Source organism: Balaenoptera physalus (genome assembly GCF_965194825.1).
Source record: "Balaenoptera physalus genome assembly, chromosome: 8".
Classification (NCBI taxonomy): Eukaryota; Metazoa; Chordata; class Mammalia; order Artiodactyla; family Balaenopteridae; genus Balaenoptera; species Balaenoptera physalus.
Window position 1 is genome coordinate 50807175 of NC_138887.1, and position 576716 is coordinate 51383890.

A 576716-nucleotide genomic window follows, 5' to 3' on the forward strand; every position below is an offset into this window, starting at 1 on the left:
AAATTTTTGAATTTTATTTTATTTATTTTTTTATACAGCAGGTCCTTATTAGTCATCAATTTTATACACATCAGTGTATATATGTCAATCCCAATCGCCCAATTCATCACACCACAACCAACCCCCCCCCCCCCCCCGCCCCGCCGCTTTCCCTTATTCTTTTCTAAGATGAAAAAAAGCCTCTCTCTGGAGACTTCTGAGACACTTTTAAATTAACCTTCTCCCTAAGTAAAATTTTAAGAAAAGTTACTCAGCTTTTCTGATGGCATTGTAATTCCTACGTGAAATAAAAATTATAAAACTTGGAATATGATTATAAGCAAAACATGTTTTTCAGAGTATTTCTTTTGGGAAAAAATCTATTTATGCTTATACAAAGATGTTTAACTCTTGCCAAGATTTTCCTGTGAAAATTAGTAAAAATTCATTGGAATTTTTCTGAGCTTTAATTTTAAAAAAAATAGGTATCAATAAAATATTAGAAAAATAGCCCATTTTAAAAACAGTTGTATTTTACAAGTGGAAATGCTGGGGATTTCAGGACCAAGATATTCACAGGCCTAAATCAGGTACTCTTTACTTAACCTTCTGGAGATTATTACCATATATGATAATAACTTCCCTAACAACTCTCTCACCTTGGTTCCCTTCCTAACAATAAAGATTATGCTCTTTCCCTCTTATTCAATATGGACATTTATTCACTAAGGACACTAAAGGTTCACTTCCCCTTTTAAATTACCTACTACCAATGCCCACTGGGCTCCAATAAACCTGTTGAGGCTGATTTCTTATTTGACTTATCAGAATGGGCCATCCTCCGTATGAAAGCCCAATGAAGTGGACATTGCTAATTGTAATATTTTTTCATCTCAGAAACCGCTCACCTATAGACAGCTGTAACCAGCAAGATATATTTATGTCTTCTTGCCATCTGTACTTAATCAGTGAGGATCTAATTCTCTGTTCTATCTTCTAGCTACAATCTTTTCCCTCCTCATTCTCTATAGCTGACAGCTGTAGTGTTCAGAGCACTTTATTCTAAGTCTAGATTAAAAATGGGAAAGTAGGTAATCCTCAAACAGCTAATTTTATTAGTACTTTTATAGGTGAATAAAAATTCTATATGGAGTTCTTCCTACTTTTTTAGAATCTTGCCTCTGTATCCTTGCTTTCAGTATTAAATTAATCCATACAATTAACATGTTTTCTGGGATTATCAGTTCTCAGCATTATCAGTTCTCAGCATCCCTAGGAGCTACAACAAACACAAACAGAATGAAAAATATGATTTTTTTTTCTCTAAAGCCAAGTTTCATTTGGCATGGGAATTGGGATAAACTGTTAATATTTGAATTGTTATATTTTAAAGAAGTATATGATTAGATGCTGAAATAAGTAAATATAACTAATAATGAGAATGATAATAGTTGTTGCAATTTATTGCATATTTACTGTGTGTCATCTAATCATTATGATCATTTTCTTTGCAATATCTCATTTACTTTAACAAAGTTTGTAAGCAAGACGTTAGAACCATCCTCTTTTTACAGATATGCAAACTGAGAGTGAATGCATTTGTGTAAGCTATTCAGAATTACATGGTTGTTAAGTGACAGAACTAGGATTTAAATCCAGGTTTGTTTTACACACAGTTATTCTCTTGCTCTGCTGATGATAAATCCTTTCAGAGTTAACTAAATGAAAGAAGATCCAAGAGGCAGGAGCTGTCAGAGGGCACATCCTAGTCCTGAAGGATGGGTAACATTTGAATAATTGGAGAGGACTAGAAGGGGATTTCAGTGCTTCTGGATACAATGACTTCTAGAGACCACTGAGGAGAATATGTGGGCTTGAGGAGAGAGTGCATCTTATTAATTATGGGGAGACATGGTTGGATATATGTATTTTGGAGAGTCTTGAATGACTGCCAGAGCAGACGTTAAGATTCCTTGTCTGGATTTCTGTTCCAGCTCTACCATCTATTAGCCCTAAGACCTTGGACAAGTCATTTGACTTTTTTTAGGAATCTTTTTTTTCTTTTGTAAAAAAATCATTTTTTTTGTAAAATGATAGTAATAATACTATCATATTCATCAGATGTTTGGAGGATTAAGTGAGATAATATATGTGAAATATTTGGGAAAATGCTTTGCACATTGTAATAGCTAAATGTATGTTATTATTATTTATTTTGTCTAAGAGGAAGAGGTGAATCTGACAACTGTGTGACACTGAGTGATTTTGGAAAAGGGAATAAAGCATACTAATTTTTTAGTAATATGGTGGAGAGTAACTATAGAAAGAATGTAGGTAAGGGGAAAGTCAGCAGTGATTTTAAGCCTTCTCTTCTGAGAAACTGGCAGAATGGTAATGCATGGAAAAAACGAGAAAAAAAATCCTGGCTGACCAGCTTTTTCTTACTGGCTTAACAACATTTAATTTTCCTTGGAAAATATCTCTTGCAAAAGGTAAAAGGAATGTCCTTCAAGTCTTATGGTTTTCTGATTTTCCGACTCACACTGCAATGCCTGGATTCTGCTTACAGGGATGTGGCATTGTCTGGTTCTGTATCTGGGCCTGGCTCAGTTCTAGCCTTAGTACTTAAATCTATGATTTGCTGTTCTTTTACAGTAAGAAGTATATTTATAATTTCTTAAAAAAGGGGAGAGTATTATATGGAAATTCATCTACCATTGGTAAAATGTATAGAATAATTTCTCAAATCTTCATTGTTTGTACTAGAGATCTGGCACAGTGACATAATATTTAGATTATCACTGTTTATTTTGTACAGTACTATAATGCTTTGTGCTATAATCTTTAATTCCAAAAACATATTCCATTTTTTGAGATGATGGAATAAAGAAAAAAGATATCACAGTGTAATACAATACATGGGGTAATACATTGTATTCCTATGATCTTTGGTTTAATTCTGCATTATATATCTGATTACCACACTGAAAATCAAATAGAAGTAATAATCATATTAGGTTAAATATTACAAAGGTATTTAAAAATGTATTTGGAGACACTAATATTTGAATTCGATTTTAGATTTTTCTTTATTAAGGTTTATTGTTAGGGATTACAAACAAAAGGAAATTTCAGAAAACCAAAGCCCAGCTAATTATAAGACTTAAATTAGCATTTATTAAAACTGTTTACTACTGAAATAAATTTGTTGCAATACAATAGTGAGATGGCCTTGGATTTATAACCAGGTGACCTGTATTCTCTTCCTAATTAAGAATTGGTTGGAATAGCTTAGCCAGCAGGTTCTCCTAAGATGTTAGACTATTTTGATGCAGTAGTAAGGAATGGGTCCTCTGTCTTCCTGTGGCTCATGCTTAACCCCTGAAGTTTCAAGTGGTTATTTCGAGAGCAAACACAGCTGGCTGTGCCCAAAGAGACTTTTCCAAGAAAATCTTAGGTCAAGTTTTAACGAAGTTCAAGTACCGTCTCCTTTCTAAGGAAATAGGGACCCCAGATATGTTAGTCTCCCTTCTTTTGTAAAGATAATGGCAACCTCATTTCAATAATGTTTATGTAGTTACCAATTACAGGTGATGGAAGGCCCACCTCGATATTGTAAATGATGCACTGAAGATAAAATGCATATAATAATCATTAATGAGACAAATTTGCCTTGATACTTCTTCAGATAATTGTACTTAAAATGAAACGTTGCACCAATAGTTTTATGAGGAAAGTAGGTGGATTATTAATCCTTTAATGTGGCAAAATGTAATTATCCAAAGGTAGTTAAAACCACTTGCATTCTTTATACTATTCATATTTTATGAGCTAAAAAAGGACATAGAATGCTTTGCTCAAATTTGAATTGCTTTTGTTCATGTTGCATTTCGTTATCTAGTGAGTCTGATTGGCTTTTGGAAACAAGCACTCTAAATTTGGAAAACTTTTTTTTTTTAAATCTCTATTCTATTTCATTTCTTTTGGCATCCCACTTATTACTTTTTCATTGCTCCTTTACCTTCTTATTTGTCCTCTAGTATCTGGAAGATAAACCAAAGACATATTCCTACTACACAAATTCTGGGAGCTTAGAAACTGCTCAGCTTTGGTAGATTAAATGCCTACTGATGCTGCTGCCCTTTATATAAAGAGATCAAAGCACATAGATGAGAAATTAATAACTCTCCGCTTTTATTAGCCTCATGCTTCTTATTCAAAGATGAACCCATAAACACCATGAACTTAACATCAAAAAGCTAAGAGTAAATGGGCAAGAATGATGCCTGTGTGTCAAATATTTGTGATAAAGGTAAGAAGGCTGATGGAAGTTGTTTTGTGATCAGGAGTAATTCAAGAAAAACAAACCCTGAAGAGCATGCTTTCCTTTTGATTAGTCAAAGCATTAGTGCAGCGTTTCTGCGTATCTTCCATTAAAGCATAACACTGAGCAAGAGAGGAAGAACTATTTTTAGACCACTGAATAGGTATAAAATAACGTAAACCTGGAAGAGATCTTGCAGTCCACAACTCATTTCCAGTTTTAGAGGACTTAACTTAGATCATTCCGGAAAGAAAATTGTTTATTTTACTCATTCAAACTTTTCCAGAGAAAACGATTTCATTTTCTCTTTAATTTATTACAAAGTTTAGAATCCTTTGTGGCCTTAATGTGTATGTATATTTGGACATAATTTCATGAAGTCTGTAGTTAATTAATGTATGGAAGTTACCTTTTGTGCCTTTGCCTGTGATAACATATGTTCACTTGCTGAGTACAAAAATAGAATGATCTTAGAAAATAAAAAAATGCTGAAGAAAAATATAAGTATTTAAGAACTTGAGTCCAAATGTCATATATCTATACCGCAAAGGATGACAAACAACTGATTAGACTGTTGCATTGATGAAAGCTGGACTTCTATCAGGCTTTGTTAAGGCAATCTCAGTATAGAAAAAGTTGTATTTACTCTCCCTGGCAGAGATTTGCTTATTGAGGGAAAACATAGTTCTTAATATTTTTCATCAGTGTATCAAGCACATAACTACAACATATGCTTTTGAACCCATTCCTTCTCTATTTTTCTTGATACTTGCCCCCTTAGTTACATGCCCCAACTCCATAATTATTTTAATGTTTGTCTGTGTTTATGTATTTTCTGTCTAAAGAAAGTTAACTTTTCTCCTTGAGTATGTTACGTTTGCTACCTCTCTAGTCCTCAGCAACCCTAAATTCTCTATCTGGCTAAGTTAGGATTCAAACCAAACTCTTCTTTCAATTAATATTACTTTATACAGACTTTTTCCTTTTAAACATACTTTCATTTTCCACTGCTTCTACTTCTAGCTTTGTCTCTCTTCCTTTAACTTCCAAATTCCAGACATGACCCATTTGTTCTGTGGCTTCCAGTTCCTTGGCACCTGCTCATACCTGCAGTCTGCCTTCCACCACCACTCTCTTGAAACTGCCTCCTCCAAGGTTACCAAAGTCCTATCAATTACCCAAATCCTGAATTTTCTCAGTTTTCTTTCATGTTTCCACATCACTTGATGTTCGAGGTAGCAGAAGAAGTAACAGAAAAGAGATGTCCTCAGTGAGTGCCATGCCGGTAGATGTTTTACAAGTTCTTCAAGGGAGGAAAAGCCCTAACTTACAGCTTTTGCCCATTTCCTTGGTGTAAAAACTCCCAACATGGATGATTTTAATCTTACAATGTGATATCACTGAACATGGAATTGGGAGGCTATATGAACAATAGGCTGGTGTGAGCCAGCTCCAGCAAACCACTGAATGTCCTTTGGGGGATACTATCAGCCCTTAACTTTTGCAACATGAAGCAATCTGCTTCATTTTCTATTACTCTGACACCAGCTTCTCTCCATCCTTTTATTGCTTCTCTTTCTTAGTTGTGGTCCCTAACTGTAGACTTAATTAAAGGTTAAATTTTTCATCCCTTTTTTTTCCTCCTTGGCATTTTCCTCTACTCTCATGCTTTTCACCATCATTTTAGCACGAGGGATGCTAAACCCTTGCCTGCTCCCTGGAGATCATCTCTCTATTCCAATTTCTTATTGGAAATAAGAGAGAGCCCCTTTTTACTTCAAACTCAGTAAGGCTAAAATCCGACTGCTTATCTTTCCCTTACCCAAGAAGTATCCACTTTCCACCATATCCTATTGAAAAGCATTAAATGCAAACAATATGCCAGACACTTCATGAGGTACTTTGGACACAGACATGGAGATTATTATCCATATTTTATAGATTAAAAAATTCAAAGCTCAGATAAGTTGATAAATTTACTCTGACCCATCCAATACCCAATGGAAATCAGATGTGAACCCAGGATTCTGAAATCAAAACTCATCTTTCTTTCTGTTACACCATAGTGCTTCTCAGTTGATGGAACTATCCTTTTTTTTCTTACACTGAATTAGAATGTGCAAGTAATTTTTGAGTTTTTCTTAATCATTATTTACTATCAAACCCTGTCTATTCATACACTGGGCCAGTGTTTGTGCAAGTATCTATCTCCCTTCCATGCTTTAAAGTTTCTAAAAACAAGAGCCCTGCTATATATCAACGTTTTATTCCTTTTTGTAACAACATTCCTTATAGCAGTAACTCAGTAATTTTGATTTAATAAGTGAAATAATTAATTAATGAACAACAACGTATTTCAAATATTTTCACTGTATGTGTACTACAGTGGTGTTTCTCTGTCATCTGTATTGAGAGCCACCAATGATGTTATATATAGCAGAACAAATTTTGCGCTGAAGGAATATTCAGGCTAAATTTGCTGCAAAGAGGAGCAAAAATGGGATGCAAAATGTGTTCATATTTTAGTATAAATCATGCAGTTTACCATTGCCATAGTATTTTTAGCCCAAAGCCACTGTACCTATTTCTAGGTAGCTTATGGTTTAGACTCCAGGGGATCTCCAATGAGTGTAGGGCAATATGCCTCCTTGTATTTCTGACTAATACAGAGGACTCCTGGAAAGTCTTTTTACACTTTCAGAGGTCCTAATTAGGGTCCAGGACTCAGCAATCTTTCCACATTTCTCTGAAGTGCAAGAGCTGACCATACTGTTCTGCTATCAGTACAAATTGCCAAACTTGAAGAGATTATGTGGCCCTCTGCCTAAGTAAGTGGGTAAATGTATCATTGGACTTCTGAATCTGTAGTTTCTAATTCCCATATCACCTTGGTGTATTTCCTGCTTCTGACAGCAGCAAGGGGCTGCTTCGTGACTGAGTATGCCTCAGGCCTTTTCTATACATAGCTATGCACTGTGCTGCAGCAAGATATGTGATGCAGAGCTTTTCTACCCAGGAAAGTTAGTGAAGGTGTGTACTTTGAATTTGCACTGTAGTGCACAACCTGTAAATTACCCATTTGTAATTCTTAAGAGACATCTGTTTTCTGTGATACTGTGCCATTATCTTGGTACTGAAATGCTCTCAGTTGCTGTTTATCATAAAATATCTTCAAATACATCTTTTTATCAGACTCAGTCAGTAAGGGGCTTAGAATAAAGTCTTAGAAGACTTTAGCTATAAACACTATTATTTTAAACAATATATAACAAGTTGAAAAATAATGTAACAGCTAGTTGAACATCAGGGAATTTTAAATGAATGCAACATAGAATACAGGTCTCAAAGCTTTTACAGTGGGTCACGGGATTATTCCCACTACAGAATAATCTACTCATTTACTGCTTTTTTGCATCTTAGCAGTGAAAGGCAAGATTGAATCTGCAAAAAGGCTCTATTAATATGCCTCAACTCATCTTCCATTGCAGGGTATTAGTGGGACTTACTCTTTGGAAGGTTTGGTTTCAATGTGGAATATTCAGTAAAATAGATGAGAGAACACCTCATTCACAGTTCTTTATAAATCAGCTTGGTGAGTATAGAGCTTATATACAGAAATATGGGATGATTTCTGTTGCTGCATTATGACCACATAGATAGGGTTTAACTTTGATAATTATCTTCCATTCAATACCTTGAAGACTCGAGCGTTGTCTAGAGAGGTGAAAATATGGGTGTTCATGGCTCCCCAGGAATGCTAATTGGATAAATAACATCAAATTATCCTTTGAGCCTGATGCATAGCCTTTCATATAGATTGAATTGAAACATAACAGAACTCCTTATTTAGGTCTTTCATTCTTTTAACTTCAATTGTAGGGTATATGGGGATATCAGTGGAAGGTGAAGGATTATATCCCAAGGCCCTTTATCATGTGATATTACTGTCAATTGAGGCTCTGTTTTAAGAGGGCAGCTCTGTATAATATGTAGCTAACAATCTGTGTTCCTGCACTTTGAAAGTGATAAAATCACAAATGAATTAGTTTAGGGAACCCAAATAAGTAGCAAGTAACAAAGTTTATATTCCAAGTATTCCAATTACAAGTGCAGAGATCATTTTGTTGTTTTCCTAGAGAAAATGTATTTTAACCTGAGTGTGTGTCTGTGTGTGTGTGTATTCCACAATTTGTCTTATTTGGTCGGCCTTTGTCTCTATTCTCTCTGAGCCTGGTTGCCTTGGTTACCATTACATACACCCTTGTATGTGAGGTTCCTCTTTGGCGTACATTTATTTCTATGGAAACAATGAGGTCATTGGTATGGGTAGGTGCTGAGGGAAAGCATAATAAGTATTGAATATCTATCTTTCTTTTGGTCATTAAAATGTATCATTAAATTATTTTTTAATTAGAGAATTATATTTTTGCTTTCCTTTTGACTTGATCATGAAGCTACATTTTTCCTTGTTTATAGACTTGCTCAAATAAAATGACTTAAATCATTAGATATACTGTATAGTTCCTTCTTGTTATATGTGGTATGGTAAAGATCACCACAGACACATAACAATAAAAGAGTTATTATTTTAACCTTAAAAGTCTGTCAGAGAGCAAAAAGTTTATTGCAATAACATCTGTTACAATCAAAACATTGCACAAGGAATTTTGTATTCCTATGAAGACAATGAACAATGTTTAGATCATGAATCAAGAAAATTAAAAACCCTACTTCTGGTCATTATTTTTTAAATCTTGAGGTTTAGAAACACAGGAATATAACAGAGGAGTGATAGTTATTAAAACATGTTTTCTGTGACATTAAATAAGTATATATGTAATTGGTATTCCATTTTCTTTTTAAGTTTTAAGAGGCTTTTAAACCTTTTTTTAAAGCATCTATTTTCCTCTCTGATTTATTTCCAAACTACTCCAGTTTAATTTTTTTTTTCTTTATAGATGATGTGGAAACCTGCCTGTGATTTTCTCTATACTTGGAGTGCTCACTATGGAAACAGTTACAGAGATGTGTTACAAGACCTTCAATCAGCTTTGGACAGAATGAAAAACCCTGTGACCAAACAATGGCGAGACTTAACTGGAGCTTTAATACTAGTAAATTCTTTAGAGGTTTTGAGAGCAACTGCATTCTCCACTTCTGAGAAAGTATAGAATTGAAGGGTATGTTTTGGAGGAGGGAGTAAGGGGAGAAAGGAAAATAAAGGTGTGTGTGTGTGTGTGTGTGTGTGTGTGTGTGTGTGTGTGTAAGAGAACGAAACTCAGAAAAGTATTACTTTTTTTTCATGTTTGAAAAAATAGCTTTTCCTGGTGAAAGCACAGCCTAACACAAAATCCAAGGATGGGTTTTATAATCAAATATGCATTTTTATATATGTTTCAAATGCAAACATTAAGCTGCTTTGTTGCTGAGAAGGGAAAGAAAAGCCCTCTCTCCCTTTCAAAGTTACTTTTAATTTCTTTTAGTTAAAACAAATGACGGCTAGCATAGTTACATCACACAGATACGCAGATAATCTAGAGACTCTCAATGTGAACACTGGAGTTTTGCCAGCAGACAGGTAGGGAGAGAGGAGAAGCAAACAATACTCTGTGGCCAGGGACAGGGCTACAGGCTTGCTATGCCTGATCGCTTTTATTTCTCAGTGGTGTTTGCCAGCATTGAAGCATGAACAACATGTTGTTTTTCATGTGAAGAAACTAAGGACTGGAGAGGATGCTCAGGGCTCTACAGCCAGTGTGAAGGAGGTTTTCTGTTTGCAGAACTTGGTTCTGGATTTTTAAGAAAACATAAGACATAGGAATACAGTTTAAAAAAATCAAAATGCATATTAAAACTTATAGGGAAATGGTAATGATTTCATTTTCATTGGAGCTCACTGCTCTTTTGTACCATCTCTTGAAAGACTGCCAGAAGGAACATATGATTTATCAGAAATCTGTTGTCTGTACCCACCAACTGGCGTTTTCACCACCTTCCTCCAGCATCTTGAGACCTAGCTAATCCTGCCTAACTTTTGGACTTTTTCTTCAGGATCATAGTGCAGAGTAGTTCTTTAACTCACAAAGATTTTTAAAAACAAGGGTTATTTTTTAAAAACCTGATTTATCACTGCTGAGTGCAGTAGTCTTAACCACCAAAACCACTGATATCTGTGTATGTGCATGCTCATGTGTTCATGTAAACATGTGTCTGTGTGTTTGTGTGCACCAGAGTGTCTTCTAAAGCTTTTGGAAGACAAAGATGATATAGAAATTCGGGCCAGTATAAATGCTAACTGTTGGAGAGTTGATAAAGAGATGGTCTGTGCTTACTCCTATGTTCAATCCTCTGCCGCGTGCCAATGTTTATGTGTTTTAGATAGTCATTCATTTATTGGCATTCAGTTGACAGATGGAGTGTGTGTACCTACTCTGTGGCAGACACATAGATGTTTGAGGTTAATAATGGGGAAAAAACAGCATGATCGTTGACTTCAATTCTGCTGAAGTGATAGAGACAATAATAAAAAAATACACAGTTAAATCTAAAATGGCATCTGCAATACCAGCTGCAATGGAAAGGCTGGGAAGCTAAGAGATATAGATATCGGGGGACATCATATAGATCAGGGAGATCAGATAAGTTTTCCCTGGTAAAGAAATGATGAGCCTGAAGGAAGATTAGACACTGCTTCTGGTCTGGGGAGGTTGGAAGAGGCAGTTCCTCAATGCATTGAAGCCCTCAGGCAGGAGGAGAGCTCAGGAGATGCAGGGAGCCAGGATGAAGGGCTGGAAAGGGTGAAGGAGTGAAGGAAGGAAAGCCATATCCTCAAAGGTAATGTGGATGAGCTGAATAAGGATTTTATTTAGGGATCCTGAATAAAACATGTCCATTTGGCTAAAAAGTAAAAGCAGAATCTTTTTAGAGCTTTTAATACACCCACCCTGGGGTATTTGGTATGCTGGCAAAGGTAATTTGAATTAGGGTTTAAGATCTTTAAGGCTTTTAATATTTATATTTGATGATAAGAGAATATAGCCTGCCCAAGGAGTTTTGTACACACATTCAAGGACAGAATTTATTTTAGTTGAAAATGAATTCAGGGAGAAGAAAAAAACAATTTGTAACTTCAGAACACAATCGTTTTTAGTGGTGATTTTTCTTTTTTTAGAACATTCTTGGAATCTTATTAGCACGTCAGCAAACCAGAGAATTTCGGGAAAGGATAATACAGAATTAATAACTGGGTTTTTCCAGGCTCTGAGATCTGAGATGACAGAGATTTTGCTAGCTGATTAGGGTAGTAAGATTTAATAAATCACTTCAGGTTTATCGCATCATCTGTTGTGATTGTGGTTGGGAAGTTTAAGAAGAGTTTAAAAAATGAATAGCGTGATCTCTGTAATTTAAGGATGAAACAACGGTTTAAATATTAATATACACAAAGATATTTTATAATCTTGTAACAAATCCTTTCAGAGGAATTTTAAACCCATGTCCAAACATTCTGTTCTTTTAAACATATTCTAACATTTTTATAAATCATTTCCACTTTTCTGAATTTTATATTTTTCTTCCTATAATGGATTTTCATAATCAGAAAAGATTAGCTCAGTAATCATGAATCGCCTTTAAGATTTGGTGGCAAATCAAGGGAATTAATAAGGCACTTAAATCCCATCCTTGACATCATTAAAAGCATCAAAAGCCATTAATATAAAACTTCTTTAAACATTTCGAAACTGGAAAAAGCAGAGATGGTTCTTTCAGTTCTTCAGGCTCTTCCCCTAATGATGCATTAGGATGAGATTTTTTTCAGTGCTCAGCTTACAGTGTAGTAGTTTTTCTATGTAAGCCACAGATCCTCCACTTCCTTCTGTTAAAGCCTTAATATGGAAACCAATTAATGAGGTGCAAGCAATAGTGAGTCATTAACTGTTCATGCCAGTCATGAATACAGCACACTTTCATGTCCTGTAATGTAGAAAATACCATATTAAGTTTTGAACTTGGGGATGACCAGGTCTCTGGAAGGAACAGAATGCATTACATTAATGAATGGTGTTGGTCTAAGAAATTTTGCTGCTACTAAATAGCTTTGAATATGTTATGTGAAAATACAGGGGCTTCCCTGGTGGTGCAGTGGCTGAGAATCCACCTGTCAATGCAGGGGACACGAGTTTGAGCCCTGGTCCGGGAAGATCCCACATGCCGCGGAGCAACTAAGCCCGTGCGCCGCAACTACTGAGCCTGCACTCTAGAGCCCACGAGCCACAACTAATGAAGCCCGCGAGCCACAACTAATGAAGCCCGCATGCCACAACTACTGAAGCCCGCGTGGCTAGAGCCCATGCTCTGCAACAAGAGAAGCCACCGCAATGAGAAGCCCGCACACTGCAACAAAGTGTAGCCCCTGCTCGCTGCAACTAGAGAAAGCCCGCGTGCACACAGCCAAAAATAAGTAAACAAAAAAAGAAAGCAAGCAAGAAAGAGGAAATACAATAAAGAAAATACATTCAAAATCATACGATGCTATACATAATTAGAAGTTTCAGAACGAATTTTCATACTGTGCTACTGTAAATTATATTTTCCGTAATTTTTTAATGTCCAAGGAATATTTAAGGCACTATAAAGGAAAAGGAGAATAATAAACAGTATGTCTCTGAAGGCTTTTCTAATTAAAATAGATTTTTTTTTCTTTTTATATGTACATACTTCTTCCCGCCTCTTCTGTATGAAGTTTCCTTCATCTGCTGCTGTATAATTTAGTGAGTTCCAAAGTTCTAAAGAGGTGGGGTTAACCCAAAGACATTCTTCAAAATAACATAATTGTTGAAAGTTGGTTTCTTGCATGCTTATTTACTAGTCCACAATACAAAATAAAAAGTGACTATGTATACACTACAATATTTCATTATTTCACTAAATGTTATGGAAATTTGTGGCTTTTGCATGCATATTTTACCTTTTGTTTTTATGTATATCTAGGCTTATGTAGGCCAGAAAGCTTTAAATCTAATAGCTTTGCAATTCTGAATAATAGTGTCAGTTTATACATGAGGGAGTGCAGAAAGAGAGATTAGTACTGGATAATAATTAGTAAGGGCAAAGGAGAAAATTCCAGAGTAAGCACTGCTGTTGTAGCAGTGAGTACAACATGAATGGCTTCTTCTGTAAGATACTAGTCCAAGAGTTGAAGCTGTGGCTTCTAATCTTTGCCCATTACTTCCTAAGAGACTTTTGACCTGTCATTCAGCCTCCCTGGGCTTCAGTTTTTTCATCTGTAAAACGAGGGGCTTGAGCTGGGTAATCTTGAAATTCCTCTTAGGCTTAAATGTCTATGAATGTATAATGAGTAGGATATTTTGTGGGTTTTGTATATTTATTTTGCTATGAGGGAAAAGAATGTGAACTAAGACTAATAGTTTGAATATCAATTATTTACATTAAAATAACATCCCCTCTGTGTGAGGCATAGCACACATAGCATGCACACATAAGCACACTAATCACTTTACAGATACTATCTCATTTATTACTCACGTAGCCTACTGAAACTGGTTACGCAATATGCACAATTTTGAATAGTTGAAAAAACCACTAACTATTCAAAACAAACTCGAATATGAGTATGAGGACTGAGTTAGAAGGTCAGCAATGGTTTTACTAGGAGCTACCCAAAGCACATTGTCAAACATGCTCCCGTCTCGTTGCAAAGGCCTGAGACCAAGCAACCTCTACTACAGAGGTTCTTCAACTTTAGCAGCAGCAGAATCATCTAGAGGGCTTGTTGGAACACAGACTTCTGGGCCTCACCCCAGAATTCTGATTCAGCAGGTCTGAGGTGGTGCCTGAGAATTTGCATTTCTGATAAGTTCTCAGGTAATAGAGATGCTGCTGGTCCAGGGACTGTACTTTGAGAACCACAGCATTAATTTCCTTCATCTCTGTAAGAAAAAAGGAATCTTTGCTAAACCAGAAAACCTTACTTCTAGGTAACAAATTTTTATGTCATTCCATCAAAAAAATATTTTTTAAATTGTAAAACAAAAAACCCCCTGCAAATCAGATTATATAATGGCTCCATTTATATATATAAAGTGAAATTTTTCATAATGACTTCCTAAAAGCTTGAAAAATAATTTTTATTATAAAACTAATTAAAATAATTAATATCTCTATATCTCGTTTAAAATGTAAACACATTTGAATAAAAATAGGTTAATAACTTGAGACATTTAATGTGTGTTAAGATGATTTTGCAAAATATATGCACTGTTTCTATAAAATATTTTTGGAGAAAGCCTTGTTTTTACTGGCCCATCACTTGTTAAATGTCTTGTTGAATTAATTTTTCCCTATTGGAAACAAAAAATGTTTCTAATGTGGTCAGTACAACTATCTCTATGCCTCGCCTTCTTTGTAGAATTACAGAGTGATCACAGGCACTTGTTAATAAGGTAGATAGATGTTCTCTTTCCCATGAAGAATTCCACATTTAAAGGGATGGTGACTCTGACAGGGGTGATGAGGTGAGCAACCTCACTTTGACATTAATGTGTCATATCTCATCCTCTGCCCAAATTTTAATTGTTCTTCTTTGGGTGACTAGGAGGATCTATGACTTACTTTTTCCTTCTTAGATACATTTGAGACTCTCCTTTTGGGCTTGGAAGCAGATTTTAAATGTTCCTAATATATAAGTTGACACTTAAACCCTTGGAATGTGCTGAGACATTTAACGTATTTATATAAATATGATTAGTAGTTGAAACTCAAACTTAGCCATGATGATATGACCCATTTTACTGAAACTGGTTCTGCCAAAGTCAGTCATTTAAGCAGAATTTGGGGTTGACAAGTTTGGTATAATGTTGACGTTACACTTATTATGTTAAATGGCATAATGGAATTATCTACCACACTCTTTCTTAGTATAGTAGAAAAATCCATTGTAAAAGGAAAATATACTCTTTTACTCCAGAAAATATGTACTCAGCGCTCACTCAGTCCCCTTACATCATGGTGGAAAGCAAGGAAAGTGTGGAGGAGAGATAGGAAAAAGTTTGATTATGGTCTAATGAAAGGAACAATGGAAACTTTCTCTCTTTTTGCTGGTCTTTTTAAAAATGGAAAATATCTTTCATTGATTCTCCTTATCTGATTAATAATAAGATACAAATTAACTGTTGCTTGGCTTCCTCCAGGATGGATTTAATGCTACTAAAGACTGTTCCTTAAAACTGTTAAGAAACTTCAGCAAGAGCAAACACAGCAGCCCTGTGTTAAGATTGTCATTTAGCAGTCTATCGGGAGCTAGTGTCAGAAAACCTATTTCAAACTGGCTTAAGCACAAAGAATTTATTGTCTCTCACAACTGCAAACTCCAGGGGTAGTTTCAGGCATTCCAGGATTCAGGGCTTGAAGGGTGTGATCAAATTGCTCATTTGTTTTTCACTCTTCTCTGACTTTGATTTTATTAGTTTAATCCTTGGCCTCCACAAAGCAGCCCAGCAGCTCTGGGCTCTCCCTGGGGCAAGATGGCTGCAGCAGCTCCCACCTCATATTTCTCCATGTTCCAGTTTCAGGCTGTGGTGGCTTTGTAATGTGTCGACTTGGCTAAACTAAACTATGTTTCCCAGAATTCTCTTCACTGAATATTTCTGGGTAGGGTTAGCTACAAGAGAAATCTGTGGAAGAGTTGGAAGGTCACTGTGGAGCAATAGCCACTGTGACTCTTGGAAGGTGGATGTAGGTTAGGCTCCCTTGCAGCTTCTGACTCAGCTTGTTGGTGGGCGTCTGCAGCCAGAGCGCCACTTGTCCTGAGGGTTATCCACAGCAGCAAGGTTGCAGGCTTGGAGACAGGGAGGGACCAACAAGGGTGCGAGTAACTGACAAATGCAGATTCCAGTTGTCCCTGCTCTTCCTCAGTCAGGTGTTCATCTTTTCTTTCCCTCATCCTGACCTATGACTTCTGGCTCCACACCAGAGACAGAAGAAAGCGCCAGGCCAAGACTTTGACCAGCTCTCACATATGTGTCAGGTCAAATCACTGCAATAAATCCTTATTGTATATCATTGCTGAGGGTCCTGCTTTTCTGAGTAAACTTTGATTGATAGGTAGGGCAATACTGAATATTTCCCTATAACCCCAGAAGAAGAGTGCCTCTGATTAGACCAATTCAGGTTTTGTGCTTCTCCCTCAGCCAGTCACTAAGGGCTGTAACCAGCAATCCTTTGACTGGTCAGACCTGGGTCACAAGCTCCTTCCTTGACAACCTCCCCCCTCATTCAAACCACTGGGTTTGGGAGTCACTGGTCACCAGGTAAAATTGAGATCTGTTCCTGGAATTGGGAGGAGGCTGGTGCTGGGGACGTCAACAGCAATTTTCCATTAAAAATGTGATGTGAGATAACCTCAGAACTATTTTTCCTGTACCAGGAAAACTTTTTCCCTCAAGTGTAATTCAAGAATCTAGTCATCTGAGTCCTTCTCACGAGACTGGGCAGTGGGCCTGCTTCTATAAACTTCTGCACTAACTCAAACGCTAAGTAAGTGAAACCTCACCGGCAATCTACCCTTTACATACCAATTTATAAATTGCTGATGACATGACAGAGCCATCTAAAACCCCATCAAGACTGTGAGTTCACCTGACCCAGGAGGTCCAGTGGTAGATCTCCTATTACTCCTAATTGTTCAGTCTCAGGCAGGACCTGTAACCTAGTCAGTGCACCCCAACTGCTGCCAGAAAGAAGCTGACTGGGAGAGAGGGATAGAGGAGGAGTTCCCAGAGTGCCTGATTGAGAAAATTGTAAAGATTGAGTGGCAAGTATCACCCGTCCGTGAAAAACATCACGGCACAATCCTTTGAACATTCTCTGAATGAAATTATGAAAGGAAGTCCAAGGTCAGGGGTATTTCTATCTTTCTCAGCCATCTGACTTTTCATTGGAGACCTTTATCTCCACTTTTGAATCAGTAATAACCTCTAAATGCTGCCCAAGGGGAAAGTAGAACAACAAAGTAAATTAGATGATTCTAAGACATCAGTGAAAAATAGGACAAAATGATACAAAAGGGATACCCTGACAAAGGTGGTGTATTTATTTGCTTGTTCTATATACAGAACAATTTTATTAAGATAAAGCTCATATTATACAATTCATCCTGTCCATTTTTAAGAACCTATAAACATTTTCTTTCTTAATACATAGTTCCTGTATAATATGTGTTTAATATGTGTTCAGTTATACTTATGATTTACTCTGAGTGGAGAAATGCTCTTCAGGAAAGACTATCATACTGTTGTTTTTCGGGTGGAGTGGAATGCTGTGGGTTGTGGTGAAGTAAAAGATGATTGATCAAGGTTATCCGTGAGAAGATGAGACAGCGCTTGATGTTACATTCCTAAAGCTATTTTCAAGAGGTTTCACTGATAGGTTGGAAGAAAAAAACCCATACTCTTAGAGAACCTTTCTATTTATTTCCATTTGGATTGCTGAGAAGTTTACTGTGTGCCTAGGGATAACAGTCCAAGTTCTGATGTAGGAGCTGCAAACCCATGCAAGTAATTAATCCATACGCCCTGGGTTCTTGCCTTGAGCAAGGTTCTAAATCTGTATTTAATGAGAGCTCATTTTGACCACTTAGTATTTCTGTATTTATCCACCAGAAAATTTTATTAGTTTGCTAGTGCCGCCATAACAAAGTACCATAGAATGGGTGGCTTAAACAACAAAAATTTATTTTCTCCCAGTTCTGGAGGCTAGAAGTCCAAGATCAAAGCTTTGGCAGGGTTGGTTTCTTCTGAGGGCCATGAGGGAAGGATCTGTTCTAGGCCTGTCTCCTGGCTTGTAGATGGTTATCTTCTCTGTGTCTTTACGTGGTTTTGTCTCGGTACATGTGTCTATGTCCTAATCTCTTCTCATATTGGATTAAGGCTTACCCTAGTTACTTCATTTTAACTTAATAACCTTTTGAAAGACCCTATCACCAAATCCAATCACATTCTTAAGCACGGGGGGTTAGGAGTTCAACATATGAATTTTCGGGGACACAATCCAGCCATAAATCCATAACATAAATGATATGGTCAAATTTTTTTTAATTTAATGAAATCAACTACTTTGTTTGAATGCATTTTAAACAATCCCACAATGAGCCTTTTAAAATTTTTTCTTCCTTGCTTCTCTATCACAGGCAAATCATAGATGCCTGAGAAATGATGGATGTTCCAGAGCCGCAGAATGAATAGAATTGTATTGAGATGGCAAACCTAGACAGCTGGAACCTTTTCACTACATTGTCCTTTTACTTCAGGCAAGACATATCATCAAATTCTGCTTATTAGAACTAATGAAAAATATTGGTGTAGATAAACATACTCATAGATGATTTCCCTTGGGTTTTCTTTGTTGTTATTATAGGATCTGAGTGCTTCAGATAAAGAATGCTCTTTCTGCAGGTGGGCAACGTGAAGACAAAGAACAGAGTGTTGTGGGTAAGGATTATGACATGTATCTGGACCCTTTTTTTGTGAACACTGAGATGCCTAGGAAGGCAAATGTCTTTTATTGAGCAAACTAAAATAATGGAAGGCTTAGACCACCCAGAAAGCACGAGGAGCAAATCTGGGAAATCTGTCTTGAAGAGTGTGGTGGGGAGGAAAGAGAAGGTATCCTGAGGGGGGTCAAGTACATCATCCTGAAGAGAGATCTGAGAGAAGCAGCAGAAAAATCTCCAACTGGGAACTGCATTTGAGAGAGAAGGCTAAAAAGTCGTCCCCAGCTGTCATTTTTTACAGTCCTTTCAGGGCAGTTAGGGTAAATAAGCTTGGAACTGAGGGGTTTCCTGAGACTTGGAATTTCCATTGCTGAAACCAGGAAAGTCCCAGGCAAACTGAAACAGTTGGTCACCCCAGGTATAAAACACTGAAAGACAGTGCTAAAAATAAAAGCGGCAACTGGGAAGGATAACACTTTCAGTCATTATCAGGCATTTTGCACCATAGCTCAAATAATCACAATAGTTAAACCTTTGTTAGCGAAGGACATGGGATATTTTTATAGGTGAAGGGAGACATGGAGAGTACCAAAAATATGTCACTGACTTGGGGACAGACTGTCTTGAGAAAAGGGCAAAACTTAAAGTAAGTACAAGTGCAGAAGCTGATAGGGAGAGATAATGAATGCAAACCTTGCTAATTACAGTTTTGGCTGAGGACCAGACCTGATAAAACTCATGCCACTTTGATGTGGGTAATCTTTGAAATGATTATCTGTAAGTGTGTTACTTAATTATCAGTTTCTCTGACTACAAAGCACACCAATTATTAACTCAGTTCAGTCAAAAAGATACAATGGTCAAAAAAATTTGCGACTTTACTGAGCAGTTTATGGGAAGGGTATTTGTCAAAGTGGTTATTTTAGTTTATAAAGACCAGTATTAGGCATAATCATTTGCACATTTAATTAACTAATTAATTGAACTATAGTTGATTTACAATATTATATTAGTTTCAGGTGTACAGCGTAGTGATTCTGTATTTCTATAGATTATAATCCATTTAAAATTATCACAAAATAATGGCTATAATTCCCTGTGCTATATGATATATCCTTGTTGCTTACCTATTTCATACATAGTAGTTTGTATCTCTTAATCCCATACCCCTATCTTGCCCATCCCACCTTCCTTCTCCCCACCAGCATCCACTAGTTTGTTTTATATATCTGTGAGTCTGTTTCTGTTTTGCTATATGCATTCATTTGTTTTATTTCTTAGATTCCACATTAAGTGATAACATACAGTATTTGTCTTTCTCTGTCTGACATATTTCACCAAGAATAATACTCTGTAAGTCCAACCACATTGTTGCAAATGGCAGAATTTCATTCTTTTTATGGCTGAGTAATATTCCATTGCATACATATGCCACATCTTCTTTATCCATTTGTCTGTTGATAGACACTTGGATTGCTTCCATATCTTGGCCATTGTAAGTAGTGCTGCTATGAACATTGGAGTGCACGTACCTTTTTGAATTAGTGTTTTCATTTTTTTTCTTTCAGATATATACACAGGAGTGGGATTGCTGGATCCTATGATAGTTCTATTTTTAGTTTCTTGAGGAACCCCCATACTGTTCTCCATAGTGGCTGTATCAATTTACATTCCTACCAACAGTGTACAAGTGTTCCCTTTTCTCCACGCCCTCTCCAGCATTTGATATTTGTAGACATTTTGATGATAGTCATCCTGAAAGGTGTGAGTTGATATTGTTGTTTTGATTTGCATTTCTCTAATAATTAGTGATGTTGAGCATCTTTTCATGGATGTTGAATTTTGTCAAATGCTTTTTCTGTGACTAAAGAGATGATCGTGTGATTTTTATCCTTCCTTTTGTTAATGTGTTGTATCACATTGATTATTTGTGAATATTGAACCATCCTTGCAACCCTGGAATAAATCCCACTTAATCATGATATATAATCCTTTTTATATATTATTAGATACAGTTTACTAGTATTTTGTTAAGGATTCTTGCATCTATATTCATCATAGATATTGGCCTGTAATTTTCTTTTTTGTGTGTGTGATCTTTGTCTGGGTTTGGTATCAGGGTAATGGTGGCCTTGGAGAATGAATTTGGGAGTGTTCTGTCCTCTTCAATTTTTTGCAGTAGTTTAACAAGGATTTGTATTAGCTATTCTTTATATGTTTCATAGAATTCCCCTGTGAAGCCATTCGGTCCTGGACTTCTGTTTGCTGGGAGTTTTTTAATTACAAATTTAATTTCACTACTAGTGATCTGTCTGTTCGAATTTTCTATTTCTTCTTGATTCAGTCTTGGCAGGTTGTATGTTTCTAGAAATCTGTCCTTTTCTTCGAGGTTGTCCAATTTGTTGGCATGTAACTGTTTGTAATAGTCTCTTATGATCTCTTGTATCTCTGTGATATTGGTTGTAACTTCTCCTTTTTTGTTTCTAATTTTGTTTATTTGGGTCTTCTCACTTTTCTTCTTGATGAGCCTGGCTAAAGATGTATCAATTTTGTTTTTCTTGTAAAAAACCAGCTCTTGGTTTCATTGATATTTTCCATTGTTTTTTGGTCTCTATTTTGTTTATTTCCACTCTGATCTTTATCATTTCCTTCCTTCTGCTGACTTTGGGCTTTGTTAGTTCTTCTTTTTGTAATTCCTTTAGGTGGTAGGTTAGATTGTTTATGTGAGATTTTTCTTTTTTCTTGAGGAAGGTCTGTATTGCTATAAACTTCCCTCTTAGATATGCTTTTCCTGAATCCCATAGATTTTGGAAAGTTGTTTTCATTTTCATTTTTCTTAAGGTATTTTCTGATTTTTCTTTGATTTCTTCACTGACCCATTGGTTTTTTTAGTAGCATGTTGTTTAGCCTTCATGATTTTTAGTTTCATACTGTTGTGATTGGGGAAAAAATGCTTGATATAATTTCTATTTTCTTAAATTTTTCAAGACTTGTTTTGTGTTCTAGCATGTGATCTATCCTGGAGCACTTTTCATGTGCATTTGAAAAGAATGTGTATTCTGCTGATTTTGGATGGAATGTCCTATAGATATCCATTAAGTCCAACTGGTCTATTGTGGCATTTGAGACCACTGTTGCCTTTTTGATTTTCTCTCTGAATGATCTGTCCATTGATGTAAGTGGGGTGTTAAAATTCTTTACTATTATTATATTATTGTCAATTTCTCCCTTTATTTCTGTTAATATTTGCTTTATATATTTAGGTGCTCCTGTATTAGGTGCATACATGTTAATGAGTGTAATATTCCCTTCTTGTATTGGTCCCTTAACCATTATATAATGCCCTTCTTTGTCTTTTGTTATAGCCTTTATTTTAATATCCATTTTGTCTATATGAATATTTCCACTCCTGTTTTCTTGTTGTTTCTGTTAGAATAAAATGTCTTTTTCCGTCATCTCACTTTCAGTCTATGTGTGTCTTTAGCACTGGAGTGAGTCTCTTGTAGGCAGTATATAGATGGGTCTTGTCATGTTTTTTTATCCAATCAGCCACCCTATGTCTTCTGATTGGACCATTTATTTCATTGACATCTAAATTAACTATTGATAGGTATGTACTTACACCATTTTACTGCATGTTTTCCAGTTGTTTTCATAGTTCTTCTCTGTTATTTTTTTTTTGTTTCTTCCCTTGTAGTTTGATGATTTTCTTTAGTAGTACGCTTGTGTTCATTTCTTTTTAGTTTTTGTGTATCTGTTGTAGGTTTTTGATTACTGGTTACCATGAGATTCATATGTGTTGACCTATAACTATATCTACTTGTTTTATACTGGTAGTCATTTAAGTTCAAACATATGCTAAAAGAGCTACATTGTTTACTCTGCTCTCCCATGTTTTGTGTTTTTGATGTCATATTGTACATCTTCATGCTTATCCCTTAACTGTTTATTATAATTATAGTTACTTTTACAATTTTTTGTTTTTTAATCTTCATACTAGCTTATTTAAATGGTTGATCCACAGCCCTTACTCTATACTTGCCTTTCCTAGTGGGATTTTCCCTTTCTTATAGATTCTTACTTCTTTTCCACTTAGAGAAGATCTTTTAACATTTCTTTTAGGGTAGGTTTAGTATTGATGAACTCTTTTAGTTTTTGCTTGTCTGAGAAATTCTTTCTCTCTCCTTCTATTCTAAATGATAGTCTTGCTGTGTAGATTATCCTAGGTAGCAGGTTTTTCCCCTTTCAGTACTTTGAATATATCATGACATTCCCTTCTGGCCTGCAAATATTCTGCAGAAAAATCAGCTGATATCCTTATGGGGGGTTCCCTTTTATATGACTCTGTGTTTTTCTCTTGATACCTTTAGAATTCTCCCTTTATCTTTAACTTTTGCCATGTTAATTATGATTTGTCTTGGCATGGGTCTGTTTAGGTTCATCTTATTTAGGACACTCTGTGCTTCCTGTACCTGGATATCTGTTTCCTTCTTCAAGTTTGAGAAGTTTTCAGCCATAATTTCATCAAATACATTTTCAATCACCAATTTTGTCTCTTCTTCTGGGACCCCTATAATGCAAATATTGCTTTGCTTGATATTATCCCCAAAATCTCTTAAACTGTTTTCATGTAAATTTTTTTCTTTTTGCTCTTCTGATTGGTGATTTGCATTATTCCAGATCACTTATGCATTCTTCTGTATCACTTAGTCTGCTATTCATTCCTGCTAGTATGTTTTTTTATTTTAGTTACTGAATTCTTCATTTCTGATTGGGTCTTTTTTATATTTTCTAGTTCCTTATTAAATTCTCACTTTGTTCATAAGTTCTTTTCCCTAATTCAGTTAGCATTCTTATTATTAGTGTTTTGAATTATTTATCTGTTAAATTGTTTATTTCTGTTTTATTATTTCTTTTTTCAAGAGTTTTCTCTTTCTCTTTCAAGTGAGACCAGTCCTTCTGCCTTCTCATTTTGCTTAAGTTTCTCTGTCTCTATGAATTTAGGTTAAACGGTTACCCATTGCAGACTTGAAAGGGTGTTCTTATGTAGGAGTGTCCCTATAGAGACTGCTTGTGCCCAGTCTCTTTGGTTGGAAAGCTAGATTTGATGTGGATGCAAGTCATGTCTTTCCTCAGATTATGCCTGCACACATCACCTTGGTAGGCAGTGGGGCTGGAGATAGAGTGGCTAGAGTTGGAACTGATTTTGAGGCAGGGCTTCCCCTCTGCTCAGTGGCTGTAACCATCTTATTGGGGGCAGGGCAGATCCCAAGTTGCTGGAGCAGAAGCCCTGAGGGTCGGGTCTGAGCTAGCTCTGTTCCCTTTAAGTATGTGCTATCTCCTCTCTAAGCCCTGGGACTCTTAGCTCAGAGGGGAGAAGTGCCGAAGCAAGAGGGGCCCGTGCAAGTGCTCTCATGATAGGGCATGGGCTATGGTGTGTCAGCTGCAGTGGTCCAAGCTGCCTGCAATGTGCCACCTGTGTAGGCATGAGCAATTGTTGCCCTCACCTGGTTTAGACTCAGCCTCACATCTGAGTCCCCTTTATTCCACACAGCTGATCAATCCCTCCAATCTCCACCATCCCTGCCCCGTTGTGAGGTCTCACCACAGTGCAGGTGGGGCCCACATGGTCTCAGTATTTATCAGGGTGCAGGTTATGGTGGACCAGCCACCATCAGAATTCCAGGCTGCTTCTGATGCACTGCCTAAGTATGTGCCAGCAGTTGCCACCCCCACCCCACCCAGACACTGTTCTGGGTCCAAGTCGCCTCTGCATACCACAGCCGAGCTCTCTGTCTGGTGTTGGCAGCCTAGGTACAGTGCAGGGCTGGGACATGGAGTGATGGGGCTTGACCGTTCATTCTGCTCAGGCTCGGGCATGTGCCAGGGCAGTCACTAGAAACCAAGCAGCCACTGGAGCTGCCTTCAATCTGCCCTCTCCGTCCTGCCTCAGGAGCAAGACAGCACGCACATGCTCCTCACAAGCAAAGCCCAGCCTTCTGATAGCCCTCCTGTTAGTCCCAGCCAACCAGCGTAGGGGGCTCATCTTCCCTGTGTAGGACCCCAGGGCTGGGGCACCCAATAAGTGGCTCAAACTGCTCACCCCCCAGGGAGGATCTCTGCCCACGTAACCTCCCTTTTCCTCTGAGCCCCCTCCCAGGGGCACAGGTCCTGACCTGATCACTTCTCTTCCCTTCCTACCTGATTCTGTGTGTATCTTTCTTACAGTCTTGGTTGTGCAGAAGTCTTTCTGCATTCTTCAGTTAGTTTTCAGTGAGCATTGTTCCACATGTAGATGCTTTTTTGATGTGTTCATGGGGAGAGGTGAGTTCCATGTCCTCCTACTCTGCCATCTTGATTGATTTCTTCTGCACATTAATTTTAAAACATGAAGAAGGTTTGAAAAGCTTTTGCGTCTAACTTTGTGATCTTTGCAAACGGTTTTTGGAAATCCTTCTAAGATTACCTAGAACATGACCATGACTTCATATGGTTACAGTTATCAACCACACTATTAATTAGCATTCAAGAAACACTAATTTGTGCTAAGTCAAGCACCATATGAGTGAGAAATGATCCAAATAAATTTAAATGGGAATTTATTGTTTTATTATGACTGTCTTGTCAGGATCAGTCTCCTCTGCTTATTTTTCATTCTCTTCCTCCTCCTTCTCCTCCTTCTCCTCTTATTTTCTTCTCATTGTCAAAAAGAAGTAGACCTATTATTCTTAGAACAATATATGAAGTATCTACTTCTGAGGAAACAATGTTCATTGCTTGTCTATCTTGTCTAAAGTACTATGCAGGGCATGGAACACAAACAGAGAAAATCTTTGTATTCTGACATCATTTTCTGTCTAGTGGAGGACTAGACATGCAAGCAAATAATTATAGACATAGCAGAAAAAAACAATTGGTCAACACTTCAATTGACATGTAGAAAGGCCTTGAATGAATGTTTACTATCTTAAAGTATTTACACAACATACTAACATGAAAAGTAGTGAGACCACTTGCCATCATTACTGCAGTTCATTCCTGTTGCTCCTCCTGTGGTTTGTGGCATAATAACAGATATGCCTGTGTTAACCATAAGTTGTTCTTTTTTATATTTATACTTAGCTAGAGTCAAAGCTCATTTGACAGTTAATTTCAACTGTTGCACATAGTAAAAACAGCAGACTTGGAAGACTTTTCTTCTCTCTGGACTACCTACTTCTTAAATTCCATTTTTCTATGTGATGAGAATGCAGAATAAGTACAATCGACCAGCTTTCCTGCCTTCTCAGCCCCATTGTATATTGATAGTGTCTGTATTATTTAGAAGCAAAAAACACCTTCAAATGGAAAGTTTCTAAAATCTTACACAAGGTTCCTTATTAAATATTACAGTGACAACTACATTAATGCACTCCTTGATTCCTTGGGAGCAAAGGGCACTTGGAACACAACATTTAAAGCTCTGGGTAAATTCAGGAATCTATCAGTAAGTCCTGACTCAACAGAATTAACTCAAGTTTACGGGCAGGGCTCTTACATTAATAAGGGAGATTGTATTTCCAAAATATTCCAGTGTTTAAAAATGTCTTAGAAAAACTGTAACCCTGCCTAAACAGTGCTCAAGTAGAAATAATTCTGTAACTAAGTACTTCGTACAGGAAAAGACCTTTAGAAAGGCCCAGTTATAATTAACTGTGAAGGTGTGACTTTGACAATTTTTCCTCTCTTTAGAAGAAAAATAAACATTTTAATGATTGGGATATAAAAAATACTTTCTGGGACATTGGATAAGGTATTTGGAAAGAATCTCTGGAGCAAGAAGGGTCAATGTAATACGTCTCCCTAAAGCACTCTAACAAATAAAATTGTAGACTATCAAAGCATATCTATGAATTGATTATCTAAAATTATACATTATATTGGATTATACTATAGGACAGCCCATTCCAATCTGTCTACATACTATAGCAAGTTTTAAATGGAAATCTGTAGTACAATAGATGTTTGATGTTTTTAATAGGCTATTTACATAAACAATTTTATTTTCCATATAAAAACATACTTTTTATTGTTTATAGCACTTTATGAAAAAAATCTAATAGAATACCTACTTTGAAGTCTTGTTATTGTCATTATGTCTTCCTTTTTGTAGTAATGATAGATTGAAATTTCTCTCTTTATGCTTCTTGTCTGGTGCTGGATCAATGCCATGATTTCCAAGAGGGTTGGATAAATACACTGGTAGAGCAATTTGTGTGAATATCAGTCACATTCATATTGGGCATAATTATTAGAACCACTTGACCCAGAGAATATATCATAACTCATTGGAAGCATGGATCAGAAAACTTACAATTGAAAGAAGCCCGCTATTTGATCATCAGATTTTATTTCAACAGTGTAAGTATTGAAAAGCTTATCACCCAGCAAGGCAGGTCATTCCTAAAGAATAAAGTGTTTTGAGGAGTTTTGTCAGACCAAATACATGAATAAGGCAACAAGTAAGAAGTGTAAAATAATTTGTCATTAAAGGGAGGATGTTTGCAGGAGAGCTCTTGAGGCAGGTGGGGGACTTGTTAGGAGGTTTCGTTGGGTGGCAAGGTTTCAAGGGAAAGGAAGAGAAGGAGTTTCCACTGGCATCTCCTGCCAGGGCTAAAACTCAGAACTGTGTCAAGGGAAGATAAAGAGGCTTTGTAAGCACAGAAGATGAAGGCAGGTGGGAACAGGAGTAATGGAGAGGCACAGGCAGTGAATGGGTGATAAGCCTAAGGGCTGAGCAGGACTGGGATCTGAGAGCACTTGGAATTTTCTACACTTCTTGGTGGTTCCCCCTTATCCTAGATTCTCTAATGATGTTTTACAGCTTGATTCTCTGCCTAATGCTACTGTTACATCTCCACTCCAATTTTATTATGTTAATTTCTCATCTTTTATTTTAGAAGTATACCACCTGCATTAAAGATTACAAAATATATAATTTAAGATATACAATAGACTTTGCCTTATGGGGATCTGCTATTTAAATATTTTTTAAAAAATGTATAGTCATATCTTATGCACACACTTCTCATATGCCTGAACACCTAAGGATGTAATTTATATACCTAAAGACAATGCTTTCTAACTAAAAGCTAAAACAAAAACATAATGTTGAGAGAGAAAAGAATGTAAGTCAAAAAAGGATTCATAAAGTATGTAGCCCTTCATATACATTCTAAATATATAAAATTATGATATATTATTTATGATTACATGTGTACCTATGTAGTAAATTAGAGAAAGGAAGAAACAGATGAATAGTGGGGCATTGGCTGTTTCTATTACATTTTAATTTTTTCTAAATGGAGCTTTGAACCATATGTAGCAACATATTAACATGTGTTTAATCTAGTTCTGCATATAGATGCTTGCATGAACAATATATTCTGTACTCTGTGTTTGAAATACTTGATAAGTAAAAATAAATTTAAAATTAAAACAAAAACAAAGGAAAGCCTAAACTCCTATTTTTCTGCTAGGAAAAATCCTAGCACAATTCCTCATCAAGCAGAATCTTGCTTAAAATGCCTCACTAAGCAGAATCTCAAATCACTCACCACTCTTGGTTACCCTCTCCACTTGGTAGTTGAAAAATACGCTTTCATTCAATCAACATTCAGTGATAAGGATGCTACCTTTAAAACAATTGGTTGTTATGTATTACTATTTTATAAAGGATAACTCATAAGCCATGAACTGAATATACCAGGGACTGAGAAACTTCAAGATCACTACGGTTTTCCTCGAAAATATTAAAATTGCGTACAAATTACATAGTATATGGATTGCCTCCCATACAGGGAGGTATGCTGTAGTGAAAGAAGTCTGAGCTTAGGACCAGAAAACTAGGTTCTAGCTCAGTTCTACCATTTAATAGTAGTTTGACCATAAGCAAGACAGTTAGTTACTTTCTCTGCATCTTACCTCTTCATCTGTAAATTGAAGACTTGAAATTCTTCCTAGCTCTGGGTCCTCTCAATAGGAGGCAAAGCAGCAGAATGTTTAGGAAGTAGGTTCTGAGGTCAGAGTGGGGCAGACTCTCATCCCTTCCTTACAGGGTGCTTGTAAGGACTGAATAAAATAATACAAGCATAGCCCTTAGAACAGTGCTTTGAAAATGTGAGATGGCTCAGCTCTTTTTTTGCTGTGATAAAATGCTCTGATTCAATTTGCCCAGAACCATGGTAGGCTTGTGAAAGCTTATGATACCAAATGCTTTATTTTGGTTTATTGCATATAAAGTACTTTCACACTGTTTCATTGCATTCCGGGATAGAAGAGACCTGGGCTCTTGGTCCTGGGCCTTGAAGAGTTAAAAATGCAGTTGAGATATAAAAAACAAAGTACATAAGATAATTACTAATTCACAAAAAGCTCTGTCGATGAAGAGCTAGGTGGTGAGTTTTATAACTAATCTAGGAGATGGGGGATGAGACACAGCAGCGTTGGAGCTTGAGCTGGAACAAAAATGATTCAATGAACAACATGGGAACTTAGCTAAGTCCCGGTGTCCTTTGTTATCTTAGTCTTTTCCCAGCCATTGTCAGTGCTAGTTAACAGACTGGAATAACAAAGTCCTGAGTGCTTTCATCACCAACATGGAAGGCTCTGGGTTCTGGGAAGAATCTGGCTTAATTATTTACAACTTGGGGCATGGATTGATAACTTCTTTCTTAAGCAAGAAGTTTATGTGCCAAAATTTTACATTCCTCCACTTAAAAGTATGAATTCCATTCTGTTCTAAAGCTCAAACACTCTTTCCAAACATGCTATTTACTTTTTAATCCTCTCTGCCAGGAATCTTTCTGCATACTCATTACTGATCTCCTGCTCAGTGAGGCAATGGTTTTATGCTTCTTAGGTTGAACCAGAGGAATCATTCAACCCTCACAAAAGGAGGAAGTAAGCCTGGAGCAGAGGCTTACTGCCTACCATTGTTGTCTAGAATGGTCAATGCCTTCCCCTCTAGAAGGAAGGCAGCATCTATTGAAAGGCTAGCCATTAGGTCCTTGTAGGAATGAGACCCCAGAGGAGTTTATCCAGCGTCTCTCTAGCTGACCGTACAATGTGGTAAACTGCAATAAGCAAAGGTTCACAGGCAGGTGGATCTCAGTTGGCCTCTGCCTCCTATAAGCTACTGAGTTTATTTTGGCATGTTACTTAACTTCTCTAAGACTATTTTCTTATTTGTAAAATAGGAAAAAATAGATCTACCTCAGTGGATTATTGTATGGATTAACAAGATAATTCATGTAAAGTACTTAGCAAAATAATCAAAAAGGGTCATCTATGTGTGTGGCACACAGAATTAAAGATATCCATATTCCCATCACCTTGCCCTTTCCTCTCTTTTGATAAAATAAACAGCAGCATTTCAAAATAGTGATATTTAATATTTTACTATTATTCTCTAGAAAATATAAAGAGGAAATTCAGATCTCAAATAATTGAAATAAAAACCCAAGACTTTAGCTGGCCAAGAGAGAGGACTGCTTTGCGCAGAACAGATTCACACACAGTTCTTTTATTCAGCCCAGCCAATTTAAAGAGGCATGTATGGTGTTTGTTTCCCCAGCCCATGCCGTTGTCCACATTTATTAACATTTTGTTTGTGTGATGATCACAACTTCCCTCTGCTAACACCTGTGGACATATCCTTCCAACATCTAAGTTGTTGTTTTGTTTTGTTTTATAGTTACTCAAATTTCTCATGTTATTTGGTGTAAAAGGATTTTGAATGAAGAGGGTTTTCACTGAGCTGAGTCAGGTGATCTCAGAAATCTGATTTAGAATCCAAACTGAGTTAGTGTTTCCTTTTTAGTCCCATACCAATCATTTTATTCACTTAGCTGGCTCACTAATCCACAAAACTAATCAAATCTTTGAAAAGCTTCCATCCCCTCTTTTGTGCTGCCTTTTACAAGGAAGAACAAACAAACAGTACTATTTTTGAGTGAAAGGAAACTACACAGAACTGATAACTGACTTCTGTTTTTACATCATGGTTCTGTCTGTATTCTTAGTGTGGCATTGGTCTCAGAAGAGTAATGGCTAGAGAGTGGCCCCAAGCATCTGATAGCCTGCCATCAGTGACAGCATTTCTGGAACTCAAGTATTTTCTTTTGTTACCCTTGGCCTAAAAAAATAAAAAATATCCAGACCTCTTCCTGAAATGATCCTGATGAAACCATATATGGCTAAGGAGAGTAAGGATATAATTGTGTACTCTCTAAGGTTATCATTTAACGGTAATGAAATAGATTTCACAAGGGATTTTCAATTTTACCAATGCCTTCTTTTTTTTACCTTAGTGATTGAAATGTTTCAATAATGAAAGTTTTTCAAGCAGTAACTGTATGCCAGGCATTTCTACTAAATGAAGTGTCTTAATGTGCATAGTACCTACCAATGAGGTGCAGGTGCTATTATCATATGTGCTTTACCAATGAGGACACTGAAACAGAGAAGTTAAGTAAACAGCTCGTGGTCACACAGCTTGTAAAATTAAAGTGGCAGACCTTGGAATCAAACTTGAGTCTTTGGATTCTCACTCAAGCAGAACCACATTTGGAGAGTGTTCTTACGAAAGGCTGAAATTTGTCCAAGGATGCTCTTGCTCCCAGATGTTGTTTGGATTGTGTGAATAAGATAGTTTTGAAAAAGGGACTCCCCACCCAGATTCAGGCTCCATTTTCGACAGCCTTGCCTCAGCTACAGTTACTTCAGTGTTTCTCATATGCAATGAGGCTCCCAACTCTCTTTCAACATCAGATTGTTGTAGGGATTAGTAGAAAAGACACATGATATTAAGTTATTGATTGAGGACTTATTATAAGAAGATTATTTTCTGACTTATTGTAAATTCTCTAGTCATGTACTAGATATGTTTGCTATGTTAATGCCCAATTAATTTTTTTAAAGATTCATTATATTAGGAAGAGAAATAGTAGGTTGCTACAAAGAATATGTATTTTCACTCTCTTTCAATGTGTATATTTCATCATGTATATAAAAGGTAGACAAAATGGTGTTTTTTGGGGAGGATGCTAAAAAAAGAACTAAAGAAGAACCTTAAATCACAGAAATGTGTTATATGTAAGCAGGTCACAATGGAGAAATCAAAAAGGGGAGTGTGAATCAGAATTATTTAGAGGAAACTTACTTTTCCCCCCTACTAGGTAATAGGCAGTGAAATAAAAGGGCTTTTCCAGTTATAGCTTGGAAGGAAATGAGTAGTGATATCATAGTTAATGCTAAGAGAGAAAGTGACCCTTCATTACTGAGAACGTTTTCTCCTTTTCTTGTGACACAATGCAAGACATTCTGTGGATCCTTTTTTAACAGAAATGTGCATTAATGAAAACAAACGTCCCGTTTCTCAAATCTTTTGTGGGAACTATGATGGGGCATGGACTGTTCTTCTGAGCCACCATTTCCTTCAGTCAATTTAATTATCATTCATTCTTACAACTGCATGGATTCCAATTTACCAGAGCACCTAGGAAGTCACTATTTTCCTGATTTTCTTGCCTCAGTAGCCTTACAGGTATTTACAGATTTTAGAATATAGCTTAAGCAAACCAGAACTGTTATCATATATAGATACCTGACCCTATGCCTCTCTTTAAATACAAATATTATGAATTGGTATAGCTGAGGATAAAAGTTATTAATGTCATATATATTATTTTTCCTTTGAAAAGGTATTGTCAAAATTCAGTACAATTAAGAAAGAAATATATGGTCCTTGGGGATTTGGAATCTTCCACTAAGATCTTCCACTATAGAACAACTTATTTTTTTTATGTCAAGACTTCCAAATAAAGTAATATTATACTTATCTAGAATTATGCAATTCTACATAAGTTTAATCTGTTTAGATAATAAAGTCTCATTCTTTATAGACCATTCCTTTCATGGTTTTTAAACATCTTATCACATTCTTTCTAAAATATTTTATAACATTTCCTGCCAATGTATACTAAGTAAACTCTAAACTTAATTTAACTATTTCTGAATGATGTAGGTTGCTCTATATTCTAACCTTTTATAAAAGTTTAAAAACTCTCCTGGTCTCTTCATTTTCTGTTGCCCAACTTTTCATATTTCAACTCTTGCTGATAACCAGGGCTTATCTGTCAGCTTACTTCTTTTTTCAAAGTTGCTATTTCTAATCTGTTATAGTCATAGAAACCAGATAATAGTTCTTGTCTGAACTTAGAGTTAACAGGCTCTAAGTTAGGTCTCTCTTTGGTCTTTGTAACATTGATTTTAGCTTATTTGGGGACCTATTAAATTTCATCGCAGATGCTAGTCCCAGTATTCTGGATGGTTGACATTTCCAGATGTGAAACCTCTGATTCAGTTAGGGAAGTGAAGAGGTGGAGGTGGGGCATTTAGGCAGCCCAAGCAACATGAATAGAGGCGAGAATGGGTATTGGGAGTATGGTATGTTTTGAAAACTGCAAGCAGTTTAGGAAGGCTGCAACCTCCACTGTAAGACAGAGAGAAAGAAGGTGGGGTGTGGCAATAAGGGACAAGGAATGAAGCAATAAGCAGGGGCAAAATAACAGAGGTTCTTATATTTCACGCTAAGGAGTTTTAACTTCAACACTGAAGTGTAAGATGCCTCTGAAGTATTTTAGAGAAGGCAGCATCACGATCAGATTTGCATTTTAGAAAGATTACTTTTGTGTCACTGTGAAAATGTTGATGTAAATGACTAAGGAAATCACATTTATATTAGGTATTACATTAGTTGGCAGCATTTGATTCAATAGCTGGAATAATGGTAGAGGGTTGTGTTTAACCCTTCTTTATAATATGACCTCATATTCATATCTAAAATATAGTACAACTATGAAAACCTGAGTTAAAACTCAAATGTGAAAATGATAGATTACCTCCTATAAGGAATACAGAGAAAAGAATCACTAATATTCTATATGGCCTCTTTAGAGAGTTCCAGAGCACTCTGGTGTTTTTTGGCATCTCGCATGTATCAGTAAAGTCTGGAGAAAGGTCTAGAGTGCCCTCCTTCATGTAAAGCATTCTAATTGAAAAAGAATGCAAAAATATGTAGAATGTTGAGTTGAGTGAAATATCATGAAAAGCCAATTACCAATTATTAAACTTTTTCATCATAAATATCATTATTACCATACATATGTAGTAATCATTATCTTAAGTTTTAAGTGATAAAAGAGGTGTTAAGAAGGTGGCTTGCTTAAGAAGTGTACAGCAAAGATAAATATACAAGTAAGTCTTCACCTAAAGTTATGTAAGCATTTGGTCATAAGGATGAATTTTTTCCTTTGTACTGGTCAAAGACAGTAACCCACAGGTATGCCAAATTGCCTGCTCTAAGAAACTGAGAATGGAACTCAGAGAAACCTTCAACTATGTTGTCATGAACATGGTAACAATAATAACAATGACAACATGATGATGATGGTGATGGAGATAAGGATGATGATTATTTAGTTTCACTCGCTGGTAGCTGTGTCCCTTTGTTTTTTCAGGTATGGAAAAATCCTTTGAAAAGTATTGGAGGAGCTAAATAGATGAAGTTGATTCCAATCCGCTTATTATTTAAAGAGCTAGATGAGATCATTGAATTCCATCCTTTAATTTTGCTGATTAGGAATCTGAAGCTCAGAAGATATAAAAGGCTGCTTAGTTGGACACAGAGTTTCAAAGCATCCTGCTTTATATACTTCAGAATGCAGTACATGTTCTCATGTATTTAATGTCCCTTAAAATAACTGGTCTTTTGGGACTCAGTCCTTAAATCAATAGGAATAGTGAGGGGCGATAAGATAGAAACGGTTTAACACCACTGGAATCTATTCCTACATTGATTGTTTCCTTGAGTCTACTTAGCAGCTATATGGACATCCTGAGGCATATATCACTTCTCTGCAGAAGGGAAGGGAATGTGGGAATCCGCTAATCAACAGAGGGATGAAAGGCATAGATTAAATGCCCAAGACCTACAGGTCTTTGCCTCATATCTCTTTGCTTATGTGTTTCTTTAGATGACTTCAGAATTTTGCTAGTCAAATGCTATATGTTTGATCACCTAATGGTACCAGTGTCTTGTGGCAATGTTCCAGGTTTTATTTTTTTTTTTTTTTATTTTTTTTTTTTAAATTTTTTATTTATTATTTATTTATTATGTTTATTTTTGGCTGTGTTGGGTCTTCGTTTCTGTGTGAGGGCTTTCTCCAGTTGCAGCGAGTGGGGGCCACTCTTCATCGCGGTGCGCGGGCCTCTCACTATCGCGGCCTCTCTTGTTGCGGAGCAGAGGCTCCAGACGCTCAGGCTCAGTAGTTGTGGCTCACGGGCCTAGTTGCTCCGCGGCATGTGGGATCTTCCCAGACCAGGGCTCGAACCCGTGTCCCCTGCATTGGCAGGCAGATTCTCAACCACTGCGCCACCAGGGAAGCCCCCCAGGTTTTATTTTATTTATTTATTTATTTTTTAAATAGATCTTTATTGGAGTATAATTACTTCACAATACTGTGTTAGTTTCTGTTGCACAACAAAGCAAATCAGCCATGTGCATATACATGTCCCCATATCCCCTCCCTCTTGATTCTCCCTCCCCCCCTCCCTATCCCACCCCTCTAGATGGTCACAAAGCACCAAGCTGATCTCCCTGTGCTATGCTGCTGCTTCTCACCAGCCAACTATTTTACATTCGCTAGTGTATATATGTCGATGCTACTCTCACTTTGCCCCAGCTTCGTCCTCCCACCCTGTGTCCTCAAGTCCATTTTCTATGTCTACCTCTTTATTCCTGCCCTGCAACTAGGTTCATCAGTACCATTTTTTTTTTACATTCCATATATATGTGTTAGCATACAGTATTTGTTTTTCCCTTTCTGACTTAACTTCACTCTGTATGACAGACCCTAGGTCCATCCACCTCACAACAAATAACTCAATTTCGTTCCTTTTTAGGGCTGAGTAATATTCCATTGTATATATGTGCCACATCTTCTTTATCCATTCATCTCTTGATGGACATTTAGGTTGGTTCCATGCCCTGGCTATTGTAAATACTACTGCAGTGAACACTGTGGTACATGTTTCTTTAGGAATTCTGGTTTTCTCAGGGTATATGCCCAGTCGTGGGATTGCTGGATCATACGGTAGTTCTTTGTTCAGTTTTTTAAGGAAGCTTTTCTAATTTTTAGTTTTTTAAGGAACCTCCATACTGTTTTCCATAGTGGTTGTATCCATTTACATTCCCACCAACAGTGCAGGAGGGTTCCCTTTTCATCACACCCTTTCCAGCTTTATTGTTTCTAGATTTTTTGATAATAGCCATTCTGACCAGCATGAGGTGATATCTCATTGTAGTTTTGAGTTGAATTTCTCTAATAACTAGTGATGTTGAGCATCTTTTCATGTGCTTCTTGGCCATCTATATGTCTTCCTTGGTGAAATGTCTATTTAGGTCTTCTGCCCATTTTTTAACTGGACTGTTTTTTTTTTTTTTTTGATATTGAGCTCCATGAGCTGTTTGTATATTTTGGAGATTAATCCTTTGTCTGTTGCTTCATTTGCAAGTATTTTCTCCCATTGTGAGGGTTGTCTTTTTGTCTTGCTTATGGTTTCCTTTGTTGTGCAAAAGCTTTTAAGTTTAATTAAGTTCCATTTGGTTATTTTTATTTCCGTTACTCTAGTAGGTGGGTCAAAAAAGATCTTGCTGTGGTTTATGTCAAAGAGTGTTTTTCCTATGTTTTCCTCTAAGAGTTTTATAGTGTCTCGTCTTACATTTAAGTCATTTGGAGTTTATTTTTGTGTATGGTGTTAGGGAATGTTCTAATTTCATTCTTTTACATGTAGCTGTCCAGTTTCCCCAGCACCACTTCTTGAAGAGGCTGTCTTTTCTCCACTGTATGTTCTTGCCTCCTTTGTCATAAATTAGGTGACCATGTGTACGTGGGTTTATCTCTGGGCTTTCTATCCTGTATCACTGATCTATATTTCTGTTTTTGTGCCAGTACCATACTGTCTTGATTACTATAGCTTTGTGGTATAGTTTGAAGCCAGGGTGACTGATTCCTCCAACTGCATTTTTCTTTCTCAAGATTGCTTTGGCTATTCAGGGTCTTTTTGGTTTCCATACGAATTGTAAAATTTTTTGTTCTAATTCTGTGAAGAATGCCATTGGTAGTTTGATAGGGATTGCATTGAATCTGTAGATTGCTTTGGGTAGTATAGTCATTTTCACAGTATTGATTCTTCCAATCCAAGAATATGGTATATTTCTCCATCTGTTTATATCACCTTTGATTTCTTTCCTCAGTGTTTTATAGTTTTCTGAGTACAGGTCTTTTACCTCCTTAGGCAGGTTTATTCCTAGGTATTTTATTCTTTTTGTTGCCGTGGTAAATGGGAGTGTTTCCTTAATTTCTCTTTCTGATTTTTTGTTGTTGGTGTATAGGAATGCCAGAGATTTCTGTGCATTAATTTTGTATCCTGCAACCTTACCAAACTCATTGATTAGTTTTAGTAGTTTTCTGGTGGCGTCTTTAGGATTTTCTATGTATAGTATCATATCATCAGCAAACAGTGACAGTTTTACTTCTTCTTTTTCAATTTGTATTCCTTTGATTTCTTTTTCTTCTCTGATTGCTGTAGCTAGGACTTCCAAAACTCTGTTGAATAAGAGTGGTGAGAGTGGACATCCTTGTCTTGTTCCTGATCTTAGAGGAAATGCTTTCAGTTTTTCACCATTGAGTATGATGCTTGCTGTGGGTTTGTCATATATGGCCTTTATTATGTTAGGGTAGTTTCCCTCTATGCCCATTTTCTGGAGAGTTTTTATCATAAATGGGTGTTGAATTTGTCAGAAGCTTTTCTGCATCTATTGAGATGATCATATGGTTTTTATTCCTTAATTTGTTAATGTGGTATATCACATTGATTGATTTGCATATATTGAAGAATCCTTGCATTCCTGAGATAAATCCCACTTGATCATGGTGTATGATCCTTTTAATGTGCTGTTGGATTCTGTTTGGTAGTATTTTTTTTCAGGACTTTTGCATCTATGTTCATCAGTGATGTTGGTGTATAATTTTCTTTTTCTGTGATATCTTTTTCTGGTTTCGGTATCAGGGTGATGGTGGCTTCATAAAGTGAATTTGATGGTGTTTCTCCATGTGCAATTTTTTGGAAGAGTTTGAGAAGAATTGGTGTTAGCTCTTATCTAAATGTTTGATAGAATTCACCCGTGAAGCCATCTGGTCCTGGACTTTTGTTTGTTGGAAGAATTTTAATTATGGTTTCAATTTCATTACTTGTCATAGGTCAGTTTATATTTTCTAATTCTTCCTGGTTCAGTCTTGGAAAATTGTACCTTTCTAAGAATTTGTCCATTTCTTCGTGGTTGTCCATTTTATTGGCATATAGTTGTTCATAGTACTGTCTTATTATCCTTTGTATTTCTGCAGTGTCTGTTGTGATTTCTCATTTTTCATTTCTAATTTTATTGATTTGCGTCCTCTCCCTGTTTTTCTTGATGAGTCTGGTTAAGGGTTTATCAATTTTGTTTATCTTCTCAAAGAACCAGCTTTTAGTTTTATTGATCTTTGCTATTGTTTTCTTCGTTTCTATTTCATATATTTCTGCTCTGATCTTTATGCTTTCTTTCCTTCTACCGACTTTGGGTTTTCTTTGTTCTTCTTTCTCTAGTTGTTTTAAGTGTAGGGCTAGATTGTTTAAGATGTTTCTTGTTTCTTGAGGTAGGATTGTATTCCTATAAACTTCCCTCTTAGAACTGCTTTTGCTGCATCCCATAGGTTTTGGGTTGTCGTGTTTTTGTTGTCATTTGTTTCTATGTATTTTTTAAATTTCTTCTTTGATTTCTTCAGTGATCTCTTGGTTATTTAGTAGCACACTGTTTAGCCTCCATGTATTTGTGTTTTGTACAGTTTTTTTCCTGTAATTGATTTCCAGTCTCATAGTGTTGTGGTAAGAAAAGATGCTTGATATGATTTCAGTTTTCTTAAATTTTCTGAGGCTTGATTTGTGACCCAGGATGTGATCTATCCTGGAGAATGTTCCATGTGCTCTTGAGAAGAAAGTGTATTCTGCCACTTTTGGGTGGAATGTTCTATAAATATCAATTAAATCTATCTGGTCTATTGTGTCATTTAAAGCTTGTGTTTCTTTATTTATTTTCTGTTTGGATGATCTGTCCATTGGTGTAAGTGGGGTGTTAAAGTCCTCTACTATTATTGTGTTACTTTCAAGTTCTCCTTTCATGGTTGTTAGCAGTTGCCATATGTATTGAGGTGTTCCTATGTTGGGTGCATAAACATTTATAATTGTTATATCTTCTTCTTGGATTGATCCTTTGATCATTATATAGTATCCCTCCTTATGTCTTGTAACAGTCTTTATTTTAAAATCTACTTTATCTGATATGAGTATTGCTACTCCAGCTTTCTTTTGATTTCCATTTTCATGGAATATCATTTTTCATCCCTTCACTTTCAGTCTGTATGTGTCCCTAGGTTTGATGTGGGTCTCTTGTAGACAGCATATATATGGGTCTTGTTTTTGTATCCATTCAGCCAGTCTGTGTCTTTTGGTTGGGGCATTTAATCCATTTACATTCAAGGTTCTTATTGATATGTATGTTCCTATTACCATTTTCTTAATTATTTTAGTTTTGTTTTTGTGGGTCTTTTTCTTCTCTTGTGTTTCCCACTTAGAGAAGTTTCTTTAGCATTTGTTGTAAAGCTGGTTTGGTGGTGCTGAACTCTCTTAGCTTTTGCTTGTGTGAAAAGCTTTTGACTTCTCTGTTGATTCTGAATGAGATCCTTGCTGGGCAGAGTAATCTTGGTTGTAGGTTTTTCTCTTTCATCACTTTAAGTATATCCTGCCACTCCCTTCTGGCCTGCAGAGTTTCCACTGAAAAATAAGCTGATAACATTATGGGGATTCCTTTGTTTGTTATTTTTTGTTTTTCCCTTGCTGCTTTTAATAATTTTTTTAAAATAATTTTTTTGATTTAATTTTTGTTAGTTTGATTAATATGTGTCTTGGTGTGTTTTTCCTAGGGTTTATCCTGTATGGGACTCTCTGTGCTTCCTGGACTTGGGTGACTATTTACTTTCCCATGTTAGGGAAGTTTTCCACTATAATCTCTTCAAATATTTTCTCAGACCCTTTCTTTTTTCTCTTCTTCTTCTGGGATCCCTATAATTTGAATGTTGGTGCATTTAGTGTTGTCCCAGAGGTCTCTGAGATTGTCTTCAATTCTTTTCATTCTTTTTTCTTTATTCTGGTCCTCAGAAGTTATTTCCACCATTCTGTCTTCCAGCTCACTTGTTCATTCTTCTGTCTCAGATATTCTGTTATTGATTCCTTCTAGTGTATTTTTCATTTCAATTTTTGTGTTGTTCATCTCCATTTGTTTGTTCTTTAGTTCTTCTAGATCTTTGTTAAACATTTCTTGTATTTTCTCAATCCATGCCTCCATTCTATTTCCAAGATTCTGCATCATCTTTACTATCATTATTCTGAATTCTTTTTCAGGTAGATTGCCTATTTCCTGTTCATTTGTTTGGTCTTATAGGTTTTTACCTTGCTTCTTCATCTGTGAGATATTTTTTTGCCTTCTCTTTTTTTTTTTTTTTAGGCGTGGGATTGTGTTCCTGTCTTACTGGTTGTTTGGCCTGAGGCTTCCAACACTGGAGTTCGTAGGCTATTGGGTAGAGCTGGGTCTTGGTGCTGAGATGAGGACCCCCATGAGACCTCACTCCAATGAATATTCCCTGGGTTATTCTGAGGTTCTCTGTTAGTCCAGTGGTTCGGACTCAGAATTACCACATCAGGAGCTTCAGCCCAATCCCAGGTTCATGAACAAAGATCCCACAAGCCGCCAGTGGTGGCAAAAAAAGAAAAAAAAGTGAAAAATAAACTTAGACTAGAAAACTAACAGATATCTTAGGAAGAATACAAAAATAAAAATATAGATGAATCAACAACCAGAAGGTACATCAGTACCACAATAGTAAAAAGGAGGGGGAGGGAAAAGAAAAAAAGTAAAAGGGGGGGAATGGTCTTGGCTGTGGAGCGTGATGTTTGGGCGGTAGGTGGGGCCAATGCTCAGGACCCACAGGGCTGGAAAAGGCCCTGGGGGATGTGGGGGGTGGGGCTTAGGCTCAAGGAACCGACGGGGCCCAGGTGTGCCTTCCACCCCTGGTCTCAGGGGGCAGGGGACCTCACCTGGGAGCCCAGCAAACTTCCTGGGCTCCAATGGCTGGGGCAAATGCCCTCCTCTCCTCTCCTGCTGCTCTGGTCTGGGAGGGCCTCTCCCCTCTGCCTCTGCTGATCTCCCCGGCCTCCCTCCTATGCACCCAAGGACCTTTGTGGCCTGAAGGGGTCTCTGGAGGGCAGAGGACTGGTCTGGGAGCTCAGCAGGCTCCCCTGCCTGAGTGGGTGGGGCAATCACCCTCTGCTCCTCTCCCGCTCCTCCTGGACAGCTCCTCCTGCCTGCCACTCCTGATCTCCCCAGCCTCAGGGGAGCCACAGGCCATTGATCCTGTCTGGCCTCCACTTCTCCTCCCCCCTCAGTCCCCCTATGTCCTACCAGTTCACTTTGGGGTTCCTCCCGCCTCCTTGGGCATCAGAGCCCCGCACCAGAGGCCGGCAGGCACCCTAGTTGTGGGGAGATGCTAACTCCACATCTTCCCACACTGCCATCTTCTGAATTTGTTCTAGGTTTTAGATTTTGTGAGCTTGGTGTATAATCTAAACCAGGAATACCTACTTTTGCTCTTTGGATTTTTTTTTTATTAGTCTGCTCATTTTCAACCTAGAATGAGAGTTTTGATTTATTATAAAACCATTCTAGTACAATAGAATCAGCTTGCTTTATTTCAATTAGCTTATAGTGGTCTCTTTGCCTAACAGGGAAAAATCCTGAGAAAATATTCAGTCAATCAAAAAGTATGACTAAAAATTGTATGAATCTAAAGATTGTATGAATCTAAAAGTTGTATGAATAATTGTGTCTAGGATTCTGCTGAAAATGGCTCATAGAGATAATGTGTGGCCATCCATTGTATGCATCTGAGAGCAATTTTCATAGAAAACATCCCCTTATTTAAGACGTAGTGTGTTCCATATTATAAGTTGTAAAATACAAATATTATACATATTGTGAGTATGAAAGCTTGATAGATATTCTTAGGAACACATTTTCATGAAATGCATGAATTGTGTGTACCGAATCAGCCTGTCTAAATGAGACAAGGAAAGCTGAATCAGCTTCATTCTAAACCATCAACATCTGTGACATTGGAACAAATCAATAGAATCTATTCAGCTTGTCTTTGGGAAGTGGCATTAATTCAACTTCTAATTCAAGTCAATTAATATCTATGGACCTCTCACAGTTTTCCAGGCCCAAGGGATACAATAAATGGTTAATTGTCTTCTCCTCCAGTAGCCCACCATCTAGCTGGGAGACAGATTTGTACACCCTGAACCAAAATACAAATGTGGGCTATGACCATGACACAAGCAAAGCATTAAAGGGAAATAGATGATGACTGAAGGTTGAAGAAAACTGAGGGAGGGGAAAGATTCACAGAGGACGTGAAATTTAAGTTAGATATTTAAAGAAAAGTGCCTTTTTCCTTAATTTTTACAAAATGCTCAAAAATCGTGTAGAGTCACACATCTTTTCTTCCTGGCTGATCAGATATTTCCAGTTTTCTAATATGTGAACTACTTTTATTGCTAGAGAAGCAATGAACTAAATTGACTTTTTAAAATGTAATCATCCTGTCTTGTATTTATTTGTAAAGACTAGAGTTGAGAGGAAATAGATGTTCAAATGGGAAATTTGAGTCAAAAAATTATCATTATCATTCAGTGGAAAACTAGAAGAGGATTGGCATTTCTGTCTCTACAAAGAAAACACTGTTTTCCCTGGACATTTTTGTTATCAAACCAAAACAAACTAATAACAACAACAAAAAGCAAGCATCTCATTTAGGTTTCCTAAACAATTATATATTTGAATATAATTTGTATATGGAAGGGGCATTTTAACTAATTCTGTTCAGGTTCAGTTGTCAGATTAGGACCAGTGATTTGTTTCTTGGTTTGGGCTTTGTAACAGTAAACTTCTAACAATGAGTGGCTCAAAAATCAAATGGAGTGCCTTGTAAAATAAATAGTTAAGGCAAGAGAGTTCCATTCCACTGACTAAGATTAAGTAAGATGACTGGCTCAAACATTAAAAATAAAATGATCAGCTAAGATAGGAAAATGAGCAAAAAATACCATTTCTTTGTCTGAATCATTTAGAAATGTTATATATCCACAAAATATATAAAAAGATAGGTTAAAAAAACTGGCAAATCTTTTTTCCCCCTTCCATTATGAATTAAGAACCATCTGAGCAAATACAAACTATTCTATCGTGCAGTAGATGAAATGAGATGTGTGGATATATATGCAGATTTCTTTGACAAATACTACAAAATATATTTAAAATGTGCATTTAAGACATCAGGGGTAGGTGTAGATTAACCTCTTCAGTGTTTAATTATAATTTTGCTTGACATCACAAGACTAACATTTGTTCAACCTAGAGACAAGCAAAGAAGCTGAACTCGAATTTTAGCCAGATTGTGCTGGGCATCATTTTTCAGGCCAATGAAAATGAAATGCTGAGTTGGATTTTTCTATTAATAAGGATTGATTTGGTATTAACTGAGATTGGATGACTTCTAAGTTTCTTCCTATCAACCATAGGGAAAAGAGGACTTGTGTTATTTGTAACATTCTTTCCTGGTCAAAGGGAAAAGAGGTCTTGTAACATTTGGAATATTATTTCCTGCTATGTCTGTTGACCCTAGAGATCAGACTCCTTGTATTTCTACACAGGGCTCTGACAGCGTTTATTGGCTATTACCTCTTGTTTTCTCTGATCTTCAGTGATAGTAGATTTGATGGTAGATATAGAAGGGTTTGGACACTTTTCAGTTCTAGATATTTGGTTTTGAGGATACCTAGAGCTCCCTGGTACCTTTGCCAAAATGACTCTCTTTGGCCTCTCACACTCCCAACTTGTGGCCTTACATCCTATTTCTCTTGTTGAGGGCCGCCAGCACAATTGTCCTAAACTTTCACTCTCTCCACTTGCAGTCTCTCTTCATAGAGAAATATGTCTTCATCTTGACATGACCCTAGTCATTTTCATATTTTTATCTTCCCTACCGAAGATTGTAATTGACTTTAGAATGGAATTGTTTTCTATTTCTTGTTTAGTGTGGTTCCCTACACATAGCTGTCACCAAATGGTATTGTCAAAAGACACGAGGTAAGTTTGGTAGGAAATTGGTGAGAACATTGTTTTTTTCAAACTCACCTCATTTCTTTTTTTTTTTTTTTTTTTGTGGATTACTATATGGGGCAGTCAGAGGATGTCATAGATATAATACATCTGGCTTTAATGAATTGTCATGTCATATCCTTAAATATAATAAAAGAAACATGAGCTCAGTGATAGCATAGATAGGTAGATTTATAGCTCACTGAACAATTAGATTCTCAGTCTCTTGATCACTGGCTCAATTGAAGACGCCATTCTGGAACTTCTCTATTGGAGTTACACAAATCAGAACAGCATTCTAGAGACTTGTTTGTATCATCATTTAAAAGCACACAGTATATATTATTAAAATAGAAAATTCTTTTATATCTTCATGTGAAACAAGATAGATCATTTTATAAGATAATTTCTAAGTCAGTGTGATACTTCTTTTCTTTTCTGGGTCACATGTTGGCCAGCCTATTTTGCAGACACTGCTGGGAAAATAATGGAAGACATGAAGATAACAGTGAAACTATGGATTCAATATTTATTAATTTGGGACATTAAAATAGCTAAGTGGTAACCCAGGCTCAACTCATGGTTCTTGGTATGTGGTGGAGTGGCTAGTGAAAGAGGGAACCAGTCAGAAAGAACTAATATATGCTTCCCTTTCATTGTCTCACTCTTGTTAGATAATTAAGTCAAACTGTAATACAGGAAACTAACCTATGGTAATACACCTCAGAAAATAATTCTCTCTGAGGATGGTGATAACTGGAAAGGCAGATGAGGTAGCCTTATGGGGTGTTGAAAATATTTTGTACCTTGGTATGCGTGGTAAGTACATACATTTACATACATTAGATAAAAACTGAGTAGTTTGTGCACTGAACTGTATTTACTTTATTCTTCATTTTTAAAAATTAGAAGAATATGATGATTAAAGGCCTTAGGCAGTAATAAGCAAATAACCAGACATTAAACCAGTTTGGTTTTGTTTTTTTTATACAGCAGGTCCTTATTAGTTATCCATTTTATACATATTAGTGTATATATGTCAATCCCAATCTCCCAATTCATCACCATTAAACCAGTTTGACTAGACTGGATAGTAGGCAAATGGAAGGAAGAGTTGAGAATATTGTTTCACGCTATGTTCTTAGAGTTCTGAATGCCATGATGAAGAAACCAAACTTTATTCCTTATATCTGAAGTAATTTTTATGGATTTCATTCTTGAATACTTAATCCTAACCATATTGGGGTCAACTGATGACTACGTAGTTGATTTGGGATCCTCTGGAAAGCAGATTGTTATTCCTACAGAAGGACAGCCTCTAATGGGCATGATTCCTGAGTGGAGGGTCAGAATCACTGACCTCCATCTCACCTTGGGCAAGAATGGGTCAAGAGTTTCCTCCAAGAGATTTCAGGATCTTCAGTAGCTGGTGTTAAAATGAGCCAAGACTGAAAAATTAAAGGCCTAGAGGAGAAAATAAAAGGGAATGGAAAGAGGTACCTCCTGGGCAAATTCCTGGGCAGAGGAACATGACAGAGGCAATCCAGGGCTACCTGGGAGCAGTGGCCTTTCTGCATAAGATGGTTTTCTCACCTTCTCCTCTCAGAATCTAGGGACTTGTTTTTCTGAGATAGGGTCAGCACATAGTAGGCATTTACTAAAGTTGTTTGAATGAATGAATGAATGAAGATCGAATAATCCCCTCTAAAATGATACAATTTCTACAAAAGCATTATTTGTTGTTTTGTTTTTTACTGGCAAGATTGTTTAAAAATTGTGACCACTCTAAGTTAACATATTGTATTTCCTTGCAAAAATATGTCTTCAGTGCCAGATGTAGCAAGAATTGAACAACAGATTTTATTGGCAGGGGTGTATGTGTGTAATAAATACTGCACTAAATAGTCATAAATTGCATCCCAATTTCAGAACTATTAAAAAATGAAAAATCTTGCATCTTAGGAATGAGTGAACATGCGTAAGTTCCCTTCCCCCACCCTTTCTAGAAGACCTATATCACACATTCAAGACACAGTCATCTTTCTTTCTCTAACGTCTTCCATGACTCTCAGGATCAGCTGTAGATGTCTTTATTACTGCAGACTCCATGGGAATATCCACTAGATCAAACTCTTAGAGAGAAAAAGGTCATCACACACTTGCTCTGCACAATTTATGGGAAATTGAATGCTGTCCCAGACTTTACACCTTAAAAAAAAAAAAAAAAAAAACTACAATTGGGAAAGAAGGAAAAACTTGGAAGTCCCCTCCTCTAAGATTTTATTCTTGGCAAGAGAATTATATGATTATTGTTATTTGCTTGAAAGTTGAGTTTTTCTGCACATACACTTCCAGTAAAACCTTCCAAAACATAAACCGTCAGTCTTGACTTTACCTTACTTGTCCTTATGTAGATTTCCCACCGTGAATTTACCCTTCTCTGTTTACTACTGGAGCCTCATCACTATTCATTCCCTCAGCTTCTTCAGGGCCTTGGCTCAGAAAAATGAGATTTAATAATTATATTTAACAGTAATAATATAATATTATAATTATATGGTATATATAATTACTATATATATAAATATAAACCTGCTTTACAGTGTAAAAAATACCTTCATACACCATTTTATTTAATGTGAGTAGGGGACTATTATTAATTGTAAAGGTGAAAAAATGGAGGCATATATTAAATAAGCAACTTGCCCCAAATCACAGAGCTATTAGATGGCAGCTGAGGAACTAGAACTGAGGGTATGGCAAAGCTTTGACAAGTACATAGGAAAACCTTCCTACTCTTTCTTATTCCCTTAGCTATTACTTTCTTTGTGATTGATTATTAAAGGAACCATCTAATTAAATAAAACAAATGCATCTTACATCCCCCATTAATGTTGAATGAGATCACCATATCCAATCGATCACCAATTCAGGTTACTTTTCCTCCTAACCACCTCTTGAATCAAACCACTTTCCATTATTTCCAGGACACATTCCTAATTCATGCCATCACCTCTCTGCTAAGATGTCTCCAGTAGTTATCTAACCCACCCCCTTATTTCCACACTCTCCTCACCTCTAATGTTCCTGTCTTTCTCTGTGCACCCCCCCCCCCCCCATTAAAACTACTGCAATGCTTCTCTCTGCTTTTGAAATAAAGATAACTTATCTATCTTGCCCTGCCCATGGTGTGACCCCTTCAGATCTCTCTGGAATAATTTTCCCCCTGTTTTCTATCTTGTTCCTCATAATCCAGTCTCACCAACCTGTTTCAGTTTCTCAAGCAAGCCTGCTCCTTCCCAACCCACATGCTATTACCTCTGCCTGGAGAATTCTCTCTCTCCCTCTGTCACCTAGTTAACCCTTACTCTGCCTTCAATTCTCAGTTCAAACACCACTTTTTCATGTCACCCTCTGACTTCCCTGACGTGTCATTTCCCCCTTTATAGCAGCATGCACACTCCCTTGGGGTGCTCACCCCTGGGGTAGGTTTACTTTACGTGCTTGTTTGATCATGTGCTGAAAAGGAAAAGGTTAACAGTGGGTCTGTGACACATTCCTTCTGCCTTGGAAATGCCTGAGATAGTTTTTTCTTTTAACCCCAACCACACCTTCTTGCAAATATTAACTGATGAAATTTACTAGCTCCTGACTACTGAGCTAGGAATGCTTTTAACAAAATGCACCTGATCTGTCTGGCCTGTTTGTTGTAAATGTATCTGTAATTTATGGATTTATTAACAGCAGCTGTGCTGATGAATACAAATTAATCACATGGCTAGAACTGGACTGTGAGATGATGAGATGTATAAGCTGTGAGACCACAAACTCTAAGAAGCTTCCCTTTGCTAATTCAAGCCATGCAAAGTAAGTACCCTTCACTCCAAAACCAAAACTCATCATAGTGCAGAAAACAAGAGGCTGCATCTGACGGGTTTAGGTCTGCCAGATATTGCTGTAGCATATTTTGTTGATATTCCTTTCTAATAATTTGAAAAGTTTGGTGCTGGGTAAAATTTGTATTTCATGTGAGTTACAACTCTGCCTTTTGTTATTATATAAGTGGAATATCTGTATTTCCTCCTCATTGTCTTATGAGCTCCATGAAAGCAAGAAGATAACTGTTTTATCTGAAAGCTAATTCCTATTTTCTGGCCCAGTAGTTAGCACATAGTATGTGCACAGTAAATATTTGTGTGGCAGAGATCGCTAGAGCTCATCATATCCAATTCTTCTTTCCTTCCTGTACTCATGAGAAAACATCCAACTTCCCACACAATTAGGTTGGGTTCATATGGTTAATTTTGGCCAGCGGACTTTGAGAGGAAGTAGCATACATAGCTTCAGGGTAGAGGCAGGTAGATCAGATGTAAATTGTCCACAGTATTTCCCCTTCTCTAGCAAATGCTGAAAACTTGTGTTGATATGGTTGTGTGGAAAGATATCAGAGCTTCTGCTATTTCTGGGTTCTTGACTAATATGTAGAGAATAACCATCCTCCTACCCATGTTGGATATATACCATGAGCCAGAAATGCCAACTGATTCTGTGAAGCTCCTGAGATCTTGAGGTTAATTTGCTACTTGTATGTAACATAGCTTATGCTGTCTAATGCATGAATGAGCAGTCGGCAGGCAAGACCATGTCTAAAAGCACTCTGGAGCACACTGCCTTCTTCTTCTCTTCCCTTGAGTCTTCCATTCTCTCCCTTCCTTCCCAAAATACAAATTAGTAAGTGAGGAACAAGAGAGCTTCCAGGTTAACTATTTAGTGGCAATATCTCACTTCTCTATGCCACGTCAGTTAAGTATTAGAGGGTGGGGGCTTCCCTGGTGGCGCGGTCGTTGAGAATCCACCTGCCAATGCAGGGGACACGGGTTCGAGCCCTGGTCTGGGAAGATCCCACATGCCGTGGAGCAACTAGGCCCATGAGCCACAACTACCGAGCCTGCGCGTCTGGAGCCTGTGCTCCGCAACAAGAGAGGCTGCGATAGTGAGAGGCTCGCGCACTGTGATGAAGAGCGGCCCCCACTTGCCGCAACTAGAGAAAGCCCTCGCACAGAAACGAAGACCCAACACAGCCAAAAATAAAAAATAAAAGATAAAATAAAAGAATAATAAGAAAACCAAATGACATTCAAAATGTTTATTAAAAAAAAAGTATTAGAGAGCAATCTGGACCACCTGGCCTTGAGGAAAATTTAAAAGAGTAGGAGCTTTTCACTTGTAACTAACAAGTACCGCCTATGTTCTTGGTATCTATCCTCACAGGGAATTCAACCACATCTTTTATTGTGGCTCTCAAAAATTTTGGTATGCATAAGATTCATCTTAATAGTTGGTAAAAATGCCAATTTTAAGCTGTCTACCCAAGAATTCATTAGATTTATGTGAGTCTAAGGGATTTGATTTAAATAGCCCACCCTAGGTGTTCTGATTTCCACAGTTTTCAAACCTCACTTTGGTAAACACTACTATAAACAGTTTTAAAAGGTCTAACCACCATTTATATCAGTGGTTCTCAAACCTGACTATATATCAGAACCACATGGGGAGCTGTGAAAACCATATCAATGCACAGGCCAAACCACAGACTAATTATATCTGATGATGTATATAAATGAATTTATATCCTGAAAACTATGGCAAATTATTGCTTAGAAGGTCTCCTACTTACTGTGGCATTACAGGAAATCGGTAAACAGGTCCTATGTCAGTCAACAGCTCCTTAACTGAGAACCATGGTGCAGAGTATCCTGGGACGAGGCCAAACAAATGCCAATTTCTTAAAAGTTTAGAACCCAAAGAGCAAGGTTCTTGGTAATATACTGACTTCGTGCATCTTGGTTCCTCTACTTCTAACTCCAACCCATCCAAGCTGCCTCGGCAACCAGTGGACAGGTGGAGACTGAAAAGTGGGAGCCTTGGGCTCTCAGAGCCATGACAGATGCAGCTCCAAGTTGGGAAAAAAGGCAGAAGTCAGAGTTAGAGAACCCATGGTGAATATCTGAAGGCTGCAATTCCTTTACTTAGCTTAACGTGATCCTGTTTTGATGAGGGTGTATGTGTGAGAGTGAGGATAAAGAGACCAAGATGAGTCCACCTGAGTGTGCTTCGTGTCTTTGGGTTTTCACAAGTGGAGAAGTAGTTGGAGTGGTAGGTTGTATTTTCTACCCCTGAAGATTAGAGGCCTGTGGACACCAGGGAACAGAAAGACTTCCTGCTGCAAGGGAGGACAACCTGGCACCTGCAACACGGCCAGCCCACATGTACAGAGTCTACCTCCTGTGGGACTTACTGTCATTTAGTGTTCCCCAGCAGCTGGATTTTAGCTGCAATGAGCAGAACCCAGAAAATTACAACCCACCTACAGGGGCCCATCAAATAGAGAAAAGAACAGATCAACCCTCCAATCAGTTTCCTGATATGGCACACCTGCTGGACATTCAATATAGAAATGATAAAAGCATTTAAGAAAATTTAAGTACAATCCAAAACAACTTAGTGGAGCTTCAATAACACCATCTTCAAGTTTAGAGGTTCAGCATGTCAATAGAGAGAGAAGATATTTACTAGTGACTACTGAATTAGTAGCTTAGAAGAAAAAGTGCAGGAAATATCACTGAGTAAAATGCACTGGGATAAAAATTGTAAGGGAAGAGTTAAGTGACATTAAGGAAACTGTCAAAAAACAGGAATTCCAGAAGAAGAAAAAAAGGGGAGATTATGTTAAAACGTTAATTAAATAACAGAAAAACTTCCCTGAGTTAAAGAAAGACCAATTAAAAGGACTTTCCAGGTTCTAGTCAGGATTTATAAGAAAAAAGGTAAAAATCCCCAAATTTGGGGCATGAAGAGAACCTATTAAGACTTCCAAATAGAAAGAACAGGTAAATTACAAAGACAGGCATGTCAGAATGGGATTGGGCTTCTCATCTCCCACGCTAGACCACAGTACAATACTGTCAACAGCATAAAACAATCGCAGTAGAATAACATCCACAAGATTGCAACCCTGGCTGCACTTCAGAATCAGCTGGGGAGCTTCAGAAAATGCTGATACCAGGCTCCATCCCAGATGAATTAAATCAGAATATCTGGGGGTGGAACAAGGAATTGGTATTTTTAGCTCCCCAGGTGTTTCTAATAAATAGCTAGCATTGCCATCTGATCTATAGACTACTGGGAGAAAAAGGAATGCAATCTAAAAATCCTATGTCCAGCCAATCCTATGCCCTGCCAATCCTATGCCCAGCCAGTCCTATTTCCTATTTGTGTGCCAAGGCGAAGCAATGATAAAATTTGCAGATATATATGTTTTTAGAAAATATATCACTGTTTACCTAATCTCAGGAAAAGAGAAGCTATCTACCCAAAGAGCAGATAAATGAGTATAGTCAAGATGGAGAAAGACAAAGAGTATAGGAAGAGTGGTAAGCCAGGAGCCATACAATGCCTGTTTACATCTGAATGCACAATGATAGAGGTAGTGATTGAAAGCCTGCTAGTTTACAAGAGACCTTAATAAAGGTTCTTGAAATAGAAGGGACAAATTGTGTGGGGAGATTCTAATAATAGTTTGGAATTGAAAGTCTCAGGTTTCTTCAGTAAAACTCAAAAGTTGGGTTAGACTCATGATGAGAAAAGAGAAGTAAGAGGATTCCAAAAGTTTCCCCAGGGGTCAAAGAAAAAAACAGGGGGTGGCAGGGGAGGGAGGGCGGGAAAAGGAGAAGAGTATTCTAAAGTTTTCATCTTTTATGGGTGGGATATCGCAGGGGAATAGAGAATTTTGGTGGAGGAAATAGTTGGTAGATGTTTTCATACATATTGATAGGGTATTTTTAAATAAGCATCAACAATGGAAAGGTAATCATGAATAGCATGGAAAAATAATATATAACCCATAAAAATGGAAATAAAGAGTACTTTGTCTAAAAGAGCAAAACCTAAGTAAAAGGGTATTTGCAGTCCCATAACTTCCCTTCCTACCTCTTACTGTAGATGATGTATTGAATATCTAAAAGTGCACTCTCTCCTTGTGCACTGGGGCACATCCCCTCTATCTCTTCAATGATATATTTCCAGAAATTTCCCTTCCTCTCCTATATTACCACTATTTCACTATCTACTGGATCACTCACATCAGTATCCAAACACGCTATTATTTTTTTCCATATTTAAAAATATCTTCATTTCACTTCCCCTGTGAGTTGTAGTCTTGTTTATATACTCTGAAATTCTCTTCTAAACTAACTGAATCAAACTTTCTGCACTCCACCAGGGCACCAGTAGTTTTGGTCAAATTTCCATGTCACTAAATCTAACATTCGATTCTCAGCCACATTTTACTCAGTCTTTCAGTCACACTTAACACAGGCAATCCCCCTCTTCACTTGATAATCTTTCTTCGCTTGCCTTCTAGGACACCATATAGTTTTCCTCCTCCCTTACTCTTCTCCTCCTTCCCTACTCTTTAACAGTCTCATTTGCTGGGTCCTTATGCTTTCCCCAACAACTTTATCCTGAATTGCCCCCAGGTCCAGTTCTTCCACCTCTTCTCCAGCTATATGCACAGTCTTGGTGATCTCATCCCATCTAATCACTACTGATTCCCCAATTTTTATCTCTGGCCAAATCTAGACTTGATATCCAAATGCCCACTTAACACTTCCACTTCGGTGTGTAATACACATCACAAATCAATATGTACAAAACTAGTGATCTTCTTGTTTCTATGTGTAGCCTTCCCCACCTGATTTAATGTCAATTCATCCTTTCAGTTGCTCTTGCCAAAAACCCATTTGACTTCATTTCTTCTTTCTCTTCCCCTTGCTCAGTTTTCTCAATGACACTGGCTCCTGACGGTTCCTCAGATTTGTTATTCATGTTTTCTTAGGGTCTTTTGCCTGACCATTTTTTCTACCAGGACCACTCTCCCCTCAGATATCTACAAGGCTATCTCCATTATTAGTTTATAGACTTTGCTCAAATCCCTTCTTTTAAATTAGGCCCACCCTGCAGACCCTATTTAAAAATGATTCCCACCCTCACATCAGAACATTTCCAGTCCCCCTTACCCTACACTATTTTCACAGTACTTATCACCATGTAAAATACCACCATATAAAATATTATATAATTTATAATTTTGTTATGTTTATTATGTTTCTCGTCCCATTAGAATTTGCTGTCTTAAGGCCAGGGATCTTAATTTGGTTTCACTAATTTATTTAGCCCAATAGCTTAGAACAGCACCTGGTACTAAATGAGTCAATAAATATTCATTAAATTAATTAATTAAATATATATTGTATCTAAGTACCATGAAGAAGAATGATTCGTGGGATATAATCAGAACCCAATTTTATTTTAATCTCTTAATATCTCCTTAAAATTAATTAATTCTAGGAAGCCCATCCTCTGCCCCTGCATGAAAACTCATTCCTGCCCATAAGATCATTTTAATGCAAAAATTTTTAGGATAGTCTTGACAATGACTACTTAATCCATGTTGGAATATGTTCTTTTAGGATCAAATTAGTCATTTTCGAAGATAAATTCTGTTCATGCTTTTGGTACCAGGATGCCATTATTTAATGAATGCACCTGAAATCCAGAAAGAGAAACCCATGGACCATCCATCCCACTGACTACCTCAGACCTATGGCTTTGTTGGATCAAGCAACCACCCACCCCCACCCCCCAAAAAAAGCTTGGTGCTCAGGAAGAACAAACTGAAGATAAAGGAACATGTTTAATACTTTTGTGACATAATTACCATTATTTGCCTCTAAATTCACATCATGATTACCTTGGATTTGTGTCAGGAACAACTCAACAATAAATATTTAATTCTAGAAAACAATTAAAAGACACTTTTTTTGTAGAAACCAAAACCTGCTTTATAAGACCGAATGGCCATCATTGATTTTTCTGCTGAGATATGAGGTGACAGCCAGGCAGACAAGTGACAGAGGGTGAATCTTCTTCACCTTCTTCCCATCTCCACCACCCCTTCCCACTACCCCTCCAGCCCTCCAGATACCCATCTCTGCAATTTAACCATTTCAAAAAATACTCTGCGGTGGGGCAAGGTGGATGGGCTTGGGGCTCAGGCTGGCTGCTGACCTGTTCTCAAGGAGCTAGTGCTCCTGGGCAGTGGCTGGTGGAGAGAGGCCAATCCTGGGCTCACAGCAGCTAGAAGGGAATTAAATTTGTAATAAATACTTCCCTCAGCAGGAATGAGCTGTAGGACAGAGCCTTCATTTGTGGCTGGTTGCTTCTTACGTGCTGGCTTGCTTTATTCCCACTAGCTTGCTGTTCTTACTGATTTGTTCAGGGTTGTAACACCAAGGGGGATGGTGAAGGGAAGGATAGAAAAAAGTTCTCACCTGACAGGTGCTGTCAAATGCAGCTTTGTGCTCTCTCAGCCTGTCCATGTGTGAATCTGGTTGTTTCTAGGGCACTTTCATGGGCTCTTCAGGGGTTCCTCAGACTACAACTTATTTTTCAAGGGAGAGGCAGTCTTCCTAGCCTCAAGTTTTATATTGGTTTTCTGGGTAATATTGGGAACACTGCCTTTTTAAGCTGTACTCTCTGACAGTAGCCAAAATAACTCCAAGTCTACCATCTCCTTGGTAGCTTTCACATGTACCCCATGCCCTTTTCACCATTGGAGGGGATTCCATGTCTTCTCGGAAGCAGCCCTATCTGCTGCCCCAGGCTACTTTTAGTTTTCTTTGAGGTGAGTCACACACCAGTTCTTTCATTGCTTAACTTCAGAGAACACATTATGCTCCCCATATGGCAGTGTTTTAGCCTCTCTTGACAGACCCAAGGTTATGAAATGGTCTTCTGTCACCGCATCCCATTCTTCTAGGGAAGAAATTTATTAAAAAACCCTCTCCTTATTTCCACACTCTTCATTTTTTATAGCCTCTTTGTGGTGAATTTTCAGGGTCATATTACTAGTTCTCAACTTTTTGAAATTTCCTCAGAAGATATGCCCTTAAACTTGAAACTTTATATCCATTGTATTATGGTATCCCACAGGAAACTTTGTTTAACATCTTTTAATATACATTTGTGTATATATATATAATATATATTTCATTTTTATATACATGTATTTATATACAGTTAATGAAATTTGATATAAGGTTGCTAGGTTGTTTACATAGGTTACTATGAATCAGGTGAGGGTGGGGGTATGATTCAGGGAGAGGAATGAGAAAAGTGAAAGATGGAAGGACATTCAAGAAAAAGTTGAACAAATAACGTACTTCCCTAAAATCTCCCAGCATCTTATATGATTGCCTTTATAAACTACTGTTGTGTGTATTAGTATGTGTGTATTTGTATGATCAGGCCACCCAAGATGCCCATTCTCTTGCTCTCTGTACATCCCCTGCTGGAACAGTGCCTGCTTCACCTCCACCCTGCTCACCTGACTGACATTCCTACATACTTGCCTCAGCCCCAGCTAATGATTGCTCTAACCTTGAGTTCAGAACATCTCCACCTGATAGCTTATCAAAGGGGCTGTGAGGGGCGGGACCCTCTGCTTGTTTCCCTGGTAACCAATAAGCCAACCCGACGTCAATTCCCCCTATAAGTGGTAACCTCCCCTTCCTCTCTGGTGGGATTGAAGTCTGTCTCCATTTCCTCTCCGTCCACGGTGCACATTGAGATGTCCCTCCAGGACCTTGCTTCAGACAAGTAAGATCCCCCATCCATTAAACCGTTAATGTCTCTGTTGCTCACTTCAGGTATTCTTCGTCTTGAGGCTGGCTGAGTACAGGGCTTGCAGGCCTGCGGGGGTGTAGCCCAACAGTATTCATATAATACTTTTGAGAGAAAGAGGTCTTAAGAGAAAATTAGGTTCAGAGTGCTGTTCAGATTGCTAAATGTGATTCTGTTTAGTTAAAATAAAAATCTCCAAATGTATATAGTAATTTTTTTTTTCTTGGTAAGAAGATGTGGAAGAAGTCCTGGAAGTTTGACGGCTACTAACATTGGTGACTTCAGGAAAATGGAATAGGAAATATGGAACAAGAGGAAGGTTTTATCTTTTGTGATGTCTTTATAATTTTTCTTTTGCTATAAGTAACATGTCTTGTAACCATATGAATAACCTTCTACAAGTACTGGGAGAGTAGTTATGGGAATCACCTGTTACCCATCTTGTCATACAAGTGGGTAGAAAGATTGCTGACTAACAGGACAAAAAGGATGGATTTCTGCATGTGAGTAAAATGGGGGCAATCTGAAATAACAGCAGTGGGATACTAAATTGATTTTGAAAGGAGAAAAGACTAGGGTGAAAGTGGATGGGATGAACCTTAAAATGTTCTCAATTTACTAATGTCTTTTGCTCATTAGCAGCCAAAAACTTTGGACTGAGAATTTTGCACATAATGCAAAACAAAATAATTTACAGATTATCTCAATTTGGGGGATTGACTGGCGTAGGTGAAGAAGTTAAAATGTCATAGAGTGTTCATGAAAGTTTGGTTGATTTAGTTGGTCATAGGGGTGCAGGCTGAATAGGGAGACGAGAAAAGCATTAAAGAAATTAAGCTAGGAAAACAAGTAAGGAACAGGTGTACTTAATGGTAGTGGAGAACATGCTCAATAGGAGTGAGAGAGTAAAAAGACCAGAAAGAAGAGTTGTCTTTTGTTCCAGTTTGCTTGAGATAATTCCAGTAAAATTATGAAAAAGGTCCTATTTCTCTCTCAGAAATGTCTTTTTGTGCCTGATAATTTAAATGAGGTCTTTGAAAGGAAAAAACGATCATCGAGTATAATAAGCAACACAGGACTCAGGAGTGATCTCACCTGCTTAGGAAGGAGAAGGTGGGGGATCTCAGCTGACAGTGTCCACTATGGGACAGAGCAATCAACTACATAAAACGTGGTTTACACTAACTTTTGTGCAATGAAGATTCACAGATGGGATGTGTGCTCTGGTTATTTTAGACCATATTTCTCAAACTCTAAGATTATCTTCAAAGTTCATCAAATTTTGAGAATTTTCTCAGGCACTTATTAACAAGTCAGAGCAATGGGTTCCTTCATACATTTGAGAACTATCTGAAAAGGGAATCTGCATTCTAAGGGGACTCATAAGTCTATAAACATGTCGTTACCTTGATGTTCCATGCTTCTATATCTTTCAAAATACTGCCTTTGCTCTCCAGTTCTCCCATAAAATACTAGGTATCTGGAAGTTGTAGTCCATAGTATGTGACGATTTCAACCTTGTGGATGAATAAAAACAAAGAACTTGGATTTAAACTAAGTGTGATAGGAACCTTTCCAGTCAGAATGACAAAGATTAGAATTTTAGCTGAGCCACCTACGAGCTATATGATATTGCATAAATTACTTGAATATCTAAAATATCATTTTTAAAAAAATTTTTGTAAGCTATAGATGACAGTATATGTAAAGCAAGTGGCGTGGTGGCAAGCATACGACAAGTGCTCAAAAATATTACTTCCTTTATTTTCCCTGGTTGTGTTTAGAATTATTTTTTAACTGATTACATTTATTTACTCAGCATCCTCAATTTTTTCTTTTGCAATAGTGGGTATTGAATGTCTGACACCCAAGGCTAACACCACTGTAGCTTTTTTAAAGTCAAAATCATGCACAAGAAAATTTATTCCCGAAATAGGGAAAATAAACTCACCACTCCACATCATTTCATATATTTGTTTTAAAGAAATTTTCAAACTGACATTGCAACATTTTTCATCTTGCCTCCTATTTTCATAAAATGATTCAAATCAATTTGTTTTAGATTGTTTAGTTTTAAGAGAATACAAAGACTGAAATTATGTTCAATTTTTTTTCAGACTCAAGACAGTAGTGTTTGTTTTATTATTTTAGAGCCTACATTGCTGAAATTTAACTGGAAATAAAAGGACATATTTCATTCTAGTTTATCAGTATATTTGTTTTCTATTGCTGTGTAACAAATTATCAGAAATTTAGTAGCTTAAAACAACATGCATTTATTTTCTCACAGGTTTTGAACATTGGGAGTCTGGGCACAGAGTAGCTGAGTTCTCTGCTGTAGTCGCACAGAATTGCATTCAAGGTCTCAGCCAGGCTGCCTTCTTATCTGGAGCTTGGAGTCCTATTCCAAGCTCATTCATATTATCGTCAGATTTTATTTCCTTGCAAGTATATGCTGAAGCTCTCCCTTGCTCGTTTTGCCATGGAACTTTTCTCAGCAACTAGAGACTGCCCTCAGTCCTTGCTGTATGGTCCCATCCTCTCTCAGCATGGAAGCTGGCTTCTTGGAGGCCAGCATGAAAATCTTTCTCACTCTGAATTTCTTCCTTCAGAAAAGGCAGGGTCTCTTTTAAAGTCTTACCTGCTTATGTCAAGCCCACCCAAGGTAGTCTCCTTTTTGATCGCCTCAAAGTAACTAATTTGGGACCCTACCTGATCGGAAAAATCCCTTCACCTTTGTGATTTAGTATGATTGATTTGTTGTATATATTGTCAACCATGGGAGTGAATTGCATCATATTCAGTGCCTCCCACACTCGAGGACTGGGGTGTTACACTGGGAGCACACTTAGGGGTGACAATCTTGGGTGCCACCTCAGAACTTGCCTACCACAATCAGATTCAGGTTAAACATCATATTAATATTGTTTTCATAGCAAATGACCGTTGTATCATGTGGAAAAATCAAACTGAATATGTGTGATGTGATTATATTGTACTTCTTTCCCCTTTTATCATTCTAATAATTCACAATTGAAGACACATTTTTTCCTTTTTACTCCATGTATAAATAACAGTCTTTTTAATGATTGGTACCCATGCAATGTAGACAGAAAAAAATATCCTATGGGAGCTTATTACTTATGGTCATAGTTATCTTATTTTGCTGTAGAATATTTAAGAATGGCAAAATTATTTACATTTACCAGTCATAAGGAGGGACATAAATTAGAAGTTTAAAATTTCATTTTTAGACATGTAGAAAAACAGACATTATCCCATTAGATGAATAGTGTATATGAGAAAATTTTTTTTTAATATTTAGCATTCTTAATTGTTGCAACATTTTTACCATTACTTCTGTTCACATTCGTTTACTTATTAAATTTTAGGTATTTCTGTCAGCAATATTGTTTCTCTGGAATTTAGCATTTATAATACTAATAAAAAAATGATTAGAATTTGTATTGAAATAAAAACCAGTTAAAATGTTTAGAAACATGTGTTATTAATATGTTTAAATTAGCCCAAGAAATAGTCTAGACCCCACCATCAGTTAATAATTTACTTGCAAAAGATGACAATTTATTTTTCTTCTAAAAATTATCTGTAGGACCACTGATAGAACAAATCAGGTAATAGACTCTCCCTTTATTTTGAATTTATTGTTTCTAAAGAGAATATATTTTTCCTTTTTAAAGAACTGTAATTATCTGGAACGATTTAGGTTTATGGTTAATTGTTATATATATCAGGGAGTCCTAAGTCTTAATTTATGCCCCCAGAAAGCATAGCAAGAGAAAAAGGCTTGCATGAAGGTAGTTTGTTTTGCTCAAAGATTCCAAGGAACTGGAGGGGATGAGTGGAAAGAGTGAAAGAGGAGAGGAGGAAAAGCCATTCCAAGAGCGTGTTACTGAGCTGATCATAACTGTGAACAACTGAAAATCCACCACCCTACAGGCCTTTTAAGGTCCTGTGTATAATGCACCTCAAAATTAACTGCCTAAGGGATAAAGAACTGTTGATTCACTCACTCTCACCCACTATCAGTCAAGTGTTCCCTCATAGGGTATAAATTTCCTGACGTGTGTGCGTCAGAATAGCTCAGCAAGTTCTTGCATGCCTCCATGTGGTGGTAGCAGAGAAGCAGGAGGGCAACTGAGCAACTTGCGATACAGTTGAGGTGAGATACCATCAAATAACACCTGCTTGCAATTGATTATTTAGAAATTGCCGGAGTAAAACAGTGGTAAAATCTTTGGTCATGTGTCCAGTTTTTCAACTTCTCTACTATAAAATGGGTCCCTTATTTTGAGGCAATGTTATGTGTGAACTCATACTAGTAAACCAAGCATTCTGTAAGCTTCCCATATTGATGTTGTTAGAGTCACTAGAAGCCGGGAAGGAAAAGTCGTATCCAGAACAGGTGTCAACTCCATTAAGGATGAATTGCTGTCCCTTCTGGGGCTAACGTATTTCAATAATACTTTATTCCTAGTGTCAAGATAAGAACTTGTTGCAGACCTCAGGATTCTCTTGATTATTTTAACACACAGTAACTAAGTAATCGAAGGAGTTTCCAGGCCTCATCAATGCCAGGGGCAGTTTCACATTAGAGACTGACCAGTGTGGCATTTTCACGTTCTTTAACACTGAATGCACTCATCATAGAGCAACTTGACAGTTGCCCAATTTTATTCTATAAAAGATGGTTGCTGTTTGTTTATTTTTGTGACTACATTGCCATGGCCTCACCAGAGACATTAAGTGAGGGGAAAAATTATTTAATTAACTGCAGCTGCCAAAGTTGGGTCACCTGCAATCTCTATATATATTAGAGAAAAACATGCCCCTTTACTAGATAAAAGTTTATGGAATTCACTCAACATTTATCCAATAAAATTTTAGTAGGTGTTCACTGTATGCCAGTAGATACAAGCTTGTATGTGGGAACACAGCAGTGAATCAGAGAGATATGGCCTCTGCTCTCTGGCAGCAGATAATCTGCTTATGAAGAAGGGAGGTTCATATATGTGATTAGGTGACGGTTTGCAGTGTGGATGGTTTTGTTTCTTTAATGGATGTAGTGTGTGTATAATAATTTAGGGTGTATGTGAAGACTAGCATTGGCCTTAATGAAGAACTCACTGGGCTGATGGTCTTCCAAACTTTGATTATTGCTATCCAAAACAACATATGTTACTCAAGGATTCTTCAAAAGAGAATACATGTCATTTCCTGTCAGCAGTGAAATATGGTAGAAATAGGGAAGAGGATGTGAAAAGGCTGTAGGATGTCAGACTGCCTGGTCTGGTCTTCTAATTTTCTTAATTTTTTTCTTACAACTTCTTTGTCTTTTTGCTATACTTTCCTAAGCATTCCTTTTTTTTTTTTTTTTTTTTTTTTAAATGTAGGCTACATGAATGGCATTTTTTTTAATTAATTAATTTATTTTTTTGGCTGTGTTGGGTCTTCGTTTCTGTGCGAGGGCTTTCTCCAGTTGCGGCAAGCGGGGGCCACTCTTCATCGCGGTGCGCGGGCTTCTCACTGTCGCGGCCTCTCTTGTTGTGGAGCACTGGCTCCAGACGCGCAGGCTCAGTAGTTGTGGCTCACGGGCCCAGTTGCTCCGCGGCATGTGGGATCCTCCCAGACCAGGGCTCGAACCCGTGTCCCCTGCATTGGCAGGCAGATTCTCAACCACTGCGCCACCAGGGAAGCCCCTTCCTAAGCATTCTTACTTGTCTATTTTATAAAATCAACCTGAAGCGATTTAAGCAATATCTTCTCATATCTGTGCATAAATGAATGACATCATTGTTTTCTTGTCCCCGCCATAGTCTGTTTCTTCCAGTTTGTGTTTGTCCCCTTTTTGGTTGCTTACAGCACCATAGGCCACTTTAAAGGCATCTCTTCTCTCAAAGGTCAGTCAAGACTTGGCATTGTGCTCATGGATAAGAGTGGGAGACAAAAAATTGACCGGAATTCCTATATGACTTAAGTTGCTCTCTAAGCTTTTCTGAGTGGGTTGTTTCTGAGGAAACTCTAGGGTCAATATGTTGGAACAGTGAGATTGTTCAGGGTTCTGAGTTCCGAAGTTTTGGCAGCCAACTGAAGGGGGCGCTATGGGGATGTTTTTGCCTTCAGTGTTTGGAATGTCAGTGGTCACTTAATCCTCCTGTTGCAGAAATACATCCTCCAAGATCCACCTGGAGCTCCCAATACAGAGACCCTCTTTTTCCTTTGGGCCAGAGACTAAACCTCCAGACTTCTGTTGGGAATGGTGAACTTCTGTTCAGTTCCCCTGAGGTGTGGTATGAGAGAGGGACCCAACTTCTCAAACAGTGTTCACTGTAGTGTCTTAAGTTATTACCCACTTTCACACTGAGTGCTGCTGCCATTGTGCTTCTTGAAATACAAATTGTGTTGGTTCTTTGTTTTCCCTACTGCCAACTTGAATTTCGGCCTTCTTGGGTGTGCTAAGCCAGTTATTCTTGTGAATTAGAGAAAAGTGTTTCTCCAAAATACACAGGTCTCCCTGGGTGAGCATAAAGTGAAGAGCTGGATTTTACATCCCACTGGCCCTCATCCCAGCCTCTGTCATACACAGTGGCCATTGTCAGCAAAGGCCCACCTGCTGTTTTTACCTCATCCTTGTGAATTTTTTTTTTTTTTAAACTTTCCTTTGCAAAAGCTTAAATGAGTGTGTGTGTTTTCTGGCGGAAGATAAATTACATATATTTATTTGACCTGCCATCATAACCCAGAAATGGTATTTAGAAATTGTAAAAGTCAGATAAATAGAATATTCTGAAGTCATTATTCAGAGATTTATATTCCACCTCTGTGGCTAAGTAGAATTATCTGGTCAGAACTCTTAAGACAGATCATGTGGCAAGTGTGATCAGAATATTGCTGCATAAGCAACCCTGAAGAACGTACTATTTGCAAAGCAATTTCAAAACCACATACTTGGCTTGAATCAGATAATATTAAAGCTTAGATGTCAGCTAGGATAAGCTTGATATTTAAAACTAATTAAGGAGTTGTGAAAATTGCACATCAATATATTACTCAGCATGCCCTGCATGGCTCAGTAATTGCAGAGCCTTATTCATCTCACTTAGTGACCTCCCATTCGGCGGTGAAAACAGTTTTTTTTCTTCTCAATGATGGAAGCCAGGAGCTATTTACTCTTAAGCTAAGAGTTACCACACTCCAGCTCTTCTAATGGGTTGGAAATTAGTACAATCACAAGGAACTCTGAAATTCCTTTCTCTTTGCCGCAGAGATGTAGGCAGGAATGCATAACATGGATTATCTTTATCAGAATTTAGGAATGTATTTTAGACAGAAGACCTGTATGAGACAATTCTCTCATATAGTCTCTCCTTCCCTCCCTCCCTCCCTCCCTCCCTCCTTCTCTCTGTCTCTTTCTAATTTTACTTTATTTTTCAGGTTAGAGAATGCTTCAGTGACCACTTTCTCTGCCTGCAACCAATAAGTGACATTACCTATGCCCACCTCTAGAGTGGCCAGCTCCCTCACACAAACTAAAGCTGATGTCCTCCTATAGTAGCCCATTACATCACGTGCTCACTCTTCTCCTTTAGAAAAACTTGCCTATCTGTGTTCCATGAACTCTATGGGCCCCGTTCTGAGCATAGAAATATCTTCAGCCAAATAAAATTTTCTAAAGTATGATTTATATTTGTTTTATTTTCTCCTTATCACCCATCCATTAAGGTCTGTATTCATTAGCTTGGCTTCTAACGCTCCCAGAATTTGCCTTCAGTATAGCTTTACCACTTATAGTCTATATTTCCACCAAGTTGGATGACTTGCTATTTCTCCAAAAATGTACACTTCCCTGATTTCATAGATTAGCACTTGCCAACCTCTCCATCTGGAATTTCTTCTCCTTGCCCTTCTAAATTTTATCCATCGATTAAGTCCCAGATCAAGAGTCACTTCTTCAGCCAAACTAGTCTTCTGACTTTACAAACTTTGCAACACTAAATTTGATCTTACGTGCAATATTTTTATATAATTCCCCTTACTCAATTTCAGTCACTTTAGACAAATTCTTTTTTTTTTAAAAAAATTCCCTCCAGGCAAATAGTAGATGCTGAATAATTCTTTCCTGAATGAGTGACATGCTGAGTCTCAGATTATTTTTTTTTGGCAGTTAGATTTATACTAGATTCTGTTTGGTTAGAGAGAAGACATTTGTTTTATAAGAGAAATTTTGTTGCTTTTGTAACTTAAAGGTTTAAGTGGGCATGTGCATTGCTTCTTCATGATGAGTGTGAGATAAATTGTGAATTGGTTGAATTTCCTTTGTGCCTGATTGTCAGGCAAATTCTTGTAAATATTCCACAAGTGTTTGAAAACAATGTGTACTATTTCTCTTTGCTGGAAACAAGTTTATTTAAGAAATACCTTATTGAAGAACTACTATATGCCAGGCACTGTTTCGGGCACTGGGAAGTATAGTGTCATACAAGTACTCATGGAACCTTTTTTCTAGTTTAGGGATAGGCAAACAAATGAATAAACATATATTATGTTACATCGTGTTAAATGCTAAAGGCATTTAGCATAAAGAAGTGTTAAGGAAAGTGGTCAGTTAAGTCTTCTCTGAGGAGATTTTTGAGAATAAATCTAAGTACAATGAAAGAGCAGGCTATGTTATGATGTGGATGAGTATCATTCCAGGCAGAGAGGACAACCACAGCAATCGTCCTGAGGGTGAGATTGAGCTTGGAATGTATGGCTAGAAATGATTAATCAAGAGGGAAATTGGGAGGAGTCAGAGATAAAGGTGCAAGGTGTGGAAAAGAACCTGGACTTGACTTTGAATGAGATGGAAGCCACTGAATGCTTTGAGCAGGTACGTGGTATGATTTAATCATAGGGGCTAGGCTAGGCACTGGGAGATCAGCTGTAAATTGATTTCAATCCTTTACATGAAATATGATGAGGTCCTGGGTTAGGGAAAGGGCACTGGATGTGGTCAGAAGTGTTCAGATTCAGGAGACATTTAGGAGTTGTAGACAAGCAGCCTTATTCTGATGATTGAATATGGATACATCGTAAATAGGGGACTGAAGCATGACTCAGAGGTTTGGGGCCTAAACATCTTAGGAAATTTGGCAACCACTTAATGAGCTAGAGGAAACTTGGGAAAGAGCCAGTTGCTGATGAAAAACCGGCTGCCAAATCTTTCTATTTTAATGACTGGTTTTAAATTTTTTTATTTATCTTTGATATACTAACTTTAACAATGATGGGCATAGGTACAGATCTGCTTTTATTTACCCTGCTCAGATTATCCTGTCTATTCTATAATACCTTTTGTGTTTTTTTGCAATCTTGGAACATTTTTTTTGAAAGACAGCCATTCTTGCTCTTTTCTCTTTCTAAAATTCCTGCTGCATATATGGATCTTAACTTCCTATTCTCCATGCTCTTAAACATCTTGAATCTTTGAACAGATTTTTATGATTTTAAGTACTATATTTTTCTATTTATAAATTTCTTTAGCTGGCTCTAATCAGTTACTTTTTTGGACGTTCAACTTGGTTTTTGTAAATCTGCTTATTCCTTTTTCCCCTTATTGTATCCTTTTATTCATTATGGTTTGCATTTTCTCTTTTACTCTCTAATTCATTTAAAATACTAATTTATAGTTCTCTTTGAGATTCTTCTGTGCTCTCCAGTTCTTTGAGTTCTCCCACACTTCCATCTTGCCCTTATTATGATCTCCTTCTCCTCCTCTTCTTCCTCCTTCTGCTTTTGCGATTGTGAACTCCCCCTGTGTAGGGGATATTTTTCCTACCTCTGTTCCATGTGCCTTAGGCCATGAAATTGTATCTATACAACATTTTTTGCCAGGACAAAAGGGGCATAGGGGCTCACTAGACCAGAACTGGTTTTTATACTAATTTCTCAATTTAGGTTTTATACACCATCCATATAAGCAATTCTACCCATGTATATGATAAAAGCTTGGGGGTCTTGATTTACCTTAAATGACTTTATCCTTTAAACTACAGACTTGAGTAAAAGAAAAACTTGTCATTGTTTTTTTGGGGCCAGTGGGTAGAGTTTTCCGGGAAGAGGCAGTAAGTTTTCTAGCACCCAGTATCACAAGTTTCATTTCACCTTCAATGGAATTAAAATCCTAGCCCCAGCCTCTATAACCTGTGTCTATTCAATTGAATACATTGAAGGGACAATGCAATGCCAGATTCAACCCACCTCTCTCAGTTGAATTCCCAACATATTCCTGGTACACGGGCATATATTTTCTTTTTTTTCCAGTTCAGATATTAATTTAATTTTATTGTTGCACGTTGTCCAGCATTTCTAGTATTTTTAGCAAGAGGGGATTCTTTTCCTGTCAACTTAGAACACTATGTTGCCCAAAGTCAGAAAAAACTGTGATTTCCACATAGCAGAGTATTCAGGAGGACTCTTCCACACCCTGAAACCCTGGAAAATATACGTTAATCCGCAGGTCCTTAGACCAATGTCAGATTGCCTTTGTTGGATGGTCTAGCCTTAGGTATGCTAATGTTCCCTTGAGAATGAACGGCAAACCAAATGAACACTTCTTGACATCAAAGGTCTATGGAAGAACTGAAGACAAGGGAAGAGATATCCCTCATCTTGCTGTTAACAGCTGCATCCAACACAGCACCAGGAACAAAGGATTTTTCTAAAGCTACGGGTGGTTCTTAAAAGTAGAAATCATTATTTATAATTCAAGAAAGAGTAGGTTGTCTTTTTATAACCTTCACTTACTTGTTCTTCGTAAGATTGCTAAAATTCTTGAAACAGGTTTTCTTTCCTTAGTTTTGTATGAATATCAAATAGTAAATAATATTTGAAGTTGTATAAATTAGTTTGCAGTTCTATCCCCATTCCCATCCAAAATCCCACTCAAGAAATATTATTTAAGGTCCTCGGGAAGATGGCGGAAGAGTAAGACGCGGAGATCACCTTCCTTCCCACAGATACAGTAGAAATACATCTACACGTGGAACTGCTCCTACAGAACACCCACTGAACGCTGGCAGAAAACGTCCGACCTCCAAAAAGGCAAGAAACTCCCCCCGTACTTGGGTAGGGCAAAAGAAAAAAGAAATAACAGAGACAAAAGAATAGGGACGGCACCTGCACTAGTGGGAGGGAGCCGTGAAGGAGGAAAGATTTCCACGCACTAGGAAGCCCCTTCGCGGGCAGAGACTGCGGGTGGCAGAGAGGGGAAGCTTCGGAGCCACGGAGGAGAGCGCAGCCACAGGGGTGCGGAGGGCAAAGCGGAGAGGTTCCCGCACGGAGGCTCGGCGCCGAGCAGCACTCTCCACCCCGAGAGGCTTGTCTGCTCACCCGCCGGGGCGGGCGGGGCTGGGAGCTGAGGCTCGGCTTCGGTCGGATCGCAGGGAGAGGACTGAGGCTGGCAGCGTGAACACAGCCTGAAGGGATTAGCGCACAACAGCGGGTTGGGAGGGAGACCGGGAAAAAGTCTGCAGCTGCCGAAGAGGCAAGAGACTTTTTCTTGCCTCTTTGTTTCGCGGCGCGCAAGGAGAGGGGATTCAGAGCGCCGCCTAAACGAACTCCAGAGAAGGGCGCGAGCCGCGGCGATCACCGCAGACCCCACAGCAACAGGGGCACAGAGGAAAAAAACGGAGAGACTCCCGCACAGAGGCTCGGCGCGGAGCAGCACTCACCAGCCCGAGAGGCTTGTCTGCTCCCCCGCCGGGGCGGGCGGGGCTGGGAGCTGAGGCTCGGGTTTCAGTTTCGGTTGGATCGCAGGGAGAGGACTGGGGCTGGCGGCGTGAACACAGCCTGAAGGGGTTAGCGCACCACAGCTGGCTGGTAGGGAGTCCGGGAAAAAGTCTGCAGCTGCCGAAGAGGCAAGAGACTTTTTCTTGCCTCTTTGTTTCGCGGCGCGCAAGGAGAGGGGATTCAGAGTGCCGCCTAAACGAACTCCAGAGAAAGGCGTGAGCCGCGGCGATCAGCACGGACCCCAGAGACGGGCGTGAGACGCTGGGGCTGCTGCTGCCGCCTCCAAAAAGCCTGTGTGTGAGCACAAGTCACTCTCCACATCGCCCCTCCCGGGAGCCTGTGCAGCCCGCCACTGCCAGGGTCCCGTGATCCGGGGACAAGTTCCCCGGGAGAACGCACTGCCCGCCTCAGGCTGCTGCAACGTCACGCCGGCCTCGGCCGCCGCAGGCTCACCCCGCCTCCTCTGTACACCTCCCTCCCCGCGGCCTGAGTGAGCCAGAGCCCCCGAAGCAGCTGCTCCTTTAACCCCGTCCTGTCTGTGCGGGGAATAGACGCCCTCAGGCGACCTACATGCAGAGGCGGGTCCAAATCCAAAGCTGAACCCCAGGAACTGTGCGAACAGGGAAGATAAGGGGAAATCTCTCCCAGCAACCTTAGAAGCAGCGGATTAAAACTCCACAAACAACTTGATGGGCCTGCAGCTGGTGAATACCTGAATAGACAACGAATCATCCCAAATTCAGGAGGTGGACTTTGGGAGCAGGATATATTAATTTTTCCCCTTTTCCTTTATTTGTGAGTGTATATGTATATGCTTCTGGGTGCGATTTTGTCTGTATAGCTTTGCTTTACAATAGCTTTATTTTACTTCACTATATTATAGCCTCTTTCTTTCTTTCTGTCTTTCTTTCTATTTTTTCTCCCTTTTACTCTGAGCCGTGTGGACGAAAGGCTCTTGGTGCTCCAGCCAGGCATCAGGGCCGTGCCTCTGAGGTGGGAGGGCCAACTTCAGGACACTGGTCCACAAGAGACCTCCCAGCTTCACGTAATACCAAACGGCAAAAATCTCTCAGAGATCTCTATCTCAACATTAAGACCCAGCTTCACTCAACGACCAACAAGCTACAGTGCTGGACACCATATGCCAAACAACTAGCAAGACAGGAACACAGCCCCATCCATTAGCAGAGAGGCTGCCTAAAATCATAATAAGGCCACAGACACCCCAAAATACACCACCAGACGTGGACGTGCCCACCAGAAAGACAAGAGCCAACCTCATCCACCAGAGCTCAGGCACTAGTTCCCTCCACCAGGAAGCCTACACAACCCACTGAACCAACCTTAGCCACTGGGGACAGATACCAAAAACAACAGGAACTACGAACCTGCAGCCTGTGAAAAGGAGACCCCAAACACAGTAAGATAAGCAAAATGAGACGACAGAAAAACACACAGCAGATGAAGGAGCAGGGTCAAAACACACCAGACCTAACAAATGAAGAGGAAATAGGTAGTCTACCTGAAAAAGAATTCAGAATAATGATAGTAAGGATGATCCAAAATCTTGGAAATAGAATAGACAAAATGCAAGAAACATTTAACAAGGACGTAGAAGAACTAAAGAGGAACCAAGCAATGATGAAAACCACAATAAATGAAATTAAAAATACTCTAGATGGGATCAATAGCAGAATAACTGAGGCAGAAGAAAGGATAAGTGACCTGGAAGATAAAATGGTGGAAATAACTACTGCAGAGCAGGATAAAGAAAAAAGAATGAAAAGAACTGAGGACAGTCTCAGAGACCTCTGGGACAACATTAAACGTGCCAACATTCGAATTATAGGGGTCCCAGAAGAAGAAGAGAAAAAGAAAGGGACTGAGAAGATATTTGAAGAGATTATAGTTGAAAACTTCCCTAATATGGGAAAGGAAATAGTTAATCAAGTCCTGGAAGCACAGAGAGTCCCATACAGGATAAACCCAAGGAGAAACACACCAAGACACATATTAATCAAACTGTCAAAAATTAAATATAAGGAAAACATATTAAAGGCAGCAAGGGAAAAAAAACAAATAACACACAAGGGAATCCCCATAAGGTTAACATCTGATCTTTCAGCAGAAACTCTGCAAGCCAGAAGGGAGTGGCAGGATATACTTAAAGTGATGAAGGAGAAAAACCTGCAACCAAGATTACACTACCCAGCAAGGATCTCATTCAGATTCGATGGAGAAATTAAAACCTTTACAGACAAGCAAAAGCTGAGAGAGTTCAGCACCACCAAACCAGCTTTACAACAAATGCTAAAGGAACTTCTCTAGGCAAGAAACACAAGAGAAGGAAAACACCTACAATAACAAACCCAAAACATTTAAGAAAATGGGAATAGGAACATACATATCGATAATTACCTTGAATGTAAATGGATTAAATGCTCCCACCAAAAGACACAGGCTGGCTGAATGGATACAAAAACAAGACCCATATATATGCTGTCTACAAGAGACCCACTTCAGACCTAGAGACACATATAGACTGAAAGTGAGGGGATGGAAAAAGATATTCCATGCAAATGGAAATCAAAAGAAAGCTGGAGTAGCAATTCTCATATCAGACAAAATAGACTTTAAAATAAAGACTATTACAAGAGACAAAGAAGGACACTATATAATGATCAAGGGATCGATACAAGAGGAAGGTATAACAATTGTAAATATTTATGCACCCAACATAGGAGCACCTCAATACATAAGGCAAATACTAACAGCCATAAAAGGGGAAATCGACAGCAACACAATCATAGTAGGGGACTTTAACACCCCACTCTCACCAATGGACAGATCATCCAAAATGAAAATAAATAAGGAAACACAAGCTTTAAATGATACATTAAACAAGATTGACTTAATTGATATTTATAGGACATTCCATCCAAAAACAACAGAATACACATTTTTCTCAAGTGCTCATGGAACATTCTCCAGGATAGATCATATCTTGGGTCACAAATCAAGCCTTGGTAAATTTAAGAAAATTGAAATCGTATCAAGTATCTTTTCCGACCACAACGCTATGAGACTAGATATCAATTACAGGAAAAGACCTGTAAAAAATACAAACACATGGAGGCTACACAATACATTACTTAATAACGAAGTGATCACTGAAGAAATCAAAGGGGAAATCAAAAAATACCTAGAAACAAATGACAATGGAGATACGACGACCCAAAACCTATGGGACGCAGCAAAAGCAGTGCTAAGAGGGAAGTTTATAGCAATACAAGCCTACCTCAAGAAACAGGAAACATCTCGAATAAACAACCTAACCTTGCACCTAAAGCAATTAGAGAAAGAAGAACAAAAAAACCCCAAAGCCAGCAGAAGGAAAGAAATTATAAAGATCAGGTCAGAAATAAATGAAAAAGAAATGAAGGAAACAATAGCAAAAATCAATGAAACTAAAAGCTGGTTCTTTGAGAAGATAAACAAAATTGATAAACCATTAGCCAGACTCATCAAGAGAAAAAGGGAGAAGACTCAGATCAATAGAATTAGAAATGAAAAAGGAGAAGTAACCACTGACACTGCAGAAATACAAAAGATCATGAGAGATTACTACAAGCAACTCTATGCCAATAAAATGGACAACCTGGAAGAAATGGACAGATTCTTAGGAAGGCACAAACTGCCGAGACTGAACCAGGAAGAAATAGAAAATATGAACAGACCAATCACAAGCACTGAAATTGAAACTGTGATTAAAAACCTTCCAACAAACAAAAGCCCAGGACCAGATGGCTTCACAGGTGAATTCTATCAAACATTTAGAGAAGAGCTAACACCTATCCTTCTCAAACTCTTCCAAAATATTGCAGAGGGAGGAACACTCCCAAACTCATTCTACGAGGCCACCATCACCCTGATACCAAAACCAGACAAAGATGTCACAAAGAAAGAAAACTACAGGCCAATATCACTGATGAACATAGATGCAAAAATCCTCAACAAAATACTAGCAAACAGAATCCAACAGCACATTAAAAGGATCATACACCATGATCAAGTGGGGTTTATCCCAGGAATGCAAGGATTCTTCAATATACGCAAATCAATCAATGTGATACATCATATTAACAAACTGAAGGAGAAAAACCATATGATCATCTCAATAGATGCAGAGAAAGCTTTCGACAAAATTCAACACCCATTTATGATAAAAGCCCTGCAGAAAGTAGGCATAGAGGGAACTTTCCTCAACATAATAAAGGCCATATATGACAAACCCACAGCCAACATTGTCCTCAATGGTGAAAAACTGAAACCATTTCCACTAAGATCAGGAACAAGACAAGGTTGCCCACTCTCACCACTATTATTCAACATAGTTTTGGAAGTGTTAGCCACAGCAATCAGAGAAGACAAAGAAATAAAAGGAATCCAAATCGGAAAAGAAGAAGTAAAGCTGTCACTATTTGCAGATGACATGATACTATACATAGAGAATCCTAAAGATGCTACCAGAAAACTCCTAGAGCTAATCAATGAATTTGGTAAAGTAGCAGGATACAAAATTAATGCACAGAAATCTCTTGCATTTCTATACACTAATGACGAAAAATCTGAAAGTGAAATTAAGAAAACACTCCCATTTACCATTGCAACAAAAAGAATAAAATATCTAGGAATAAACCTACCTAAGGAGACAAAAGACCTGTATGCAGAAAATTATAAGACACTGATGAAAGAAATTAAAGATGATACAAATAGATGGAGAGATATACCATGTTCCTGGATTGGAAGAATCAACATTGTGAAAATGACTCTACTACCCAAAGCAATCTACAGATTCAATGCAATCCCTATCAAACTACCACTGGCATTTTTCACAGAACTAGAACAAAAAATTTCACAATTTGTATGGAAACACAAAAGACCCCGAATAGCCAAAGCAATCTTGAGAACGAAAAATGGAGCTGGGGGAATCAGGCTCCCTGACTTCAGACTATATTACAAAGCTTCAGTAATCAAGACAGTTTGGTACTGGCACAAAAACAGAAATATAGATCAATGGAACAGGATAGAAAGCCCAGAGATAAACCCACACACATATGGGCACCTTATTTTTGATAAAGGAGGCAAGCATATACAGTGGAGAAAAGACAGCCTCTTCAATAAGTGGTGCTGGGAAAATTGGACAGGTACATGTAAAAGTATGAAAATAGAACACTCCCTGACACCATGCACAAAAATAAACTCAAAATGGATTAAAGACCTAAGTGTAAGGGCAGACACTATCAAACTCTTAGAGGAAAACATAGGCAGAACACTCTATGACATACATCACAGCAAGATTCTTTTTGACCCAGCTCCCAGAGAAATGGAAATAAGAACACAAATAAACAAATGGGACCTAATGAAACTTAAAAGCTTTTGCACAGCAAAGGAAACCATAAACAAGACCAAAAGACAACCATCAGAATGGGAGAAAATATTTGCAAATGAAGCAACTGACAAAGGATTAATCTCCAAGATTTACAAGCAGCTCATGCAGCTCAATAACAAAAAAACGAACAACCCAATCCAAAAATGGGCCGAAGACCTAAATAGACATTTCTCCAAAGAAGATATACAGATGGCCTACAGACACATGAAAGAATGCTCAACATCATTAATCATTAGAGAAATGCAAATCAAAACTACAATGAGATATCATCTCACACCGGTCAGAATGGCCATCATCAAAAAATCTAGAAACAATAAATGCTGGAGAGGGTGTGGAGGAAAGGGAACACTCTTACACTGTTGGTGGGAATGTAAATTGATACAGCCACTATGGAGAACAGTATGGAGGTTCCTTAAAAAACTACAAATAGAACTACCATACGACCCAGCAATCCCACTACTGGGCATATACCCTGAGAAAACCATAGGTCAAAAAGAGTCATGTACCAAAATGTTCATTGCAGCTCTATTTACAATAGCCAGGACATGGAAGCAATCTAAATGTCCATCGACAGATGAATGGATAAAGAAGATGTGGCACATATATACAATGGAATATTACTCAGCCATAAAAAGAAATGAAATGGAGGTATTTGTAATGAGGTGGATGGAGTTAGAGTCTGTCATACAGAGTGAAGTAAGCCAGAAAGAGAAAAACAAATACAGTATGCTAACACATATATACGGAATCTAAGGGGAAAAAAAAAAAAAAAAAAAAAAGGCCATGAAGAACCTAGTGGCATGACGGGAATAAAGACACAGACCTACTAGAGAATGGACTTGAGGATATGGGGAGGGGGTGGGGTGAGATGTGACAGGGTAAGAGAGTGTCATGGACATATATACACTACCAAATGTAAAATAGATAACTAGTGGGAAGCAGCCGCATAGCACAGGGAGATCAGCTCGGTGCTTTGTGACCATCTAGAGGGATGGGATGGGGAGGGTGGGAGGGAGGGAGATGCAAGAGGGAAGAGAAATGGGAACATATTGTATATGTATAACTGATTCACTTTGTTATAAAGCAGAAGCTAACACACCATTGTAAGGCAATTATACTTCAATAAAGATGTTAAAAAAAAAAAAAAAAAAAAAAAGAAATATTATTTAAATGATTAAATCAATTTCATTCTTAAGTATCCCTTCTATACAATCGTATGGGACCATTTTAGTAAAAAAAAAAAAAAAAAACTTCAAAAGTCAACCATTCCTGGTCTCTTGAGTTCATAAATATTCCTCCCCTGGTTGAGTAGAAGGGAAGGGAAATACATTTCTCAGCCCTCACTATGAGTTGGTCACTTTACAAACATTATTTTATTTAATCCCCACAACCACTAATGCAGGTAGTTACCATTACTCTCTTTTGGTGGAAATGAGGAAATGAAATTCATAGAGATTAAATACCCTTCCCAATGTCTAAGAATTATTTAGCAGTTGAGCAGAGTTAGGACTTAAGCCCCAATACTAATACCTTGGCCTTATGAAGTATATAAAACAAGAGAAATCCAAAACACATATATAAAATCTGACTAGTGATTTCAGGTCATTGCTAGGAAAAAAGATGGATGAATAGAACCAGAATTAAACATCTTAACTACAGCTTGCTTCATTTCTCTTAATTTTCATCTTCTAATAAATGGTAGTACGTTTTGAAAATCCTTTTCATTTCCATGAACTGCTTCAGAAGTATCAAATCCAGATAGTCTTCTTGTACATGTACTTTCTTTTGCTCATATTGCAAAGCAAGAGATTTATAGGGCTAATCATAGGTGACTATTTGAGCTACATAAATATTTTAATTGGTTTAATATTTGCCTTAATATCCTGAGATACAATAGTAATAAAATAATACCTTTCAATATCATAATCACTACTGTTTACTTTGCGATATCATACACAACACATTTTCTAGGCACTCTACACAGGTCGTCTCAACACCAGGGATTTATTGCAGCGGTCCCCAATCTTTCTGGCACCAGGGACTGGTTTCACGGAAGACAAGTTTTCCCCAGACAGGGGGTGGGTGTGGTTCAGGGGGTAATGTGAGCTATGGGGAGTGGCAGATGAAGCTTCACTCACTCGCCTCCTGCTGTGCGGCCCGGTGCCTAACAGGCTGCGGCCCTGGGGTTGGGGACCCCTGATTTATTGGACAGTCCTCACTTTTCAGCCAAAGCTCTGCAGTTAATTTTCCAAAGTTAGCCGGATGATTAGTGGAGACTGCAATAACCTGATCTGACTCCAAAGCTTAAGTTAGTGCTCCTATAGTACATCGTATGAAAGACTCTTGGTGAGAACACTTCTATTTGAATATCGTTCAGTCTCTGAACTCAGAGTGTTTATTCTGCTCCTATAGGTTTTCGTGAACCTGAATAAAATATAGATGCAATCCCAATTAATATTTAATACAAATGCACAGGGAAGAGTGGGTGGGTACTGCCGTCTCCCTGAGTGTTGCCAGTGTGATCTAACTACTTTGCCTTTTGTGGAGGAGAAAGTGTTCCTCTGTTACTGGAAGCCATTACTGGAGTATACACTATGCATCATATAAAATAATAGTAAAGCCATTCTTTTTTAAAAATAGTGTGCTTTATTTTATATTTTGTTATGTGTGAGGTATCCAGCGTTATAATTTGACATCTGTACATACTGCAGATCAATTACCACAAGTCTAGTTACCATCTGTTACCATATGTTTGATGGCCTTCTCCCATTCCCCCCCCAAATACCTTCCTGTATACTAACCACTAATCTATTCTCTGTATTTAGAGTTTGTTTTTATTTTATTTTGTTCTTTTTTTTTTTTAAGCTTCCGTAATACAGAATTATGTTTACAGAGTAAAATAATACAGAATTTATCTTTCTCTGTCTGGCTTATCTCACTTAGCATAATACCCTCAAGGCTAAAGCTGTCCCTGTAAGGGGCAACACTTGACAGTGCTTGTTCAATGTTATTAATTTTTCCAATACCTTTGTTTCATTGAGTTAATATTTGCCAACCAACATCTCAGAGCTACACACAATGAGACTCTGAAAGTTGAACATTCAAGCAAGTTTGGTAAAACCAATAATTCTTTTCAGCTCGTCTAACTTTCCCTGCTCTTAAATTTTGTTTTGTACCTTTTCCTTTCACCACTATGTAGGTATTAGATTAAAATAATTGGATCAGAAATTTCTGTGCATATCTTTCTCTAATTGTATATGTAATTTGCAATGTCCAAAAACAAAATATTCCATATAGTTTTGTTTCTTTATAACACTTTAACCATTTTAAATTTCTTTCATTAGCTACAACTAGAACTTTTATTCAGGGGTATAATCTGGACAAAGTTTAACTTAGTGGGGTATTTTCCTAAATTCAATGGAAGTCACATATTTGAATACTAATAAAAGGATATATAAAAGGAGGATAGCAATACCTGTTTTTCTACAGTTAAAGGTAATACAACTAAGCCATACAAAAACTTTTTTTTTCTGTTCGTGGCACTAGAACAGTAAAACTTAAAAGTATCACGTATTTCTCTTCTCTCTAGGACTATGGAGATTTTCTTCCCCAGTAATACATTGTTTTCCTTCCTTTTATTGATACCTTTAATCTTCTATACACCCTAAACCCTACCTGACACTTTTTCTTCTTTCTAATCTTGCTTTTTTTGCACGTGGTCTTTGGACTTCATTAGCATTCTAAGTGCATGGGTATGTGCAAGATAGTCTGGGTCGGCTACCTGCAATAGCTCACAAACTCTAGATATTTAAATACTATTAGTCTTTCTGGACAAAGCTGGTTGAAATATGGTACTGTGTCCAAGGAACTCCTGTGTTTTTGTTATCTCCTTGGTGACAGAGGTCTGGTCTTTATGTCTCTCAAGAGCTTTTATTGAAAAAATATTTTATTTTATTCTGCAGACAGTAAGTACTCAACAAATACTCAACTTAGTAACCTAAAAGTCTCAGAAATACCTCGTTAGTTTTTGAGGAAAGTGAAACCATATGTCTTGATTTAAATTGCTATGGAAGCAATCAATAGAATCTGGCTCCCCAGCAAGAAATTAGATGTGTTAAAGCACTTCTGTAACTGACTTCCTTGTCCATTGGAGAAAAAGCTGACAAGGATGTGTCTCTATTAATGCTAACAAATTTAGTTACTTTTATACTACTTCCAAAGCACAAAGCAAGTAGGGTTTCTTTATGTAAAGCTTATTATGTATTTTGTCAGTTTCTAGATTTATTTATTTAAGAAAACAGCAGGGGTTTTTTTGACAAAGTAAGTTTTTTTTTTTTAATTCATTGTATTCAGAACTATTCTTGATCCAGACTTATTATGAAGTGTAAGAAATGAGGCATTTTGATACATGGCATCATTTCTAACATGGTCACTGAAATTTTACAGGAGACCGTGTGCTTTCCCATTGTTATTTTTTAAAATTTTATTTTAAAGTAAGATATTCTAAAGATTTTTGGTGAAGACTTGTCTTTGTAAAATCAGCACATAGCTGATGAGATTAGTTAACAATGAACAGAAGTCATTTAAGAATCAGTCCATCTAAGAAAGAAGACAAGGGAGATTTTTTTTTTTTATCAGTATTTTTGTTTCTAAGAGATATGCTATCAGAGGGACTGTGCTTTGTAGAGCAAACTTGAATATTGTGGTGATTGAATTTAGAAATCTCTTCAATATTAGTGAATAATTTGCTATTCTATTTAATATAAGTTCTCTTGTGGATTTCATTAGAGCTGGTCAATCCCCAAGAGACTGATAAACCCAAAGTATATGGACAAATTCCTACTTCTCATATTGCAAAGCTGGGAATTATAACTTGGTTACTCCACCAAGAAAACACAGCCTGTAAGGACCACCTGTGTAAGGTGACAAGCTTGCTGTTGCAAATGACATCTCTGTTTCATCTCTCCAACTATGCAAACACCAGATAACAAGTAAGTTAAATCATCCCAAATAATTTCTCCAAACCACATATGAGGAAAAGTAATTACAAATGGAAGAAGAATCAGTCCATCAGTTATTCAGAACTCTCTTTTAATTCCTTTTATTGGTAGCTCTCAGCTGTTTGCTGTACTTCTGTTAAGAACTAGAAAAATTCATTAATATGAGACCTAGGTCTTGATTATGGTAGCTACTATGTGACATTTTCAGGAGAATGTGGATCCTTGAGAAGAGGTTCTGGTTGAAAAACAAGAACCCACAAAACTTGTGTTTTTAGAAATGATAAGTATTAAAACCTGTAATAAATTGTCATTCAAACAAGAAAATAATTAAACTTGATAGCAAGATGCAAGTAGGACCCTAATTAACAAATTTGCTCAAACATCATAATAATGATTCTTAAACTTAAGTGTGGATCAGGGTCATCTGAAGAGTTTGTCAGAACAGATATTGGTGGGCCTCATCCCCAGAACTTCAGAAGGTTAGGATAGGACCTGAGAATTTGCATTTCTATAGGATCCTGGAACCACACTTTGAGAACAACTATATTGGAACAGTGTGACATTAGTGTGTTTTTATCCTAAGATTATTTATTATGCTATTGAAAGAGGGATTTACTTTAGCATCTCTATAATAAACACTTTTGAATAGAATCCAAGTGGAAATCCCTCTTATGAGTTTCTGTTTGTAGTGAACAGCATTGTATCTTTAAAAATCTTAACCTAAGTTTATTCTTTAGTTATAACATATGTTACATATTATAAATAACGTGACTAATTTATTGGGAGAAGAGATTTTTGGCAAAATCAGTAATCTGGAATAAATCAAGAGGTGCACAACAAATGAAGATTCATCAGTCTGTGAGGAATGTGGAAAATAGGCAACCATAATAATTCCCATTGTCTGATTTATAAGTCTAACCTGAAGGGAAGGAGCAGTGCTGAGTTCCATTCTGGTGAATGGCACGAAGTGTAAGAGAGTAGAGCAAAAGTTCAGAAAAGTTAAGAGAAAATTGGAAAGAGGGAGATTAAAAACAGAGAACCCGTGATAGCAAAAAGAAATCTGGTTAGAAGAAGGAGGTAAGAAAAACGTAGCATTGGGCTACAGAATTGAATAAATAGTTCAATACACCTTGCCAGCCCTTGAGAGAAGTACCAAGTCAACACCAAAAGCACAGAGAAAATGAAATGCTGCTACGTCCTGTGGATCATTTAGTGAAAAGGCAAGCTAATATTCCCTAAAATATTTGATTATAGCACACTAATTGTTGACCTTGACAGATAAAGAAAATTTGAAATGTTTGGCATAAACTGTTCACAAGATAGTGAAATATGTAGCATACTTTAGACTTTTCTATATATTCTATTTCAATAAAAATTATTTTAAACTCCCAAGTGTCGTGTTAAATTGCATGTGTATAAGTAGTTAAATGTTGACATGTATGCTAGACAAATAACTTCTAACCCACAAACATAGAGTAGGGTTATGAAATTTGCCAAAGTCATGGAGCTAGGAGTAGTAAAGATTAAAATAATGAAGATGGAATAATAACTAACATTTGTACACAACTTGGTACCAGTCATTATTTTAAGTACTTTACATATATTTTATTAATCTTCATTATATATTTTTTCAATTAACAATTATAATTAATCTTCAGAGTAGATAATGTTATTATCCCTATTTTATAGATGAGGACTCTGAGATACAAAGATTAATAGCCCAATGTCACACAGCTACTAAGTGGCAGAATGATGATAAAAGTCAACATCATCTGCTCCAGGGATCATGATCTCAAAAACTATGGTTTACTGTCTCTCTCAGTAGTGGAACTGAGATTTCAGAGTCTGTCTATACTTTTTTCCGCTCTCTGGGATCTTAACTTATGTGGATCACAGAGATCAAACAACACACACATCATAGAAAAATAACTGTAAATAAATGTCAGTGTGTGTGACAACTGATTGTTAGGTAAAAACTGCCTGGAATGCTGTGTTGAGAAAGATCATGAGGCTATGTTTGGAGTAGTAGAAAATAGTACTATGGTCAGTTAGTGACATCTGCCAGAGATATGGGAGAGAAAAAGGGTCAGAGGAGTGTCATGAATTGCCATTCCTATAGTAGAATAGAACAAAAGTTGGAAACTGTATAGATCATGGTGAATGAAATGAGAAACTTTTTTTTTTTTAATTGAAAAGCTTTCCCAAATGAAAATTGTTTTATTGAGTTCCATGGTAGCAAGGCAGTGGTGGTGGAGGGTTTTATTTTCTCACATAACAGGTAGTCTACTTTACTGAATAGAAGAGTAGCCTTTGCAAATTTGTTGTACTTTAGTGAATAAAATGTTAATTTCTACATGCTTTTGAGAAGTGGTCACATGGAGATAGCTGTCTAATCTTCCAACCTGAAATGAGATTCCAGGTCCTACTGTTAAATTGAGCAGAGCATTTATGGCCTGTGCACAATGGGCTAGTGCTTACTTACCACTAAATCAGAGCATTCTCATTTTACAGATGAATTAAGTGAAGTGAAGAGAGGTTAATTAATTTGCCTATGCTAATTACTTGATTTGCTAATGATTCAGATGTTATTATGGATCCTATATATGTATGTATCAAGATATTTTTATAGATATATGCATATATAGTGGTCACTATTCCATAGCAGTTCTGAAATACAGATGGACACTTGTTGTCAGGCCCTTTATTAGCACCCAGTACTCCTACTTGGTAATGATTCTTTGATGCTCTTACCTATGCTCGTTCTTACCTATGCTCTCAAAGCTCCATCCTCTGAGTCATTCTTCCTTTTCCATAAGAACTGGTACATGTTTGCACTTAACTAGGGTAGCTCTTTCTTACCCTGTAAGGTTGGGCTCTCCAAGATGTGTTTTAATTTTGAACTGTCTGTGTCCCTTTTAGTCCATGCCCACAGTGTTTCTAGTGATGTCATTTTTTGTAAACATTGTGGGTTTCCTATGAATCCCATTGAGGTTAAATCCATAAGACAAAGGCATTCTTTGAAAGAAGCCTCTCTACCTTAGGCTGAGAATCAAGGTATCGTGGGACAGCATCCTTAAGATTTTTAGAAGCTGTTCTGAGTAGTTGAGAAGGTCTGTAAGGCGCCTTAAGTATTTCTGTTGTCTCAACAGAGAGTCTCACAGTCACACGTTAGATACGAACTTTATCCTGAAGCCAGGTTTTACTGGTAGTGCTCTTGCTTTGATCCTTGCTCTGAGGCCATTTCTTTGAGTCTTTTGCTGTCTGGAGAGGAACAGTTTTTTATTAGCCCAGGAAGTACTGAATACTTCATATTTTCTCTATATTCTTTTTGAAAATTGGACAGTTGTGACTCTGACTTCCCTAAAACTGGATCCAGCTTCAAAGGTGAAGTAACTTATGGTTAAGGCTGATCAGGTGCTGGCACCATTGGGCTATAGGAAAGTAGAAGAAGGAAGAAACCTGGTGCCTGTTTTATTTAAAAAATTTAAGTAAATAAAAGAGGAGAAGTTTTACTTACTCCAGCTCTTGAAACATGAAATTTGTGAAAGAGCCTTTGCACTTAGTAGAACATCTAGGGTTTAGAGATAGAAAGTTGAAAAGATAGCATTAGAATTACAAGGAAAAATATTTTTTACTTACTTCCCTGAAACACTGGGACTAAAAAATAATGATTATGAAGTGCTTTGAAGATGTAACTGAGTTGTATAACATCAGCCGTGGTGCTAACCTCTAGTAGGAGTCACAACAAATCAATTAGTCCTTGATCATCCTGGCAGCACTGCCAAGTATCATTAGTGTTGGAAGCCATAAAGAGTCACCGAGGACCTACCCATGATTACTTCCTGGAAGTCTTAGTTTTCAGTCTGTGGAATGGAGCTGGCCCTGACTGCACGTTATAACAAAGTAATTATTCATCAAAACTTGTCTTGCTGCAAGCAATTTATTTCTCTCACCACAGATGTCCCCCATCCTGACCCAAAGCAGCATGAATGTAGGCTAAAAATAGTAGCTACACAATGCAGCAGCCGGCCATGGTGAGACTTCATTTAAGTGGTTCTTATGACCTTGGTTTCAGAGCACTTTCCTTACATGAATTAACCCTTAAAGAAATCCTGGAAGGTGAATACTATGTTATCCCCTCTTGTGCTTTAGTCCTCGGAGTTATAAATCACATTTCTTTTTGTAAATAAACTCTGCTTTGCCTAATTGACAATTCTTCCTTTCTCTATGTTTTCTGCATTTACCATTTCTTGTTTTCTCCTTTTTCCATAGCTGGAATTGGAAAATGGGAGTGTCCCTTCTACAACTGTCACTCCACTCTCTCATCACACCACATACTCAAAAGAACATATTCATTAACACCTATTATGTGCTAGGCACTGTGGAGGATAAACATAACCCTTATTCTCTTATCACATCAGCCTCAGGAAAATCAAATCATTAAAGTAACAACCAGAGAAGCATTTGATTCCAATCTTCAGTTTTGCTAATGCGATTTTAATGTCCCTGATCTCCTCACCCTGTTTAGTTTAACTGTCTTCTAATGTGAAGGTCTAGTGAAAGAATCCTGATTTAAGGATGCCATCAACGTCATCCAAGTAAATCCTGTTAACAACAGTCTTCTACCATCTTTTGCTGACACATCTTTGTCCTGTTGATTCAGGGAGCTGACTCAAAATCCCCTTCACAATTACTCCGAAGTGCCTGGATTCCCTCATGCTAATACAACTGCTGGACATCCCAGAGTTTCTAAGATGCTTAGACTGGTTAAGCTCAACTCTAAACCCTCGAAAAGGAGGATGATGGACAAATGTGGTCTCTGCTCTCAAGGAATTTGTAATCTTACCATGTATGCTGAATGTGGTTATGAATAACAGCATCTCATGTAATTCGTTTGATTTTTAGAGGTTTAAGACTAGACACTTTATTTATATTGTCATTCAGTCTCCTTGATGAGTGTATATGATAGTAATTGTTATTTTTTCCCCAGCTTTATTGAGATATAATTGACATGTAACATCATGTAAGTTTAAGGTATACATTGTGATGATTTGATACACACATATATTGAGAATTGATTGCCACAATAAGATTACTTAACACATTCTTCACATATTATCCACTTTGTTGTTGTTTTTATGGTGAGAACGTATACATCTCATGTAATTCTATTGCCAGATTTTTGGTGGGTTGATGGACAGTAAGATGGCCCCTAAGTTCCAGTCAAGACTAATAATGGAACATGATCTCTACCTTGTGGTTCTTGCTTAGGCAACTTTTCTTAATATTAGTAGTTAACACTTTTGAACACTTACTATGTAGCAGGGACTGTCCTATGTATGGTTATTAGTCATTTTATACCCACAACAACCATATTTTTATCATCTCCTTTTGAAAGATACCCTTGGTGAGCGTGGGTAGTCACTGGAATCAGAAGAGGCTTCTGGGCTTCCAGTAATGCTCTGTGTTTTGATCTGGATGTTAATGGTACACATATATTCATTTTTCTGAAATTAATTTATCTGACAGAAATGACATGTATACTTCTCAGCATTCATATTCACAAAGGAAAAAAAGTAGCAGAGTCAGGATTCAAGCCCAGATATGCTAATTTGACAACACACATTTTAACTATAATAGTAAACAACCACAGTTGGTATTGCATTTCTAGAACTACCATGTATATTCATTGAAATATTAGTGCTTTAGAATGCTGTTTGAAAAAGGAGGTTCTGTGACTATGTTTGAGAAACATCGCATATGCCCTATATGGGATTCATGGCACATTTTTACATGGTAAAAGCTTATATATAAATACTGCATGGAGGAAAACAGTTTAACTTTGTATAACACAACTTTCCTAATCATTTTTGCCTACAAAACACCTTTCACTACATAGTACTTTAATATACTGCTAAAAAAGAATTTTGAAAAATCCACCTTGGGAATTAATGTCTTGCGGTAAGGAATATAAAAAAAAAAAGTCTCTGAAAGATTCAGTGATAAAATGAGAAAGATTTTTACAGATCAGGAATTTTTTTTTTTTTTTTTTTTTTTTTTTTTCAGATCAGGAATTTGAGAGAAGTTTCCGTGTTATGTTTCAGTAAAGCATGATTTAAATATTAGCTGACTGGGCTTTTTATTTCTCTCTGCCTCTGTTCCCATCTGTAATTCATCTTATCTTTTTGAAAGGTATGTTTCATGTTGGTCCTATCTACACGGAGAAGGCAAAACTTTATATATTTATTTTAATGTAAAATGTTTAAAGAAGAAAAACATACATTTAGAAAAGTATACATATCATATGCGTCAGCTAAATTAATTTCAGAAAGTGAACACATGTGTGCCATCAGCATCCAGATCAAAACAGAGCATTACTGGAAACCCAGAAACCTCTCCTGCTTCCATTAACACCCACGCTCACCAAGGGTAACCACTACATGGACTTCTCCTGCACGGGTTTGATAGTTTTTGTTTGTTTTTTTGTTTACAGCTTCATTGAGGTATAATTGATATCTACTAAACTGCATATATTTAAAGTGTATTTTTATGAATTTTAACATGTGTCACACACAATCAAGATAATGAATATATCTACCATCCTCCCAATTTTCCTTCTGACCTTTGTAATTTTCCATCCTCAAGCAACCACTGATGTGCTTTCTGTCACTCTAGATTACTTTGCATATTCTAGAATTTTATATAAATGGAATCATACATATGTACCCTATTTTTGAGGGGGTTTATTTCACTATGCATAACTATTTTGAGATTCTTTCATTTTGTTTTGTGCATTAGTTTGTTCCTTTTTATTGCTTAGTAGTATTTCATTGTATGGGTATATCACAATTTGCTTACCTATTCACCTGTTGATGACCGTTTAGATTGTTTGGGGGCATTACAGATAAGGCTTCTCTGAATGCTTGTGTACAAGTTTTTGTGCATAGGTTTTCATATCCTCTTGTGAATACTTAGGAGTAATATGGCTGGGTCATACGGTGGGTGTTTGTTTAAATTTTTCAGAAACTGCCAAACTGTTTTCAAAAGTGAGTGGACCAGTATGCATTCCCACCAGTAGTATATAGAATTCCAGATGTTCCATATCCTAACCAACACTTGATATGGTTAGTGACATTGTATTGAGGTTTTAATTTGCATTTTCTTAACAGCATCCTTTCATGTGCTTATTTGTCATCTGTACATCTTCTTTGGTGAACTATCTGTTCAAATATTCTTCCCTTTTTAAATTGGGTTGTTCATTTTCTTATTATTGATACATGAAAGTTCATTCTCTATCTTGGATACAAGCTCTTAGTTAGAAATCCGTTTTGGAGAAGTTTTCTTCCAATCTATGGCTTGCCCTTTCATTCCTGTAACAGTATCTTTTGAAGAGCAAGTGTTTTTAATTTCTAGTAAAAACTAGATTTAGGGTCTATGATAAAATTTTGATTGTTTTTTGTTTATGGTGAGATAGAGTCAAGTTTTTTTGTTTGTTTTGTTTTATTGGTATGAAGTTATCCAACTGCACTACCAGACTTTTCTCCCATTAAATTGCCTTGGTCTCTTTGTCAAAAGGCAAATGACCATATGTGGTGTTGGTTTATTTCTGGACTTTCTATTCTGTTCCATTATCTATTTGTCTATCTTTACACTAAAAAAACAATATCTTAATTACTCTAGCTTTACAATAATTTTTGAAACCAGGTACTGTGCTTCCTTGAGAGTGAAGTTCAACATTCAAGGCCACACAGGAAAACAAGTAGCAGAGGCAGGATTCAAACCCAGGTGGTCTAATTTGTCAGTACACATATTAACTGTATTCTTTTACAAAGCTGTTTTAACTGTTTGAGGTCCTGTGCATTTTCTTTAAAATTTTAGCACCAGCTTGTTAATTTCTTTAAAATAAATGCTGTCTGGGATTGTACTGAATCTGTAGATCAATTTGGGGGAGAATATACATCTTAAAAATATTAGTCTTCTGATCCGCATACTCAGTATGTTTCTCCATTTGTTGAAATCTTTAATTTATTGCAGCAAATTTTTGTAGTTTTCAGTGTTTAGGTCTTATACATCTTTTATAAAATGTATTCCTAAGTGTTTTATATTTTGATGCTACTGTAAATGATATTTTTAAATTCGAGTTCTTATTATTCATTGCTAGTATAACATAAATTAGTGTTGCCTGCTTGACAAGGCATATTATTTTCTGAAACATTAGAGAACTCATTACCAGTATTTGGGCTGTCATTTGTAATATATTTTGCAAGGGAAAATTACGAAAAAGCTCATTGTCTTTGAGACAATCTGTGAATCATTGTTATATTCACTCATTCATATTTTACCCATTTATTTATTCCCATTGAAGTTTATGAAGGAAAAGTTTTAAATATTCTTAAATGTTTTAAGGAAACTTAAGCTCAGAGGTGAAGAGAATTTCTGTGAAAAGAAAGACAGCTTCAAGAAAAAGACCATTCCTTGGCTTTGGACCTAAGCTTGCTATTGACCACACACAGATGGCTCAAACCGTACTATTTATACCATGAGTTATCCCATTACATGAGTCTACTAATTGATCGAAAATCTTTCCAGTTGGCCTTGTAAGTATCTTAGTAAAGTTTTAACATTTTCACCTATTCTAGAAAGTCCTACTATAAATATTTTGGCAATATTAAATACTTTCTCAGATCTCCTTCCCCCAACACACACACACACACACACACACACACACAACAGGCTGCTATGGACTAAATTGTGTCCATATTCAAATACTGAAGCTGTAAGCCCCAGTGTGACTGTATGTGAAGAAGTGGTCTTTTGGAGGTTAATTAAGGTTAAATGAGGTCATAAGGGTGGGGCCCTAATCCAATAGGATTGATGGTCTTATAGGAAAAAGAAGAGAGAGATCTCTTACTCTCTCTCTCCAAGTACATACACTGAGGAAAGTCCCTGTGTGCACACAGATAGAAGGTGGCTATCTACAAGCCAAGAGGAGAGCTCTCACCAAAATAGATCACTCTGGCATCCTGTTCTTGTACTTCCAGCCTCCCGAACTGTGAAAAAATAAATTTCTGTTTTTTAAGCCACCCAGTCTGTGGTATTTTGTCATGGCAGCTCCAGTAGACAAATATACAAGCCAAATCTAATCACATTTCCTATAGCTTTCCTTGTTATATGATTGTTTAATCTGCTGCATGCAGTGAATGTGCTGATTACTCTGGCAGATTTAGGATTCGTTTACAGGTAGCCCATTCTGATGATCCTGGTGTTTTCTCATTGATTTACTGCTGAGTGATTGTTATTATTACCACAGGACCATCAAACTGCAATTCATTCAGCAGTTTATTAAATGACATCTCTTCCCAGAGTGTGCAAATATGCAACCCTTCTTAAAACAAGACATTAGAAAAGTAAACTTTTATAATAGTTTTAGATGTGTAGAAAAGTTACCAAGATAATAGTGTTCTCAGGTGCTCAGTACTCAGTTTCCTCTGTTGTTAAGATCTTACATTAGTATGATAGATTTGTCACACCTAGTAAACCAACATTGATACATTATTATTACCTAAAGTCCATACTTCATCCTGATTTCTTTAATTTTTACCTAACGTTCTTTTCCTGTCCCAGGATCCTATCCAGGGTAAAAGAATGTGACATTCAGTTGTCATGTCTCCTTAGGTTCCTCTTCTTGGCTGTGACAGTTTCTCAGACTCGCCTTGTTTGTGATGAACTTGACTGTTTGGAGGAGTGTTAGAAATGTATTTTGTAGAATGTGCCTTAATTGGGATTGTTTGATGTTTTTCTCATGATGAGATTAAGATTATGGGTTTGGGGGAGGAAAGCCTCAGAGGTAAAGTACCATTCTCATTCCATCATATCAAAGGTGAATGTTATCAGCACCTATCACCTGGATGAGGTTGTGTTTGTCAGGTTTCTCCACTGTGAAGTTACTCTTTTTTCCTCTGTTTCAGACTGCACATAGAAGTCACTAAGACAACCTACACTTACGGTTGTGGAGTTATGTTCCATCTCTTTGAGGGGGCAATATGTACATAAATTATTTGGAATTCTTCTATATGAGAAATTTGCCTATTTCCCTCTTTTACTTATTTAGTCAATCATTTATTTATATCAGTATGGACTCTTGTATATTTACTTTCTACATTGGGTTATAATTCAATGCCAGTCAACTGTTTCTTTCCTGTTTTACTGAGGTATAGTTGATGTACAATATTATATAAGTTTCAGGTGTACATCATAGTGATTCACAATTTTTAAAGGTTGTACTCCTTTTATGGTTATTATAACATATTGGCTATAGTCCCTATGTTGTAGCTTATTTATTTTATACATAGTAGTTAGTACCTGTTAATCTCATACCCCTATCTTGCCCTCCCCCTTTCCCTCTCCCCAAGGGTAACCACTGGTTTGTTTTCTGTATCTGTAATTCTGTTTCTTTTTTGTTATATTCACTAGTTTGTTTTATTTTTTAGGTTCCACATACAAGTGATATCATACAGTATTTGTCTTTCTCTGTTTGACTTCTTTCATTTAGCATGATATCCTCCCAGTGCATCCATGTTGTGGAAAATGGCAAAATTTCATCCTTTTTTATGATTGAGTAGTATTCCATTTTATATGTATATATACACACATACCACATCTTCTTTAACCATGCTGCATCTTCTTTATCCATTCATCTGTCGATGGACATGTAGGTTACTTCCATATCTTGGCAATTGTATACAATGCTGCTATGAGCATTGGGGTGCATGTATCTTTTTAAATTAGTATTTTCATTTTTTAAAAATAAAAACCCAGGAGTAGAATTCCTAGGTTGTATTGTAAATAGTTCTATTTTTAGTTTTTTGAGACACTTTCCACAGTGGCTGCATCAATTTACATTTCCACCCACAGTGTATGAGGGTCCCCTTTTCTCCACGTCCTTGCCCACATTTGTTATTTGTGTTCTTTTTGATGATAACCTTTCTGTCAGGTATGAGGTGATATCGCATTGTGGTTTTCATTTGCATTTCTCTGATTATAAATGATGCTGAGCATCTTTTCATGTGGCTGCTGGCCATCTGAATATATTTTGGATATTAACTCCTTATTGGTTGTATCATTTGCAAATATTTTCTCCCATTTAGTAGGTTATCTTTTCATTTCATTGATGGTTTCCTTTGCTACGCTTTTAAGTTTAGGTTCCATTTGTTTATTTTTGCTTTTATTTCCTTTGCTTTAGGAGACAGATCCAAAAAAACGATTGCTATGGTTTATGTCAGAAAATGTTCTGCCTATGATTTCTTCTAGGAATTTTATGATTTCTGGTCATATATTTAGGTCTTTAATCCATTTTGAGTTTTTTTTTTTGTATATGGTGTTAGAGAATGTTCTAATTTCATGCTTTTAGACGTAGCTGTCCACTTTTCTAAGCACCACTTAAACTTATAAAGACCACTGTCTTTCTCCATTTTATGTTCTTGCCTCCTTTGTCATAGATTAATTGACCATATAAGTGTGGGCTCCTTTCTGGGCTCTCTCTTCCATTCCATTGATCTATGTATCTGTTTTTGTGCCATATTGTTTTGATTACTGTAGCTTTATAGTGTAGTATGAAATCAGGGAGCTTGATACCTCTTATTTTGTCTTTCTTTCTTAAAATTGTTTGGCTACTCATTGTCTTTTGTGTTTTGATACAAATTTTAATTTTATTCTAGTTCTGTGAAAAATGCCATTGATATTTTGATAGGGATCACATTGAATCTATAGGTTGCCTCAGGTAGTATGGTCATTTTAACAAGATTAATTCTTCCAATCCATAACCATGGTATATCTTTCATCTGTTGATATCATCTTAAATTCCGTTCATCAGTGTCTTACAGCTTTCACAGTACAGGTTGTCTACCTCCTTAGATTTATTCTCAGGTATTTTATTCTTTTTGATGAGATTGTGAATGGGATTGTTTCCTTAATTTCTCTTTTTCATAGTTTGTTGTTAGTGTACAGAAACAACAGATTTCTGTATGAAAATTTTGTATCTTAGAACTTTACTGAATTCATTGAGCTCCAATAGTTTAGGTGGCATCTTTAGGATTTTCTATGTGTAGTATCATGTCATCTGCCGACAGTAACAGATTTACTCCTTCCTTTCCAATTTGGATTCTTGTTACTTCTTTTATCAATACTTGTCTGATTGCTATGAGTAGGACTTCCAATACTGTGTTGAAAAAAAGTGGCAAGGGTGGGCATCCTTGTCTTTTTCTTGGTCTTCGATGAAATGCCTTCAGCTTTTCACCACTGAGTATGAAACTGTGGGGTATATCATATAAGGCCTTTATTATGTTGAGGTATGTTCCCTCTATACCCAGTTTGTTGAGAGTTTTTATCATAAATCAATGTTGAATTCTTTCAAAAGCTTTTTCTGCATCTATTGAGATGATCGTATGATTTTTATTCTTCAATTTGTTAGTGTGGTATATCACATTGATTGATTTGTGGATATTGAAAAATCCTTGCATCCCTGGGATAAATCCCACTTGATCATGGTGTATGATTCTTTAAATATATTGTTCAATTTTGTTGGCTAATATTTTGTTGAGGATTTTTGCATCTATGTTCATCAGTGATATTGGCCTGTAGTTTTCTTTTTTGTGATATCTTTGTCTTATTTTAGTATCTGGTTGATGCTGGCCTCATAAAATGACTCAGAAATGTTTCCTCCTCTGCAGTTCGAGAAGATGTGTGTTAACTCTTATCTAAATGTTTGGTAGAATTCAGGTGCTACCTGGTCCTGGGCTTTTGTTTGTTGAGTTTTTAAATTACTGATTCAATTTTATTACCCATAATTGGTCTGTTCACATTTTCTAATTCTTTCTGGTTCAGTCTTGGAAGACTGTACATTTCTAGGGATTTGTTCATTTCTTGTAGGTTGTCCATTTTTTTGGTGTATAATTGTAGTAATCTCTTATTATCCTTTGAATTTCTGTGGTGTCAGTTTTAACTTCTTTTTCATTTCTGATTTTACTGATTTGGGCCCTCTCTTTTTTTCTTGGTAAGTCTGGCTAAAGTTTAATGAATTTGGTTTATCTTTTCAAAGAACCAGCTCTTAGTTTCATTGATCTTTTTTATCTTTTCAGTCTCTAACTTATTTCTGCTCTGATCTTTATGATTTCTTTCCTTCTACTAAGTTAGGAGGTTTTTCTGTGTTGTTTTTCTTTTTCTAGTTCCTTAGGTATAAGGTTAGGTTGTTTATTTGAGACAACCTCTTGTTTCCTGAGGTAGGCTTGTGTCACTATAAACTCCCCTCTTCACACTGCTTGTACTGCATCCCATAGATTTTGGGTTATTATGTTTTCATATTCGTTTTTCTCCAGATATTCTTTGATTTCCTCTTTGATTTCTTCAGTGACCCATTCATATGGTAACATATTGTTTAGCCTCCTTTTGTTTGTATGGGTTTTTTTTGTTTTTTTTTTTTGCAGTTTTGTCTTGATTTCTAGTCTCATATGTTTGTGGTTGGAAAAGATGCTTAGTATGATGTAATTCTTCTTAAAATTACTGAGACTTGTTTTGTAACACAGCATGTGATCTATCCTGGAGAATGTTACGTATGCAGTTGAAAAGAATGTATTCTGCTGTTTTGGGATGGAATTTTTTTATATATCTATTAAGTTCATTTGGTCTAATGTGTCATTTAAGGCCAGTGTTTCCTTCTTGATTTTCTGCCTGGATGGTCTCTCCATTGATGTAAGTGGGGTGTTAAAGTCCACTATTGTTATTGTGTTTCTGTCAGTTTCTCTCTTTATTTCTGCTAATATTTGCTTTCTGAATTTAGGTGCTCCTATGTTGGATGCATATATATTTACGGTTGTTATATCTTCTTGTTGGATCAATCCCTTTATCATTATGTAATGCCCTCGTTTGTCTATTGTCACAGTCTTTGCTCTGAAGTCTATTTTGTCTGATGTAAGTATTGCTATCCCAGCTTTCTTTTCATTTCCATTTACATCAAATACATTTTTCCATCCCCTCACTTTCCGTCTTGGTGTGTCTTTAGATCTGAAATTAGTCTCTTATAGGCAGTATATGTATGGGTGTTGTTTTTTTTATCCATTCAGTCACTCTGTCTTTTGATGGGCACATTTAGTCCATTTACATTTAATGTAATTATTGATAGGTATGTACTTATTGCCATTTTGTTAATTGTCTTCGGGTTGTTTTTGTTGTTACTTGTGTTCCTTTCTTCTTTTTCTCTCTTTCCTTGTGATTTGATGACTATTGTTAGTGCTATGTTGTCCTTTCTCTTTTGCGTGTGTGTACTTACTAGAGATTTTTGGTTTGTGGTTACCATGAGGTTTATATACAGACATTAAGGTAATGATCATAAAGATGCTCAAAGAACTTGGGGGGAAAAATGAATAGAGTGAGAAGTTAGAAGTTTTTAACAAAGTGTTAAAGTCTTTATTGGTAGATTGCTTATCTCCACTTCACTTAGTTCTTCTGGGGTTTTACCTTGTTGTTTCATTTGGAACCCATTTCTCTGTTGCCTCATTTTGACTAATTCACTGTATTTATTTCTATGTATTTGGTAGGTTTTTACATTTCCTCATCTTGCAGAAGTGACCTATGTAGGAAATGTCCTATGGGACCCAGCAGCGGACTCCTCTCTGGTCACCAGAGCTATATGCTTTAGGGGTGCCCTCTCTGTGAACTGTGTGGGTCCTTCTGTTGTGGCAGGCTGACTACTGTGAATGTGCTTCTAGGCTTGGTTGGCTCCCAGCCCAGTTGGTTGCCAGGCCTTGCCTTATGTGGAGGCTGCTGGCTGCTCGTGGGTGGGACTGTGTCCTGGCACAGCTGGCTGCAAGACAGAGGAGTTCCAGTCCTGATACTGGCCTGCAGGTGGGTGGGGTTGGGTCATGAGGCAACTGCATGAGATCTCTGGAGGGGTCCCAGGGCTAGTGCTAGCCCAGTGGTGGGTGGCACTGAGCTCCAGGGTCTCTGACTACAGGGCCCTGGAGGTCCCAGAGTTAGTGTCATGCTCAAGTGGGCAGGTCCAGGGCCCAGGGGATCCCAAGGATAACTCCCATCTCCTGGTGGGTAAGGCCAGGTCCCAGGAGTAGTGCCATTCCAATGTGGGTAAGGCCATGTCTGATAGCTAGCTGATGGGTCCCTAGAAATCCTGGGGCTAGAGCCTACTCAGTGGCGGGTGAGGCCTAGTCCTAAGCCCTCTGGTAGGTGGGGCCAGGTCATCGGTGGCTGGGGGCTTAGTGGGTCCTAAGGTAGCTGGCCTGCTGGTGGCTGGGGCCGTGTCCCTGCCCAGTTAGCTGCCTAGCCTGGCACATCTCAGGACTGGTGCTGACCAGCTGGGTGCTGGGGCTGTGTCCTGACACTAAGAAACGAGAGCGAGGACTCCAAAATGGTGCTTACCAGCACCAGTGTCCTCATGGCAGCATGGCTGCTGCCAGCATCTGTGTCCCCAAGGTGGGTTTCATTTGCCTCCTGCCTCTCTGGGATGCTCTCCAAGTTCATCAAGTGGGTCTGACCCAGGCTTCTTTCAAGCTATTGCTTCTGCCCTGGGTCTTGTAGTGTGTGAGATTTTGTGTGTGCCTTTAAGGGTGGAGCTTGTATTTCTCACATCTGGTTCTCCTGAAAGTAAGCCCCACTGGCCTTCAAAGCCAAATGTTCTGGGGGCTTGTCTTCCCAGTATAGAACCCCTGGGCTGGGGAGCCTGATGTGGGGCTCAGACCCTGCAGTTTTAGGGGAGAACCTCTGCAGTTGTAATTATCCTCCCATTTGTGGGTCACACACCTGGGAGTATGGGGCTTGACCGTACCAGATATTTGCCTCTCCTACCCATCTTATTTTGGTTCCTTCTTTATATTTTTAGCTGTAGAAGATCTTTTCTGCTAGCCTTCATGTCGCTGTCATGGATTGTTGCTCTGTAAATAGTTGCAGTTTTGGTGTGCCTGTGGAGGAGGTGGGCTGAGGGTCTTCCTTCTCTGCCATCTTGGCCACTCCCCCAAACAAGGCATATTTTGCTAAGAAATTACTTATTATAATGAATGGCTAATAGCTTTTGGCTTAAGAAGTACTGGATAAAACAAGATAGACAATTCTGTCAATAATGTTTGTAAATTTGATTTGATTGTTTAGGTATCTGATTTCTGGTAGGTCTTTTTCAGTTGTTTCTAATATTTTTATTTGTTTCTTCCCAATACATTTTGAACCACAATTCATTTTTATGAGAGAAGTAGACAGTCAAGACTGGTCTCATGGAAATTCTTTTAAGTACCACAAGCTAAGTGATTGTTCAACTGCAGCTACTCATGGCAAGTCTTTAATTTTCTTAAGAGTGTCTTCTAACATAAAATTCCTGAGTAACTAGTCCACATAGTATTTTGAAACTCTGGTCCTCCTGAAGATACCTGTCTCTGTTCATTAGTGAGCAAAACTGTATTACGCTGTTTACCTGGTAAAATATCAGTCAATGCACTTTAGTATTTTATTTATTTATTTTTTTAAATAAATTTATATATTTTTTAAAAATAAATTAATTTATTTTTGGCTGCATTGGGTCTTTGCTGCATGTGGGCTTTCTCTCATTGCGGGGAGCGGGGGCTACTCTTTGTTGTGGTGCATGGGCTTCTCATTGCAGTGGCTTCTCTTGTTGAGGAGCACAGGCTCTAGGTGCACAGGCTTCAGTAGTTGTGGCACACGGGCTCAGTAGTTGTGGCTCGTGGGCTCTAGAGCACGGGCTCAGTAGGTGTGGCGCACGGGCTTAATTGCTCTGCGGCGTGTGGGATATTCCCGGACCAGGGCTCAAACCCGTGTCCCCTGCATTGGCAGGCGGATTCTTAACCACTGTGCCAGCAGGGAAGTCCCAGTCAGTGCACTTTAAATACTAGCAGGCTCCCACTTGCTCAGAATTCCAGAGGGATGGATACTCTTCATAGAAACCATGTTGATCAGGTATCCAAGCTGGAATATTATTTTGAAAAGATGAGGGCTTTTTTCTGAAAATAAATAGAAAAGGAGAAAACAGTCTCAAATGCTAAATATTCTAATGAAACAGTTATGTTTAGTTTATTAACTCCCAGTATTTTTAATACACATATTCTGCATACACTATTGTAATTAGATTAATGGTTAATTAATGCAAGTTTAACAAGATTAAAAGATTTATTACACAATTATAGATATTCGGTTCTCTGTGCACTATACTTCTCACTATATTAGAAAAAGGCCTTTGAGAAGACCAAAACTCTTCTTAAAATATTAAAAATAATATCGTAAATAGTTCTTTGGGAAAAAAACAACCTTTTCTTTAGAATCCAACACTCCCCTCACCCTGCCCTTACTTACTGATACTGCACCAAATTAGATTGCAGCTACATGAAAATAAATATCCAGATAAGAAATGAAGTATTTAGGTAATTGTGAAGTTCTCTCCAAACCTCCAGATGTTTGGCTCTCTGTAAAGAAACTGTCACATGACTGACTTTTCCTCTTTACATCTGGATGTTTTACTACCACAGACATATTCTCTTGTCTGTTTATGTGAAATGTTCATTTCTTGTCATGATTCTTTAAAATAGGATCGATGTTAAAATGACAGCAGTGAAACAAATTATATATCTTCCATGTATCATTCAAGCCACAGATAAAATAATGTTTGGCAATAAACTTTTAAAGAGATTTATTCTAAGTGTACATTTAGTAGCTTTTGTTATTTTACAGCTGTGTAAGATATTAATATCATTAACTTAAGAATTAATTTATGCTTTGACTGACAAAAGTCATGATACAGCCATTAAAATATTTTTGTATTTATTCCATGGGTAGCTCCTTGTGGACAGTATTCTTGGACTTGAAAAGGGATCAGATACCATGAATTCTAGCTTAGATGCCAAAAGATCACATGTTCCCCAAGGACCAGAGTAAAAAATAGTGAAGAGTTTAGTGGGCTGGATGAAGGACAATAGGAACTCTTTGGGACAGTCTGGGAGTGAACTGAATTCCCAAATTCTCTACCAAAAAAGATTAAAAAAAAAAAAAAAAAGTAAGGACCTAAGAAAATATACCTGAGAACTGAATTTTGTTCAAGTGCTGTTCAGTTTTAATGCTTTAATTTTAGTCTAATTTCCCTCTTTTATGGAAAAGGAGATTGAGGTCCAGTTTATAATACTGGGGAGCAGCCTACATAAAACTGGAACCCAGTACTTCTGATCCCTAATCTAGTACTCGCTTCATTCCTACTACCTTTCTTTATGCTGTTGACAGTGCATTCATGCATTCTTCCGCAGACTCTTTAGATTCTTTCATAGAATTATTGGGTTATCAGTACCTCCACTAATATAGACATGAGTTCAGATAGTCTATCTTTAAAAAAGTTACTGTGTTATTTTTGTGTAATACAATTATTGCAAGCATGGGCTTTGGAGTACGAATCAATTAAAGACCCAAATCTATCATTTAAAAGTTGTGTGACCATGAGTCACTTAAACTCTGTGAACTTCAGGGTATAAATTCATAATACAGGAAAACTAAGAGCACTCCTTCAGAGGGTTGTCTTGAGAAATAAATGATGATGTTCATGAAGTACTTAGCTCAGTGCCTGGAAGGATACTAAATACTCAATAAATATTGCTTGTTATGGTTACATTATAGTAGCTGACAATATAGAACTGTTGTTTTAGGAATTAATTATCTATACACTTATTTCTCAACATCTCTGATTTTCTCTACTATTTCAGATTTGGCAAATAGATTTATTCATTATTTGGTATGTGCTAGGCATTTTTCTAGACACTGGGTTTATAACATAAGATTATACACAAAGTCCATGCCGTCACGACATGTGCAGTTTAGTGGAAGAAATACAATAAATTACATGTGAGAAGGGAAAAAGGGAGAGAGAGGGTGGAGGAAGAAAGAGAGAGGGAAAGAAGAAAGAAAGGAGGAAAGGAAAAAGGAATGATGAATGCAAATGTCGATGCTTCTTTTAATGAAAAGAAATGATTTGGGATGTTTACGGCAGGTCCAGGGTTCAAGAATCATAAAGTCTCAAGTAGGAACAAGTTAGAATATTCAAGAAATGAAATGAAGTTTAGTGAGGCTGGAGCTAAGGATTTTCAGGAGATGAGAGGTCAAAGATTAGTCAAAGAAGAAATCAGGGGCTAAATTATGTAGAGCTATAAGCCATGACAAAACATTTCTACATTTTTCAAAATGGGAAAAAGAAGGTATTAGAGGGTTTAAACAGGGGAATGTTTGGATCTGACATATTTTTTAAATGTTTACTCTGACAGCTAAGTAGCAGGTTGTAGAGGGACAAGAATGGAAAAAACAAGTGGACCATTAGGGATCTATTGTAATAGTTGAGGCAAGAGATGATGGCAGCCTAGACTAGTAGCAGATATAGTGAGACATGCTAGAACTTGGGAGGCATCTTGGAGACAGAGCCAATACAACTTGCTGATGTGTTAGAAGAATACAATCAAAAGCAAAGAATTGGATTCGTATAGTGAATGGCAGCCACACATTGATTTGGGGAAGACTGGGGAGCTGGAAGGGAAAATGAAGAGTTCTGCCTTGGCCATGTTGTTTGAAGTGCTTGCTATGCACCCCCAGGGAAACATGGCATGGGCAGAGTTCAGGGGAGGAATGAGGCTGAGATTTCTTTTGGAAGCATCAGCATATAGGCCTGGATGAGGTCATCTAGGGAGTGAGTATAGGCACAGCAGAGTAAAGCTGAGAACTGAGCCCTGGCACGTTCCAAAAGTGTGAGGTTCAGAAGAGAAGCTTAAGGAAGGGAGTCTGTATTTTTTAACTCTTGCAAAATGAAACAACATTGTGTGTTGCTTAATTTTTTTACCCTCTACCCTCCCTTTACCGGTTAGTTCATACTAATTAGAACTTCTTATTGCATACTTTGCTCTTTTTTTTGAGTCATTATTTACTTCTGGTCCTGTAATTGTGAAATAGGATTCAGTGAAATCGACTTTAAGCCATTATGTTCTCCAGTGTACAAGGAATTTACTGGTGAAAGTGGATAGGACAATAGTCATACTCTGACCAGCCTATTTTATTCCCTGAGGCTGAATAGAAATCAAGGTAATTATTTTACAATTAATGGAAAACAATATAATCAAAATCTACTTAAGGGGATAATTTAAGTAAAGGACCTCAGGTGACATCTTTTAGTGAAATGAAGATTTCCCATGAGAAGGAAAATATCTTCAGTAGCAGAGTGAATATAAATGTTAATTTAATAGCTGGAACCAATGGAAACATTCTCTCTTTAGGAAAATACCCAGATAAGTTACATGGAGTGGAATATGAGACCATGAGAAGGGGGTTAGGAGGAAGCCCAGGAAATAAAAGAGATAGTTAAGCCCCACTGCATTAGAAATGCACAGACACAGGGAGCAGAAAGTTATGAAAAAAGAGCCAATTTAAACACCTTTTAATTCAAAGTCTAAACCTTCATCAAAGTGTGCTACACGTACAATGCCTTCTGTAAGTACTTTTGTATGTTGTGTCTCAGTGTCTGAATGTGTTTATGATTTTTAAATGTGCGAGACAAGGTAAAGTGCTGAGGTTAACTCCAAGACAGATGATAAAAAATTCAAAACTTAGCATGGAGAATAAGATTCAATAGGGTTATAAGTGGGAGCCAGAAATGGCTAGAAGGTGTAAATCTCTTCCTCCATCTTCTTGTATTTGGAAGCTAGAGGTATATTGGTGAGGATGTAACTAAGGTATAAATTGTGAATTGAAGGTTTGAACCAATCTTGAGTAATCCTAAGAAGCAGGGTATATTATAGTAGTTGTTTTATGTTTTTTAAATTGTGCTGTCTTGACTCAGTTTTGAGGCTCCAGCTAGAGACAGGTCAGTTTCCCTTTCTGGGCAGCAGTTAAGCCCACACCTCAACCACTTCACTTATCTGGCTCTTACACTTGAGGTTACTAAGCGCTCTTCTTAATGCGCCATGGCCAAGTTCCACACAACCAGAGATGGCCCCTATGCTCCAGGGCCTACAAAATTATTCAAATTAGCCAATCTACAGGGAACCCTGGAAACCTAGCCATTCCATCCCATTTGCTATACATAAGCTGCCTCTACAGCTCCAGTTTGCTCTTACCCTTTCCCTACAACCATTTGTATGGCCTTGTCTTTGTTCTGGAGCTATAAGTAACAAAGAGTTCTGCCTTTCATCTATTCATGTGTCAGTGTGTTGTGTCCTACCATCAAAAGAATCTTTAAATCTTATAAAATTCAAAGAAGCATCAGCTTGGTACCTGGAGTTTACTTCAAATTTTTAAAAATATATATTTATTCCCTACTATATGGAAGACATTGGTTTGGTGGCCCTAAAACTGGCTGCGTAAGAATCATGTCAAGGAATTTGTTAGAAATCTAGATTGATGTTCTATCCTAAACCAACTGAATCAGAATCTCCAGAGGTCCAAAGTGGGAAACTATGTTTTTAAGTTTTTCAGGTGATTGCACTGCACATACTTATATAGGAACTTCAGATGTGGAAGATACACAAAAGATACTGCCTTACCTTTAATGATTTAAATTCTGGATTAAAATCCCAGATCTGCTTTTATTATCATGTTACATGGAGCAAGTTACTTAACCTTTTTTGAGATTCAGAGTTCTTGTCTGTAAAATGAGAATAATAACTTGCTGAATTAGTGTGATGATTAAATGAGAAATTGTCTAAAGCTATCCAGCAAAATGCCCAGAGCTTGACATATAGTAGCTATTAATAGTATTATTTAGAGAGAGCAAACACTAGAAAAAAATAATAATGTGTAACAAGGGTCAGGAAAAGCAGACATTTACAAATTTTGAAATAGAAGATAAAATTGGTAAAATCCTTCAACACTTAAAGGTTTATAAGGCCCAGATATATTCAACAGATTTTTCCCTACAAAAATTGTAGATATTAATTCAGTACATAATCCTAAAAGTTTAGTTCATGAATATGATGCCTCTCTGATGTAAGTATTTATTTGTCAGTAAGTGTTCGTTGAAGATCCACCAGTATGATTTAGTTCTGTTGCTTCAACAGCAGTTTCGATGGTCTCCTGCCTGCTGGCATACTTTTCTTTGCCGGTGTTATCTAGACAGTTGTGACGTATCTACAGCAACCCTTTTCTCTCGCATGCTCTCACAAGTTTCTTCTTCTTTGAAGTCTTTATTTTCATCTTTTAAAAAGCACATCACACAATTAAGGTATGCCAAATCTCAAAGATGAAGTAATTACTAAGCAAGTTTTCGATAAAACTTCTACACTTGGGGCCCATCAGAGCAACTGGTAATGAAGATGCTTATAAATATATACATACTGGGATGATCTAGCATCTGTCTGGAGTGGTATACATGACACTAAGTTTTCTATACTCTCTTATTTGACTATAAATGGTCCGAAGGATGGATTCTATTTTCTATTAGATTTTTTTTAATGGTGACACCCAACCTGGCTTGATATTAAGCACAATTTCCTCTTACCCTTGAAAACATATTGAGGCTATAATATTTTACTTGAAGTTACCCACATTGCTCTAAACCATAATTACTGCCAGTACTCCCTTATTTGCCCTTCTCTTTTGCAAAAAGAAAAGGAAAGAAAAGATGCAAATTTAAGATCTTTATTAAGTCTGTTGCTCTTACTTTCTTCACTACTCTTGGCTAGATGGTCATGAGCAAGTTTTTAGCTACTCTGAGTCCATTTATTCATTTATAGGATGAGAAATGGTGATACTTGCCACAAAGGAATGTTTTGACGATTAGATCAAATAATAGATGTACACAAAAACTAATTTGTGAACTTACAAGCATAATACACATTCATTACATTTTTATTTTAAGTGCATGCAGTTAGTGTAAGACTCAGAGTATTTGGCTAGACTAGCCTTCCTGACATGTTCCATCACTTCCATTCAGATACAAACTCACCCAGTGTTCTCATCTTCTGCCCCTAGCCCCACACTACTAGGATCCTTATAGGTCACTGCCGTTTGTTCACTCTATAGAAATAGAAATTATCCAAGGAAAAGTAGAGATTATACTCCAAGTCCTGTTCCTCTCAGGGAAGCACAATGAAGGGCTGGGTTCTTTGCACACCTAGCAGTCAGAGGTACTGTGAAGTTGGCAAGAGCTATTTTCTGTCACTGCACTTGGATTCCTTCCAGGCCCAGTGGGGTTAGTCCAACCTTAAATTGAGAGACCTACATTCTAATTTTAGCCCCACCATGGGCAAAACAATTTTAGTCATGTTATTTAAATTCCCTTGTTCTCAGTTTCAGCAGATTGCAAGTAATCTCATCCTACTCCTGGCCTGCCTCAGAGACTCTGAGAAAATTTTCTCATGGATACAGACTGCTGTGAAATTGAGAGACAGACGTATTTTTGTCTTGTGAGCTCAACTACTGCAGTTTAAGGCTCAGGACTGTGTTTGAACCTCAGAGCATAATGTTGGTAGTTAGAAAACAATTGTCTGTTTCCCTCACAAGGACACTTCCCTGTGGTCCTTTTATTATGCTAGTAAAAATAGAAGTGAAGTATCCAGCAGTTGTAAATGTTTTATTTTTCTACCTTTTTCTCAAGAAGAAGGATCTATTTTGAAAGAGTCATCTTCTAAAGAAGCTTATCAGCGCATAAAACTTTTTCTTAGGACAGATACACTGGCTCAAACCTAAGTAAAATGCTGACACAACTACATTGCTTTTCAGGCGAGTTATCTCCTGTGTTTGCCTCTGTTGCCAAGGTATAAAAACTTGGAGGGATGAAGTAGAACAGCATCATTACCTCACCCTCAGTTAAAATGGCAAATGCATTTTTATTCGATGCAGGTACCAAAAACAGTCACTTTAAATTTCCATTCAAGCGCAAACATTTATTGAGCCCTCCTTTGGTGCCAGAAATCCAAAAATGATTAAAACATGGCTCCTGTCCTCTATCAGTTAACAATCAAAATAATTTCAGGAAATTATTATTTTGTGTTCCCAGAATCTGGACTGATATCCTTAACGAAAAAGTAGCTGTTAATAAATTAATTAGCTTCCTGTCTTTAATGTTAATGTGAATAAAAATCAGTAGAAAAGAAAGACTATGCAAATAGCACATTTTTGTGAATCTCCGACAAATCTCTGACTATAGAAACTGTAACAAACTAAGGAGACTTCAGTTTATACACGAGACTCGTAAACAAAAACTCTAACAATTTTGTTAATGCAGTACAGGTTCCTATTTTATGGGCATTAATTGCCATTCAGTGTATAAATGTCACACATAGACACAGCGAATCAATACACCTCTGAAAAAATTTTCCTCTGAAAACATCAAATATATAGGATCAAATATGCAAAAGGGAAAGTGCATTTATCAAGATGAAGAACAAGGCGTGTTTTTCAAGAAGATAGTACCATCTCCTATTTCGCTGTGAAGGATTTCTAAAGTGGATATGATTTCAACTAGGCATTTAAATGATGAACGGAGAGTGTTAAATAAGGACTCTGGGTAAAGTATGGCACTTTGGTATTATCACTTATTTTGGATTCTTCTCCATTTTCTTTGAGATGGTTGTAAAGAAATAAGGTATTTTAAACTCACAAGGACAAAGAGCAAAGGAAATGGATGATAACATTTTGTGAAATGGAAAACTCAAAAACACAAAACTGAAAGCTGCAGACGGAAAAGCCCAGCAAAGGCAAAAAGATTAATTCTGCACAACTACAGTGAGGCCCTCCAATTAGAGGCTTTAGACAGCTCAGAAATTAGGGATAAAAGATAGGTCTGAGAACAGAAAGATTGAAGGATATGGTGAACATATAAGTGAACATATTAGGATGCTCTTGAGAGTAAAAGAGTACATTATTAACTATTAAACCATGATAAGTGACGTACATTAGGACTGTCCTGGGCAATAACATATTAATTCTACATTGAAGTACCTGTTCAAATCTTGCTCTCGTTTTTTAAATTGAATTATATTCCTTTTCAAATTGATCTGTAGGTGTTTTTACATACAGTGTTTTTGATACTAACCCTTGTTTGATATGTGTTGTATATCTTCTCCTATTTTACGACTTACCGTCTAGTTCTTAGGGTATTTTTTTAAAGGCTAGAAATTCTTTTTCTTTCTTTCTCCTTTTTTTTAGGAATAGAAATTCTTAATTTCAATATTGTCAAATGTGTTCATTTTCCCCTTTCATATTAACACTTTTTGTGCCCTCTTTAAGAAATCTTCCTCTAGATAAGATCATGAAGATATTTGTTAATATTTTTGAAGCTGTAAAGCTTAATTTTCATATTAAAGTCTTCAGTCCACCTAGAATTGATTTTGTGCATGACGTGAGTTAGGGGCCAAACTAGATATAATTTTTTTAATATTCCTATGTCAATATCATTTTTCAAAAAGCTTGTGTTTCCCAATGATTCTCATAAGTTGATTGCCCATGTATAAGCAGTGGCTTTGTTTCTAGCCTTTTTAAATTACACTTTATTTTAATTAATTTTATTTTTTCCTAGGTCTTTCCTCTACATGCAACAATAACATGATGAATTTATTTTTAAATAGCTTTAAAAAATTACCTAGTAAAGCATGTCTTCTCACCCGATTCTTCTTCAAGATGGTCGTGGATACAATTGACTCTTTGCATTTCATTATACTTTTTATACTTGGTTTGTTCCACAAAAATCCCTGTTGGAATTTTCATAGGGGTTGAATCTATAAATCAACCTAAGAAAACTGCCATCTTTACAAAAATGTGTTCCCCAGTCCATCCATTTATGAAGTTTCCATTTATTTAGATTTTCTTTAATTTCTTTAAAAGTTTTATTATTTTTGCCATATAGGTCTTGCCTATTTTTGTAGGATATTTTTGATACTACTGCAAATGTAGTTTCTAAGTGTTTGTTCCTGGGGGATATTTGTATATTAATTTGTTTTTGTTTGTTTATTTTTGAATCCAGCAACATTGCTAAATTTTTATTACGCCTAATCACATAACTATAGATTCCTTTGGATTTTCTTTGTACACAATAATGTAACCTACAAATAATGGAAGTTTTATTTCATTGCTTGTTTAATTTACTGCTTCCTCTGTGTAGCACCTCCAGAACAGTATTCCACAGGAGATAGTGGGCGTTCTTGTCTTGGACCCTGTCTTGAAGGGCAGGCCTTCAGTGTTTGAAAAAGTATGAGCATTGCTCTAAATTATATTGCAGATATCCTTTATCAGATAAAGGAAATTTTCTTTCTTTTCCTCTAGTTTCTAAACATAGTGAACATGAAAGTTAATCTTTTCAAAGCTTTTTCAACATCTGTTGAGACAACTCTATGATTTTTTTCTCCTTTAACCTGTTTATGTGGCAAAGTACATTCAATTATTTTCTAATACCAATCTAATGTTTTTAATGTTAAATTTATGCTTCTCTGCGATAAACAAAATTTTTTCATGACATTTTATCCTTTCTACATATTACTGGATTCTTGGTTTATGACTTTTATCAGCCATAAAAAAAAGAATGAAATATTGCCATTTGCAGCAACATGAATGGACCCAGAGAATATTATACTTAGTGAAGTAAGTCAGACAAAAACAAATATTACATGATATCACTTATATGTGGAATCTAAAAAATAATACAAATGAATCTGTATACAAAACAGAAACAGACTCACAGGCATAGAAAACAAACTTATAGTTACCAAAGGGGAAAAGAAGGTGGGGATGGACAAATTAGGAGTATGGGATTAAAGAGATACAAACTACTATACATAAAATAGATAAGCAACAAGGATTTACTCTATAGCACAGGGAACTATATTCAATATCTTGTAATAACCTATAGTGGAAAATAATCTGAAGTATATATACATATATAAAATATATATATATTACATATATATATAACTGAATCACTCTGCTGTACCCAGAAACTAACACAATATTGTAAATCAACTATACTTAAAACAAAACAAAACAAAAAAACGGTGAAGTTGGCCTCTAATTTTCCTTTTTTCTCCCTGACTTCTGGCTTTCATTGTGCTTATAAGAGATCAGATACAGCATTATTTTGAAGGCAATGTGCCTGTTTCTAATCATCTTTAATATCTTCTCTTTCTCTTGGTGTTTTGAGTTTCATTATAATGTTTCTGTCTGTGGTTATCTTCCATGTCTTTTACCCACTCTTATCCCCTTCCTCCTGTTCTTTTGATTTATCATGTGTCATACTTCTTTGTATCTACCAGTTCATAAGTCTCTTTTCTTTTTGTGTTTAAACTGCTGCTAAATATCTCCATTACTGTCTTTACTTTGGTTATTGTATATTTATTTCTAGAAAATCTGCTTGATGGTTCTTTAAATCTCCCAAGTCACTTTTTATAATTTTTTCTTCCCTGCAGATATTTTCAAGTCAACTATGTTCACCACATTTAATGATACACTTTCTTTATGTGGTAAATGTAGTTTTTAAATATATGCTTATAAGTTTAATGCATGACATCATTTGGATCTGATTTTTTGATGTTTATTTTTGCTGATGCACATGTTTAAGAAGGTATATTAACAAGTGATGGAATAACTGGTTTTATATCAAAGTTCTACTTAAATAGATGAATTAGGAGAACTCGACTGTGCTCTGGTAAGCATCCTTGAAATCTCAGTCAATTAACACAACAAAGTGTATTTCTTATTCACATAGTCTTCTGTTGATTTAAGTGACTTTCCTGGGTAGCTACCCTCCAGCTAATCTGGGAACCAATGAGTATGTTTCTTTAACATGGCAGAAGGAAGTTTTCAGATTTGATTAGTTAAGCATCTTGATAAAGGAAGATTTTCCTGGATTATTTGGATGTGCTCAATATGATCACAGATTCTTATAAGTGAAAGAGGGAAGCAGGAGAATCAGATCAGAAAGAGAGTTGAAGATGCTATGCCGCTGGTTTTGAAGATGGACAGGGCCACCAGGCAAGGAATCCAGGCAGCCTCTAGAAGCTGAAAAAGGCAAGGAAATGAATTATCCCCTAGAGCCCTCAGGAGGAATATAGCCCTGCTGACACCTTGATTTTAGCCTTGGAAAATCATTCTGGACTTGAGAGCTTGCAAGTTATAAATTTGTGTTGTTCTGTGCCACTAAATTTGTAATAATTGTTAAAGGAACAAGGGAAAACTAATGGCAGTATTAGGGTATTGACATATTATTAAAGTGTGTCTCTAGTAAATAGAATAGAATTAGATTTTATGCTTGTTTTTAATCCAGTCTACTAATTTTTGTCTTTTAATTAGACTATTTAGTCAATTTATATTTAATATTACCATTTATATAGTTGGTTTTAAATAAACCACTTTGCTATTTGTGCTTTAATAATCTAATCTATTATTTGTCCCCTTACTTCTCCTTGCCTGCCTTCTTTTTATTAATCAAGCATGATTTATTATTTTATCTCCTTGCTTACCTTTTTAGTCATAAACACTGTTATTCTTTTAGTGGTTACCCTATATATTATAATATGCATCTACGATTTACTACCAATGTAACCTTAAGTTAGCACCTTCAGGGCACATTTGAGGACCCTAGAAGTATAACTCCACTTACCCCTACTTCACCTTTTTCACAATTTTTGTCCACATATTTTCTTTCTACATATCTTATAAACTCCACAGGGTACTATTATTACTACTATTGGTGTTTTAAGCAGTCAGTATTTATTTATATTTACCTATATTTTACCCTTTCTGGCTCTCTTCTTTCTTTCTTATGGTTCTCTGCTTCTATGTGGGATCATTTTCCTTCAGTATAAAGACTTTATTTCAGTGCTTCTCATAGGGTATATGTGCTGGCAGAGAATTCTAGCCTTTTATTAGTCTGAAAATTCCTCTCTTTTTCCTCTGGTAGGCAAAACAAAAGCAGTAACTTATTAACTTCAAAAAAAATAAAAAGCTCTTAAAGAATTAAATGGAATCCTTGTTCAGCATGTGGCTCACCTGTGAACATTATCTACAGAGTTACAATAATATTAAAACTGAATATTGAGTTTTTACAAGTTGCTTATTTGGTGAATGCTGATGAGGGAAGTGTATTTATTTTCTGTAGTAGACAGGAGGATAACATATTGCATTGTAGACAGAAAATAAATAATATTTAAAACTGGATAATTAAAGCACAATATATGGACATAAATTTGAAAATCACAAGATATCCCCCAAAACAGCTAAGACATTTGAATATTGCTGCCTCTGAAGAAAAGGATTTCATCAGAAGTTGGGAGGGGAAACTGCTATTTTTCAATATAAGCCCATTGGACTATTTTAATTTCCAAATTACATTTATGTGCTATTTGATAATTTACCTTTTACTTTATTTTATTTTTTTCTTCTGAAGACGCATTTTTAGGTAAGATGTAAAACTTCTGACAAAAGATATACTGAACAGATTTGGAGTTAGGATAAAAACTACCAGAGTAAAAATTGAGGCAGTGTGATTAAAAAAAGGGAGATATGGAAGTATCATTTCAGGCTTTCTGGTAACAAAGATTTTAGAAAGTAAGATCTTATTCCCAGTACTCGTTTTAATGGGAGATTATTACCTGTACATGGTAAAAGTGTAAGTGTGCAATCACTGTTTGAAAAGTGTCACTAAAGCAGGGATGACATAAAAGTGAGTAATTTGAAGACAAGAAGACTGAGGGGGCACTCCCTATGATATATGAACCAAATGATGGAAAATGATAGATATAAGGATAAAGCATTAGGAAATATTCTAATGAACAAAAGGAGTTGGTTTGGAGTTTTTAAGAAAAAGTAGTAGTGAATTGATATGGGGCACTAAGCAGAAGGTACAGTTCTATAGTGTAATTGCCAGGTGTGACAAAAAAGTAGGTTCCATGGATGAGGAAAGAAAAACCAATTTGTCTTTTTCAGGCTTTTGGTATCAGTGCTGTCCCTGATTCAATATTAGATAAAATGTCAAAATAAAACTAAGCCTCATCATGTGGGCACCCTACTGGACACAAATTGTGGCACAGTCCCAACTGACCAAACTTTTGAATCTGCTGTTAATTTTCTTTATATATATCCATAAGCCTGGTTGAAAAAGGAAATGACATCACACATTAAAATTCTTAAGGGATAATTAAGGGCAATACATATAGAAGATATTACAATAAGTACAAGCGCTGGGTCATATGGTAGTTCTATTTTTAGTTTTCTAAGGAACCTCCATAGTGTTCTCCATAGTATCAATTTACATCCCCACCAACAGTGCAAGAGGGTTCCCTTTTCTCCACGCCCTCTTCAGCATTTGTTGTTTGTAGATTTTCTGATGATGCCCATTCTGACCGATGTGAGGTGATAGCTCGTAGTTTTGATTTTCATTTCTCTAATAATTAGTTATGTTGCGCATCTTTTCATGTGTTTGGTCATCTGTATGTCTTCTTTGGAGGAATGTCTATTTTGGTCTTCCTCCCATTTTTGGATTGGGTTGTTTGTTTTTTTTGATACTGAGCTGCATGAGCTATTTGTATATTTTGGAGATTAATCCTTTGTCAATTGCTTCATTTGCAAATATTTTCTCCCATTCTGAGGGTTGTCTTTTCGTCTTATTTATGGTTTCCTTTGCTGTGCAAAACTTTTATGTTTAATTAGGACCTAGAGACTGTCATATAGAGTGAAGTCAGAAAGAGAAAAATAAATATTGTATATTAACACATGTATGTGGAGTCTAAAAAAATGGTATAGATGATCTTATTTGCAAAGCAGAAGTAGAGACACAGACGTAGAGAACAAATGTATGGATACCAAGGGGGGAAGGGGGTGGAAGGAATTGGGAGATTGGGATTGACATATATACACTACTGATATTGTGTATAAAATAGATAACTAATGAGAACCTACTGTATAGCATGGGGAACTCTACTTAATGCTCTGTGGTGACCTAAATGAGAAGGAAATCCAAAAAAAAGAGGGGATATATGTATATGTATAGCTGATTTGCTTTGCTGTACAGTAGAAACTAACACAACATTGTAAAACAACTATACTCCAATAAAAATTAATTAAAAATTTTTTTTTAATTTAAAAAACAAAGGAAAAGGAACAACATTACACACCTCACAAACATTAAAAAATAGTTAAAAAAAAAAGTAAAAGTGCACAGGACAGAGACATTTTGTTAGGTCTTTGACTAGATATGTACTTCAGATATTATTGGAGCATTAAAAGATCTGTTGCAGTGTAGAACTGTGGATAAAATACTTAGCCACATATTTGGGGGAACAATTTCTCTAAGCCTCAGTTTCTCATCTGTAGAAATAATGACACAATTTTAGGGTTTTAAAGAGTTTTGAAAGCATTTTTATCTGTAACAAATGTATCAGACTAATGTAAGAGGTTAATAATAGGGGAAATGGGGTGCAGAGTGTATGGAAAGTCTCCATACTTTTCAATTTTTCTGAAAACCTTAAACTGTTCTAAAAAATAAAGTCTATTTTTAAAAAGCACATATATAGCATTCAAAAGAAATGTTTCTCAAAAGAATGATTAAATAAGAACATATGTAAAATAGGTAATAGAATGCCTGGCACATAGAATAAGCTCAATAAATGTTATTTCCTTTTCTTTTGTCCTTAAGGCCTCAGGAAATTGATCTGCCATCTGCACGTTAATCTCCGTGCTTATTCAGCCTTCTTTCTTATTCTTGTCTATTTTTTACCATTTGATTCACATTAATTCATCCCAACACACATCTTTTCTGGGTTTTCTCATTTTGGACAACCTTCAAATAGTGATTTCTCTAACAGGGCAGCTAGATCACTTTTCAAGTCTCTATTTGTCAGAATCTTTTAATAAAACACCCTGAGAAACCCATTTTTCATCAAATCCCTTGAACATTTACTCTCATATTTCACTAAGGTACTAAAAAACAATGAATTATTAAAAATACACTGAATATCCTATACAACCCAGATCCTTACTCATTTACCTGAATGCTTGCTATAAGGCTAAAGCTTACACAAGCAAAAAATTTCTATTCAAAGTAGAAAGGCAATGTCAAGAATGATGTCAATTTTCCAATGTCTAGAATGATGATGATAATTTGCATGTCCTAAATGATAGTTTGTGCAGGAACAATTGTTGTTCCAGAACTTGAAGAGAGGGCCCTAAGTAGTTGATAGAGTGGGACTTGCTTCATTTGGGGGCCCCTTATCAGTCTTACTATCCTCTGCTTGTAAGATGCCTTGTAGCAGCTCTACACCCTCCAGTTTGAGTAACTTTTCTTGAGTACTTAAGGAAGTCTCTTAATACCTTTTTTATTCAGTCTGTTTGCAACATTTCTTTCCTTACATAGAATTTACCAAACTGCTTCCTTTTGAACCACTGCATTCGTCTCCTTTCCGTGTATTTCTGTATGATGTTTCAGAATCCTCCCTGGAGTGATGCACTGGGGCTGGGGTTTACTTATCAGAGATTCCACCCCTGGGAGTGACTAGGACCGTTCACCAGCTCTGTCTCCTCCAACTCCCATGGAAGTCTACGCTCTCCAGGCTTTTTCTTTGTTACCAAGAGCTTTTTTTTTTTTTTTTTAATTTATTCTCATAATTTTTTTCTGTTGTTTACAGTATTATCTTTTTTAAAAATTTTTATTGGAGTATAGTTTTGATTTATAATGTTGTGTTAGTTTCAGGTGTACAGCAAAGTGAATCAGTTATACATATACATATTTCCACTACTTATTTTTTAGATTTCATTCCCATATACGTGATTAGAGTATTGAGTAGAGTTCCCTGTGTTATATACAGCAGGTTCTTATTAGTTATCTATTTTATATACTGTAGTGTGTATATGTCAATCCCAGTCTCCCAATTTATCCCTCCCCCTCCTTATCCCCTGATGACCATAAGTTTGTTTTCTACATTCCTGACTCTACTTCTGTTTTGTAAATAATTCATTTGTACCTTTTTTTAGATTCCACATATAAGTAATATCATATGATATTTGTCTTTCTGTGCCTGACTTCACTCGGAGAAAACCATAATTCGAAAAGATACATTCACCCCAATGTTCATTGCAGCACTGCTTACTATAGCCAGGACATGGAAGCAGCCTAAATGTCCATCAACAGAGGAATAGATAAAGAAGATGTGGTACATATATACAGTGGAATATTACTCAGCCATAAAAAAGAACAAAATAATTTATTCTCATAATTAAGATAATTTCAACAGTTCAGAGTGATATTAACCTTTTAGAAATTTGAGACCACAAAAAGAATGTATTGAACAGACACTCATTCTTTATTTTCTACCCAACTGTAATAATCATCTCTCTCCTGTAATTATTTTTCCCCCAAAATTTCTTTAGGAATCGAACTGCCTAAGCTTAGTTTGAGGTAAGAGGTTTTTGAATCTTAGACAAATGGATATGTGTATTTTTGAGTTATAAAGAGTAAAATAAATCACACTTTCCTAAATATTCTCACTTTATGAGCTACAGGAAAATGTTTTTAAAAAGGTTTAAAAAAAACTTTAAACTTGGCATGCATCTAATGCTCATTAGGGAAGCAGAGTTAAGGCAAATCTAAGTGGAAGCTGCTGACTGCTTTTAAAAATAATTAGATTTAGAATGATATGTTAGATCACAAGCTCTTAGCCTGCCTCAGGGGAAAAAAATAAAAAACTATGTGAGGAAATTACATGAAAGCTGTCATATACCATTACCATTGCATCCTTTATTCACCAACACTCCCAATATAGCACTCAAGACACTCCTCTGCAATTTTAAATTTTGGGAACTATTCAATTATTCACTTACATTTTTCAAAGGCTTTCCTATTTGGGAAAACAGTAAGTTAATTCATATTGAGATATATTTTAACATGTAACCAAAGTGCCTGACATACTGTACTCTAAAAACTTTGTGTTTAAACAGTATGAGTGTAATGTAAGTGTTTATGCATATATAATAATTTAATATACATACATAAATTAACATATATAAATATATGTACATGCATGGAAATTGACATTATAACTCATAAAACATGACTGATTAGCAACCTTAATGTTGCCCGTGTAAGAAAACTGTAATTAAGGAAAGATATAAGTGAAATTTCCAGTGTAGCCCTCCTAATAAAATATGGAGCATAAGTTTAAACACAGCCCTTTGAGGTGGGTACCATCTGAGGATGTTTGCAGGTATTCTTTCCACTCATCACCCTCACTCCCCTCACCCCAAGCCTCAAAACTTGAGCAAGAAATGCCAAAATTTTCAGTGCCTTTAAACATGTATATATCTCTATGTTTTTACTCTAGGCAATGAAAAATGTTAAGAACGTGTCTTCATTTATACTACTTGCAACTGATTGGAAGTAAAATGTGACAGTGTGAGAAATGCAGTAAATGTACAATTCACAAGAGCCGATAGAAAAGAGAGGGAGAAAGAAAAATAGGGGTTTTACAGATTTCGCATAAATTATTAAACATGGTATTCTCTCCTCTTACATCTAGATGTATACCTCCTGTTAGTTCTGTTTCTCTGGAGAACCCTGACTCACGTGGTTGTTAAGCACCAATAGATATCTGATATAAATTCACAGTCTAGGGATATGAAATATGAGTGTTTCTCTAGAATATGTTTCCTTCATTATCACAAGTGTAATTCACAGGGAGAATATATAGCTGTACTCTCTTCTACAATTTGGAATTTTGTTTTAGAATACAGCTGATCTGTTCTTCTTTGTCATATGTGTATATATATATATGATAAATATCTGTAAAATATATATCAGCTTCCAGAGTGTTGGAAAGAGGTCATAGGGAGATATATTGACAGTCCCTCCTGAATAATAATGATAATTTTATGTTTTTTGAAATCTTTCATATGCATTATCTTCACTTATCCTCTTAGTACTATAGTGAAACAGTCAGGTATAATCATCCCCCTTGAGGTACAGAAAGATTGTGTGACCTGCTCAAGGTGACCCAGGTAGGTAGAAAGACAGATTGTGTGCTACAAGAGAACACCAAAAATTTTTATTTCAGTTTAGGAGACTGGAGTTTCTAGTCTCGTCTTTATAATTTAGTGTTTGTTCTTAAACAAGTAACTTTATCACATGAATCCTCCGTTTACTTACTTTAGGAGGGGAAAAAAAAATCCTTGCATAACCTCATAGTGTTATTATGAATCAAATGAGAAAACAACTCTCTGTGAAAAGAGTTATAAATTCTAAAACATTGCACACAGTGAGCTGGATGGGCTGTCCAGTTTTTAGTATAGTGTTCTAATGGTTAATTTAGAAATGAAAGTTTCTTGAAATCAAACTCACACATCATTTCTCATGATCCTCACACATTATTTCTCATGAACCTCTCTTTATTTTAAACATTTGGTCAGAACTGTATCAAAATGTCAAAGTAAGAATAATAGTCTAAGCATCCTGTTATTTCCATCTACCGGAGCTGCACAATAGGAAAACTGAGAAGAAAACACAAGAGACAAACACTATGCAGCACCATTAAAAATGATCAGTGTCTTCAGAAATCTCCTGTCCCTTAAGGAGCTCTTGTGAATATGAGCCACAATTTCTCAACAAAGGAGGAAGGGATGAGACCTAGTGTGGTTTTTTTAGTGCTTTATGTTTGTCAGATACCCTGCAAATGCATTGCATGCATTGCCTCATTTCATCTTTGCAGAAACCTCTTGAAGTGATATATTATCCCCATCTTATCATAAAGACATTGAAGCCCAAAAATGTTGAGCAGAGAACTCCTTCGATCACATATCAGGCAGGCAGACTTTAAACTCTGGTTTGTGCCCTAATCGTAACTCAAAAGACAAAACAACAAAAAAATTTACCAGTTCCCTGATATTTTTCAACATATTCCTTTGTTTGCAAAAGAGTTCTTTTTAATAACCGTAGTTTTGTTGTCCTTTGCCAAACAATTATCCCTGCTATATTTTAAGGGCAATCAGCTCCTGAATGATATAAGAAATGGAAATTTTAGTACAGTTGGTAAGATAACCACTTGATGATTTGTAGCATCGGCTCTCTGATTCCAAAAATAGAGCTCAGTGAAGCAACACAGTCTTTGGCTGACACAGCAGAGAATAAAAGTCATTCCAGCCCAAGGCTTCTAGCTGGACCTCCCATTTGTTAGAGTTGCTTATGGTCCTCCACGTTCCCTTAACAAGAGGGAGCCACCGTTGCCCCCTTTAGCACAGACATAATCTTTGATTTAAAATGCCTGTAGACTGCTAAGGCCAAGGAAGGTATTTGGGAAAGCATTTTCCTCTCTGGAAAGATAAAATCCCTCCTGAGGGAAATGTGTAGTAGAAGTGACATTTTCAACATCTGCAACTCAGTAGGATGATCTCTGTTGACTGCATTTTCTGTCTGAAAGAGCTTGATATAATGCAGACGATGGATTTGTTTAGCTGTTTTCTCGAAAAGTGCTTATCTTTGAGTTTGGTTTCTAAAGAAATAATTGAATAGGCAAGTGAATGCACCAGACTTCAGCGGCGTCAGATTGATTTGCAGGGGAAATAAACTGAAGTCTTTAGCTGTAGAGACAGCACAGCTCAAGAGGGTGGTAAGGGGAGCAGCTTCTGTCTCTCCTTCCCTCCCTTCCATGCTTTCTCCTTGAACATGGGCTCAAGTGCTGAATAGAAATAGCAAAAGATATTAATGTTTCATACTCAGTTACTTCACTGGTATTTTATAGCTGAAAATAGCAGTGAATCATGCTTGGTTTCAAGGAAGTAAATATCTGTCCAGTGGAAGGAAGATTTGGTTTGAGTTCTAGCTATTGAGTGGGTAGTGTTTTCCTTAACATCTGCAGAGGCTCTTCGCTTCTCAATTTATTACACACAAATCAGATTAAAAGACTTCCACAAAATTTCCAACCTCAGCAAATTCCACCCTTTGGTAAAAGACATGAGATAGGGTAATGGGACTTCATTTTATGGGTCTATTTTTAAGTTTTCAAATGCTTCAAAAGATTATCCATCTCTGGGAAATGGGGATGTGATACAAACTCTGCAGCTCTTGGTGCCACTCTCGTTACATAGTCTAACCAAATGGGATTTCAAAAGTAACTTTCCAGAGTATCATTATAAGGACGTTTATGTCTGACCAGATGGATCAAGATGTCAGATTCTCATGGTCTTTGCATTAATTCAAACAAAAGTAAGCCCTTCTCTGAGATTTTGAAATGTTCAGCTTCTTTTCTACTACAATATTGACTTTTGGAGTGGAAAGTGAAGTAAAGTTACGTCTTATTTACAATGTTGTGCAAAATGAATAAGTAAAATGGAAAATCTCATTTGAAAGTATTTTGTGGTTTGCTAAATAAAAGCAATATATTGTGATAACAACAGCAAGGAAAAGAATACCATGCCTTAGGAATTATAAATGTTATCTATCAATCTATTCATGCTACAAATACCTTCAGATTGTTTGTTATGTGCTAGGCTCCAGGCAAGCCCAAGAGGTAAATGCCCTTCCTGTTGTTAAGGAGCTTGTAGTCTAAGGGTATTTCCCCTGAGAACAGGAAGACCTATCATACAATAGGACCTCAGCCATTTCTCCTTACCCACAATCAAAACCTATACTTCAATGATGCCATACACCTGATAAAATCAGGTACACATATTAAGATGACTTTTTGGTGATCTCCTGTGAAAACAGCCTTATCTAAGTTATGATTTAGCAAAAGCAATCAAATACATAATCATATAGTAAAATTTTAGCAGAAATGTATAAGAAGTGTCAAGTGATAGGACAAATTGAGTTGGAAATTTCAGTTGGAGAAGAAAGCAAGAAAGGGCCACTGTAAACTTGATAGGCAGCCAGGCTAGATAGGGTTGACTTGTGCTTAATTGTTTAAATTGGGGTGATATACTGAAATCTCTGGAATCTGCAGAGTAGTTTTGAGTTTTGAAGGAGAGGAAACTTGCGTGAATATGAAGAGGATATATATTCAAAGCCTCTATATGCCTCCCCTGCCCAAACAAAAAGAAATTGTAATCTGAGTGAAAGCTATTAAGTACATCTTGGCATGGACAGAAAAGTATTGCTATTACAGATATATTAGGAATATCTCTTTCCCCCTAACAATCTCTATTAGTTATGGCATATAAACAATTCTTTTAGTTATATTCACAGAAGACACTGATAATCAGTCTTGATATTCTTTCTTCTGAATCTTTCTTAAGGTCCTGGCAGTGTGTACCTGACACCATCTGGGAGGTCAGGAAGGGTTTCACTGTGCTAACATTCAAATTTCAATCTGAAAGAAGTTTGTTAGCTGAGAAATGGGTGTGGTAAGAGTGTATTTCAGGCATTGCAAATAACTCTGTCCTTGTTTCTGTAGTTCTTCAGGTGAAAGGATATTCCAAATATGAGAGGCTTAGGAGACCCACTTTAAATTCCAGTTTTCCTTAATTAGAGTGTAGAGTTTCTTAACACATATTTATCTACTGACATTTTGCTAACATGATCTGTAAAAGGAAGGAAAGAGTGAAATTTCCTAAATACGTAGTAGCAATTAAATGTTAGCTGTGACACCTTCCCAAATTAATTGCTTCATAAAAATATTTCTTAAAATGAATATGTTCTAATGACAATTCTCAGGACTCTTTACACAGTTGAGGTTGGTAATAGTATCTATTTTTAGTGGAGTTTTTAAAATTTACAATTTAAATTGTGTGTGACCACTATTGTATCCCAAATTAAATTTGCCGAGAGAATTTTAAAGACATATTTTCACTTAAAAATCTTAAGTTTAAACCTAGGATGCTAGAGCCAGAAAAAACTACAAGAAACCATTTATTTTCTACTTGATCATTCCTGTTTTCTTTTTAAAAATTACCACTAAAGCCCACATTTAAGTCATTGGATTGAAAGTCATCATTTTAGTGAACACTGAAAAATAATTTCATAGTATATAAATTTTATGGTATTTTATTTAAACATTGCAACCACATTTACTTAAATGTAAACATTTAAGTATAATGTTTACTATAAATTAATTGATAGACTTGATTAAAAAAATGCAGATCAACAGATAAGCAACAACAAGAAAGATAGCTGTGAGTTTGAGGAAGTGTTGAAGGGACTCTGTAGTTAATCTGACCAAGATTTGAATTTTAACTTAACCTCTTATCTACCTATGTGACATGTGGCAACTCATTTTCTTCCTGCAAAAAAAATGAGATAGTAGCACCCATCTCAGTGTGCTGTTGTAAGGGTTCAGTTATTAGCAAAATACCTAGCCCAAAAGTCACAATAAAAGGTCATGTGATTAAATAGTAAGATAAAGGTAAATTACTCTTGCCTTCTTTTCCATCATTGCCTCCAACCCAGTGAAGCAAATGATCGCCTTAATAAGAGCCTCACACAGAATCCTCTCCTACCCCATTCTGCAGTCATTTTTCATACAGTTCAACTAACCCACTCAATGCTGCATCAAGAAATCTCATATATTAAGAAAAATTTCCCTTCAGCATTTCTATATTTTCCAAGCCATCTTCGCATCTTTTTCACCTCTTTGACAAAACTAGCTCTCCAGTTTTTCTTTGTTTTCTCTTTTGATAACCAATAGAGCTCTTCTAACTCTTCTGACTCACAGGGAAAAGAACAGTGTCTTCTTTGCTGCCTGTGGCAATGTTTAGCCCAGGACTCTCTACCCTCTCTTTACAGCAGCCCCTGCTATGAAACTGACAGGATTTGCTCCTCTGACCTTCCTTTATTTTAACACCGTGAAATTCAAAGACTTTGTGTATACTCTTTCGTGTTTCTATCTTAATGTTTCTACTCACCGTCATTCTGCTCTGTGATTTCAATAGCTATATGATAATCAATTAATACATATGTACCTTATAAATAACCAAATCTTGTTGTATTTTGTTTTTTTGTTTGTTTATGAATATTAGAACTTTTTCAGAACCACACAATAGCGGAGATGGGCTGTCTATTCAGCAGCCATTTCCTCTTCTTGGGCATGCAGGTAGATGATATTTTCCAGCCTCCTTTACTGTATGGCCATATGGCTGAGTTTTGTCCAATGCAAAGTGAGTGATGCATGCCATGTAGAGGCCTAGATAATCAAAACCTCCTATATATTATTCTGCACGCTTTTACCCATCCACCCATTTAATGCTGATGAACACACTGAAATTAGAAGCCAAGAAGGCAGAGGTAAAAAATAGAAGGTGCCTGGAACTCTAAATCACTACTGGGAAGGGGGAGTTCTTACTAATCTGGTATTTGGGTTTTATGTGAGTGAACAAGAAAATTGTGCTGTGCTTGTGCTATTGTACATTTGGGGGGTTGTTGATTACAGTACCTGGCATTACCTTAACTAATACATTTATCAGTTGTTTATATGATGAATATATATTATTCAAAATTTAGTAAGAATGGACTGATATTTAGGGGCCATTTTATTCATTTTTAATTGTTTCCTGCTTTATTGAATTTTGGAGCTTGGTTTTGGAAATTAGTCATTAATTCCTTGCGAGGACAAGGTAGAGAAGTTCAAGAGGAAAGAACAGTATGTGCAACAAACAGAGAATTAAAGTGACGAGTGTTCAAAAAATCACAAATTGTAAAGTGGAAGAAGCTAACAGGATATAAAGTTGCAAGGGTAGTTTGTGGCAAGATCATGAAGAGTCTTTTATATTAGCCTAAAAATTAGTAATGTGACGATCAGACAGAGTCAAGGAAAATGGCTCGTGTCCCCAAGTACTTCCTGCCCACCTCTATAACTACATTACTCACATTATATCATAATTTTATATGTCAAACATTACTTTCTAAGGCTTAGCTCTAATATGTCAGTGGTTCTAAATTGACCACAGAATGAATTCAAAATCTTTGTTTAAGTTGCCCTTGTTCCTGTTTCACCCTGCTTCACAGCTGTTATCCTAGGACTGGGTTTCTTAACTTCCTTGGCACTACTGATATTTTGAGCTGGATGGTTATTTGTTGTAGGTAGCTGTCCTTTACACTGTAAAATGTTTAGCAGCATCTCTGGCCTCTATCCACTAGATGACAGTAGCACTCTGCCCACTGCCCCACTTGTTATATTACATTGTCTCCAAGCATTGTCAAATGTCCCCTGGGAGACAAAATCACTCTCAGTTGAGAAAAACTGTCCTAGATGTCCCATCACCGTATTTGGGGGAATTCTTTTCATTTTTGTTTTGTAGGGAATCTTTTTTATAGATCTTTTGTTTTTTGGATCCCCTCCTTTCTTCTTTCTTAGTTAACCTCTTCATCTTAGTTGATTATATTCTCCTGCACCTTTCTGAGATAGAATGCATGGGTGGGTGGTAAGATTACTGCAAATGTGCATGTCTTTAACTTGGGATAGTCTACTTCATTTAATATCTTGACTGGATATACAATTCTTAGTTGAAAATTCTCTGAGAATTTTGAAGGCATTCCTCCACTGTGTTCTAGCTTCCAGCATTTCTATTGAGAAACCTGATATCATTCTGATTCCTGAATGTAGGCTCTTTTTACTCCTCTTGGAAAGGTTCTAGAATCTTCTCTTTGTCCCCATGTGTTCTGAAATTTCACAGTGATATGCTTTTGTGTAGTTCTTATGTAACCTTGTGCTGAGCACTTGATGAGCCCTCTCAATGTGGAAATTCATATGGTTCAACTTGAAAAATTTTTTAAACATTTTCTCTGATAAATTTCTTTTCTTCATCTTGTTTCGTTTTTCTTTCTGGACTTCTAAATGTACAATGTTTTAAGTCCTGGAATTATATTCTAGTCTTTTCTATTCCTTTTTGTCCCCTGCTTTCTGAGAGGTTTCTTCAGCTTTGTCTCTAACCTTTCTATTGGACTTTCTTATACTTTCATAATTTTACTTTCCAAGATTTTAGTTTTTCTGTGCATGACATTTTAAAAAATTACCTCATGTTCTCATTTTATGTGTACAATAACCCTAGCCTATCTGAAGATCTCAAGTGCCAGTTTAAAAAAAAAAAGTCTTCTGCTCTTCTGCTTCTTTGCTGAGATCCTTTTGTTTTTGTTTTGTTTGTTTTTAACTTTTTATTTTATATTGGAGTATAGTTGATTAACAATGTTGTGTTAGTTTCAGGGGTACAGCAAAGTGAATCAGTTATACATATACATGTATCTATTCTTTTTCAAATTCTTTTCCCATTTAGGTTGTTACATAATATTGAGCAGAGTTCCCTATGCTATACAGTAGGTTCTTGTTGGTTATCCATTTTAAATATAGCAGTTGTTACTTTTGTTTACTTCCATCTTTATTCTTTATGTTAGAGGCTTTCTTCAAATGCCTGGTTTTATATGACTTTACATTCAGGTTTAAGAAATATATATTAAAAATTGATTGAAGGTATGTATGCATATGTGGGTCTTATCTAATGGTAGAATTGACTGTGTAGTACTTAATTTGGTTTTACTGGAAGATCCGCGTTTGTCAATATCTGCTGTTCTATTCTTGTATATTTCTTCAGAGAATATTCATTCATCCTCCTGCCTGGGATGTATCAACCTGTGAATAAGTGCTTTTAGAGCCAACTGGGAAAAGTTTTCTGGGTTTCAATGATAATTAATGAATACTCTTTATTTTCCATGTAGTGTCATTTCCTTAGCAATGTTCAGTGTCCCTGAGCCCACCACATTAGAGGAGGGGCTGTGATCTGACTGCCAATGTTTGGGAAGATGATCTGAGGAAACTCATGATTTCTCCCATGGCTAACCAATTCTCTTGATTTCCACCCCACCAAATAGCCCCATTGTCAAGGTACCTGAGAATAAGTGTGTTTTTTAAGCCATCAAGTTTGTTGTAATTGTTCAAAGCAGTCATAGGAAACAAACACACTAGCCATCCACCTGCTTCCTAGTTTCCAAAACCATGTTGTAGTCACTTCCTTCTCATATTGTCTTTATCCTTGTGCACTATGCCCTTTAAATCTTTCTTATCCTTTTTGTGGGAGTTTGGGTAAGAGAAATACTTAACACCTTTTTAATCCTCTATGTATTTTTCAGTAAGTTTTCTTTGTTTTTTTTAGAGGTGTCCAAATAATACCTTGCATGCATAATACATTGAAAATGATTGTTGGATAATAAATGTACATTTTTGTTTGTATTTTGTGTGTTTTGAGTTTTTGATGAACTTTGGCTGTTTATGTACCAAGATTGTTAGCATTCAGCATTTGTAATGGAGGAGGTAGACATAATTAAATAGAAAAACTATCAGAACTAAGACAGGAATGCTACAATTTTCAGTAACATTCAACATTGTTTTGGAACTATTAGTTAATGTAGTTAGGCAATAAATATGAAATAACTAGTATAAATATTGGAAAAAATAAAAATTTTCTCTATACACTAATGTTATGACCATATACCTAGAATATTTAAGATTCCACTCTTGTAGATAATAATAACAAAATACTACAGCTACAAACAAAAAGAACTCTGCAAAATCAGATAGACAGAGACTGCCAATTTTGAATGATCAGATATACAGACTATAAAATAAATTAAGTACACTCAATAAGGTTGATGGAATCAGAGTGGGTATTATTATAAAAGTAATAAGAAAAAAACAAAAGTCTATCAAAATCAACTAGCTGATCTGAAAAAAAAATCAAGTAACTCTACTAAAAAGGAGTACGGGATTGAAACTAGAAACTTAGTTGAGGTGGTATTCTTGCTTAGGAGTAAGTGAAGAAATTAGTGAACTGCTTATCTGAAGAGATTACACAGAAGTATCACAGAGAGACCAATAAGACTGAATATCGAAAGAGAGGTTAGGTGACAGAAAGGATTGAGTGAAAAGCTCTGTCTCTAATAGTATTTTTTTTAACATCTTTATTAGAGGATAATTGCTTTACAGTGATGTGTCAGTTTCTGCTTTATAACAAAGTGAATCAGTTATACATATACATATGTCCCCATATCTCTTCCCTCTTGCATCTCCCTCCCTCCCACCCTCCCTATCCTACCCCTCTAGGTGGTCACAGAGCACTGAGCTAATCTCCCTGTGCTATGCGGCTGCTTCCCACTAGCTATCTATTTTACGTTTGGTAGTGTATATATGTCCATGCCACTCTCTCACTTTGTCCCAGCTTACACTTCCCCTCCCTGTATCCTCAAGTCCATCTCTAGTAGTTCTGCATCTTTATTCCCGTCTTGCCCCTAGGTTCTTCTGACCATTTTCTTTCTTTTTTTTTTTTTGATTCCATATATATGTGTTAGCATACGGTATTTGTTTTTCTCTTTCTGACTTCCTTCACTCTGTATGACAGTCTCTAGGTCCATCCACCTCACTACAAATAATTCAGTTTCGTTCCTTTTTTCTGGCTGAGTAATATTCCATTGTATATATGTGCCACATCTTTTTTTTTTTTTTAACATCTTTATTGGAGTATAATTGCTTTACAGTAGTGTGTTAGTTTCTGCTTTATAACAAAGTGAATCAGTTATATATATATATACATATGTCCCCATATCTCTTCCCTCTTGCATCTCCCTCCCTCCCACCCGCCCTATCCCATTCCTCTAGGTGGTCACAAAGCACCAAGCTGATCTCCCTGTGCTATGCGGCTTCTTCCCACTAGCTATCTATTTTACGTTTGGTAGTGTATATATATCCATGCCACTCTCTCACTTTGTCACAGCTTACCCTTCCCCCTCCCCATATCCTCAAATCCATTCTCCAGTAGGTCTGTGTCTTTATTCCCGTCTTGCCACTAGGTTCTTCATGACCTTTTTTTTTTTTTTCCTTAGATTCCATATATATGTGTTAGCATACTGTATTTGTTTTTCTCTTTCTGACTTCCTTCACTCTGTATGAGACTCTAGGTCCATCCACCTCACTACAAATAACTCAATTTCGTTTCTTTTTATGGCTGAGTAATATTCCATTGTATATATGTGTCATAGCTTCTTTATCCATTCCTCTGTTGATGGACACTTAGGTTGCTTCCATGTCCTGGCTATTGGAAATAGAGCTGCAATTAACATTTTGGTACATGTCTCTTTTTGAATTATGGTTTTCTCAGGGTATATGCCCAGTAGTGGGATTGCTGGGTCGTATGGTAGTTCTATTTTTAGACTTTTAAGGAACCTCCATACTGTTCTCCATAGTGGCTGTATCAATTTACGTTCCCACCAACAGTGCAAGATGGTTCCCTTTTCTCCACACCCTCTCCAGCATTTATTGTTTGTAGATTTTTTGATGATGGACATTCTGACCGGTGTGAGATGATATCTCGTAGTTTTGATTTGCATTTCTCTAATGATTAATGATGTTGAGCATTCTTTCATGTGTTTGTTGGCAATCTGTATATCTTATTTGGAGAAATGTCTATTTAGGTCTTCTGCCCATTTTTGGATTGGGGTGTTTGTTTTTTTGATATTGAGATGCATGAGTTGCTTATATGTTTTGGAGATTAATCCTTTCTCAGTTGCTTCATTTGAAAATATTTTTTCCCATTCTGAGGGTTGTCCTTTCGTCTTGTTTATGGTTTCCTTTGCTGTGCAAGAGCTTTTAAGTTTCATTAGGTCCCATTTGTTTATTTTTGTTTCTATTTCCATTTCTCTAGGAGGTGGGTCAAAAAGGATCTTGCTGTGTTTTATGTCATAGAGTGTTCTGCCTACGTTTTCCTCTAAGAGTTTGATGATATCTGGCCTTACATTTAGGTCTTTAATCCATTTTGAGTTTATGTTTGTGTATGATGTTAGGGAGTATTCTAATTTCATTCTTTTACAAGTAGCTGTCCAGTTTTCCCAGCACCACTTATTGAAGAGGCTGTCTTTCCTCCACTGTATATTCTTGCCTCCTTTATCAAAGATAAGGTGAGCATATGTGTGTGGGTTTATCTCTGGGCTTTCTATCCTGGTCGATTGATCCATATTTCTGTTTTTGTGCCAGTACCATACTGTCTTGATTACTGTAGCTTTGTAGTATAGTCTGAAGTCAGGGAGCCTGATTCCTCCAGCTCCGTTTTGCTTTCTCAAGATTGCTTTGGCTATTCATGGTCTTTTGTGTTTCCATACAAATCGTGAAATTTTTGGTTCTAGTTCTGTGAAAAATGCCATTGGTAGTTTGATAGGGATTGCATTGAATCTGTAGGTTGCTTTGAGTACTAGATTCATTTTCACAATGTTGATTCTTCCAATCCAAGAACATGGTATATCACTCCATCTATTTGTATCATCTTTAATTTCTTTCATCAGTGTCTCATAATTTTCTGCATACAGGTCTTTTATCTCCTTAGGTAGGTTTTTTTCCTAGATACTTTATTCTTTTTGTTGCAATGGTAAATGGGAGTGTTTTCTTAATTTCACTTTCAGATTTTTCATCATTAGTGTATAGGAATGCAAGAGATTTCTGTGCATTAATTTTGTATCCTGCTACTTTACCAAATTCATTGCTTAGCTCTAGTAGTTTTCTGGTAGCATCATTAGGATTCTCTATGTATAGTATCACTTCATCTGCAAAGAGTGACAGCTTTACTTCTTCTTTTCTGACTTGGATTCCTTTTATTTCTTTTTCTTCTCTGATTGCTGTGGCTAAAACTTGCAAAACTATGTTGAATAATAGTGGTGAGAGTGGGCAACCTTGTCGTGTTCCTGATCTTAGTGGAAATGGTTTCAGTTTTTCACCATTGAGGACAATGTTGGCTGTGGGTTTGTCATATATGGCCTTTATTATGTTGAAGTAAGTTCCCTCTATGCCTACTTTCTGGAGGGTTTTTGTCATAAATGAGTGTTGAATTTTGTTGAAAGCTTTCTCTGCATCTATTGAGATGATCATATGGTTTTTCTCCTTCAATTTGTTAATATGGTGTATCACGTTGATTGATTTGCATATACTGAAGAATCCTTGCATTCCTGGGATAAACCCCACTTGATCATAGTGTATGATCCTTTTAATGTGCTGTTGGATTCTGTTTGCTAGTATTTCGTTGAGGATTTTTGCATCTATGTTCATCAGTGATATTGATCTGTAGTTTTCTTTCTTTGTGACATCTTTGTCTGGTTTTGGTATCAGAGTGATGGTGGCCTCGTAGAATGAATTTGGGAGTGTTCCTCCCTCTGCTGTATTTTGGAAGAGTTTGAGAAGGATAGGTGTTAGCTCTTCTTTAAATGTTTGGTAGAATTCGCCTGTGAAGCCATCTGGTCCTGGGCTTTTGTTTGTTGGAAGATTTTTAATCACAGTTTCAATTTCAGTGCTTGTGATTGGTCTGTTCATATTTTCTATTTCTTCCTGGTTCAGTCTCGGAAGGTTGTGCATTTCTAAGAATTTGTCCATTTCTTCCAGGTTGTCCATTTTATTGGCATATAGTTGCTTGTAGTAATCTCTCATGATCCTTTGTATTTCTGCACTGTCATTTGTTACTTCTCCTTTTTCATTTCTAATTCTATTGATTTGAGTCTTCTCCCTTTTTTTCTTGGTAAGTATGGTTAATGGTTTATCAATTTTGTTTAGCTTCTCAAGGAACCAGCTTTTAGTTTTATTGATCTTTTCTATCGTTTCTTCATTTCTTTTTCATTTATTTCTGAGCTGATCTTTATGATTTCTTTCCTTCTGCTAACTTTGGGGTTTTTTTGTTCTTCTTTCTTTAATTGCTTTACGTGTAAGGTTAGGTTGTTTATTTGAGATGTTTCTTGTTTCTTAAGGTAGGCTTGTACAGCTATAAACTTCCCTCTTAGAACTGCTTTTGCTGCATCCCATAGGTTTTGGGTCATTGTGTTTTCATTGTCATTTGTTTCTAGGTATTTTTTGATTTCCTCTTTGATTTCTTCAGTGATCTCTTGGTTATTAAGTAGTGTGTTGTTTAGCCTCCATGTGTTTGTATTTCTTACAGATTTTTTCCTGTAATTGATATCTAGTCTCAAAGCATTGTCGTCGGAAAAGATACTTGATACGATTTCAATTTTCTTAAATTTACCTCTAATAGTATTTTAAACAGAGAGAATAAGGAGAAAAAAGAGAAGTAGCATTAGAAAAGAAAAATAGTGAAATTTTATAGAATTTATGAAAGACAAAGGCACTTATATTTAGAATGTCCAATGAATCCCTAAATATGAAAAGGCAATCCAGAGAAGAACAAATCAGGGAAATGGAAATCTAAATTAAAATGAGATATTATTATACCTACCAAACTGTTACAAAATGTAAAAGCCTGAACATACCAAATGTTGGTAAGACAGGAGTGATAAGAACCCTCAAACTGCTGGCAGACTCTCAGTTGATATGACTATTTTGGAAAGCAGTTGGGCAGTATCAGTAAAAATTAGAAGTATATGGACACATTGGCTTCGAAATCCTACTTTTAGAATTTAACCTACAGAAATGAAAACACCAGTATGCAATATTCATATGTAATGTTACTTCAACTTTGTTTATAGAGGCAAAAATTGAAGGAAGAAGAGAGGGAGGAAGGAAATGTTGTGATGATGAAAACATCATTTATAATATGGTCCCATTAATGTAGATTCATGTGAATGCATGAAGAGATTCATGAAAAGACTATCACAAAATATTAATGGTGGTTATCTCAGGGCACTGGATTTCCTTTATGTTTTACTTTATCCTTTTATGTATTATTGAAAGCTTGTCAACAGACATGCATTGTAAAAACATAAAATAAAAATAATAAAGCCATTTTTCCTTGTGGAAAAATAAGGAAAAAACCAAAAAAGGTGAATATTTTATCAGGCCTATTTTTGCTATGTTGATGTGCAGTAAGTTTAATTCTGTTCAGCCCTTTGTATAATTAAAACTGGATCTAATCTTATAAAATGAGTAAGCAACCTTTAACTTGATTAACAAATACAGTCATCAATCACCTTTCAAGGTCAAAAAGAACAGAAACAAAATTTTTAAAGTAGTTGCATACCTAGTGATGGTTTTACTTATTTGACAAAGAAAAAGCTACTTCAGAAAGAAGGTTACAATCACATTCTTTGGCATCCACATAGCCATTGATAAATTCATTCATTAATTCAAATTTAACCTCCATTACACTGTAAGTGCCGTAAAGACAAAGGCTTCATTTGTCTTATTCTTGGTCTTTTGCCCGGTATCTAGCACAGTGGCTGCCTCATCATAGAAGTTCAATCAGTATTTACTAAAGGAGTGAATATATTCACACATTCATATAAGACATAATTCTGTGCTTTTGTTATTCTTTTGTTATTTAATATTCATTCTAAATTCTTCCCACAAGTATTTGTTTAGTAATTACAATGTTCAGAGGAACTAAAAATAAATATTAGAGTTAGTAATAAGAACAAATGCTAAATTAATATTTCTGTGTGTCGTGTTGTTCTAAAGGGTTTATGTATATTCACTCATTTAATCCTCTCAGCCAGCGAATATTACTCCCATTTTACAGATGGTAACACTGAAGCACTTAATTTGTATAAGTTTCCATAGCTACTGAGTTGCAGATGCTGGGTTTAAGTCCAGGTGGTCTAGCTCCAGAGTCCAGCTTTCCCTACAGTCATGTATCTCATCTCTGACAATATAGAAATGTCAGCAATTCGAGATCAACTCATTGATAACCGATACACCTAATTTTCTCTGCTAAGATGTGTTTCATTTCCTACTTAGGTAGCACCAGAGCTGTGCAGTGCATGGAGGTGGTTAGTTTGGGCAGGGTACAGAACTGATGTGAACAATATGCCATGGAAACCAGAAGTGTAAAGATAATTAACAAGAGAAAAACCAAATGATGCCATGAATCTAGGGAGGCAAAGGGCAAAGGCCAGAATAGAAGGTCAGAGGACAGGTGTGAGGATAGATTTGTGAGGACGAAGATTGACTGTGGTCAGGAGGAGCAGGCAAACATGTAGGTCCATGTACACATAAATGCAAATCAGAATAACGAGAGAAAGAAAGAGCTCAGCCCAGGAAGTTTGCTGGGACTTAAGTATCGGTTCAGGGTGATAGCAAGAACGAGAACAGCAGGAGACTGGCGATAGGTGTACGGGTCCAGCAGCAGCAAAGAGCCTGATGCAGAACCAAAGGTTTTCTGAGGTACAACATACTGTACCCATTTAGCCCCAGGTAACAATTGGCTTTGGCGGGCAAGTAGGTTTGAGAGAGAAGGTGGCACTGTCAACAACACTTGGATGGAGTACAGAATTGAGGAAACAGCAAGCAAAGCGTGTTTTTCTGTAGATTTAATTTTCATTTTTATTTTTTATATATTTACTGAGTAATATGTGTTCATTGATAAGCAAAAAAGAGTGAAGAAATGTCACAATATCACCACTCAAAGATATTACTGTTAAAAAGTAGCATGAAATTTTGTGTGTTTAAAAAAAAAATGCTCTGAAAACTTTTCAAATGCACAAAAGTAGAAGGATGAGTGTGATGCACTGTCATGAACCCATCACTCAGCTTCAGCATGCCACCATTCTTGTTCTTCTGTCCCCTCCCACATTTTAATACGTTCATACACACAGAAACAGAAAAGTCTGTCATGCCACTCAAATGTCATAAATGTCCTTTTTCTTAATACTGTAATCATCAATAAATTGCCATGTTAATAAAAATAAATTTAAATGATTATTTTTTTCTAGCTTCATAACACTGTAGTCTTTGGATATATCATGCATAACCACATTTATTCTTAGTTTGTTCCCAGTCTTAAAAATAAAGTGCTGCCTCGACATATACACATATATATGTACACACACAATATATATATTATATACATATACACACATAATAAAGCACTTACCTTTCTGCATATATATATGCAAGATATATATGTATATGTGTATATATATATATGTATATGTGTGTGTGTATATATATATACATATATATATAAAACATTTGTACACTATTCCAATTATGTCCTTAGAATAAACTATTAGACATGAAAATTTCTGGGTCAAAGAGCAAGTCTATTTTTAAGTGTTTTTATATTTATTATCAAATAACACTCCAGAAATTTCCTACTGTTTTACGCTCTTAGCAACAGTGTATAGATACACATATATTTCAATTGCCTCGGTAATACTGAGTAATTGAAATTCTTTGTAATTTTTTCAAGTAGATTATTTTAGGAGGTATCATTGTATAGCTGTATAATTCTTTGAATATTACTAATATTAGATATTTTAGTGTTTATAAGCCAAGACACACTTGCCAAAAGTAAAAGGCTGATTTCATAAACTACACATTTCTTTTTTTCATATATTGATTAACCTTATATGTGTATTTTTCTAGATATATTTCCCAAAGAAAAAATCTGCATTCCAAAAATAATATATGTAATAGTGTATTTAATTTTCTGAGAAGGTATAGATTGCTTTAAAGGAGATTGCTAGTAAATTAGATTAACTATATTTAGCATTCAATTCCAAAACCATTGAGGTTTATATCCATTAAATATGAATTTGTACCTGTTGCTCTGTATTGTTGTCACTTCATGATTGGCTGTTTTCCATTTTAGAAGGTTTAGTATTTGAGTAGGTCAGATAATGGTTTGATAGCTTACAAAACTTTAGAAACCAGCCACTGAAGCACTAAGTAAATTACATCTATATATAACCTCATTTCAAAAAATAAGACTATGTGATAGTAAAATGAAGTATATAAAATATCATTTGGTCTAATGACTGTGTTTTTATTTTTCCAAAGATAATTTATCCGTGACTGTTAATGCTTTGAAAAGCTTTGCTGTCAAAGTCAATTGGTGGAGGGGGAGTCAGCATGCTCAAATATTTTTCTGAATAATAAAAATGCCCAAAATAGAATCTAGCAATGAAAGTCAACAGGGAGTGATGGAAAGAGGGGAATCTAGGCAAATTGTTTTATATTTTGCATAACTGAAGAGCCAGATGGTTTAACTGGATTTTTATTTTCAGAACCACCCACTGCAGCATTTTAACTAAGTCTCAAGTCAAATATGGTACAGTACTGCCAAATTGAGTTTAACAGTGTAGACCAGAGCCCATTACCTTATCCAGGCATTCCCAGGTTCCTTTTCCTTGTGGTGCTGCCAGACCGATCTGCCCTCTTTATACTGGTTTAGAAACAATTTTACACTAACTCACTACCTCTTCCAGGTAGAGATGAGATAAAGCAATAGGTATGGCACATGCTCAGGAAATGTTCACGGTTCTGCTTTTGACTTTTCTTGTCTAATATCAATCTGGCAGTAATATTTAATCAGTCTTATCCAGTTGTCATTTTTGTTCCATTTTGAAGAATCTTATAATGACCATCTTGCTCATCAAAGAGAAGCAAGAAAATTGATCCAACATGTCAAACATACACTAGTGTCATATTTCACTGTTCAATTTCAGGGAATATTTGCTCTCATATTGTTTTTAATCGTCAATTTTAATCAGTAACCTAAATTAAAGCATATAAATTTTGTAAAACATATTGCTTACAGAACTTTTATTTTCTTGCTGTTGTCTTTTTAAGGTCTTCACTTGATACACCAAAAGAATTCAATTGTCCCTTTCCTAGTTTTAAAAATTTCTGCTATTTCTTTTTTTCACTTTTTGCATCCCGTTTATCCCTATCTTTAACATGCTTAAATTCTGGCAAAGAATCGGAAGCTAAATGGCCAAATTCCTCAGGAAAGTCTGTACTTTTGGTATTTCCTGACCAACAAAAAACATGTTGGACCATGAGTCTAGCCAGAAAAAACAAATAGCTGTTGAAAATGATCCAGTCCAATTTTGTAGGTCCACTCTAGAAAGGGATTTTGAGCTTCAGGTTAATATCCAAACTTTGTATGTCAGAATGAAAGCAAATCTACTAGGGTTTGATCATCATCAGTTAAACCCAGAGAGCTGACTGGTGAAATATATGCATACTTTCATTCCAAATGGCTAACACTAAATGTTTTTATGAGGTTGAGTCACTTTTCTAAAGAATGTTGCAGTAAACCAGTTTTATGTCAGAACGTCATGAAGGAATGGACTTTGGTATCTGCTCGTTTGGGCTTCTATCTCTTCTCATATCTACTTTAAGGAATCTAGATTAGATTTGTCCTACTAGCTTCTCTGCTTCCATCTTCTTTTTATAGTTCATTGGCTGCTTGAGTCCCTGGCTCAATTGGGAGCATCAGACAACACTACCCTGCTCTGGCCTCCCCGTTTGGGTACCTTCCAGTGTAGCCAAATTCCCCCTGGAATACAACTATAACAGCATTAAACATGTCAGGCTTGGAATAATTTTGCTGACTCAGTTCAGAATTGGATTGAATGAAACATAGCTGCTATTAACAAAATATTTTATGTTCTATTACACTTAGGGATGAGAACAATGCAAAAAAACACAGGAGCTTAGACTAACCATGTGTATCATTTTACATACAGGAAGAAGAACCCTTTGAGCCTGAGATACTGGTGTACCTAAATCATAAAGGAATTAGCTTTTGGCTTCTGAGTATCAGCCCGAGCACTGCACTGCATGATCCTGTTGAACAGAAGGTAAGTGTGACAATTTCATCTCCTGATAATTCAGCTGTGAATTACTTTAAGCACATTTTTTAGTTCTGTATATTCAGAAAAAAAAATTTTTTTTCAAACTTATATTTGGCTATATCTAACTTTTAAGAGGAGCAATCATGAAAAATCAAGTGGGATAACCCTGGGTTACAAACTTAATGGTTAGGAAATTAGGCTGTGAAGTAACAGAATTGAAATTAATATGCCATTTCCACCACGTGCTAGCTGTGTGATTTGGGCCAAATTACTTAATCTCTCTTAATTTCAATTTATCTATTGACAAAATGAGTATAGCAGTAGAACTTAATTGTTGTGAGTATTAAAGAAAGTAATCCATCTGAAGACTCAAGAGCATGGCATTATGTGCTATGTAAGGGATCACTATCAGTTTTAGTAGAGTTTATAGGGTGGGGGAATTGGAATGAATCACAATTACCTTATCTTACTCCACCATCTTGGTCTCCATGTGCCATCCCTGGTTTCATTAGACACACGTGAATTGTCAAGGGTGGGTCCTGAACTGTAGTTTTGTAAGTCTCTTAACTTGGATCTTTCATTCTAATTCAGTTTGTTGAGAATACTTTAAACTTTTATGTAACACCTCAGAATGCTGTCAAATGATTCAAGTTCTCACTTTCTTTTGGAGCTTGCCGGTATTTGGTGAGCATGCTCTTTGTTTCTTTCTTTTTCTTTTTCTTTCCAGAATGTGTCTTCTCCTTCTATGGGATCAATCTCTTATACTTATTGTTACATTCTTTTCTTTCTCCTTTTCCTGTCATCATTCTCTATCCTTTATTCTCCTGGTGAAAGTTTAAGTTCCCTTCCTCCTTCTCAGAGTCATATAACTTCATCCTTTCTTTCCAATATAATTCTATGCACTGTATTTAAAATTTTTCATTTTCTGCAATAAATCTTATTAAACATTTCTTAATTCTCTTCATCTTCTCCCTGACTATGGCTATTAGCTAGAAAGAAGTTCTTATTCTCAAAAGGAAAAAGACAGCATATCTCACAAACTATAGACTAATAACTTTATCTCAGCAAGATTCTAGAGTACATTTTAAACGAATAGTTTTTGAGCACCCAGGGAAAAAACAATCATGAAGTATCAGCATGTATTCATTTAGAACAAGTCATGATGGGTATAGTTTATTTCTTTCCTTGATAGGATTACTAAACAGATGGTCAGTAAATATATTAAGCATGACATATCTAGGCTTCAGCAAGTGATTTAGAAAGATTTCTTGAAGAGTTCTTTTTTTTAAAAAAACACTACTTTTTAGAGCAGTTTAGGTTTACAATAAAGTTGAGAGAAAGGTACAGGATTTCTCATTCCCTGCTTATAGACATAAAAATCCTCCCCCCTTATCAATATCACTCACCAGAATGGTACATTTTTTACCAAGGATGATCCCACATTGACAAATCATAATCACTCAGTGCATAGTTTACCTTTAAGTTCACTCTTGGTGTCCTACATTCTTTGGGCAAATGTACAATGACATATATCCATAATCATATATCATACAAAGCATTTTCACTGCCCAAAAAATTCTCTGTGCTCTGATTGTTCATCTCCACTGTGTCCCTCCACCCTCCCCCAATCCCCCAGTGGCAAACACTAATCTTTTTATTACCTCCACAATTCTTACTTTTCCAGAATCTTATATAATTGGAAACATACAGTATGTAGCTTTTTAAGATTGGCCTCTTTCACTTAGTAATACGTATTTATGTTTCTTTCATGTCATTTCATAGCTTGATAGGTCATTTCTTTTTAGTGCTGAATAATATTCCATTGTTTAGATGTATCACAGTTTATTCATCCATTCAGGTACTGAAGGATTTGGTTGCTTCCGAGTTTAGACAATTATAAGTGAAGCTTCTATAAACATCTGTGTGCAGGTTTTTGTGTGGACAAAAGTTTTCAGTTCCTTTGAGTAAATACCAGAGCACAATTGCTGAATCATATGGTAAGAATATATTTACTTTTGTAAGCAACTTCCAAGTGTCTTCTGAAATGGCTGTACCATTTTGCATTCCCACCAACATTATATGAGAGCTCCTGTTGCTCCACATCTTTGTCAGCATTTGGTGTTGTCAGTGTTCTGGATATGCCCATGCTAGTAGTTGTATCTCATTGTTATTTCATTGTTGTTTTAATTTTCATTTCTCTGGTGACTTATGATATGGAGCACTTATTTATATGCTTATTTGCCATCTGGGTATCTTTTTTTGGTGAAGAGTTTGTTAAGGTCTTTGCCCCTTTTTTTTTTTTTCCTTTAGCATGGCCCATTTTTTAAGTGGGTTGTTTGTATTCATATTGTTGAATTTTAAGATTTCTTTGTATATGTTGGATAACAGTTTTTTAATCAGATGTGTCTTTTGAAAGTATTTTCTCCCAATCTGTGACTTGTCTTTTCATTCTCTTAATATTCTCTCACAGAGCAGAAGTTTTACATTTTAATGAAGTCCAAATTACCAATTATTTCTTTCATACATTGTATATTTGGTGTTTTATCTAAAAAGACATCACCATAGCCAAGGTCATCTAGGTTTTCTATTATGTTGTCTTCTAGGAGTTTAACATTTTTGTGTTTTACAGTTAGGTCTATGATCCACTTCGAGTTAATTTTTGTGAAGGGTTTAAGGTCTGTGTCTAGATTTATTTTTTTGCAGGTGGATTTCCAGTTGTTCCAATACCACTTGTTGAAGAGATTTTCTTTGCTCCATTGTGTTGCCTTTGCTGTTTTGTCAAGGACCAGTTGACTATATTTATGTAGGTCTATTTTGGGGCTCTCTATTCTGTTTCATTGATTTGTCTGTTCTTTCATCAATACCACACTGTCTTGAATACCATAGTTTTTAAGTAAGTCTTGAAATCAGGTAGTATCAGTCCTCCAATTTTCTTCTTCTCCTTCAGTATTGTGTTGGCTATTCTGGCCTCTCCATCTAAACTTTAGAATTAGTTTATAGATATTAGAAAGTAATTCAGATTATTTATAGATCATTGGAAAATCCAACCAGAGAATTACGTAAATTTGACATCTTTAAAATAACTGGAAACAGATTCATGAAATCCTTTCTGAACCTTGAATCAATTCTGCAAGGTTGTAAAATATGCAGTCAACACACAAAAGTCAGTTGTGTTTCTATACATAAGAAATGAAAAAAAGGATGTAGAGTTGGAGAGAAAGAAGTAAACGTATACATATGTGCTTAACTGATTTTTGACAAGTGCCAAGATCATCAGCAGTTAAAAAAGTTTCTTCAACATGTGATGCTGGGACAACTGTATATCCACATACAAAACAATGAAGTTAGGTCCTTACCTCACACCGTATAAAAAATTAACTCAAAAAAGTTGAGTAAGCTAAATATAAGTGATAAAATTATAAAACTCTTATACGAAAACATAGGGGTAAATCTCCGTGGCCTTGCATCTGGTAATGAATTCTTAGCTGTGACAACAAAAGTAAAAATATATTGGATTTTATCAAAATTAAAAACTTTTGTGTATCAAGGGCACTATCAAGAAAATGAGAACACAAGCTAACACAACATTGTGAATAAACTATACTTGAATAAAATGTTGTTTGTTTTGGGAAAAAAAGAAAGTACAAACACAACTTACAGAATGAGATAAAATATTTGTGAGCCATATATCTGATAATGGTCAGGAATCCAAAATATATAAAGACTTCCTACAGCACAACAAAAAATTAAACCATCCAATTTAAAAATGGGAAAAGAACTTAAATAGACGTCTATAAAAAGAAGATATAGATGACCAATAAGCACATGAAAAGATTCTCAGCATCATTAGTCATTAAAGAAATGCAAATCAAAACTATAATGAGATACAACTTCACATCCACAAGGATGGCTACAATAAGTATAAAAGAAAAATAACAAGTGTTGACAAGGATGTGGAGAAATTGGAACCCTGTACATTGGTGTTCGGAATGCAAAGTGGTTCATCCGTGGAAAACAGTTTTGTGGTTCCTCAGCAAGTTAAATACAGAATAACCATGTAATCCAGCATATTCCACTTCTCGATATATGTCCAAAAGAATTAAAAACATATACGCAAACAGGTTTTTGAACATGAACGTTCATGTACCATTCACAATAGCCAAAATGTTGGAAACAACCCAAATGTCCATCAATGGATAAATGGAAAAAAAATTGCGGTATATATCTATATATCAATACACAATGGAATATTATTCAGTTGTAAAAATAAAAATGAAGTACTGATACATTGTAAAATGTGGATATACCTAGAAAACATTATGCTAAGTGGAAGAATCAAGACACAAAATGTCACATATTATAAGATTCCACTTATATGAAATGTCCAGAATAGATAAATCTGTATAAACAGTGAGCAGATTGGTGGTTGCCAAGGTCTGAAATGGGGGAGAAGGGTCAAATGGGGAATAATTGCTTAATGTGTATAAGGTTTTATTTTGGAGTAATGGAAATATTTTGGCACTAGATAAATGTAGTGGTTGCACAACATTGTGGATGTACTAAATGTCACTGAATTGTTCATTTTAAAACAATTTTATGTTCCCTGATTTCACCTCAATAAAAAAATAAAATTTAAACTAACAAAATGGAGTTACAGTCATCCCTCAGTATCTTTGTGAGATTCTTTCCAGGAAACCCCTTTGATACCAAAATCCAAGGATGTTCAAGTTCCTTATATAAAAGGGCATAGTATTTGCATGTAGCCTATGCACATTCCGTATACTTTAAATCATCTCTAGATTATTATAATACCTAATACAATGTAAATGCTATGCAAATAGTTGGTGGTGTGTGTCAAATTCAAGTTTTGCCTTTTGAAATTTTCTGGAATTTTTTTCCCAATATTTTTGATTGGTGGTTGGTTGAATCCGAGGATGTGGAATCCAAGAATTCAGAGGGCCAACTGTGTACTCATTTTACACTAGGACTTCCATTGCAATGTTGAATGGCATTGGTGAGTGGGGATATTTTTGCCTTTTTCCTGATATGAAGGGGGTTAAGCATCCAGTTTCCCATTATTAAATATCATGTTACCTATAGATTTTTTGTAGAAATTCTTTTTCAATTTGACATTGTTATTGGAGTATAATTGCTTTACAATGGTGTGTTAGTTTCTGCTTTATAACAAAGTGAATCAGCTATACATATACATATATCCCCATATCTCTTCCCTCTTGCGTCTCCCTCCCTCCCACCCTCCCTATCCCACCCCTCTAGGTCGTCACAAAGCACCGAGCTGATCTCCCTGTGCTATGCGGCTGCTTCCCACTAGCTATCTATTTTATATTTGGTAGTGTATATATGTCCATGCCACTCTCTCACTTTGTCCCAGCTTACCCTTCCCCCTCCCCATATCCTCAAGTCCATTCTCTAGTAGGTCTGCGTCTTTATTCCCGTCTTGCCCCTAGGTTCTTCATGACCTTTTTTTTTTTTTTTCTTAGATTCCATATATATGTGTTAGCATATGGTATTTGTTTTTCTCTTTCTGACTTCCTTCACTCTGTGTGACAGACTCTAGGTCCATCCACCTCACTACAAATAACTTAATTTCATTTCTGTTTGTGACTGAGTAATATTCCATTGTATATATGTGCCACATTCATCTGTTGATGGACACTTAGGTTGCTTCCATGTCCGGGCTATTGGAAATAGAGCTGCAGTGAACATTGTGCTACATGACTTTTTTAGATTATCGTTTTCTCAGGGTATATGCCCAGTAGTGGGATTGCTGGGTCGTATGGTAGTTCTGTTTTTAGTTTCTTAAGGAACCTCCATACTGTTCTCCATAGTGACTGTATCAATTTACATTCCCACCATCAGTGCAAGAGTGTTCCCTTTTCTCCACACCGTCTCCAGCATTTATTGTTTGTAGATTTTTTGATGATGGCCATTCTGACCAGTGTGAGATGATATCTCATTGTAGTTTTGATTTGCATTTCTCTAATGATTAATGATGTTGAGCATTCTTTCATGTGTTTGTTAGCAATCTGTATATCTTCTTTGGAGAAATGTCTATTTAGGTCTTCTGCCCATTTTTGGATTGGGTTGTTTGTTTTTTTGATATTGAGATGCATGAGCTGCTTGTAAATTTTGGAGATTAATCCTTTGTTAGTTGCTTCATTTGCAAGTATTTTCTCCCATTCTGAGGGTTGTCTTTTTGTCTTGTTTATGGTTTCCTTTGCTGTGCAAAAGCTTTTAAGTTTCATTAGGTCCCATTTGTTTATTTTTGTTTTTATTTCCATTTCTCTAGGAGGTGGGTCAAAAAGGATCTTGCTGTGATTTATGTCATAGAGTGTTCTGCCTATGTTTTCCTCTAAGAGTTTGATGGTATCTGCCCTTACATTTAGGTCTCTAATCCATTTTGAGTTTATTTTTGTATATGGTGTTAGGGAGTGTTCTAATTTCATTCTTTTACAAGTAGCTGTCCAGTTTTCCCAGCACCACTTATTGAAGAGGCTGTCTTTTCTCCACTATATAGTCTTCCCTCCTTTATCAAAGATAAGGTGAGCGTATGTGCGTGGGTTTAACTCTGGGCTTTCTATCCTGTTCCATTGATCCATATTTCTGTTTTTGTGCCAGTACCATACTGTCTTGATGACTGTAGCTTTGTAGTCTGAAGTCAGGGAGCCTGATTTCTCCAGCTCCGTTTTGCTTTCTCAAGATTGCTTTGACTATTCAGGGTCTTTTGTGTTTCCATACAAATCATGAAATTTATTGTTCTAGTTCTGTGAAAAATGCCAGTGGTACTTTGATAGGGTTTGCATTGAATCTGTAGATTGCTTTGGGTAGTAGAGTCATTTTCACAATGTTGAGTCTTCCAATCCATGAACATGGTATATCTCTCCAACTATTGGTATCATCTCTAATTTCTTTCATCACTGTCTCATAATTTTCTGCATACAGGTCTTCTGTCTCCTTAGGTAGGTTTATTCCTAGATATTTTATTCTTTTTGTGGCAATGGTAAATGGGAGTGTTTTCTTAATTTCACTTTCAGATTTTTCTTCATTAGTGTATAGGAATGCAAGAGATTTCTGTGCATTAATTTTGTATCCTGCTACTTTACCAAATTCATTGATTAGCTCTAGTAGTTTTCTGGTAGCATCTTTAGGATTCTCTAAGTATAGTATCATGTCATCTGCAAACAGTGACAGCTTTACTTCTTCTTTTCGGATTTGGATTCCTTTTATTTCTTTTTCTTCTCTGATTGCTGTGGCTAAAACTTCCAAAACTATGTTGAATAATAGTGGTGAGAGTGGGCAATCTTGTCATGTTCCTGATCTTAGTGGAAATGGTTTCAGTTTTTCACCATTGAGGACGATGTTGGCTGTGGGTTTGTCATATATGGCCTTTATTATGTTGAGGAAAGTTCCCTCTATGCCTACTTTCTGGAGGGTTTTTGTCATAAATGAGTGTTGAATTTTGTTGAAAGCTTCCTCTGCATCTATTGAGATGATCATATGGTTTTTCTCCTTCAATTTGTTAATATGGTGTATCACATTGATTGATTTGCGTATATTGAAGAATCCTTGCATTCCTGGGATAAACCCCACTTGATGATGGTGTATGATCCTTTTAATGTGCTGTTGGATTCTGTTTGCTGGTATTTTGTTGAGGATTTTTGCATCTATGTTCATCAGTGATATTGGCCTGTAGCTTTCTTTCTTTGTGACATCTTTGTCTGGTTTTGGTATCAGGTAATGGTGGCCTCTTAGAATGAGTTTCGGAGTGTTCCTCCCGCTGCTATATTTTGGAAGAGTTTGAGAAGGATAGGTGTTAGCTCTTCTCTAAATGTTTGCTAGAATTCGCCTGTGAAGCCCTCTGGTCCTGGGCTTTTGTTTATTGGAAGATTTTTAATCACAGTTTCAATTTCATTGATTGTGATTGGTCTGTTCATATTTTCTATTTCTTCCTGGTTCAGTCTCGGAACATAGTGCATTTCTAAGAGTTTGTCCATTTCTTCCAGGTTGTCCGTTTTATTGTCATATAGTTGCTTGTAGTAATCTCTCATGATCCTTTGTATTTCTGCAGTGTCAGTTGTTACTTCTCCTTTTTCATTTCTGATTCTATTGATTTGAGTCTTCTCCCTGTTTTTCTACATGAGTCTGGCTAATGGTTTACCTTTGTGTTTATCTTCTCCAAGAACCAGCTTTTAGTTTTATTGATCTTTTCTATCATTTTCTTCATTTCTTTTTCATTTATTTCTGATCTGATCTTTATGATTTCTTTCCTTCTGCTGGCTTTGGGGTTTTTTTGTTCTTTCTTTAATTGCTTTAGGTGTAAGGTTAGGTTGTTTATTTGAGATGTTTCTTGTTTCTTAAGGTAAGATTTTATTGCTATAAACTTCCCTCTTAGAACTGCTTTTGTTGCATCCCATAGGTTTTGGGTCGTCGTGTTTTCATTGTCATTTGTTTCTAGGTCTTTTTTGATTTCCTCTTTGATTTCTTCAGTGATCTCTTGGTTATTAAGTAGTGTATTGTTTAACCTCCATGTGTTTGTATTTTTTACAGATCTTTTCCTGTAATTGAGATCTAGTCTCATAGATTTGTAGTCAGAAAGGATACTTGATAGGATTTCAACTTTCTTAAATTTACTAAGGCTTGATTTGTGACCCAAGATATGATCTATCCCAGAGAATGTTCCATGAGCATTTGAGAAGAAAGTGTATTCTGTTGTTTTTGGATGGAATGTCCTACCAATATCACTTAAGTCCGTCTTGTTAATGTATCATTTAAAGCTTGTGTTTCCTTATTTATTTTCATTTTGGATGATCTGTCCATTGGTGAAAGTGAGGTGTTAAAGTCCCCTACTATGATTGTGTTACTGTCCATTTCCCCTGTTATGGCTGTTAGTATTTGCCTTATGTATTGAGATGCTCCTATGTTGGGTGCATAAATATTTACAATTGTTATATCTTCTTCTTGGATTGATCCCTTGATCATTATGTAGAGTCCTTCTTTGTCTCTTATAATAGTCTTTAAAGTCGATTTTTTCTGATATGAGAATTGCTACCCCAGCTTTCTTTTGATTTCCATTTGCATGGAATATCTTTTTCCATCCCCTCACTTTCAGTCTGTATGTGTCCCTAGGTCTGAAGTGGGTCTCTTGTAGACAGCATATATATGGGTCTTGTTTTTGTATCCATTCAGCCAGTCTACGTCTTTTGGTTGGAGCATTTAATCCATTTCATTTTAGGTAATTATTGGTATGTATGTTCCTATTACCATTTTCTTAATTGTTTTGGGTTTGTTATTGTAGGTCTTTTCCTTCTCTGGTGTTTCCTGCCTAGAGAAGTTTCTTCAGCATTTGTTGTAAAGCTAGTTTGGTGGTGCTGAATTCTCTTAGCTTTTGCTTGTTTGTAAAAGTTTTAATTTCTCCATCAAATCTGAGATCCTTGCTGGGTAGAGTAATCTTGGTTGTAGGTATTTCCCCTTCATCACTTTAACTATGTCCTGCCACTCTCTTCTGGCTTGGAAAGTTTCTGCTGAAAGATCAGTTGTTAACCATATGGGGATTCCCTTGTATGATACTTGTTGTTTTTCCCTTGCTGCTTTTTTTTTTTTTTTTAAACATCTTTATTGGAATATAATTGCTTTACAATGGTGTGTTAGTCTCTGCTTTATAACAAAGTGAATCAGTTATACATATACATATGTTCCCATATCTCTTCCCTCTTGCATCTCCCTCCCTCCCACCCTCCCTATCCCACCCCTCTAGGTGGTCACAAAGCACCGAGCCAATCTCCCTGTGCTATGCGGCTGCTTCCCACCAGCTATCCATTTTACACTTGATAGTGTATATATGTCCATGACACTCTCTCACCCTGTCACATCTCACCCCTCGCCCTCCCCATATCCTCAAGTCCATTCTCTAGTAGGTCTGTGTCTTTATTCCCGTCTTGCCAGTAGGTTCTGCATGACCTTTTTTTTCTTTTTCCTTAGATTCAATATATATGTGTTAGCATACTGTATTTGTTTTTCTCTTTCTGACTTACTTCACTCTGTATGACAGACTATAACTCCATCCACCTCATTACAAATACCTCCATTTCATTTCTTTTTATGGCTGAGTAATATTCCATTGTATATATGTGCCACATCTTCTTTATCCATTCATCCGATGATGGACACTTAGGTTGCTTCCATGTCCTGGCTATTGTAAATAGAGCTGCAATGAACATTTTGGTAAATGACTCTTTTTGAATTATGGTTTTCTCAGGGTATATGCCCAGTAGCGGGATTGCTGAGTCATATGGTAGTTCTATTTTTAGTTTTTTAAGGAACCTCCATACTGTTCTCCATAGTGGCTGTATAAATTTACATTCCCACCAACAGTGCAAGAGTGTTCCCTTTTCTCCACACCCTCTCCAGCATTTATTGTTTCTAGATTTTTTGATGATGGCCATTCTGACCGGTGTGAGATGATACCTCATTGTAGTTTTGATTTGCATTTCTCTAATGATTAATGATGTTGAGCATTCTTTCATGTGTCTGTTGGCCATCTGTATATCTTCTTTGGAGAAATGTCTATTTAGGTCTTCTGCCCATTTTTGGATTGGGTTGTTTGTTTTTTTTGTTATTGAGCTGCATGAGCTGCTTGTAAATCTTGGAGATTAATCCTTTGTCAGTTGCTTCATTTGCAAATATTTTCTCCCATTCTGAGGGTTGTCTTTTGGTCTTATTTATGGTTTCCTTTGCTGTGCAAAAGCTTTTAAGTTTCATTAGGTCCCATTTGTTTATTATTGTTTTTATTTCCATTTCTCTAGGAGGTGGGTCAAAAAGGATCTTGCTGTGACTTATGTCATGGAGAGTTCTGCCTATGTTTTCCTCTAAGAGTTTTATAGTGTCTGGTCTTATATTTAGGTCTTTAATCCATTTTGAGTTTATTTTTGTGTATGGTGTCAGGGAGTGTTCTAATTTCATACTTTTACATGTACCTGTCCAATTTTCCCACCACCACTTATTGAAGAGGCTGTCTTTTCTCCACTGTATATGCTTGCCTCCTTTATCAAAGATAAGGTGACCATATGTGTGTGGGTTTATCTCTGGGCTTTCTATCCTGTTCCATTGATCTATATTTCTGTTTTTGTGCCAGTACCAAACTGTCTTGATTACTGTAGCTTTGTAATATAGTCTGAAATCAGGGAACCTGATTCCTCCAGCTCCATTTTTTTGTTCTCAAGATTGCTTTGGCTATTCGGGGTCTTTTGTGTCTCCATACAAATTGTGAAATTTTTTGTTCTAGTTCTGTGAAAAATGCCAGTGGTAGTTTGATAGGGATTGCATTGAATCTGTAGATTGCTTTGGGTGGTAGAGTCATTTTCACAATGTTGATTCTTCGAATCCAAGAACATGGTATATCTCTCCATCTATTTGTATCATCTTTAATTTCTTTCATCAGTGTCCTATAATTTTCTGCACACAGGTCTTTTGTCTCCTTAGGTAGGTTTATTCCTAGATATTTTATTCTTTTTGTTGCAATGGTAAACGGGAGTGTTTTCTTAATTTCACTTTCAGATTTTTCATCATTAGTATATAGGAATGCAAGAGATTTCTGTGCATTAATTTTGTATCCTGCTACTTTACCAAATTCATTGATTAGCTCTAGTAGTTTTCTGGTAGCATGTTTAGGATTCTCTATGTATAGTATCATGTCATCTGCAAACAGTGACAGCTTTACTTCTTCTTTTCTGATTTGGATTCCTTTTATTTCTTTTTCTTCTCTGATTGCTGTGGCTAACACTTCCAAAACTATGTTGAATAATAGTGGTGAGAGTGGGCAGTCTTGTCTTATTCCTGATCTTAATGGAAATGGTTTCAGTTTTTCACCATTGAGGACGATGTTGGTTGTGGGTTTGTCATATATGGCCTTTATTATGTTGAGGAAAGTTCCCTCTATGCCTACTTTCTGCAGGGCTTTTATCATAAATGGGTGTTGAATTTTGTCGAAAGCTTTCTCTGCATCTAGTGAGATGATCATATGGTTTTTCTCCTTCAATTTGTTAATATGGTGTATCACATTGATTGATTTGAGTATATTCAAGAATCCTTGCATTCCTGGAATAAACCCCACTTGATCATGGTGTATAATCCTTTTAATGTGCTGTTGGATTCTGTTTGCTAGTATTTTGTTGAGGATTTTTGCATCTATGTTCATCAGTGATATTGGCCTGTAGTTTTCTGTCTTTGTGACATCTTTGTCTGGTTTTGGTATCAGGGTGATGGTGGCCTCGTAGAATGAGTTGGGGAGTGTTCCTCCCTCTGCAATATTTTGGAAGAGTTTGAGAAGGATAGGTGTTAGCTCTTCTCTAAATGTTTGATAGAATTCACCTATGAAGCCATCTGGTCTTGGGCTTTTGTTTATTGGAAGATTTTTAATCACAGTTTCAATTTCATTGATTGTGATTGGTCTGTTCATATTTTCTATTTCTTCCTGGTTCAGTCTCGGCACGTTGTGCATTTCTAAGAATCTGTCCATTTCTTCCAGGTTGTCCATTTTATTGGCATAGAGTTGCTTCTAGTAATCTCTCATGATCGTTTGTATTTCTGCAGTGTCAGTGGTTTCTTCTCCTTTTTCCTTTCTAATTCTATTGATTTGAGTCTTCTCCCTTTTTCTCTTGATCAGTCTGGCTAATGGTTTATCAATTTTGTTTATCTTCTCGAAGAACCAGCTTTTAGTTTCATTGATTTTTGCTATTGTTTCCTTCATTTCTTTTTCATTTATTTCTGATCTGATCTTTATGATTTCTTTCCTTCTGCTAGCTTTGGGGTTTTTTTGCTCTTCTTTCTCTAATTGCTTTAGGTGTAAGGTTAGGTTGTTTATTCGAGATGTTTCCTGTTTCTTGATGTAGGCTTGTATTGCTATAAACTTCCCTCTTAGAACTGCTTTTGCTGCATCCCATAGGTTTTGGGTCGTCGTGTCTCCATTGTCATTTGTTTTTAGGTATTTTTTGATTTCCCCTTTGATTTCTTCAGTGATCACTTCGTTATTAAGTAGTGTATTGTGTAGCCTCCACGTGTTTGTATTTTTTACAGATCTTTTCCTGTAATTGATATCTAGTCTCATAGCATTGTGGTCGGAAAAGATACTTGATACGATTTCAATTTTCTTAAATTTACCAAGGCTTGATTTGTGACCCAAGATATGATCTATCCTGGAGAATGTTCCATGAGCACTTGAGAAAAATATGTATTCTGTTGTTTTTGGGTGGAATGTCCTATAAATATCAATTAATTCCATCTTGTTTAATGTATCATTTAAAGCTTGTGTTTCCTTATTTATTTTCATTTTGGATGATCTGTCCATTGGTGAAAGTGGGGTGTTAAAGTCCCCTACTATGATTGTGTTGCTGTCGATTTCCCATTTTATGGCTGTTAGTATTTGCCTTATGTATTGAGGTGCTCCTATGTTGGGTGCATAAATATTTACAATTGTTATACCTTCCTCTTGGATCGATCCCTTGATCATTATATAGTGTCCTTCTTTGTCTCTTGTAATAGTCTTTATTTTAAAGTCTATTTTGTCTGATATGAGAATTGCTACTCCAGCTTTCTTTTGATTTCCATTTGCATGGAATATCTTTTTCCATCCCCTCACTTTCAGTCTATATGTGTCTCTAGATCTGAAGTGGGTCTCTTGTAGACAGCATGTATATGGGTCTTGTTTTTGTATCCATTCAGCCAGTCTGTGTCTTTTGGGTGGAGCATTTAATCCATTTACATTTAAGGTAGTTGTCAATATGTATGTTCCTATTACCATTTTCTTAAATGTTTTGGGTTTGTTATTGTAGGTGTTTTCCTTCTCTTGTGTTTCTTGCCTAGAGAAGTTCCTTTAGCATTTGTTTTAGAGCTGGTGTGGTGGTGCTGAACTCTCAGCTTTTGCTTGTCTATAAAGGTTTTAATTTCTCTATCAAATCTGAATGAGGTCCTTGCTGGGTAGAGTAATCTTGGTTGTAGGTTTTTCTCCTTCATCACTTTAAGTATATCCTGCCACTCCCTTCTGGCTTGCAGAGTTTCTGCTGAAAGTTCAGCTGTTAACCTTATGGGAATTCCCTTGTGTGTTATTTGTTGTTTTTCCCTTGCTGCCTTTAATATGTTTTCCTTATATTTAATTTTTGACAGTTTGATTAATATGTGTCTTGGCGTGTTTCTCCTTGGGTTTATCCTGTATGGGACTCTCTGTGCTTCCAGGACTTGATTAACTATTTCCTTTCCCATATTAGGGAAGTTTTCAACTATAATCTCTTCAAATATTTTCTCAGTCCCTTTCTTTTTCTCTTCTTCTTCTGGGACCCCTATAATTCGAATGTTGGTGCGTTTAATGTTGTCCCAGAGGTCTCTGAGACTGTCCTCAGTTCTTTTCATTCTTTTTTCTTTATCCTGCTCTGCAGTAGTTATTTCCACCATTTTATCTTCCAGGTCACTTATCCGTTCTTTTTCCTCAGTTATTCTGCTATTGATCCCGTCTAGAATATTTTTAATTTCGATCATTGTGTTTTTCATTGTTGCTTGGTTCCTCTTTAGTTCTTCTACGTCCTTGTTAATTGTTTCTTGCATTTTGTCTATTCTATTTCCAAGATTTTGGATCATCTTTACTATCATTATTCTGAATTCTTTTTCAGGTAGACTGCCTATTTCCTCTTCATTTGTTAGGTCTGGTGTGTTTTGACCCTGCTCCTTCACCTGCTGTGTGTTTTGTTGTCTCCTCATTTTGCTTATCTTACTGTGTTTGGGGTCTCCTTTTCACAGGCTGCAGGTTTGTAGTTCCCGTTGTTTTTGGTATCTGTCCCCAGTGGCTAAGGTTGGTTCAGTGGGTTGTGTAGGCTTCCTGGTGGAGGGGACTAGTGCCTGTGTTCTGGTGGATGAGGTTGGATCTTGTCTTTCTGGTGGGCACGTCCACATCTGGTAGTGTGTTTTGGGGTGTCTCTGGCCTTATTGTGATTTTAGGCAGCCTCTCTGCTAATGGATGGGGCTGTGTTCCTGTCTTGCTAGTTATTTGGCATAGGGTGTCCACCACTGTAGCTTGCTGGTCATTGAATGAAGCTGGGTCTTGGTGTTGAGATGGAGATCTTTGAGAGATTTTTGCCGTTTGGTATTACGTGGAGCTGGGAGGTCTCTTGTGGACCAGTGTTCTGAAGTTGGCTCTCCCACCTCAGAGACACAGCCCTGATGCCTGGCTGGAGCACCAAGAGCCTTTCATCCACACAGCTCAGAATAAAAGGGAGAAAAAAATGGAAAAAAAAAAGAGGATAAAATAAAATAAAATAAAACTATTATAATAAAAAATAAGAAAAAAAATTAAGAATAAATTTATTAAGAAAATTTTTTTTATTTTTTAAAAATAGATTAATTTTTTATAATAAACAATAAGAAAAAATTAGGAAAAAATTTATTAAGAAAAAAATTTTTAATTTTTAAAAATAAAAAATATGAAAAAACTTATTAAAATTTTTTTTTAATTTCTAAAAATAGGAAATAAGGAAAAATTATTAAGAATACATTTATTAGGAAAAAAAATTTTTTAAGTAAAAAAAGAAAAAAAAAAAAAAAAAGGACGGACCTAACCCTAGGACTAATGGTGAAAGCAAAGCTATACAGACAAAATCTCACCCAGAGGCATACACATATTCACTCACAAAAAAAGGAAAAGGGGAAAAATTAATATATTCTGCTCCCAAAGTCCACCTCCTGAATTTGAGATGATTCGTTGTCTATTCAGGTGTTCAACAGAATCAGGCACATCAAGTTGTTTGTGGAGCTTTAATGCACTGCTTCTGAGGCTGGTGGGAGAGATTTCCCTTTCTCTTCTTTGTTCATACAGCTCCCAGTGTTCAGCTTTGGCTTTGGACCCGCCTCTGCATGTAGGTCGCCTGAGGGCGTCTGTTCCCCACCCAGACAGAACGGGGTTAAAGGAGCAGCTGCTTCGGGGGCTCTGGCTCACTCAGGACGGTGGGAGGGAGCGGTACGGAGGAGGCGGGGTGAGCCTGCAGCGGCAGAGGCCAGCGTGACATTGCAGCAGCCTGAGGCACACTGTGCGTTCTCCCGGGGAAGTTGTCCCCGGGTCACGGGAGCCTGGCAGTGGCGGGCTGCACTGGCTCCCGGGAGGGGCGGTGTGGAGAATGACCTGTGCTCACACACAGACTTCTTGGTGGCGGCAGCAGCAGCCTTAGCGTCTCCTGCCCGTCTCTGGGGTCCGCGCTGATAGCCCCGGCTCGCGCCCATCTCTGGAGTTTGTTTAGGTGGCGCTCTGAATCCCCTCTCCTTGCGCGCCACGAAACAAAGAGGCAAGAAAAAGTCTCTTGTCTCTTTGGCAGCTGCAGACTTTTTCCCGGACTCCCTCCCGGCTAGCACCGAAGCCCGAGCCTCAGCTCCCAGCCCCCGCCTGCTCCGGCGGCTGAGCAGACAAGCCTCTCAGGCTGGTGAGTGCTGCTCAGCGCCGATCCTCCATGTGGGAATCTGTCCGCTTTGCCCTCCGCACCCCTGTGGCTGCGCTCTCCTCCGTGGCTCTGAAGCTTCCCCCCTCTGCCACCCGCAGTCTCTGCCCATGAAGCGGCTTCCTAGTGTGTGGAAACCTTTCCTCCTTCACAGCTCCCTCCCACTGGTGCAGGTCCCATCCCTATTCTTTTGTCTCTGTTATTTCTTTTTTCTTTTGCCCTACCCAAGTACGTGGGGATTTTCTTGCCTTTTGGGAGGTCTGACGTCTTCTGCCAGCGTTCAGTAGGTGTTCTGTAGGAGCAGTTCCACGTGTAGATGTATTTCTGATGTATCTGTGGGAAGGAAGGTGATCTTCACGTCTTACTCTTCTGCCATCTTGAAGCTCAGAGCTCCATTATTGTTAAATTGTCTTCTCTGTTTTTTTCTTGGTTATTCTAGCTAAAGGTTTTTCAATTTTTTTGGTATTTGCAAAAACCAGTTTTTGTATTCATTGCTTTTCTTCATTGTTTTCCTGTTTTCAATTCCATTGGTTTCTGCTCTAATTTTTTTTTTAATTAATTAATTTATTTATTTTTGGGTGTGTTGGGTCTTTGTTTCTGTGCGAGGGCTTTCTCTAGTTGTGGCAAGCAGGGGCCACTCTTCATCGTGGTGCGTGGGCCTCTCACTCTCACAGCCTCTCTTGTTCTGGAGCACAGTCTCCAGTCGTGCAGGCTCAGTAGTTGTGGCTCACGGGCCTAGTTGCTCCGTGGCATGTGGGATCTTCCCAGACCAGGACTCGAACCCGTGTCCCCTGCATTGGCAGGCAGATTCTCAACCACTGCGCCACCAGGGAAGCCCCGCTCTAATTTTTAATATTAATTTTCTTCTGCTTTCTTTATTTTTAATCTGCTTTTCTTCTCTAGTTTCCTAAGGAAGAGTATAGATTTTTAAAATTTTAGATCTTTATTCTTTTACAGTTATACCTTTAATGTTATAAATTTCCTTCTAAGTACTACGTTTGCTGCATCCTACCATTTTTGATAAGTTGTTTTTTGTTTTCAATTAATTAAAAATATTTTTTAAATTGCTCATGAGCCTTCTTCTTTGACTCATGTTATTTAGACATGTGCTATTTAAACTCCAAGTTAGGGTTCTTCCAGCTATCTTTCTATTATGAATTTCCATTTTATTATCATCTGAAAACAAACTTTGTATTATATCTATTTTGTAAAATTTGTTAAGGTATGTTTTATGACCCCAAATGTGGTCTATTTTAGTGAATACTCCATGTTCACTTGAAACAAATGTATATTCTGCTGTTGTTTAATGGCGTATTCCATAAATGTCAATTATATAGAGTTGATTGATAGTGCTGTTCAGATCATCTATATCCTTACTGATTTTCTGCCTGCTTGATATATCAACTATTGACAGAAGGGCTTTGAAGTAACTTTAATCATGGATTTATCTATTTCTGTTTTCAATTCTATCAGTTATAGCCTCATGTATTTTGGCACTTACACTCTTAGATGAATACGAAGTTAGGGTTATTATGTCTGCTTGGCAAATGGACACCCTTATTACCATCTTGTCTGAAATTAATATGGCTACTTCAGCTAGCTTTTGATTAGTGTTAAAACATATAGTATTTCTTTCTCCATTACTTTATTGTTAACCTGAGTATTTACATTTAAAGTGAGAAATTGTAGATAATATATGAGTGAGTCATGTTTTTGTTTTAATCCACTCTGACAATCTCTGTCTTTGTGTTGATGTAGTTAGATCATTCACATTTAAAGTGACTATTGATAGATTTGCGTGTTTGTAAATGGTTTTCTATTTGTTGCATTTGTTACTTGTTTCCCTCCCGCCTTGCTATTTTTACACCTTCCCTTGTTTCAAGTGAGACTTTAATATGATTCTGTTTTATCTCTTCTTTTAGTATATCAGTTACACTTCTTTAAAATTTTTAAGAAGTTGTCCTACAGTATACAATATATGTTTTTAACTAATCTATTTTCAAATACTATACCAATTCACATGCTTTGCAGTTACCTTATTGCGGAGTATTTCCAACTCCTTCTTCCCACCATTATGACACTGTGTCATTCATTTAATTTATCTGTGTTCTATAATCACCCAATACTTAATATTTTTGCTTTAACCAATAGTTATCTTTTAGATCAGTTATAAATAAGAAAAGTATAACATTTTGTTTTAGCCTTCTTTATTCTTTCTCTGATGTCCTGCCTTTCTTTATGTAGATCTGATTTTCTAACCCATATCCTTTTCCTTCTGCCTATATTACTTTTAATGTTTCTTGCAAGGATGGTCTGTTTGTGATGAATTTCATTTTTGGGTGGGTGCACTTGTGAAGGGCAATTTTACTAATATAGAATTCCACATTGATGTTTTTCTTTTCCTTCAACACTTAAAATATTTCACTTTACTCTCATCCTGTTTACATAGTTTCTTATGATAAGTAGCTGTTATTCTTGTCCATGTTCTTCTATAGATAATGCGGCTTTTGTTTTCTGTATTACCTTTCTCTTTGTATTTGTTTTCTTGCAGTTTTAATCTGACATGCAGTTGTGTGGTTATTTAGTATTTATCCTGCTTGCTGCTCTTTGAGCTCTTAGGTATGTAGTTTGGCATCTATGATTAATTTTGGAGAGTTATTGACCATTATAACTTCCAATATTTCTTCTGCTCCATCTACAATTTCTTCTCATTCTAATTTTGTATATTCAAATTACGTGTATGTTACACCTTTAATATTGTCCCACAGTTCTTGCATCATCTGTTATGTTTATTTCTTTATATTTTGTCCTCACGTTCCAGTTTAAGAAATTTCTATTGACTTATCTTCAGGCTTCACTGATTCTTTTCTCAGCCATGTCATATATACTGATGAGCCCATTGAAAGCATTGTTCATTTTTGTTACAGTTTTTAAAAATTGTCTAACATTTCATTTTGATCATTTCTTAGTGTTTCCATCTCTTTACTAAAATTATCCATCTATTCTTTCATGTTGTCTACTTTTTACATTAAACCTCTTAATATATTAATCACAGTTATTTTAAATTCCTTGTCTAATAATTCCAAAGTCTGTGTTGTATCTGAGTCTGGCTTTGATGATTGGTTTATTTCATTGCCTTCTAACATATCTTGTAATTTTGGGTTGAAAGCAGTACATGCCATGTTGAATAGTAGAAACTGGTAAGTAGGCTTTTAATACAAGGATTTATGTTAATCTGTCTAGGAGTTGGGCTGTGTTTAAATTTTTCTGAAACTATAGGTTCCAGAGACTTGAAATACCTCTATTGTCCTTGTTTTTTCCTCCACTGGATATTAGGATTCCCCAAATACTCTTCCTCAAAGAGAGTGTATGTCTTGCAGCTCTTTCAGCTATAATTCACTGTGATTATACTGGAAACGTGTTATTGGGTGGTACAGTATGAAACAAGGTTTGACTCATAATTGTCTTATGATTAAATCACTATCTGTTAGTAGTATTATGTCTCATGGATGCAACCTTCATGAGTGTTTCTCCAGTACTATAGCTTTTCCTCTCTGCCTCATGTTCCTTTCCCAGTTGCAAAATTTCCAATCCATTTCCTTGAAGCCCTGATTCTTGTTGATTATATTTTGTTTCATGTTGTGTTCCCCGTAGGTGAGAATTAGCTCTGGCAAAGTGTTTTTCCTTATATACTAGACTAGGCATTTTTTTTTTTTTTTTTCACACACACACACTGTATTTTATTTTTGCAAGAGATAAATAGACTGACACCAAGCATTGTACATGGATGACCACAACAAAAGCAACAATGATTGCAATTACCAAACATGAAACACACTCATACTATGTCATAATATTGACATTCAGTCCAGTAATCCTCCACTGTAACGGCTCCTTTACTTTGCAGTAAAAATCGATTTGTATATTCTTTGCCTCTGAGTCCTTGTGGGATTTTTTTTTTTTCATTCAGACAGAAAGTCACAAAAATTATACTCATCCTCATCAGTTCACTCAGTCCCATGTAATTAATTGTTTTTTTTTTTATCTTGATCTTTTGTTAGCACTTTCATGAGTTCATCAGTTTTTCATCAGAGTTCTGAAAATGCTTATTCATTCAGTTCAGCAGTACAGTCAGTTACCAGAAACCTGTACTTGTCAGAGTCTTTTCCATGAATTTCTTGAAGATGAAACCCTTTTATAGGAACATATTTGCAAAATCATCAGAGTACACCCAGAACTGTCTGTAAATGACAAAAGACTTAAAAATGACCACGGTAAAAGATTTGATGAAAGTTCATAATAATGCAGTTGACAAGAAAATTAGTTATTTCTGAGATATACATTTTAAAGTAGTAACTAGGATTATTACTTATAACATTATACCAGAACATATAAGATTTTTAGAAATTTCATGTAATGTCTGAAACATTTATATTAACATATTTCCATACATATTTCCATACAAATACAAATATAAGATTTTTAGAAATTTCATGTAATGTCTGAAACATTTATATTAACATATTTCCATACATATTTCCATACAAATACAAATATAAGATTTTTAGGAATTTCATGTAATGTCTGAAACATTTATATTAACATATTTCCATACAAATAACCCAATGAAAGTTTAGTATTAGTTGTTTTGTTTGCTTTTTTATACTGCAGGTTCTTATTAGGCATCAATTTTATACACATAAGTGTATACATGTCAATCCCAATCGCCCAATTCAGCACACCACCATCCCCACCTCACCGCAGTTTTCCCCCCTTGGTGTCCATATGTCCATTCTCTACATCTGTGTCTCAACTTCTGCCCTGCAAACTGGCTCATCTGTACCATTTTTCTAGGTTCCACATACATGCATTAATATACGATATTTGTTTTTCTCTTTCTGACTTACTTCACTCTGTATGACAGTCTCTAGATCCATCCACGTCTCAACAAATGACTCAATTTCGTTCCTTTTTATGGCTGAGTAATATTCCATTGTATATATGTACCACATCTTCTTTATCCATTCGTCTGTTGATGGGCATTTAGGTTGCTTCCATGACCTGGCTATTGTAAATAGTGCTGCAATGAACATTCGGGTGCATGTGTCTTTTTGAATTACGGTTTTCTCTGGGTATATGCCCAGTAGTGGGATTGCTGGGTCATATGGTAATTCTATTTTTAGTTTTTTAAGGAACCTCCATATTGTTCTCCATAGTGGCTGTATCAATTTACATTCCCACCAACAGTGCAAGAGGGTTCCCTTTTCTCCACACCCTCTCCAGCATTTGTTGTTTGTAGATTTTCTGATGATGCCCATTCTAACAGGAGTGAGGTGATACCTCATTGTAGTTTTGATTTGCATTTCTCTAATAATTAGTGATGTTGAGCATCTTTTCGTGTGCCTCGTGGCCGTCTGTATGTCTTCTTTGGAGAAATGTCTATTTAGGTCTTCTGCCCATTTTTGGATTGGGGTGTTTGTTTCTTTGATATTGAGCTGAATGAGCTGTTTATATATTTTGGAGATTAATCCTTTGTCCGTTGATTCATTTGCAAATATTTTCTCCCATTCTGAGGGTTGTCTTTTCGTCTTGTTTATGGTTTCCTTTGCTGTGCAAAAGCTTTGAAGTTTCATTAGGTCCCACTTGTTTATTTTTGTTTTTATTTCCATTACTCTAGGAGGTGGATCAAAAAAGATCTTGCTGTGATTTATGTCAAAGAGTGTTCTTCCTATGTTTTCCTCTAAGAGTTTTATAGTGTCCAGTCTTATATTTAGGTCTCTAATCCATTTTGAGTTTATTTTTGTGTATGGTGTTAGGGAGTATTCTAATTTCATTCTTTTACATGTAGCTGTCCAGTTTTCCCAGCACCACTTATTGAAGAGACTGTCTTTTCTCCATTGTATATCTTTGCCTCCTTTGTCATAGATTAGTTGACCATAGGTGCGTGGGTTAATCTCTGGGCTTTCTATCTTCTTCCATTGATCTATGTTTCTGTTTTTGTGCCAGTACCATATTGTCTTGATGACTGTAGCTTTGTAGTATAGTCTGAAGTCAGGGAGTCTGATTCCTCCAGCTCCATTTTTTTGCCTCAAGACTGCTTTGGCTATTCGGGGTCTTTTGTGTCTCCATACAAATTTTAAGATGATTTGTTCTAGCTCCGTAAAAAATGCCATTGGTAATTTGATAGGGATTGCATTGAATCTGTAGATTGCTTTGGGTAGTATACTCATTTTCACAATGTTGATTCTTCCAATCCAAGAACATGGTATATCTCTCCGTCTGTTGGTATCATCTTTAATTTCTTTCATCAGTGTCTTACAGTTTTCTGCATACAGGTCTTTTGTCTCCCTAGGTAGGTTTATTCCTAGGTATTTTATTCTTTTTGTTGCCATGGTAAATGGGAGTGTTTCCATAATTTCTCTTTCAGATTTTTCATCATTAGTGTATAGGAATGCAAGAGATTTCTGTGCATTAATTTTGTATCCTGCAACTTTACCATATTCATTAATTAGCTCTAGCAGTTTTCTGGTGGCAGTTTTAGGATTCTCTATGTATAGTATCATGTCATCCGCAAACAGTGACAGTTTTACTTCCTCTTTTCCAATTTGTATTCCTTTTATTTCTTTTTCTTCTCTGATTGCCGTGGCTAGGACTTCCAGAACTATGTTGAATAATAGTGGTGAGAGTGGACATCCTTGTCTCGTTCCTGATCTTAGAGGAAATGCTTTCAGTTTTTCACCATTGAGAATGATGTTTGCTGTGGGTTTGTCATATATGGCCTTTATTATGTTGAGGTAGGTTCCCTCTATGCCCACTTTCTGGAGAGTTTTTATCAGAAATGGGTGTTGAATTTTGTCAAAAGCTTTTTCTGCATCTATTGAGATGATCATATGGTTTCTATTCTTCAATTTGTTAATATGGTGTATCACATTGATTGATTTGCGTATATTGAAGAATCCTTGCATCCCTGGGATAAATCCCACTTGATCGTGGTGTATGATCCTTTTAATGTGTTGTTGGATTCTGTTTGCTAGTATTTTGTTGAGGATTTTTGCATCTATATTCATCAGTGATATTGGTCTGTAATTTTCTTTTTTTGTAGTGTCTTTGTCTGGTTTTGGTATCAGGGTGATGGTGGCCTCATAGAATGAGTTTGGGAGTGTTCCTTCCTCTGCAATTTTTTGGAAGAGTTTGAGAAGGATGGGTGTTAGCTCTTCTCTAAATGTTTGATAGAATTCACCTGTGAAGCCATCTGGTCCTGGACTTTTGTTTGTTGGAAGATTTTTAATCACAGTTTCAATTTCATTACTTGTGATTGGTCTGTTCATATTTTCTGTTTCTTCCTGATTCAGTCTTGGAAGGTTATACCTTTCTAAGAATTTGTCCATTTCTTCCAGGTTGTCCATTTTATTGGCATAAAGTTGCTTATAGTAGTCTCTTAGGATGTTTTGTATTTCTGCGGTGTCGTAACTTCTCCTTTTTCATTTCTGATTTTATTGATTTGAGTCCTCTCCCTCTTTTTCTTGATGAGTCTGGCTAATGGCTTATCAATTTTGTTTATCTTCTCAAAGAACCAACTTTTAGTTTTATTGATCTTTGCTATTGTTTTCTTTGTTTCTATTTCATTTATTTCTGCTCTGATCTTTATGATTTCTTTCCTTCTGCTAACTTTGGGTTTTGTTTGTTCTTCTTTCTCTAGTTTCTTTAGGTGTAAGGTTAGATTGTTTACTTGAGATTTTTCTTGTTTCTTTAGGTAGGCTTGTATAGCTATAAACTTCCCTCTTAGAACCGCTTTTGCTGCATCCCATAGGTTTTGGGTCGTCATGTTTTCATTGTCATTTGTCTCTAGGTATTTTTTTATTTCCTCTTTGATTTCTTCAGTGATCTCTTGGTTATTTAGTAACGTATTGTTTAGCCTCCATGTGTTTGTCTTTTTTACGTTTTTTTCCCTGTAATTCATTTCTAATCTCATAGCGTTGTGGTCAGAAAAGATGCTTGGTATGATTTCAATTTTCTTAAATTTACTGAGGCTTGATTTGTGACCCAAGATGTGATCTATCCTGGAGAATGTTCCGTGCGCACTTGAGAAGAACGTGTAATCTGCTGTTTTTGGATGGAATGTCCTATATATATCAATTAAATCTATCTGGTCTATTGTGTCATTTAAAGCTTCTGTTTCCTTATTTATTTTCATTTTGGATGATCTGTCCATTGGTGTAAGTGAAGTGTTAAAGTCCCCCACTATTATTGTGTTACTGTCGATTTCCTCTTTTATAGCTGTTAGCAGTTGCCTTATGTATTGAGGTGCTCCTATGTTGGGTGCATATATATTTATAATTGTTATATCTTCTTCTTGGATTGATCCCTGGATCATTATGTAGTGTCCTTCCTTGTCTCTTGTAACATTCTTTATTTTAAAGTCTATTTTATCTGATATGAGTATAGCTACTCCAGCTTTCTTTTGATTTCCATTTGCATGGAATATCTTTTTCCATCCCCTCACTTTCAGTCTGTATGTGTCCCTAGGTCTAAAGTGGGTCTTTTGTAGACAGCATATATATGGGTCTTGTTTTTGTATCCATTCAGCCAGTCTATATCTTTTGGTTGGGGCGTTTAATCCATTCACGTTTAAGGTAATTATCGATATGTATGTTCCTATGACCATTTTCTTAATTGTTTTGGGTTTGTTTTTGTAGGTCCTTTTCTTCTCTTGTGTTTCCCACTTAGAGAAGTTCCTTTAGCATTTGCTGTAGAGCTGGTTTGGTGGTGCTGAATTCTCTTAGCTTTTGCTTGTCTGTAAAGCTTTTGATTTCTCCATCAAATCTAAATGTGATCCTTGCCGGGTAGAGTAATCTTGGTTGTAGGTTCTTCCCTTTCATCACATTAAGTATATCATGCCACTCCCTTCTGGCCTGTAGAGTTTCTGCTGAGAAATCAGCTGTTAACCTTATGGGAGTTCCCTTGTATGTTATTTGTCGTTTTTCCCTTGCTGCTTTCAATAATTTTTCTTTGTCTTTGATTTTTGCCGCTTTGATTACTATGTGTCTCGGCGTGTTTCTCCTTGGGTTTATTCTGTATGGGACTCTCTGCGCTTCCTGGACTTGGGTGGCTATTTCCTTTCCCATGTTAGGGAAGTTTTCGACTATAATCTCTTCAAATATTTTCTCTGGTCCTTTCTCTCTCTCTTCTCCTTCTGGGACCCCTATAGTGCGAATATTGTTGCGTTTAATGTTGTCCCAGAGGTCTCTTAGGCTGTCTTCATTTCTTTTCATTCTTTTTTCTTTAGTCTGTTCCGCAGCAGTGAATTCCACCATTCTGTCTTCTAGGTCACTTATCCGTTCTTCTGCCTCAGTTATTCTGCTATTGATTCCTTCTAGTGTAGTTTTCATTTCAGTTATTGTATTGGTCATCTCTGTTTGTTTGTTCTTTAATTCTTCTAGGTCTTTGTTAATCATTTCTTGCATCTTCTCAATCTTTGCCTCCATTCTTATTCCGAGGTCCTGGATCATCTTCACTATCATTATTCTGAATTCTTTTTCTGGAAGGTTGCCTATCTCCACTTCATTTAGTTGTTTTTCTGGGGTTTTTTCTTGTTCCTTCATCTGGTACATAGCCCTCTGCCTTTTCATCTTGTCTACCTTTCTGTAACTGTGGTTTTTGGTCCACAGGCTGCAGGATTGTAGTTTTTCTTGCTTCTGTTGTCTGCCCTCTGGTGGTTGAGGCTATCTAAGAGGCTTGATGGGAGGCTCTGGTGGTGGGTAGAGCTGACTGTTGCTGTGGCGGTCAGAGCTCAGTAAAACCTTAATCCACTTGACTGTTGATGGGTGGGGCTGGGTTCCCTCCCTGTTGGTTGTTTTGCCTGAGGCAACCCAACACTGGAGCCTACCCGTGCTCTTTGGTGGGGTTAATGGCAGACTCTGGGAGGGCTCACGCCAAGGAGAACTTCCCAGAACCTCGGCTGCCAGTGTCCTTATCCCCACGGTGAAACAGAGCCACCACTCGCCTCTGCAGGAGACCCCCCAACACCAGCAGGTAGGTCTGGTTCAGTCTCCCCCAGGGTCACTGCTCCTTCCCCTGGGTCCCGATGCACACATTACTTTGTGTGTGCCCTCCAAGAGTGGGGTCTCTGTTTCCCCCAGTCCTGTCAAAGTCCTGCAATCAATTCCCACTAGGCTTCAAAGTCTGATTCTCTAGGAATTCCTCTTCCTGTAGCCGGACCCCCAGGTTGGGAAGCCTGACGTGGGGCTCAGAACCTTCACTCCAGTGGGTGGACTTCTGTGGTATAAGTGTTCGACAGTCTGTGAGTCACCCACCCAGAAGTTATGGGATTTGATTTTACTCTGATTGCGCCCCTCCTACCGTCTCACTGTGGCTTCTCCTCTGTCCTTGGACGTGGGGTATCCTCCTTGGTGAAGTCCAGGGTCTTCCTGTCATTGATTGTCCAGCAGCCAGTTTTGATTCTGGTGCTCTCGCAAGAGGGAGTGAGAGCCCGTCCTTCTACTCCGCCATCTTGGTTAATCCTAGACTAGGCATTTTTTATGTAGAAGTTTCTGGATGAATTTTACGATGATTACCTTCTTTCCTTTTTCCTAACCCCCATTCTGTACAAGACCCATGAGGGTATCTTTACTGTATCATCACCATGACAATCTGGTGAGGTCCTGGAGGCAAATCCTACAAAAATTTGGAACCCTTCTAAGACTGAGCCCCAGGAGCTTCTCACACTCAAGCTAGTTCACACTCAGCCTCCCATGATATATCAAAATTACCATGTAAGAATGTCTACTAGTTTTTTACTCCAGTGGTTTCTGCTCCAGGTCTTTGTCTCTCTAGATATACCTTTCTTTACTGATTTCAGGGTAGCAATTTGCCCTGCAAACTCTGTGTTCTGTTGAATCCAAGAAAAGTCATTGATTATCAGTTTGTCTAGTGTTTTCTGTTTGTAAGTATGGGAGCTTATAAATTCTTTTCATGTTAGACGTGAAACAAGAAGTCCTTAAAGCTCAAGTTTAAAAAAAAAAAGTTATAATACACATACTGTGAAAACATTTGAAACTATACTAGCTAATGAAATACAAATGAAAACATGAAGAGGTGCTGTTTTTGATAAAAAAGGCAAGTTGAAAAATATGAATAATATTTTAATATTGAAAAATGATACATGTATGAACAAATATCTTTATGAAAGAAAGTGCTACATTCTATTTCTCTCAGAGAACTAAACATTGAACCTGAGCAGAATGGTTGGATCAGGTTCCCCCTTCATGCCTCGTAAGATGAGTAACCAAGGGCTGCTACTGGCGCCCAGAAATAATAACTATCAACTTGATGTTTGGCCAGGATCAGTCAAAAGAAAGAGAATTTCCCAACTATAGCATGCCATGACTTTTTATTGTGATATTTGTTGCAAATGATAATAAAAAATACTTTATATGTGTAAGAGTTCAAATAAAATGCAATTAAGTGATGAACTATATCAATCACAACACAGCCTGTAAATGTTAGGAACCTAATCATCTTTGCCTGAAATCTGAAGAAATATGGAGGGCTTTTGGGAGTATCCACAAAACAATAACAGGTCTTTTGTTTCTCCTATATTTATTTTTATTTGTTTGAGTGAATTTTTTGTTAATGGCTATGAAAAGAGGAAATTTTCTGAATCAGAAAGGGGTCATATTCTATAGCCACAAGCATGGATTACAACCTCATTAATTTTACCTCTTACTCTTGAGGAGAGTACTGATTGATGGAGGATGATGAGTATCTCTGAAACTTGAAAATTTTAACTGCGTAACAACCTTGAAATATCAGGGAAAGCCCTTGGGGTCGTACTAAATTTAAGAACTAAAATGACACTTGAAGAATTTTTGAAATCTTTTTTTTCATTGTTTATTTAATGAGGGATCTTTCACACTGAAAGCAGTCCAGAGGTCAGGACGAAGGGACGATATTGCTTGAGAAACAAGAATGTTTGTTAAATCTCGAATTGTTCTTATTTTATTATTCCGATTTTCATGTTGCATAGCTTAATTTAGTGGACTAGGTAACTAGTCAAAATGGGAGACTTTGAGAGAATATTACACAAATCAGGTGAATTCAGTGAAAGCTGTATCACCAGGTAACTAGAATATGAAGTATTTGTGGGAAAGGTAGAGACAAGGTTGTCACCACCAGGTACCTCTTGTTATTACCTTTATTCACTTGTGCAACATTCGGCATAGATGACCACTCTCTTCGTTTTAAGAACTTTTCCTCTTGTGGCTTCTGCAATACCACACTCCCCCAGTTTCCTCTAATATCATCAGTTGCCCAATTTCAGTTTTCTTCCCATGCTCTTTCTCTGTACCCATACCATTTTCTGTTCTGGATTCATACATTCTACGTCATCATGTCCCATACTTTTCAGTTCTGTCTTTGTGCCCTGACATCAAAACCTCTATCTCCATCTCTGACTTTCTAAAAAAACACCAGACTGTATTTTCTACATGAGTATGTAGTGATCTGTAAAAAAAAAAGAAAAAAAAAAAGAAGTAATTCTTTTTGTAATTGTTTGTAAGTTTTTTCAAGAACTCTTGATTTCTCAACCCTAAATCTGCTTTTCCCTCAGTATTCCATATCTCAGCCTATCGCATCACTCATGCTAACCTAGGTCCAAAATCTGAGAGTCATCTTTTATTTCTCTCTTTTCTTCATCTAATTCTTCAGTTTATTCTTTTAGCTCTACCTCCATATTATGTGAAAAACTCTTAAGTTCTCTCTGTTTACACTATATACTCCTGATATTGTACAAGTTACCATCCTTTCTATCTGTATTATAGCACTAACTTTTTAATTGGTCTTACTGCTTCTGTTCTATCTTTGCTGTAATATACTACGCATAGAACAACCAGAGTGATATTTTTAAAACACAAATTGGATCTTGTCAATCTCTTGCTTAAAACTCTCCAATGTCTTACTGTTGTACCTATTTATTACCATACTTCTTCCTCTGGCTTACAAAGCCTTTCATATTTAGGTCTTCAACTACCCCCTTTAAATTTATCTCCCTCCACTCTTCACAGAGCCCTTCTCTCTGCTACTTGAGTTCACAGGCTTGTCTCTGTAGGGTGGTGAAATTTGTATGAAATATTCTTCTGCATGATGACTCAATGGCAACCTCCCTTTTATCCTTAAAATCTCAGTTTAAAAGTTATGTCTTCAATGAGGCCATCCTTTACCACCCAAACCAAGGTAATCATTTGATCTCACCCTATCATGTCACCTGTTTTAGTTAGCTGCTTAGCTTTTTCACTATATGATATGTAGTCTTATTAAAGCAGAGAATATGTCTATCTTATTCACTGCTGGTTGTTTAGCATACAGAATAGTCTCTAGTTATAGAAGTTGGTCAGTAAATCCTTGCTTGGGAATTCCCTGGTGGTCCAGTGGTTAGACCTCAGTGATTTCACTGTCATGGCCTGGGTTCAGTCCCTGGTGGGGAACTAAGATCCCACAAGCCACGCAGTGCTACCAAAAATAAAAAATAAATCCTTGTTTAATAAGGCAGATAGGAGCAATATTAATTCATTGAACAAATTGTAAGGGCTGTCAAGATAAGGGGAGGACATTGGAGAAAGATGGAGAGGTTAGGTTAGAAAGTTGAAAATTTTGCTTACTTCTCAGTTTAGCCTAAACTTAACACTATGTACTGTTAGCATTTCTTTGTTATGTACAACATTCTGTTCTCACTCTCATTCTGTTCAAAACTCTTTCCATCCATACCCTCCATTTTAATTCCCACCTCTATCAAGATAACTCACAGTTTTGTATTTCTAGCCAACATCTTTCATCTGTTCTCCAAGTCTCTATATGCAAATGCTTACTTGGTATTTCTTCTTGAATATCTCAAACTCATTTCAGATCCAACATGTCCCATATATACACATGATCTTTTCCTCTCAAATCTGATTGTCTTCCTGTATTCCTGTGACTGATGCCTCTCTCTATCCCATTATGCAAGGCACAATCCAGAAATCTTTCTTGAAAGTTTACCCTTAAGCCTAAAAGCCAATCTAGCAAGTAGTCTTTCTTACTCATCCTAAATATACACTGATTTTCCATTGCATCCCCACCTCTGCTCCTTAAAAGAAATAGCTCAAGTTAACAGAGTACTTCCTGTGTACCAGCACTCTTCTAAGAGCTTTTTATTTATTAACCCAATTAATCATCTCAAACACTCTGTGAAGGAGATTCTGTCATTATTTCCATTTTACAGATAAGGAATCTTGACATAAGGAGTTTATGTAAGTTGCTGGAAAGGAGTAAAGCCATGTGCAAACCTGAGCAGTTTGGAGCTAGAATCCATGTGTTTAAACATGGCACTCTCTGATTCCAAGAACCCAGTTACCTTTAGCCTTAACATGCAATAATCTTTTATGGGACATACCATCATTGGCTCCAGCTCCAATTGGATTTCTAATTGGATTTCTAATCTGCAGCCTGATTAATGTTTTCAAGATACATATCTCTTCATTCCACCTATTGTTGAAAACATTTTAATATTTTACATTGTTTTTGGTATAAAAATGAGTGTTCTCATTGTTACTTTCAATGTTTCTCCCTTGGCAAATCCTTCCTTGGCTTTCCTGACTAGATCAAATTCCCTATCTCATGTATTGTTAACTCATGATCCCAGCCTCCTCCGAGTTCACCTGTACCTGTGATGTACAGTTTCTGTGCACACTGATCTTCTCCCATCTCAGGTGTTTGCATCTTTGTTTCTCTGCTCAAGGGCTTGCTTGGATGCCACTGGCAAAACCCTGAAGTTGCCTAGAATTTAATGTCCCTAGAGGCAAACCTCATCCAGTGAGGAACAATAGTTTGTTGATAAATACCCCATCTCCCCCATATATTAGTGGGGTACTTCTGACTTGTGTTCCAGAGTCTTTTAACCCTTTAAAGCATCTCTAACAGAAATGAGTCTCAGTTGTCCACAGAGGTAGCTCATTCATGAAAGCACTCTTTATTGATTTTTTTCCTTCCCTACGTCACTTTCTCTACTACCCCACTTGTGCTTCTGTGGTTAATTCCCAAATAAACCACCTGCATTGAGTTCTTATTTCAGGGTAAGCTTTTGGAGAAACCTAAAATATGGCATCCCCATAGTTTACCCTTTAACACTACCACGTACCTTTGCTTCATAGCACATGTAGAGTTTGTTCAGATGCATAGAAGGAGGCCTGGAATAGTGTTCACCAAATGGTCATTTTTTTGGAGGATGGAATTTTTTACTTTCAGTATTGCTTTTTTATTTTATAGGCATTATAATTTTAATAAAATCAATGGCATAAAAAATTTCCAGAGCCATAAATATTAATAAAATGATATACTTTGCTTTTAGTAAGACTGTCTATAGAATACAAACTTCCAACTTAAATAAACTTATTTTGCATGACATACATGTTCACTTTATTATTCATATACTGACTGAAGGAAATAGCTTCAACTTTAGTGGTGAGAATATGTAATTACCACAGCCTAGAAAGGGTCCCCTTATTATGCTTTGTATGAGGTTTTGCTGAAGTAAAAATTGAAAAATGCAGGTGGCTAAAGAGATAGTATTTTGTCATACTTGAATTTTTCTTAAAATAGACTTAATATGTCATTTTGTCTCTATTATGTAGTCTAAATTAAAAAGAAACTATCTTGGTGTCTATATTTCATAGTTAAACCATTAGCTTTGCTGCTATAAACAAACATTTTAAAGAGGAATGAATGCAGCTATATTTAGACAAAGTAGTATTGAAGTGCAGCCCTCAAGCTAATATGAGATTAATAGCTTTTCCTCCTTCTTTTTAACTGAAGGTAAAGTAAAAATAGAAAATGGAAAGAATTTAATCCACTCAGTATGACCCCAACAGAAACTCAAAATACCATTAAGGCTAAATTATCTACTTGGAAATATGTTTTGTTCACGATCAATAAGGCCATCACACATAAATCCTGCTTTTTAAAATAAAATGTTTGAAGAAAATAAGGTCCTTGTGAGCTTCAGAGAATAGGTATTTACAGATCACAGATTTTAAAAATGGCTTTGTAGTCAATAGAAAGCACAAGCCTTCTTTGGTTAATAAAAATGTTTCACTGAAGCCATGGAAAACTTTTTTGTTTGTTGTGACCCTAAAAGATTAATTCATAATAAGTCACTGAAAATATTATATTATGGAAATACAAGGTCCTAGAGGAGCCTCTGGAGTCAGAAGATATGGGTCTAATAATAAATCAAATGTGTTTTTCCGCTATTCAACTTTTAAAGATTAAAAATATTAATATTTTATGTTGGGAGAGGTTGGGACAGTGAAGACACTCATGAATTTCCAGGGGCCTTATACAGTTGGAAAATCTTAATGTGCATCTCCTTCTACTTAAAGTATTTTCCTATGGAGGGGAAATGGAAAAATGCTCAAAGACCTAGAGAGAAGAATGTTTTCATAATATGGCTTATTACAACCAGCATTTTTTTTCTTAAAGAAAATCACTCAAATGTACAATCACGAAAGAGTTAAATAAATAACTATACATCTGTGTAATGAAAGATTTGCTAGCCTTTAGAAATAATAAACAAATAGTCATTGACAGGAAAAATGTTCACGATCTATTGTTAAGTGAAAAAAGTATGTTTCCAAATATGTAAGATATAAAGTCATGTTTAACAAGGACATATGTTTGCATATTTGAATATGTAGACAAAATCTGAATGAAACACAGTAGTCACCCCTTACCAGTGGGGGATACATTCCAAGATGTATCTGCCTGAAACTGCAGATAGTGTAGAACCCTATATGTACTGTTTTTTCCTATATTAATGAGGGGTAGCATATACAGTGTGGATACATGGGACAAAGGGATGATTCACGTTCCAGGCGGGAAAGAGTAGGATGGTGTGAGATTTCATAACACTATTCAGAATGGCCCACCATTTAGAACTTATGAATTTTTTATTTCTGGAATTTTCCATTTAATATTTCAGACTTGGTTGACCATGTGTAACTAAAACCAAGGAAAGCAAAACAGCAGATAAGGGGGGACGAATATATACAATATTGTAAATCATGATTGATTTAGTATAAGATTGCAGCCTTCTTTTTTACTCTATTTTTAACTATCTATATTTTCTAATTTTTCTGCAATGACTATTACTTCTATAATAACAGGTAAATAAAAGTTACAAAAATAAGATGTAACTCGACTATTTATATCTGAGACATTGGACAAGTCACTTAATTCTCTCTTTTTGTATTATAGTGAAAATTAACTGAGAAACACGTGTGAAACCTTGGCAGAGACTGAGCACTTAATAAATTTGACTTTCATGGAATCTGAAAGTCATGCCTCTGCCACAATTTAGGAATGTGACCTTGAGCAAATTATTTAACTTCTTCGAGTTTTATTTAACCTAATGGATAGTATTAAGGAGCTACACTGATTTTAAGGCTTCTCTTCCAATCATTTTATTTTATAGAGAATCTAGTGTAACAAAATGGATGTAGCAATATTATTTTCAATATATTAAAAAAGTATATATGTTTATACAACCAGAGGAGGAGAAAATGAAATACGAGGAGTGGGCTTTTGTCAGTCTGTAGAAATGTTTATGCTAGAATCAACAACACATCCCACCTAAAGCCCACATGAATATAATTCAGAGCGTAAAGTATGGGAAAGTTGAGAGGAGCAAGGGAGATGAAGTAATAAGTTTGCCAGGCTATCCTAGAAAAGAACTAGGCCAAGACAACTCAACTATTGCAGCCACTTAAAAGGTGGCTGCACTGCCGGCCACTTCCATGGGTCCAAAGGAATAACATTAAAGAGAGAGATTTCAAAATTTAACCTTTATGATATTCAGAAATAGACGTAAAGTCCAACATTCCATGGTAAGATCCCAAGCAAGAGCCCCAAGGCAGCCACCCCAATTATTCTTCTCAACAGATAAGCCAGGTAGGTTGACAATTAAAAATCTCCCAGTCTTGAGTAGCTTGGGTATGCCTTCTGTTCCTGGTTCCTGAATTGATTTTAAAAGGAAACAATGGGAAATATATTGGATCATTGGCTTCAAACATCCCCAGCTCTTTGGTAGAAGCTAGATGAATACTACATCCCATTCAACATAAAACTATTTAAGTGAGAATAGATTGCTGGTGAAGGAGAATATTAGTTCTAGGAGTTTCAATGGAAAAGGTCATGGGTGCCTCTATTTGTGCCCAAATGAAATGTGAAAAAGAAGTGATGATATAGTGAATGAAATATTCTTAAATTGGCAGTGCAGAAACTTGGTTTTTAGCCCTAGTTTTTCTACTAACTATGCAATTTTATATGAGTTATATCACCTTCATGAACTTCGGTTTCCTTCTCTAGATAAACAGACTTCATACTATGTATTTGTTTCCTATGGCTTCCATAACAAATACCACTGGTGGCTTATAATTACAGAACTTCAGTCTCTCATAGTTCTGAAGGCCGCAAGTCTGAGATCAGTTTTACTGGGTCAAAATTAAAGCAGAAAGTAACACACCATTGTAAAGCAATTATACTCCAATAAAGATGTTAAAAAATAAATAAAATATTGGTAATGACAAAAAAAAAAATTAAGTTAGCAGAGCCACACTCCCTCTGCAGGCTATAGGGGAGAATCTATTCTTGTCTCTTCAGCTTCTGGTGGCTTTTAGCATTCCTTGGCTTATGGCTACATGACTCCAATCTCTGCCTGTGTCTTCACATTGACTTCGTGTGTGTGTGTGTGTGTGTGTGTGTGTGTGTGTGTGTGTGTGGTATGGACTCTTACTCTATGTCCTTTTTATAAAGATATATAGGGAACTTAGGGCCCACCCAGATAACTGGATCCTCCAATCTGAAGATCCTTAACATAACCAGATCTGTGAAGACATTTCATAAAAGGTAACAGAGGTTCTTGGAATTAGGATGTGGATATTTTTCAGGAGGTCATTTTTTGACCTACTATCACCACTTGGTTGACAAGGTCCAGTTTTATAATTAAATAACTCTTTAGGGATAAGCACTTTGTTCTTTAAAAATTCCGTGGAGTCCTAGCGACAGAATGAGAAGTAAAACAGAGCTTCTTGGCTCCATTCTACTTCTCTTTCCACCCCAAACTATCTATTTCTGAAAAAAGGCACAAATGTGGGGGGGGTGGTAAAAATTAAATTCCTCCTTTAGCTATATCACAGAATATTTTAAAGTAGCATTCTAAAACCCAATCTTGCAGAGGAAGCTGTGTAGACAGCCCATCAAGTATCTAAGTCAAAAAAGTATTTAAAAAAAAATCTTAAATGAGATTTTTTTGCCATCTTTGCTAGCAGATCTGAAACTCATGAGGGTACAAAATATATTTATAGGCCATTTTCACAGTAAGTAAGAAAGAATAATAAATGGAAACTTTGGTTGCAGAGTATAATTTCAAGATCAATTTCTCTCCAAGGTTAAATGGAGGGATCTAGAACTCCTGAAAGTGATTTCCTGTGACTTTTCCAGACAACATGACTGATGGACAAGGTTGGATTCAATGCAGATTCAGTAGAGCATTCAAAAACATAGTGCAAGTGGAGTAAGGATGCCATTAATCATCCAGCTGGGCTCTGAATTCAGGGTAAAGGAACTGAGGTCTAAGACTTAGCAGCATTCAGTCTTAGACTTCGGAATGTTTTAAAGTGACTGCTATGAAATATGAAATATATTAACTAGATAGCATACCATCACCGTCATCACAAATTTGAAATGATGGACCATTATTCTGATGATAATTCTGGAGTGTGGTGAGTGAAGAAAAACATCTAATATTCTATTCCCTTCCACCCCCACTACAGGCTCTTTTCAAAGCCTTAAACAATAAATATTCATTCATTTATTCGTTCAATATTTATAAAATGACAGCTCTACAATATGGAAAACACTGGGAATAGTTTGACTTCATCTTTGTCCTTAGAAATTTCCAACTAATCAAGGTAGACAAACTAAAAAACTGAGATTCTGAGGATTGTAAACGGTTATGAACAGAGAGACAGGGTTGATTAAGTCTGCTGGGGAAAAGTAATTTATATGTGTATGGGGAGAATGTCCCAAATAAGGTGTGATAGAATGTGAATAAGCATAGAGTTTAGAGATGTAGGGTAGCAAGGCAACAATATGCTTCTTCCTTGAATATTGGAGTTAAGGAAGAGATGAAGGGGGTGAGTTTTCAATGTTAAGGAGGAATTTTGAAAATTTCACATCAAATGATCATAATAAAATAAATTATGAAGTTGTCTACTGAACACAATGGAAAAGGAAATTGATGTTTAGAGAAACATAGAAATGATTTTAAACAGAACACAGTGGAATCCACAGACAATGGAAACATGAACAACAAAATCCATGACATGTTTAAAAAAAAAAAAAAGGAATACTAAGTAGTAATGAGGAGCCAACTTGAGAATTTTAATTATGTAGTGGAAAATTGTAGAATTATTAGAATAGAAAACATAACTGGCCAATAAATTAGAACAGATGAAATAAGTATTGGAGATTTCCTGGTGCTAGTGGTTGGAAAGGTTAGAAACCTAAAGGTCTGCTAAAGGATGAATAAACCAGGGGCAGTAATATGGGCAGGCATTATCAAAATGATTGTAGAACCCATTCTGTGAGAGAAGGGGCTGAATGGGAAGGAAGGGTAAGAAATGGAATAATAGCCTGGGAGACCAGGTTAAGGTTAAGTAACCAGGAATCATAATCAAGATGGTGACAAGTGCAGTTGGTTAAAAGGATGGGGACAAGTGAGAATGCAAGGAGTTGTATTCAGAAAAGGGAATTGCAGAGCTGGGAGGAGTTTTAAGTACAGCTTTTTCATTAAATAGTTTGAGACACTGAAGATAATGGAACCTGTGTGGCTAAGGTAAGCAGATGTGTTGCTATTTAAATCATCGAAGGTAACAGAAGCCAGAGTTGAAAGGAAAATGAAGAGCCTGGCACTGAATTCATTGAAGATAGTGAAATGCTTTCATGGAGGTCAATGGCTATTTGTGAACACTGGGCTAGGGCAGGGCATTATTGCACAAATACTTATTGCCTACTCTGTGCCTGGCATGCTTCAGTAGTGAACAAAACTATATCAATACAAAGTCCCTGCTCTCATATAATACACATTCTAGTTGGAAAGACAGAAAATAAACAAATGAGCAAACAAAGTAATGTCAGGTGGTGGTAAGGCATATGAAGAAAAATAAAGCAGGGTTATTATACTGTGATATATAAGCTTAGGGAAGAACTCAAATAGGAGATAACATTTGACACTAGAGGTGTGAGACCTGATGAAAGAAAGTCAGATGGATATCTTCAGGAAGGGTGGTTCAGACAAATAAGAAAGCAAATACAAAAACCCGGGGGCAGAAACATGATTGGAACATATGACTAACAGCAAAGAGGCAAATGTGACTCATGTACAGGATGCTTAGGTGTGGAGGCAGAGGCAGAAGTAAGGGAGAATCCAGAGGAAGAGTGTGTTGGGCTTTATAAGCCAAAGTAGTGACTTTGGATTTTACTGTGGGTGAAATGGAAAGTTGGCAGTCTAATTAATAAACTGTAGGGAGGGGAAGGGTGAGACTAGGGGAAATTATTAGGAAAGCAATTTAATACCTGTTGGCCAGTTTTGGTTGCTTGGGCTCTGGTGGCCTGGTGAAGATGATGAGAAGTGGTTGGAAACTGGATACACATTACTGAAGAATTGGATGTAGGGGGCGGGGACTGGTTACTGTTGACTCTAAGGTTTTCAGCCCAAATAAATTGCCACTGGACTGGAGAATACTGGGTGATGGGCAGGTTAGAGGGTGAAGAAAAATCAGTGATTCATTTTTGGTCAGGTTAAGTATGAGATGTGACCAAGACAACCTTAAAATTCCCCTCAGATTGACTAAGCTTTAGGCAGAGTTCTTCCTGACTGTAGGCCCCTGACATCCCTTTTTAAAGAGCATTTATTTTAGAAGTATGCAAGAGAAAACTTCCTCTGCCCCTTTGAGATGCAAATCTTCTACAATCCAGAAGTCTTTCTCAAGGACCTGGGAGAAATCTCTTTGAAATAATCAAGGAAGCATCCTTATCTCACAGTTTCTGTGGAAGGTTTGGAGCCTATCTACAATAAGCACGAATTACCAAAACTGATGGCCTAGTCACCTTGACCAACCTCACCCCAGTCCTTACCTACTCTTGCTTTTGTTTCAGCAGAAATGAGTTCAGTCTCTCTCCCCTATTGCAATAGTCTTGAATGAAGTCTTCCTTGTCTAACTGGTCTAATGTGATTTTTCTTTTATATATGTTTATTAGATATCTAAATCAAGATATCAATATATGAAGGCATATAAGTCTGGAGTTCCAGGGAGCGGTTCAGGACAGAAATATAAATTTAGAAACTTTCAGGGTAGCAATCATATTTAAATCTGTGAGACAGAGGCAGATCACTTGGGTTAGAGGATGGAGTTCTGCAATATTCCAGTATTTAGAGATATGGGATATGGAAAGGATTAACCAAAGGAAACTGAGAAGGGACAGCTAGTTTGTACTCCAAAGGTCAAGTACAGAAATCGATCCAAGTAACAATGATCAACTGTATCGAACAATTCTGATTGACCCAATTGGATAACTGATAAATGACCACTTGATTGTATAATACAGAGGTCTTTTATGCCCTTGGCAAGAGCAGCCTCAGTGGAGTGGCAAGTATACAAGTCTGAATGAGAACAAGAGGGCATGGGAGGAGAGGAAGGAGAAACTGCCCTCAAAAACTCTTTTTGAGAAATGTTGCTTAAAAATAGCAGAGAAACGGGACAGAAACTTTTAAGGAATATAGAATCAAGGAAGATTTCTTTAAGATGGTATGTATTTGTATACTAATAGAAATAAACCATGAAATAAATAAAATAGAAAATAGGCCATAGCGAGAGCAGTGATCTTGGGTATACTGAAGTGGATGGGTTCTAGTACTTAAGTGAATGGGTTGGCCTTAGATAAAAAAAAAAAGGGTAATTTTTTCCTTGACTTTCAGGCAGAGTATATGGGTCTTGATGTTGGTAGACATGGTGGTATGGGCATCTGGGAATCTTCTAATTGCTTCTACTTCCTCAATGAAATCAGAAGCACACTCATTAGTTGAAAGTGTGGTAGGGGGAGAAGGTGGTGGAAGTTTTAGGAGAGAAAATTATGTTAATGATGAGATTTAGGTATGACCATAGCTGAGGTGGGATAGAGGCAATAGCACTGGATGGTGAGGCCGTGTATTGGAGTAATAAATTTGTGGCTATTGAAATCAATAAGAAGTATGAGAGGTAGAGTCATGGAGAATAGATAACTGGGAACTAAAATCTCCAGAGAATTATGACAAGCAATTCAGAGGCCTGTAGATGGCTGAGTCAAAGAGAATTACTGGGTGTTAAATGTGTTGGACAGCATCACATTCATAGAAATGGGGAGTTTTAGGAAGAAGGGAGGGGTCGTCAAATGAAAAAGCAATGAGTAGGAAGGGGGATACCCTATCTTCAGTGACAGTGATGTAAGACATATGAAAAGATATTGGTAGGTATCTCTTCGGATGGGCAATAGATGGCTTTCAGCAGGGACTTGTTTTACAGTTCATTATGTGTATTTATTCAGTGTTCTGTGAAATGTTAAAATTTGATATGGTACTTTGAAAATTAGTGGATATAAGAAACATCCAAGGAACTTGCTTTAAAACGCAGATAGATACTCAGTCAGGTGATCAACTTTAACACCATAAGTGATGTCTTGTTGATCATGTGTACCATTGCTACCTATGACATGATGAGCGTGGCACTTCACTTCAGTGGTCTTCCTCCCCCAAACCCATAACCACGTTACAATGATAAGAAAAATGTCACACAAACTCCAATTGAGGAACATACTACAAAATACCTGATCAGCGTTCTTCAAAATTGTCAGGGTCATCAAAAATAAGGAAAATCTGAGGAACTGTCACAGCCAAGAGGAGCCAGAGGAGACCTGATGATTAAATACAATGTGGTATCCTGAAACAGAAAATGACATTGGGTTGAGGGGGGACTAAAGAAATCTCAATAAATTATGAGGTTCAGTTAATAATAATATGTTAATATTGGTTTACTAGTTATGACAAATGTACCACAGTAGTGTAATATATTGACAATGGAGGAGATTAGGTACGGAGAATACAGGGACTCTATGTATTACTTTAGAACTTTTCTATAAATCTAAAACAATTCTGAAATTAAAAATTTATTTTGATAAATGCAGATGCTTGGGTGGTAAGACACAAGAACACACCTTTTAAAAAAATCGAAGTATAGTTTACATGCAGTGAAATGCTAAGTTCTTCTTCCATTTAATCAGTTTTTATGAATGCATATCAAGATATAGAGCATCTCTATCACCCAAGAAATCTTCCCATGCCCCTTCCCAGTCAGTATCTCCCTCCCAGAAGCAACCACTGATCTGGTATCTATAAACACAACTTAGCTTTTCCTAGTCTACAAAGCCATATAAGTGTATCACATACTGTGTACTTTTTTGCATCAACTTCTTTCTCTCAGTACATTTGTGAAATTTATCTTTGTTGTTAAGTGTATCAGTTGTTTGTTCTTTTTATTGCTAAGTAGATTTCTATTGTGTGAATGTGCTCCAATTTATTTTAAAATCCTTCTATTGATAAAGAATTATTTTTAATAACCACAGAAGTTATTTTGAGGCAGGTGGTCCACAGATACCATTTGCAGAAACATTACTGTAAAAAGTAGATGCTCACTCCATTGTCTCTTCATTAATAAACTTTTCCAAGCATGAAAAGATAACTGAATATCTGAGGACCTTAATACACCTGCAAAATAAAGTGTCAAGCCTGTCTTACTAGCCAGATAAAGCTGAAAAATTAGCGACAGTAGTCTCATAATGAAAAAGCAAGATATATTAGAATGTCTACATAGGCAACAGAAAGAATTTGCACTCTACGAGGTCTCATTTGTCTTTAGTCAGTGGATGGTGTTGATTTGTTTATCGGTCTTCAGAGGCTGATGAGAACAAAGGATGAATGCAGGCAGTGTGCTTCTGATGAGGCAGTAAACACCACTGGCAAGAGTTGGGTGGTCGGGCCAACACCAATGACAAGGTAACCGTCTGAGTCTCTGCAACACCATGTATTAGACATAATATGCACACTGCGCTGAGTGTTTACATGAATGATGTGGGAAAGGAAACAGCCTGATAAACTGTAGGGAAGAAAAACAGACAAACAGTTGGAAAGAATACACATCTTAATTCAAAAGACAGGAAGAAACAAGGAGTTCAGGGTGCAAACTTGTTACTTATAGCTCTCTGGGGTGCAATAATTGAGACTAAGAACACAAATAAATATTCTGAATAGGAAAAGAAAGCTGTTGCTGAAACTCTTGTTTAGAACGTATATTACTGTGGCAGTAAGCTTCTTCTGTTCCCACAGAGGCCCAGATTCTCCAGCCTCAGACTAACTAAGCATTTGGGACTATCTTCATCAGCTTCATGAGAAATGCAAGAATGATTTGAAATCTGTTTGTACTCTTTCCATATCCAGTGGCTGCAATTTTTCCCTCATGTGTATTTTCTCTTTCGTTCATTCTCGTTATCTCTTTTTTCTCTTCCTTTGTTTGGATGTTTTATCTTGTGTATATCCTTTTAATTTTAAATTTTTATTTTGTCAGTAATATTTCTAAAGCTTATGTTGGTATTTAAATGAAAATTATGTTTAGTATTTTGAAGTAGATTTGGAGGAATTAGGAAGTCCAAAAACCTAAGCCATCAAAGAAATGATCTGTATGGCTTTAAAAGAACATTTGTTTCCTCCTGTAGTATAGCAGCATGAATCTGAAATGGTGATGCCTTGTAAATGACCTCAATCCCTAGGGAAAAACCTAAGGGCCTTCCCTAAATTTCACAAGGAAGTCAGTTGATGAGAATCAGCCAGGATTAGCCAACCTTGCTTTCCAGAAGCAAGCATGATCTCATTTGATTAGCTGTTTAGATAGGCTGCAAAATGCCCCCAAGATTATGTGATGGTTTAATGCTTGGCCTTGTTACACAGTAATAATTTGGTTTTCTAATGATCTGTGGCTATTTCATATACAGCCTGACTTTGGCACACTAGATTCAAGGGTAATTCTTACACAACTGGAAGTAAAAATCTCCAAATCCTGGAGTTTGTGTGGACAACTGAGGTAATTTTAATTATCAGCAGAATCAAGAATAATGTACTGAAGGATTATGAACCATGTCTAGAGTCAAACTTTTCAATGACTTCTCATTCAGCTCAACAAATTCTTACTTCTTGGATATAATGCTTCTTTATGTCTGCATGCACATCGTTACTATGGTGATGGGTGTGTCAGGCTCAGGATTTCTTAAAATGTCTGACCATACAATGACTGCAAAGTAGGCCACAAGACTATGCCTTACCTTGGGATTTTCTTGTTTTCTTTAGCCTCTATGCTGCAGTTAGGGCATATTTCCTCCTTTGCTACAGCTAGCTGGTCAGGGTTTAGTTAAGAGGCTGTATCTCATGCTTAAAAATGAATAGTCAGGAGCCAAACTTGGGTTGGGTTCAAATCTCTCTCTGCTATTATCTCTTCAAGTGCCCTGGGAAAGTTGTTTAAGCTCTCTGTGTCTCATATGCTCCATCTTTAAACCAGGAGATTAAAATAATATACACAAGTAGTGTACAACATTCATTTGATGATTGAGTTATTACAAAGCACTTGGAACAGTCATAGAGTGTAGGAGGGGGTTACCACATGCTAGCCATTAGTGTTTTTGTTGCTTTAATGTTTTTTTTCTTTCTATCACTTCTATCTTAGTTGGCAGGATGCCTTTGATTGGTGATTTTTTTCTACTCAGAATGCATCCCATTAAATAAACATGTGTACACATCTCAGGATTTACATAGAGCTTACTGCAACATTCTTATGTTGCTCATGGTCGTGGTGATGTTTACTAGATTGCTTACTACAACTCTCTGTGGTGTATCAACATTAGAGCCTCCATTTCAGAGACATGTGAGCTATAGCCAGAGAGGTAATATATATTGAGCAAGGTTGCTCAATTGGTTACAAGAACTCGTCTCGTAGCTAACATTTTCAGACCCCTTGGGGAAAGACTTTAGACTAATCCATGAAGAACCTAATTTGCTAAAGAATACTCTGAAAGAAAAGAGCTTGTTTGTTTGAATGGTGTACTTATGGCCAATTTTTATAATTTATTTCTGACACTGCAATGATGTCATTTGTACAATATAATTTTTCAACAAGAAATAGTGCTATTTTCTAATATCTATAATGACAATAAAGGAGGTCAGTTAATTCTGTCTGTCTTTTTCTATTTATTTGTTTGTATGTTAGTCAGCTCAGGGTTGCCATAACAAAATACCATTGACTGTGTGGCTTAAACAACATGAATTTATTTTCTACAGTTCTGGAAGCCAGGAAGTCCAAGATCAAGTTACAGGCTGATTTAGTTATTCAGTGAAGGGTCTCTTCCCGGCTTGCAGATGGCTGCCTTCTTGCTGTGTCCTCACGTGGCAGAGGGGGGTGGAGAGAGAGAGAGAGAGGTAGTTAAGTTTATATGAGGTCATGAGGGTGGAGCCTTCATAAAGAGATCAGTGCCCTTATAAGAAGAGACACCAGAGAGTTAAAGGATCCTATGTTTTTAAGCCTAAAAATACAGTATAAATATGAGCATCAATTTTACTGAGAGAGGTTTAATAAAAGCTAAGCTATTTGAATGTGAGAAGTCTCAAAATATTTGTATTAAGGGGCAGACACATAAGGTAGACACCTTCCACATCAGATACAATCATAGTAAAAGTTGGCAGGTGCCTAGATGGTATTATAAATCATGAGTTTCTTAAATTCCCTCTGTCTTTCTCAAAGCCAGTCAATTGCTAGAGTCTGAAATTACCAATGTGTGAGGGTCAAGATTGCAGTGTGAATATGTTCCCTGGAAAGTAGGAGATAGTAACTCCTAAGCACAGGAAATTTCTCCTTCACAAGAGAGAATCAGAGAGAAGGGAACTAGGGAATGGGGTATAGTATTTCTAAGTTTGGAAATGGAAGGAGAGGAGAAGGGTAGGGGCGTGACCCTGGGGTGTCCCATTAGAATCCCGTGGCAGTCCAGGAATAGGACAGACAGAATGAGATCCTCTAGGTGCAGAATGGTGCCTAAAAGATAACAAGGGCCCTTATTGGTATGGTTGGTTTATTAATGTTTCACATATAAAAATAACCTGATGACCATCGGGAAACCATCATAATATCACATTTCATGACTATTGCTGTTTTTTTCAGATAAGCAAAAAGTTAGAGATGTGGAACTTCAGTTCTCTTTAGCAGGTAATTAAGGATGTGACAATCAGATGAGGAAAGGCCTTAAAACTGAAAAGTGTACACTTTGGTTTTCTTAGAAGGAACTCTTTGGGTTTATGTTCACTTGAAATGCTGAGCAGCTTAAATTTTATAATAACAATATTTTATAATAACAATAATGAGAGACTCTCTGTAAATCTTTAGTTGTTTCCAACAAAAAGGAGGGCCTAATTAACTATCACTCAGTTAATTTACAATTAATAATTCATATTTTAAAATAGGCTTAATACGGGAAAATACTAAAAGTGAAAAGCTCCATTCCAATTTTATTGTGAAGTTGCATCATAATTAGAATTTCACCAGAAGTTATGTTGTAGCATTAGCAAACTGAGGCATGAAATAGTAAATAACAGCTGTAAGGATTTTGGTAACTTCCTAAACTCTTAGTGATTAACCATTCATAAAAATTATGTATAATGTCATTTTTATTATGTCACCAAGTAGTTAATATTTCAACATGGTTATAACCCAACTAAAAATGTGAGTTTTCCAGTTAAAATCAGAGCGGCAAAAATACCTTTTCAGTTAGTAGCAGTATCGCCCAATAGAGTTCCTGTAAAGCAAGGTTTCTCCACCATGGAATTATTGACATTTAAGAGTGGGTCATTTTTTGTTGTGTGGGCTGTCCTATGATGGTAAGAGTTTTAGCCGCATCTCCAGGCTCTACCCACTAGATGCCAGTAGCAGCATCTTTTCAGTTGTGACAACCAAAAAATGTCTCCAGAGACTGCCATTTGTCCCCCAGCCTGGGCCAGGGGGAAGGGAGATGGCCCCTGGTTAAGCATTGCTATAAGGGGGTAAATATTCCTGGTTTTTACATGGTGAAAGGCTTAGTCTTTGGTGGTTGGCCCAAGAATAGACTTAGATTTTATGGCCCTGAGTCACACTTCACGTAGAATTATCTCATCTGACTCATTCTGAACCTAAGCTAGTAGAGAGCAATGTGCGCAGTTCTCAGGATTACTAATTTTGATGACTAAGTGCTTTCATGGTTCCATAATTCAGACTGTCTCTGTAGCTCGCTATATATGCACCTTAAGGAAATTACAAAATTTGAGATGACATTTCTTCCAAGCATCATGAAGAGTGACAGAGACAGCATGATTACAACAAATATACAAGGAGTTTTAAAGGTGTTTTTGTTCATACATCTTTTTGGCACATTGGGCTAGTATCTTTCTGGACCTCTTTCATTGGCCCAGCTTCTTTCTTTAGTCTGATTCATTTTCTCAGGGATGTATCTATGAAAACAAAAACACACAGGTGTTTCCAATTTTACTGAAGGTTCGTTACACTGAAGATGGGGTCTAATGGATCAGGTGATGGATTTCTGTCTCTATCTCACACACACATACATACACACACACACACACACACACACACATTCCTGTGGGTGATGGAAAGCAAACGTATATAAAATTTGAAAGAAAAATCTGAAAAACTATTTAAAGGTTTTGGTTTTTTTTAAAAGACAAAGGGAAAAGCAGTATGGAATTCTTTCTATAATAGCACTAACCAGATGTGAGTATACACAAAATGGCCAAATCTAGGAATAAAGTGCTCCCAAAGATAAACTCTACTGGAATAGCATTACTCTTTACCAATCGCTATTTTTCTAAAAAATTGCCCTTTATATTAGACTAAAACTTTTCACTGTAGGGTTTTAATATGTTGTGTTTTAATGTTAGCAATAAATGAAGAATGCATGGGTGGTGTAGATTTGCTTAAAGACAATTATTTTAAAACTCTAGTCTGTCAACAGTGAAAGAGCATGTGAGATCCTTTGAGGTCTTTAGTGTACCTACTTTTAGAGCACCAATGGTGGAGGAGAAGAAGGCAAGGCTGGGAAAGGAAACAGAATAATTTTTGAGAGCCTTCACCCAACATAGGAGCACCTCAATACATAAAGCAAATGCTAACAACCATGAAAGGAGAAATCTACAGTAGCACAGTAATAGTAGGGGACTTTAACACCCCACTTACACCAATGGACAGATCATCCAAACAGAAGATAAATAAGGAAACACAAGCTTTAAATGACACAATAGACCAGATAGATTTAATTGATATTTATAAAACATTCCACCGAAAAGTGACAGAACACAGTTTCTTCTCAAGTGCACATGGAACATTCTCCAGGATTGGTCACGTCTTGGGTCACAAATCAAGCCTGGAAAATTTAAGAAAATTGAAATCGTATCAGGCATATTTTCTGACCATAACGCTATGAGACTGGAAATCAAAGACAGGAAAAATAGTGTAAAAAACAGAAATACATGGAGGCTAAACAGTGTGCTACTAAATAACCAAGAGATCACTGAAGAAATCAAAGAAGATATAAAAAAAAACCTAGAAACAAATGACAACAAAAACATAACGACCCAAAACCTATGGGATGCAGCAAAAGCAGTTCTAAGAGGGAAGTTTATAGAAATTCAATCTCACCTCAAGAAACAAGAAAAATCTCAATCTAACCCTAGGCTTAAAACAACTAGAGAAAGAAGAACAAGGAAAACCCAAAGTCAGTAGAAGGAAAGAAATCATAAAGATCAGAGCAGAAATAAATGAAACTGGAACAAAGAAAACAACAGCAAAGATCAATAAAACTAAAAGCTGGTTCTTTGAAAAGATAAAATTGATAAACCCTTAGCCAGACTCATCAAGAAAAAAGGAAGAGGACGCAAATCAATAAAATTAGAAATGAAAAAAGAGAAATCACAACTGACACTGCAGAAATACAAATGATCATAAGAGACTACTACAAACAACTATATGTCAATAAAATGGACAACCACGAAGAAATGGACAAATCTTGGAAAGGTACAATTTTCCAAGACTGAACCAGGAAGAATAAGAAAATATAAACAGACATATCACAAGTAATGAAATTGAAACCGTAATTAAAAATCTTCCAACAAACAAAAGTCCAGGACCAGATGGCTTCACAGGTGAATTCTATCAAACGTTTAGAGAAGAGCTAACACTGATCCTTCTCAAACTCTTCCAAAAAATTGCAGAGGGAGAAACACTCCCAAATTCATTCTATGAAGCCAACATCACCCTGATACCAAAACCAGTAAAAGATATCACAAAAAAAGAAAATTATAGACCAATATCACTGATGAACATAGATGCAAAAATTCTCAACAAAATACTAGCAAACAGAATCCAACAGCACATTAAAAGGATACACCATGATCAAGTGGGGTTTATCCCAGGGATGCAATGAGCCTTCAATATACGCAAATCAATCAATGTGATACACCACATTAACAAATTAAGGAATAAAAATCATGTGATCATCTCAGTAGATGCAGAAAAAGCTTCTGGAAAAATTCAACACCCATTTATGATAAAAACTCTCCAGAAAATGGGCATAGAAGGAACCTACCTCAACATGATAAAGGCCATATATGACAAACCCACAGCAAGCATCATACTCAATGGTGAAAAACTGAAAGCATTTCCTCTAAGAGCAGAAACAGGACAAGGATGTCCACTCTCACCACTCTTATTCAACAGAGTTTAGGAAGTCCTAGCTACAGCAATCAGAGAAGAAAAAGAAATCAAAGGAATACAAATTGAAAAAGAAATAAAACTGTCACTGTTTGCCAATGATATGATACTATACATAGAAAATCCTAAAGATGCCACCAAAAAACTACTAGAACTAATCAATGAATTTGGTAAGGCTGCAGGATACAAAATTAATGCACAGAAATCTCTGGCATTCCTATACACCAAAAACGAAAAATCAGAAAGAGAAATTAAGGAAACACTCCCATTTACCATGGCAACAAAAAGAATAAAATACCTAGGAATAAACCTGCCTAAGGAGGTAAAAGACCTGTACTCAGAAAACTATAAAACATTGATGAAAGAAATCAAAGATGATATAAACAGATGGAGAAATATACCATGTTCTTGGATTGGAAGAATCAATACTGTGAAAATGACTATACTACCCAAAGCAATCTACAGATTCAATGCAATCCCTATCAAACTACCAATGGCATTCTTCACAGAATTAGAACAAAAAATTTTACAATTCGTATGGAAACCAAAAAGACCCTGAGTAGCCAAAGCAATCTTGAGAAAGAAAAATGGAGTTGGAGGAATCAGGCACCCCGACTTCAAACTATACCACAAAGCTACAGTAATCAAGACAGTATGGTACTGGCACAAAAACAGAAATATAGATCAATGGTACAAGACAGAATGCCCAGAGATAAACCCACATACACATGGTCACCTAATTTATGACAAAGGAGGCAAGAACAAACAGTGGAGAAAAGACAGCCTCTTCAATAAGTGGTGCTGGGAAAACTGGACAGCTACATGTAAAAGAATGAAATTAGAACATTCCCTAACACCATACACAAAAATAAACTCCAAATGAATTAAAGACTTAAATGTAATACAAGACACTATAAAACTCTTAGAGGAAAGCATAGGGAAAAACACTCTTTGACATAAACCACAGCAAGATCTTTTTTGACCCACCTACTAGAGTAATGGAAATAAAAACAAAAATAACCAAATGGAAAAAATAAATAAATAAATAAATAAATAAATAAATAAATAAATAAATAAATAACCAAATGGAACTTAATTAAACTTAAAAGCTTTTGCACAACAAAGGAAACCATAAACAAGACAAAAAGACTACCCTCACAATGGGAGAAAATATTTGCAAATGAAACAACAGACAAAGGATTAATCTCCAAAATATACAAATAGCTTATGGAGCTCACTATCAAGAAAATAACAGTCCAGTTAAAAAATGGGCAGAAGACCTAAACAGACATTTCATCAAGGAAGACATACAGATGGCCAAGAGGCACATGAAAAGATGCTCAACATCACTAATTATTAGAGAAATGCAACTCAAAACTACAATGAGATATCACCTCATGCTGGTCAGAATGGCCATTATCAAAAAAATCTAGAAACAATAAAAGCTGGAAAGGGTGTGGTGAAAAGGGAACCCTCCTGCACTGTTGGTGGGAATGTAAATTGATACAACCACTATGGAAAACAGTATGGAGGTTCCTTAAAAAACTAAAAAATAGAAAAGCTTCCTTAAAAAACTAAAGAAAGAACTACCGTATGATCCAGCAATCCCACTACTGGGCATATACCCTGAGAAAACCATAATTCATAAAGTGACCACAATGTACCACAATGTTCATTGCAGCAGTATTTACAATAGCCAGGACATGCAACCAACCTAAATGTCCATCAACAGATGAATGGATAAAGTAGATGTGGCACGTATATACAATGGAATATATTGCTCAGCCATAAAAAAACGAAATTGAGTTATTTGTAGCGAGGTGGATGGACTTAGAGACTGTCATACAGAGTGAAGTTAAGTCAGAAAGAGAAAAACAAATACCGTATGCTAACACATATATATGGAATCTAAAAAAATAAAAATAAAAAATATGGTACTGTTGAACCTAGTGGCAGGACAGGAATAAAGAGGTAGACATAGAGAATGGACTTGAGGACACGGGGAGGGGGAAGGGTAAGCTGGGATGAAGTGAGAGTAGCATCGACATATATACACTACCAAATGTAAAACAGATAGCTAGTGGGAAGCAGCCACATAGCACAGGGAGATCAGCTCGGTGCTTTGCGACAACCTAGAGGGGTGGGATAGGGAGGATGGGAGGGAGGCTCAAGAGGGAGGGGATATGGGGACATATGTATGCATATGGCTGATTTACTTTGTTGTACAACAGAAAGTAACACAGTATTGTGAAGCAATTATACTCCAATAAAGGTCTATTAAAAAAAAAAAAACATGCCTTGTGAGGAGATGCCCTAACTATGTACTATGCACTGTATCTTTCTTACTAATTCCTTTTGGTCATTGCTCATAAAACTGACTTACACGTACAGTGGTTTACAGGTTAAAATTACCTCCACACTCTTCCTAACATTTGTTTCTCACTACAACCCTAATTTGTGTAAGAGTAAACTCCCTTAGAGGGGTTAAGTTACTTAGTTTGCTGGTAACATGTAATGGTAGGATTTGAACACAAGTCCTCTTGACACCAAACCCCACTACCCTTGTGTTCTCTCATCATTTATTTTGAAGAACGTCACCCCTTTGGAGCCAGGAAAAGGAGAGAGCTCATTATTTCTCAAAGCACGTGAGCGAGGAAGAGAGTGAGTCAGGCATGCATGTTTAGGAAGTTTTCTCTCAGAGGTTTATCATAATCAAACTTTTAGCCTTTGCTTAGGAAATAGACTGATTAATATTGTGCAGCTGAAATTCTAAATTTAATATGTTAAAAAAGAAAATAAAAGCCATACAAAAAGAAAAGTAATGAGAGGACTATACATTATATATATAAAGATATGCGTTTGTAATACACTATAAAATTCATTAATTGGTATATAGTAATTAGTTACACCAATTAAAACAGTTTATTATTTATGAATGAACAGATCAATGGAATCAAGTAGAAACTCCAGAGACAGTCCTAAATATATCAGAATTTAGTATATGTTAAAGGAAATACTTCAAATCAGGGTGAAAAGATTAAATTTAATAAGTATTAGGAAAACTGGGCATTCATCAAGGAAAAAGAAAGTGAAGGGCAAGATAAGGGAAGGGTATTAAGAGGTACAAACTATTTGGTATGAAATAAATAAGATATAGGATGTATTATACAGCACAGGGAATATAGTCAATATTTTATAATAACTTTAAATGGAATATAATCTATAAAAATATTGAATCTCTGTGTTACACAGCTGAAACTAATATATTGTAAATCTAATACTAATAGATATTACTATACTATTAGATAGTTACTAATATATTGTAACTATCCTTGACTAAAAAAAAATAATAAAGAAACCATAAAATATTTGAAGAAACCATGAAAGAATTCTTTATAATTTTAAATGAGAAAAACCTTTCTAAATATGGCATGTAACCCAGATGCCATAAAAAAAAGAAGTATTTTGACAAATTCAACTACCAAACACAAACACACACACTCATACTCACACACACACACACACCCTCATTCATTGAAAAATATACTATGAAGAAAGAAAAACACAGGCAAAACCAGTAAAAAGTATTTATAACTAATACTAGACAAAAGGCTAATTTCTTGATTAAAAATAAGAGTTCCAATAATTGATAAGAAAAAGACCAACAAACCCAATGGAGAAAAGAACACATTTTATAGAAAATAAAATGGGAGTGGCTTATAAGCATGTAGAAACTTGACCAACCTCACTCATAATAAGAGAATTACAATTTAAAACTATATTGAAGTACCATTTTACTCTTTGAAAATATTTTAAAGCATGTTGGATCATGAATTGGTTTTTTTCCAGGACGTGGGGAAATATGAATTCTCATGGAAATGTAACTTGTTACAACTTCTGTGGCAAGCCATTAGGCAATATCTATGAGAATTACAAACACATGTGTCCTTTGACCCAGAATTGCACTTCTGAAAAATATTAAGTATATAAACTTTGTGTATGCAAGGTGACTTGGGTACAAGGTTACTTATTGCAGTTTTGCATGTAAAATCCAAAAATGGGAAATAACCCAATGTGCCTCAGGATGGGACTGGCTAAATATACTAGGTTGTATCTGCTGCCATAGGAAAGAATAAGGAAGTTCTTTATGTACTGACATAAATTAGTTTCCATGATATAGTGATAAAAGTGTGTGTGTACACATACATGCACGCTCACATATACATTTATTTATATACTGTACACACAAAATTACTCTAGAACCAGATGTGGACAAGTGATTCATAGTTGTTGCCTCTGTGTAAAAACTGGGTACTCAGGGACTGGTGTGGGAGGGAGATTTTTCTTTTTTACTATAAACACTTTTGTACCTTTGGAATTTTGTGCCACGTGAATGCATTGACTTTTAAAAAGTCAATTCTGAATTTTTAAAAAAAGGATTTGAAGTTGGGCCTCAGAAGACTTGAAATCCCTTCAGAGCCCACCGTTGCTGAGGTGACTGCAGTAGCTCCGAGTCTGCTGGCGTAAGAGCATTCTGATGGTCCTTCCAGTCAGTGTGAGCAATTAAAGTCACTAAGTTACATCATCTGGCTCTGCTTGAATCAGTGTGTTCTTGAGCTTCTTCTCTTCTTCTCAGTTCCTTCTGATTCAAATCCTTCTAGAAAAACTGCAATGTTGGCCCAATTATTTACCACTATCTCTATAAGTCAGTTCTTTTTCTGTGAGATCATTATTTGCTATATTGGTAAGTCTAATATTGTCTAACCTTGGGTCAGTGGCTCATTCTTTTTTTTTTTTTTTTTTAACATCTTTATTGGAGTATAATTGTTTTACAGTGGTGTGTTAGTTTCTGCTGTATAACAAAGTGAGTCAGCTATACATATACATTTATCCCCATATCTCCTCCCTCTTGCGTCTCCCTCCCACCCTCCCCTATACCACCCCTCTAGATGGACACAAAGCACTGAGCTGATCTCCCTGTGCTATGTGGCTGCTTCCCACTAGCTATCTATTTTACATTTGGTAGTGTATATATGTCCAGGCCACTCTCTCACTTCGTCCCTCTCACTTCCCCCTCCGCGTGTCCTCAAGTCCATTCTCTACATCTGCATCTTTATTCCTGAGTGACTCATTCTGGGGCAATCAACCATGGCCAGGTAGATAGTATAATTTCAGTCATATGTGGTTGGAATCCTTTAGAGAGTGATTGCTATCAACTCCATTTCTCCTGCCAACAGTCACCCCATTTGTTTGCTTCCCTTGCAGCAAACCTTCTCAAAAAACAAACAAATGAACAAACAAAACTACTTAATCTCTCTCTCAGTTTCTTTCTTCTCAACTGTTATTAAATCTATTCTAATCAAGTTTTAGCCCCCACTAGTATATTAATACTGCTTATCTCACAGTCACCACAGACGTTTGCTAAATTGCTAAATTCAAAGAAAACAAGTCAGCCATTTTATTAGACTTCTCAGCTGTCTTCACTGACTATTTGGCAGGCTAGGATTTGGAAAGAGGGACAGATAGGAATATCTCTAGAAATTCTACTTTATCTGTATTACTTGAATATTTTAGGAGAATATATGTATATATTGTAAAATTTTTTTAACTTTAAAAACAAAATATTTTTTTGTTAAGTCTTAGAATATTAATTTAGAGCATGGCTGCATTCAGGGATTTAATAAAAATCCTAATTACTAGTCTCTCATTCTCAGCTCTACTCTTCTTTGTTTTAATTCATTTTCACATTGTCCCTACTTTATTGCAATATGTCTGCCATTTACCCCAAAATTGTTATCTATTCTCAGCAGTTCTGCTTTCCTCAACTAAGAGGTTCAGAAGAGTCCTGGAAATGAGTCTCATTGAGTTATGACTGGGTAATAACCAAGCAGGAACTAATTACTTTAGTCAGGTGTGTTACTCTGATTGGCCAAGGCAGATCATATGCTTCAGTAACACCACATGAATTAGGAGAAACAGAGAAATCGTTTTCAGAAAAAAAATTAGGGTGCTGGCACTAGAAGAAGGTAGGATGTTTTAACTACTACCAAACCTATCTATTTTCCTTTAAGTTATTAATAACGTGTTTTTTTTTTGAACTTGTAAGGCTCAGCTTAAATTAGTGTAAAAGGCATTCATCTACATTCCTACCAACCGTTTATAAATAAATGTTACACTCTAAGGCTGTACTCAGCCTTTAAGAAATGTATCTATTTTTCTCTTATATGATTTTCAGGTGTCGTCTGCCAATAAATTGACAGTGAAATGTCTGATTCCTAGGGCACCACTGGTCAATGGGAAGAAGCAGAGTAATTTATTCACCAGCATTACTTTCTGATTAAAAATGCAAGGTACTACTTTGACTGATCTTAAAGATAAAAGTGTAATTGTGTTTTTTTTTTTTTTTAAATGTTTATTTTATTTTATATTTTTCTCAAATTTATTTATTTATTTATTTTTGGCTGTGTTGGGTCTTAGTTTCTGTGCGAGGGCTCTCTCCAGCTGCGGCAAGCGGGGGCCACTCTTCATCGCGGTGCGCGGGCCTCCCACTATCGCGGCCTCTCCCGCTGCGGAGCACAAGCTCCAGATGCGCAGGCTCAGTAACTGTGGCTCACGGGCCCAGCTGCTCCGCGGCATGTGGGATCCTCCCAGACCAGGGCTCGAACCCGTGTCCCCTGCATCGGCAGGCAGATTCTCAACCACTGCGCCACCAGGGAAGCCCTGTAATTGTGTTTTTATTTTATAAAGAATTTTTACTTTCAGGTCAAATATGCCTAGATTTTAAGCAATGTGGATAAGAGTGTTATTTGGGTAATTCCTCTTAATTGGTGGGAGGTATATTGAGTATAAATCCCCAGCCTGTCTCATCCCAATAAACTCTACATCTGTGTATCTTAATTGAAATTGGAATGAGTGCAAAGGGAAGAATGTGATGTGGAAGATAAACTGCTAGAAGCCATTAACATTTATTATGACCATCCCTACACATTGGCCAACAGATATTTTTAGAAAAACATAAATTAATGAATACAGGATCAGGCTGCCATGATTTAATGAAACATATCATTTTTCTTTCCCTGCTGGTTTTATGTTAGTGTGGAGGGAATTGTTTGGCAGAGCCTCTGTTTATCTCATGGAGCCAGCCAAAGTAATCTCATGTGCAGCTTTTATGCAATTTCTGCAGTAAGTCAGGTGAATAAGAAGGTTACTGAAAATTACACCAAAAACACCAGTACCACCACAACAAATCTATGCTGAGCACCTCTTATGTTGCAGGCCTTGGGGATACAATAGTGGGACAAGAAAAAACAGTCATGACCACAAGAAGCTGACGGATTAGGGCTCCTGAAGAAATAAAATTAGGGCAGAATGAGGCCAACTCAGAGGACTCTTCAGTCTTACTTCAGGAAATCATGGAATAAATTCTTAGACAAATTGTGGATTTATCTTCTTCTCTGCCTTTTCATCCTCAGCAAGCATTGAGATGATTTTATATGAACAAAATTGCTGGTGATTTCCCAGTGCCAATATAAGTGCGTAAGTCGAACTCCCAAGTGCCACAGCAGGTGGAGAAGGAGAAAGGATCCTTAGGCAGACCCTAGAGTTAACCCTAGAATCAGTCAGAAGGGATTCTTCTGCATCTGTCCACTCACACACACCTATATAACTTGTCATAACCTCAGCCTGAAAAAGTCACAGGGTGCTGGTGAAAACAGAACAGAAAAATGCTTGCTTCCTGTAGATACAAAGCCTATGGAAATAAAATCCTTAAGATGATATTGGACTTCAGGTCTCATATCATACTATTGACATCCCCTACAACAAGCAAGCCTAGATCTCCGTTCTGTGGTTGGAAGTTGGAACATTAGGAATTCACGAATGGAAGCACTATGTGGATGGAAGGAGTAAGGCATGCCTTTGCAAAGGAACAATCCCTCCTTTTTATTATCTCACCTAAAACCTCTTAAAATGGAAACATATTGACTGGCAGTCTCCCCAAACAAACCACACCAAAATTAAATTAAAAAACTTTGTGTAAAGTACTGGGTGATGCACAAACCCCCTGAGACTTCTCCAAAAACCTGGCCTAAGAGACCCTGCTCTAGACCTAGGGTGCTTCTCCTTCCTGAAAAGCAGGAGAATAAGGACTGTTGGAATGGGGAGATGAGGAAAGTCAATGGGATCAATGTTTAAACTCATATTTGTTTTAAAAATAAGAATTGTAAAAAAATTTTTTCAACACTAAAATACTAATGTTTTAAAATAATAGCTTTATTGAAATGTAAGCTATGCATTCATAAAATTCACTCTTTTAATGTATACCATTTAGTGTTCTTTTACTATATTCAGAGTTGTGCAACCATCACTTCTATTTAATTTTGAACTATTTCCATCACCCTCAAAAGAAACCCTATATGCCTTAGCGGTCACACTCCCCATTCCACCCACACCTTAATCTCTGAAAGTAAATCTACTTATCTACATTCTGCCTCTCCGTATTTATTCCTCTATGTATTTCTTGACATTCCATATAATGGAATCACAGAATACGTGCTCTTTTGTGCCTGGCTTCTTTAACATGTTTTCCAGGTTCATGCATATTATAAGATATAGCAGTACTTCATTCCATTTTATGGCAAAATAATATTCTAGCTTATCAGTTGATGGGTATTTGGGTGTTTTGACTTTTAGGTGATTATAAATAATACTGCTTTGAACATTTATATAGAAGTTTTTGTGTGAATGTATGTTTTTAATTCCCTTAGGTGCACAGCTAGGAGTGGAATTGCTTGGTCATATTGTATCTCTACATTTAAATTTTGAGGCTATCAACCTGGGTCACCTTTGAGGTTGTCTCTATTAATTGTCTTTTCTCTTGAGAATGGATCACATTGTCCACATTTTTTGTATGGCAAGTACTTTTGAATTACAGTCTAAGGTATTTGCCACCCATATAATAAATAGGCAGAATACATACTGTGCGCTTGATTGCTGTGCTGTAGAGCAACATGTTGGCATATTGGGTCGAGGTCAGATTTTCTTATACTTCTTTGAAGAGTACTGGTTATTTTTCAAGCAGGATTTGGACTCAAGCAGGTTTCTTTTGATTGGACTCAAATAACAAAATCTGGCTCTTAAATGGCAGCTCAAATCTCATTTCAGATCCTTTTCCTTTATTTGGCTTCTGTTCCATACATGCATGGGTCAGGGATTAGCAAGACATTTAGGGAGTGTTTATATGCAAAATTTGATTTCAAATTTATCTTTGGTCTTCTTTTAAAAATTTTTATTGGAGTATAGTTGATTTACAATGTTGTGTTAGTTTCGGGTATACAGCAAAGTGAATCAGTTATAGATATATAGCTTTTCAAATTCTTTTCCCATATAGGTTATTGCAGAATATTGAGCAGAGAGTGGACTTCCTTGTCTTGTTCCTGATCTTAGAGGAAATCCTTTCAGTTTTTCACCATTGAGAATGATGTTAGCTGTGGGTTTGTAAATATATGGCCTTTATTATGTTGATCTAATATTTTTAAAGACAGTGTCCCAAGAGTTCTATCAGATGAAGAGCTTTAAAGAGAAGTCATCTTGTCTTGAGTTTATCCATGTGCCTGTTCTCTCTCAAGCGTATATATATATATATATATATATATATGCTTAGGGGGTCTCTCTCATATATTTTATCTCTAATATATAGAAAGAGGTGGATATTCCAATTGCACTAGTGCTCTAGAGGTTTTCTCTAAAACACTAAAGCACTTGAAATATCTAATTTTCAAACACATTTGTAGAATTGAAATTAGCTCACTTAATGTAACAGTCAGTAACAAATTCTGAAGTGGTTTTTGCATTGTGATTTTTTTTCTAATAGATTTAGAGCTATAGCTTCCTTCTTTGAATCTTCTATGGCCAATATTTAGAGGCTCTGATTTGATCAAGCCACTATAAAGCAAACTTTCTCTTGAGTGTACCTTCCTCTTATGTATCTAAATGGTCTTATTCATCTTCCAACTTTATTTTTTAAGTTGGTTCTTTCTCAGCAATTTCCAACTCTTCCAGGGTATTAGTTTTATGAAAGGAAGCCTATGCAGTGACGGAAAAATTGTTTATCCTCGTTAGGTTGAGGTTGAAGTGGTGTATAAATTTGTTAAAAATCAACTGAATGTATACTTGAAGATTGGTAAATTTTATTGTGTGTAAATTAAACATTTTGATTTAAGCAAAGATACCCAGAAATATTACAGGTCTTAAAGAGATTAAACTGTGCCAATAAGTAGTTTGAGAATAAAAATTAATGAAGCAACCATGTCCACCTCAGCTCTAGAATAGTAGAAATTGACTTCTGGTGTAAGGACAGTGGTGTTGCCTGGATAAGACTGCAGAGCTACTGAGACCTCTTAGAGCTGCTTGATATTTGCCTGCTCTGAGTCTTGTTCTCCAGTCTCTTTTGTTCTGTGAAGCTCCCCATATCCAGCCACATCCTTGTAATACTTTCCATTTCAGTCAGAGTCTGTGTCTGTTGCTCTCAGCAGAAGCACACTATAACAATTTATCTTAAAGAAAACATTAGTTAGAAGTGAAGCTTCAGTAGTTAATAATGAGTTGCCAAATTCTCTCAACTTGGACATTCATAGATACCAGCATTAATTTTTGTAAGAATTTCATTTCTGTTTTGTGGGGTGGAAAAAGAATTATTAAGTACCAGTTCAGTTTTGTTTTTAGTGCTTAGTGAAGTGTCTGGCAAATAGTAGGTGTTCAATGTGTATTTGTGGACTCTATGAACAAGCGAAAAATATTCCTGATACAAAGGGTATCAGTAATCAATTAACAAGGAAAGGACAATTGAAAACACTGGTGGAGAATTCTGGTGAATAACTTAATTTTTGAACAAAAGGAAGAATTGTCAAATGAAGCCATAAGGTTACAAAGCATTTGGACATTTGTTTATGACGATTTCTTTGTTTAAATGTGGGAAGCAATGGCAATTGTCTTCGAATTCTTTTTCACCATCCCGTTTTCTGCTTACAAAAATTTAAGTGACATTTCAAAATCATCAGTACATTGTCACTGTCTTTTTGTACCTTGTAGGTATGAGCAAAGCTAATTTAGGAAGGAAACCACTGTCCTCCTGAGGGTTTGGTTTTAACCAATGATAGATATAATTTTTTTTTTAATCATTGTCTCTTGCCCAGACTCTTGGCTCCAGACCTATGTGGTTATTCACCTTCAAACCTCCATTGCAGTACTGCTGACTCTGCACTCAACTATGCTGAGAAATAAGCTTCTTTGACATTTAGAGGCCTAAGGCTTCTTTTCTCTTTGCAATAATTATGTAAATTAGCTACAAGCGGTTTTGTCTGCTCATATGGTTTTAAAGCAGATGGTAAATTCTCACCTCAGCTGGACGGTGAGGCCCTCAAAACATTTAGCAGTGTTTATTGGTTGAATTTTAACTGCGTGTGCTTGGGAGGCCTTTGAGGACATATGCTTAACAATCACAGATATCTAAATCTAGGTAGTGGACAATATCAACTTCAAAACTAAAGCAAACCAATAACTCATGGTTCTGTTCCTGATTTAAATCAAAGCCACATAATTTATCCTAAGCAGATGTAACAAAATCTCATTTAACTGAAATGTATCAAGCAGGAGATCCCCGGGACTCCCTTTCCTTGCAATTGTTTTACTCCTGACCCTTTGCAAGCTGTGGTAATATGACTTCACTCTGGTTGTGTTCACCAAGGTTATCTCACCTTTAGCTTTTTTATTGCTTATATTCTATTGGAAATTAGTTTAGTGTAGGAGTAATAGCTGCTGTGGACTTCGTATCTTTTCACTTACAAGATTTGTATTTTTATCCATGCCCTGACGATACCATTTCATAACTCCTAGGAGATAGGGACAGCTTTTCTTGGCTGCAATGCAATCTAGAGGGTGTGAATATTTCTATAATAAATGTACACCTGATGTACACCATAGTTGTTTGCACAATCACTATTCTTAGTGAACAAAGAAAAAACACATTGTAACCTCTTTCACCTCTTCCTCCATTCTTAATTCTAACAGTCATATTATTCTTAATTATAACTGGTGTGTATTATCAGTCTAATCAGTCGCCAGTAAAGATGGCAATGTGATTTCTATTTAAGGTTTTATTTTGATATTTTGATACTTACCTGAAGTGAATCTGGACCATGTGGTGCCTGCATTGGTCTGTAGTCGCATTTGTGATTTTTTTTTTTTATTTTTTAAACAATGAGGACATGAATCAATCCTAAATGAGAGAATGTTTATGTCTGGAGTTAGTGAAGTCCCATAGTTTGTGTCTTTAGAATGTTTCTAACGAATTTATATATTTAAAGATTGTCTTCTAACAGCAACAGCAGAGTGGATATAGAAGGAATATGCTGAGAAGTTCAGGAAGTGCTGTTAGAAAACTGCCTCTACTGTCGAAGAACATCTGTCTTAATGTGCTGTAGGTCTTCCATACAAAGTTTTGTAGATGGCCTCTGGTAGAATGATTTTTTAAAAATAAGACTTAATATTAAAAATTTATCCCTATAAAAAGCAAAGATTAATGAGGAAAATTGTATTCATTTCACACATGGCAAATTTTCAGTTCTCAGTCAGCTTATTATTACTTGACACAACTGACCATTCCCCTTTTTAACATGAATTCTTCCCTTGGCCTCTGACACATCATTATGCCAATTTTCTCCTACTTTAACGGTTATTTCTTCATCTTCTGCACTTGCTTCTCCTTCCCTTCCCAACTTCTACAAACTGAAATGTCCCAAGATTCAGTCCTTGGGTATCTCTTTCCTGTCTATACTTACTCCCTTTGTGATCTCCATTAACTATTCAGTTGTGAATACCATATGTGTGTTGATAATATTCAAATTTCTACTATAAGCTCCAACCTCTTTTATGACCTTCAGGCTTTTTATATTAAATTACTTACTAAAAATTTCTTCTTAGATGTTCAACAAATATCTCATATTAAATATTTCCCACAGTGAACTCTTGATTACCACACTCACCTCAAATCTGCCGATGTCTCAGACTCCCTAATCTCAAATAAATGTCACACTGCCATTTACTTAGTTATTGAAACAGAATCTTGAAATCACTCTCGACCCCTGCTTTTATTTTAGAGTATACATTCGAGTAATCAGTTAATCCTTGTTAGTTCTTTGGCTCCAGTATATTTTTGGAATTGAATAACTGCTCATTTCCTTCAATGTGAATACTCTAAACCACCATCATTTCCTACCCAGTTTACAATGGCTTGTTAACCGGTCACAGGGCTTCCATTCTTGCCCACTGATTCTCCATACAGCAGCCAGACGAAATTTTAAAAAATATAAATTGGACCACGTCATTTCATTACTCAAACCCTAAAAAGGCTTCCAATATTTCTTAGAACAAAATTCAAATTTACCATGCTTTTAATACACACACACTGGACATTGCCCATAACCAACCTCATTTCTTACTAATCTTCCTCTTTCTTATTCTACTCTAGCCATGTGGCCCTCCTTGGGCTTTCTTGAATCTGTCAAGAAGGTTCCCACCTGAGAGACTTTGCTTTTTCTATTTCCTATGTCTAGAATGCATTGCCTCAGGTATTATCGTGGCTCATTCCTCACTGCCTTTCGGTAGGTACTCAAGTATCACCTCCTCAGAAGAGTCTTCCTTGAAACTATTTGAAATGACATCTACCACCCCATCACTCCATCCCCTCACATCCCCTTATATTTCTTCTTAACAATGGTCATTTCCTGGTATATTTTATGTATATTTGTATATGTATATATGTAGGTATGTTATTGGACTTCCATACTAGAATTTAACCTCATTGAAGGCAAGGACATTATCAGTTTTGTTCATTTCTGTTCCCAATGCCAAGAATTGTACCTGACCTGTAGTAGATATTGAATAAGTAATTGTTGAATGACTTAAATGCCAAAAATGCAGTGAGAACGCTACAATTATTGTCTACTAGGTAGAGCCTTCAAGTGACCATGCAGAGGTGCTTTTCATGCTGAGGAAAGTGCCCTCTGGCCTTTAGCCGAGTCCTCACATTGTGATCGGCTGTCGAATCCACCTACCTAGAAGAGCACAGTCTAAAGAAACTTGCTGTGATAATGGAAATGCTCTGTACGACCCATTTCAGTAGCCACCAGCAACTGTTTTAGCACTTGAAATGTGGCTAGTGCAACTGAAGAACAGAATTTTTAATTAATTTAAATTTTTCAAATTTAAATTTAAATAACCATATTTGACTACCAAATTGGACAGCACAGGTCCAGATCATAGAAAGCAAGTGATTGCCTGCCTCAGACAACCTTGAGCTGGGTCTTTTTCAGTCAATGTTAAATGAACCTAAATTTCCTGGTTCCATTGTCTTATTCTTTGCAGCTTGTGTGTGCTTAGCTCATACTGGCAATACAAAAGGAGAAAATAAAACATAAGTCTTTTTAAATGTGCTCAGAGCACAAGGCCAGTTCCCCAGCATGAGAAAGATGATGCTGGCAGAAGGCTCCCTTGCAAATACGGATTAGGCAAGAAAACACAGGGCACAATTGCTTTCAGTAGAGCCAGTCAGCAGAGCCATGGGCTTTTGTAGATTCCCACTTAATTATACATTGCTTTCTTCCTCTGCAGCCAGTGCTGGTTTGAATCTGTGGATATACATGCATTTACTGAGCATTCCTGGTTAGAAAAGGATATACAAAAATGAATATTTATTTAACGTCTCCCTTACAGTAGTACATGGTTGCCAAAATTTGACACAATATAATTTAAAATATATGATCCTTACAGCTAAAGGGGCTAATCGTTATAACAGAAATAGTTCCACTCCTTCCCCTAATAAGAAATAAATTAAAAAACAGTATTAAAAACATGTACAATGGAAAAGGAGAAACGGATATCTATGTAACTTACTTTCATATAGAGTGAACACAGGGTAGAGAAAAGACACATGCTTCTCTTTAAGTCCTCTCCTCCATCCAACCTCCTACAGCCTGATCTGCCTTCTGAGGAAACAGATCAGAGGCTGTCCCAGATTGGTGGAATAAATGTCAAACATCCTAACTTTCTCCCTTTAAATCAAACTGATCTACCGTTTACCAGATGACTACCCTACATTAAGCTGGGTTTCTCAACCTCAGCACTCTTGACAATTTGGGTGGGATAATTCTTTGTTGTGGGAGGCTGTCCCGTGCATGGTAGAATGTCTAGCAGTGTCACTAGCCTCTACCTAACAGATGCGAAGAGGAGCCACCCTCTAACGCCCAGTGTGATTACCAAAAGTGTCTCCAGATATTGCCAAATGTCCCCCAGGGGTCAAAATCATCCCAGGTTGAGAACCAGTGAAGAAGAAGACAGTCTAGGGCATTAAAGCCTACTATTTTCCTGTCTTTACCTGGGTCTTGACCTTTTAAGCTTCATCTGCTCTCAACCCCATGTTATTCTCTTGGACCTGAAAACATCTTTTCCTTTAATTGTTTGACCTTGGCATTCTCTTAGATGCAATTTTGGACTTGCCTACAGATGTTGCTGCCCCAAACACCTTTACCTCAAGATTTAACCAACGCTTAACATTTGCAGGACCTATCCTCAGGGTTGGCTTTCCTGATTTGTGTCTCTAACGGATCTGCTTGAGATGTCAAAGGCAGATTATATAGCCCTCTGGGAGAAAACTCATCTAATTGCTGGTGACCTCAGTTCTAGTTTCAGCTGGTTATTGCCTTGTTTCTGTATCACTTTATATTAGTTATGTAAGTTCCTTGGGCCTTAGTTTATCAACACTTATCTTCAAAATGGAAGCACTGATTTTGATTCCAATTGCCTCAAAGGTTTGCAAAGTCTAAATAAAATAACCAATATTAAAATGGTTTGGAAAAATAAAAAACCTTTTTCTGCAAATATAACTGAGGGTAACGGCAGTAACCTTCCTTACTCCATGGAAGCTTACAGCAAGATAAAGATAGATGAAGACTGGTAGCTCTCAAACATACTGTGCTATCAGTACACATTTTAAAGTGAACATGAGCTTGCTCCCGTCTTTTCTCACATTATAACAGTGTGCTGGAATTTTATGGAATGGTAATGGTGGGGGGGGTTTCTCTTTTACTGCCTTGGCAGCACCAAACTCGACTGGCAAAGTTCAGCTTATCAACCCAAGTACCAAGGTCAAATGGGGTTTGTAGACTGCCTCAGGGAGAAAAATATTTTGGGTGTCCACATAGCTCTCCCAGAGAAGTGTGAGCTCCATACTCGGCGCTGGATTTTAAAGGACTGCAGACCTCTCTCTGCTGTCTTCTTAACTCCCTCAGCTCCTAAAAAATGGAGGAACACTCCCATTTCCTCTCATGGTCATGGGGCATAACATGAGGAATGCTTGGTAGAGGCATCATGGGGTATATTCCAACATGAGGTTCTGTGGTGGCTTTTTAAGCGGACATAATATTAATATATTTGACTTGAGGGAGTCACCACATTCTTACCCCTAACCTTTAAAGCAGCTCCACTAGACCCCTGTGCACGATGTGTGTGTGTGCTTCTGTGTGCATTTATATATGGACACACTCAGAATCAAGATTCCTTTAGGCATTTGGGGAATGCAGAACCGGAAGATCAAGCATTCCTAGAACACATCCTTGATTTTATAAAAAAGGACGAAGAGAAGGTGACTTGCATTTAAGGGTCCCTTTCCCTGTGAATGATGTTTGAGAAGTGCCTTCTAGAACCACTGCGCATATGAAGCAGGACTAGACTTATCCTGTCAAGAGACACCACTAGCACAGCAGGAAAAGTAAACTCCACAAGCCATGTCTGAGCTTGCCAAGAGGCTAAGCCTTTATTTCAGGGTCATTAGCCACCTTCTTTTACCCAACTTGGTAATGAAGAAAATATCTGCATAGTATTCAGATGACTCAATCTGAGGAATGTGAACATTGAAGATAAGCAAGCAAGGGGAAATAGATCAAAAGATATTGCACATAGTTAAAAAGAGCCACCACAGAAAATGTGTTAGTATTTGGCATCATGCCTCTTCACATTCACTTTAATTGGCCGTTTGGCTCACTGTACAAAGCAGACAGCTTTTCACACCTCTGTGACATGGGGGTTATGGATCTCTGCTGGCTGCCTCAAACCACACAAATTAGAGACTATGGCAATTATTTCTACAATTGACACTAAAATTGTTTTCCTTTCATGTCAATAAATAGTCCATTTCCAATGCAAAAAAGATCGCGCCTTCTCTGCCGATCACTGTCTGCAGAGGAATCATTCTCTGTTAAAGGTTCCCCTCCCTACTCTCTAGACCCCTTCTTGCATGGTGTCAGATGATGTCACATGTCTAACCTTCTATTATACTCTGGCTGAGCCAACACAGCTGGATTCTCAGTCAACTATGAAGTTTAAATTGGTAATTTCAAATCTGTTCTATAAATTCCAGCAATAGCTGATTTAGCCAGAATTTCAATATCTTTTAATGGAAGTATAGTTGATTTACAATGTTGTGTTAACTTCTGCTGTACAGAAAAGTGATTCAGTTATACCAGTGTATACATTCTTTTCTTTTTATATTCTTTTCCATTATAGTTTATCATAGGAGATTGAATATAGTTCTCTGTGCTATACAGAAGGACCTTGTTGTTTATCCATTCTATATATAAAAGTGTAAATCTGCTAACTCCAAACTCCCATTCCGTTCCTCCCCCACCCCCCTCCCCCTTGGCAACCACCAGTCTGTTCTCTATGTCCATGATTCTGTTCCTGTTTCATAGATCGGTTCATTTGTGTCATAATTTAGATTCTGCATATAAGTGATATCATATGGCATTTGTTTTTCTCTTTCTGACTTACTTGGCTTACTGTGATAATCTCTAAGTCCAACCATGTTGCTGCAAATGGCATTATTTCATCCTTTTTATGGCTGAGTAGTATTCCATTATATGTATGTACCACATCTTCTTTATCCATTCATCTGTCAGTGGATATTTAGGTTGTTTCCATGTCTTGACTATTGTGAATAGTGTTGCTATGAACATAGGGGTGCATGTATCTTTTTGAATTACAGTTTTGTCCAGGTATATGCCCAGGAGTGGGATTGCTGGATCATATAGTAATTCTATTTTTAGTTCATAATTTCAGTATTATCTTAATGTCTGAGTTAAGTCTCAGTGATTTACCTAAGAGAACGTACAAACCATCACATTCAGCTCTTTTTGTTTCAAAAGAACTTTCCCATATATTTTTGGTCCCTCTTGCATATTCTGTAATTTATTATAAGTATAGAGCCAACAAACTTTGCCAATGGCTTAGGAAACTGTGTAACTGTGTATTTATAATTAGACAAGTGCATAATGTGACTATACCGTTTTTTAAAAAAATAATTTTATATTAGAGTTTTGAACTCAAAAAATAAAGGATGTTATTTTGCTTGTAGCAGAGCCATAAATCAGCATATGCTTAAAGTAATCTGGAGGGAACAGCACTGTTTGGGGGAAATGATCTATCTACGATAACTAGTGAACAGAGCTTTTTAGGAACTAGGAGTTTGGAGGCTTTATAAAAAGCACTTCAGAGGACAGTCTGGCATTTGTCCAAAAGGACATGACTGTTCTTAAGGATAGCTATAGGGTGTCAGTTGTTTTAAATTACTAAGCTCTCCCTCTGGACTCCTTCTCTACTTCTCCAAAGATAACATTAGGCTATAGCCCTATATGTTTGAAAACACATTTCATAGCATATCCATCCCTGGGTTGCTATAGACCCCTGCCTGGTTACTTAAGTATTAGTGGACCCCATGGAATGAGGTGGTGGGACCCAGCTGCAAGCAATTACTAAAGGGTTTTGAAAAGCAATAACTCCAAATTATGTTGACTTGAGGATTATGTGAGGAGAACTATTGTAAAACTGGCAATGGAATAACAAAAGAAACAAGCTGTCTGCTGGTCTGTTAATTTTCTTGTTTGGAAATAGAGAATACCTTGAGGATTTCCTTAAAAATAGAACTTGTATATTTAAGGGACAAAAATAATGCATGAGTATAAATAATATTCCCTTACTCGTGGTCAAAACAGACACCTTGTTTACAAGGTATTTCAGGATCTCTACACCACTAGAGATCCTGGAAATGGATGACTTTTTTGTTATGTTCGCTTCTTTTAGTCATTTCACACATTTTCTGGTAATATATGCTTAAATTTATCTATTTGTTCTTGGGTATCCTAAAAACAATTTTGACCTATTTTTCATCATAGAGGCCTATTTTTCCAGCATTTAATAAAATTACATTTGATTCATATAGTAAGAAAAAGTGAAATAAGTGGGGAGAGATTAAGGAAATATGAAACATAGGGTACCCAGAGAGTTAAAGGATGCTAAACTTTCAAACAGAATGTAATATGGCTAATTTTTCAAAGAGAAGCAATTGCAAAGTTTGCATAGATATTGCATCTTTTTATGAGTTTTGAGTCACAAACTAATTGTATAAAAGCACTCTTCTCAGGATAATCCATTAATCATTAGTGGTTTGGGCGGGAATAGTTTGTCAGAGATGCTGTTTTAAGACTAACTGTATCATATTGGCTTAGAATGTAATTAATATGACTAAGAATATGACTTGGTTGGTCACTGCTTAGGCTGAAGGGTTGAGAGCAAAGAGTGAATTGCACTGTATCAGAAAAACAAGATATTCAAGAGATGAAGTATGGGTTGGAATCAAATAAGCAACTAGGAATAATAGTATTGACAACATTAATAATCATAATAGCTAATATTACTGACTGCTTTATCTATGCTAGGCACTGTGCTAAGTTACTGAATTATCACCACACATTCTATGAATTAGGACCTTTTTTACTATCCAAATTTTATACATAAATGAACTGAGGTGTAGAATATACTTAGTTTTGCACTTTTAGGGCTTAAGTTTCTATAAGACATCCAAATGGAGGCATCCAGTAGGCATTTGGAATATGCGCTAGAACCTCGGTAGAAAAATCTGGTCTGGAGATAGAGTAATAGGAGCTATTGAATTATAAATGATAATTCAGGTCACAGAAGTAAATGAGAGAGAGTTTCATGCCACTGGACGATAAAATAAAATAGGATGGGAAATTATCTTTGGTTATTAATGATTATAATAAAAACTATTTGGAAGAGTGGAAGGATCACAAGCCATATTGTGCTGGACTAAAGAATGAACTGTACTCTTCTGAGATGTTTACCAACCAATAAAAGGAGAGAAATAAATTAATGACTCTTGGGTTTTAATAAAATGTCTGACTGTGGAAAGAGAGATTTCAAAGAGGCACTTTGACTGAGAGTATGTTTCAAGTGCCATCATCTCAATTTTTGTTAACCCATGGCCTTAATTAACTTTTGAAAGTAGTAGAAATACAGAATTAAGGAACTATTATTTAAAATTGAGCTGATTCTTGCAAGTCTCATGTTAGCTTAGGAAATACATACCACTGAACAACCCTGTGATGAAGTATATTATTAGCAGACCCTGGAGTCTTTTTACCTAGACCCTAGCCAAAACAGTTATGAATTCTCCAAATCAGATGTTAACAGTGAGTACTGACAGATGGAAGTCTGAAGAACTATGTTTATTAGATAGAGATCATCACTTGAAAATCTCATTATTTATGAGAACTTACCCCTTTATTTGTTTGCTTTTTTGAGTTTTATGACAGTCTTAATTTAGTCAATTTGAGATTCAAGTACTAAGCAATACTGTAATCATATTAGAAAATAATTCTTTCGAAAATGGCTATACTACCCAAAGCAATCTACAGATTCAATGCAATCGCTATCAAACTACCAACGGCATTTTTCACAGAACTAGAACAAAAAATTTCACAATTTGTATGGAAACGCAAAAGGCCCCGAATAGCCAAAGCCATCTTGAGAAAGCAAAACGGAGCTGGAGGAATCAGGCTCCCTGACTTCAGACTATACTACAAAGCTACAGTAATCAAGACAGTATGGTACTGGCACAAAAACAGAAATATAGATCAATGGAACACACATATGGTCACCTTATCTTTGATAAAGGAAGCAAGAATATACAGTGGAGAAAAGACAGCCTCTTCAATAAGTGGTGCTGGGAAAACTGGACAGCTACATGTAAAAGAATGAAATTAGAACACTCCCTAACACCATACACAAAAATAAACTCAAAATAGGTTAAAGACCTAAATGTAAGGACAAACGGTATAAAACTCTTAGAGGAAAACATAGGCAGAACACTCTATGACATAAATCATAGCAAGATCCTTTTTGACCCAACTCCTAGAGAAATGGAAATTAAAACAAAAATAAACACATGGGACTTTATGAAACTTAAAAGCTTCTGCACAGCAAAGGAAACCATAAAGAAGTTGAAAAGACAACCCTCAGAATGGGAGAAAATATTTGCAAATGAAGCAACTGACAAAGGATTAATCTCCAAAATTTACAAGCAGCTCATGCAGCTCAATATCAAAAAAACAAACAACCCAATCCAAAAATGGGCAGAGGACCTAAATAGACATTTCTCCAAAGAAGGTATACAGATTGCCAACAAACACATGAAAGAATGCTCAACATCACTAATCATTAGAGAAATGCAAATCAAAACTACAATGAGGTATCACCTCACACCAGTCAGAATGGCCATCATCAAAAAATCTACAAACAATAAATGCTGGAGAGGGTGTGAAGAAAAGGGAACCCTCTTGCACTGTTGGTGGAAATGTGAATTGATACAGCCACTATGGAGAACAGTATGGAGGTTCCTTAAGAAACTGAAAATACAACTACCATATGACCCAGCAATCCCACTACTGGGCATATACCCTGAGACCATAATTCAAAAAGAGTCATGCACCACAAAGTTCATTGCAGCTCTGTTTACAAGAGCCAAGACCTGGAAGCAACCTAAGTGTCCATTGACAGTTGAATGGATAAAGAAGATGTGGCACATATATACAATGGAATATTACTCAGCCATAAAAAGAAACAAAATTGAGTTATTTGTAGTGAGGTTGATGGACCCAGAGTCTGTCATACAGAGTGAAGTAAGTAAGAAAGAGAAAAATAAATACCGTATGCTAACACATATATATGGAATCTAAAAAAAAAAAAAAGGTTATGAAGAACATAGGGGCAAGACAGGAATAAAGACACAGACATAGAGAATGGACTTGAGGACATGGGGAGGGGGAAGGGTAAGCTGGGACGAAGTGAGAGAGTGGCATGGACATATATACACTACCAAATGTAAAATAGATAGCTAGTGGGAAGCAGCTGTGTAGCACAGGGAGATGGTGCTTTGTGACCACCTAGAGGGGTGGGATAGGGAGGGTGGGAGGGAGACACAAGAGGGAGGAGATATGGGGATATATGTATATGTATAGCTGATTCACTTTGTTATAAAGCAGAAACTAACACACCATTGTAAAGCAATTACACTCCAATAAAGAGGTTAAAAAAAAATTTCTTTCTCTGCTATCTAACAGACAATAGCAGAGCAAAAAATAAACAGCAATTCAAAAAAACAGCAAGAAATTTTGTATATTTCACAGAATAAAAGGAGAGACTTCTAAAATTACATTTCAGTCATCTCTGGTAATGTAACTCTAAAGATAAAAATTTCATGAAAGTGTTCTTGTTCTAGCTTATTTTGTAATGGGCACTGCCATCTGTTCAGCACAGTCAGTTCTTTCATGGTTCTCTGGTAAATGAAAGTAATGCAAATTGCCATTGAAAGTATATAACAGGGAAGAATAAGATCTGCTGAATAGAGAAGCAAAAAAATAATGAAGTAATATTAGATTTAGAAACCCAAGATTATTTCTTGGGATATTAAAAATTCTTAGTCCTATAACTTTTCTTAAGAAGAAAATTTAACACAATTGATCAAAAATCCCATAAAAAATAGTTCCCATCATCCAATCTGTAAGTATCTTTTGCCCATCTAAAAACTGCAGAAATCGTGGTTTTTCATAATCCTTTGATGTTTTTATACCCACTGCTTTCATAATCAAGCCACTTGAAAGTAATAAAACTGAAAGTTGTTTCTACCATTAGCTGTTACCTTTTTAAAAAGCTTTTTCATTCTTATCTGGCAATGCCAAATCATTTGACGCTCTGCGGCCAGAGCCCATCAATTAGAGCTGTTAGCTGTGTACATAGTGTGATATGTCAGCCAGGTTGAGTTTGATTCTAGAAGTGAACCACAGGCCAGAGTTGAATGGCAATTTCTACTTTTCCTTCAGTGTCAACCACACTTTCAATCATAGGTTTGTTGTTTGTTTGTTTGTTTTTTAATCACCACGGACAGATTCTATTTTCCACTTTGGTTTTTAGTTCTAATAAAAACCCCAGACTCAACCCTATTGGATGAAGTCTTCTTTCCTGACCACCTAAAGTCATCTCTTTCCTTCTGGAAATGCCAATGGCACTTTAAAAATTCTTTTTACCCTTCTTCAAAAGTTTATGAAATATTATTGTTATTCACTTGGTCAACACATATTTATCAGTTTTCTTATAAATTTGGAAGCTATAGTAGTGAATCAAACAAACAAGCCCCCTGCCTTCACACTGCTTATAGTCTAGTGGAGAAGGCAGACAAAAAGCAGCTTATTGAAGTAAAGGGTGATGGTAAAAGGGAAAGAGCAGGGTGCTGTTGACTGGCTGGTCAGGAGGTTCCAAGGTAGTCTGTGGGATCAAAAAGGCCTCCTGGAAGAAATTCAATTTTAAGGTAGAACCTGAAAGGAAAGGAGTCAGAGAGGAAGAGGCTGGTGGAAGGATAAGGAGAGCATCCCAGGCAGAAGAAGAAATAGCATGTAAAATTACCCATGGTTGAGCTTTCCCCCCAACTAAGGTATATGTGTCTCTCTTCTCAACTAAATTGAGGTCCTGTGGGCAGGAGGGCAAGAGCCATTTTATGCTTTTTTTGTGTCTCCCACACATTTTGGAATAATACCTCACGCTTAATAAACCTGACAGTTGTTTGCTAACTGGTGCACAATAAGAGCACACAGAATTGCAAAGGTGTGACAGCCATGACTCTTTATTTAAAGCTATACTACTAAGGTACAGTAATCAAAATAATATGGTACTGGCAGAAAAATAGACACATATATAAGTGGAACAGAATAGAGAGCCCAGAAGTGAACCCACCCTTATACGGTCAATTAATCTATGACAAAGGAAGCAAGACTATAAAATGGGAAAAAGATAACCTCTTCAATAAATGGTGCTGGGAAAACTGGACAGCTACAAGCAAAAGAATCAAACCAGACTACTTTCTCACACCATATACAAAAATAAACTCAAAATGGATTAAAGACTTAAATGTAAGACCTGAAACCATAAAACTTCAAGAAGAAAATATAAGCAATACATTCTTTGACATCAGTCTTAGCAATATTTTTTGAATATGTCTCCTCAGGGAAGGGAGACAAAAGCAAAAATAAATAAATGGGACCACATCAAACTAAAAAGCTTTTGCACAGTGAAGAAAACTATCAATAAATGAAAAAGCCCCTTACTGAATGGGAGAAGATATTCGCAAATAATATACCTGTTAAGGGGTTAATATCTAAAATATACAAAGAACTAATACAACTGAACATCAAGAAAACCAACAACCAGATTTTAAAAATGGGCAGAAAACGTGAGTAGATATTTTCCCAAAGAAGACCTACAGATGGCCAACAGGCACATAAAAGATGCTCAACATCACTAATCATCAGAGAAACACAAATCAAAACCACAATGAAATATCACCTCTCACTTGTCAGAATGGCTAATATCAAACAGACAACAAGTACAAAATATTGGTAAGGATGTAGAGAAAAGGGAACCCTCAAGCGCTGTTAGTGCTGCCACTATAGAAAACAGTATGGAAATTCCTAAAAAACTAAAAATAGAAGTACCGTATGATCCAGCAATTCCACTCATGGATATTTATCTTAAGAAAATGAAAACACCAATTCAAAAAGATATGCAAACTTATGTTTATTGTAGCATTACTTACAATAGCCAAGATATGGAAGCAACCTAAGTGTCCATCATAGATGAATGGATAAAGAAGATATTGTGTAAAAAAAAAAAAAAAAAAAGGAAAAAAAACAAGAAGATATTGTGTGTATACACACACACACACACACACACAATGGAATAACACTCAGCGATAAAAAAGAATGAAATAATGCCATTTGCAAAAACATGGATGGACTAGAGGATATCATGTTAAGTGAAATAATTCAGACAGAGAAAGATAAATACTGTATGATTTCACTTATATGTGGAATTTGAAAAACAAAATAAATGAACAAACAAAACAGAACCATAAATATAGAGAACAAAGAGGTGGTTGCCAGAGGGGAGAGTGGTAAAGGGAGGAGAGAAATAGGCAAGGGAGATTAAAAGGTACAGACTTCCAGCTACAAAATAAATGAGTCATTGGTATGAAATGTATAGTGTGGGGAATATAGTCAATAATTATGTAATATATTTGTATGGTGACATATGGTAACTAGACTTATTGTGGTGAGCATTTTGAAACACATAGAAATATTGAATCACTATGTTGTATAATAGGAACTAATGTAGGGTTGTAGGTCAGTTATACTTCAAAACCAACCAACCAACCAACCAACCAACCAACCAAACTCATAGAAAAAAGATCAGATTCTGGTTGCCAGAGGCTGGGAGTGGGGGAGAAGGAACTGCATGAAGGCTGTCAAAAGGTACAAACTTCCAGTTATAAGATACATAAGTACTAGGGGTGTAATATTCAACATTTTAAGATGATTAACCCTGCTGTATGTTACATATGAAAGTTGTTGAGAGTAAATCCTAAGAGTACTTACTCTTCACAAAGAAAAAAACCTTTTTTTCCTATGTCTTTAATTTTATATTTATATGAGATGATGGATGCTCACTAAACTTATTTGGTAATCGTTTCATGATGGATGTAAATCATATCATTATGTTGTACCCCTTAAACTTATGCAGTGATGACATATACAGTATGTCACTTGTATCTCAAAACTGGAAGGAAAAAAAATCGATTTGCAGATTGAGTTAAATGTGTCAACATTAGAGTTAGTGCTTGTTAGGGGAGCATAGGAAAGAGGATTATGAAAAGGAAGAACATTATTGTGTAAAAAAATATAAGATTATTTGGAGGGTTGGAGCTTTTGGCCCAACCAAACGCTTATCTCTGAAATTATTGATATCTGTGATTATGCTAGTTTGGGCAAGAGAATGGAGGGGAAGTGACAAAAGAGATCCGTATGAACTCGTAATCAGATACCCACTAATAAAAGCTAGAGGAGATTATATGTGTATATTTATATAAATATTTAAAATAATATTTTAGCTATTGCCAATAAGTAGATGTTCTGATTGCAACTGTGTAAAGCTAACTTCACAGACATAACAATAACAAACTGTCTTTAACTTTTCAGGATCATGGTAGAAATACATTTATATTTTTAAAAGGGTACAGGGAATGCTGAAAAAATAGTACCATAGAGAAAAATGTTAAGCAAACTGATAGAAAACAAAAATCATTATTTAACAGAGATAGTAGGACACGTATGCTAACAAATAGAGATTTATCTTGAGTTATAGTATATAGGAAGGTATTTAAGGTAATCAAAAAGAGCTTCCATGAATTGTTCCTGGCATCTCAGCACAGACTGTCTGACAAGAGCCTTTTGTGAATGTAGCTGCTCATAAGGGACCAACTTGTTGACAATGCCTAGCAACAATTCTCCTCAAATACCTTCTGTTGACAATGCCGTCTTGTCCAGGATGTGTTGCCAGCAAGACCTATTAATCAGTGTTCATCAGTTCGCTCTCTCCTGTATATCAGAAATAGGTTTTTGTTAGATTATTTCATTTTTTCAGTACTAAATAAACCTTGGAGTTTTCTATATTTGATTTTTGTATTAATTGTTCAATGGCCTATGCCATTTTATTTAAAAATTTTTTTTAATTTTTATATTTTATTTATTTATTTATTTATTTTTGGCTGCACTGAGTCTTTGTTGCTGCGCACAGGTTCTCTCTAGTTGTGGCGAGTGGGGGCTACTCTTCGTTGTGGTGTGTGGGCTTCTTATTGCGGTGGCCTCTTGTTGCGGAGCACGGGCTCCAGGTGTGTGGGCTCCAGGCATGCGGGCTTCAGTAGTTGCGGCACACGGGCTCAGTAGTTGTGGCTCACGGGCTCTAGAGCGCAGGCTCAGTAGTTGTGGCGCACAGGCTTAGTTGCTCTGCGGCATGTGGGATCTTCCCAGACCAGGGCTCGAACCTGTGTCCCCTGCATTGGCAGGTGGATTCTTAACCACTCTGCCACCAGGGAAGTCCCATGGCCTATGCATTTTAAAAACAGATATGCCTATGTAAAATATTTCATTTTAGTTTATTAACTCCATGAAAAACAGGAGCCATTGAACTGGCATAGTCATGGACATATTCTGAATAAAAATAGTGGTAAATAGAATGTTGCAATGAATACTTATCATTAGTTACCTTAGTTAATATATCCTCTCACTGAGCACCATCTGTAAGCCAGGAACCAAATTTAATCCATCTAAAACTCTATTGTATACTCATTATTAGACATATCATATAGATAAGAAACAAGATCTCAGAGAAATTGTGAAACTTACTCAACTTCTCAAGGGCAGTAATAAAAGATTGGGACTCAATCCATGGCCTTCTAACCCCACCCCCCAAATCCTAATAAAATCAAATTTTATTTCTTGCTTATTTTACAGTCTAATGTGAGTTTTTGGTGGCAAGTGCTTGACTCCACATAGACATTCAGGTAACCAGGCTTCTTTCATCTAGAAACTCCCCTCAGATCTTCCTTGGGCCTGAAAGACTATTTAGAACGCAGCAAACAACAATAAACAATAAAGTATATACATACTTTATAAAATATCTTTTTTATTGAAGTACAGTTGACATACAGTGTTGTGTTAGTTTCAGCTGTACAGCAAAGTGATTCAGTTATATATATATAATATATGTATAATATATATGTATTATATATATATATTCCTTTTCAGCTTCTTTTCAATTATAGGTTATTACAAAGTACTGAATAGAGTTCCTTGTGCTATACAGTAGGTCTGTGTTGTTTATCTATTTTATATATAATAGTTTGTATCTGCTACTCCAAAACTCCTAATTTATCCCTCCCCCACCCCCTGCCGTTTCCCCTTTGGTAACCGTACTTGTAAATCCCCCACCAAATTTTCACACACACAGAAAAAATCCTCAGTTTATTCTAAGGCTTGAAGAAAATTTCAACAGCTTTAAAGGACTGATGTCCTAGAAAACATTTCCTCTACTATAATGAAATTAAGCTAGAAATTATTCTGAATTGAGAGATAATGCAAATAACATGTGCCAAAACTGTGAAAACAATAAAAACATTTCTTTGATGAAATGTACAAATGTAAATGTTTTTAATAAGATCATTTAATTATTAGTGAGCTCAGTATCTATCTTAAAGTTCAAAAAGATGTAAACCTAAAAAAAAAAAAAAAGATGTAAACCTAAGAAAAATAGAAGAAAATAATAGATCAAGGTGAGTTATCACAGAAATTCAAGGTTGTTTTAACACTAAAATAATTAACTAATACAAAACATTAATAGATTAAAGAGAAAAATTATATGATTGTCTTGATGAAATGATGAAAAAGCATTTGCTATAATTCAACATCAGTAAATGCCTTTAAAAAACTTTATAAAATGTATTTGCAAAAACTCTATGATAAACATTACAGTAAATGGTAAAATTACAAATCATTTTCTTTAAGGAACAATTTAAGGTACTATTTATCATTATTTCTCTTCAACATTGGAGATTGTAGCTAACAAAGTAGGATTAAAAAAAAGAAATAAGAAGTCTAAATGATGGAAAAAAAGAGACAAAACTATTATTCATAATGACATAATTATATTTTAAATATTATTAGATTTACTAAAAGGGTTTAGCAACTTTTCTAGATGAAAATCAGTATTAAAAATTAATTCAATTTCTGTACTTCAACAGGTTATAAAATAATATTTTATTAAATATTAAAATATTTCAAAAGGTATAACTTTTACAAAAAAAGCATCAAAAATGTAAAGTGCAGTTTTGTGAGTAGGACCTTAAGGGAGAAAAGTATAGGACTTTATTTAACACATTAAAGATAAAAACAAATACAGAGAAGTATTATGTTCATGTATTGACAGCTCAATAGTTTAAAGTTGCCAGTTCTTTTCAATAATTTTTGTGTCTGTGTGTGTGTGAGTGTGCAAATTGAAAAGATATACTATTTCCATTTTCTAAGGCTGTTCACTATACAAAAATCCTTGAAAAGATAGTGTGCACCAGGTCTTTCAGAATATGTGCAGAAACAGGCCTATGAACTGTCTCCCAGCAAAGGGAAATAAATGATTCTTGGACAACTCACTAACCACATGCAGAGAAATACAACTGAACCCTTAACTCGCAATATTAATATAATTACTTTAAAGAACTAAATATGAAAGGTAAAATTATTAAATTTTTAGAGAAAATATAATACATTATAATGTCAGATATAAAGGATATCTTAAACAGGATGCAAAAATCTGTAAGTTATTATGTTGAACTACATGAAGTTGTAGACATTCAATAGTTTTTGGACAAGAAAAATGAAAATCTGTGGTTCTTAAAAACAGAAAATATAATTTGGGGTTTAAACTAATGTAAATGAAAAAGATTGATAAATTTGACTACAATAAAATGAATAATTTTTCTTCCTCAATATCCACCATATAGAGAATTAAAAACAAGCTATAAAGTGGGAGCAAATATTTGTTACACATATACAAACAAAGTTGGTAAGTATCTAGAATCTATGAAGAATTGCTACAAATCATTAAAGGGCAAATTTGCAATAGAAAATTGAGCAAAGACTTGAATGGGAAAGGGAAACACAGTGGCCAATATCCATATGAAAAGATGCTCAACCTCATTAATAACCAACGGATTGCATGTTTAAACAACAGTGAGTTGTTTACACGCACTAGATTAGTAAAAATTTGTCTGTCTATATAGTGAGTTGACCACAATATCCCGTATATTGGCTAGTAGAAGTCTAAATCAATGCAACCACCCTAATTATCACTACTAGGTAAATAATAGTATACTGATACAACAAAATACTATATAGTGGTGAAATAAACTTCAATTTCCCACCTCAAAATGTATGGAACTAAAAAAGCTTAATATTGTGCCAAAGAAGTAACTCTCAGTGGAATAATAAAGTCTGATTCCATTTATAGAAAATGAACAAACAATCAAAATAAAGCAATATATTGCCTAAGGAAACATACATCAGTAGTGAAACTATACATTTTTTCAAAAAAACACAGGAAAGATTAGTAAAACTTCTGGAGAGTCACTGGTTGGTGAAGAGAGAGGAAGAGGTAAACGAAGGAAGAACCCAAGGGGACTTAGCTTATAGGAATACTCTATTTCTTCACTCAGCTGGTGAATACACAGATGTACACTTCTATTATTTCAGTTTTTTCATGTTTTTTATATTCTTCAAACCATATTTCATTGAAAAAACAAAAATTTTTAAGGTCAAAGGGCTTTGACCTACTAGTGAAATGGTCATCATCTTGAAGATCCCATGAAGGCCTAAGTAATCCCATCACTGACTTATAACCATTTCAGTGTGCAATGAGCTAGTAAAAAATTTTTAAACTCTCAACTATGAAGCCCCTTGAAAATAAATTAAGAACCAGGAAGCAATACTGTATCAGAAATTATGAAGTGCCTTAGTCACTATACAGATTAACCAAAGAGAAGATGCGGACACTACATATAGTGTCCAGTCACTCAGCTCCGACTGATCTTAGGAGTCCCTGACTCAGAGATCCTGACTTTCTCCTCTATATGTTTTCTTCGTTATTTCCACTGTTCGATTCAAATAGTGTCTATGTTTTAGTGAACTAAGTGGGCAAGCTAGTGACTCAGGAAATGATTGCCATGGCAGCCATATGTTTTGGACCAAGGACTAGTGAAAGGTCAGTACTCCAAACTAACCATCTACCCCCTCTTCCTCCTGTGGGACTCTTAAGGTAGCCTACTCCTACTTCTCAGGATTCTCAGTCTTGAGAAGTCACCAGCAGCAAAGCAAAAAGAGCAGAGCTGAAAGTCAAAAGTCTTGGTCTTTGTTCAAGAGTTGCTCATGACTTGCTTTGAGAAGCCATTCATCTTCTCTGGGCTTCAGTTTCCTTATCCGTTAAAAAAAAAAAAAAATGTCCATTGGCTTAAATGATCTCTTTCTATGCCTCTAGGGATTCTGAAATAGTTTTTTGAAGTCCAATATCATATGGCCTATGGGGGCATATGGCAGGATTAAAGACATTTAGATTTCTTCGAAATGATTCTAATCCAAAAATGTTCAGGCATCTTGCTTAATATAGTGTTAAAGCCACAGCTGGGTTTTGACCAAATCCCTCCTAGTGTGTTTTATCCCACTGGAAAATTCAAAACCAGGTTTGTTTTTTGTTTGTTTTTTTAAAAATTGCTGTCCCCTTCTGGGAAAGGACACTTTAAGACAGAATAAGACCAGCTGTTCTGCTGTGTGACTAATCCTAACACTATTTGCTGTTTCTGAGTAAATCTTTTCTGTTCCAAAGGAGGGTATCTGAAGAAGGACAGTATAAATTGCTCACTGTAACGTTACCTTTTATAGTTTCTACATGCCCCCAAGGATGTATTCAGACTCAAAGATTCAATTTACACCCCCTTGGCAGAAGACATAGCAAGGTCTGGATGATTTTTATTCTCTTGAGAGAAGAAGGTTTATTAGAACAAAATTAGAAGATGATTGTAACAAAAGAGATTTTTTAAAAGGTAAATCGTAATGTCCCCAAACTGGAATCCATGAGTTACTTTATTTTTTATTTTATTTTTTTAACATCTTTATTGGAGTATAATTGCTTTACAATGGTGTGTTAGTTTCTGCTTTATAACAAAGTGAATCAGTTATACATATACCTATGTTCCCATATCTCTTCCCTCTTGCATCTCCGTCCCTCCCACCCTCCCTATCCCACCCCTCTAGGTGGTCACAAAGCACAGAGCTGATCTCCCTGTGCTATGCGGTTGCTTCCCACTAGCTATGTATTTTACGTTTGGTAGTGTATATATGTCCATGCCACTCTCTCACTTTGTCCCAGCTTACCCTTCCCCCTCCCCATATCCTCAAGTCCATGCTCTAGTAGGTCTGTGTCTTTATTCCCGTCTTGCCACTAGGTTCTTCATGACCTTTTTTTTTCCCCTTAGATTCCATATATATGTGTTAGCATGCTGTATTTGTTTTTCTCTTTCTGACTTACTTCACTCTATATGACAGACTCTAACTCCATCCAGCTCATTACAAATAACTCCATTTCATTTCTTTTTATGGCTGAGTAATATTCCATTGTATATATGTGCCACATCTTCTTTATCCATTCATCCGATGATGGACATTTAGGTTGCTTCCATGTCCTGGCTATTGTAAATAGAGCTGCAATGAACATTTTGGTACGTGACTCTTTTTGAATTATGGTTTTCTCAGGGTTACTTTAAAATGAAACTGAATGATTTGTTAGTAGGTTTGTTCCCTCTTTAAGACCATATCATTGAGTCAGAAATTTGTCAAATTTCCATCAAGCCGTTCTTTTCTTGAGGGAGACTCAGAAAAACAAGGATTGAGGAAAAAACCAGCTGACAATCATTAACTACAAGCCTGCATTTTTGTAAGCCTCTGCAATCCTAAATTACAGAACAAAGTAGAGGTCATACAATGTGTCAGCACCAATTTCCACTTTGTCCCTGACTTGCTTTCCCAAAACATAGTTTGGCTTACATAAGCATTCTGTGATTTGTTATCAGACTCAAGTAAGTTTGGAATAAAAGCCAAACTTAATTATTGAGAGTCTGAAAATAAATAATCTGGTACCCAATTTTCCTCATGTCATTATAGTAAAGGCTGCATTTCCTAGCCGATAACCAATGATCTGTACCTCCTGGCCCCCTCAGTTAATAATTTCCCAGTTTCCACAATGCAGTAATGGCCATAGCAAAAGGGGATACTCTTTGTGTCCTTAAAATGCTCTGCTACATAACTTTCAAAAAAGAAAAAGACCAACTTTTTCATACACATAATATGTGATAGAAGTCAAGATATTTTGGGTATAACCAATTAAGTTAGAACAGGTTGCAGGACTTAGAAGAAAATTCAAAAGATAGGAAACCTAATGGTGATAGGATCAGATCTTAAGTTCATTTAGTGGGATGTCTTAAGACAATAGAAAAGAAGACTTCACATTTTTCCCCTTTGTGGAAAATTTTTACGTAGAATTTATTTTATTTTTAACGTGCTTGAAGCATGAGAAGTCATACATATTGTATACACCTTAATATAAAATGTGTTTTATATATATTTTCAAAAATACGCCTCCTGGGTTAGACTTACCTTATATTTAAGTCATTTTGAAGTCTTGCCCTTTCACTGAATTTAGTTTGAACAGCAAAGTTCGATTTGGACACAATGCTAACTTGAATTCTGAGCCTGACTGGATTAATGCTAATTCTGCTGTCACAAAGTTCACCAAACAAAACTTGCGTTTTTTTAATCTTAAAAAAAAAAAAGGTGTGGAAGAGGGGGTTTTAACAAAGATTGAATAATTCTTCCTGAAGGATAACCTCACAATTGCATGTTTCAATGTTCCTGTAAACTAGCCTTTTAAAGATCGTTTTCAAAAGCAATAAAAGACATACTTTGATTATGGAGAGCATAGACAATCTAGCTACAGGCCCAGCTGACTTTTTACCTACATGCACCACTACAGATGAAGCAGTGGTCAAAATATGGCAAAAAATTCTGTGGTTCATAAATACCTATTGCTCAGAGCCCCAGTCCTGCCCTGGTTCCTCCCCTAGAACCCCACGGACCACCACATGACCCAGAAACAAAGGAAAGGATGGTGCCTGGCACGGGGTTGGCAGGGAGGGGGCAGGGTCCAGAACTCTACTTCAGCACTGTGGTCATTTCTATCCTTACAGAGCATGAAAATACCAATATTCTGAATGCAACCTTTAGCTGTAGACCATGAAGTAAACAAAGATGATGATGATGATGGTGGTGGTGGTGTAGTTGGGTACTTGTAATATAAAATATCCAGTGAAAGTATCAAGTATGAACTTAAGAGCTTCTGAATTTCAAACAACTTAGAATGAGCATGATAGGATCTTTAGAAATGTGTTCAATGAATTCAGAAATGGCTTCACTGATCATTAATATTCCAGAGTTGAAGATGCGTAAGAAAGTTTGAAATAAAATTGATTTATGAATGTAAAGGGTAGAAAATTGATATTTTAATTAATTAAATTAATTAATAAATGAATGTTTCCAATCCCTTATCTCAAATCTTTGAGATGAGTAATATTTTGAAATTCAGACTTTAGAAAGTGCATATACTTTATATTATGTTATAATATAATATATAATATAATATAATTATAATACATATTATAATATAATTATATTATAATATGATATTATATATATTGCAGCAGGTCTGGGAAAAACACTAGTCTAATAATCAATGCTTATGGAAATAAATTTATGAATATTCATATCAAATGAGTTATAAAAATCTTCATTCTCATATCCTTATAGAATTTGGATAGACAGATGAGTTATAGAGTCATATGTTATTTTATATAATTAATATGTTTTAAAATATGTATATGTATGAACTAATTAAATATTACAAATCAATGTTTGAGTATTTCATTTGAATTTCTAATGATTTTTATATCTATATTAGCCAGTATTATTTTGCTAGGATGTTTTTTGTTAGGAAACTGGAACAGTTGCCTTACATTTTTGTATATATTTCTTGCATATATCACTGAATTAACTCTTTTTTTGTAACTTCTATGTGCAAACAGTGTTAGAAAGTGGGAAAATAGACATGAATAAGAAATGGTGATTTTTTTAAGCTACTGAGGCATAGAGCAAACATAATGTCATGTGATAGGACTTTAAGAACAGATCCCCTGTCTGTATTTGTGCATATATTTTCATTCACATGATAGGAACTCAAATGTTTAATGATTTCATTTAAATACAAGAAATATGAGTAGAGTACTGGGAGGACTCAAAAAATAGCAATTAATCTACTTTGGAGGATGTAATACTTGAACTGCATCTTAGAAATTTAAGTAGGAGCCCTCTTCAGAAAAATAAGGAATGGCATTCTGGGAAGGGGAATATCATGTGCAAAGGCAGGATATTCATGATGAGCTGTACTTCACTGAGACAAAATAAAACAAATAGACTGCTAGTTATTTCCACAGAAAGAAAAAAAAAAAAAAGGTTTGTTTGAGATCAGCAAAGAATTGCACTCTGGGGTCTGCAACCATAGCAAGTCAGGTGCAAGTCCTCGCAGGCAAGGGAAGTCTCTTATAGAGGGGAAAAGGAAGTTGCGGGTGGCAGATATATTAAACAGAGTCTTGGCTGTTCATTGGTTGAGTTGTTGCCAGAAAAGTAGTCTCTCTTCTTCCTGTTGGACTCTGGTATCATCGCAGGGCATGAGAGCTCCCTCTTCTGGTTTCCCAATCCTATTTAATTAAGGTTTCTTGTTCATAAACGTTTTACCTGTGCTTGGAATACCTGGGAATTCGGGGCGGGATGGATGTCAGTATGAGAAGGAGTTGGGAGGACAAAGAAGTACTTTTTTTCTAGATCCTCAGACCTTATTCATCTTACAGGTGAAAGTCTCTACGCTTGTACCAATCTCTTACTATTTCTCCTACCCTCCAGCCCCTGCAAACACTTTTCTCCTCTGTTCTATGAGTTTGACTGTTTTTGTTGTTTTGTTTCTTAGATTTCACATATAAGTGATACCATACAGCATTTGTCCTTCTCTGTCTGGTTTATGTCACTTAGCATAATGCCTTAAGTTTCATCTGTGTTGTTGCAAATGGAAAGATTTCCTTCTTTCTCAATGGGCTGAATAATATCCCATTGTGTGTGTGTGTGTATGTGTGTGTGTGTGTGTATGTGTGTGTGTGTATATATATATACACACACACACACACACACATACACACCACATCTTCTTGATCCATTTATGTGTTCATAGACACTTACGTTGTTTTCACATCTTAGCTATTGTGAATAGTGCTGCAATAAGCATAGGAATCCAGATATCTCTTCCATATCCTGTTTTCATTTCCTTTGGATATAAGTGTGAAAGTGGGATTGCTGAATCATACGGTAGTTCTATTTTTAATTTTTTGAGGAACCTCCATAGTGTCTTACATGGTGGCTGTATCAATTTACATTCCCACCATCAGTGCACAGGGGTTCCCTTTTCTCCAGATCCTTGCCAACATTTGTTATCTTGTCTTTTTTTTTTTTTTGGCCACACTGTACGGCATGTGGGATCTTAGTTCCCTGACCAGGGATCGAACCCATACCTACTGCAGTGGAAGCTCAGAATCTTAACCACTGGACGTCCAGGGAAGTCCCTATCTCTTGTCTTTTTGATGATAGCCATTCTAACAGGTATGAGTGGTATCTCATTGTGGTTTGGATTTGCGTTTCTCTGATGATTAGTGATTGTAAACACCTTTTCATGTCCCTGTTGGTCATTTGTTTGTCTTCTTTGGAAAAATGTTTATTCAGTTCCTCTTCCCATTATTTAATTAGATAGTCTGATTTTGTTTGTTTGTTTTTTTGCTATTGAGTTGTATGAGTTCTTTATATGTTTTGTGTATTAACCCCTTATCAGACGTACAATTTGGAAATATTTTCTCCCATTCCATAGGTTGCCTTTTCATTTTGTTGGTGGTTCATTTTCTGTACTGAAGCTGTACTGTCCCACTTTTTTTTTTTTTTTTTTTGCTCATTGCCTTTGCTTTTGGTGTCAAATCCAAAAAAAGTCATTGCCAAGACCAATGTCAAGGAGCTTCTTCCCTACTTTTTTTTTTTCTAGGCATTTTAAAGTTTCAGGTCTTACATTCAAGTCTTTAATCCACTTTGAAGTAATTTTTGTGTATGGTATAAGATAGGGGTCTAGTTTCATTCTTTGCATGTGGCTGTCCAGTTTCCCCAGAACCATTTATTGAAGAGACTGTGCTTTTCTCATTGTATATACTTGGCTCCTTTGTCACAAATTAATTGACTTTTGAGCCCCTTGGTTTTAAACTTTGCCCTTTAGGATCTCCACATACATAGGTTGGGGGAGTAATGACTTAACTTTCAACACATGCTTTTGCCATGATATATATATATTTCAAAGAAAGAATTAATAGTATAACAGATAAATCCAGTACAGTTTTATTTTATTTTTATCAGTTGAAAGTCTTATGGGCTATATAAGGATGATTTCTCCAGATAATGCTCCAAGTGATTTTTACATCCTATTTTAGTCTCTGTCATATATATATATAGTTCAGGTTTAGTAAGAGTCCCTAATTGCTTTCGTCACATATGTTAACTCAATTCCAAATTACCTAAAAGGTTTCAATGATGGAGAAACACATTTTAAAGGCAAAACATTATGGATAGGCAGACTGTTTATAGTTCCTAGTTTATGCTTGGCAAAAACAAAAAGTAAAATCACACACATATGCAACCCAAACAATTTTTGCAGTGCATTTAAATACTGAAACTTTTAAAAATGAAAATAACAAAATTACAATTTGGCTCACTTCTAGAAATTTAAATACATTGTGATTTAAACGCATATACTCTATAAGTTACCCCCAAATAATTTAGAACTATCTTCATAGATATTTTTCTGGGTTCTATATAACGTGAACACTAAACAAGAGGTTATTACTAAGAAGCCACACACACATGAAACATCATATATGATCATTGTCAATAGCGGTTATAGCTGTTACTGTGTTCTCTGTAGTTCCTAGCTCTCTTATTGGTATTAATTTCATTGTGGGTTTTGAAACCAAACTAATTACTGGAACTAAGTTTTAGGAAATCAAAATACCAAAAATCTAGCAAAATGATCAGTGCCATAAGCAAAAAGGAAACATGTATCCTGCTTTGCTTAATATACTCTCAATGGAGAAGAGAATGTGTAAAAGGGCCTGATGCCTACAGACTCATTCATATTTGTGAAAAAAAAATGTGCTTTCATGGTATTTACTTTTTTTCTCGAATTCAAAGATAACATTACAGAAAAGAAACATGGAATTGATTTGTGAAATATTACAAGTCACAAAAGAGTAGTCCTTTAGTCTTTTTTCTTTTAAAAATAGAGTTGAAGACAGCTTAGCAGCAATCATGGACTTGTTGATAATTAGAAAGAGAATAAGGAGGTTATTCAAAATTTTCATATAGCATAAAGAGAAAACACAAGAGATGATAATATCTGGTATTTTTTTTAAAAAGAGCCAGCTTCAGTATAGAAATTATAAGGGAGAATATTATGGGTAGATTAGTGTAAAAATAATAAATAATTATATTAACTAGATCTTTAAAGAAGATGATAAGGAAGCTTTGACTAAGATACTGGTATCTAAGATTATATATTCACATCATATAACATTATATGTTTTAGAATACACGGACCATGAAAAATCTGTTCTTATAGCTTACAGAGAACATTCGGGAAAATAGCTATTAGACAGGAACCAGAAAATAGCTCCGTGGTGGTAGTCTCCAATATTATACAAAAGATGTGTGTCTAAGAAAATCCTATTGTTAATCAGATCTATAAATCAAACTCCTAGGTATCCATGTGCTTCTTTTTTTTTTTTCTTTTCTTTTCTTGTTTTAATATAATGCCTCTGCTGAACTTTAGCTTAATGGGACAAACACTGTTGCCCAATTCCCTATGAGACTTTTGCTAGACCACTTTCTATAGCTCAGTACCAAAATATTACAGTGTAGAACCACTGAGAGTTTCCATGGTAACATTTGTATGTTCCCATCTGAATATGCCATGGCTACAGACCCTTAATCATCTGTCAGCTGATTCAGAAGACCCAGAGCTTCTAGGGAGTCCCACTGCCTTGGAAGAGGTACTAGATAAAGGTATGAAAAGGCAAGTTTTTCGATAGTACTTGAAGACATGGCCTTGCGTAAAATGGTGTACAGGTACACTCATGGGATCCATATATATCATCAAAATTTCCCTATTTTCCTTCTTATTATTGTTTTAAACCCAAGAGTGTCAGTTTTAGGTTTGTTAGAATAGCCAGCAAACCCTGCATTTAGTTTAGTAAAATTCTGTGGATTCAGCAGAGAGGCAAAAAGAGTATGGCCCACTACACACATTAATTACTTTTCTTCAATTGTATATTGAGAACTATCATAGGAAAACTGTGAAGAGGAAACCCTCACTTTTCTCTTCCCACTTCTTGTGATGTTTTTAGAGCCCTTACCTATTGCCCTGAAAGGCTAATGTCTTAAGTGTTGCTTCATTCTCCTTTTCATAAAACCTATTTCCCCAAAACAATATGGACCTATTATTCCAAGAAGTGAATGACTGATAATGTTAGTTCTTACTTCTCCCTAGATTTCAAGAATTTCTGATTCAGTGGTCTTTGCCTAGTTTGCTGCCCTCCTATTGTGTAATTGTGAAATAGTTAAAGGAGACATTCTAAGCTTCTGCACTTTGATAACTTTCAAGGGAAGTGACTTATACCTGCTTGTGGACAGAGGTGGCTCCTTTTGAGCTCAAACTTGGTTTAGAAGTTGCCAACATTCGAAGTAGTAAATTTACCTGCTATTTTGATGTGTGGCAGAAAAAAAGAAACAACTGAGGATATTAAAAGGGACACAGGATTGAGTGATGGAACAAGGAATCCTTCCGTAGAAATTCTTCCTTTCCAGTGAATAAAGGAGCAGCATTAGTGGACCATGGCCTCCTCAGCCATCATTTAATAATTTCTCTGTATTTGGGGTGGAGGTATAGGACCAGCCAAGAATGATGATACCCTATAGTTTTTAACATGCAAACATTCCATTAAAGACCAGGACAGGTCAGAACCTGCAAGGGGCACCAAGATGGGGAGCAAAAGAGATGAAAACTTTGGACTGAGCCATCTATGAATATGTCCTTATTCTACCTGGCTAATTTTTAACCAATTCGTGGACAAGAAGAATTAAACATTTGCATCAAAGCTCTTCTAAATGTCCATTTTATTGTTCTTGTATATAATGTTATATTTACAGTGTGATAATCCATGAAATTCTAAATCTATTAGATTTAGAGGGACAAGCAGACTAAATGAATCTTTTCATTATTTTACAAAAGCCCAAGTTGTGGAAACTTTAGGTACTGTTATTGATAGTCTTATTTTGTTTTGTTTTTTGCTTTTGTCATTGTTTTTCAGTTGAGTAGGCCCCAGTTTACTAATGCTATCAAAGTGCTGGTATCCAGAATGGGCAGTCCAGGCAAACATTCCACCTGGCAAAATGTTCCTTAAGCTATTTACTTCTAAGTGGTTCCTCATTATAGACACACAAGCTGAAGGAACAAACTTTAATTTGGGGATATCAGGGATGAGTAAGGAAGCAAGGAGATACAAGGGTTTCCTAGGAGAACAATTCCCTCCTTTGCCACAGAATAAAACTAATCAATTTGTATGCCCCAATTTTAATACTCTTAGCTAATTAAATAGAATACTTATTTCCCTGTACGAGAAACATAAAAAGTACATAAAAACAAATGAGCAAATCCAACTTTAGGCTTACAGATATACTTTTAGTCAGGACTGTGGTTGCAATTGACAGAAAGTTAACTTAAACTAAATCAGAGAAATAGGAAAATGTATTGCTTCTTGCAAGCAAACTGCAGGAATTGCTGGCTACAGCTAACCTCAAGGTCAGTCAGTACCAGGGCCTAGAATCCAGAATGATTCTCTCTGCAGCCTTTAATTTCTGATTCTCTTTGTGGGTTGCTTCTACTTTCTTCAGTTTTTCTCACATTGTTGGAACAGCCACCAACAACTCCAGGTTCATATATGCTTCACAGAGAATGACTAAACTCACTTTAAATGTTCCCAAGTTTAAAAATACCGAGGAAAGGATCTGATTAATCCTACTTCAAACAGGTACCCATACCTGGATCAATCAATTGTGGCCATAGCTGCAGGGTCTGAAAATGGGACCACACACTCCTGAACAATATTGTTAGCAGGATCATTTCTCAGAAGAAGGAAGGTAGGAAAGCAATAATGTCCACTACATGTTATGATGTTCCATACATGGATAATGCCCCATACATATCAATAAGTTTTTTGAAGATAAGTTATAACAAACTAACAAACCAAGAATTGGAAAGTTGGGAAATTCTGTCTGTCCAGATGTAAGTATCTGTGCACATCTGAGTGTGTGTGTGTGTGACAGATGAATGACAGGAATAAAAAAAGTGAAAAGAGAGAAAGAGAGAAAAGAAAGGGGGAGGGTAGATGAGAGGAGAGTAGATCAATAATGGCATTGGAGAAAGCCCATATTCAGCACAGCCTAGTAATATAAATGTTGAGGAATCATGTGTGAGTTATAATTACTGAGAGATAGATCATTAAGCAGTATGGAATTCAAGCAGATTCCTCTAGTAAATGGAATAAATTCCGTTATGAGGTGATGAAATATAAGAAGTACAGATTTCAGTTCATCTCTTGTAGAAATAAGGCACAGTCCAAAAATGAAAATAATCTAACATGAATCCATTCATCTGTAGGTGTTTGCATTTGAATTTTTATTTTTTGGATAGAAGTATAAAATGACAGACCATGGTTTATATGGCACTGTAGACTATACTTTTGGAATTGTTTTATAGTTGTAGAAGAGAAATTGTTTCTAAATCTTGCTATCTCAATTTAAAAAATAGCACTTTTCTAAACATACTGTTGCTGCTTCTCTACCCCCTTACCCAAACACAAAATAATTAAAATATAGTTTTCTAGATTGGTTCAAGATGGTGGGGTAGAAGGAGGTGCATTCACTCCCTCTTGCGAGAGCACCAGAATCACAACTAACTGCTGAACAATCATTGACAGGAAGACACTGGAACTCACCAGAAAAGATACCCCACATCCAAAGACAAACGAGAAGCCGCAATGAGGCGGTAGGAGGGGCGTAATCACAATAAAATCAAATCCCATAACTGCTGGGTGGGTGACTCACAAACTGGAGAACAATTATACCACAGAAGTCCACCCATTGGAGTGAAGGTTCTGAGCCCCACATCAGGCTTCCCAACCTGGGGGTCTGGCAATGGGAGGAGGAATTCCCAGAGAATCTGACTTTGAAGGCTAGCGGGATTTGACTGCAGGACTTCAAGAGGACTGGGGGAAACAGAAACTCCACTCTTGGGGGCACACACAAAGTACTGTGCACATCAGGACCCATGGGGAAGGAGCAGTGACCCCATAGGAGACTGAACCAGACCTACCTGCTAGTGTTGGAGGGTCTCGTGCAGAGGTGGGGGGTAGCTGTGTCTCACCGTGGGGACAAGGACACTGACAACAGAAGTTCTGGGAAGTACTCCTTGGCGTGAGCCCTCCCAGAGTCTGCCATTACCCCAACCAAAAGGGCCTGTAGCCTCTAGTGTTGGGTTGCCTCAGGCCAAACAACCAACAGGGAGGGAACTCAGTCCCACCCATCAACAAACAAGTGGATTAAAGTTTTACTGAGCTCTGCCCACCAGAGCAACACCCAGCTCTACCCACCACCAGTCTCTCTCATCAGGAACCTTGCACAAGCCTCTTAGATAGCCTCATCCACCAGAGGGCAGACAACAGAAGTAAGAAGAACTACAGTCCTGCAGCCTGTGGAACAAAAACCACATTCACAGAAAGATAGACAAAATGAAAAGGCAGAGGACTATGCACCAGATGAAGGAACAATATAAAACCCCAGAAAAACAACTAAATGAAGTGGAGATAGGCAACCTTCCAGGAAAAAAAATCAGAATAATGATAGTGAAGATGATCCAGGACCTCAGAAAAACAATGGAGGCAAAGATCGAGAAGATGTAAGAAATGCTTAACAAAGACCTAGAAAAATTAAAGAACAGACAACTAGAAGAATTAAAGAACTAACAAACAGTGATGAACAATACAATAACTGAAATGAAAAATACACTAGAAGGAATCAATAACAGAATAACTGAGGCAGAAGAACAGATAAGTGACCTGGAGGACAGAATGATGGAATTCACTGCCATGGAAAGAATAAAGAGAAAATAATGAAAAGAAATGAAGACAGCCTAAGAGACCTCTGGGACAACATTAAACACACCAACATTCACGTTATAGGGGTCCCAGAAGGAGAAGAGAGAGAGAAAGGACCTGAGAAAATATTTGAAGAGATTATGGTGGAAAACGTCCCTAACATGGGAAAGGAAATAGCCACCCGAGTCCAGGAAGCGCAGGGAGTCCCAGGCAGGATAAACACAGGAGAAACACACGGAGACACATAGTAATCAAACTGACAAAACTCAAAGACAAAGAAAAATTATTGAAAGCAACAAGGGAAAAACGACAAATAACATACAAGGGAACTCCCATAAGGTTAGCAGCTGATTTCTCAGCAGAAATTCTACAAACCAGAAGGGAGTGGCACGATATACTTAAAGTGATGAAAGGGAAGAACCTACAACCAAGATTACTCTACCCGGCAAGGATCGCATTCAGATTTGATGGAGAAATCAAAAGCTTTACAGACAAGCAAAAGCTAAGAGAATTCAGCACCACCAAACCAGCTCTATAGCAAATGCTAAAGGAACTTCTCTAAGTGGGAAACAAAAGAGAAGAAAAGGACCTACAAAAACAAACCCAAAACAATTAAGAAAATGGTAATAGGAACATACATATCAATAATTACTTTAAATGTGAATGGATTAAATGCTCCAACCAAAAGACACAGGCTCACTGAATGGATACAAAAACAAGACCCATATATATGCTGTCTACAAGAGACCCACCTCAGACCTAGGGATACATATAGGCTGAAAGTGAGGCGATAGAAAAAGATATTCCATGCAAATGGAAATCAAAGGAAAGCTGGAGTAGCAATACTCATATCAGATCAAATAGACTTTAAAATAAAGAATGTTACAAGAGACAAGGAAGGACACTACATAATGATCAAGGGATCAATCCAAGAAGAAGATATAACAATTATAAATATATATGCACCCAACATAGGAGCACCTCAATACATAAGGCAACTGCTAACAGCTATAAAAGAGGAAATCGACAGTAACAATGATAGCGGGGGACTTTAACACCTCACTTACACCAGTGGACAGATCAGACAGAAAATTAATAAGGAAACCAAGCTTTAAATGACACAATAGCCCAGATAGATTTAATTGATATATATAGGACATTCCATCCGAAAACAACAGATTACACTTTCTTCTCAAGTGCGCATGGAACATTCTCCAGGATAGATCACATCTTGGTTCAAACATCAGGCCTCAGCAAATTTAAGAAAATTGAAATCATATCAAGCATCTTTTCTGACCACAAAGCTATGAGATTAAAAATAAATTACAGGGAAGAAAACATAAAAAACACAAACACATGGAGGCTAAACAGTACGGTACTAAATAACCAAGAGATCACTGAATAAATCAAAGAAGAAATAAAAAAATACCTAGTAACAAATAACAATGAAAACATGATGATCCAAAACCTATGGGATGCAGCGAAAGCAATTCTAAGAGGGAAGTTTATAGCAATACAGTCCTACCTCAAGAAACAAGAAAAATCTCAAATAAACAACCTAACCTTACACCTAAAGGAACTAGAGAAAGAAGAACAAACAAAACCCAAAGCTAGTAGATGGAAAGAAATCATAAAGATCAGAGCAGAAATAAATGAAATAGAAACAAAGAAAACAGTAGCAAAGATCAATAAAACTAAAAGCAGGTTCTTTGAGAACATAAACAAAATTGATAAACGTTTAGCCAGAATCATCAAGAAAAAGAGGGAGAGGACTGAAATCAATAAAATTAGAAATGAAAAAGGAGAAGTTACAACGGACACTGCAGAAATACAAAGCATCTTAAGAGACTACTACAAGCAACTCTGTGCCAATAAGTGGACAGTCTGGAAGAAATGGACAAATTCTTAGAAAGGTATAACCTTCCAAGACTGAACCAGGAAGAAATAGAAAATATGAACAGACCAATCACAAGTAATGAAATTGAAACTATGATTAAGAATCTTCCAACAAACAAAAGTCCAGGACAAGATGGCTTCACAGGTGAATTCTATCAAACATTTAAAAAAGAGCTAACACCCATCCTTCTCAAACTCATCCAAAAAATTGTAGAGGAAGGAACACTCCCAAACTCATTCTACGAGGCCACCTTCACCCTGATACGAAAACCAAAGATACTACAAAAAAAAGAGAATTACAGACCAGTATCACTGATGAATGTAGATGCAAAAATCTTCAACAAAATACTAGCAAACAGAATCCAACAACACATTAAAAGGATCATACACCATGATCAAGTGGGACTTATCTCAGGGATGCAAGGATTCTTCAATATACACAAATCAATCAATGTGATACACCATATTAACAAATGGAAGAATAAAAACCATATGATCATCTTAGAAGATGCAGAAAAAGCTTTTGACAAAATTCAACACCCATTTATGATAAAAACTCTCCAGAGAGTGGGCATAGAGGAAACCTACCTCAACATAATAAAGGCAGTATACAACAAACCCACAGTCAACATCGTTCTCAATGGTGAAAAACTGAAATCATTCCCTCTAAGATCAGGAACAAGACAAGGATGTCCGCTCTCACCACTCGTATTCAGCATAGCTTTGGAAGTCCTAGCCACGGCAATAAGAGAAGAAAAAGAAATAAAAGGAATACAAATTGGAAAAGAAGAAGTAAAACTGTCACTGTTTGCAGATGACATGATACTATATGTAGATAATCCTAAAGATGCCACCAGAAAACTACTAGCACTAATCAATGAATTTGGAAAAGTTGCAGGATACAAAATTAATGCACAGAAATCTCTTGCATTCCTATACACTAACAGCAAAAGATCAGAAAGAAAAATTAAGGAAACACTCCCATTCACTATTGCAACAAAAAGAATAAAATACCTAGGAATAAAGCTACCTAAGGAGACAAAAGACCTGTATGCAGAAAACTATAAGACACTGATGAAAGAAATCAATGATGACACAAACAGATGGAGAGATATACCATGTTCTTGAATTGGAAGAATCAATATTGTGAAAATGACTACACTACCCAAAACAATCTACAGATTCAATGCAATCCCTATCAAATTACCAATGGCATGTTTTACAGAACTAGAACAAAAAAATCTTAAAATTTGTATGGAGACAAAAAAGACTCCAAATAGCCAAAGCAGTCTTGAGGGAAAGAAGCAGAGCTGGAGGAATCAGACTTCCTGGCTTCAAACTATACTACAAAGCTACAGTAATCAAGGCAATATGGTACTGGCACAAAAACCAGAAATATAGATTAATGGAGCAGGATAGAAAGCCAAGAGATAAACCCATGCATCTATGGTCAACTAATCTATGACAAAGGAAGCAAGGATATGCAATGGAGAATAGACAGTCTTTTCAATAGTGGTGCTGGGAAAACTGGACAGGTACATGTAAAAGAATGAAATTAGAACACTCCCTAACACCATACACAAAAATAAACTCAGAATGGGTTAAAGACCTAAATGTAAGACTGGACACTATAAAACTCTTAGAGGAAAACATAGGAAGAACACCCTTTGACATAAATCACAGCAAGATCTTTTCTGACCCACCTCCTAGAGTAATGGAAATAAAAACAAAAATAAATAAATGGGACCTAATGAAACTTAAAAACTTTTGCACAGTAAAGGAAACTATAAACAAGACGAAAAGACAACCCTCAGAATGGGATAAAATATTTGCAAACAAATCAACGGACAAAGGATTAATCTCCAAAATATATAAACAGCTCATGCAGCTCAATATTTTAAAAAGAAACAACCCAATCAAAAAACGAGCAAGAGTCCTAAATAGACATTTCTCCAAAGAAGATATACAGATGGCCAAGAGGCACATGAAGAACTGCTCAACATCACTAATTATTAGAGAACTTCAAATCAAACCTGCAATGAGGTATCACCTCACACTGGTTAGAATGGGCATCATCAGAAAATCTACAAACAGCAAATGCTGGAGGGTGTGTGGAGAAAAGGGAACCCTCTTGCACTGTTGGTGGGAGTATAAATTGATACAGCCACTATGGAGAACAGTATGGAGGTTCCTTAAAAAACTAAAAATAGAACAACCATACGACCCAGCAATCCCACTACTGGGCATATACCCAGAGAAAACCATAATTCAAAAAGACGCATGCACCCAAACGTTCATTGCAGCATAATTTACAATAGCCAGGTCATGAAAGCAACCCAAATGCCCATCAACAGACAAATGGATAAAAAAGATGTGGTACATATGTACAATGGAATATTACTAAGCCATAAAAAGGAACGAAATTGGGTCATTTGCAGAGATGTGGATGGACCTACAGTCTGTCATACAGAGTGAAGTAGGTCAGGAAGAGAAAAACAAATATCGTATATTAACGCATATATGTGGAATATAGAAAAATGGTACAGATGAACCGGTTTGCAAGGCAGAAATAGAGACACAGATGTAGAGAACAAATGTATGGACACCAGGGGGGGAATGCGGTGGGGGGTGGAGGTGGTGGTGGGATGAATTGGGCGATTGGTATTGACATGTATACACTAATATGTATAAAATGGAAAACTAATAAGAAACTGCTGTACAAAATATAAAGTAAAATTTAAAAAAGTAAAAATAAATAAAATATACTTTTCTGCCACTGTAATCATTGTCTTATTGGCCTCAGTCTGCAAAGCATTGTATCAAGCACTGTGTAGAGTTCCTGCACTGGAAATTTATAAACTACCTGGGTAAAAAGAACAAACATTATATTCTCCTTTATTTCCATTCCTGTTGTCAAGTCTGGAAATAGAAATTTGAGACCTATGAGCATACTGATATCAATTGAAATGATGGGAGTAGTTGATATATCAAGTGAGATTTTGTAGATTGAAAAGAAGGGAGCAAAAACCAGAAATATGGAAAGTTAACCCACCTAAGGTGCTCTCTTCAGAGGCAGAGAAGGGGCAGCCAGAGAGGTGGAAGGAAATCCCTAAGAGAGGTGTGTCAGGAAAATACAATGAAGGAAGTTTCTTATAGCCAAGTGTGGTGAATTGTATACAGTACTACAGAGAAGACTAATGAGAACTAAACTGTGTCCGCTGAAATTAGCAACCAAGAGGTAAGTGGTGTGGTGTCTTGGAAAAGAAGGACAATGACACAGTAGCTGAGTAAAGGGAGGTGGGATTGCAGCTCAATTTCAGAGGATTGAACAAAGCTGAAGCAGTGAATATGAACTATGCTGTCTTTGGTGTCTTGGCTGTGACTAGAAGGGAAATAAGTGAGCAGACACTGGAAGAGAGTGTAAGCATGAGGAGTGAGCATCTTAAAACATGGGGGGAGGTATGGGAGAATTAAGAGGATAATGACAGTGCTAAGGACCCTGCGGCAGAGGGAAGGATGGCACAGAGAGGACAGGGGAGGACCTAGGCTTGAAATGGAGAAGGGAGACTCCTTTCCCAAGAACGAAAAGTAGGAACGAGGGCAGACACATAAATTTGTAAGAATTTGAAAAGAAGTTAAGTAAGTTCAAACATAAGCACCTCAAATTTTAGGGAAGAAAAATAAGGTCACCCAATAAACTAATGAGAGAGGAGAGGAATTGAGTATCGAATTGGAGTTTATGTATGTTTCATACCCATTATAGGCAATAAGAGAAGAATCTATTTATCTGCCTTCCCATATGTCTGTCTGTTGATCTATTATTTGCCACGAGTGCCCAGCTGACATTGTTTGGGAATGGAAGATTGAAAGTATTATTTATGGTTGAAGTGGTACCCATACCCCATAGACACTAAGTTCAAAATGGAAGTAAGTGAATAATAGTAACAAATGAAGGAAGAGAGAAGAAATTGAAGGCATAGTTAATGTTGAAAAGCTATAAGACAGGTAGTAAATATTAGGCACTAAAGTAGAAAACATTAGAAGTATCTCAGTTCATAATGATATAAAGGATGAAGATGTTGCTATTATGAGAGTGGCTTAAATTCCATAAAGGTAAAAATAGTGGGAATCCAGGAGGTTAAGAAGCTTTGAGGCTAAGGTTTCAGATGGGTCGAGTGCATGGATGTTGAAGTTGCTCAAGACAGCTTATGGAAGAATGGGGAGAAAGAATGTAGGGCAGATACCCAAGTCCTTGGGGATTAGGGAGCGTGAGATATCTATAAATGGCAATGGTAAGGAAGAGTAGAGAGAGAGAGTGGTATTGCTTAGGGGATTAGTCTCTCAAAGAGGAAGGGTTTTGTATGAGGGAGAAAGATTATTGAGCCGGAAGTGCTAACAAAAAGGAATGGGAACCAGAAGACTTGATACAACGTCTGGGCTCTGTAGGAAATGAGTGGGCTCTGAGAGGGCCCTAGGCTGGAGGCAGAGCCAGGTTTGAACAAGGCAAGGAAATGGAAGGAGTAAAGAGGCTGAGAATAAAGTTTTTATTTTTATTTTTAAATTGTTTTGCCAGTTTTTGTAATGGTATGAGGATGCCTGAGGCATAAAGGATTGGAAGGGAAATCAGCACAAACATACATTCTCACTAATTTTTTTTGGTGGGAGTAGATTTTTCCCATGCCATTTTGCTTAGTATCTCTACCAGTTGTCATCTTTCCTTACCTGGTAGTATCTCAACATTTTGTTGGGACTTCTTTTATTAATCAAATATTGTATTAGGATTCTTCAATCATATATTATATTGTATAGAATTCTTAAATAGATGTATGCTTCTTGATGTCAAAACTAGCTTATTCACCTTTATATCCCTCACAGCGCTTAACAGAGTTCCCTGCACTGCAATAGGTACTCAATAATTCCTTATGACTTTTAGGTGAAAGCACACATATACACAATTTTAGGATATATGCAGAGTCAGTTATTAACAAGTATCAGTCCCTAATTAAACTTAAAAGATTTGCACAGAAAAGGAAACCATTAACAAAATGAGAAGACTACCTACTGAATGGGAGACAATATTTGCAAGTGGTAAAACTGCTAAGGAGTTAATATCCAACATATACAAAAAGCTCATGCAACTCAATATCAAAAAAACAACCCGATTAAAAAATGGGCAGAAGAACCGAATAGACATTTTTCCAAAGAGGAAATGCATATGGCCAACAGGCACATGAAAAGATGCTCAACATCGCTAACCATCAGGGAAATGCCAATCAAATCCACAATGAGATATCACCTCACACCCATCAGAATGTCTATCATCAAAAAGAACACAAATAACAAATGTTGACATGGATCTGGAGAAAAGGGGACCTCATATACTGTTGGTGGGAATGTAAATTGGTACAGCCACTGTGGCAAAAAACCAAAAATAGAACTACCATATGACTCAGCAATTCCAATCCTGGGTATATTTCCAAAAAAAAAAAAAGAAATACACTAATTTGAAAAGATACATGCACCCCAGTGTTCATAGCAGCATTATTTACAATTGCCAAGATATGGAAGTGTCAACCTAAGTGTCCATCCTGGACAACCTAAGTGTCCATCAGCAGATGAATGGACAAAGAAGATGTGATACAAAAATATACACACACAAAATGGAATACTACTCAGCCATTAAAAAGAATGAAATATTGCCATTTGCAGCAACATGGATGGATTTGGAGGGTATTATGCTAAGTAAAATGAGTCAAAGAAAGACAAATACTATGTGATACCACTTTTAGGTGGAATCTAAATAATACAACAAACTAGTGAACATAACAGAAAGAAGCAGACTCACAGATATAGAGAACAAACTAGTGGTTACCAGTGGGGAGAGGAAAGGGGGGGCAATATATATGGGTAGGGGATTAAGAGGTACAAACTTTTATGTATAGAATATGCTACAAGGATCTATTGTACAACACAGGGAATATAGCCAATATTTTATATCAACTATAAATGAATATAACCTTTTAAAATTGTGAATCACTACATTCTACATCAACTATAACTTAATTTTTAAAACTGTAGAAAAAAATTAGGAATAGTCATCCTTAGATAGTCTTCCTTTGAAATAGCCATCTCCATTTTTCCACTTAAAATGGAAATCTGGCCATTCAGAATAGAGACTACTCTTCCCAACCTCATGACCATGTGATTAAGTTCTGGCCAAAAGAAATTAAGCAAAAGTTTTCTTGTGAAAATTCTAGGAAGTTTTCTTAAAAGGAGGGGGCATGCCCTTCTCTGTCCCTTCCTTCTTCCTCCTGCCTGGAGTGTGGATGTGATGACTAGAGCTCAAGCAGGTGTTATCGATCATGGGGTAACACATGTAAACTGTGAGAAGCCAGATAGGGGTAACGCTTTGTGGAACCGCCGCACTACTCCCTCTGTGCACCTCAGGAATTTTCTTAAGTTAGTTGCAACCAAATACCATCCTAATTGATACTATGGATATCTTTGGGTTTATCTAGCTTAAGTGAAGTTTTATATAAAAATCAATTTTCAGGCTAATCTGTACAACTTTTCATCAAGATTACAATGTACGACTTTGTTTCTTTTGTAACATCTATGGAGAATTATTTCCCTCTTCCTGATGTGAAAAAGTGCTGTGTGACTTATTGCTTCTATAGTTTTCACTCTTGTGTTTGAGACAAAATTAAACTCTCCTCTCAGAAATTATTTATAGCAAAGTTAAAATAATAGATTCAACTGCAGTCACATTCAAATTTAAGCTCTGGGAAGCTAATCAAAAAAAGAAAAAAGCAATAGAAAGGAGTAAGTTTAAAAAAAGAAAAATTCCTCTGAGTATTCCACCTCTGATGTTCAGACTTACTCCTTTAACATTGAATTTGCTCCCTTTAAATATTTACCTTGATTTTACAAAACCTTTACATATATCTGTTTAACATTTGCACAGCTTTTAGTATCCTCAAACACATTAGACAAGGGAATTTATTAACTCTCTTTCTATGCCTGTGAAGTAGGCAAATATTCTCCTCTTACTTTCAAAAGGTCTGGAGAGGTCAGATAGCTTCCTTGGAGGAGCTAGCAGAGTCAGGGCTGGGACTTGCCTGTCTTGGTCATCTATTGCTACGTGACAGCTAATGCAAAACTTAGCACTTAAAACAGCAGTCTTTTTTTTATTTCTCATGATTCTGGGTCAGGAATCAAACAGGACACTGCAGGCTTGATAAGCCTTTGCTCCACACAATGTCTACCGGGCCCTAAAACCCAAAATGGCTTCTCAGCTCACATATCTGGTGCCTCCACTAAGATGTCTCAGATGCTTTAGGGCTGACTGCAGCATTTCAATTGGGGTCATATATCTAGGGGTCTCAGTTCTTGGTGTCAGCTGAGCTGACTTCTATGTAGACTCATCAGGGTGGGTGGAGTTCTTATATGATGGCTTAGTACCCACAAACCACAAAAGCAGAAGCTTCCAGGTCTCTTCAAGGCTTAGGCCTGAAACTGGCAATTATCACTTCTACCGTACTCTTTTAGTTTTAGCAAGCCACAGGCCCAGCCCAGATGTAAGGGATGAGGTCTATACAAGTGCGGGGATTTGAGGAGATGTGTTTCGTGAGTGACCGCTGCGGGCATTACCAGGTAAAATACAAGACACTTAGTTAACTTTGGATTTCAGATAAACAACAGAAATTGTTTTAGCACGAGTATGTTCCACGCAATATGTAGAACACCTATTCCGAAACATTATTCCTTGTTAATCTGAAATTAACATTTAACCGCATACCCTGAATTTTTATTGTCTAAATCTCCAGTTTTTATTGGCTAATCCTAGTATCTACCAGTGTAACAGACTATCAATGAATATAGACTGATATCTCCTTAGACTCTCTAGGAGCACATGTGTAATGTGTAGTTTAATGAGACCATTCGCCAGCCCTGTATCTCCTAGTTCATTCAGTGTGTATATAGGTACTTAGCTCCATCTCTGAGTTGAGTAAAAGTGATCATGGTAGTCAGATGAATTAATCAATGAAATGGGGTTGAGCTACTGGGAGGAAAGGTGTTGCACTCATAAAACCATGAAGAAACTAGAAAGATAATTCAATATAGATTTCATACCTGGAGTCTTCTGAAAAGTTTGCTTATGCCCACTAGTTATTTTTCTGGTAGCTTTTGTGTAGGTATTAGGTAGCATTGCAAGAAAATGATATTATTTATTGTTGCTCTTTCATTTAAAGTGAATGAGATTATTTGAAAGTAGTAACATCATAACTGCATGAGACTTATAGTTCTTATTAAAGAATCTCTTAAAACATTTATATAAATAATTTAATGCCTTTGTTGCTATTACTCAGGAAGAGCTCCTAATCCAAAGGGTTTATTTTTTTTATTATACTTCTAATAAATCATGAGTTAGAAATGCTGCTTTCAAAGATTTCCAGAAGAGAATATCTAATCTGCCAAGAATGTGATCTAATCAACACTGTTTAAATCACCAGTGGTCATTAGAAATCTTCCCACCTCTGCCTGGAGCCTCTTCTCCATGTGATGTCATAGGTCAGATGCCTTAACAATTATGTGGGAGATTGTATATAATTTTCTGGAATTTGCGTTAATTTCACCAGTTATTTGGCATTTTTCAATTTAAAATATAATCGCCACCCACTGGGTTAACACTTATTTATCCAATATTTATCAATTACCCACCACACTTGAGTCAGTTTTATAACCACATTTTCAAAAGACAGACACGGTATTACATAAAAAAGAATAAAGAAGGAGCTTGAGCCAGCCTAAAGTCTTTTCTAGGCCAAAAATCTTTTTAAAATCTTCTATTCTTACTAAATCTCCTGTCCTTCCTGTTATCAGTTGATATATCTAGCTAAGCTTGATATTTAAGAATACTTAGGATTGGCTATTGGGCCTATGCACGGGAATGACCCACTATGTGCAGTACAGTCTCCCTAATAAATATGGAACCTCCCCAACGCTCAAAGGATTTGGGAGTAAGAACATACTGCTGTATAGTATTTGATTCTGAAGGAATTCTTTGTGAATCTTTCTCAGCTTGCTGAAGACATGATCTCCCAAAGATATTAATGAGAACAATTTAAGTGCAATGATACAAGAAGTTATACAATTTTTGATAGCAGTAAGTTCTGAAAGATTATCTGACCTAGCTGCATGATTTTTCCAATGAGGACCATGTCACTCAAAGAAATTCAGGGACTTGTCCAAAATCATGGCAACACTGAGACCAGAAGGCAGGGCTTCTTCAAACAAGTGCTCTTCTAATTAAAGCATGTCCCACAATCACTAAAACAGTACCTACTCACTGAAATCAATACTTCTAAAAGTTCTTTTGTTTTAATGTCTACATGTTTTGTGCCTTCATGGAAAATGTCTGAGAAACACTCCTGAAACCCTTGTATTGATAATTTTGCATTCCTTTAAGGTCTTTGGCACAAGGCTGAGGTTTGAAGCTTGTGGCTTCATTTAAAATTTCTAATCAAGCATGAGCATACAATGATCTGTTTCCACAATGGGATTTCATTGTAAACATATGCTAATTTTTATTTAAACAAGGTTCTATTGGTGATCATTTAGGTTTTTCCAATCTTTTGCTATTAAGTATATTGTTTAACATATGTGGAAATATATCAACAGATAAATTCCGAGAAAGGGAGCTTACTCTAAATTAATTAATAATTAATTTAACCTGCTGAGCATGATTTTTGGAACACTTAAGCAATTAATAACTGGAAGTTGTGATGATGATGATTATTAGTTGCCAACTTTTCTACTTGAAAAGTGAAATGATCAATTGTCTTCATTTTTTTTTCCCTGGATAGATGACTAACATATAAGCACATTTCTCGTTTGAATTACCATCTCCATTTGGTCCTAATTATTCAAGCAGTAAACCAGCTTCACGTGGAGGTAGAACTGTGAATTTTCATAGCTCATGAAATATGGAAAAGGGGCCACCAGTGACAGTACAAAGACACATTAGTTTCAGAACTGATTTTGGGTAGGAACTCATTGAGTTCTCAGCTCAAATTAAGTGACATAGCAGTTAAAATCAATTTAAGAGCTTCCTGGAATACCATTTAGAGCAAGTATGCAGACATCTTCTTATTTAAAACCTGGAACACTGACAAACTCCAGCAGATTGGGTCTCATAGGCATTGAAACTGTGGGAACATGCACAGTAACAGTAAATCTGCTTCTCATTTTCTAGATTCCTAATGATTTAGCCATGAATACAATGCAGCCATATGCTTAGTTGAATCTATTGGTTAAAATAAAGCTTTGGATTAACTGGGGATTTCAGTTAACTGTTCTATCCTTACTTCTTTAATTGAAAATCTCATTTGTCTTGATTATAGCCATATTTGCCAAGTATTTTACAAAATGAGGAATATAATAAAAGAGGACAAGTCAACATATGTTGGCACATGTTAGAAATTTTAAATTATTTAACCACAAGATAAATTTTTTTGAAAAACTAGATTTCAACATTAGTTACTTCAAAGAATTAATTCATCCATTTAATATAAATGTTTTTATTTATTTATTTTTTAACATCTTTATTGGAGTATAATTGCTTTACAATGGTGTGTTAGTTTCTGCTGTATAACAAAGTGAATCAGCTATACGTATACATATATCCCCATATTCCCTCCCTCTTGTGTCTCCCTCCCACTCTCGCTATCCCACCCCTCTAGGTGGTAACAAAGCACTGAGCTATCTCCCTGTGCTATGCGGCTGCTTCCCAATAGCTATCTGTTTTACATGTGGTAGTGTATATATGTCCATGCCACTCTCTCACTTCGTCTCATCTTACCCTTCCCCCTCCCTGTGTCCTCAAGTCCATTCTCTACATCTGTGTCTTTATTCCTGTCCTTCCCCTAGGTTCTTCAGAACCATGTTTTTTTTTTTTTTAGATTCCATATATATGTGTTAGCATACGGTATTTGTTTTTCTCTTTCTGACTTACTTCACTCTATATGACAAACTCTAGGTCCATCCACCTCACTACAAATAACTCAATTTCGTTTCTTTTTATGGCTGAGTAATATTCCATTGTATATATGTGCCACATCTTCTTTATCCATTCATCTGTCGATGGACACTTAGGTTGCTTCCATGTCCTGGCTATTGTAAATAGAGCTGCAATGAACATTGAATGTATTTATTTTTTAAAGTAATGACCTTATTTCTTCATGTGCTTTTTAATTGTATGCCTTTTTGTTTGGCTAAAGGAAAGGAAATATCATTAGGTATAATTTTGAACTGCATCCCAGTTCAAACAGCATTCTCTAAAGCTCTGTTTTATTGAGAGTATTTCATAGAACATAAGCCTGAAGAGATGCCCATGTAAAAAAGAAAAGTTTCTGTGGCTAAGTGTGTTTGGGGAACTGCACAAAATACTGAAATCAAGGAAATTCTCAGTATACATTAGATTTGAACTCCTAACAATTTCCCAGGTGATGCTTATGCAGCTGGTGCAGGGTCTGTACTTTGAGGACCATTATCTACAGGCTTCCCTCTCAGAAAGGTACTAGACCTCTAGAAGCTCCATGGAAACAAGTACCAATTAAATAGGTAAGATGAGCAATCCTCGTGAAGTGTGGAAGTGGTGGATCAGAAAGAGAGGCTGCTCGTCCCCTGTGCCATCCAGTTGCTATCTATAGAATCAGACCTCATTATTTCTATCATGCTGGAGGAAGGTCTGATCTTCTCCATTCATAAATCCTGAGTGCCAAAATAGGGCTGGAAGCGAGATTTCCATTATGTCATGGCCAGAGCTTCAAGACTTGCATCCCAGTCTCTCATAAACCAGGAGAGGGGTAAGTTGTTTTCCAACAATAAATTCTGAGGTGGAAAAATTGGGTTGGAGGCAAGGTTTTCTTTACTTCGTGCTTTCAGCTGTTGGCTGCCAGCTCCTGACCATGTCTCATAGCCATAGGCTAAAGTCTCTTGCTCAGTCTAATATCCAGTTCTACTAAATGATGTATCTCATGGTAGCTCAATCCTGTTTTATAAAAAATACTTGGACATGGGAATGTGCACCCCACAAACATCAAAGTGATGAATGTAATCCAACTGTACATAAAACAAGAAGAATATTAAGGGGCATATCATCAAAAGTTGAAGGCAATTTCAAACCCATCATTTTATTCCTTCACTATGAAATTAGAATAGCAAAGAAGTTAATTAGATGGAGTTGCTGCCAGGGCAATCAGCAACCAACTGACCCTGTAATCTGAGAACTATGTGATAATTCAGCTCATAAGTAAGATATTGTTTTTCCAAAGGCAGGTGTCTCCTACATAGATTAATCAGTAAATGCATGATTTCACTTACTATTGGCATTTAAGGTATTACCCAAATAGAATATGAAATTTTCTATGCAATTGTGTTGATCATTCAAGCAGATGTGTTTCACATAACCAATATATCCTATAGAACATGAATTAACCAAAAAGGTAGAACAATTGTCTCCTTCATGCAGGATATGTAATATAATTTTCTGAGGCTTTCAGTGTCATTCTTGCCCTCCCTTACCCATTTTTTATACTAATCATCCTTCAGCGTTGTTGACAGTGATATTAGCAGCTATAATCTCAGATATTAAGTATTGAAATGATATAAGTTGATCAAAGAGTAGAGTATAGTGTCCAACCCTTGGGTCAGGAGAGTGGTATGAGAGGTAAGGGTTGATTTGATTGATTCATTGCAAGTAGGACTCAAAGTTGACTTTTGTGTTAATATTTATAGAACTATACACAAATGTGTCTATTTTACTGTATAATAATTTAATAAGTTTGTTGAGCTTTAGTTTTTTTCTTCCTGATTTTTATGTGCTTTATTTCATTTTCTTGACTTACTAACAATGGCTAAAACCTCCAATACAATATTGACTAGAAGTTGTAGAAGTAGGCATTATTGTCTTTTTCTTGATCCTAGTGTGGGGAGGTGAATAATTCAGTCTTTCATGAATAAGTTTAATATTAGCTTTAGGTTTTTTGTTACAGGCAATTTATCAGATTGAGAATACTCTCTACTATTCTTTATTTATCATGTATTGCTAAACATTTTTATGCATCCATTAAAATTATCATATGGGATTTATCCTTTTTCCTGTTAATTTTGTGAATTAAATTTTTGATTTTCAAATGGTAAGTCAACCTTGCATTCCTGGAATAAACACAATTTGGGTTTATAATCCCTTTCATGTATTGTTGAATTTGATATGGTAATATTTAAGTAAATATTGTATTTGTTTATATTGAGGGATATCTGTTCATATTTTTAAATGCCTTTTTGTGGTTTTATTGAAGTAAACTTTACATATGGTGAAGTGCACAGATTTAGACAACAATTAAATGTTTTGATATATGATTATACCCATGTAGCCTACACTCCAGTAAAGACGTAGACCATTTCATTAATTCCATAACATTTACTTATGCCCCCTATACAACCAGTCCCTACCCCCCATAGATTAGCCTGTCATAATCAATTTCTATTAAGCTAAATGTGTTTTGGCTTTTCTTGATCTTCATATAGATAATATAGCACTCTTATGTACCTGACTTCTTTTGCCCAACACATGGTTTTTGAGATTCATCTATGTTGTTGCATACATCAGTGGTTCATTCATTTTTATTGCTGAGTAGTATTTTATTGAGTGAATATATTACAATGCTTTTTAAATCTTTTATCCTGATGGACATTTTTATTGTTTCCAGTTTGGCAATACTGGAAATACAGGTGACAAGCATTTTTGTGTAAGTCTTCCATGGATAAATTGCTTCCTTTTTTGGAGTAAATACGTAGGAGAGAATTACTGAATCATAGAGTAGGTATATGTTTAAATACATAAGGAAATATCAAGTGGGACTAATGGAGATGAAGGTCAAGAAGTTAAAAGATTCTAATGAAAGTCACCCCCTCACCTGATAAAGGTGTGCTAAAGAGGAAGGCTGGAAAATATAGCCCATGGACTAAATCTGATATTCTACCTATTTTTGTATGGCCTGTAAATGAAGAATTTTTTTTAACCTATTAAAATGTAAAGTGTAAAAGGACTATTAGCTCTTTGGCAATAACAGTTGCTTAATTTTGCTTCTTGGGCCCCAAAGACATAAATATTTGCCATTTGGTTCTTAGAGAAAAATTTTCTGACCACTGGGCATAGCTACAGTAGTAATACAATGACTATTTAAAAAAAAATTCTAAGAATGATAATATAGATTGTCTAAAATAAACAATACAGTTTTGAAGCAAAGAAAAAAATGATCGTGGATCAGATATATTGATCCAGAAATAATAAATGACAAAAATTGTATCCAAAGATAAACTAGATGGTCTATCATCACCAACAATACCAGAATTATTAGTCATTATGGAAAATTAAACATAGAAAATGATAAAGAAATAAAAATGATTAGAAAGAGGAGAGTGAAACAGAAAGACCACACCCAACTAAAAATACTGTATCCAGAGCAACACTGGGCAAAAAAATAAAGGAGGTTTTAGACAAATATGATGATGATGATGATTAGGAGGAGGAGGAAGAAGATGAGTATTCCTCAGAATAAAAATAATTAGGATTTCAGATGGAAAACCACCTGGCAGTCACCAGGTTATAGTCATGTCAGGGGCAATTGCAACTCTACTGTAGTGATCATTTGTATATAAACACACTAACCATTTTAAATAAATCCCAAAATATATAGAATCAATAGATACACGATGTCCACTAATCATAATCATAGGTGAATTTAGTCATCAGGAAAAACCTCATGAGCACAGCAGAGAAAGGTTGGAAGAATCTATAATAAAAAGGAGCATTTAATATCTTTACTAGATTGAGCTGCGGTTATTAATAACTCAGTACATAACTTATGTTGATAAAATGTTAGTAATGGGCTTCCCTGATGGCGCAGCGGTTGAGAGTCTGCCTGCCAATGCAGGGGACACGGGTTCGAGCCCTGGTCTGGGAAGATCCCACATGCCGCGGAGCAACTAGGCCCGTGAGCCACAGCTGCTGAGCCTGCGCGTCTGGAGCTTGTGCTCCGCAACACGAGAGGCCGCGATAGTGAGAGGCCCGCGCACCGCGATGAAGAGTGGCCCCCACTTGCCGCAACTAGAGAAAGCCCTCACACAGAAACGAAGACCCAACACAGCCAAAAATAAATAAATAAATAAAAAATAAAGGAATTCCTTTAAAAAGAAATGTTAGTAATGTTTACAAGTAATTTTTACTTACAATAATGTACTACATATAATTATCATGATCATGGGAAACATAGTATTTGCATAGTGGGGAATGGTCATTAGCATGAGAAAAAGTACAATAGGCAGGAATCTCAATACATTTCTTAAGAATAATTTGATTATTCAAGAAAGGAAAAATATCCTCATCCATTAAGCAGAAAACAATGGAAATGGCTATTCTAAAAGATAAAAAGGAACTTGAAGTTGTGCCATCTATTTGTTGTTGTAAGAATAAATTCTTACTTGGGAATCCTTATATAAGATAATAAGAAAATCCCAACATTTTAAATGCATAAAAAGGGATGAAAGAATATTGCAGAGAGTCAAGCATATGTTACAGTTTTTCTATGCCTCTGATCCTTACACCAAAGTATAATGACTTTAAATTAAAGGAAGTAACCCTAAAAAAGAATGGATTCTGGTCTTCACAGCTGCAACCATTAGGATTCAGGCTTGAACTATGTCGATCAATTGGTTTTTTGAAGTAAAAAAAGTGATTGACATAATAGCTTGGTACTCTCTGTTAGAAAAATTGGCACCAGTCATTCATAATGCCTAAATAACCACTGAGTTCTTAACTGGCTCTACCTCTGTTAATTTTAGAACTCAAGTGCCAGTCATTCAGTAGGCCAAATAGCAAGATAACAAAAGAAGTGGCTCAGCAGAATACCCATATTAAAATGTAAAGGGGACATCTTAGGATGAGACAAATCCAACCCTTCACGTGTCTAAGACTTGCATCATGAGATTGCTACTGTTGAGATTGCTTTGCTGAATTCAGATTAGATCTGAAGGCTTCACCCTGGTCTGAATTCACAAATGACCAAGACAAAGAATCTAGCTCTTGGATAGAGGAGCTGTGCTTACAGTGGAAGGCATGAAAGGCAAAGCGGATTCCTTCATCAATGGGTAGATATTCAGACTCAGATGATATATTCTGTCTCTTCTACAGTTGACTGGAGCTAAGATATCTGCTCAGCTTTTTCACATTTCCAGCTGTTGTTTTCCACTAGACTTCTTGGAATTTTCCTTGTGCATTCATTCAAAGATCAACCAAGGATTTGAGGAAAGTGTGTATGCTGAGTTGGTAACTCTTTCCCGCTGGTGCTTTCCTTCTCAGGATTTCCCCCTTCTATTTATAGCTCCTCTGGTAGCCCAAACTCTGTTCTCTGACACCTCAACCTGATAAAACAGCAGATTTCTGCTTGAATTATAGCTCCCCTATGCTATATGAAGTGGGAATTGCCTTCGGGGAAAAGTCAAATAAGTGTGGCTCTGACTCGGTGGCCATTTATTCTTTCAAAAGTTGAAATATTCCATGATTGCTGCCTGCCTTTGGACATTCTAAAAGTGCCTTCAACTTGGTTTATAAATTATTTTTTAATAATTATTTGTAGGAGAGTTACCCTTATATAAGCTACTTATCTTTACCACCGTCTGAACTCATTTTTCTTTCCAAAGGCATCTCTCCATTGCCTTCCAACATTGAAAGTTCCTTTGAATTTGAATCCAGGTTAATTTTTGTCCCCTATCATACTTAACTTTGTCTTTTTGCCTTGACTTCAAAAGGATTCTCTCTTGATACTCAAGGAGAGTGACTTGGTATCTCTCGCACATACTGCCACATACCAGTTCATTCATTCTGCCAATATTTATCACCTACTATGTGCCAGCTATTAAAAAAATTGTTGGGGATACAGCAGTGAACAAAACAACAAAATTATAATAGGAGACCTGTTTTATAGTGAGAAGAGAGAAAAATAAACAAAAAGTGTAAATGATCTTAGCAATAATAAAGTATAAGGATATAAATGCTATGGAGGAAAACAAAGTAGAGAAGCATATTTTAGAATATGTTTTAATGTTTCTTCTACTTTTTTCTTACTCTCACTATCACTTTATAAATACATCTTAACTGATAATAATTCAAAGTAGCTTGCCATTTCCTTCTTTATGTTCATCTAAAAGAATCCTAATTTACCAATGACAAATATATCATTCGCTTCTGTGGTGTTGGGGTTTTTATAGGTTTTTTTTTTTTTTTGAGTAATATAATTGCCTTCCACAAAAATTTTTATCCCATGACTTTTAGGAAAGTTGATATTTCATATTTTATATTCTTCAATCCATGCATGAATATTCATCAGTATTCCTTGAATAAAATTCCCATGCTTGAATCTACATTTTTTGCTGTGCTAAAAAAATAGTCTGCCTTTTTAGAAAAACAAATAAGATGATCTTGTTCCGTGCTTACAATGGAACAAAGTGGAATTTAAAACCAAGTAGAGCCTGTCCTCCACACTCTCCTTGGTTTTAAATTCCACTTTGTTCCATTGTAAGCACGGAACAAAATCATCTTATTTGTTTTTCTAAAGAAAAACAGGTAAATAGAAAAATAGACCATGCTCCTAACTAGTAAAACTAAGTAAAATATAACACTTTCTAATTCAACATATAGGTTTCATATAAAGCCAATTTAAATCTTTATGGGGTAGTCTCAAAGTATCTCCCCCAAGATCGTTATTACTTAACAACAACAACAACAAAAAACTAAGTAGAAACAACTACTTCCAAAGTTACCAGGACTGACGGATGCATGAATATAAATGGTCAGATATCAGTGCTAAAAGAATGCCATAAAGAAATTTTCCTTGGCTTTGGAATAGACTGCCTATTTACACATGTGTGTGTGTGTGGGTGTGGGTGGGTGTGGGTATGTGTGATATTAGCACATTTTCCAACAATTCAGCTTTCTTTCTGCTTTATGTTAAAAGTTAGTACTGATATATACATGAAACTTCACAGAATCAAAATTAATTTTACATAGTGACAGGTAAGATTATCTTACTGTTAGTGATGAAGAATATATTAATTGCTATAGTTTTCATGTTTTAGTCTTAAATTAGCCTCTCCTTCTATCTGCCTCATATCATCTCTGTTCAACGTTTCTTCATTTTAAAATAACTTTTAAAATAGAGAGAATTTCCCTGGAAATCAAGTATTATATCTGGGGCTCCTATGTAGGCTACTGATTGCTCTCCTGCTGATTCTTCCTCTACCCATCACTCTCTTGCATTTTCCGTGCCTCCTGCTTCTTTTGCTTTTTCTATCTCTGGACAAGGAAAAGCAAAGTTCTGTCACCTTTCACGAACTCTCAGGCTGTGTCCACATTATCCTAGAAAGAGCCGGTCAATTCAGTCACACCGTAAGTTGAAAAGATGTCTGTCCTAACTCTATGGATTGGTTACTGTAAAAGTGATAACACAGAATAGATATAAACAGTCTGACTCAGTCTGAGCTTGAGCCAGTTAGGAGCACAGACCTGTTAGCCCAGGGCTTCCAGGGTCAGCCTCTTGTTCATTGTCCTGTTTCAGTCTTTCCCGGTTTACCTCCACCACAATGCTCTGAAGCTGAGAAGGGACTCTTTAATCCTATTCTTTTCATTTATTTGTCTCAGCTTTCAAAAAGTGATGGGTCAAGATAGGAATGTAGGGTCTTTTGAATCTCAAAATCACAATATCATAGAATATTAAGGCAAGAGTGGAACTCTGGTGTTCATCCTATCCGTTTCCAAACTTTGGTGAGTGGATTTCTAGCATTCTCTCAGGGTTGTCTCACAGGCTAATAGGTTTGTGTTCATGGTCAAGGTGGGTGGAGGTAGGAGGTGTGACTCAAAGGATGCTTGATAGACTGTATTCTCTGCCTCTCTTGGGGGCACAAACGCCCACTCCCATACACACATAGACACGTAAGCCCATTTCATGCACCGGTTCTGGTTTTATCAGTTTTTTTCTAGTGGAGTTCCATAAGATAATTTTTGAGAATACTTCTTCTAAGAAAATATTTTAGCACCAATGATTTAGTTCAAATCTGTCATTTTACAGACTGAGATACTTAAAATCACAGGGATGTGACTATCCCAGCGTCATGCTGCTATTTAATGTTCATACTATACCTTCCAACACTGAAGAAAAGCTTGCTCACTCAGTCACTGAACCAAATCATAAGAATTTTCTGGGGCACAGATCTCTGTATAAACAGGAAAACTAAAGAAAAGATGAAGATGTTCATTTAAGTCGTGTGCTCACTGGAGTGTCAGAAATTGCTCTCGTTACCTGTTCGACTTCCATCAGATACGCATTTCATTAGGTCTAAATCCTCATTCATCCATTCAGAAAGGTTGATCATGTATATACCACGTGCCAGATGTTGAGGACATAAATATGAGAGAAAAAAATGACATAGTTTCTACCTTTATAGAGACTATGTCATTTTTTTCTGTCATATTTATAGAGACTGTCATATCTTACATTTTACATAAAATTATATGTATATGTACTGTAAGGCATAATTTTTTGTAATTTAAGCAGTAATAAAAATAGCTACTATTTTTTGAAAGTCCGGCATTATATCCAGCTATATAAGATACACATATTTTATTATTCTACAAGATAGTTATTATTTCCATTTTACAGGTACTTAGAGGGTTAAGTAACGTATCCAAGACCATACAACTAATTGATGCTACATCTAGGAGGGAAATGCAGGTTGGTCCACTTCTAAACTCTCAGCTGGGTGTAAGGGATTTTCTGTCTTTAAGAATTTCTAATAAAAACTCTTTGTAAGGGGAACATTTTAGTCTTTAATTGACACATTGGGGAAGGTAAGGGGAAAGCATAAATGGTTGCAGTGTTATGCCTGGATCTGAACATTTAAAAAAGCAATAGGAATGTTAGAAACATAACATTTTACCTAATTCATGTTTTTACCAGCAAATTATGCCTTAAAAAGCAAAGTTCTGATTAATAATTAAATGTCTTTCAAATATGCCAAAGTATGTAACATATGTAAATCTGTAATGAACCAAGCCTCTAATTTCAACTTCTGGAAATTAAATATTAATGGAAAAGATTTGCTCCACAAATGCATAAAATCCTCTGGAGATGCTGCACACATTTGCAAGCTGTAGCTGAATAATGGCCCTTTGAACACATTAACACTTTTATTTCCCTTTGCTGTCAATTCTTGGTGTTCAGTATTCTCAACAGGAAACAATTATGGATGATTAGTTAAGCTTGTATCCCCAGGCACCTAAAATAACTCCTGTGTCTATAAAGGCAAAGCCTCTAGCAGGCAGCTAGAAAGAAAAAAATATTTTAAGGACTGATGTGAAGATTTTCTAGATTCCTTTTTTTTTTTTTTAACCTTGACCCGAAAACAGCTTAATCTAACGTTAACATTAGGATGACATTAACCTAGCCTCTAAATTTTCTTAATAATTTTGCTTTTGTAAGGATAGAGTCCATCTTCCATACAGCCTTGATAGATTTACTATGACAATTGGTACAATTTATATCTTATAATTATACAGTTTTGTTCATATGAAATAACATTTTTATTATCAGTGGTATGATATTTAAACAGATCTCAATTATACATTTGGTAATACTCTATCAAATCTAAGATATTATTGACTGTAGACAAATTATTATTTTATATATTACTAAAAAAAAAAGCACTGCTGCTTCAACTATAATTCTGTTATCTCTTAGCGTTTTATATTATCTTTAAAAAAACTATTTTGGATGTATTTAGACATGAATTTTTAATCACCTGTCACTCTTATGAGTATATGAAGAGATAAATATAAGCAAAATAAGTTGTTTATAGTATTTCTAAAATTTTTCTCAATCAGAAGTATTTGATGCTTCTGAATCACTTTTTAACTCAGAATCATTAACGTACAGATTTTTCTCCCAATATCATCTTCTTGAAATGAAGAGCAATGGTGATGCAGCATCTCTTAAAATAATGGAATTTATTCTAAGCCAAACATCACACATTGTACCAGTATTAATGGTAGCGCTTCCTTGTCTTGCAAAATGTGTTAGGAAATTTTTTTTCCAACATGTTGCTGGTATCTTGCTGTATTAGGCCCTACAAAGTACTTCGTCTTTGCAAAAAATTATGGAATTGTAATTACTTCTACAGTTCATATCTGCTTCACTGATGCTAGCACCCTGTTGTTCTATTTCTGTAATTGAATGAGTATATAATAACTTTCTGTTTCAGTGACCAAAGATTGTGTATAATCATTTTAATGACATTTAAGATGTTAATTAAATTCAATATATGTAGTACTGATGGTGTCAATAATTATTGTAAAATTTCATCAATATGAATGGCTTTGACTACATTCATGTATGTGCAGGCCATGACAGCAATTTTTTTTATTAAAGTATAGTGGATTTATAATATCATGTTAGTTTCTGGTGTACAGCAAAGTGATTCAGTTATATGTGTATATTTTTTCAGATTATTTTCCATTATAGGTTATTACAAGATACTGACTATAGCTCCTTGTGCTATACAGTAAATCCCTGTTGCCTATCCATTTTATGTATAGTAGTTTGTATCTGTTAATTCCGTATGCCTAATTTATCCCTCCCCCCTTCCCTTTCCCCTTTGGTAGCCCTAAGTTTGTTTTCTATGTTTGTGAATCTGTTTCTGTTTGGTATGTAGATTCATTTGTATTATTTTTTAGATTTCTGTATTATAAGTGATGCCATATAATATTTGTGTTTCTCTGTCTCACTTCACTTAGTATGACATTCTCTAGGTCCATCCACGTTGCTGCAAATGGCAATATTTCACTTTTCTTTATGGCTGAGTAATATTCCATTGTATTCAATATATAGATATGCCACATTTTCTTAAGCCAGTCGTCTGTTGATGGGCACTTGGGTTGTTTCCAGTCTTGGCTATTGTAAATAGTGTTGCTATGAACATTGGGGTGCATGTATCTTTTCAAATTAGAGTTTTCATCCTTTCCAGATATACGTCCAGGAGTGGGATTGCTGGATCATATGGTACCTCTATTTTTAGCTTTTTTAAGGAACCTCCATACTGTTCTCCAAAGTGACTGCACCAGTTTACATTCCCACCACAGTGTACGAGGGTTGCCTTTTCTCCACACTGTCTCCAACATTTACTATTTGTAGACTTTTGATGATAGCCATTCTGACCACTGTGAGGTGATACCTCATTGTACTTTTGATTTGCATTTCTCTAATAATTAGCGATGTTGAGCATCTTTTCATGGGCTGCTTGGCCATCTGTATGTCTTCTTTGGAGAAATGTCTATTAGGTCTTCTGCTCATTTTTTGATTGGGTTTTTTTGTTTGTTTTTTTGTTTTGATATTGAGTTGTATGAGCTGTTTGTATATTTTGGATATTAACCCCTTGTTGGTTGCATCATTTGCAAATATTTTCTCCTATTCAGTAGGTTGTCTTTTCGTTTTGTTGATGGTTTTCTTTGTTGTGCAAAAGCATTTATGTTGGGTTAGGTCCCATTTGTTTATTTTTGCTTTTATTTCTTTTGCCTTGGGAGAGTGATCTAAGAAAATATTCGCGCAATTTATGTACAGGAATGTTTTGCCTTTGTTTTCTTCTAGGTATCATGTCTTATATTTAGGTCTTTAAACCATTTTGAGTTTATTTTTGTATATGGTATGAAGGAGTGTTCTAATTACATTGCTTTACATGTAGCTGTCCAGCTTTTCACACCACTTGCTGAAGAGACTGTCTTTTCTCCATTGTATATTCTTGCCTCATTTGTTGTAGATTAATTGGCCATAGGTGTGCGGATTTATTTCTGGGCTCTCTATCCTATTCCATTGATCTATATGTCTGTTTTTTGTGCCTATACCACACTGTTTTGATGACTGTAGCTTTGTAGTATTATCTGAAGTCTGGAAGGGTTATGCCTCAAGCTTTGTTCTTTTTTTATTGCTTTGGGATTTCTGGTCTTTTGTGGTTCCATACAAATTTTAGGATTATTTGTTCTAGTTCTGTGAAAAATGCATGACAGCAATTTTAAGATGCCATAAACTGTTTCACAGATAGATTTCAGAGATGCTAAAAAGGAGGGAGGGAGAGTGTATCCTAGAATCAATGAAACAAGATAATGGAACTTTATATTTTCAAGTAGACTACATCTGAATAAAAGATTTATATGTGAAATAGCGTATTTATATAATCTCTGACAACAAGAAATAATTAATTTTTGATGCCTCTACAATAATTTCCAGAAACAAGTATAAAAATTCTTAGTCATAAACAAAGCACCCATAAAATTTTGCTCTTAGTCATGCCAACTATCAAACAGGGTTCTCCTGATATTGCAGGATATCATGAAGCAAAGGTAATGGAAGGATCACAAACTTTGGGATCACAAATAGCCAGCATAAAATATTGCTCTATGCATGACAAAGAAAATATTAATTAACCTCTCTGACATTCACCATCTTCATTTTTTTTATTTATTTCTTTATTTATTTTTGGCTGTGTTAGGTCTTCGTTTCTGTGTGAGGGCTTTCTCTAGTTGCGGCAAGCGGGGGCCACTCTTCATCGCAGTGCGTGGGCCTCTCACTGTTGCGGCCTCTCCCGTTGCGGAGCAGAGGCTCCAGACGCGCAGGCTCAGTAGTTGTGGCTCACGGGCTTAGTTACTCTGCGGCATGTGGGATCTTCCCAGACCAGGGCTCGAACCTGTGTCCCCTGCATTGGCAGGCAGATTCTTAACCACTGCGCCACCAGGGAAGCCCCCACCATCTTCATTTTTAAAATAAGTGTGATAACACCTGTTTTTGCGAGTATTAGGGATCGTGTGAGGCCTCTTGCACTGCGCCTGGTACATGGCAGGCACTTAATATATTTCTAATGCTAATATTAGGAGAAATAGGAATACTTTGCCAGTGAGTAGAAAAAGTTATGCAGGCTGGTTTGATTTTTAAGATTGTAGTAAATTGCAGCTTTACTTTTCTCTTCTAAGTTTACCCACTATACTTCCTCAAATTTATTTTAATTCTATTCCAAAAGGAGCACCCTATTCAAAGGAGAGGCAGAGACTTCAACCCTGCTTAGCAGAGTCTAGTTTTGGCTGTTACCTCCAAGCACACAAAGCTGTGCAGAAGCCTGAGTGCAGTGCCTTTGGATCATGCCCATAGTGCATATGGGAAGCACATAGGATAAAACAGGCCTGTGGCATAAGTATCACAGTTTACAATGAAGAGATTCAGAAAAGCTTTTTTCCCAACTTCCCAAACAGGTACAGCTGGCCCTTCATATTCACAGGTTATGCATCCATGGATTCAACCAACCATGGAAGGAAAATAATAAAAAAAAAAAATTCCAGAAAGTTCCAAAAAGCAAAATTTGAATATGCTGGCAACTATTTACATAGCATTTTCATTGCATTATGTTTTGCAAGTAATCTAGAGATGATTTAAAATATACAGGAAGACATATGTAGATTATATACAAATAATACCCATTTTATGTAAGGGACTTGAGTACTCTCAGATTTCAGTATCTGAGGGGGGTCCTGAAACCAATCCCTCACAGATACCAAAGGATGGCTATACTATATTTTGACATTCTTGTTTGGTCAAATTTTACATGCATTTTATAAATTATTTTTTTCAACACCTTAAACTTATACAGTGCTGTATATCAATTCTATCTCAATAAAACTGGAAGAAAAAAATGTATGAAAAGTCAGGCTTTGGCAATTAATTTTTATCTCTTTAATTCCCTCCTTTTACTTATTTCTCACAACATTACCCTGTAGTAGTTTGGAGTCTGTCGTAGATTGGATTGAAAGATAGCCATGCAATTCCTTACAACTCCATTAGAGAATGAACAATTACAATATTAAGGGTGAAGACTTTGTGGCACAGGATCTCACAAATTGGTGTCTGAGATAATCTATTACCTCATACATAAATGCCTGAGGTAGAGTTGGTTTGTTGGACAACAAACCTATTTTCTCTTCTTCCTAAGCCCACAGCTAGGTAATATCTTCTCATTCTGCTCCCAGGAAGACAGGGCCATAAGTCAGAACTGTAATCAGTGGAATGGGAATTGAGGTGATGGGTGCCTCTCTAAGCCATAAAATCTCCCTCACAGTCACCCTTGCTCTTTCCCTGTCCACTGGCTCACAGAAGATGATCAGGTTGAATGTGGAAACCACATGATGAAGATGGTAGAGCCCAAAATGGAAGGATCCTGGATCTCTGAATTATCACTTAGAGGAAAGTTGCTCTGAGATCAGGAATATCTCAGAACTTGTGTGAGTGAGCTGTAAACTTCTATTTTGAGACACTATACATTTTTTTGTATGTTTGTGCAGGGTTAAAAGTGATACTTGTTGTGTCATTTTGGTAAATGGTCTACCTATAATTAAATATTTTACCTACTTGAACGCACTGGTAAGAGACATTATTTTACTTCAAGTGTCATTTTGCAGCTAAGAAGATAGATGAAAAATCATAAACGGTGTGCTAGAGGCATTGTTTAATACCACTATATATGTAATAAAGTTCTAGGTTGTGGGACTTAGAGCATGCATCTCAAACCAAATCTGTGCATTTGAATAAATGAAGGATTTTGTTAAAATCACATTCTGATTTGGTAGGTCTGGGGTAAAGCCTGAGATTCTGCATTTCTAATAAGTTCTCAGGTGTCCCGCATGCTGCTGGTCTGCAAACCACACTATATATAAGGAGCAAGGCTGTAACTAGAGCATTCTCTTTCCCTCACCGGATATGAAACCTCTAGTCTTCTCTACATGTTTAACTCTTCTGGTCAAGTCTTTTGTTATGGATTGAATTGTGTCGCTCCCCCCCCCCCAACCGCCCCCAGCCCCCCCAAAAAGTTGTTGCTGACCTAACTACCGGTACCTGTGAGTGCGACCATATATGGAAATAGGGTCTTTGCAGATGTAATCACGTTACTATGAGGTTATTAGGGTGCACCGTAATCCACACGACTGGTGCCCTAATAAGAAGAGGGAAATTTGGACACAAAATCTCGCAGTGAGAACACCATGTGAAGACTGATGGGGAGATTGGAGTAATGCATCTACAAACCAGAGAATGCCAAGGATTTCTGGCTGTCCCCAGAAGCTGAGAGGCGTGGGACAAATTCTCAGAGTTCTCAGATGGAACCAACCCTGCTGACACCTTGGTTTTGGACTTCTGGCTTTCAGAGCTGTGTGACAAATTTCTGTAGTTTTAAGCCATTTAATTCTGAAATACTTTGTTACAAAAGACCTAGGAAACTAACACACTTTTGTATGCTGTAATGTCAAATTGCTGTGATATTTAGCATAATACTTATCAATGAGAGGATGAAAGGAGATGGATGAATATCTTTTTTCTTATCTTTATAAATAGTAAAGGAATTTAAAATGATTCATATCTTCCCATTACCCACACCAAAAGTTTTTTTGTTTATTTTTTGTCAGTGAATCATTGATTACCCAGGGTGTCAGGAATGTTTAACTGCTTTGTGAAAGTTAAGCATGAGAAGTCTTTGTGGGTTTTTTTTTTTTTTTTTTTTCCTGACATGCAGTTTACTTAGTGCATTTTCTACCGGACTTCCTCCTCTGCATGGAAAATAGCAAAATGACCTAAAACTGCCCTGGGGGCTACAGAACTGTTACGCTTCTGAGAAACTGAGCCCTCAAACTAATTTTTCTCAGATTCCCAAGTGATAAAAATGTTAAGTATATTTTCCCCTTTTTTGGTAATGAGTCAAATGGATGTCAGTTCATTAACACACTCTATTCCTCTTGTCTTCCTGCTGTTTCCTGGAGCTTTTCACACAGATATAGCTAGGCAAAGGAGGGTGGGATCGTTTTTCCTCTGTCAGCTGTATGAAGGGAAATTACTGTCTACTTCTCTATAGAAAGGTGGACATTTGGTGGAATTAAATAAGGAATCCAAGGCAATATAGCATTAAGAATATTTTCCATTTATTATCCAAATAACTATCCTGAAGGAAAGATGATAACACGTTTTCATAATTTAAATACAGGTGAGTAATTGCAACAGTGAAAGTGATATTTGTTGTGCTTATTGTTTTGGGAAAGTGCCTATCATTAAATACTTTATCTAATTATACATATAAGCACTGGTAAGAGACATCATTTTATTTCAAGTGGCACTTTTGCAGCTTGAAAAATAAAAGAGAAAAAAATGATAAACACTGTGCCTGTGGGGATAGATTATGCCAAGGCAGAACAACAAACTACGTTAAACTTAATCTGTGGATGCTGGGTTCTGTTGCCCTTTGGTAAATATATTTAACTCAAAGTATTGTCCCCTGGATTTTCCGATAATGAAGAATAATGGCATAAAGCATGGCACAGTGTTCTGCTCCTGAATTGACTTAGTTTGTGTGTGGGTGCTATACAACACCCTTTCAGGATGGAGGCACTCATTCCCTCAGGTGCTGGAAATTTTCATCCCTCAGGGCCATCAAGGCCCAAGATTTCTTTCTCAGGGTGAGACAACTCTGGAGGACCTCCACAGCTCCCTGTGGGATCGTCCAAGACCTTGGCTGTAATTGTATCACAGTTCAACATGTATCCTATGATCTTCACTCACTGACTGGTGTTGATCCTAGGAATGCTCCCAGCAAAATCTCAGAATCTCAGTCTGTTTTTCAGGTAACCAAGTTTCAACAGCTTATAAATTAAAGCAATGTGAGATAAACAGTCAAGGCTACTGAATGGTGATAGTGAATACTGGTACTGGTAGTGATATTGAATATTGATAGTGAAGGACTCTAATACTTGATCTAGTAGATATGTTAGATAAAATAATGATCTCCCAAAAGATATCCATGCTCTAATCCCTGGAACCTGTAAATATGTTACCTTACATGTCAAAAGGGACTTTGGAGATGTGATTATCATTAGGATCTCCAGATGGGTAAATTATACTGGATTATCCAGAGGGGCCCAATGTTATCTCAAGGGGCTTTAAAAGTGGAGAAAGGAGACAGAAGAAATCAGAGAAAGATATGTGACAATGGAAACAAGGTCAGAATGATAAATATGAGAAGGTCTCAAACCACTGCTGCTGGCCTTTAAGATGGAGAAAGGGGATCACAAACCAAGGAATGCAGGGCAGCCTCTAGAAACTGGAGAGTCAGAGCCTACAGCCTCCACAAAGAAATGGAGCTGACACTTTGAATTTAGGACCTCTAACCCAAAGAACTGTAAGGTAATAAATTTGTGTTGTTTTAAGCCACCAAGTTTGTGGTCTTTTGTTAGAGCAGCAATAGAAAAGTGATACAGTATATTTCTTATGCATGTTCAATTATGTAAACTGTAAAATCAGTGTCATCATTTCATGATCACTGACATTGGATAAAATGTCCTGCCTGGGGTACTGAACTTGCTCTGAGTCCGTTCTTCACTGCCTGCCCCGTTCTGGTGATCACATTTTATTCTCAACCCTATATGCTTACAGTGTGATTTACAGCCAGCTGGACCATACCTGGCTGTGTCTTGACAAAACACCACAGGTTCAAAAATGCTGTTCGTATGACAGTGTCGTAGGACAGTCTTTGTAGTTCTTTGGACCTAGGTCCAAATCCCAGCACCATAATTTACTAGCTGTGTGGCCCTAGTCAATTGCCCAACTTCTCTGAGCCACCTTTCCTCATTTACCAAATTGGGGTAATATATAACTTACAGAGTTATTATGAGTATTAAATTACATCATGTTCTAACACATTGTCTGGCATAGAACAGGCACTTAATAAACATTAGTTATTTATGTTATTACAACATGGTTCAATGATTCATTCATTCAAGAAATATTGTATGAGCCCTTACTGTGTGCTAAGAATTGTTTTCCCAAGTTGCTTAATGACCACGTAGAGATAGAACTGAAATTGGTCTTCAGGATTTGAGAATCATAGGTCACAGGTACAATACCCATTACTGTATCCACAATTAACTGATTTAATGTTTAATTAATTAATTAATTAACAAATGGCTTTGATCATTTTTATTCAGTGTGGATGGACTTCATGTTATCCAGTGGAGGCCATATGAAAATACCTTGCATCAGCCCAAAACACGTAAACCACACACGGAGTATCTAAAGAAAACAGCATTTTCCCTACAGTTCTTGAAAAAATGTGATTGTAGTAGACTTCATTGAAAATGGAGGAGAAAACTTCAGAGCATTTGAGGTTATGACCAAATACCTATTTTTACCCTTAGGTTATTTGACTAGAACAGCATATATACATTCAGTATTTCATTAAAAAGCACATTCCTGCTCAGAGACATAACAGATATATTTGCAGTGAAAGAATTTTATTTATTTTCCTATTACAAACTCTGCCAGAACCACATGGAAAAAGACCAAAGGATTTATTACCTTTAAAATCCATTCATCTAGTTTTGAAAGACTTTCCTCTAAATACCGGTTGAAATGATTGTATTACTTTCAGTTCTTACTGAAGTGTTTATAAAGTCATCAAAGAAACAATTATCAAAATATAAGACAAAGAGGAGTATAACTATATAGGCTCAATAAATCAAATGCAACGAAATGCCTTTTATTAATCAAAATTGTTAAAAAATAAAAGGAAAATTGTAGGAACTATTTTGTGAAACCTAAAGAGTCATTATAGGGGTGAATTTAAGTTTAGTGTTTGATTATAAGTAAACCTTTAAACATCCATTTATTTCATTTACAAAGAAAGGGCCCAGTGAAATCAAACACACAAGAGGAAAGAAATAGTAGGAAATGTTTTCCTTAGTGGGCTTGTATTATGATGGTTAAAGTCTCTATTCTCAGTGGAGAATAGCGCCATTAATAGATTTGAACATGGTGAACATAATTCTTTAGGTATTTCAGCAGGTTCCAAAACCAATTCCACAATCTTATACCATTAAGGCTAATGTGAAATTATTAACAAAATTACAAAGAGAACTGAAGGAGCCTTCAAAATATGCTAGTAGAAACTTCTCATTTTATAGAAAAGGGAATTGAAGCCTGAAGAGAGATACTACAATCCAATTAATGAGTCACCCAAAATTAGGAGATCCAATATTTAGTTGTGGAACCTTGTTTTTGACTGCCAGTGTGTTGTCCAATTTTATCACCACCTCACTTAACAGACTGTTCAAAATGCCTTTTGACTATTTTCCAAGATCCAGTCCACAGTCAAGTGAGATTTGCTTCTAAAGTTTCCTAGGTATGTGCCCCAAGGTTTTGAAAGTAATTCTAAATAAAAGTAACAAATTGTTTCCAAGGGAAGTTAGTATTGTCTAGAGCAGCACAATCCAATAAAAATATTTTCTAATACATTGAAAAAGTAAAAAGTAACAGATGAATAAATTTTAGTAATACATTTTATTGTTTAACTCAACATATCAAACAATTATTTCAACATGTAATAAATGTTTTAAAAATTAAGTAGATATTTTATATTCTTGTTTTATACTCAGTCTTCAAAATCAGTGTGGATTTTACATTTACCACACATATCAATTTAGACTAGACATATTTCAAGTGCTCAGTTGCTAATCATGGCATGTGGCTACCATATTGGACAATATGTATCTAGAGTGACAACCATTATTCAAATCCTGCATTAAAATTAAATTACTTTAGTCTAATTATAAGCATGAATAACTGTTGAATAAATAATGAAACTGGCAATTTTGGATTCCCTAAATATTAGAAATTATATTTATATTCTGGACTTCATATTACATGTATATTGAATTTCTCATCTTTTCTCTTTTTTCCTTTTGTTTCTCTCTTTCTTCTTTTCTGCTGTGTTCTGGGAGAATTCCTCTAACTGCCCTTCTAATTCATGGCCTTAATTTTCCATAGTATCTTATCAGTTCTTCAAGGTCTCCATTGCACATTTAAATTTGATAATTTGGTTTTTTGACAGGCTCTATTTCTTGATCTTGGATGATTCTCTTTGATAGATTTAATTTACCCTTCGATCTCCCGATATTATAAAGTGTTTATTATTAATTTTCTCCCTTCTTTGGATTTATTTCATTTGATTACTCAGAATACATTTCTCCTCTTTTATACTGTGTAATCTTTGTATAATAAATATTATATTGGTCATTTATTTCAAAGTTCTGTGGCAAAACAGTGGAGTACATGTGTGGAGGCCCAGGTAGTTAGGGTTTGAAGCAACTAAGCACACGGCTTCACCAGCAAGGGGTTTCAAATGACATTATTTAAATGTACGCCAGAGGGAACATCACAATAAAGATTGTTGGAAATTAGTTTGCTGAATTTTAGTGACACTCAAGATATGCAGGTCATCGGAATGGCAACACATCTCTGGCATGAACAATATGTAAATATCCTGTTTTTTCAAATAGGATACTATCCAGTATCCCAGGTGCTGAACATCTTTGGAGTAAAACATGATCACTGTGCAAGGTCTCTGTTACAAAGAGGACTGTGTAGTCAAACTCAACTAAAACTAGGCTGATTCTGCTGTCACATGTGTTTGCATTCTTGTCAGTGTGCCTGAGGACAGAAGATACATCCCCACATTTGCAAGAACTTGTATGATGTTTTGTATCTTCCTGTTAATAAATGTGGTTCATTGGAATATTTGGTCTAAACTTACTTTTATTTTAACAGACCACCTGATAACCAGATGCCATGCAGTATACACTCAACTCTAATCTCCAAAGGCCACCGAATGTTGAATAGCCAGCTGGATCAGGTCAGTTTTAAATGATTGGTTTGGTCTTTTTTTCTCATTGCTTTCTTAATCCTCATGAAGAAAAGTCTGAAATTTTGTTATTGTCTTGTAAGTACCTGTTAGATGTTATGTGGGTTTCTGTTAAAGAATAGTTCTTATCAAAAGGGAAAGAGGAAAATTTCTCCTTTCTCTAGTTTTATTTGGTAGTTTGTATTACTTGTGTGGTGTGGAGAGGGAGTATATAGTTAGGACAGCTAAGAAGCAGACTGAAGAGTCTCACCATCTCTGATTGGCTTGCCTGACTATGCAGGTCCTATACCTGAGGCAGACAGGTATTCTTCTTCCAGGACTGGGGCAATCCCCACAATCTTACGTGTAGTCAAGATTGTCTGTGTCCCCTGCATCCTGCAAAAGTTGCTCACAGTTTCTGCCCCTCACTGTTTTCTCCTACCTGTGCATGTAGCAATGACTGCTTGGTGTTCCACGATATTATGAACCAGATACAGACAAGTAAACTCTAAGGGTTTTTATTGATCACATGGTAATTTTCATCCCATGAGGGAAAGGCAAGAAAAGATTTTTAAAACCTTGATATTACAAAATACTTTCCAGCATCATTTCAATGTTGGCTCTTCCTATCACACTACAGTCCAACGAGATTCCATTAAATAAGGTCAAAGGTGTATAACTTTCCTTTTATCTGGTCCTTCTGTAGTCTCCATCCTTGGCGTACAAGCACAGCATTATATTTGAGATGACCTAGGATTATATTGATTCTACAGATCCCAGGGGATGGGTTCCTTCAGAAAGCCATTAATAAAACATCTATAACTCCACTCCTGTTACCTTCTGAGGCATAACTGAGATAGCAGAACTAATCTAAAATGTTTATTAGTTTCCAATAAGGGAAAGTCATTAAACAAATGTAGGGCCATTCAGAGCAAATATTCATCTTAAAAACACGAGGGCAAATTAGATCAGTTCTTTGCAAAAAAAAAAAAAAAATACACACAAAGGATTTATATTTTGTACTTGCATTTACATGTTTGCTAATTCATTCCAGTTATGTTTTAATTGTAAGCATCTTTATAATCAATACTTTATCTTCATCATTTCAGGCCTTCAAAGTTTTAATTGTTAGTCTTCTACACTTTCAAATGTGATTGTTATCCTTTTATTTCACATTTATATGATAAATATAAGGGAATTTAGGAAGGAGGAAAGTTCAATGTCAAATGGAATTAAAATCCTAACTTGAAAAACATGCTAGAGAGCACTCACAATTCTTGACTTTTTCATCAACTCCAGTTTCAAATATTTGTTATACGATGACTTTACTTTTTCCTTTCTCTGCCCTGGAAGAAAATCCGGCAATATTTTAATATTATGAAGCTCTTATATTCGCTCTTTTGGTTGATTCTCGGAAAATGCCTGCACAGTCTCACTGTATGCCCAATGCACAGAATTTTTTAAAGGCGTTGTTGTTTTTCTTCAGGCATGTACTTAATAATATGAAAACTGCTTGATTACTAAAAGACTCAACTCAAAGGGAACTGATTTCATCTTCTCACGTCTATGGTTTCATTTGTAAAAGGCTGAAAATGTGTACTCCCTATATGCGTGAAAAATAGCCCAACACATAATCTTTTATTTACTCCACACAGCGTTTCCTATTTTGAATCTGTGGATTCTAATAGGATCAAATTGTTTTCCCTTGTGATGATCTTGTAATGAGGGTGCTGCATAATTGGAGGAGTAATTGATTCAAAAGAACTGGGAGTTGGGGAAAATAAGTAAAAAAAATTCCTGGAACTATTTACCCTAAATGACTCCAAAAATGATACTTTACATTCTAAATGAAGATAAAACCAAAACACAATGCTGTTTTTTGCTCAAAATATTTTAAAGCATTGTATTTGAGGCCCAGTGAACGAAGAGCTGTTGGAAAGCTATTTGTGAGCATTGCAGCAACAGAAGCAGAAGCACGTAGTTCAGGTAGAATGAACATGAATGTCAAAAAGGCTTCTGTCAGAAGGAAAATTCTGAACCCTGATAGTTCTCACTTCCAATTATAGTAGCAGATACAGTATCAAGAAAAGACTGCAATGAAATTCAAGTGCTGTACTCAGCTGATGGCTATTCTTGTGTTGCTTTCTCTTTTAGCAAATTAGTCCTTCCAGGACCTATCTATTGTGTAAAGGTCTTGCATTTATGTATATTGATTTTCCCTCTTCCACAGTATAATATGTTATTATATGTGATCAGCTAATTTCTCCCTGAGTCTTTTTTGTATGACAAGGTAGGATTTCGGACATTCAAAATCAAATGTCTAGCTGTTACATTTCCGGTAACTTCAGAACAAGCTTGAAATATCAGAAATAGTGGTAAAACTATCTGAAGGTTGATGAATCTCCATAGAGACAAAAATAATGCAGAAATAGATCAACAAATATCATTAATACTCCACCTTAGTAAACAAAAGGAAAAGTCATTAGGATAACACTCAGCAGATGAATAGACATTTTCCCTTCAATCTAAGTATGTAATTATTCTAGAACTGTAGGTATATAAACTATATGCTATTATTTTGTTTGCAGTTACATATGCCAATGTACTCAAACTCAGTGACCAAGGAACTTTACTGAAATGGTTTTTAGCTTTAATTTTAAGTCAAAGGGACAAATGTAAAAGAAACAAATTAATACAATAATTTTTTTTTTAAATACGGGCATTTATAGGTGTAATGAAAGTTTACCTGTGCCCTTTATGAGTTACATGAGAGTAACTACATAAAACTATAGCATCATGACACTAAGTCCTCAATTAGTTAATAAAAGTTAATTATGTTTAATATTTAATTTTTGTTACTATGACAAGAAAGCAATAAAATAGCTGATAGATCATTTTAATCACAAGGTTTGAAACCAAAGGGTAGTATGGAATTAATCAACAAAATTAAACTAACCACTCTACTCACCTGAAGTTTAAAATGGTGCTGGACTTTGAGACCTATTTTATTATCATTTAGGATTATTTTTGTTAAATTACATGAAGATAACTATGTATTTGAGAATATGAAAATTTTTTCAACCAAAATTATGTAAAGGATAAACACATGAGCTCATAGCTGATGAGTATAATGAAATATTTTTCCCTTGACCTTTTCTATTTTATCTAGTTTGATCATCTATTTGAGGAAAAGCTCTTGAAAAGCTATTTAATAAGTAATAAAGTATCCCTTTCCAAAAAGCATAGTCCTAAGGATTTAGAAATGTAGTCCTGAGGATTAGAAAGAATTTACTTAGGAGGGAAATTATATAGCGATTAAAGAACACTACTGCTACAAATTATATCAGGGATTTGACAGAGGGATTCTATTTAACTCCTTGAATACTGCAGCATTAAAGCTTAGGGTATGATGTTACCAAAGTGATTATATTATTAAAAAGATTGGTAAAACCCAGTTACCAGTATGCGAGAATGACACTGCTGTTTTAAAGGATAGCCAGGTTGTTCAATATTATTAAAGTCAATAATAAACAGAGTAGAAAGTAAGCAAAGGAATTCATTTATCTTGTACAGCTGGAAAAATATCTTTATATTTTGAATTACAGAACTTACACACACACCTACACACACATATTCTTTTAATTAACTCATTCACAGAGACTAATTAATATGTCAGAAAATTAGCACTAGTTATAGTGTCAATAACTCAGCTCTAGTGAATTTTAATCCAAGCATAGAGAGGAATCATTTCCAGGGGAAAAATAATACTTTTTTTTTTTTTTTTAATTTATTTTTGGCTGTGTTGGGTCTTTGTTTCTGTGCGAGGGCTTTCTCTAGTTGCGGCGAGCGGGGGCCACTCTTCATCGCGGTGCGTGGGCCTCTCACTATGGTGGCCTCTCTTGTTGCAGAGCACAGGCTCCAGACGTGCAGGCTCAGTAGTTGTGGCTCACGGGCCCAGTTGCTCCGCGGCATGTGGCATCTTCCCAGACCAGGGCTCGAACCCATGTCCCCTGCATTGGCGGGCAGACTCTCAACCACTGCGTCCCCAGGGAAGCCCCAAATAATACTTTTAAATAAAAATTCCTTGCATTTTCAAAATTTAATAAGCCAGTAAGATGGAATTTGGATTCTTCAGTAATTCAGCTTATTCAGATAAATCCAAACGTCTTTAAAAGACTAATGATTTCAATCTAGGAACAAGCCTAAATAAGTTTTGACCTTTGATATCTGAAAGTTGTTATATCAGCCTTGTTTACAGAAAATAAGAAAGTACTTGAAAATTAGGACATTATAAAGAGAACAAAACTGTATTTAGTCTATTGAAGCAGCTTATCAAAAAATTAACATGAAAAGCATTTTTGTTATAAAATTTTTAAATAATACAAAGCTTCATGTTTCATAAGGCGCACACTCAACCAAACCTGTTTATAACTTCATATCTTATAGTTTCCACTGGAAAATCATCTCTATAACTATAGGCTGGGTCTTTCATAATATATAACTATAAATATACAATATATATTTATCTATCTCCAATATGCAACTTGGAAAACAAGAGTGCTTTGACTCTTTGAAATAGAGGGATAGTAAATTAAAAACTCAGGAATTCCCACACCTGCCAGAGATGTAACTCTTCTTTGTTGTTACATGTCATAGATTTGGAAAACTTTCTGACAAGAGTGTGGATGTCAAGGGAATAGGCTACTAATTTCATTTCCATACTGATTGATAAAAGGTTATGAGTTGAGTCACATTTGTCAAGTAACATAGATCCTTTTTTGATTTTCCTTTTCTTCAGTGCCTGGAGCTTGGTAATAGGTGCTTTAAAAACATTTATTTAAAATTTAAAAAAAGCTAGAAAGACTATTTCTCATTAATCTGGAGGAATAACACAACCTAAAAAAAAAAACCAAACAAAAACAAGAGGAAGAGGTATCCTATTTCACCCAAGGTTATGGTGATGTTACCTTTGTAAGAGCAGAAGACATTACTGACCTCAGCCTGGTTTGTATTTGAGAATATTCTATATATTCCTTATGACAGTTCAAATTCAATAAAAACCACCCCTCTAGGGAGGTATAGAAATGTACTGAAATGTGGTTATTATACCCAGCTCCATTATTGCAATTCATGCCTGTCTTCAGCTTTAGTACTATTGAGGAGATCAGGAATACTGGGCTTATCTTTTGTATTTTCATACTATGAGATGACTCTCAAGTCAATATAGCTAACTGTACTTTTCCTTTTAAATCAAGAGTTGAATTCTCCATTGGACATCGGTACACCTGACCAATATCGATTGTATATTCCCTAAGACCAACAGCGTACCATGTTCAGTTTACCCAAAAGTAAATACATTAACTCCTCCTCTCCCTCACTCTATCCCACACCTAATATTCTTTGACTATATACTTTTTCTTGTTGGTTACAAGACACTTGTAAAGAAAGTAATTGTCCTTCTAATACCCATTTCTCCTTCTTGTTTGGTAGCCCAACATTAAATATATTCAGAGTGGCAAAGTGTTCAGATAAAGTACACTTCCCAGCCACCCTTGCCACTGGGTTTGACCATGTTACTAAGTTCTGGCCAAAGAAATAAATGTGGAAGTTGTTAGGTGAGTATTCTGTGAGCCTTTTAAAAGGGAGAGAAAAGGCTGTGCTGTGCTCATTTTGGCTCTTTCGCTTTCTGCTCCCTACGTGGTATACGGAAATGGTACTTGAGCTGCAGCAACCACCCTGGACGATGCGAAATCTAACGAAGAAGAAACACAGATGGTGGAGCAGCAGGTTGAAGGAGCCTGAGTCTCTGTTAACACTGCATGGCTATCATCTAGGCCGAGAATGCTTCCCGCATTCTGCTCATTGCAGAGAGAAATAAACTGCTGCTTATTTTAGCCACTGTTATTTCTGGTATCTGTTACTAGCAGTAGAAAGCGATTCCTTACTAACACAGTACACAGAGCTCCCAAGAGTCCTTCTAGAATTTCTCTCTCCTCTGTAATCCACCCCAACAACCAGTTAATCACCAAGTCCTGTCACTTTAATTTCTTAAATTTATTTCAAATTTTCTGCTTTCTCTACATCTCCACTTTCATTGCTTTAGTTCATCTGTCATCTGATACCACACCATTAGTTCACTTGTCATCTGATACCACACCATTGCTGTGGGCTCTCATTTACCTGCTTTCAGCCTTACTTCCCTAGGGCATAGCATCCCCACTGCTGCCAGAGCGTTCTCTGAAATGATGATCTGATCATAATCCTCTCTGCTTCCCCTCAGGTTCAGATACCTTCCGTGACTAATTTCCAACCAGGTAATGTTTTTTTAGAGTGCCAAAAAAATATGAATCTTGAGTGTTGGCCTTGTCTCTGGTCTTATGCTCTAGAAGTACCAAAACACTGGTAGTTCCCTGAATACCCCTCCAATTCCTTGTCAGTGCTGTTTATTCTCTGAAATGCCTGTTCTCAGGCTGTTGGTTGTAAAACTCTTATCAATTTAAAACATGTTTAAGTTTCTCTTTGAAGATTTCATGACTCCTGACTTGTTAAGTACAATTTTCACTCTGTAAAACTCACTGCACACAATTCTATTGTTTTATATCACACTGTATCATTATTATTTTTTTACATGCCTGTGTCATTTACAAGACTATGGGCAATCTAAGGACAGATAGAATGTATTTCTCATTTTCATACCTTGTACCTCCAGTTTCTGTCTCAGTGTCTGGGGAATAGTTGTACAGGCCACTCAGGAAGTATTTGAGGAAGCTGGATTGTAGAATAGCTCCTTTCTGACATACTATTAGTTAACAAACTCCCAAGAGATGATGGCATCATGGGTCACCCTAATGGAAGCCAAAATCATTCAGGATTATTATCTACATTAGATGACCATTGGGACTATCTTGCACTAAGCTACTGTTATGTTTGGGCTAGTCAAAGAGCAAGGGTCTTGGAAAGTTAGAAGAAAAACAGGTGGTGGCATAATGATGTAAAGACTATTTTGCTACTGTAAATGATAGCAACATTAGCTCCCCTTTGCAAGTAAATAGAACAGGTTAATTATGAATTAATATTTTACTAAAATTCTTCTCTATCAAGCTTCATTAAAGAGAATTCATCACTCAGCCCGTTTTCATAGGTTTAGTTCTTCTCCATATCATTTGGTTGTGGTTATCTTATCATTCCGGCCCAGCTAATAGATAACAATCATTTCTATTTTTTGAAATTCAGCAAATTTAGCTACTCTTAGTGCTTAATATGTTTAAATGTCTTAGATGTTTAGAAAATACTTAAAACAAGCTTTACCGTTCTGAAATACAGTCTCCTTACCAGATACATTTTTTAAATTATTTTAAGAGGAATAAGTTAGTTTAAGCACATTAGATAAAACCTTTGGCATTCAGGCTTCAGAATTCAGTGGTTAGTAGAAAAGCAATCATTTTCTGCTAATGCTTTACTTATTAGAATTGGGTATTTGATTTCCCCCATTCTAGTCTATGATAATCACTATCAGAGGGGCCCAATTTGGAGAACAACCCATTATTTCCACAGTACTATTGGTGTCCTCTCTGTATAGTAAATCAGAAAAACAAAAAATTTAATTTGGAACCTTACTCAACAAATAACCTCGCTGACTGATCTACTCATTGCGCTGCTCTTGCAGAAATATTGCTGTGTGAACTCTGATGTAGGTAAAGTCAAACAAAACATTATTTCTTGCACCCTCAAAGACTCCAGGCTGTCTATGTACTTTTTGTTGTAAATAAAATAGAGTTTTTAAAGTCTATAGAGATGCATGTTTCACATTTGTGGCAGAATTTTTTCCTCTGTGCTTCAATATTGGCTTTAATAGCACTAAAATTGCTGGTAGAGAAAAAAAAATTCTAGTCTTACTCCCCAAAGAAAATGAAATTTGAGTAAATAGGCATGAGGATTATTGGATATTTCGTGATATTTGAACCTGCTTTTTAACCGTATGCCATGGCAGTTTCCCTAGCTGAATTTTAAGTTACTTTCCTAGGGTCATAGAGCAAGTAACTATTGGTGGTAGGATTCACTTCTAGGTGAGCTGGTTCTGGAGTTTCCACATTAACCATTTTTTTCTGTAGTCTCCAATGGACATTATATTGATATTTAACAAAGCATGTTCAATTCAATTCAAAATGATTCAACAGAATTTATTGAGAACCTACTATGATCTAGGCCCAAGATGCCTAACTCTATAGAGCTCAAATCTGAATAAGGAGGTACGATGGACAATTAACCTAATAAATAAATAAATAAATAGGTAATCTACTCTTTTAGAAGATTGTAAGCACACTATGGGGGAAAAAAAAGACGAAAACAAAAACATAAAGAAGAGCAGGTGTAAGGGAGACTGAAATATTTGGGAATGGATTATTTCTGAATTGTTTCTTATTTGTTAACCCGTACCCTCTCTGAGTAACAACTTGATCAACCAGAGAACAGTGCTTGTATACAGTTTATATAGATATAATAAAATGAAGTCTTCCAGCCTCCACTCATTTCCAAAGTTATTTAGGTTAGCATCTTTTCTCCTACCCCTTCAGTGAGGTTATGCCATATATTGTATATAATGAGATGTTTTAAATTAAATCACAGTCTGCATTCCGTCCTGGGATCTGATTTCCTAAGTGATTTTGGTTTAAAACAAAGTTTTTCCACCAAGGTACACTTTTTCTGCTATAAAGTTCTATGAGTTTTGACAAATGCACAATGTCATGTAGCCATCACTACAGTATCATACAAAATACATTTTCCCCACAGCTTATGGGCAGGCTTCCTGCTGGAATCCAGAATGCAGTCAGCAGGAAACACATCCTTTTACCGCATGGGCTCTTCTTGTATCTTAAGTCTGCCGGCTTTCAGACTGGAACCTATACCGTTGGTTCTCCTAGTTTCAGGCCCTTGGACTCAGACTTGACCTAAACTTTGATTTTCTTGAGCTTGCCAACTGCAAATCTAAGGACTTCTGAGCCTTCATAATTCTTTGAACCAATTCTACCTTCTGTTATATATTCTTCTGAATATATATATATATATATACACACACACACACACACACACACACACACACACACACACACACACATATATGTATACATCCTATTGATATCCTATTTTTATCTGGAAAACCCTAACTACTAATACAATAGCTTATTTCTTTTTGTATTTATATTATATTGTATGGATGTACTCATTTGTTTATCCATTCACCTATTGAAGAACATCTTGGTTGCTCCCAGCTTTTAGCAATTATGAATAAAGCTGCTGTAAACACTCATGTGTAGATTTTAGTGTGGACATAAGTTTTCAGCTCGTTTGAGTAAATACCTAGAAGCACAGTTGCTGGATTGCATGCTGAGACTTTGTTCAGCTTCCTAAGAGACTATCTTCTGAAGTGGCTATACAGTTTTGCATTCCCACCGGCAATGGATGAGCTCTCTCTGCAATCCTCACTTCACTTGGTATCGATTTTTTTGCATTTAACCATTCCAGTAGGTGTGTGGTGGCATCTCATTGTTGTTTTACTTTACATTTCCTTAAAAACAAATTATTTTGAGCATTTTTTCATATAGTTATTTACCATCTGTCTATCTTCTTTGGGGAGATCTTTGTTTATATCTTTAATTGAGTTATTTCCTTATTGTTGAATTTTAAGAATTCCTTGCATATTTTGGATACAAGTCCTTTATCAGATATATGATATGCAAATATTTTGATATCATATTACACATTCAGTTCTCTGTCTTTGGTTTATCTTTTCATAACATATTTTTTTAAATGGTTAACCTCCTAGTTTCCAGGATTGTAATAGTTTGAAGCAGCCAAGAAGCAACGGCACTGAGATCTCAGTGGACTTGTTGACAATAACTTTATGGAGGTAATTTTTTCCAAGGATGAGAGCTCTGGTCCAAGGCCCAAGTGAAACAGCTGCTCAGCCCCCTGGTGGTTTGTTTAACATTTCTACAATGTTATTATCCCACCAAGTGCATGGGGAACAGTAATTCCAGGTCAAGCTAAGTCAGGTATCACAGTAGGGGAAGGATGTTATGATCCATCGGTCCTGGAGGAGGAGAACAGGCCCTTTTCTGCTGACTCAGAATTGTGGTCTTTTCAGGTGATAGATGATACAAAGAGAAGTCATTTCGATGTTATAATAGTGGAAATCATGATAATGAGTCAGAAATGCATCATCTTAAATACTTCAGTGGGAAAAACATAGAGGCTCAGAGTCTCACTTTAAGCCTCGAATAAATTTCAATCTTTTCCTATTCTCAAGAAACAACTGAGATAAGAATAATTTAGGGAGCCTCAAAACTAGTATGAAGAAATACATCTCCAATAAGACAGAGATCCTTCTTTACTATCTCCATTCCTTGCCTGTGTAAGGAATAAGAGCCATGACTCACCCTCACACACACTCACAGAGGCAAATCATTAGATATATAATAGTCTCAGGGTGTAGGGGTTAAGCATTACCTCTGGAGGGACGGAGCCTAGACCTCTTACCATCTTAAACAAAGGCAGTCATTCTTCCTCCTCAATCCTCTTAAAATTTTACATTTAAATGATCAGAAACAAGATGGAATGCAAAGTGTCTTTGCTCAGTATCTGTTCAGACTTATCCTCTAGAACTCATGAGGTGGTAATTTCCATACCCTCACTGCCCCATCTGAGAAAATAAGACGTTTGCTGCTAAGATGTGAGGGATGTTAAGGAATCTGCAATACAGCTAGAAAATAGGTAGCTGATGTTCATTTCCTATTCCCTGCTTTTTCCCTATGAAATACAAACCAAATCCATGACACTAGCCACTGCCTTTATTTAGAAACAGGTTTTCTGACTTATAGCTGAAGCCTCATGGACAGCTACGACACCTTCATTTGTGGCTTACATTTCTCTTTTGCGGGGTGGGTAGTGGGGAGGCGCTCTATTTTGTTAAAACAACTAAAAAAAAAAAGAACTACGTTCATTATTTAGATGCTTTCTATCATAATATCTAATCTAATTCTTAAGCTCACCAAGACAAACAAAAATTAATGTATGAGGAATTATTACCTTAACTAGAAACTGCTGCAAGGAACACAGTATTATGAAGTGTGTCTAAAGAAAGTTGAAAATCAGACAATATAAACAACTTGAATGCCAGAGACTAAACTGACATCCTAAAACCCTCAGTAATGTGCCCCAAAATGCAGCTGAGTTAGCCAGATCCTGATGAGACACACATGATTCCATAGGCAGCATGCTCATGGTGTGAGCTTTCCCCAAGTGTCCAAGCCCAAGCATCCAAGTCCAAAGGAGCAAACTTGGAATCTTTGGCAAAAAGATTCCAAGGAGAATCTTGGAATCTTTTTGTCTGGGATCTGGCTGCTGTCCCATTAAGATTTCAATTTATCTTGTCCATTCTGTGAATGCCATTTACCAGCTCTTCTTAAATTAGATGTTAACAAAGTTTCCTTAGCACAGTTTCCTTGTGCTGAACAGAAAGAAGAGAATGCAAATACATGGAATTCAGAAACTGTTTTCAGACTTGCCAATCAGGTCTCCAACTCCCAGGAGAGGAGCCACCGTCTCCACACCTGGATGTCATTAAATTTCATATTGTTGTTTATGCCAAGATGGAACCTGAGCTGAATTTGGACACTCAAGATTTAGCAAGCACCTGGGACAACACTGCTGAAAAAGTAAATTTTGGAAATTTTGTTCTCTAAGTTTATACCACTATCTTTTCACATAAGGAAATAAAGAACACTGCCTGTTGCCACTGCTTAAGTGACAACACTTTTAATTCAGAAAGAGGAGGTACATTCTCCCATTGTCTTTAATAAATGAAGTCTTTAATAAAGCGCAAATTAAATAATCATCTTATGAATTTGATCACAGTAGGCATGAAAACTTCTAGCTAAACAGTACCTCCAATGAGTTGGGCAGGAACATTGTCCTTGACGGGTATTTTAAGTTTACTGACAACATTTGCCTGGAGGGGGAAAAAAAAAAAGCAGGTACATAAATTAGTGTTTACTTTTCAGTTTCCCTCCCACATTGTCTGTATGACAGTGTTTCCAATCAGGAAAAATTACTCCCTCCAGGGAAAGTATCAGAATCTTGAAGAGAAGCAAGTATAGCTTGTTCAATAAGGTACATTCAAATTAAACTATTATAAATTTGGAAAAAAATAACTCTTGCTCTTTTAAATGTGAACACATAGTAATACTCCACAAAACATGCCCTAGGCCCTACACAAGGGAATACATCAAAATCTCCTGGGGGGAAAAAACATGATATTTTTATATTATAATAATAATATGCAGCCAAGGGCTTAAAAAGTTTTAAAATAATTTACTGCAAGGTATGACTCTTTAAATAACACTCTTTTTAAAATAGACATATCACATTTTACATATTTTCAAGGGCCTTCAAAGTTTCCAAAGGACTATGACCTAAATGTTACCATTACAATGTTGCTCAAAACAGTTACAAATTTTCATCTGGAAAAGTCTAATGTAACTGATACACAAGACAGGAAAATCCATCTCATTCCTTTATAGCCATATATACCTATTACCCATTTTTGTATAACTCTGCAGAGCCATTGATTTGTCCCTGCCGCATTCTCTGTTTACCAAATCATCTTGTATTTAATATAGTAGTTTACTAAGAACTTGAAAAGCCTACAAAATGCAAATCCCTGTGCCCTAACCTCAGAAATTCCTATTCATCTAGGTATTTTAGATAATTCTGAGGTAGTTTATGGGGAACTTTGGTAAATATTACATTAATGGATGGAAATCTGCTTCCATTAAGGAAAGCTAGATGATCATGCCAAAGGTACTGAAGACTTTTCCAAAAAAATTCCCAGGTGGTTTTGGGCAATGACACCATTCCAACAAGTGCATGGTCTCCCTTGTTAACAACCTTCAAAGGCAAAATTTGCCTGGATCTATGAATTGTTACAAGTTTATTTTTCTAAGAAATCCACAGTGTAGTCACTTATGTTATAGTCTGTGATATGCTATTTCTGGCTAGGCGGCTGGTTGCCTCTTTTCGCTCTGCCAGAAAACTTCTGAACCCAGCTTGTCATCCCTACATGAACTACTGTCTTCTGTGACTTTTGCTACCTGCCCTCTGCCTGGCCTTCTTCCACAGCTCCATAGGAGTGATGGATTACATGAACTACTGTCATCCCTACATGAACTACTGTCTTCTGTGATTTTTGCTACCTGCCCTCTGCCTGGCCTTCCACAGCTCCATAGGAGTTACCTCCACCCCAGCTCCCCCCGACCCCTTATTTGGAGATTCCAAGCTAGCATTAGAGTCAGACTAATGCTGACTCTATATATGAGCAATGACCACCATCCACTGAATAACAAGCAGGGGAGCAACTAGATGATAATCACTAAGTACACAACATCTTCCTGAGTATAGCATGTTGCCTGGAGATAGAAAAAGAGGAAGTAGCTCTAATGATTTTTGTCAGTTAAGCACTTGCTTTAGATGGAGAAAAACTTTTGGCACTAAGGATCATAAAACCCTGAATGTGTAATAGCTTTCTCCAGAAGTCTCTAGGGTGGTTAACATGAAATTCTACTGGAAGTCACAGAGATAAGTTAGAGTTATGAGAGTTATGTTTTCTTCTTCTTATTTCTTTTTACCAACTGAGAATGATTCCATTAACCTGGACTTCTCCTGCTTATCAATAAAGGCTAAATATCTTTGGGTTCCTTAGAGTGAGAGTTAAGGATCCGGGAGAAGGAAGAAATGAAGAATGTGGTTTCTTAACTCCAAAATTTTTCAGACATCCCATTGATATTTAAGATTAAAAACAGTGTAGTGCACGCTCTAAAATATATACAGTGCTACCTTCAAATTGGAAAAAGTTTATGCTTCTTAATGTACATTTTGGGGACACATAATTTATCATTTATTTTATTTAAATTATAGCATCACTGAATTCAACAAAGTCATAATCTGAAATTGATTTTTAATTCATCACTCTAAAGAATATTGTCAATTACCTCTAAAAATATTTGTGCATTTTGTTTACACAGAGAATAAGACTTTATTTCTAGAAGTGTTTTAGAATATCAACTTTGGTATATTAAAAAAGGTAATATCAGCTTATTCTTTTCATTAATTTAAAAATAAAGCTTTTATATTTCATAGAGTTTTACAGCTAACAACACGTTGAATTATTTCTAGCGTCTTTGATGCTAATTAACATACTCCTGGTAAGTTTTGATAATCATCTTTATAGTGTTATAGAGCCACCTTCAGAGCATTGACTCTTAATTAGGAATTTAAGACTCTAAAAACCACTCCCCAGGTTTAGATTAAAGTAAATTAGACACAGCATACTGTTTATTCTGCAGCATTTTAAAATAAATCACTATACAAACAATATAACGCATTCTAAGAACGTCAGCTAATTAAATATAAATTCTAGAATAACAGCTATTTGATATTTTAAAATTTAAGTGTCACCAGAGAAATCTTCAGATTATTATCAGATAATTACTGAATATTATTATTTGGATTTTGAAGTATATTCGATTATTTTAGTTCAATTATAAAGTGTTCATTCTACTTCAAGAGACAAAAATGTTTAAATGAATAAAAATGTTTATAAAATTGAAATTATAAAAATTAAAAATAAAATGATATCTCTAGTCAGAACTTAATAGTAACATAATGGTATTGATAATAAAAATAATAATGATAATAATTTACCATTATTATAATCACCTATGTTCTTACTGGTGGTAGATTTTAATAAATAAGATACCAAATATAACATATCTTACAGATCATATTTTATTTAGCCTCAATAATTAACTGATGCCCACTCCATCCTTCTTGAAGTGTATTTTATTAACTTGTATTACAGAATCCCATGTTGTCCTGGTTTTCCTTTCCTTGGATTTCCGGTTACTACTACTCAGTCTTCATTGTAGTCAGTGCTTCTTCTGTCAATTCATTACATATCTGTGATTCTCTGGGTTCTTTCTGTCCAGGGCCCTCTTCTCTCATTGGGTGTTTTATCCATTTCTGAGTCTTCAACTGCTATCTATGTGACTCCCAAATCAAAATTCCTACCCCAAATATAGGTCTGACTACCCATCTGTCCATCCGTCAACTTACTTGAGTGCTCTATAGCAGCTCCAACTCTACATGTCCCAAACCAGCCAACCCTGTACTCTAGTTTGCAGGGATCAAGGCACTGACATAGGCATTATATTTAATTCTTTCCTCCCCTTCACCTCACACATCGGCCATTTCCAAAATACATTGATTCTAACACCTAAACATAGGAATCCACTCCCCCTTTCCATTCTCAAAGATACTCTCCTAGTCTTAGGAAGCCAATATTTCTCCAAAGGGTTTCCATAGTATCCTGCTAAATAAGCTCCCTGCATCTAATATAATGTCTCGGAATTACACTGCATTGCCAGAAAACTCTCTAAATAGAAATCTCATCCTGTCACTCATTCTTAAGCCACTTTAACCACCTTTGCATAGGTCCTGAGGTCTAAGGACCTCCATGACCTCACCTCTGCTTAATTCTCTGGCCTTGAGCATCATCACTTCCTAGTTCATTCTTTATTTGTTTATTTAAAAATTTTTCCAGATTTATTGAGATATAATTGGCATATAACATTGTGTAAGTTTGTGTACAACATGATGATTTGATATATGTATATATTGCAAAATTATTACACAGTATGGTTAGTTAACACATCTATCACCTCACATAATCATATTTTGTGTGTGTGGTGAGAATATTTAAGATCTACTCTTTTAGAAACTTTCAAGTGTATAATACACTATTGTTACCTATAGTCACCACGCTGTACACTAGATCCCCAGAACCCATTCATCTTGTGACTGGAAGTTTGTGTGCTTTGATCAACATCTCCCCATTTCCTCCATCCCTAGTCCCTGGTAACCACCGTACTGTCTGTTTCTGTGAGTTTGGCTTTTTTTTTTTTTTTTTTTTAAAGATTCCACACATACATGAGTGAGAATAGGCAGTATTTATCTTTCTCTGTCTGACTGATTTCTCTCAGAAAAATGCCTTCAAGGTCCATCCATGGCTTGATTGCTCATTTATTTTTAGTGATGAATAACATTCCATTGTCTGCATGTACTACAGTTTATGAATCCATTCACTCACTGGAGGACATCTTGGCTGGCTTCCAAGTTTTGGCAATTATGAATAAAGCTGCTATAAACATTCATATGCAGGCTTCTCTGTGGACCTAAGTTTTCATCTCCTTTGGGTAAATATCAAGGAGCACAATTGCTGGGTCATTTGTATGGCAAGAATATAAATAGTTTTGTAAGCAGCTGCCAAAGTGCCTTCTAAAGTGGCTGTACCATTTTGCATTCCCACCAGCAATAAATGAGACTTCCTATTGCTCCACCTTGTAGCCAACGTTTGGTATGTCAGTGTTCTGGCTTTGGCCATTCTAATAGGTGTGTAGCGGAATAGTTCATTTTAAGAATCAGTTTATAGTTTATAAAACCTGCCTCTTCTCATTTGCTAATAATACATGGGTTACACATTAAATGTATAAATAGCAACAAATGTAATTCTGTCTGAAATAAGACTTGAGATGACTAAATAAGTCAAAATATGTCATGCTCTTCAACATAAAGATAATATTCATATATTAGTATGAATATTTTTATATTCCTCATAAATTTTCAGATTGAAGCATCAAATGTAAAAGTGTAATTTGATTGCATTAGAGGGATAGTGAGCCACTAGTCCCCTTGAAACACATAAGGACTGTTTTTTAAATACATCTATAACATAGTCAAACATAGGATTTTTTATCAAAAAATACTGAAATGTGCGAAGAAGAAAAAGCAATATAGGAAATATTAACACGTTTTGAAAGAAAAGTTTTTAAAGAAAACTTAGCATTTTCAAAACTGTAGGTTATTTCTCATAATACTGAGAAAGGTCTTACTCCCAATATTACAAAAGAGAAACCAAATTTCAGCCAAAGTAATCAAGGACTTGAAAATCCCTCAGTATCAGTTTAATTCAGGTGATAGTTGAAAAGTCAATATGCCTCTTTAAGATTCTATGACATAGAAATTGAATAACTCTCCAAAACGTGTCCACATTTATTACATGTCCTGAGGGAAACAGGTGACCTCAAAGCCCAAGACAGCATATACAATGAAACCTAGATAAATTATTTCTTCCACTTATTTATTTATTTACCGTATAGCATCCAGGCCCCATGTTAAACATTGTAGGAGTGCAAAAGTGAATCAGCTACAGTTCTGCCCCTCAAGGTGCTAATGTCTCACAGAGAAGCTAAAAATACTTAAATATAATCTAATAAAGTGGCAAAGGTCATCAGAGGGATAAAGGCAAAATATTAGATTAATTTAGAGCAGGAGGATTACTTCTGCTTGTAGGAAGTCTTTGTGGATCACGGTTCATAAGCAGGAAAGGAAACAACTTGAGCAAAGGAAAAGGAACAAAAGTGGGAAAGTGTGGGATATAGATAAAAAAGAGCACACGCTTCAGTTGATTTAGAGCATAGAATGATTGAAATGCAATAGTAGATACTGTTTGGAAATACATACTGGGTCCAGTCTTTAGAGGACCTTGAATAGCATTGTAAGTGTAGTTCTGTAATTCAGGAACAGTGGCTAAAATATAAATCATATAATGTATTTCATTGAGAGATACCCTTAAGAGTAGATGAGAATATAATACTTCAGATCAGTATAAGGGCCAGTTCTCTTTTAAATATGTAGCAGTTCTCTTCAGAGGAGCACCAAAGATTAATGCTTCTCAAGCCAGCTTTAGAAAGGGCATGGAATATTTGCACGACCCTTTATTCTCATTTCCTATTTATCTTAGTTTACTAAAAGAAGAATGTATCACCTTCAATTATTTGGCATTTCTTCTCTTGTAAGAGGAATTTGTTTATATGCCCATGCCAAAATTTCTGCCTTTCAAAAAAATAATTTCAACTATTAATAATATTTTTAAAAGTGTGATTCATTGTAATATCTCAGATGCTATGACTAGCCTATTACAATATATCATTTATTTCTCATAACGACTACTACAAGTATGGTATTATTGTACTAATTTTACACATAGTGAAACTGAGGATCTGAGAGACAAAATCACTCTTTCACTGTCTTAAAACTAGCATGTTAAGAAAGATAAGATTTGCACACAGGATACTTTGACTGCAAAATAAGCATAGTCTATCCACTATGACAGTGATTGAAAATGCGGTAAATTCAATCTCTGGTTTTTCTTTCATAAAAAGCCTGTAAATTTTATTAGTCTGGATTGCATCTTCCAATCAATTTCGTCATCTGAATTTCCATAATAGAGATCTTAGACAAAATTTCTCCTTATCTCTTTCTTCTCTACATATAGCATGCATCTTTTATCAAGATCGATTGCTTAAGACTCAGTACCTTACACGATATTCATGATTCCCAGAGGAAATGTTCAAAATACTTACTGATAAGGCATGGCAGCCACCAGTCAGAACAGACCACCAAACAAGTAGGCTCAGCCATAAACCAATAGAATGGCAGCGCTGATACAGACCAGCTGAAATATATCTCTTGTCAATATTCCACTGGAATTGATAAACAGCATTGCCATCCAAACAAATTCCCAATTGAATGTATGCAATTGTATTGAATTGTCTTAACAAAGTCTGACTCTTGAAAGATTCATTCAGGGAGTAGTGGAGGGACTTGGGCGAGAGCTACACTTCATGCTCCCTGCTTAGAGCTACAAGTCTTAAGTGTATTCCCTCAGCTGTCATAGTCCGTTTTCACCAGTGGAAACAGGGATCACAACACCTACTCTTCAGTTGTTTATAAGGATGACATTAATGTATGTCTAGGGACTCATAGCTGCTGACACAGAGAGGCACAATCCTGGATGCTGTCCTTCACTCCTTGTAGTTCCTGCACTGGTTCTCCTCTTGTTGTTTCTCCAGCCTCTACCTCTTGAATGGACTGATCTAAAGACATGGTCCAAAGGGGAAAAAAGAATCTCTGCTCCAAAATAAACAGATGAGCAATATATTTTCTCTGTAATTGTTTTTTATTCACCTTATTCTAAATTCTGGTTTTTGCTCTTGTCTAAACTTTGTAATTGTGGCTGATTTTCATCATGCTTATATATCCAAAACCTTGAGGAAAAAATGGGCCAAAATGTCTTTAGACAGTGGCTCAGGAACCTTTGTCTTATAAAACCAAACTTGCAGTGGAATTCTCTTGAAATACCTTTTCTTGTAATATCCAGCCCTTAAAGGATCGTTCCCAAAGGATCTGTTCTTAGCTATCTTTTCTCGCTTAATGATTTTTGTGAGGCTCAGACTAGACAAATATGTAAATATTGTGCAGCACTCTATTCTACCTTTTGTTGTAGTTTGTTTTGTGTACATCTATTTTTTTCCCTCTGGATTGTAAATGAAAGAACCATGTGTCATTCATCTTAGCAGAGTGTCCATGATTTAGTCCATGATTAAGAAATGCTCATTGAATTAAAAGTGAGATGGAACAAATGCTGAAGTGAAAAAATAACCAGATATGCTAAATAATCTCCCTTGAGATACACATACACAAATTTTTCACTTCAGGTGTCTAAAAGTAAATTGTAAGCTATTAATAATCCATCCTGCTGTATTTTTAAGTATTCATGAATGGGGTAAAGCAAGGGTTTAATGACACAGTGTTTCACTGAGGAAGAGTCAAAGACTGTGAGCTAAAATATGCCTTGAATCCCACCTAGTTTGGGAAAGAGTGAAATACTCCCTCTCAGTATTCGTACACTTCCTTAACTAGGTTATTTTTAATGACACCTCTCCCCTATGATGTATTCTGGTTTTATTCCTAAAAGGCATCATAGTCATCAAGTAGCTGAGAGCAAGGCCATGACCTCTGTATATCCCACAATAATAGCTTCCTAGAAACGTGGCTTCCCAGAGAACGGAAAGAAACTACTTTGTGGTCACAACAGGGTAGGACTGTTATTTGCCCAAGCATAAGGCTCACACCTGGCTCTGGGGAAGAATAGCTAATGAGATAAAAGAATTACTTCTCCATTCTTTGCACCTGACAGGATATATTATTATTGTCTTTTTAAAGATGAGGTATCAGTATGGACAAAGAGTTGAAATAACGCCAAGGGAAAAAATAATATGTGTGTTCCATTTCAGATCACTGCTGATGTGTAAACTGTTCTGTAACCTTATTGCTTTCTGGTTTGTCATAAAAATAGCACGTTCAGTGTGTTCTCCCTCCTAAGGATACTGGAGTAGCTCAGTAAGAGAGAAGGGGATGGAATGAGTAATGAAATGTTTACCATGCAAATTTCAGCTCAAATAATGTGATATTTCATCTGTTGACTAATTCACATTTTATGAGAGCTATTTTTAAACATGTGCCTCCTTCTCTCTTGACTTTGTCTATGTTCAAGGGAGTCTGCCACACACCAAAAACATTTGTACTCATATTTCAAAAGTGAACTTATTCATTTGATAGAGTATTTCTAATTCATTTGTATCTGCTCCTGTGTAGTAACACTACTTTGATGAGATATTAGTTGCCTACTCTTTCCTCTACTACGCTTAGAAACTTTACTTATGATTGCTTATTAAGGAGGGAATATGCTCATCATGCTTCCTCCAAAGATTAATAGCTTAAGTAAGGCTTGTTTTAAAAAACATGCACAGCAAAATGTGTCAGACATAGAAAGACAAATACTGTATGATCTCACATGTGGAATCTTAAACAAACTCACAAACTCATAGATACAGAAAACAGATTGGTGGTTGCTAGAGACAGAGGCTGTGGAAAGGGGGTGGGAAAAATGGGTGACGGTGGTCAAAAGGTAACAAAACTTCAGTTTTAAGATAAATAAGTCATGGGGTTGTAACGTACAGCATGGTGACTGAAGTTAACAATACTGTATTGTATATTTGAAAGTTGCTAAGAGAGTAGATCTTAAAAGTTCTAATCACAAGAAAAAATAATGTGTAACAATGTGTACTGAAGAATGTTAACTAAGTTTATTGTGGTAATCATTTTGCAGTATATATATTATATATATATATTATATATATAATATATATAAAATCAGTATGTCACACATCTAAAACTACTATAATGTTATATGTCAGTTATATATCAATTAAAAAACCCTCATACCTCATCTGCTCTACTGGAATAATAATTATACATAATGAATGTAAATATGGATATTTACTACCAAATCCAAGTCTAAACCATAACTTTAAAAATTCAAGACCCCAAATTTTGTATAGTCTTTTAAAGTTGAATAAATTAGAGCCTCATTATATAAATTAGCTCTATTTCCTTCATCTGAGCTCCAGCTATTTCACATTAGCTAATACTCATTTGTTAAGCTTTTATTTCTCTTGGAAAATTTCTAAAGGCAAATTGTCAGAAAAGGCAGGGCTGTGAATCAGAAATTAATCATATGCAGGTAGAAATCTCAGATCATATTTTTAATGATAATTGGATCAATTAAGAATAGAAATCTGACAAACCACTTGTTTATTGTCCTATAGATTAACCACCACAGTAACATTTTCCCTCTTTTCAACCACTTATTTATTCTTTGTATGGGTATAATCCAAATCTCTTTACTATAAAAAATGAAACAAAACAAAACAAATATACATGTTTAGGTTTTGACTAGATGTCAAACTTCCCCACTCTGGTAGACTCTTGTCTGGCCAGCATCAATAATCCCCTACCCCATTTCTGGTAACTTCAATTTTCCTTTGGAGAAGCAGTCTTCTCCATTCTCAGTCTATGTGGTCATAATGAGACTGACCTCATCCTCTAGCTTCATTGGCTGATCAGAGTAACTATGATTTGTCCATAATGGGCACAGGATACAGCTTGGGCTCAGGAGTCCCAACCTAAACTTTCACTGATTAGAAGAAGCATCTCTTTCTCCCCATGTTGCTAAACTTCTTGAAAATAAGTGGATATTCCAAGGTCATTCTTGGAGAGAGCCAATCTGAGAAAAGAGCCAGTGCAAAAGAACATAGAATTCAAAAATGGAAAAAGAGACATTTTCCCAAGGTCATTGCTGAGTTCCAAGATCTACCTGTGACCAGAGCTGCAGAAAACTGTACAACTCTGATGAAAAAATCACAGATACTAATAAATGAAAAGATATTCCATGATCATGGGCTGAAAGATTCAACTGATTTGAAGATTCAACTGATTCAAAATCCTTCCACACAAAAGCCTGCACATAAATGTTTACAACAGTGTTGTTTATGATTGCTTGAAGATAGATGCAACCACTAACAGGTGAATGGATAAAAAAACCGGTACATCCATAAAATGGAATAATCATTGATAAGAGAAATGAGCTATCAAGACATGGATGAATTTTGAATGCATGTTGCTAAATGAAAGAAGCCAGTCTGAAAGACTGTATAATTACATAATTACAATTATATGACATTCTGAAAGAGGCAAAACTATAGAGATAGTAAATAGATCAGTGGTAGCTACAGGTTTGGGGGAAGGGTTGAACAGGTGAAACATGGGGGTTTTGTTGGGAGCAGTAAAGCTATTCTGTATGATATTCCAATGGTAGATACATGAATTTGTCAACCCATAGAATTGTACAGCAAAAAGAGCTAACAACATTTGTAAGCTTTAAAAAAATCATTTAGGAGGCTGGGGATCCCAGGAAGGAATGCAAGTTGTCACAAGAAAATGTAACTGTATTACAAATGTATGAAACAACCTCACTAAATGATGTGGAGGGAAAGATGCTGACCTAAATAACTTTGAAAATGAGTGGATTCTTTCTGTAAGACTAAAGGCAAAAGTACTGTACTTTAGTTGATAAAGTTCACTCCCACAAAAGTACTGGATTAACTTTTTTGATACTGCTATACATACATATATACTAGAAGTGAATAATTAAGTAAATGGATGGAGCTTGGTGGGAGTCATGTTTTTCCTCAGTTGTAGGAGTTTATGGATCAAGATGGGGAGGAGGCTATAATGGTCCATGTGGAAATGGATTAGAGTTAAATATCAGTATTAACTCATGTTTAAATTAATATAGGTATTGAAAGTCAGTTATAGACATATTTATAGATGTACATATACACAGGTTAGTTGGTGTGCACACCACATAGTTATTTGTTCTGTCAGCTGAGAGGACTTACAAGCAATGATACCCCAGTAGCAACTAGCGCACCAAGCATCCAGAACTTGGTTTCTAACACCATACTTACAAAGAAAGAACCAAGAATCCTTGGATAAATAGCTGATTCTAGGTCTAGGGCTGGAACCACTGAAGGAGATCCTAATAGCCAAAGCAAGAACAATTTGAGCATCAAAATAAATAGTAATGTATTATAATGCAAAGTATAAATATCCGTAAGTTTATATTGATATAAATGAATGACTGAATGAATAAATAAATAGGGAGAAGAGACAAATCTCTTATGCAGAATAATTTCAAAGAATTTATGTAGATACTCCACCCTCAAGGATGAGTATCTGTTTCAACCTCAAGGAGTATAACTGTATTATAGTTGCTATGTATAATACAAATATATATGTATGTCTATATATGTATATACCTATATAATATAGTGCTTATATATTATTTCTATTTTAACATAGTATGTACATATGTGTATGATATAGTGCTTTTGTATAATATATTTATATGTACCATATATATTAACTCTATGTTATAAATATCATATACTTATATGTAATATATTTATAATTTTTAATATATATAATGCTTAGCACAGTGCCTGGCTCATAATCATTACTCAGAGAATGATAGTGGTGATGGTAGGAGTCATAATTGAACAAATAATCAGTGACAGTAATTATTTAATAATAACAATGGAAGATACGCCCTGTAGAACCATTTTAGAAACCTATTGGGCAACATCTATCAAAGCTGAATATTTGTACAACCTATGCCTCAGCAATCCCATTCCTAGGAGGTGTGTGTATAAGTGTGTCTCTGAAATGAGTACATATTTTACCAAATGGCATATACCAGAATGTTCATAATAGTGCTATTTGTAATAGTCCAAAACTAGAAACTCCCAAATACCCATCAACAGTGGAGTGGGTAAATAAATTGTGATATATTTAAATTTTATGGAGTGGCATATAGCAATTAGAATAATGATATAGAACTATATGCCACAATATGGATGAATCATGAATATAATGTTAAGTTAGAGAAGTCAAATATAAAAGAGTGTATGATTCCCCTGATGTAAACTACAATAGTAGGCAAAAATGTGTGTTGTTAGAAGTCAGGGTTCTGGTTACTTTTGGAGTTTGGTAGGGTGAATAGTTACTACAAATGGGCATAGGGGAGTTTCTGAGGCTCTGGATCTGGGTACTGGTTACATGTGTGTTCAATTTGCAAAACCCCATCGGCCTATACACTTAAGTGCACTTTTCTCTTTGTATATTACACTACAAAAATGTTAAAAACATAGAGGACACTGTGATGTCATATAAAGGTCATTGCATTTATGGAAGCTGTCAGTAACTAGCTGTAAGAGCCTGAGCTACTTCTGAAACAGAATTTATCCATTTACAATATACTACAGGGTCATTGTGAAGATTAAATAAAATTAAAGTATGTGAAAGCATCACAAAAAACTCAATCAGTATTGACCATGCCTACCTACGTAATAGGTTTCAGACTGCTGAATTGTCAGTGTCAGTGATGTGGTGAAATGAGTGGTATATTATTCATTTTCAATTACTTTCCGTATTCTTTATCCAGAGAATGATTATCTCAAACTCAGTCATCAAGGGAGTTCTGTTTTTATGAGCTTGTGTCACATGGCATGACTGCCAAGTGGACATAAAATGAAATAAGATAAAATAAAATTTGCTTTCTCATGGTGTCAAAGGATGCCAGTGCTATTTTGGGCAGTGTGTCATAGTAAGAGGATTATTATCACTTTCAACATGACTGTATTAAGATTGCACCTGAAAACTATTTTTTTCTTTTGGTACCTCAGGAGCCTCCAGCCATAGAGCAAGTGGTGGGAAGCTTAGGAACTTTCCATGCCTGTAAGAAAAAGAAAAAAAAGAAAGAAAGATGATGGGTTAAAATGCATATAGTTTTGCTTTGTCAGTGAGAATGAACATAATAGCTCATAAATATGGGAAAGGTGTAATTCTAAAATAAGATAAGGGTAAATGATTACAGTCAAGTATAAGAAGGTATATCTATGAGTGGTAGGATATAATTCTTTTTAAAGAACAGTTTAGGTTAAACATCAGAAAGAAAAGTCTCCTCAGAGTAACAACAATTCAACTATGGAACATTCATTTAAGAGAGGCAATGTGAGCCGCGTTTCTCAAGACAGCGCAAACAGAAGCAGGCTAAGCAGGCAGATGATAAGTTACAGGGAGTAATATTTTGCTGATGAGAGGTTAGTTTGGTCTAGCATCTTTTTCCCCCCTTATCAAAAGATTATTTATTAAAATATTTATGGATGAATTGGGAGATTGGGATTGACATATATACACTACTATGTATAAAATGGATAACCAATGAGAACCTACTGTATAGCACAGGGAACTCTACTCAGTACTCTGTGGTGACCTAAATGGGAAGGAAATCCAAAAAAGAGGGGATATATGTATAGGTATAACTGATTCACTTTGCTGTACAGCAGAAACTGACACAGCAGAGTAAAGCAGCTGTACTCCAATGGAAAAAAAAAATTATGGAACTTAGATCTTTTTAATTTTTAAAAAAAATTTTATTGGTGTATAGTTGATTTACAATGTTGTGTTAGTTTCAGGTGTACAGCAAAGTGAATCAGTTATACATACACATATATCACATTTTTTTAAAATAAATTTATTTATTTATTTTTGGTTGTGTTGGGTCTTCGTTTCTGTGCGAGGGCTTTCTCCAGTTGCGGCGAGCGGGGGCCACTCTTCATCGCAGTGCGCGGGACACTCACTGTCGGGGCCTCTCCCGTTGTGGAGCACAGCCTCCAGACGTGCGGGCTCAGTAGTTGTGGCTCACGGACCTAGTTGCTCCGCAGCATGTGGGATCTTCCCAGACCAGGGTTTGAACCCGTGTCCCCTGCATTGGCAGGCAGATTCTTAACCACTGTGCCACCAGGGAAGCCCCTGTCCCCTCTTTTTTAGATTCTTTTCCCATATAGGTCATTACAGAGTATTGAGAACAATTCCCTGTACTCTACAGTAGGTCCTTATTAGTTATCTGTTTTATATACAGTAGTGTGTATATGTCAATCCTAATCTCCCAGTTTATCCCTCCCAGCCCCCCTTAACCCTCTGGTAATCATAATTTTGGGTCTAGCATATTAAATACTGAAATTGGTCTCATTTAAAAATATACTAAGAGAGAGAGGACCTTCAAGAGGTCAGAGGAGTAAGACATGGAGATCACCTTCCTCCCCAAAAATACATAAAAAATACATCTACATGTGGAACAGCTCCTGCAGAACATCTACTGAACACTTGTAGAAGACCTCAGACTTCCCAAAAGGAAAGAAACTCCCCACGTACCTGGCTGTGTGGCTGACAGGGTCTTGGTGCTCCAGCCAGCTGTAAGGCCTGAGCCTCTGAGGTGGAAGAGCCGAGTTCAGGACATTGGACCACTAGAGACCTCCCACCCCCCACGTAATTTCAAATGGCGAAAGCTCTCCCAGAGATCTCCATCTCAACGCTAAGACCCAGCTCTCCTCAACGAACAGCAAGCTCCAGTGCTGGACATCCCATGCTAAACAACTAGCAAGACAGGAACACAACCCCACCCATTAGCAGAGAGGCTGCCTAAAATCATAATAAGTTCACAGACATCCTGAAACAGACCACCAGACACGGTCCTACCCACCAGAAAGACAAGATGCAGCCTCATCCACCAGAACACAGGCACCAGTCACCTCCACCAGGAAGCCTACACAACCCACTGAACCAACCTTATCCACTGGGGGGCAGACACCAAAAACAAGGGAACTACAAACCGGGAGCCTGCGAAAAGGAGACCCCAAACACAATAAGTTAAGCAAAATGAGAAGACAGAGAAATACGCAGCAGATGAAGGAGAAAAGTAAAAACCCAGCAGACCAAACAAATGAAGAGGAAATAGGCAGTCTACCTGGAAAAGAATTCAGAGTAATGATAGCAAAGATGATCCAAAATCTTGGAAATAGAATGGAGAAAATACAAGAAACGTTTAACAAGGACCTAGAAGAATTAAAGAGCAAACAAACAATGATGAACAACACAATAAATGAAATTAAAAATTCTCTAGAAGGAATCAATAGCACAATAACTGTGGGAGAAAAACGGATAAGTGACCTGGAAGATAAAATAGTGGAAATAACTACTGCCGAGCAGAATAAAGAAAAAAGAGTGACAAGAATGGAGGACAGTCTAAGAGACTTCTGGGACAACATTAAATGCACAAACATTCGAATTATTGGGGTCCCAAAAGAAGAAGAGAAAAAGAAAGGGACTGAGAAAATATTTGAAGAGATTACAGTTGAAAACTTCCCTAACATAGGAAAGGAAATAGTCAATCAAGTCCAGGAAGCACAGAGAGTCCCATACAGGATAAATCCAAGGAGAAACACGCCAAGACATATAATAATGAAACTATCAAAAATTAAAAACAAAGAAAAAATATTAAAAGCAGCAAGAGAAAAGCAACAAATAACATGCAAGGGAATCACCATAAGGTTAACAGCTTACCTTTCAGCAGAAACTCTGAAAGCCAAAAGGACGTGGCAGGACATATTTAGGTGATGAAAGGGATAAACCTACAACCAAGATTATTCTACCCAGTAAAGATCTCATTCAGATTCGACAGAGAAATTAAAACATTTACATACAAACAAAGGCTAAGAGAATTCACCACCACTAAACCAGCTTTACAACAAATGCTAAAGGAAGTTCTCTAGGCAGGAAGCACAAGAGAACGAAAAGACCTACAATAACAAACCCAAAAGAACTAAGAAAATGGTAATAGGAACATACATATCGATAATTACCTTAAATGTAAATGGATTTAAAGCTCCCACCAAAAGACGTAGACTAGCTGAATGGATACAAAAACAAGACCCATATATATGCTGTCTAAAAGAGACCCTCTTCAGACCTAGGGACACATACAGACTGAAAGTGAGGGGATGGAAACAGTTATTCCATGCAAATGGAAATCAAAAGAAAGCTGGAGTAGCAATACTTGTATAAAATAAAATAGACTTTAAAATAAAGACTATTACAAGAGACAAAGAAGTATGCTACATAATGATCAAGGGATCAATCCAAGAAGAAGATATAACAATTGTAAATATTTATGCACCCAACATAGGAGTACCTCAATACATAAGACAAATGCTAACAGCCATAAAAGGGGAAATTGACAATAACACAATCATAGTAGGGGACTTTAACACCCCACTTTCACCAATGGACAGATCATCCAAAATGAAAATAAATAAGGAAACACAAGCTTTAAATGACACATTAACAAGATGGACTTAATGGATATTTATAGGACATTCCACCCCAAAAAAACAGAATACAGTTTCTTTTCAAGTGCTCATGGAACATTCTCCAGGATAGGTCATATCTTGGGTCACAAATCAGGCCTCGGTAAATTTAAGAAAATTGAAATCATATCAAGTATCTTTTCTGACCACAATGCTATGAGACTAGATATCAATTATAGGGAAAAAACTGTAAAACATACAACCTCATGGAAGCTAAGCAATATGCTACTAAATAACCAAGAGATCACTGAAGAAATCAAAGTGGAAATCAAAAAATACCTAGAAACAAATGACAATGAAAACACGACGACCAGAACCTATGGGATGCAGCAAAAGCAGTTCCAAGAGGGAAGTGTATAGCAATATAATCCTACCTCAAGAAACAAGAAACATCTCAAATAAACAACCTAACCTTACACCTAAAGCAATTAGAGAAAGAAGAACAAAAAAAACCCCAAGTTAGCAGAAGGAAAGAAATCATAAAATCAGATCAGAAATACATGAAAAAGAAATGAAGAAAACAGTACCAAAGATCAATAAAACTAAAAGCTATTTCTTTGAGAAGATAAACAAAATTGATAAACCATTAGCAGGACTCATGAAGAAAAAAAGGGAAAAGACTCAAATCAACAGAATTAGAAATGAAAAAGGAGAAGTAACAACTGACACTGCAAAAATGCAAAGGATCATAAGAGATTATTACAAGCAACTATATGCCAATAAAATGGACAACCTGTAAGAAATGGACAAATTCTTAGAAAAACACGACCTTCTGATACTAAACCAGGAAGAAATGGAAAATATAAACAGACCAATCACACCCACTGAAATTGAAACTGATTAGAAATCTTCCAACAAACAAAAGCCCAGGACCAGATGGCTTCACAGGCGAATTTTATCAGTTAGAGAAAGCTAACACGCATCCTTCTCAAACTCTTCCAAAATATAGCAGAGGGAGGAACACTCCCAAACTCATTCTACAAGGCCACCATCACCCTGATACCAAAACCAAAGATGTCACGAAAAAAGAAAACTACAGGCCAATATCACTGATGGACATAGATGCAAAAATCCTCAACAAAATACTAGCAAACAGAATCCAACAGCACATTAAAAGGATCATACACCATGATCAAGTGGGGTTTATCCCAGGAATACAAGGATTCTTCAATATACACAAATCAATCAATGTGATACACCATATTAATGAACTGAAGGATAAAAACCATATGATCATCTCAATAGATGCAGAAAAAGTTTTTGACAAAATTCAACACCCATTTATGATAAAAACTCTCCAGAAAGTAGGCATACAGGGAACTTACCTCAACATAATAAAGGCCATATATGACAAACCCACAGCCAACTTCGTTCTCAATGGTGAAAAACTGAGACGATTTCCACTAAGATCAGGAACAAGACAAGGGTGCCCACTCTCACCACTTTATTCAACATAGTTCTTGAAGTTTTAGCCACGGCAATCATAGAAGAAAAAGAAATAAAAGGAATCCAAGTTGGAAAAAAAGAAATAAAGATGTCACTGTTTGCAGATGCCATGATACTATACATAGAGAATCCTAAAGATGCTACCAGAAAACTGCTAGAGCCAATCAATGAATTTGGTAAAGTAGCAGGATACAAAATTAATGCACAGAAATCTCTTGCATTCCTATACACTAATGATGAAAAATTTGTAAGAGAAATTAAGGAAACGCTCCCATTTACCACTGCAACAAAAAGAATAAAATACCTAGGAATAAACCTACCTAAGGAGGCAAAAGACCTGTATGCAGAAAACTATAAGATGCTGATGAAAATAATTAAAGGCGATACCAACAGATGGAGAGGTATACCATGTTCTTGGATTGGAAGAATCAACATTGTGAAAATGATTGTAAAACTCAACACTATCTACAGATTCAATGCCATCCTTATTCAACTACCAATGGCATTTTTCACAGAACTAGAACAAAATATTTCAGAATTTGTATGGAAACACAAAAGACCCCGAATAGACAAAGCACTTTTGAGAAAGAAAAACAGAGCTTGAGGAATCAGGCTCCTTGACTTCAGACTATACTACAAAGCTACAGTAATCAAGACAGTATGGTACTGGCACAAAAACAGAAATATAGATCAGTGGAACAGGATAGAAAGCCAGAGATAATCCCATGCTCTATGGTCTCCTTGTCTTTGATAAAGGAGGCAAGAATATACAATGGAGAAAGGACAACCTCTTCAGTAAGTGGTGCTGGGAAAACTGGACAGCTACATGTAAAAGAATGAAATTAGAACACTCCCTAACACCATACACAAAAATAAATTCAAAATGGATTAAAGACCTAAATGTAAGGCCAGACACTCTAAAACTCTTACAGGAAAACATAGGCAGATCACTCTATGACATAAATCACAGCAAGATCCTTTTGGACCCACCTCCTAGAGAAATGGAAATAAAAACAGAAATAAACACATGGGACCTAATGAAACTTAAGAGCTTTTGAACAGCAAAGGAAACCATAAACAAGACGAAAAGACAACCCTCAGAATGGGAGAAAATACTTGCAAATGTAGCAACTGACAAAGGATCAATCTCCAAAATATACAAGCAGCTCATGCAGCTCAATATCAAAAAAACAAACAGCCCAGTCCAAAAATGGGCAGAAGACCTAAACAGACATCTCTCCAAAGAAGATATACAGATTGCCAACAAACACATGAAACAATGCTCAACATCACTAATCATTAGAGAAATGCAAATCAAAGCTACAATGAGGTATCACCTCACACCAGTCAGAATGGCCATCATCAAAAAATCTACAAACAGTAAATGCTGGAGAGGGTGTGGAGAAAAGGGAACCCTCTTGCACTGTTGGTGGGAATGTAAATTGATATAGCCACTATGGAGAACTGTATGGAGGGTCCTTAAAAAACTAAAAATAGAATTACCATATGACCCAGCAATCCCACTATTGGACATATACCCTGAGAAAACCATAATTCAAAAAGAATCATGTACCACAATGTTCATTGCAGCACGATTTACAATAGCCAGGACCTGGAAGCAACCTAAGTGGCCATCAACAGATGAATGGATAAAGAACATGTGGCACATATATACAATATTGAGTTATTTGTAATGAGGTGGATGGACCTAGAGTCTGCCATACAGAGTAAAGTAAGTCAGAAAGAAAAAACCAAATATCGTATGCTAACACATATATATGGAATCTAAAAAAAAATGGTTCTGAAGAACCTAGGAGCAGGACAGGAATAAAGAGGCAGCAGTAGAGAATGGACTTGAGGACACGGGGAGGGGGAAGAGCAAGCTGGGACGAAGTGAGAGAGTGTCATTGACACATATACACTTCAAAATGTAAAACAGATAGCTAGTGGGAAGCAGCCGCATAGTATAGGGAGATCAGCTCTGTCCTTTGTGACCACCTAGAGGGGTGGGATAGGGAGGGTGGGAGGGAGACACAAGAGGGAGGGAATATGGGGATATATGTATACGTATAGCTGATTCACTTTGTTATACAGCAGAAAGTAACACAGCATTGTAAAGCAATTATACTCCAATAAAGATGTTAAAATATTTGAAAGACCTACAATAACAAACCCAAAAGAACTAAGAAAATGGTAATAGGAACATACATATCGATAATTACCTTAAATGTAAATGGATTTAAAGCTCCCACCAAAAGACGTAGACTAGCTGAATGGATACAAAAACAAGACCCATATATATGCTGTCTAGAAGAGACCTTCTTCAGACCTAGGGACACATACAGACTGAAAGTATGGGTATACACTAAGAGATGCCTAAGTTTGGATATATTTATTTTTGCCTTTAATTTGTCTTGTTACCTATTGTTTGTCTCTGAGTAGATAAGAAAGATAAAAGGTCGGTATTATGGAATATGTTAATGTACCTCTGTTGTGTCATTAAAGCTAATGATATTTTTAAAGTTTTGAACAAAACAAAAAATGCAGGTCTTTCTCTTCTATTCTCAGCTCATAAAACAGTGCCTTGTAGGCAGGCATTAATTATTTTTTGGCTAAATGATGAAAGATTGAACATAGTGGAAAATACACATACCTAAATTAGGCTCAGTATTTAAATAGAAAATGGACAAATTATTAGGCCTTGCCAAATCCAATTTTCAGAACCATATTGAATCCTAGATTTTGTTTGGGTATTTAAGTGCCATGGAATAAGTTCAATCCTTATATATTTGGAAATCAATTATTTAATCTCTTCTTATTCCTTAAATCTCTTTGAAGTTCAAAAAGTAGTACAGTATTAGATTTCCTATGTAGAAGTAAAAGTATAATAAGAATTTCTGATTCTAGCAAGCTCTACGTACCAAATCTTTCTGTAAATATCATTGTTTATATAGAAAAATAAACAAAACCCTACTAGGTGAAATGGACAAGTTACTATTTTGCTGGGATACCTCACGGAGGAAACATGTTTTGCCAGGTTTTTTCTAAATCTCCTGTAAACAGATGTCATACATATAATGCAAAGTATCATGGTAAGACTCTAAGACCAATTAATACCTTATGGGACAATTATATTCTCATAAAAGAAGCATTAGTTCACCCTTTTTCTGTCTTCTGGTTTATAAATTGTCTATTCATAAGATAGGTATAATCATTCTCCTCAAAACTTATATATGAGAAATATCACACTGTGTTTTTTTTTGGGGGGGGGGGGCTTCCAGCTTTTTCATTTTTCCCCTTTTACACAAAACAAAGTGGAAGAAATAATACGGGATTAAAACTGCAAAAGTAGTTAATTGGTAGAACACACATACACACAAAAATCTAGGAAGACAAGCTTATTTACAATGAGGAAACACATGTAAATTATGGTAGTTTGTATACGAAACATTAAAAAAGAAAAGTCAAACATGCTATATGGGTGCCACTGTTTACAGCAATATTGAAGGGGAGAAAACAACACTTATTTAGGAACAGATATACTACAAGGTCCAGGTTTTACAGCATCAGTGCAATAAATTCACAAAACTATATTACAGCTAGTTAATCAGTTTAAGAATTGTTCCCAAATATGTCACATTTCCAGCCCTCAGAGGTTCATTCCTACAGATTTCAACTACTCCATCTATGGGAACCAAAAGCAGCCAGTGTTACCATAAAATGAGAATCTTGAGGCTTACCTTTAAAGGCTTATTCTGGTCTTGAAAAACTAGTAGGATTTTCTACTGAAATGAATCTTGACTAAACACAGGATGAGTTTTGTTTTTTATTGGCTGGTCTTGGAGTGAAGGTCATAGACATGACTCTTAACCTATTATGTACTTTAGTTTCAGTTAGCTGAAAATCTGAAATTAAAAGCATGCTAAAAATCCTAAATACCATCTTGTGTAAGCCTGCTACTAAAAAGCCCTTAAGGATGTACTAACTTCAAGTTTAAGTGCACGGGAACAAGGGTTCTAAGCCTGTCAGATTCCCCATTTGGGAGGAAGGATCAATGTTTCCAACAAATTGCTAAATTCTGCACAAGGGAGAAGCCAACACATACTAGGCCATGGAGTTACTTTCATTGTATTCCATGAGGATTCTTCTCCCACAGTATCGAAACAGAATGAGGAATGAATCTAAACTGGGCTTTTCATCAGAAGTGGTAAACTTGGTTTCTATATTCACGAAGCCAGACAGTTGTTTAAGCAGACTGTGGAAGCAGACAGTAGAACCAGCTTCCTTTAGTCACAGAGCACTATCTTGTATCCAGCTAAAGCAAAGATCAACTTGAACAGTTATCCCAAGCCACTGTTAACTGTACTAAAGGATGAAGTTCACCACTATATTATTTTAAAAGTAAGAGTTCAATTAACCCTGGGTGAGAAAAACCAAGACAAGTGGTAATGATGAATGAGTTGTCCATATAAGGCCAGCTGATGACAACGCACCCTTGAAGACACTGGGCATAAAGCCTTACTTGGCAAGTCGGAATTTCTACTAACTAAGGGTTAGCAAAGAGCTACATCTGTAGCATTTTAGTATCCAGACAGCATAACAGACAGTGTCCCCAAGGACAATGTATACGCCATTAATCACACTGAATAAAGCAGATGTATTATTCATTTTTCTTTTCTTTTTGTTTGAGAAGCTTGTTTATCTCTCTTTTGGCCATTCCAATGTACTTTGAAATGATTCCATGTTAGTTTAGTCCAGGAAGCAAGAGTAAGAAAGTCACTATCAGGTAGGTGAGAGGGAGGTTGTGGACTTGCTGTCCCACCCAAGCAACCGCAGCAAGAGAAATGATCATGGTCATGAAGTACATTTTAGGCTTTTCTTCCTTTAGCGTAAAGAGGCGTTTCCACCAGCCCACAGCTCTGCGTCGAGTTTTTACTAGATTGCTGCAAATTTCATGGAATCTCTGCTGTTGCTCAGTGGTCCATTTATTGGAGCCAAAAATTCTAGGCGCTAGAATGGGAACAAGGTTGTCAGCCAAGCACAAAAACATAACAAAACAGGAAACACCTGACAGAATGGATGGATCTGGATAGTAGATAGTCAGAAACACCAAAGAAACCACACCTATGATGGCAGGTGGAAACCAGGCTCTTCCCCATTGGAGGACTTCATCTGCCATCAGCATCACTTCTCCCCATCCTTGCAGCTGCTCTTCCAGACTTGCAGTCTCTGCAGCCAGCAGGTTAGTGCTGCGATTATCTCCTTCCGCCATTGTTTCCGAGGTGCCCCCTCAGCGAGCGCAAGACGCCCCCAAAACCCGGCCTTCCTCAGAGGCACTCACGACAACCCTAGCCCACACTGTGTTTTAATTTACATACTTTGACTTAAATCACCATTTCCAGAGTTTCTAATAAAAGTCATTACGATGGAGGCCCGGGGAGACATTTTTGTTTTGCCCAAGAATTGTTGTATAAGAGTTCAAGAGATCATAAACAATTCAGAAAGTTGAAAAATGATTTTGTCCTTGATTTATCGTGGTCCACCCTGAGAAGGTCATTATCCAAATCAACCCCTCCCCAACCAACAGTTCCATAAAAGTTAAGTCCAAAGCCCTAAATATTTCATTGTATATAATGATTAACTTTTTTCTTTTGCTCCAAGAATGGGACTACCTATAATTCATCCCTGGGAGAACTGACAAAATATTCATTTCTTGTTAAGGAAATATTCATTTCCGGTTAACTTTCTTGTAGAACCTTGGTTGGGAAAGGGTGGTCTGAATCCATGTGATCCGTTTTAAGCCTATTCGTTGACTACTTACAACATGCATTCATCTCCTCTCAGCCACTGGGACTGTTTAACATTTCCAAGGCCCCTGTACCAGCAATCACGTGTACCAGTTCCATCAGATCTCTTTCCACCTCCCAGGCCCCTTAATGAGAATGAGGACCAGATTTCATAACCCAGAGAGAAATTACCTCCTTCACTATTCTTAATCCTCATAAATCCAGTCTTCCCCAACCTCTCTTCAACCCTTCCAGGAGTTCTCCAATTCTTCCCCCCTATCAAAACAAAGCCTCCTGGCTCTCTATTGGAGCAAAGGAAGTCTTAAGATCAACTTGCTCTTTTGAAAGAGGAAATAGAAATTACCTCTTATTCTTTCTTGAAGAGGCTAAGAAGTAATAGAGCAAGATAATTTCTCAGTTAGTCTGTTTAGACATGAATATCTGAACTTGCTTCATGCTCTTAACTGTTCCTCCCTGAGGTGCAGTATTTCTTAAGCTTCACGACCTTCTTCAAGTCATGGCACAGAGAGGAAATCATGGGAGATGTATGGCCCGTTGGAGAAAGATGGAGAGAATTTGGGGACATCTCTATGGGATTTTATTTTTTAAAAATCATTTCATTTCCTTTTTACAGCATAATTTTGATTAAAAACCATTTAAAGTATTAGGGAAAATATTACGTTTTGAATTTGTATAAAATTTCTAGATATACTCTAACAAAAATTTTATGGAAAATAATATTATATCAAGTTTTTTTTCCATGAAATGGATACATAATCCCTGATCAAAATTTTGCTAAAATTCAAATTCTTGACAAGAAACTTTTTTTGGATCAGTAGTTGGTAATAATTTTTTAATTTTGTTTTTATTTTTTATGTGCTTCTAATACATTTTTTATTGAAGTATAGTTGACTTACAATATTATATTAGTTTCCGGTGTACAACCTGGTGATTTGCTATTTCTACAGATTATACTCCATATAAAGTTATCATAAAATATTGGCTATATTCCCTATGCTATACATTACATCCCTGTATCTTATATATTGAAAAGATATATGCACCCCAATGTTTATAGCAGCATTATTTACAATAGCCAAGATATGGAAGCAACCTAAGTGGTCATCAGTAGATGAATGGATAAAGATGTGGTATATATATACAATGCAATATTAGCCATAAGAAAAAGAATGAAATTTTGCCACTTGCAACAGCATGGATGGAACTAGAGGGTATTATGCTTATTGAAATACGTCAGACAGTCAAAGACAAATACTGTTTGTTTTCACTTATGTGTGAAATCCAAAAAATAAAACAAATGAATATAACAAAACAGAAACAGACTCACAGATACAGAGAACATACTAGCAGTTACTGGAGGGGAGAGGGTGGCAGGAGGGAAAAAGTAGAGGAAGGGAATTAAGAGGTACAAGCTACTAGATATAAAATAAAGCAGATAATAATTTTAAATCATTACTATAAATCATCATAAATGATAACATTTGAAATGTAAAAATTCTAGCAGCAATTTTTTTCTGTAATTTACAAATGTACTTTTGAAATTTTTTATGGTAGTGTGAATGCTCTTCAAATTCAAGTAGATTTTTTTATATCAAGTGTTTCCTAATAACCATCTGTAATTGTAAAACTGTTTGCCCGTGGCTTACATAGAACTAAAAGGACACAAGAGCCATGAAAGGAATTTTCCAATAAACATGAAGACACTACTACCTAAAGCTGCACCTTTCAGAAGCTTCCACTTGGCCACCATTCCTTTTCACTGACTCTATCACCTTGTACTACTCCGTTGATCCTTAGGTACCTGGAGTAGGGTTCCTCCGTGAGCCACTTTATCCAGGGAATATGTTTGCACCTGGCTAATTAAGCAGATGTCCAAAAGATAGAGCACCTCCTTGGCAATGTTCACTATCACATACCATACCAGCAAGTACTGGATGGTACTGAATAGTCTACTGCCTGCAATGATTGCAGATTCACCCAGCACTGAGAAGTATCCAGCAGTGGGTATGGGGAGTGATGAGGGTAAGGAGGAAGGGTTCCATCCACCCAACACCCCACCCTACCAAGCACTCTAAGGCCTGACAAGCCAGATATTTCTTGGCACATATGTAATACATTTTACCGTGCTGCCAAGTGGTGAAATACCAGTACCAACCGCTGACTTAGGCAATTTTACAGGATTCACTCTTCCTGATTGTCTCCTCTTTGATTCCTTGGCCTTGTTTCAATTTCTCAGTCCAGCACTACAAAATAAGATTGCAGTTGAATGTTCTACTTTTTAAAAATCTTCAGATTTCTCCCTTGTGTGATATTGTCAAAATGTACTTCTCACCACCTCTAACACTACCTTTCTAGTTCAAGCTTTTATTTACAATTGCAATAGACTCCAACTGCTTCCATCCCTCAGTGGATTGTATCTGGAGTCAGCAGATTAGGAAATTGATTTTATTAAAATGTAAATCATATCATGTCACTTCTTTTCTCAAAAACCCTCAATCTATCCACTTAGAATTAAATACAAAATATTACCACAGTCAAGCAGGCTTAAATAATCTAGTCCCTGGCTACCCCTTCAACTTCATTTCCACCCACTTTCCCCCTAACTCACTAGGTGTTTAGCCATTCTAAAAACACTTAATACTCACTTCTTCCCTTTGTCTGCTATGCTTTTTCTCCAGTTCTTCTTTGAGTTCACATGCTCACTTTATTCAGGTATCTCTGATCGTGTGTCACGTACTGGACACTATCTAAACTACCCTTTTGTCACTTCATTCCCATAACTTGACTTAATTTACTTCACTATTTGAAATTATGTCATATAATTATTTGTTGACTTGTTTGTTGTTTGAATCCCCCACGGGATGTAAGCTGTTTTAGGGCAGATATTCTGTCTTGTTTATGGGATATCTTCAGTAGCTAAACTAGTGGCTGGTATATAGTAAGCACTCCATAAATATTAGCCATTATTCATCTTCAGTATTATCTCATGAATCAATATTACCTTGTCCTTTTGCCCAAAAAATGTTTCCAGAGTCTGAGTCCATACCTAGAACCCCAAGTCAAGATCTGGTGTGAGGGTGAGGATAAACTAATTAGAATAATTCAGAATGAAAATTAATCAAACTTCAAAAATTATTATGTAATATCTCTCTTCCTAACTCAAGGCCCTCAGAATAAAGTTTGATCTACTTCTTTAAATCTTCTTCTGTTATAGACAATGCCATTGTGACTGTCCAGCCAATCAGTAAACCTATAATTTTTAGTTACTGTTGGGTATGTACAGAGTTCTGAACTAAGAACCATTCATAAGTTATCAAGGAAATGTAAAAGCTACTTTTATTACTCGAGGTTTTTCTGATTGAAGATAACAGGAAGTGAAATTAAATAGTAATTTTATTGGTGTCTACGTGGCCTGAAAATGGAACAGAACTTTCGATCTTTCATGTTTATTCCCAATAATTGGCATATTTGCTAAGAGAATATAGTGTTGACTGAGTAGAAAGGGTTTCCTTTGAAATCTCAGAAACTTTATGCTTACTCAGCACCTGTGGCATAATGATCTACTACAGTTATGGCCTATCAACCCTTTCATATTATTGGATTTTTCATATTCCCTTATCATTACTTAAGGGCAGAGGAATATGCTTTTTTACAGCTTAAAGATTTCTGATTTTAAAAAAAGACCTGTTTAAAACTTGTAATTTATTCCCCTGGCTTCTTAAGCTGACAATATTTAACATAACTTCAATTTCCAAGCATTATCATTATTAACTTTAATTTCTAAATTAAAGTATCATAAAACGATGTTCTCTGGAGGTTTTGAGATTCATATGCATTTTCCCACCCATGTTAAGTGACCCCAGACTGCTGTGCTTTTTAGTTCCTGTTTCTTATTGTATGACGTTTCCTGATTAAAAATTAATACAAGTTTTTGTTCCCAAATTGAAAAGTACAAAAAGCATAAGGGAGAAAATAATAAACATCTAATAAACATTAGAGTACTAATAAAATGATTGTGTAATTCCTTCCAGTGTTCTTTATATTCATACTTTTAAAGAAAACTAGGATTGTTTTGTTTATTTATATGATTTTTAAAGTATAGTTTCAAATCGTATTTATAGCTAGAAAATATATGATTTTAATATAATTTTAACACTATGAATTATTCTATCTTATAACTTTACAATTCTTTATTTCACTGTTAGACTTTATGTGGAAAATTGGGCTGATTTTAACTTTTTTCCTACAATAATACTGTTGTTAACATTCTTATATGTAAATCCTTTTGATCGTCAATGAGTATTTTATTAGAGTAAAGTGCAAAGGTTATTACTGAGTCAAAGTGTATAAGCGTTTTCAATACTCAATATGTATTGCTAAATATCTTTTTAAAATATCGTACCCATTTATATTTCCACAGTATTTATGAGAATAACCATTTAACTTTACTCCAGTAACAATAATTATTATTTTAAAATAAATTTTTGCCAGTCCAATAGGAGAATTAACGACCAGCTGCACATTTTGTTTGCTCCTGAGTCTGAACATTTTTTAACGTGTTAACTAGCCATTTGTAATATTTTGTTTGGGTGTGAAAATTGCCTACTCATACACTGTGACCTTTTAAATCAGGTTGTTTTCTTTTTGTTTGAAATAGTTGTTTGTATGTGAAGACTAAAACTTTATCATAAATGTTTCACATTTTTTCCAAGTATTTATTTTAATTTTATCTATAAATGAATCAGTGAAAGAAGCAAGGAGAGGCATTCACCATGCTGACCTGATTTTTTGTAATTAAATATAACTAGCTGAAGAAGTTGAAGTGGATAGTCTTAGAAAAATAACATCGTTATCTCTCAGTTTTTCATCAATTCTTTTTTCTTTAATTTTTCACATATTTGTTAAACAGGTATTTATTAAGTATTTGTTCAATAAGTTTACAAGTTAGTGTCAACTCAAAAAGCAGGAAACAAGCATGACATAGTAAAATATACACCCAAATCTCTAGAATACATAAGATGAGGCACTGACCAGACACACGAGTTGTAAGATAGCTGAACTGGACAGGATTCTCTTAAAACCAAAACTGTGATTATAACTACAAATTCCTCATTTGGGGGAAAATAAAAAGATAAAAACTATTAAGTCTTGTGCCTGCCCAGGAACTACTCAGCCGTGTATTTTGAGGGAAATAGGAAAAGCTAAAAGCGGGGGCATATACATGATGATAAACCTTTGAGTGACAGGAATCTGGAAATATAGAGGCAGAAAAGCAAGAGGCATAAATGAGCAGAGGCTTGTTAAAAATGCCAAAGACAGTAAAAATGACATTTTTAGAAATGTTCAGAACAAGAAGAATGAGGCCAGAATAGGCCCACTGCTTGGGGGGAATATGACGTACATAATTCTGGAAGGAACAGCTAAAGCATGGGATGACAAGAAGAACATTCAAAAAGATCTCTACAGGAAAGCATGAAGGGCCGAAGCTAACAAGATGAAATTAGATAGTGATAAATAAATCAACCTGTCCTTATGTTAAAAAAAAAATCAACTGAACAAGTGCAAGATTGGGGAAACAGGACGGTCTACAGGAAAAATACTCTGGGTTTTTCATTGATTGAAAACTCAGTATGAATTTGTCATTCAGAGTGCAGCCAAAAATGGCCACAATCATTATAGAGCACATTTACAAAAATACAGAATTACAGAGATAATTATGCTGCAGTACTTGGCCCTTATCAGAACACACCTGTTACACTTTACACAGCTATAAAAGTTTTTACTTTAGAGAAACAGGAGCAAGTTAAGACTCACTACTATCAATGACCTGGACCATTTTGAATGATCTTTAAGAGACTCAGAAATTTCTCCTGTAAATATTGAACATGACACAAGGCATGAAAATTGTAAACTATTTGAACGACTGTGATAACAAAAATAGGTTTTACTTGTTCTCTGTTGCTCCAGAAGATAGAACTGAGTGCAGTGGATGGAATTCACAAAAAATCTAGATGTTGGTCTAATATTCAGACTTTTTTTTAACGCATTGTGTTCCTAGTCACTGGAAGAGTTGAAGAAGAGGTCAGGAATATGGTAGAAAGGATTTAAATATAGGATGAAATCTAACAAGAGGGATTTTCGTGACCCTATCAACTCTACCATTCTATGCTAACCTACTTTTCATATTTGTTAATGTAACCTAATAGCTTTTTCTCATCAGTTAATCTGTTTCTAAAATAATTATATAAAGAGTTGCTCAGTTAATAAATGCATAACAAAATGAGTATTAAATATCTTAGCACTCATTTTTTAAAGTGTTTAAGAGAGTATCAGAAATCAGAAATAGGTGTGAAAACTGTCTCTTTCTGGCAGCAAAAATTTGAGCAGAACACTGCATTTCACTGAACCTCAATAGTCAAGCAGCTGGTTCTTTTTAAGGTAAAAAGCAAGTCTCAGCAGAAATTATCCCTGGTTTATTGATTAGGACAGTTGATGGATAGTTTTGTTTATTTCTTCTACATACTTGCTGATTTTTTTCTCTAGTTGTCCTAGCAGTTGGGTATTTAAAATCTCCAAATATAGTGGAATTTTCCATTTCTCTTTTAAATTCTATCAATTTGCCTCATATGTTTTTACATTTTCTTTTTGGGATTTTTTACGTTTATGATTGTTATGCCTTTGTATTAGTTAGTTTATTGCTCTGTAAAAAAAAAATTATGCCAGAATTTAGTGGCTTGAAACAACATTTATTATCTCACAGTTCTGGAAGTTGGAAATCTGAGTGCATCTTAGGTGGGTCCTCTCTTGCAGTCATGGTGTTGGCTAGGTATTCAGTCATCTCAAGGCTTCCATGGTCAAGGATCTGCTTCCAAACTCACTCATGTTGTTGGCAGGATTCAGTCCCTCCTCCTGTTGTTGGACCAAGAGTGTTAATTCCTCATTGACCATTGCTCTGAGGCTGCCCTCAATTCTTTGTCTGTGGGCCTCCTGACATATTAGCATATTACCATCAGAGAAGGCAATAGAGATGACCATAAGATGGTAGTCAGAGTCTTTTGTAACCTAGCTACAGAGGTGACATCCATCACTTTTATCAAATTCTGTTAGTTAGAAGTAAGTCACTAGGTCTAGTCCTCATTCAAGGGGAGGGAATTATACAAGGGTTTGAGTACCAGTAGGCAGAAATCATTGTGAGACATTGTCAGAAGATAACTACCACAATCTATTTGTTAACTTAAATTTTTATCCTTTTATTATGTCCATTCCTATCTCTGGTAATAATTTTGTTTTGAAGTATATTTTATCTTTTATTAATATAGCCACTGTTTGCATGGAATATCTTTTTCCTTCCATTCACTTTCTATCTAACTTCTTTTCCTTTAAAGTGTATATCTTGTGTACAATATATGATTGTTTTGTTTTCCTTCTATTGTTTCTGATAATCTCTGCCTTTTAGTTGTAATTTTTATTTCATTAATGTTTAATACAGTTTTTTAATATCATTGAATACTGTTGTGCCATTTTATTTTTTGATTTCTACCTGTCTCCTCTATGTTTGTTCCTGTGTTTCTCCTTTCCTGCCTTTTATTTGGATTCTAAAATATTTTTTAGAATTGAATTTAAGTTTCCTATTTTACTTCTTGGCTATATTTCTGTGCTTAGTTATATATTTTGCATTTCCTTTTGGTTACATCAGGAATTACAATACATCCTTAACTTGTCATAATACACTCAGAGTCAATTATGTACTACTTCATTTAAATATGAAAATCTTGTAAACATAAAGAATCATAGTTCCCACCCTTTTCATTATAATTTATTGTATATAACAATCTACATACATTATAAACCCCACAAGACAATGTTATGATTTTGCTTTAAACAGTTAAATGGCTTATAAAGATATAAAGAGGAAAAAGTCAAAAAGAAAAAAGTAACCTTTGTATTAAACCAGATATTGACTATTTCTGATGTTCTTTATTCCTTTCTTAGGATCTGAGTATCATTTTCCTCACTTTGAAGAACTTGTGATTTCTTACATTTCAGGGCTGAAGGACATGGATTTTTAGTCTTCTTTTATCTGAAAATATTTTTATTTTGCCTTTATTTTAAAGGACATTTTAGCTGTATATAGAATTCTGTTTTTGTTTTTTTTTGTTTTCTCTTATTTAAGCACTTAAAATAAGTTATTCTGGTTTCCATGGTTTCTGATGAGAAGTCATTGGTGATGACACATATGCCACTTTTCTCTTTTTGCTTTTAAGAGATGCTCTTTATCTTTAGATTTCAACAATTTGACTTGGCCTTGTGCTTTGTTGTTAGCCTGTTTATATTTTCTCTGCTTGGTGTTGATTTAGAAACTCAAATATGTGAATTTCTCCCTTTCATAGATTTGTGAAATGTTAGCCATTATATTCTGAAATATTTTTCTGTCCAGTCCTCTTTCCCTTTCTTCTTCTATTCCACTTGTACCTATCTTTGACCATTTCATATCATTTAAGATGTTCCTGCACCACCACTCATTTTAAAAACATTTATATTGTTTACTATAATTATTATTTATCTATATTTAAATTAGCCTATGCTGTCATGTTCATTGAACTAAGTCCTTGCAGTTTTATTTCAAAATTGTATTTTTTACTTCTAGAATTTCGATTTTAAACTGATTTTATCTTTGTTAAAACTTCCCATTTCTCTACTAAAATATTCATTTGTTGAAAAAAATGTTCTCTTTTAGATCATTGGGGATAATTGTAAGTACTGTCTTAAAATCCTAATCGGTTAGTTCCAACATCTGATTTATTTTCTGGTCAGACTTGCTTGATTTTTTGTCTCTCATGAGAGAAAATGTATTTTATTTTTTGGTTCTTCATATGTTGGATAATTTTTTATTACATCTAGGATATTAGGAATATTAAGTTGTAAACATTCTGGATTCTGTTATTTTTCTTTAGTAAGCATTATATCCTTTGTTTCAGCTGTTAATTTTTTGGGCTGTGCTGGAACTGTAAACTCTGTTTCTTGCACAGCAGCTCTGGTTTCTGTGCATATTTTTAGTCTGTTTGAGACAAAAACCGAAAAAAACTTTTGTTCACAGTTACCCATCTATGTACCATTATGATGCTCAGAATTTCTTTGTGTAGATCCAAGTTTCCCTCTGATATATTTTAATTCTGTTTGAAGAATATTTCTTTTAATATTTCTTAAAGTGAAGACCTCATGTCTTCACTTGGTAAATTTACTAAGTAAATTGTCTCAGCTTTTGTTGGTCTGATGGATCTGTTTCCTTTACATTTTTCAAGGTATTTTTGCTGGGAATATAATTCTAGATTAATAGGTTTTTCTGATTCTTTTTAAGTTTCAGTAATTTAAATTGTCATTCACTTGTCCTCTGGATTGAATAACTTTAGATGGGAAGTTTGGAATTCTTGCCTCTTTTCCTCTACACATAATGCATCCTTTTTCCTCTGGCTGCTTTTAATTGTTAATCCTTATCACTGTTTTCCAGCAATTTGATTGTGGTATGCCTTGTTGTGTTTATTCTATTTGTATTTTACTGAACCTCTTGGATATGTGGGTTCGTAATTTTCACCAAACCTGGGAAATAATTGGTCATTTTTACTGAAAATATTTTCACATACCTATTCTTCTAGAATTTATATTATGTCCATATATCATTTCTTAATTGTTCTACAGTAATTGAGTCTCTCTTAATTTTTTTTCAGTCTTTTTTTTTTCCTCTGTGATTTAATTTGTATTGAGATTTTTCTCTGTGTAATTTAATTTCTGTTGTTGTATCAATGTTCACTAATTTTTTCTTCTTCGGTGTCTAATCTAATAAATCAGTGCACTATTTTTCATTTCAGATATATAATTTTTCTTCTATAGGAATTATATTTTGTTTTTTTGCTACAAATTCAGTTTATGTCTTTATTACATTAATGTTTTTTCTCTTCATCTTTGAACGTATTTCCAATACTTATAATAGAAGTCTTCAAGTGTTAACAAATTCCATCATCTCTGAAATCCTGGTTATGGATCACATTTTCCTGGTTGTTCATATTTCAGGTATTAATTAGTATAGATTGTGAGTGTTACATTGTTGAATGATAGTTTTTGTCATTTTATTTAAGATGTGTTAGACTTTGTAAGTTACTTACCAAACAGATTGACACTTTAGAAGCCTGTTTTAAAGCATTTTTATGCCAGACATAGAGTTGCCTTTATGCATAGTTTAGCCCCACTGCTTATGTGTGTTCTACCTGTTTTCTCCACCAAAGGCTGAGTATTCAACAAGAACTCTCACTGGCTATTGTGAACCTGAAAACTTTCCCAGACATCTTGTAAGCTTCAGATGTTAGTTCTCTGGTCATTCCATTTCTAGCCTTGTGTAGTTGCACCCCCTGATTTTGCGGCTTAGATTTAACAAGAGACTCAGGGGAGCCCTGTGGAGATTTATGGATCTCTTTCTCTATTAAACACCCTCCTCTTTAGTACTCTGTCCTGAAAATACTGGGTACCTCAGCCTCCAAGAATTCTGCAGTTTGTCCCGTGAATTCTGTTAAGACTACTGTGCTCTGCTTGGTACCCCTCTTGTAACACATTTTGTTAGATGCCTATAGTCAAAAGACCAGGAGAGAAAACCTTGCTTGTTTCTCTTCTCGCAGGGATTAAAATTCTGCTCTGCCTGTCGTATGGTATCCTAACACTGTTTATTTGAATATATTGTATATAGTAGGAGAGTAAATCCAGCCCCAATTACTCCATAAAGGCTAGAAGTGTAAATAATCACACTCTTTATTAAAAAATAGATGTCAGTATAAAATACATAATTTGGGTTTTTTACACGCTTAAGTCATTAATAATCAAAAGATATTTCAGACATAAATGGAAAATTGTGATAAATACAATACTGAGTACTATACTTATTCTAATTAATTTTCATAAGCACTGATGTTACTATTAGATAATGACTTCTAAGCTAGATTATCACTAGAAGACAAAAAAGGCAAAAGATAAATTCAGGATTAATTATCTCTTCTTCTTAAGCTTTAAATAAGGAAAAAAAGGTCCTCACAATGTTATTTCCTTTTTTCTTTTTTTAGCAGAATTATAAAGTCCTAGCTAAGTCTTAGGTATCATCATTTCTAGACACACTGACAAGAGTATTGAAATATTAAATAGACTTGTAGCACTTAAAAACTGCTATATGATTTGTAATAATTTTGTGATTTTTATTTTTCTTCATCTTCTATACTACACTGGTCATTCAGTGCAGTTCCTAAGATCACCATACAAATTTAGTTTATAAATAGCTTGAACAATTTAAATCAATTCTCAAAATTAATCAGTTTAAAATTTTGACCTTTTCATTTACTAACCTTATATTAGTGACTGAATTGATTATTTCACCAACTTACTTGACTATATTGAGACAGGTGGTATTTGTTTACCAGCTCCTGGATTTTCCTTTTTCCATGTATTAAAATTTCTATATATGGCATAGGGAATATAGTCAATAATATTTTAATAACTTTGTATGGTGAAAGATGATTACTAGACTTATTGTGGTGATCAATTCATAATGTAGATAAATATCAAATCACTATGTTGTATACCTGAAACAAATATAATATTGTATGTTGACTATACTTTAATAAAAAAATTCTATAAATCTTATTTGGGTAAATGGATGTATGAAGATCTCAGAACTCTTAGATACATATTGGCAGAACTTAGGTCCGTAAAGAGAGCAATTACAGAGGATTTTCTTCTGATTTGCTAGTAAGTTTAATAAAAATTATTTTGAGATTACCTATACATTCATATTCACTGTATCCTACATAAGCCAGCAGGTGGCAAACTTGAGATTTTTTATACTATTGCTCCTATTGAGGAAGTACAAGTATTGAACCATATATCTATCAATGGATCTTATAAATAGCTTTTTTGTTGTACTGTAACATAAGAAAAATTAAACCCTCTAATTGTAGAGCCACTGGTGTTTAGATACCAATGTATCAATACTTTATTTGTGTTTCTCTTGATTTATTGTTTTATCCTGTAATTCTTTCTCTAACAAATAATTTTGAGAGATAGAGGATGCCAATTGAGCCCCCCCCTTTTTTTTTTGTCATGATTTCCATGATTAAGAATAAAATTTAGTGTTGCTGTATTTAATTGGGAGTGGGGATCTTTCCATCATTTAAAAGAGCATGGAAAATATAATTTGTCTCCCAGAACAAGTAATGTAAGATATTTTTGAAAGTCCTAACAACATCGATCTTCATGTTGTTAAATACAAACAGTAACTTGTTCATGGTAACGATTGTTTTTATTTTATTCCTATAAATATTTCTGTTTTGGTGTGACTCATTGGTAGTCATTTATAAGTGAGGATGGATTTAATTTCTTATTATTTTAAATTTTTATTGGAATATAGTTGATTTACAACATTTTGTCAGTTTCAGGTGTACAGCAAAGTGAATCAGTTATATGTATACTTGTATTCACTCTTTTTTAGATTCTTCTAGTATTGAGTAGAGTTCCCTGTGCTATACATTAGGTCCTTATTAGTTATCTATTTTATATATAGTATTGTGTATATGTCAATCCCAACCTTCCAATTTATCCCTCCCTCTCCCCACCCCCTGGTAACCATAAGTTTGTTTTCTACATCTGTAAATCTATTTCTGTTTTGGAGATAAGTTCATTTGTATCCTTTTGTTAGATTCCACATATAAGTGATAGCATACATGTATATTTGTTTTTCAAAAAATGAAGATTGGTTATAGTCAAGCATATGATTAGGCCTTGGGTTTATAAGAAAACACATTTCTAGCCATTGCATTCAGAGATGAAAATTCAATCATAATTTACTCATTTCTTTCTCTCTGGGAAATTCATCCATTGTTAACACTACCTCTAAAAATTAATTTTCCATCCTGTAAGTTACACTCCTTTTTATATGGCTGCATTAAGCAGTCTACTTTAACACTTACTATAACTTTCTCTTCCAATGGGGAAGAATATAAAAAGAAAAAAAAAGGAAAACAGTGACTAAAGACAAACAAAAAGTTAGGCAACATAGTTACTCCATTATTTCTACATATAAATTGGATCATTTAAATGACTTTTACAAGATTTAAATAAAATAAACTATCCTTTATTAAAGCCAAAAACTATATGAAGGATTCTAATGATTGGCTGTTTGGTGGACTAAGTTTTCAAGAAGTGGAAGGTGAATTCACTAATTATTGAAAATAAATGTTTGAGTTTTTCTCCAAATATCACAGTAGCTGAAGACTCTTTAAGACTTATTAAGACTCTAATAATTCATAATTCTTCCTTCCTTGCTTTTTTTTAAGGGAAGAAGACTCAATTTTTCTAAAATGTGGAATATAAATACATCAAAAGGAAAATAAATTATACTGTACATTTGAATTTAAACTCTGAAAGAAGCTCTGAAACTTAAGAAAACTAAAATGGGCACTTATGATATAGATTGTATATTATTCCACTTTAGTGTTCTCAGCACTGGGGCCTTAAAAAAAAAAAAAGAAGCTTCTAATCAGAGGAAGCTGCCCTGCTCTAGTCAGCATGCATTCAGAGGTCAAGATGCCCTGGTCTTGTGCAATGTGTTCTAACTCAATCCTCCTTTCTTCTATTTTCCTTCAATCCATCTCCAAGTTCCCCAGAAACCAGTTTTTGAGAAAGATGACCCATAAACATCTTCTCATCCTCCCCACTCCCTGGATCTTCATGGTGGAATACCTTGGGATTTTTCATGAAGTAAAATCAGGGACATGAAACTGGGCCCAGACTCAGTGATACCCAGACTTCTAGAGTCCCACGTGCATCAGACTACAACACAAAAATACCTGAGCCATAGTTGGCCCTTGCTCTAAGGATTCTGACGAGGTCAAACTGTCATAAACAGTTGTGCAGTGAGCCAGATTTTTGTTTTTAATAATTCCCTTTCCAATGTAGTACTTAAATATACACATCTCTTGAATATGAGTGAGAACACGCAGTCCCAGGCATGTGGTCTGGTGATGCTACCCCAGAACGCGTAGCTGCGCTGCTAGGAGAGAGCTGGGGAGGAACCGCGGCCACTTCCCCCGCAGGGGTGAGGCCCCAGCCAATTGCATCTTCCCAACCTTCGGACATGGAAGGTGACAGGTTGTGACAGCAGGGAGTGGCCAACTCCTTAAAGCAGGCTTGAGTGTAACTCTTCTTGAGAGAGGAGTTCCTTGATGAGTGTCCTTTGGAGTCCTAGTGAATTTAGGAGTCTGTATTTTCTCCATCCCCTGTGCTCTCTCTCTGCCTTTCTTTACACACTGTGCTCCCACATCACCCCGTGTACACGCAGAAGAAAGTTTTATACAGAATGAGCCCCGTGTTGACGTAGGCATCACCTCCCCTCCCATCTGGACAGAAGCCCAGAAGGGAGCGAGAGGGGGGTTGGGGGAATGCGAAGGTAGGGATCGCTTGGATCCCTGTGGTAAGCGTCCCGAGGCGGGGCCGATCAAGGGCCAGACGAGAGTATTGGTTCTGGACCCACAGATAGATCAAGCTTTTCCCTCCTCCATCACCCTCTTAAATCCCAATGAGGTCACTGCAATGAGAGAGAATCAGATCAAGAGAGAAGGGGAGGAAGAGGACGACGACGAGGGAGAAGAAACCCAGACGGAAAAAGGCCATCAGACAAGGTCGCTTTTTCTGGCGACACAGTAACTGTGAGGAGTGTGGTGCTGAATATCATCTGCCCGCTCAGCCTGGGGACCAAGGGACTCGTAGAAGCACTTTGTGTTACCACGAAAACAAAGGAAAGGAGACGAGAGGGAGGGAGAAGCTCTGAGCAGTTCCGCCTTGGATCTGGGGAAGCAACGCTCATCTACTTGGCAAGGAAAGAAAGGGGAGCCTGAAAGGGTTTGGGAGGCTGAGGAGGGAACGGGATTTCCCTGCGGAGACTTGGGACGCGGCAGAACTCTGGACAGCGCCTCCCGAGCCGGATTGCAGGCTCGGGGCTCCGGAGCTCCGTGGCTCCCCCAGGGTTCCAGCTCCTTATTGAAAGCCCTTTCTCCCGGTGTGCTCTCCTCTCCTGGACTCCGACCACCGAACCGAACCGGGAAAATCCTTCTACGATCCCTGTCTGAACGTGCCAGGGGGTGGAGCGACTCTGCCTCTGACCCGGTCAGGGAAGAGGGTCTCCAGTTCTGGAAATCCAGTCCTTGTGGATAATGCTTCGCTGGTGAAGAAAGAAAAGTTTTGGGGTCTGGTAGGGGGCAGAAGGGGTAAGGAGGACAGCGGAAGAAAGAAGGTGGATGGTTGGCTTCCCTCTCTGATCTGGAAGGAATGATGACCGAGGAAGGATGTGCACCAGCGGCCAGATTATTGGGAGCCTCTTGGTTCTCTCTGTGCTGGAGATAGGGCTGGGGGTGTCCAGCGTGGCCGTAGGAGCGGTCAGCTTCAGCCTGGCCCTCCGAGAGCACAAGCCGCAGCTTGGAGACTCGTCCCCGGTATGGAGCGGGGTGTGTGTACGTTGAGCCATTTCACTCTCTCTTTACCTCTTTACGGTGATGGTCAGTGTGCGTGCGTTAGTCACTCCCTCCCTGGGGAAGGAAATTATAAATCTCCTCTGGCTTGCATGTAGGTTCATGTTGGCAGGCTATACTTCTTTATGTTGTCCTTTATTTATTAGTGTGTGGTTTTTTTTTTTTTCTTAACTTGACTTGATACCAAATTAAATGGCTTTGTTTAAAGTTGGGGGGAGGGCAGTTTCCACTGGCTGAATCTGCAAAAGCCTGCGGAGTGGTGCTGATTAGGGGCATTACACCTGTCAAGGGCAGACTCACTCAGCTTAGTTTCTTTTACAAGGAAAATCAAAATGAAAGTGTCATTTCATTTTCTTATACCAGGAACAAGCAAGGATAGAATTGTGCATTTATTTCTGGGTAACACTGCCCAAAGTACACTAAAGGCAACACCGGTATCACAAAAAGAGAAATCGGGTGTGAGTGTGAAAGGAGCATTTTATCCCAGAAAACACTGCTCTTAATTTTCCCTTGTTAGCGTCTATAGAACTCTTTTGTAAGTTCTAGGCAATAAGTTAAACAACAGATTATGATATGTAACATTCTAATTGAAGAATAACTCAGCTTTAAGAGTACCTAATGCTCAGAGAAAATGTCATAATTTTCTCTAGGTCAGAGGGCAGACCCAGTGAGCTTCTTGTTTATCTTGTGAATCTCCAGGAAAGCTTTAGAGACCCATTCCTTCCACCAATGATCAATAAAATAACTCAGCACTATTCCTAGTGTGAGCCTAATTGTGAAAATCAGCTTTTCTTCTCCTTTAAGTTATATAGCTGCTATATCCATATCCTTCTGGGTCTCTGGCTCGATTCTATTTTCTCAGATAATTTAATAGGATGTTATTCTGTCACAGATAATCAGTGAGTATAATTAACAATCATGGCTTAGTCATGCTCTAGGTCACTGAGGAAAAAATTATTTAGAGTTCAAGAATAATTCTGAAGCAATTTATTTTTGAGAGAAGTTCTAGCATTCTTAAAACTGGCATACTTGTGCTTTAGAAAATTAGTTTTTATATTTTAACTTTTCAGAGTGAAGTGTTTTTAAATTGCAGAACTTAAAAAAAAAAGAAAAATATTGTTCAATTCTAACATTGAATTTTTCTAGGAATCCTTGTTCTGAATTCAGTAAGTTACCACTAACCTCAAATAATTACCTTTTTCTTTATTATGTAATTTTATCAATGTATATTTTAAATTTAAGTATGAAAGACTAAAAGGCAAATCTTCAACGTAGTAATTTTACATCTTATATGTAGTAGTGATTATTTTGAGATTTGTAGTATTATTTATTGTTATTATTATTTAAATAGAAACTGTTAGACTTTAAAACTTCTATCAGACAGTTGTCAAAATTAACTGTCAAAATTAACTGTAATGTCAACATTTAAATCACGGGAAGAAAATGTGATCTTTTGGTGGCTTATGAGGAAGAAGCCTCAAATACTCTTCGAATCAATTCCCCTCTGAAATTCAAGAAACTGAGTAAATAAATGTAGGTTATCTCTACGTAGCATTAAAGTATCCAGTTTACCTTCAAGAATAAAAAAAGTGGTTACATTTGCTTAGTGTCAAGTAAGAAAAATAATTAAATGATTTTTTTCTTTCTTTCCCAACTATTTACTATTATCTAGGTGAGTCGACATATGTGTATGTACAGAAAATGAAAATTCTGAAGCAGTTCAGTGAAAAGCAAATAAAATAATTATACAGTCATTATCATAAAGAATTATTTCCAGCTTTAACATTTTGTTTCCTTAGAGTAACCAAAATTCACCTAGGATTCTCAAATAATAGTTTCAAATTCTATTGTCTGATTCAGTTAAAAAAAAAAATCCATATGATTGAATGAATGGATTTAAAACTTGAGTGCCCAAAGAGTTGGTCACTTTTATAAACTCAACATAAAAAATCAAATTTGTGAAGATATAAATATCCAAATTTGATCTTTGTTTATCACATTATAGGCATGCTAAATGGATTTTTGAAATAATTTTTCAGAGGTCATTTGTGATACAGTCTGAATTATCTCTTAATTCTGGCAATGATGAATTCATATAACCAATATTTATAGAAGGCTTACCATACGCAAGGTGTCTTACTATTTAACACAAAGCCTATTAAGGTGAATCAAAATGCCTAGCAGAGGAAACAAGACGGGTATGTCGCCAACTATCAGTAGTGAGAAATTAGTTTGACTTCAGGGAGTTACAGGAGTAGATAAAGGGGAGAGAGGAAATACCCATGGGAGAACTATTATTTTTCTCTTGATCTTTAAAGTTTATTGAAACTTGGAATTAATGTATCACAGTGTTAAGTAATGTGTCACAGTATGAAATCTGGAGTTTGCCTGGGTACAAATCCCAGCTCAGCCATTAGCCATTTACTATCCGGATGACTAGCCAAAGTTTCCTCATACTCTGTAAAATAGGGTTGCTAGAAGTCGCAAATGAAATAATGCTCTTAGTAAAATGCATGGTATGTACTAACCACTGAATAAATGCAAACAGCTAGTACTGGGTGCATAGACTAACAGTGAAGGGCATGAAAAAGAGAAACTTTTAGGCAGCAAGGATGAAGACAAAAAACTGGGACAGGATGGGTTGTGTTTCAGGTAGAATAGGCTCTTCTATTTTTCTGGGGCTTAGGTGTGTGAGGGAGAGATAAGGATGGAAAGAGTGGAAGGGACCAGACCATGGGAGGCTGTGTGCCAGTCTAAGGCAATAGATTTATTTCCTCACAGTTTTAATATAATAATAATAATAATAATAATAATAATAATAATAATAATAATAATACCAATTCTTAGTTCCCAAAGAGACTGCAGGAATATGCAGCAGAAAACTAGATTGAAAGCTACTAATCTCTTTGGTATTTGGTGAATTAAAAATCTGTGTTATTTATAAACACTGGATGGGATTTTATATTAATTAACCTTTCAGGTCATAGTATATAATCAGAGTGTGTTTTGATTGGTGCCATGAAGTTTTATTCAACACATAAATATCATTATTGCCAGATTTTGAATTAAATTTTAGAAGCCAATGGAAATAAAAACTGAACTATGAAGGGATTACTTATTATAATGGACCTCAACATCATAAGCTTTTTTCTAGGTCAAATGCACTAAGAGTTCAGGCAACTATTTGATTATTTGGACTTAAATTATTATTGGATATTTTTGGATTGTTGGAAAAATTATTGGACCAAATTTTTTAAGTGGCTTAAAAAAAGAAAAAGGGCTTAAAATCCACAAGGTGGATGCTTATACAGACTATCTCCAGTCACTATTCCACAATCAGGCAAAGGGTACATCCTGGGACCAGTCTAAAAGATGTGGGCAATTAGAAGGAACAATTACTTAACTATAATTTCATAGTGAAAGAAAGCTATAAATGCCTTATAGGATTTTGGCTGCCTCCTGATTCTTTGTTACAGTTTATATAGACACCTCACTGAGAACATGAAAGAATACATTATTACTAGATAACAATAAATGAACCATTGAGTAAACTGCTTTGGAAAAGAGATAGGCATGGTGAAATATAATTGATGTGTAAGGTATATTGACAGGGAGTTAAATAGACAGGGCTGTTTCCAAGCTGCTGTGGGATAGTCATTTTTCTCAGTCTCATTTTTCCAGTGAATCATCATTTTTCCAGTGAATCATCTATAATGGAAGTGGATTATATTTAGTGGTACACAGATCCAAGAGAATTTTATTTTGTTGCTCTAAGTTGGTACTTGAAAAATCTGAAGATTCAAATGGTGGTGTCCAGAGAAGCATCTGATACTGAGTTTTATTTGATACATACCATGCTGAATTCCATCCATCTATATCTGATATTCATTCTATAAATTATATTAAAATAACTTTTCTTAGGCTCCTTACCCCACATGTAAAATAGTCTTTTAAAATATTCAAAGTTGTTCTGATCAAAATCATATAAAGTTTGAGTGATTTTTATTGCTTATTTTTCTGAAGCATACTTGATTTGTACATCATAACTTCATCTGCTAAAAAAATCCTATACTTTAGGTGAGTGAAGTTTATAGCATAATCAAGTCACATACTTAGTATATAGACTCCTGATTCACCATGGCAACAACTCAGCCAGTGGTAAGATTGTGTTGAAATTCACCTACTGTACATTCTGACCCATACCATAGCACCACAAATGAGGTGCTGTGTATAAATGATACTTGCTAAAAAATGTTATTTCTTATATTTAAGTCTGTTCAGTTCATTTAAGGAAAAACAAAATAAAGTGAAAGAAACCCCTCAAACAGTTACTTCAATTGTACAAAATTTGAAGCTAGTGTGTCTCTGGCCAGATAATACATCATTTTTCTCCAAAGTTAAAATATATACTATAAAGGATGCATATAATTTGTCATGAGATGAAAACACTGCCCCTATCCTCAGAAAAAATTACAAATGTACATTTATATCCAATTTTTAAATTTTAATTATATAAGTAATTCATAAATATTGTTTCAAAGGGTTAAAAAAAAGATCAAAACTGAAGTTCTCTTCCCTACCACCTCATCAGGATTAGCCACCATTATAAATTTAGTGTGTAATCTCAAGATATTTCTTTATGCATAAATAGTATTGTTTGAACATATAGACTAATTTTAATATCAAGTTTCTGGATATAATAAAGCCCCTTCATGCACTCTCTCTAGAGCCCAGGTAAAGAATATCTTCCTTATGTGAGTCACACTCTTATACTCAAGTCCTACTTGTTATCTACTCAAGTCAGGGCAATTAGATAACTGGCAATTAGATAAGTTAGACAAGCTAAACAGTTGGAAAATGTAGTTATTATTCAAGGAATCATACTCTTGTGTCAAAAAAAATAAAATGCTGATTTCTGGTGTTGATTGATAATGGTAAGATGGAAGAAAAATGGTGAGTTTTGCCATTATCCGATATTTTTTTGTTTTAGTCTGTATTTCACCCACATGTAAGTGACATGTGTTGAAATTTCTATCCAGAGGCCATGAAAAATTCTGCTTCAGGATTTTGGCCCTTATTCAAGGGTATAACTGGTCTTGAAGAATTTGCCATAGAAACGTTAGGGAATAAGTGATAATAATAGCATCAGTCACCTATTTGTTGACAATTTGCTCCATACAACATGATCTAGACAAAGTCACATCTTTTCATTTGGATGTTTTTGCGTAAAATGTTCAAGTTGGCTCTCTATATTGACTTAATTATTAGCCAGGTCATCCAATATGTGCTTTGAATATGGCTAAGTAATTTAACTTTCCTGTATTTTCACTTATCCCTCAGATAATACTTAATTTTATTATTAGATGGGAGGCATAACCCAGCCATCCAAACTTCATCCAAACCTATCTTTAAAATTCAGTAAAAATTAGAATAGATTTTGTTGTGTGTGTGTGTTTACACACCCACCAAAGGGGAAAAACCCCAACAATTTTCTGTTCAAATGATGTTGGCTCATTCACTTACGAAGTGAACAAAATTTCATCCTACTACTGCATTATATATATATTGATACATAATTCTATTCATTCAAATGGCATTTCTATACCTAAATAAGCCCAGAGTTGTTCAAAATATTTAACTTTATTGTCCTAATAATTTAGTCAAATTACAAGGTGGTTACTCTGCAGATAGGTGTCCATGTTGAAATACATGGACAATGGCAGAATAATTAGAGGATAGTATATAAACAGTCTCACTGAGCATCATTCTAGGAGAAAAAGAGAGAAAGAAAAGACACTATGTGACTACTTTCCTCTGTGATGTATAAAGCCATGCAATCCTTGTCATGAATGCAGATCTAATCTATATATACTTTACTCATATTGAGTGACAGATGGGATTCATACATCTCACTCAATATTACTGTAGCTCTGGATAATTTATGTTTCTTCACTGAGTTAAGGAGTACCTATTTTACAGGTTGCTGTGAAGCTAAGACAATGCTTATAAAGCTGTCAGTAACGAGCCTGGCACAAAGTAAGCGCTCAGTGAGCATTAGCTGCTCCTTTCTTCTACTGCCCTGTTCGGCTCCATGACTGCCTGGGACCATTAACCCACTAGTGGTGCACTGGTTCTCAACATTTGTCCAACACCCTTAATCAACTCTAGTTTGACTCATCATTTTTGTTTTTGTTTTTTGTTTTTTCTTTTCATGTATAGTATCTAGTTAGCTTTTGATTTAATCCAGGTATATACATGAACAACTACAAAAATGTACCAAAATATCTACATTAGAGAAGTCATGTAAATATTCAACTTAAATACGAATGGGGAAACAGCTGCTGCTGTAAGACACCTCTCTCTTTGTTTTTCTGTTGGAGGTGGAGAGGGTGGTAGAAACCCTGTGATAAAAATATTTGATAATCAGATAAGTTAGACAATTACCTAAGTTAGGCAAGTCAAACAGGGGGGATATGGTAACTACTTTTTATACCATAAAACAAAGTCCTTGAAACACATATAAAACTATATGTTACTGTCATAAAGTCAGAATAAAAGTACAAATTAATACTTCTGACAGAGATACTCAGTATCTTGGAAATTCGTATGGTTTTGCCCTAACTACCCAAATAGCTTTTGAAGCAATGTTGATTTCATGTTGTACTATTAATAGATTCATCAATGAAATATCTAGATTTCAACAATGACTCTTATAATGTTAATTAGTGATCATGATTTTTAACGCCAATATTACAACTCAAGAAGCAATTGAAAGTTCCATTAGTTCATGATCTGTTATTAAATATTGGAAAAAATTAAGGCAAAAATAAAATATTAGTGGTTAAGTATATCACCTTGGGGGAGAGGGTGCCTTGAGCTATTTATCCTATAGAAATAATACTAGACATGATTTATTAATGGTTAACTATGGTCCATATGCTTTCTTATACATTTTATTTCTAATTTTAACAACTTTGTGAACAATGTAGTGTTTTATAAAATTTATGTAGGAAAAAGAACTTACCTAGGGTCCACCATTATTTAATCAGCTGAGTTAGTATTTAAAGCCAGAGCAGTCTTATTTCAAAATCTGTACTTCTTTGATTGCATTGTGTGGAACATGGGATATTTTCATGAAAAAGTCATTCACTGAGACCTGACCTCATTATTTGCTCCCCTCCCTGAATCTACGAGTCAGGCAGGATGGCATAAAAGCCGGGTCCCAATCACTGTTTGTATCTATTTTCCGGAAGAGACTGATGTAGTCAACTGATCAACTACACAACCCCGATGTTCTCAAAAGAGTGTGAGATAATAGATTAAATTGTTCCTGTCCGTAAAACTTAAGCTTTAGCCTTGAAAAATAAAGCTAAATTATGCATCTTAAATAATCATTAAACATTATGAGGACAAATCAGGAAGACACAAAATAACATATTTGTTTAAATATGTTCAGAAGGAGAGGTATCAATGAAGGATCAAGGGTATTCTTCCTCATGGAGGGAGAACTGTACCCAGGCCTTGGAGATCGGGCAGATTTCCAGTGGGCAGAGGAAAGAAGATGATGTGCTAAGCAGTTATTAGTATGTGTAAAGTCATGGAAAGGATAATAAAATGGAGAGTTTGTGGAGGATTGAGGAGACTAAACTTGTTAGAGCAAAGACATGTTCACAGAAAAACTGGTAAGTGAAGATCTACCTCACCTGAATAGGATGGGTCCAGCTTCAAAAGGGTCCTGAAAGAATGGTAAACTAGTCTGCTCTTGATTCCCAACTAAGCTTGGTGAGTTCTGCTCAGTAGAACTTGGGGATCATGAGGCCAAGGCAGTGGGGCCAGGCATTGCTGCTCAGTTTCAAGGCAAAACACCAGCCCTTGGTTCCAAGATGTGTATGCAGGATCAAGAGAAAGACTTGAAGGAAATCTTGAGACTTGAAGGAAGTGAAAATCTTTCATCACAAACCTAACTCCAACTTCAAATGGCTTTCCTATTATTGACGGTGGATTTGTAAGATCATAAGTTCCTTTTGTTCAGTTATTCTTACGGCTGCCTGACATACAAAAGTAAGAGTTCATTTGTGTAATTGGAAGTATTGGCATGACACACAGAAATGAAAACAGGTTTTGGAGGTATTAAGACTTGGGTTCACATTCTAGCTCTAGTATTTTCTAGTTTTTTAGTTTGAATGATTTGAATTATCTCACTGAGCAGTCAGCTAACTCATTGGTAAAATAGCAACCCTACTACCTATCTCATGGAGTTTTCTAAAAATTAAATGTAGTACTTCCATAAAGGGCTTGATAAATGCAGTAACTGTGACTGGTCCACAACAATGACTGCACGCTTTTGCCATGTTTCTGGAAAAATCCATTTTCTGTGTGTGGTTTCTATTGTGCATTATAGACATTTTATTTCTATACATTTCTGAAGGGGAGCTTATTGTAAGACCGTTGATGAAATTGACCTTGGACTCAAGACTTAGCAACATTTAGGTCATATATCCTCTCTTAGAAAATATGTACTAGTCATAACCGATTTTGGGCATTAGTAGTGGTGATTTAGTGTGCTTGTCCCAGAGTCCCAGGAATATTTTCTAGGTCAATATTGAGATAAAGAGGTATAATTTTTGTTTGTTCTATCAAATACAGATGTGTTCTTGATTTTCTCATTAATTTTGCTGGGTTGTTGGAATTTTTAGTTCTTTCTCTACTTGTTTTCTGCCAATTAATCTCCTATATAGATTACTCTGAAGAATTAAAATAATAATTAATGATAATAATGATGACATAAATAATAACAACAATGGCAGCTTATGTTTATAATATACTACATTGCCTAAGAATTCCACCTACTTTTGTTATAACACTTAGCAGGTGAGTTTCTTCACTTAAGGGATGAGAACCTAAAGGGTTTAGGATTCAGTGATTTAAGATCGAAAAGCAAAATCAGTTGCAGGTGTAGGATAGAAACCTAAATCACCTGAAGAAAGAATGTATATGTATGTGTGTGTCAGTGTGTGTGTGCATGCGCCCATGCAGGTGCTCATACATGTACAATGGAGATGGAGAGACAAGTAATTCCTAGGAGGAAGTCGATAATTATCACTGATATGCAATATAAGCTGCATTTAGGCTGCTAGTGCCCTGATTTGGGGGCAAGTTCACAATGTCGTGACCCTCTATCAGCTGCCTCTCATCTCCATAACTGGCAGGCTTTCAGAAACTGCCAGGCATGTTGGATGGACATTCATTCGTGGTGTTGACAATTCTTAGGAAGAGTATAACTTCTACCCTCCAGTCCCCTGTAGCCCCTGGATATTTTCAACTCTGAGAGGACAGGCCACAAATCATAGAATCAAAGCTGGCATATACCCAAGGAACTATCTCTTTTCCTTTCCTCTTCACCAAAGCTGTCTTCTACAATTTTAACTTTATTAGATCTTCCACGTGTATCAAGTCGTGAGCTTGATATTTGAATGTTGCCCAAATATATTATAGTATTTAAGTTAATATTATTTATATGACACGAAGGAATCTTAAACATAAAAATACAAGTGAAAACATTGCAAATTGGGATAGCCCACATTAATGTAAAACTACCTTAATTTACATAAAAATACTTATTAAGTTGTTATTATGAAATATATAGAGCTCCTGTAAAATGTATATATATAAAAAGTTGATGCTACTTTAATAAGTAGAATGTCATGGACAGCATTATCTGTATCTGGATGTTGAATATTGATTGCATCTTCCTTTACTTCCCTCCAGAACTAATCATTTTTTAAAATTTTAAGTAAGTTTGAATTTTAAAATTCATTTATATGTTATATTTGGCTAAAATAAAACTTTGGACTCAGGAGGTAAACTCTTCTGATTTTTTCCTATCTCTGAAATAGTTTTATTTTGTTTTGTTTTAATAACGAACATGAATAATGACTATACCTAAGATTTACTTGGACAATTGCCACTTAAATATACTGCAAATTCAAAGTCCCTCTTGCTGAAAATTTACAAGTTTAGTTAAAATTTTCCTTGCTACTTTTGGAGCAGAAATAGCTGGAACATCAAAAAGCCTTATTTACTTAGCATACTCAAAATATTCAACAGATTATTTTTTACAAAGAAAATCTATCACAAAGAGTAGTTGTAACAGAACACAATGCATAATTCATTAAATACAAGAAAGATTGCATTACCTAAACCCTGAGTGGGGGTGTGAAGGAATGAATGGCATTCTGAGCATCAAGGCTGATTCTTTCTAAAGAAAGAAAGAATTCCACACTGAAGGATTTGGGTCCCAGGCCAGTAAGAAGTTTCTGAGATTTTTGGACTTGGGTTCATTTAGAAGAGCTTGGCCTGCCGATCAGCCTTATGCTATGTTTGATGCTTTCTTCTGAAATTCATTCTTGCGTGTTGATAGTTTCATTCAGTTACTTTGCAGTCTCTGCAAAGGTTTCTTTCACTACTTGCTGTGCATCCCCATTTACTACTGTGGGGTTTTTCTTTCCATTTCTCCCTTGAGTGCTTTTGGTTTAATTTCTTTATTTGCTCTGGTTGCCTCTTACCCCATGCTGTCTGCTAGGCTACCAAGATGGCCTGGTGCTAATGGAGGACTGCTCACTTATCACATCAGCATAGCTCTTGTACACTTTATCCTCTTGGTATTTTATTTTCCTGTGAAGGTGATTATATTTGTGAGAGGTAATGGCTCTGTTGATAAAAAATGTACATTTACCCTTTCCCAGTTGAACTTTTAAATTTTTTTAAGTTTCAAATTTTCCTGGAGTGGAAGAAACATAGTATATGGATCAATGTATATAGAATGCCTTACTTTATTTCAGTGTTCTGTTTTGGGATGGAAAACAAGAAATTAGATCTAGCTTAAGGGAAAAAAAGAACACTGCATATTAGCAGGATCTTCCATAGACTAAGAAAAGAAAGGAATATAAATAGGAAAGTAGAAAAGTGACTTATTTTTAAAATGAACGCTTTGCTGAAAATGCAGAATAATTGGGAGAGGGGAAAGCAGAGGCCATTGAGGAGATCTATAAATCTAATAAAGGCAGAAAAAGCCCAGGAAACTGGGTTGTTAGATAGCATGGTCAGGGCCTGGGAACCCCCCAGGGGTTAGGCTTATGAAAATGGGGCCAAATCAACGTTGAAGTCAGTGACAAAGACACTTGATCAGCCTGAGCTACATGGTCTACACTGGGTTGGGATGAGTCAAGAAGAGGAATGACAGCACGGTATGGAGGAAGAGCTATGGAAAATGAGGAGAGTCAAGTTCCTGTTCCCATTCTCATAAGCCAGATGCTATTCTCCTCAATTCACTTTCTTATAAGATTTCGTTAACAAGTATTGATTCCACAGCTACGACATTCTATGCTCTGAGTTAGGTTCTGAGGATTTAGCAGTGAATAAAATTATCATGATCCCTGGTCTTCTGAAGCTTAATTTGAAAAGGAATATAGACGATGAACAAATAATGCACAACTTAACAATTAAAGGTTGTACATGTTAAATAGGAGAAGTATAGGCTTATGAAGACTATAACAGTTGTCAATAATGGGAGAATCAGAAAATGCATCTCTAAGGAAGCAATATTTTCTGAAGGATGATGAGGCATTACCCAGATAAAGAGGGAAAAAAGCATTGTTCCAACCAAAGGGAATACCGTGTGTAAAGACTCTGAGATAAAAAAAGATCCATGTGTTTGAGAAACTGAAAGAAGGCCAGGGTAACTGGAGTAAGACTAATGAGCAGGAGGAGATATAAGGCACTGGGTGAGGTGAAGAGACAAACGGAGGGATGAAAATCACTTTAGGCTTTATACATATGGTACAATGTTTTTATTTTCTCCTAATTATAATAGGAGCCACCAAAAGATTTTAAGCAGGAAAGTAACAGGATTATACCTGCGTTTAAAGAAGCTCATTTGGGGCTGCATTTAAAAAAAATTTTTTTTTGGAGTCAGACAAGTTCTTAACTTGTCACAAATTAAGTCACAAGTCTAGTTAGGAGGCTGCTGGGGTGTATGAAGCAATAGTTACATGGATGAGAGTTAAAGAATAAAATAAAAATAGAATAAGAACAGATATTTGAGATACAGAGTTGACAAGACTTTGTGTTTCATTAGATGCCATTGTAAAGTACTAAGAATGAGTCTCAGATTTCAGGACTGAGCAACTGATAGGGTCCTATTTACTCTTGAGATTAGAGGATTAGAGAAGGAAAAACTCTTTGTGTGTTTGTGTGTGTGTGTGTGTGTAGGGGATAATTGTGTATGGTGGGAAGAGATCAAGGATTTATTTGTGATCTGTTAAGTTGGAGGTGCCTGTGAGACATCCAAATGGAGAGATGCTGTGGGCTATTAGATGGGTCTAGAGTTCAGGGCTGGAAATCTAAAAATGGGAGTAGACTGTAAATACATTAAATATATTTAAAGGTATTTAAAACCACATGACTTGTAGAAACCACCCAAAACAATGCCTTCAGTTACTGTTATATTCAGAAGCTGGACATTCAGAATTTACTATAATACTCAGAAGTAGAAAAAAGAGACTGAGAAGTTGTGACCAGAAAAATATGCTAAAGACCAGGAGAGTGTGTTATCAGAGAAGCCCAAAGGAGAGAGGTTCCTTGTAAGATGAGGAGTGAAATGTGGAAGTCATTACTTACTTTAGCAAGAGAAGATGAAATAAAACATGGTGTAGAAGGCAGTCTGAAGTCTGAGAGAGAACGGGAAGTAAGAATGCAGAAATAGTAAGTGTAGAAGCTTGGCAGTAAAGGGAAGATGGCGTAGAGAGAAAGAACAATCAATGTAAAAAGATTTGGAGTCAAGGAAGGCTTTCATTTTTAAGGGAGATTTTGGAACACTTTGGCATGCTGATGTGAATAATGGAGTAGAATGGGAGAGTTATAAAGGGCGAGAAAGAAAGTCTTTGAGTAAGTGAAGGGTGATTGAATTTAGAGCTAAAATGGAGGTTTTGTGTTGATAAGTTTTATCTTTGTTTCATGTAATAAAGCAAGATAATATGAGTTAAGATGCAGAGCTTGTCACATCTAATGGTGAATAGAGAGAGGATTCTCTGACAGCTTTTGTGTTTTCTGTCTAATTTGATATATGTCAATAGCTAAGGGTAAAGAAGAAACAAATGTCTGGTTTGACTCTGAGAACATGATTAAAATGTCTTCTCTCCCTCTTGACTGAGAATTATAATTAAGTCATACAATATGAACAGGATAGAGACATAAAAATAATTTATTCCAATTTCATTTTACAGATAACTAAACAAACCCAGAGAATTAGCACTGGTGGCTAACTACAGAACCAGGACAAGAGTCCAAGTCATCTAATTCTTGGTCTAACACTATTTGCCAAGGTGCCTCAAAACATTAAATATTATTAAAATAAGTGTTCAACCAAAAGGATAATGAAATTATGTGGCTATGCCCCAAACTGAACAGGAATGATCTCAAATTATTGGCACTGCTAACTATCATGGAGATGTAATAATTATTTTAACAGATTTCAGGGGTTTCCTCCCAGTTGGGAGTTTCAGGGAAACAGCTTTCCAAAGAAATTGTGAAATTGTGAAATTGTGACGTGTTCTCCATGGTGCTTTTCCAAACTGACTGAGATAAGCTAATTTTTTTTTTTTTTGTCCACATTGGGTCCTCGTTGCTGTACGTGGGCTTTCTCTAGTTGCGGCGAGCGGGGGCTACTCTTTGTTGCGGTGCATGGGCTCCTCATTGCGGTGGCTTCTCTTGTTGAGGAGCACTGGTTCTAGGCACGTGGGCTTCAGTAGTTGCAGCGCACGGGCTCAGTAGTTGTGGCTGGTGGGCTGTAGAGGGCAGGCTCAGTGGTTGTGGCTCACGGGCTTAGTTGCTCCGCGGCATGTGAGATATTCCTGGACCAGGGATTGAACCTGCGTCCCCTGCATTGGCCAGCAGATTCTTAACCACTGTGCCACCAGGGAAGTCCCAAAGCTAATTTTTAAAAGTTACTAATGTTTCCAAACCCACAAAAGCTAGTGATCAATTTAGGTAAGTAAGTAGATTGCTTTCAAGAAGGCTTTAAAAACAAATTCCAAAGCTCATTTATCAAGCTTTATGCATTTGTAGAGCTTGGACAGGGAATGTCAAAGTCCTGTAGTTCTGAATATTTTCTGTCTGAGGCTATTCTTTTTAATTTAAACATCTAGAAATCAAAATTAAGTCAGATTTAGTACAGTTTGCCTAAAGTGGCTAGAAACAAATATGCGTATGCTTATATATATATGTATATATATGTATGTATGTAAAATGCCCTTATCCAACACTGTTGTAAAAACTGTCAAAATATTTTATAATGATAAATTTCTTTAAAGGGCCACACTAAAAAATAGGTGCTCTTTTCCATAAATGTGTCTTTGGCCATGAATATAGCAGAGTGTACTTACTAGTGATGGGATGAGCTGAGTTTTCTAGTGTGACATTACAAAATTAAAATATCATTATGAAAGGTTAGCAATTTTCACCACCTTTGTACCCCAATTACATGTAGTTGAAGGACAGGATTTTCTCAAAGGAACTGTTCATTTGGCGAAAGAGGTGTAACTTTAACTTGTAATTTTTGCTAATGTCTTTTCAGCTCTAGCCAAGGAGTATCATCAAACATCTTCAGCTCTCAGACCTTCAAAATAGTCTCTTAGAGGGATACTTGAGGAGTTAATGAAATATCAAGTTGAAAGTATCTACTGCATTAAAAGATGCAAGTTTGGCAGACATCATGCAGTGGGTTATCAGGAAACTTAGGCCTATAGAGAACAAGTTGCATCTAGAGCTCTCACGTAACTGAAATAAACTAATTTAGGAAATCATTGTATCTCTTGGGTGATATTTGGTGATGGGGGGGGCACTTGTTTTTCTTTGACTTGTGACCATAACTAGGGTTAGGTATTCTCTAGATTTCCACAAATAGAGTAGCCACTAGCCACATGTGGCTCCTGAGCACTTTAAATGTGGCTAGTCTGAGTTAAGATATAAGTGTAAAATGCACACTGGATTTCAAGGGCTGAGTAGGAAAAAAGGACATATAGTACCTCAAGTTTTTTAATGTTGATTTCATGGAAAAATGATAATAGTGTGAATATATTGAGGTAAATAAAATATATTCTTAAAATTTTCACCTTTTTCTTTTTAATGTGACTACCAGAAAATACAAAGTTATACATGTGGCTCACATCTGTGGCTTAGGTTAAATTTCTATTAGACAGCTCTCATCTAGATATGTTTTTCTCACCAAAAAAAAGTAGTCAGCTGGTCAAGAAAATTGTCAAGCTTTGTTTACCTAAGACATGAACTATAGATGAGGAAAGGCTTTTAGACAATTGGAGTTCTTTGCGAGCTGGGAAGGCTGTGTTGGCTTAGTCAGCCGGTAGAGACACTAGAAGCAGCTACGTGTTACAGTACAGCATTTCCCAGAACGGATACCTAAGGAGCCTGCTCCCATGACACGAGCCTTTCAACCTCTGTTTTTTAAATGGTGAAATCAAAGACTCTGTGTGACTTTTTGTTAAAGGGATTTCAAATATTATTTGGCAAGTATCGAAAGTGTTTTGGGAGAGGAGAAGCTTTTTCCCATTTCTTTTACTAACCTGAAATTAATTAATTCATTTATCCATTCATCAACATATATTCAGTGAACTTTTTGTATGTGTGAGGTCCTGTGTTAGTGCTAAAGTTTTAAAGATTAAAATACGTAACACCTGACAAGAAGGAGTTCAAGAACTTTTAGAATGACAGCTATATAGTGAATAATTACCATAAAAAATGATCAGTGCATCAGTGTTATAATAGACATGAATATAATATATTTTGTTAGGTTCTGACTAGGAGTACATAGAGAGATTGAAAAGGCTTCACAAATAATGGATCTTGATATTTAAAAAATGATTTTCCAAATAGAGGGAGAAAATAAACATTTATTGGCACCTGCCATGTCCCACAGTCAAGGCTAAGCACTATCACGTGGGTTGTCTCTTTTAATTCCATAATCATGTGATATTAGTATTAGTCTCCTCATTCTTATAGAAGGAATGGAGAATATCATTTTATTATAAATGATAGAACGTGTCAGAGAGCTGTGATATATGTCATGGTAGATACTGGAGAAATATTTGGTACATATGGTCAGTACTGGAGAAGTGTCTGCTGAAAATGAGTGGAGAAAAAATAGGGTTGCTTGGTTTACGGATCAGAGAATGTCAGAGCAGGGAGAATGTCACAAATCCCATCCAGTTCATATCCCTCCTTTTAAAGATGAAGCCCAGAGAATTCAATTGACTCACCTAATATAATTAAATGACAAAGGAAGACTGAATGAGAACCTTTTTTTTTTTTCTCAGTAGTGCATGGCCACAACTTGTTAAGCCCATGACTACAGAAAGTAATTCTATCACAAGCTGCACTTTGGTAACAACACATTATTTACTGCTCATCATTTACTGCAAGCTTTCAGCTTATTTGTACAAGATTCCTTTCTGTATTCTACTATTTAGAGCTGCAATTACAATATTATTGCTAATTTTTCACATAATTTCTCCTGTTTTGAAATTCTGATGATTTTCCCTCCTCTTTCCTTGCTTTCCTAAATATGTGTTCCTTTAACAAGACCCATCTTGTTGAGATAGTTATGGTAATCTAAAGCTTCAGGATATACACAGGACCCTAGAGCTTCCCAATAAATCAATTTGACAGATAATTACTGGTCTTTAAATGAAGTGCTTTGCTGAGAATTTGAAGATAGATAATTATCTGGACTCTGGATTTAAGGGTTTTATAGCTGGTGGGGGAAATACATGTAAACAATAACAGATATTGAACATGAATTCCTCTAAGTGCTTTACACCTATTATTTTATCTAATATTTATAGCAATTCTATGAAGTGTGTTCTCTTATGTATTTAATTAAAGGGAAAACTGTAGCAAATTAAGTAACGTTCTCAAAGTCACACAGCTGGAAAATGATGGAGCCATGATTCAAACTCAGCCAATTCGATTCTAGAGCAGTCATTCTTAATCACTAAACTATTGATATATTGACTCCTACTAATCCAAATAAGATTAAATACAGAATGCAGTGTATGAAAATCCTGCGAAAGGAAAGTGAAGGGGGAGACAGATGACTTCATGGAGGATGTGTTTTAGTGGCAAGTCTGGAAAAAAATGAAGTAGGGAGGGGTTGATGGGAGGTGAGGAAAGAAAGGCATTTCAGGTTGGTTGCAGACATGATCCGTGGAGAGCTTGAGAATGGTAGAGGATATTGGTTTCAGAGCACAGAATATGAAGAAAGACGAGAATCTGAAGAGGTAGGGTTGAGCTAACTGTTAGAAACTTGAGTACTATACTATGGGATTTGAACTTACACTTTTTAAGAAATGGACAGGTACTAAAAACGTTTTAAAGGTTTTGAGGATATAAGTAACAAGAGTCAGTGTATTTTAGGAATAATCACCTAGGAAGCAGTGTGAAGAATTAGAGCCAGGGGCATTATGAATATCTTTCATATTAAAATTTAGAATCAGGATGAAGGTAACTCCAGTAGGAATGGACATTAAAAGGGCATATGTGAACAACTTTATGGAGATAGATTCAACAAGACTTGGTGGGAAGCAGGTTATGAAAAATGAGGGTGGAAGAGATTGGAAATTAAGGCTGCCTTTCTGCCTGGGTTAAGGAGAATGAGAGAGTTTCACAGAGATGAGGAAAACAAAAATGGAGGCATGTGTGGAAGGCAAGAAAACAAATTAAGTTTAGACAAGTTGTGCTTTGTTAAGTCATTTATTCACAAAATATTCATGCGTCAATTTATAACAGACTTTGTGTTATATACTGGGAATACAATAAAGAACAAGACGATGAGGTCCCGACCTCAAGACAACTACAGTCTATGGTAGGGAGGCAAACATTAAACAAATAAGTATAGAGATAAGTATTTAATTACAGTGCTACAAAGGAAAAAGTCAGGATGCCATAAGAGCTTAAAATGGGAACTCAATCCAGAAAGTTAAGGAATTCTTCCATGAAGAAGTAGTATTTAGGCAGTCATATTTAGATCCTATTTAGATCAGGGATAGTACTTAGCCAGTCAGAGAAGAATAGGACTATTTCAGGCTAAGGAAACAGCATATTCCAAGTCCTTTCCTTGAGTGGGATGACTTCCAAGAAGTTAAGAGAGAGATCGGTGAACGTTGAGGTTGTAGAAGAAGGCAGATCATGAAACGGTTTATAAACCATGTAAAGATTTTGGATTTTTTTCTTAAAGACAATGGGATAACATTAAAAGATGTAAAATGTGGAAGTAACAAGTTCAGACATGAGTGGATTTGATGAAGGCAAGGGTGGTAAGAACAAGTTGAAAGCTTTTGCTGTAATGCTGATGAGAGATGTTAGCGGTTTGGAAGAGTGTGGAAGCAATGGAAGTGAACAGAAGCAGGTAGATTTCAGCTATGTTCTGGAGACAAAAAAGAGAACACTGTGTGGTTCACTGCCTGTGGTAGATGAGGGTAGGAAGGAGGTGTCAGTAAGCCGTTCCGGATGTCAAGAATGAGAACTGGTTGCATGACTGTGCTATTCCTGGAAGTGAGAAATGCTGGAGGAGCAAATTATTTTCAGGGGGAAGATGACTATTTTCAGGCGAATACGCTCACAATATTTTCAGGGGTAGAAGATGAGGACATTCTGAGTGTAAAGCATTTTTGTGAGGCACCTCGGTGCCTGGTCCCCCTAGTTGGCTTCATTCTAAGTTTTCACACTGTGGCCCCCAGCAGTTCTCAGGTCATATCATCACTGGACCAAGGCCAGTAGAAAAGACAGTCTGCTTCCTGGCTGATGAAACAAAATTTCTAAAATATATTCTCTTTCCCTAGCTTGACCTTAACTGTATCTTGTGGTCACATCTGAAGCCATCACTGTGACAAGGGGACAGAACATCCTAATTTATTATAGCTGGCTCACAGGTCTGTGGGGGATGAGAAGCACATGACTTAGAGTGAGAGATGGGTGGTTTTCTAGCAGAAAAATGAGGTACAAATTGCCAGATAAATACATTCGGAAGAGCAAAAAACAGCTTTCTACCACCACACGTAATCAGTGATGCCATAGAAGTGAATAAAAGAAAGAGAAAAATGTATAGTGTGAAATTTGGGGAGGACATCGTTGTGAAAAAGACAGTTGGCATTCTGTTTCAGAGTTTAGATAATGGTCAGTACTTGATGTACAAGATGTGAGAAGTTGTTGGCAGAGAATAATAGTTCTTCTACCAAGAACACAGAGTGAGAAGAGAACTGAAACTTCAGGAATAGCAGCCTATAGCATAAGATGGAAAAAGAATCCAACAATGGAGGCTGAGGAGGCCTGGGCAGAAGAGTAGGAGGACAGCCGGGGGAGTTCAGTGCCATGGAATCCAGTGAGGAGACTATTTCAAAAATAAAGGAATGGCCAATACAGTGTCACTGATAATCTTTGAACGGGCAATTTTAGTGCAGTGTGGGAGTAAAAACCGTATGTATCACTGTATTTACTCAACAAATAATTACTGAGAACGTACTGACTGTGAAGTCCTGTGACCAAGAATCTTACTCTTCCATTCCAAAAATTTAGAAAGTGTGCCCTATAAACCAGGCACCATGCTGAGTTTTCTGGGTGGGGATAAAAACTAGAGTAAAAAAGAGTCCCTTTCTAAAGAGCTTACTGTCTAATGATATAGATAATAAACACATGAATAACTGTAATACAAGGGAAATATAATAAGGACCATTAAAAACAGGCGCCTAAGATACTATGAGAATTCAGAAAAAAAGATGGGATCACACCTGGTGTGATTTGAGATGGACCCTGGAGAATAGGTAAGAATAACATTTTGTAAGCAGAGAAGTGAATATAGGCAAAGATGATAAACTGAGCGTGTACGGGGATTATTAAGTTCACTTTGGCTGTAGGATATCAGCAAGAGACCAGTTCGCAAATTAGGTTGGAACTACCCATCTGGGCCCTGATGACAAGCCAAGAAGTTTGCTGAGCCATTGGGGAAAAAATTGTATGAGGCACTAAAACTCACGCTTAGAAAGAACTTAGGATGACACTGGAGAAACGGAAGGCAGAGAGATGCTCTAGAAAGCTCGTAGATAATCCAGGGGAGGACTGGTGAGAGCCTGAACGAAATAAGAGGTTCATTGTGGATGTAGAATTAATAGCACGTCGTCATTGATTTGATGAAAATGATATGGAAAGGGGGAAAAATCTGAAGTGCCTCTGAGTTTTGAAAGAACAGTAGTAAACAGTGATAGAAATAGTAAAGTTACGAGTGAAAGTAGATCCGAGACTCGTTTTGTGAGTGTCCCTCGTGGGCCTCTTTCTTTGACTTCCATGCATCTGGCTGTGAGCACTGTAAATTGCAGAATGATTGTAGGCTGAGTTAAAAATAGATGAAGCTTTCATGACCACCAACATCCTTTGTTGTCCTCTGGTCCCTTGGAACACGGGCCCACTTTAGACATAACATTTTGCTTTGAAACATCACGTTCAGAAGCAAATATTATTGGCAACATTTAGAAGACTTGCCTTACATCAAATAGAAATTAATACATTTGATAATTACTTTCTAGAAGGTAGTCCACTTATAAACCTTGAAGTGTTCATTGCAGCTCAGCATATCAGGGCTAGAAGTTTGAGAGAATAATAGTGCCCAAATCCCTGAGTACACATTGTTTTGATGTGGGACAATCCACATCCATGAAGGAGCAAATATTTATACAGTTTTGGTATAAGACAAGATTTCGTGAATGAGAACAAAATAACAAAGAATGCACGCACAAAATATTTTTATAATTCCTGTCAGGAATTCAGACACTGGTCTATACTCATCAGATACTCAAAAATATTATATAGTTTTAAAAATTATTATGAATAGCTCCATTTGCTTATGGTTCATTAGGTATTAGAAATTATACCGAGCACATCACAAGCATTATCTCATTAATCATTTTAATAGCACTGTAAGATAAGTGTTAGGATACCTGTAGTAGTGTATCCATTTCACAGATGAGGAAATTGAGGTTCAGAGAGTTTAAGTAGCTGCTGTAAGTCCTGCTACTATGTGGCATAGCCACATTTAAAGCCGAGGTTTTCCTGACTCCAAAGTCTGTACTCTTAACCATTACGCTGTACTCCATCCATTTTTTCAAGCCCTGGCTGTGAAGAGTAGCTCTGGTTCTATAACCCAGACCTTAGTCAACAGCGCCCATTGATTCATCTTTTCCCAGAGTGAGAAATGTCCTAGAGCATAAATACGGCTTCTCTGAATGTTCAGAGTACCCAGCAGCTCAGTGTGAAAAGAAATTGCAGATACCATTCTCCCACATGTAATTCCATTCTTCTAGCTGATGCACAGCCATCATGCTATCTCTCTTGTCAGGGGAAAGAGGTTATTTTCTCTTCCAGTATTTGTATTTCTTCTTCAAGTCGATTAACAGAAAAACCATGCCAACCTGCTTCTTCCTAGTTCTGTACTTAAACAAAATAACACGACAGCCTTTTCCTGTAATTAGATGCTCTTGTTATTTTTTTCCTCCAGAAATCAGGGTCAAACTTAAAATTGCATTCCATTTTTCACCATCCCCCTCAATTTGTCCCAAGTATTACAGTTACTTCTCACAGACACCTTTGGAAACAAAACACTATTCAAGGAAATGAGCACTGGGAAATTATAACCTCTATAACAAATATTTTAAAAGAACATAATACACAATTTGTTCTCCTTCAGAGATTCTGAAACTGTATTTTGGCTATAAATTGTGCAGGCCTCACTTTATTTCTGAGGGAATGATGTTACTTTTATTGAGTTCTGTAAAGTATAGAACTATCCGTAAAGGAAAAGAACTAGGTAATGGATCGTGTTTGTTTATAGACTTCTAAACATTGTAGACCCCATATATTTTAATCTCTGTTGTCCTGTTTGAAAGTAGAGAATGGCCTGGAATAGACAAAGAACACCAGAGGGGCACTGTTTGAAAGTATCTATCACCCAACAGCAAATTTCCACCAGTTTAAGACTGATATGTGTTAATTCTTCTGAGACAGAAATATCTGTAGGGAGGGTGGACCAGACATAATAATGATTAGAGACATCAACGATCTGGAAATCTGCTAGAAAGAAATCTTCTCCTGGCTAAAAGAAGGTCTGCCAATTTATTGATTTGCTTTTCACGCAGTTCCATTGCTGACAGAGGACACCAGAGCATTCAGGAGAGAGTGATCATGAAGATGGCTGAGAAACCAGGGCATGTTTGCCCTAGAGAAAACACAGGGTTAATGGTGTCCTTGTCCTAAATTGTGGATGATGGGTAGATACCACAGGATTAAGGCTTCAGGCTTAATGAAAGAAAGAACTCTCTGACAATCAGAGTTACTTAAAGATGAAGAAGGCTGACTCTTTTGATGGAGCAGATTGAACCAAAACTGTAAACACTCTTGTCAAGCAAGGAGAGCAAGTAGTAGAGTGATATTGGTTGGGCACGTTATGACTATATGATTCACTAACATCCTAATTTTCAGTGCAACAGACTGAGCTTAGCCCCAGTAAGTTGGAGAATTGTTTGTAAGTGTTGTTTGCTTGGAAGTAGGAGGATAAATGAAAGAAGAATTTGGAGTTGTTAAGGAACACAGGCTAACTCACAAAAAGCCGTGACCTTCCCTTTCACCAAAAACAGAACTCTCTGTTTTATTACCAAGGGTCTGACATATACATAAAACAAGAAAATGGTGTTAAGTCCTTCTCTTAAAAACAGAGAAGTTTCTACTTATAAAGTATAATATGGAAAGAGCTAATCAAAATATTTCCCTCCTTGGCTTTAAGTTCCCACCATGTGAATGACACTGCTCTGGATTATTACCAAGGGTTCTGACATATACGTAAAACAAGGAAATGGTGTTTTGCCCATATGGATACTAATTTTTGCATGTAAAACCCACCCAAGTTGTAAGTTAGAATTTAAATGGATGCCCTTTGGGATTTTGTAACTTAATTCAAATATGTCATTCACACGGTGGGAACTTAAAGCCAAGGAGGGAAGTATTTTGATTAGCTCTTTCCATATTGTACTTTATAAGTAGATCCTTCTCTGTTTTTAAGAAGGGTTGCCTCTGCTGTCTTACTTTCCGTCTTTTTCATATTCATTAACTCCTCTAAATGCTAAAGCCATAGGCTAAGCCTTATGTGGTGTGATCAGAACAAAGTTCTGGAAATACTAAGTGAAATATCCTATCATTTTGCATAAGTTTGCTGTAGAGAATTGGGAAAATACAAAAGAGCAAAAATGCCATTGAAATCACCAGTGATTCCACCACTCAGAGATAGTCAGTGTTTATATTGTGGTATATTGCCTTAACTTTGTATGAAAATAGTAATTTTTGCAATATAAAGTGTGCATGAAGTTTTGCATTCCACTGTTTTGTTAAAATAGTATTATAAGCATTTCATCATGACCTAACATATTCAAAGTAAACTAAATTTTAGCTCTTTGGTCCAGTCCTCTGCTTTTCAATAGTTTCATACAGTTACTAAAGATTAATATTATCTGTACCTCATAAAATAGATTTGCCTTTAGTAGACCACTCCAACTTTCTACCTGACTTCAAATTGTCTTCTTTATCCGATAAACTGATTTCTTCTTATCTCTACATCAGAGAGTTGAGCGTCCTTAGAATTTTGATATTCCGTTTTGAGCTTGAAAATTAGAAGTCTTTCATAACTGCTTCTTTCCTTGGACATGATAATAACATTATCAGAGTCAGCATGAGACAGTGGAGAGTATGCATGCTGCAGAGGCAGCCGGTTCTGGATTTGAATCCTGATGCTGCCATTCAATAACTTTATATACCATCCAAGCATATCTTGGACAAGATCACTTATATTTTTCTCAACCTCAGTTTCTTCTTCTGTAAAATGGACTGGTTTTGTGGATCGAAACAACATGCTTGAAGTTTCTTGATTATTTTAAATGTGGATAAGTTAATCCTCAATAAGTCAATGATTATAAGTCTCCTTCCACTTATGTTTTGATAAGCCCTCCTATGCATTCTTTTTTTTTTTTTTTTTTAATTTATTGATTGATTGCTTGCTTGCTATGTTGGGTCTTCGTTTCTGTGCTAGGGCTTTCTCCAGTTGCGGTGAGCGGGGGCCACTCTTCATCGCGGTGCGCGGGCCTCTCACTGTCGCGGCCTCTCTTGCTGCGGAGCACAGGCTCCAGACGCGCAGGCTCAGCAGTTGTGGCTCACGGGCCTAGTTGCTCCGCGGCATGTGGGATCTTCCCAGACCAGGGCTCGAACCCGTGTCCCCTGCATTAGCAGGCAGATTCTCAACCACTGCGCCACCAGGGAAGCCCCCTCCTATGCATTCTTACCTAGCTCTGTCATCACCCTGTTTTGGCCAGCTACACGATAAATACCTTGAAAATCATAAGGCTGAATGGACGAAACTTCTCTATAGTAATTACGTATAGTCTTTACTCTAAAGGAAATCAAAGGCCTTTAACTTAGGAGAGGCAGGAGGGCATCCAAATAACGTCCAAGACATCATCATCATTATCATAAAGCTACATGGGAGAAGAGCTGGTAGAAGTGAATGCATTACATGAAAAGGTTAATTACTTGAAGGGAGAAATTTTTAAGAAATCACTCACAGCTAAAGACCAGTATTTCTGTTGTAAATTGAAAAACAACCCTGTAAATTAATTGGTAGCTACTGCCCTCAAGTGGTAGAAAAATATTTCTTCAGAGACAAGAATCCAATAGCCTTTAGGGGGGAAAGCTCCGTTATCACAATTTAGTAATTCCCCGTGGACCTGAATTTATTTCATCCCTTCCTATTGCATCATAACCACCCAAAATCTGATCTTCATTAAATGCCCAGCTGTCTTTTTTTTTTAATTAATTAATTTATTTATTTATGGCTGTGTTGGGTCTTCGTTTCTGTGCGAGGGCTTTCTCTAGTTGTGGCAAGCGGGGACCACTCTTCATCGCGGTGCGCGGGCCTCTCACTATCGCGGCCTCTCTTGTTGCGGAGCACAGGCTCCAGACGCGCAGGCTCAGTAGTTGTGGCTCACGGGCCTAGTTGCTCCACGGCATGTGGGATCTTCCCAGACCAGGGCTCGAACCCGTGTCCCCTGCATTGGCAGGCAGATTCTCAACCACTGAGCCACCAGGGAGGCCCTGCCCAGCTGTCTTTGATTTCTATTACCACACTACCAAAATATCTTCCTGTCCAAAGAGAAAACTTAAGGCTTATTTTGATGGCTGTCCCAGGGGCTTTCTTCAATACAGAAAGAAAAAAGAAATATAACTGCAATGAATGCTGACAGAGTTGGGGTAAAATCATGATTGGAAAATCCTAATGTAGTTCGGTCTCTAGAGTTAGAAAGATAGGTGTTTGAGTTCTGCCACATACCAGCTGTGTGATGTGGGAGAAAAAAAGTTGGTCATAGGATCAGTTTTCTTTGTTGACTGTGAGGATTCAATTAGATGATGGATGTAAACTGTTTAGCCCAGAGGCTGGTATCCAGCAAATGCTCAATAAATGTTAGCTCGTTCTTTTATTACTATGACTATTATACATTTCCCTTCCCTAATCCTAAATAAATATTTATTGTCCTAGCAATTAGTACTAATATCATTCAACCCAACCCTAAAGAGGTTCAAGCTAAGAAGGTAAATAAAATCCCTACAACAACAAACTTTGCCGACCATGCATGATAGGGACATTCTATGATTTGTCTAGCTCCACAGAGAACTAGGCTGAGAACACAGGAATGAAGAAACCCTCTAAATTCTAAATCTAGATCTGGCAGTCATTCTTTCCTGCTGAGGTAATTAATGGTCATGACAATAAGTAGCTCAGGACACTGAGGAGCCTAAAATGTCTTCTCTTTCATCAGAGATAGATAGCATGGTGCCGCATGTTTGTCACTGAACTCCAATTCTTTGAAAATTGATAATCTAGCCATGTGGTATAGTACTCTCAACTAAAATGTCAGTATATTTCATAGGATCCTACTTCAACCCCTTGTCAAAACTGTAACAATCTGTCGTCTGCATCCCAAGAGGTGATCATTCAGTCACTCCCAAACATTTCCAAAGGGACCTCATTAATTTTATGAGGAAGCCTAAGCTACTTTGTGGACAGGTCTGTTCATTGGAAACATTTTTCTGGTAATGAGTGGAAATCTCCATTCATGTTAACTCCTATCCGTTATTCTTGGTTCTAGAATTTAAATCTAAAAATAATAGGCAACATTTTAGGCTATGCCCATTTCCCAGATAGGCTAAAGACCAGAATTTTGGATAATACTAGCTTCACCCTATGAATATGTGTATACTGCAGCACAAAATGTACCTGTTCATTTAAGTTCAAATAAGCTAAAAAAAAATAGCTTACTTTTCAGCCATCATGCAATGTCATGGACAGATATTTTAGTGGTCTCAGCACTTTAAAAGAAATAAAAATAAAGATCCTCTGAGTTATTTGATTTTTTAAAATCTGAATAGAAATCAGAATGAAATGCAAAAGAGTCACCATTTTTATTAAATCAATTCACAGAATACTCCAAAGAATGATTTCAGTTGGGAGCAGATGACCACAGAAGTGGCCTCTGGCCCCTTGTCTCCTAAGACTTGATATCCTTTTGGAATCATCAGTATGGGGTTCTTCAAACAGGATGTGGGATGGAACACAGCCTGCATATTAAATGAGTAATGCACCAGGAAGGGGACCATTTCCATGCATCTTACAATTGCTTTGTTAATTTTGCTTTTGTATCCCTTTGTTTTTTTTATCAAGTTCCTTTGAAAACATCAGCTTATTTTAGTTGTGTTGAGGGGATAATAGAAAGGAATTTATTTTATGCTAGGTTTTATTTACAACTGAGCTGCAGATGTAGCTGGGAACCTCAAGCTAAGTATGATAGTGGCTTTGAGGAAAAAGATTAAAAATTTCCAGGGGAAGGTTAAAGCTAAGGTGATAGTCATACTTATATAGCTGTCCTTCCTACCAGGGAGATTTTCCTAAAAAAGCTTTCCACTGGGAACATTTTATGACTTGTCTATTAAAAAGAACCTTTTTGACAAGGTGCTTCTAATATACTTAGAGCTAACATGAAGCAGGGTGGAATGCACAAAAAGCAATGATATGGGAACCCCAATTTTCAATTTTCATTGAACTTCTGCCACTGACTTGCTATGTGATTTTTTTTTGACATCTTAATTCCTCCATCCACAAAATGGAAATATTAAGGAGTTTTTTCAGCCTTGCCAGAAATACTGGGAGAGAGAACCCAAATAGTAAGTGTTGAGAACTTCTGAAAAAGTAAACTATGGAAATTTGAGAATTTATACCAACAGAATACTTGAGAAACTGTTTCCATTCGGGGTTCTTTAACAGGAATCAAAATAAAGAGACTGGATGATGAGGATAAAGGTTCATCTGCTAAGACATCTTGTAAACTTTCTTCCAGTAAGGCAAATAGTCTTTGAGCTGAAGAATATTAATGGAGAGTGCAGCATTTAATATTTTCTCCAAAGCCTATAACCCAAGTGTTTTTTTATGCTCCACAATTATTTCTTTTTGCCACATTATTATTTCTTCCTGTAATCTTTGTGGGGTTTTCAGTAAAAGCACACCTTAACTCCAGGAAATAGAAAATCTGTCAGGCTTAATTTTTCTGCTTCTTTAAGAGCCAACACTTATTGTCTGGCTGTGTTGAGAGTTTAAGTTATTTTTTATTCACAGTCGTATCATCTTATAATACTACAAAGACTTGTAAGTGTCTGTGCCACTACTGGCATAATAAAGTTGCTGAGTAATAAAGAAATGAATCAATGGAAGGCTGGAATAAGGGTTCAAAATTATTTTATGATGGTCTTCCTTATCCAGAGAAAGCTGAAAGCCATCCCATTTATAGCATAAATCAATGAAGCTCAGAAACCATCATTCAGAGCTATTCTGAAACAATTCAGAAACTCAGCATCTTCCCTGGGTTTTTTATTAGCTTAAGTTTATAAATCTTCTTCACCACTATTGCACTTCGATTACAATGATTCCTTCCAAAATTTGGTCTTCAAAAACCTCACTCTCCAGATTCATTTCCTAGAATCCACTAGTTCTAGCAGCCTGATTTATGTTCTTGTAAGATCGTACTTAAAATTGTTTAGGCAATGAGAAATTTATAATCGATTTTCAATTTTATGTTTTCTAATGACTTCTTTTGAGAATTGACATACAAGTCTCCCTATTTACCTTATCAAGGTTTTAGGGCTCTCTGCGAATCAAACTGAACCAGGTACAGGAAAGATGGTTGCCGGCATTTAAAACCAGTTTAAAGTTAATTAAATAGGTACGTGGAGAGAAGGGACACTTCACCCTTAGAAATGTCAGGCGAGTTATAAATAGTGCTCTGCAACTCATTGGTTACCCATGGTTTATAGAAACACCCTATTCTAGTTCACTCTTTCCAATCTTGTGGTTTTCATAGTCCTATTATGTATACTGACAAGCTCTGGCATAAATATATTCAGGAAGAAAACTGTAATTTCCTTCCTGATCCAAAATATTCATTATAAGAACTGTAGCAAACAGAGAAAGCCTAGCTAAGTAATACAAATTATAATACTGAGCCACAGAGTGAAAATAAAATTTTCTGTGTTTATTTCACAAGACTAATCAACTGCTCCAGACTCTTTTAAAAGAGATAGGGAGACAGAGGAAGTTGGGCAAGAAAACTTCCCTTTTGTTAATGCCCTGTAAAAAAGCAATTCTCTCATTTCTGAGAGGCTCTATGTGGAATACTGATAGCCCCACCTTCGCTTCAGTCTAGGTGTTCTGATCACCAGAAATGATCCATCATCATGGGAAACAGAGAAAAAAACAAAGCTTAAAAGACCTTAAAAGCCCCAATATACCACCATTTCTTGATGGGAGAAGTGAATCTGCCAAAGATAAGCAAAGGCATGAAGTATCTACAATAGGATCCAGAGAAAGCAACATCAACTTCTTTTCCTCTGTGGCTGAGGATATGTATGAATAAAACACTCTTACTTCTGCTAGAGTTCTTCTGACAGCTGACTTAACACCTGGGAATGGAAACAGACATGTTTTCTATGAGAGTTTAAACCCTTCAGGAAAGAGAAGAAGATTGGTTGACCATATAAGCCTAGGGAGTCTTCAGAGTCTTATATTAGACATCCATTCCTGCTCCCTTTGGGACTACTACTCCTATGCTAGTTTCCATAGGTGGCCAGTTCCTGGTAGGGCCAGCTCATCTAAGCCAAACTAGAAAGTTAAATCATTCCTTTGATTCTACAGCTAAGGTTCTCAAATTATAGGAAGCATTAACAGTTACTTTGGAATTTATCCAAGATGCAGATTCTTGAACCCTACACCACGAACATTTGATTCAAGAGGGGCTCATGACTGCGCTTATAACAATTATCTCCATGTCATTATGATAAAAATGGTTTGTGGTTGTTATTCTTGGAAAAATTCTAGTCAGTGCTTTGTAACTCAGTCATTTCGGCTACAGGGGGTCCAATTGTTAAGACCACCAAAAGCGTATTCTCAAAAACTGTTCTTGGAGAAGAAAAAGGGATGTAGCGTGAGCAGCTTTTATACACTGCCTAAATTGGAAGAGTGTTGGGGGAAATCTTGTTACTTGAAACTGGCTGGATACATATTCAGACGGGACTATTATGTGAAACATATGTCCTCAGATGGGGAGAGCTCCCTTTATTTTGAGAGAGATCTTAACAAAGAATTTTAAGTAGAGGACATAAAGTCAGGATTAGTTTAATTGTGGCATAAGCCCTAAGGTTTGATGGAGCTGTTTTTATGGATGCTACTGTGCCTGCCATAGTATTCTCTTTTTCCCCAGAAGGAACACATGAAGATAATAATTACCTCCATTTAGTCATAGCCATTTCAGGACATCCCACTGCTTATAATCAGAAAATGAGGTACTCTCCTTGCTTTAGAATGTCTGTTTTCAGACGTGCTCAGCTTGCCAGGTGTAGTACAAGAAGACTTAAAAGAACCACAGAGTAACAAAACAATTGACCTATATTTAAAAGAAAACAACTGTATTCTCATAATTTGATGTCCTGAAGCTTTTTGTGATGTCCTTTGATTGTGTTTACATTATTTGATCTTGACTGAATGAAAAGCGTCTGGATTTTTTCCAGGAGCAAATTTCTGAATGGGATTGGAATAGTGTGCATCAAGGTTAAAGTGTGATTAAAGGAGAGATTACATTATTATCACTCAGAACAGTTTACTATAGATCAGACCAGCAGATAGTAGGTAATAGCATTCAGATGAGAGTACTAAGACACTGCCCAACTTCTAATTTCACCAAAGGGGAAAAAACTATTCTGGGTCTATTCTGAAGCCACGCTTGGGGTTCTGAGAGAAAATGAATCAACACCTGGGATATATACTCATTGGTTACTTTCCCAGATCATTTTCTCTCTCACAGAACTAAGAACACAAACTCATGTAACGTTATACGTCAATTATACCACAGTAAAAAAAGTTAAACATTTTTTAAAAAAAGAGCACAGCGTTTTCTAGTTTGGGAGGCTACTTCTCATCTTTAAAAAGAAACTTCTGGCAATTATCACTCAGTGCCAAGGTACTATCTTTTTCAGTGTTTTTGTTTGTTTTGTTTTGTTGTTGTTGAAATGTCTACTTATGCTGACATCTCAAGAGCATCTGAGGTTTGTGAAGGAAATTTTTGAAACCCACAAAGCTACAGTTGTGACATTTAAAAGGTCAACACATCGAAATTATTTTCAAATGCTACCATTGATAAGAGAATTAACCTAATCTGATCAATCATGAGTGTTTCATAAAAACAAAAATTAATTCGATTTTATTCAGTGAAAAGGCTAATTGCACCCAGTTATATGTCTTGGAATTGGCTAAATTTCGTTAATTTCTGCCCTTCCCCATGCATACTGTAAATACATTAATGCATCCACCTACTAATTCATTCATTCAGTTCGAAATTTCATTATGTCATCTAGAAACTTTATTTCAACAGCACAGCTTTGTCTGAGGAGATATGGCAAAGTTGGATATAAAAATAGATGATTTCTCACCCTAAGAGTCCCAGTAATGGCAAATGAAGTAACACATTGAATTCCATTTTTGTAGTAATATGAGGTTCAAAACTGTTCTTTTGCTCCATTATTTCTTTTCTTCATTTACTTGTCCAACACGGAGCAAAATTCCCTTTTTTCAATCCATTTTTCTTCTGGAGGGTTGAGAGACTATCAAAATGCTTTGCAAAATAAAAGGTTTATTCCCGCTACTATTATGAATGTGTAGAACTACAAAACCTTTTCTAAATAAAGATGAAATATGATGGTCGTTGAAGGTGAAGCTGCATCTACTTTAATATGTAGTGGTTTATGATTCGTTATACTTAACTGAGAATAAAACCACATTCAGCCTTCAATCACAATTATCCATGATTGGCTCCATTAATTTCAAAAGGACTGAACCCAATTCTTGTAAATTATTCTGCGGCACTTTTGGATTTGTGCCTGAAAGCTCTGACCATAGCAGGTTCCAAACTCAGTTCACCAGGCTAAACCAGCCTTGCGTAAAAGCAAGCAAATGATGGCCTTAGTGTTGTGATTGAAGAGAGACTAGCACAGCTCCTTGACTCCAGAATATGGGCTGCCATCCTCCTTTCCAAATATGCATTCTGAAAACATATAGATTAGGGAGTTTTCAGTTTTTTTTTTTTAATACTGACAAGAGGCATGGAACTTTGAGTCATTCACCAGTCTGTATATCTATTTATCTTGCCTGCTTAGCCACAAGACGGAAGTCATTCTCTAGTAAGGATGAATCTTCATGGGCTATTCTTTCCTAATACCTCACTAATAATTTGGTCTTGAGCAAATAGGAGTTACTCATTTAACTCTTTGAGTAGGTAACACCTGTACATGGCTTAAAAATAAATAACCAAAAGTATTCAACGAAAAGTCTAGTCCCCTTTATCCAGCTGGCATCAGTTCTCCAGGCCACATAATCACAGCTACTCTACTGTATGTTTCTTACATGTTTTTCCAGAATTACCTTATGTGTGTAAGGGCAAATATGTACATAGATTATTAATATTTCTTTTTGTAAAAGTAGTTTATTACATACACCATGTTGCATCTTGCTTTTTTCATTTAACTATATATGGTAGGGAACTTTCCATATCAGTATATAGAGAACATTCTCACATGTTTTTAATAGACACAGAGAAGTCCATTGAATTTAATTAACTCTCTACTGATTGACAATTGAGATTGCTCCTCTTGTATTGTTACTAACAATGCTAAAATAAATAATTTGACACATAGATCGTTTTGCACACTTGCAGCTATATGTGATAAATTCTCAAATGCAGGATTACTGAGGCAAATGAGATAGACAGGTATGCTTGTATATCTATATGTGTGTGTATGTGTGTAATATATATGCATATATATATATATTATTTTGATAATTGTTGACAAGTTCCTCCCAGTAGAGTCTGTATCAATTTATCTTTCCACAAGCAATGTATGACAATCTGGTTTCCCATATCTTTGCCAAGATTATCAAACTTTAGGATTCTCACCAATCTGAAAGATTGAAAAAAATGTATCTGAGTTCATTTGAAATTACATTTCTTTCACTGTAGATGAAGTTGAGCATTTTCGCGTTTAGCAGTCATTTGTATTTTAAGGAAGTATCTTTTCATATGCTTTGCCTGTTTTTCTGTCAGATTGTTAAATCTTTTTCTTACTGATTTCCAGGAGTTCACTTTAATTTAGGGAGATTAGTCTTTTGTTTATAGACTGCAAATATTTTTCCCAGTTTGTCACTTTAAACTTGTTTATAATTTTCTGCCATGTAGCAAATTTTTGCTTATTTTCTTGCTTTAATTTTTGAACAAATCAGTCTTTTATTTCATGGACTTTAATCATAATTAAAAGGTCTTTGTAACTTCAAAGTAATAAAAGAATTCCTCTTTCTTCTAGTATTTTTATGATTTAGTTTTAAATTTAAATCATTAGTACATTAGGCTATTACCCTGTCATATGGTGTAAAGTGTATATATCTAGTTTCATTTCTTTTTCCAGATGAATACACGGATGTCCAAACACCACTTACAAAATTGTTTTTTCGTAAATGTTTAGAGACGACATTTTATTATATACTAAATTTCATATACATTCTATTTCTAGGCTTTATAATTCTATTCTTCTGTTCAGTTTTTCTGTTCATGTGTCAATGTCATTCTGTTTTAATTATTGAGGGTTTACAATATGTTTTGATATCAGATGCTAACATTCACCCTCATTGCTCATCTTTGCCAGAGTTTTACTGACAAAGTTTAGGTATTTATTCTTTTATATTAATTTTTGGATCATGTTTCCAGTTAAAAAATTGATCCTTTTGTTGTTTTTATTGAATTATGTTAAATTAACAAATTAGATTAGAAAGTACTAGCATAATTTTTATGTTAAAGCTTTTTATCCAAGATCATGTATTTTTCCATTTGTAAAAATATTCTATTACCTTATTTTTTAATGTTTTTAGGGTTTATTTTATTCATTAAAACTTGTATTATAAATGTATTTTTAAGAATTTTATTATTTCTTATTGAAAATGGGATTTCTTCCCTTACAGCCTCCAGTAGGATGTTGTTTGTTTACCTTAATTTATTAGTTTCCATATATTAATTTGTGCCTTGCTACCTTACTAAATCATCTTATTTTTTGTAGTGAATGTTAGAGTTGATTCTCTTGGAAATTTCATGTGTTAATCATACTGTCTGCAAACAATGATATTTTTAACTCCTCTTTTCCAATTTTAATACCTTTAATTTCTTTCTACTATCCAATTGCATTGTCTAGTTGTGTAGTAGCTCCATTCCAATATTCAACAAAAGTAGTGATACTGGGCATACTGATTATCTACGTGACTTATTGCTGCTGGTGTTGACCATGGTCACCTGACTGAGGTCGTGTTTGTTAGATCTCTCCTCTAAGTTACTCTTTTTTCCCCCCCTTTTCATATGATACTCTTTGGAAGGAAGTCTTTATGTGTGGACCACACTTAGGGAGTGGACCACACCTCTGTGAGAGTGAGTTATCTGCATAAAATATTTGGAATTTTTCTGCATAGATTTGTCTCTTCTCCATAGTTATTTATGTATTTATTTATCCAATCATTTATTTATATCAGTACGGCCCCATGAATATTTATTGTACTCATTGGTCACAATCTAATACTATTTTATTTATTTTGTTGCTCAAATTGTTCCAGCTTGAATCATTGGGAGCTCTTTCAATTGGCCTCTGTATCCCTCTGGCAAACCTCAATCAGTGTGGGTTTTTTGCTTGCTTTTGAGTATCTCCATACTTTCTGACACGATAGTATGCTCCTAGCCCATATCATGTATTTTCTGCTGCATTCCAAGGAACAGACATTTCTTTAAGGATTTGTGATTCCTTTTACTGGAGGACAGTTTTAGAAACCAAGAGCCGAGTGATAGGTGTGTTCTTTGCTACTAGTATCATTACATCTAGGCCCTCTCAGCTGACAGCAAGAAAACGTGTGTATACTAATGTGTATATGCACAGACCTATAAATAGTTCTATATGTAGCTATATTTATAAATATTAAGTTAAAAATTACTTCACACTGCTATCTACAATGCTAATCTGTTACCATATGGATCATTCTAGGCTGTTCCCCATGCTTATCCATAAACTCGCGCTCCAATACTAAGAAACCTGTCTCCCACTGTCCATCATTCATTTAATTTAATTGTTCAATTTTAGTATACATATATAGTAGGATCAGAATTGTTAATCAGTAACCCTGTAGGAAACAACTTTGTCCGACAGAGTATGGTGCTTATATACAGTTTCTTTTGCCTTTATTTACTCAGGTCAGTATCTTCTCCCTCACCTCCTTCAGGGAAACCATTTCATACATTCGTTTTTATACCGTAGATTGCTTTGTCACGTTCTGCATTCCATCCTGTGATTCCATGACCCTTGAAATGATTTTTTAAATTTGCGTGCATTAAGGTTTATTCTTTGTGCTGTGAAGTTCTGTGAGTTTTGACAAATGTGTAGTGTCATGTAACCATAATTACAATGTAATACAGAAGAATTTCACTGCCTTAAAAATATCCCCTAGTCACCTATTCAACTTCCTCTACCTTCCCCCAAACGCTGGAAACTACTGAGCTTTTCACTGTCTCTTTTGTTTACTTCTTTCAGGATGTCATATTATTGGAATCATATGGTATGCAGACTTTTTAGACTGGCTTTTTTCATTTAGCAATATACATTTAAATTTCATACATGTCTTTGAGTATCTTGATACCTCATTTATTTTTTATCGCTGAATAGTATTTCATTGTATGGATATACCTGGTTTATCCATTCACCTATTGAAGGACACCTTGGTTGCTTCCAGTTTTTGTCAGTGATGAACAAAACTGCTATAACGTGGCAAATTAGATGAGTAAATACCTAAAGGCACAATTGTTAGAACATATGGAAAGACTATGTAAGGACTTTGTAAGGACTGCCATGCCGTCTTCCAAAGCAGCTGTACAATTTTCCACTCCTATAAGGAATGAATGAAAATTTCTATTGTTCCACACTACCAGCAACTTGTATTTCCAGTTTATTTTAAATTTTAGCTATTCTAATAGCTGTGAAGTGGTATATCATTGTTGTTTAAATTCATGATTTTTTAACAGTAAATGATATTGAATATCTTTTCATACGTGCCATCCTTAGATCTTCTTTGGATAGATGTCTGTTAAGATCTTTTCCCCAGGTGTTAATTCAGTTGTTTGTTTTTTATTGTTGATCATGTTTTTATTTCAACCTATTTCCTTCCAATATTTTTCCAATGATGATTTGCATCAATGTCTTTATTATGCCTATTTTCTTAATTCCCAACACAAAATTAGTCAGATTCTTCCAGATAATAGTGTATCATGCTCAATTCTAGATCTAGTTAACTAAAACAAAACACAGAAAATTTAGGGACGATTAGGATTTCTCTTAAGAGAAAAATCTATTAGCAATGACAAAAGACACTGGGTAGAATAAGCTTAAAGATTATGAAATAGTGATCTCTATTTCTGTGAACCATTAGAGACCAAACAGCCCTGACACTTTGAACTTATGTTATGAACAAGGACTTTGTGTTTCTCTCTTGAAGAGCACTTTATTTGTCTTCGTATTTGTTGGTACCTCACTGAGAGTAATTAAGGGGAATATCACTGCTTCAATGAAGAGCTCCAAAATGAGTAGGCCTGCTGGCAAAGCACAGGTGAACAGATTGAGTGCAATTCCAGACCATGAGAGCACATTGGAGTCACCTGCGAAGATTAAAATATTGATGCCTGAGTCCCAGCCTGGAGATCCTGATTCTTAATTGGCCACGGAATCAGGAATTTTAAAAGCTAATAAGCAGCCAGGTTTGAGAATCACTGCTTTTGGACAGGCTTTCCAACTTGATAAACTGTCCTCATTTTACACATATAATTGATACTGGTACTGGAGTCACTAGAGAAATGGGATCCCAAAAGAAAAGAAGCCCATGACAGAGAGGACATCCTTAGGAGTCTAGCCAGGTGTCATATAAGAAGTCAAAATCGTATCAGCACAGTGTCAGGAAGACTATGAACTACGTTGTCATACTAGCATTTTGTGAGCTAAACTACAAAATAATCCTGTTAGAGACTTCAGTTATTATTCTTTAACACGTGATTGAAGTAGAGTAAAAATATTCAAGAACTGATGGTAACAAAACAAATCATCAAATTTTAATCCAGGTACAAGGAGAAATATACCATTTTAATCAGATTTCTTTTGAATCAATTTCTCAACACTTATTATTTTTTTGTGTGTTTTCCTAATAGTTTTTCTATATGTGTTAAAGAAATTGATTAATTCTGATGAAACTGTATAAATCAGTAAATGTTACCAAAGCATTAAGTTCAATTTGTGGTTCATCTCATTATCTTGAAGGGGAGAAAAGTACCATTCCTATTTTTGAATGTGTATATCTTCTGTAATGGCTAGTGAATTTCAGTGAAAATTAATTCACCTGAGGTGGTTAAATGTTACGTGAGAAAAATTTTAATAAGCTGTGTTAAAGTAAGATTGGCCCACTGTCTTTCATAATCCCATCTGCCCAGCACTTGCTTGTTCTCCTAGCCAGCTGATAGAACCATTGCTTTTATCTGCTTCCATTGCAACCATGGTTCCCAAATTTTCGATTACATAATTTAAATAGAAATTCTACAATAGCCTTTTTTCTCTCAGTCCTTTCGCGAAATAAGCTTCTTGGACAGAAAGAAATAGTAATAAGGAAGTCATTAACTAGCATCTAGGTCAGGGCTGAAGGAGAAAGAAAGAGAGATTGAGAGAAAGGGAAAACCAGTGAGAGAGAGAGAGAAAGGGAAAACCAGAAAGGAAAGAGGTTTTCATTCATTTTAGGAAAGTTTTAACAAATCTTTTCCTCTTTACCTAGCAGAGTGTCTCTCCCTCTCTCTATTTTCCCTATTATTAGAGAAATTGAATACATTCACATATGTTCTGATTGCTTTACATTACTGAAATTATTTATACCAACTTACTTTATAGTTTCACTTTATTTCCATTCATTTTTCAAACTTTCCTGACATCTGTTGGTTCAGTCTTTATTGTCGTTGTTGTATTTTTTTCTCCTTACTTTTATTTTTCTGGTCTTTGATATTTTAATGCTCAAATTTAAACTTCTACTTTTCCATCAATATCTGGCACGTTAGTGCCTCTAGTACTCTGCCAAATGATACAAGAATCTTAGAACATTTTACTTACATAGTCTTTACCTCTAACCCACCATCTCTCATGCCAACATCACCTGGGATATTCATTCTAAACTGATAGTATTTTTTCTAATCAGTACATTTCTATTTAAAATATTTCCTGTTTTGCTTTATTTTGTGCTCTTGCTACTATATTTCTTTCTTAACTCATGTCTTCCCCTGTTTGTTTTCCTGAAGAACAACTTCTAGTTCTTTTAACAGCTTCTAATTCTTTTAGACACTGTCATGTGAAATAATGTTTTGGAGCCTGTATTAGTTTCCTATTGCTGCTAGAACAAATTACCATAAACTTAGTGGCTTAAAATAACAGAAATTTGTTCTGTCACAGTGCTGGGAGGCAGAAGTCTAAAATGGGTCTGCAGGGCTGCATTCTTTCTGGAGGCTCCAGGGGAGAATCCCATTTCCTTACCTTTCCAGTTTACAGAGGCTACCTACGTCGTTTGCCTCATGGCTCTCTTCCCCCATCTTCAAAGCCAGCAGTGTAACCTCTTCAAATACCTTTGTCTCTGTGTCTTCATATAACTGTCTTTTGACCTTCTTGTGTTCCTCTTAAGGGACCTGTGATTACATTCAGCACCTACCTGATCCTACATTTAGCACAATGATCTCCTCTTCTTGAGCTTCTTAATTTAATCACATCTGCCCAAGGCTTTTTTGCCATATAAGGTAACATTCATGGATTCTGGGGAATAGGATGTGTGTATATTGGGAGCCATTATTCAGCCTACCACAGTTCTTTTGCCCAAATGAGCACATCTCTTTGTAATCTCTTGTGTAATTGAGAGATTGGCTGAATGTACAGCACAAATTCAAGTTTTTCTTTCAAAATCTTGTATTTTAATATCTTCTTTTAGGCTGTTAGTGTGAAAGGTGGAGTCATCCTTGTGAGGAATTGATTTTACTGTTATATTGATTATCTTTGGTGCATCAAGTCTTCAAATTCCATTAATGGAGGGCTGTGGTTACCTGAACTTTTTCAGTGTCAGTGCCTCACCCTCAGCTTTCCATTGTCCCTGCTCACTTCTAGAAAAGTTATCAGTCTGTAGTTTATTCACTTTTTCTTACTGTTAAGGTGGTATTGCTTTAGGCTTTCTACGTCCTAAGCAACAGCAGAAGCCTCCATGGACCTTTCATTAAGAAAACCCACTCAAAATATAGAATGCTATTTCCATAACAGCCCCATTTCATTCTACAGTGAGTCGCAGCCTTAGTTATCTATTGAATTTAATCTAAATTGAAATCAAACAAATTCCACTTGGAGGACTTAACTAGTTTTATTACATAGTTGCCCTTGATGCCCTATCATTAGATTGCTTCATTTATATAACTTCCTAGTAAGAGCAAAGCAAATAATTCTCCCTGGATTAAAATTAAAATTAAGCAAATAATTCTCCCTACCTTCTCAGAAATAAAATTATATTTTCTCATGTAAAATTGTATATCTAATTCAGGATAGAGATAGAGATATAGATATCCAGCTATCAGTTTTACTTTTTTTTTTTTAACTAATTTGTTTTTCACTTGTTTCATAATTTCTGTAATGTGGGTCAGTATTCTACATCCTGGATAAAGTTATGTTGAACAAAAATAGTATCTTGAAATACTATAACAGACTCCTTATATAGTAAGGTACACTTAATTTTAGACTGTGATACAGTCAACTAATCTTATAATTACTTTTATTACAACAAAAATTAACAAATGGCAAGGGTAAAGAGTGCAGTTATAGATGATGAAGTGTCATTGAATGCTTATGGTCGGATCTGCTAGCATAATGCAGTCTGCACTAAAACTGAAAAATCCTTTTGAAAAGCATTCCCATTATGTAATTAGAAATAAATTAACTTAGACACTTAATCAAGCCTGGGATTTTATGTGTGATTTGTGACCTTGGTGTGTGACCTTGAGTAAGTCACTAAACCTGTCTGGACCACTCGTTTCCCATGTGCAAACTGCAAGGGCTGAATTAAGTCATCTTTTAAGATCCCTTGTGGTGCTATGACTTGGGGTAAAGTTAGCCAGTAAAATAAAAGATTATTTACTGCTTTTTTGTGCTTTTACTCTTTTCTGTAAACTGTGATGGCTAAACTCAAGCCAGGATCCCTTAAAGCCTCCTCAGAATTGCATGATTTTGTATACTTCCCATTACATGGGTCTACTTTTTCTCAGGTTACAGTTTTCTCTAAGGAGTGTGAATTTTGGATACCCATCAGAAGTATTTACACTGCAGGCCTGCTTGAGAGTGGAAAAACATTGTTGGATTCCCTTCCTACTCTACCTTCCCCCTCCCCAAATTTCTTAGAGGTACAATAGGAAGAAGCAATTTTATTGCGCTTAGTTTTTCCAACCAAGTGAATGGAGAGTTAGGTTGGAGAGCTCTGCTTATGGTCCTGAGGTCCCCTTGGGCTTTGTTGTGAATAAATAATTGCAATGTTTATAGATTTCAAAAAGATCCAAGGAACACAAAACTGCACTGCTTTCAAATTATTTCAATAATGAGTTCTGGGTGAATGGACTTTCAGGGTGAATAATGGGTTAGTCAGGGAAGCAGGAGTAAGACATGCTGAAGCTTTGATTTGGAGCTTGGAAGCACTGAGAGGCACGGAACTGGTCCAAACTGGAATGACTTGAGCATAACCTTGAAAGGTCTGAGATGGGATCAGTAAGAAAGAGTCCATATGAGGACAAGATCATCTAGACTTAGAACACAGAGAGGGGTGAGAAGTAGTCACTCAGAAGTTGCTTTTTAAGCCTTCTGAAAATTCTGCACATATTCACATTTTATAAAGTTCTGAGTTTCTATCTGCTCATGGTTTTATGGTATGAAAATTATTCTGTTAGATCTATTTATATGGTATGTCGACCCTTTGTCTGTTATATACTTTCTGAATATAATCCCAATTTAATTTTTTGCCTTTGAGAGTTATGATATTTTGTACTATCAAAATTATAATTGTATGTGTTAGTATTTGTAAGTATTTTCCATTTTGGTCTGTGACTTTGCTGCTATGTTTAGAAAATCCTTCCCACTTCTCTAAAATCATATAAATCTTTTACTTTATCATCTCCTACCCCATTTTTTTTTTATACATTTAGCTGTTCAAACTGCTTTGTAGGCATTTGGTGTATGATGTTAGGGAAGATTAACAAATTGTCCCAATTACATTTATTGAATAAATAGTTCTGATCTTTTCCCCATGAATTTGAAAGGTCATCTATATTATATACCAAATTCTTATATATCTTTGTGGTCCCTTATCTGTCTTGCTGCATCATTGCTTGCTTTCTAATCATTTTGTTCCCCTGTATGGAAAGTTCCCTGCGAAGGTAAATTTTTCTTACCTATTATTTTTAATCAAATTTTGTTGGTGCTTCCCACAAGCATATTACTTATTTCAGATAATCCTTAGAGTATTTTGATGTGTATATTTTAAAATCTATTCATGTGTATAATACTCAGTTAAAACCACTTATATTATTAGTTCTGACTTGAGATAGCAACATTTTAAAAGAAAAATCAAATGAAAACAAGCTTAACCATTTTCAGTTTTCTTTGCTAATCTGAAAGTCCTTATTAATGAGTTTATTATTTTACTTATATGGTTTAATTCCAGCAAAAGTATGCACAAATGGCCCTAAACGTTTGTCTCCAAATTAAACAATTTATCCCTTTCTGATAACCAAAATGTGTAATAGTGTGGAACGGGTAGATGATTTCATGCAGCTGCTTTTGCAAAGCAATTATGTCACCAATGTGCTTATTTACAAGCAATTACATACCACTGATAGCTTCATCCCGTTGTGTTCTTCTGACATTTCTGGTAGAATGAGGAGGCAGCTATTTTACCTGACACAGTTTGAGAAGTACAAAGAATATCTCTACGGAAAAAACATCTCCCTGTCTGATGCCTTCCCTTTTTATGTGTGTTATATTCCCTTTCTGTAGCAGAGCCCATTGATTTCTAATTACTTAGTATGAATGAATGTACAGTACAGCCGTACCAGTGAATGTACCATACCACTTTTCTCCTGAGAAAATAGGAAGGGATAAGAAGACAGTGAAAGTAGACAGGAGGAACAAAACTCTAAATTCATCTACTTCATCATTTTGCCTGGCGGTAAAACAGATTCAAGTTTTGCTTAAATTCCACAATCACCTATATCAACTTTGCACAAAACTTTCTTTAGAGTTTGCATTTTTATCCCTTACTATTCTAGAATCAGGTATTTTCCTTTTCAGCTTTTGATGGGAATGTAAAATTTTCAAGCTTCCCTGGAGAAAGTGTCATGAGTGAACTATAAACTAAAAACTAGGAGTTCTCTTATCTTTGGATATGAAATAATTGTTATTCTTTTCCTTTTCAGTTTCTTCTGTGTGGCATATGTGGAATATTGTGCGCCAAAAAAAAATCTGGACTTGTCGTAAGTTTTTGCCTTGCTTGTATTGTGCATTGAAGTGTTTGAAATGTAAGAACTCGAAAAGGGAAATGATGACTAGCCAACTTTCATATCCTGAATGTTACTCATTTAGGATAAAAAGAAGACTGACAAATAAATCCTGGCTTTTTTCTTTTCAAAGAAAACCATCAAGATTATTATAGACTATGGCAAAAGAAAAAGAAGGAGGAGCTTTGATATACTCTTTAAATACATGAATCTGCAACCCTTAATGACTGCTGTGGATGGCAGTCTCCACTTTTCGTTTATAGATTCCCAGACACTCACAGGAATCCTTCATCGAGCTGAAAAAGACAGAGCTTGAGTTCATGGGAAATTTAACTGTTTAGATATGGAACTGGGCCTAAAGATTACTAGCCTTGACTGTGAAGTTAATTTTGCAAAGCAGCAAAACAGCTGTGTTGTTATAGTTGTAGTTAATTCCCAAAGTTTTTTTATTTAATTTTATTTTATGACTGTGAATGCAAATGTAAGCGTTCTCAGAAGTTTTATGGTACTGCTGTGGGTTTGGGGGGTTGCGGAATACACTCCCAGTTCACTCTGATATTGGCTGGAGGAGGATTTCTGCGTGCTGCAGTGTGGATTCCCTACTGCCTTTCATGACATTTTTTGAGAGTTAGAAAGTAGGAAAAAGCATGTTTATTTTATTGAGGACAATAGGAAATATCACAGACCTTTATAAGTTGGCAAAATTAATATTGTACATGGACCCTAGAAAGTGGTCTTTGAGACTGAAAAAAGGAGAAGGGGACCAGGATACCAGGGAAGGGGAAGTATTGCAGTCATTTGTTCAACTCCTTTTTCTAATCACAATTTTCTTTGTGAGAATACCTATTGTGACAAAAAGGATGAAGCCCCCATTGCTTTAGATATGTGAGATGTAATTTTTAAAAATTACATTAAGGGAAACCTTTGGATAAAAATTTTTTTGGAGGCTTGTAATTTGCATTTGTAATTCTCCCATCACTCTTTACTATGGTTTGCTTTCTTTCTTTCTACACTTTTCCTCTATCAAGACTCTTCATGGCTATATAGTAGCAATTTCTTGGAACATGGGTGAAAGAAAAGGAAAGGAATAAAGGAGAGAAGGAACAAAAGAAGGAAGGAAGGAAAGAAAGGGGGAGGGACGGAGGGAGGGGAAGTAATGAAAAGGGAGGGAGAGGAGAGGGAGAAAGGGAGAAAGGAGGAAGGGGGAGGGTCGGGTCGGGGAGGGGAGACATCTAAGTCTGTCTGGGCTGCTGTAACAAAGTACCATAGACTGGGTGGCTTACAAACAACAGAAATTTATTTCTCACAGTTCTGGAGGCTGGAAGTCCCACATCAGGGTGCCAGCATAGTTGGGTTCTAATAAGACTCTCTTCTGGGTTGCAAATTTCTGACTGTGTTCTCTCGTGGCAAAAGAGGGAAGCGGGCTCTCTAGAATCTCTTATAAAAACAGGGACCCTATTCATGAGGGCTCCACTGTCATGACCTAATTATCTCCCAAAGGTTCTGCCTCCAAATACTATAATATTGGGGATTAGGCTTCAAATATGAATTTTGGAGGGACACAAACATTCAGTTCATAGAAGAAGGGAAGGGAAGGGATTTTTTAAAGGCCACTAGTGTCTTTTCTGTTTTCCTAATTTTCTTATAAGTTATAAAAAAAAAATTATAAGATCTAAGCTTTTTAGAAACTACCATCCACTTTATCCTCTTGTACCATCTGAGGTTCCCATAGATGACATTAACTGTCTAAGATTCTCTACCCTTTAATCAAATTGTGTGAAAATTTCTCCACTCCAAATATCTCTAAAGTCTAGAATCTCTAGTCTGGTAAGATTTAAAAATAGTATGTGGTTATAAACTTGGTGCAGATTTTAACGTTTTAATTCCTGGGTGAGAATGTTCTGTCTGCACATGTTAATGAAGTATCATGCCTTTAAGGAATTATAGGAGAGAGAGTGTTTTCCTGTAATAGTCTATTAAATTTGTTATTTATTTTATTAATTAACAGTAATTCATTATTTGAAGGCTAGAATGTAATATCTTTCCATATTTTCTGGGAATGAGTAAACACCAAAATATATTCCCAAGAAACAGCATGTCATTTGAATGTACTTTAAAAGGAAATATAACTGATTGATTCTATTTGAAATTGGGAGCTACAGTTTCCCACTTGGGATGATTCGTTGATTTGGTAATTGACATTCAATGCTATATTTCATCAACCATTAGAAGATTATACTCATCCATCACTGGGTTTTCAGTTTTGGTGATAAGTACAGAAAGACAGACGCAAGCAGGAATGCTGAATTAAGTTAGAGAAACAAAACAAACTACCTGTAGTTCTTTCTGCCCATTGTTCTATTTTGTACATCCATGGCCTTACCCTTTGCTGGGAACTACATGCACTTAGCCTAGATGAACTGTTGTCAAGGAGGCCTTGTCTGAAACCCCTGGTTGGGCTACATTCCCCTCCTCCGTACTCCAAGGGCTACCTTTCATCCTTCTTTCTTAATATTTGCCATAACATGTTGGAACGTTGGATCTTCTCTCACACAAGGCTGCAGTGTTCTCAAGGGGAATGACTATCAGCTGTTCTTTTTTTGTAATGACAACCGCTGCCTCACTCATGGCCTAACAGATGCTAGGTGCTCATTAAGTGTTTGCTAAATTCAACTAACTGTCAACAGAAAATAATACCTAATAAAGTAAAATTAAATGCTAAAGTAAGTTATGTAGCTGTTTGCCCTGTGGACTTATGCCAAAGGAGATCAGTCAAGTCCAGGAATGCTTTCTGAGGAAGTTAGGACTAGATTTGAGTCAGTCTTCCATCTAGGGAGCCAAGAAAGAAGCAAAATAGTTTCCAGGAAATGAAAATATCATTGAAATGGGAATGAACAAGCTATACTGAGGGACAAGGGAGGTGATTAGAGTAGAGACAGTGTTTCAGAGAAAAATGGAAATAGGGTTGGATAATTAAATTAGTATCACACTATAAAGTATCATCAAAGCTCATGGGAGAATTTAGACTAGACACAAATACAGAATAAAATTATTAAAGCTATTGGAATATTCAATTAAATTTATTAAACATGCATAGAACATTTACCGCACAAAAGGCATTGTGCCTGGTTCTGCCAGAGATCCTATGATATTTAGGTTGAATAAAAACCTCTAGCTCTATTAACAGAGACCCGGATCAAGCGAAGAGTAGGATCAAAAGCAAAGCCACATTCTGCGTTTCTCCATAACAGTCAACCAAACAGTGGTTTTGGACTATCTATTGTGTGGTGTCACAGAGTAACAAAAGATTTGTAACATAAAGCACCAGTTCATAGAGGGTCCCTAAACTATCTGTTGGGAAAATAGATACTAAAACAAGAAAATTCTTATAAATGGAAAAAAAAAAAAAAAAGGAATTAACTAAATTCCCTAAGCTCACACAGCTAGAGAAGTACAGAGTTTTGAAGCTCACTGCAACTAATGACAGTTCAGGGAGAAGACATTTAAATATTGGGGGTGAGGGGGTGGGAATTAACAGTGAAACCGTAATTTGAGTCAAAAAAATCTGGATTCAGTTCCTAAATTTGAGTGTTAACTGATCATCATTCATTTTCCAAATGTATATCACCTCTCAGAGGATAGCTTGGTGGGTTAATTGAAATGCATAGCAGCATGCAATAGATATTAGATATTATTTAAATCTGAATCTACCTAGAAGATAAATTTTGCTTACTTCAGAGTTTTCGTAAGACGTATCCCTGGCCTTTATATAGTCAACTATTAATTCCTGAAACACTGTGGTCTGCACCCTCTCCACTGAGTCAGAGTGCAGAGAATCTTGGTGAAAAGAGAGGCCCTGTCCTGTAAGAAGCACCAAAAGCACCTTCTCTATATTGTAACTCAGCCATCCTTGACGTGCAGCAGGACGGTGCCGTGTGTTCCAGTCAGCTTTAACTCCCCCTCTCTTTTTCGTATCAGATGATCCTCTTTTCTGCCTGCTGCATCTGTGGACTCATTGGGGGCATCTTGAATTTTCAGTTCCTTCGGGCGGTGACAAAGAAGACCTCTTCCCTCTATCCCCTGCATCTCGCGTCCATGTCTCTTGCGTGCATTGGGATCGGGGGCTGCACCCTCTCTTCCTGGCTCACTTGTCGACTAGCCAGCTATGAACAGAGGAGGCTGTTCTCCGAGAGGGAACACTCTCTGCATCACTCGCACGAAATGGCTGAGAAAGTGAGTTTGTCCCTCTACCCCGCGTTGCTGTCGCACGATGAAGACTGCCGCCAAATCTAGGGAATCAACTTGCAGCTTTAGATGAGAATTTGAGGAATTGGATTTTATAAAAATGTGGCCTTATTGGACTAAGAATAGGAATTTAAAGTTATTTTTTCCCTGTAATTCTGGGCACACCTATTTTTGACATAATTTTCTCTATCTATACAAAAACACAGCTCCTAAAACAGAACTAATAAAATATTGAATGTCTTATAAATATGGATTTTTGACGTATTGTATTGAGGAAAAACATAAACTAAAAACACTCTCAACTCAATAATGCCGGTTTTAGAAATCCGATGGATTCTCCTTTCTCGCTCACCCCTTGTGCTTGTAAGTAGATGCATTTGATTATGTAAATTAGATTTTCACGCATAAAGGGGCCTTTTAATAAGGCAACAAAAAGCCCTGCCTATCCGTGCAGATATTACAATACACATAAAGCTTCATTTAATTCTCATCTAAGCTTCCTGCATATTTGGGTAGCTTTGCCTGTGTTTTAAATAATGTTCCTTGCATAATTGTTTCATGATACCCATTCAAACAAGAAGTTACATTTATTGCATCAAAGGACAAATGATATAGGGAGCTGTCTGTGTATCTTCTACATTTTGTCCGTATTTCTTAATTCAGCTCCTGCTACTGGATCTGTTAAGGAAAAGATAAAACATTTGTAAAATAAACTCACTAAGATAATGGCCACATCACATTTTACTTGATATCATGGAAATAAAATTGCATAACAACAGAATAGAAGAAAGAGTAGCAAGAGTTACAACTGCATACTTCTTTATAATGTGATTTTGAGAAAAAATATTCTGTAGTTCATGTGTTTCCCTTTCATATACAATCTATACACTCAAATAAGGAGAGTAGATGCTCTTAAATTGTTCCAAGAAAGCAATTTTAAACAGATCTACATGTATCCTTCAAAAAAGAATTAATAGTACAAATAGCAGGACTGGTAATTTAAAGAAATGGATTGTTAAAAGTAGGTTATCATTATATATTTGGATAATGGCTCTTTTGTGCTCTATTTTGGTACTAGTGTGATTTAGGTTTCTGTGTATATGCTTGTGCAATATTTATTGTATGATTGTTATATTTATATTAGAGATTGAGGGCTATTGAAATAACCGACTTGCCCAGCTGCCCGGTGGTGCCCCCGACACCAGAGTTACCTACAAGGTACGCTGATTTCTAGGGAGTTACCATGTTGTAATGTCACTGCAGGAAGCACTGCCTCTTCTAGGAAGCCATGATGTCAGCACATCAGTCTGGACTGATGCTGTGATATTGTTCCTCAAAGTATTGCTTTTGTGAGAACTACTTTGAGGACCTGACATAAACCAACATGGCAAAGTCTTGCAGCTTGAAAGTTGGTTGAGTATTTAAAATATTCAGCCTGCCTGTAAGCATCCAAACACATTTCTGCTTGGATGATTTGTGACTCCTTTATTCGCTGCTACATCATGATTCTGACTCGATATCATTCACAGACCAGAGTTCTGTTTTTAATAATACATGTGTCTGATAAAGGCAAACTTTGTATCGCTCTCATGCTAAAGCTGCATGAGTAGATAACTTAAGTTTGACACTAATACAGTAAAAATTCTGTATAAAAGCTTTCTTCTTGTAAACCTATCTGATATGATACATTTCAAATTTATTTCCCATATTTTATATTTCTGAAAATAAATAGTCACCATTCTTGCTTTGGTTAAAAAATATAATAAGAAATACAGGGAGTCACACAGATATTATGGCCCAATTGCAGAAAGTATATCCATTTGCAAACAGTCACATTTGGTCCTCCCCAAATTTAAAGTATAATCTTTTGCTAAATTGGACATGCCTATCTGCAAATAAACTGAAGATACTTGACCACTTAAAAACTAATTTTCACTGTTTTTTTCCTACCAGTGATTTTTCTGTGTCCATATTAGGGTGACTTTAGTTAAGAAGATTCTTTCTTTTTGTAAGGTTTTTAAAAACTGGATTTTTTTCTTAATCCCACAATAAAAGTTTATACCTTAATTTTTTATGATTGTTTTTAGGCTACTTTTCGAATGCAAAGTTATTTTAGGAGAAGAAAAGGCATCTATGAATCTTACTTCTATAAATTCCTTAGAAAATTGTTTTTGTCCTACTAGAAGGAATAGAAATAGATGGATGAGTAAATTTTATTAAAGATCATTTTGGAGAGATCATTTCTATTTTTCTTGCCACCAGTAGTGAGTTTTTAAATGAATGTCAAATCAGGTATCTTATCAATAAACTTACCCTCAGCCCAATAACCCCAATGTATTATCAGACCTACTTTCACAGTATATGTCTAGCAGAGACAGCCTCTCAGTTATAGTGAACCATTGCCAGACAGTAGAGGCAGGCTATTGGCGCCCAAAGAACTTCTCCACTTTTTGTCAGAGCTTTTTGAGTTTTTAGGCCTTAGGCAATTCCTCAGCACCTTATTAGGGTAGGTATAGTGGATACCCACATACAAGACTACCCTTATGGCCTGGAAGGGGCCAGGCACTTTGCATGGAGAGATGGGTCTCGATGTGAGAAGAGGAAGAGTCTTCCTTGCATATTGTCTTCTTCCTCAGCATTTTCTTGACTGTAGCTCTACCCCGTCTTCTAAAAGACACCAAAGTTTTCAAAAGCCAAGTTCCAAAATCAGACCAATTCCTACATTCCAGCCCCTCACTGATTCTCCTAAGCAACTTTCAAAACCACTAAATCCAAGAAGTAAGCACCTCTATTTTACTCCATCTCCTATATTGAGTTTTCAAAGAGAAGATACTAAAAATGAGGCATGTGATATCTTTTCATTTTTGAAATAAAGATTTGGAAGAATTTCTAAAGTTTACAGAAGCAAACACATTACTTTTTACTTTTAATTCACCCAAACAGAAATTAGATATACCTGATAGGCTTAAGATCATTGAGAAAATAATTTATTTCAATTGGAGTCCTCGTTACAGCTCTTTTGCAAATAGGCTTGTTCAAGTGTGGAAAGATGTTTTCATCTATTTTTAGATAGTTTTGCCTAAATATTATTTATAATATGGTGCACTACCATTATAAATGTGAATGGGCCTCACATGTCCTCATTACCTTTTATTGTGTAGGGAAGAGTTTAACGTTTAACAAAACATATGACTCTAAAGCATCTGAATTTTTCTTAAATTAACATATTTTCTAAAATTGCAAGTGAAACTTTTTATGTAAGTTCATTCTTGATATCGAAATTTCTGTTGCCTTCCCATGTAGTTTTCCTTATTAACTACTTAGTAATTGATCTCTTAAAAAAACATGTTAAGAGCTTTATTTTAATTTTTTTTTTAATTTTTATTTTTTAAATTTATTTTGTGTGTGTGTGGTTTTTTTTTAACATCTTTATTGGAGTATAATTGCTTTAAAATGGTGTGTTAGTTTCAGCTTTTACGGTTTGTTTTTTACTGTATGAGTGAAGTGTCGTGAAAAGCAATCTGTCCTACTGTGAATTACTAGTGATCTTCAGTTACAGATAGGCAATCCCCTGGTGGACATTTTTCAGTTCTTCACAAAAAGCCCACACATTTTTCTATAGAGCAAAGGTAACCCCTAGAATCTGTTGGCATTTTGTTGACATGCTCAACAGAGGAACCTTTACATTGAAAAAACTTGAGTATTTAACCATCTTCTTTTCTAGGTGAGGTCTTTCCAAAACAGAGTTGAGGGCTGAGAGGGGAAACTAAGGGGGCTGAGGAGAGATTGAACTGTTGCTGTGGGTAGAAGACTTCGGTCTAACAGACTGTCACTTCAGCGTTTCATGGGTTCCAAGATGCCATGAAATTTCATTTCCTCAAATTCAGCAACAACACTAATCCTTGTCCTTCCCCAAAAGTCAGCAAGTTTTTCAATGGCTTGAAATTTCTGTTTTGTAAACCCATTAATCAAATTAATGTCTTACTCTGAAAGTGAATTTTAATTAATTCATGTTATTTTCCTAACAGGAAATGACAGACAACATGAGCAATGGAGGACCACAGCTGATATTCAATGGAAGAGTATAATCAATATTTTAAAGAACTGAACATTTTTAAAGATTTTCATGAGGCAAAGAAATACCAAAGGACTAGGAGATAAGTTAAAACAGTTCTTGAATTTGCTGTTATCTCTCCTGAGTACTTACTAAAATTATTCTTCCTCTATTTTGCCTCACTTTACTTCTTCAGCTTTTTTTTTTACTGGTGAAAAACTTTCCAGAAATGTTCTAGTACAGTAATTTCAACCAACTTTCCAGATTGTTCTAAAAAAGACTTTTCAGGAAAAAAAAAAAAAGGAATAGATAAAATAGAAAGATTCACATTCTACACAAACACTATTTGACTAGCATGAGTGTTAGATTTGTAATGACATATTTCATATAAGTAATTAAAAAGTGCAAATATCAAGAAATAACAATAATTTATTGATGTCTTTGTTCTGAAAGACAATGGCTTCAAAGAATGCCACAATTTAAAACCTCAGCAATGCCTTGTTATAAAAACATTGTAATTATTTTCAGTTTGTGAATGAACTATATTTCATAATTTATTTGTAAATTACCAAAAAACCTAAAACATAAAAAAGAGGTTTTTTAAGAGAGACAATATTAATCTGTATGATATTTTTGCATTTTTCCACAGAGCGAAAAGTTATAAATGAATATGTTTTGATTATACTGTGTAGATTGATGGGCATGTTTATGAATGAGCCTAAGAATAAAATAAAGTGTGTGTGTGTGTGTATGTGTGTGTATGTATACTGTAAATATAGAAAAATATATATGGGACATACTTATAGCATTCATGAATGTAAATAAGTAGTAGAAAGGAAATTGTGGTGTTGTGGGGATATTGTCAAGATTCTATTCCCACAGAAATGGGAAAGTGATTGTTCAAGGCTTTTCTATGCCCACAAAGTCACATTTAATTTCTACTATATTTTTTCAGTTTTATTTCTTTATTATGTCTGCTGTATGTAAATATCATTGTGGCTGATATTATGGAGTTAAGTGATCTGAATAGTGTAGTATCAAGATAGATTGCTTAATTATTTGGCCATTTTACTATTATTATGATATTTATGTAAAAACAATTATTAATATGGATTTATAAGCATAACAACTTTAATTCAAATACTTTCACATTTATAAATATAGACAGAATGACTTGCAGTTATTCATGTTATTTATATTTCAAACACTTTACAGCCCAATTAAATTATATAAAAGGACAGATGATGTACGCCCAAAAGATGCAGGTACAATTAGCTTTGTTAGAATTTAATTTAGGTTTTTTTGTTTTGTTTTACAATTCACATGGAAAAATACAGACCATTTTTTAAGAATGCCTATATCCAAAGAACCTGAAAGAATTCTCTGTAGAAGGAAATTAAAAGATAGGCTTATATTTACACAGCTAAATTCAACCCTCTCTTCCATAACGGAATGTTAAAATAGTAACCTATGACACTACATATAGGCGAGAAAATAGCTTGGTCTTTGAAAATATTTATGAGACTATAACTTGTGGCAACAGATAAAGAAAGTATATATTTTAAAATATATAACTCTCATTGTATTGTATACTTTTATTATTCCCCAAAGCTAATCAGTTTTCAAGTCATTTTTTATGAGTTACTTACTGAATGATAGGTAAATTAACACCTTTAATATCCAGTATGAGAACATGTTATAATTTAGAAGCAAAATATAGGTTTTAGTTGTGCTAACAAAATAAAAAGAATGCCAGTTAATGGAAATCTGAAGGTCTTTTAGATTTATAACAACTTGATCATCACCTACCCTATTTAAATCAGCTTATAAAATATCTGTTTGTATCTGTTCAAAAGAAATGACGGGACTGTGGTTGTCTGGTGTAGTTTTTTAAGTCTCCCAACTCGTATGAATAACTTCACTAGCCAGCAGATTTACGGAAGTGGCCCACAAATGCAGCCTCAAATAATGAATCAACTTCATTTCTGTTTATTTGATGCCATAAATAGGCATGATCTTTGTCACTGAAAATCTATACTATATAATGCAGGTATTTTGTGTGTATATGGTTCTACTGATTTTATGCAAGGATGTAGTTTTGTACTGAAAGAATAACCACTGACTCTAATTTTAGGTGGCATTTCTTTGTAGACATGTTTGTACAATACAGAGTTATAATACATCAGTAAGATGTTTTAATTCCTTTTGAAATGATATATGAAATCACCCATTAAAGGACAAAAGTAGGCATATCACTGCTTAGACATAGAGTTAAGAAGAGATGCCATCATCACAGTTATTCCAGTAGTCTACAGTGTATTTAACCAAGTATAGATATATCTTTAATGTAATTATTTTAACTTAGTAGTTTCAGGACTCAGTTATTTAGAGTGGTTTATTTGGGATGTGTAGTGATTCTTCTTGAGATAAGTAGGGGAAGTTAGGAAGACATTGTTCAAGTACTTAAAAATTTAATTTTCATAAAACATTGAACTATGAACTAGAATATTTTAAGTGACCACATTACAGTTTTAGCATGAGCCCACACTTGGGAAAAAGTAATGTGATACTAAATTAGAAAAAAATATGTGAAACTAATGTGGTGGTGTGCTGTAGAGACTAGCTACAGAAAGGTGCAGTAATTATAAGCATAAAACAATAAAAGTGGACTCTGCCTGAAAAATTTTCAACATGTGTGTGTGTCTCTACACATACATATATATAATATGAGTTACTTAGAAGTGGGACATAGTATGATGACTCTATTGATATGTCTATATAATAAATGGTGTGTTTTGAAACTACATATGGTGTGAGCTTTCTTTCCATCACGATACAAAAAATAATTTCCCCAATTAGTTGATGAATAGATGTGCAGTTCTGAGATTGGCAGGGGATAGGATGCTGTGAATGAGGAGAGGACATGGGAGTAAGAAAGGGCATTTAATCTTTCCTGTTTGAGCAAATGGAAAGATTAAAGTATGCTCTAATGTAGACAGGAAGTGGTTGAAGATACAGGATAAAATGAGCATGATAAAAGAAGGTGAGATCCCTAAAGAGGCAGGAGGAAATAGGATAGAGATCATAGGAGATAGAATTAACTGGAGATAGGAGATCTCACAAATGAAATCTTTACCTGAACTATTTAGAGAGAACTCTGCTGACCTATTTGGATTTGTCAGATTGGTTGCTACTGGCATTTAGGGTGGACAGTAATTCATTGTGCAGACTGTACTAGGCATTTCAGGCCATTAAGCCTCTCTGGCCCCCACCCACTAAATGCCAGGAGGACATTTCAGTTGTGACAATAAAAACTATCCAACAAATTTGCACCTATATCTTTGGTAGGGAAGTTTTGCCCCCTAATTTAGAACCACTGAGGAAAACCCTTGAACATGATCCAGAGCAACCAATGTTAGGGCTACCCACAAGTGTAGATGTGAATTGCTCAGGGTCATAAATTCACTGTTCTTAGGTCTACTATATTATCTGCTACAGTAGTCACAATCCTATCCACATGTGATTATTTAAATTTAAATATAAATTAATTAAAACAAAATCAAATATTCAGTTTCTCAGTTGAGCTAGTCACGGTCCAAGTGCTGAACAGCCACATATGGACAACAGTTATAGAATATTTTGCATCATCTCAGAAAGTCCTATTGGACAATGCTAGTCAAAAGCACATCGAAGAGAATGGTTCCTCACCCTCAGTACTTATAAAACTTCTTCCACAGTCAGCCAATTATCATTATAACAGAATGTGTGAAAAGAGTTGGTAAACACTCCATGGAATTTGAAGTTGGTGAACCAGTTAAATCCAAGGACTGAACGAAACTAGCAGAACTACAGTGTAGGTCAAACACGTAGTAAAGTTAAGTTGCTTTAGAAATTTCATGTTTAAAAACAAAATCTGTTCATGCAAAGATTCCACTAAATTATCAAATATTTTATGTTTGACAGATAAAATGAGATGTATAACTCCTATTTTCGAAGAAATTTATTCAGCTTATCACCATGTGTCAATGGAAAATTCTGCATTTCTTGGGCTTGAGAAGGTGAGAACAGTATGCTGCCCTCTACTTTTTTCATTGACTTAGCTTGAAAGTGGCATGTTTAGAACTACATTTTCAGATTATTTAGCAAATACATTTCAGAAACTTAGAGAGAGCATCTTAAGTACCATTTGGTTAGAACACCGTTTCCAAATAAAGTTTCAGAACTTGGCATCACTTCACTCTTTTCTCCCTTAAATCATTTTTCTGGAAACATATGTAATATTTCTTACTCAAAGTATATGACAGCCAAGAAATGCAATTATTCCAAGTCCATAAATCACACGTCATCAGTTACTCACAGCAGAGGAAACCAATTCAGAAATTGCTGGAATGTGGATGCCGAGTAAAGTTATACAAAAGGATTTTTTAAAACTCTTTTTGTCAGGAAAATTATCTACTGAATACAAAATCTTTTACTAGGAATGTATTTCCCAAGAAATATATTGTGAAAAGTCAAATTCTAGATCTAAAATAATTTATTTCACTATTTTAACAGTTCAGTATCATCTACATCAATTAACTGTAGGCAGAACTAGGAGCATCTTCACTTTCCTTCACATCAGCTAAAGACTACTGATTTCAAAGCTTTTCCTGCCTTAACATCCAAAGGCTGTGCTTCTTTAGCCACACAAGGCATCGCAAGCCTTACCCCCAAAGCCAAAATGTACTGTGTTACTGAAAATTGCTAGAGAGACTCTAGGAGCGTCACAGAAAAACCTAAAATCTTGTCAAATTTGCATTGTCTTTTATTGACTACAGTGATCGCTCCTTGTTATTAATCAATCAGGATATTGGTCCTCACCTACTTACTAAGGCAGGGGACCTCAAACGTCATTCCACAACATCTGGGGCTGAGGCTAGAAGAAATCCTTTGGGCCCTCCAAGCTTACTGCCCAGGCAAGAAAGCCACAGCCCTTTGCGGGTGGCTATACAAGCCAACACTGTCCTTCACTCTGTCCCTTACTGTGAATCAGCAAGGAAAGAGGTAACACTCAACCTTTTTCACATAAATGGACTTGAAGGGCCCTATGCTGCTAGATGTCCATTGCCCCATTACTATCCCGAAAGTCTTTCAAGATTTGGACATATCTGTCTTTTCTGTCTTCTAAGTGTATTAATACTTTTACATCAATATCTAAGCAAAATACAATAAAGGCTCTGTGTCCTTTAAAATAAAACAAATTGCGGGAAAGAGTGTCAAGTTTTCAAGTCATGATAGAGAGGCAATATCAGCCTATTGCCATCTGTCAGCAAAACCTATGGTGGTGCAGCAGGTAAAAGACAACCATTTATTAAGTGCTATTGTAATGTACATTGTCTATAAATGTGACTATTCCTCTATCATATGAATAGCATTTATTTTATTTGAATAAAGAAAAGGTGGCAAGACATCAGTATTTCACCCGAAAGGTGAAGTCATTTCTGGCTGTAACCGTGACTCTTAAAGTCATTCAACCAAATCATGCAACTTATATACACTTAGGTCTAAAACCCAAACCACAACTCCACTGCATATGAAGCACTCCCCTTGACTTGTTCTGCTTCTTCTGATTTCAGATCCAAAATCTGCTCTGTGGTGCTACCTTGATTTTGGTTTCTGGCCCCTGAACTTGAACCTGAAACTTTATCTCTCTGGTTGACAGTCTTTGACTGCCACAGCCACGTGCTTCACTCTAAGCCAACAGGACTTCACCAACATTAGTTACCTGGCAAACAGGCATGTGCTCAAATTGAAAACAGGAATTCAAAGGAAGGATCTCAGGTGACTAAAGGGAAAGCTTGAGCTCTCTATACCTTGAATGTAAAAAGACTGAAAAATCTAGGGGGTCATTGGAGACAGCCAGGGAGCTGTAAGTAAGAAACCAAGGCAAGATCATTTTTCCTTTTTTTCTTTCTTTTTTTAAGTTGGGGTATAGTTGCTTTACAATGTTGTGTTAGTTTCTGCTGTACAACAGAGTGAATCAGCTGCAGGTATATGTATATCCCCTCCCTCTTGGACCTCCCTCCCACCCCACCCCCATCCCATCCATCGAGGTCACCACAGACACCAAGCTGAGCTACCTGCGCTATACAGCAGGTTCCCACCAGCTATCTGTTTTACACATGGCGGTGCACAATACGTCAGTCCCAATCTCCCAATTCATCCCATCCCCCGTCCACCCCCCGCCCCGTGTCCACATGTCTGTTCTCTGCATCTGCGTCTCTATTCTTGCCCTGCAAATAGGTTCATCTGTACTATTTTTCTAGATTCCACATATATGCATTTAATATACAATATTTATTTTTCTCTTTCTGACTTCCTTCACTCTGTATGACAGACTCTAGGTCCATCCACGTCTCTACAAATGACCCAATATCATTCTTTTTATGGCTGAGTAATATTCCACTGTACATATGTACCACACCTTCTCTATCCATTCATCTGTCGATGGACATTTAGGTTGCTTCCATGTCCTGGCTATTGTAAATAGTGCTTCAATGCACATTGGGGTACATGTGTCTTTGGGCTTCATAAGGGGATTGGACCAGTAAGCTATAAAGAAAACTAATTTTATAATGAACAAAATTCTGCTTTTATATGTTAGATCTGTTCATTTCTTGTAGTATCTGTCTCTTTCTTCTTTTAAATCTCTAGTTTAGCCTACTCACCTGCACCAAAAAACATCAGATGAAGAGGTTTTATTCAAGCAGAGATAACACTGTCAGTAAGTATCATTCTAAAGCCGATATGGTGCATGACAGCAGGAATCACACCAAGAAATGTCATGGGAAAGTGAGACACAAGGGGATAGAGTTGCTTTCATTTAGTCATTGGTCCTCCTCACCCAGAAATACCCATTTCAGTGTGAATTTTGGAGTTCCAGAGTTTTATTTGACTGACAAATGTGCCTTTTATGTAGTGTCTTCCCTTGTAAATTCTGCAGACTGTTGCATTCTTTCACAAGTGAGAAAGTCCATTTTGCCACTGGATAAAGATAAATTCATTATTGCAATCATTTCCGAAGCATAAAAATATTAAGAGCATCTTGTAGCCATAAGAGGAAGTGGAGAATATGATCCATTAGTATGCATTCTGTGTAATTACTTGAGAGTAAATTCTAGGTCAAAATGCACCATGTCTAAACTCCATGTTTATCTGCTTTCCACTCTCAAACTTTCCATACCATGTTCTTTGGAATATATTTAAAGTCAAAGATCTGCGAGTTCACACCTACATGAACTCTGCAGCCAGCAAGTGGTTTATTAAACTACAGCTTTAAAATAATATTCAAAAAATAGAAAAGGAAACAGTTTTCTCTTTTTGTTCTGAAGTGAGCTAAAGACAGATGGAAGTAGATGAGAATTTCCATAGACACCCTTGCAAGCACCATGTTTAATTTTATTGGCCAGATTCCTCGGATTTGAAAACCTTGAAAGAGGGGCGTTGAAACTCTGTTGCAGAGACATCTAGTTGAGAAGAATATAGGGCCTTAGGAAAAATACTGGCCCTAGTTTTCATCAAAGGACAGGAAGTTATATAAAGATGGCACCAAATCCTCAGAAAGTAACCCAACCCTTCTGATACCTTCTTAACCTCTTTCCAACCGTCACCAGTGCAGACAGCTACACGTGTACACCCACATACACAAACACACACCCCAAATGAAATTTATTATTTAAGCCAATCCTTTTCACCTAGAATCTTTCATCCAAAAGGGCTATGAAGTTGCTTTCCTGGTAATGACTGATAGATACCTAGGTAGATACTTGCAACCTCAGGTGGGTGAAGCTAACCCATTGATATGATTCTATGATTTTATCTAAGTCCATATTTTAAAGTTCAGGTTTAAACAAATACACACACACACACACTCACATATGTACATGTAGGGAGACACAGAGAATTCTAACACACACATTCCTAGGTAATAGTCAGAACATCTGAACTATGGCCAGGAGATAAAGCATAAAGATCAGGATGTTTCAACACTACTATATCTGGTTACCACGGAAGTCAGACACAAATAATTACATATCTAGAGAGTGAAAATACAATGAATACTTAAGATTTGTGCCCTTGTTATTACCCTCATAAGCACCTAACGTGATTTACCAATAGTCAATTTATTAAAACTGTGTGAAAACTGTATTTATATATTAAAGATGAGAAAAAAGGTTGCCTCTATACTGAAGAAGTTGAGTAAACACTGACTCTTCATGGGAACTGGCAATTTATGTATCCTTTGAGAAATTCTGAATTAATAAAAATATTCAAATAGTAAGATAATTGAAGCATAGTAGTGTTTAAGATAAAATTATCACATTAGATAAACAATTTTTGTACACCTTCTCTTTTTTACAAATGAAAGTGTGTCCGGGTGTATTTGTTGTTAATTTAAAATGGCTGTGCCTCTTATTTCAGTGACAGAAGAATTGCAGGAGGTTTTGGCTATGCCTTAGAGAAAACAGAACATATACGTGTGTTAATAAGAATAACACATGTTTTGTAGAGGACTGTTTTCTTTCGTGACGATTATTCTCTACTCCTTGGAAATAATCCTATTTTGACTTAGTTTGAATTTGTTTCGATAGATAGGTTGTAATGCAAAATTTACCATAATGTTATCCCTTTCAATATAATGCAAAGGGGAACGTAAACTGAAATTCTTCTTTCAGTATAAGAAATGCATGGAAATTATGTAATGGCTTCTACCCTTCTGAGTCAATGTAAATTGGGTACTATTTTATGTTCCTTATTTTACAGACGTTATAGTGTTTGAACACTAAACCATATGAAAGAAGTAATTAACTACATTGTTGATTATCACTGTATTTCCATCAGTTATACCTGAACAGAAATCATAAATTCAGAGCCTCTCTTCTGTATTTCAAGCCTCTTTACAGCCCCTGGTTCTCAAACTTCAGCGGGTTTTATAATCACCTAGAGCACTTGGTAAAATGCATTGCTGGGCTCCATCCCAGAGGTGTGATTTAGTAAGCCCGGGTGGGGCCTAAGAATCTGCATTTCTAACTACTTCCCAGGTGATGCAGCTGTTGCTGGTCCAGGGACCTGACTTTGAGGATCACCAATAAAACGTAACCTCATTAAAGCAGTCAGGTCTTAACTTATAGACAGATACATTTGAATAATTTCATTTCTATGTATTTTCAGCAATAGCTATAGCTTGCAAAATATAAAATCTATTACATCCAATAAAATGTAATATAGTGTGCTTTTTTATTTCTTTTTTTTCAGTGCAAGCACGGTGTACATCTGTTAGTTCAACAATCTAAGAAGCCAGTAGAAAGGGCTTTCAGAGTCAAAACTTGATCCTATGTCCTTTATTGAAGGATTATAGGTAAAAAAAAAAAAAAAAAAAAAAAAAAAAAAACCAGCTGTCAATGAATAGTTGCCTTGGTTTTTGCCATTCCTACAGTACTTTGGGCTAAAGCAAAACTTTATAAATTTAAAGCTCATGTTTGCCATCTGCTGACACATTTGTGAATTACAAGTAGTCTGCATGGTTGGTATATATTGTGTTCAGATTTTTGTGTTTTGTTTCTTCATTTCCACAACCCATTAGGTAAATTTTATACATGTATTTTCCCCAAAAGCACTGTATTTCACAATTTATTGAACAACTAAGATACAACTGTTTCCCAAAGTGAACACATTTATTTCAAACAGCTAGTTTGTATTGAAGCTATTTTAATTTTTCCTACTGACAAATGAAATTGCAAATTTGTCAGTAGGAAATTGTAAAATCTTCAGTAACGGGAATCCTTTTGCTGATTTTCTGATTTTTTATTTTTAGTATAAAACAATGCACGCTCAATATAATAATATATGAAAATTTGCTCAAAGGAAAAAAAGCCATAAACCAACCCACCCTCAAGAGATAACTAGTATTAACACACGGTATTTATATATCCATATTCTTTTCTAATCACATAAGTGTGCATATTTCCTGTAAAAATCAAAGCATACAGCTCAAATTACTTTGTAATTTATTTTGGCCAAACCACCAATTATCGCATATTTATATTGCTCCAGAGATTCTTTGATTGAAAGAAATAGAAACAGACTAACATAATACAGTGTATGTGTGTGCATGTTGGAGAGGGAAGGATCAGTGGTTAAAAAAAAAGTATAGCAAGTCGCAGGAACACTTTTCTCTTTCTTTGGGGTCAGTGGACATGAGGTCAAGGTCATTTCTAACCTCCTCTCTTCTTGAGAAAAGGGGGATTTTCCTAGCACAGATTGCCTTTGGCTTGACAGGGCTTTTCATGAGACAGGGACCATCATTGCCTGACTTCCTATTACATTTTGATCAAATTTTAGAGAAAAAGAAAATGGTGCAGACCAAATATAGGTCTGTCACAGTGAAATAAACTTTGTGTATGTGTGTGGGATGGGAGATAGGTAGGAGGGATCTCATTGTACTTCTGTTTTCTTCTTCCCTGGAGTGGTAGGTGGAATAGGTTAATTTGGGAAAGTCACTCCATAATGTTGAAAATTTACACACAGGCTGAATCACCCTTTCACTCTTTGAAATCATGCAGAGTGTGGATAGTGGCTAACAATCAAACCAGATTTAAAAGATTAAAAAGTAGAAAACATTCTCAAAATCAAACAAGCAAATTGCCTTTGAACATCCAAAGAGTTACAAAACTACTTCATATTTTAAATTTGTGTATAATCATTACTGGAGTAATTGATTTCAGGTAAGTTTTGTTTTGACTGAATTGTCCTGATGTCCAGCTTGTTTTTTACTAAATTGTGTTTGGACAAATTGTTTTCATTCATGTTTTGTCATCTGCAGACAGCCTAGATGCATCTTGACTCCAAGGAGAGGTTTTGATTTAATTGGTCTGGAGTGCCCTCTAGGCATCAGAAGTTAAAGCTCCTCAGGGGATTTTGATGTTCAGCCAAGGTTGAGAACACTGAACAAAGGGGTCCAGCACAGGGCGGCTGCAGGGCTTTGCAACCAAATCAAGGTAAAGTCTTTTACATTTCCCATTTATGGACTTAACATGTTCACCATTGGGCTTTGGGAGCGGTTTCTTCCAATTCTCATCTCTTGCTAAATTTGAAGTCAATTAAAGAATACTAAAGAAAATGCTTTTTACTTACCTTATTTGAACCTTTTATCATCTCTATAGAAGGCAGGGCAAGTATTATTATCCTTATTTTACAAGTGGAAAACAGGTATAGAGAGAGTTTTTTCACAGTACCTAGGGGACGTGGGAGGGTGTTAGTACTTATACCACTAATTGATATACATTTCTCTTGGCACTTATGCAGTCTAATACATGTTACATGTTTATGTCTAGTCCTATTTCCTCACTTAGACTGTAAGCTCTTTATCACCTGTTATTTTATTCATTCATTTAAGATGCATTGTGTTGACAAAAAATTTAATCAATTGTCGATCTAAGAAAGAAATGGAAAATTTTATTCGAGCCAACCTGAGGTTTATAACGTGGGAGATAGCCTTTCAGAAAGCTTTGAGAACTGTTCTGCCCGTTAGACGGCAAAGCACACTTCTACACGTTTTTGAGACAAAGGGTTATACATCAAATGAGGCATCAACTGTTTATACAATCCAGATATGCACTTAACGAAGTGAGTAGTGGTCATCATGACCCCTTACAGGATGAAGAAGGAAGGTTATCTCCTAAGGAGGTCTTGTTACTGCAGATGCACAATACACACTAACGGGGAGGGAGGAGGCCCAAATCAGCAGAGAAAATTCTTACGTTTAAATTTTTCTTGTCTTGCCATAAAATGTGAATTTTATTTCATCTTTATTTTATTTTCGAGTCATATGGCGGTTGCAGTGGTGAACTAGACTGATATCATGGTCCCAGCCTTAGTGACCTTGGAGTTTAGGTAAGGAGGCGGGGGAGGGGAGACAAACAAGCAATTAACATAAAATTAATATAAAACCAGTGCTTGATGGTGGTCATTTACAAAGATGGGGGAACTACCTTATCATTAGGTGGGGAAGAGAAGTAGGGTGGTAGTAAACTACTCAGAGGAAAAGAGTATAAATCTGAGCTAAAATTTGACACAGGAGTAGAATTTTCCCATGTGAGAGAAGCTGCCCTATTCCCAGATAGAAGGAATAGCATAAGACTGAAGAGAAAGGGAGAGGAAGATTGGGGGTGGTGGGGGGGGGGGAAGGGAGGGGAGAGGGAGTGGGGAGGGGCAGAAGGTGGGCTGAAAGTGGCTCACTGAGCATGCTGGGGCTAGCAGCTAGTGTAAAGTGAGGAGTGGTAAATGAAAATACTGGGCGCAAATTATAAAATGGTTTGGTAATTTAAGAGCCGGATTAAGGAGTCCGTGTCGTCCTGAGGGAAATGGGGTGCCTGTGTGAGGCTTTAAACAGGGCAAGCTCATGGAGATCTGGCTGCTCCAGCGTATCCTCTTCACCATAAAACTAAGCTTCCACAGGCAATTCTGAAGTTTCGGAAGCAAGGACGGAAAGACAGGTCCGAACAGAGTGATGTTTCAGCTTTGGGTCCCACAGGCCTTGGGGCTGATGTGATGTTTGTGGGTACAAGAGAGGCCCTTGGGATGACAGACTGAGCCATTTGGAAAGTGGTGGTACGATTTCCTGAATTAGTGATTACAGAATGAGAAGAGAAGCCGGGCTGGAGAGGGATGATGGTTTCGTTTTCAGAAATGTTGCATCTGAGGCATCTGGGCTGTTTTTTAGGATTGGGTTCTCTGCACAAAATATATTCCATAAATATTTTTAAATTTATTTATTGTACCGTCCAAGCTTGTAAACCTACCAAACCACCTTACGACTGGATATGATCAAAGTGTGAACCCCTAATAAATCGACATTCTAAATCCAATGAGGACGTAGCGAAAATACGGGTGTGCGCTCTCTTAAGCGACGGAGTGATGGTTGGCCTTTGAGCATGCTCAATGCTTAACCACAGGCTCCTAGCTCCACAGGCATCCAAGTGCGAAAAAGCGGTTGCCCCCTGCTGGTCAGAACTGAGTACTTCAGCGCCAGGAGAGGAAATTTCCTAGGGGCGTGGTAGCTGGTGGATGACGTAGAAACCCGGCGTCCGGAGAGAGGCGGTTATTGACTGCACAAGCAGTGCGCGCCGTGGGAAACCTGACCAGCCGCATGGCTGCCGGTTGCTCAGCGTCTCTGCGGCCGAAGGCGGCCTCAGAAGGGCCGGTGGTGGGACCGGCCGGCGTCTTGCCTTGCCTAGAATTGCCTACCTACGCGGCCGCTTGTGCGCTCGTGAATAGCCGCTACTCCTGCCTGGTGGCGGGGCCGCACCGAAGACACATCGCACTGTCGCCGCGCTACCTTAACAGGAAACGCACCGGTATCCGAGAACAGCTCGATGCCGAGCTCCTGCGCTATTCCGAGAGGTACCAGTCTCTTACACTTTTTTTTCCCAGAGCGGACAACATCATAACGTTGCTTACTGCTCCTTCTTTGGGGCACGGGACGGGGGCAGCGGGTGGACGTCCTAATGGCGCAGCAGAAAAGGGGCGAATGGGAGGTCGCACCGGCCTTGGCGAGCTTACCCCGAGGCATTCTGGAGTGGCAGTCCACCTCGAGAGGCTAGTGCCTCCCTGGTCAAGATCTGTACAGAGTCCCTTTCATAGGCAAAGAAGAAAACGTTAAGGTGAAATGAATTGTGTCGGCGGAAGGGGTGAAGAAGGTCGCTCCACGAGAGGTAGAGGTAAGAATAGACCGGGGGTCAGGAGACCGGTTAGTTCTGTATGTCTTCTCATTTGACAATGTGGAATGCAGTACTTCAAAAGATTCTCTCTCACTATATAGAAAGTTATACATGAAGCATTAATACTTCGTTTAGTCGTTTATTTATAAACCACGAAGGGCGGTTTTTATTGTTTTGGCCCTGGTACTTTCTCTGGGTTCTTTTCTCTTGGACCTGATCAGGGATGAGAGAAATACTATTACTTTGTTTCCTTTTTAAGAGTAGGAAAAGGAAAGCCTATTGCTCTTGAAGGTGAAAAAAAAAACTTTTGATGCATTTAAAGTAAGATATTCGAAAATAACTTGAAAACTCTTACAATTACAAGCGTGGAGGGTCAAGGGGAGGGGGCAGATATACCTTAATATTCCTCTAGACCACTTGGCTGGAAAGTAAGGGTTATAAAACTAGAGTGAGTGGATTCCCTGGGGATTCGTTATTACCCTTCAGGAATTTAATGAACCCATGGAAATTGCAGTTTTCCGATGTCAGTTTTCTTGGGTAAAGCATCCAAGGTTTTCACTACTTTCTCAAGGGATCCTGAACACTACACAGGTTAAGCATCTAGAATTTGCAGCTTCCTCCGAGCACCAGCACACACCTGTGTGTCTATTTTGTATACTAGAGACTTGGGATATAAAACAAAACAAAACAAAAACAAGATCCCTGTTTCAAGGAGCTTTAAGCGCTAGTAAAGATATAGATGTAAGCCAGATAAATCAATGAAATATTAAAATTTGACAGAAATCTAAATTAAGTTATAGTAAGAAGTGAATTGGATCTTAGGACCTTTGAGAACAACTTGATAGGAGGAGGGTACTTTTGAGATAGCAGCATTCTGGGCAAAAAGAGTGGCATAAACAAATGGATAGTAGTTGTGAAGTAGAATACTTTGCCCAGATAATTGTAAGTACTTTATAACTGAAGTAAAGTTTGTATCAGGGGAAAGACATTGGGTACAGCTGGAGAGGAGGGCAGTGGCTCAAAGATGGGGTGGAGGATAATTCAGAAAGGATGGCCATTTTGCTCTTCCCTTCCTGCCTTTGCCAGGTGTTTTTTGTTTGTTTTTTCTGTTTGCTTAAGCAGGAAGCAGGGTTACCACTTTGTCCTCTCAGTAACCTCCAACTCTGAAACTTGGCACACTCTTGAGACAGTGGTACCTGTGATGTCTGGGACATAAGCAGATTTGCAGTTTAAGAAACCACTTGATAGCATTATGTGATGGTTTAAGGAGGGTGAGACAGTAAATATGAAGAAAAATTAAGAGCTTGTTATACTTGTCCAAGAGAAAATTGATTAGAGAGGATGCATTTGGGAGATTTAAGGATATGTAAGGTGGTCATAAAATCTGGAAACATAGACAGATGTTTGATCTGTAACTAATTAATGCCTCCACTTTGACAGGCTAGAGGAATAGGAGCCATTACACCAGAGAGAGGAGGGAATGACTGGATAATGATAATTTCTGTAACTGAATTGGACAGTGTGACCATGTGGCCTAAGTTGCACTCTGAACAGATCTGAACTCCCCACCCTACCCCCATTATTTTTGGGGTGTGCTAAAAACTCTAGTTTATTCTGTGCAAAAGTGGCACCATACATTAAACTGTGCATTAATAATGAGGGACAAAACATTGAATATATCAAGAATTGTAATATCGATCCACCACTTATCATATATAGTTTATGTTTCTAGACTTTGGGGCCATCCGATACGATCAGGAGGACATGCTTCTCTTTGTTTAAGAAATAAGGAAAAGGGGAGAAATGAGAATGGCTCTCATATTAGTTATCTCAACAGCATCCCCTATGTGACACACTATCCACCTTTTTTTTCCCCAGTGACAGAACTTTTTAAAGATAATACCATTTCAGTTTTGAAAAGTCTGCTTAGAGAAAATGAGTAGTTTTCCAAAATCACATTACAATTTCTAAGTTATATCTTTGAGAGGTCATTAAGAAAAAAAAAATTCTTATCCCTTTTGTATATGACAGCTCTTGAGTTATTTGAAGGTGGCAAATATGTTCCCTCCCAGTAGTTCCAGAAAAGTCTTAAGTGTGCATGCAGTCTAATCATCCCTTACACTTGATTTAATTGTTTTCTAAATATCTCAAGTGAGGCTACCACTCTGCCCTGAAACCTACTTAGGATGGTTTCAGAAAAGCAAAGGTAAAAGAGGGAAAGATATAGTGTTGAGGTGTCTGTCTCTGTCTGATGATTTCTAGTAAATTTTATGCAGTGAGTTGCTTCCCAAAAGGTTTGCTGGATTTACACAAATTCTTTTGGGTTTAGGCTCTATGGTCACATTCCCTAGTCAGCAGTTCTGAACCCTGCAGAACTCAGTACGCCCTCTTATAAGAAATATTTTGCAGTACTACCTTTACTGTCATTGGAAACACACTTTAGTGTACTGAAATGAAATTTAAAGATAGTATAATCTACCTACACAATTGAAAAAACATTCATATAGTGCTCTAATACAATACAATAAAATGTATTTCAGTGTGGTAATGCTCAAGCATGACTACCTGGAAAGAATAAAGCCTCCTTAACCTATACCTTGAATCATTGTGAATGTATCAGTTGCAAATGTAGATTGGTGCAGGGATCTTGAGTTGACAACTCACATAACATACAGTGTCTATAGTGGTAAAATGCTATTCTGAAATAATGTGTACATTCTCAGTAAAGTTCCATGCAAAACAATCTACTCTTGAATTTATGTATTAGTTATATTCCTGGAAATTTTAATTTATATTGAAACCATGCAAAGATTTTATGTTCATACACACACACACACGCATATATGTATATAGTTAGGTACTATGACCGACTATTTATAAATGTTTATAAAATGAGGTTTGTCCACTCATTTAAATCATGTAGAGCTAGGGACAGTTTTCATTGTGTAGGACTGTTTTGTACATGGCAGAATGGTTCCCATCCCTGGCCTTTGCAGTGTGACAACTATGATTAGTACCACAAACTCCCAAATGCCCCTTAGGGGACAACAGTTTTCCCCACTTGAAACTCTTTAATTGTTGATTAGGGGAAACAAAGTGTTAATTTTGTTTTTCTTTCTCATGTGGCGGTTACTTTTTTTTTTAACCCCTCCTTTCTGTTTTCTGGGCCCCTAATATTCTCTTTGTGATGGTATAGTCCCTGCTTAGGAAAGCCACATGCAGAAATTAGTAATTCAAAAGGGTGCTTTCTGGAGTAAGTCTCTGAGTTTATGGATTTCCTAATGTGGTATTTAATTAAGTTCCGTTCCAGTGACTCCTGGCTGTTTTAAACAACTGCTACTGGGTATAAATTCTTACTTTTATTCTCTGTGAACCATTCTAGAAGTTTGAGTTCACCAAAAATGTTCTCTGCTCTCAAAGGCCTTAGACTCCTGTCTGGAATCCAAACATGTAAACAAAGAGGTGAGGGAAATAAGAACAGTGCTCAGAGTCCTATAGGAGTAGAGGCAGCATGACTTCAGCCTTGCCTGGGGGAGTCAGGAAAGTTTTCAGAAACATGTAGGCAGTGGCTGTGACAGTGAAGCTACCAGCTCAGCCTCCTTAGTAGTTGTAATTTTTTAAGAACTTGGAAATGACATTTGGAAATAGTAGTTGTCCCCTAATCCTGTATGTTTAATCAACATACAGTTTAAAGTGTCAGAATCAGTTCTCAAAAAATGAAATAGTTGTATTTGTTAACATTTTCTTACACTAGCAACAGTTGCAGTTTGGGGATTTTTCTCCATTAAGTCATTGGCTTTAATATTCAGGAGCTTCAGCTTTGACCCTAATACTTCTCTTGCTATATGCCATCTAGTACAGAAATTCGGTAATGGTGGATAACACCAAAATTGCCTTGATTCAGTAATATTCACAGAAACAGACATTTTTCTTGCTAAGTCCTGTTTTTTTCTCTCATTCTAGCATGACTAGAATTCAAATGAATAGCAAATAGGGAAGAAGTGTCAACTTATTGCTCTTGCATAATTGGACATTTTGTTTCTGGCTACCTATCTTGAATAACTATTTTTAACTTAGCCATTATTTTGGAACCCTTTGGCGAAATTGAACTTCTAAAGTTGTTGCAGACTAATCATATACTATTGTGCTTTTGCCATGGGTGATTATATTAGGAGATGTATACTCTTTGGACTCAGAATATCTAATCAATTAAAAGGGGATAAACAAATATCGTTTTTCTTTTCTTCTTTTTATTTTACAGCCTTTTAGGTGTACCCATTGCTTATGATAACATCAAAGTAGTGGGTGAATTAGGAGATATTTATGATGATCAAGGACACATTCATCTTAACATTGAAGCAGATTTTGTTATTTTCTGCCCTGAACCAGGGCAAAAACTTAGGGTATGTATCTTTTTTTTTTTTTTCTATCTTTCTTTGTATAGTTATTTAGTTATGTAATTAGGAAAATTTTAAGAGACTGTACACCTTGGAATTCACAAGGATTGCTTTTGTAGGTAACTAAAAATCATTTTTAAGGAAACAAAAATTATTTTCCATCAGTTTAATCTAGGTAAGTTTTTTTAATTTTTATTTTTATTGAAGTATAGTTGATTTACAGTGTTCTGTTAGTTTGAAGTGTACAGCAAAGTGATTCAAGTGATATATATACATACATATATTCTTCTTCAGACTCTTTTCCATTATAGGTTATTACAAGACATTGAATAAGTTCCCTGTGCTATACAGTAGGTTCTTGTTGTTTATTTTATATATAATAGTGTGTATCTGTTAACCCAGCCTCCTAATTTATCCTCCTTCCCCTTCCCCTTTGGTAACCATAAGTTTGTCCTTTATGTTTGTGAATCTATTTCTGTTCTGTAAATAAGTTTATTTGTATCATTTTTTAAAATTCCACGTATAAGTGGTATCATATGATACTTGTCCTTCTCTGACTTACTTCACTTAGTATGATAATCTCTAGGTCCATCCATGTTGCTGCAAATGGCATTATTTCATCCTTTTTATGGCTGAGTAATACTCCAGTGTGTGTGCATGTGTGTGTGTGTACCACATCTTCTTTATCCATTCTTCTGTCCATGGAAACTTAGGTTGCTTCCATGTCTTGGCTATTGTAAATAGTGCAGCTGTGAACATTGGAAGCATGTATCTTTTAGAATTAGTTTTTGTCTTTTCTGGATATATGCGCAGGAGTGCAATTGCTGGACAATATGGTGACTCTATTTTTAATTTTTTAAGGAACCTCCATACCATTCTCCATAGTGGCTGCATCAGTTTACATTCCCACCAACAGTGTAGGAGGGTTCCATTTTCTCCACACCCTCTCCAGTATTTATTGTTTGTAGACTTTTTGATGATGGCTGTTCTGAAAGGTGAGGTGATACCTCATTGTGGTTCTGATGTGCATTTCTCTAGTAATTAGTGATGTTGAGCATCTTTTCATCTGTATGTCTTCTTTGAGGAAATGTCTGTTTAGGTCTTCTGCCCATTTTTTGATTGGGTTGTTTGGTTTTTTTGATGCTGAGCTCTATGAGTTCTTTGTATATATTGGAAATTAATCCCTTGTCAGTCACATTGTTTGCAAATATTTTCTCCCGGTCCATAGGTTGTCTTTTCATTTTGTTTACGGTTTCCTTTGCTGTGCAAAACCTTTTAAGTTTAATTAGATCCCATTTGTTTATTTTTGCTTTTATTTCCATTACTCTAGGAGATGGATTCAAAAAAATATTGCTGTGATTTATGTCAAAGAGTGTTCTGCCTATGTTTTACTCCAGGAGTTTTAGAGTATCTGGTCTTACATTTAGATTTTTAATCCATTTTTAGTTTATTTTTGTATGTGGCGTTAGAAAATGTTCTAATTTCATTCTTTTACATGTAGCTGTCCAGTTTTCCCAGCACCGCTTATTGAAGAGATTGTCTTTTCTCCATTAAATATTCTTGTCTCCTTTGTCATAGATTAATTGACCATTAAGTGCATGGGTTTACTTCTGAGCTTTCTATCCTGTTCCACTCATCTATGTGTCCGTTTTTGTGCCAGTACCATGCTGTTTTGATGACTGTAGCTTTGTAGTATAGTCTGAAGTCTGGGAGCTTAATTAACTCCAGCTCCCTTATTCTTTCTCAAGATTGTTTTGGCTATTTGGGGTTTTTTGTGTTTCCATACAAATTTTAAAATTATTTGTTTTAGTTCTCTGAAACTGCCATCGGTAATTTGATAGCGATTGCATTGAATCTGTAGATTGCCTTGGGTAGTATGGTTATTTTAACAATACTGATTTTTCCAATCCAAGAACACGGTATATCTTTCCATCTGTTTATGTTGTCTTCAATTTCTTTTCAGTTTTTGGAGTACAGGTCTTTTGCCCCCTTTGGTAGGTTTATTTGCAGGTGTTTAATTATTTTTGACATGTTGGTTAATGGGATTGTTTCCGTAATTTCTCTGATAGTTTGTTTTTAGCGTATAGAAATACAACCGATTTCTATATACAGTAAGTTCCCTACACATGAACCTTCAAGTTGCGAACTTTCAAAGATGGAAACATGCATTCCATCAACGTCAGGCGTGAGTGAAATCACAGCTTGCCTTCTGTCTCCTCTTGCTGACGATCCTTCAGCTCTACCATCTCCCACCTCCTCTCCCTCCTCCAGTCAGTAACTCTTCTTGCCTCTTCACTTGATGCCAGCCCTGGTATGCCAGCTGTTGTACTGTACTACTGTACTTTTTAAGGTATTGTACTGTAAGATTAAAAATGTTTTTTTGTGTGTGTTTGTTTTTTATGTATTATTTGTGTGAAAAGTATTATATACCTATTACAGTACAGTAGTGTACAGCCGATTGTGTTAGTTGGGTACCTAGGCTAACTTTGTTGGACTTACAAACCAATTGGACTTATAAATGTGCTCTCAGAATGGAACTCATTCAAATGTAGGTGACTAACTGTATTAATTTTGAATCCTGCAACTTTACCAAATTCATTGATGAGCTCTACTTGGTTTTTGGTGGCGTCTTTAGGATTTTCTATGTGTAGTATCATGATCCGCAAACAGTGACAGTTTTACTTCTTCCTTTCCAATTTGGATTCCTTTTATTTCTTTTTCTTCTATGATTGCTGTGATAAGACTTCCAAAACTATGTTGAATAAAAGTGCTGAAAGTGCTCATCTTTGCCTTGTTCCTGAACTTAGAGGGAATACTTTCAGCTTTTCACCACTGAGCTTGATATTAGCTGTTGGTTTGTCATACATGGCCTTTACTATGTTGACGTATGTTCCCTCTGTGCCCACTTTCTGGAACGTTTTTACTGTAAATAGATGTTAAATTTTATCAAAAGCTTTTTCTGCTTCAATTGAGATGATCATATTTTTACTCTTCACTTTGTTGATGTGTTATATCACATTGATTGATTTGCGTATTTTGAAGAATCCTTGCATCCCTGGGATAAATCCCACTTGATCATGGTGTATGATCATTTTAATGTATTTTTGGATTTTGTTTGCTAGTATTTTGTTGAGTATTTTTGCATCTATGTTCATCAGTGATATTGGCCTGTACTTTTTCTTTTTTGGTATCTTTGTCTGGCTTTGGTATCAGGGTGATGGTGGCCTTATAGAATGAGCTTGGGAGTGTTCCTTCCTCTGCAATGTTTTAGAATAGTTTCAGAAGGATGGGTGTTAACTGTTCTCTAAATGTTTGATAGAATTCACCTGTGAAGCCATCTGGTCCTGGACTTTTGTTTGGGAGAAGTTTTTAAATCACTGTTTCAATTTCAGTACTTCTGATTAGTCTGTTCATATTTTCTTTTCTTCCTGGTTCAGTTGTATCTTTCTAAGAATTCCTCCATTTCTTCTAGGTTGTCCATTTTATTGGTATATAGTTGTTTTGTTGTAGTCTTTTATTATCCTTTGTATTTCTGTGGTGTCAGTTGCAACTTCTCTTTCATTTCTAACTTTATTGATTTGAGTCCTCTCCTTTTTTTTCTTGATGAGTTTGGCTAAACTTTTATCAATTTTCTTTATCTTTTCAAAGAAATAACTTTTAGTTGCATTGATCTTTTCAATTGTTTTTTTTTTTGTTTATTTCATTTATTTCTGCTCTGATCTTTTGATTTCTTTCCTTCTACTGACTTTTTTGTTTGTTTTTCTTTCATTGTTTTGTTTGTTCTTCTTTCTTTCATTGTTTTAGGTGTAAGTTTAGGTTGTTTATTTGGGATTGTTCTTGTTTCCTCAGGTAAGATTGTATTGCTGTAAACTTCCCTCTTAGAACTGCTTTTGCTGCGTCCCAAAGGTTTTGGACCATCGTGTTTTCATTGTCATTTGTCTCTAGGTGTTTTTTGATTTCCTCTTTGATTTCCTCAGTGTTCCTTTGGTTTAGTAATATATTGTTTAGCATCCACATGTTTGTGTTTTTTACAGTTTATTTCCTGTGGTTGATTTTTAATCGCATAGCGTTGTGGTCAGAAAAGATACTTGATATGATTTCAGTTTTCTTAAATTGACTGAGGTATGTATTGTGGCCCCAGATGTGATCTATCCTGGAGAATGTTCCATGTGCACTTGAGAAGAAAGTGTATTTTGGTGCTTTCAGATGGAATGTTCTAAAAATAGCAATTAAGTCCATCTTTGTGTCATTTAAGGCCTGTGTTTCTGTATTGATTTTCTGTCTGGATGATCTGCCCATTGATGAAAGTAGGGTGTTAAAGTCCCCCACTGTTATTGTGTTAATGTTGGTTTCTCTTTTTATGTCTGTTAGCATTTGCCTTATATACTGAGGTGCTCCTATGTTGGGTGCATATATATTTACAATTGTTATATCTTCTTCTTTGATTGTTCCTTTGATCATTATGTAGTTTCTTTCTTTGTCTCTTGTAACATTCTTTATTTTAAAGTCTATTTTGTTTGACGTAAGTATTGCTACTCCAGCTTTCTTTTGATTTCCATTTGCGTGGAATACCTTTCTCCATCCCCTCACATTCAGTCTGTATGTGTCCCTAGATGTGAAGTAGATCTCTTGTAGACAGCATATATATGGGTCTTGTTTTTGTATCCATTGAGCAAGTCTATGTCTTTTGTCAGGAGCGTTTATTTACATTTAAGGGAATTATCGATACGAATGTTTTTATTGCCATTTTGTTAATTGTTTTGGATTTGTTTTTTAAGGTCTTTTTTCTTCCCTTCCTCTTTTGTTCTCTACTCTGGTGATTTGATGTCTATCTTTAATGATGTGTTTGGATTGCTTTTTTTGTGTATCTATTATAGATTATTAGTTTGTGGTTCCCATGAGGTTTTGATATAGAAGTCTATATATGTACAAGATTGTTTGAAGTTGCTGATCTTTTAATGTCCTATAGCCTGCATTTGTACTTTCCTCTTCTCATGATTGCTGGTTTGTGTGTGGACGATTTCCTGCTTTTACTTTATGTTTGCCTTTACTGGTGACCTTCCCCATTTGTAATTTTCTTGATTCTAGCTGTGGCCTTTTCTTTTCCACCTAGAGAAGTTCCTTCAGGATTTGTTATAATGCTGGTTTGGTGGTGCTGAAATCTCTTAGTTTTTGCTTGTCTGTAATACTTGATTTCTCTGTCAAATGTGAACAAGAGCCTTGCTGGGTAGAGTATTCCTTGTTTTAAATTTTTCCTTTTCATTAGTTTAAATGTATTGCACCTCTCCCTTCTGGTCTGCAGAGTTTCCGTTGAAAAATCAGCTGATAAACTTATGGGGGTTCCCTTATATGTTATTTGTTGCTTTTCCCTTGTTTTAATATTTTTTCTTTGTCTTTAATTTTTGTCAGTCTGGTTAATATGTGTCTTGGTGTGTTCCTCCTTGGGTTTATCTTGTATGGGACTCTGTGCTTCCTGGACTTGAGTGTTTCCTTTCTCACATTAGAGAAGTTTTTGGCTATAATCTCTTCACATATTTTCTCAGGCCCTTTCTCTCTCTTCTCCTTCTGGGACCCATATAATGCAAATGGTGGTGCATTTAATGTTGCCTCAGAGGTCTCTGAGACTGTCCTCATTTCTTTTCATTCTTTTTTCTTTAGTCTGTTCCATGGCAGTGATTTCCACCATTCTGTCTTTGAGCTAACTTATTTGTTCTTCTGCTTCAGTTATTCTGCTATTGATTCTTCTACTGTATCTTTCATTCCAGTTATTGTACTGTTCATCTGTTTGTTCTTTAAAAACACCTCATGCAACTTCTTGGTCTGTGCTGCCATTTTTTCCCTCAAGATCTTAGATTATCTTTACTATCATTACTTTAAATTCTTTTTCAGGTAAGTTGTCTATCTCCACTTCATTTAGTTGTTCTTGTAGGTTTTTATCTTGTTCCTTCATCTGGAACGTATTTCTTTGCCATCTCATTTTGTGTAACTTTCTATGTTTGTGGTCTCCTTTCCGCTGGCTGGAGGATCATAGCTCCTCTTGCTTCTGGTGTCTGCCCTCCTGTTGGTGACGCTGGTCCTGAGGCTTGTGCGGGCTTCTTGGTGGAAGGTACTGGTGCTTGCCCACTGGTGGGTGGAGCTGGGTCTTGTCCCTCTGGTGGGCAGGGCCATGTCAAGGGGTGTGTTTATAGGTGGCTGTGAGCTCAGTGTGGCTTTAAGTACCCTGTCTGCTGATGGGTGGGGCTGTTTTCCTATCCTGCTGGTTGTTTGGCCTGAGGCTTTTCGTCACTGGAGCCTGCAGGCTGTTGGGTAGGGCCAGGTCTTGATGCCAAAATGGCAACCTTTAGGAGAGCTCACACTGATCAGTATTCTCTGGGGCCTCTGCCACCAGTGTTCTTGCCCCCGCCATGAGCCACAGCTGACCCCCACCTCCCCCACCAGAAATCCTCCAAGACCCATAGGTAGTACGGCCCCAGCTCCTATGGAGTTACTGCATTATGCTGGGTCCCAGTGTATGTGAAGCCTTGTGTGCGCCCTCCATGAGTGGAGTCTGTTTCCCCCAGTCCTGTGGCGCTCCTACACTCAAGCCCCACTGGCTTTCAAAGCCAAGTGCTTTTAGGGATTCCTTCTCCTGATGCCAGACCCTCTGGCTGGGGAGCCTGACATGGGGCTCACTCTTGTGGGAGAACCTCTGCAATATAATTAATTTTCCAGTTTGTGGGTTGCCCATCTGGTGGGTATGGGATTTGATTATGTCACGAAAACGCCCCTCCTACCGTCTCACTTTGTTTTCTTCTTTGTCTTTGAATATAAAGTATCTCTTTTGGTGGGTTCCAGTCTTCTTTATTGATGATTGTTCAGCAGTTAGTTGTGATTTTGGTGTTTCTGCAAGAGGAGGTTAGCTCAAGTCCTTCTACTCTGCCGTGTTTTCTGGAATTGAGAAGCTGCTCTTAGTTTGGATGCTTGCTGTCTCTTTCCTCAGTGTGTGCTTGCCATTATCCCCTTGATATGGGGTGTGTAGGTACAGCCTTCCTTACATGCTCCCCGGACAGTAGGGGCAGCACATGGCGCCTGGTGAAAGGTCTTGTGTGGGTGGCCGCTCTCCACTCCTGGGACACCGGGGGCAGGGCGTGTTGCCTGCTCGTGGGTCTCGTATGGATGGCTGTTCTCACGCCCTCCTGGGACAGCAGGGGCAGGGCCTAGCACCTGCTCATGGGTGTTCTATGGGCGACTACTCTCCACACCCTCCTGGGACAGTGGGGGCTGTGCTTGATGCCTGTTCATGAGTCTCGTATGGGCTGGTGCTATCTGCGCACTCCGGGGACAGCAGGGGCAGAGCTTCACGCCCGCTTGAAGGGTCTCGTATGGGTGGCTGCTCTCCATGCACTCCTGGGACTGGGACAGGGCAGGGCCTGGCGCCTGCTTGCGGGTCTTTTAGTGGCAGTCCATGCCAGCCTCAGGAGCCTGCCATGGTGGCAGTGACTCAGCACACCGCTGGAGCTCCTGTAGCGGGTCTGAGGACACTCACAGGGGAAAGAAACTCGTGGTGGTCCTAGTCCTTTCCCTGGGTCTGAGCTCTGAAGCCTGAGCTTCAGCACCCAGCCCCCACCCACACCAACAGAGGAGTGTCTCAGGCTGGGGAATGCAGTGTGGCAGTGCCGATCTTCCTGTGCATGTTATTCTCTGTTTTGCCTTCCGCACACCAGTTGCTGCGCTCTCCTCTTAGGCTATGAAGTTATCCCTCCATACGTTCTGATCTCCCTGTTGGTGAGGAGACTTCCCAGGGTGTGGGAACCTTTCCTCCTTCACAGCTCCTTCTTTGGGGTGCAGGACCCATTGCAATTCATTCTTTTTCATTTTCCTTTTATCCTACCCGGCTATGGGGAGATTTTCTTGTGATCGGAAGTCTGAGGTCTTCTTTTGGCGTTTTGTAGATGTTCTATGTGAATCGTTCCACTAGTAGATGTATTTTTAATATTTTTGTGGGAGAAGGTGAGCTCCATGTCATACTCCTCTGCCATCCTGATCCCCTCCAGCCAGTCTGTGAACTTTGGTTGGAGCATTTAGTCCATTTACATTTAAGGTAATTACCAATATGTATGTTATTGCCGTTTTTTAAAATTGTTTTAGACTTGTTTTTGTAGGTCTTATTTTTTTCCCCTTTTTAAATTTTATTCTCTTGTGAATGGGTGATTATCTTTAGTGTTATGTTTGGATTCCTTTTGTTTTTCGTGTGTGTATATCTATTATAGATTTTTGGTTTGTGGTTACCATGAGGTTTTTGTAGAGCAGTCTATATATATATATATATATATATTTATATCTGTATCTATATATATATATCTATATATATAGACAGATATATAGATACATAGATATAAAACACACACACATATATATATATATATATATATATATGTGATTGCTTTTAAGGTGTTAATCTCTTAATTTCAAATGCATTTTAAATGCCCTGAATTTGTACTCTTCTCCCCTCATGATTACTATTTTTGATACCATATTTTACATCTAATTGTTTTGTGTTTCCCTTAATTGCTTACTGTGGATGTAGGTGATTTTTACCACTTTAGTGTTTTCCCCTCCCTACTAGCTTTGCATGTGGGTGATTTCCTACCTTTACTATGTTTGCTTTTACTGGTGAGTTTTTGCATTTGGTAATTTCCTTGTTTCTAGTTGTGGCATTTTCTTTTTTGCCTGGAGAAGTTCTTTTAACATTTGTTGTAAAGCTCATGTTGTGGTGCTTAATTCTTTTAGCTGTTGCTTATCTGTGAAGGTTTTAACTTCTCCATCAAATCTTATGAGACCCTTGCTGGGTAGAGTATTTATTCTTGGTTGTAGGTTTTTCCCTTTCATCACTTTAAATATATATATCTTGCTACTCCCTTCTGGCTTGTGGAGTTTCTGCTGAAGTATTAGCTGGTAGCCTTATGGGAGTTACCCTGTAGGTTATCTGTTGCTTTTCAGTGTGTCTTGGCATGTTCTTTGAGTTCATCCTGTATGGGACTCTGCACTTCCTGGACTTGAGTGCCTCTTTCCTTTCCCAGGTTAGGGAAGTTTTCAGCTATTATCTCTTCAAATATTTTCTCAGGCCCTTTCTCTCTTAACCTTCTGTGTCTCCTATCATGTGAATCTTACTGCACTTGATATTGTCCTAGAGGTGTCTTAAACAATGTCCTCTTTTCTTTTCATTCTTTTTTCTGTTCAGTGGCAGTCTAGGCAAGTTTTTAAACTCCATGCTACTAAAACTGACATGCATGTACAGAGTATATGCCCCATCCAATTTATTCTCTGTATACCATCAGAGTGATTTTAAAGGGTTAAAAAAATTTTTTTTATGATTTTATAACTTCTCAAATATATACAAGTATAGTTTGTTTATATAGGATTCAGATGGTATAGCAATATATAAAACTGGAGTTGCAAATCCCAATAGCTGTGGGACCAGGCAGGTAATGGAAATGAATGATAGGGGTCAGGGCATCCATACTGTGCTGTGGAAATGAAGGGCCTGTGGGGAAGGTCTTTCAGTTGTTTTTTTTTTTTTTTTTTTTTTTTTAAGAGAAGGTGAAAATGCAGAAGTTGATGTGAAATCTACTGAAATGTATACATTTATCCACATCACTTGATCCTTTCCCACCAGCAGTTCTCTGTGTTCATATGTACTTGTATATATATATGTATTTTTTCCTTTAACTAAAATAAATGTCTATAGGAATTGTTTAGTCCATGAGAACTATTAACTAGCCCTTGATACTATTAATTAAAATGTAGGTCAGATTTCACTATAACAAAATTGCAAGGCCTTTCTAATTTAAAAATGTTTTTCAACGTCATTTGAACTGCTAGAAATAGTACCCTCGCCCTCCAAACTGGGATCCTATAACCTCCATACTATTAAAGTTGGTGGTAGATTTGTACTTTAAAATTCCCAAATTAAACTGTCATCTGCTTTTTGTAAATTATCATAAATGTCAATATGTGCATGGAAATAACATTCAAATTGTACAGAAAGTGAAATGAAGTTTAATTATCCCTTTTACTCTATCCCCTACAATAAGATCCAGTCCTCAAATACATTTGACCATTTTTTTTCCATTTAATAATATGAGATATAGTTTACATACAATATAATGTATCAGGTTTAACTTACATACAGTAAAGTGCAATAGATCATCCTGTGCAGCTCAGTGAATTTTGACAAGTGCATATACCATTCTCTCTCCTTAGAAGTGACTCTCATGCCCTTTCCTGGTCAACCCCCTTTATCCTAGATACAAACACTATTCTGATTTCATTATCATAAATTAGTTTCACTTGTTCCGTAATTCCTTATTAGTGGAATTTTTCGTTATACACTCACCGTCTGGCTTCTTCTGGTCATGTTTTTGAGTAATATCCATGCTATTGGGTATATTGGTGGATTCTGTCTTCTAATCGTCCATGGTATTCAGTTATATGAGTATATATGTACTTTGATTATCAATTTGATTATCCATCCTCATTGATGGACATTTGGGTTGGTTCCAGTCTGGACCTGTTATGAACAGAGCTATTGTGAACATGTATTTTCATTTCTCCTAAGTAGAAACTTGAAGCAGTATTGCTAGGTCACAGGGTAAACGTGTGTAACTTTATGGAGAACTAATTTCCCCTTCAGTACTTCCAGTTGCTCTGCATTCTTGCCAACAATTGGTGTTGTCTTTTGATTTTACTGGTGGGCATACGGTAGTTTTTCCTTACAGTTTTAATTTGTATTTCCCTCATGAGCTCTTTTTCATGTGTTTCGGTAAGAGGGGCCTGTTCAAGTACTTTACCCCTTCTTAACTGGGGTTTTGTATTGTTCTGTTCATAGTTTTGATACAAATCCTTTTCAGGTAACTGTATTGTGAGTATTCTTTCCCAGTCTGTGTCTTATTTATTAACTTTTAATGGTATCATTTGATGAGCAGAAGCTTTTAATTTTGATGCAGTCTGATTTATCATACTTTCTAGATCCTATCTAAGAAACTTGGCTACCCCTCAGTTGCAAGGATATTCTTCTATAAGATTCTAGAATTTTTATAGTTTTAGCTTTTCTGTGTAGGTCTGTGATCAATCTTGGTTTTTTGTGTGTAGTACTTCCTAGGTGCTTGAGCTCCATTCTCTTGCCCATATTCAGTGTTCTCAACCCATACACTTGAAAAGACTTTCCTTTGCTCACTGAGTATTTTTTAATTGAAAACTTTGTCTTTTGTAACAGTTTTAGAAAAATTGAATGGGAAGTATAGCATTCTCATATACATCACCTCCTTCCACACCCCTCCCCCCCAAAAAAAACTCACATAAACATATTATTTCAGTTATTATTGACATACATACAGATGTGGTACATTTGTTAACAATTGTTGAGCCAATATCAATACATTATTAAAGTCAATAGTTTACAGTAGAGTTCACTCTTTGTATTGTACATTCTATGAGTTTTGACAAAGGTATAATGACATGTATCCAACATTACAGTATCCTATGGAATAATTGGTCACTCCTCTAAAAATCCTCTGTGCTCTACCTATTCATTGCTCCCTCCCTCCCTTGGAAACCATGGCAACTACTTTTGTTTTTAACTGTCTCCATAGTTTTGCCTTTTCCAGAATGTCATATAGTGGAATCACAGAGTATGTAACCTTTTCAGATTGGCTTCTTTCACGTACAGATATGTGTGTAAGGTTCCTCCATGTCTTTTTCTTCGCTTGATAGCTTATTGCTTTTTATTGCTGAATAATATTCTAATGTATAGATGTAGCACAGATTCTTCAGACCATCCAGAAGGTACCATTCTGGACTCCAGACTCCTTATAAGGAGACAAGTAAGTTTTATTCTGTCACATGTGGAAGGAGGTACTGCCATTGAACAACACTGTATATGTGTTAATATTTCTTATAGTTTTATAATTCAAAATATGTGATTTTTAAAAAAATGCTTCAGGTTTTCATTCATATTATATATGTTGATTCCTAGGGGAATAGAAAACTAAGTTTCTTGGAAATTTTCATTTTAACCTTAAAATCATATAGTATTGTTATTTAGTTTTAAAGCTTCTAGTAATGTTATGGTTTAGTTAAAATAGCCATGCTCAAGGTGAGCTTTCTAAAAACTCTACAGTGTTCCTAAAGTGGTATTTTAGTGTAACGTGGTAAGTTTTAAATGAGGATCAACTTTTTCGATATTGAATTATACCATTATTTTGATATTTTCTATTTGAAGATCACTTTGAAGATTGTAAAGTTTGTTTCACCTTTTAACTCTTTGGCTCTCTTCTTGATGTAATATTCTTTTTTCCTTCTTCTCAGGGTACAGTTAATAAAGTGTCTTCCAGCCACATTGGCTGTTTAGTACACGGGTGCTTCAATGCCTCCATTCCTAAGCCTGAGCAGATGCCAGCCGAGCAGTGGCAGACTCTGGAGATAAACGTGGGTGATGAACTAGAATTTGAAGTATTTCGTTTAGACTCAGATGCTGCTGGAGTATTCTGCATTCGGGGAAAACTAAATATCACTAGGTCAGTTCCTAATCACATTATTATCATTTTGATACTTAATCGTTTCTATTAATTCTGAATTTAGGGAACATAAGTCCTGCTTTTAAAAAGTTAATTTTTTTACTGGAATATTTGTACTTCCAAACCGTAAAGTCAATGTAAATATGAATCATAAGTGCTGTGACAGTGCATTGAATATTCTAAAGCTCTGCATCTAACTGGTCTGTATTTTATTAATTCAATTTTTTATTGTCTAGTTTGTTGGTAATCTTTTTAAAAGTTGATCCCTGAACTTGAGACTACTAGAAGCTTAATCATATTGCATAACTATTACCCTTTTGTTTTTACACAGTTGAAACAAATAATTTATTTTATTATTGTCACTATACCAGGTAGATCATTTAATTTCTGTATTTTTCTTGTTTGGAATTCTTATAAGAATTACTTTGATCCTGAGCCTGGGTTCATGGGAGCCAAGTTAATGGCAGGGGGGGGGAAAAAAACTCTTGGCATCCTGTGTTAGCAACTTTTTCTAGATTCTGCCTTGATAAGTAAGGCCTTGATAAGTAACAAGAGTATGGGTTAAAGTTCTACAGCAGCTGTCCAAAAGAACTTTCTGTGATGATAGAAATGTGCTATATTTGTGCAATATAGCTTGTTGCTCAAGCCTCACTCTTGAGGAAGTGAATTTTTTAAGTTATCTTATTGAAATTTCTTAAATTTAAATAGTTGTAGGTGGCTAGTGCTACTGTATGGGACAGCAGTTCTATAGAGAGAGGGCTACTTCATTGATCCTTGTTTTTATAAAATATTCACAACTTTGAAGTCATACTGCTTCAGCATAGGTTAAGAAGAACAATGAACTATTACTTGAAACAAGGATTGAGGTAGTAGATGGGGAACTCCAATACTTTGATAGATACAAGAAGTTTTTTTCTTTTTTTCCTATCAGATGTCACTGGTTTGGCTGATAAGGCTGGGTATGGTGATGTTTAGTGTTCAGTTTGGTTTTCTGAACCAAGCTAAAATTTAGAAGCCATGTTTTTGACAAAAGTTTGTCATTTTTATGTGTGAAACAAACAGTCTGGGAAAAGTATTTGGGAAACAAAAAATTTAACATTTCCAAGACATGTCAATGTGCTGGGAGATAATAGGATAGAATATTTGAAATTTGTGTCCTGGGTATGTTATCTTGTACTACTGTCATTATTTAGAAAAACCTTAGCATGTGGGGAATATTCTTGATCTATTTTGTTCTTTCATTTTTGCTTAATGTTCTGTAAATTTTTTAAATTGTTAATTTATAGTTTACAAACCAAGTGCTCTGCAGTTTCTGAAGAAGTAACAGAAACTGGCACTGAAGAAGCAACTGAAAAACCTCGAAAGAAGAAAAAGAAAAAGAAAGACCCAGAGCCATATGAAGTGGAAGGTGGTACCACAGAGCTAGCAGATTTTGCAGATGTTACCATGAAGGAAGAGACAGATCTGCAGATTAATAACAATGTGAGTGGCCTCTGGGAGGAAGAGCCAAAGAAGAAGAAGAAGAAGAAGAAGAAAAAGCACCAGGACCCTGTTTTCCAAGGCAGTGACTCTAGTGGTTACCAAAGTGACCATAAAAAGAAAAAAAAGAAAAGAAAGCACAGTGAGGAAGCTGAATTTACACCACCACTTTTGGAACAGGCACCACTTTTGGAACATGCACCTAAAAAGAAAAGGGAAAAGTAATTTTCTTTAGTGCATTTTTAAATACAATTTGGTTTTTTAAAAATTGATTTACACAAAACAGGTGACTGACTATGAAATGTTTTGTATTCCAATACTTTGCAAAACAGGGAACATTTGATTAGGAGTTGAGTTTTTGGTGCTAAAATTACAAAACTGATAATTTGGGAAATGCCAGTATTATTAAAGTGCCATTTTACTGTATACAGAATAGAAAGGTAAGAGCTGCCCTCAATCTCAACTCCTTCATTCTTGCAGTGTATACATTCTAAATAAAATGATTTCTACAGTCCACAAAAGGACTTTTAATATACAATGTTATTTCATACAGAATGAGTTTTGAGCTTGGTTTTTGGTTTTTTTTGTTGTTGTTACAGGTTTCACATTTCGTCATGATGTTACATGACATGCTATTTTGCTTTGTTTAAATTACCAGTTTTAGGATTTCTTTTATCATGGCTACTACAGTATTTCTACTGTTTAACTTAGAATGGTTTGCCAAAGGAGTTTCTGAAGTTTCCAGAGCTCTTAAGAACCTTGCCACTACTGACTGTGTGGTAGGAAACAATATTCACTATCTCTTCTTCTAGGTGCATGCATGTTGTTTTCCTTTTTCTCTCAGTCTAAGAGGTTGAGGGAGAGGCTGTTTTCTGACACTTGTTCATTTGTGCCTCAACCATTCTGCTTTTGTTGTGTGTGGGAGAGGAGGAGAGTCTGCTAAAGACAGGAAAAATGTGATTCTGACTAGTGAGGAATTTCCCTACTTTTAATATTTGAGTTAAGCTACTAGAAATTATTAGGAAGAGAAAACAGCTATTCACTGCTTTCACTGAGAAAATGTGGAATATGTCTTAACTATTGGAAAACAATGAAGAATGAAATAACAAGCTGGTTCCACCTGATAATCAATGCAAGGTCATAATTTAACAGGTGTTTGATGATCTGTGTGTAAAACACATTCTACTAAGGTCCAGGGGTATAATGGCAAACAAGGTAGAAATAATTCCTTCCCTCATGGAATGTCATAGGAAAAACAGATGCACATACACAATATAAGTAAGAAAATACAGAAAATTACTAATGTGGTAAGTGCTACAAAGAAAAAGAAGATTGTCTACTCACTGTTAGCTGTGATCCATGGCAGCCACTGTCATTGCCATTTATCTAGTATGAGACATAGTACTGGTCTTACATTGTTTAATGTTTGTTAATGTATGGGTTCCCATAGTAGTAGATCCAAATCTGTAATGAAAGAATATAGAATTTGGAGAGTGGCACTCATTCACAGTGTTTGTCTAAAAGCACATGTGCCAGACAGTGGAAATGTGCAGGCCAGTGTCTTTCCTTATCATTAGGTTCATGTGGGTATTTAGCCCTCAAAATGTAGCTAGTCCAAATAGAGATGAGGTATCAGTATAAAATACACATCAGATTTTGAAGATGTACAAAGAAAGAATGTAAAATATCTCAATTTTGTATATTGGTGAGATTATAATATTTTGGTACACTGGGGTAAATAAAATGTTACAATTAAATCAGCTTTTTTCATTTTTTTTTAAAGATTAAAAATTGCATCTGAGGGGCCCACCTTATCTTTGTTTTGGACAGCACTGGTTTAAAGGAAGGATGAGTTGAAAAAGATTTAAAACAAGCTATACCATATTCTCAAGAGTTTAATGTAGTACCATACCCAGAAAATGTCTTATAAATGTCTTATAAATACTTCCTTTAAATTTTTAAATTTAAATAAATACATAATTATAATCATGTCTGACTTAATGTGAAAAATTAATGTTTAGTGAAACAATTCTAAATCCCTTCTGGTAAATACCAAGGAAGCTGTTAAATTAATGCTATTCATGGAAAAATACTTTGTGGCTTAGCAAAGTAAATTCCTGCATATTTATTGTATTTTGCTTCAGTTGCTGCTTCTGTTAATGTTGTATTTTAAAATAATTTGCATCTTTGAAGAAAAACGTATGCTGAACTTGAAACTAGATTTATTCATGGTTTTTCACAATGTCAGTAGCTTTGAAAAGGCAGATCTGGTCATTTGCCTTGCCTATAATAAAGTAACAATGACAGTTTTCATCTGATACAGAAACCTCTGATGATGGTATCTTCCATATAGCCTTCAAAACACTTCTCACGTGCTACACTAATGTAGGTTTTTCCTTTTTATCTTGGAATTTGCTCATTAAAATCCTCTAGCCTAGACTAGACCCCTTATCCTCTCTTCAGTTCCTATTAATCATTAATCAGAAGTTTGAAATGTTTTCAGGGCTCTGGTCACCACACCACCAATCACACCCTCTATCAAGGGGATAATGGCCAGCACATACTGAGGAAGAATGTGGCAGGCATCCATACTGAAAACAGCCCTCCAAAATTATTAGACTTATACAGGCTACACAGGGATGCTCCCACATAAAAACAGCCCTTCACAGTAGATAAGTTTCTCCTAAATTCACAGAGAAATATAAGTAAAATGAAGAAGCAGAGGAGCCACTCCCAATAAAAGAACAAGAGAAAGCCCCGGAAAGAAATAATAAACAGACCTCTCCAGTCTACCAGATCCTGAATTTAAAAAGGAGGTAATAAAAATACTGAAGAAATTAAAGGCTATCAATAGAAATGCACTAGAACTAGAAACTATAAAGAGGAGCCCATTAAAATTAGAAAACTCATTTGCCAAGATGAAAGCTGAGCTAAAGGCAATGAATAGCAAACTTAATAATGCAGAAGAATTAATATGTGATCTGAAAGATACAATAATGGAAATCAGAACAGCAGACAAATGAAAAAAAATGAAAGCAATATATGAGGCCTATGGGATAATATGAAGTCTTCCAATCTACACATAATTGGGATGCCAGAAGGAGAAGGAAGAGAAACAGGAATGGAAAATGTATTTGAAGAAATTACGGCTGAAAACTTCTCAAAATTAAAGAGATATCCAGGTACAGGAAGCACAGAGGGTTTCAAACAAGATGAACCCAAACAGACCTACACCAAGACATATAATTAAAATGGCAAAAGTTAAAGAGAGGATTCTAAAGGCAGCAAGAGAAAAAGAGCTAGTTAAAAGGGAACCACCTTAAGGCTATCAGCTAGTTTCTGTAAAGAAACATTGCAGGTCAGAAGGGAGTCTCAAGATACATTCAAAGTCCTGAAAAGGAAAAACCTGCAACCTAGGATACTCTACCCAGAGTAGTGTTTTTTTTTAGAATGTGTTTGATCCTATATGATTACAAGTCTAAAGCAAGTAGATATAGTAATGGGTTAACATACTTGAAAAGCTGGGTAACCACAAATCAAAAACATACAATAGATTCACAAAAACCAAAAACAGGAGAACTCAGGCATAATATAAAAAAAGAAAACCATCAAACCACAAAAGGAAAAACAAAAAGGAAGAAAGAAGAAATACAAAATCAACTGGAAAACTAGGTTTAAAATGGCAATAAATACATGTCTATAAATAGCTACCTTAAATGTCAATAGAGTAAATGCTCCAAGCAAAAGACAGAGTGGCAGATTAGATGATAAAACAAGAGCATACAATATGCTGCCTACAAGAGACCCACATTAGGGCGAAGGACATACACAAACTGAAAGTGAGGGGATGGAAAAAGATACTTCATGCAAATGGAAATGAAAGCAGTGGTAGCAATAATCATATCAGACAAAATAGACTATAAAACAAAGGCTACAAAGAAAGATAAAGAAAGGACACTATATAATGATAAAATGATCAATACAAGAAGAGAATATTACACTTGTTAGCATTTACAAGAGCACCTAAATACATAAAACAAATACTAACAGGCATAAAGAGAGAAATTGATGGGAATACAATAGTAGAAGACTTTAATACCCCACTGACATCAATAGATCGTCCAGACAGAAAATAAGGCAACAGAGATCCTAAATGACAGAACAGTCAGACTTGATATTTTCAGTACATTATATCCATAAAAACTAGAATATACATTCTTTTCAAGTGCACATGGAACCTTCTCTAGGATAGACCACATACTAGGAAAGAAAACAAGCCTCAACAAATTTAAGACGATAGAAATTATTTCAAGCATCTCTTCTAACCACAGTGGCATGAAACTAGAAATCAACTACAGAAAGAGAAATGAGAAAAAATGATTATATGGAGACTAAACAACATGCTACTAAATAAACCAATGGGTCAACAATGAAATCAAAGAGGAAATTTTAAAAAATACTTTGAGACAAATGACAATGGAAACACAACCATACAAAATCTATGGGATGCAGTAGAAAGCAGGCCTACGAGGGCTGTTCATAGTAAGACAAGCCTTCCTCAAAAAAATAGAAACATTTCAAATAAACAACCTAACCTACCACCTAAAAGAATTAGAAAAAGAAGAGCAAACAAAACCTAAAGTTAGCAAAAGGAAGGAAATAAAGATTAGAGAGGAAGTAAGTATTTTTTTTAAAAACAATAGAAAAAGTCAATAAAACCAAGAGCTGATTTTTTGAAAGGGTAAACAAAATCATACCTCTGGTTAGGTTCACCAGGAAGAAAAGAGAGAGGACCCAAATAAACAAAATAAGAAATGAAAGAGGAGAAATAACCACCGATACTGCAGAAATACAAAAAAAAAAATTACGAGAGAATACTATGAATATTATATAAAATTATATGCTAACAAAATTGGATAACTGGAAGAAATGGACAAGTTTCTAGAAACATTCAACCCACAAAAAACTGAATCAAGAAGAAATAGATAATTTGAACAAACTGATACGTGAAGTAGAATCTGTAATTTAAAAAACAAAGCAAACAAGCAAATAAAACCTCCCAACAAACAAAAGTCTAGGACTGGATGGCTTCACTGGGGAAATCTACCAAACATTCAAAGAAGAACTTACACTGATCCTTCTCAAACTCTTCCAAAAGATTAAAGAGGAAGGAACATTCCCAAAATACATTCCCAAAATCATTCTAGGAAGACACCATCACCCTGATACCAAAACCAGACAAAGCCATTACCAGAAAAGAAAATTAAAGACCAATATCTTTGATGAGTATAGATGTAAAATTCTTCAACAATATATTAGCGGACCAAATCCAACAACACATAAAAAACATCATAAACCACAGTCAAGTTGTATTCATCCCAGGGTCATAAGGATGGTTCAACATACACAATCAATGTGATACTAAAGAAAAGAACATCAAGAAAAGAAAAGACAAAAACCATGTGATCATATCAATAGATGCAAGAAAAGCGTTCGATAAAATTCAACATCCATTGGTGATAAAAACTCATCAAAGTGGGTAGAGAGGGAACATATCTCAACATCATAAAACCTATTTATGACAAACCCACAGCCAGCGTAATGCACAACAGTGAAAAGCTGAAAGCCATCCCACTAAAATCTGGAACAAGACAAGGATGCCCAGTCTCACCACTTTTCAGCATAGTATTGGCAGTCCTAGCTACAGCAGTCAGACAAGGAAAAGAAATGAAAGGGATCCAAATAGGAAGGGAAGAGGTAAAATTGTCATTATATGCAGATAAAATGATACACTGTAGAAAATTCTAAAGACTCTACACAAAAACTACTAGAACTGATAAATTCAGCAAAGTAGCAGGATACAAGAATAACATACAGATATCTGTTGCATTTTTTTTACACTAATGATGAAATGTCAGAAAGGGAAAAAATTTTTTTAAATCCCTCTTAAAATTGCATCAAGAAAATAAAAAACTTTAGAACAAACCTGACCAAGGAGGTGAAAGACATATATGCTGAGAACTATAAAACACTGATAAAGGAAATTTTAGGTCATTTAAACAAACGGCAAGATATCTCATGCTCTTGGATTGGAAGAATTAATGTTGTTAAAACGGCCACGCTACCCAAACCAATCTACAGACTTAATGTGATCCTTATCAAATTACCCATGACATTTTTCCCAAAACTAGAACAAATAATCCTAAAATTTGTATGGACCCATAAAAGACCCAGAATTGCCAAAGCAATCCTGAGGAAAAAGAACAAAGCTGGACGCATAACCCTCCAAACTTCACACATACTACAAAGCTACAGTAATCAAAACAGCATGATACTGGCACAGAAACATATATGGATCAATGGGAAGATTAGAGAGCACAGAAATAAAATCACACACCTATGGTCACCTAATCTAAGACAAAGGGGGCAAGAATATATAATGGAGAAAAGACTGTCTCTTCAGCAAGTGGTGTTGGGGAAAGCTGGACAGCTGTATGTCAATCAATGAAGTTAAAATACTCCCTCACTCCTACACAAAAATAAAGTCAAAATGGTTTAAAGACTCAAATATAAGACTTGACACTAGATTACAACATTGGCAAAACATTCTCTGACATAAATTGTAGCAATGTTTTCTTAGGTCAGTATCCCAAGGCAACAGAAATAAAAGCAAAAATAAACAAATGGGACCTAATCAAACTTATAAGCTTTTGCACAGCAAAGGAAAACGTAAAGAAAATGAAAAGACAACTGGCGGACTGGGAGGAAATATTTGCAAATGATGTGACCGACAAGGGACTAATTTCCAATCTATACAAAGAGCTCATACAGCTCAACATAAAAAAACCCAAACAGGGACTTCCCCAGTGGCACAGTGGTTAAGAATCTGCCTGCCAATGCAGGGGACACAGGTTCGATCCTGGTCCAGGAAGATCCTACATGCCTCAGAGCAACTAAGCCCGTGTGCCACAACTACTGAGCACACATGCCACAACTACTTAAGCCCACATGCTCTAGGGCCCATGTGCTGTAACTGCTGAGCCCATGTGTTGCAACTACCGAAGCCTGAGTGCCTAGAGCCTGTGCTCTGCAACAAGAGAAGCCACTGCAATGAGAAGCCCACACGCTGTAACTAGAGAAAGCCCGCGAGCAGCAACAAAGACCCAATGCAGCTGAAAATAAATAAACTTAATCACTAAAACAAACAAACAACCCAGTCAAAAAATGGGCAGAAGACCTAAAAGACATTTCTCCAAAGGAGACATACAGATGACCAACAGGCCCATGAAAAGATGCTCAACATCACTATTAGAGAAATGCAAATGAAAATCACAGTGAAGTATCACCTCACATAGGTCAGAATGGCCATTGTTAAAAAGTCTACAAATAATAAATGCTGGAGAGGATGTGGAGAGAAGAGAACCCTCCTACACTGTTGGCGGGAATGTAAATTGATACAGCCACTATGGAGAACAGTATCGAGGTTCCTTAAAAAACTAAAAATAGAACTACCATATGATCCAGCAATCCCATTCTTGGGCATATATCTGGAGAAAACCATAATTCAAAAAGATACATGCACCCCAGTGTTCACTGAAGCACTATTTACAATAGCCAAGGCATGGAAGCAACCTAAGTGTCCATCAATAGATGAATGGATAAAGAAGATGTGGTACATATACATAATGGAATACTACTCAGCAATAAAAAGAATGCAATAATGCCATTTGCAGCAACATGGAAGGACTTAGAGATTATCATAAGTGAAGTAAGTCAGACAGGAAAACACATATCATAAGATATCACTTATATGTGGAATCTAAAATATGTTAAAAATGAAATTATTTACAAAGCAGAAACAGACTTACAGAAAACAAACTTATGGTTACCAAAGGGGAAGGAGGGGAGGGATAAATTAGGAGTTTGGGATTAGCAGATACAAACTACTATATTAAATAAACAACAAGGTCCTACTGTATAGCACAGGGAACTATATTCAATATCTTATAATAAACTATAATGGGAAAGAATATGTAAAAGAATATATCTATCTGAATATATATCTGAATCACTTTGCTGTACACCAGAAGCTAACCCAACATTGTAAATCAACTATACTTCAGTTAAAAATGTTTTTAGCAAAAGTAAGTGTTGGTCAGAATGTGGAGAAATTTTACTGATGGGAATGTAAAATGGTATAGCCACAGTTCCTCAAAAAGTTAAACATAGTTACCATAAGTCCCAGCCATTCCACTCTTAGATATTGAATATATACCCAAGAAAAGTGAAAACATATGTCCATACAAAAAATGTACGTGAATGCTAATAGCAATATTCACAATAGCCAAAAAGTGGAGACCACCCAAACGTCTATCGACTGATGAGTTGTGTATGCATACAATGAAATATTACTCAGCCATGGAAAGGAATGATGTACTGATTCATGCTACAACATTGATGAACCTTAAAAACATGCTAAGAGAAAGAAGCCAGACACCAAAGACTATATGTTGTATGATTCCATTTACACAAAATGTTCCCAATAGGCAAATCCGTAGAGACAGAAAGCAACTTAGCAGTTGCCAGGGAGTGGGAAGAGGAGAGAATTGGGACTGACAGCAAATGGGTGCAAAATTTCTTTTTGGGGTGATAGAAATGTTCTAGACTAGGTCATGGTTACACAAAATCTGAACATACAAAAAAACTTAACTATTATTTTTTAAGTGATGAATTTAGTTATGTGAATTTCATCTCTAAGATGTTTTTAAATAAAATAAAAATAACAAACACTAAAAAAAAAAAAAAGCTCAGATAGTTGGTCTAAACTGTCTTCTCTCTCAGACCTTTGCCTTGGCAACAGTAAATAACTTCTTGGTATTGTTTTGTCTTCTTCTTTCAAATAAATATTTAGTACACTGGATCATCTTAAAGGCCAGTTGCCTTTCCTCAGACATTAGACTGATAAACTTGTTCCTACTTATGTTAATTTGGTAACTTGCCCTGAACTTATTTGAAAGTTTTTGTAAGGCAAAAATTTAGTAAATTATAAAATGCAGTAATTAAGAATAGAAGCAAAATCAGAAAAAATATATATGTGCAACCAGGATTTCAATAGCAAATAAGCTGCAGTCTCAGCAGTTGTAAGTAATTAGTTCCACATTTATTGGACATAATTAGAAAATGCTCTGGTACTTGTTGACTCAAGGCGAAACGGGACAAATGAAATGCCAGTGCTTGCCTTAGTAAACAGAGATACAAGGTAATACATCCATTAAAAAGGACCATAATTTAGAATTTAAAATTAGAATGTATTAGTAAATACAATGATCTACAAATTTATGAGATTATGAGCAGGAAAGGAAAGAAATTTAAACACAATGTGTCTAATACATGAAAGAAGTTCCTGTTAATCCTACATCCCACCATACTTTGTTACAGTCTAATGTCTTTCAGATTTGGTTGTCTGTAGCCCAGATCACCAGTTAAGGAAGATTCTTATATCTAAAAACATTTTGTGTGAGTATTCATGCATATGTGCAAGGAAGCCTGAAAGAATACTAATCCTCCAAAATGAATGATTATATAAAAATATTTCAATACCTCATGTTCTAAGATATTCATACCCACTTTTTATTCATTGCTTTTAAATAACCTTTGCATATTAAATGACAGTGATTTAACCTCATGAGGGTTGAGTAAAGCAAACTTGACCCTCAAGCAGTTCCTGATTCTTATCTATTTGTTACTTTGAACAATTTCACTTACTTCCCTAGGGTGTGGTCCTTTACCTGTAAAATGAGAACACTGAATTGGGAGCTAGATGATCTATAGGTTCCTTTCAGTTATAAAGTCCTGAATGACACTGATAATGCTGTCTTTGTAAATAGTTTATTATGTACTTGAAATCTCATTTACTTACTTGCATCTGTTAAGAACTATAAAGAGTCTGAGATTTTAACCTATTTGCAAGCTAACAAGTTAGTCTGCCACAGTTTCATGGATGCTGACATAAGACATCAGATTCCTAGGTCAGAGACACAGGGATTTTATTACTCATGGCACATCAAGAAGCATGATATTATATATGGAATGGATAAATGACAAGGTCCTACTGTACAGCACAGAGAACTATATTCAGTATCCTATGATAAACCATAATAGAAAAGAATATATAAAAAAGGAATATGTATATATGTATAACTGAATCACTTTGCTGTACAGCGGAAATTGACACAACATTGTAAATCAACTATACTTCAATAAAAAGAATAAAATTTTTTTAAAAAGTAGCATGAGCTTCTTCTTTGTGTCAGTTCCCCTTGCCCAGCAAGTCCCCTGGGGACAGTGCTGAGGGCCCTATTTGGATGCTGTATGTGAAGAAAGCTTGTGTTACAGCTAAGAAATGCTATGCTTAGTGACTAGTCATTTATAAGGGTTGCAAGCAAACCTGCCCAACTTTTGCTGCAGTGGGAGACGTTATCTTTATTACACTGGACGATAAACAAACCTGGCCTCTGCTGTTGAGGGAGACACTTTTTATTTTCTAAGGCTTTAGCTATTTAAACATCCTTGAAAAGCTAGTCTGGAGCAAAAGCTGTGAGTGCCACTTGTTCACAAGATGCGCAGAAATGCAAGAGACTTGTGGAAAACTGTCTTCTGCTACCAGCTCATCCCAAAAGATAAGGTCAATTATTATCTTCTAATTTAATATATACTATATATCATTATAGATTGATATAATTTATGCAAATATATATTATATACTCAATAATAGAATCCACGGTTTCAACTTTAATATGAAACTAATCACTGATTCTTTTTATTTAATGGATTTATCTTTAGAAAACATCAGGTGCTTACTCTTAATGTATTTTTTTCTTAGTTTAAAACTAATGCATGTCAAAATGCTAACATCTTGGTGCATTACACACACATTTATACATACATGCAGTCACACATACTAGTGGATATATGCTAATTTTTCTTACATCCTTTTTTAGAAACCACCTCACCTCGACATGGATTCACAGAGGGTTGTGAAATCATGGGACCCAGTACTACTGGGGCCCCAGCTGACCCCATCCCTTGAATCACGGGCTCTGAAATAACGATGTGATTATGCAAACAGCAGGGGAGATTTGGGAGTACTAATTTTGATCCTGTAGGAGAGAAGGTTGTGTTCTTATCTCCGGGATCATTCAACCTCCATGGGAATATACCTCACAGACCTCCTAAACAGGGAGCTTAATTAGCTACGTGCCCTCACTGCTTCACTGTGAAATCCAAATCCATCACACATGCATCAAGGCTGTGCTGAGCTCTACTGCTGCTCTCAGCCAAAGGTAGCTTGTCACGTGAATATGAAGGCAGACTCATTCCTTGCAGACATTGACTTCTCCTACAACCAACTTGGACTTGAAAACAACCCGGTGGCCCTTCCCTGAACCCCCTTTAGATTACACAGCAACCTAGAACCCTTCTGCCTAACCATGCGTCCCTCTCTCTTTCCTTTTGGCTCAGTTACATTGTGGTCTGACAGCTTACCCTGTCTTCCCCAGTTCCCTCCTCATTTTCTCTCACAGGCATTTTTCCTAACAAAATCCTTGCATATTTAATCATGTTTAGGTATCTTTTTCTTGGAAGACCTAACTAGATCACTAGCTGTTAGTAGGATCTAAAGGTGATGGTGACTGTTTTGAATGTCATGTGGAATAAGCCTATTGAGAATCAGGAAAACACAGAGCCAGAGAGATGGAGAGAAGTGATAATGTTCTTTCAGTTCCTACAACCAGTCAATCTGAAGCCAGAACTGTCTTCTTGGACTTATGTCGTCTATAAACCAGGAAGTCCCCTCCCTCTCCTTTCTCTCCCTCTCCTTTTCCATGAGAGCAGGAACGTTACCTATCTCCCTCCAAGAGAGCAAAAACATGGTTGTTCCAGACTGTCTCTGAATTCTGAGCACTAGTATTTTGCTGGTCACCTGGTAGGAATCCAATACATATTTGTTGAATGAATGAAAAAATTACACTCTAATTTCTCTTTGTAATCTCTAGCCACTTTAAGGCTGGATTATTATGGAAATACAGTGGACAGCCATGGAACCAAGTGTACTTTAGTTCAGGAGATCCACTGAGCAGAATCTTTGTTCTATTCCACTTTGAATGCAGAAAAGGGTCTGAGTAATCCACCCTCAGGAAAGAAGAGCACTTATTAAGTCTACTTTAATATTATATATTTCAGGCTTTACTCTCTAGAGCTATATGCCCATAATAATAACAACTTTTTTGTTTTGCTTTGTTTTTTAGAGCCACGTTGTCTTGTCCCATTAAATTAGCATTTTCCACCTTGACAGGCTCTGTTGGAGCAAACAAGAATTTCACAAACAATATGTTGACTGCTCTCCCCATAATCCTATATTATAATTTAGAATTATTTTTTTCCCAAGCAAATGAAAACTACTAGAATTTACATAAGCTTAAAGAAAAGTGGGAATGAACGAGAGCTGCTATAATAATTCAGGGGTGCCACTGAAATTCCAGGATAAGAATGCCACAAGACTTCAAGAAAGATTAGATGAAGTTACTGGAAAGTACCAAGAGTTTCTCTTGATCTTTCGTAGGCATTCCCTACATTTTGCAGTCCCAACCATATGGAGAGTGATTCCTTGGCTGTCAGTCCCAATGGCAAATTCTTAGAAGAAAGAATCTGGCCCACTTTGGGGATGATGTCCTACTACTCCTGGTAGTACTAACACGGTTGCCTGGCTCCCAGACTTGTGAGAATTTGTAGGGATTTATGAGGGCTTTTAAGAACAAGCCCTCCCAAAAGGGGGATCATTATTATATGGCAGATACTCCAAAGGGTGACTTCCCCACATGGTATCCAATAAACATATTCATCTTAATAAGCATTTTGAGATGGTGAAATTTTCTTTTTGTATTTTTTCTTTCCCCATGAAGTTCTTAACAGAGTTGCATCTTCTTTTCAGTGAAAAAGACATGAGATAGAAGTAGCAACATTATAGAGTCATGGAGAATCATTCTAATCCATATATTATTAGCATCTGAGTCTACCAGAAAATTGCAGGCTCAGGCTCTTGCTAACTGTATCAGTCAAGTTGGGAACATACAGCTTTGAGAAGATGTATGCTATGTTTTTATAACCCAGAGGTAATACGCCTGTGTCATCACAAGGGGTCATAAGTGGTGGGAGGATTAAGAGAGGCATTTATAAATTTATTAAGCTATAGTACTGGAAGTTTGTATTTTATTATATGAAATACACGGCTCATCCATTTCCTCCTTTCAAAAATACTAAAATTTTTAAAATGGGAAAGAAGCTATTTATTTTTAAAATCACTCATTAGTTAGAGCCAGTTCTGGGGCAGAACAGTTTGTTCATCTTCCCATTCAACTGTTTGAATCTGCCTTCATTGCCCTGGAGGCTGTGGTTTGCGATGCTGGCACACTGTTTATTGCTCTGTGCGAGGAAAAAAAATGAAAACGTAAAGAAGGCTGCCAAAGTGCCTTTGTGTGTGTATCAGCAGATTAAAGAAAAGCCAAGAGAGGTATTGTTTTCATCCAGCCAAATGTTGGAGACTGTATATTTTACGAATCCACATGTGACAGGGAGAGAGAAATACTATGTGCACAACAGCCTATATCTGTGTTCCTTTGTTAACTGTCTCTACGACTTTGATTTATTTCAAAATATGGAAAACCTGTACTGCCAACACATTTAAAAAGCAAATGGTGAAAACTTCTCCTTGGTCGCCAAAATGTCCAAAGAACACTTCAGAGGCAGACTTGGACTAGATATGACTAAAGCTCAAAAAGAAAAGACAAGAAAGAAAGACTATGACCAACTTTATTTTTGGACTCCTTTTTTTTCTTTTTTTAAATGTAGCAAGACAAATTTTTAAAATGTATTTTCTATGCATATATTTCTTTCTCAATCTATTCCACTGGCTATAAGAACATCACTTATGATTTAAAGAGAAGAAAGAAGACTGGAGTAATAAGTAAGACTCCTCCACCTACATTCCAAAATAGACTTCAAATTTTTTCCAAATAGAGTTTATAGACCAAAAAAGTTCAAATAAACTGTCATAAAAGTGACAGCTCTAATCTCCAACAGAGATCAGTATGGTTCTACAAATCACAACAGAGGAGTTTCTGTCAATTTTTCTTAGAAGTATATTTATAATCCCAATAAAACTGAAGTTTTACATTTAACTTATCATGTAAATATATATTTTTTTAAACTAACATTTTTATCTTCTGTTAATTTCAGTCTGCATATCCTATTTACCACATGATGTTGTACCTCAAGGCCTAGACTTAGTAGTCTCTGGGGGCCCCAAGTTATTTGATGAGGCTGAATGTGAATATACTCTCACCTTAAAAGGCCATTTGCTTTGTTATATTCAGATCATTTTTGCTTTTTTGTTTTTTTCCTCTGAGCCATTCTTTCATGCAACCAATATTTAGTGTATGCCTACTATGTGACAGACTCTGATGTAGGCACTGGAATTGTATCAGAGAACAAAGCAGACAAAATGACCTGTCTATGGAGGACATATTTTAGTTGTCCTCCATTGACAGGTAAATAGGTGGTATTTCAGATAATGATAAATACTATGGAGAAAAATAAGGCAGAAAGACATGTCAGTGTGGTGAGGATTACAATGACAATTTTAAATAGCATAGTGAATACAGGCCTCATTAGATGGTGAAATTAGAGCAAATACTGATGGAGATGGATTCTGGAGTTAGAGAATTTCAGAGTTAGGGCATAGTCAGTGAAGAGGCCCAAAGATGGGATGAGTGTCTTGAGTTTCAGATTTCTGAAAGATTTCCAAATCGAGGATGCCTGTGTGGTTATCATAAAGTGAACAAGGCAGAGAATGAGATGTGATGAGTTCAGAGAAAGATAATTTTTCATTTTAAGTCTTTGTATTTATGACATCATTTTACCTTGGCCAATAATTTAAAGAAACTACTTTGAAGGAATTAATGGTGTTTGCTTAATAATTATTCTAATATCCATTATATCAAAGATAACTAAAGACCTGTAATTGGAAAAAAATATTTTAACTGTTGTTACATGAAATATACTTTATATGTTTTGATTTCAAATTACAAAAAAATATATTCATGGGTTTTCAATTTGTTTATCTTAATTAGATCAAATAGCCTTACTCCTGTGTAACAAATGATGTAGTAGCTTCCAGATGTCAAATTTTGGCTATTTTATCTTTCACTAAGTTTAAATTATTGATTCAGGTATGCTTTCTTCATATGTTTGGACATATATAATACCTAAAAATATGTAAAAATACCTAGTCTGATAGAGAGTATTACAATGTACCCATATGACTTAATAGCCTAAAGAATTAAGTATGTAATTTAATATTGTCATCACAAGCAAGTGTTGCGAGAAATACACTTCCAGGTATAACCGGAAATGAAGTTCCTCTCTTCCCATGTACACCCTCTTTAACCCCATCAAGTCTGGCCCATAGTCCCAATAAGGGCAGCCTTTGAATCATACAGCTAGTTTTCTAGCCTTGTTAATTTCATTAACAATGGATGAACAGTGATCCAAGCTGAAATAATCATGTTCTCTTTCTGAAGAACTTTGGATAGAGAAACAGAGACTGAATCAACATATTATATGGAGATTGGAGTTGTAAATTCATGGAGAGTAGAGATAAGGTAAGGAAAATAACCAGCTAGATTCTGGTGCAAGCTAAAATTACTGACAAGCAAAAATTAGGACCTTGCAAAGAGAGCTGGGTTTCTGTGAGAAGAAGATAGTATGTCCCCAAAAGGATAGAGTTTAAGAGACTGGCTGCCAGCCAAATTTCTACTTCACGTAAGGCCTGGCTATATTTCCTGCTGTTAGCTTTCCATGAGAATATTCTCTTTATGATAAACATCCTTTTAATTTGAACTCTTTTGAGGGGGTTCTGTTTCTTGCAACCAAAGAGCCTTTACTATTGTTAGGGTCTGCTTATTGTAAGGACTGAATTTAAGTTAATTAAGTAAGCTTGTTGCATTGTTTAACCAGGCCTTTAAAATATTAAGTATGATAGTGAGACAGGCTGGGACCTGGGACCCTTTGCTGCAGTGCTTGCACCTGGACAAATGTCTCATCAAGCAACAAAATACAAAGAAACTATAAGGGACTAAAAATAGCTACATGCATGTGCAGCTGCGGCAAATTATGGACAAGATAAAAAAGACCAAAAAAAAAAAAAAAACCCCACTGCCACTTCTGAAGAGCCAAGAGCAAAAACAGGGTGTTGGGAGCAAAAGCAGGGTACTGCACATGCCCTCTACACACAACACCATCAAAGGGGTGGGCAGACCACCTAAGTCACCCTCCAGCCCACCCCCTGGACACACCCCTAGCCTCACCCCATATACGGAACCAGCTTGCGCCCTCCCCCACCCCCCAGGGAGCCAGCAAGGGAACCTATTGCTTATTTCCGCGCTTGCTTATTTTCGCGCCCACCATTGCTGCAGCAGGGGCCCCAGTAAAGCTTTGCCTGAACTTCTTGTCTGGCCTCTTATCAATTTCTATTGATTAAGGAAGGCCAAGAACCCTGGTTGGTAGCAGATTTATGGCACCCAACATGGGGCAGTTGTCCCCTTCTCAGGAGAGGATCTGGGCACCTCCAGGACCACCAAACGCAGCTTCCCCGTGGGTGACAAGTGGCCACCTGAACCTCTGTTTCAGCGTCACCACGTTTGGTAAGTCTGCCTTCCTGGCCACTGAGGCCTTCAGTACCCTCATTCAGGCAACGCTTTCCCCCTCCCCTCTGTCCCTTTCCCTCTCCTGCAATCCCTCTGCTTCTCCTCTCTCTGTCCTCTCCTACTTCTGTCCTCTCCTTCCAAGAGAGTGGATGTCGGGCAGCTACAGCATCACTCCTCTCAGCTTGTGAGACCTGCTCCCTCTGGCCAGCAACGGCTCACCTTGACAGGTGACAGGCAGAGATGGGAGAGGCTCACCTCACACCGCGCAGATCTTGGTCCCGCGGGCTCTCCCTGATGGAAGATGTATGCGAGTGATAGAGGTTCACACCTCGTATCATGTAGTGGCTGGAAGTCCTATCGTCCCAGTATTCTCACCTTTATTTTCCTGCTGTCTCTCTCTTTTTCTGGCTTTTCTGTCCCTCCTCCCTCTCCCCCTCCCTCAGTCCTTATACCTGTACTCCCGTCCCCTTTATCCTGAAAACTTCTTGTTCGTGTCTTTAAGTTTTTGTCACTGCTAATCTTTGTTTTATGTAGTTTTGTCTGTCCAACCGCTCCTGCAAGTCTCTGCCGAAACTGTGGGGACGGTGGATGCTTAAGACTTGAAATATACAAACACAGCCCACATTGCCTGAGATTCCAGCCTTGGGTTACTTATTGGGATTCTAAAGGAAAAAAAAAAAAAGAGGAGCTTACACTGCCCTCTTCACCTTTGCAATGTAACTATTCTGCCTGTGCTCTCAGAAACTACTTGATCCATCTGTAGTTCCCCAGACTGAGGAAAAAAAAGAGGCCTTTTTAAATTCTAGTGGGAAAACTATGAGATCTCTAGTACTGTCTGTCTTTAAGTAAAAATTAACTTGTAAATGAGCTGTATTTAATTTGCTTAAAGGAAACTGAGCACTTATATACATTCTCAGAAATATAAAAGAAAATTTGCCAGAATACATTTCAGGTTCATGTGATCTGGGAAATACTCAATATTGAATTAATATCTGGTATTAGAGCTAACTTGAGCTTGTGGGTTTAATTAATACAGACCTGTCTTTACAGTCATCAACATTAAGTATAATACTTTTATTATACCTAGGGTTACTGGAAGTCAATAAATGCATATTGTTTCTGTTATAAAATCTGTCAACAGGGAAAAACACCTGATATGTTTAAATTTTTAAGTAAATATAACTGAGATAAAAGCTTTTTGGTAAACTCTATAGGAATAATTATGTTTTGGAAATGGCCATCTAAAATACTCTCTCCAGATTTTGGTGACTTGAAACTAAATTAAGTCAAATGATAGGAATCCATTGAGTATCTAGGCCATTTCAAACAAGATAAAATATGGGAACATTAATTGCTAAACAGGACAGTAAGTGTACTTACTTTTGTCTTCTTATGAGAGGGAAACTAAAGATGTTTGGGTTTATCAGACACATGTCTTGCTCCACATTAAGGAAACAAATTGTGCTTTGGGAAGACACATGTTTCTAGAGGTTACAGTATATTCCAATCAGAGAATACTAATGTAAAAGATAGTTCATGGTTGCGTAAGGGAAGTAGGATGTGTGTTTTCAGGAAAGAAGGTGTGAGAAATGGAAATATATTTTGTTAAAGGAAAAAGGGAAATTTTGCCCTAAAGCTGGTTGTTTCTGAATGTGAAAAGAAACTGGGGCAAAATAATATGGCTACAGAAAGTTGCAGAAGGTTGGGGGAAAAGGAACACTGGGAAAAGAGTTTTGTATGTGGTCAGGAGTTTCTAAGGTCAGATTAAATTTAATTAGGTAAGTGGATTTCATCAATAGTAGGCTGATGAAAGACTGGATTTGATTTCTCTTTCTCATTAAGAGAAAACAAAGTTTTCCTGACATGCTGCTTTTGATAACAGATTGTGTGAGTTTCTGTGCCTTTAAGTGATCTGTGTTTACTTTTGAAATCTTTTTTTCACTTTAGCTTGAGGAATAAGTATTGTTTCACAGCAACCTATTATCCTATCTGATCAGGTGTTTTAAAACTTTTTGAAATTTTTGACAGACTTCCCAAATATCAAATTCTGATTAAAATTCTTTTGACCTCCAGCTAACTTTGAGATGCTTCAGAGGGCCCCTGGAGCATCCCGAAGAGAGATCCTAAACTAATTGGGTTCATTTGGCATGTTAAGTTACATGGGAAACGTTGTCCAGACTTGCTGTTGCCTGTGTCAGGTGGAATCATTAGGCTCTCCCCAGTTTTATCATAGCCGCCAAACAGATGGGGGGAAAGGGTTTGGGTTCTTCTACTGTCTAGTCTCTCACCTCACTCTATGTCCAAAAATCCCCTGTGGAAATACTCCCACCTCTAGGCCCTCAGGTCCTGAAGCCGTGGCATTTTCCTTTGTGCCCAACTCCAATTCCTCCAGGAGTTCCTTTCTGCACTTCTAGGACCCCCTTCACTCCAGGCCTTGGCAGCTTATATATTGTTACAGACTACCTATTGGGCTGGTCACTTCCAAGCAGCCCACATCCTAGGCTTTAAAGATGCTCAATCTTGAGGAATACACCCCAGTACAGGGAAACTTATTATAGGACATAAGCTTTATAGACAACAGATCCCCCTCAAGGAGAGTCCTGCCAACGCACTGGCACAAAGGGGTCCCACCTGGGGACCCCTTGCACAAAGGACTGGGTCGATCACAGTCGTCTGGTTAGGTGATGGGAAAGTAGAGGATGCTCAAAATCCCATTAGGTAAGAAGGGAATTCAGAGGACACTCCGACCCCCTTCCGACAAAAGCCTCCTGGTAAATGTCTCCGGAAGGCTGAACTTCATTTCTAGGAGCGCTCTTTCTCGGCTGCAGGTTTCTCAACACGGGAGGATCCCCTTCTAAGCCAAAAGAAACACCTCCGGAGTGTATCCTTAAATACCGGAAAATTTTAAAAATAGAGGGGCTGAAAAAGGAAAAACTTAAACTCTACTGTAACACCTCCTGGCCTTTATACAAGTTGGAGAATGGAGAAAAATGGCCTGAAAATGGGTCTCTAAATTAAATACCATCTTGCAATTGGATCTTTACAGTCGCAGGATGGGAAAAAGGACTGAGGTTCCCTGTATTCAAGCCTTCACAGTCCTTTACCAAAATCCTGCTCTATGCAGCGCCTGTAATCAAAAGCCTGGGGAATCAGAAAACACTCCCGACGTTTTAGATGACCCCCTTTTAACCTTCCCTAACTCTCAGCAGGGAAACCAAGCCTCCCCTGCTTCTCTGGAGCCACCAACCTCTCCAGAGCCACCTACTTCCCTGGAGGCACCTATTTCTCCAGATGACTCTGACAGATACCAAACTCTGCCTCCCATGTCCCTTTATATCCTCTGTTGCCCCAGAAGGGAAAGACTAGTCAGTCCCTCTAGGGTAACTCGTAGTGAACTTCCTATCACCCAGGATCAGGGAAAATATGCCCTCTTAGGGAAGTGGCAAACAGTGAAGGGACAATTAGAGTACACGTGCCCTTCTCTTTAACTGGTTTAGCCCAATGCAAACAGAGACTGGGCCGATTTTCTGAAGACCCTAGTAAGTTTGCTGAAGGGTTTCAGGCCCTAACTCTGGCCTTTGATTTAACTTGGAAGGATGTCCAAATAGTCCTATCTACATGCTGTACCCCTGAGAAAAACAGAGGATTTGGGCAGCAACCCAGGGGCATGGCGACCAGCTTGCCAGGGATGAAACCCAATGTTCTGTTATGGGTGGAGACAGTCCCAGATCAGAGGCTCCTTGGAATTATAATTCCCAGGAGGGAACAGAAGCCAGGAACCACATGATCAAATATGTATTAGAAAGGATGAGAAAGTGTAACAAAAAGCCAGTTAACTATGAAAAGGTTAAAGGAGAGACCCAAGAAGAAAAAGAAAACCCAGCCCTCTTTCAGGGATGGCTTGTGGAGGCTTTGAGAGAATTCACTAACATTGATCCCTCTCCCCATGAGGGTCAACCCCTGCTGGGACAACATTCTATCAGGCAGTCCACGCTGATATTAGGCGGAAACTCCAAAAGTTACAATTAGGCCCACAAATCCCTATGCCCCACCCAACTCCTAGAGGTGGCCTTTGGGGTATTTAATAATCGAGATCAAGCTGAGGAGGAAGAGAGAACCCAAAATGAAAGCGGGCAGGCCAGGGCTCATGCAAAACTGATGGTCATTGCTGTCAGCCATGCCTTGCAACCTCAGGACAACCCAAGGGAGCCAAAGAAGCTTCACCATCTACTGGAGGTAAAACCAACAAGGGGGAATGCTTCAAATGTAAAGCAACCAGCCACTGGGCCCAAAGTGCCAGAAAGAGCCCCCTGGTCCATGCCCAGTCTGCAAACAAACAGATCATTGTAAGTAGAACTGTCCCCAGTCCCAAAGGGGAAGGGGGACTCCCGCTCCTGAGATGGCCATGCTAGATGACTGAGGTGGCCCGGGGATTCTGGCAGCTCCCCACCACAAGATGTCTATCTCCATCAAGGAACTCCAGGTGGTCCTTGACGTGGCAGGTAAGAAAATCAAGTTTTTAGCTGATACGGGAGCCACTAACTCAGTCCTGATCTTTCACGCTGGGCCTCTTTCCTCCAAAAGCTGTACAGTGACTGGTGTCGACAGAAAGCTTCACACCCATTACTTCACTGGGCCTCTCACTTGCCTATCTGAACAGCGTTTGATCTCACGTGCCTCTTTAGTTGTGCCTGAGTGTCCTACCCACTAGTGGGGAGAGACCTTCTGGGCTCCCTTGAAGCCATATTACCATTAGAAGGCCCTGAGCAACCCCTTTTCTTGACTCTAAGACAAATCAGCTGGAAGAACAAGGGCTTATTCCCAGCCGTATTCTACACGCAGTTAACCCTGCAATTTGAGACAAAGGAATCCCTGGGAAGGCTATAAATGCCCAACCTGTAAAAATTAGCCTTAAGCCAGAAGCCGCTTGCCCTAACAAGAGATAGTACCCCATAAAGTTGGAAGCAAAAAAGGATTTGCAACCCCTCATAGATAAATGCTTAAAACATGGCCTCTTAGTGACCTGTCAGTCTCTGTGCAATACCCCTAATTCTGCCAGTTGTTAAGCCAAATGGGGAATATTGAATGGTACAAGGCCCTAGAGCAGTAAATGATGCAGTGGTCCCTATACATCCCCTTGTGGCCAATCCTTATAATATATTAGTTCAGGTGCCTGGCAATGCCTAATTGTTTACTGTGCTTGACCTCAAGGATGCCTTCTTTTGCATCCCAGTTCATCCCTCATCACAGGATCTGTTTGCCTTCAACTGGACTAACCCCCACTTGAGCCAAATGCAACAATATACCTGGACAGTGTCACCTCAGGGGTTTTGGGAAAGCCCATACTTGTTCGCCCAGGCCCTAGGAAAAGAATTAAGGGAAATACACCTAAACTAAGGGGCTATTCTACAGTATGTAGATGATATATTAATATGTAGCCCCACCATGGAGGCCTCAGATCAGCATACCATTGAAGTCCTTAATTTCCTTGGGACCCAGGGCTACAGGGTCTCCCAGAAAAAGGCATAAATCTCAAAACAAGAAGTTAAATATCTGGGATATACTGTAAAATCTGGAAGTAGACAGTTATCTCTGGATAGAAAACAAGCTATTTTAGGCCTAAGTGCCCCAAAGACAAAGAAACATCTTCGTACCTTCTTAGGCATGGCAGGATTTTGCAGAATTTAGTTTACAGGATTCAGACTAATGGCTAAGCCTCTATATGAAGCCCAGATATAGAACCATTACTTTGGACTGGGAAACAAGAAAAGGCTTTTAATAATGTCAAACAGGCCCTCACCAGAGCTCCTTGCTCTGGGCCTCCCCAATTTAAAAAAGCCATTCATCTTGTATGTCGCTGTAAAGCAGAGGACAGCTCTGGCGGTCCTTGTACAAAAGCTAGGAGAAGTTCCTCAGCCTATAAGCTATTTTTCCAAATAACTACATTCTGTAGCCCAACGTTGGCCTGGCTGCCTCTGGGCAGTGGCTGCCACCATGTTATTAGTGGGAGAAGCTAACAAGCTTACCTTTGGATAGCCATTGGAAGTCCAGACCCCCTATCAAGTGCAAGGGATTCTAGAGATTAAAGGCCACCATTGGCTAAGTGGAGGCCGCCTTACTATAAATGCCAGGCTTTACTCCATGACTCCCCAGAGGTAACCTCAAAACTTGCCACACCCTTAATGCAGCTACACTGATGCCCGCTGAGAGCCCAGAACTAGTACATTCCTGCCTCGAAACTCTTGACCACGTTTATGCCTGTAGGCCTGATCTAACAGACCAGGCCATAGAAAACCCTGAGGAGCAATGGCTTACTGATGGCAGTAGTTTCGTTAAAGATGGAGTCAGGAGGGCAGGGTATGCTATTGTGAGTGCTCATAGTGTCACAGAAGCAAAACCTTTGCCACCCAACCCTTCAGCCCAGAGGGCTGAACAGATAGCCCTAACCCGAGCTTTAACCTTAAGGGCAGGAAAAATTATAAATATATACACAGACTCAAAATATTCTCTCCTTGTTTTACATGCCTACGCACCTGTTTGGAAAGAAATGAGTACTTTTAAATGCAAAAAAATTCCCCTGTAAAATATGGGGCTGAGATTTTACACCTCATAGGAGCAGCTGAAAAATCAAAACAAGTCTAGATTCCCTGGCCAAGGTGCTACTTGACAACTGACTGGCCCTTGATCATCTACTGACAAAATAGGGAGGGCTGTGTGCAATTACCAGTGCCTCTTGTTGCACATACATCAAACCTCTTCCCAGGGAGAAACCAATATGGAGAAAATTCGACCACAAGCCACCTGGTTTCAGCAGACAATTAACCACCAATCCTTGTTATTCAATATGGGTGGGGAAATTGAAAACTGCTTCTCTAGTTTATTCTCTTGGATTCCCAAAAGGTATAAAAACTTTCTGGCAGGAAGGTTTCACTTTCTTCTAGTCCTTCTCTTTTCTGTCATACTGATTTATGTTATATTTCGTCTAGTGCTCCATTGTCTTCTCTGCTGTTGTAAATCTGTGACGAGGACTTTTCCGCCCAAAAAAGGAGACCTGGGACCAACAGGTCCAGACCTTCCATTCTAAAAATAGAGAAACATGTTAAACTTTAACCCTGAGACTAACAAAAATGTACACCCAAGCAGAATGGCTTCTTGGCAGGGGCGACATCACCTCCCCTGTCTGGCCAACAGTTAAGGAAGCCCTTCCGAAGTTAACCTGGTTCCTTCCCTTTCTAGGCCCTTTAATGGCTATTGTTGTTCTTCTGCTTTAGCCCTTGTTTGTTTAACCCTCTGGTCAAGTGTGTGTCTTCTATGCCCCAGCGGTATGAAGTAAGGCTCAGGATGGTTCAAGGAATGCAGTCCATTCCAGTGGAGGATGGCGCAGGTCCCTACAGGTCCTTGGAAGAATCAGTGAGGGGCTTCTATACCTCTAGGGTAGGCTAGAGTCTGCGGCCCCTGTCCAGCAGGAAGAAGTTTCAGAAGAAGAAACCTTCGGCTCCTTACCCCTTAAGGATAAAGGGTATAGAATCTCTCGGGGGCCAATGAGGCAGGCTGGGACCTGGGACACTTAGCTGCAATGCTTGTACCTGGACAAACACCTCCTCCAGATTTCTCCTCAGATTTCTGATAGATATCCATAACTGAAATAAGTAAGGCATCTCTCTTCCCCTTCCTCATTTGAATAAAGTTGAGTTTAATGACTACCTTGCTACATTTGGGCACTGCAAAGTTACACTTGTGAGTGTGTAGTACATTCACTATTTAGGGGAAATACCTAGACTTGTAACTACCCTCATCTTGATGTGCATGGGTTTCATTTCTTCAGTAATTTGAAAATATAAGAACTTGCCATCTAACTACCTCCTTTTTCCACTTTCCTCCCAATCTATGATAACGGAGAGACCAAAGCTTATGGAGAACATTGATGAGAGAAGAAGCTTTGTATTACATTTTATTTTTTAAACTTTAAAAATAGTGTATTAAAAGCTTACTATTTGCAGGTTTATGTTAAGTACAAAGAGGGCTACAAATGTGATTAACTGGTGGTATCCACATTGTTTCTTCACTTATCGAGTACTTCTAAACTGAAGAAAATCTTTTGAAAAGGAATGGTCCATGTTCTGGTTTGTGTGACTATAATTCAGACTTTGTTTACTACGATGGCCAAATAATGCAGATCAGTTAACATTCTTTTATGGTGGCGACCCACCTTTAGAAAGCTAATTATGCCACCTTTCTCACAAAATGGGCAGGATGTATGGGGTAAATTCGAAAGTCATAATATTACTTCTTTAAAACATTTAATAAATTTCTCGAAGAACTTGAGAAACTCTTCACCCAACAGCAAGATTTAGGTTAGTCTTTTAGAGAACAAAACCAAAAAGACAGATAAAACATGTGCTTGGGTGGGGGGAGATTAACAATGTTCTTAAACATCAATCAACTACTGGATTAGTAAATGATATTGCAGAAATACTATGTTTTCCGAAGTGCAGGATAAATGAGTTACTTTGTAAGATGAAACAATGTTTACAGTTCTATTTACCCTCACTTTTTACTACCTGTAACATTATTAAATTTCAGTCCTAAATTTTTGTTGCTCAGGTTGCAAATCTATGATGAGATGAACATGGGAGGGGAAGACATTTTGACCCACACTGTGGCAATTGCAGTGCCCCCGGAATATGCAGGGGATTAGCTCCAGGCTTCCCTGCAGATAGAAAAATCTGGGAATGTTCAAGTCCCTTATATAAAATGGCATGGAAGAGTCTGCCCTCCAGATCCACAGGTTCTGCCTGGATCACAGAATGACAGGTTGTGGGGATGAATTTACAGCTGGATGGAGCCAGTGGGCCATACCGTATATTTCTATGACTGTTTTTTTCCATTATAAACTATGTCCAACCTTAAAAGTCAATATGAAAAGGATCTTAAATCCCAACAAACTAAAGTCCAGGACAAGATGGCTTCAGAGGTGAATTCTATCAAACATTTAGAGAAAACTTAACACCCATCCTTCTGAAATATTCCAAAAAATTGCAGAGGAAGGAACACTTCTGACCTCATCCTAAGAAGCCACCAGCGTGTACACCTGATGCCAAAACCAGACAAAGATATCACAAAAAACAAAAGGATAGGCTAATATCACTGATGAACATAGACACAAAAATCCTTAACAAAATACTAGCAAACCAAATCCAACAATATATTAAAAAGGATTATACACCATGATCAAGTAGAATTTATCCCAGGGATGCAAGAATTTTTCAAGATCCACAAATCAATCAATGTGATACACCATATTAACAATGTGAAGAATAAAAACCGTTTGATCATCTCAATAGATGTAAACAAGCTTTTGATAACATTCAACATCCATTTATGGTAAAAAAGCTCCAGAAACTGGGAATAGAGGGAACATAACCCAACATAATAAAGGCCGTATAAGACAAACCCACAGTTAACATCATACTCAACGGTGAAAAGCTGAAGGCATTCCCTCTAAGATCAGGAACAAGACAAGGATGCCCACTCTCACCACCTTAATTCAACATAGTTTTGGAAGTCCGAACCACAGCAATCAGAAAGAAAAAAGAAATCCAAGTTACAAAGGAAGAAGTTAAACTGTCACTGTTTGCAGATGACACAATACTATACATAGAAAATCCTAAATATGCCATGAGAATACTACTAGAGCTAATCAATGAATTTGGTAGAGTTGCAGGATTCAAAATTAATATACAGAAATTGGTTGCATTTCTATACACTAACAACAAAATATCAGAAAGAAAATGTAAGGAAACAATCCATTAATCATCACATCTAAAGGAATAAAGTACCTAGGAATAAACCTCCCTAAGGAGGCAAAACTTTTTGTATACCAAAAACTGTAAGATGCTAATGAAAGAAATTAAAGATGACACAAACAGACGGAAAGATATACCATGTTCTTGGATTGGAAGAGTCAATATTGTTAACATGACCATATTACCCAAGGCAATCTACAGATCCAATGCAATCCCTATAGAATTACCAATGGTATTTTTCACAGAGCTAGAACAAATATCTTTAAAATTTGTATGGAAACACAAAAAACCCCAAAGACTCAAAACAATCTTGAGAAAGAAGAATGGAGCTGGAGGAATCAAGCTCCCTGACTTCAGATGATACTACAAAGCTACAGTCATCAAAACAGTATGGTACTGGCACAAAAACAGACACATTGATCAATGGAACAGGGCAGAAAGCCCAGAAATAAACCCATGCACTTATGGTCAATTAATCTACAACAAAGCAGGCAAGATATACAATGGAGAAAAGACAGTTTCTTCAATAAGTTGTGCTGGGAAAACTGGGCAGCTACATATAAAAGAATGAAAATATAAATTCTCTAACACCATATACAAAAATAAACTCAAAATGGATTAAAGACCTAACCTTAAGAAAAGAGACTATAAAACTCCAAGAGGGAAACATAGGCAGACCACTCTTTGACATAAATTGCAGCAATATCTTTTTGGATCCATCTCCTAGAGTAATAGAAATAAAAACAAAAATAAACAAATGGATCTAACTAAACTGAAAAGCTTTTACATAGCTAAGGAAACTGTAAACAAAATGAAAAGACAACCTACGGAATGCAAGAAAATATTTGCAAACCATGTGATCAACAAAGGCTTAATTTCCAAAAGACACAAATAGCTCATACAACTCAATATCAAAATAACAACCCAATCAAAAAATGGGCAGAACACCTAAATAGACATTTCTCCAAAGAAGACATACAGATGGCCAACAAGCCTGTGAAAAGATGCTCAACACTGCTAATTATTAGAGAAATGCAAGTCAAAACTACAATGAGGTATCACCTCACACTGGTCAAAATGCACATCATTTAAAATAACAAATGTTAGAGGGGGTGAAGAGAAAAGAGAACCCTCCTACACTGTTGGTGGGAATGTAAATTGGTGCAGCAACTGTGGAGAACAGTATGCAGATTCCTTAAAAAATTAAAAACAGTCACCATATGATCCAGCAATCCCACTCCTGGGCATATATCTGGAAAAGACAAAAACTCTATTTTGAAAATATATATGCAGTCCAATGTTCAAATCACCACTATTTACAACAGCCAAGACATGGAAGCAATTCAACACCTATTTATGATAAAAATGCTCCAGACAGTAGGCATAGAGGAAACTTACCTCAACATAATAAAGGCCATATATGACAAACCCACAGCCAACATCATTCTCAATGGTGAAAAACTGAAACCATTTCCTCTAAGATCAGGAACAAGACAAGGTTGCCCACTCTCACCACTATTATTCAACATAGTTTTGGAAGTTTTAGCCACAGCAATCAGAGAAGAAAAAGAAATAAAAGGAATCCAAATCTGAAAAGAAGTAAAGCTGTCACTGTTTGCAGATGACATGATATTATACATAGAGAATCCTAAAGATGCTACCAGAAAACTACTAGAGCTAATCAATGAATTTGGTAAAGTAGCAGGATACAAAATTAATGCACAGAAATCTCTGGCATTCCTATACACTAATGATGAAAAATCTGAAAGTGAAATTAAGGAAACACTCCCATTTACCACTGCAACAAAAAGAATAAAGTACCTAGGAATAAACCTATCTAAGGAGACAAAAGACCTGGAGGCAGAAAACTATAAGACACTGATAAAAGAAATTAAAGATGATACAAACAGATGGAGAGATATACCATGTTCTTGGACTGGAAGAAACAACACTGTGAAAATGACTACACTACCCAAAGCAATCTACAGATTCAATGCAATTCCTATCAAACTACCAATGGCATTTTTCACAGAACTAGAAGAAAAAATTTCACAGTTTGTATGGAACACAAAAAGCCCCGAATAGCCAAAGCAATCTTGAGAAAGAAAAATGGAGCTGGAGGAATCAGGCTCCCTGACTTCAGACTACACTACAAAGCTACCGTCATCAAGAGAGTATGGTACTGGCACAAAAACAGAAATAAAGACCAATGGCACAGGATAGAAAGCCCAGAGATAAACCCACACACATATGGTCACTTTATTTTTGATAAAGGGGGCAAGAATATACAATGGAGAAAAGACAGCCAAAGTGGTGCTAGGAAAACTGGACAGCTACATGTAAAAGAATGAAATTAGAACACTCCCTAACACCATACACAAAAATAAACTCAAAATGGATTAAAGACCTAAATGTAAGGCCAGACACTCTAAAACTCTTAGAGGAAAACATAGGAAGAACACTCTATGACATAAATCACATAAAACACACTATGACGTAAAGCACAAAAGATCCTTTTGGACCCACCTCCTAGAGAAAGGGAAATAAAAACAAAACTAAACAAACGGGACCTAATGAAACTTAAAAACTTTTGCACAGCAAAGGAAACCATAAAAAAGACAAAAAGATAACCCTCAGAATGGGAGAAAATATTTGCAAATGTAGCAACTGACAAAGGATCAATCTCCAAAATTAACAAGCAGCTCATGCATCTCAATATCAAAAAAACAAATAACCCGATCCAAAAATGGGCAGAAGACCTCAATAGACATTTCTCCAAAGAAGATATACAGACTGCCAACAAACACATGAAAGGATGCTCAACATCACTAATCATTAGAGAAATGCAAGTCAAAACTACAATGAGGTGTATGCTACCTGAGGTGTGGCCTCAATGGCCATCATCAAAAAATCTACAAACAATAAATGCTGGAGAGGCTGTGGAGAAAAGGGAACCCTCTTGCACTGTTGGTGGGAATGTAAATTGATACAGCCACTATGGAGAACAGTATGGAGGTTCCTTAAAAAACTAAAAATAGAACTACCATACGACCCAGCAATCCCACTACTGGGCATATACCCTGAGAAAACCATAATTCAAAAAGAGTCATGTACCACAATGTTCACTGCAGCACTATTTACAATAGCCAAGACATGGAAGCAACCTAAGTGTCCATCGACAGATGAATGGATAAAGAAGATGTGGCAGGTATATACAATGGAATATTACTCAGCCATAAAAAGAAATTAAATTGAGTTATTTGTAGTGAGGTGGATGGACCTAGAGTCTGTCATACAGAATGAAGCAAGTCAGAAAGAGAAAAATAAATACCGTATGCTAACACATATATATGGAACGTAAAAAAAAAAAAAAAAGGTTCTGAAGAACCTAGGGGCAGGACAGGAATAAAGATGCAGATGTAGAGAATGGAACTGAGGATACAGGGAGGGGGTAGGGGAAGCTGGGACGAAGTGAGAGAGTGGCATGGACTTATATATACTACCAAATGTAAAATAAATAGCTAGTGGGAAGCAGCTGCATAGCACAGGGAGATCAGCTCTGTGACTTTGTGACCACCTAGAGGGGTGAGATAGGGAGGGTGGGAGGGAGACACAAGAGGGAGGAGATATGGGGATATATGTATATGTATAGCTGATTCACTTTGTTATAAAGCAGAAAGTAACACACCACTGTAAAGCAATTATACTCTAATAAAGGTGTTAAAAAAAAAAAAGACATGGAAGCAACCTAAATATCCACTGACAGAGGGATGGATAAAGAAGATGTGGTACATATACACAATGGAATATTACTCAACCATAAAAAAGAATGAAATAATGCCACTTGCACACATGATGTACCTAGAGATTATCATAATAAGTAAACCAGGCAAAGACAAATATATAATATCAACTCTATGTGGAATCTTACAAAAATGATACAAATGAACTTATTTACAAAATAGAAATAGACTCACAGACATAGAAAACAAACTTCCAGTTACCAAAGGGGAAAGAGGGAGAGGGGTAAATTAGGAATTTGGGATTAACAGATACACACTACTATATATAAAACAGGTAAACACTATACTGTATAGCATACGGAACTATATGCAATGTGTTGTAATAACCTATAATGGAAAATAATCTGAAAAAGAATATATTCTTTTATATATATGAGAAATATGTATATATATATATATACACACACACACACACATATATATAAATGAATTACTTTGCTAAACATTAGCACACATCTAAAACATTGTAAATAACTATACTTCAATAAAAAAAAATGATTCCTCAGGATGGGGTCCAAAAAAAAGCCATACATATTATGATATGCTACATATCAAAGATTTGGACACAGCTAACAAACTGAACGTTATTTTGAGAAGAACAGAAGTAATTAAGGATGAGAGAGATTTATACAAGATTAAGATAATAACTCAAAAATAGTAATTAATTACAGTTAAGTGATGGCAAAGTAATCACTAAAATAACTTGAACATGAAAAAATTAAGGCAGTAGTAAATTGATTATAATAGTATAAATTTGCACAAGAAGCTTAAATGAAACATAATGATAAATTTAACTAGACTGATAATCATCTTTCAGAAGTGATTTTATTCATGCTAAGTCCACTGCATTTTTATCATTTTTAAGATCTGAAATAAACTTAATAAACATCATTTAATTTTTCTTGATGGTAACCAGGAAACAAATCCTAATAAGCTCAGGTTTTCTGTAAACAGACTGAGGAAAGAGGAAAGGAAAGAGAAGTATATCTTGAGCCCTCCCAACAATATCAGTAAGTGAAGATGAGAGAACATTAATCAAGATCTTTAGTTTCTCATATTTGCACTTGAGAGAATGCATCCCATTATTTTTGCTTTAATTTTTTGCTTAGGTAGAAAATTTATATAAACACTCCAATTTCACAGTTCCCAGAATAAAATAATAACACCTTTCTCATTGTTCTTGTCTCTTAACTCCTCTTTCTCATATCCTTCCACTGATACTCTCTTTTATCACAACAACATCTTCTTCACCCCTCCCCATATTTTCCTTCATTTTTCCTCACTTGAATCTTTGTATAATGGAAATAATTACTGCTACAGCAGATTATCCCTTGAAATCCCCTCCAGTTACTAAATCTACAATATAATTATTTTTTTTCATATTACCCTCCCATTAATTTACTCCTTCTCATAAATGTACCAAAATTATGAGAAACTTAAATAATCAAAAGAATCTTAAAAATCAATAAACACATGGAGGACTTCCAGTTTCTGGTTCCACATATGAGGAGCTTGGAAGTCACCACTCCATGCTAACAATAATTAAAAAGCTGAAAACACTGAGAAATCAATGACTTTTCTTGGATTCATAAGGGAGGGTAGAACACCAGGCAAACTGTTGCCCCCAAGACTGGAGAGACAGACAGTGGAATACAGAGCTTCCTAGAGCTTAAATTCACAAATGGAAACTACCAGAGTGGGAAGGGGAACTAGTGCCAGAGTAAGAAAACCTAAACTGTAATTGACAAATTACTGGAAGTTTAGTGTGTAGAAGTCTGAAAGTTAAAAACTCCAGGGGGACACAGTCATGGGGAGGGGTGCCCCATAAAATTGTAAGACTTACCTTCAGGAGCTTGACCATGTTCCCATAGAAAATATTGGAGAAAAATCTCCTTACGCTTCTGACGGGGAAGGAAGCAGGAGCCATTTTGAAACAGGCCAGAGCACCTTTGTTCTTCTTAACAAGGCCTGACCTCAGGGGAAACCAATTAACCTGACGGAGTATAATCAGAGCCCAATTGACTCAGGAAAAGGAAAATAACCAACAGTAGTCAGCTGTAGACTTCCATGTGTGAAAAGGGAAATACCCAACTCCAGCCCATTCTAGCCATCCTGTCCCATGTAAGGCAGGGTGGGGAGGGGGGAGGGAGGGAGAGACAGAGAGAGAGAGAGAAACTTGTAAGGTTCACAGAGGCACAGACTGACCAAAACTGAGACCTAATCATAAAACTATATAATAGTTCCCCTCCCCCCACATCAGCACATAACTAAAGGCCTACTTACTTAGTTCTTTTCACATGGTACATCATGTTTAGCTATCAAGAAAAAGTTACAAGGCATACTAAAAGGCAAAGTAAAATTTAGAGAGACAGAGCAAGCATCAGAACCAGACATAGCAGGGATGTTAGAATTATGTGATTGGGATTTAAAACAACTATATGAATATGCTAAGAGTTTCAGTGGATAAGGCAGATAGCATGCAAGAACCTATGGGCAATGTGAGCAGAGAGATTGAAATCCAAAGAACCAAAAAAAAAAAAAATGTTGGAGATGAAAAACACTGTAACAAAAATGAAGAATGCCTTTTGATGGGATTATCAGAGACTAGGCATGGAAGAAAAAAGAATCTCTGAACTTGAGGATCTCACAATAGAAACTTCCAAAACTGAAAAGCAAAGGGAACAAAGACTGAAAAAAAAGAACACAGTATCTAAGGACTTGTGGGACAGCTACCAAAGGTGTACCATACACATAATGGTAATACCAGAAGAAGAAGAAAAGAAAGGAAGAAAAGAAATATTTGAAACAATAATGACTGAGAATTTGCCCAAATTAATACCAGACACCAACCCACAGATCCAGGAAGGTCAGAGAACACAAAGCAGGATAAGTGCCAAAAAACAACACCTATGCCTATCATTGTAAAATTACAGAAAATCAAAAAAAAGGAAGAATCCTGAAAGAATTCAGAGGAAAAAAACACCTTATCTATAGAGGAACAAATATAAGAATTGCATTCAATTTCTCCTCAGAAACCATGCAAGTAAGAAGAGAATGGAGTTAAATATTTTAAGTGTTGAGAGAAAAATCCCAGCAACCTAGAACCTGTACCCTGTTGAATTATCTTTCAAAAGTAAAGGAGACATAATGACTTTCTCAGGCAAAAATTTGGAAAATTTATTGTCAGTAGACCTGCCTTATAAGAAATGTGAAAAGAAGTTCTTCAGAGAAAAGGAAAATAATATATATCAGATACTCAGCTATCCATGAATAAATGAAGAACACTGAAGAAGGAATAAGGGAAAGTAAAATGAAACTTTAATTTTACTTATTTGATCTAACAGATAAGTTTGTTCAAAATAATAATAGCAACAATGTATTTGATTAGGTATCCTTATTGCATTTTATATATTTATATTTATATATAATACAAGCATATATATGTTTAAGTAGTACATATAATATATAATACATAAGAATGCCTAATCAAATACATTGTTGCTATTATTTTATTATTTTATATATATAGATACACACATATGCTTATATACAAGTAAAATGAATGAAAACATTGATACAAGAGATAGGAAGTAGAAATTAGAATTATTTTGTTATTATAAGGTACTCACCTATCCATATGACTGTCCAGTGTTATTTGAAAGTGGACTTCAATTAGTTGTAAGTGTATACTGGAGTAGCTGGAGTAACTCTGGAGTAGCCACTAAAAAAAAGGAAAAAAAGAAGTTTATCTGATATCTAAGAAAGAAGAGAAAATGAAATCATATAAATGTTCAGTTACAAGCCCAAAAGGCATAAAAAGAGTAGAAGACAAAAATATGAACAAAGAACAAGGACAATAAATAGAAAACAGTAACAAATATTGTTGATATTAATCCAACTACATCACCAATCACTTTGAGTGCCAATGGTTTAAAAGTACCAATTAAGGGGCTTCCCTGGTGGCACAGTGGTTAAGAATCCACCTGCCAATGCAGGGGACACAGGTTTGAGCCCTGGTCCAGGAAAATCCCACATGCTGCGGAGCAACTAAGCCCATGCGTCGCAACTACTGAAGCCCCCACGCCTAGAGCCCGTGCTCCGCAACAAGAGGAGCCACTGTGATGAGAAACCCGTGCACCACAACAAAGAGTAGCCCCTGCTCACCGCAACTAGAGAAAGCCCGCGTGCAGCAACAAAGACCCAACGCAGCCAAAAATAAATGAATAAATTTTTTTTAAAAAGTACCAATTAAAAGACAGAGATTGTTAGGATGTATCAAAAACAAGACCTAACTATATGTTGTTTATAACAAACCCACTTAAATATAAAGACACATAACAATTAAAAGTAGATGGATGGAGAAAAATATACCATGCTATTAACACTAACCAAAAAAAGTAGAATTTGCTAAATTAATTTCAGACAGAGCTGACTTCAAAGCAAGTAAATTTATCATAAATAAAGAAGGGAATTATATTATGATAAAGAGGTGAATCCTCCAAGAAGATATAACTTAATGTGTATGTGCCTAACAACAGAGCATCAAAATACATGAGGCAAAAACTGACAGAACTCCAAAGAGAAACAGATGACTCCACTATCGTAGTTGGGGACTTCAACGTGCCTCTATTTGAAATGGACAAACCAGCAGGCAGAAAATTAGTAAGGACATTGTTGAACTCAACAATGCCTTTAATCAACTGGATGTAACGGGCATCCATAGACTACTTCATACAACAACAGCAAAATACCCATTTTTCTCAGGCTCACATAGAATATTCACCAAGATAGACCACATTCTGGGCCATAAGACACACGTTAACAAATTTAAAAGAATGCAAATCATACAATGTCTGCTCTCAGACCACAATGGAATTAAACTAGAAATCAATAACAGAAAAGATAACTGGAAGATCCCCAAATATGCAGAGATTAAACAACACCCTACTAAATAACACATGGGTCAAAGAAGAAATATCAAGAGAAATTTTAAAATACTTTGAACTAAATGAAAACAAAAACACAACTTAGCAAAATTTGTGTGATACAGTAAAAGGCATTCTTAAAGGGAAATTTAAAGCATGGAATGAACAAACTAGAAAAGAAGATTTCTTATTAAACTAAACATGCTCTTACAATATGGTATAGCACTCATGCTCCGTGGTACTTACCCAAAGGAGCTGAAAGTTATACCCACACAAAAACCTGCACATGGATATTTATATTTATAGCTTTATTCATAACTGTCAAAACATGGAGGAAACCAAGATGTCTTTATTATTCAGTACTAAAAAGAAATGAGTTATTAAACCATGAAAAGACACAGAGGAACCTTAAATGCATATTACTAAGTAAAAGAATCCAATATAAAAAGTCCACATTTTTTGTGATTCCAGCTATATGACATTTTGAAAAAGGAAAAACTATGGAGACAGTAATAAGATCAGTGGTTGACAGGGTTTTAGATGCGAGCAGAGGAGGAGAGATGACTAGGCAGAGCAGAAAGAATTTTTAGGGCAGTGAAAATACTTTGTATGATACTATGATGATGGATACATGTTATTATACATTTGTCCAAAACCACAGAATGTACAATACCAAAAGTGAACTCTAAGGTAAGCTATGGACTCTGGGTAATGATGATGTGTCAATGTACGTTCATCAGTTTTAACAAATGTACCATTTTAGTAGATGTAGATAATGGGGGAGACTATGCATGTGTTGGGGGGTGGGCAATATAAGGGAAATCTCTGTACTTTCCCCTAAATTTTGCTGTGAACCTAAAACTTCTCTAGGAAAATAAAATCTTTTAAAAAATTAAAAATTAAAATAAATATTTATAAAGGAAGAAAGTCAATAAAGACAAATGATAATATATTTGATGAGAGTGCTCTACCTTCCTCTCCTGGTGTCACTTGGAGAACTGAAAGACAAATCAGTTATTCATTTCTTCATTTTTTGATATTATTTTGTTTGGATGAGTCTCTCCACCTACAAATAATAGCTGAATGAACTTATCATTGCTTTGTTTATTAATGTTTCAGACAAGATGGGGGGGTTAAGGGTGGTATGGCCGTAGACTATTAATGTTTCATTACTAAGTCCTTAATACATGTGGAAATTTAATGTAATTTTGCTGAGAAATGATCACTTCTACTTTGTCTGTTTCATTCTTTTCTCTCCTTAGAATTATTAGACAGAAAAAAAAAACAAAACCCAGCTCTTGAAGCACATTCTAGATGTTCAGGAATATATCTTAACCAAAAGCTGCCACGTTAAAAAATAATTTTATTAAAAAAAATTTTAGAGGTGGTTCTGGTTACTGTCAAGATTGAATAAGCAATATTCACCCTGTCTGAATTCAATTAAACACCTTGGAAAAAATGCATAGAGCAACTATCTGAGGACTTTGGAGAGTAATGGCAGTTGGTGGATTGAGGAAGGAAAGCAGAAAGTAATGTATCATGGAACCGGTAGTGAGTTTCTCATTTCTTTTCCCCTGATCGCTCCTGATCTTCACTGAAACCAAGAACTGTGCACTAGATGCTGATAGAAAGAGTTCCAGGAGAAAATGTCTATTTCTAGTCCATCCAAAGAGTAGGAAAAGAGGGCCCTGTGAGATAGTAAAGTAAATCCTTTTTTAACAAATTCTCTCTGGCTCTGACTTCTAAGCAAGCCTGTGGTACTAGTGGCAGCAATAGCATCAATGGCTGGATGAGGGCCTAAAACTCAAAGGGAGAGGAATTTTTTCCCTTGACCAGAGGAAGTGAGGTCTCAATAGCATGGGGAGAATGCCCATTGCTTTATTTTCTCTCTGTACCCTCTCACCACTTAGTTCTGGAGGCAGACACACTTTCAGGAATGCATGGCACTGTAGGGAAATTAAAGCCACAGCTTTTTATAAAGAGGACCAGAAAAGGGGGTGGGGGGCTCTGAGAGTCAGAAATGGTTGGGAGCATACAGAGAGAAGGGAGATCAAGAAAGCAATACCCTAAAGTTTTGTATTAGCTCTTTCACTTACCCTCGAACTACTAATGCGTGGATCCAACCCTAAACAGTGTACAAAAGCGTTGGAGAACTGAACTATGCGTTTAGACAACCACCCTGGTCTCATACTGGCTATTGGGTAGCATTTTGAAACTGAACAGACATTGAAATTACAGCCCACGGAAGGCATGTAGGGACTTTCCGCTTGAATCTAACAAATGCTACCAAACATTTAAAGAAGAAATAATACTATTTTATTTTACACAGTTTCTTCCAGAAAATAGGAGGCAACACGTTCCAATTCAACTTATGAAGCTAACTTTAATACCAGAACTAGAGAAAGTACAAGAAAGTGAAACTACGGATCAATGTTTCTCATGAAAATAAGATACAAAATCCTCAACAAAATATAAATTGACTCAAGCAATATATAAAAAGTCTTAATCCATGATCAAGTGGGGTTAATACCAGGAATGTAAGGGGATTTACATATTCAAAAAGTAAACAATGTAATTCATCGTATTAACTAAGAAAAGCCACACGATCCTATCAGTTGATGCAGAAAATCATTTGACAAAAATTCAACATCCATTCACGATTAAAAACAAAAAAAATCGCTCAGCTAACTAGCAAGAGGGAGTTTCCTTTTCCTGATAAATGGAACCTACAAAATACCCATAGCTAACATCTTATATAACGATGAAAGACGGAATGCTTCTCTCCGAATCTCGGGAAGAAAAGAAAAGATGTCTACTCAGACCGCTCCTAAAATACAGTACTGGAAGTCCAAGTCAGTGCAGTAACAATGCAAGGAAGAGAAATATACCCACATCCAGTTTCTCCTATTATTAACACCTTATGGTATATTTGTCACAATTAATGAACCAATATTCATACATTATTGTTAACTGAAGTCCACACTTTCTTCAGATTTTCTTAGTTTTTATGTAACATCCTTTTTCTGTTCCAGGATTCCATTCAGGATAGTGATCATGTCCGTTTATGCTCCTCTTGGTTGTGAGTTTTTCACTTTCCTTATTTTTGATGACCTTGACAGTTTTGAGTACTGGCTACAGAGTTTATGGAATTACCCTTGGGATTGGGATTTTTTCACAGTTGGCCCAGGGCTTATGGGTTTTTCTAAGAAGACTAAAAAGTAAAGTGCCATTCGCATCATCATGTCAAGGGTACATACTGTCAACATGACTTATCACTGTTGAACTATGGTTACTCCATTATAATTTCAATTTGTCATCAATTACGTATGTGTTTTGCAAATATTTTCTCCCAATTTGTGGCTTACATTTTCATTGTCTTAAGTGCTTATCACAGAGCAGAAATTTTTAGCTTTAATAAAGTCCAACTTTTTCTTTTTCACGATCATGCTTTTGGTAATACATCTAAAATCTCATCACCAAATTGAAGCTCAAATGTTTTCTTCTGTTTTTTTTTCTATAGGTTTTATACTTTTGTGTTTTATCTTTCTGTCAATGATCCATTTTGAGCTAGTTTTGTATAAGGTATAATCTAGGTATATATTTTTTGCTTATGGATATTCAATTTTTTCAGCACCATTTGTTGAAAAAATTTACCTTTTCCCTTTTGGATTGCTTTGCACATTTGCCAAAAATTAGTTGACTCTATAGGTGTGCATCTATTTCTGGGCACTACAGCACTATGCTTGGGGGCCGTTTTAAACAGTGAAATTACCAAAAAATAGGCAAAAATGAAAAAATGTGGCCCTTAATAGACTGAGAAAAGGACAATTTTTATAGTATGAGAGCTGACGTAAGAAGGCAGAGTATTGCCTTGTTTGACCTCATTTCAGAATGTGCATGTCAGGCAATTCAAATTTTTCACCATTGTGCATGTCTGTAAATGACCATAGGAAGATGGCTTGTATTGATTTGGGAGTTACAAATTAAGTTTTATCAAGAAGGCAAATGTGCAAATAATGAGGATTGACTGTATTTTTAAATCACATATCCACGGAAAGACTTATATCCCAAATATAGAAGGACCTCTCAAACTCAATAGCAAAAAATCAAAATTTTAATTAAAAGGGCAGGGGAGGGGCAAAAGTTTTGAACAGACATTTTGTCAAAGGAGACACAGGAACGGGAAATGAGCACATGAAAAGACACTCAACATTATATTAGTACTAGAGAAATGCCAATTAAAAGCACAATGAGCTACCAGAACACATCTATTAGAACAGCTAAAACAAACAAACAATACAAAATAAAACAGACAATACCAAATGCTCTGAAGAATGTAGACGACTAAATACCTCATATATTGCTGGTGGAAATGAAAAGCATGCAGCTACTCTGGAAAACAGGGTGTCAGTTTCCTATAAACTTAAAAATGTACTTACAATATGACTCAGTAATTCCATTCCTAGTTATTTATCCTAGAGATATTAAAACTTAGGTAAAAAATAAGTATAGGGCTTCCCTGGTGGCGCGGTGGTTGAGAATCTGCCTGCCAATGCAGGGGACACGGGTTCGAGCCCTGGTCTGGGAAGATCCCACATGCCGCGGAGCGACTGGGCCCGTGAGCCACAATTACTGAGCCTGCGCGTCTGGAGCCTGTGCTCCACAACAAGAGAGGCCGCGAGAGTGAGATGCCCGCGCACTGCGATGAAGAGTGGCCCCCGCTCGCCACAACTAGAGAAAGCCCTCGCAAAGAAACGAAGACCCAACACAGCCATAAATAAACTAAAAAAACAAAAACAAAAAACCCAAAACCCAAAAAACCCACATTTCCCATGTGACTTAGATAAGACTCTGGATGGACCCCCTTATTAACCTAAGACAAGGCCAGACACACAGCTTGCAAATTCCCATTCTTCAAAAAAAAAAAAAAAAATAAGTATAGCAGCTCTACCATAATCACCAGAAACTGAATAGTCCATAGGCACCTCAATGAATAAGTGAATCAAACAAAATGCAGTACATTCATACAATGGAATACTACTCGGGCATAAAAAGAAATGAATCATTAGAATGTGCAACAATATGGATGAATGTCAAAGGCAGTTGACAAAGGTGTGCTCAGTGAAAAAAGGCAGTCTCAACAGTTACATACTGTGTGATTTCATTTTTATGACACTCTGGTAAAGGTAAAACGATAGAGACAAAAACAGATCAGTGGTTGCCAGGGCTGAGCCATGAGGAGACAGTTTGACTACAAATAGACAGCAAGAAAAAATTTGGGGGGAGGGGTGGTTACAGAATGGTTCTGTATTCTGATAGTGGAATTACTTATGCAAATCTCTGCATGTATTAAAATTAAAAACTGTGCATCAAAAAAGTCAATTTACCGGTATTTAATTTAAAAATATTAGGATCATAAAAATTCTATGGTTGGAAACAATTCAATATATCATTCTTGTAAGTTTTATTCTCTTTCTCTTTTTGCATGCACTATTTTAAATAAGGAAAATACACAGTGTTTTAACACATCCAAATTCTCTATCAGTGACAGAATTAATTAACATATTGTTTGTTTGTGTATACAATATATAAAATTTGGTAACTTCTCCCAATTCTTGTGACCCTCTTCTGCACCACTGTGCACTCAAAGAAATGTGGTTAAAATCTACCACCTAATTTTATGGGTCCAAGCCCTGAAATCACTTCTTAAATAGTACAATCTAGTATTAAATTTATCCAGATTTAGGAGAACTGTCACTCTTGAGTTAAAAAAAAATTTTTTTAACAGACTTTCAAAACAATCAATATTTCTTTCCTTATGTTTAATTTGAACTCTTAACAAAATGACATTTACATTTTCTTTCATTTTGGATTTTAAAGGTTGACTTTTATGCTATTAATCCAAGTGGCTTGTGGGTATGGATGATTTTCCTAATAAAATGCCACTCCTACTATATTCTACACAAATGCATTGTTAATTATAAGAGGGGTTAGGACACCAGCTCTTTGAGGGAGAACCAAGAAGACCCCAAGATTGCTGACTGTAACCTTCCTCATTTATAAGAGGATTCTTTCTATCAGGAAAAGCTCCTTTAAAGCAGAGATGGCATATAAATTTGGATGGCTTTTTACAAACTGTTTACAACATCTCCAAAGCACTTTTCTTTAGGTTTTCCTAAAAGTAATCACTTTGGGGAAATCAAAGAATCCTGATGCTTTCCCCAAAGGAGATATTCTTTACTCTATATAATACTTTAGATATGTTTCACAGTTTTGATAAAAATGTTATTAACCTCTCCCTTAATATTATCATTTCTAATGTTATGTCTCCACCCTTCAGCTTTTCCTAGTAAGTGCTTTCAAGAAGCACCTGTCAGTTAACTCAGGATGTAATAACAAAGTATTTTCAGTCCATGAATAAGTCCTATTGGATCTCCCACAATTTGTTCACCTTGGTTGTCATCATGATACTTAAAAACAGACCTTACATTTTAATAAAAGGCTAATTTATCCTGACCAAAGGTGAAATCTGTCTTCTAACTCTTGCATTGTTAACTTATACATACATTCAGGTTAGACTCATTCATTCTCTAACATATCATTATATACGTATGAATATAGCCCAAGTTTTTTAAAAACTTCTTTGACAATAGCAATATATTCATAACCATTTATATTATATAAATTTAATTCTATTTTTAATTTGTTTGTAAAAAAAAGTTAGCCTTTCTCACATAATTTGTCAAATTTTCTTTGTTTCATAAATGAACACTTTGCCCTTGCCACGCAACAGAAAGGCTATTCGGGGCAGTGTAAGGGCTTGAACGCTGGTAGAATTAGGTCCAAATCTTTGGATAGATTACTTAACTCAACTTCTGTTTCCTCATTTCTCAAATGGAGAATATAAGATTTGTCTTGCAGGGATGTTATAGGAAAAGGACTCGGTCCATTGGTTGGCGATGGTTGGCCACAATTAATGGCAACTATTTGAAACATCAATTACTTCTGCTGCCTACATTTTTTTTTTTTTCCAAAAGAGAACTTGGCTCTCTTAATATATGTTCTTTGGTCTATTATCAAAGAAAACTTTGCTCTTGCAATAAGTATTTACATACTTTAGAGATTTTCTTCCTTAAAAAGCAAAAACAACAAAGAAATTGCCATATTGAAAAAAATACACCCTTAAAAATCTCAAAATACTTCTACTGCTAAATGTCAAAATGATTACAATCAGATTTTAAATTAAAAACTGTATTGACTTTAAAGATTTCAAGTTAATTTTTTTTTTGCAGTGTTCTTTAAACATTGGGTTTCTTTTCACCATAAACAATGCTTTTGGTATTGAGTATGCTTTCCCTTATGGTGTAACCATGATTTATAAAATCATTTATGTTATAAATGAATAGAATATATACAGGTATTAATTTTAGTTTTTAATTTTGACTCTTCTAAGATTTTAAAAATCCTCTGCCTTGTTTCACCATTAAAGAAAACTAACCTAGCACTTCTATTTTAAATTTAAATGTATTTTTTATCAATATATGCGTATTAAAATTAGTCAATAACATCACTTAGTGTTTTTTTCTCTAAGGTCTGTTTTCTCAAAGTTAAATGGAAATTCTGCTTTTGAGTTACATTTTTTGAGAGATCATTTTTAAAAAATCCTATACATCTTCTGGCATTTTCTCAAAGAGAAAAAGCCAAGAAAAAAAAAAAAAAAGGCTTATTTCAGATTCAGTGAATTTATAATCATTTCTTTGCTGTTGAAACACTGTCTATGCATTTTTCATACTCTACCACAGGGTGGAGTATTGCTTTAAATATAGGACCTTTTTTACACCATGCATTCCTAACTAGATTCATTCTGTTATGTAAACTGTGAAATAAGGTTTTAGTGAATGGTGACAAAATTGGGGTTCCGGAATTTTGAACACTATCAGACTCATTTGAATTACTACTCAGGTATAATTATGAAGAAATATTAAACATTCAATGGCCCCCAACAGAAGAAAGCAATCTATTCTAATTCTGTGTAGATTTTATGACATAGGGTCTTGAAATGGTATTTAATTTTCAATTTACATTTACATTTAAATTTTAATGTAATTTTGTATGTTTTTCTTCAAAGGCAGGAGTCATGGCATAGTGTACTCTTGTGAAGATTGATTAATTTATATTTTGTATTTATGTATTAATTGTGATAATGCACAGTTTGTGTTGAAAGTATTTACTGAATTACACTGTACTATTTTGAAAGTATGGCTGTCCTATTAAACTGCTTTAGAATCATTATGCTAGAATCTTAACTTTCTAAAACAAAGTTAATTTATTGACATTAAATAATTCCTAGCTGAGGTACAGTCAAAGTAGTCTCCTTTCAATTACTCAATGCTGCTTTTAACTCAGAGCAAGCACAAAGGCTCTAATGGAAGCACAAAGGCTACTCAGGCAATCTTTATGGATTTGGCAGTCATGAAATTACATCTCTAGGACATCTCTCTTCCTGATCCCCCTTGTTTCTTACTCAATCGACTAATAGCAGGAGCTATGACTGGGCAGCAACATAGATACAATACAAACACAAATGACACTTGTGCGTGAAAATGAAGAAAGCATGCTTAAATAATATTCAGCGGCTCACATCTCAGACCTCCAGGAGACAACTTGAAATGATGAGCGCTGCTTGTGACTTACACTTAACACTTGTGAAATACTTCAGAAACCCCCACTGGGACATACCCATATTTTTCAAATATTTCAACTTTTGAGCATTGGATAAAGCAAATAAAAAAGAAAAACACTTTCTTTAGCTCCCCACCTCATCCTCAGCATGTATATGGAGCCAAGATTAAGACAGTAATGGAAGACAAATTCAAATTTGGAAAGAGAAAGACGATATTAAAAGCAATTATTTCTGAACTGAAGAGTTGTTTTTCTTTTTATAATTGCAGAGTGGTAAGAAACCAAACATTTTTATGTTTAGTCCAACAGATTTACTGTTATAGAGTTGTAATTCATGTAACATAAATTACCCATTTTAAATTCAGTGGCACTTAATGCATTTACAATGTTGTGCAACTACCATCTCTCTCAGTTTCAAAAATTTTATCACAGAACTCCCTGTACCTATTAAGTAATCACTCCCCATTCTCTGCTCCCACTGTCCCTTAAAAATCACTGATCTACTTTCTATGTCTATGCATTTGCCTATTACGCATATTTCATATGCATCATACAGTATGTGACCTTTTGTGTCTGGCTTCTTTTACTTAGCATAATGTTTTCAAGGTTCATGCATATTGCAGCATGTATCAGAATATCACTCTTTTTATGGCTGAATAATATTCCATTGTATTTATATACCACCTTTAATTTATTTATTACATCCATTGACGTTCACTTGAATTGTTTCTACCTTTTAGCTACTGCAAACAATGTTGCAATGGAAATTAGCATACAAGAATCTAAGCCCTTGTTTTCAATTCTTTTAGGTATAAACCTAAAAATGGAATTACTGGGTCATGTGTAATGCTGTATTTGGCTTTTTGAGGGACTGCCAAAATGTTCTGTGTAGCATTTTTCATTTCCCCCAGCAATGTAGGATGGTCCCAATCTCTCTACATCCTTGTCAATACTTATCTTTTTTTTTTAATTATAGCCATCTTAGTAGTTGTGAAGTGGTATCACTGTGGCTTTGATTTGCATTTTCCTAATTTCTAGTGATGCTGAAAATCTCTTTCATATGCTAGTGGCCATTTGTATATCTTCACTGGATAAATGTCTATTTAAGTCATTTGTTCATCTATTAATTAGACTGTCTTTATGTTGTGAAGTTTTAGGGGTTCTTTATATATTCTGGATATTAAAACCTTAGCAGATAAATAATTTGCAAATATTTTCTCCCATCCTGTAGGTTGTCTTTTCACTTTCCTGATTAATATCCTTTAATGCACAAAGGTTTTTAATGTTTCTGAAGTCCAATAAATCTATTTGGTTGTTGTTGTTCCTTGTACTTTTAGTGTCAAATCTAAGAATCCATTGCCAATTATGAGAGCATCAAGAATTACCCCTATTTTTTCTTCTAATACTTTTATAGTTTTAGCTCTTATATTTAGGTTGTTGATTCATTGAGTTAATTTTTGCAGTATGTGAGGTAGGAATCCAACTTAATTCTTTTGTATATGATTACCCAGTTGTCCCAGCACATATGTTAAAATACTATTCTTTCCCCATTGAATGATCTTGGCACCCTAGTCAAAATCAATTGTCCATTGATGTTGGGCTTATTTCTGGGCTCTCAATTTTATTCCATTTTTGTTTGTATCCTTATGCCAGTACCACACTCTTTTAAATACTCTAACTTTGTACTAAGTTTTGAGATCAGGAAATGTGAATCCTTCAACATTCTTTCAATGTTGTTTGGCTTTTTGGGACCTCGTGAAATTTAATGTGAATTTTTGTATCAGCTTGTATACATTTCTGTAAAAAAGGCAAGAGGAATTTTTATAGGGATTGCATTGAATCTGTAGATCACTTTGAGAAATATTGCCATCTTAACAATATTAAGCCTTCCAATCCATGAATATGGAATGTCTTTGCATTTATTTAGGTCTTCTTTCTTTCAGCAATATCTTATAGTTTTCAGTATGCAAGTCTTTCACCTCCTTGGTTAAATTTATTCCCAGGTACTTTATTATTTTGGATGCTATTGTAAATGGAATTGTTTTATTTCATTTCATGTTGTTTATTGCTGGTCTAAGAAACATAACTGATTTTGGCATGTTCATTTTGTAACTTGCAACTTCACTGAATTTATTAGCTCCAGTAGAGTTTTGCTTTGTTTGTTTGATTCTTTGGGATGTTCTATATATTGAGTCTTGTCATCTGCAAATGAAAATAGTTTTATTTCTTCCCTTCTATTTGGATACTTTATATTTCTTTTTCTTACCTAATTACTCTTCCTAGGACTTTCAATACAATAATGAATAGCACTGGTGAAAGAAGGCATCCTTGTCTTATTCCTGATCTAAGAGGGAAAGTTTTTAGTCATTCACCATTGAGTGTGATGCTTGCTGTGAGTTCTACCATAAGTGCCCTTTATTATGTTGCAGAATTTCCTTTCTATTCCTAGTTTGCTGAGTGTTTCTGCCATGAAAAGTAGTTGTTGGATTTTGTCAAATGTTTTTTCTGTATCTATTGAGATGATCATTTTGTTGTTATTGTTCCTTTGTTCTATAAATGTCGTATAGTTCACTGATTGATTTTTTTTAATGTTGAACCATTATTTCACTCCTGGGATAAATCTCACTTGATCATGGTGTACAAACATTTTAATGTGCTGTTGGATTTGGTTTGCCAGTATTCTGGTGAGGATTTTTGCATTTATTTTAACAAAGGGTATTGATCTTCTTTGCTTGTCAGTTTTTTTGTTTGTTTTGTAGTGTCTTTGTCTGGCTTCAGTTATCAGTGTAACGCTGGCTTCATAGAATGTGTTAGGAAGTGTTTCTTTTCAAATTTTTGGAGGAGTTTGAGTAGTATAGATGTTAATTTTTCTCTAAATGTTTGGTAGAATTCATCGGTGAAGTCATCTATTATGAACTTTTCTTTGTTGGAAGGTTTTTACTTACTGATTCAATATCTTTACTTGTTATAGGTATGTTGAGATTTTCTATTTCTTCTTGAGTTGGTATTGGTGAATTGTGTGTTTCTAGAAATTTGTCCATTTCAACAGCATTTAAATCTTTCTTCTTCTTTTAGACATTTATAGCCACAAATTTCCCTTTGAGCACTGTTTTTGCTGCATCCCATGTTTGGTAATTTGAGTTTTCATTTTCATTCATATCCAAGTATTTTCTAATTTCCCTAATGATTTCTTCTTTGTCTTACTGATTGTTTAAGAGTGTGTTGTTTAATTTCCATGTCTTTGCAATTTTTAGTTTTCCTTCTGTTACTGATTTCCAGCTTCATTTCATTGTAGTTGGAAACACACTTAATATGATTTCAATCATTTAAAATATATAAAGAATTGTTTTATGGCCTAACATACCTTCTAAAGTGGAGAAAGTTCCATGTGTACTCTACTCTGCTTTTGTTGTCTGAAGTGTTTTGCATATGACTATTAGGTCATGTATGCATATTTTAGGTCATACATGCATATGACTCTTGGGTCATATATGACTGTTAGGTCTAGTTGTTTTTTAGTATTGTCCAAACCCTCTATTTCTTTATTGATTTTCTTAGTAAATGTTCCACCCATTATTGAGATTGGATTATTGGAGTCTCCAACTATAATTGCTGAACTGCCTATTTTTTATTCAATTCTGTTCATGCTTGCTTAATATATTTTGGGGTTCTGTTGGTGTGTATTTTTGTTTATAATTGTATATCTTTCTGATAAGTTAACCCTTTTATTAATGTATAATTTGTAACAATGTATAAATTGTAACAATTTCTGACTTTAAATCTATTTTGTCTGATGTTAGTATAGCTATACTAGTTCTCTTTTGGTAACTATTTCCATGGAATATTTTTTTCCATCCTTTCACCAACCTATTTGTGTCTTTGGATCTATCCTGAGTCTATTGCAAGCAGCATATCACTGGATCATGTTTTGTTTTTCTTTTGTTTTCCATTCTGGAAATCTCTGTCCTTGAACTGGTAAGTTTTATTGATTTACATTTAACATAACTATTGATAATGAAAGGCTAACTTCTGCCATTTTACTATTTTTTTTCTATATGTCTTACATCTCCTTTGTTTCTCATCTCCTCCAATACTGTCTTCTTTGTGTTTGATATATTTTTTTTTCCTAGTAAACCATTTTGAGTCCCTCATCATTTCTGTATATATATTTAAATCAGGTTTATTGAGATGTAATTCATATACAGTAAAATTCACTCCTTTTGGTGTACAATTCTATGAATTTTGACAAATGTATGCAGTAAAGTTAACTACCACCACAATCAAGATATAAAACAGTTTCCTCCTCCCACCCTAAATATTCACTTGTGCCCTTTGTAGATAGCCCTCTCCACAACCTCAGTTCTTCAAAATTACTGATCTAGTCTCTGTTTTTATACATTAACCCTACAGAATAATATACTATGTAGATTTTTTGTGATAAGAACACTTAATATAAGATATACCTGCTTGGCAAAATTTTAAGTATATAATACAGGCAATATGCTGTACAGTAGAACTCTAGGACTTATGCATTTTGCATAACTTAAACCTTGTACCCTTTGACTACTAGCTCCCTGTTTCCCCCTCTCCCCAGCCCCTGGCATCCATCATTCAACTCTGCTTCTATAAGTTTGACTATTTTAGATTTCTCATATGAGTGGTATCATGTAGTGTTTGTCTTTCTGTGTCTGGCTTATTTCACTTGGCATAGTGCCATCAAGGTTCACCCATGTTGTCACAAATGGCAGAATTTCCTTCCTTTTTTAAGGTTGAATAATATTTCATTATAAGTATATATTGCATTTTCTTTGTCCATTCTTTTGTTGATGGACATTTATGTTGCTTTCATGTCTTGGCTGTTATGAATAATGCTGCAATAAACATGGGAGTACAGGTATCGCTTTGAGATCCTGATTTCAATTCTTTCGGACATACACCTAGAAGAAGGATTGCTAGATCTTATGGTAGTTCTACTTTTAATTTTTTGAGGAACCTCCATAGTGTTTTCCACAGTGGCTGCAGCAATTTACATGTCCACCAACAGTGTTCAAGGATTCACTTTTCTCTACATCCTCACCAGCATCTATCTTTTTTAGGGGGGGTTGGGGGGGCACGTAACAGCCATTGTAACTGATTTGAGGTAATTTCACATTGTGGTTTTGATTTCCATTTCCTTGTTGATTAGTGACATTGAGCACCTTTTCATATATATGCTGACCATTTGTATGTCTTCTTTGGAAAATGTCTATTCAGGTCGTTTGTCCATTTTTAAGTTTTTTTTTCTTTTGCTATTCACTTGTATGAGTTCATTATATATTTTGAATACTTACCTCACCAGATATATGATTTGCAATTATTTTCTCCCATTCCATAGGTTTCCTTTTCTTTCCTTCTTTGTTTCCTTTGCTGTAAAGGGAAGCTTTTTAGTTTGATACCATCCAACTTTTCTATTTTTGCTTTTGTTTCCTGTGCTTTTAGTCTCATATCTAAGAAATTATTACCAAGGCCAATATCAAGAAGACCTTTCCCTGTTTTTTTCTAGCGGTTTTATGGTTTTAGGTTTTATATTTAAGTCCTTAATCTAGTTTGAGGTTTTTTCTGTGTATTTAGTGTCAGACAAGGGTCCAGTTTCATTCTTTTGCATATGGATATCCAGTTTTCTCAACACTTGAACAGTCAGACAGAAAACTAATAAGGAATGTCAAACGTGAATAACAACGTAGACTAAATGGATGTAACAGACACATATAGAACATGCTGTCCAACCACAGCAGAATACACATTCTTCTTAGGCCACAAAGCAAGTCTTAACAAGTTTCAGAAGACTGAAATCATACTAAGCATGTTTTCTGATCACAATGATATGAAACTGGAAATCCGTAACAGGAGGAAAACTGAAAAAATCACAAATATGTGGAAATCAAACACACTACTAAACAACCAGTGAGTCAAAGAAGATATCAAAAGGGAAATCAGAAAGTATCTCAAGACAAACAAAAATAAAGACACAACATACCAAACCCTATGGGATGCAGCAAAAGCAGTTTTAAAAGGGGAGTTTATAGCAATTAATACCTGTGTAAGAAAAAAGAAAGATCTCGACAACCTAACTTTACACCTTAAGGAATTAGGAAAAGAACAAACTAAACCCAAAATTAGCAGAAGGGAGGACATAATAAAGATTGGAGCTGAAATAAATGAACTAGAGACTAAAAAGACAACAGGAAAATATCAATGAAACTAGTATGGTTTTTTTTTTTGGAAAAAATAAGCAAAATTGACACACCTTTAGCTATACTAAACAAGAAAAAAGAGTACTCAAACAAAATTATAAATGAAAAGGAAACATTACAGCTGATATCAATACAAAGAGATCATAATAGGCTACTAAGAATAACAATACTCCAACAAATTTGATGACGTAGGAGAAAGGGATAAATTCCTAGGAATATACAATCAACCAAGGCTGAATAATGAAGAAATAGAAAATCTGAACAGACCAATTATTAAGAGATCTAATCAGTAATAAAAAAATCTCCTAACAAAGAAAATTCCAGAACCAGATGGCTTTACTAACATAGTCTATAAAACATTTAAATAATAATTAATACCAATCTTTCTTGAACTATTCCAAAAAATCGAAGTGGAGGGAACACTTCCAAACTCACTTTATGAGAGTAGCATTACTCTGACACCAAAGCCAGACAAGGACACTATGAGAAAAGAAAACTGTAGGTGAATATTCTTGATGAACATAGATGCAAAAATCCTCAACAAAATATTAGCAAACAAAATTCTACATCAAGTTAAAAGGATCATATATAACAATCAAGTGGCATTTACTTTGGGGCTTAGAGAATGGTTCAACATAAATCAAATCAATAAATGTAATATACAACATTAATAAAATGAAGCATAAAAACCATATGATCACCTAAATAGGTACAGAAAAAGCAGCTGACAAAATTCAACATCCTTTGATAATAAAAACTCTCAACAAACTGGGTATAGAAGAAATTTACCATATATTATGCTGCATATGGCATAATAAAGGCCATTTGTGACAAGCCCACAGCTAACATCATACTCAATAGTTAAATTCTGAAAGCTTTTCCTCTATGATCAGTTACAGGACAACAGTGACCACCTCACCACTTTTATTCAAGATAGTACTGAAAGTTCTTGCTAGAGCAATTAGGCAAGAAAATAAATAAAAGGCATCCAAATCAGAAAGGAAAAAGTAAAACTGTCTCTGTTTGCATATGATATATGATATTGTATACAGAAAATTCTAAATGCTCCACCAAAGACTATTAGAGCTAATAAACAAATTCATTTATGTTGTAGGATACAAAATCAATATACAAAACTCAGTTGCATTTCTATATGTTAATACTACCAGTATTATTAATACTACCAGTAATACTACCAGAACTATCTGTAAAGAAAATTAAGAAAACAATCTCAGAGGAGCTTCAACATGGCGAAAGAGTAATACGTGGAGATCACCTTACTGCCCACAAATACATCAGAAATACATCTACATGTGGAACAACTCCTACAGAACACTTACTGAACGCTGACAGAAGACCTCAGACCTCCCAAAAGGCAAGACACTCCCCACGTACCTGAGTAGGGCAAAAGAAAAAAAAATAACAGACACAAAAGAATAGGGATGGGACCTGCACCAGTGGGAGGGAGCTGTGAAGGAGGAAAGGTTTCCACACACTAGGAAGGCCCTTCGCGGGAGGAGACTGCGGGTGGTGGAAGGGGAAGCTTCGGGGCCACGGAGGAGAGCGCAGCCACAGGGGTGCGGAGGGCAAAGCGGAAAGATCCCCGCACAGAGGATTGGTGCCGACCAGCACTCACCAGCCCAAGAGGCTTGTCTGCTCACCCGCCGGGGCGGGTAGGGGCTGGGAGCTGAAGCTCGGGCTTCGGTGGGATTGCAGGGAGAGGACTGGGGTTGGTGGCGTGAACACAGCCTGAAGGGGGCGAGTGCGCCACAGCGAGCTGGGAGTGAGTCCGGGAAAAAGTCTGGAGCTGCCCAAGAGGCAAGAGACTTTTTCTTGCCTCTTTGTTTCCTGGTGCACGAGGAGAGGGGATTAAGAGCGCTGCTTAAAGGAGCTCCAGAGATGGGTACAAGCCGCAGCTGTCAGAGTGGACCCCAGAGATGGGCATGAGACACTAAGGCTGCTGCTGCAGCCACCAAGAAACCTGTGTGCAAGCACAGGTCACTATCCACACCTCCCCTCCCAGGAGCTTGTGCAGCCCGCCACTGCCAGGGTCCCGTGATCCAGGGACAACTTCCCCGGGGGAACGCACGGCGCACCTCAGGCTAATGCAACATCATGCCTGCCTCTGCTGCTGCAGGCTCGCCCCAAACTCTGTAACTCTCTCTCCCCCCGTCCTGAGTGAGCCAGAGCCCCCGAAGCAGCTGCTCCTTTAATCCTGTCCTGTCTGGGCAGGGAACAGATGCCCTCAGGCGACCTACACACAGAGGCGGGGCCAAATCCAAACCTGAACCCCAGGAGTTGTGCGAACAAAGAAGAGAAAGGGAAATTTCTCCCAGCAGCCTCAGGATCAGCAGATTAAATCTCCACAATCAACTTGATGTACCCTGCATCTGTGGAATACCTGAAGAGACAACGAATCATCCCAAAATTGAGGTGGTGGACTTTGGGAGCAACGATATATATATATTTTTTCCTTTTCCTTTTTTTCTGACTGTGTATGTGTATGCTTCTGTGTGTGATTTTGTCTATATAGCTTTGCTTTTACCATTTGTCCTAGGGTTCTGTCTGTCCGTTTTTGTTTGTTTGCTTGTTTGTTTTAGGATAGTTTTTAAGCGCTTGTTATCATTGGTGGATTTGTTTTTTGGTTTGGTTGCTCTCTTCTTTTTTTTTTAATACTTAAAAAAATCTTTTTAACAATTATTTTTTATTTTAATAACTTTATTTTATCTTCTTTCTTTCTTTCCTTTTTTTTCTCCCTTTTATTCTGAGCCATGTGGATGACAGGCTCTTGGTGCTCCAGCCAGGCATCAGGGCTTTGCCTCTGAGGTGGGATAGCCGAGTTCAGGACATTTGTCCACAAGAGACCTCCCAGCTCCACGTAATACCAAACGGCGAAAATCTCCCAGAGATCGCCATCTCAATGCCAAGACCCAGCTCCACTCAATGACCAGCAACCTACAGTGCTGGACACCCTATGCCAAACAACTAACAAGACATGAACACAAACACACCCATTAGCAGAGAGGATGCCTAAGATCATAATAAGGTCACAGACACCCCAAAACACACCACTGGGCGTGGACCTACCCACCAGAAAGAAAAGATCCAGCCTCATTCACCAGAACACAGGCACTAGTCCCCTCCACCAGGAAGCCTACACAACCCACTGAACCAACCTTAGCCACTGGGGGCAGACACCAAAAAGAATGGGAACTACGAACCTGCAGCCTGCGAAAAGGAGACCGCAAACACCGTAAGTTAAGCAAAATGAGAAGACAGAGAAACACACAGCAGATGAAGGAGCAAGGTCAAAACCCACCAGAACTAACAAATGAAGAGGAAATAGGCAGTATAACTGAAAAAGAATTCAGAATAATGACAGTAAAGAGGATCCAAAATCTTGGAAATAGAATGGAGAGAATACAAGAAACGTTTAACAAGGACCTAGAAGAACTCAAGAGCAAACAAACAGTGATGAACAACACAATAAATGAAATTTAAAATTCTCTAGAAGGGATCAATACCATAATAACTGAGGCAGAAGAATGGATAAGTGACCTGGAAGATAAAATAGTGGAAATAACTACTGCAGAGCAGAATACAGAAAAAAAATTGAGAAGAATTGAGGACAGTCTCAGAGACCTCTGGGTAAACATTAAATGCACCAACATTCGAATTATAGGGGTCTGAGGAGAAGAAGAGAAAAACAAAGCAATCGAGAAAATATTTGAAGAGATTATACCTGAAAACTTCCCTGATATGGGAAAGGAAATAGTTAATCAAGTCCAGGAAGCACAGAGAGTCCCATACAGGATAAATCCAAGGAGAAACGCGTCAAGACACATATTAATCAAACTATCAAAAATTAAAAACAAGGAAAAAATGTTAAAAGCAGCAAGGGAAAAACAACAAATAACATACAAGGGAATCCCCATAAGGTTAACAGCTGATCTTTCAGCAGAAACTCTCCAAGCCAGAAGGCAGTGGCAGGACATATTTAAAGTGATGAAGGGGAAAAACCTACAACCAAGATTACTCTACCCAGCAAGGATCTCATTCAGATTTGACAGAGAAATTCAAACCTTTACAGACAAGCAAAAGCTAAAAGAATTCAGCACCACCAAACCAGCTTTACAACAAATGCTAAAGGAACTTCTCTAGGCAGGAAACACAAGAGAAGGAAATGACCTACAATAACAAACCCAAAACAATTAATAAAATGGTAATAAGAACATACATATCGAAAATTACCTTAAATGTAAATGGATTAAATGCTCCCACCAAAAGACATAGGCTGAATGGATACAAAAACAAGACCCATACATATGCTGTCTACAAGAGACCCACTTCAGACCTAGGGACACATACAGACTGAAAGTGAGGGGATGGAAAAAGATACTCCATGCAAATGGAAATCAAAAGAAAGCTGGAGTAGCAATTCCCATATCAGACAAAATAGACTTTAAAACAAAGAGTATTACAAGACACAAAGAAGGACACTACATAATGATCAAGGGATCGATTAAAGAAGAAGACATAACAATTGTAAGTATTAATGCACCCAACAGAGGAGCACCTCAGTACATAAGGTAAATACTAACAGCCATAAAAGGGGAAATCGACAGTAATACAATCATAGTAGGGGACTTTAACACCCCACTTTCACCAATGGACAGATCATCCAAAATGAAAATAAATAAGGAAACACAAGCTTTAAATGATACATTAAACAAGATGGACTTAACTGATATTTATAGGACATTCCATCCAAAAACAACAGAATACACTTTCTTCTCAAGTGCTCATGGAACATTCTCCAGGATAGATCATATCTTGGTAAATTTAAGAAAATTGAAATCGTATCAAGTATCTTTCCGACCACAATGCTATGAGACTAGATATCAATTACAGGAAAAAATCTGTAAAAATACAAACACATGGAAGCTAAACAATACACTACTTAATAACCAACAGATCACTGAAGAAATCACAGAGGAAATAAAAAAGTACCTAGAAACAAATGACAATGAAAACATGATGACCCAAAACCTATGGGATGCAGCAAAAGCAGTTCTAAGAGGGAAGTTTATAGCAATACAATCTTACCTTAAGAAGCAAGAAACATATCAAATAAACAACCTAACCTTACACCTAAAACAATTAGAGAAAGAAGAACAAAAAATCCCCAAAGTTAGCAGAAGGAAAGAAATCCTAAAGATCAGATCAGAAATAAATGAAAAAGAAATGAAGGAAAAGATAGCAAAGATCAATAAAACTAAAAGCTGGTTCTTTGAGAAGATAAAATTCGTAAACCATTAGCCAGACTCATGAAGAAAAAAAGGGAGCAGACTCACATCAATAGAATTAGAAATGAAAAAGGAGAAGTAAAAACTGACACTGAAGAAATACAAAGGATCATGAGATTACCACAAGCAACTATATGCCAATAAAAGGGACAACCTGGAAGAAATGGACAAATTCTTAGAAATGCACAACCTGCCGAGACCGAACCAGGAAGAAATAGAAAATATGAAGAGACCAATCACAAACACCGAAATTGAAACTGGGATTTAAAATCTTCCAACAAACAAAAGCCCAGGACCAGATGGCTTCACAGGCAAATTCTATCAAACATTTAGAGAAGAGCTAACACGTATCCTTCTCAAACTCTTCCAAAATATAGCAGAGGGAGGAAGACTCCCAAACTCATTCTAAGAGGCCACCATCACCCTGATACCAAAACCAGACAAAGATGTCACAGAGAAAGAAAACTACAGGTCAACATCACTGATGAACATAGATGCAAGAGTCCTCAACAAAATAATGGCAAACAGAATCCAACAGCACATTAAAAGGATCAAACACCATAATCAAGTGGGGTTATCCCAGGAATGCAAGGATTCTTCAATATACACAAATCAATCAATGTGATACACCACATTAACAAATTGAAGGAGAAAAGCCATATGATCATCTCAACAGATGCAGAGGAAGCTTTCGACAAAATTCAACACCCATTTATGATAAAAACCCTCCAGAAAGTAGGCATAGAGGGAACTTACCTCAACATAATAAAGGCCATATACAACAAACCCACCGCCAACATCATCCTCAGTGGTGAAAAACTGAAACCATTTCCACTAAGAACAGGAACAAGACAAGGTTGCCCACTCTCACCACTATTATTCAACATAGTTTTGGAAGTTTTAGCCACAGCAATCAGAGAAGACAAAGAAATAAAAGGAATCCAAATCCGAAAAGAAGAAGTAAAGCTGTCACTGTTTGCAGATGACATGATACTATACATAGAGAATCCTAAAAGTGCTACCAGAAAACTACTAGAGCTAATCAATGAACTTGGTAAAGTAGCAGGATAGAAAATTAATGCACAGAAATCTTTTGCATTCCTATACACTAATGATGAAGAATCTGAAAGTGAAATTAAGAAAACACTCCCATTTACCATTGCAACAAAAAGAATAAAATATCTAGGAATAAACCTACCTAAAGAGACAAAAGACCTGTATGCAGAAAATTATAAGACACTGATGAAAGAAATTAAAGATGATACAAATAGATGGAGAGATATACCATGTTCTTGGATTGGAAGAATCAACATTGTGAAAATGACTATACTACCCAAAGCAATCTACAGATTCAATGCAATCCCTATCAAACTACCACTGGCATTTTTCACAGAACTAGAAAAAAAAAATCTTACAATTTGTTTGGAGACACAAAAGACCCCAAATAGCCAAAGCAATGTTGAGAAAGAAAAACGGAGCTGGAGGAATCAGGCTCCCTGACTTCAGACTATACTACAAAGCTACAGTAATCAAGACAGTATGGTACTGGCACAAAAACAGAAATATAGACCAATGGAACAGGAGAGAAAGCCCAGAGATAAACCCACGCACATATGGTCACCTTATCTTTGATAAAGGAGGCAAGAATATACAGTGGAGAAAAGACAGCCTCTTCAATAAGTGGTGCTGGGAAAACTGGACAGCTACATGTAAAAGAATGAAATTAGAACACTCCCTAACACCATACACAAAAAGAAACTCAAAATGGATTAAAGACCTAAATGTAAGGCCAGACACTATTAAACTTTTAGAGGAAAACATAGGCAAAACACTCCATGACATACATCACAGCAAGATCCTTTTTGACCCACCTCCTAGAGAAAGGGAAATAAAAATAAACAAATGGGACCTAATGAAACTTAAAAGCTTTTGCACAGGAAAGGAAACCATAAAAAAGACAAAAAGACAACCTTCAGAATTGGAGAAAATATTTGCAAATGTAGCAACTGACAAAGGATCAATCTCCAAAATTTACAAGCAGCTCATGCAGCTCAATATCAAAAAAACAAACAACCCAATCCCCAAATGGGCAGAAGACCTAAATAGACATTTCTCCAAAGAAGATGTACAGATTGCCAACAAACACATGAAAGAATGCTCAACATCATTAATCATTAGAGAAATGGAAATCAAAACTACAATGAGATATCATCTCACACCGGTCAGAATGGCCATCATCTAAAAATCTACAAACAATAAATGCTGGAGAGGGTGTGGAGAAAAGGGAACACTCTTGCACTGTTGGTGGGAATGTAAATTGATACAGCCACTATGGAGAACAGTATGGAGGTTCCTTAACAAACTAAAAATAGAACTACCATACGACCCAGCAATCCCACTACTGGGCGTATATCCTGAGAAAACCATAATTCAAAAAGAGTCATGTACCAAAATGTTCATTGCAGCTCTATATACAATAGCCAGGACATGGAAGCAACCTAAGTGTCCATTGACAGATGAGTGGATAAAGAAGATTGGCCCATATATACAATGGAATATTATTCAGCCATATAAAGAAATGAAAGTGAGTTATTTGTAGTGAGGTGGATGGACCCAGAGTCTGTCATACAGAGTGAAGTAAGTCAGAAAGAGAAAAATAAATACCGTTTGCTAACACATATATATGGAATCTAAGGAAAAAGAAATGGTCATGAAGAACCTAGGGGCAAGACGGGAATAAAGACACAGACCTACTAGAGAAGGGACTTGAGGATATGGGGAGGGGAACGGTAAGCTGGGACAAAGTGAGAGAGTGGCATGGACATATATACACTACCAAATGTAAAACAGATAGCTAGTGGGAAGCAGCCACATAGCACAGGGAGATCAGCTCAGTACTTTGTGATCACCTAGAGGGGTGGGATGGGGAGGGTGGGAGGAAGACGCAGGATAGAAGAGATATGGGGATATATGTATAACTGATTCATTTTGTTATAAATCAGAAACTAACACACCATTGTAAAGCAATTATACTCTAATAAAGATGTTAAAAAAAAACAATCCCATTTACGAAAGCATGAAAAATAATAAAACACTTGGAAATAAATTTAACTAAAGAGGTGAAAGTTCTGTACACTAAAAACTATAAGACACTGATGAAAGAATTTGAAGACACAATAAATGGAAAGATATCCCATGTTCCTGCCTCATTCAAGGCACAAATGAGTTTCAGAACGATCATAGCAGTCCTTCTCTGCTCAAGATGTAGACAATTTTCTGTTTATGTCAATCATTAGGTCTTGTGTTCACTGATATTTCTATGAGTATAAGCTGCAACTGTTATAAGACAAAGATGACTAATTTCTGGAATCAATTTTAATTTGAAATCATACATCTGTCTTCTTAGCCAGGGTATAAATGCACTAAGATACTGATTTTCATCCTATACTCCCCACCCCCTCCTTCTGAAAACTATATCTAACAGGTACCCAATATTTGATGGCTTCATTGATTTTCTTCTGAACAGTTTTCAGTAAGTGTTCCTGTAGAAAATGGAAGAATTTTGTCAACGTTCCAACTGCAGGTGGCACTGACTGACTTAATTTGTCAGTTCTGTTCTTGGTTATTCTTCTGTAACTTGAAAGGAAACAGAATAGTACACATCATGAATCATGTTGAAGGAAAAGCCTGAAGAATAGTTCCTTTGCGGGAGCTGTTGCATGTAGGAAACCATTTTCTCTTTTTATCTACGGTGCTCCTAGGAGTCCAGCCAGGACTGCATCTGTTTAGTTTATTTGATTTATTTTAGTGTCTAGCATGGTGATGTGAGCATGTAGACATTTTTTTTTTAATCTTATTTATTTATTTATTTATGGCTGTGTTGGGTCTTCGTTTCTGTGCAAGGGCTTTCTCTAGTTGCGGCGAGCGGGGGCCACTCTTCATCGCGGTGCACGGGCCTCTCACCATCGCGGCCTCTCTTGTTGCGGAGCACAGGCTCCAGACGCGCAGGCTCAGTAATTGTGGCTCACGGGCCCAGTTGCTCCGCGGCATGTGGGATCTTCTTCCCAGACCAGGGCTCGAACCCGTGTCCTCTGCATTGGCAGGCAGATTCTCAACCACTGCGCCACCAGGGAAGCCCAGCATGTAGACATTTGATAAATGCTATATCACGATAGTTGTGGCTATCATTATTACAGCAATTATGAGGCCTATTCAAAAATGATTTGATGTTGTGACTTCATGGTAAGATACATTTTGTCTCTAGATTTCTCTTTAAATAAAGCCTGGAATAAACTAAATTTGCTTTTGACATTCAGCAAATCAAAGGAAAGAATCATAGAAGCCACCTAGTCCATACACCTTGTATTACACTGGAAGAATCTGAAAAACAGGGAGGTTTGACTTATTCAGTATAAAAGGTAGAGTTAGTTCCTGATCTAGGGGAAAAAAAACAAACAAACAGGTCTTCTGATCCTAAACACAGTGATATTTCTACTATACTAAAACAAGAAGTTACTATTGCTATTACAAAATGGTAATATTTAGCTCTTATTACAAAGTGGTAATTTCTAGCTCTTATTCAAAATTGTGTTTTAGAATTATGCTTTGTAATTCACAATGGAATACGAAGAATACTGAAAATAACTTATTGTATTCCTTCCCAATTGGGAGCTTTTGATAGAGTAGGTGGGCCCATCCCATTTTATCAGGCATTTATTGAATAGCACAAAATCCAGAGCTAAGCGAATATAACCTAATTACGTCTAGTTGGGTAGCCAATTTCAACCTCAGCTGACAAAGGAAATTGACAGAATTTAAGTGAACAGAACTTCAGTGTGTGTGTCAGTACTGGCTTTGGGGAATTAAAAAAAAAAAAATTAGAGACTTATCTCCCTGGTGAGATGGCCAGTGTTGAGAGCAAATCTCCTTAATAGTGATCTGTATCAATTTCTGTTGGGTTTCAGGGAAAGAAGACTGGGGATTTCATAATATACCATATCATATACATTCTGACATCAATGATGTTCATTGGCTGAGGCAAGTTGATGTAGTATAAGATGAAAATGTTATATATCCCAAAGTAGGCTTGATACAAAATACAGCTACCACAACAAACCTCAAAAGACATTTGTTCATTTGGTTAATTTTGTGACCAAATGTTTTATTTCATAATTCTGGAAGTGGACCAATTTTCTGCTCTCTCATTACATCTCAATGCTGAATAAATACAGTGCTGGACTTGGCCCATTGAAAACGTGCTATCACTCATGCAGGCAAAGCCACAGATTCTGGGATTCTGACTTGATTTGGTCCTCCTTCTGGATTGTGGTAGCGAAAATAAATGTACACAGTGACTTATGTCTGTTTCTTCAGGTGACTTTCACCTTCGCTGACTTGATTTGTGCTGAGGGGACCACAGAGAGACCTTCTTCTGCTTCCCAGCAACCAAAGGTCAAGCTATTTTCATGCTTCTCTGCCTCATTTTCCTTCCTTCTGGGATTGATCCTGTTCTTTCAGGCCTTTTATTACTGTCACACCTCCTTTTATTTTTTTCTTTAAACCATTTTCACTTTGTGATTAATTGCAGGTCCCTGTGAAGTATAAGTCTATTTAATTATTTTACAAAAGAAAAATTCTTATGTAGAGTCTTCTTATTGCCCCTGGTCCTGGCCAAGCTGACCATTTGCTACCGTCCAAAGGTATGAGTCATTTTCATCTCTTTGCTTTTGCGTATGAAGTTTCACTTGCCTAAAATGGTCATTCCTTCATTCTGTGCATGGCTGATTTCTATTACTCTTTCAGATGCTGCTTAGCTTTCACTACCTCCAGAGAAACCTTTCCTGTCCACTGGATCTGAATCAGGTCCCCTACATTGTATTGCCCACACTGTATCTTGGCTCATCATTCTACTTCTCCCATTATATCGTTAGTGCCATTTTGTTCATTCATACACTCCACCACCACCGCATAAGCCATCACTGGATTCTTGTTTTTTTTTTTTTTTCTATTGCCTTTGCCAAGCATGGCGCCTGATACTTAGTAGGTACAAAACACATGACAGATGAATAAATTGGATGGGCACTTAGAAGAAAAATCAGACTTGCTCGACTGTTAATTTCAAACATACAATTTTAGAAAACAGTGACATGATACATATCAAAGAAATATAGACTTAAAATCAGAAAACATGAGGTATGACCTAGACAAGAATTTAAAATTTCCCTTATTTCAATTTACTCCTCTGTAAAATAAAACTGTACTAACTAATTTCTAAGGATAAAACAATTCTTAGAGGTAGATTACTTTCATTTTTCATTATGAGAGACAGTGAGGTGGTTTCGCAGTTTCTAATCAATTAAATAATTATGTATTGAGCCTTTAATATGTATCTGTCACAGTATACAATGTTCACAGCACTTAAAAAATAATTCAGAGCCGAGTTGACATATTAATGTTCAAATAAAAAAATATTCTAACCATGACCAAACCTATTTGGCAGAGACCACGAGTTCAAATGCCAGTGTGTATAGGAAAAGGAAGCACCAACTCAGGATGATTTGGGAGACGAGTGCCTTAGGAAAGGGATTTTATAATTTAAGGGATGAGGACCAGCAAAGAGTAACAGAATTTTAGAACTGAATGGGTTCTTGGAGTCCTATCTCCTTTGATTTAGAACAAATTCAATAGAGGTTTCACGAACTGTAGCCAAATCAAAGAATATTGAGAGTCTTGCCTGGAATTCAGGATTCTTAATCTGGTACTCCTCCCATCATAACAACCGATCTCCTATATAAAAGACTGAGGTTAAAGCCAGTAGTGACAAAGCACACATAAAGCCCAAGGTAGAAAGAAAAAAATAGTAGAGGCAAGGTCCCAAGGAGTACCTGTAGACTCAACACTCCAGCTAAATATTCTGGACAAAATTAAGACACATATTTCAAATGCTACATGAAATAAACATCTACTTGTATTTTGTCCTTTCCAGCATCACTTTCTTTGATAGGAAAACTCCAATCTTCCTCAGTAAACTGTACCTTCCAGACTCTCAGTCCTTATAGTTTAAATGGAGCAACTTTGTTGCTAAACTGTATATTTCTAAATTTATTGTCCCAGAGTCTTAGACATTTGTGGAGTACCCATTTCAAAGCGGATAAAAGAATATTCTCCTATTTAAACTTTGGAAGCTCTCAGATGAGACCTGTTGAAGATTATCATCCATTCTATAGTAGCATATTTATTCTGTATTTCAGCTAAATATTTATTGAAGCCTTTTTTCCACCTCTGACACTGTGAATCTTTGCATTTACCTGCTAAGATCATATCTAAAATATTTAAACTTCATTTGCAACTCTCCTAAATGCATAGTTCCCATCCCTAGGCTTCTGGGAGACCCTTATGGTCCACACTCTATGGTTAACAGTATGATTTTTCCATCCATGTTTCCATCAGTGATAACTGTATGATTTTCCTCTTTGTCAAGTGTGGTTTTTGAACACTGCTTCTCTATTTTATGGAAGAATGCTGGCTCTGCAGATAGACACCTTTGGGTTTGAATGTTGGCTGCACCACGTTAGCTACAGGACCTAGGGAAACTACTTAACACCTTTAAGCATAATTTTCTTCACCTTCAAAATACGTAATAATTTATATCTATCTCATATGACTGTTGTAGGTATAGACTAGTATAGTCATCACATGTAATTAGCAGAGCTCGTGGCACTTGGTAAGCACTATAAATTTTAGACATTATTATTTATCACTATTACTCTTATCGCAAAGCAGTCACTCTGAGTACTCATTTCAATATATTTGCTCCACTTTTAAGTTGTTAAATTTTTATAGCCATCTTTCAATATTTTGAGGACTGAAAACTTAGACAATTTTTACTATAAGACACAAACTCACTATTGTTACTCGATCTTTTTTTTTTAATGTAATAGGCAAAACTTTATTTTTTATTTTTAACCATTTTTAATTGAAGTATGGTTATTTGACAATATTGTATTAGCTTTAGGTATACAGCAAAGTGATTCAGTTATATATATGTATGTATATATATACATACCTATATTCTTTTTCAGATTCTTTTCCATTATAGGTTATTACAAGACATTGAATATAGTTCCCTGTGCTATACAGTAAGTCCTTGTTGTTTATCTATTTTATACACAGTAGTGTGTATATGTTAATCCTAAATTCCTAATTTATCTCCGTCCACCCCCCTCTACCCCCTCTGGTAACCATAAGTTTGTTTTTTATGTCTGTGAGTCTATTTCTGTTTTGTAAATAAGTTCATTGGATCTTTTACTGGTAATCTGGTAATAAAATATTTATCTCTAATAACTCTAAGCATGATAGACAGATATATAGATGTCAGTATGTCTATCTCTACCACTAGATTTTATAAACAGTCTTAAGAACTGAGAGCTTGTACATCTTACTATCTCCAGACTAGCATATGACCTGGTACTCAGAAAGAAGAAAGGGAGGGAGGGAAACAGGGAAGAGATACCAAAGAATTACCTCATACACACACACACACACACACACACACACACACACACACACACACAATCATACATATATGCATAAATATATATTTCCCTCATATAATCAAAATGTCAAGAAACTGTCCAAATTCCTTATTTCTTTAAACTATAATGTCTCCAATATTTCTTTAAATGACTGCGCCATTTGATGCTTTTTTAAAAAGTATGTCAAAACAGAGATATTGCTTTGTTATATATATACTTTGTGTGAACACATTTCATTCATTCAACATAAAATTCTTAATCACCTACTGTGGGGTAAGCTATATGTTAGATCTTGTGCATGTGAAGATGGATAAAATACAATCTCTGCTTTTATGTAGAGTACAAATTAATGAAGCAGAATGACTAGAAGGTAGATAAATTGAGATATAACAAGTTATAAGTTAGAATAGATCATGAGGATAAGGTAACCAACACATTGGGAAATTGAATGGTTGTCCTAACACTACACCTTGGTTCTTTTACCCAGAAAAGGATGCATTCATTTAAAAACTTTTTAAAAATTAATATTAATTTTGCTCTCTCACATCTAAGCCTTTGAAGACCACTCAGGAGCACTCTTCCTGCCTTCCCTGTATAGGTGCCCATATTTTCTTTTCTAACTCAACTCTTTAACTTTTGCCTCTATCAGTTCTCTCCTCCTGAAAGTGGATGGTAAGGGCACAACCAATGGTGAAGGCAGGAATGGGGGCATGATAATCTATTGGGATACAAGCAAACACATCAGACAGTACTCTTTTGGTGTAATGACAGAAACTAAACTCAAACTTGATTAGGCAAGAAAAGTGAATGTACTGTCCTTCACAACCAAAGTGTAAGGGTGAGGAATATGCCACTCATTGGGGACTACTGCAGCAGGATTCTCTCACCGTCTCACAGGCCTACTATTTCCACAATGTTCATCTCATTCTTTCAGACAGATTTCCTCCACTCTGTTGAAATAATGGCTACAGCTAGCTTCCGGGCTATTATAATACAGCAAGAGGCTCTTCTATTTTCTTTCATTTTAAAAACTCATTAGAAAGATTTTGATTAGCCAGATGACACTGGGAACAATGAAATGTGATCAGAAGAGTAAGGTCTAAGACGATTGTGGCTCTTGTTCAACCACACAGTGGTGGGAAAGGAAGAAAGAACACATCTGAGAAGAAGGGTAATGAGTGATGGGGCAAACAGAAGCAGCCACACATGCTGGTTTTCAGTGAATATCTACTGAGTTCCTGCAATGTGCCCAGCACTGCACTGGTGCCACAGTCTAGTGAGGGAGAATAATATTATTCAAATAATCTACAAATAAGCCCTCCCAAAGGGGGACAGGAGCAGCTGCCCTGTTCCAGGTGAGTTCCACTCTCAAGCAGCTCTCTGAACATGACCACAGCCAGCTCTATCAGCCTGGTATCAGTCAGGAAAACTAAGCCACTGTGTCCCCAAAATAGTCTCTAACCCCAAAATAGTCTCTAAATTTCATTTAGAAATTAGGCTTTACACAGATGTTGGAGAGCTGGGGAGGGAAGATCAGAGAGTTGCCATGGAAAACCAAGGACACTGAAGCTGGAAAGTTAGGGAAGTTTTTGAAGGCCTCTACCATCTGCAGCAATGATGTTGGTGGTTCTCACATGCTTGCTTGAAAAGCTGCTATGACTCTTCATGCTTACCTAAAGTCTGGCTGTCACCACATCCAGAAAATAATAGCTTTAACTTCTCTTCTGCTGTCCAAACCTCATGCAACTTCCTCTCAAAGGGAAATTCTACCCAGAATGAAATCGGGAAGGGGAGTCTGGGGAATGTAATTTCCCGGACCTTAGAAGGGTGTGATTATGATGCTGAGTTGGCAGCAGACAATCCATCCCAGCATCCTTACCCTGTTTCAGATGTGAGCATGTTGGCCCACGTTTACTGATGACCCATTCCTGTCAGTCACTGTGCGCAGTATTTCATATGTGTTTTCTCACTGAAGCCCTAAAACAACCCCAGTGTTGGTGTGAGATGGAGAGAGTAGGAGGGAGAGAGGGTTTTATTTTCTACATTTTATAGATAAGAAAACCAAAGCCAAGAGAGGGAAATGGCCAATGGTTCTACAGCTGAAGTAACAGTGGAGCTGTGGTTCAAATCCTAATCTCTGACACGAAAACCCGATTTTTGAACTGCACACACCATTGCCCCGCTAATCTATTCCTTCTTTGATGTAATCGTTGGTTATGGCCAAGGGAGCCAAAGCTAGTTTATTTTCCCATGTAGTTTCACTGCAGATGGCACTTCTGATTTCAATGACTGTTGTCATTTGGGGAAATATGTTTAGGGGATGCATAAGGCTTAAAGTCTAAAAGATAAATGGATTCCCCCCCCCACCAATTGTGAGGGAAACTATATAGACCGTGTACACCATGGATGGATGGGATTCCTTCTCCAAAATTATTCAAGGCAAAAAAAAAAAAGTATTTGCAAATGGCTTAGTGATAGGACAAATCCTTTTTAAAATGGGGAATAGTAACTCTGCTGGGAAATTTTAAGAAAAATTTATGTGCGCGTGAATTGTAACATAGTATGAAAGTATGTTAAGATGAATTGAAAGGTGCTACTGCAATGAAAATGAAAGACAGTTATAATGGAATATGAGACAAAGACAGCTTGCCAGAAAAAAATGTACTAGTGGTTAATCAGAACAATTTTTGAAAGGAAGAGAGAAAAAAAAGAGAGAGAACAAGAGAGGATGTAACAGAAGTTGATAATATATAAAAGATTCAAGTAACATATTCTGGTCCTCAGAAAGAAGCAATCAGTAGAGCAACAGTGTTCAAAGGGCTTAGTGAAGAAGCCTTCAATCCCACTCCAGTCCTTCTGTAGGATCTCACACAATCTCTGCTTGCTAATTTCATTTCTAGGTACTTTGATATTGGGAGTGGGGTATCTTGTATAATAGAAATGAACTTTTTGATTACTGCAAAGATGTGTTCTAAAATAAATACATATATCTGAAATTTGCTTTATAAATGCATTTCAGATACATATATAATCAAACTCACAAATTTCCCAAGACCTCACTATAGAAATGATATATTGAAATCTTGGACACAGAAAGCTGAGAGCCAAATACTAGGCCACTATGACAACTCCATCAAGACTCAGAAGCCCCATGGGTGTCATCATGAAATGGCCGGCAGCCTTACCTTCCTGTGTTCACAGAGAAAAATGCAGATGTATTTCAGTCCATGTGAAGATGAAAAAAACTGTGTCAAATTTGTGCCACTGGGAGTTAGTGTGCTGTAATTCTGATTTCTCAGCTTGTATGGGGAGGATGTTACAAGGCTGTCCCCATTTGGTATCTGTGATGATTTAAACACCTGATATTAAGGATGGCAGTAAAACTACCCTCTCGGTGCAAGACAACATAGTTTTATTAATAATTAATAATCAATCTTCCATATTAGGGGGATGGATTCATGAAATGAAATGATTTTTTTTAAAAACTTCATGAGGCACAAGCAACAAATTGTCTATGATAAAATGATATTTTAACCCTTTTGTCTGGTATTTGTATATCCTAACAATAAGCATCATCAAACGTGAGGTAATTAAACATAATAATTTGCTAATTCCAAAGACTTTTCATGTCAAATTTTGAGAAGACATAAGAACGATGTCACTTGTGAAAAGCAAACAGGCTACCTGTAGTGGTTTACAGTTACTCAACTGAACTACTCAGAGTTTTCAATGCTTATGATCTCTAGCTATTCCTAGATATTTTCTCCAAAGTCTTTAAGCTTCTTCCTATTCAACTGGTACAAGCTGCATCATGCCAACCTGTCATCATTCTATCATCCCTCACCACTGAAATTCAAAAACAAATTCTTGCTGAGGTGGCTTGGAAGAAAACACAAAATTGTAAAATTATTAGTAAATAAGGCCCCTGGCCAGCAGTCAGGTAGCATGCATTCGTTGTGAAACTCAATGCACCCTCAAGGGTCTCTGCTATCTCCTCTTAGGTGGCTGCTGAACTGTAGCTGGAAAAAATGCAAAATATAAATAAGTGGATGGAGTCAAGTGGCATGGGGATACGGTAAAGCCACTTTTAATTTCTGGAAGTCTGTATGAAAAATAAAGCCAAAAATCAAAATTCAAAAGTGTTGCGTAGAGTGAACCCAGTCTCTAGATATTTCGCTGTACAGACTCAAAAGCCCCAAGCCTTCTGGCCAAGTGCAGTATGATTGGCAGCTCGCAGAGATGTCTGGGATGGAAATAGCAGGTGTGTGGATCAGGGCTGAGGTGAGTAAAACAGAAATGTGTAAATCCCTGGAGAAAGAGTGTGGAGAGAGGGAAACGGTATTTTGGCATTCAAGGAACTTTCTGGATTCAGTATATCATATCAAATAAAAGATAATGTGTACTTGGCAATAGAAATAAAACTTAATTACTCATTAGGTGAGATAAATCTGATTCCTTTGAAAGAAATTCTGCCTCAGGTTGCAGAGTTGAGTAATTATGCATGTCAAGAAGAAACTTATTTAATTATAAATCAGAATGGGGATGAAACTGAATAGTAGCAAAAGGGAAAATAGGAGCAGCAGTGATTAAATGGTTTCAGAATAGTGTAATAGTACTTAGGCAAGGGTAATAAATTGCTGAAGTGTGAACACAGTTTACAAACTTGTGATATATGGCCCTGCTGGGTTGATTTCTATTTTATCTAAGTTGGTGTTTTCAACCTGTTCTCTAATAGCCTTGTCTCACTGTGTGTGTATTTGCTCTTCTTCTTGTCTTGACATCACATGCTGTACAGACACCACCATTAAAGCGTTTTCATAGTGAAAAAAAAAAAGTTCTCACCGGTAAATCATGTACCAGCCAATTCCAAAATGAAAAGAAAAACACATGCAAACACACACCCTTATTTTCATAAAAATTCAGGTTTTAACCTTGAACCTCTGACATGTGGTGACGAAGAATGTAGATACGTAGCAGAGTCAAACAGAATCAGTAGCACCGTATTATCAAGTTCTACGGACCTCTGTTAATTCTTCAAGCTGCAACATGGGGTCTACCTACCTATGCTGAAACATCTTTGAAATGAGGAAGTTATGATGGGGTAAGGCTTTATATGGAACAAACTTGAGTCTAGGACACGGGTCCATAACATACTGTGGAGAAGCAAGGAAGGAAGGAAGGGAGGGAGGGAGGGAGGAAGGAAGGAAGGAAGGAAGGAAGGAAGGAAGGAAGGAAGGAAGGAAGGAAAGAAGGAAGGAAGGAAGGAAGGACAGAAGGATCAAGATAATTATGAGTTAGAATAATAGGCTGACAGTAATAAAGATTCCCAAGGTATATATATTCCACAAAGTGGGAAAATGAGAGAGAGAAGCTCTGAGGAATGATATGGAAGTAAAGGAAGACAAGCTGTTCCATAATGAGGTACCATAGAAAGTTTCTGCGGTGGCAGTGTTCTGGACCAATTGTCGGACCGTTTTGACAAGGAGTTTATACACCAAATGACGGATGGACATATTTTAAAATTCCATATGGATTATTTTGAACCTAACTGGTCAATTGTATGTTTGCTTCTCATCATACAAGAAAGATGATAGTCAAAGCCAGTATGCTTACCTAGGATTAGGTGCAATTCTCTGATGGCTGGTAAGCTCCTGTTTTTTTCACCTCTTCACAACATGCTAGATTGGAAAGCAATTAATAGAGAGTATTATTATTATCACAGGGATGACCTTATATTTGCTTTTCTTTTTTAAAAGAAGGAAATCACCTGCAAATTTCAGTTCTTAATTTTCAATATAATGCTGCTTGGGCATTTTTTACAATATACCAGTGTGTAGAACCACTATCAATGGTAAAGAACTCTTAAAAAATCAAAAGATACAAAGACCAAAATCCATTAGAAAAATGTGCAGAGAACCTGAATAGACAATTTACAGGGTATGATATGCAAATGACCCTTAAGCATGAAAAGATGCTCATATTAAATTTTTGTCCACCAACTCCAATTTTAGTAATCTAACCTAAACATACATTCCTCAAAGTACAAAAATGTATGCTCAAGGGTATTCACTGCAGCATTATTTGTAAAATCAAAATAGTGGAAATGACCTAAATGCCCACACATATGAGAGTGGTTGAATAAACTAGGGTACTTTCATACAATGGAGGACTATCAAGCTATAAAAGGAGTGAATATCTCTATTAACTGATATTGAGGGATTTCAAGGATATATGCATTAGACGAAAAAAAGCAAGGGCCAAAAATTTTTTATTATACCCTACCTTTTGTGTGAGAAAAAAGGCCATACATGTGTATGCATATTTCTTTCTTTCTATGTATCTGTTCTATAGACAATGTTTGTGTCCCTCCAAAATTCATGTTAAATCCTAACCCCAAATGTGATATTAGGAGATAGACATGTCACATAAAATATACACATACCTGTAAAATAGCAGATAGTGCAGTAAAGAACACATTTATCAACTATTCCTCACTAATTTTAAACTCTGTCAATATTTATACTGATCTCTAGGCATTCTCCCATCTCCCATAATTCTGAAATGTTTACTACAACTTCTTCTTTTTCATTTACCAAAAAAATTCTTCATTTCCTCACGATTTTTTTCTTCTTACCCCTCTTCTCAATGCCTACAGCTTCATTGACCGGAACTATTTCTGACTGCTCACTGTAAACTTAGTTCACTATGGAATTATTTCAAACCCCAAATTCTTTAAATAGGTTAAATATTCCCTTTAAAATTTTAGACATGGATTGTCTGTAGTTTTTGCAGTTATAGCACATTACTTGGGAATTCCCATCTGTATCCAATGTGAAACTGGCACCATGCCAGTTATTTCCTTAAGTTTCTTTCCTAAAAGAAAAAAAGAAAGTAGAAGAGAATTAACCCTAAAAATAGCAATCATATTTCCATACACATCAATGTGAATGTATTCTTCCTCAATACCTTATCTAGTATTTTTTTCTTTGTATTTATTTATCTAGAGCCCAGCTCACTAGACAGCTTCATTGGAAACTCATCTAATATGTGGCTACAACTGCAGATCTGCAAAGGGATCAGCATGTTTCAGTATCATACAAAAAGTGCAATGTAGAATAATATAAACCAAGAGACAGTTTTGAAAGGTATGAATTTCAGGTCTATTTACATAGAAGACATTTATTCTAGGAGACCTAACATTATCCATGAACAGATAAATTCATCCATACAAACATAATCAACCAACGTTGTCGATTATCATGGAAAAGACCAGAGGGCTTACAGTGATTCTTTTAAACCTTCCAATTCCAACTGAACTCTAAAACAGTAGGTCTTCTTACAGATCCTGGAGGTTGATATAAAATTATATGAGTAAGTATTCAGTTACATATTTTCTAATTTTAGGATTTTTCATATTCTTCCTTTGTTATGGACTTAATGTTGTGTCCCCCTCAAGATTCACATGTTGGAGTCCTAACCCCCAATGTGAGGGTATTTGGAGATGGGGCCCTTGGGAGGTAATTGGGATTAGATGAGGTTATGAGGCCATGAGGGTGGAGTCAACATGATGGGATTAGTGCCCTTACAAGAAGACGAAGATCCCTCTCTCCCTCTCCCTCCCTCTTTCTCTCGCGCTTGCGTGTGTGTGTGTGTGTGTGTGTGTGTGTGTGTGTGTGTGTGTGTGTGTGTGTGTGATGTGAGGACACAGTGAGAAGGTAGCTGTCTGCAAGCCAGGAATAAAGCCTTCACCAGAAAATGACCATGCTGGCTCCTTGATCTTGGACTTACAGCCTGTAGCTTGTCTTTTCACGTTTCAAACAAGGTCTTTCGCAGAAGAAATATTTTAAATTTTGATGAAGTCCAATTTATCAGTGTTTCCTTTTATGAATTATGCTCTTTGTGTCAAGTCTAAGAATTCACTGGGAAGTCCTATAACTTTGGATTTGTCTTTTTCTCCTTTCAGCTTTGTGAGTTATTCCTACCATATTTTCCAACTCTGTTGTCTAGTACATACATATTTAAGATTGCTATGTCTTTGTGGATTGTTCCTTTTATAATTATATAATATCCCTCTCTGTCTCTGGAAATTTCTTTGCTCTGAAGTGTACTGATATTAGTATAGCCACTCCTACTTTTCTTTTTTTTTAATATTTCCATGATATATCTTTTCCCATCCTTTTATTTTCTACCTGCTTATCTCATTATATTTGAAGTGATTTTATTGTTATCAGCATATAGTTGGGTCATATTTTTAATCCAATATGTCAATCTCCATTGTTTAACTGGCATATTTAGACTATTTACATTTTGTGTTATTATTGATATGTTAGGGCTTTAGTTTGCCGTTTTGGGGGTTTTTTTTTTGCTCCTTCTGTTTTTTATTTCTTTGTTTTCTTTTCATGCCCTCCTGTGGGTTACTTGAACATATTTTATAATTCTCTTTTGATCTATCTATAGCATTTTGAATATGCCTCTTTGTATAGATTCCCTGGTATATACATAGGTAGGTATATATAACATCACAGTTTACTGATGTTCTCATTTTACCAGCTCAAGTGAAGGATAGAAACATTAGTTCCCTTTACTTCTCACTACCCTTACCACTTATAATTATCTTAAATATTTTCTTTACATATATTTAGAACTGCAACAGTTTTATAATTTTTGCTTTAACCATCAAACATAATTTTGAAAACTCAAGAGAAGAATATAGGCCTACTGTATTTACTGATATTTTTGCTTATTATGTCCTTCCTTCCTGATATAATAAGGTTCCTTCTTATATTGTTTCCTTTCTGTTCAGAGAATTCCTTTAGCCATTCTTTTAGGGTAGGTCCCCTGGGACAAATTCTTTTCGTTTTCCTTCCTCTTGATGTCTCCTTCACTTCTGAAACACATATTCACTAGCTGTAGGATTGAGCTGACAATTCTTTTCCTATAGCACCTGAAAAATACTGTGCCACTTCCTTCAAGTCTCCATGGATTCTGATAAGAAATCTTGTCATTCTAATTATTTTTCTCCTACACATGAGATGTTGTATCTCTATGACTGTCTTCAAGATTTGTCTTTAATTTTCAGTTTAATTTTGATGTGCTTTGGCATTGATTTCTTTGGGGCTCATTCAGTGTCCTAATTCAGTAGGTTTATGTCTCTTGCCAAATTTGGGAAGTTTTCAGCCATTATTTCTTTGAGTATTTTTTCAGACCTACCTTCCTTCTCTCCTTCTAGGACTCCAATGACATGAATATTAGCTCTTTCGTTATAATCTCCCTGGTCCCTGAGGCTCTGTTCATTTATGTTTAGTTTATTTAATCTCAGATTGAATAATTTCAATTGCAGCTATTTGTTTCTTTGTCCACTCCATTCTACCATTGAGCTCATCCTAGGGCCTTTAATTTTGGCTACTGTATTTTTCAGTTCTAACATTTCCATTTGGTTCTTCTTTATATCATCTATCTCTTTGCTGAGACTTACTAATTTTTTATTTTTTTCACGTACATTTTTATTTGCTCACTGAAGTATTTTTATGATGACTCTTTTAAGATATTTGTCAGATAATTCTAACATCTAGGTCATCTTGGTGATTGTCTCTTTTCACTGAGTAGGAGATCTTCCTGGTTCTCAGTATAAGTGACTTTCTGTTGCAACCAGGACATTTTTGTTTTATGTTCTGAGACTCTGTATCTTAAACTTCTGCTTTAGCTAGCTTTCTCTCAAACTGTCCTGGCAGGGGACGGGGGAAGCACTATATCATTATTGTTAGGTTGTGGTAGAAGCTTACATTACCCACTTATCCTCCACTGACACAAGGAGAGAAGCTCCTCATTATTACTGGTGGGGGGGTGGGCGCGCGGTGGTGGCTTAGCTATTTTGAAAGTCTTGACTTTTCACTAGGGATCCTCTGATTCCACCCGAGGGAGGGGAAGGGATGCTTTACTACTTCTGGGAGGGAGACGAAATCCAGTCTCCCTAGTCAGTCTCCACTAATCTGGAGGCTTAGAATGAGGCTTATTATTGGCCAGCAGGGATAAAAGTCCCCGTTGCCTACTTGGCTTTCCCTGACATCACCACAGTGGGGGTGTTGGGGTGCCTCATTAGAACATCACGAAGGCAAATTCTAGGCTCCCCACTCAGCTTGTACAGGTTGAAGTTTAGGGTGACACTATAGAGTTTTATGTGGGGCTTGGTTTGAGTAAAATGACTATTATCTAAATGTTTTCTGTCTTGGATCACAGAATTTTAGTGTTTAAAGGAACCTTAAAAATCATATAGTCCAATCGTCTAATTTTATATATGAGGCCCAGAGAAATTAAATATATTGCCTATGATCATAATTTCTAGTTAGCATTAGATATTGGATTAAAACATAAGTCTTTGGATTCCTACTTCAAGGTTTTTTCTCCTTTACTAGGTACTTTGTACAGCCACAATTAATTCAGGCAATGAAAGAATACCATATTAAATATTTAAAAATCATTTTGTATTTTTAGACAACCATGCATTTGTAAATTTAAATGTCCAAACATAAATGTTTCGCTTTATCAATGTAAGTATGATATTATAGCAAAGTCCTGAAGTTTCTAGAGCTATAATTTCAATAAAAATTGGTGTATTCACATGACCTAATGGTTAGATATTTCTTCTCCTTTCTCCTACAAATTTTTCCAACACTTGCCTTGACATTTGCTCCTAAAATACTTCACTGTTTGAAGTTTAACAGGATATATGCCATTGTAAGAAATGCTATCTTTTCAAAGCTGTGCCTTAAAAAAGCAGCTCATTTTTCATAGTTCCCAATGGCATATGTCATAATAGAAGAAGATGAGGTATATTTAGAATTTTTGGTATGCTCCTTGGATGAGGTCTTCGCCTTGGAATAAGAGGAACACTACTGAGGTGTTATCCTTAACACCAGGATTAGAGAATTGGTAACTATCCAAAATGGAGGCAAAGACTAAGTCTACCAAATTCCAAAACATTTTTTTGCAGGAGGGTCTCCTCAGTTAAAAGTGTCTCTTCAGTCCATGTCTGCTCTTCAGTGTTCGAAATTAGAGAGAATGTGAATTTATTTTATTAAGGATAATAAATGAGAATTCTGTCTATGCTTCCAAGAGAGACTCACTGACAGCCGATCAGAAACTTGAGATTAAAAACCCTAATATCTGTCTATAGAAAAGACATTTACAACACAAACATTTTAAGGTTTAACATATACTTTTACCTCTTATAAGTAATGAACTGTCTATATTAAAGACCCAAATTGTGTTCATGATAGAAAAAGTGGGGTGAATAGAAGCAATAAGTTACTGCACTGTGTTTGAGAGAAAAGAGTACACTGGATGTGCAATAGTAGGAAAATATAAAATGTCATAGGAATATAGTATGAAAATAGGAGCTTACGAGTTATGACCACTAGAGTGATACATTCATTTGTGCAAATCATATAATTACCTAATATTTCTGTATATATATGCAGTAATTTTGGCCTTCTTTTACTTAAGGCTCTGCCACATTTAGCTGATACACAATTTTCATTTTAACACAAAAATCTTCCTTTTAACATTTAAACATAATACTTATTGAGTACATAATCACATAATAATTTGTTGTGATATTAATATAATAATTTAAGTATCTGCTACGAACTGGGCCAAGTACTAAAAATTGTTTAAACCTAATTATGTCTTTATATGTTTGTAGTTCTGTGACACGACATATATTTGCAAATGTGCAGAACTATAATCAAGATTGTGTGATATATGTTGTAAGAGCAATAAACATCATTCTAGTACAGAAGATGAATGATAACTGATTTCTTTTGAACTTCTAAATTCAAGCCCAGGCAACATGTAAAAATACTCCACAGTTAGAAAAGCCCAGGAATCTTGTTTCTAAATTTAAAATCTACCATAGAAGAGAGGATGATTTTCTTAAATTTGCACTTAAGAAAGAAATACAGGCATACAGAGCCAAAAAAAAAGGTTACTTAATGTTAATCTACTTTGATAAAGATTTATATTCCTCTATGAAACCAGATGGTAAAGATTATACATTTTGATATAAAATGGGTAAATATGCCATGATGGAAAGAAAGTATTATGGAGAGAACTTTGATCTATGGAGGTGCTAGAAGCAATTAAAGATATGAAAGAAGTAAGTATCACCAGTCCCAGATGGAGTTCCTGTGAATTCGACTAAGTCTTCCAAGACTGTTTGACAATTCCTCTCGCAGATGTTTTTAATCTTGGATTGAGAGCCCAAGCATTACCTGGATGCATGAAAAAGGCTACTTTGGAAGTGATGGCGGGAAAGGAATCAGGATTTTGACTCTGGCTCTTCATTTTAATTGGTCTTGGTGACATCGGTATCTGTCAGCCAACACCCACTCTTTGGTGATTATCTCTGTAGGATGCATAAGAAAGAATGTGGGTCAAAGGGATCATTTGTAGACTATGGTAAGAAGGAAATCAAACATGGTTATATAGTCCCTAAAGGTATCCAACAGTAAAGTTTTACATACAACAAGGGAATTAAAAGAAGCGTGGATTAGCTTCTTTTAATAAGGGTAGACTTGGAAGTAGTATGCCATCCTTCTAGATGACAGAGCAGAGGACATCTCATCCTGACATGGCCCAAATATTACAGACAACTTAGAGTTTGAGGGACTACTGGGAAATTATTATCAGAAAAAAATCTTGACATAACCACAAATAGTGAGTTGTCTATTACTGCAGCCTGGAGTTTAGATGCAATGTAAACGTTCAAGAAAAAAGATGATTTTAGGTTCAATGATGTTTGTTTTGTAGGCAACAAACAGCAAATAAATTAGTCATTTACCTCTTTACTATTGGGTAATTTGAGAAGAAGTGTATTTCCAAAGACAGAGGAAATGATCAGTAGACTTTTCATTCATACCATGGAAGTTTTTTGTTAGCATCTTCCAAATCTCATTTGGCAAAAGTCAAATATATTCTCAGCAGAATGCAAATGTGCAAAAATCCAAAAAGGATTTGCTTCCCATGGGCGCGTGGAAATTTCACAAGGCAAGTGTGAAATTTAAGTGGCAAATTTCAAAACTGTCAAAATTGCTTTCCTTTCCTTTTCCAGGTAATTAGAGTCATTAAAACCAATTATAAGCGAAGAATTATTTACCAAGAATCTCTCTCTCTCTCCCCTCCTTCTCTGTTCCCCCTCCCCAGGCTCTCTCACTGTCTCCTTCTCATTCTCTTTTTTATTCCAGACACTTTCCATTTACAGCCCTAGAGAAATAAATATTTCAGAGAGGAATTCCATGCTTTTTTTGGAGGAAAAATTCCCCAAGAGTTCAGTAACGCTCTATAGAAACAGTGCTGGGAGGCCTTCCCTGCTATATTTAAAACAATATTATCAGGCACGCCAATTAAAACCCTTGTGGGACTGGGTGTGGTGGTGGAAGCAACTTCAGGTCACTACAGAATACAGAGAAAAATGTTCAAAGCAAACCTCTAAATGAAAAACATGAAATTGGGTCTCTTTTCCTCCCATTTTAATAGAAAGGATGGTTCATTCTTATATCCACTCTGCTGTTGATATAACCTTAAAATTTTGGCAACATGTCTCAGAAAAACTGACCACATCCCCGCCTTTTATTCCATGAAAGATGGGGAAATGCTGATTGCTGACCTGGTTACGTTTCTGAGGAGATGGAGAGAAGGTTCATGAACCTTAGCATTATTATAGCTCTCAAGGCAAGATTGTTCCAAGAACAAGTTTGGATAGAGGGAAAGTACAGTGATTTTCCATTTTAGAACTCTATTCTCTAAGTTTCTGTATGACTGACCACCCAGAATAATAAAGTATTGTTATAGTATAAATGGTGGCATTCAAATATTTATGAATCAGTGTAATTTAATAACAGGGCTAGTAAAGTAATTTGATATTAAAGAGAAAGAGAAAAACTATCATATTTCCATAATTATAAGCCACACTTGTTTTCACATTTCTACAATTAGTTTTTTTATTTTATTAATTGATGTGTACCTTTGTAGTGAGTTTTTTTTTGAAAAGGTGTTAGTAAATCAGTGATGCTTTTTCATGCTATCCTCGATTTGAAAAAGTACATTATTTGCTCTAAAAATGATATTGTTTAATTTTCTGTGGATTTTTATTACTCTGTCTCTCATATCTATAACCAAAAAGACCAAGTGAAAATCAAATGGTAGCTATTACATGATTATATTTGGAAGACTCTCAACTAAAACACACACACACACAATTATGAAGAAGTATGTCATCTTCTTCAAACATCAAAGACAGCTACCACCCAACACTTCACATTATGAAAGTAGGCCTTGGGCCAGTGTGTTAGTTCGTTTGGGCTGTTATAAAAGAATACCATAGACTGGATGGCTCATAAACAAGAAAAATTTATTTCTCACACTTCTGGAGGCTAGAAAGTCTGAGATCAAAGCACTGGCAGATTTGGTGTCTGGTGAGGGCCGGCTTCCTGGTTTACAGACGGCTGCCTTCTCTCTGTAACCTCACGTGGTGAAAGAGGGTAAGAGAGCTCTCTGAGGCCTCTTTTTTTAAGGGCACTAATCTCATTCATGAGGGCTCTGCCCTCATGATCTAATTACCTCCCAGAGACCCCACCGCCAAATACCATCACATTAGCTATCTGAATTTAACATATGAATCTTGGAGGCATGAAAGCATTTGGTCTGTAGCAGTCAGTGAGAGCCAAATTACTGTTTGGAACCACATATAATCTAAGTCTAAGGAGTTAAATATCTTCAAACTATGCTGTGTTGTTCCATCCCAAATGTTTCCCTTCTACCCTGATATAAAGGTAGTTGTAGAGAATATTTAAGATAGTATGAGATAGTCACTTATATAGCCCACTAGACAGCTTCTCCATTGAAGCAACATTGAAATCAGAAAGGACAGGTGGGAAGGTGGGAGGGTATGGGATTCATATCTTAATTTTTATAGGCTGAAGTTCATCATTATGTATGTGAATTTTCAGCCTTTATAATTTCCTCTCTGAGGGGCTCATATACACAAAGTTAGTCAGTAGTAAATAGCTGCTTAAAGCTGAGTTATCTTCCTATCTGGAATTCTCTCGCTACCCCGTGTAATCCCATGGAATAACACTGTTGGAGTAACCAAGTCCAAGTCTATACTTAATAGATAACATCATTTTCCATTTGACCCAACCTTTGCCGGGTACAGTACCTAATTTGGACTAAGTGTAACAAAAATATATTTATATATTTTTTGATTAAAGTCTTAAGTTGGATTTTGATATGCATGGGAGAAAATGGACGAATAAAGCATACTCATTTCTAAAGAGTGTGAGATGATACACTGGACTCTTGAACAAAAGTTCTATGGGTAAGGGGTTGGTTGGGGGGTAGGCAGAAGACATTTGATCTCCCAAGCAGCCTTGGAAAATTATTCATAAAGTCACTCTTCACTGTAAAAAATCTAGTCAATATTTGTTGCTACTCAAAAAGAACTGCAGTTCCTGAAAGCACTGAACTCCTTCTTTTACTTCCTGAACCTTCTTTTTTTTTTTTTTTTGAGATCTATAACACTATCCTTATAAATTGGGTAAATCTCAAAAAGTTGGGCTGAAATCTTCTTAATATAGGGGTGAATTTGGATCAGACTTTAAGTGTTTCAAGGAAGTGCGGAATAAACCACCCTTAAAGATTTTTAGAGTAGGGGGAAAAAAGCCTATTGTTCAAATGACTACACGTGCGTGGAAAAGGAGAAACATCATAAACACAATTGCTTGAAATAGCTGAATTGCATCCTCAACCATCTTAAATGTAGATAGAAACCAAGAAGTATTGCAAGTAAATATCTTCACCAAGGATGCCAGCATTCTCCCTCTCACATGTGGGTTTTCGAATCAGTTGTGCATAGAAAATACTCAAGCTGAAAGATCTCACTTGGGAGTGGGGAAGAAAGTCGTTGGAAAGAATAGTTTGGGAGGACAGAAAAGATGCTTTCAGTTGGTCCTTCCTTTCAAAAGTTCTGTATCTATTTCTTTAATTAAATTATGTACATATAACATCCACGCACATGCACACACAAATAGAAACCTCAAATAAAAGACTTTACGAGAGTCTATTTGCCATAGACTCATTGTAATCTTTATATATCTTAGATGACCTTTTAATATCTACCTCTTCTCCCTATACTTTTAAGCACAGATTCAGATATAGTTCAGGTCTCTGAGCTTTCCCATGGAGATGCAATTCCTCTGCCAGCTAAGTCTGAGGCACTTGACAATGGAACACTCCTGACTAAATATTAGTACTCATTCTCCTCAATTTGACTACAGATACTTAGTGAGGTAATAACCAGCTCCCAAACAGGTACTTAAGCTAGTTGTTTGACTTGCACAAAGATAAAATCTTGAAAATATAAACAGATCTTTAGAACCTGGCCCAGTCTCAAATGAGAAAAGTGTACCTGGCTCGTAATGTTTTTTCTAGCATCTGACAGAAGGGACACATAAGTCCCACCATGTCTAAATTATCTTGTCAGGATTTCACACAGACAGTGGAAACTTTTCAACATTGTACCTCATAAAATTGTAACCAGGCTGATAAATCTGTTTACTTTCCCCCAAATGTGTCCTGGTTTTCATAACACAGACATTTTGTAAGTGTGCTAAGGAATGGCAACACCCCCATCTGAATCACAGTCTTCATGTCTTCTCTGCCAAGAAACTTGTTTTGTGAATTTTCAACTTCTGTTTTTCCACCACTGAAAGCTAACCATGAGACCTGGTTTGAAGGCAGTTTTGGCAATTTTTTCAAATGGACTTACTCTGATAGTTGAAAGTGACCTCAGGGAATGATTAATACCTTGTCGGGGTTGATGACATAAATCTGCTCCAGTGTGCCTGATGCAAGTTCTCTCAGAAGGAATGTTAGCAGCTATATTGCTGTGGAAACTTGGTGACACTGAGCAGACTACACCAGACATAAAATCTTCAAAAAGCATAACTACTTAACCTGGACTTGAATTTATGTTTACTCGACTTGTTACCAATGAAACACAGTGAACTATTTTCCCTAGAAGTTGCGTAACGTGTTGCAATACTATCAAGAAGAAAATCCTTCTCCTTAGAGTTGCAAATGTGCTAACAAAAAGAGAATGAGTGACTTCCTGATGATTTTCATTTCTTGGGTCCCTTAAGCAAGTTTTTCTCTTTGGAGGGAAGGGTGGTACAGTGAGGGTAAGGGGTGGTGGGGCAAAGCAGGTATCAAAAAATCTGTCCTTAAATGTGTGTCTACAAAGGACACTCAAACAAAATAATAGGTTCTGGTCAAAGTGCTTGCGGGGGCAATCTTTAACACGGTTCAAAGAACGATTTTATGGGAGCCTCGTATGTACATAAATCAACTAATAGAAAGTCAATTCAGGGCTCCCACCTCACAGACTAAATAAATTATGAGTTAGGAAACATTTATGTTTATGCTGAAACTACTTGCTTATCATAGTGGTTAAGAATGTGACCTCCAGAGCCAAGTCATGGGGTCAAAACCCAAAGTGACCACAGGCATGTTAACCTCTCTGTGCCTTACTTTCCTCAACTGTAAAGTGAAGATACCAATAGTACTTACTTTCATAGGGTTATCATGAAGATTAAATGACTTAATTTTTTAAATAAAACGTGGAAGAGTAGCTAGCAAATGTTCAATCATAATTATTTTAGATTTATATGAGTGGTTTTATCAACATCAAACGTGAACTGAGTGTGAACATACTCATGTGGTGAGTGTTGAATTTACACAGCTGATTTCACACTTGACTGTTCAAAGACTAGTCTCACTATTCTGCCATGGTATATGCATACATGTGGTTAAACTTTCAGTCAATGAGGTGCAAGAGCCCTAATAGGGTGGGGATTAGAAATTTTGAGATGGAAGAGATTTTAGTTGTAATCCAATCTGATTTTCCAGGGTAGGAAGCCAAGGTCCACAGAAATTGTCTTTCCCAAGGAAACATAAATTATTGTCAAAGCTAAGGCTTGAATTCAGGTCTCTGACTTTGTGTACATGTAGAAAACTGAAATAGACAGTTCACAATTTTTTTGATAGTGTGTTTCAGTCATTGTTATGTAAAGATAACTTAGATACTAATTGGTATGGGAATAATTATATAATTAAATCTTTTGATTCCTGTCAAAGACTCACCATTAAATATGACTGATATTTAGTAATCGCAATGAAATGATTAACATTTTGAATACTTATTTAAAATAGAAAAAAAACTGACATATTCATACTGTAAATACTGCTAGTGTAAAGTGTAACATACAGTACAAGGTATAGACAGCATATAAAAATACAACTATGTATGCTGAAGAAGAGAAAAAAATACTTTCACTTTTCATCATGCTGATGACATGTTTTCTCATTTAGTGCTTGTAACGATCTCACAAGTAGTTGTTACTGAACTTATTTTATGAATAAGCAAACTGAGGATCAAGGTTATTTAGGTAGTTTTGCCCAGGATTACACAATTAGTGAGTGGCCCAAATGAATTCAAAGCCAGACCTCTGGCACCAAACCCCACACTATTTCCAACATACTGGATGAGTTTATTCCATATGTATTTACTCAGTCTTTGCTTTGCCTTCTGAAAATATAAAAGTGTCTTGGAGAAGATTTCCTTGCATAGCCCAAACCATTTCTAAACAGTAAGTGAAGTTCAACTGGATGATTTCCTTTTTTGCTCAAATTTCTTTACACAAGCAAAGGCTTCAAAATCCTTGCTACTCAAGGATTGAGTAGTAGTAGTTTGAGGCCCCACAGGATGGGCATGACCCAGGAGCTTAGAAATACGGATTCTCAGCTCCCAGTCCAGACCTAATGAATTGGAATCTGCATTGTAACGAGCTCCCAGATGTTTACAGGCACACTGAACTTTAAAAGCACCAGTCTCAATCACTATACACTTAAAAAAATGCTGCTCATTATTGTTGTTCATAATGGTGGCTACAGAACTGGTGTTTTACAAACTAAAGAACACTTATTTTTTAACTCAAAGGTTAAATCAGTATGTATCCCCTTTACAATTTCTTTCCTCCTCAGTTTACCTCAAGTTCTGCACAGCAATTAGAAAGTGTCAATTAAGGAAGTCAGAGGACTTAATATATCTTTGAAAACAATTAAAGGAATTATCAGATCACTGGGGCTTTTACAAGGATTCCAAAACATCTTCCAGGGAACTGAGGAGATAGGAATAATGGAGCACTGAAACACCATCAATCACCTTAATTGCTAACATTTACCAAAATTGAGGGGCAATTTCACACACATCATTGTCTTAATGTTTCAGACAGTGGGGAGAAATGTTAATATAATTGAATAATCCAGAAATTGAGGTATATGACAGACCTTAAAAGCAATGTATTTCAATTAGGAAAATGTCTTTTTAAAATTGCTGCTTGAATCAAGTGTTTTACAGGTCATATAGTTTGTTTTTCACAGTATTTCTATGAGCTAAACTTGTTTTTCTCATTTTTCAATACAAAAATGAAGACCAAAGAAGTTGAGAAAATTAATAATACTCTGAGTAGCTATTACAACATTTTAATCTGGCTGTCTGCAAGCTCATGCTTTTTCTGTTTTAATGAATTTAGTTCAGAGGGGTTTTTTATAAAGCATTTAATTACAACACTTTTTTACACTCAATATATTTGAAGCCTGCCACATTACCCAATAGAAATGATTTTAGCTATTATTCTGATCACTCAGTTTACAATCTGATAATGCATTTGAGTATTCCATACCCTGATGACTAAATATACTGCAGAAAGGTAGTGTTGAATTACAAGTATATGGATATACCATATTCTATGATAGGTACCCTTCCAAACTATTTTCTGTGATAAACTTGTCTTTCCTTCCTGTTTTAGGTGTTATCTATCTTTTACAATTAGTGACTTTCATTTATGCTTCTGTTGACCTTAAATAAGTAGACTGCCAGATATTGCTTCAGCAAAGACGGGTTTACTAGATATCAGAAGAGAATTGCAATTTGGGGTCTTGCAACACAAGGTGAGTCACGTGCAAGTCCCCCTACAGCAAGGGAAGGAGAATGCTTTTATAGAGGGAAAAAGGAAGTTGGGAGGGCTCTAGTAAACATAGAGTCCGTGGCTCTTCATTGGCCGAGTCCTTGCCAGGAAAAAAGATGAGTCTCTTTTTCCTACTGGGCTCTGCTATTGTGGCACGGCATGAGAGTCCCCCTTTCTGGTCTCCCAAATCTATTTAATTGAAGTTTCTGTTTATTAATTTTTTACACTTCTTTCCCTTTTATATTTTGCACGATTTCATCACAGAATTTATCTGATTTAAAAGAAAATGGAGATAGAGTGACAGTTCCTCAAATCACCCCGGTCGCTCCTTTAATCTCTGTAATTCACATAGACTAAATGTTATTGGAACCAAACTTACAGTGTTAACTATGGCTCAGCCATTTTCTGTTCAAACTGGGCATAAACTACCAATGCAGCTGGGAATCCCACAGGACTTTTGGAGGCAGATTATTTTTCTCTATTCTGTGGCTCTAAAGGTCTCATGCTGGTGCTGTGTGGAATTAATTGGGAAATGCATAAGAGAAGGCAAGCCTGTCATGCACTTTCCATAAAAATGTAGAACAATGAGTTACTATGTATGTTGTATTAAATTTGTGGCATAAAAATACAATAATAGTGGTTGGTAACTACAATATATGTTTATACTTACGTTGGTTGAGATTTCTATGAATAAATATTTTAAAATTCCTTGGTAAGATATAATTTGGGGAACAAGTGGGAAATAATAAAAACATACACTTTAAAAAATAACATTTCTTTTCCTCTGTCATTGGCAACTTACTCACCATACGCCAAAGGGAAAAAGAATATTGTCCAAGCTTCCAGAAGGAAGTTCCTAAATAATGACTGTGTTCTACCATACCATGGCAATTTTCAATAAATTTTTATGAGAAAATTTAAGAGATTATACAAATGTGTGATTTAATCGTCAAAACTGATTCCAAGTGTGATTTGAAAGAAGTTTAAGAATGGTGAAATGAATAATATAACTTATAGGAAGATAAGCAGAATAATCAGAAAATGGAAGGAGAAGAGGGAGAATTAGGGTCATCAGGAGAAGCCCTCTTTGAATGACATTTACATAAATACTTGAGGGATGAGGAGTCTGCCATGAGGAACAAGGGTTGGTGTATTGGATGGAAGGATGAGAGAGTATAGAAAGAGAAAACAAGGGGCCTGGTCCTGAGTCTACAGGATCTCTGACACTTAAAGTCTGGTTCAAGAAATAACTTGAAAAGTAGAAAAGTAATGAGAACACAGAGTGGTATGAGGAAAATATGGAGACCTGTTGACAAAGAAAATAAGATGGTAAAATCCCACCAAGAGATCACTTAAGTTAAGGTTGTGTCTCTTAGAATTTGAACATGGAGTAGTGGGGGATATGAATGCAGAATCCAGAGGAAGATGATGGACAAGTGTCAAGTGAGAAGGTAGACACTATAGGGGTAGGCAACACTTTTGTGATTTAAAAAAAGCGCATTTGGTGGGTACAAGAATTGGGGAAAGTAGTACTGGTAGAAAACAGAACATTAACTGGAAGAGGGTATGGAATAAGAGGGCTTATGAGTTATTTTTATTTTGAGTTTACTTTTCCAACTTTATTCTTTTTCAGAACAAAATTGTTTTGATTATTTGGGGGTCCCTTGAGATTCCATAGGAATTTTAGGATGGGGTTTTCTATTTTTGCCAAAAATGTCATTGGGATTTTGATACAGACTGCATTGAATCCATAGATCACTTTGGGTAATACTGTCATCTTAACAATATTAAGTCCTAGCACCATTTGTTGAAAAGAGTGAATTTATTTTTAGTAAGAATTTTAAACTACGTTTGAATGCTAATTCATTCATTCAATCAAACTTTCCTAATTTATCAAATACTTATTAAGTAACTACTAAGTGGCAGGCATTGTTTTAAGTGATGGCAATTAGAATCAAGACAATTCAGCAAAGGTTGGTGACGTGTTAGGAGGGTATTGCAATAATCAAGATTGTAGGTCAGATCACACTGGCAGCAGTGGAAGAGGTGAGAAGTGATTAGATTCTGAAACTCTTGAATATAAAGAGGACTTGCTGATGGAGCAAAGGTGGAGTGTGAAAGAATGAGGGGAGCCAAGGTTGACCCCAAATCGTTTAGCCTGTTAAACTGGTAAGAAGGAGTTCCCTCAAGTAAGATGAGGATGCTCTCAGTGGACATGATTTTTGAGGAAAGATCATCAATGTGGGGAAAAGATACCAGTTATATATGAGAAACACAGGAGATGGAGAATTAAAGGAAAGGTGCTATATATACATGGTAGGATAGTAAGAGAGTGAGCTTGCTCTAAAACATTGCGATTGTGTACCCATTTGAGGTTGTGGTTGTGCATCGATAAGTGATACCAACTTGCCCATGTGTGATCATTTCCATTACTGTCCAGCTATGCACATTCAGTAAAGCAGAATATGGATGTTTGGGCTCATCTAGGACTGGACTGTGAATAGTCAAGTGTGACAGAGGGAGAAAAAGGCAGTGAGCTGAGGAAATTTTCCAATGAGGGTCTATAATGATGAGCTATAACAGGGAAGTGAGGAGAACCAAAATATCAACAACACATTCATTTGATAATCATTAATGCATGTGAGCCTATTACCAAAGATTAGCTTTGACAAATGTGCATACAAATAAGCATATTTATAAAGTTTCTGGTAATATCTGTGTCTAAATTGGTGATCCTAGATATTATTATGGAAGGCAACTGTAAAATCAAATATACTTGCAAAGTTCAAGCTCATTTTCATTTACTCTTTGTGATGAGCGGACTTAATAGGAACTTCCTACAGAAATAAATTGTCATCAAGTATAAATAGAACATAATTTTTGAATTTGTGAATGGTTCTTTGCTAATATTATTTAGTCCTTTCATTCTGATATGTAAACTTAATTTAGTGATTAATTGAAATGTGTGAGAAAAATAAAGTATATCATAAAGGAAAAAAAAAAAAAGAAATGTATGAGGACAGCATGCGTTGCCTTGGCAGCTCTGTAGGATTTACATGTTACTTCTAGACAGCTGTATCAAATGTGGATTTAATCAGAACTCCTTATCCTCTGCTTCCAAGAAAATGCTATGCGAAATTAGGCTTTCCTAGTTTCAGGGTTTGTTTGGCAGAAAGAATTAGGCTTTATATTTTGTTGAAGAATCAGGCTTCAACATTTCATTGTATGAGGCCTTTCCCTAAGTCGGTTACCTAAGTGACACAGCTAAATCTAATGAGTTATATTCATCAGAGAGCAAACAGGTCTTGTAACTTCCTCAGGACTAGATAGAAAGCATGATGGGTACGTTTGGATAAAGACACATATCCCATAATCATTAAAACTTTACCAGAAGCAGATTATGAAGATCTAGATACTAGTTCACTTCTCTCCTAGGATCATTAGTACTAATTCATTAAATCAAGGAAAAGATTACCATCATATAATTGGTAATTCTATGGAATAGATTAGGTTTGTGTCAAATTTCCCGACATCTTATCTGGTTCCAAGTCTGTAATGCCATGAGTTCTCCTCTGTTCACACAAGAAATATCATGGAGTATAAGTATGATAAGAAACATATTTTCTTTAAATATTTTTGCTTAATATGGAGGTATTAGACTGGTTCTTTATTTTGGAAGCAGTCAACTAACACCATTCTTGGGCATCAAGCATATTTAAGGAAGGGGGATATTTGGGTTTAAATAATTAAATTCAGGTTGTGGACTTTCAATAATATCTGTGTGTGGAGATCAAGCATTCTCCATCACAGAAAGCAAGTATAAAATTGGATAAAATAGCAAAAGAAAAAAAATTATTTCAAGTATCTCAGGATATTTCAAAGTGACCAAAGACATACAACAAAATGAGATGTGTATACTCTTGAAAAACTGCTACTACACTGGGGAAAACCAATGGCAATTATCTGGCCTTTTGCCTGGGTATGCTTCCAATTTCACCCCACTCCAATACTCCAGCTCAAGTGGTAATATTTGCAGCTTTGAGTGATGAGTGATGGTTGATTCAGTTCAAGGTTGACAACAAAAATCATCAGTTTTACTGGAAAAACTGGTGGACTCATTCAAGAGCAGGGATAAAAGGTTAATAAACAAAACTGCGCTCCCCTAGTATGGGCAATGAACAACTAGAATTTGAAATAAAAACACAATTCCATTTACATTAGCACCAAAAGAACTTATGTATGTATCTAAAAACTTATATACAGGATCTACATGAGAAAAACTAGAAAACCTGATGAAATAAATCAAAGAAAATCTAAATAAATGGAGAAATATTCTATACAGTGAGTCCCCTACATATGAACGAGTTCCATTCCGAGAGCGCGTTCGTAAGTCCAGTTTGTTCGTAAGTCCAACAAAGTTAGCCTACGTACCCAACTAACACAATTGGCTACACAGTACTATACTGTAATAGGTGTATAATAGTTTTCACACAAATAATACATAAAAAACAAACACAAAAAATAAAGAAAACATTTTAAATCTTAGAGTACAGAACCTTGAAAAGTATAGTAGTACCAGCTACATCACTGCTGCTTTTACATTTGCTTCCAGATATTCGGGGCTTGAAATAAAGATACTGCACTACTGTACTCTATACAGTACTGTACAGTAAAGTACACAAAAGCACAACCACTTGTAGAGAATGCACACACGTGACAATGCACGCCAGACACATGAACTAACTTAGGTGATTCAACATGTGAACGCATGTTCGCATCTTTGAGAGTTCACAACTTGAAGGTTCGTACATAGGGGACTTAATGTATTTATGAATAGACTCACTGTTAAGACGCCAATTCTTCCCAGATTGACCTATAGATTCAATGCAATCCCAATCAAAATCCCAACCAGTTACTTTGTGGTTATCAACAAACTCATTTTAAAGTTTATATGGAAAGGCAACAGACCCAGAATAGCTAACACAATATTGCAGAACAAAGTCAGAGGACTGACACTACCCACTTCAAGAACTATTATATAAAAAACCCAAAACAGAGTTACCATATGATCCTGCAATCCCACCCCTGGGCATACATCCAGAGAAAACCATATTCAAAAAGATACATAAACCCCCATGTTCACTGCAGCACTATTTACAACGGCCAAGACATGGAAGCAACCTAAATGTCCACCAACAGAGGAATGGATAAAGAAGATGTGGCACATATATACAATGGAATATTACTCAGCCATAAAAAGAATGAAATATGCCATTTGCAGCAACATGGATGGACCTAGAGATTATCATCCTAAGTAAGCCAGACAAAGACAAATTTCATATAATACCGCTTATATGTGGAATCTAAAAAAATGATACAAATGAATTTATATACAAAACAGAAATAGACCCACAGACAGAAAACAAACTTATGGTTACCAAATAGGAAAGTAGGGAGAGATAAATTAGGAGTTTGGGATTAACATAAACACACTACTGTATATAAAATAGATAACCACACCAGAAAACTGCTAGAGCTAATTAATGAATATGGTAAAGTTGCAGGATACAAAATTATTGCACAGAAATCTGTAGCATTCCTATACACTAATGATGAAAAATCTGAAAGAGAAATTATGGAAACACTCCCATTTACCACTGCAACAAAAAGAATAAAATACCTAGGAATAAACCTACCTAGGGAGACAAAAGACCTGTATGCAGAAGACTATAAGACACTGATGAAAGAAATTAAAGATGATACCAACAGATGGAGAGATATACCATGTTCTTGGATTGGAAGAATCAACATTGTGAAAATGAGTATACTACCCAAAGCAATCTACAGATTCAATGCAATCCCTATCAAATTACCAATGGCATTTTTTACGGAGCTAGAACAAATCATCTTAAAATTTGTATGGAGACACAAAAGACCCTGAAAAGCTAAAGCAGTCTTGAGGGAAAAAAATGGAGCTGGAAGAATCAGACTCCCTGACTTCAGACTATACTACAAAGCTACAGTAATTAAGACAATATGGTACTGGCACAAAAACAGAAACACAGATCAATGGAACAAGATAGAAAGCCCAGAGATAAACCCACGCACCTATGGTCAACTAATCTATGACAAAGGAGGCAAAGATATACAATGGAGAAAAGACAGTTTCTTCAATAAGTGGTGCTGGGAAAACTGGACAGCTACATGTAAAAGAATGAAATTAGAATACTCCCTAATACCATACACAAAAATAAACTCAAAATGGATTCGAGACCTAAATGTAAGACCGGACACTATAAAACTCTTAGAGGAAAACATAGGAAGAACACTCTTTGACATAAATCACAGCAAGATCTTTTTTGATCCACCTCCTACAGTAATGGAAATTAAAAAAAAAATAAACAAATGGGACCTAATGAAACTTCAAAGCTTTTGCACAGCAAAGGAAACCATAAACAAGACGAAAAGACAACCCTCAGAATGGGAGAAAATATTTGCAAACAAATCAACAGACAAAGGATTAATCTCCAAAATATATAAACAGCTCATTCAGCTCAATATTAAAGAAACAAACAGCCCAATCCAAAAATGGGCAGAAGACCTAAATAGACATTTCTCCAAAGAAGACATACAGACGGCCACGAAGCACATGAAAAGATGCTCAACATCACTAATTATTAGAGAAATGCAAATCAAAACTACAATGAGGTATCACCTCACACCAGTTAGAATGGGCATCATCAGAAAATCTACAAACAACAAATGCTGGAGAGGGTGTGGAGAAAAGGGAACCCTCTTGTACTGTTGGTGGGAATGTAAATAGATACAGCCACTACGGAGAACAGTATGGAGGTTCCTTAAAAAACTAAAAATAGAATTACCATATGACCCAGCAATCCCACTACTGGGCATATACCCAGAGAAAACCGTAATTCAAAAAGACACATGAGGGCTTCCCTGGTGGCGCAGTGGTTGAGAGTCTGCCTGCCAATGCAGGGGACACGGGTTCGAGCCCTGGTCTGGGAGGATCCCACATGCCATGGAGCAACTAGGCTCGTGAGCCACAACTACTGAGCCTGCGCGTCTGGAGCCTGTGCCCCGCAACAAGAGAGGCCGCTATAGTGAGATGCCCGCACACCGCAATGAAGAGTGGCCCCTGCTCGCTGCAACTGGAGAAAGCCCTCACACAGAAACGAAGACCCAACACAGCCATAAGTAAATAAACAAATAAATAAAAAAAAAAAAAAAAAAAAAAAAGACACATGCACCTGAATGTTCATTGCAGCACTATTTACAATAGCCAGGTCATGAAAGCAACCTAAATGCCCATCAACAGACGAATGGATAAAGAAGATGTGGTACATATATACAATGGAATATTACTCAGCCATAAAAAGGAACGAAATTGAGTTATTTGTTGAGACGCGGATGGATCTAGAGACTGTCATACAGAGTGAAGTAAGTCAGAAAGAGAAAAACAAATATCGTATATTAATGCATGTATGTGGAACCTAGAAAAATGGTACAGATGAGCCGGTTTGCAGGGCAGAAGTTGAGACACAGATGTAGAGAACGGACATATGGACACCAAGGGGGGGAAAACTGCAGTGGGGTGGGGATGGTGGTGTGCTGAATTGGGCGATTGGGATTGACATGTATACACTGATGTGTATAAAATTGATGCCTAATAAGAACCTGCAGTATAAAAAAACAAACAAAACAACTAATACTAAACTTTCATTGGGTTATTTGTATGGAAATATGTTAATATAAATGTTTCATACATCACATGAAATTTCTAAAAATCTTATATGTTCTGGTATAATGTTGTAAGTCATAATCCTAGTTATTACTTTAAAATGTATATCTCAGAAATAACTAATTTTCTTGTCAACTGCATTATTATGAACTTTCATCAAATCTTTAACTGTGGTCATTTTTAAGTCTTTTGTCATTTACAGACAGTTCTGGGTGTACTCTGAGGCTTTTGCAAATATGTTCCTATAAAAGGGTTTCATCTTCAAGAAATTCAAGGAAAAGACTCTGACAAGTACAGGTTTCAGGTAACTGACTATACTGCTGAAATGAATGAATAAGCATCTTCATAACTCTAATGAAAAACTGATGAACTCATAAAAGTGCTAACAGAAGATCAAGATAAAAAAAAATTAATTACATGGGACTGAGTGAACTGATGAGGATGAGTATAATTTTTGTGACTTTCTGTCTGAATTAAAAAAAAAAAAAATCCCACAAGGACTCAGAGGCAAAGAATATACAAATCAATTTTCACTGCAAAGTAAAGGAGCTGTTACAGTGGAGGATTACTGGACTGAATGTCAATATTATGACATAGTATGAGTGTGTTTCATGTTTGGTAATTGCAATCATTGTTGCTTTTGTTGTGGTCATCCATGTACAATGCTTGGTGTCAGTCTATTTATCTCTTGTAAAAATAAAATACAGTGTGTGTGTGTGGAAAAAAAAAAAAAAAAAAGATAACCAGCAAGGACCTATAGTGTATAGCACAGGGGACTACGCTCAGTATTTTGTAATAACCTATAAGGGAAAAGAATCTAAAAAGATACATACATACATATACATATATACATACTGTGTGTGTGTGTATGTATGTATGTGTGTGTGTGTGTGTGTGTGTGTATATATATAACTGAATCACTTTGCTGTACACCTGAAACTAACACAATATTGTAAATCAACTATAGTTCAATAAAAATACCAATCAATCAATCAATACTATTATAAAGCTACAGAAGACAAGACAATGTCATATTTAGGAAAGACTAGACAAATAGATCAATGGGAAGGGTAGAAAGCACAGAAATAGACACATACAAATATAGTCAGCTAATCTTTGACAAAGGAGCAAAGGCAATTCCAAGAAAAGATAGTCTTTTCAACAAATGGTGCTGGAACCGTTGGACATCCATATAAAAAAATCTAGAAACATACATGTTTTGAAAAAATTGACTCAAATGGATCTTAAACTGAAATATAAAATGCAAAGTATAAAACCTCTGGAAGATAAGACAAGACAAAAATCTAGGTGACCATGGGTTTGGTGATGAGTTTTAGATAGAACACAAAAAGCACAATCTATGGAAGAAAATTTTTATAACTTGATTTTCTTAAAGTTAAAAACTTTTGCTCGCTGTTAAGTGAAGAGATGAGTCACAGACTGAGAGAAATCATTTGCAAAATATATGTTAGATACAGGACTTGTGTCCAAAATATAAAGAACTCTTAAAACCCAACGATATATAAACAACCAACCCAGTTAAAAGTGGGCAAAATATCAGACACTTCAGCAAAGAAGGCATATAAGTGTGTGAAAAGATGTTCCACAGCACATGTCATTAAAAACCTACAAATTTAAATAACAATGAGATACTACTACACATCTATTGGGATGGTAAAAATCCAAAACACTTATAATACCAAATGCTAGTGAGGACGCTGAGCAACATTCATTGCTGGTGGGAATGCAAAATGGTACAACTACTTTGGAAGACACTTTGGCAGTTTCTTACAAAGTTAAACATAGTCTTTCCATATGATCCAACAATTGTGCTCTTACATATTTAGCCAGTTGAGTTGAAAATTTATGTCCACACAAACACCTGTACATGAATGTTTATAGCAATTTTATTCATAGTTACCCAAAACTGAAAGCAACCAAGATGTTCTACTATAGGTGAATGGGTAAACAGACTGTAGTGCATTCATAAATAGAATATTACTTAGCAATAAAAAGAAGTGAGCTATCAAGCAATGAAAAGATACATAGTAATTTCAAATGCATACTGCTGAGTGAAAGAAGCCAACCTAAAAATGCCACATACTGTATGATTTCAATTAAATGATATTTTGGAAAAGACTAAGTTATATAGACAGTTTTTACTGCCTTTTTTAAAAAACATGACCAGTTTTACAGATTTTTTTAAATCAGTGGCAGTCAACAGTCCACAGGGAGGGAGGATAGGGATAAACAGGTAAAGCACAAGTGATTTTTAGAGTGGTTAAATTAACCTGTATAAAACTCTAATGGCAAATATACGTTATTACGAATTTGTCAAACTCCACAGAACTTAACAATACAAAGAGAGATCTTAAAGTAAACTATGGACTTTAGCTAATAATAATATGTCAGTGTTTGCTCTTAATTATAACCAATGGACCACACTAATGCAAGATGTTGATAATCAGGCAAACTGTGAGTGGGGATTGTTTTGAGGAATTGGGGTTGGGTGTATGGAATTCTCTGTACTATCCACTCAATTTTTCTGTAAATCCAAAACAGTACTTAAAAATGAAATCTATTTATTATTTATAAAAGCCCAATAACCATCAGAAAAATAAAACAGAATCCAGTAACTACCACATATTATTTATCATGCCAATTTGCAAGCAAAATTACCAGACATGTAAATAACAGTATGGTGTGACTCACACTTGGAGAAAAAATAAAAAGCCATCAATAGAAGTTGACTTTGAGTGGGCACAATATTGGATTTAGTAGACAAAAAAACTTCAAAAAAGGAATTATAAATATGTTCATAGAATTAAGAACATATATCCAAAGTATTAAAGGAACAATGAGTCAACAAATAGAGAATCTTCATTAAGAAATGGAAAGTATTAAAAACAGCCCAATGGAAAATTTAGAGCTGAAAAGTACAATAAATTAATGGAAAATTCATTCAATGGGCTCAATAGATCTGAAATATCAGAAGGAAGAATCAGTGAATCTGAAAGTAGACTAACAGACACTATTCAATGCAATAGGACAGAAAAAGGTTTAAAAAATGAGTAATGCTTCAGAGATCTGTGGGACAATATCAGTCTTTCTAAAACATGTGTAATTGTTTTACAGGAAGAGAGGCTGAGAGAGAAAGGGGAATAAAAACTATGTGGAAAAAGGAATGACCCCCAAATCTGGTGAAAAACATTAACTTGTTGCTTTTAATAATTTTTCTTTGTCTTTAACTTCTGTCAATTTGATTACTATGTGTCTCAGCGTGTTTCTCCTTGGGTTTATAGTGCCTGGGACTCTCTGCACTTCCTGGACTTGGGTGGCTATTTCCTTTCCCATGTTAGGGAAGTTTTCAACTATAATCTCTTCAAATATTTTCTTGGGTCCTTTCTTTCTCTCTTCTCCTTCTGGGACCCCTATAATGCAAATGTTGGTGCATTTAATGTTGTCCCAGAGGTCTCTTAGGCTGTCTTCATTTCTTTTCATTCTTTTTTCTGTATTCTGTTCTGTGGCAGTGAATTCCACCATTCTGTCTTCCAGCTCACTTATCCGTTCTTCTGCCTCAGTTATTCTGCTATTGATTCCTTCTAGGGTATTTTTCATTTCAGTTATTGTATTGTTCATCTCTGTTTGTTTGTTCTTTAATTCTTCTAGGTCTTTGTTAAACATTTCTTGCATCTTCTCGATCTTTGCCTCCATTCTTTTTCCGAGGTCCTGGATCATCTTCACTATCATTATTCTGAATTCTTTTTCTGGAAGGTTGCCTATCTCCACTTCATTTAGTTGTTCTTCTGGGGTTTTATCTTGTTACTTCATCTGGTACATAGCCCTCTGCCTTTTCATCTTGTCTGTCTTTCTGTGAGTGTGGTTTTTGTTCCACAGGCTGCAGGACTGTAGTTCTTCTTGCTTCTGCTTTCTACCCTCTGGTGGATGAGGCTATCTAAGAGGCTTGTGCAACCTTCCTGATGGGAGGGACTGGTGGTGGGTAGAGCTGGGTGTTGCTCTGGTGGGCAGAGCTCAGTAAAACTTTAATCCACTTGTCTGCTGATGGGTGGGGCTGAGTTCCCTCCCTGTTGGTTGTTTGGCCTGAGGCAACCCAGCAGTGGATCCTACAGGCCCTTTGGTGGGGCTAATGGAGGACTCCAGAGGGCTCACACCAAGGAGTACTTCCCAGAACTTCTGCTGCCAGTGTCCTTGTCCTCACAGTGAGCCACAGATGCCCCCTGCCTCTGCAGGAGACCCTCCAACACTAGCAGGTAGGTCTGGTTCAGTCTCCTATGGGGTCACTTCCCCCTGGATCCTGGTGCACACACTACTTTGTGTGTGCCCTCCAAGAGTGGAGTCTCTGTTTCCTCTAGACCTGTTGAAGTCCTGCAATCAAATCCCGCTAGCCTTCAAAGTCTGATTCTCTGGGAATGACTCCTCCTGTTGCCAGACCCCAGGTTGGGAAGCCTGACGTGGGGCTCAGGACCTTCACTCCAGTGGGTGGACGTCTGTGGTACAATTGTTTTCCAGTTTGTGAGTCACCCACCCAGTGGTTATGGGATTTGATTTTATTGTGATTGTGCCCCTCCTACCATCTCACTGCGGCTTCTCCTTTGTCTTTGGATGTGGGGTATCATTTTTGGTGAGTTCCAGTGTCTTCCTGTCAATGATTGCTCAGCAGTTAGTGGTGATTCCAGTGCTCTCACAAGAGGGAGTGAGCGCATGTCCTTCTACTCCGCCATCTTGAACCAATCTCTCTCTCCTGGAAATCTTAAACTTAGACAATCTTTTCATCATCTTTAGACCAGCACCGTGCCTCCTAAGTGAATGGCCCACTTCCTTGTGTCTTTCACACAGCTGAATACAAATCCAGTCACCAATTCTATTAGCATGACAGCATCAGCATTTCAACATTTATTTGTACGATCAAAGGCTCAAATTGGAAGAACTGCAGGTTCCATATGAAACTAATATCCCCTTGAAGGAGCTGCTGGAAAGATCTGATCCAATTATAACAGAAGTCAAATTCCCAGGATTTTCACAGTAGCTAGATTGTCCTTCAAGTCAGGAGCCAAATACAACCCTCCTGCTTTGGCAACACCATCACTTGGACTGTCTGTCTTTTGCTTTGAGACAGCATGGACTATTGAACTGCCTGAAGATCTGGGGACTGCACGTGTGAAATAGTTTTAGTAGCACTTATGGGTATTGGGACTGTGAAAAAGATTCAGTATTTAAAACTGGAAAGCAATGTAGTTTAACCCCGAACAATTCATATTCCAGCTGCTTTCTGTAATGTTGAGTAAGTCATGCAAACAAAAAGATAGTCTATATATTCAGCATTATTATTCTGAATGCAATGGGGCAATGAAAAATGATTACTCACCACAGACCAACTGATTTTTTGCATCTCTGGTGGGGAGAACGAGAGAATGCCTTTCTGGGGAACAAACTGTGTGTCATCAAAATATATATATATTTGATAGATGTATTATTTTCACAAAACAAGAACTTCAAATTCTGTCAAAATAGGGTGAGAAAGAACTATATATTAAAACCATTGAGAAACATTCTTGAAAGATTCAGATATTGAGTTTAGACAGAGAAACAATGATTTCCAGTTTCATTTCTTCCATTGCCTCTGCAAGAATCTTTACTTTGTAGAAATACAGCCTCTTCCCTTTAGGGTTCTCCTCTGTGACCAAAGATAATTGAGACTTTTCTGACTTAGGGTATATATCATATGCCTTGCTTTGTCTACTTTAAAGTGCATGCACTATATTACACCTATGAAATGTTTTCTTAGTTTAATTTGAGAGAAATAGGAAGAAGAAATTAGAGAATTAAGCTTACATTCACAGTCAGAGAACTCAAGAGTCACCTGGGTCCCAGAAATCCCAGAAAGGGGTTGACTAGGATATGTAGGGAATCATTCTGTCCTTTGAAAAATATTCATTTTTCATAATTAGAAGCCATAGAGATAAACTAAAGGAAGCTAGCACCCTGAGAAATATAGGAGGCATCTTGGTATGTGTGTGTTATTTTTGTACCAAGTCCTCACTGGTCAAATCACACTGCTCAGAAAAAGTGAGATTTTTGAAGTTATAAGGTCCCAGAATGTAAACTTAGGTTATTATATTCCTGTCATGTTTAATTCTGACCAAGACATATTTTCCTTACTTCCTTTCTCCACTCATCTTCCGTTTTCTACCAATAGGATCTAGTTTCCTAGTTTTTATATTACAACAGCCCTCTTCCCCAGCCAAAATTCAAGAAAGGAAGGAGAGATTAGGTGGAGGAGGTCAACATAGGAAAGGAGAAAATATAGGCACAGGAGATGGAGGTCCCCTTTGACAAATGTGGTCTAATTGTTGGCTTCCAGTGTAGCATAAATAGGCTGGGACATGAATCAAAAGGCTGGAAGACTTATTCCGGGATGCCACCAGCATTCTGGAATTTATAATTTTTAGGAATGCCTTCAGCTGGAAAATTCTATTATCTTATTGTTCAATCTCTTTATATTACTCACTTTCTTCTCATTCTTCATTTTTTATTGAGGATCTGAAATATGGTTACTTTAAGCAAACATCTCTGATTTACATTAGTTTCAGGCCACTAACTTAAGTTATTATTCCTTGGATTCAGAAATGATTACAGAAAAGGTTTTTATTTTTCCATGGACACAACACTCATTCAGTTTCTCATTAATTCAGAAAGCATTCTTTGCTTACTATACATAAGGCACTATAGGATACAAAGATGAATAAAATCCAAACTCAATCTTTTAGCAGCTCTGACCCTGGTGACAGAGTCAGGGAAAAAACAAACAAACAAAAAAACCAAGCAAGCAAAACCATTGTGATAATCAGTGGTGTGCTAGTAAAGTTAAACGTCCTGCTCTCTAGGGGGCAGGGGGAAGAGGCAATCACCAGTTTGTGGAGTTTGCCGATTTCCATGGTGTAAATACTCCCACCATGATCAATTTCAAGATACCAGCGTGATATCACTGAATATAGAACTGGGAAGAGATGCATACAACTGGTTCTTACCAGCTGGCTCCAGCACACCCCTGAATCAGAGAAGAGGTGTTCCATAATACTACAGGTTCCCAGTATAAGTAGTAAGAAGACAGATATCTGACTCTGTGATAGGTCAGGGAAAGACTGCAAAACAGGGAATCCTGGAGTTGAGATTTAAAGGATAAGTAGGTATCAGTCAAGTGGGCAAACTAGAGAAAAGTGTTGTAGGCAGAGAGAATGGCATGTGCAAAGTAAGGAAGAGTTGACTTCTAGAAAAGAGGAAAGATTTTCTTAAAAGGGTATATATAGTAGGCTTCGAGAGCCCAGAGAAAAAATTGAGGATGTTATGTAGGGACTCACATAACTATAAAATCCAGCCATTTGAGAATGTAACAAATAGCTCGTGGGCTGTAAGAAACTAGGCAACTGACTCGATTTGGTCCATGGGCCCTAGTTTGCTGACCTCTGTTCTAGAAGAAGGTCGAGACTACAGGCAAATTACTTTAAAGCCTCTTTTCTACAGAGTGGGTGTGTTTTTCCCATTCTCTTAAAATATATAACAGAGCCAACAAGTCCGCTTAACAGATTTCTGGAAATAGCATTTTGTTTGGCTTGACCCAACACTCCCTGATCCAGCAGGACTAAGGAGTACTGGTGAGTAACATCAAGTGCATACAATTCTCCTCATTCATTTTATAACCGAAATACACATCACTGCACACTGGGTGATGTGATACTCTCACTAAGTTAGGGAGGAGAATGTAGTTCAGGAATTATTTAAATCAATATTTAAGTACATTGGTGTACTTAAACAATCACCTTTACGTAAAGTGGGGAATATAGGAAAACTCAGATTCTTTAATATGACTAGTTCAGTTTAAGAACAGTGAAGTGCTTGGTACAATGTGGAACAAAGACACCCACTGATGTCAATCTTTCCTGAACAAAATCTTGGAGGCTAATATTTTCCTGGTTTTAGCATTTAAAAAAAGATATAAAAGCTATACTCTCAAAGTATCTGACAGCAGCCTCCCCTTATAAGTAAACAGAGGCATATTGAGCCAGAAAGTAAGGAAGTATTCAGATCTAGTTGGGCACATGTCAAAAGGGCACAGGATTTAAGCCAAAAAGGTTCCTAATGGTCAAAAGTGGAACAATTTGAGTAAAAAAAATATTATTGGATTATAACCACAGCATAAAACAAAAATCCGTAGGTTTATAAAAATTGAACAAATAAACAAATGAAAGAGAAGAGGCAGCTGTTCCTTACAGAAGAATAGCAATAATAAACATACAAGAGATGAAGCAGATAAAATAATCACCATTGGAACACTATAATAATTACTGCGAGCAAAATCTACCAATGGATGGTAAAACTAGCGGGTAAAACTTGGGGAGAAAGAAGGTTTTTGCATAGTCTCAAAGTATGTCCACCAAGATATTATTAATTACAAAGACAAAACCTGGCAGACACCCCCTTAACCAAGTGATCAAGGTTAACATTTCCAGAAGTAAGACATGTCAACATATTGTGCCCCTCATATGGTACACTTAGATTGCATCACTTCTGTGCTATTCTTGCCTCAATCTAATTATGAGAAAAAACATCAAACAAAACCAAACTGAGGGACATTCCACCTGACAAGTATTCTTCAAATATGCCAAGGGCATGAGAGACAAGGAAAGACTAATGAACTGACAGACTTAGGAAACATGGCAACTAAATGCAATGTGGTATTTTGGATTGGATCCCGGAACAAAAGAAGGATATTAGTTGGAAAAAAAAAAAAACCCTCACCAAAAACTGGTCTATACTATAGTCTGTAGTTTTATTAATGTACATTACCAGTGTTAATTTCTTGGTTTTGTTAATTATACTACAGTTATTCAAGATATTAACATTACGGAATCTGGGTGAAGGGTATACTAAACTCTCTACACTATTTTTTAAACTTTTCTAAGGTCTAAAATAATTTCAAAATAAAAAGGTTAAAAAAGGAGAGAGAGACGCTGAATTAACATTTTTTATTTATGAGATAGTTCCTTTTGCTGGGTCCTATTTGGGTTTTTCCCACTGATTTGGGTTTTTCATTTCCAGGAAAGATCATGGCTTAATTATACAGGAGGGTATATTGGAATTGAAATTTATACTCATTAAACCCATTCTTCAGCCTGCTTAAGGCAGAGATTAGAGCATCTAATGTGCACAAGTGTAATTCTAGGCCAGAGCTAATTTTATAAAATCCCAGGAATTATCCAATGGAGAAATGTAATTATCCTCATTTAATATTCAGTGACATTAAGTCATTAAAATGGAAGCCCCATGAAGACAGGGATTTTTGTCTTGTTTACTGCTATATCTTTAGCCTCTAACATATTTCATGGCATATGTTACGGAGTCAATAAATATTTTGAAATAAATAAATGAATCAATGAGGCTTAAAGAGATTAAGCAATTTATCTACATTGCTGGAAAATGGAAAGCAGGATTTTTACCCTAGAAATGTCTGATTTTGAGAATAAACTCTTACCCCACTACACTAAACAACATAGGTCTTCAGATCTTAAAAGTCAGAATAATTGCAGTACATTTTTGTGTTCACTGCTCATTTACACCAATCAATCCATAAAAGACATGAGAATCAGGAAATCCAAGGAGTCTGTTAGTCTGACTGCCGCAACACTTGTTTTTTACCCATTTGCTCAAGCAATTAAAAAGTGGAAATATCTAGAAAGAACCTAACAATTTCTCCACAAACCAGCACTGCATGTCAGGGTGATAACAAGAATATATTCTGAGAAATGGCATACAAAGCACTACCACAGTGGTATGGCTTCTACTTTAAACAGTAGTAGGACATTGCTGATGGTTTTGGCTAAATTTGATTCACCTTCTCTGGAGCAGTTTTGTGGAATTTTCTCCAAGCATTTGGCTGAGTTTATTTGAATTTGTCTCAAAGGTTAAACTTGAATAATATTTTCATTTCTTTACCACAGAATGTGACAATTAATTTAAATCACATCTCATATTTTAGCATTGTAGCACCTTTGGGACTAGATTTTATTTCTGTGTTACTGTGGAAAAGCTTCTACTGCAAATTGAGGGCCTGGGTAATGCAGTAGAAAGAGCTCAAGACTGAAAGTCAGAAAAAAGAGTTCTACGGCTTGGTTCCACTGCTAACTAGCTGTGCGATCTCCAGCAAGTGATTCAAACATATGTGAAACTCAGTGTTTGCACCTCTAAAATGGAAACAAGAATTTCTTGGCCTTTTTACACAAGGTTGCTTTAAAAATAAAATGATGATATATATTTGGGTATGTCTTACAAATTTTAAAGCACTATGCCTATTTTTTTAAAGTGAGAACTCAGAAAAATAGCATATTTGTAAAAGGAAGTAACTGCAAATCCTTTTCTAAAGTATCTTCTATGTTTTTAACTTGTGAATGATTTGCTTGATATAGCTTTTCTTTTTTTCCAGTTGAACTATTTAAATTTTTTCTTTCTGCACTAAATTTTTATCATCAGTATTTATAATTTTTGGAAAATTTATATAATCCTCTAGCCCATGAACTGTTCCTAAATGATTATTACTTAAGAATAGCAGGACAATGTCTCTAATTAGAACCTTTTTCTTTTTTATTAAAGGACATAGCCTTTTAAGATTGTATGAAAGGTTATATCTTTTTTAAAAAGGCATCTAATTAAAGATTAATCTCTAGATAATAATTAGGCTATTTTAACCATCCCACAAACTAATTGAAGAGTAAGTACACAGTTGATCACCAGTATGCATTAACTACTACCAAAAAAAAAAAAAAGAGAGAGAGAGAGTTAGAGAAAGAATGAAACAAAAGCAAAATTCTTATTATTCAAACTAGTCATTCATCTGAGTTGATTAGTTGATTCAACTTCTTAAAAATATTCCATTGGTGAGTATCATGAAGATAAGTGTAAGTCAGATGTCTCAGATTCAAATGCCATCACAGGATAGGCAATATGAATGAGTAAAGCAGATGTGAATAAAGTAAACTGGATCAGGGAGACTATAGTGAAGGCTGGGGAATCCTTGCTGCCACTGAGGAATGCACTCAAACTGAGCCTTTAAAGTTCTTTGATCCTTCAAAAGAAGTTGAGAATTGGATTTTCAGTGAAATCTTAAATCAGTTACAACTGATTTGAATCTTTGTAACACTGTATGTGCCAAAGAAATGGTCCACAGAGCCACTGGTTTGGGACCTCTGTTATTTTTTTCGTCACTATTGAACCATTGCCTGGGATCATGAATATGTTATTTAGATAGTCATTTTAGACTTTAGAGTTATTTAAAGTGATAGATTAGAGAGTCATTTCAAGAACCTAAAAAAGCCATAATATTGGAATCCAGCATCACTGGCATTAGAAAAGGGGGCTCTGCTTTACAAAAAGGCTCGCCTTAGGAAAATAAATACATAGGGAGTTATTCTGCCACATTTAAAATAAAATAAAACTAAACCTACGAAATGCAACAACAATGCATAACCCTTACAGTTTACAGACGCTGCATACCTCCATTTCTCCACACTCAGAGGCTCTTAGAATTTAATTACCTAACACTAAACAATAAATTAAAGGTAAGTGAATAAACCTCACATTGGTAAATCCGTATAACATTCCTCTACCAACTACCAAAGTCCCTCAACTCTCATTGACTCAAATAATTAGCTTTGACTGAAAATAAAAAGTGAACAGCTGTATCTTCTGACTCTGGAGTGTCTGGCACACCTTGACAGCGTTTGTCCATCAAATAGATAGAAATCTAATGGCAATTTTCCAAGTCAAGTGACTGCCACTTCCCACTTCTCATATCTCGTCTCGTTCCTGAAAGAGCTACCAAGACTTCCAGTGTTGAAGGTATGGTGCCTCTTCCAAACCTCTCCTTTTAAATCTTTACCCATCCCTACTTTCCCACCATCTCAGGGACTCCACTGTTAACAGTTTTCCTTCACCAGCTCCTCTTCCACTCACCAACCCAGGCCCCCACCAAATGCTTTTGTTATCCAAGCCCTCTGAGAAATGAAAAGTGAAAACTAGTTCCTCCTTTCAAAACCAGTTGGAAATTCCTGTCTTAATATTTGTTTGGAGCTTTGCTTTTATTTTCCAGATGATCTGGGTTTGGCAAAACCCTTTTGGTTAAGTAACAGACAACAGCAGAGCATTCCAAAAGACAGATGGAAAACCCAGGCAATCTAGGATTCCGTGGAGACTAAACACTGGACCCTTACTGTCCAGCCCAAATAACCCTCCCCCAAACAGAGAACAGCTTCACTTCTTAAATAACTGGTACAGTAGGATACACATTGCTGCCACTTAAGTTGGTACTTTATTTTATTCCCTCTCCCTTTACATATCGCCGTTGATGAAGAGTGGCAGTCTACAGTCATATCTCGGCTCTTAGAGTAGGACTCGAACTCAGAGTGAAAAAGTCAAACTTTTTTTTCAACCTTGTGGGTAGATGTTACTATTATCCTCATTTTACAGAGAAAGCAACTGAGCCACAGCATGGCTAACTAACTTGAAGAAGATCCCATGATTTAAATCTTGCATCTGCTTTTAGACACCCTGCCCCTAATTAACCCCTGTGCTAAGCTGCCTCTCCACTGCTCGATTTTATTTATTTATTTACTTATTTATTTATTTACAAAATTCCAAATTCTGGCAATGTGTTTCCACTTTGAATTTGAAACAAGCCATGAGTACTGGTCTGAGACTGAATCCTTGATTACTTTGCAGCGCATAGATATTTCTCCAGATCTGTTCTTAAGGTGGAGAATCAGATTTTTATTTTCAATACAGTGGTGAGCTAAATTGTTAATCCTTTCACAGGCAAGTGCTTAAGAGGTAAGCTCTTATTAAAAGACCCTTTGTTCTCAAATAATATTCGAAGTGAAAATTCAGACAAAAGTTACTAGAACTCTTCATAAGTAAAAGACAAAAAGAAGACACCAAGGGAAAAGAGGGCACTCAGTTAACAACACCCTCTGGGTCATTTTACTGTGGTCTTTAAACTTGCTGTCCCAACCTCAGTCATTCTCTCCAGCCCAAGGCTGGGGCAGCTCCTGGGGATGGTGGGGTCTGTCCCATTATTCCTGTGAGCTCACTGTCTCTGCCAAGGTGGGCCTCGTGACCTAATGGACACCAAATACCTTCACTAGGGGTGGGTTTCATGCCCCTGAATCATGAGAGGAAGTCTTCCAGGGCACTACCTATCCCCTCAAAGCCTGTTTTCCTGCTCTGTTGGAACCTAAACAAGATTCAGGCCTACGGGGGCTTTCCAACCTATAACCCCAACTAATGATAACATTAAATTTTAGAAAGAGGTTGCATCTTTGCTCTTCTAGGTTGAGACTTCATCACCTCACATCTTTGTCATATTGCTCAACAAAGAGCAGATCCCTGAGAAACACTCAAAGACACAGCTTGAAACCTTACAAGGGGCATTAACATTTCTCTGTCCCTTGCAGGCCAGTTCCTTCATCCTTGGGTGACCAGGAAATCCACAATTAAAAAAAAAAAAGAATTTCTTGAAAATGAGGTCCACCTTGATGTGAAAAAGGTAAATTATGTACCATCAAAAGCAACTATCAAAGGTTTCATGAATAAAGAAGAGCAGGTGCCAATAACTACAGATGTTGATGAGCTTACAGCATCCACAGCAGACTGCTCATGAGACTAACCAGAGTCCAAAGAGTGACACCTTGCCTGTCCTCACTGAGAGGCTCTTACCAGGTCCTCAGCCATAAACAAGAGTACCATGTCCTCTCAGGTACATATGTTCCATGTTCCACTACATGGTCCTTAAGTGAGCAGCTCCAACAAGCCCAGTTCATAACAGTGGCCTGAGTAGGATAGAGAATTATGGACCATCTCTTGCCCATAGATTCCCCTCTGCACAACAGCAGGAAAAAAATGATTGCTTTGAGCTGCTCTGTTCTACTGGAGGGTGCAACTTCCCCGGGATTTTTACCCTATCTGTGCCACATTAAATTTACTGAGGCAAATGACCCTGCAGGCCTTTGCCCCTGGCCTCCTTCAGAATGGACATGGCTCCTGGGCCAAGATGAGATCAAAGGTACAGGTTCAGGCCTAGGGTCTGTGGTGGCCTCTCCCAACTCTGAATGTGCCTTGTTCACTCTGCTCTGCTCTTTGCAAACACTGAATCACCCTCTTTCCAAGAACCAGCTCCAAGCCCATTCATACTCTTCCTCAGGGGCTGCTCCGCCCACCCCACTGTCCTGCCTATGCCCGTGATATACATCAAGGACACCTGATACCTGACTGGGTTCTCTGGACCCTGAGCCCTCCATATTCATAGCTGCGTCCTTTGTCTCTGCCGCCAGACGCTTACTTCCAGTAGCCATGGTCAACTCTTTCCCAGATGTATATTCCACATACAATTGGTCTTAAATCCATTTGAGAGACAACAGAATGACACAGTTCCATACCCTTACGACTCCTTCTCATCTCTCCTTTCCTTAATGGCATATCATTATATTCTGGGCTTGTTGTAATAGAAAAAAAATTACTATACCAGGTAGATGGCCCTCATCTTTTTCTGCTTTGTGTCTGGGGTCATTACTGGGATCTATAAATAGAGGAAGGGAGGGTGTGGCAGACACAAGATGCAAACTTCTGGTACAAATAATTAATTATACAATATTTTGAAAGAAAAAAAACACAATGGTTTCTGTTAATTTTGTTTAGTTTCAAATTCTAATTATACAATGAAACCTTATCTAATAAATTCCTTTTAGGAATATTTGGCTTTTACATATTATTAGCTGTTACGAAAATAGCACTTCTAACACATTTATGAGATATTATAGTCACTCTTCCTCTTAAGTCACATAAATACCCTCTGTAAATGTCTTTACCTGATGAGTTAGTTGATTTAGAAATTCTTTCTTTATAAATCACTCTAAGCTAAACTTAAGTCAAGCCCTTCTCAAAAGTATCACAAATTCTCAGTCTGTAAGATCTAACTATATTCCTAAATCCTATTTTCCATCTCTAAGTACTGTCCCTTACGCAACTGAACAGTTTGATGATCTCCTTGATATCAGCCTGTGACATTTTCAGATAAAAATAAATCTTATTCCATTTTTGCTGCTTTAAGGAGATACAATCCAATTGTTCTTTTTACCTTCCTTACAATGCACAGAGAAATCTTAAAAGTTCTATCAAGAAAACATTTACTGCATATTTCCAATTCAAATGGAAATAGCTTTCACTTTTGATCTTGTAGAAAAACCAAGGCAAGTGATGAAGTACAATACTTTCTTTGTGTTGGACTAGGCTGCATGACTGTTACAGAATATGTTTGAGCATTTGAGCTAAGAGACCAGAAGAGGCTTTCCAGCCACATGTTTAAAAGAACAGGCAGCAAAAAATGGCTTAAGTCAATTATAACCCTCCTTTCAGAACCATCTTGTGGGACGAATACTACTATTATCCAGATACTTCTATCTAACAGTCAGCCAACTCTCCTCTTAACTGGCTATGTTTTTGAAATCTACTTACTCTTGAGACCAACCATAAAATCAACACACTGACAAAGCAACAGTTTTAAATTCCAAACATGCACAAAACCCAGAACCATAATTACCTCAACTCTAAGCCCACTGGGAAAGTGAAGCATGTGGCCTCCTATGTTTTATTCAGTGCAGGGGACCCTGTCAGTACTTCACAAATGCCAAATAAATTCTCAGAATAACAATCCTCAGATTTGAGGGCCAATGCCCACCTGGGCAGAAATCAAGACAAGGAGAAATCTGTTCCCAAACGGAGTGCACATCCTAGACCTGATGTTCACTTTGTGATCACTTTTCCATTTTAGCCAGGAGCCACTCAGAGAGGAATGTAAAAACCACTACTCTGTGTGAGCATGGTGCTTCAAAGAGTTGCTGGGTCATGCAAGCTGCAGGCATGGGGTGCTGACTCTGAGTATAAACTGAGACAGAGCTGACTTAAGTCACAACTGGTTAGGTAATCGAAAACTTGTAGATCTAAAGTCCAGGACTAAGGAGGCTACTGAAGAAAAGTCAGTCCTTAATTGCCCCCAATGATCTCAGAAAGAAGAAATGCTTTAACCCTGAGTCGGATAGAGAAATCGATTTTTTAAATAGGTCTTCATACCAGAGACATTATTTTGAAAGTTCTAAAAACAAGTTGGGAGTTGTTGAGACTAAAAATACCATCAGATCTATACAGCAGTGATCAGGTTCTCTTTACATGGGTGGACTTCAAGAATCATAACAAGCCAGTGAGTTTATAACTGAATATCAGTTAAGTAACTATTCACACAAATGTATTTTATAATTTTTAAAAATATTTCAACAAATACATATCAATTTCCTACCATGCACTAAGCACTATGCTAAAGGCGCTGTGTATACCGTAGAGAACAAAAAGAAAAACGTGGACTTTATCCTCATGGAGCTTCCAGCGTCATGGGGAAGAGACATTATCAAACCAGATGTTAGGGAATTATTCAGTAGGATAATTTAACAAATGATTCCTCCAGGCCCTGAAAAGGCAACGTGTTGAAAAGTTGTCTTCTGGGCCCAATGTGCTTTCCTTGGTGTACTTTAGTCCAGTGGGGATTGAAAGGAGGATTGGATGTCTATAGTGCTAGGGTGCCTATGCCATAAGAAAGCCCTGTTTAGGCATGTGGTGACTTGAGTCATGGAAGTAGTGGCCCAGTCTCCTTACCAACCTCTTAAATGAAAAGACAGCACCTAGCACCTGCTGATAGAAATTGCCAGGGTGAAAAACACATGGCAAGTCCTCTGTGGTTCTGGGGGCCCAACTACACACATTTGGCTTCCTGGGCAGGCTTTGATTGCAAATAAGAGGCTGGATCTTGGTTTTAGGAACTCTACCTCTACCACAGGATCAAAGGTACAGAAAGCAACTATCAGCTGTTTCCTAGCAGCCTGCCCAGATTGTATGTTAATGAGCTGAGCACTGAGCTTCCAGTTACGGAACTACTTCCAGAACTAAAGTTTCAAATGGAGTCCTTGTGATAGGTGCACTTATTGGTGATCTCAGTTGAGAGACTATAAGTTTGACTACCTCTGAATCACAGGCTACTAAATAATGATGATACCGGAATTTTCTCTACCATGCTGCACATTAAAGGAAAAGATGCATAATCTCTTACTACAATGCTATGGCCACGTATGATTCTGAATCACAATTTTTTCATAAGATATCCATTTTAAAATAATGGAACAATGAAAAACAATTCAAAAGTAGTGGCTCTTATTTTAAACATAATACTGAAATTTTAATCAATTATCTTTACAAGTACAATTGCCATATATAATATGCAGCCTTTTGGTGTGTTAATGTATATTCACGTTTGTATGTGGGTGCCGAGATATATGTAGGTGCGTGTGCATCAGTGGATTTAAAGCTGTTATATAGTGAGAAAAATTCTGGGGTAACTGCTCCCAATGTTAAACAACTGGAATAAGAATGTGCTACATAATAAACTAAGTGTTGCCATTTTCTACAATCACTCACACAGAGGTTTTTGATTCACTGCAGTTTCTGAATTACTGAGAAAAATGACAGTTAATTACCTCTAACACCTATGCAGGAACAGCTGGGGGAAAGAAAGGGACTATGAAATTAGCACTCTGTGACTGAGTTAAATATATCATTTAGTTCAACAGAATTGACTATCATAAGTCAAACTCAGGTTATAAAGAATTAATTTCTTTTTTATGCCAAAATGCCTTTGTTTGATCCATAAATTCCTAATGCACCCTGACTTTTATTGATTCTATTCCTGTAAAGGGTCCACTGCCAAAAGCTGAACGACAAGTAGGCCTTTCCAACACAGTCTTATGAATAAGCCAGAACACGCCATAACCGCTTATTTCTATGATTGTAGAAATGTTTTTTCATTATATTCTAGTAACTTGATGGAACAATGTGCTTATTTTTAACCCCCTCCCATGGGGGAATATTCAGTTTTTGAGAGGTTAAGAAAATAATGTTTCAAAATAGTAGTGTACAAATAAACTGATGTTTGGTTGAAAATATTTGTGTTGTGTGTTAAAGAACCGTAAAGTACCAAAACAAATAGCAGGTTATAAATTACTTGATACAGCTTCCTACATTTATAGGAAATTCTGCTATAGAATCAGCAACTTTATTGTGGAGCTACACAGTCATGTGCTTCTCCATGTATTCATTCAACAGATATTTATGGAGTATAGACCACATACATGACACCATGATAGGTTCTGGGGATGCAGAGCTGTGATAAAGACAGACATGACTGATGTGCATGCATAAATTTTACATTTCCTTCCCGAGAATATTTCCAGTCACTGTCACCATCTGAGTTTTCTAGTAAAGTGGTTAAAATTGGAGGATAAGGCACGCACACCCATCCCTAAATGTGGGAAGCACAGCAAATATCCAAAATTACTTCTATTGTCCTCTACGTGTAACAGAATGACAGACTGTATAAGAAGCTTACACTGAGTGCATTATATTAAACAATCACTGAAATAACATACTATTTGAAAACATTTTAATCAAGCCATTCTTGTGTGTCTGTGTGCGTGTGTGTGTGTGTGCGTGCGTGCGTGTGTGTGTGTGAAAAACCTTAGTAGACTTGCCAAGTTGTGTAACCATCATCACGATTCTGTTTAGAACATTTCCACTGCCCCATTAAGATCCCTGTGCCATTTACAGTTAATTCCTATCCCTACCCACAGCCCCGGGCAACTACTAATCTGCCTTCTGTCTCTCTGGCTTTTCTAGACATTTTGTATAAATGGAATAGCACAATATGTGGTCTTTTTCTGTCTGGTCAACCCAATCTTTTAAAACATAGCTATTTTAAAGTCCTTACTAAATTAGATTATTTAACAATTCACTCATGTACCTTATAACTCTGGGAGCTCTCATTAGGCATAACTGAAAGGCTCAAGACTTCAAGTTTACATGTTAAGAAACAAAACGGTCCAGGCAGATCTTTTGTTTGGATGACCAATTCATAGAAACTGGAGATAAACACAGTTGTTGCTGCATATATTTATAAAGTGATTGAGTGTCTCAGCAATCTGCTTAGTGATGACCAATGAATTATATATTTCACAACCAAATTCATTGTTGAATGCAGTCCCAGAATCTCATTAGATCACGTCTGAGTATAATTTGAGAAGGAAAATCTGAAAATCTTGAATTATCTTTCATGAAATTTAGTACATGCTTTTACCTATCAGTAATATGCTAACAGATTCATTTCATTCCAATTCAATATAGGTTTATTGAGCACCTATCATGTGTTAAGCACAATATTTTGTGCTAAAGATATAGATGAATAAGATGGTCAGAGAAAAAATAAAGGTGAATAAGTAAAAAGATTCAATTGCATATAGTTTTAAACTAGTTCCTTTATATTTTTCTATTTTTTGAGCACACACTAATGAAAGCAAGAAGAAATGAAGACTTTTTCCCTTATAATTTTCCTTGCACAAAAGCAATCAAAGCTCCACAGGAGGTTTTTATTGGTAAAATGTTGATATTAGGGATATTTTTAATCCTCCAGCCTAAATAGGCAAGTTAGTAACCACAAATCCAACATGAAAAGTGGCCTGATTAATAAAGGTATAGAAGGTTTTAGGCAGGTCCAGCGAAGTGTAATAAAGACAGCCTGAAGAGCAGCAAGTGACACTAGTGTAACTAGATGATTTTTAACCATGTAAAGCACTGGACAGGGAAACCCAGAATAAATAAGGAATTAAGGGCCATTAAAATGAGAATGCCAAATTTAAAAGACTGTAAGAGAAAACAAAACAGACCCCACACACTTCACACTATAAGACAAGTGAAGAGAAGTATCTTTCAGTACAATTACTGCTTTTGAAGTAGTTAGGAGATATATTAAATTTATGAGTTGCACAAATTAATGATTCTAAAGATATCCATAGCAGTGACTGAAGATAGGAGGAAAAGGGAATTACAAACATCATAGTATCATATGATTGTCCCCAAATAACCAGAAAAGCAGTTTATGGCAAAAACTATAGGCAAGGGTAGGCAAAAACTCTACTACAGTACTCAACAGAGGCAGCTTTTGTAATAGGCCAGAGTGAAGTTCTCAGAGTCTTTTTCTTTAAAAACGCAAAAAAAGTCGTTAGGCCTAATCCAATTCTTATATATAACTTCTAATTCAGAGACAGAGTCCCTAGGTCCTCCCAGTGTGAGAAATCGTTGCCACCGGTAAGCCAAGCTGGGGGCGGGGCTGCTGACCACTGTACTTCCCCAGTTCTTGTGGATCTTCGTACCTTGCCTCCAAACCCTCAGATTCAAGAAGTACTTTTCTAAGTTGAGAAACTAAAGAGCTGTTCTGGTTTATCTGTTGTTCTGATTTAGAAGGCCAGATTCACTCTCTGCAAATATAAATTCGTTCACAGAAGCATATGCCCACCAGTTTGGGGGAGAGTTCTCTTCGTAGGACACCATTTTCGTTGACCCCTTGTTTGGTAAAGAAATGAAATACCTTGCACTTTGAAGAACCAGGTCTTCACAGATCATACATCTTGCCCTTGAATGTGGGATGAAAAAACGTATTTCAGCCTCCTCACTCTCATCTAGAGAAACTGTCAGAAAAAATAGTAGACAGCCCATAAGAAGAAGAATAAAAATGTGATTCAATCATATATTCAGTTTGTTCACTTATGTAGTCATGCATGAATGCATATAACAAATATTCACCAAATGTGGATTCCATAAATAAAGTCAAGCTTAATCCTTTATCCCCTAGGAATGGCTAAATTCTCCAAGTTGCTCCTCCAAACAGTGATATGATGCAGCTGAGGGTGCAGAGAGCACATCCCAGGCTTCTCCTGAAACTGCAGGTATCTGGTAACCTTAAATGTAGAAATAACACTACATCAAAACTTAACAAGAAACAAGAAGCTCATCTGGATAATACAGACAGTGAAGGTTCCATTTCTCAAGTCTAACCTCAAAGGGTAAATGCTTATTTGGAAGGTTTGTGATATCACCCTGAGAAAGAAAAAAACCCAAAACAAAAGACCCAAGGTCTTTCACAGCCTGCCTTTTGGCTAACTTACCCATCGTTTTAATCATCAGATTTCCCACAAGCTTTAATCCATATACAATATACTTTATGAAAATGTATTTTTGCAAAATATTTTCTAGCCTCCATCCTGAAGATGCGGAAATAGACAATTGAATCAATCTGTAAAATCTTCTGCAGTTACTCACAACTCACTCATGACACATTAGCCATTTCTGAAGTGCAGGTAGGCTTGGCCTCATTTATCTTTGATATTTTCTCATTTTTCTCACAATAATTCAGAAATAAATACATACTTATGGAGTATTAGAAAATTGGGCAGAGGCCATTTCCCAAATAGTTATTTGTGTTGAGCCTTTGTTTATAATCTACAAATAGTGGGTTAAAAATTACCATGCTTGTTTTTTAATAAATATTATAAAAATAATATTAACATAGCCATATCACTAAAACGTCTGAAAAGCAGAAAAGGAAAAACATTCATAAAACATTACCCCCAAACAGCAGCTACCATTATTTTGGAGTATTATTCCCCATCTATTTATCTGCATATTTCTGAGTATCTGTAGTGTGCACAAAATTTTCATCCTGCTTTTTTTCTCCCCTAACATTAGTTCATAAGCTTTTTTCCATGTTGGTGTATGAAATTTATAACCATCACTTTAATTGTTGAGTAATATGCAGGTAGTTGATGTGTCTTAATTTAATTAACCATTTGATTATCATCAGATACTTTCGTGTTATCAACTTTTGGCAATTATAAATAATGCTTTTCTAACCATCTCTGGTATTTCTCTTTGACAGATAACCACAGATGGGATTGCTGGATATTAGTACTGGTTGTATAGATACACTGTGAAATTGGTTTCTGAAAAGTTATGCCCCTTGTTAATACCATGAACAGTATGTAAAAGTACCAACTTTATTGGCATTGGTTATTATTTATATATTTTTGAAATAAATAGGTATAAAATGGTTGTTCAAGGATATCATTATTCATATTTCCCTAATAACTAGTGAGATAGGATATGTTTCTTAATTTTTTCTTTATTATTTTTCCCATTTTATGAACAGGCCAGAAACCCTTTCTTTATTTTGTCAACACGATGTGATACAACTGACAATTTTTTTTTAATTTCAGCTAACTTACTTGATGGTTGAATATTGTGTGACAATAATTAAAACTTTTTGAATTAGACTTCAAAATAAAATAATTAGTCTTCTTTTGTTCCATACCATGGCATGATCTTTGAGGGACTCTTTTTTTGAGGTTCATAATAGACATCACTTAAAAAAAAGGCATTGGTTAAAATCCCAGGGTGATGGCCATGTAATATATATTGTGGCCCTTGTGGTTGCTCTACAAGTGACCTGGACTAGCGATAAAGAACTCATTCAGCCCAGCCCACCACAATACTCATGTATCTGGAAGATGGAATGTGTCCAGATGGACTAAATTTACTTCAAATGATTAACCAACACTTGCCTTTCCATCTGCATCTCAGTTGGGTAAAGGTTCAGTTTGAAATAAAACACTGACTAATCTTAATATAAATGATAACCCAGTGCTAACACAACCACAGAGCAAACTGAGTTCCCTAACAATATCTCATAGAAATTCATGATAAAAAAGGAGTTATAAAATTTCAACAGCATGCTGTCATTTCTGATCAAATATTGAAGGGTTACATATCCCCTTTTTCATGTTTTAATTTGTCCATTATTCTCTTTGAAAAATGTGCATAATCCGTAATAAGCTAAGTGACCAAGTTATTAGATTTTGGCCTAAGGAACTGCAGCCAACGTGTAATCCTGTGAATTTAGAGGGGCCTCTTTTCCAAACCTGAAATGCTAAACACGTCTAAAAATGTATCCAGTCCAAATGAGCAGTTGGTAAAGCAATCAGCCTTTCACACTGGAACAAGCAACAAACATGTGCAACGACCCTAGCATTTCTCCTTTGATTTATAGCAGTCTTGGAAAGAAGCTTAACAAGATGGCATAGAGCTTCAAGGGCAGTTGCAGTCAATTTATTGTCTGAGTTGTTAAAGATGTTAATTAGATTAGGAATTTGCTGAGGCCCTTTTATTCCTTGCAGAAAGAAGAGTGTTTCTCGTGTTTCTCTTTGAAACTTAGTTTTGTGGCATAAAAACACAGGAAAGAAGAAATCCTACACTCAAGGAAATTGCAGGGTCCCATTGAATTCCATAAAATTGTAAAAATTCCAATAATAACAGTTACAAAATAGCCAAGAAAGTACCAGGCCTGTTTTAAAAATAATATACTCCAACGATGCCTGCATTGTTTGATGTATATAAGACAAGAAGTGGGCAGATCATGGATGGTATGTCTAAGAAGTCTGGGCTCAAGGAATAAAAGTCATATTAGGAAGCAAGTCCAAGTATGCACTGAGACAAAGCAAAGAGTTTTTTCTGGAAAAACAACAGGCAGGGCTTTTTACTCCAGAGCAATAAACATCACTCTGTATGTCACTTTAATGTCCTGGACAAATGTTTTAATAGGGAGCTCTTGCATAGGCAGTGACTAGGGTATTAGATACTTTGCTTTTGACACAATTCCTCTGCAATAGCCCATTCCAGAAATATGTTTTGTCTTAAACAAAAGAAAACATGAAACGGTCCAGTAAATTACCTCCTCACCTCAAAAAAACTACATATATAGAAAAATCTCTCAGAAATGTAACTGGGAAGGTTAAAAAACAAGAGTGCTAGGTTTAGGTAACAAGTGGAATATTAGGATAATTATTTAATAGTAATATCAGTAAAGATTAAGTTATAAACATTGTCAAGATCCATGGTTCAAGGCAATTTTCATAAAATTATTCTAGGTAAAGTGTGAAACAAATATGCATATATAAAGTTCACAATGGTGCTCAGAAAACAAGTACAGAAGGCAATAGCAAAGTTAAATATTTTAAGCACGTAAAATCCAGGCAAGCTCATCGTTAGGAAAAAGAAGTTGGATACTTATTCAAAGGTGAGAGTGCTTCAAACAAGATACTTATATTCTACCTACAATTGTTGATATTTTTGCGAAGAGGGATTTAGATTTTGCAAACCAGCTTTCTGGCCTGTCCATGGGATAATTCTTGGTCATTTAAAAGGATTTGATGGACAGAAGTAGAGACACAGATGTAGAGAACAAACGTATGGGCACCAAGAGGGGAAACTGGCAGGGATGGGGTGGTGGTGTGATGAACTGGGAGATTGGGACTGACAAATATCCACTAATATGTATAAAATGGATAACTAATAAGAACCTGCTGTATAAAAAAACAAATTAAATTCAAAAAAATAAAATAAAATAAATAAAAGGATTTGAGTGAGCCACTTGTATGGTGTAGTCTTGGATTTTCTACCCTCCCTCCACCTCTACTTCTGCCACCTCCCTGGCAGATCATGGAAGGCGGGTAGGGTGAAACTGAGACTCAAGTCGGCTTCAAAGAGGTCCTAAGCACTGGGAAGATGCTAAAGCTGATTTAAACTGTGGCTCTCATTAAGTATTTAGAATTTATTTAAATAGCTCCAAAATGGCACATTTGGAGGGGATTACTTTTAAAAAAAGCTAACATGTTTTCCAGCAATTCCATTACATGGATGGTGTTATGGACTGAATGAATGTTTGTGTCCCCCTTAAATTCATATGTTGAAGCCCTAAACTCCAAGACGACTGTATTTGAAGATGGGGCCTTTAAGGAAGTAATTAAAGTTAAATGAGGTCATTAGCGTGGGGCCTTGATCCTATAGCATTAGTGTTCTTACAAGAAGTGACAGCAGACTCTGTGTTTGTGTGTATGTATACATGCACAACGCACACACACCCCCGCAAGGAAAAGCCAGTGGGGACACTGCATAAAAGGCAGCCCCCTATAAGGCAGGAAGAAAGGGCTCGTCAAAAATTGAATTTGCTGGCACCTTGATCACGTACTTCCAGCCTCTAGAACTATAAGAAAATAAATTTCTATTGTTTAAGCCACTCAGTCTGTGGCACTTTGTTATAGTAGCCCAAGCAGACGAATACAGATGGTCTGTATGCAGGACACTGCCACAATATAGCTAAGGGTTTTTCTCTATTTTCTTTAAAGATTGTGATACTTGTTTGGGGGAATTTCTAGTGAAAATCATAATTTCTACATGTCTAGTTATTACCTGGCACACTGGTATACCCCAGAACAGCTACAATTTTAGATCTAAATTTATGATATCCTTCCATCTTGTCATTATTTCTCTATGTTCGTGGCATTCCTTTCTGCTTCTTTATTCCCCAGATTTTTGACCTACAGAACTCAGTAAATCTGTAAGTTCTTTAGTTTTGCCTTGAGTTAGTGTGCCATGAAGCAAGATAGTGCATAGATTTTGTCACGCTTTCTAGTAATCTTAAAAAATACCTGAAAGGCATGAAGAGGTTATCATTATATCATTACATATCATTACATTATTTTCTATGACTACCATAAAATTTGCTATATATACACATACATATATATGTACATGTGTGTGTGTATAAGTTTGGTCAATTTTATGGAGCAGCTTTTGGTTATGTTTTTTATTTAAGTATAAATAATATAATCCATAATTTAAGATCCATATGTATAGTTACTGTAACTGTCTTTGAAACATTTTTCTAGATATAAATCAAAAAGCTCAGATTAAATAGTAATTTTACCCTCAAATATATGCAGTGTTATTTGGAAACAACTGCCAATTTAGGAAGTCATTTTCTTCTTATTTATTTATGCTCTAATTTGAAAATTAGAAGCTAAAGGTATTCAGGATGCAGGAACAAAATTAGTTCATAGTCTACATTTTAAAATATATAAAAAATTAAGTAAATTTAGATATATCTGATCTGAATATGAGTGGTAAGTTTATAAGAAAACTTGTCAGAAAGTACATGGGCTGGTAGAAAGATGTGATCATGCTTGTTATTTTTTTACAGATTTCCTGATGGAAGAAGAAAATGTTTCTCGTATATTTGGGAAGGTCTAATTATCATTTAAAAAGTCTGAGTAATATACGTATCTGTACTGCTTATTCACAATTATGCACCATTGTACACTGTTTGGGTTGTAATGCTTTGAGTACTACTCATTTTCCTAACTGGATTCTATGTTCCCTGAGGGCAGAAACCACAAATTTATGGTTCTCAGTTTCAGCCAAATATTCTATTTTGCTCAGCTCTTCTTATTCTTGTCTTAGTTAATTTCCTTTCCATTTGCCTCTAGAACTATGTCATTATTTCTCTAATCTTCTCAAATCCTCTATTCATGCTCGCCTACCTTAATCGTCAACAGATATCTTGTCTCCTACTTCACAGAAAAACTTAGAGGCTATTAGGCAAAATGCCATAAACTTTCTATTCTTCACTGTAAAGATAAATAAAATTAAAAAGTAGCAGACAAAATTAAATAGTTTGGAAATACTGATAATCACACAATATTTCAGAATAAGTGTCAATAAAGAAGGCAAATTCTGGAAAGACTGCCAAAAGGAGAACAAATTACATAAAGAAATAGAATATAATAGAAGATAAACTAATAGAAGGCAAATCATAAAATTCCAGGTTACAAAATATGGATGATTCTGAAAAACAATGCAAATAGATTAGAAACATCAATCCACTGTACGGGGAAAGAGAACTTTCCAGATCACAAAAAGATCTAATTTGGGAGCCCTACAAATGGCAAAACTGTTCAAGGAAAACCAATGTACTGAGTTCAATAGCGCATGCATACACACATACACATTGTAAAAATGTTAAATTTCAAGATTAAAGAATTCTGCTAGCATCCAGAAGGAAGAAAAGAGGTAACTTTTTAAGAAGCAAAACCAAACCAGTCTCATATTTCTGCTTTTCGACAATAAAAAGTCCATAAGGCAATGAAAAAATATCTTTAAAGATTTGACAGTGGAGAGGATTATAACCCAATGATTTTACTGTATTATAAAGACATCCTCAGATTTACAAGGTTTGGGGAAATGCACTAATATATAGTCCTTTTTCCTTCCAAAGCTTTCTATGTGGTCAGACTACTCAATCAAGAGCAGAACCCAAGAACTGGGGAGTTACAGTAGAAATGGACTGACAGTGAAGCCCAAAACAAGCTAAAGATCAGAAATAAAGTGAAAGGGAGAAAATAAACACTGTCTGAACACTAACTTGTGCCAGAAACTTTCCATTTTTTAAAAAGCCTACATAGATTTTATCTGGTTGCTTAAGCTTATACTATCAATATAAGCTTGAGCTAGTATTTATATCCAGATTTGTTCGTTTCCAGAAGGCAGAAGGAAATGAAATAACTATTTGTGAAAGAGAATTTTATCTGATGTCTAAATAATTGTCATCATACCATCAAAATAGAATGCAGGGAGAAAACAGATATATTGATAGTAGAGAGTTTAGTAGGCATATGTATAGGATTTGCAATTCCAGTTTAAATAAATGAAAAAAAAAGCAAGAAGAAAAAAGAAACATAAGGCCCAAAACACTTATAATGTTTGCTCACAAAATAGAGTTAAAATTATTGCTTCCTTTTTACTTCAGTTATATAACTGGGGATTCTGTATATTTGCATATAATGCTTGTATTATCATTAACAGAATCAAAATCATAGTAAATTTCTCACTAATCAATGCAAAAGAAATAAAACAAGCAGTTCATATAGCAGTCTATATAGCAAAATATAGCAAAAGAAAACAAAAAAAAAGGAAGAGATAAAACATATGGCAACCTGAATGACCTATTTGTGACTGAATTCACTGTAGACTTATAATCCTTATTTTACTTGATATCTCATTCAGAAGTTTGTGCTCTCCTATCTCTTTGGTTGCTTTTTCTCAGCCTTCTTTGCCAACCTTTCTTTTTATACTCAACTATTAAATGATGGAGAACATCAAAACTTGGTCCAAGGTCTTCTTATCACCTTTACCCTCTCTTCTCTAAAAATGTCATTCTTTTTACCTTACTAGCTCTGTCAATGACCCCTGATTTTATATCTCTTGTCATACAAACCTGTCTACTGAACAGTTTTGAACTGAAAACTTTCCAGCCCCTCCAACTCAATGTGACACAAACACCACCTTCTATTGCCACCTCCTCAAATCGGGATTCTCCTCCAATGTTCCTAATTTCATAAAAGTCATTACTATACACTAGTTGCTTAAGCAATAACTTGGAAGTGATGGTGGACTTCTACCTCTTCTCCAACCCACTCCCTGAACCCCCTCAATTCCACCTACTCTGGTCTATTATACTTCCTTTAAATCAAGGTGCATCTATTCTACTCCACATGGCCAAAACTATCCTAGGTCAGGTCATGATCATCAGTCATCCAAGTTAATCTAGAACCTTCCTAGCTGGTCTCCCTATGCCCAACTCTTATATCTCCCCAAACCATTTTCTACTAAATGGAATTTTTAAAAATGCATGTGTCAACATGCCATCTTTGTGTTTAAAATTCTTTCTACATCTTTTCAATAGAATCACTATATGTCTCCACTTATGCCTATGTTCTGGTATAATTATTAGTAGTGCCTCCTCTCATTCTAGAAAGTATCCCAGTTTATATCACTCTCATAAGGGCTTTCCTGACCTGACCAGCTTCTCTGCCTTCCTCTCAAGACTCACCTCAGACTACCCCCTGCCTTGCCAGTTATACTCTAGCTATGATAAACTGTCTTTTGCATTTTCTCCCCCATCCATCCTTTCCTCCTTCTTCTTGCCTCTGGACAGTCACCTTTTAACAATTAAAAACGAAAACAAAACACTTGGCCTCATTTTTCATTGGGCAACTCCTACTCATCCTCCTTCTTTTAATAAAAATGTCACGTGTTTTAATTTTCCTGTTACCCTTAGACTGAGCCAGGCATTCCTGCAATGCCTTTCACAACACTTATTACCTCCCCATCATAACATTTATAACAGTTTATTGTGATTGGGGTTTTTTTTTGCCTATATTCCTCAGTGGACTATGAGAGACATCAGGCCTGAGTCATTTTATCCTCAGTTCTCAGTCACCAACAGTTAATAAACATTCCTAAAAGTCATAAAGATGTAAGTACATCCTTGAAAGTCATAAAAGAATTAAAAGAATACCAGTCATAACAACGTAGATCATCTTTCAAAGTTCTTTCTAGTTCATAAGTGATTTTCTTTTCTCATTAGTCTAGAAGGTTTCAAGTAAAAAGTTATGTTTAAATCCTTTGAAGAAAAAGAATATTTCTTTAAGGAAACAGCGACATATTCTACACTTTGAGCGCACCAAAAACGTTGCTTCTCTCCTACAGGTTTTATTCCTATAGCTGAATGTCTTCTAAGGTAAATCTGCTTTTGTAATAGAACTCTAAATCTTGAAAGGCTTGAAAAGAAGCATTCCTCCTTTCCTTCTCAGCAAACTCAGCTGCCTGGTGTTACCCGCCAGGCCTGCTCTACATTTTTCATCTCGTCCTTCTTTCCCCTCAAGCAGCTCTAGGTGTTCTTTCAATGATTTCCTCTCACCTCTTCTCCTTTCACACCCACCCACCCCACACTCGGTTTCTGCTAACAATCACAGGCTGAAAGTACTTTGTGGAGATGTACTGGCTTGGGAGTACGTGGATTGGGAGGCTAATTGTGGCCACTGAGTAGTTATAAAGCCCTTTCCTCCTCTGTGTCTCGATTCCTTCTCTGCTTTCGTTCATACGTCAAGGTGATATTCCACCCTCCTGCTTCTTCATCTGTGGCTGGGGTGTTCACTGATGAGATAATTCTTGGATCAAATCCAAGGAGTGCTTTAAAAATTTAACGTATGTGGGTACCAACAATGATCTCACACTGTGTATGACCCAGAGTACTCAAATGTGTCATGTTACTGAATTACCCTTAGGTAACCATTCCTACGTCTGGGTGGTCATGGGTAGGGAAGGAAGGTGAAAGATGTCTCTGAGTGTGTGGGGGGTGGAGGGAGACGAGGGAAGAAAGGGAGGTGGTCTGCTGCATTGCTCCCAACACATCTATAATTGTAACTGAACTATCACTTACATAATTTTATATATCTATGTGGAAGCTTTTTAAAATTTTTATATGTATATATTTCACTACTCCTCAAATTGCTAGAATTTCTACTAAAAGTCTAATATAGTTTTACTACCTGTGTGGCTTTTAAAACAAAAAGGATTGTAAAATTTCCAATAGTTTTCAAGCGTAACCAAATTCCTGCAATGTTCATTTAGAAAGGAATTTCATTAATAATTCATTATTACTTTGAATGGAATGTATGTATAAGATGAATTCTTTAGGGGAAAACACTGATACTGAAAAGTAGTTAATATGATTGAAAGGCTTCTAACAATAATTGAAGATTTCTCCACTTACTAAAGGGTTCTGCAAATCCAAGGGATTAGGGGAGATCTGAAGAAGGAATGAAAAATAAAATTGTTTTTAGTTTAAAAGTGTATATAGAATGCTCAAAATGTAGAGCCTTAAAATTTTATTGACATGAAAATAGACTAGAAATCACTGAGTCCAATCCTTTGCCTTTGCATTTGAGTATACTCCTAAACAGAAAACTAAATGTGCAAGTCTACCCAAGGAAATATTTATGCCTACTACAGAGCTGCAGCTCAAACCCATGAATCTTCACTCTTGCCTAATATACATTAATTATTCCTTAATTTAACAATCTAGTATTGAATGCTGGCTCTGAGAAATAGGGGCTCAATAATGAGAAACAGGACATAGTGGCTGTCTGAAAAAGCTCACCTTCCCATGAGGGAGACAGACACATATACAGTGATTTTCCAATAGGGTATATGTAATAATAAGCATACACACTGAGAATTGTAGGAGGAGAGAGGACATACAATAAAACCAGTCTGGGTGTCCAGGGAAGGTTTTATACTGGAGGAGACATATGTTTGAGCAAAAACTTAAAAAGTGTAAACAGCACACGGCCTGCCACGGCACACAAGCAATTTGGCATTTCTGTTGCTTACAGTGTGTTTAAGAGAGTGATGAATGTATAGACTGGAGAAAGGAAAAAATAATGGAGGATCCTGCACAGCAAGACAAGAGGCTAGGGCATTATTTTCTAGTGACTGGGAGTCACTGATAAGAGTTTTTTGAGCAGAAGAGGAAGACAGAGCAGTTGGGTCAGTTATTTTCAAACCATTTTTGTTGGACAAGTTTTTGTTTATTCATTTTGTTTTGTTTTAATTCCCAATTGGCCACAGATCAACATGTGGTCATACTGGTCATCACTAGTACCCAGCTTATGCCACAAGCCACTCACCGGAAGAGTTAACAACACCCTAAATGGTCCACAACCTAGTCAGTGAGACAAATCCAATCATTACATGCTTGGAATTCCCAAACATGTCAAGATGCTATAATAGCTTCTATATGTTTAACCTCAATTTCTATAGTACTTACCTCATTACAGTCCATCAGCCATTTGAATAGCACTGAGTTAGGGAGACTATTGCAGTGATCTAGTCTGATGATCATAAAGGCCTGAACTAGGATGGTGAGGATGTAGAAGATAAAGAAGGCTGGAGAAAGATTTGGAAGAAAAAATGAAATGGTCAGGACTGAGAAAAAGAGAAACAAGCTGAGACTAAACATAAAAGCAAAACCATGCTGCCACTTTTCTGGGACTATTTCATAAAAACATGGATACACATGAGGTCAATTACCCAACTTTAGACTTTACTTAAAATATGTTTAATCAGTGTGTCTCAGTTCTAAAATATCATGTAATATAATTAGCAAGTTGCTGACTTTGTGAAAGGATTTTGTGCTAATGTGGAGGTCTGAACGGAAGATGCTTTTGATAGAAATGCGTGCTGATCTCTTTTAAGAAACTCATACTTCATGTATCACAGCCAAGGATGCATTCATCTAATACTTCACTTCATGACTGTAAAAAGAGTTCTCTATATGTGTAAAGATCTAAGAACTAATTATTTTTTCCATTAAAACTGTGCTTTCTTCTCTTTGCACAGAAATCCAAAGTGAGTTTTTAGAAGAATATTGCTCTATGAAGAAACCAAGTGGAGTCAAGATGGTGGTGTGGGAAGATGTGGAGTTAGCGTCTCCCCACAACTAGAGCACCTGCCAGCTGCTGGTGGGGGACGTTGACACCCAAGAAAACAGGAGGAACCCCAAGGTGAACTGGTAGGACACAGGGGGACTGAGCAGGGAGAAGAAGTGGAGGCCAGACAGGATCAGCACCCCTGAGGCTGGGGAGGTCAGGAGAGGAAGGCAGGAGGGACCCTCTGAGAAGAGCGGGAGAGGAGCAGAGGGCAACTGCCTGGCCCACTCGGGCAGGGGAGCCTGCTGAGCTCCTAGGCCAGTACCCTCCCTCCAAAGCCCCATCCAGGCCGCATAGGTCCTGGGGGCAGGAGAGGCAGGCATGAGGGGCCCTCCAGGAGGAGAGGGAGACAAGTGAAGGGCGACTGCCCTGCCCACTGGGGCCCAGGGAGCCAGCTGAGCTCCCAGGCTGATCCCCTGCCCTCCAAAGCCCCCTCCAGGCCATGTGGGTCCTTGGGGGCATAGGAGGGAGGCCAGGGAGATCAGGAGAGGCAGGCGGGAGGGGCCCTCCCAGACCAGAGGAGCAAGAGAGGAGAAGAGGGCGTTTGCCCCGCCCACTCGAGCCCAAGAAGCCTGCTGGGCTCCCATGGGAGGTCCCCAGCCCTCTGAGAGGAAGGGTAGGGGGCACGCCTGGACTCCTTCTGTTCCTTGGGCCTAAGCCCCACCCTCCACAGCCCCCAGGGCCTTTTCCAGCCCTGGGGGTCCTGGGCATAGGCTCCAGCCACTGCCCAAAACTTGCCCTTGCTTAGGCCCCACCCTCCACAGCCAAAGCCTTCACCCCTGCCTTTTATTTTTTCTTTCCCTTCTCCTCGTTTTTACTGTGGTGGTACTGTTGTATCTTCCAGTTGTTGATTCATCTGCATTTTTATTTTTATATTCCTTCAAACATACCTGTTAGTTTCCCAGTCTAATTTTATTTTTTACTTTGTAATTTTTTTTTTTTTTTTTTTTGCTGCCACAGGCAGCTTGTGGGACCTTGGTTCACAAGCCCGGGGTTGGGCCAAAGCTCTGGTGGTGGGAGCTCCAAGTCCAAACCACTGGACTAACAGAGAACTTCAGACCCCAGGGATTATTCATCGGAGTGCGGTCTCACGGAGTTCCTCATCTCAGCACCAAGACCCAGCTCTACCCAACAGCCTACAAACTCCAGTGTTGGAAGCCTCAGGCCAAACAACCAGTAAGACAGAAACACAATCCCATTCAGTAAAAAAAAAATGAGATGGCAAAAAAATAGGTCACAGATGAAGGAGCAAGGTAAAAACCTATAAGACCAAATAAAAGAAGACAAAATAGGCAATCTACCTAAAAAGAATTCAGAGTAATGATAGTAAAGATGATCCAGAATCTCAGAAATAGAATGGAGGCATGGAATGAGAAAATACAAGAAATGTTTAACAAAGATCTAGAAGAATTAAAAAACAAACAAACAGAAATGAACAACATAATAACTGAAATGAAAAATACACTAGAAGGAATCAATAACAGAATAACTGAGGCAGAAGAACAAATAAGTGAGCTGGAAGACAAAATGGTGGAAACAACTGCAGAGGAGCAGAATAAAGAAAAAAGAATGAAAAGAATTGAAGACAATCTCAGACACCTCTGGGATAATACTAAACGCACCAACATTCAAATTATAGGGATCCCAGAAGAAGAAGAGAAAAAGAAAGGGTCTGCGAAAATATTTGAAGAGATTATAGTTGAAAACTTCCCTAACATGGGAAAGGAACCAAGTCCAGGAAGCACAGAGAGTGCCATACAGGATAAACCATAGGAGAAACACACCAAGACACATATTAATCAAACTAACAAAAATTAAATTCAAAGAAAAAATATTAAAAGCAGCAAGGGAAAAACAAAAAATAACATACAAAGGAATCCCCATAAGGTTAACAGCTGATTTTTCAGTGGAAACTCTGCAGGCCAAAAGGGAGTGGCAGGATATACCTAAAGTGATGAAAAAGAAAAACCTACAAGCAAGATTATTCTACCCAGCAAGGATCTCATTCAGATACGATGGAGATGTCAAAAGCCTTTCAGACAAGCAAAAGCTAAGAGAATTCAGCACCACCAAACGAGCTTTACAACAAATGCTAAAGAAACTTCTCTAAGTGGGAAACACAAGAGAAGAAAAAGACCCACAAAAACAAACCAAAAACAATTAAGAAAATGGTAATTGTAACATACATATTGATAATAACCTTGAATGTAAATGGATTAAATGCCCCAACCAAAAGACACAGACTGGTTGAATGGATACAAAAATAAGACCCATATATATGCTGTCTACAAGAGACCCACTTCAGACCTAGGGACACAAACAGACTGAAAGTGAAGGGATGGAAAAAGATATTCCATGCAAATGGAAATCAAAAAAAAGCTGGAGTAGCAAGACTCGTATCAGATAAAATACTTTAAAATAAAGACTGTTACAAGAGATAAGGAAGGACACTACATAATGATCAAGGGATCAATCCAAGCAGAAGATATAACAATTACAAATGTTTATGCACCCAACAGAGGAGCACCTCAATACATAAGGCAAATGCTAACAACCATGAAAGGGGAAATCGACGGTAACACAATAACAGTAGGGGACTTTAACACCCCACTTACACCAAGACAGATCATCCAAACAGAAAATAAATAAGGAAACACAAGCTTTAAATGATACAACAGACCAGATAGATCTAATTGATATTTATAGAACATTCCACCCAAAAGTGGCAGAATACACTTTCTTCTCAACTGCACATGGAACATTCTCCAGGACAGATCACATCTTGGGTCACAAATCAAGCCTTGGAAAATTTAAGAAAACTGAAATCATATCAAGTGTCTTTTCTGACCACAACACTATGAGACTGGAAATAAGTTATAGGAAAATAAACTGTAAAAAACACAAACATATGGAGGCTAAACAGTGCGCTACTAAATAACCAAGAGATCACTGGAGAAATCAAAGAAGACATAAAAAAAAAAAACATAGAAACAAGTGACAATGAAAACACGATGACCTAAAACGTATCGGACACAGCAAAAGCAGTTCTAAGAGGGAAGTTTATAGCAATACAATCTGACCTGAAGAAACAAGAAAAATCTCAAATAAACAATCTAACCCTACACTTAAAACAACCAGAGAAAGAAGAACAAAGAAAACCCAAAGTCAGTAGAAGGAAAGAAATCATAATGATCAGAGCAGAAGTAAATGAAATAGAAACAAAGAAAACAATAGCAAAGATCAATAAAACTTAAAGCTGGTTCTTTGAGAAGATAGACAAAACTGATAAACCCTTAGCCAGACTCATCAAGAAAAAAAGGGAGAGGATGCAAATTAATAAAATTAGAAATGAAAAAGGAGAAATCACAACTGACACTGCAGAAATACAAAGGATTATAAGAGACTATTACAAACAACTATATGCCAATAAAATGGACAAGCACGAAGAAATGGGCAAATTCTTGAAAACGTACAATTTTCTAAAACTGAACCAGGAAGAATTAGAAAATATAAACAGACCTATCACAAGTAATGAAATTAAAACCATAATTAAAAATCTTCCAACAAACAAAAGTCCAGGACCAGATGGCTTCACAGGGGAATTCTATCATTTAGAGAAGCGCTAACACTGATCCTTCTCAAACTCTTCCAAAAAGTTGCAGAGTGAGAAATACTCCCAAATTCATTCTACGAAGCCACCATCACCCTGATACCAAAACCAGAAAAAGGTATCAGAAAAAAAGAAAATTATAGACCAATATCACTGATGAACATAGATGCAAAAATCCAGAACAAAATACTAGCAAACAGAATCCAACAACATATTAAAAGGATCATACACCATGATCAAGTGGGATTTATCCCAGAGATATAAGGATTCTTCAATATATGCAAATCATTCAATGTGATACACCACATTAACAAATTAACGAATAAAACCCATATGATCATCTCAACAGATGCAGAAAAAGCTTTTGACAAAATTCAACACCCATTTATGATAAAAACTCTCCAGAAAATGGGCATAGAGGGAACTTACCTCAACATAATAAAGGCCATATATGACAAACCCAGAGCAAGCATCATACTCAATGGTGAGAAACTGAAAGCATTTCCACTAAGATCAGGAACAAGACAAGGATGTCCACTCTTGCCACTCTTATTCAACATAGTTTTGGAAGTCCTCACCACAGCAATCAGAGAAGAAAAAGAAATAAAAGGAATACAAATTGGAAAAGAAGTAAAACTGTCACTGTTTGCCGATGACATGATACTATACATAGAAAATCCTAAAGATGCCCCAGAAAACTATTAGAACTAATCAATAAATTTGGTAAGGTTGCAGGATACAAAATTAATGCACAGAAATCGCTGGCATTCCTATATAACAACAACAAAAAATCAGAAAGAGAAATTAAGGAAACACTCCCATTTACCGTGGCAACAAAAAGAATAAAATACCTAGGAATAAACCTGCCTGAGGAGGCGAAAGACTTGTACTCAGAAAACTATAAAACACTGATGAAAGAAATCAAAGATGCCATAAACAGATGGAGAAATATACCACGTTCTTGGATTGGAAGAATCAATATTGTCAAAATGACTATACTACCCAAAGCAATCTACAGATTCCATGCAATCCCTATCAAACTACCAATGGCATTCTTCACAGAATTAGAACAAAAATTTTACAATTCTTATGGAAACACAAAAGACCCTGAATAGCCAAAGCAACCTTGAGAAAGAAAAACGGTGCTGGAGGAATCAGGCTCCCTGACTTCAAAGTATACCACAAAGCTACAGTAATCAAAAGAATATGGTACTAGCACAAAAACAGAAATATAGATCAATGGTACAAGACAGAATGCCCAGAGATAAACCCACGCACATATGGGCACCTAATTTACTACAAAGGAGGCAAGAACATACATAGAGAAAAAACAGCCTCTTCAATAAGTGGTGCTGGGAAAACTGGACAGCTACATGTAAAAGAATGAAATTTGAACACTACCTAACACCATACACAAAAATAAACTCCAAATGGATTAAAGACTTATATGTAATACCAGACACTATAAATCTCTTAGAGGAAACATAGGGAAAACACTCTTTGACATAAACCACAGCAAAATCTTTTTTGACCCACCTCTTAGAGTAACGGAAATAAAAACAAAAATAAACAAATGGGACTTAATTAAACTTAAAAGCTTTTGCACAGCTAAGGAAACCATAAACAGGACGAAAAGACAACCCTCAGAATGGGAGAAAATATTTGCAAATGAAACAACAGACAAAGGATTAATCTCCAAAATATACAAACAGCTCATGGAGCTCAATATTAAAAAAAACCAAACAATCCAGTTAAAAAATGGGTGGAAGACCTAAATAGACATTTCACCAAGGAAGACATACAGATAGGCAAGAGGCACATGAAAAGATGCTCAACATCACTAATTATTAGAGAAACGCAAATCAAAACTACAATGAGGTATCACCACACGCTGGTTAGAATGGTCATTATCAAAAAATCTAGAAACAATAAATGCTTGAAAGGCTGTGGTGAAAAGGGTACCGTCCTGCATTGTTAGTGGGAATGTAAATTGATACAAGCCCTATGGAAAACAGTATGGAGGTTCCTTAAAAATCTAAAAATAGAACTACCATATGACCCAGCAATCGCACTACTGGGCATATACCCTGAGGAAACCGTAATTCAAAAAGCGACATGTACCACAATGTTTATTGCAGCACTATTTACAATAGCCAGGACATGGAACCAACCTAAACGTCCATCAACAGATGAATGGATAAAGAAGATGTGGCACATATATACAATGGAATACTACTCAGCCATAAAAAGAAATGAAATTGAGTTATTTGTAGTGAGGTGGATGGACCTAAAGTCTGTCATACAGAGTGAAGTTAAGTCAGAAAGAGGAAAACAAATACCGTATGCTAACACATATATATGGAAACTAAAAAAAAAAAAAAAAAAAAAAATTGGTACTGATGAACCTAGTTGCAGGGCAGGAATAAGGAGATAGACATAGAAAATGGACTTGAGGACATGGGGTGGGAGGGTGAAGCTGGGGAGAAGTGAGAGTAGCATCGACATACATACACTACTGGATGTAAAATACTTGGCTGGTGGGAAGCAGCAGCATAGCACAGGGAGATCGGCTCGGTGCTTTCCGACGACCTAGACTGGTGGGATAGGGAGGATGGGAGGGAGGCTCAAGAGGGAGGGGATATGGAGACATGTGTGTGCATAGGGCTGATTTTCTTTGTTGTGCAACAGAAACTAACACCGTATTGTGAAGTAATTATACTCCAATAAAGATTTATTAAAAAAAAAAAAAAGACTCCATGCTTTCAATGCAGAGGGCCTGGTCAGGGAACTAAGATCCCATATGCCATGCCGTGCAGCCAAAAAAAAAAAAGCCAAGTTATCACTTAAACAGATGGAGAGGAAGAATTAAACAATGCTATTATAGCTGAATGTTTAATCCCATAGAGAGATGATGGTTCTGATTAGAAAGATATATGGTTCAGAATGTATGGGTAGAGAATTTGAATTTTCAAGAAATATTGTTTCCTGAGAATAGGAAAACTGTAAACTTTGTGAGAAACAAAATGTTTTAAGTGTTTTCTAATAAGGTATTTCTTAAAATGAGATAGAAATGAAATACTCCCTCCTAGAGATATCACTTGAAACTTGAAAGGCAGGTGTGTTAGATTTGAGCATGCTGGGCAGAAGAAAGACCAGCAAGCTGTAAGGAAGGTACCTCACAGATGTCCACAGGTTACCACTAGAGTCTGAGCTAGAATCTGAGGGTAGGAATTTTGTGTTTTGTTTTCTGTTCTGTCCCAAGCACTTAGAACAATATGATACATGGTAGGCACTCAATAAATCTTTGTTGTGTGAATGGTCAATTTAACAAAGTCCAGAATCTTGATTTTATCACCACCTGTATAGTATATCTGCCTCTTAGGAGTGTACTCAACTTCTTGAGTTGCTAAAGCAACTCAAGGTAGAGCTGTATCAAAGAAGAATGATCATTTATTAATTTAAGAGAAAAACTATCACATGAACAAGAATAATCAAGTTTACAACATCAGAATAGATTTCTTCGTTGTCAAGCTAAATGCTAAGCTCCATCTTACTCAGAAAGAAATTTTTAAATTTGCAATGAGAAACATAACTTTCCTGGGAATCTGAATGTTAATGTATGTTTGATTAGCATATCATTTCTGTAAAAGTCTAATAGGAAAGTATAATATAGAAGTTTCCTCAATATAAATGGAACCAAATTAAAAGAAACTTAGAGTAAAATTTTAGTGGAACCTGATAAGACAGGCTGGTGCTCCCATCTCATAACAGGATAGAATACCAAAGTTCATTGTCTACAGTCTCCACCGTTCTGCATACGTGCTGACTTTGCAAAGGAGTGTAGAATACATAAAGTCCATTTGCAAAGACTCCCTTCTCCCTGGACTTTCTGACTTGAAGAGCTGACATTTGTCTGTATGCCTCTCCTTTTTTAACTCGTAGCTGAAAAAACTATACCCCATTGCACCCTCCTCCAATGAACCTCTTCTTTCTTTAGATAAGTTTATATATTAAGTTATGTAACAGCAAAGTTTAGAAGGCAAAGATTTACTCTATTTCTAAATTGATTTTGCACATAATACTCTGATCAATTATGTGTCGGTCTTAAACGTTAATTCTCAAAACCAATCCCAATTACTCCCAATACTAAGGTTTGGGTGAATACTTCACTAGGAAAAGGAATTTCTTATCTGTGTGTGTGTGTATGTGTGTGTGTGTGTATGTGTATATATATATATATATATATATATATATATATATATATATATATATATATATAATATATATTCATATTTTAGTCAGTTCTTGGATACCCATACAATGTCGGTATTGCAGAGCCTAATATGTAAAATCCCAAACAGTTGAAGTAATAGAGGTATTTGATAGCCACATGGAGTCAAAAAACTCTGAACAATGGAGGGACCTTTTTAAAAGTCAGTATTCAACATGCAAGTTATCCTTTTTTTGCAACAAAAAAATATCAAGATGGTCCATTTGTGAGTAGCAATGAAACTACTCACATTGCTTCTCAGTGCAGATTTCAGAGAGGAAAGGCTTTTGCACAGCATATGCAATTGAGAGCATCATCGTTCTTGCATGCATGCACATTTGAGAGCAACACCAACAGTGAAAGCAATGGAATTACAAAGATTTTAGTTGACACATGCTTTACCTTGACTAACTGTATAAAAAAGTAATTGACTGCTCTGCAGTTAATAAAAAATTAAAACAATGATTTCAACAAAGACTGAGGTGCAAAACACAATCACTGAATTGTGTAAAATGAGGATGATGACAAGAAAAAGAGGATCTAAGGAAGCAGGGTAGAAAAATTTCTCTTCGCCAAACCAAACTAAGGGATTCATCAAGGGAGAAAGATGATTGAATATATTGTGTTTTTTGTAAAACTGTGTTTACATTTATTGTAATAAACTTTATAAGGTTTATTCCACAGTATAGACTTTCAACTCTAAAAACTGTAATGTCTCTCAAAATATTCAGAAATCCTATTCATAAAGAGATAAAGACAAAAAACTTTGGTTAGTACATTTCCTTTCAAGAATTCAAAATATCAGGGCTTCCCTGGTGGCACAGTGGTTAAGAATCCTCCTGCCAATGCAGGGAACACGGGTTTGAGCCCTGGTCCGGAAAGATCCCACATGCCGCAGAGCAACTAAGCCCATGAGCCACAACTACTGAGCCTGCGCTCCAGAGCTCACGAGCCACAACTACTGAAGCCCACGTGCCTAGAGCCTGTGCTCCACAACAAGAGAAGCCACCACAATGAGAAGCCCATGCACCCCAACGAAGAGTAGTCCCGGCTCGCCACAACTAGAGAAAGTCCACATGCAGCAACAAAGACCCAACACAGCCAAAAATAAATGATAATAAAAAAAAATCTTATAAAAAAGAATTCAAAATATCAGCTATGAGTGAGATAAAATGAGATAAGGATTGTATAAGTGACTGTGGGGCTGTTTCCTCTAATTTCTAGTCCTTGATCTGGACAGGGTAGACACAATGCAAAATAGTTAAGCAGAATATATCACCAAAAAGTCCATGCTATACTTTTAATCATGTTTCATTTGTAGATAAAGCTTTAGAAGCTTTTGTAGTGCTGTTGATTTAGAAAAATAGGTCATTAAATTAATTTTTTATAAAAATGTACAGAAGCTATTGTAATAGAGTTTTAAAAGTTGAAAATGCATAATAAAAGGCTATACAAGAGCTATGTTACTACCTTTGAAGATGAAGGAGGGAACCATGAACCAAGGAATGCAGGCAGCTTCTACGATCAGGAAAAGGCAAGAGGATGGCTTCTCTTCTAGTGCATCCTGAAGGAATGAAGCCATCCAGTGAAGCCCATTTTAGATTTCTGACCTCCAGAACTGTAAGATAATAAACTTACATTGTTTTAACTCACTAATTTTGTGATGCTTTGTCAGAACAGTAATAGGAAAATAATACAGACTGTAATTTTATTTGCAAATATTTTTAACCATTTGACATTTGTCTTTTACTATACTTAATGTGTTTTTCTTCCATGACATATTTAAAATTTTTTATGTAATCCAATATATCATTTTTAACCTTTATATTCATGAATTTTTAGTGCTAGTTAGTAAAGTTTTCCCCCTACCCAGAATATAGGGGAATTCACCCATGATTTTATTTTCAAGTACTTAGATGGTTCTATTTCTTAAATTTGAATTTCTGATCCATGTCAAATTTATCTTGACATATGCTATACAGAATAAATCCAGTTTTGCCTTTCTCTATAAGGCTGTTCATTTATTCCAGCAACACTTATTTTGAAAGTTTTGTTTTTCTTTTCCCTGGTGATTTGTGTTGCTACCTATATCATATTCTAAATTTACATATGTAAAACTAGTAAGACAGATAAAAGAAAAGACTGAAAAAGACACAAACAAATGGAAAACTATCTTATGTTCATGCATTAGAAGAACTAATATTGTTAAAATGTGCATACTACTTAAAGTGATCTACAGATTCAATGTAATCCCTGTAAAAACTCCTATGGCACTTTTCATGGAAAGAAAAAACTTCCTAAAAATTTGTAGGGGCCCACAAAAGATCTCAAACAGCCAAAGCAATCTTGAGAAAGAAGAACAAAGCTGGAAAGGATCACACTTCCTGATTTCAAACTATCTTACAAAGCTATAGTAATCAAAATGGTATGGTACTGTGATATAAGAAGACCCACAGATCAGTGAAACAGAATAGAGAGCCCAGAATTAAACCTGTGCATATACTATCAACTAATATTTGACAAGAACACTAAGAATATACAATGGGAAAAAGATAACCTTTTCAATAAATGGTGTTGGGAAAACTGGATAGCCACATGCAAAAAAATTTAATTGTACCTTTAACTTACACTATATACTCAAATTGACTCAGTATGGAATAAAGAGTCCTAGAAGAAAATACATGGGGGAAAAAAAAAAACCCAACTCCTTGACATTGACCTTGGTAATGATTTTTTTGGATATGACACCAAAAATAAAGGCAACAAAAGCAAAAATAAACAAATGGGACTACATCAAACTAAAAACAGCTTCTGTATAGCTAAGGAATTAATCAACAAAATGAAAAGACAACCTATGGAGTCGGAGAAAATATTTGCAAACCATATATCTGATCAAGGGTTAATGTCCAAAATATATAAGGAACTCATACAACTCAACAGCAAAAAATAGAAGGAAGGAAGGAAGGAAGGGAGGGAAGAGAAAGAAAGTGGAAGAGAGAGAGAAAGAAAGAGAAGAGAAGAGAAAAATAAACCCCCAATAACCTGATTTAAAAAATGGGCAAAGGACCTGAAAAGATATTTTTCCAAAGAAGACATACAAATGGCCAACAGGTATATTAAAGGTGTTCAACACCACTAATCATCAGGAAAATGCAAACCAAAATCACACGAGATATCTTTACATGAAGTATCTCCTCACACCTCTTAGGATGGCTATTCTCAAAAGGCAAGAAATCACAAGTGTTGGTGAGGGTGTGGAAAAAAGGGAACCCTTGTATACTATTGGTCAAAATGTAAATTGGTACAACCACTGTGGGAAACAGTACAAAAGTTCTCAACCAAATTAAAAATAGAACTACCAAATGATGCAGGAATTCTACTTCTGGGTATATATTCAAAGGAAATGATATCACTAACATAAAGAGATATCTGCACTCCCATGTTCACTGTATCATCATTCACAATAGCCAAGCATTGGAAACTACCTGCTACTTTGTAAAAAATTTCAAAATCTAGATAAATAAATATTTTTCAGAAATAGAAAAAATAGAGAATGTATTTAAAGAGTCTGCCCACAGGACTTCCTCGTGGTCCAGTGGCTAAGGCTCCAAGCTCCCAATGCACGGTGCCTGGGTTCGATCCCTGGTTGGGGAACTAGATCCCACATGCATGCCGCAACTAAGAGTCTGCATGCTGCAACTAAAAGATCCCACATCCCACAACTGAAGATCCCACATGCCACAATGAAGATCCCGTGTGCTGCAGCTAAGACCCAGTGCAGCCTGAATAAATAAATATTTAAAAAAAAAAGAGTCTGCCCACATAAAAACACCAGAGTCATGTGGTTTCACCAGAGAATTCTACAAAACATTAAAACATCAGATAATCTTAATGCTCCTAAACAATTTCAGATCACAGGAAAAGAAGAAATACTTTCAAATTAATTTCATCAAGCATTATATCAATCAAAACCTGATGATGAAAAAAGAAAACTATATGCCAATGTCACTTATGCATATCAGTGCAAGAAGTCTTAAATGTTAACCTATAGAGTCTAACAGCACATCCAAAAGTAGTACATCATGGCCAAATAGGATTTATTTTAAAGTTCAAAGGTGACTCAGTATTAGGAAATCCATTAATACAATTAAAAATATGATCATCTCCATACATGAAGCAATATATATATACACACATATATACACACACATATATATACACATATATATACACACACATACACATATATATATACACACATATATATAAAATTTTCTTTCTCCATTCATCTGTTGACGGACACGGGTATATCTGAAAAATGTTAATTTATCTAGATTTTCAAACTGAGTTGTTCAAAGCAGTCTCTTAAGATTTGTTTGAATTAACTCTCTTTTGATGATTATGTCTCCCGTGTGATTGCTAATTTTGTGTATTTGGTTTTTTTTCTTTTTATTTTTCTTTGGTTTTGTTAATGGTTTTTATATTGTGTTTTTCTGCTTCTATTGGCTTTTCATTTTCTAACTTGCTCATTTCTTTTTTCACCTTTATTAAATACTTCTACTTTCCTTTGGTTTAGTCATTGTTTTTCTAGATTTTGAGGTGAAAGTTTAATTTATTCATTTTCTTTTATTTTTACTGATATAGTTATCTCAAGTAATAAAATTTTCACTGATAATTGTTTTAGCTGTATCCCCAAAATTCTAATGTCATATTTTTTATCACCTTTACTTTTCATTTTGACTTTGAAATTGCTCTTTAAGAATTTAGAATTTCACAATGTGTTTTTCTTTCTATATCTAGGTGGAGAAAATTTTTGTATCTTCTATTATTAATTTCTAGATTTATTGTTGTTGACTGAAATAAAAGCATACAACATGAGAGCTGTGAGCTTCAGTTTTATTCGAGGGACTCGCTGAGGACTACAGCCCAGAAGACAGCCTCTCAGATAGTTCTGAGAAACTGCTCTGAAGAGGTAGGGGGAAGAGGCCAGTGTGTATGTTATTTTGGCTGGGATATATTCAGTCAAGCACACATCTTGGTAAAAGATTACTGCTAGTCATTAGGATCACACATCTCAGCTAATGTTAATGATTTTAGTGCTTTTCTATGCATGGGAAGATGCAAGAATCTAGGTTCATTAAAATTTTTCCTGTAGTATAACTATCTAAAGGGCCTGTTTTGTCTGTTTTCCCAAAGCACAGAGTGCCTCATTCTGTCCTTCATCCTGAATTCCTTTCAGGGTGTACTGTGTGTCAGAGACTGCAGTGGTCAATGAGTTAATCTTTGTAGAACTGGATGGCAAGTGACATTCCTTACTTTACATTGTGCTATGGTCAGAAAAACTCTTTGTGTTATTTCTATTTTTCCAAATTTGTAAGATTCTTGTGAGAATAAGATGCATTCTCATTAATGGGTTTAGTATGTATATTTATCTAACAGAAACATCTTACTGATTTTGTGATTTAGGTCTTCAATAACTTTTTTTTATTTCCATTTTGTCTTCCTTTGAAGGAGTGACTTACGTTAAAATGTTCCTTTATTATTGTATATGTCTGTTTCTCCAGATATCTTCTGTTGTTTCTGCTTTATGAAATTTGCTAGGTTATATTTATTTATGTATGTATGTATGTATGTATGTATGTATGTATGTATGTATGTATTTGGTTTTTTCTTCATTTTGAATTGTGGCCAAGCATTAAAAAAAAATGTCCTTTGTGTCTTTTAACTCTATTTGTCTTCTACATAGTTATCAATTTTGTGAGCCCTACTGTATTTCACTTAAATTTGCCTAGTGTATTATTGTCCTCTCAGTTTCTTTTTAATCTCTTTGTTTTATATGTGTCTCTCATGTAAGCATAGTGTTAAATGCTGATTTTCAGACAATCTAAGACTCCTTGCCTTTTAATAGATGTGTTAATCTGTATACATTTATTGATGTGATTGATATTCTAGACTAAATTCTGTCATATTTTACATTATATTTGAATGTACACGTCTTGATACATATAGTCTTTTATCGTGTGGTCTATTTTATTTACTTTTGTTTCTTCTCTTTTTCTGACTCCCTCTTCTCCTCCTCCTCCTTTTCTTCTCCCTTCTCCTTTTCTTTTCCTTTCTCCTTCCCTTCTTCTTCTTCTTCTTTTTAATATCCTTCTCTACAAAGCAGAAGAGAGAACTCTTCATGAATTCAGGTGTCAAAATAGGATTTCTAATTAGGAAAAGTCAACAATTCTGTATTGTAATAGAGCATATCTATAGATGGCTGCATAGACCACCAGATATGGCTGCTCCTACCTTGGTCATTGAAATCTTGCTACTGAGTAATAAGACTGTGTTCCTTGGTGTTACACTGGTCTTAGATGTGGTCAATTAAAGGACTGCTTATTTAATTCCCTGAACATACTCCTGCAGTATCATGAAGGCACCACACTCAGAATTTAGGAAGTGTGGTTGATGCGTGGCTCACCTCTCCAGGCTCGTTAAAACATTTCAAATTACCAGTCCTTTGTACTCGCAACTGTCTCTTTCAGCCTGAGGAAGAGCAATGTGCAGGGAAGTAGAATGATTTTACAAAGGACTCCAGTGCTGTTGTGGAGAGTGGAGGGAAGTGAACATTAAAGAAACAAAACCAAAACAGTCATTTGTTACCATTTCAAAATGCTGCTGGATTTGCCATCAGTGTGGCAGTGCAGCTTCATATGCAAACACAAGCTTCTTTAAGAACAAATCTTTGTACCTGAACAGAAAACAGTTTGTCTTTTCAGGCAGGAAACCTAATGCAGGGCTTACCCAGAGATATATTTTCCACCATGTGGCCGGGACAATAAACATGGGGCTTTTGATCTGGGTGGTAATAGTGGCAGAGCCAGAGTTCTAAAAGGAGAAAAATGGGAAACAAATCTGCCAGAGGTGAGTGTGTGCCCTCAGGGTATTTTTGCATGTCTAGAGTTCATCAAGCAAAGCCAGAGAGATTTCAAATAAACATGTCTAAAAGAGTCATAAAAATCCTAACCAGTGTGATAGCTTAAATCCCAATGTCAAAACACAGAAATGCATGGCCTACATCACATGAAACTTCTTTGGCCCCGGGTTTATAAATTAAACTTCTTTCAAACTCCTATTTTTACAAGCATAAATTTATAAATATCCCTCCTCCCTACTACCATCTTCATATTCTAAATAACGGCAACATTATCCTCTGGTGCTGCAGGTGGAATAATTTTGTAACGAAAATGGAGGCAAAAAGTATGCGAACAGTGAACCTTTTCTAATTTTCATTAGGACACAATTGCATACCATTGTCATAGCATAAGTGTCCTTTATACTTGTTGCTTTAAAACTTTATCCTAGAAATCACTGCAATTCATTATTTTACATGTTCCCTTCATTTACAAATCAAAATGCCAAAGAGAAGCTCAGTTTATTTCAGCACTGTTGGAAGAGAGTACTGTTATTAGGAAATGTGAGTGGGTTGAAGCGGGACTCCCTGTGGAGTTAACTTGGCAGAGTTTGAGTTCCTGGCTCAACCTGATATTAAAAGTGAGTCATCAGTTTACCCACACAGCAGGGTCTTCACTTTGTACTTCTCAATCTGAGCAACTCAGCAGCGGGTCCAAAGACGGAAGGTTAGTTTCTATAATTAATAATCAAGTGAAAGAAATTAATCTCATTTATTTTGAGAATAATTTTATTATTCATAAATTCCTAATGTCTGAAAAATAATAAGAACACAAATAAAATCTATATCAAGAAATTCAGTTCGCATATTCAGTGTGATTTATTTCCACTAGAGGCCAAAGGCATCTCCATTCACATGAAAGTGATTTTTTTCCCCCCTTTACATACATTGAGACATTTGAAGGGCAAAAGTTTCAGGCACCTCTATCCTGTGTTAGCTCATAGGTTTAGAAGAAAAATCCAGTAATTGCTGTGCACTCATAGAGAGATACGTATTAGAGCTATTATGATTATAATAAATACTTCCAGCTTTAATAAAGGACACAAACAAAATGATTTAAGGATAATTCCTCACTTTAAGAATTAATAGATGAATGCAATTTAATTTTTCTCTCATTTCATGTACTACATCTAAAAAATATAAGTATTGTTCTTAAAACTCAGTAAACCCCTAGTATATTTTTCAATGCAGCCTCAAAGCCTTTTGGTGAAATGACATAACATATTCTGCTCGTCATCTGAGAGTGTCTGTTCAAGATGAAATGAAGTATATTATTTAAAAAATAATAACAGTAACAATTCTCTTAAAGGTTGGTGCAAGATAAACTGATGGTAGAATAAGCAAAACTGAGCACTTTAAGTTCTGTTCATATATCATGTACACATACAACACCCCCCCCATCCACACATGTATATGTTTAAGACATGCTTTCTTAGAATTAGCAAAATCCTTCATAAATGAGATCTCATTTGCATTTCCAGCCTTGGCTCTCACTGTCTGTATGATGAACTCCAGCTACAGAAAGCTAATCTTGAGCAAGCATTCTCATGCTCTGCTTCTTTGCATACACTGATTTACCTTCCAGAAATACTTTTTCCCTCTTTCCTAATTGCGGCACTGAAAAGTATCTACTTTTCAAACGTTAAGTACCCACTCAATTGTTATTGCAGTCCTTTCTGTGCCATAAACACACATCTATTATAATAGTCATTACAATTACAATCGTATTTTAATTAGTTGTTAAACATTTGTCTCCAGCATAATACAGAGACCTCCTAAAGGCAGAAATGGCTTCATATGTATCTTTGTCTTGCTTCATTCTGCTTCCTGGCCTTCACCATTAAGAAGCACTGCACATCCTGTAAGAGATGTTCTATTCATGTCAAGAGCCTACTGGTATATGGTGACAGTGACCTTACATGTCACTCAATTTCCTTTGGGACATCTCTTAATGCTTGGTTTGTACTCAGCCTATTCCTAGCAATCTATTTAATTTAACCTCTTATATGATTTCCTTCTAGCTTTACAAATTCTCACCCTCAAAAAAAAAATCTTACTGGCACTTCTAGTGGGATTGAATTAAACATGTAAAATAGTTTCGAGAGGAGACTGACATCTTGGTAAAATTTGTCAATCAGTAAATCTTGTTTACATTCATTCTAGTCTTCCTAGAATTCCCTGCAATAGATCCTACATATTTCTTGTTAAAATTATTCCCAGTTATTTCATACTTCTATTGTAATTCTGAATTGTATCTTGTTAGCTTTGTATTTTCAATCAGGACAAACTAATGTCCAGAATTTTGTTTAAATTACAACTCTGTTTCGAAAACAAAAGGAATTAGGAAACAGACTCTGAATATTTTGATTTTTAGTTTTTACATCTTACATAGATATTTCACGAGCATCACAAAGTAAGAATTTTTATTAAAAATTTTTTCTAGTTTAATTAAGTCACACCAGAACCTATGGGTAAAAGTCAAATTTCTGACTGAATTTCTAGTCCCATGTGACAGTGTCTTTCAGGAAACAACACAGTATTCTGTAGAGTTCCTGGCACACCTTCAGTAAAGGTCATAGAAGTTAAGTGTTCCAGCAGTGGGCCCAACTTTTAGTAGCCTTCAAAGGACTTCACTAGGGTTTATCCTGTACATTACAACAGAGAATATCAAAGGCATCCCTTGAAAACGTTTGTGCAGTGAATTCTGACTACCTTTCCATGATAGTAAAGGCATTCAAATACTAAACTTTAGGCTACTATACCCTGTATGGAGTAAAAACAGATAAAAGCATAAATGCTAACAAACTGTAACTCTCTCTTCCCTCTGCAACTACACACTCTCTTAACTTTAGTCCAAAAAAGAACAAGAAGCTTACTTAATTCATTCTAATTTTCTTATATTTTTTCTAAGTTTATTTGTCTTAAAATTTATTGAAGTACAGCAGACTTACAGATAAATGCACTTATCATAAGTGTACGGCTTGATACATTTTTAATGAACTGTACACACCCATATAACATTTTCAGGACCCACAGCCCTTATATGCCCCATTCCTGTCATGACCCACCCCTCAAAGAATATCCACTTCCTACAGTTCTATCTGAACCAAACAGTTCTGCCTTATAATTATTTTTTTACTGTATGTAAATAGAATCATATGGTATGTAGTCTTTTGTGCCTCACTTGTTTTGTTCTTCTTGTTTGTGAGATTCAACATACTTTCCATGTACTTTTAGACTATTCATTCTCATTGCTATATATCATTCCATTGTATGACCATAATCAATTATTTAGCTGTTTTCCAAAATCAAGTGTTCATGTATATGGAGTCTGTATGTGGAATCCGTATTCTGGTCCAATTACCTATTTGTCTATTTTTTTCCAATTCTATATTGCCATGACTAATGTAGACTTATAATAAAGTTTGCTATAAATGTTAATTTAAGTTTCCCTCTTGCTTTTTCTTGTATACAATTGTCCTAGTTTTTAAATTTCTATGTACATTTCAGAAAATATCCCTGTCCCTGCCATCAAAAGAAAACAGTACTGAAATTATTTGGGATACCTTTGAATTTATGGATGGCTTTGGAGATGAACTAGTAAAAATCTTTGCAATAGCAAGTCTTCTAATCTATGATTACATTATATCTCTCTTTGTTTTATATTCTTTAATTTCTTTCAATAACATTTCATAGTTTACAGTGTAGAGAGCTTGCACATATTTCTTTAGATACATTCCTGGGTAATTCATGTTTCTTAACTCATTTTTACATTGTATTATTTTTAAATTTTGCATTTTTTATATAGAACTAACATTGGTTTTGGACTATTATAATTATATACCTTAAACTTGATAAACTAATGTATTAATACTTATACCTTTTCTGTAGATTCATTTGGAATTTGATGTAAAAATATCAAATGGTCTATGAATAATGTCAGTTTTATTATTTTCCTCAAATATAATGCATTTACTAATTTCTTTTTTTAAAACATATCTTTGTATTTGAAACATAACTAAAAATTATAAGAATGTCTAGTATGCCCTTTACACAATTCAGTGTTTACATTTTACCACAATTGCTTTATTATTCTTCTCCTATCCTCCCTCTCTTTTCCTCTCCTCTACTTTCTCTATCTTTTGTATATGTTTGTGTGTGCACATACATGTGCATGTATACATATACAGGGACACACATTCATGGATACATGTATACATATATACTAACATATATGTATTAATATATTTGGAGAAACCATGTCTCTTTAACAACAAATACTTCAGTAGACATTTCCTGAGAACAAGGATATTTTCTTACGTGGTCACAGTAAAATAATTAACATCAGAAGCTTTAATATAATTACAATAATATTATTTATTTGTATGTATATGTATGTATATTTGTGTACATATCTAACTAGTTAATAGCTCCTATTCCAATCTGACAGCACAGGGTGTATTCTAGTTTCTCTCATTTTGATATATTTAACTTCCTTCTTCAAGAGTAAGAAAACTGCCTCCCATTATCATCAATATATTTTACACATTTTCTTTAAGCCTAGAATATACAATAATTAATTTCAAAATTGCTAACCCACAACGCTCTTAAAAGCAAATCAACTAAATTCACTTTTGTTAATATTTCTGAGGTTTAATTTACATACAGTGAAGTACACGAATGCTATATAATATTAGCCACAAAGTAATAAAATTTCCAATCTCTTTACTTCCTATTTATTGCATATTATTATTATCTACAATTTTGAGGTTATTTATGTCTATTACATCTGTATGGTGGAAATACTATATAATGATGTGTTATTGAGTATCTCTTCCCAACTTTGTATTCAGGGATGGCATATTGATCATGGTGGGAGTATTTACATCACGAAAGTGGGCAAATGGTAAAATCAGCACTTTATGTTTTGCTGATTGTCTTAGAGGATGATGGAAAAAACGTTAATTAAAACAAACCAAATTTAAAATTATGTTGCTCCTGTGGCCTTTACATCATAAATAGCACAAAAAATGAGGAAATGCTATTCTAGTATTCAAAAATTAGTATCTGATTTAGCAAAGAAGATGCTCATGTCACTGATGAACAAATCAGATATCAAGTACGAACAAATTCAAGGATGGGGGTGGTGAAAGATAGATGCACATTACAGATAGTTCCTACTCTCGACAACATGCTGGTTTCCTTCCCAACTGTCATTCTGGCTGACTTAGAGAGACTACAGGATCAACACTAGATACAGAGGCAATTCCCAAAACTGTGTAAGTTCTAACCCTTAGGAGAAATCCTTTGTTCTGTATTATACACAGTAGTTCTGATTCTCTGATTAAATTCCAAGTGGAATGCTAGGTTTTGTACATTTTAAGGCAACATATTTTTGATGAGTTTTGATCACCTATAGGAAGTTTATGTTGATTATTTTCACCTTTTCTTATATAGTATCTTAATAGGATGCTAAATGTATCCCTTTGCCTTACTTTTTTTTAAAATTAGATTTTCCAAAACTATTGTCAAATGGTTCCTATAGGGATGAAGGATGGACTAAGATTTTTTTTTAATTAATTAATTTAATGTATTTATTTATTTTTGGCTGTGTTTGGTCTTCGTTGCTGCGCATGGGCTTTCTCTAATTGTGGCAAGCGGGGGCTACTCTTCGTTGCAGTGTGCAGGCCTCTCCTTGTGGTGACTTCTCTTGTTGCAGAGCACGGGCTCTAGGCACGCAGGCTTCAGTAGGTGTGGCACGCGGTCTCAGTAGTTGTGGCTCGCAGGCTCTAAAGTGCAGGCTCAGTAGTTGTGGCAGACAGGCTTAGTTGCTCTGTGGCATGTGGGATCTTCCTTGACCAGGGATCAAGCCTGTGTCCCCTGCATTGGCAGGCAGATTCTTAACCACTGCGCCACCAGGGAAGTCCCATGGACTAAGATATTTTGTCCAAACTTCACAATTGAAGAGATCTCGCTTTTGTTCTACAAGATGGCCCATTTTCTTAAAACAGGGTTCAGCCACAACTTAACCTGCTTGAAGACAATTGTTACCACCAGTTTTAAACTTCTCTATTTTCTTTATAAACTATGTCACAGGCTGCTGTCATCAAAGGACACAACCTTTGCCTTCCAAGTTGATGGGACCACAGTTAAATGCTTATTTGGTCGGTGCTTTTGAGATTTGCAACTTCTTTTTCCCACCAGGTACTTTCTATGCCTTCTTCCTCCATCTCACAATACCATGGTCTTGTTAGGTATCAGCCCTGCTGACAGCATATCTCCTCTATTGTGGACCCTTTTCTATAAATAAACATTTGTCAGAGCTTTCTGAGATGTGGCACCAATTGATCTGATAATTGACCAAGACAGAGAGAACTGGCATCTGATGACAAGGGAGACTGAGACATTAAACCAGTCAGCCCTAAGCTGGGGAAATGTTATTATCTCTCTCACAAAGAATCCTTCATAGTCTTAAGAAATCGAAGATGGTACAAACAGATGGAAAGATATACCATGTTCTTGGATTGGAAGAATCAATATTGCCAAAATGACTATACTACCCAAGGCAATCTACAGATTCAATGCAATCCCTATCAAATTACCAATGGCATTTTTCACAGAACCAGAACAAAAAATTTTTAATTTGTATGGAAACACAAAAGATCCCGAATAGCCAAAACAATCTTGAGAAAGAACAGAGCTGGAGGAATCATACTCCCCGAGTTCAGATTATAATACAAAGTTACAGTAACCAAAGAAGCATGACACTAGCACAAAAACAGACACATACATCAATGGAACAAGATAGAGAGCCCAGGAATAAACCCATGCACTTATGGTCAATTACTCTATGACAAAGGAGGCAAGAATATACAATGGAGAAAAGACAGTTTCTTCAATAAGTGGGAAAACTGGACAGCTACACGTAAAAGAATGAAATTAGAACATTCTAACACCATACACAAAAATAAACTCAAAATGGATCTAAATGTAAGTCTGGACACTATAAAACTCTTAGAGGAAAACATAGGCAGAACACTCTTTGACATAAATCACAGCAAGATCTTTTTTGACCCACCTCCTAGAGTAATGAAAATAAAAACAAAAATAAACAAATGGGATATAATTAAACTTAAAATCTTTTGCACAGCAAAGGAAACCATAAACAAAATGAAATGAAAAAACAACCCATAGAATGGGAGAAAATGTTTGCAAGTGAAGCGACTGATAAGGGATTAATCTCCAAAATATACAAATAGCTCATGGAGCTCTATGTCAAAAAAACAAACAACTCAATCAAAAAATGGGCAGAAGATCTAAACAGACGTTTCTCCAAAGAAGACATACAGATGGCCATAAAGTACATGAAAAGATGATCAACATCACTACTTATCAGAGAAATGTAAATCAAAGCTACAATGAGGTATCACCTCACACTAGTCAGAATGGCTATCATCAAAAAGTCTACAAACAATAAATGCTGGAAAGGGTGTGGAGAAAAGGGAACCCTCCTACACTGTTGGTGGGAATGTAAATTGGTACAACCACTATGAAGGACAGTATGGAGGCTCCTTAAAAAACTAAAAATAGAGCTATCACATGGATCCAGCAATCCCACTCCTGGGCATATACCCTGAGAACACCATAATTAGAAAAGATACATGCACCCTGATGTTCACTGCAGCACTATTTACAATAGCCAAGACATGGAAGCAACTTATATGTCCATCAACAGAGGAATGGATGGAGAAGCTGTGGTACATATATACAATGGAATATTACTCAGCCATAAAAAAAGAACAAATTAATGCCATTGGCAGCAAAATGGATGAACCTAGAGACTATCATACTAAGTGAAGTAAGTCAGACAGAGAAAGTCAAATATCATATATCATTCATATGCAGAATATAATTTTTAAAAAATGATATAAATGAATTCATTTACAAAACAGAAACAGACTCACAGATTTCAAAAACAAACTTATGGTTACCAAAGGGGAAACATGGAGGGGAGGAATAAATTAGGAGCTTGGGATTAACATACACACACTACTATATGTAAAACAGATAACCAACAAAGAACTGTGTAGCACAGGGAACTCTACTCAGTATTCTGTAATAACCTATATGGGAAAAGAATCTGAAAAAGAATGAATATATGTATATGTATAACTGAATCACTATGCTGTACTCCTGAAACTAACACAACATTGTAAACCAACTATACTCCAATAACATTAAAAAAAAAAAGAATCCTTCATAGTCTTAAGTAAATGCCTGCTAGAGTTTGTTGCAATTAATTTTAAACTCTACTGTAATCCCTAAATTCAATCCCTTAAAATGTGTTGGGGAGTGGCCTGATTGTATGTCCTGCATTCTGGGTTTCTATTCCCATTCCAGTGCTCCCATTTCAAAGTAGCCACTTACAAGGAGCTGTCTCTATGCTCAACACCACATATACATTTCTCGTGTTCATTCAGACATCTTAGCTGCTTGCTGCCTGTTCTAGTTATGAAAGAAAACATGTACAACTGCCACCCTACTGGTTTTGTCTGCAGTGCCCTGAGACCCCGTCCCCCTACCCATCAGCAACCCCACACACCCTCATTTATAAAATTATTATCACCCCTGCATTACCTCCTCCATGCATCAAAGCAGAAGACTTGGCATTTTTCTACTTTAGCAAAATGGTATGGTTCCTGTGTTCGAGCTGAGAAATTTCACAGTTGGCCAAATTTTACATATCGGCAGACCCTGATGCTAAATTAACTAACAATGATAATGATAATGCTATTACTAATGATAAATTAGCTTTGGATTGAGTTTGCAAACTTTCCTGAAAATAGCTATGGAAATATGCAATTTGAATTTAATGATAGCTTTCTGGTCACGCTGTGGTGGAATTTGTTCAAGTTTATTTTTTGGAACTATCTAGACACATAGGTAGAAAATAATCTGTAAACCATATGAAAAATAATCCTTGTATTATCAAAAATACTGATCAATAAAGTACAAAATAAATTCAATTTTAAAAAAGGAAAAAGTAATTTTCAAACATTTTAAGTCTAGGTTTCCTTGCTACAGGCCAACATTTTTTTTTTTTTTAAAGCTTCTTTATTTATTTATTTTATTTATTTTTGGCTGCGCTGGGTCTTTGTTTCTGTGTGAGGGTTTTCTCTAGTTGTGGCAAGCGGGGGCCACTCTTCATCGCGGTGCGCAGGCCTCTCATTGTCGCAGCCTCTCTTGTTGCGGAGCACAAGCTTCAGACGCACAGGCTCAGTAGTTGTGGCTCATGGGCCTAGTTGCTCCGCGTCATGTAGGATCTTCCCAGACCAGGGCTCGAACCCGTGTCCCCTGCATTGGCAGGCAGATTCTCAACCACTGCACCACCAGGGAAGTCCCCAGGCCAACATTTTAACATTTATTTAATTGCTCATAAGTTCCAAAGATACACCTGATATTCAGTTTACTTTGGTATGTATGTTCAAAATATATTTGATCGATTAATAATAAACTGAAAGGCAAAACTCCAATCCATTTAAATTATTCCTGCCATATTTAAAAAGTTATTATGTTAGACTGGACTATATGAACAGTAAGATAGAATTCCAAATTGAGTGTCTTCTGTGTCAAATATACTATTATTTTAAAGTGATTTCAAATTCATATATCAAATTAGCACATATGACATTTATTTTGAGAAGCTGACAATTCCAAATTAGCTAACTGGAAAAGAGAGATGTTCTCACGTATTTGAGAATAACTAGAAGATACTGAAGATTTCTGGTGTTTCCTGATCTAAACATACTCTTACCTCTAAAAGAGAGCTGTGTGAGCTTGGGTGTGATTTGCTATTGTTTTGAGTCAGGAATGTGCAGCTTCCCAGAATCCCCAAGGGGTCACCCCAAAAGATTAAGAATTACAGTTTTTCTTCTCCAAAAATGGTATAAATCCACAGATTAAGATATTAAACACTGTGATGGTTTATGAATAACTGTCCTGGCTCTAGACAGGAAGAAGGACCTTTTAGTTCTAAGTCAGTTTCAGTCAGTCCCCAAGGGTTGCAAATTTAGAGTTAGAATTATCTTGTTTTTCAGACGCAGAAAAATACACATAGCTGAAGTCTTTTTCACACTAGAACAGAAAATTCTGTATAATTGTATATTCCTACTACTGGTATCCAATCAAAATAAAAATAATTTCCCCACTCATCTACAGAACTCAGAGAGTGAGGGTAAATCAAATATAATAAGACAACTGAATATTTGATCAAAAATTGGCATTGACGTTCCACACAAAAGTCATTTTCTCTAAGAACCTTTCCCTAAACCTCCTGATTGAATTAAGCCTTGTTTCTTATCCTTCGAAGCACCCTTTGAATCTCTCCACTATTGGAATCTATCACTATTGAAAACATGTAATTATTTCTGTAGTTTTAATAACCTCAAACATTAGAATTAAAACTTCACCAAGAAAGACAGTGCTGTATCTCAGACCCTAAAAGTTTCTAGCACACAGTAAGTACTTAATAATTATTAGTTAAATAAACATTCCAAATTTCAATAAGCAATAGAGCAACTAGTAAGCAATCGTGCTAGAAGAAGACTATAGGCCAAGTTATATTGTAAAAATGAAAAAATTTCTTTACCCTATTAAGACTTCCAAGTTGCAGCCAGAAACTATTAGGCTACTAGCCACTTCTGTCACAGTTAAATTTCAGTTTGGCCTCTAGCATAGGAACTATTGATGCCGATAATTCCACGGAAGAGGCAAGCAAAGAGAGGAGACTTCAGAATGTTACCAGAGCTATATATAAGTAAATGCTCTGCAGGAGAAAACTGGAAATATTTTCTTTGAGAGGAGCTACCCAAACTTAGCCCCCAACCAAAGTATTTCCCTAGCAGTTTTTTCTTTTGAAAAATAGAAATATTTTTCTTAAAAGAGATATCAAAAATAAAATTAAAAATTTTCTCCTGATAATTAGTTAACTTTTTCCCTATTTTTTTTTTTTTTATATCTAACAGTAAAAAATAGAACTAGGAGCTATAGATACTGATGCATGATGCGCACTGACTGGTCAGTATGTGGGGTCAGCATCCAGTGTATAGGATTCAATAACAGAGGACCAACAGGAAGCAGCAGTATTCCTTGCTTTTCACCTTAAAGTTAATGAGAATTCAGAAAACCTCTGGAATTTTTGCTACATTATTTTAGTGTATATTTATTATCAAAGTAAAGGCCTGAAACCCAGAATGTTCTAATGAAACCACAAACAACTAGTTTCATGAGAGTGCACAGATAATGTCCAATTGGTCTTTGGAATCTAAAGTATCCACAAAATGCTGGACATCATGCCAAGAAGTGGTATATTGCCATTCATACAGACACTGATGCAGAGACAGAAATCTTTGCTTTGGGAGGTAAGAAGGGGAAATGTATATCATCTCAAAACCCACTCTGCTTCAGGGAATGCCATAATCATTCCCACATGCAAGGTATGTGCATGCAAAATAAAAATGGTAAAGCACTAGACAGCTTTGGGGGAAGAAGTACCAAGGGCTAGGTGGTTCCAGCAGGAGAGCTGAGAACCTGGGGATTCTGGGTGCTCTTTGAATTCTCTCAGAACAATTAAAAGTTTGAGTATCTACCTTCCCCTCACCCTCCCCAAACAAAACAAGTTTTACTACCAACGTTCCAATGCTATCAGATGCTAGTAATTGTTATGATAAATTTATTTCAAGATAAATCCTTTTATTCATTTTAAGAACTTTAAAAATTAACTTTTATCCCATCATAAATTTTATTTATATCACTATATCACATTTTATCATAATTTTAGTTTATTCCACATGCCATGCCACTCAAGTTTCCTGTTTTAGTCCTACTTTCTCTACCTTGACAGGGAATTTTTAAAAACCCACTGTTTTAACACAGTTAAAACACACTTTGAAATAATTTAGACTTGGATTATTTATGTGCTTCAGTTTTCTTTTAACACTTAAAGGTGGGCATATTAAAAGCATAAACATACACACACAGCTATACAAGGGAATGAAGTGTAACTCCTGGTAAAACAGCAACACAAGTAGGTTCAAAATAGAAGCATGATGTCTAAATATTTTCTAACTTTGCCTTTTTAGATGAATCACACAAACATAAACTTCACACTCTACAGCAAGCTTTATGGTTAATTTTGACGTGATTTGTAGTTAAAACACAACTATTTTTGGATCTTGGCTTCCCACTCAATATTTTTATGAAGACTATAAAGAGAAGCATTACCTTAAATACTGTAACACATTTCCAATTTGTTGCTTTGAAAGATAATTCCTACCACCACTGGCTATGCCTCATTATTTGTCTTCTTCAGAAATATTTTCCTGACCATAATATAAAAAATAAAACAAAAAGCAAAGTAAAAAATCCAATTCAATACGATGGAAGTTTAATAGCCCTGCGAAGTCTTGTCACTGATATTCAGAATACAGTTTTACTGCTATGTAAACATAAGCTCACATTTAGGGAAAAGTTTTCTGGTTAGTAGTATGTGTGTTATTTTAGCCGGTGGCTAGAGGGAGCCCTTTTGTCTCAGAGCAATTATCTAAAGGAGAAATAAACCCTACACTTAAAAAAATTAAACAGATTTAAAGAACACAAAAAATAAAGGCAACAGTATTAAAGTACAATGGATAGCTGGCATGTGATTTCAAGTCTGTGTTCTTGTTTTTGTTTTCCTTTTGCATAAAAAGAACGGATAAAGACAAATCAAGCCAAGTTTAATGCTGGGCAAGGAGCCAAGTTCCGATGCCGCCGACACCTCAGATTTACTGTTTAGAAGTTGCCAGTCAGTTTATGTGAGCTTAAAGAGTGGCTATCAAGAGTGCAAAGTTTCGTTTTAGAAAAACGGGCAAGTGGGAGGAGGTGACCCCTCACACGCAGAAGGACAAGGGTTCGTTCTCCTTCTGTGGCTGGAGGACACATGGGAACCTTAAGAGACTTCTGCCGGACAGATCCTGCCTCCGGCCGGAGCAGCGACACCTCAGAGCTGCGTGCCACCTGCGGTCCCCTCCCTTCCTCCCCCTCCTTCCACAGCTGTGTGGGAAAGTCAGAGGCGCATGTGAAAGAGACAGTCACGAGGAGGGATGAGGAGGGAAAAAAGCTTATCCTCTTACCAATTAGTTTGTTTACTTCCGCCTTTTCTGTCTCAGACCACCGGCTGCCTGGAATTAATATAGCGAGGGCCAAAACCACTCCAACTCAGCCACAGTTTGGCAAACTGAGCTTTTGCTGTGTGGTTTGGTGTGCCTTTGGCCTTCTTTGTCTGCTGGTCAGGTAGTTAGTTCTAACCATGAAATTTGTGGGCTAGATTCCTAAGCCTTCTCCTTACTCTTTTCATAGCATACAGCTTGGAGCATTAATATTTATTTAAAAATCAGAATCCTTGAGTGTTGGGAAAAAATTTATGGAGCTTAGATGCCCTTCCTCTGGAGGTATATGCTGGAGAGACTGATTTCCTGGGACCTTTGCCAGAGGACGGTTCAACTTAATCATAAAAAGCCACTGGTGTCATTGAGCCCATCCCTGGTATGAACTTTTAGCTGTGAGTCTAGAGGTCCTGATCACACACACTAGGCCTTCTATAACCCTGAGGTAGGCTCTGAGGGTGTGTGGTCTGTACACTGCAGACTCCAGTGTCCGGGTTAGAAAAATAGGCGGCAGCTTTCTTAGAACATTACAGTCATTTTTTAATTTACTCTTGCCTAACGTTAAAGGCCAATATTTTATTTTTTATGTTGCACATTTCAAATATTAACCAAGATGCTAACATGTAGAAAAGGTACACTTTGTAGCAAAAGGAGAATAAGTTAAAAAAACACAAAACAAAAAAACCCAGCTTCTGATTTTTATTCAGGGATCTCAAAGTACCGCCAATAGTAACCTAATGAAGCATCCTGCTGATTTTCACGATGTGGCTCTTGGATAACTAGAACCCGTGAAGGTGTTCCAGGTGGTCTGGGACAAGCCCAAAATGCAAGTTACATACACGCAACAACATATTCTTATAAATGTATTTTCCACTGCGGATCTGAGTCTGTGCTGGAAAGCACGAAAATGAATGTTTAAAAAAAAAAAAAAAATCTAACCACAATAATGATTACAGAGCCAAGCAAAAACACCACAAAATGGTACTGAGGGCTTTGTGATATCAAAGAAAGTAATACACTTGAGTAGGTGGTCCTCAGGGCCTTATGCCCTGCCTAAGTGGTCTGTGGAAACCGCTGCAGAGCAGGGGAACCACCATAATTTTCCCAAAGTCTCTTACAGGTGAATATTTGTCTCAGAGAAAGAGCCACATTTTCCATTTTGGGGAGTTTTTCTACACTCTTACTACATGCTTTTATGGTGAACTACAAATTCTGAGCACATGATATGCAAAATTTACTCTTGAAACCCTTCTAAACTTAAAAGAATGTAGAAGTGAAGTGTTTTGAGTTGGGGGGGTCCACAGATATATGCAGACATCAATATAATTTGTACTCCTACATTCAGTTGTCATGTATAGTCATGCTAAATTTGAAGCTAAGTTTGAGAGGCATCTTGGTGCACAGTGGTAGTGTTCAACAGATGGTACCTATTGTTTTTTAGTGAATATTTTTGGAGGATTGAAGCTGCGGTGTTCTATCAGATCAAAGGCAGGTTTGTGTCAAATACTTCATATTTGGATATGTGTAGAGCTGGAGAGGGGACTGGTGGAGAAACATCTGTAGGACACGTACTATAAACACAAATTATAAACACAATGCTACTAGCTTTACAACAATTATCTCATTCGTATCTCCCAATAAATCTTTAGAATAGGTACTATTATTTTCATTAAATAGACTGAGAAACAGAAGTTCAGAGAGTTTCTGAATAATCTGTCAAAAATCACACATCTGTAGAGGTACAAGGCAAACTTGGGCACCCTACTATAACGTAATCAAAGGTATTTCCATTATATCTCTTTTTAACCTGCCATCCTGAGCTTTATCAGAGATTTTGACTTGACTCTTGTTTGTCAATATTATTATATAAATGGTAGAGACTATGCTCCAACCACCAATACTGTACAGAATTTGATCATCAGACTTATTTCTACCCCCCTCCCTCTTTATTGAAATTCAGGGAGCACACTTTTCACTGTAACTGAAAGTCTGATCCAGAAGACATCTTTTACTTCACTGGCAATGGCCTGTGTGTTCACAGATTCAGGGTTAATTTGTCATTTGGGGTTCCTGAACAACTTTGGGAGTTAGTTAGAAGAGGGAGTCCTCTCTGGGTCTCTTGCTTCCTACAATCCTTGCTAACTGTGCCAGGAATGGAATGTTCTGGCCACTCTTTACATGAGTAGTTTCTCAGGGTTGTGTTATGCAACTGAGAGATATAACCTTGAAAGATGAGGTAGTAGTGTCCCTCCAGTAAACAAAGAACAGTCTTTCTTACTGCCGCCTATAAAAGTGGGTTCCTCAAGCTTAGAATTTCTCACCCAAGATGTAAACCTACTGTATATGAGCATCCATCTGGACCGTATCTTATTGTCTCACAGGATCCGGGGCAAGAGGACCTGTGGCAGGAAGAATTATGTTGCCAAGAAGATTCTACTCCTAATCCCTGGGACTGTTACTATGATGAGATATGCTCAGTATGTTGCCTTACAAACACACACACAGAAAAGAATTCACTGAGGTAGTTAAGGTTACTCAATAGATGACTTTAAATTAGGAAGATTATACAGGATGATCAGTGTGAGCCCAATGTATTCGTATCAGTCCTTACAAGCAGAGGCAGAAGAGGCGATCAGAAAGAAACAAATGAAGAGAAAGTCAAAGAGGTTCAGAGAAAGAGAAATATCTGCTGTGTCATTACTCACTTTGAAAATGGAGGGTCCCACAAGCCAATGAATACAGGTGACCTCAAGAAACTGGGAGCAGCCCCTGGGCAACTGCCGGCAAAGAAACGAAGGCCTCAGTCCTATAATCCCATGGATTTGAATTGAATTTTGACAACAAATATCTAAATGTACCTGGGAGCAGACTCTCCCCCACGGCTTCCACAGACACCTTGATTTTGGTCTTGTGAGACCTTAAGCAGACTACCTGCCAACAGTACTGAACTCTGCCCTACAGAACTGTGAGATAATACATGAGTACCGTTTTAAGCTGCTGAGTTTTTGGTGGTTTAAATCAAATCCAAGACTCACCAGTGCCTAGAATTAGTAGATATTAGTGATAATACCCCTGTTGTGCTGATACAGGCTGCATGGCATAATGAAGAGTATTAGAGCAAAGAAGACCTGGATTCCAATCCATCCTCCAACACTCAATAGCTATGTGATCTTAAAGTACTTAATTGATCTTTCTGAGCTCCTTTTAAAAACAATAATTGATAGTATAAGACAGCTGTGAGCACTAAATGAAATTATAAATATATAATGCTTGCACAGTATCTGACAGATTATAAGGTATCCCCTCCATCACTTCTTGTACCTTGTCCATATGCCTGCCAAGATGACACTTTAGCGGCCAAAGCATAAACAATCAGTGAACTTCCTGAACTAAAAATAAGAGATCCCTCAAGAAAATAACTTGTTTCTTAAATTGATGATCCAGTGTTTACATTAAGGATTTTTGTGAGAAAACACACACACGCACACACACACACACACACACACACACACAGTTTGCTCCGATAGCTAATCTTATAAAACCACAGATATAGACTGTTAGTCTATTCTTAGATAATTTTCAAGTGAAAACTTTTTAGTGCCACAGTTGCACTGATGACTTTCAGGCATGCTTATTCTTCTCACTTCCTTTTCATCCTCTCAGTGTCCTCCCCGCTACTCTTGCTGCCCATGGGAGCCCCAGCAGGCAGAGGCAGCCTTTCCTCCTGTTCCTTTCCAAACTCTTCTGTTAACTGCAAATATTCACTCAAAGTTGCCAGGCAAAACCCATAACCGCTAGTTGGAGCAGCTTTGGGCTCATTGAGGCCTAAGTGAGATCAATGAGGAGACATCTAGAATAAGCATTCATTAGAAGACACTGACCAGGGGCTTCCCTGGTGGCGCAGTGGTTGATAATCTGCCTGCCAATGCAGGGGACACGGGTTCGAGCCCTGGTCTGGGAGGATCCCACATGCCGCGGAGCAACTAGGCCCGTGAGCCACAATTACTGAGCCTGCGTGTCTGGAGCCTGTGCTCCGCAACAAGAGACGCCGCGAAAATGAGAGGCCCGCACACCGCGATGAAGAGTGGCCCCCACTTGCCGCAACTGGAGAAACCCCTCGCACAGAAGCGAGGACCCAACGCAGCCAAAAATAAATAAATAAATAAAGTGTAAAATTAAAAAAAAAAAAAAGACAGGGAGGATTCTTAAAAAAAAAAAAAAAAAAGAAGACACTGACCAGATAATATCTGGGATTCATGGGCTTCTGGCTTTGTCACACCTTCAGCCAACAAAGATTTGTAAAATAAGAAAGAAGCTTAGAGTCAAGCTCCATTTTCCATGCTGTAAAATGACAGCATCCATTTTACAGCTGAGGAAACCACAATGCAGCAAGACTACAGATACAGTATTAGTGCCCATGCTGAGATCAGAATCCAGTTTTCTAGGTTTCCAAAGCAGTGGAGTTTTCATTCTACCCCATCTCTAAACACATGGACAAACAGTGGCTCTCCTTTTTGATAAATGCTACAGGGAGACACTGGGGGATACAGAAATTAGTATTTTCTTTCTACTTTTCTATTGCTCTTTTATTTATTCCTTTGTTCCTTACCTATCCAAAAGAGAAGCCACAACAGATACAAATATATTCACAGCAACAGATTCTAAAGGATTGTCTTCTCTGCCAGAATCTTGGAATTATTGACCTAGCAAGTGGTTGAGGGGACAATAAAGGAAAGAAAGGGACAAAATAACTTGAAAATTGAGGTCCTTGACAGGTCACAGTTTGTAGAACATTGCCCAGAGGGCATCTTGCTTTCCTTTTGTACCAAGACTAAGCAAGGAAAACATTCAGCCTTCTACTGATGGGATTTTTCTCCATTTGCCCAACCATCCCTAGTGGCAAAGAAACTATTTAAGAAAAAGTCTTATTACAGGGACTTCCTTGGTGGTCCAGTGGCTAAGGGGCTGCACTCCCAGTGCAGGAGGCCCGGGTTTGATCCCTGGTCAGGGAACTAGATCCCAAATGCATACCGCAACTAAGAGTTCACATGCCACAACTAAAGATCCCTCATGTCACAACTAAAGATCCCGAATGCCTCAAGGAAGATCAAAGATCCTGTGTGCTGCAACTAAGCCCCAGCACAGGCAAATTAATTAATTAGGAAAAAAAAAAAAAAAGATCATGGCTGTGTATTTTAAAAAAAAGAAAGTTTTATTACTTAACCAACATATAATTGAACTTGAATTATTTGGTGGAGCTAAATTAATGTGTCATGAAAGGAGTAAAAGAAATGTATTAGAAATTCTGCTGGTGAAGAACCTTTCTGAATGATGTTGAAATAGCCCAGGATGCAATACATATTTCTCACATCATTAACTTACATAAAAACATGCCATTGTCAAATTACTTTTCAAATTAAGTAGGCTGGATGACTCTAAAAAATGTTTAGCTTGACCCACTCCATGAAACAGTCAGGTTCACCTCTGAAGTTGTAAATATAAATCATGCTTGACTTGGTAATCTCTACTGACTGAAAACATTTTTGTATAAATGGGGAATGGGTAGTAAAAAATAATAATAAAGGAAAATAAAAATGAAGAAACCCAAGAAACCCAAAGCATGGAAAGCTGGCTTCCTGCAGTAGTTTTGCAGATTTAGGAAATCAAGACCTATCAACATCCTTTATTCATTTCTTCTACAAAGTTCTTAGTATCTTCATTGACCTCACCTATATTTGTACCTCATATTAGTTTTCATTCTTATTCATATGTATTTTGCCTGAACCTTTCAGAGACTAGCAGACTAATAACAACAAAAGAATAATAGCCTAAAAATTAGTTTGCTCAATATCACTTCCCAGAGATCTTAGACATATGCATAGTCAAGGGCAGAACAATGAAGTCTGTATTTTTAAAACATCTGCCAACTTTCTTTGAACCTCACTGAAAAATAACGCCTGTCAGTCTTCTTTGGTAAAACATTATAGTTTTAAGATGCTAACATTTTTGCTTATTCTAATTCAAATCCACATTTTTTAACCAGACTTTTCTGGATGTGCAACGGAATTTTTTTAAATATATAAAACTTTTCCATATGATCTTTAGATAATCATTTATTTTCTAAGCTTTTATGTCTTACACTTTCCCTCTTAGGACATAATTTCCTGTGTTTTTGCGACCTGTTTCTGTCCTTTGCACACCTTTATGGACACTGATAGATAACTGCATTCATCAGTTAAAATAAAAGGACTTCAAAAGTTCTCACATTTGATACCTTTCAAAAAGTTAAGGGAGGGTAGGGGAGATACATCCTGTGCCTTAGCATATTGTATATGTTGCTGGTTAGAGGCGATAGTAGTATGGTTGTTGATAAAGAAAAATGCACAGACTCAGCTTGATGTTTTCTGAGACAGTAGATAAGCTTATCACAAATACTTCATCAAAGTTAATTTACCAAATGAATATTGCTCATAGAAAGAGCTAATGATTTAATAAACAGTGGGCCGTATATTCTTTCATGACAGTAATGAATAATTGATTCATAACTTTCTTTCTTTAAAAGTATAGGGCTTCTCTGGTGGCGCAGTGGTTGAGAATCTGCCTGCCAATGCAGGGGACACGGGTTCGAGCCCTGGTCTGGGAGGATCCCACATGCCGCGGAGCAACTGAGCCCGTGAGCCACAACTACTGAGCCTGCGCGTCTGGAGCCTGTGCTCCGCAACAAGAGAGGCCGCGACAGAAAGAGGCCCGCGCACCGCGATGAAGAGTGGCCCCTGCTCGCCGCAACTGGAGAGGGCCCTCGCACAGAAACGAAGACCCAACACAGCCAAAAATAAATATAAATTAATTAATTAATTAAAGAAACGTTTAAAAAAAATACTTTAAAAAGTATATATTCAGAGCCCTATCATATGCCTGATGATAGAAGAATATGTATTATTGTCTTTTCTTTGATTTTCCACTAACCTCCCCTTAACCCATTCTCATAATTTTACATAAACAGAGAATAAATGATTTAACTAAACTGAATTCCATAATTATGTTGGCACTTATTGCCAAATCTCGATTACTCACATATATACAGGTCTCTTATTTTTCTATCATGTCTTATTATCCATCATCACCCATTGTTACTTCATATCATTAGCTAAGGACAGGACAATGAGAGAAAAGAAAATAACATTTATTGGCTGGTTAATAAGGATCAAGTATTTGATACTTTAGTATAGAATTTAATTAATCCTCACAACAAACATATGAGCTAAGTCATTTTACATTTATTTAACAGATAAGAAAACTAAGCCTGGAAGAACATAAGTAAATTATTTAAAGTCACATAACTACTAAGCAAAGAAGTGAAAGAAGTAAGATTCAAGCATAGATTTATCTGACTACTAAATAAGTTAGTAATTTTAAAATAAGTAATTCTTAATGGCTTAAGTGAAAGATGTAGAAAATCTGAAGTAAAATTTCTTAGCCAACATGCTCCATCAGTTTATCAAATAAAAATAATATCAGAAACAATTTGATAGAAATGTGGCTTAAATATAATTTAAGAATTAAAGCCCATATTTCAATTTCTCCTATCTATTTTATCATTTTTGGTATACAGCAAACAACCCTTAGGAAAGCCAAATAACACCCCTCTTCCTGACATGCACCCACAAAGTTGGGTACATAGGAGAAGTAATGGAGTGGTCAGAATTGGAAGGCCCAAGGTCTGGGAGAGAAGGGAACTTCAGAGAGATGAGCAGACTTTCTACCCACTTTTATCCTTGGATGATCTACTGACTCTTGGTGGTGGGAGAGGTTGAAATTTCTAGCAGAGAATCACTACTAAAATAAAGAGAAACCATTAGGTTTTGGAAATCCTATAAACTGGGAGGAAAAATAGATTTTGTGTCTCTCAAGGCAGTCAGTACTTATGGGATCAAGATTTCAGAAATTAAAACAGTCAAAGTATGAGCAGAACACTCAATGGATTTCCCCTTAACACACTAGTGTTAGTCAAACCCCTCACTGCACAGGATGAAACACTGAGAAGACTAAAAGAAATTTAATAAATATGTAATGAAGTTTTAAGCAGTCCCACAGTGCTCAGGAGATTAAAAATAGGAGCTCAATACCCAATAATGAGATGGACCACTGGACATCCCAAACTCTTAGTTAGGATGCCTAACAGGTGGGGGCTAGAACAGAGGTAGATCAAGCCTTACAAAGTCTACAAATAAACCCCATTATAATTGGTTATCAGAGAAAATATTGAACTTTCTTTGAAGATGGGAATACTAATCCTCATCTTCTGTAATGTTTCATACAAAATATATGGCATTCAATTGATAATTACTGAGGAGACAAATAAAAGAATAAGACAACAGGTACATAAATCACTAAATTATTGGAGTTATGAGACAGACATTAGACCTAAAATAGGTAACAATAAGAAAAATTTCTCTCGATAATGAGAATATATAGAAAATAAAACAAACAGGAATTATAGAACTGACAAATACAATATTGATATTCAGTACTAAATATACAAATTTCATAGCAGAATGCAAACAGCAAAAGAGATATCAGTGGAAAATATCCAGGCTGAAGTGAGGACAGAAAAGAAACTGGAAGATATAGAAAAACTCTTAAGAAAACATGTGACACAATTAAAATAACTAATGTATGTGTGATTATTTACTCTTTAGAAAAATGGGACAAAAAATAAGGAGACAATGGCTCAAATTTTTCCTAAACAGAAATACAGCAAGCCAGTGATTCAGTAGGCACTAGAAACATCAAGCAAGATACATACAAAGACTAGAGCACCTAGGTACACTGCCTTATAATTGATGAAAAACAAATCTTAAAAGAGAAAATCTTGAATGTAGTCAGATTAAAAAAGACTCATTACTTGCAAAGAAGCAACAATTAGATTTACAGCCAACTATTTTACAGATGTGGTGAAAGCCAAAAGTCAATGGAACAGCATCTTAAAAATGTAGAAAGAAATTAATTTCCAATGCAGAATACTATATCCAGTGATAACATCCTTTAAAATAACGGATACATTTCCAAAAGAATAAAGTGAGAGAATTTTCTATTTGGCAGAACTATACTACAAGAAATACTAAAGGGAGTTCTTAAGGCAGAAGGAAATGATCAGTCAGAAACTAGGTAACACATGAAGGAATAAAGAGCAATTAAAGTAAATGTGTGGGCAAAATAATAATAAAGTCTTCTTGTGTTGCTGGTGGTAAATATCTGACAATGATAACATAAAAAATAAAAAGGGGTGAATTGAATTAAAGGACTAAGGCGCCATCATTATCAGGAGGGTTATAAAAGTACCAATTGTATTACACCATGAGAAATCAAGCATTTCATTTTTTAATCTCTATGGTAATCACTAAAGAGTAGAAAATGAATGTGTGCCTAATAAGTTAACATATGGGAGAAATAAAAAATAGTAAGACACTGGATATAAACTCAAATATATCTGAAGTTGCATTAAATGTAATTTCTTAAATTATTTTTCTTAAAAGACAGAGATTCTTAGATTGAAATAAAAAAAAACAACTTCATGCTATTTATAGAGACCCACCTTGAATATAAGAATATAAAAAGTTTAAAGGTAAAAACATCATTAAAAATACATGCAGAAGCTCAATATCAATAAGACAAACAACCCAATCCAAAAATGGGCAGAAGACCTAAACAGACATTTCTCCAAAGAAGACATACAGATTGCCAACAAACACATGAAAGAATGCTCAACATCATTAATCATTAGAGAACTGCCAATCAAAACTACCATGCGATATCATCTCACACGGATCAGAATGGCCATCATCAAAAAATCCACAAACAATAAATGTTGGAGAGGGTATGCAGAAAAGGGAACCCTCTTGCACTGTTGGTGGGAATGTAAACTGATACAGCCACTATGGAGAACAGTATGGAGGTTCCTTAAAAAACTACAAATAGAACTACCATATGACCCAGCAATCCTACTACTGGGCATATACCCTGAGAAAACCATAATTCAAAAAGAGTCATGTACCACAGTGTTCACTGCAGCTCTATTTACAACAGCCAGGACATGGAAGCAACCTAAGTGTCCATCGACAGATGAATGGATAAAGAAGATGTGGCACATATATACAATGGAATATTACTCAGCCATAAAAAGAAACGAAATTGAGTTATTTGTAGTGAGGTGGATGGACCTAGAGTCTGTCATACAGAGTGAAGTAAGTCAGAAAGAGAAAAACAAATACCATATGCCAACACATAAATATGGAATCTAAAAAAAACCCAAAAATGGTCACGAAGAACCTAGGGACAAGATGGGAATAAAGACGCAGACCTACTAGAGAATGGACTTGAGGACACGGGGAGGGGGAAGGGTAAGCTGGGACAAAGTGAGAGAGTGGTAGTGTATATATGGACATATATACACTACCAAATGTAAAATAGATAGCTAGTGGGAAGCAGTCACATAGCACAGGGAGATCAGCTCGGTGCTTTGTGAACAGCTAGAAGGATGGGATAGGGAGGGTGGGAGGGAGGGAGACGCAAGAGGCAAGAGAGACGGTGATATATGTATATGTACACCTGATTCACTTTGTTACAAATCAGAAACTAACACACCATTGTAAAGCAATTATACTCCAATAAAAATGTTAAAAAAAAAAATACATGCAGATACTAACTAAAGTAAAGCTGGTGCCCTATACTATCATCAGTCATGTAGACTTTAAATTATGAAGTCCTATATATAAAAGAAATTTGTAAATATTAAAGTGGCAATATACTAGTAACACATAATAATTGTAAAGGTACATGTATCTAAAAAACTCCAAAATGCATAAATTAAAAATGGATAAAACTAAAATGAGACATTAACAAACCCACAATTTAAGTGGAAAAAAAGTGCATCCTACTATGTAACTGAACAGCATGATTAATAATCTTGGCCTGATTGACATATATAAAACAGTATACCCAGAAAGTATTTTTAAAACTTAGTTTTTAAAGTAAACATATGTTTCACATATTGAACTTCTAGCAAGTGTCAACAAAGGATTGAAATAATTCAACATATTTAGATAGAATCAAACTAAAACAAATAATTCTAAAAAAAATATTGCCAGGCTTCCCTGGTGGCGCAGTGGTTGGGAGTCTGCCTGCCAATGCAGGGGACATGGGTTCGAGCCCTGGTCTGGGAAGATCCCACATACCGCGGAGCAACTAGGCCCGTGAGCCACAACTACTGAGCCTGCGCGTCTGGAGCCTGTGCTCCGCAACAGTGAAGAGGCCCGTGCACCGCGATGAAGAGTGGCCCCCGCTTGCCGCAACTGGAGAAAGCCCTCGCACAGAAACGAAGACCCAACACACCCAAAAATAAATAAATAAATTTAATAAAAAAAAAAAATTGCCAAAATATCTGGAAATTAAAGACTATATTTTCTAATTTACATTTGGATGAAGGAGAATACCTTTAGTAAAAATCATACAAATCAAAACGTACATATTTTAGTACAAATCATATAAATCAAAGCTTAATGAAAAATTATTTTTCAAATGAACACAGGTGTAACTAGCACCTAAATCAAGCAAAAGAATGTTATTGGAAGCCTCACTGTGCCTTAGAAACACACTTTAGCAATTCAATAGTCAAAAAGAATTTATCATGGATATTAGACTAAAATTTGAACTAAATAATAAAAACATAACCTACCAAAATTTGTGGGATGTACCAAAAGCTAAAGTTAGAGAAAATTTACATCTTAAATTTATATTAGTGAAAAAATGGCAGAAAATCAATGATCCATCTCCATCTTATCCTTAGTATCTATCTCAAGAAGTTACAAAAGAATACAACAAATAAAACAAGAAAAATAGGAGAAAAGATCTTATAAAAATGAGAAGAGATATTAATGAAGTTGAACAAAATATACAATAAAGAAAAATAAGCCAAACATTAGTTCTTTAATGGATACATAAAATTGACAGTCTTCCAGCAGATGGAATAAAACATGAAAAAAATTATTTTGAATATAAAAAATGAAGATGAGGGTATCACTACAGATCTTAAATGCATGAAAAAATTATGGGAGGATTTATGAACACCTTTCTCGTAATGAATATGAAACTTGTTATTGAATAAAAAAATATTCAACTCATTTTTTTCTACTTTTAAAGTAATTTTTCCCAGCTTTATTGAGGTAGGATTGACAAATTAAAATTGTATATATTTAAGTCTACAATGTGATGTTTTGATATATGTATACATTTGTGAAATGCTTAATACAATCAAGCTAATTAACATATGCATCATCACAGATAGTTACTCCTTTTCTTTTTTTAATGGTGAGAACAACTGAGAGCTATTCTCTTAAAAAACTTCAAGTATATAATATATTATCATTAACTACAGATTATGCTGTACGTTAGTTCTCCAGAACTCATTCATCTTATAACTGAAAGTCTGTACCCTCTGACCAATGCCTCCCCTTTTCCCCCATCCCATAGCCCTTGGTAATCCCCATTCTATTCTCTATTAATATGAGTTTGATTTTTTACTTTCAGAATCATGTATAAGTGAGACCATGAAGTATTTGTCTTTCTGCACTGGTTTATTTCACTTAGCATAATTGTCCTACAAGTTTCATCCATGTTGTTGCAAATGGCAGAACTTCCTTCTATTTTAAGGCTGCATAATATTTCAACATATACACATAAATATTTCAACATACATATAATATATATATAATATATATGTTTTTGTGGGAGAAAAAGGCTGGTATTTACTCTGCCATTCTGCTGATGTCTTTAGTTAAAATAAACAAGTTTATAGTAAATACAATTTATCAGAACTGACACAAGAGGAAATAGAGAATCTGAAGAGTCCCTATATGCATTAAAAATTAAATTTGTAATGTGAAACTTTCCCATAAAACAATGACCTTTGGTGAATTCTTCCAAACATTTGAGAATAACGTCAATCATAGAAAAATAGAAATAAACACTTTTATGAAGCCAACTTAAACCTAAACAAAAAAACTGACAAGGCTACTAGAAGAAAGGTACATTAATGGCCAAGTTCTTTAATGAATATAGATAATAAGTCATAAACAAATATTAGCAAAGAGATCCCAGGAAATATAAAAACAGGATAAGAAATCATGAAGTTAGGTTTGGTCCATGAATGCAAAGTGATTTTAACATATGAAAAATTATTAACAAAATTCACCAGCTTAACTATTAAATGGAGAAAAATATGATTATTTTATTAGTTGTAGAATAAACATCTGATAAAATTAAATACTCTTTCATGATAAAAATAATAGCAAGCAAGGAATTAAAAGGACTTTTTAAACTGTGATTGAATATTTACCAAAATCCTATAGCAAATATTATGCTTAATGATCAAATATTAAAAGTTCCCCTACGAATTTAGGCATAAGCCTTTTACTAAACCCTGTATTCAATGCAGTTAGATTAAAAAACAATAAAATGTTCAAAAAGAAGAAAGAAAACTGCAGTTATTCATGGATAACACATTTTTAAATGTAGAAAATCCAAATGAAAATAGTGTTAGAATTTACAAGTTAAATTTAGCAAATCACCAGTGTAAGGATCAATATAAAAAATCAATTGTATTCCTGTATACTAGCAATAAATACACGATTAGAAAATTAAACAAAATAAAACCATTTTGTTTCTAGTTCTGAACAAAATTAAGTAGATATATTTCACCCTATTTCATCCTGCTTATTATACCTAAATCAAGGATAAAATACAAACAGAGGACTCGAAAGGTGGTAAAAAAGAAGGTAAGCTCTCTTGAGACGTCAGGACTCAGAGCTGAGTTTCCTATTTTGTACTGGTTTGTTTGTTGTTTGTTTGTTGCAGTTTACTGGTTTGTTAGATTTTTCCTTCTACATATCCCAGTCTAGGTGATGAAGAAGCTTTTGCAGCCAAGATATGCCAATGGGCACAAACCAAAAAAAAAAAAAAAAAAATCACACACACACTCACACACACAAGCAAGTTATGCATAAAGTTCTAGCTATAGGCCTGGGAAAGGAGCCGCCCTGGAGGACAAAAATAGTTTGACTACACCAGCTCTACTCCAGCCAAAGTGAGCAGAGCCCTGACTTCCATTCCATATTACAGTGAGGAAGTAGGTCTGCTCCTGGTTGGTGGGGAATCTGTAGAGACTCTGTGTGTAAGCATAGACACACTACTATCCCAAGATGGCAGTAAGGAGACAGTTTCCTTTTCAGCAAGTGTGCATCCACAGAGGTGTATAGGCAGAGCTGAACTATCATCACGCACAAGCAGTAAGGATACAGTTCCCCTTCTGGCCAGGGTATATCTGTAGAGATTATTTGTGTGAACACAGCTCAGATTACCATCCTGGTTTGGCAGTAATGAAATTTAAATAGGAACCTGAATCACATATAATACTGCCCAAAATATCCAGGATACAATAAAAAATAACTCATCATACCAAAAAACGTCAACTCAAATAAGGAAGAACAATCAACAGACATCAATAGTGAGATGGCACAGATATCTGAATCATCTGACAAAGATTTTAAACAGCTGTCATAAAAATAATTTAATGAATATTTATGAACACTCTTGAAACAAGTGAAAAAGTAGAAATTCTCACAAAAGAAAGTAAAGATATAAAGAGTAAGCAAATGAAAATTTAAGAACTAAAAATACTATAACCACAAATTTTTCAAAAACTCATGTGGAGGATTCAAGAGTAAAGGAAAAACTAAAAAACTTGAAGATATATCAAAAAAAATTATTCAATCTAAACAACAGAGAGACAATAGATTTTTTTAAAAAAATGAATGAAACCTCAGGGATGTGCAGCACAACGGAAAAAAATCTTACTTCTATGTCATCAGAATCCCTTAAGTAGGAGGCGTATGGAGCTAAAAAAAGTGTTTAACAAAATAAAAGCTAAAAGGTTTACTAGTGTGATCAGGAAGATGTCAACTAAAAACATGAGATACCGCCATGCACCTATTAAAATGGCCAAAATTAAAGATGGCAATACTAAGTGTTGACAAGTTTGTGCATAAATTTAAACTCTCATACGTTGTGGGTGCTAGTATTCATTGGTACAAACAGTATGAACACTCTTTGACAGTACCTACCAAAGCCATACTTCAAAACCACGCAATTCTACCTCTCTGTATATATCTAACAGATAGGTACCTATTTGTCACCAAAGAACATGCAAAAGAAAGTTCACAGCAGCACTGCTCTTAATACCGCTAAACTGCAAACAACCCATATCTTTATCAAATGAGTAAGTGTGGTGTATTAATTTAACACAGTACTATACAGAAACAAGAAAAAAAATTAAACTGTTTTTGCATGCAAAATTACATATCCCACAAACATAATCTCATCTAAAAGAAGCCAGCCAGACATAAGAGTATAAACTATGTTACTTCATTTCTATAAAGTTAAAAAACAGGTAAAAGTAATCTATTGTGAGTGTGGGCTTCTAGAATGTAGTAATAGTCTCTTTCTTCATCGGAGTGCTGGTAAAGTGGCTGTGTCCACTACACAAGGATTCATTTTGCTGAGCACTTACGAGTTATATTCTTTTCTATAATGATGTTATACTTCTATAAAAAGTTTATAGTTTATGTATACTTTATTTTTCAAGTTATCTTTACATCCCCACAAATTTATCAATCAACCTCTAACAGTAATTTTAAAGTTTCAGAATTTAAGTATTGACAAATCAGTACATTAGGTTATGAAAAGGAGAAATAAAATATTGTTCTGTGCTGAATGAGAGAAAGTTTTAAAATTTCTTTTCTATTTCAACTTTAATCATTTTTCAAGAAAAATATCAAGGAAGATATTAATATAACCTGAGTTAAATAACATTAACCAGTGGTCTAGTTAAGTAACTTCTATCACTTAATATTGATTCTTAAAATTCTCTTTTGGAGAAACTCTAATATCATTCAATTTTGTGTCAAAACAGTTGAAAGTAAAGCTTGGCTCTTTCTTTAATTTTATGACAAGTCATTTGTTGACCGTATGAAGACTCAGGTTCATCAGTATTTTTTGATGATCAAACAAGAAATGAATTTGACATCTTTTTGTGAACTGAAGTTCGTCATTACTATTATTTTTAAATTAATTTTTAAGATTTCAATATATTTTGGAAATAATCTACATATAGAAATTTTCATCAAAATAAATTCAGTGTTTTTTAAGGAAAGAAGAGAGTACTACAATTTTCAGAACACATACTGGAGCCAAAATTGCTCGGGGTGAAGGCAGCATGGGTTGTTTTCTCTGGATGGAACTGGGATTTAACTGAAATTCTCATTAAAGTTTTTCTATATTAACATTAAAAGGCACTCAAACGTTAGCCTTAAAGGTTTGTATTCAATTTTCACTTAGATCACTGAAATAGTATTTTCAAATTTCTTGCCAATACTATTAACATCAACATTAAAATTTTTTTCTCAAAGTTACATATATACATAGTTCAGAAAATCAAATAGTACTATAGAGACTATAAGAAAAATAACACTCTTCTGTCCCATTGTGTATTAACTGATCCTGCTTTCAACTTTTTAAGCTAGCATTTATTCCCATATTTCTAAAGAACATAATACTGTTAGGTATTTTTTCATTTTAGCCATAACTTGACTTCCTGGTATGGAAAACCAACTTCTGTACACTTTTTCTCCAATATGATATCACAATTTGTAATCAAATTCAAGCTCATCAAGAAACCCAAGAGTCTGGCTATCGTGCAGTTCTCTTTGCAGCATTATCGCATGCCCCGTTTCTTCTTTCTGCTTCCTCCCGTACAGATGCTGATATCATTAAGGTCTTGTGGCTTTGGGTGGGTCATCCCCACCTGCTTGTATGTGAGGGTTTTGGAGTTTGCAGGGTAACCCTGTCACCTCGTTTTGTTGTAAATATACATAGATTTGGTGGTTTGTAACTTAGTTGCTCTGTGTTTATGTGGGGATTTAGAGAGATACAAAATCTCTTCTTCCATCTCCACTGCCATGCCATCTGCCCAGTATCCCTAGATTTACATCTAAAGCTGAAATAATGACACATGTTCCTACTTAATAAGTATATAAAAATTAACGTACATTACAAATAAAAATAAATACTGTTGAGGGAAACATAGAATAAAACATTGAAATTAGGCTTTACGTAACAAAAACGGATCTCTTCCCAATGAAGACTCATATAATCATTACAGCCAGGGTAAAATGTTTTTCATCATAATTCACCGTTTGGCATTTACTTCCTGATGACTCGTATAATTTTCACACATCGACATAATTTATCTTCTCCTCTCGACTGTATGTTCACGTAGGGCAGTGGCTGTCAACTGCTCTTCACTATCGTACTGACCCTCTAGCACTATCCAAAAGTGGTACTAATGGTGATCAGTAAATGTTTGCTGAATGAATAAACAAATAAATGAACACACAGGTTCATTAAAATGATATTCCTCTGATTAAAAGCAAACTCTTACATATCAATGGGCAAGTTATATGTAAATCTTGGAATTATCTTGTGTAACAGTCCAAAAGCACTTCACTGAAACGTTTGTTTTATTGATATATAACCTCCTGTTTTCTCTGAGCACAGAGATTCCCAAACAACTGGGTAGATATTATGTTACAGATAAGAATTAAGAGAGGATAGAACTCGAAGGACTCTATTTTCTTCCTGGAGGCACTTACAGAACAAGATTGAGTCTGGAATTAGATTGTGGAAGTGGGCTCCTTTCCAGTTCCTCCTGTGTCTGTGGCTTTATTATTCTGTTCAAAGTGAATTCTCACCCTATCAAATATACACATAACAACATACATATCTAAAATGTTATGCCTACTGACTGAGATAAATTAATTTTGTATTGTTTTAGATTAATCACTTCCATATGATTAATAGAAAGGTCACTGTCCGTGGCACCATTAATTGAAAATAACTGATTAGCTTATTATTCTGTCATACTCACTGGACAGATAAAAAAAAAAAAATAAAGGAAGCACCTGGACTCCTAGGGAAAGGAAGAAGAAGCCTGCTGTAAGAGGAATATGGTATCTAAATGAACTCATATGTCATGACTGAAGAATTTCAAGGCATTTGGAATCAAAGAATATGGCAACTAGTAAGGGCCTTAGAACTCATTTGTTGAAAGACATTATTTACAGATCATATTTTGATTAACCTTCTTCTGGTCAGATTATTAATGCCTGAAATCCAGACGGGAAATATACCAGAAAAAAAATTCTACAGTGGTCACATAACAAAAAGTGCAATAAAAAGTCCGCTGAGTTTGAGAAGAGTGCTCAGTAATTGAGAGGTGGCATGATCTAGACCTGTGCCACCTATGCTTTCCACTTTGCACTGAGCTATAAAACTCAACATCTCCCTGAATGTTCCTGTACTGCATAAAAAATTCTATTGATTTTAAATCTCAAAATGCATCACTTACAATTACCTTTATCATGCTTACTCTCAAAATATAATATATAATTCTATCATCCCTAAGTCCAACATGAACCTAGACAGCAGTAGGAGGTTACCGTTCAAATGCATTTTCCCTTGATTTTATCACTTCACTTTAACAGATGTTTTATATACACACACACACACACACACACACATATATAGCACAAAGCTGATGGATTTTGAAATCTAAAATCTAAAAAGACATATTCTTTCAGCTTTAAAAAGATTTATCAATCCACTCGTAAAGATAATGTTTATTTGGCCTACTTGTGACCACTAAAAGAATATCTATTTTAAAGGAGAATACTTATTTTTTTTTAATCTTGACTAAAGTTTAGAATTTACAACACAGCTATAATATTCTCTATTTTAAGGTAAGTTACTAAACTGGATAATTTATGTTATTAAAATATTGCACAAATGAAATGATCTATGGCTCATCATGGTTTTATTTGTTTTTATTTACACAATCTTAAAATGTTTCTTTAACTCACTTTTATTTTAGAATTGACCATACTATTTTTAAAGGTCAGAATGAAAAAAAATATACCTTTCTTGATAAAGATTAATATTAAAAGAGTTCACATCATTTTTCCTTCATCTGTTTTTTGTTTTTATTTTTTTTTCTTCCAGAGAAAGAAAAAAACATCTGATTCTCCTTCTAAAATTCAAATAGCACAAAAAACATAAAGTAAACATTATAACTTACACTATTCTCACTCTCCATGTTTCCAGCCTATAAATAACCACAATTAGTACTTCAGTAGGTATCCTTAAATACTGCAAACATATGTATGTCATTTCTCTACAAATGGGATCCTACTATATACATGAATCTATAACTTGACAATCCACTTATCTCTATTTTGAGAATACCATTTTTGGAGTGACCTTATTTTTTATTTCAAGAGAAGGCATACCTTAAACTCTAACTGAAGCTAAATTTAAGCTGCTGAAGACACTTACATCAGAAGAACATAGTACTGAGGGTAGCAGGTGAGCAATTTGAAGTTTCTATTTAGTTGACCATACTTTTTCACATTGGAAAATTGTGACTGGATTTGGAATAATGATGTTAAATCAGATCACTTTGAATCATCAAAAACACGAATCCCAAACTCTCCTCCCCGAATCTAAATTGGTGTACTTTATGTTGTACCTGTGTTCTGTTTTTGAAAAATTACCTATGGTTCTTCAGATCATATTACTCTATCACTAAAATCTGAGACCCAGTTAATGGTTTAGTATAATCAGAAATGGAGCTCACCAGAAAACAGGAGATAGTATAATTGATGAAAGAAGATCCAGTGAAGAACATTTTCAACTTTTAGAGTTGTGGAATAATATTTGAGATCCTATTACTATATTTGTCACACAAAAAAGGAGGTAAAAGAAAATCAGATTAGTACATTTAAGCTTTAGTCTATGGACCAATTGGTGTGCTTAAGCACTCTTTTCACTTTTATTGTGAAAAGAATTTGCTACTGGCCAGAAACTCTGGCAACTACTTAGTGGCTGGCATAATGGAAATGCTGGGATTATGAAAAGCAATGGAGGAAAGGAACTGTGAAAAGTTTCATGGCCAGAAACTCACCACTCTCATTTGAGAATCTACTCCATATTTTTTTTTTAAACATACTAACCTTATAATATCCCTTTTGCAAATACTTGTTTTCATGTCACTCAGCTAAATGAAAAGTCACCAGGTTCAATTGAAAAATTAAGGAAAAACGTATTTTCTCATCATATAGATGTCCTCAGATTGCCCAATTTCATTTAGAATATTTTTAGTTTATGTAAAAATGTACTCTGGGCCATTGTTTTAAAAGATAGAACATTCCAAAAATCCCCTGGTAGAGATCATGTTATTAACCAATTGGTGCAATGTATACAAGAGACATGGGATTATTTGTATAAAAACTTACAGCCAAGGAATTTATGGCAGTAATATAAACTCATGAATGTCCTGTTCTGCCGGGGGGAATTCTCCGCAGTAGCTAGATGACTGATGATGTGGCAGAGTGTGATAACAAGTACAGCTGCTTCTATAAAAATGAAATCATAACAAGCTAAAAAATAAATCCTCCATAAGAAATCTCTTAAAGTGACAATCTAGTTTACTTGTTTTCCTCTAATGGGATTCTATCATCTACTTTTTCTACTCAACGTACAAATCAACTTTACAGTATTTCTGGTCCTGGGTCTTCAAATGCTGTAAACAAGGTAATTTTACAAATGTGATATTTTAAAGTAAAACATTTTACAAAGTAATAATATAAATTAAAGACAGGTGTACAAAATGGGGGTCTGTGACGAGTACACTCAAGTAAACTATCTTCAGGGACAATCAGAAAAATGTATCACTAATGACGGAAGGGTCCATGTTTCTTGAGTTTACTGTAAACTTTGATGATTCCACATCCCTTTGGGGGATAACTGGATATGAAATGTTTTGAACCTTTAAAGTTATGGGTGAAAATTCTCTTCATGGACTCAAACATCCTATGAACAGAAAATTAGGGAATGTTTACACATATAGGGGAGAATTCTAACTTCTGCTGATATACTGAAGATCTTTGGTTGGCTATGAAGAAAGAATACTTAAGTATGCCCTAGAAAATTTGAGTTCTAGCATTTGACTTCACACAATTAACAGTACAAAACCCATCTCTTCAAGTATACTCAACTTAAGGTTGATTTACAGTTTAATCCTGAAAGAGACTTAAACAAATATTTTCTTTATAGCTGTCAAAATATGCTTGTCTAGGGTGAGAAAGTGTTACTATTAATTTTATCTGACTACTTGGCTAGGGTGGATGAGAATTAAAATGTTACTATTAATTTTATCTGACAACAATTATGATGCAGTAATTACTGAGACTTGAACAACAACAACAAAAAAACGTGATCTGCCTAAGCCAAGGGAAGAAATAGCAAGGGGTCTGGCAGTAGAGGCTGGAGTGTTTAGTAATGGTGCCAACTTCCAAATAGAAGGTAGGGGTGATCTTTGAAACCTCTGTCAGCAACAGATGCTCCAGTGGAAGCAGTATGAGAATGGCGGCATCCATTAATTTATCCAGTTAAAAAAATTCCCATCACTTGCATATACTGTATTAGTTGTTATACATGATCTTATATTGTGCAAAACTTACTCCTTAATTCTCAAAGATGTTAAAGCACATGCATCACTATATGTTAATGGTAACCTTTAATTTTAGATCATTTCTCAGCATATCCTCACTAAACTGAAATGCTATCCTATTCAAAATAATTGGATTTTACTACACCATAAATTAGCTTGACACCTTCATGTATGTAAGGATTTCTTAAAAACTCGGTGCCTATGTAATAAGTAGGGTAACAATATATTCTAGTTTGTCAAGGTCCAACTTCTTAATTGTTACCCTGACATATTTATTAAGAGTATCCCTTTCACTCTTAAACACCTTTGAATAATTAAATAATGTGGTTCCTGATATGAATACATACTTGGATATTTTTGGTTCCTTTATATTTACCTGGCTTCTCATTTCAGAATTCAAGCAACTTACTTTTAAGGCTGAAGTCTTTGTTATGTACTGAAAACACTCTCTGAAAACAAGAGTCCTTTAAGCCACGATACCATGTGTTAGCTAGTCCATGTTAATTATCATAGGATTACTGCTAGTAAAAAATCTAACTAAAACAATGATGTTAAATCAGATAGGGGTGTCAGAAAATCTTAGATACAGGTGTACAAAGTGCCAGGTTACAAAACACATACACACACACACACACACACACACACACACACAGAGTTATGAGAATAGAAATTGCTCCCTTCTCCAAGCAACTCCAACAAGGTTAATTTAGGTAAAAAGAGATGCCTAAGGAAGTATTTCATTGAGATGAATCATATAAATTCAAAGTCTTAGACCAATGGACCTTAGAAAATCATCTGTTCCCATATTACTTATAAGAAAAGAGAATCGGGGGATTTTTCTTAGGCACTGGTGAAAGTTTCTGAATACAGAATATTTGTGGTACATTGCCCATGTACAGAAAGTACTCAATATGTGATGAATGAATGAACGAACTGAGTAGGGATAACATTTTCATTCTGTATCTCCACCTGAAACTTATAATTTTTCCCAACAGAAAAAAATACTATCAAATGTGCATCAGTTCCTCATTTCTTTGTTATAATGTGAATTAAATAAACTTTCCCTTTAGACTTATTATATATTAATCTTAAAATGACTATACTTGACAGAATTCTTGAGAAGGAGTTACAAAACACAGGAGGGATATATGGAACTAGATTACAATAACTGAATGCTTAGAGCCAAATAATCATCTTAAATACAAAAATAGTTAAAATTAAAGAAAATACATACATATTCTATTTTTGCAGATGTTATGTTCTTCCACTTAATTTAATAAAGTATTGTCTTCTATCCTCAAAATTTGCTTGTAACTAGTCCTTTAGAATCAGTTAAAAAGCTAATCTATTTCAGAAGAGGTTGTGTTAATATCAGTGACATGTCAATGCATTTAATCCGCCCTCAAGGGCTATAAAGGAACAACTTATTTTACTATGAGAATCCAAACAAAGTAGCTAGTACTGTATATTTTTTTCTTTTACTGGCAAGTAATAAATATAAATTATAAGCATGCTGATGCAAACTTAACATTGAATCTCTAATTTCCCTATACTGCACAACCTAATATAGCATCATCTCTTACAGTCAAGTTTTACAAATATGTTCACCTGAAGTATTAGGGTATGAATTACCTAGTAAGTATTTCTTATATTTGAGTGGGAGGAAAAGTGTAATTGTACCCATTCTCTACGGCCTTTCTTTTTATCTATCAGGGATATTATGTGTTTTAGAAAAACGATCATGTTCGAATTAAACCTAGGCCATCTCTTTCCAATAACCTGGGCTTTATTTATTATGGGAGAGGGGATGTAGAGTCATATTTGGTTTGTGAAGTCTGGTTCAAGATTTTTCACTTTTTCTTTAGTTATTTTTTTTGGTTTGGAGTATTGGTTTATTTTCATGCTTAATTTTTCTGTGTTTAGCAGCTGAAAGGCCCAATTCATAATGAAATATTTGTAAGCAGTATGCATAGTACCAAAGGTTTAACTACGTGGCTGCCAAGGACTGCATGCAAAATGGTTCAAGATAAAATGAGCCTTTTGGAGGATATTTGGTGGCATGAAAATGGAGGTTAATAAGGAAATGTGTTTCCATAAATGAAAACATTAATACTTTGAATTTATATAGCTCCTTTTCTTCAAATAATCAGAGCATTTAACCTCAGCCTCCATTTCCTGATATTTGTCATATATTTTGAGTGGTTTTAACACAATTAACAGATAAAAGAGAAATGCTCCAAATTTACTATTTCTCAGACATCAACAAGAGCAACCAGCCTCAGGGTCTAGGGAGCTACCAGGTATGGCACAAATATTTGTATGTGGATTCAGACTTTTTCCATTTATGGACATAACTCTTGGAGCTATGATCAAATAAGAAATGCTAGTCTAAGTATGGTTGTGTTGGGTCAGTAAGGATGAGAGGCCTCCTAAAAATGCCTGGACGCCTGAAGAAGAGAAAGATACAGGCTGGTTATATAATTCAGATCTCACCAGTGGGAGTTCTAGTTTCCTCATCTACTTTCCTGGTAATTTTTCTTTGTTCCCAACTCCAAAAGGAGAAGTTTTCTTATAATGCTTCACACAAGTGTGCATCAAGACTGTATGAACAAAACTCATACCACAGCCAAATTCCTTAGAAACCATGAACCCATAAAGAGCAATCGTTTGCAGCCAAAAGAAAATCCATCTAGTCTCGAAATTAACTATTGTTCAGTTGTCCATCTTCTCAGTGTGCCACAGAATAAATATTTCATGAAATGAATACTATATACATATATATTTTTTCACTTAGTACTTAGGCCAATCAAAACCTTGTGAGGGAAGAGAAATCATTCAAAAAGATATATTTTTTAAAAGATGCTTTGGAAGACCACAAAGAACACCTTTTAAAAAAACAGTTAATAATGCCTCTTGAAACCTCTGGGTAAAAGGCAATGCTCTTGCAAACTCATCACCTGAGATAAAAAAGGTTAAAGTAATTTCACAGGAGCGCACTAAGAAGTCATGGTAAGATGAGGAAGAAACAGGCATTTCAGCCTCTAAGGTTGCTTTCCAACAGAGCTGCACTCTCTCCTGAGAGTATAGGAAAAAACACCTGACCCTTGTTTTTCCAAACAGCTTGATTACACTATTATGTACTTTTTTCATAATTGGGAACGAAAGATATTTTCTACCAAGGACAACTCTGCTTATAATTAACCTTTGGGATTTATATTTTTCAACACTAGGGATAAAGTTAATACAATGTTAAAAATCTGGTGCCAAAGGAACACAGGAATATAAAAGCTGGAGTGAATTCCCACCTAGCCAATCTGAATATTAGAATTCATTGCTTGCCTTCTCTTGGGGCAAGAAGTACACTACTGCCATAACCCAAAGGTCTCCTATTTTATTTGAATTTCTCTAGGTAATTCTGTAGTTGATGCATGTTCACAATATAGATAGAAGCGCTGGGAATACAGGGCTTATGTTTATTAGGAGTAGGTCTGTAAAAGGTGAAATGCACATTTTTTTTTTGGTACTGTAGACCACATTTCCAACAATTAAGTAGAAAATGTTGATTCTCTTTGATGTGACAATAGATTTCTTTTAAAATTACTTCATCTTCTTATGCTAATATAGTTGCTTATATTCTGTTTTTATGACACAAGACTACAACCAGTTGAAATTTAAAATAGAGTAATAAAATGGAACCTTAAATCTAAGGAATGTCTGAACTACCACTGGGGCAACCCAAAGCTTATAAAAGAGCAGAAAGGCTTGGACAGACTGATCTGCAAGCAGCAACAACGACTGAAAAGTTACATGTACTTATCTTCTTTTATCTACTGCACGGGTCAGAGCACTGGGGTCAGGTGGTACAAATATGGCCCGCCTGCCTCATATATTTGTAAATAAAGTATCAATGGAACACAGTCACATTCAGTTGTTTATATATTGTCCATGGCTGCATTCATCTTTACAACAGCAGTGTTGAGGAGTCACAATAGAAACTCCATGGTGCACGAAGCTGAACAATTTTTCTATCTGACCCTTTACAGAAAAAGTTTGTCAACCCCAGCTCTAAAGAAATTGTTCTCAACAAGACAAACCCCAGATCAACACCCTGACCATCCAATGAACAGCCCCCCACTCCAGGCCATGGGTGATAAATGCCCAGTTCCAGAGAATCCCATAAAATGGCTCGGAATGAAACCGGCAGCCCCTGTGGAGAATTCTTGCCCTTGCCATTAAGAAATTTGCACTGATGTGGGAGAAAGCATAGATACAAGCAAACTAAACGAATATATAAAGAGCAGATGAGGGAATAAACAATGGAAGATAAAGTGTGTGTGTGCGTGAGCGCACGCCCGCATCTTGGCGTTGCAAAATTGATGTGATCAAAGCCGTGAGAAGTTCCCAAAAGGGATGTTTCAGAACGTTTTCTTGTTTTTACTGAAGTGTAATGTACATCAGAAAAGTACACAAATCTCGAGTACATACATGAATTCTTATAATGTGTACACACCCATGTAAGCACCATTCAGGTATAAATATAGATTACCAACACACCAGAATCCTTGCTAGTGCTCTCTTCTCGTCATCCCTCAACTTACCAAGGCAAATATTGTTTTGATTTATAACATGTGGAAGGTAGCCTCTAAGCTGGCCCCCATTGATCCTTGCTTCCTGGTACTCACACCCTTGTATAGTCCCTTCCCACATTGTACCAGGACTGCTTTGTGTGATCAATAATGTACGGCATAAGAGATGGCGTGCCACTTCTGATGTTCATTTATAAAAAGACTGCACCTCTTCTTGGGTTTTCTTTCTCTCACGTACCTGTATCACTCACTCTGAGGGAAGCCATATCATGAGCAGCTCTATGAAAGGGAAAACATGGTGAGGAACCGAGGGCTCCAGCCAACAGCCAATTGAATAAGCTTAGAAGATTCTTCAGCTTATCAAGTCTTCAGAGACTATAGTCCTAGTTGACAGCTTGACTGCATTCGTGAAAGACCCTGAGCGAGAACCACCCAGCTAAGTCACTCCCAGGTTTCAAACCCTAGAAACTGCCTGTGATAATAAATGTTTGTTGTTTTAAGCTACTAAGTTTTGGGGTAATTTGTTAAACAGCAATAGATAAACAACACATATCAACATAAATGTGTTTTGCTTATTTTTGAACTTTATAAAGATGGAGTTATGCAATTTATGTTACTTTTGCCTTCTTTTACTCAAAATTATGATTATGAGAATCATGTTCGCGTAGATTTTTCTTTTTTCAATTGTATTGCACTGAGTAAATAAACCACAATATATTTATCTATTATCCTGTTAATTCAAGTTCAAATGCCTTTCAGGTTGTACACTGAAAAACTATACTTTTGCATACTACAAACTACACTTTTTGTGAACATTACTGAACATGTCTTTTGATGCACATTGTTATGTATTTCTGATAAATATGTATCTCATGATTAAATCACTGGGTCATAGAGTATGCAAATGTTCAACTTTAACAGACATTGACAAATCTTCCTTTTCATTCCACCAACAACGTATGAGTTTCATTTATTCCATGTTCTTGAAGCAAAAAATAAATTTGGCCATCCTGGGAGGTGTACCATAACATCTCCTTTTAGTTTTAATTTGCATATCCTAGATATGTAATAAGATTGAGCAACTTTATATACATTTATCATCAATTTGGATATTTATTTTGTGAAATATCTCTGCAAGTTATCATATTTTTAAAATTGGATTGTTTCTACTTCTCTGATTTGTACAAATTATTTTATATTCTGGGTATGAATTCTTTGTTGGATACAGGTATAGCAATTACCATTTCCTACTGTTTTCATTCTCTAATTGGTAATTTTTGATAAGAGACCTAATTTTTAATGTAGTCCAATTTATCAAATTTTTCTTTTATGTTTAGTACATTTGATGCCCAGTTTAAGAAAACTTGGCCTTCTCCAAGGCCACAAAGATAATGTCCTTTGATATCTTCTGCTAATTATTGATTTTACCTTCTGTTATGAGTCTATAATTCATCTAAATTTGATAGTTGTGTATCATGTGAGATGGGGGAAAGGGTTCATTTTTTAAAATGCCACATAGAGATCTAATTGACTCAGGCCATTTAAAGTGAAGATTATTCTTTTCACATTGCACTGTAAATGCAACTTAGAAATAAATCCGAGAATTCTCTACGTGTAAATAATTTTCTGGTTTCTCTATTTTATCCAACTGGTCTATTTGATAATCCCTGTACCAGCACTACATTGTTTAACTATAGTAACTTTACAATCTTCCTATCAGTCATTAAAAGGTCACCCATTTTATTCTTCTTTAAGATTACCTTTGTTATTCTTGGTCTTTTGCTTTTCCATATAAATTCTGAAATCAGCTTGTCCATCTCCATGAAATAACCTGCTGATGTTTGACTGAGTTTACATTGACTCTATAGAACATTTCATGAGAACTGACATATTTAGAAATTGAGTGTTGTAAACAAAGAAAATTGGATATCCCTCCTTTTATTAAGTTTTAAAACGCTTTTTCAATAATATAGTTTTTTATATAGGTTTTGTACACTTTTTCTTAGATTTGTTCCTAGGAATTTGATTTTTTATTCTATTTTAAATAGTATCACTTATAAAGTTTTATTTTCAAATATATTGTTAGTAAAATAATTATAATTGCTTATTTATATTTAACTTACATGAAGTGACCATGCAAAGTACAATTATTAATACTAATATCTTATCAGTAATTTAAAACACTTTTTACAATCATGTCATTTGCACATGGTATCAATGTTTATCTTCCTTTTAAATCATTCTTCTATTTCTTTTCTTGCCATATTGCACTTGCAAAGACCTCCAGTATAAATGTTGGACAAACATAGCTTTACTAACTATCCTTGCCTCATTCCCAGTATCAGAGTGGAAGCTTTTAATATTTTATCACAAAGTATTATGTTTGCTGCATATTTCTGTAGATACCCTTTATCTCATTAAGGAAGTTAAATAATTCTACTTTGCTAAGAGTTTTTTTCTTTAGTCATAAATGGGCGTTACATTTCATCAAATACTGCTTCTGATCTTTTTGGATGGAGTCACATGTTTTTTTTCCTTTTGCTATTAATATGGTTTATTACATTAAGTAATTGATTTTTTAATGTGTTAACCTTACATTTTTACAGTAAACCCCAATGGGTTGTTATTTCCTTTTTATATATTACTGGATTATATGTATTAATATTTTGTTTAGGAAGTTTGTATGTTGTTCTAAAGATATTGGCATTCTAATTTTAATTATTTTTGTACTGTCATGTCAAAATATTTTGTATCCATGTCAGATTGTGGTATCATCATTATACTACCCTCAGTAAAACACACTGAGAAGTTTCTCCCTTTTTCTAATCTCTAGAAAAGAAGTGAAGTTTGAATTAAAATTTTAATTTTTTAAACACATATAGGCCTATTCAGATTGTTTTTGAATTTTATTATTTATTTTTTATGCAGCAGGTTCTTATTAGTTATCTATTCTATACATATTAGTGTATATATGTCAATTCCAATCTCCCAATTCATCCCACCACCACCATCACCCCACCCCGCGCCACTTTTCCCCCTTGGTGTCCATACATATATTCTCTACATCTCTGTCTCTACTTCTGCCTTGCAAACCAGTTCATCTGTACCATTTTTCTAGATTCCACATATATGCGTTAACATACAATATTTGTTTTTCTCTTTCTGACTTACTTCACTCTGTATGACAGACTCGAGGTCCATCCACCTCACTACAAATAACTCAATTTCGTTTCTTTTTATGGCTGAGTAATATTCCATTGTATATATGTGCCACATCTTCTTTATCCATTCATCTGTTGATGGACACTTAGGTTGCTTCTATGTCCTGGCTATTGTAAATAGAGCTGCAATGAACATTGTGGTACATGACTCTTTTTGAATTCTGGTTTTCTCAGGGTATATGCCCAGTAGTGGGATTGCTGGGTCGTATGGTAGTTCTATTTTTAGTTTTTTAAGGAACCTCCATACTGTTCTCCATAGTGGCTGTATCAATTTACATTCCCACCAACAGTGCAAGAGGGTCCCCTTTTCTCCACACCCTCTCCAACATTTGGTTTTTGTAGATTTTCTGATGATGCCCATTCTAACCAGTGTGAGGTGATACCTCATTACAGTTTTGATTTGCATTACTCTAATAATTAGTGATGTTGAGCAGCTTTTCATGTGCCTCTTGGCCATCTGTACATCTTCTGTGGAGAGATGTCTATTTAGGTCTTCTGCCCATTTTTTGATTGGGTTTTTTTTTTTTTTAATATTGTGCTGCATGAGCTGTTTATATATCTTGGAGATTAATCTTCTGTCCGTTGATTCATTTGCAAATATTTTCTCTCATTCTGAGGGTTGTCTTTTCATCTTGTTTGTAGTTTCCTTTGCTGTGCAAAAGCTCTTAAGTTTCTTTAGGTCCCATTTGTTTATTTTTGTTTTTATTTCCATTACTCTAGGAGGTGGATCAGAAAAAATCTTGCTGTGATTATGTCAAAGAGTGTTCTTCTTATGTTTTCCTCTAAGAATTTTATAGTGTCCAGTCGTACATTTAGGTCTTTAATCCATTTTGAGTTTATTTTTGTGTATGGTGTTAGGTAGTGTTCTAATTTCATTCTTTTACATACCAGATGGCTTCACAGGGAAATTGTATCAAACACTTAGAAAAGAGCTAACACCCATCCTTGTCAAACTCTTCCAAAAAACTGCAGAGGAAGGAACACTCCCAAACTCATTCTACGAGGCCACCACCACCCTGATACCAAGATCAGATGGAGATACTACAAAAAAAAGAAAATTACTGACCAATACCACTGATGAATTTAGATGCAAAAATCCTGAACAAAATACTAGCAAACAGAATCCAACAACACATAAGAAGGATCATACACCATGATCAAGTGGGATTTATCCCAGGGATGCAAGGATTCTTCAATATACGCAAATCAATCAATGTGATACACCATATTAACAAATTGAAGAATAAAAACCATATGATCATCTCAATAGACACACAAAAGCTTTTGACAAAATTCAACACCCGTTTATGATAAAAACTCTCCAGAAAGTGGACATAGAGGGAAACTACCTCAACATAATAAAGGCCATATACAACAAACCCACAGCAAACAGCATTCTCAATGGTGAAAAACTGAAAGCATTTCGTCTAAGATCAGGAACAAGACAAGGATGTCCACTCTCACCACTCTTATTTAGCATAGTTTTGGAAGTCCTAGCCACAGGAATCAGAGAAGAAAAAGAAATAAAAGGAATACAAATTGGAAAAGAAGAAGTAAAACTGTCACTGTTTGCAGATGACATGATACTATACGTAGAGAATTCAAAAGATGTCACCAGAAAACCACTAGAGCTAATCAATGAATCTGGTAAAGTTGCAGGACACAAAATTAATGCATAGAAATCTCTTGTATTCCTATACACTAACAACTAAAGATCAGAAAGAGAAACTAAGGAAACAATCCCATTCACTGCTGCAGCAAAAAGAAAAAAATACCCAGGAATAAACCTACCTATGGAGGTAAAAGACCTGTACTCAGAAAACTATAAGACACTGATGAAAGAAACCAAAGATGATACAAAGAGATGGAGAGATATACCATGTTCTTGGATTGGAAGAATCAATACTGTGAAAATGACTATACTACCCAAAGCAATCTACAGATTCAGTACAATCCCTGTCAAATTACCAGTGGCATTTTTTACAGAACTAGAACAAAAAATCTTAAAATTTGTATGGAGACACAAAAGATCCCGAATAGAAAAAGCAGTCTTGAGGGAAAAAAACAGAGCTGGAGGAATCAGACTCCCTGACTTCAGACTATACTACAAAGCTACAGTAATCAAGACAATACGGTACTGGCACAAAAACAGAAATATAGATCAATGGAACAGGATAGAAAGCCCAGAGATAAACCCATGCACTTATGGCCACCTTATCTTTGATAAAGGAGGCAAGAATATACAGTGGAGAAAAGACAGCCTCTTCAATAAGTGTGCTGGGAAAACTGGACAGCTACATGTAAAAGAATGAAATTATTCTGATTGTTTACTTCTTATGTCAGTAGTGGTAAGCTCTGTTTTTCAAGTAAGCTGTCAATTTTATATAAATTGTCAAGTTTATTGATGTAAAGTTTTTTAAAATATCCTATTATCTTCTTAAGAGCTGAAAGAGCCAAAATTATGTCCAGAATTATGTGTTATTCTTTTGCTTCTTTTTCAGATGGATAGTTAGATCATTGATATTCAGCCTTTCTTCTTTTCTAATATTTACAGTTAGGGCATTAGATTTCCCTCTAATCCAGGATTTTACAACCTTTGTACTAGTGACACGGGGGCCAGTTAACTCTTTGTTGTGTGAGATTGCCTTGTATATCGTAGTATGTTTTGCAACATCCTTGGCCTCTGTCCACTGGAAGCCAGTAACACCCCTGACCCTCAACTGTGACAACCAAAAATGTCTTCAGACATTACCAGAGGTTCTCCTGGGGGAAAATGTCCCCCAGGTGAGAACCACTGTTCTTATCATAAATTTACCTATACCCTACAGATTTGGTATGTCGTATTTTCATTATCAATCAGTTCAAATTATTTTCTAATTTCCAATGTGATATCTTATTTGACATATGTGTTATCAAGTACGTAACATTTAATTTTCAAACATTGATAAAATTTCTTGTTACATTTTTGTTAACGACTTTCTAGTTTAATTCCACTGAGGTCAGAGAAGATAATGTGTTTCAATTCCACTTTTTGAATTTTGTCTAGACTTCCTTTAGATTTTGGTAAATGATACAATTTTTAAAATGTATTTTCAACAATTATTCAATGGAATGTTTTATATATATATATTGTTTTTTCAATTAGGAAAAGTTTGTTAACCATGTTCAAATCTTCTATAGATGGCCTTATTGATTTCTAAAAAGCATATTCTATTTGCTTCTAATAGAAGTGTGCTAAAATTTCCAACTACAGTTTTAAATTTATCTTTCTTCTTTTATCTCTGTTCATTTTTATAGGATATATTACTAGGTACATACTAATATAGAATTGCTATATTTTCCACTTGTTGTCTCATTTATTATAATGTAATGATGCTCTTTAACTTTGGTAATATTTCTTTCCTTAAACTATTTAATCGGATATTAGAAGAGCTATACCAACTTCCTCGTGTTTGTTGATTGTATTACACATTTTTCATGTCTCTATATTTATTGTTTATTTCTTGAAAGGAGCATATATATTTTTTATTTTCATCTGAAAGCATTTGGGTTTTT

At 36.3% G+C, this 576716-nt stretch overlaps 3 protein-coding genes, 1 long non-coding RNA gene and 1 pseudogene across 9 annotated transcripts in view; 4 read left to right on the plus strand and 1 right to left on the minus strand.

Moving 5' to 3' along the window:
• The window catches only part of MACC1 (MET transcriptional regulator MACC1), a 332598-nt gene extending 314306 nt beyond the window's left edge, over nucleotides 1-18292 (plus strand). The window contains 1 exon segment of the mRNA XM_082472688.1: nucleotides 9262-18292. Coding sequence (XP_082328814.1) covers nucleotides 9262-9474 — 213 coding nt within the window. The 3' untranslated portion in view covers nucleotides 9475-18292.
• Nucleotides 18293-131169: 112877 nt separating this feature from the next.
• Nucleotides 131170-362150, plus strand: TMEM196 (transmembrane protein 196). Of its 5 annotated transcripts, none has more exons than XM_082472794.1 (6): nucleotides 131170-131185; nucleotides 131579-131692; nucleotides 257121-257205; nucleotides 350967-351023; nucleotides 355026-355280; nucleotides 356437-362150. In XM_082472794.1, the coding sequence occupies exons 2-6, from the start codon at nucleotides 131673-131675 to the stop codon at nucleotides 356524-356526; spliced, it is 507 nt and encodes a 168-aa protein (XP_082328920.1). In that variant the 5' UTR covers nucleotides 131170-131185; nucleotides 131579-131672; the 3' UTR covers nucleotides 356527-362150. The 5 variants fall into 5 exon arrangements, with proteins under 5 accessions (XP_082328920.1, XP_082328919.1, XP_082328917.1 ...); XM_082472793.1 differs by lacking the exon at nucleotides 131170-131185 and adding an exon at nucleotides 245109-245180 and having other exon boundaries at nucleotides 131651-131692; XM_082472791.1 differs by lacking the exons at nucleotides 131170-131185; nucleotides 131579-131692; nucleotides 257121-257205 and adding an exon at nucleotides 307292-308589 and having other exon boundaries at nucleotides 356437-356510; nucleotides 359321-362150.
• Nucleotides 291986-292598, minus strand: LOC309665913 (ADP-ribosylation factor-like protein 6-interacting protein 1 pseudogene; annotated as a pseudogene). Its single transcript has one exon. The product of its transcript is annotated as an ADP-ribosylation factor-like protein 6-interacting protein 1 pseudogene (transcript).
• Nucleotides 362151-372172: 10022 nt separating the features above from the next.
• On the plus strand, nucleotides 372173-393290 carry POLR1F (RNA polymerase I subunit F). Its single transcript, XM_082472762.1, has 4 exons — nucleotides 372173-372786; nucleotides 377365-377506; nucleotides 389846-390054; nucleotides 391341-393290. Exons 1-4 carry the CDS (start codon nucleotides 372533-372535, stop codon nucleotides 391756-391758), a joined length of 1023 nt encoding a protein of 340 aa, XP_082328888.1. The 5' UTR covers nucleotides 372173-372532; the 3' UTR covers nucleotides 391759-393290.
• A 28972-nt stretch (nucleotides 393291-422262) lies between these two features.
• On the plus strand, nucleotides 422263-425111 carry LOC309665947. The gene is made up of 2 exons (XR_014266801.1): nucleotides 422263-424355; nucleotides 424951-425111. It is a non-coding gene; the product is annotated as an uncharacterized lncRNA (long non-coding RNA).
• Nucleotides 425112-576716: the final 151605 nt, after the last annotated feature.

Bases quoted from the DNA above. Each gene is read 5' to 3' on its own strand.
- TMEM196 (XM_082472790.1), top strand. From the start codon at position 308,443: ATGTGCACCAGCGGCCAGATTATTGGGAGCCTCTTGGTTCTCTCTGTG. The intron at 308,590-350,966 runs GTATGGAGCGGG...TTTCCTTTTCAG, and splicing joins AGCTTGGAGACTCGTCCCCG to TTTCTTCTGTGTGGCATATG. The intron at 351,024-355,025 runs GTAAGTTTTTGC...TTTTCGTATCAG, and splicing joins AAAAAAAATCTGGACTTGTC to ATGATCCTCTTTTCTGCCTG.
- POLR1F (XM_082472762.1), top strand. From the start codon at position 372,533: ATGGCTGCCGGTTGCTCAGCGTCTCTGCGGCCGAAGGCGGCCTCAGAA. The intron at 372,787-377,364 runs GTACCAGTCTCT...TTTATTTTACAG, and splicing joins CTCCTGCGCTATTCCGAGAG to CCTTTTAGGTGTACCCATTG. The intron at 390,055-391,340 runs GTCAGTTCCTAA...GTTAATTTATAG, and splicing joins GGAAAACTAAATATCACTAG to TTTACAAACCAAGTGCTCTG.